General features: G+C 44.9%; 10 protein-coding genes across 25 annotated transcripts in view; 5 read left to right on the plus strand and 5 right to left on the minus strand.

Moving 5' to 3' along the window:
* Window positions 1-3,090, plus strand: part of si:ch211-236l14.4 (SITS-binding protein) — a 24,764-nt gene extending 21,674 nt beyond the window's left edge. The window contains exons 9-10 of the mRNA XM_037105797.1: window positions 29-208; window positions 387-3,090. Coding sequence (XP_036961692.1) covers window positions 29-208; window positions 387-560 — 354 coding nt within the window. The 3' untranslated portion in view covers window positions 561-3,090. The remainder of the gene's footprint in view (window positions 1-28; window positions 209-386) is intronic.
* A 3,086-nt stretch (window positions 3,091-6,176) lies between these two features.
* On the minus strand, window positions 6,177-27,094 carry cpt1ab (carnitine palmitoyltransferase 1Ab (liver)). 3 transcript variants are annotated; one of them, XM_037106467.1, is made up of 20 exons: window positions 26,956-27,094; window positions 23,251-23,433; window positions 19,941-20,105; window positions 19,367-19,509; window positions 18,337-18,508; window positions 17,712-17,813; window positions 17,260-17,397; window positions 17,070-17,147; window positions 15,791-15,898; window positions 13,847-13,931; window positions 11,575-11,770; window positions 10,916-11,104; window positions 10,677-10,782; window positions 10,433-10,549; window positions 9,633-9,797; window positions 9,120-9,251; window positions 8,866-9,018; window positions 8,601-8,714; window positions 8,321-8,413; window positions 8,140-8,223 (listed from the first exon to the last, which is right to left on the minus strand). In XM_037106467.1, the coding sequence occupies exons 3-20, from the start codon at window positions 20,079-20,081 to the stop codon at window positions 8,140-8,142; spliced, it is 2,316 nt and encodes a 771-aa protein (XP_036962362.1). In that variant the 5' UTR covers window positions 20,082-20,105; window positions 23,251-23,433; window positions 26,956-27,094. The 3 variants fall into 3 exon arrangements, with proteins under 3 accessions (XP_036962360.1, XP_036962362.1, XP_036962359.1); XM_037106464.1 differs by lacking the exon at window positions 13,847-13,931 and adding an exon at window positions 14,423-14,510 and having other exon boundaries at window positions 26,956-27,090; XM_037106465.1 differs by lacking the exons at window positions 13,847-13,931; window positions 23,251-23,433; window positions 26,956-27,094 and adding an exon at window positions 14,423-14,510 and having other exon boundaries at window positions 6,177-8,223; window positions 19,941-20,081.
* A 15-nt stretch (window positions 27,095-27,109) lies between these two features.
* si:dkeyp-19e1.3 (USP6 N-terminal-like protein) lies at window positions 27,110-50,621 on the plus strand. 3 transcript variants are annotated; one of them, XM_037106462.1, is made up of 15 exons: window positions 27,110-27,317; window positions 27,351-27,387; window positions 39,645-39,718; window positions 40,328-40,413; window positions 40,613-40,652; window positions 40,742-40,822; window positions 41,187-41,294; window positions 41,384-41,493; window positions 42,885-42,933; window positions 45,025-45,145; window positions 45,485-45,579; window positions 45,791-45,856; window positions 46,080-46,179; window positions 46,620-46,772; window positions 46,883-50,621. In XM_037106462.1, the coding sequence occupies exons 3-15, from the start codon at window positions 39,653-39,655 to the stop codon at window positions 48,268-48,270; spliced, it is 2,463 nt and encodes an 820-aa protein (XP_036962357.1). In that variant the 5' UTR covers window positions 27,110-27,317; window positions 27,351-27,387; window positions 39,645-39,652; the 3' UTR covers window positions 48,271-50,621. The 3 variants fall into 3 exon arrangements, with proteins under 3 accessions (XP_036962357.1, XP_036962356.1, XP_036962358.1); XM_037106461.1 differs by having other exon boundaries at window positions 27,110-27,387; XM_037106463.1 differs by lacking the exons at window positions 27,110-27,317; window positions 27,351-27,387 and adding an exon at window positions 27,553-27,870.
* A 40-nt stretch (window positions 50,622-50,661) lies between these two features.
* uevld (UEV and lactate/malate dehyrogenase domains) lies at window positions 50,662-56,071 on the minus strand. Its single transcript, XM_037106474.1, has 12 exons — window positions 55,704-56,071; window positions 54,779-54,863; window positions 54,623-54,688; window positions 54,373-54,536; window positions 54,150-54,291; window positions 53,664-53,758; window positions 53,433-53,538; window positions 52,967-53,137; window positions 52,714-52,878; window positions 52,356-52,443; window positions 52,027-52,150; window positions 50,662-51,606 (listed from the first exon to the last, which is right to left on the minus strand). Exons 1-12 carry the CDS (start codon window positions 55,743-55,745, stop codon window positions 51,442-51,444), a joined length of 1,413 nt encoding a protein of 470 aa, XP_036962369.1. The 5' UTR covers window positions 55,746-56,071; the 3' UTR covers window positions 50,662-51,441.
* Window positions 56,072-56,587: 516 nt separating this feature from the next.
* spty2d1 (SPT2 chromatin protein domain containing 1) lies at window positions 56,588-60,904 on the minus strand. 6 transcript variants are annotated; one of them, XM_037106471.1, is made up of 7 exons: window positions 60,801-60,904; window positions 60,201-60,298; window positions 59,848-59,962; window positions 58,153-59,748; window positions 57,191-57,350; window positions 57,018-57,095; window positions 56,588-56,915 (listed from the first exon to the last, which is right to left on the minus strand). In XM_037106471.1, exons 2-7 carry the CDS (start codon window positions 60,267-60,269, stop codon window positions 56,825-56,827), a joined length of 2,109 nt encoding a protein of 702 aa, XP_036962366.1. In that variant the 5' UTR covers window positions 60,270-60,298; window positions 60,801-60,904; the 3' UTR covers window positions 56,588-56,824. The 6 variants fall into 6 exon arrangements, with proteins under 6 accessions (XP_036962366.1, XP_036962363.1, XP_036962368.1 ...); XM_037106468.1 differs by having other exon boundaries at window positions 59,848-59,965; window positions 60,801-60,903; XM_037106473.1 differs by having other exon boundaries at window positions 60,201-60,294; window positions 60,763-60,887.
* Window positions 60,905-61,861: 957 nt separating this feature from the next.
* Window positions 61,862-75,036, plus strand: tmem86a (transmembrane protein 86A). Its single transcript, XM_037106475.1, has 3 exons — window positions 61,862-62,645; window positions 68,831-69,095; window positions 69,731-75,036. The coding sequence occupies exons 1-3, from the start codon at window positions 62,625-62,627 to the stop codon at window positions 70,156-70,158; spliced, it is 714 nt and encodes a 237-aa protein (XP_036962370.1). The 5' UTR covers window positions 61,862-62,624; the 3' UTR covers window positions 70,159-75,036.
* Window positions 75,037-76,882: 1,846 nt separating this feature from the next.
* Window positions 76,883-88,186, minus strand: LOC119024056 (immunoglobulin superfamily member 22-like). 2 transcript variants are annotated; one of them, XM_037106460.1, is made up of 25 exons: window positions 87,956-88,186; window positions 87,396-87,530; window positions 86,132-86,268; window positions 85,162-85,261; window positions 84,995-85,031; window positions 84,571-84,742; window positions 84,181-84,294; window positions 83,910-84,072; window positions 83,144-83,256; window positions 82,749-82,911; window positions 81,696-81,980; window positions 81,072-81,196; window positions 80,789-80,930; window positions 80,386-80,593; window positions 80,202-80,290; window positions 79,812-80,114; window positions 79,484-79,657; window positions 79,082-79,210; window positions 78,700-78,996; window positions 78,540-78,631; window positions 78,258-78,450; window positions 77,872-78,174; window positions 77,641-77,789; window positions 77,383-77,563; window positions 76,883-77,174 (listed from the first exon to the last, which is right to left on the minus strand). In XM_037106460.1, exons 1-25 carry the CDS (start codon window positions 88,116-88,118, stop codon window positions 77,107-77,109), a joined length of 4,035 nt encoding a protein of 1,344 aa, XP_036962355.1. In that variant the 5' UTR covers window positions 88,119-88,186; the 3' UTR covers window positions 76,883-77,106. The 2 variants fall into 2 exon arrangements, with proteins under 2 accessions (XP_036962355.1, XP_036962354.1); XM_037106459.1 differs by lacking the exons at window positions 86,132-86,268; window positions 87,396-87,530; window positions 87,956-88,186 and having other exon boundaries at window positions 76,884-77,174; window positions 79,484-79,723; window positions 85,133-85,330.
* Window positions 88,187-98,258: 10,072 nt separating this feature from the next.
* On the plus strand, window positions 98,259-238,446 carry b4galnt4a (beta-1,4-N-acetyl-galactosaminyl transferase 4a). The gene is made up of 20 exons (XM_037108267.1): window positions 98,259-100,362; window positions 142,541-142,653; window positions 173,766-173,864; window positions 183,147-183,242; window positions 184,304-184,394; window positions 185,634-185,734; window positions 195,079-195,146; window positions 211,415-211,493; window positions 224,032-224,098; window positions 226,929-227,093; window positions 227,392-227,501; window positions 229,257-229,357; window positions 229,644-229,717; window positions 229,813-231,367; window positions 231,852-232,231; window positions 233,704-233,857; window positions 233,944-234,016; window positions 234,802-234,955; window positions 235,264-235,390; window positions 235,997-238,446. The coding sequence occupies exons 1-20, from the start codon at window positions 100,221-100,223 to the stop codon at window positions 236,109-236,111; spliced, it is 3,864 nt and encodes a 1,287-aa protein (XP_036964162.1). The 5' UTR covers window positions 98,259-100,220; the 3' UTR covers window positions 236,112-238,446.
* Window positions 238,447-241,083: 2,637 nt separating this feature from the next.
* Window positions 241,084-284,897, plus strand: abtb2b (ankyrin repeat and BTB (POZ) domain containing 2b). The gene is made up of 17 exons (XM_037107133.1): window positions 241,084-242,681; window positions 268,621-268,770; window positions 272,104-272,314; window positions 278,087-278,239; window positions 278,690-278,855; window positions 278,999-279,088; window positions 279,205-279,306; window positions 279,573-279,669; window positions 280,540-280,675; window positions 281,142-281,419; window positions 281,510-281,688; window positions 281,807-281,912; window positions 282,480-282,582; window positions 282,692-282,779; window positions 282,872-282,940; window positions 283,201-283,314; window positions 283,613-284,897. The coding sequence occupies exons 1-17, from the start codon at window positions 241,790-241,792 to the stop codon at window positions 283,844-283,846; spliced, it is 3,168 nt and encodes a 1,055-aa protein (XP_036963028.1). The 5' UTR covers window positions 241,084-241,789; the 3' UTR covers window positions 283,847-284,897.
* LOC119024378 (serine/threonine-protein kinase BRSK2) lies at window positions 283,738-460,452 on the minus strand. 6 transcript variants are annotated; one of them, XM_037107137.1, is made up of 20 exons: window positions 459,887-460,451; window positions 359,078-359,172; window positions 338,801-338,886; window positions 335,520-335,660; window positions 323,366-323,482; window positions 317,661-317,694; window positions 317,491-317,559; window positions 315,900-316,046; window positions 310,377-310,408; window positions 307,450-307,614; window positions 306,138-306,235; window positions 304,895-305,045; window positions 304,620-304,685; window positions 299,195-299,255; window positions 297,030-297,237; window positions 296,696-296,744; window positions 295,494-295,617; window positions 294,167-294,347; window positions 291,896-291,985; window positions 283,738-283,860 (listed from the first exon to the last, which is right to left on the minus strand). In XM_037107137.1, the coding sequence occupies exons 1-20, from the start codon at window positions 459,978-459,980 to the stop codon at window positions 283,814-283,816; spliced, it is 2,055 nt and encodes a 684-aa protein (XP_036963032.1). In that variant the 5' UTR covers window positions 459,981-460,451; the 3' UTR covers window positions 283,738-283,813. The 6 variants fall into 6 exon arrangements, with proteins under 6 accessions (XP_036963032.1, XP_036963029.1, XP_036963033.1 ...); XM_037107134.1 differs by lacking the exon at window positions 283,738-283,860 and adding an exon at window positions 285,404-288,483 and having other exon boundaries at window positions 459,887-460,452; XM_037107138.1 differs by lacking the exon at window positions 283,738-283,860 and adding an exon at window positions 285,404-287,947 and having other exon boundaries at window positions 459,887-460,449.
* Between the last annotated feature and the right edge of the window lie 14,951 nt (window positions 460,453-475,403).

Consider the following 475,403-nt stretch of genomic DNA (forward strand, 5'->3'; position numbering starts at 1 on the left):
TCTAATATTTGTATTTTCTGGCCCGTAGGTTCTGAACCTGACTCGGACCTACATAGCAAAGCACCAGAGGGATGTGGTCCCATTGATAGAGAAGTATGCAGAGGAGTGGCAGATGACGGGAAACCCCATCTACCGGCCGATGTGGTGGCTCAGTCCCAGCGACCCCGTGACCTTCACCATCGATGACCAGTTCCTCATCGGAGATGAGGTGACTTAATGATGTTCTGTTTGTGAAGGGATCGAGTATCCCCCCCCCATCTGTCCGCATCCGATACACTTGGCATCCGATAAGCACATGAATCAACCCTCAAGGCTGTAACCCGATGTCTTGATAATTGAGAGTGACGTCTGAATTTTCTTTGACCGATCCTACGTGTGTTTTCCAGGTCCTGGTGGCGCCGGTGCTGGAGAAGGGGGCAGTGCAAAGGGATGTTTATTTACCTGACGGGGGCTTCCAGTGGCAGGACAGCCAGAACGCTCAGGTGTTCGATGGGGGCACGTTCCTGCAGGACTACCCCGTGCCCTTGGACGCCGTGGCTGTTTTCTTACGGAGAAGCTGAGTCACGCGACTGGTCACACCGAGTCACCTGACTGATCCTGTTACTGTTCTGAATCAAATTCTTTTTTTTTTTTTTTCTAAATACTCGTGCTGTTCTCAACTTGCACTTTTCCACTAAAGACCATTGACCCAGTCTCGAGGCCCGGCCTTGAGACGACATGTAGAAAGATTTTTTTTTTTTTTTTTATACTTGCACTTTACAGTTCAAAATGATTTGTGTTTTTTTTTCTTTTTCTTTTTCTCTCTTTGTGACATTTTTCTTTTTTTTTTATGTTAATTGGTTTTACCTCTCGGCTGATTTGTTTCCGGACTTTTTGATCTCCTCTTCTTCTTCTAATTTTTTTTTTTTTTCCGTACGCAAGTTCCGGAGAAATCTGTGTGTTTACATGCTGCATTTCGACAGTCTTTAAGTTATTTTTTTTCTTTTAGCTGCTGCTGGCTCTCTCAATAAGGAGGAACAAAGCAAACCCCTCATTTGCTTAAGAAAAAAAAAAAAAAAAAAAGAATCTGAAACTCTCAAGAAGACCAAATGACGATATCGAAGGACAAAGAAAAAATGTTTGAAAAGTTTTTTTTTCTTTTTTTTTTTTGCTTAGTGGGAGGTAGTCAGCTCACAGAAAGCTTCGTACCGAGACCGACGCACCGTGGTACCGTATGTCTTGCTCACTTGGCTTTTACTTGAACTTATCAGGCCAACGGGCCGACGTTTTATGAATGTACCTCAAGTTACGGTTTTTCACTACTTCACAGAGTCATCAGACACGACGGCCTATCACTCCTTAGCACTTATTCTTAGTGGTTTTACCTAATTTATAAACTTACCACTCTGTTGGACACGCCTGAATGTCCCCTAGTACTGTAGGCCTGATGAACATGAGGCCGAGCCACTGTAATGTAACGACACGTGGCTTCATACGATGTCACCTTCTTACTAACCTGCTGTAGTAACGGCTTTTAAAATGGGCTGCTCATTTTCTTTTTTTTTTTCTTTCTTTTTTTTTTTTGTCATGATGTTGTGTTGATGTGCTTTTTCATCTTAATGGGTGCCAAATTAAGTTTGATAGAAAAGCTTCGTGGATGAAACAGGTTGAAAGAAGATTTTTGGACAGATGGTGCGACGGGTTTGGAAAATACACGTACTCGCTTTTTTGTTTTTTTTTTGCAGAGTTAACTGAGAAGACTGACGCAGCTCTCGTTGTCTGTACGGTTTAATATCAACCCACGTGTGTGAGCAGCCAGTTTGCTAGCATGATCTAGTTTGTTTTGGCCAGCTAGCACAACTCATAGCTGGATTAGGCTAGCGTTGAGTCATGCTAGCTAGCCAAAACAAACAAGATTTGCGTACCAGCAACTTTAAATGACATCTTCATTGTTTAATCTGTATAAAACTAAAGTATGAAGATGATGATGATAATGTCCAAGGCTAAGCTAACGTCTCCTGGCTGTACGAATATGAGAGTTGTACTCAGCTACTTATCTAATTCTTAGCAAAAGAAAGTGTATATTTTTCAAAATGTCAAACTATTCTGTTAATAGGACAATGTGGGAGGGAAAGAGGGCTACAGAACCGAGAATTCACGAGTACGACATAAGCTAGCCTTCGAAAATGTCCGTTGCAACCATCTTGGATTTATTAGTAGTAGCTGAAAGCATGACCTGACATTTAAAGTCCTAGAGGAGCAGTGGCCACGTGACGTGAACCCTGACGAGTTATTAATGTTTTGACTTGGACTGTCCTTGTAGTCACTTCCACTTCCATTGCTTTGCTTTAGCTCAGTAGCATTAGGCTACGTATATATATAGGAGATTTTTTTTGTATTTTTATTTGGCTTGAACCCTGATATGCTTTAAGCAAATGATGTGTAAATGAGATGATTTTTTTTTTTTCTTTTTGTGATTATACTCATAAAACTAGCCCTGTAAACCACCTTTTGCGCCACGATGCATTGCTCCACGTGCAGTTTAGTTAGCCTTGATTTGTTCCCTCAACAGACGATCTTAAACCCGGCCGGCAGTGATGATACAGACTCTGACAACCTTAGTACTGAACGCTTTACTACTAAACCGATTGTGTAACTTTGAGCTCTCAAGTTTACTGTATCAATTCAAAACACTCAGGTCTACCGATGCTTATCAGATCACCAAATGTCTTAGTGCAACGCAGTAATGTTGTGAACACATCGACGTCTTAATCTCTCCCAGAGCTGAATGTACAATGGACAAACTGTGATTTTTCCCAAACCGAGCCCTTCGTGCTGAGGGGCTTTTTCTAGCTCCCGTTCTTCTAATGCTTTTTAAGGAATGCTGTGGTATGTATGTGTTATTCCGTCCCTCTACAGACTGAGCGAACCACGTGCCTTAATGTGCCACTCTTAAATCTGGACGACGCGATGTTGCCTGGATTATTGCAGTATCAGCAATGTGTACATATTACGATGACTGTGCCATTACAAGTGTTTTTTTTTTCTCTTCTGTAAATCAGAGAACTTAGAACAACAAAGTTACAATAAAGTTTACATTTTCTTACTTCACTTCTTTGAGTTATTAAGTGTTTTTTTCTGTTCTGTTAGACGACGGCTAACGTTAGCATTCAGCCTCATTGCGGCGATACGCTACCGTTCGATACGGTGGGATGGGGAATCATCTCTTCAGTTGCTGATCAATCAGGAAGTTGTTTAGTAAAGTTTCAATGACGTGATGACATTATCCCAACATTCAAATTTCCCACCCTTAGCGTGCAACGATGGTGGAAAATGGCCGCCGCGTGAAAAGTGTCCAAATGTTTAAAAGGAATATACGATTGTGTAATTAACTGTGGTGGTATTTTGTTTCGTGTGTGTCCGTGTCCGCCTGCACATGTTCCCATGCGAGTGTGTATCATTAACACTCCTCGCTCTTCCTTCTCCTCATGTCAAGAAAAGTCTACATCTACATATCCGCGAGCAATGCTGACGACCAACCTCTCCACTAATTCCATTTAAACCTAATAAAACTTATTTATAGCTCCGGTGAGCACGCGGTGGGAGAGGTTTCCCAGGGGAATCACATTCAGCTCAACCTCAGCTGAGCTTCTCCTCCTTACCTCCTCCTCCCCTTCCCCCCGGCTGAGCTCCACCGTGGGGCCCCCCGGACCCCGGCTCCTTTAGCGCAAGTTAGACAGGTGCAGCCCGCCGCAGACATGCACGGACCCTCCAGCGCCAAACGCAACGCCGAGCTCACCCTCTCCTCAATCGTGTATATTCATACTGCAGAATGAAAATCTGGGTGCAGTTCTCAGCCAGATTAAAGTTCACAAGACATTCTGAGTGAGGCTCGATGGTTTTTGTGAGGTGATGGAGTTACAGTGACGGAGGCTGGAGAGGACAGCGGAGGGGTTAGAGAGCTACACCACCAAACCTCCAGAATTCAGCATAAACAACACAAAATCTGCTCCTGAGATCGATCCTCCCTCTGTGAGGTCCACTCTGACGGGAAATCATGGCACAATAACTCGACTCCTTCCAGAAAAGCTGCGGTCAGAGACATCCACCCTTAAACTAACATTTAGCAGCAGGACACCGCGGTCCAATTATTCCCCCCCCACCACCACCACCACCCATTCACTAAATCAAAAATGTAACATTCAACCCAATTAGTTTTGGGGGGCATTACGGAGCCTTATGTAAGTCGCCCGGCAGCGCAGGAAAAACAAATTGTCCTGCCAAAACCCGAATAAAGAATGACACGAATGATCTGCATACGGTAGCTGCGATGACGACAGTGTTACTCTCCACTGTTAACAGCTACTGGTGATTACCACCGGGGCAAAATGGGAACATCCCCGCTCCGGCGTGAATGATTAGCTTATAAAACAGGATAGGCGACGTCGGCTCTCCCCTCCCCCACCTCCCTCCCTCCCTCTCGTCTTTGAGGGAGCTATGGAGCAAGTGGCACATGAATTAAACTGGTGACAAGCAGAGGCCGCAGATCTCTCCCAAAGTCTACTTTTAGAAAGTGCAAGTCAAGGTTTTAGGTTTCAGCGTCTAGCTCTTCAGTGAATGGGTTTTCCAGCTTGCCAATTAGGTGTACAATCTAAAGGCTTGTTGTCCAGAAGCCAGCCGGCTGAAGTCTTTTTGGTTAATGCCGTATGGATTTCTCATAGTTTGCTTGCCTGTCTCAGGGGTTTTTTGAGTATTTGAGTAAAGAAGACACTGCACTGTTCTCCGGTGGAGATAAAACTGTCTGAATGCACAAGAGCCAGGAAACCCTTCATGATTTCTGATTTTAAAAAAAAGACATTAAAACAAAGATAAACAAATGTCTGGCTTTGAAAGCGATTCTTTTTTTTTCCACTTATGAAGCCACATTGCAGGTTCCCAGAGAAGATGAGGAGAAATCAGACCTCAGGAATGCAGTCTTGAAATGTTAGCCTGCTATCGGAAGCCTGGGGAAGGGTGAAATCGGGGCGGGTGTACCATTGTGGAGGTGTGTGTGTGTGTGTGTGTGAGAAAGAAAAGGCTGTGCACAAGTGGAGGGCAGCAGCGAGAGGGAAGCTGTCACATGTAATCACTTCCTGCCCCTGCCCTCCTCGGGAATCTGTCGCCTCACGATGCCTTTAAGCGTCTTCCGTTTAATTCAAGTTAATAGGTGAATATACCCGGAGCGGTCCCAGCGGAGGGGACTTATTAATACCCTCAAAGATGGAACTGGCTCCCGGGGTGGCATCCACTTGAGCCCGACCACCTGGCCCAGATGGCAGGCAGCAAGCTTCCCCTTTGATTAAGTAAACACTGAGCTAAGGAAAGGAAAGATCTCATTTTCACACCAGACCAGTTTCAGGAGGTTTACAGATTGTCAGGGCTAAAAAAAAAAACCCCAAAAAAAACAGTGCATGTGAGAGCTGAGTACCTGACATAAACACACGGTGAACCGAACCACTGTGTGCATGGCGTGACCTTTGAAAACGTGAAGCAGAACATCGGTCATAACACAACCGAGCCAACCACCTGCTGAGTGTTTTAATTACAACAGCAACTAACATCAGTTAACAAAATGAATGTCATGGCTCCGGAGAGATGGCTACCACTGAAATATCTCAACCAAAGAACCTTAAACCAAACGCATTTGAAGACACGATTGTTTTGTTTCAAATACAGAAAGATTTTTGGGGGGGTGAGTGGTTTTGGGTCCAAATTCCAGTAAGTCAACAGATTTGGTTAATGACACGATGCTTGAATGTTGTGCTCAGTGCTCGTTTTGGGACGTTAAAATTAAATGGTGAACATTGCGAACATACAGTTGAGTTGATCAATAACAGATCTTTTTTGTTTGTTATTCTTATTGAGTTATTGTTTTGAAGTGCCCATCACAGCCGGATCTCTTCAACAGCTTTTCTTTGTCCAATCAACAAATTAAATCCAAATATATTCTGGAAAACAGCAAATCTTCACATGTAAGGAGCTAAAACCAGAAAAATAATGTCAATTTTGCTTCAACACAGGTTCAAATATTAGTTTTCTGTCAGTGGACTAATCTATTGATTGACTAATCTTTTCATATTAATCCAACATTTGATTGTCCTGGTGTTAATGTCATACACGGCATTTAAAGATTGGAAGTAAAAGATGACATACTCGTGTGTGATACAGCTGTCTGACATTCACTTTATTGTTAAAACTCATTTTGGTATATCAGCTGCTTGTCTTTTTTTGTACACATCTTTAAATTAAAGGCAAAGATATACAGCTTCATCCTCAAACACCATGCAGCAGTGTAAACATGAGGTCTACCGTGATAAAAAGTTCATACAACTACAACTTACTGGCAAAGTCCGTGACAACAGAGCTGTCATGTCCAAAACAAAAAGAATTAAAATAAAATAAAATAGAAGGAAGCTTTTTGTCAGTTTCACTTCTTGAATCAGCAAAGCTTAACTAGTGTGCATCAATCGCTGCATTCAGCTGGTAAAAATGCATGTTTTGTTTTATGAAGAGGTGAAAACATGGAAAAAATAAATAATATGAACTGACAACATATACATAATAACAGAAATGCCTTCTTATACATGAGGGCCCCTCTTTATCTGCCCTCCCTAAACATTAATCCAAGCGATAAAGATAGTTTCCTACTGTACCGGAGAGACATTAACAACCTGTTAAGCGATTCTGCATCTCATCGACAACTGCAACATGCTCAAACTAACAACTTGACAAGTTTGCTCATAAATGGTTTTACAATTCATCTTGATCTGACAAAAAAACTGCTGCCAAGGCAGTCAGGTATCGGTTAGCTCGAACTAAAAATGGACAGTAATGGAGTGCACAACAGAGTACAGTTACAGTTTACCCACTCTTTAAAATAAAAAGAAAATGAAGTCAGTGTCAGTCAAACAAAAGTGAGGTTCACCCCAGACACACACCGTGTCCTGCCCATCGCTTACTTCCACAGCAAACTTCATGTTATCCTACCCGCCATGCTCACCGGCGGTCACATGGCGTCGTACTGCAACTCAGTTTCTTCTTCTGTTGCACATGTACACGCCAACATAACACTCATCTTCCAACGCTGCAGCCAGCACTCTCTCTCCGATACCAACTTAGTAAAACCTGAGTATGAAAACGATAAAAACACGCACACAAACATGATCTGCCTTCGTCGCTGCTTCAAGAAATCATGGCAGATGAAATGAAACAAATACACCGGCTGTACAGTTGAGTTCGAAAGGCAATGAAGATCTATTGATTAGACGGTCTCCTGACAGAGAAGCACTTTTCAAAAGATGAATATTTGTAATTCTTGTAATAACATATTGACTGTTTTAATCATTCAGGCCTCCATGGTGGGAGTTAACCAGACACCAGTGAATCACACCCAGTGGTAGTTTAAATAATGAGTCATATGAGGCTCCAGTCCTTCAGCTGAAATGAACGGACATCAAGCAACAAGCAATTCATAAATGATATTTAACATCGAGTTTGCTGCTTCGGCCACTTAAACATAACTAAGGTTCTGCAGCGAAGAAGACCAGGAAAAAAACCTAAAAACAATGAGGATTTTCTACAGTGGAACACAAACTAGTGAAAATATTGCACCATCTCTCAACTTCAAAACATGACACAAATATTGGATGATGCTACTGAACGATCCTTCAGCTGAAAAGTCTCTGGCTGTGGTTCACTGGACTTGATCTCACAACTACAGCGGCTCTAATTTCTCCTCCCTTTATGCCCTTTTTACATTAGTGGGTCACTAAGGCACCGGTGCATACAGTCCTGTGAATAAAAACTTTGATCTGTGCACTACCTGTAGCCAATACCACCGGAATCTCACCTTGCCTATACATACAGTACACATAAGCACTTTGCACACATATTGACAGCAACTAGTGCTGGATTTCCATGACCTGGATGACTGAGAACCTTCATCCATATGTTGACAGCAATGTTTTTCCAAATACCTCTCAATCATCCTTATTTCTGGAACATCAATTAACTTAAAAAATAACCCCAAACCCAACATTTTGATTCTGTACAAGCTTCAGGAAGAATATATGTTTTGCAAAACACAACTTCTTGTGTTTATTCCACCCGTGGAGAGGACAATCACTTGGTTTTCTTGTCCAGCTGGAAGAGATCCAGTATGTCCAGCATGGCCTGTCTGATGTTGGTGCCGAAACGGTGGGAGTCCTGGAATAAAGCAAAAAAAGTGGTCAAAAGTCTCCTTACATAAGTTAGACTGAAGTAATCTAGATTGTCTGTCAAAACGTAAAACTAGCCAACTTACAGTTTCTGGGCTTGAGTGTTTGCTGGAGATGTGGAAGTTGATGAGGTTCTCACCAACAATGATGTAAGAGACACCATAACCATCATCAGCCACCTTGAGAAAGAAGAGGACAGACAAATATTTTATATTTTGAAACTACATTTTCAACATTTCTGAATTTGAATCCTGAGTTATTATTACACAATTAAAGATGTACAAGCACAGTTGCAAGAACGCTGCACAACTGCCTTCTCTTTGTCGTTAAAAATCACTGTTTAAGCTTTACAGTAGAAAAACTTACTGGACCAAATCCACCTCCAGAGGACACATACTCAGGGTGCTTCACCAGGTCAAACAGCTCAACCTGCTGCAGAGGAGTCTGACTTGTGGACAGCCTCCACGGCTCAGACAAGACCTAAACATAAAGATAACAGCCAGTATTATTAGATACTCTTTGAAAAGTTACTGGGGGGAGGAGAGACAGTTCTGCTGATGCACTTTTTGTTGTCCATTAGGGGGAATAAACTTTCAGAACAGAGATCCCAACAAACTGTAACACCTCATACCTCCTTGAGGAAGGCTGAGTCCTCTCCCAGGTATTTGGACACCACGTAGAGACAGAAGAGATGCCGATCGATGCCCTGTCCTGTCATTGCCAGGCGGTACATATTCTGATGCTTCTCTGCCGCCTGTTTGAGCAACTTGAGACGCTCTTCCGTCTGAGTGGACAGAGAGAGAGAAACAACCGAATCATGACAAAGAGTCATTAAGAGCAGCACTGTAATCAGAGGTGTGCTGCGTTGTTGTTGTTAGCCCTTACTGTCTCATCTCTGATCATGGAGCGAACAAAGGCACAAGTCTCCATGGTGCAGGAGCGCACGGTTTCTGTTCGGCCCTCACGGAACAAACGTGTCATGGAGGCTTCGTATGTCAGGCAGAACTTCCCTTTGTCCTGATGAGAGACAGGATGGCATAAAAAAAGAGTAACCGCAAGACGTTCTGTTGTAATTGTTAATTAGTCACAGCAGAATTTTGACATGTTGAGAATGAAGAAATCTAAACATTGTAATTTAAGATAAACTGCAACATGAACACAAAAATACAGCCTTTAACTAAAGCTGAACCATGTTTTGATGAGATCATTCATTATCATATTGCATGTGTGTTAGCTGGTAAGCTGTGACTGCCCTCTGCTGGAATTTAAGAGGAGTGTAACTTGTCCGTATCCATTCTTATAAGTAGGGCATGCACACATTACATGGCAAATAAATAAAAGCTTCAAAGATTTGCTAAGTCGACACATTCTGACTTAACAAGAGATGTTGGTACTTACCCTGTAGTGGGCCAGCTGTAGGGCGATCTGGATGAAGGCATCAGGACTAGTGCGGCACTTCTTAATCAGACCCTTGCCAAAGTCACTGAAGGGGAAAATGTGGGAGTCCACATCGTCAGCCAGCGCCTCAGCGACTTTCAGAGAGCTGTGGATGACTTCCTGGCACTAAAAGAACAGACACAGTCATTATAGACTGAACTGATGACAGCATATTCCATATTTAATATTTTGAGAGCATATTCTTATTAAGGAAAGCTCTAATTAATAAAATCCTTGTTAGTGGCAATTATTGTACTGTCACATTTAAATATCCAACACCCTTTTCTCTACATCTTTGATTGCAGGAAATAAAATAATAACGCTGGTGCACATAGTTCAAGCTACCAGCAGAGGGAGGCCAATTCCTGAATATCACCGCCAGTGTGTAAGACCTTGCAGTGGTCTAATGCTGCCAGTATGAGCTTTAAGAATTGCTGATCAGATGGCTAAACAGCTCCGCAAAACCCCTGACACCACACCACACCTGTCCTGCGTCAGAATTTGGGGGCATGCAGTCTATTTTTTACAGCAGTGACTGGCCAACTGCTCTGAGCTGAGGAGGTACACTGAGTTTAAACTTCTCTCTCTAACTCTATTTAGCATTACTTACCCAATCACTCCTGTCACTTTTTAGCTATAAAAATGAGTGCAACACTATAACTTTATCACCATATTTAAACAACTACTGCATCTCCCCTCTTTATGATGGTTGTACAACATGTTGTACAAACCTTTACTTTGAAGCACAACCTGGCCCTTACCTCAGCAGGGATGTCCCACTGCAGCCTCTGAGGTCCTGGCAGGTTGGGGTGGGGCTCCCCGTGGCAGTGACCGTCTTCACTATATCCCAGTTTAACCGGGTCCATGGACAGCACATGCTGTAACAAAACAATATTGTTGTCTTAGTTCAGACTGGTAAGATAGCTAAATGTATCCAAAAGATAAATTCATAATTAAAACCTGATTTCATGAACAAACTTCATGACACAGAAACTACAGACGTACCTCCCACAAATGGCCAACGATTGGAGCATCTGCCCAGGAATGCTCAGCGTTCAGTCCCATTGTACCATTCTTGAAAACTATGAGGTTAAATGATTTGTCGAACCACCTGATTGAAAACAAAGAATAACCACCTTCAGTCAATGTATGAATTAACTTGATGTGCCTGTTATCATATATATATATATATATATATATATATATATGACATATAGAATAGGACTAAATGGTATCTGTCCCACCTGTCGTAGCACTTTCCATGAAGCAGTGACTTTGCGTAACTGTCCAGGGACTTGACTGGGTTGCTTTCATCGTACCGCTGCTCAGTCTCATCAAGCGTCACACAGAAGGCTGCCTTCTCAATAGCATCCAGAGCTTGCTTGTTCTTACCACGGCTAAAGTACGTTTCACGTGCTTTGGCCCAGGGGGTCCTACAGAATGTCAAAGGCAGATGTGAGACAATGCCTGGAAGGAGTCACTTCTACCAAATACATAAAACTTTCTCCTCTGTGTGAGAAAAGCATCATATGTAGGACGGAGTTGCATGCATTTTTGTGGTCACTGTCACCCCTTTCTACTTTCAAAACACTCACAGACAATCATAGCGCCTGACCAAAACATCTTCCTTTCACAAGTGACATTGAGCCTGACCTACACATTATCTTGGATCATATTATGTGGCAGTTTGGGATTATCACAGACATCAGCATGTTGATGATAAGTAAGTAATAAGACATCACATTTTAGATATGCCACAGATGTGTTTGAGGTCATTCAGAAAGAATGCCTGATTTTTTTTTATAAATTATGGAATTAGGATATCTGTATTTTATTGGTATGTATTCAGTTTAAGAGTGGCCGCGTTGATACCAGCTGTAGGTTGCTCTGTAACGCCACCCACCTTTCCCCTGCAGTGAGCGCAGCTAGTTTCTCCTCTCCTGGCAAGGGCTCCGACTTGTCTGCCAAGATCCTCTCCATCTGCTGCTCTATCTCCCGTGGCAACAGCAGCCGCCCATCATAAAACATCCACACCTTGAAGAAGCGGCCCTTATGGAACACGGCTATGTGTTTACTCTCGTTCATGTGCTGGAGGGTGTCTGGGAGGGAAGGACCAATGGTAAAGAGACAGAGAAAAACAAGAAAAAAAAAGGAGAAAGAAATGGGGAAGCGTTTGGGGAGATTAGCTCTATGAGCTTCAGTTTGTAAATGTTAATGATTAAAAGCTTTATATAAAAAAGTGAAAAAGAAGGCAGCAGGTCGAATGAATGAAGTGTGGATTTGACAACGTTTCAATCCTGGGAACAATAGAAGTGATTAGTAACCAGTTCTTGGTCCCAGAAGTAAAATGGTGTGATATCCACAACATCCAGGGGAGGCTCTTTTATTTTTTTTTGTTAACATCCTTCTTCTTACTGAGTTATATTCATTTAAAGGGGCAAAAAACAACTGAATTCAAAGTGATGCTATTCGATGGGAGGGACTATCCAGTTCAACAACTAAAGCAGCTTGAAATGGGAGTGCAGGAAGTGAGATGAAAAGGGAAAGTAATTTTGGAACAGGGCAGTGGTTTGGAGTACAATGAACTGAGGTGATGTTTGTTTGAACATCACCGTGCAACATCCAAGAGAAACCAAATTATAAACATTATGCGCCTCTTTGATACAAAGTTATGACTTTGTGTTGGTGATGCTAAGTGTTCAAACAAGCATCGCCCTTGTTACAGGCGAGACAAAGGAGAGGATGCTAGGAACAACCCCGAGAACAACAACAACCTCACATCCAGGTAATACTTAGCCTCCTGTGTTTCCTCTTACACCTCCAGCCACTGATAGCCCATTGTTTAAGACAACTTTTTTTACTTTTAACTTTCTATTTAACATCATGGACCCTATTAACTAAACAAACTTCTATTAAAACTGACAAAAACTTTCAATGACACTTCACTGAATCATTACTATGATCTGTGTCGTTCTGTCTGTAAGCAACCCTAATATAACCTATTAAAACCTGACAGAGGAACTTGTATCGTAACATCTATAATGATCCATAAAATTATAAACTATATTTAATTTAAAGGTAGTTATTTAAAAAAAACATAAATCTCAGTGCTTCAGTAACAACTAAAAAATGGAATCAAATAAAATTTGTAAATTGTGGAGACAACGCGGTTTGGGAGCTAATTATTTGTTACTCATTATACAGAGATGATAATATATATTTATTGAGGTTATTGCCATGTAACACCATTGTTTAGGCCACATCAGACATTAACACTGCTGTCTGAAATGTCACACCTCCTTTTCTTGCATGATGCAAACAACTGTTGCATTGTGCCGCCATTGATTCTTTTTTCTTTTTTTTTTTTTTTTTTACTGAAAATAGGCAGCATGAATGATTTATTTGTTGCGCATTTTGGAATCTCTGGGTAAAAAGCGCGAATTAATCCAATTACATTATTCATAATTATATTTTGTCCTCAAAGCCAGACAATTTAAATAAGTCTATCAGGGCCCCAAATGTCTGATGACTCATGAAATTTCAATGAAATTGTCTTTGCTCTGAGGTTTCAAGCTTTGGGCTTTTCTACTGAATTGGTCCATGTCTCATTATATCATGCATTAGTTGTCCTTTCCACATTAATCAAGCATGTAACATATCATGTCAGTTCTTTCATGACTGAACAACAGCACTATATTCCTACATTTTAAAAGTAAAAGAGCGGAATGGCTGCCTGCCCTCTCAGAGGTCATTTGTTATTTTTAGATGCATGCCAGAGAGCACCACTTAGGCGATAAGGTGATAATAAGCTTTATAACCTTTAGAACTTTATGGAACACATTCTGAACTGAATGTGAAGTAATAAACATCAATAAACTTTATCAATAAAGTATATATTCATTTTTGTACATATATCTCTCTTTATGTATTCAGGCACGTCACTGTTTGATATTTTCACATCCAGTCTTAACACTATCGCAGTTTTGCCTTCTCAAACTCAAAACATTAGATTTGAGTCACATGCAAATTAGTCCTTGAATGTGCACAGAACAGCACACATGCATTATTAATCCATGGAGGTCAGATAAGTTTAAATTCAAACAAATGGACAAAATGCCCCAAGGAAAAGTACAGTAGGAGTAGTGTGGAGGAGGCGGCACTGCTAAGGACTCTACCTGTGTCTACACCTGGGACACGACTGGTGTTGAACATACGCTCGTATTGGGCTGAGCACATGGGAATAGTGTGTAGGAGCATGAGCTGAAACGCAAAAGGGGAGAGTCAAACACAGAGAGATGACAAACTAATTCACTAAAATCCCCAGAGAGCAGCGGCAGACAGACACCTACAGGGACAGGAGCATGGATGAAGTACAGAGGGAGTGATGTGGATTGGTATGGTAAGCAGTTCTAAGGAGCAGAAGGGACCTCAGGAGGCTGGCAGGGAGAGAGAAATGTGCAGGATCCAGAAACCAGTGGTCTGCTATCTCACTGCCACCAGCAAAGCCCTGATACTCTCAGTAGGATTGGTACTCAAATGTAGATACTTTAAGATTTAAATATGTTTATCTCCCAAATCAATGCCTAAATAATACAATTAACAAATGCCAATCAGAGGTAGGATGGATTCAGGGCTGTGCTGTTGAGAGTGAGACTAGAAGTCAGGGGTTTCCGATTGCTGTTGCCATGGCAATAGCTAGGGTCACAGGGTAGGGGGTCAGAGGACACGGTGGAGATGTGCCCTCCTCTTACCTGTCTCCAAACCAGGGGTGCGGCTGGTGTTAAACATCCGCTCCCACTGAGCCGAACACAGAGGAACCTTGTTTGCCAGCAAGTATATCTAACGCAGCGTCCAACACAGTGAAGGGACAAAACAGTAGAACAGAGACACCTGAATTTGAGTGTGTAACAGAGCGGGCACATGCATTGGTGTGTGTAAAAATGTATACAATCAGTCTTTGGCAGAGATAAATGTGTGTTTATGCAACATGTTGTGGAATGTGAAAAGAATTTGGACCTAAAAGTTGAGTCAGCGATTCAAATCCAATATACTTTTTTTCAAAGTCAGCGACTATCTTCTCACGGTCCACTAGCTGTCCTTTCTGTTTGTGTGCTGAGAAAAAGAAAAAAAAGTCTAGCGTTCGTACACAGCCCTGGTTCATGGGTTCTGGAAATGGGAAACAAACAAAGTGACTGTGCCGTGAAACACTTCTCCAGCCAATCAGCAACAGGGGAACCAGTTGCAGTTGGGCCTATGTCTCTTCCTTTGCTTCTGCCAGCTGCTCTTCCTCGTTCATGACAAATGGGGCTATACCACAATAGTATCAAATGTCAATAATATCTCAATACTTTGCCGTCTCTGTTTGAAAATGTTTCACTGTCTCCTTTCCCTGGGAATTACAAGTCTTTGCTTGTGTAACATTACTCATTAATGCCGGCAACCCTCGGGCAGCAGACACACTGGATTCTGCCATATTTCTCTTTTGGTCATCTAGCTCAAAATTTAAGGTTGTTTCCTTGACAGTGTCCATCCATGAATTTAAGGAGTAGAACCGCTGAAGGAGCACAGAAGGGAGTGGTGTATTTGTTTGGGTGGAATCGCTAACCCCACCTTTAAGCATCATGCAGGAAAAAGGACAAACAGGGGAGCAGGAATAGATGACACTTGCATGTGTCAGTAGAATCACCAGCATTCATTAAGTCTTAGTCACTAAGCCTTCAGAAAATGCTCGTGATCTTGCTTTGCCAGTAATCAAAGCTATACTTCCAATAATAAAAGCAAAAAAGCGCAGTGCATAGCTCATTCCAAGGTCAGTGTGAGACATAGTGAGCTGAACACATTATCTGGTTTCATCACTGTAAGGTTGTGGATAACACACACAAGAAAGGGTTGTGAAAGATAAGAAGCTTTCATTGTAAACTATAAACACAAACTCACTAAGATAACAGTTATGGATCAACAAATCATAAATGAGAAAGTTAAATATTTACGAAGGATTGATGTGATCAAATATGTGCTAATTTATTTTATATGACAGCTTGCACAATGACTGTGGAGTAACCAAAGTTCAAAATCCTTCCAGAAATGAAAACAAATAGACAGAGGAGCTTCATACTCACAGGTTTGATCTGTGCTCTGTCCAGTTTTCTCCTGTAGAGCATGATAGCATGGATGGCATTACCTGCCCGAGCAGCCTGGATGGAGGTGGGGAACACATACAGGAAGTCCTGGAAAGAAAGAAATAAATAAAAAAAAATAAAGTAAGACATCAATAATCAGTAACATTTAATCCAACATGTCAGAGAGACCTGGAAAACACAAGGTCACAAGATATGACTTGCAAATGGAAAACAGATGATCACACTGAACACAATGTCACCGTGTGATCCGCCCATAAATTCTTTGTTGCTGTTTTAATCCAGGACTGTATGTACACACAAAGTACATCACAGTACAATACAGTACATGTCCAAGGATGTCAAATGTTGTTCCACTGACCCCATACCAGATCTATCTCCAATGACAGCTGTGTTTTTAGTGATAAGACAGATACTGCCAAAGTGCTGGAAGTGCCTGTACTGCAGCAGGGACAGGTCAGACTACTGTCTCACTCATTTAGACAAAAGATTTAGGAACTGTGTGTTTGTGTCAGAATCGCTCTTATAGGCAGTGAGTAGAGGTGCTCACATATTAATATGCAGTTTAGCCAGTAAATATACTAAAAGATCTTCAGACGGGAGGACTTTACATGGCTTTACCAGTCTTGTTCTTAAACATCACTTTCAAGGACCCAACACAGCTCAATGTTAGTTACTGTTACAACACTGAGAATTTTTATGATGAACACTACAAGGCTTTACAGAAGCTCACAGACCATAATCAGAAAGAGATAGAGGTTTAATGGTGTGAACACTTCTCAGTCATGCTGCTGTGTTACAGTGCTGGCAGGAAACTGGAGGAGACTCACATGCAAACAACAGAACATGAATGATTTACTAATATTAAGTTAAAAAAAAAAATATCCAAAGAACTTCCTCATGAAGAAAGTTAAGAAGACAATTTAGGAAGTTGACTTGTATGAGGAAATTATAGTTGCACGGTTGCATTATAAAGTTTTTGTTATAGATACAATTATTTTTCAGCATGTGTCTTAGACGTTGTGTTTGGCTGCTCACTCATGATACTGTGTGTCATTTAACATATCATATATCAAACACACCGCAGTTTATGTGCCACACATGTTACTCTGGTGACACATTCTTTTAAGATTACATATTAACGGTTAATAATTAAAAAGGTAATCAGTCACAACCTAAATGGAAAAGATTATTGCTTATCTTTAAACAAAGGCTGAGCCGTTGTCTGCAAACAGATCAGGCAGTCAGGTAGACAACTTACCATGGCATAATAGTTGCTGTTGACCATGATGGGTCCCCGGCCTCTGAGGTAAATGTATTCCTCCCACCAGTCACTGACCTGTGTGATATGAAGAGAAGGAGAGGTGAAAGGAGCAGAGGGTGACGCTATTAGTCCAAAACTGTGGCAAAACAGCAGAAAAGGAAAAGAAGAGGAATTCATTCTAACTCACATAGTTGGAGGCCCACCAGGACTTGAGTTTGAGGTACCATTGCACTCTGGGTCCCAGGTTCTTCTCAAAGTCTTTAGCCAAGCCCTTCATTCGTTCATACTGCTCATCATCCATCAGTGGGCGCACTGACTCCAGGTACTGTGTCAACACAGAGAAATGCATAGACACAAAGAGTGACGCAAAGGGTCATCGGTTTTAAACAAGGGGGGGATTAGATAGGCTAGAGAAACCAGTTATCTATTCTTTCTCCCCTGAAAGATAATGACAGGCAGGCTGGAAGCCTGCTGTCGTGGCTTTGTATTGGGAAATACAGTCAAGGGACAGAAGATGACCTGAGGAAACTGAGCCAAACCAAAACCTGTACTCCATTTTGTTTCTACTGCTTATTCAACTGACTGAATTTGAAAGTCTTTTATGAGACTCACTGAAATGAGATGAAAGGTTTAAATTACCCTTCTGCAGGTGTCCTTGACACTGGGGACAGGCAGCCGGGGCAGAGAGTTCTGGAAACTGTAGAGCATCGGTTTCCGGCCAGAGAACACCTTCACTAATACCTGGAGATGCAAAAATTAGTTTAAGGTTACACTTCGCATTTCACCTGGAGACCTTAGCTTAGTGACAAAGTGAATACGGCTTACTGGTGTGTTAAACTTACAGGAGTAACATACATGTCACAGATAAATTGTTTTGTAAGTAAGAAAATAAAAATAAATTGCAACAAAAAATGAATGTCCTACAGCAGTGCACAGTTGGCTTCAGTTCATTTACATCAGATTCAATTAGCAAGTAAAACAAGTGCATCAGTACATAAAGCATATATCCAAACTTAAGTGCAGTTCAACACTGTACAGCATAAAAAAGTTATCCCTGTTTAAATTAGAATATTAAGTTTATGAAATGTTTGTTTTAACTTTCATCTCTCATACATCTGGCTCCCATAAGCTCTGACCATGTCCTCCATGTGCAATGGGGAAAAAAACGCTTTCTTGACTTATATGGAAAAGAATTGCACAAGAATGTTCCTGTATGACTCTGCTCTAAAGTGAATTAAACAGAAGAGCACATTCATTGTCTCACCATCCACACACGAGTAGACCAGGACACAGAGCCATGGCGTGCACGCATCCAGCCGTGCCACGACAACAGGCCCTTTAGGACATTCCTCATAATCATGATTATGGTGACCCACAGGCCCGTGCCCACCAGAACTCCTCCGACGATCTTCTGGCTGTCTGTAGACATGTATTGACTGCGGTCAGCGACAAAGAGAGAAGGAGAGACGGAGACAATTAATTTCATGTAGCAGCTGCCAGGCTCCCAAAGTCAACAGAGTCACATTTAATTATGACTGATAACAATGCATGCAATATAGCTTGACAGGATCGACACACACACATAAATACTATCCAGTGCATTTTATAAACTTAAGAAGAGACATGGCTTTTCTTCAAAATGTGGCAAACAGGTGCTCTATCCTTACACAAAATATGTACTGGAAAATGTGACATCTGTGGAGCTAATAACTTATAACTAACAACACAGTCATAACTATTGTCCTTGATTTAAGAAAATCCCCAGTACTGCTTTAAAACATTTACAGCGGGAAGCGTTTGTATTATATCACTAAACATGATGAACATTGTTATCAAAATATAAAGAGGAGGTGTGGTGGACAGTTGGAGGGAAAAGTAATGTCAGAATGAAGCAGAACTTAAATTCAACTTTGAATCTACACCTGGAGCTGCCACTTAAGGAGGCATATAGAAACATGTTTTCTTGTAAATACCTAAAAGTTGTACAAGCAAGCAGACATCAAGTCAGATGCATTCCACCTCCACAACCACGCATTCGCCAAGATAGGGCATCATCTTTTCTAGCCAAAGTCCTCCAGAAACACACCAATCAGCATTATGTTAGCTCAGTGCCTGCCTCTCTACCACAACGCCAGAGTGTAAACAAATGAATATGGTGGTCATAACACAACTTGCTCTTCTGTGTTCCATATCGTTTTAGAAGGACATTAATGGAGGGGTTTTGAATGTTTGAATGTGCGCTTATAGAAAACAAACAAACACGCTAACACTGTGCCATACTCCTGTGGCCTTACCTGATAGGTATGTGTTGGCCCAGTTTGGCAATCAATCCCAGAGAGGGATCCAACTGATGATATTTATTGTAGGACATGTAGGACACAACCACGACCATGAACCCACCAGGGCTTCCAGGGTACACACCAGTCATTACCCCATTCTGTGCAAAGGTAAACCAGATGCAGGGTTAGAAAGGTTATCTGAGTCACCAAGCGCAAATAATCGGAAAAGATTGAAAGATAGTTCATGAAATTGCAATACATTAATTTCATTACTACTGACATCTGTGAAAAATTATAAATCATAGACATCCAGAGAAAATTAGGAATGAGTGAAAATGCCAGCAGGTATCTGGGTCTGAGTGACTCTGTATGCACTTTTTGTAAACAGACAACTAGGCCAAAGGCTACGAATACAAAGAACAGACAGGAAGGTTACTATAACTGTTGACTGTGTGAGAGAGAGTGACCTTCCAGTGTGATATAGTACACAACACAGTTACAGTAACTTTGTCAGAGCTCAGCAAATGTCCCCTCATACTATGCAGAAGGCCTTTGGACTTTGCCCTCCTATGTGTCTAACACTTCTCACCTTGAAGCGAATGAACCTTTTCTTCCAGGAGTGGAGGCCAGAGAGGTAGATCTGGCGTAGGGCCTCGTGGCACAGCTGGAGGTCAATGCCATCAGGGGTGACAGTGAACTGAAAGGCCACCGCCTGGTGAGCTTCTGCCATGGTGGCTTCTACAGTATAGGGTCACTGTGGACAAGAAAAGGTGATTAAGTTAGTGAACGTTGCAAGAGAGTTCATATCAGACATTACATAACATGATTTCAAGAATGATCAGATCACAGCAACAATGTAAAATAACCACATCTTGAAGGCTGTAACAGATTGTTGTCAGGCATATATCAGAACAACCTTTCTTATTCCTTGAAAACACTGCAGGCTTACCTTATTTACAAGGTCAAATCTGTTTAAGCTCTTTGTAGGGAGACAGCCACTGAGTAAACACTGAGCTGGATGAATGACTACATTCTTACTGAGAAGCCCAGTATATGTTAAAATTGTGACTGAGCTACAACATGAAAACATATGCACTAGGTGAGCAGCTGCTTTGAACTGCTGTAGAGGACATCCCTCATCGTGCTGCCATTACTGTAATTCTGTGTGCCCTGCCCCTTTCTTAGCTATTATAGCGTAACTCCATGTTTTAGATGGTCTCTGTATCATCTTGACTTTCATGCTCCCTCAGATCTAAGGATAGTGGTTATTTTTAAGACTAGCCAAACACACAACTATAGCCCAGTCATTACACTCTGTCTCAGAAAGCTACTAGTGTCTGCCGTTTATGCCCTTTCTAGAAAAGCGTCATGTGAGCTGGCACCATCATCTACGGTCAGTTATAAAAACTAAACTTCAGATATCAGAGTACAGAGCATGCATCCCAAAATGACAACATTTTATTGCTGTCCTACATAAGAAATGCTTAGCAATAATGATTACCATATTAACTATTGGCATTTAATGATTAATAGTGTGTCAAACAAAAAACAGCCTGACAGGCATGTCTTTGTGTGTAGTTACTGGGGTGTTGTACTTCTGAATTGGTAGGACAGGTGTGGCATCCTTTACTACATAAAGTAAAGCTTGGTGGAATTTGATATTGTCCCCCACGTTGGGTAGTGGAAGAGTTCTTGTTACAAAATCGTGTCTTTAAGGGAGTTTGATCAAAGGGGAGTCGGGTCTAAAGCTCATATTTTGGCAAGTGGTGACTGATGCTTACCTTACAAGACTGCAGACTTCTTGTTTACCATATCCCCTGTAATTGGGCAAACAACAAGTCTACTAATCTTGAGATTTCGTCATGGTCTTAGAGGTTTCATTTTAAATTACATTAGTTAAGCCTTTGTTTCACTATCACCAGACCAGCAGTAGTTTGAACTGCAGACCACCACCTGGATAATGAAACTCTAACAGTGGCATTTTGAGGGAGCTGCTGCCGCCACACTAACATACACGTACGGTACCTGTCCGAAATAACTCGGAAAGTCTGAAATTGCATGTTGATTGCACAGATCATAAAGCTAATGCTATGTTAAAGAGGTCGTATTATGTTCATTTTCAGTTAGGGTTAGGGTTATACAGGTTACGCAAATAAAGGCTTGACTCCAAACCAGGCGAGTGTTTCTGTGGGAGAGACTGACTCCCTTTGGGTAGTTTCACACAAAAATACCACAACCAAACTATTAAGGAAGGGTAAAACCACAAAAAACATAATATGGCCTCTTTTTAGCTTGGCATTCCATGGTAATAGTTTGCTGTATACGTATTTCACTGGCTCTCTTTTCTCTAGGACTACAGGAAGATACTCTGCTTGGTCTTAAAAAGCAATGCCTTTCTCTTTGCAGGGTCCATTTTTTATTTCATTCAACAGGAACACTCTGGAAGCACGACACGTCGTTTCTACGTTTGCAGTCCTCGGAAGGAGCATCTACAGAGCAGCATTTCAGCAGCCAGTCCCCTCCCCCAGCTACTTTCCCACATCACATGATCCACCCTGTGCTGCAGAAACTAGGGGAAAGGTCGCAGCGCTATGCCGCTTAGATACCGGTCAAAACTGGCAACATAGTCCGTACCAACCTTCGTATGCCGGCATGCTTATTCACCTGTGGCCACTGAAAACACAACGTTTGTTTTGGATGTCGTATAATCGGCCTTATTCCGTTTTCTATATTTTAAAGCATATGCACACCACTGTCGTTACCTTCATCAATCATGCCAACCACCCCCATCTCTCGTGAACTTACCGTTGCGTTCTCTGTCTGTTATCAAAATGAACGCAAACGCCACATCATCCATCACATAAAGCCTTTTTCAGTCATCATTACTAAATACCACGACATCAGACGCAAAGTCAATCTACACAAATGTAGGCTTCATGGTTTTGTTTTTCTTTTCATTTTTTTTTTTGCTATTACATCAAGTCTCCTTCCCACGTGGTCTGTGGGAAACTGGGTCACTAGTGTGCAACCCACCCCCCAATGGTGTGGATCGCCTATATGTTATTTATTTATAAAAAAAAATAATCAACACTTTCATCCACGTCTAAATGAACAGGTGCATGTTTGTGATGCACCTACAGAGGAGGACACTATGACAAACCAGCTTTTACTGACCTTCACTGGCAGGTGACATTTACATGCACACATCTACCTTTGAAAATGTCTCTTTAGCTGCTGTCACAGATCGCAGGCCGCTGCCAGGTCCACACATACTATCTTTAATTATTACTGAATAATGTCACTGTGAACGTATTGTATCAGAGCTGCCAGGTTGGTCGTCCATGGATGACCTTTACCTGGACTTTTGCCTACATTCATGTTATCAACAACCAGTCAGGAGTGCCAACCAGGCTCGTTCACCACAAGATCACAACACAGCAAAGTGAAGAGGTTAAATGTTTTAAGCCGGTAGCCAGTGGAGGCGTTTTTAACATATGTTCTTTTTTCAAAAACACCAAACCAAGAGGATCTATGGTTATGAGTCAACAGACCACCCCTCGAGATTAAGTTTCGACTTTCACAAGTCATATTTCACCAGTAAAACATTTCTGACAGCTACAAGGCCACACAATCCTCACGATAATGTCAACCCAAAGGTATGAAAATCTACTGTACTCTACGTCATGTAAACACCGCACAGCTCTGCGCTGTACGCCGACAAGGAAATGCAACAAACTGACATTAACCGCGCACAGATCGCGACAGTTCTCATCTGCTTTCTGTGCAGGTTGTTGTTGTTTTCCCCTGCAGTAACATTTGCACAGCTACTTCCAAACCCACAGACAGAGAGTAAACAATAAAGTGAAACACGCTCTGAAAGATGAAGCTTTATTACTCACCAACCCTTGGGATCAGTCTGAGACAGCAGAGTTTTCCGATCTGACGAGGATGTGACACGGCTCGGCTGTCGGCGGGGACTGCTATACTCACTGCATGAATGGGAGCAAAGACGTGTAGACAAAGCCTGCCCCTTTTGGTGGCATACTGAACACGTCCTGGTAATAACAGCGCCCTCCAGAGGCCTGTTGAGCCATAGAAAGGGTTGTTTGAGGTCAGCAGGTGAAGTGGTGATATTGAAAATGGCTTCACAGACAGTCTGTACCCAGAACAACATGTACCCAGTTGCACAGGGGATGGAGACAACCTGTACAATATAATGAAGTCCAATAAGAGTAGACAATATGGATGAAATCCTCCTTTATCATGGTATATAATATTTTCTATACCATAAAAAAGACACAGCCCAGCCACATACTAGGTTATAGGGGTTTAATGATACACCGATCTGGATTGATAATCAATTCAATGATAGACAATCCAACAGCATCACTGCAAAGTGAAAACATTTCATATCAATTCAAACCACCACCATCGTTAAGATATGCCTTTATTTTGACATTCTCATGGCACATCCGTGTCATTGTTCCAGTCCATGTGCAACTCCTTTCATAAACAGTGCTTTGTTTTTAGGAAACAGAATAGATTGTTTTCAATTTAAATGTCTGGAACCATTTATAAAATAACATTTCCACTGAAGACTTCAGTAATAAAATTGTCAAATCATATTTTAGCTTCTTTTTGTGAGTTGTGAGTTTGTGAGACATAGTCTTGTTTATTCACAATATGACATATACCATAAAAGTACACAATTAATCAAGAAGTGCAATATCCAAACCACAAGACGCTTATTTTAATTAAGGTAAAATTTGTGACTAGACAGCATGATAATGAATAACTGTAGTGCTGCAGAGATGCCCCAGATTGCAAATCTTGTTCTCCAGATATAAGATAACATGACTAATAAGAAGATAGGCTTGCAGGAAATCAATTCATCCCCCTACAGTTCCTTCAATACAGGAAGTGGACTTCATTATGCTTACTAGTAAGAACTTACTAGTCAGCCACAAGTAAAACAGATATTGTCATGTGTGGCTTTTTAGACCTTTATTATCTCAAAGCAGCACAGGTGTTGCTAATGAACGGCATCCCAGTCAAAGATTCCAGCAAACAGTATGTTCAGTGCCAGGGCTCCTGAACTGACATGCCTATGCCGGCATCTTTGATCTCAATAATTACTTCCTCTTCCTCTGCCAGAGGCGCACATTAGTCTGCTGAGGGTGTGGTTAGAGAAGGTAAAACAGTCATTTCAAAACCAGTGGAAAAAGCCACACAAGAATAAATTAACTTCGGACACAGGGCGGCACTGTTCACTCTAGCACCTCAATGGACAATGACCTGTATTTATTATGGTGACACACAACAGCAGTGTGGGGGTGAGGAGTGTGATAATACATTTCTGCAGGATACATTTTCAACTGCTGATTGGCAGCAACCGTTGTTAACACTAACGTTTTTCATTTTAAGGATTTTAAAGTAATTTTGTGTTTGATGTGTGTCTGCCCCTGAAATGCCCCCTTTTTTGTTTTTCACGCCTGAACCTAAAAGTATGAGACTTCACTCATCAAATGATATTGCCTTGTTTTAAAGTCCACACATTCTTCCACCTTTTTAAAACCTGGTACCTGTATTACCCCCAATGCAATTTAGCAACTGGTTGACATCACTGGAGGCAGTTTATCAGATTGCAAGCAGCTTCCTCTTGAGCCACAAACAGATCTGTTGGCCGCTATTTTTTCACATATGCAGTAGCACACCTCAAGACTTGTTAAAACACATAATGTGTAAAAGTTTATTCCCCAGGTGTGGGAGCAACTGAGACAAAGAGAGACAGGTTCAATAACAACACATTAGACACAATAATAGATAAAGTGTTACATATGTATAGAAAATGTGTTTATCTATTAATTTATAACCAAACACGCCCTGCATAATATCATTTAATTTATCATCCATCTCTTATGTATTATAGCTCATATATTGATTTATTTCATATTCCATAAACATGTGCTACTCCCATAATTAAATATGTATGTTATAATAATTGAAGCAAGTATTATCCAGCATCCACTTACCCCTCACCATATATATATATATATATATATATATATATATATATATATATATATATATATATATATATATATATATATATTTTTATACCCACTTTCCTTTCTGCAAACATAAATAAATATAAGAACAACCAATACATTAACCATCATTATTAATAATAATCCCCTAGAGAATTTTGAAGCTTTATGCATCCATGCATCTTGTAAAAAATAGTTATTGTTGAAAAAAAAAAAAAAAGTTTTAATTAATTAGTTAATCCGGGGTATATTCGGGGATCCTGAAGTTAAATCTAATACATCATAAGATTAAATTGCCACATTTACTATAAACTGATGGTAAAATAGCAATACTATACAGTCTTGGTTTGTGGGAACTCCTTATCAATAGAACATAATTCAAATAGGCAGGTTGGGAACAAACACAAGAGAATGAACTGACTAATCCAATACAAGGTTCATTAGAACAAAATCATTAGAAACCAGTATTTGACCAATAAACTAAACAGTTGACAAAACTAAAAATGAAATATATTATTTTGATGAACTTCAGGAGGGTCATGCCATGTAGGAAACGGTGGGAGAAGTATCAAAGTATTTCAATCAAGTCAAAGCAGCAATACAACAATGTAAAAGTACTCCAGAACAGGTAAGTTCAAAATCCTACTTAAGTAAAAGTAAAGCATTATCAGCTAAAAGTATTCAAAACATATTCTTTAGAAACATGTCCAGTGACTGTTATATCATTAGATAACTTATCATTAGATTATTAATATTGAATCATATTGGATTTATGATTTGATATAATATTAGATTAATATTCTGTTGTAGCTTTAATAACTATAAACTATTAGGTAGTCTCATGCAGTGGTTAACACACAAGATAAACCTGAGGGGTGCTGATATTATTAAGGGGGCAGAAATGAGGGGGAAAAAAGTGCTGCTACATAAGTGTTTATTATCTGTCCAAAATTTAAGTCAGATCTTGGCTTTTTTGTGAAATATTTCAGTTTTACCTCTAAGAGTCTCAGATATCCATTTAAATTAAATCATATGAGGAGTTAGACGGGGAAATGTGGTAACAACTGGTTGTCAGTTACATTCAGGAAATCTTTACCTATTTGGATAAATATTCATACTGGAAACAAGCTATAAAATGTCATTTAAGACTTACTGAACCCTGAATAATTTGATACTTAGACACCCTGCACCTGTATGTCTTGTGTTTATCCAGCAGAGGGTGCAACATAACCATTTTTGTGAACGACTCTTCACTCTTCTATTTTTGCAACAATTTGAATCTTAAAACTGTTTTGGTGTTCACTAAATACCTATACAAATACATGAATGTAGTCGGCTACAACAAGCTAGCCTCAGCGTTATAATTAGCCGTTGCTGCTAACCGTTCAACGGTTGGTTAGTTAGTTAGTTAGTTAGTTATTTAGAGGGTTTTGGTATCAGCTAGCAAAACCGCAGTTTCAAAACATACATTAAAGGAGGGGAAAATGGACTCTTTCATTGTTTGAACTTAATTATCTTACTTGCAAAAGAAAGAAAATAACTGAATGTGATTCTTACCGTCTTTTAGGTCAGTTCCTGTCCTCCAAACAGCCGTTGTTCAAACTTTCGCTCAGTGTGCGCGTGAGATGCGCGCCTCCCGCCTCTGCTGCGCGCGCGTGCGCGGTACTGTCACTGGTGTGTGCCGCCTGGCAGACAGCTGCAGCAGCAGCCAGCTCGCGGCATGTAGAGCGGGGCTGTCGGCGGGGAGTGGGGTGAGTCCGTTTGACCAGCATCGATTTCAGCGAAACTAGTCGACAGTCGGGGACAAGCCTTCGGAGCGGTGACAGCGTGTGGGTAGAGGCTCCCCCCTGGACAGCGAGGGAGAGAATGAGAATAGTGGATTTAGTGTCTACTTGTAGGTACAGCGCAAACGAAGAAGGAGAACAAGAAGAAGAAGAAGAAGACGGAGAAGAAGAAGAAGAAGAAGACGGAGGAAAGTCATTTAAAAAGGTGAGCAGCGGCGACGGCTGAGCGTTTAGCGTCTGTACTACACTGTTTACACCTCCCTCACTTTACAGTTATTAGCTCTGGGGACACGACAATGCGGGTGGTCACAAAAGACGTGTCGCCTTCATCGCTTCATCAGCTCCCTTTGTGTTTATTTTTATTTTTTTACAACTTGCCTGATCCGCTACAAACCACTGAAGGAAGCTAAACGTCCACCGAGTGTACGTTAACGGCTTCTCGCGCGCGTGTTGATCTGCGGGGAAACGTTAACATCACTGTGCTCCTGGTGTAAAGAAATGCAGATTTACGGTGGCTTGTATTTTCTGGGAACACACGCGTCTTCTTGTAAGAGTATATTGCTAGCCAGACAAACCCTCCTGCGGTGAGGACAGTGAGTGAGCGCTTCTCTTGGGGGAATTTTTCATTTTGCATCACTCCTCACGGGCTTTCCAGCAGTTACAGAGCACCTCCGGCTAGGATGGTGAGGTGTGTATGTGTTTTTTTTTGTTTGTTTGTTTCTTACTCCAACGAGCAGTGTGTGCTTCCTGTTGGGTTAAGGGATTATTGTGCACGAAGACGATTCTCAATCTGTTTCAGTCTTGACAGCTTGTTCCGCATTTAAATGTATACACAGCAGGTATGAAACCAGTGTCAAAATCAGGAACTATACTTATGGTCGACCCAATGTGAAATTTATTTACTTCTAAATGCACACACAGCATGATTTTACCCTTCACATCCACACTACACAGACCACAGATGCTCCAGCACCCAGAAGTAGGCCAGTTACTGGTCTGTATGTCATGTCATGCCATGCGTGGTCCCCTTTGGAAGGTTAACTGGGCGTCTCACTGGTTCATACGTGGGGTGGGGGAGGTTGCAGACAGTCTGAGTGAAAGATCTCCAGCAGGATTTAGCCCTCATCCTCTGCCAGATGTCTGGTGGTCATTGTTTTACTCTCATTTGTCCCCTCCTCATTGTGTTTTTTTTGTTTGTTTTCAGTGTGATGTAGCAGATGTGCATGCTGCCTGTGGCGATTGCGCATTTCCTTACATCTTGAATATGCACTGTGATTAATTGACACACAATATGTGTGATGGCATGTGGAGGAAGCTGTGGGAGACATAATGTATTTGCTCATGCATGTTTGCAGTTCTGTGCTCATGGATGCACATGATCTAATCGTAATTCAAGCTTACCGCCCACAGAGGCCGTCTTACAAGCTTCTCATAGCAATGAGTTATTTTTGCCTACCTGTGCATTCACATGTCCACAACCCTACGTTGCATCACTGGACATGGAGCATTTTAGTTTTTTTTGTTGTTGCTATGTTCAGCCTTGCTGTGTGTGACACAGTGCTTGTGGTTTTGATAAGTAGTGCCACATCGGAAAGGTGACAGCACTGATATTTCTGTGTGACAAATAGCATGTGAGAACCCTTCACCCTCCCCTCTGCATGTCTCATAATGGTTCAAACTAGGAAACTTTTCACGTGGTAAAAATTTAAAAAAGTGATCAAAGCCCATTGAGTCCACCAATCGTCAGATTTACTGTGATACACATTAACAACTGGGGCATTTCGAAAATTGTGGTCTGATGTATAATATTTTTCCTCCCTTATAAGCTCATTGGATCAATAATAAGATACTACATAATGTACATATTCTTAATGGAAAACACTTAGCTTGAAATGGAAGCAAATAGAACTTGTATTTGTTGAAGGCTTTCAGGCACTTGAACGTGCTCATGAACAATGATCTGACTGCCCTCTTTGATGCCAGCAGGATGTGAGCCACGTGTGAGGCAGAGCATGTGAGCCCTTATTTTGTTTTTATGCCCGTGAATGGGCCTCAGTCTGCAGCATTATCTCTTTTTTTTTATTTTATTTTTTTATAGATCTTTCAGCGTTGATGATTCAAGACTTTTTCATTCTTTCCTATTGTATCACCACTCACTTTGAGGCATCAAAGGACACCGATTGCTCTACTTAGGAAAAACAATATTGCAATGCAGAAAAACACTATTTTAATGCCATTAATAGCATTATCGTCACTTAATCTCAAGGCCTCACTCTCACCAAAGTCATGGTTCTCTCATAGCTCTCTTCAATCTCCATTGTATTCTCTTGTGATAATATTATTTCAGTGAAGAGGCATCAATAGCCTTGTTGTAATGCTGAATGGCGTCTTTATGATAGATGTCAAAGGCATACAAACGCACCACTGTCGCAAAACGCACCAGATAGTGAAGCCTTTTGCCAAACACAAAGACGACAGAGAGGCTTTAGCCCTGCAATGTTACTCAAAAAAATGTCTTTTAAGAGTTTTAGTGTTGTCTTCTCAGATGTCATGTAAGTTAGCCCTCATGTCCATATCACTGCTCATAGGTCAGGGTCACAAGTCCCTGTAGCCTATGTCAGCACACACTATCGGTAATATGCAGAGGCACGGGACATGTTCTCAGTCTGTTGGAGGACTACGGTCAGACTCAAGGTCACACCTACATGCTATTTCAAGTTTCCAGTTCAACAAACCTGCATGTGGTGTTGATTGTGGGAGGAAAGTATCACAGACACAACAGGCAAACTCCGCACAGAGAGGCTTCAGCTGGCTGGTGGATCTGAACCCATGATGTTACTCATGATACTTCTGATCTAATACTTAGTTACTGACACTGCAACAATGGTGATTGTCACTATTGGTACCTTTTCTAGGATATTGATACACAATGATGCAGCAAAGCATATTTCTTAATAACTCTTGACTGTTGTGAAAAATATATTACATAACAGCCATAATTTGGTTTTAGGTTACTACTAGAATAGGTCTATATTCTTGAGAGCCAAACTAGCAGATAGGCATAAATTATGCGCGTGTGTGAGATGGTGACATAGTGTGATGTCTCAAAGTCACAGAATTAAAGCTGAGACTATTGATGTGGGAGAGAGGAGCTTTTGTTGATGCAGACGTTTTTAACAATCTTTTACATCAGTCGACCAATTTTGGTAATCAACGAATCAGAATTTTACAAGAAAATTAAGCAAGAAAAAATACCAAACTGACATGTTAGAGCTTTTTCAAATTGATCGATATCTGCTTTTCCTTTTTTTTTATGTAACAGCATTTGAATATCTTTGAGTTTAAACTGTGTCTGACAAAACAGGTAATTGTTGGGTTGGGAAATTGTGATGAGCCTTTCTCCCCCATCCTCTTCTTTTTTTTTATTTACATTTGATACCCATATATCAATTTAAATAACTGCTAACAATGAGAGTAGTTGATACTGAAAATATTCACAGGGTTCCGGCAGCCCTACATGCCACACCGAGTGATGATTAAACTGCACCATCATGTGTTGGTCCATTACATACAAGCTCCGCCAGAAAACAGTGTGAATATTGCATGAGCTGAGTTTGTCTATAAATTAGCCAAACCTTATCCCAACACTCTGTCGTTAGTGAAATTTAGGTCACACTTGTGTTGAGATTGTGGATTGTCACTTAGGCTAAAAATAGCTGCACCACTGAGGAGTTGAGTGATAGCTCTATGGGATAATAGCCCAAATAGTTGTTTGTCTTTTGGCATTTTTATAAAGGCTAAATTGGGCGATCTTGGAATTTCCCCGCTGTGATTGTCTCAAGCTTGTGTCTTTTTTAGATGCCATCTTAGATTTGTTTTTGCTCTGAATACTTAACCTCTCTCCGCTGTTGAACACACTGAAATTACAGTTTCCCTCCAGTGTAAAGCTGCTCCCCTTCTGTGTACCATAATCCTCTGTTTCTGTGCTTGTTGACATTTGAACATGAAAACTATGATAAGTTAAGTTAAGATAAGCATCACTGAAGCATAGCGTCATTTCTCCTCAGCTTTTGACTTCAGACCAGCAGACTTTGCTCCTGGTTGAGCCTTACCCATTGCATGGTCTCTGTGTTCAGCTTTTAAAATTATTTAATCAGTTTGCATGTAAAAAGCAGTGCTGCGCTGTTTTGTGGTGCAGTTAGACATTGGGGAAATAGATCAACTCTTACATACATCGCAATTCTTCTTGATGCAGCAAAGTCAGTTGTCAAATGTGTGAAATCTAATTTTAGACATTATGATCTCCAGTAAAGATTTCTTCCAAACAAAGCTGTATGTTACTAATGGTTCCAATTCCATTTTTTAAATTAAATTTAAGATCCTGGAATCAGAGACCAAATCGAATCAATAGATTGTTTCTGGTTTAATTGTAATGAATGATACAGTTGACAGTTGCAGTTGAAGTATTTGTGAGTTAATGATCACCAGGCCTGATCTTGGCGCAGTGAAGGAGGCTTGTATTGCAGAAAGATTTGTGGAGTTACTCCAGTACATTTCTGAAAATGGTTAGATAACTGATGGAATTTAAAAATAACATGACAGTTAGTGCGTGGTTGCAAAACCCTCCCTAAACGTTGTGTATTTCCCCTGTGCGTTTTTAAATCCTGCATTATTGATTGCTAAACTTCATACTCTGATATGACTTTACAAAGCTTTATGATGTAATAGCACTTTCCTCTTTAGCTTCACTGCTAGCATCAGGATGCCATCCTTACTGGGAAGAAGATCCATTTATGAGAATGTGGCTTTCTCAGCGGGATCCTGTGGTTTTGTGTTTATGAATACTGTTCCCTTGACATTCTTGTCCTCCTCATACCACCCCTCGAAAAAGTGCTGCCACTCTGGGAAACAAGGCCTCTCTGGCTGGCCAGCTACTGCAGCCTCTGAAACTTTCTGTGGTTATTGTTATATTTAGACACCCCCTCCCTCCCCTCCCCTCCCCTCCCCCCAGGTAACAGGGTGAGACAGCAGCAAGGACCAGAGATTGTTCCCAGGCTGGGTCAGATGCTGGGTGAGGTGATAGAGAGCCCCTTTCCTCAGACTGCAGCTTGTTATTTCCTTTGTTAAGATGTGGAAAAGGTTAGGTAATTTGAGATGGTCAGTGTTATTGGTAAATCTGTATTTTGTGTGCTCAGCTTTAAAAAAAAAAAGAAAGAAAGGTTAAGTTAGAGTGACAGTGGTGATACAGAGTGGAGCAGGACAGAAAAGCCCCTTGGGGACAACAAGCTATTCTGAGCCATGTGCTTTTCCCCAGTCCCTGTGCTCTGGATGTTTCGCCCCTGGGTCACACAGTCTCTGTGTCGCTGCTATTTTCTATGCATAAACACAAACACTGCAGCCGTACAAAAGAATTGGAGGGAGACGGAGGAAAGAGAGGCTCAGACAGAGAGAAAGACAAGGAATCTGTTGTTGAGGAGACTTTGTGGCTGGCCGTCAAGGCTGCCCAGCAGTATTCTCTCGTTGGCCTAATTTGGTATCATTCGCCTCGCTGTTCCCAAGTTGATTTCCTAGGTTATGTGGTCGTCTAAGTTAGTACACTGTTTGTCATGCTTTGCTGTGAGTCAATAGCCACTATGTTCAGGTCCTGAGAGGAACCACTGGGGAAAGGGTAAACAATTGGCCATTGTCCATGCACCATCACACCTGCAAAGCACATGTTTTGGAGCATAGGGCTTTTGCATTTTTACATTTGTGTCCTTGTTGTTTGTCTGGAAGGTGATGGTGTTGAAGTATTTTAAAGCTGCAACCAACAAACTTTTTCCTTATTGATTAATCTGCTGATTGTTTTCTCAATAAATTGTTGAGTCTATAAAATTGTCAGGACATTTTGATGCATGCTCACTTACTTAGTGGTTTCATCCCAACCAACAGTCTAAAACCTAAAGAGGCTTCATTTATAATCATAAATAACAAAGAAAAGCAACAAATCCTCACATTTAAGAAGCTGCAACCTGTAAATGTTTGACATCTTTGCATGAAAAATGACCATTAATCGATTATCAAAATTGTTGGCAACTAATTTCTTGCAAATTGATTAATGAAGCTCTTGTACATGGTTGGTCATCAGTACGGTGTGATTTTTATACCATTGTGTACTATGAATTCACACTGAATCACTGTCTGGCTTACACTAGCACCTTGAACCTACTGTTATCCAGTCTGAGCAGCTTTATTGTATCTCTGAAGTTCCATCTGGACTCCATACCTTCCTTCATAGAAAGAGACGACTGTTGAACATCTCATACCAGCCTGCTTTGATTTCCTCTTGGGTGATTCTGTGATATTCGCAGTCACTTCTGGGGCTTCTTTTTAAAACCGTGACGTTGTTTTCAACTGCAAAACCAGAATTGTGTTAAGAGGAAATTTAAAAAAGATCTGTCGAGAGTTGAACTGTAGTCTGTTGTAAGAATATGTGAACTGGGAACAGAGGCTACTTTGTCATCAGCACTGAAGCTTCCTCATCTTCTTTACAATGGAGTACCAAGAAATCTGTTATCAAATAAAAGATTTTGGATGAATTTCTCACAGCTACCTTGCCTCTCTTTAAACAGGCAACCTCTTAGAATGATCTAATTTCTTTCTCGCTGCTATTTTCTGCTTCTTTTAGACTCATGCATGCCTACATGCACATGCTGTGTGTCTGACACCCATTAAAAACTGGAGCTCTGAAGTCATCTGGGACTTCAGATGTCTTCATGTGGAAATTAGAGCCATGTGGTCGCTTGTTAGCCTCCTTCCTTTTCTGTCCTGGAATGATACACTCGTTCTCCACAATCACCACGAGTCTACAACAGTTAGCATAAAGTCAGCTTTTAGGGATAATAACATAGAGTACATTACAAGACATCCTTTGAAGTTCATTACTGTGAACTGTATTAGTATTGACTGCAGTGATTACTAAAAAGAATACCCTTTACTTGTCCACACAACATGGATCTCCTTGACAAAAATGTACAAGACCACAACAGTTGCAAAAAGTAGTAAATTAAATATGTGTTTTGGCAGCATACATGTCATGGGATTTTGGCACGCTGGAGACAGGCAGGAAAAGATTCAACCACAGCGACAGACGTCTGATAAGGTTTTCCCCTGGTTGGGTGATCCATTTATGAATCATCAGAGTAAGCTGGTATTTTGTTTCTTTTGTAAGTGGTGGATGTTAAATTCAAACCCAAAGGCAAGGTAATTTAAGCATGTGCAGGACAGATGATGGTTCATAATACACGTCGATAATAAATGACACAGACGGCTGATAGGAGAGGCACGGTATGGGAGTATGCTCTGTGAGGTTAACCAGGTTAAATGAGCACATGGCCTGGACTCGTCTGATCTCGGAGCCTGAGAGCATCTTTTGGCTGACCACACAGCACTGACTAATCATTCGGCACTAACGAGAATGAAGCATCTGTCGCGTTCTTCTCTGTCACGCCATCCGCAGCAATTTGGGGAGAGGGTTCGAGTACCAGCTATGAAAATCTTGATCAGAAAATTTGATAGAATCTGTCAATGCAACATCTGTGAGGATGAAGTAGCTCCTACACAGTAACTCCAGCTGTTTCTCTCTTAAATCTGTCAATATAAGATATCCAAACCCTGATGTAGTTTCACTGAAAGGTTTTAGTTCAGGATGCTTGCCCACTGATGCACAGATACTGTACATACACACCCCGTATCAGTCCAGTGTAGCTCACTGCACTCAGAGTTTCCAGGCCCCTACAGCTATATGACAAGTGCCAAACTCCTTCTAATCTCAAGCTTTCCTTCTGACATTGCTCTGACCGTATAATCTCCTGCCTTAAATCTGACTACTACTCTGATTAAGATTGATTGGAAGCCAAAAGAGGGATGATTATGGATCAGGGAAAAGTAGAAATAAACAAAATATGTATATTAAATGCCAGCACAGCAATCCCATTTAAATTTAATGTCATCAGTCTACATTTTTTCTATAGACTGCTACAGGATAATATGGCTTTAAGTGGGTTTTAGTTCTTACTTTTATATTTTCATTAGAAAAGGGCTAAGCTAGTATATAAAGCTCTAACAGAGAAAGCAATGAATCATGGCATCAAGGGCAGAATCATGATTACAGTGGAAGTATGACTTGTCATAACAAATTCTGCCTCATTTATTTCTGATTATTTACGACTAACTCCATGACGCCTCAGGATATGTCGGTCATACCTGAGCTGAACACAGCCGGAGAGACAAGGCAGTGAAAGATAAGGACGTTTTGAGTGGCTAGCACCGTGTCATGAGCATGATGTGATTCAGTATGCTTTGCAAGCTTTTTGTGGTTACAACATTGCACAGAGCTTTTATACGCTAGCTAGTTTTAGCTCTATGTCATAACAGGAAATGATGTCATCCAGGCCCCAGGCTCAAAGTCTTGTACCCTGCAAGCAATCAGGTTATCAAAATTCAGCTTTACAGGAAAGTGCTATCTCTCGGTAGATCTGCTCCACTGTTTGCACATCTCCACTTACCAGTTTCCCACGACCTCCACCTCATTCTGCCCACTGTAATATATATGAATACCTGTCACTGTGTTTCTACAGCTCACTCCCAGCTCCTCCAGGATTTACGTGTTGTCGACTCTCTAACCTTCTCTGCTGCTTACTTACTTTTCACCACCGGCTTCCATCTGTTTGACACCCTGATCTCCACCACAACTAACCAACCACCTTTTCTAATCACCACTTTGAAAAGAGCTGTTTCAAGTAAATGTCAAGTAAAATGTCTTTGAACCTACTGCAACATGTGATGTTTTGACATAGTCAGAAGGGCGTCTGTGGGTGACTCACAACCAAAACACAAGCAGTGTTAATGTGAGCTGACCACCTTGTGGCATTACTCATGTCTTTCCTGCTGACTACAAACACCAAGTATGGATAATTTGAGGCTTTGTCAGTAGAAGGGTTTTCCTTGGTTAGGAGAACTGTTGTCAGTTCTCATTGAACCTGTTGTTGAAGGAGTGGCGGTTTCCTTTTCTTCCTGACCCCCAACACAATACTATCAGCGGCCTGGAGACTCAACACAGGAAGTAAGCAGCAGGGACCTAAAGATGAAGCATAACAGACCTTTTACACCAGTGTACCCAGTAGACAGTGATTTAAAAAACAGCTCACATTCCCCCCCCCCCCCCCCCCCCCCCCCCCCCCCCACATGCAGCTTGAATGAAAAACATCTAATTCCAGGACAGTCAGACCAACCTTAAGGCTGCTCCTGAGTATGAACATGTTTTACTTAGACTATTTCTTACAGCTCTTGCTCGCCATGTGTGGCCAGATCTTGTCTCTGCTTTTATTATTCATATATGATACAGGAACTGCAGCCAGAAAAAGAGAATTAGAGGTTATTTCATGATTATCTTTGGTAGAAACAAAACACACCTTTTTGTGGGGTTTCACCTGGTATCCCCCTGCTTAAAAAAAAAAAAAAAAGTGGTGTCACGGTTTACGTTACGTTCCACTATTTTGCTTTTATAAGCATTGTATAAACATGAAATTATTGGTTAATCACACTGTAATGGTGTTATAAGCAGATGTGTATTAATGTACAATATTTGGTTTGTGAATACAAATTTAATATTTGAACTATATTTCACTTGATTGTAAAGTGATTATCTGTTTATACACCACCTTCCACTGTTTCTTCCTTAGAGTTACAGTTTACAGTTACCGCACCCTTTTAAATGTAGCCTGCTTATAAAGTGTAAGGCAGGATTTTTTCACTGATCATATGACGCACAGGAGGCAAGGTTAGTGGTACCACCCGGCAGACAGCTTACTCAGCTGTCCTGAAAAATAAGCTGATGCCTCGAAAAACCTGAAATAGTTTGACCTGAGATGGTTGAGAAAGGGGAAAAATGTGAAAGGGAAAAAAGAAGAGGATCAGCAGAGCCCATTTGTTCAGTGGTCTGGTTTCACTGACCACCTGTTAGACGAGAGACTCAACTGCTGTTTTGATGGAGAAGACTGGATGATGGTGACTTGGACGTTGGTTATATGTGGTTAAGGGTCTTGGTACCTGATGAAGTAGAAATACTCATCAGTACTAACATCCATAGTATTTAGTTTGAGTTGTAGGTGAGGAAGAATGAATTTGTCTCCTGTCTGATTTCTTCTTTTTGTCAGAAGCTCCTCTTTCAGCTTGTAGTTGTTCATCCTAAATGGATATTATGTAAGTTTAACTCGACATGAAGCTGAATGAAGTAGCCCTCAGCTTTCTCTGTCAGTGTGCCTATTGCTCTGACATCAGGGTGTAAGTCATGTCAGGGAAACATCGCATCAGTTCAGAAGACACTTGGCCTAGTCAGCACAACGCGCGAGGGTCTCGAGGGAAAAGTTAAAGGGCCTTTGTACGAGGTAGCAGGTGCTTTCACACCTGTTGCTGCAAGGCATGCCAGACATACATGCAGCCTGAGGCCTCAGCTGGCTTCACATGCTGTCAGGGGTCGGTGAAGATATTCCTCAGTTCACGGCACTCTGAAGATCCTGTTGATTGTGTTAAAATGCTGTAACTCACCTTACAAATCTGTGTTCAAACACTTTCATTTTAATTTTCTTTGCTTGGCCATCTGTCCCATTACAGCATCTATGGACACAACACAACACAACCAGGCTGTCAAAACCTGTTTCTTAAAGTAAATACCAAGTAGTAGTAGGTCTTTAACCCTGGTGCTTTAACGCCTACGATACTTTCAGAGGGTGTGGCCCTGGTTTGGTATCTGTTTCTATTTATCTCCTGTCGTTCACTGTGCCTGCTAGGCATAACTGGCATATTCTTCATATCCAAACATCACGCTGGGATGCCGACCTGGCAAACGAGTGGTGAGGCTGTTCTCTCTCGGGCGATTACTCAGCCCTGACAACTGCTTCACAGCTGAGCCCATTGCCAAAACACATCAGCTCAAGAAGGCAGGCCAGAGGGAGGCTTAGAGGGGCAGACCTGGGTCTGGAAGGGGTTCTACTGTGAGAGGGGAGGGAGGGGGTGAGGCTCCAGGAACATCAGAGTTCTGGCTCCGTTATCTTTCCTCATGGGCTCAGGCCCGTCCGTCACTTTCTTGCTTTGTCTGCACCAATGTGGCTGTGTGCTCCCCGGCAGATTGTTACATACATGTGTACACACACATGCACACACGCACATACACACAGATGCACACACAAACAAGAGAGTCCTGTGACTGTCACTCTGTGTCACACTTCATACATGCCAACCATGACCTACTGGCCTACTCCGACTGTCTGCGAGAGATGAACCCTTAGATAAGTTTCTTTCTTTCCCGAATTCCAAAAAAGTGTCAGTGCTGTCTTAAACATTAGTATGACAGAATGTTATTATACCTTTGCTCACACTTAAATTAAATCAGTTGAAAACTGTACAAAGAACAAAGTTTTACCTCATGAACTTGATTTATTTATTTGTTTGTTTATTTATTTTGTCTTGGCAAATGATTACATTCCGAGCGGACAGACTTTTTTTGCAATCTGGATGGACTTGTAGTCATCAGATCCAGAGCTACACCAGAAGATTATCACGGTGTTTTACATGATATTTATGCACTCCAAAGTCATGGAGGGAAAGCTTCCTTGGAATCATTTCACAGCACAGATTATTTGACATTGTGAGCGGTTAAGAGTTCCAGTCTAACAGTTCTGATCCTCTCACAGTCTGACCTGAGCTGCTCTTATCAGACAGCTAAATTGGATAGATTGATAAATATGAATTTTGGAAGGTGAGGAAAAGATAGATGGTGTTTTAACAGCCCGTAAAATGTGTTTATATATTAAACGTATAGATGATATATTTAGCATCCTTTTTAGGGAGATGGCTATATACACTATCCAGCAAAACACAGAACACATTTGAAATTTGTGACTTTTATTTCTTAAAATAACCGAGTAATTTCCACTGAAAGATTAATCATAGTTTCACGTTCAGCATGTGTGAACTCGTAATGGTGAACTCTTGAAGCCCTGGACAAAGGTACAGGAAGTTGCTGACGGCCTTGTGGTTTGCGTCTTCACACCATGGCTCCTTATAGTCTCCAGCATGCTTCATGCAAAGATTGTAGACCCACAGTATGGTACACAGCACGGTTGTTTCAAAGATTTATCAATTATCAAATGAATCCACAGCTTTTTTTGATAAATGATGTATCGGTTTGAGTATTTTGTTTCATTTATTTATTTCAAGGGGGAAACGTAAAAAAATCTCTCGACTCAAGCTTCTTCAATGTGAATATTTTCTGGGTTTTTTACTGCTGTTCCATATTCCACACCTTCACCCACAACAAGCTGCAAAACACCAGGCTATATTATGTTGTAAATGTAAATATTAACATGTGGTTTATGTCAGTTCTGGTGATAAGTATTAACTTTTTTGTCTACTTCCTTCCAGATTTGGACATGAAGAAGGACATAGACGCGTTGATAGCAGAGGAACGCGCTGAAATCATCTCTAAATATGACAAGGTAACTGTGTGCACAGAGATACCGTCACATACTGTACCTGACAATACTTCAGATCATGATGGGAGCTGTGAATACTGCATTTAAATGTTGTATCTTAAGAATCAATTGACTGTCATGATGCAGTTTGAGGAACCTGCACTGACAAGCTTTCATCCACTGCCAAATGTCAGGCTTGGGGTACTACAGGTCATTCAATCTCAACCTAAGATGTGAAATTATGAACCTTCGAAACATAATATTTCTGCCAAGAAAGGCTGTCGAGGTGTATGTAACACATCTGAACCGGGGAGATGATGGTCTGTCTTGTAGAGAGAGGCCCTGAGTGGTGCCTGCAATCAGTGTCAACTCTGAATAGGTTTGTGCTCAACAGCCAGCAAACATGGGATTACATGGAAGGATCAATTAATGACACAGACATTGAGTGCTGCACGTGCAGTTCCCAATCTAGGGTTCAAACACTTTCAAGTGAGCCATTAGGAACAGCAAAACCAGAGAACATCACGTGAAAGGGAGGAGAAAAGAATAGGACATTTCTGTACGTCATTTAAACGGCTTGTTTTGCATACTCTATTTTAATATAAGCCCTTGTGATATGTGTGTGTGTTTCAGGGCAGGCAGGAGGGTGTCAACATTGACCCGTGGGAGGATGCCAACTACAGCATCTATAAGGTCACCGACCGTTTCGGCTTCCTGCAGTAAGTTACCCGACTTAAAGCTCCGACAGCTTCCTTGTAGTGAGCTCTAGGTGACTATCTCATCCCCTCTCCTTCCTTTCCACTTTCCTCTTTTTTTCTTTATTGGACTGATTGATGATGTCTTGTATTAGTGCTAGACATATTAGACAATCCTCTCAGTGTGCGTATTTAAATAACATGTTGTGCGTTTCTGCTTCAGCGAGGAAGAGCTGCCAACACCCAGTGCGCTTGAAGAGAAGGTATAAACTTGTAGTGATTTCAGATTTTTGACCTTGCTTGTGATGTATTTCCCCAGAGGGACTTACACGTATGTTCTTCCTCTCCTCAGCAAAAGCAGCAGGAGATAGAGCGGGTGGAGAAATGGCTGAAGATGGTGAAGAACTGGGACAAGTACAAGAACAGTGAAAAGGTGTGCATCTCAGTGGGGAAGTGCTCTGACACAACAACATGCTGTCTCGATTTAGCCATCGCTTCCCTTTTTTCTCTGTGTGATGTATTATTTCCTCCTCTGTTAATAATCTGTTTTCCATTCCCCTTTAAACCACAATTTATTTCCTTATCCCTCCTTTCTCTCCCGTCTAGACAGTTGAAGCAAAATCTTAAGTGCATGCGATGAGTCCTTGTCTTTCAAGAGAGTCAACAAGGCCACATTCTATAAAGCAGCATTTATACATGACCCTCTGCTTCTCTCCCCTCTGGTTAAAGACTGTCTCTTTATCTTTAGAGGGTCCCTATTCATGTCTGATCATATGTCTCTGTCACACTTGTTTCAGTTGGTGAAGCGTGTCTACAAAGGCATCCCTCTGCAGCTGAGAGGCCAGGCCTGGGCCCTGCTTTTGGACATAGAGAAAGTCAAACAAGATAACAGGGGAAAATATGAGGTAGGAAACTCAACGGGTGACAATTCCTCAAAAATGTGGAGATTGTGAAAGGGAACATTCTGACATTTTTTGCTTGTTCTTTTCCCCAGAAAATGAAGCAGCAGGCTCGTAGCTTCTCCACCGAGATCAAACAGATAGACTTGGACGTTAACAGGACCTTCAGGAACCACATCATGTTCATGGACCGCTTTGGAGTCAAGTGAGTTCTCAGCAGAAAACTTGTATTTAATTGTATTTACAAATATTATTCATGCAGTGTGATGACTCCTCGTTCCTTCCTTTAAGTTGTCACATTAAAAACTTTGAGTCATGTGTACCTGCCCTGCATGTTAATCAAAGTAAACACACTGCTGGTGTATCATGAATACACTTCTGACCCTTTAGCCTGTAAAATAAATCACACAGTTGAAGTAGCTTCCATGACAAATTCCCTCAACCCCTTTTCTGTCACACGGATGACTCCAAAGCTCTTGTTTTTGTTTTCTTTGGCACCTCACACGCTCAGGTTTGCCCTCGCTAAATCCTTTACAGGGTGTGACCTCTCACTTAAACCTTTAGGCAGCCCCACACTCACTCACAAAACACACACACACACACACACACACACAACCAAAACGGTGGTTTCCTCCTCTCAGTGTTTTATTAGCCTTCCTGTCAGTGCACAAAGCCCCACAGGAAATGACATTCATACAGAAATGTGCACCGACATCAAGTGTACATCCGAGACAACACATCGGTATAATGCTCAGACATAATGAAACACACAACAAAGGTAAAACACGCGCTTCAGAACATGATAATGGAACAGTTTCGAGCTTAAAATCTGAAAGCAACTGGTTCATCCTTGTCTAAAACTCTCCGAGAGTGTGACTGAGTGCTCGCCTCTTGCACTTTGTATCACACTCCCCCCCCTCCACCTTCAATTCAAAGCCACTGAGTCCAAACAGAGCAAAACACCGTTCCATCCTGCTCGGCTGCCCACTCCTTCCCTGCAAGTCAACAGCTGTCCCACTCACACCGCAACACTGACAGCTATTTAGAGTTCCTTTCCTGTCTCTGTCACTGTCTATAAGACGTGTATTTACTATAGAGGCCTGGAGGGGAGACATCCTCTCTCTCGTCTGAGTTGTGTTTGTTAATGCCCCGGCTGCACTCGCATACACATTTACACACACACATAGCACACAATAGCTGCCTTCACTGTCTGAAACTATTGAGACCCCAGATGTAATCAGCCATGCAGCACACAAGCCTGTGGTCATAGAAGCTGCATAAAAGCTGCATGCTGTGGAAGAAATAATGTGATAAAAATGTTGGATCTTTAGATTTTACCTTACTGACTGTTCACTCACACTCCCAGGATGAGGTGATGCAGCCCTGGCTGTGTGTCAGCCTCCTCCAGAAATACCTGCTGTTGTTATGAGTCTGTGCTGATCGATGGACTTAATTTAATGATGAGGTGGTGGAGTAATCATAACTCATGTGGTCTTGGGGGGGTTTCCATTTAATAAACTCTGTCTCAGGTTGTTTGATTGTTGCTAAGGAACCACATCTTTGTTTTAACCGGCAGTTTCTCTGTTCCCTCTCTAGGCAGCAGGCACTGTTTCACGTACTAGCAGCGTACTCCGTCTACAACACGGTGAGTTTGTTTGTATGTGAGTATCGATGAGGGAGTTACATAATGTGGAGGAGTCTTGTGCAGAACAACAGTGGCGTAACAGCTCCAAGTCCATCGAGTCCGTTCGGTTGCATGCAGCAAAGAACAGGCCGAGCACTTTAAACCCATCCGGCTTCTGTGTTGTTTAGAGCCTTTGGGTGAGATCTTTTATTTATGAGTGTGGCTCTGACTGAATGCACAGCAGCACATTGTAACAGGCAGACCACCAGTGAACCCACATTATAGTCAGAGCTCACAAGTTCCTCTTTGGTGATATGTGCTGATTAACGGTCAAGGACACAGTCCACCTCAAGTTTCGTTTCTCATCGCAGCCATGCCAAGCAGTTTCATCCTTTCTATTTGAATCAACATTAATTTGAGTTTTTTTCTTGATTATAATGTGTTTGAAATGCATTTTTTGGATGCTGATGTTACATATGATAATGTCTTGGTGCATCTTCATTAAAGTGCCTTTAAGTTCCTCTGTAGCTTCTCCACAATTAGCCAACTGAGTAAGACTTAATGCAGCTCAATATGCAATGTCCACGTAACATTTCTGGTACATTTGTGGTCTTTGTTCTGTTGTAGAAGTATCCATGGTAGCCTCTTTTATTGCACCAGGGTATAATTTAGGTTTAGCACACCCTGATAGCTCACCTGGTGGAGCGTGCAGCCCGTGTATGGACGGCTGAGTCCTCAGCAGCGTTGGTCTTTCCTGGCATCCGTAAGCATTCCTATCAGAATCATCATTTAATTTAAATAATGGTTTGAGCTTGTTCTTTTTCTTGCAAAATTTCATGTGCGTTCTTCATCTCGCGACAGATCAGTGACTTTTCACAGACTGCCATTACGTGACCCAGAAAGACTACAGCTGTGGCTAATCACGCTTCGTCTGGATCTCAGCTCCTCTGTTGAATCCCCCCCGAGCAGGCCATATGTGTGATGAACACTTTTCACAAAAGGATTACCAAAATGCACGGCAGAAGAACAGAAAAACTGAAGCGCATGTATTTGAATTTGAGATCGAGCACTTAGAACCAGAAGGGTGCTTTTAGTTTAGTGGCTACAGGGAAGATCTCGGGTTTTAAAAGGGTGTAAATAAGGTCAGTTTTGGGTCTCTGGGCAGAAAATTGAGCCATTTTGTGCTTTTTTTTGTTGTTGCTTTTTCCCCAGAAATATTTTGTGAACTACGAAACTTCACCAGACTTTCTACCAGCATGAGGTGGAGTAGATTATGACCAAATTTAAATTTTTGGATGAACTGTTTTTTTAATTCTTCATCCCTACCGTCTGCTAGGGATAAAAATATCACCATCCAAAGACTTAGTCGTACAGTACATCCTGCCACACGCAAACACGGTCCAAGTCTGTTTTCCTGATTGGGCTCGGAGGTGTTGGAGCCGGAGGAAATGGGCATGTGCTGTTCCCTTTTTTCCTTTTTCCCCTCTCCTCACACACTGCTCAGTAGAAACTGGGTCAGTAGGAGAGAGTGAGGGAGAGAGAGCAAAGAGGGGGGAGTAGTGTGTTTGTCCTCTTGCCTATGTGATGGCAGAGAAGAATGTGGAGAATGTGTATTTTAACCTCCAGTGTGACCCTGATTATGTTTACTGTATTTCCTTGAAAGGATACTGTGGAGTGTCCATTTCTGGCCGTGCCATCAATCGGCCTTAATATGGACAAATACCAAGTGTTTGTCAGGTTTTGTGTATATCTGTGCTTGGCAGAAGGCGATGTGCTAAGTGTAAATCGTTGAATCACCGTGGAGTCAAATTGGAGTTAATTCAAGTCGAGGACATGACATTACTGAGAATCTATGTTGGGCTACAGTAAATATTTGAACAACCTTTGGTTTGAGTGTTTATAATATCGTGGCTGAGTGTTCAGACAGTCTGCAGCTCCTCGTGTGCAGTATAACCACACATATCCACAGTCTGCCTCCAGACCACATCAGACATTCAGGTGCTCTCTCCCCGCCCTCCTTGTGTGTGTGTGTTCTCTATTAAATTATGAATTATTCCTCTCATTTGGCCATTCTGTCTAATTGAACCTGTCTCTTACCATGTGTTCCCTCAGGAGGTGAGCTACTGCCAGGGGATGAGTCAGATCGCTGCCATTTTGCTCATGTACCTGAACGAGGAAGATGCCTTCTGGGCTCTGTCCCAGCTCCTCACCAACAGCAAGCATGCCATGCACGGTGAGAGACTGGGGACAGAAATGAAGACAGACCTGATTCCTTTCTAAGCATTTCAAATGCCACAGATTTATATGTAATATGCCAATGTGTGTGAGTTGTCAAACTGTAACTCACTCCAGCCATGATTACCTTCGAGAGCTTGTAAAACAAGATTTTTTAGTTCTGCTTCATGTAAAGTACAGCTTTCGAATCGGAGTGAATTCAGACACACTTTCACAACTCTTTAATATTAGTCTTCTCAGCGTCCTTTCATCAGATCCTTTTCATTTGTAAATATTATGTCTCTACCATTACCACAGACCCTTTATGGCCTGCTGATTTATTTTTTCACCGGTCTAGGGTTCTTCATCCCAGGATTTCCCAAGCTGCACCGTTTCCAGGCCCACCATGAGCTCATCCTCTCCAAAATGCTGCCAAAGCTGAAGAAACACCTGGTAAATTAAAGTACATCTTTGCGGCTGAAGTTTTCTGTCCATGAAAGATAAACGATGATAATTAATTGCTTAGAAAGGCTGCAGTTGATTTTATTCGGGTCATTTCTCATTAGTCAGAACTGTTTGGAGTGTGAGATTGATTATTAATAACAAATTATAACGAGGAGCAACTTCCCATAGAGACTATTTCTCATTCACTCTTGCCCCACAGGACAAGGAGCAGATGACAACGGGGATTTACACCACCAAATGGTTTCTGCAGTGCTTCATCGACAGGGTGAGTATTTAGATTTCCTGAAGAACAGGACCTGCAATGCTCCATCTCCAGATTTTCCCTGTTAACTTTATGTACTCCCACATATATGCCGTATTCAAATTCAGCCGTTAATCAGTAGATCACAGTGTATTCTGTTGTTTTATCGTTGAACATGGAACCACATGAAGTGCTTTTATTATTATTTAATCAGACTGACTCTGCTGCTCCATGTCTTACATAACAGACCCCGTTCACCCTCACCCTGCGTTTGTGGGACATCTACATACTGGAGGGAGAGAAGATACTAAACGCCATGGCTTATACAACCTTCAAGCTACACAAGAGTGAGTATGAGGCTGACGGCATTATCCCCAATGCTGATCTCAGTGTGTCAAACCATATTCATGCCCCCATCCAGTCAGGGCTGCTGTTGCTGTGTGGATTACACGGCACGCCGCTTCTCGCTCGGCTGCCTCCTAACTGGATGGCTTACATAATGCAAGTGGCCGGTTGCTGTGGAGAAGAATCGAAAGCTGACTTTTCATTGGACGCTTGCAGGAGCGTCGCATCAGCAGATTAGCTGAATTCTTGCTAAACAACGTTTTTGACGAGCTGGTTCTGTACTTGGCGTCTTAAAGTTAGACCTAGCATCAAAGTGCTGTCTTTCACAATACAAATGCTGTTCATGGCTCACCACAGCGAGGAGGTTACCTGATGCGTGAGCTCGTACACTTACGAGTTAACTTGCCTCTGTTTTGTGTCTGTATTGTGTTTGTCCAATCAGAGCGCCTGCAGAAGCTCCAGTTAGAGGACCTGAGGGAGTTCCTCCAGGAGCAGCTGGCTGTTTCTTTTTTCCTGCCTGATGATGTGGTGGTTGAGCAGTTACAGGCTGCTATGTCTGAGCTTCGCAGTAAAAAGCTGGACCAACCTCCTCCAGGTGCACATGTGTTCTTGTATTTTTCTAAGCTGCATTCAGCCATTTCTCTGATACATCCTAAAGTATCTTTTGTTGTCCTTCGTTGACGTATTCCCCATTTCCTTTTTTAGCCAAGTCAGAGGAGCTGCCAAAGAAACCTCTGGGTCAAGAGAGACCAGTTCTCCTTGTGCCTCTGCAGCCAGAGTCTCCTCTGGAGGTCAAAGTAAGCCTGCAGCCACCCACCCAACCCAGTACAGAGGAACAGCAAACAGATGGCATCACCCGACATCGGACCCCTTCTCCTGCAGAGCCCCGGGACTCCAGAACACCTCCTTTGCCTTCACCTGACCAAGTTGTCATCCACACACAAGGAACACCTTCTTTAAGGCCTTGTAGGGCACCTCCATTACCTCCAAAAGCAGACAAACTCTGTGTCGAGGTCGGGTTGGACAGGGATGCGAAGGAGTCAGTTCCAGTTAGTCAGACCGAAGATGGGATGAGGCAACAGGAGAGCCAGGCTGAACAGCCAGAAACCGAGGAAAATGCTGGTGACTGGCCTCCACCTTATGAGCCCCCTGTGGATGCTCTGACTCTGCAGACTGAGGAGGAGATCATGGACCTTCCCGAGCTGCCACCTCCACCTTTCTCTTTCTCTGAGGAGAACGACCAAAAGCCTTTAGAAAGCAGATCACCCTGCTTGGGGACTCGCCCAGAAACCAGGCGTCGCTCTCCTTCCCCCCACGCAGCCGCGCCACCAGTCCCTCCAGTGAAGCCATCTCCAAAATCATGCCTGAAACCCCCCACATCTCTGGACTTGACACATAAAACACCTCCCCCTCCTCGGGCCTTCGCCACGTCTTCCTCCGGCTCTCCGAAACTTCCTCCCCCAAAGCCAACCAAGTTCCCAGTGTCTCTCTACGTCCCGGGGCCCGCAGGAGACCGCAGGCCCTCCAACACCTCCCAGTATGACAACCTGTCTGAGGCTGAAGAAGAGGACCGCTACCTGGAGAGGCTCCTGGCCACCACGCCTGAAGAAATTCTCAGCATTCACGGTGAACCTCAACATACCACAGGCAGAGACTATGACCCTGCTCTCTACCCTCTGCCCCCTCCTCCTATGTTCATCCCTCCTTCACCTTCTCCTGTTCCTCCCTCGCTGTGCATTCTCCCCAGTTTGCCTCAAGAGCCAGACTATGAAGGAGAGGACAGCTGGGTGAAGGACTCCATCATCCCCCCGCCTCCACCTTGTTTTGCTGACAGACTCAGTCCCTACCATTGCAGTGCTGCCAGCTGTTCCGACACACATAGAGCCACCTCACCTGGTTACTCTAAGCCTTTCTCCAGGGGCCCCAGGGACCATTCTGCCTTCCCAGCACCGCTGTTGTACACCGGGTCCCCCCCAGGCCACACCAGGCCCTCAGGACAGGTGGCAGTAGGAGTGCCCTTGGTCCGGTCCAGCCCAGACTTTTGCAGGATGCCTCCAGGTGGACAGCAACTTCCCAAATCAGTGACCTTTTGAAGTTTCCAAGCAGCATTCAAGTGTTACTGATTAATGCCATGATGATTCGGAGACTCTGTTCATGCTTGACTTGTTTTCTTAGCCTTGGAAGAGGTGGAAGGCCAGTAGCTATTCAGTGTGTCAGGTTTTGTGTGTGTGTGTGCGTGTGTGTGTGTGTATGTGTGTGTTAGTGAGAAAGGACATTTTTTCATTGATATGTACAGATTCCTGATACTTGCACCTTTTTCGCAAGGGCAGTTAACTTTTCTAAGTGTTAAATTTGTATTTAAAACTGCTGTCTGATTTACTGTTGGGTGCACAAAAAACACGCCTGCTTTTGTTGGTGCTTCAGACCAGATCTGGTTTTCAATTCGACGGATATAAGGTGATCTAATACCAGCCGCATGTTTGCGTCATCTCCAGTTTGTTCCAACAAAGTGTCTTAACCTGATCGCAGTGCACTGAGGGCTGCGACTCTAACACAAGGGCTTCTGTGGCTGCAGAGTAAGGTCATCTTTTGCTAAAGCATCCAAAGCCTGTACATCCACGTACTGTGAGCAGGCTCACACATCGCACATACGGAGGAAGGAAACTGCCAAAATCTGAAAAAAATACATAATTTACTTAAATGTTAAATGAATTAATTAGAATGGTGCATTACATGCACCAAAAATATTATAAAAAATAAATGCAAGCATAAATTGATTTATTAAAAGGAGACATAAATGAATATTTCTGTTGTTATTTTGCTCCTGTATTTATTTCCCTTTGTGTTAATTACCCTATTAAGTTACTTCCCAATTTATTGATTAGCGTATCTTATTTTTATTTATGTATTTAATTATGACACAGTTTGAATGACATAAGCATGATGAAAGAATGTAACATTATAATAGATAAATACGTACATAAATCGGGGAATAAATAAAGGACATAAAAAGAAAATAAGGGAATTAAAACAAAGGTAAATAAATACAAAAGGAAATTCAAACTCTTACTACTATTACTTTTGGTGCATTTAATGAGATATTAATGTATCTGTTGAGGCATTTTGAATGTGGCAGTTTCCGTCCTTCCTATTAACAGTATGTCAAACTGTAAAGAGAAGCTGTTGCCATAACAACATTTGTTTACTGTAACTTTACTTGACAACAACAGACCACTGAACCAGGGTGCACTGACGCAGCTTGCACGCAAACTTTTCGAAAGAATTGCCAAAGTCATCACCACCAGCAAACACGGATGACACGGTGCAACACGTCACTGGTGTAAATACAGAAGTTAGTTTCATTCCCATGAAGCTCAGCAAGGTCATTTTCACCCCCTCATGCAGGCAGCAGTTCGTACTCTGTGGGTATTTTGCTGCTTTTTTTTTAATGTTTTTAAATTGATGCTGTTGATTTCGAAGGACTGGGTTCAGTGTTAAATCTGTTTGTCTGACACTTGATTTCACGGCAATAATGTACTGTTTCATGTGTATATACATGCATGCATCAAGGCTTAATATGGTGGAAGCATGAGACTTAACAGAGGGATTTATGAATGCAACATATTGTCAGCACTGACTGAGTTACAGTTAAAAAAGAAAAGAAAAACCATTGTGACAGTATTTATGAAGAAGTGCTCCATCTAGTGGTCAGACATGTTACAGACTGACAGGATGGAGGCTTCGTGGAGGGACTAGTTCAACTAGTAAAACAAAATCTATAAATTCTACCTGTAACTCCCATTTTATGAATGTGCACAGACTTGTTTCTACATTCAGGCACGTCTAATGATAAAGTAAGCTAATAGAGACATTGTGTTACACTGTTCTGTGCTGTTGGCAGACTGGGGAGGGAAGCAAATGACTTCAAATTCATTCATATGCACAGCCATGTTTCAGAGCCATTGACAGCGACTGTAGTGTCAGAGAAAAGTTCTTAAGGAATGGAAGTTGAGCCATAATATACTGTACAAGGACCTAATAGTCAAACATGTTTTATATTGTTGTTACATTCAGTCATATTTTATGTTATATACTACGTCTAAACAACAGTCTTGTTCAGTGCACTGACCTTCGTCATTACCGAGAGGTTTTGCAGATCTTTTAAGTATTCAGCCGTTTTTTCTAAAATGGAGTTCAAGGTTACTTCTAAAAACTGTTTTCATTTTAAGGAGTGATGTTAACAGATGTTCATACAGATTGTTCATGAACTTTGGTCTCGCTGCTGCGGTTCATTTCAGAGAACTCAGACCACTTGAACTGACCACTTCTTGTACATCACCGCTGTTTTTGTGGATCCTGTTGACATCAGTGATGCCGGGGCTCAGACCAAAGCTTGTGTACATTTATGCAAACTATTTTGAGTTTTATAAAGAGACGAACCTTAGTTGTCTGTTGTCTTCCCTTTCCCACAGAGACGATGCACACGCAGTTCAGATATTTATTGCACACCCACAGAGTCGTGTAGTCTCACTGTACATGTCTTAGGTTCCAGCTTTCACACAGAGTAAACAAAGGTTAGTGCAAAGTCAATTTAAATATGGGAACAGCAATTAAAGCCATTAATATATATACACGAGTTGTATTTAACCATTCATGTATTGACTCAACACCAACACCTTGTGCTATATATAATATACATGCCTCATACTTTATCTGCGCTCTGAGTTCTCAAAAAGAATTAAGGAGTGGGTAAGTATAAAAATACTTACAGAGCCATTCACGTAGTTTGGTGAGAAGTGTCGGCCAAATTAAACGTGAGCTGTTATAAAAAATATACATCGTTCTTCAAAGCGTTATTCTTTAGATGTTTTTGCAGAGTGTCATGGCTTTCAAAGGTATTTTAGTGCATCAATATAACATGTTACAAATTGTAAATTATGTATGAGACACAGAGAATAACCTCTCAGTCCTGATTCATCTGGATACAAAATTTCAATCTGTACATTGACATTTATAATCATCTGTACCCACTTTTAATACACATTATCCGACGACAACACACAGACAAATCTTATGATTAAATTCTGCTTATTTACGATAGCAGTTATGTCCATTGCATCAAAACTGTAAGCAGTTAACTTCATTCAAACTTCAGCGCAGTCCATCCGCTGAGGAGGTGTCGACTGGAGAACTGCCCAGCCAGTGAGCAGCTGCTGCTCCCAGACTGCTCGGTCCAGCCAAAACTGAGAGAGCAGTCACGTTCTTCATATCCTGAGCTGGCTCATGAGGTTAGAAAGGGAGCTGACGCTGTCCCTCAGTTTGGAGTCGTCCTCCTGCCCGAGTGACACTCCGGCCAAACGCGTGGAACCGTTTGCTCCCATGATGCACGGCAGGCTGAGGAACACCTCGGTGCCTATGCCGCCCCAGCCCTAAAACAGACGACGCGGATTAACTTGTGACGTTTCTATAACCCGATCTGAACGATTATGCCTTTTAAAAAGGAACCTGAAGACTTGCACAGCATCTATGAAAGAGTCACTACAAACAATAGCTTCACTTTCATTTCATTTACTTGTTGTTGCCTTAAAACAGAAGTTCCTAAACTTAATGTGCAACTGCGGATGAGGCAACCACAACTTCTCCTCAATGTCAAGCAGTGATGCTTCTTATTTCATACACTATAAAATGGAGGCCTACAATGCTTTTTCGTTTTCACTGTCTTTCCTGTAGTGTGTTATTTTGGTTCAGCACCAACAGTTAACACCAAGCATTAAAGAGACAGGAGCTAAAAACAGATAACAGATGAAAATGAGCATGATACGTCTCTTTTTAATAGAAGACACTTCTACCTGAGCCAGTGTGGAGACCGAGTGAGTCTTCTTCTTATCCGTCAGGACACTGTTTGTGATGTCAGCGATGGACAGACCCACAGACCACGACCGCTGGCCTCGATTCTTCACGATCTCAAACGCTCTGGAGGCACAGAAAAGATATGTTTTATATTTTAATGCAAAGGAACAGACACTACAGACGTGTGACCAAGGAAACGTGCTTCTGTTAGCACATTTTCTAATCACATCTAATTCTCCTGACTCCTAAAAGTTGTTTCAACACCACCTGTGTTCTTACCCATTTCATTCACTCGGGGTCGTCTTAATTCATTAATTCATGCCAGTACCTGTCTAACAGCGGTTTGGTGGTGGCAGACCCTGATGCGATCTCTGGCTTCACACTGGAGCTCAGCCCGGTGTTGCTCATCACAGCAACTGCAAGACACAAACAGTGACAAGCTCAATCATGTGCGTCATTCACAGACACGAGAATGGAAACGGCACACATGGTGAGCAGGTAGTGCAGCATTCCTGGTTACGTCGGTGTAATTCAGAACAAAACAAATAAAAGTGAGATGATCACATGACAGGACGACAAGCGAGGGAGGGGCTGAATGAGATAATACAGCTGTGTACTGGAAGAGCAGACACTAAATGCAACACGAGGCCTTCGTGTAAATACGTAATCGATTCTTTCTGGCTCACCTTTGTTGTCTGATAGCTCTCCGATGACCCAGGCAGGTTTGTGGGTGTTCAGGTTAATATCCAGAGTGTGACTGACTCGCTCCGAGTCCAGGTTACACCCCGCTCCGATCACGTGTGTCGGCGGCAGGCCGCTCTGCCTCCAGGCGATGTGGGTCATGATGTCCACTGGAATTGGACGAGACGGAGAACAGAGCTGAAGATGTGTGAGAGGTTAATGAGCAGACTGGGAGTTTGTTTTTCCTCCAGAACCAACCTGGCTGCGAAGCGATGACCAGCACCGCGTTGGGGCTGAGACGTGCCAGATTTGGGATGAATCCTCGGTACAAGTCCACATTCGTCTGAACCACGCTTACATACGACTGCTCGCTGCTCCATGCATTTGCGGTCACCACGACGACCTTTGAGCCCACAGAGGCTGAAAAATCTAAAAAAAAAAAAAAAAGACAATAACAAAAATATCCAAAGCTTAAAGTATTATTATTGATCTGTAATACACCCTGATGGATACAGGAGTTGTGTTATTCCTCTGATAGGGTCAAAATTCATGGTCAGCTACAGCACAGCAGCTGGTTGGGATTCAGTCTGGCTGTGATAGAGATGCGTCATCAAGGACAAGCTCGATGCCTGTCGGCTACCTTTGAAACAATCAATGATATCTGCGATGACTCAGCCAAGAGACACTTCTACATTCACATCTGACAGAGCAGCAGGAGACGTACCTCTGGATACCTCCACGTTGGGCAGACTGAATATCTCCAGATCTGTGCTTCCGCCTTTGGTGGAGCTCTCAGCGACGTCAATGAAAACAAGTTTATCCACTTTACACTGGATGGAAAGTGGAAGAGAAAAGAGAGGAAAAACAGCATTTGATTAAGAGAATTTGACATATTAATTCAAACTGGTCGAAGTTTGTATGAAACTCCTGACATACAATTCAAAAAGGTGATTACCTTCGATAAAATGCTCATCACTGATGCCATTCCTAAATCTCCTCCCCCGATAACTGTGACTTTGTTGAGCTGCTGGTCATGATGTCTGCTTCCACCTGAAACAGACATGAGGTAAAATAACTTATGATGATCTGATTATTGTTCATCAAGAACAACAGGCATGTCAAGTAAAACTAATAATAACTGTATTTATATAGTACATTTATTGCCTGAGCACAGAATGCTCTCCAGATTAAAACATTCCTAGAATAAAAATGAAAAAATCTGATATTTGCTGATAAATATATCAGGCGGCACTGAGCCCATAGATACACAAATGGGAGTGCAAGTGCAAAATTCAATATATATATAGTGTGAGTAAAATGTGAATTGGTGAAATAAACTCATATGAAGCAGGTGAAATTTAAATATAAGACATAAGATTCATACATAGGAGAAGATCTCATATAAAGCAGATCGAATGTCAGTAAGAACATGTTGACGCACCATCAGTGATCTTCAGATTAGAGACGAAAGCCAGAAGGTCGTGAGGGTCTTCAGAGCCTCCTGTGGTCCTCGTGGACAGCGGAGGCTCCTCCTCGAACTGAGCAATCATCTCATTCAGGAGGCCGACCACTGATGACTTGGGCTGTTAAAGTGCAAAAAGAAAACTTGATGAAAAACACCTCAGAACGTCTTCAAACTGGACCAGGAAAGTATAAACTCTTACATAATCCCAGTTGTGCAGCCCCGGCAGGTACAGCCGTCCCTGAGCGTCCACATGCTTGCCCTCTCTGATGACCATGTTGGCGGTCGGTCTCAGGAGGCATATGGGAGGAGTGATGGGGAATGAGTCCATCAGCCACAGCAGGATGGGGATGTTGTAGGAGCGTCCTTCAGACAGAGACACCGTCATCAGTTCATGATAACGACCTCAAACATGAGGACAGTATCTGCAGGCGTCAAGAGGTCAGACTTACCTCCATACTTAACAGGAAGGTTACCGACTAACTTCAGGAGGTCTTTCTGAGTGCTGTCCGTAAAGGCTGAATTGACACAATGATGCAGACAGTTATTGATGGATAAACAGAATCAGGTTTGATGTATGAAGAGTGTCTTCCAAGAAAGAAACTCACTGTATGTGCCTGTGGACGGCGTCATCCCGGGGAAGATGCGATGGATTTTCTGCAGCTCCTCGATGGCAACATCACGGAATTTATACTAAAATAAAATAAGGTTCAGGAGATGTTGATGATGAATATATATGTGTATGTGTGTGTGTATATATATATATATATATATATATATATATATATATATATATATATATATATATATATATATATATATATATGTATAAACTTTTATTTCATGTCAGTAGAGACGTTATGATATAATTATAGATCATTACACATGATCTTAAAATGACTTTGTAAGTGTATTAAAGTAAATCTGTCTTTTCTTGTTGAACATCTTTTTAAATGTCAATTATCTTCTGCTGTGTTAGCAGCTGTTTTCAGTCTTTATTTGACTTTAACATCAACATTAGGATCCATGAATCAATCAGTCAGTCAAGGCTCAGTATCACACTGCCACATTCTTGATTTTATTTCATGATCTCTTTGTTTCCCATCAAAGATTTCAAATATCTGTCCTGTACACTGATCAGATACTACGGACTCCTCAGCAGCACTGGACTTTAAATATAATTTAACAGTAATAACTGAGAATAAGATGACAGAAGTGCTGTGAATCAGCTTTCAATGGATATCCTTGAAACTCTTTTAATGTGTTCTGACAGTGATTTAATGAAGCCATGAGATGTTCTGTGGTTTTACATTACTATAATTTGATTTGATTGGAGAAAATTAAAATCAAAAAAGTAGTTTTGTATCATATATCCGTGTTATTAAGGTTTTTCCATGACATGTAAAGTAACAGAGCTGGTTGGACCAGTTAGTAATAGCTGAGAGCATCTTACGAGAGCTAGCTTGTTATGCTAGCCGGCACAGAGTTAATTCAACAAGTTTTCAAGGTTCGTCCTGACTGTAAATAACTGACCTTGGAGAGAATCCGCTGTGTTTTCTCTGAGCTCAGGTCCATCTATTGAATTATAGCAACAATAACAACAAAAAACACACGTAATCTTCTGGTTTCACCCTGTTGACGTCTGACTTCAACTTGAGCTGTGAACAAACTTCCGCAAACTTTCAGGAGTAGCTAAGCGAAAAGACAGACCACGCCCACTCGGTAGGTCGGCTACGGCAACACGCGAGGGGACAAAGAGGCAGCCACAGATACAAGGCTGCTAATGGCCGTGATGCACTCCCAGTCTCCTGGTTACAATCATCAAACTTCTACAGGTTTCTTTCCACAAACTAGTGTCTTTTTTTTTTTTTTTAAATAAATACATAAATAACCACGCAACTTTAAGGCAAGAAAATAACATTTCATTGCTTTGACTGGCAACCAAACATCATTCCATCTTCTAGCAATTTCTGTATTACTAAGATTTGTTATACTCTTGAGAAAACATGGACATGAAACCAGGACAATTAAATAAAACTCTTTATGCAGTCATTTCGCTCACATCCCTCTAAAGACAAACACACAACACATCAAGTGGCAATGTTATTTTTTTTTGCATATTCAATTGACTTTACAATCAAATTTTGTAAAAAATATGCGACAGTTTCTGCTCAAAAAAATAGCATATTATAACACTTGAGACTGTATTTTTATTGTTGGTCTTTAAAAAAAGAAAAAAAAAATCACACTCTTTCATATTTATAGTTCTCTTTGCAACTCAGTTCCTTTGAGAAATTGGGACTGCTGATAGTGTAAACCTTGCACTCTTTGGGGAGGGGGGGGGTAATAAATAATCTACCAGGGAAAATGTGAGAACATTTCATCACATCGTCGTGGCCTAATGCCTGAATGATCTGTGCATATTTCGTCTTTGCCTTTTTTTTTTTTTTTTATTATTTTCCTCTTGAGCCAATGACATGTGTCGATCCACTCAGTTCTTGTCCAATCACAACGGGAGAAGCAGAGAGAAAGCAACGAAGGCCGAGGTGGACACAGTCACTGCCCTTCTGTGTACGCAGACACACACTCCTGTCATGTCAGTGTTTCCTTTTTTTTAAAAAAAAAAAAAAATTCAGTTCATCGGCAAAGCAGCGTCAGTTCTTTTTTCTCCTCTTGATACTCCTTTTTAGCTCCTCTTCCTCTTTTCTCTGTTCCTCCAGATCTTCCTGGACAGCCATTTTCAGGCTGAAGTAACAAAGAACGGGGATAAAGAAAAAGAAAACATGATTTAAAAAAAGGGGGCAGATACAACAACTTCAGAACAGAGTTAAGGAGGTTTTATCTTACCTCCTGGCCTCCTCTTTCTGCAAATCTCTCCAACTACTCTCCATGAATTTAAGCGCATAGTCGCTCTCGTCCTTGTATCTGAGGATGTAGAAAGCATGTTTTATGTACAGAATTTGGACAAGCATACAGTGAAATGCCTTGTAACCAGATTTAATGGGGACAACAACACTAACTTGTTTCGATCATAACCGAAGATTTCCTTAATGTGCTGGGAAATTTCATCTTGCTCTTCACCCCCATCGTCAATAAAGTCATCCATTTCTGAGTCATACTCGTCTTCCTCGTCCTCATATTTTCTCTTGTATGCAGAGGTGATGGGTGGCAGCATTGTACCTGGATAATAAATACAAGAATACATTTGAAGTATGCAGGGTTTTGGTTTTTGTGACATGAAATACAGTAAGCACTCTGCAAGAAGACGACATTTGATCCTGCTTAGGACACTCGAGCTCGGAGATTTATTGAGTTTCAAAGTCAGTTTCATGGTAAAAAAAAAAAAAAAAAAGTTAATTACACTGAAATTATGTTTTGTTTATCTGTGTGAGGATGATCGCCGCTCTCTGACCCAGGAATAACAACAAAAGCTGCTGAGTGTTGCTGACACACTTCATTCAGTTTGGCAAACAAACCCTTTGCCCTGCAGCACTGACGGCGTTATTTGTCTGTTGCGAAAATGTCAACAGCAGTTTATCATATGGATGATATCATATTACAACATAAGCTTAAGTGTAGATAATGTTTTTTGTCGGTCATTGTCAGTGTTGCTTAAGGAGGTAGTGGTAGAACACGTTTTAAGATCCTTGACTTCAGTAGAAGTACTGATACCACACAGTGATCCTGTGTTCAAAACTTTACTTGTTTGTTGTTGTTTTGTTTTAAACTTGGGCTGATTTGAACAATCTGTTGTGCTGCTGTCTTGTGAGAACTACAAATCTCTCTAAAAATGTTCATAAGACAACATTTTCATCTTGGTAACAATGTATATTTCAGCTGTCACAAACTTTGGCACTTTGCAATACTGTACTGAAAAGCACAGTAAAGCTGGAGGTTATTACCACTGCAATGTGTACTCATGGTCAACAATTGACAAATCCTGTTCCTGTTACCATACTATCATCCTCTCTCTGGTTCTTACCTGGGGGTCTGTTCATTCCTGGTCTGGGAGGCATTCCTGGTCTGATTGGCATCCCGGGTCTCTGAGGCATCCCAGGTCTCTGAGGCATCCCAGGTCGAGGAGGGACTCCCGGTCTGGGTCCACCGAAATTCTTGGATGAGATTGTCTCTGAGACCACGGTGCACTTTGGTCTACCAGGCCCTGATCCAACAGTGCCAGACGATCGTCCCGGTACTGGTCCTCCAATGCCAGGCCGACCAGGTCCAATCCCTGGGGGACGGGACCCACTACCTCCAGGGTGACCCTGCATGCCCCTTCCAGCAGGTCTGTTCTGTGGGACACCACCAGCTCTTGCCTGGGGTGGACCTCCAGGTCTGGCCTGGGGTGGACCTCCAGGTCTGGCCTGGGGTTGGCCTCCAGGTCTGGCCTGGGGTTGGCCTCCAGGCCTGGCCTGGGGTTGGCCTCCAGGCCTGCCCTGAAGTTGGCTCGCGGTCTTAAGAGGGCCACCTGCCGAAGGTCTCGTCGCTGAATTACCACTCGATCTTACAGCAGAATTTATTCCAGGCCTCGCGGGTTCTCCCTTCATAGACTTTTGGCCTCCAACTGTAGGTCCCTGCTTAGACGGGCCACCCTGACTGGACCTGTTCTGTTGAGATTTTTGGCCTGTTACAGCTGCACCAGGAGGCCTGGTCCCTGGAATACCTGAAGCTCTTCCTTGAAATGATGATGAACTCTCTTTTTTACTGCTAAGGTCACTTGAGGTGCTGGCTTTGTGGCAGGATGATTGTTTGGCTGAAACCTGAGAAGATGTGGCTTTCGAAGGAACTTTAGTGTTTGTGGCACTGGATGAAGTAGAGTAGCCCGTCTTGGATCTGTCTCTATCATTGTGAGACATCTTCGGTCCATCTCGTTCTCTGTTAGCAACAGTTGGTTTTGAAGAAGAGTGGCTTTTATCGCTAGACGATGTTTGGTGCGACTTCTTTCCCAACCCGCTGGGCTTCGAGTTCTTCTGCTCTCTCTCTGTGGTGCCTTTTCTTATTGAACTAGAGCTAGACTGGAGCTTGCTGTCTCTTTCCCTTTCTGTCTTTGAGTCTCGGTCTCTGTCTGGTCTCTTAGCCCTGCGCTCCATCTCCAGCTCCCTCATCTCATCAGCTGTGCGGAGCCTTTCATCCTTTTTCACTGTCTTGGCTTTTAGCTCAACTGGCTCAAATTGCTTCTTCTCTGCCAATTTAAGCAAGTCTGCATAGTTAAAGCCAGCTGGAGGGGGCTTGGGCGGCCCACTGGATTTTTTAGAGGGGGGTTTGCTGCTACTGCTGCCACCAACACCTGTGGTTTTCCCTGGTCGTGGCGGCTCTGGCTCCTGATCCGGCTCAGAATCTGTCTGCTCATACTCATAATTATCCTCATCATCCTCCGGGTCAAGTGAGTTATTCCTAAATCTTTCCTCTGCCATTTCTTGTTTTGTCCTCCTCTTCTTAGGAAGTTCTACGACTGGGATGCCATTGTAGCCTCTGAAATTGTCCTTAGTTCTGGATGCCATGGCTCGCGCTTTCCGGTCAGACTTCAACTCCACCCTCTTGGCGAGTAGAACCTCCTTCTGTTTCTTTTGTTGAATTTCTGGAGTGACAAAAAACAAAAACAGATGCATATTAAAGTAATGAATGAAGAGCGCTTTCTGCACATTGTTTCTACAGCTATAAAGTGTTTAGTCATTACCTTTCTTCTTGTTCTCTTGGTGTTGCTTCTTCAGAAGAGCCTGAATAGCAGCAGGATTGACGCCCTTCGACCTCGGGTCCTTTTTAGGTGGTCCAGCTTGTAAACTGTATCTCTTCTGCTGTGAGAGGCACACATATTAATTAGCAGATAATCATAAGCCTGGGTAATGAATTGGTGATCTAAAAAACGCTACAGGTACACAGGGTTTGGTAAAAGTCTAGCATGCAGTGTCACAGGGGTGGACCTGAGCGTCAAGCTGCATTATCAGAGCCTCGTCAGACAGATGAGCTGGCATTTGTGACTTTGCTGCTCGGCTTGAGTACACAAAGTGCGAGTGACAGTCTTTAACTTACCGGTTTACTCACGCTGCCCACACCCTGGTTTTGCGAGGCGATGTCCAAAATATTATCAAAGTCCATCATCTTGGCAGCAGGTGATTTCAACTGGCTGTCTGGAGAGAATCAGACAAAACTCATCCAAGAGTGCTGCCGTTAGCTTTTAGCTTAGAAATAAGATAACGTTAGGCTAGCTCGAGGGTTAGCGGTACCAAGCGGCACGTTGACAACTTTGAGGACAACACCGTCATCAAACACAGTCCACGGGGGAGATAAACCTGAATATTAAACAGTTAACGCCACATCACCTCATCCGCTTTACGTGAACATTAGCTAAGATAGCTAAGTCAGCTAGCCTAATATCAACGTTAGCGTTAGCCAACCCAAGAGGACCGAAAGAAGAGCGTTCCCTTTTGTACCGTTACAACAACCCAAACTAAGACCAAGTCCATCAAAATATTCGAATCACTAAAGCCTAACTAAAGAAAAACACTAAAATTGTAGCCATAAGAACAAACGCCGGGTGTTTGTGGAGACGACAGCGAGAAAAGACCGACAAATTAAAGAGTCCGGAGATTACGTTAGTCTGTGGAAGCGAGAGGATGCACTTCTACGTACTTCCGTCTTTGTGAGGCGCGTCAGTCAGAGTCAGCGGGGCCGATTAATCTTGACAGAAGGTCGCCGGAACGATCCGCGATTAATTTTGACTGTAAACAATTTATGAACATTATTATTTTTTCAAACATATTTTTCAAATATATACTTGTGATTAAGCATTTCACAGACGGCAAACAAAAACAAGGGGCTCGTGATAGATTTGTAAGTAAATATAGAAATATTTAATACGAAAACAAAAAAAGGGGTAATAAGTCATATTAGTGTTCACTAGTGAAGATAAATGTAAGGCTGTTACATTTACTAACTTAAATTTAACTTTAATCCATTTATTTAATAAAATGACTTCCGCTTTTCTCCTCTCTCTTTCCTGACGCAATGTCCGCCCGTGAAGACTTCTTCTTCTTCTTTTGTGTACAATTAATAGTCCACATGATGTCGCTACCAATCTGGATATTGCACTTCTTTAGAATTAAATCATCTGGAATTGTGGTGTTAAGCATTTTTTCTTGGGAACATTAGAATTATATAGTGAAAGCATTTACTATATTAAAAGTGTCAGTACCAGAATGTGAAAGTAGATCTTTCATAGATACTACACTTGACTAAATGAGCTTGAGTAGAACCATTATCAGTTAAATGAAGCTCATCAAAAGAACAGACATGATGACATGAGATTTTACTAAAAGTAACACCTGTCATTATGCAAAATGTCTTTCAGGAAGTCATATTAATATTGGCTATTAACATATATATTAGCACCCACACAATAGAGCATTTTAATGTAGGTGACAAGTCTATTTCTATTTCCTACCCTTTTATAATATTTTTTATTTTGTACGATTGTCATTGTTTATTGTTAAACTGAATTGTCCTTTGGCTGCTGTGACACAGTAGGATTCTGAATTCTGATTCTGAAATTGAAACTAAAATATTATCCTATGAAATGTAGTATACAGTATAAAGTATTATAGAATTAACATGCTTCATTTAAGTGCAAGTTAAAATCCAGTATATTGTATTAAACGAAATCAAGACATGACATGTAAATACAACAAAAGAGTCAATTCAACTAGCACAATTGTTTATTAATCAAAACATAACATAAAAACAGCTGAGAGAGAGACTTGAAGAAAAGGGAAAGAACAGATAGCTTATTAATGCTTATTCCTGGGTTGGTAATGAATTCATTAATATTCCGTACTTTTGAAATTATAATTATGTGCCCATTAGATTTGCGGGGAAAAAATAACGACTTCTCTGAGATAGCAGAGGTGGAGAAGTTAAATATCTTAACAATTCGTTCCAAAGATTGACAAAAGGGAAATCAGTCAGACGACACACACACGCATAAAATCTCCCAATCAATGAATTTTAATAGAGGAACATTTTGATGTTTGTCAGGCTGTTTTGTCCGCTCTTTAACTCGTAATCGCAGCCATTAACAAAGGATCATCGGTGCACAGAGCCCGAAACAAACGACAGCATCGAGCTCCATCTCTCTAAAATGTAAATAAAGGCCATCTGCTCCGATATGTAAACAACAGATTGGCTCCTCCTATCCGGGTGTCGCTGACGTCTTGGCCCCTCCCACCAACATAACTGCCCCGCTGCTCCTATTGGTCCACAGACTGGCGCCCCGCCCACGCCACGGCTAGCTTCTCGACTCCTAACGGACGTCGGACCGCCCACCGGAGCGAGCACAAAAACAATCGGCATCCCTCATCCAGAACATCACAAACAGCAGGATTTCACCCGGGTTTTATCTCACAAACCGTTTGTTGTTGTTTTTTTTTAGCAGACGGACGGACACCAGCGAGGGGAGACATGGTTTCTCCGGTGACAGTGGTGAGTGTCCGCTTCAAAACCATCTGATTTATCGCTCACATTAAACAGGAATATAACATTAAGCTAGTTTAGCTTCAACACAACACTTCCGAACAACAAAATCATCCGTCTGCATTCACGTTTTCAGTCATTATGCTCGATACCGACCGCTCGGTCTCTCTAATCCGGCTGCTCATGTTTCATTCGCGTTATTATTTTAACATAGCGTGTCAAACTTTTGTCCTGGAAGGCCAGAGAGGTGCTCTTTAGCTTGAAATTCAATTAACAGACAGTAAGTGTGTCTAATTTGCTAAATGTGGAGATGCTTTTCGGACATCCTTGTTGTTCTTTTTGCTGTCAGCGTGTAATTACCTGGTTATCTCACAGTGATCATCTGTGTATATGTGTGTGTGTGTTGGAGGCTCAGAGCAGGAACTTTTTTTTTTTTATGCCCGGTACAGTTGTTTCCCTTCACATGTTTCGACACGACTCTTCTTCCTCCACTGTTCCTCCCTCGTTATTCCACGAACAGCGGGACGTTTCCACACATTTCCCCTGAAGGCAGCCACCCGCTGTACAAAAAAGATAAAAACCTGTCATGTGACGACCGTTTTTTGTCTTTTTTCTCTCTCTCCTCTCTCCTGCACCCTCCACTGACGCATGCGCAGTGCTCTCACTCTGCTTCATCTCCTATGCTGGTAGCTGAGCTTGCATAGACTCCACACATTAGCTGTTTAATTGACCCATTTGTCCAATTTTAACAGAAAAACAAAAGAAAACAAAAAATATGAAATGCTACATGAATAATTTAACCCTTCCTAGCATCCTCTTACTTTGACAGGGCTGCTATGAAATGTTACCCCATGTGCAGGGGTCATGTAGGATGATGAGATGGTGTAACTTGGCCTCTAGTAAACCCTGATGTGCAGCCTGTGTGGAGGAATGCCTGACATACAAACTGGTTGCCGTAGCGATGGCGATGCTGCGTAACTCCTTTTAAAGCTTTTTCCCCGAAGCACCGCAGTGAAAGGGAAGGTCTGTGCTGAGAGGGACATACATTTTATTTTATCTTCCAGGAAAACATCAACGAATCATTGTCGCCATTTTCCTTCTTATGTGGATTATTTGTGTTTGCAGTGTATCTCTGGTAACCAGTAATTACCTGCTTTTCATGGCCCGTTCTGATCAAATAAAGGGCTGCACAATAAATCGTAAATTAATCAAAATCACAGCATGCACCGAGTGCAATATCCAGTGTGTGTCAGACAGCAGTGTATTAATGAAATGTTGTACCGCTGCAGAGATGCTCTGCCTCACAAACCTTGTTCTCCCGATGTAATAAAACAATGTTTGCTCAGCAGAGACTAGGAGAAATATCACAGCCTCATGACTTTACTAGCTTTTCACTTGCAATGAAAACTGTGATGTCAAATTTAATCATCTGGAATAATCATGAGTTATATCTCAGTCGCAACATCTGTCAAAATAATCACAATATCGCTTTCTGACCGTATCGTGCATCGTATTTTCAGAAGGAGTTCATAAACTGTTGTTTTTGTGAACCTCAGGGTAACAAAGGTGTAGATGTAGAGAGCAAAGATGGATGAATTGATGTGAGATCTTTTCCCTCGTCTTTGCAAATGGCTGTCAAGTTGTCTGCCTGTGAAACAGGATAAAAACAGTGTAAAACAATTTCATCTCTCTGATCTACACTGCACCTTCATCGTCTTCTGCTTCTTGGCTCGATATTATCAGCTCTATTCATCATCGAGAATTTCACTGACACAGATAATTGGCCCTTAATGTACAATTCCCAATAAGAGACCGACAATTTATTGGTTCTCTGTATTATTGTATGATCTGTTGTGATGATTTACATTTAAAATGCTGCACTGTAATAATTTAAATAAATGATTGAGAAGTATCAAAGGGTTCAGAGTCAGCAGGTGCATCGGATTCCTGCTCACAGGTCAAATATTGTGGTTCATTACACTGTTATATTCTTCTATAACACCATTACTGCATCTATATTAAGGCTTTCTTTATATAAATACTCTTTTAAATCAGGTCATGATAAACACTGCCACACTCCGTGCCATCTGGTGAACAGACTGTTGCTCTGAAAGTAATTTATCAACTTAAATCTTACAAATAATGTAGATTCAGCCTCTCCAAGCAGAAAACCAAAACAAGTGTGTGCCGCTCTCAGCTAAATATTGCCCTTTGCACTTGCTGGCAGGTGCCGGCTGTAGAGCACAGATAGCGCAGGTGCTTCACTTTGCTTTTTGGCTTTATTTATATAAAAGCTGTGGTGTCTGACTCGTCCCAAACCTCAGTATTACTCACTTATGTTAGAATTTATAGTGTGTAAGCAAAAATGTCATGTGACGACGGCCCGGTTTAACTGAGTTCAACTTGCTCGTCCGCAGCTGACCTCGACGTATCCTCGGAGTCGCAGCAGCTGTAAGGAAGGAAACTGTTGTGTGATGCTACATAGAAATAAAATCATCACATGACTCACATGCCAGCTGTTCCTGCTAGGACCACGCTCGTGTTACAGTTTCCCCTCCACCGCTTTACGTACACGGGACTTTACAGGTCTTTCATACTGTATGTTTGCGAGTGTCATGTTTCTGACACTCGGCGAGCATATGACCCAGAAGGACTGAATAGATGTTCATCCCGGTGGGGTGTTATTCAATGCTTCAGTGCAGTGCTTTTGTTAGTTCATGGTTGGTGCAGACGCGTTAGTGCCCAACAGCTGCTTTTACCTTCCTGTTCTGCAGCATCACAACAAGTCGGGTCAAATAAGTTACTGATAGTTCTGTCTGCTTATAAAGGTGAGCGGATTAGTAAACTTTTAATATTTATCTTTTATTTTTAGGTCTTTTTATCCCTCAAATGATTCACTAAACTAAACTGACAGTTAAGTAAGAGGTCCATCGATACAGTTTAAAGTTGCATGCGATTTGTATACCAGGGAGTTGTTCCATCCCGTTCTTTTCACTCCGAAACAACCTATCGCTTGAAGGTAACCATGCAAATACTGTCAATCATTAACCATATTATTCTTTAACAGGCACGGAGGCCGGTGGCAGCTGTGTGTGAGACGGCAGGTTTGCAAAGCAGCTCTTATTTAGAATGCGATCATTCAGACAGCGAGATGTTAACACAATGATTCATTTCATTTTCCTCCCAAATGCGGCAGTATGTCCTGTTCCTTCACGCTGTCGGCAGCAGGCTGTCAGCAGACGGCCGCTCACAGTCTTGGCTAATGCTTCGTTTAGTGTCCCTGTAGACGAACTGACGCCTCAATCAATGAGAGGAGTAGCTCGCAGCTCAGATGATACCCTGCTGCAAAACCAAGATAGGCTCAGGATGTTGGCCAGGAGAAGACTCATCACATCCTCAGGTCGTCTTTGACATGATGTTTCAGCTTCATGAGATAGGGAGCCACTAATCAGAGAAAGAACAGTTTCATCAGATATCATAGCAATAATGTTTCACATGCTTCCTTTCTAATTTTATCAGTGTTGTTGATTGCAGGCCAGTTAACGATACAATGAGATTTCTTGGAACGTTTGAAAGGGCAGCTTCATGCTTTGTTGACTGCATGTTTCCCATGCACCCGGTGCTCTTTAGTCTCTGGCCTCTCTCTCTCTCTGACTTGCAGCCCTTTCTCTCATTGTGTACAGTAAGTTTACATGAGCAACAATGGAAAGGGAAACTGCAAAGTATGGCTCAAACGCAGCATGAATAGGACCAAAGGTTATGGGAATCTCTCACCTCCTCCCACCTTCCTCCCTCGAATCTGTATTCACAGAAATCCCTCACAAGACGCCGGTGATATCCATACATTTGTTTTATTTTCCCACCTGTGATAACAATCAAACTGCGATCATGGATCATTGAGCCTAAATATAATTTGGCCTTGGAAGTATCCTTTCACTGCACCTCACTGAATAATACATAGGCCCTATCTGTGTAATGATTGTCCTTGAATCCCGACAGTCCAGTACAAATGTTGTGTTTTTCTGGTGTCCTGTGCTTTAAGTTTCCACCAGCGGCCTGACAAACAGTTATGATACCAGCCGGTCTGGGAGTGCTGCCAGGGTCGACCTCTCCACTTGGTATCTTCTTCTTCTTTTGTGGGAAAAAAATAGACTCACCACACACGCATTTTCTCTGTCACAAGACCGACTTTATGTCTCTGTTTGTTTTGTGGACACACATAATGGAGATAAGAGGGAAGGCATTAGTTTACATCTCACCAGAGCTTGAGTTTTGCTTCCTCTGAGCAAAATTCCTGTCAAGTTACTTGAGAGGCTGATTTTATCTTAAATGTACATGCACACGTAAGACAAAAGGTGTCTGTGTCTGTAGATGTCACAGCGTGGTGTTGCTATACTGGCTTATTTTAATCTTGTCAGATCAGGTTCTTGACTGTTGTTGTTCCTCTGTTTTTATCACCTTAGTTGGCAGATCAGACTGTAGAAGAAAAGAGTGAAAGTTGTGTTAAATCAGACACACAGTCAGAAAGACGCCGTGCTTACAGCTGGCAAACAGTGAGGCCATAAAATGATTCATTTCCCTGTTTCACAGCCCTGTTTATATACAGAGCCTAGCGTAAAAGTAAATCAACATAAGTAGATGGAAAATGTACAAGAATAGCAACAGTAGGGATTTTTTTTTAAAACTACGGGAACAGATGCTGGACAAACATAGCAAGTCATCAAGTCAAAATCGCTCAGTAAAATCCAGTTTGGGAACAGAGTTAAATATAAAAGGACTCAATTTCTTCCTCTGAAGCTGCAGTGGAGGATGTGAGTGAACGTGAGGGCACATAAAACTACAGGCTGCCTGCGTTCTTGGCTCATCTTTAGTCATTTCAGAGCTTCAGATACTCTACAATCAGATCTTAATGATGCAGAGCGCCAGAGTTTCATCGTCCAGCTGAATACTGGACTGATATTCTTTTACTTTAGATGCAAGATTGGGAGCACATGACAGCTTCTTCGTGGCCTTTAGTAGAAGCTTTGTTAAAAGTGCATCTTCTCAGTGTGGTGTGCTTGAGAGGAACACATAAATGAACTTCTCAGCATCCTGCAGTCTCGTGAACGTGTATCCCGCCATTTAAATCTTAAAATCACAGATTACACCTCAGCTTGTGTAATTTGAGTTGGATCCCGTGTGAACGTGCGTGTTGAATCCCTGTTGTTTCCCTGCTGTGTTATCCACATCCAAGCGGACTGGAGGTCGCTCTGTTTTATCGCTCAATTGGAGCTGCGCTTCCATTTGCATTATTTTACCTCACCAGAGTGGTGTGGAGAGGCTTTGCTGCTGGAAAATAGTTGTTTGAGACATTAAGTAGCAGCCCAGTCACTTCAACTCTGTCCCCGTCTTGGTCCTCCCCATCCTGTCTCACCCATATCCTCCTCATCCCTCCTCCAGTGGTCTTAGTTCTGGTGAACCTTCACTCAGTTCCTCTCCTTCCCATTTCAATCTTTCCTTTCTTCGGGTCTTCCGCCTCAATCTCATAAACCATAGGTGGGGTGGTCAAACCAAGAGGTTGTGAAACCCTCTTTTTTTGTGTGACCCTTGTCGGGCCTCATCTGTTTGGGCAGGAAGAGATATGAGTGGTAACACAGCTGGAGAGAAGAATTCAAGACCCGAATACGTGGCCGCGATACCGAGATGAAGGTGAAGCAGAGGAAGTGAGGAGAGAGAAAAACAACATGGGGGGAAGAAAAGAAGCACAGAAGAAAAAGGTTACTGGGAGTCAAAGAGACGGTGTGGGAGCTTTGTGCATTTCCCCTTCGAGTTGCTGTTTCTGCAGAGTTTCGCTTCAGCCGCGAAACACGTGCTCGTCTGACACAGTGATGTAAACTGATGACCACACAAAGAGAGCCTGGAGACTGTTCCAGATCCAACCCAAACCACTTTCAAATAAAGAGAAGTGCTCAAAGTTTGCTGCCTGTGTTTAATTAAAGATGTGAGATAGCGTGTTCAGACACACACAGTGCCGACTGTTTTCCCTCCCTGTGCTGCAGTTCGTCCCTCTGCCCGGACATAAGAAGCCCTTTTTAATAAATCCAGTTTAAGACAGTGTAGCGCGGCATTGTTCAGCCCCGCTCAATAAAATCAGCTCACGTGAGCGCGACCAGCTGTGACTCAAGTAATGATTTCAATATTTCATCTGCTTTCAGGTCAAGAGTGAAGGCCCGAAGCTGGTGCCATTCTTCAAGGCAACCTGCGTGTACTTCGTCCTGTGGCTGCCCACCTCCAGCCCGTCCTGGTTCAGCGCCCTGATCAAATGTCTGCCCATCTTCTGCCTGTGGGTGTTTTTACTGGCGCACGGCTTCAGCTTCCTAGGCGCTCACTCCAGCGCCCGCAAGATCTTGGCCGGCCTCATCTTCTCCGCTCTGGGCGATGCCTTTCTCATCTGGCAGGAGCAGGGCTACTTCGTGCACGGTGAGGAGAAACCACGCACAGTTACAGTCGTCTCACCTGCAGGCTCAACTTCATGTGGATTTTATAGATTTCAAAGATAAATTCGTCTGATTTCAACTGTTGTTGATTGCCTGATTGTGTCTGGGAAGGTGGCACACACAAAAAATCAGGTAATCATTAACCTGGGTTGATTTACTTGGCAGAGAAATGAGAGCGGACAGATTTGCTGTAAACATCCATCCTGGTTAAACTTTGACTCGTGCAGCGTTCACTAATCTGACAAAATTGTTGGTTCGCGTAAAGGTTGTTTGATCATCTAACTGAAAACCTCTAATTGACTCGTTACACTTGTTCAGACTTGTTGCAGCGTGACAGGGCTCGCTGCTCCCTGGAAGGCCTTTGTTGAGTACATAACCAACAGATACAGACACAAATATTAGAGCTAAATACAAGTTGTTAAACGCTCTCATGTGTCTGAGCTGCAGATCGTTTCATGCTTCTTCAAGAGACAGATCCAAGTCCTATTCATCCATCCAGATTGTTCCGGTGTGTTCGTCCAAGTTTCGGAGATGATTAACTTTGTTTGAATCAGACAGTAACGAGGCTACTTTGTCAGTCTGTGTTTACATTTATATTCTTCATTTAATGTCTTACAGGCCTCCTGATGTTCGCCATCACCCACATCCTCTACTCGTCAGCCTTCGGGATGAAACCTATTAACGTGTCTGCTGGCCTGATAATTGCTGCTGTGTCCTCCGTGAGTTACCTGCTGCTGTACCCCTACCTGTCGGGCCCGTTCACCTACCTGGTTGCCGTCTACATCGGTCTGATCGGCTTCATGGGCTGGAGGGCCGTGGCCGGCCTGCAGCTGGCCAACGACCTGTGGACCTGGACCAAGCTGTCGGCCTGCCTGGGCGCTGTGCTCTTCATGGTCTCCGACCTCACCATCGCCGTCAACAAGTTCTGCTTCCCCGTCCCACACTCTCGCGCCATCATCATGGCCACCTACTACGCGGCCCAGATGCTAATAGCGCTGTCGGCCGTCGAGTGCCAGGACGTGGAGGTCGCCAGGAAGAGGTCATGAGGTACTCCGGCCCTGAGTGATCATGGACACATCTCACTGCCAGATCCCCCTAAACCCTCGACCCTCATCTCAGTGTGGCGCTCCCACACCGTTGTTACAATGACGGCTGGTCCACTACAGTCTCCACTAGTATGGTCGTCTCACACCGGTCTTCCTCCCACGAAGACACGGTAGTATTATCCTCGATCCTACCTGCCTCCTCCAATCCTAGAACGTCTGTCTCTCAACCCTAGTTACCGTGGAGACAGGTGTAGTAATATTAACCTGCTATATATAGAGAGTATTACTTTAACGTTTAACTGTTTTAATTTAAGGGGAGCACGTCACTGGGGACCTTCAAGGAGTGTGTGTGGGAGAGCGATTGTGTCTGCGCGCATTTACACGTGTGTGTTTGATTTTTACACTCTTACCTCCACACAGTCACCACACTGACTCCCGCCACACACAGCTACGTGGTCCAATGATAATTACAATTTCACATCTTATTTTTTTTGTTTTGTTTGCCTGAGACGTTGTTCAAAAGGGATTTTTTTTTCCTGTGCATGTTTGATGCTTTCCATCCTCCGTTCACTCCGTGTTCCCCTGAATCAAGGGTGCTATTCTTAAAGTCAGGAGCATATCCACACCTGCTCTATCACCGCCAGTCCTTTTCCATTTCATTTAACCGCACTACCTTTGTTCCCCTCCGCTGTTCAAAATCCTCAACAAATCCACACCCACTCTCAAACCAACGAGTGAATTAGGTCGTCCTTGATGTACACAGAAAGAACGACAGAGACATTAACCAAAAAAAAAAAAAAAAGAAATAATAAGGCAATGAGGTGGTGAGGAGGGAACGTTGCGTGACTGCAACAACCGCAGCGTATTGTAGTTTTAGAGACTGAGCACTTTAGGAGGAGGGGAGGCTGTTTGTGGGAGCGCGATCCTTCCTGCTGAGATTTTATTGACACAGTCCTGCTGCCGCAAAGAAAGCAAAGAAACATTCTGACACGCTGCACCGAGCACCTGCTTTCTCCGGTTTTTTTTCTTCTCCGAGTTAAGTCTTCCAGGCGTTTAACAGCGATGAAATGTAGGTTTGCAAAAAAGTCGACACGTTCTCACACACCCGACACCTACAACCTCCTGCTGGGTTAGTTATTAGGAAAAGTCCACGGGGTACTTATTGCTGGACTGGATCAGCTGACTCATGCTGTCACTGGCGTGGGACCATGTAATGAAGACCGAAAAGAAAGGGCTACGTGAACTGGCTGGAATCTTCTTTTGTTTGTTTGTTTATTAACTGTGTGTGTGTGTGTGTGTGTGTGTGTCGACGCCTCAGAAGGCATCCAGTCACTCATACACACACAAACACACACACATCACCCCGAGGCAATCTGACCGAAGAGAAGCGAAAAAAAAAAAAAATAGAAAAGAAGGGAAATGAGAGAACTGGCTTGTCATGTGAGGGAACAGTAATCCCATTATTCCCAATAATTCCTTCTCACAGCGCACTTCATCAGCTCTAATCCCACAAAATCCACCGCAGCTAATCCCCGACAGGTTGGCTGATATTTTGTCTTTCATCTATCACACGTTTCCCCCTCCCTCCATCTCACCTCTCGTTTGTTTCTCAGTGAAGTGTCTTACTGAATATCGAAGACATCTCTCTTACATGTGCATGTTTTGAGCGTGTGTGTGAGAATGTGTGTGTGTGTGTGTGTGTGTGTGTGTGTGTGTGTGTCGTCTTGTGTACCTGTGACCAGTCAGAACCAACTCAAGGCCAGAAATGCTGTGAATCATCATAGTGGAGTAGAAACACTACCGAGTATCTTTAATGTATTCTCACAAGGCTCTTAAACTGTCTTCATACCTTTCAGCTTTTTGTCGCCTCTGTTTTTTTATAGCAGCATCCCCTGAATGTGTTAAATGTCAGTTAAAGATGAGTTTAAAGTATTTGATCGGGTACAGGATCTTCAAACCGGGTCACGTCCGTTCTTTTAGGTTTAATTTGACCCAGACAGTGGTGGACATGCCCTCTCCTGACCACACCTCCACGATTAAAACCACTAAACTTAAATCTTAAAAATGTTAAAGTGTTGAATAGTCCAGCTCCTGAAATTTGCTGGGTTTTTTTTTTTTATTTGTGACATTTGGGGGGTTTTCAAATGTTGCTCTGACGAAAGAAGCACTTTGAAGAAATCAGCTGATGTTTGGAGAAACTACGATAAAGCACTCGGGATCGCTTGATGACCATTGTTTTCTCAGTTGTCTGACATTTTATAGACTTAACGTTAGTCGCAGCCTCGAGTATTGATCACTAAAGCAAAAGCAAACTGACATGTTCGGTGTGATGTAATCTATATATATTATAGAAATATATCATGCTGTATATCAAACAAACTAACAGGGAGGAGAAACTGACCCGTGTTTTGGGTTCCTTCTGCCAGGTCAGTGACCCCTGCAGCTGTTCTCAACACACCAACATACGCACAAGACAAACCCGCACACTCATCAAAACGTGTTTACGCGTTGGCGCCGTGATAGATCTGCGGGCAGAACGTGATGTTGACACTCGCTCGAGGTTTTCTGAAACATCACGCAGTCTTAAGTTTGACCAGGAAAGGCTCTCGGGCCCGGCACCTGCTCCCGACTGCCAGATAGTTCCTCAGTCTCCTTTCGGCTCGTCAGCAGCATATTTCTGCTTTTGCCGGTCCGAAGTGTTTCATCAGTCGTCTGTGTGTGACCACTGGTCTTCTGTTCCCTGTTTTTAATTTGACCTCTGCGCGCTGCTGCGTGACTTTAGAAAGACGGAGGCTCGTCAGCGTGCGTTCCTCTTCTTCTGCTGTCCTAAAAATGAGGGTTTAGTCGTTCAGAGTCTGAGTTGAGATGCTGGTTAACGCGATCGACTCTAGTGCGCAGTCTGAAGTAAAGTCACGAGGGAACGACGAGAGGGAGTCAAGCCGACTTACTCATCCTCGCTGTGTGGGCACTTTATGTAAGCGCTACTTTCTTTGTCTTGTGCCACATAAAGCCTGCTGACTTTTGTTCCTACAGTGCTGATGGCTTCCTGCCAGAAGACAGGCTTTACTTTGAAGTATTTCTGAGATTATTCCTGTTGGCCAACCCACGCTCTGGAAAATCTCCATGACTTTGGTATCAAGAAATAAGCTCAAATACCGTATTTAGTGAGTAAGTTGTCGGTTATTATGCCTATCTGGAGCATTTAGTTTTTAACCGCTCGCTCTGGTTCTCATCCATCGCTTCAGTTTGTATCTGACTCGGGCTCAGATAAGCGTGATATAAAACCGGAGTGGTTTCATTGAGTGGAACCTGTTAGAACGACAGCACCCTCGTGTCTCAAACAGCCTTTTGTTCTGGAGGAGACAGAGGTTTCCCCCCCTCGTTGGTGTTGGAGAGCATCTGGCCTTCCACTCCGGAAGGAGGTTATTGTTGAGCGATACTGTAGCTGGAATTAGGTGAAGAGGTGAAATATGACACACGGGGGGGAGACTCCCTTTACATCCGGCCCTCCTCTTACAGATGGCAGGCCAGCAGGCGCATCGCTTTACCTCGGCCTGTCAACAGCCCTGTTGTTCTGAGCTTTGTGCATGCAGACAAAAGGGACCTGAGCGCTGTGGGAGGATGGTGTGGTTTGGCCCGAGCCGTGAGTATTGAGCTGGAACCAGCAGCTGCTGCAGCACGGAGGACCTGTGGTTTCACTCTGATGAAGTTGGCACTTTTTTCTCTCCCTTTTTTTTTTTTTTTTTTTTTTTTTTCCCCCTTGTGCTCTTTAATTTGAACCTGAATGAAGGAGGGTAATGTGCTGTGCTGTTATCGCGCAGAGACACTCAAAACACACGGCTGTTAAAGGTGCAGTATGTAAGAATTGGTCGCTCTCGAAAAAGAAAAAGGGGGGCGGAGTTACTGCTAACTGCTGCCGACTGTAGCTGCCATTAGCAAGGTACTCGGTTAGCTGCGCAGCTAGCGGTGCGGGCTGCGAACACGGTGCACAGGTGGAGTGTTCAGCAGGAGCGCTGTGGCTAGCTGGTTAGCATGCCGACTTCAAAACTGTCATTTCTTCACCCTCTGATCACTATAATTCACTTCTCAACCACTTATTTTTGTTTTTACATATTGCACCTTAAAGTTTGTGTATCTTTTCCCGAGCATGACAAGTAGATGAATCCTCCACAGCGGTGGAAGAGTTCACACTACTGGACAATTGTGTAAAAAAAAATAAAAAATAAAAATAATAGTACAAATCTTCGTCACTTTGTAATATGAATGAATCTTCTGTGTGCTGCAGTTTTCTGTACCCAGGTTAAGGCCAGTCAGTCTCTCTATCAAACCAGAAACTACAGCGTTTAAAACAAAAGGATCGTCGTGTACTGTATTCTTTAAACTATTCTTCTTCCCTTTTCCTTCAACTCGTCGTGTTTTCTTTCTTTGAGGGAGAAAAACAGAAGTTCCTGTTCTGAAAGACTGAAGTGTGAGAGAATCGGCATTTTTTTCCTTTTTTTGTTTTTGCTCTTGAAGTGTTACAAACCTTTATGTATAAATCCTTTTACTTTTAAAAAAAAAAAACAAGTGTTATCCTTTTATTTTGAGAAAAGCAACCCTCAAATGTATTTCTTGCCTGTCAGTGTGGAAAAAGCTGGTTTTGTTTTCCACAAATATTTTATTTTTCATCTTTATTTCAGGCCCATCATTTGAATTTTATGAACAAATGTTTTTTTTTAAATTTCTTCTGTGATATACTTTACCTTGTTGTCCCTGATTTTAACTTAGTGAGTCATTTCATTCATGACTGTAGAGACGAAATAGTTTCTTTGCTGTAGTGAAACTGCTCTGAATGTGAATATCTATTGGAGAAATAAATGCAAGTACAATGCAACTTCAGCATCGCGTCCCCTCTGTGTTTTTCCTTCTGTGTTTGTTTTGTCGTTTCCCCTGCATCAGAAAGGTTTCACGTTCAGAATGTCAGCTGATCTTTATAACAGGCGAGTGTTTTGTGTTTCCACAGAAGCTGTTGGCCCTCAGCGGCTAAAGTGCCATTAAGGCAGAAAGGACCGGAGCACAACACAGAGCTCTGTTCTAGTAACTGCTGCACTCTATAGTCTGACAGAGGTGGAAAATGTGCTTTCAGCGACTTTGACCCGGCGGAAACACATCCACTGTGCAACCAATGCTTCCTCATTCCTTCACTCAACTCGTCCTGCCTGCTTTTTATCTCCTCTCCTCTCATTTTTATTTATTTCTTTCTTTCTTTATTTTTTTTTAAACCATGCACACACGGATCACAAGTTTATTCCCGTCTGAACCGTGCCAGTTCTTTTCCCTAATGCGTCTCATTCATTCGCAGCCAAGGTCTCGGCATCAAAGAGCTGCAGTCTTCCACGAGAATGAGGCGTAATCTGTAGTGGCTTTTATAAAAAAGAACAGGTTTGCTGACACGCTTCCGATGAAATACTGAAACCCCGATGAACCGACGCTGATTCTCCAAATTACAATTTTCTGTCGTACGATATTTTCCCATTCACGTTGTGTCGGAAACACCGTTAAATAGGTTTTTCAGCCCGTCGTGCGAATGAAGCTGATCTGAAATGCAGGAACGCTTCGTTCCCTTCAGGGTTTCTGTCAAATACCTCGATTGACTATTCAGGCTTTCACTGCTTCCACCTTATTATGCCTCATTCGAGCAGTAAGGAGGCGGAAGGTACCGGTGACGTCTGTTCAGAGCCCATTGGTGCTTTAATTGATTTGAACCTGGCAACCCGACACTGCTAGTACCCCGGTGGCTCTATAGAAATGGACTTAGTGTGAGCCAGCGCAGTGACGTCAGGATGGAGAGGGGTTGTGACCCCTCTTTCTCTTTTTGGCAGCTCCTTACTGGACCACACTGACTCTCTGGAGCAGCAGGAGGCTGTCAGGGAAGCTCCACACACTGAGGTCTGAAGATTAGGACACTTTTTTGTTTCGTGTTTACACAATGGATTTAAAATTAACATTCACAGTGAGGATAAATCGTCCTTTCAGGGTCGGAGGCGCACATATGACACAGATTTAAAGCCTGTTTTTAAAAATACATTTAGCCCCCAAATCTTAAATCGATGCAGCAGGACGGCGACCTAAAACAGGGATATTACTTTAATTTAGGGAAAAGGAGTAAAGCTGCTCCACAGGTCGATCCAGTGTGAATGATAATACCTGCAAAGCTGGTGGTCAGCACCTTACCCTCACTGTTATATTTCAAATCCAATAATCCAATAATGTGCGAGACAGAGACGATATAAAAAAAAAACCGTGTCGTAACCCTGAAATCTTCCTGTGGCTCCGGTGAAATCATCTCTATTTATGTGTATTTTTTTTTTCCAATCCTCCATGTAGAATTCCCCGGACGGAATTAGTAAATTTGAAAAGGATGGGCTCGGATAAAAACAGTACACATACATGTTAATGCAGATTAACAAACTGAGCAAGCAGGATTATTTCAACTAGTTGCATAATTGGCAGTGTGTGTGCCACTTTGCTCCAGCTAGCCTCAGACTCTCGAACTCTGGTTCAGTGGCTTTTGTGGATATTCTGCATTCACTGTGTGCTGTTCTATTACACACAGCTCTGTCCCTTCCCCTCGGTTGACATGGCATTCGGCCTGGTACAGCAAACACTGTGAAACAAGCATATTTGGGGAAGAGGAGAAAAAAGTGGAAACTCCCGAGAATAGATGTAAGTCAGATGTCTTTATAGAGACACACAGAGAGAAAGAGAGAGAGAGAGAGAAAGGAAAAAAAAAAATTTGTGCATTAGAGAGGAAGGTCAGTCTCTGGATGGGGGCAAGTCTGACCTCTAGTGGACATCTGATGCATTACCAGAGGGTCAGTGGAAGGATTTCTAATGTCTAAGGTGTGAAGCGTAAACCCATCGGCCAATCGAAGTGCAGCTGTCATGGCAACAGATCGAGCAGGCTCGTTAGAAAATGAGCTTCTCTTTGTCGGCCTGGCTGGTCAGGCTCTCCATCAGGCCCTTGTCATCCTTATCTGGAAGACACATCACATACCAGACGGATGAGGAGTCAGTGAGGAAAAGCAAAATACAAAATCTTTCTGACCAAAATGTTGAAAATCAATGCGGGACGGAATATATTGTGCTGATCCATCATCTGTATTTGCGGTTTACTGCTTCTTGTGTGACATCACTCCACTCTCCTCCATCCTTCTCTCTCTCTCTCTCTCTTTTAAAACCTACCAAATATCACCAGGTTGCAGGAGCACCTGGCCGTCCCCAGCGGGTTCTCCAGCACCAGTGTGTATTTTCCACCATCTTTGTCTCCACAGGTGGGGATCACGAGGGTGCACACTCCGTTGGCCGTGCTCTGCCAAAACCGAGTGGAGTCGGAGATCTTTGACTCCCCCTTATACCAGAAGGCCTACGCAGAGGAAGTAGATTACCTCAGGTGTCTTGTTTCAGGCGGACGCATCAGTAGCAGTGTCCTTCATATCATACCTGCGGTGTTGGCATGCCCTGATAGGCACAGCTCATGCTGCAGTCGTGGCCTCTGCGTACAGCGTGGTCCTTCAGGGGCAGCAGGAACGTCGGTTTCACCTGACGTGATGGTGCAGCGTACTCCTTCAGCTGAAGGCTGCTGACGCACTCTTACGTACAAACAGAAAACTGGTGTTGATTCAACACACTGATCAAGATCATCGTTCTGCAGTCAGACGTCTTCCCTCTCACCTTTCTCCTTGGCGATGATGACAGGTTCCTTCGAGTCCAAGGGATCGCTGTCTCCGATGGAGTTCTGCGCGATCACCCGGAAGAAGTACTTCCTCCCGGGAAGCAGTCCGGTGACGGTGTACTTGCGGCTGAAGACGCGCTCGGCCACGGTGAACCAGGAGGCGGTGCTGGTGTCACGCTTGAGGATGACGTAATGTGCTCCCTCATCGCCGTCAGCCGAGCCTGAGGTGTGATCCCACTGCAGGGTCACCGTGCCCGGAACCTCCTCTTCAAGCCGGAGGTTCTTCGGAGGTGGAGGGAAGTCTGAAGAAGGATAAAGGTGAGTACAGAGGGAGGATGATGAGGAGAAGAAATATTTCAGATACGATCCAGCCTTCGTCCGTTACCTGTAACCCTCACACGGACGTCACAGTGAGCCTCTCCGTAGTCGTTCTTCAGGTGCACGCGGTAGACGCCAGAGTCGGATCTCTGAGAGGTGGAAATGAGCAGCTGGGAGTGATTCTTGCTGTTGGTGATGACTTCTCGTCCTGCGGTGATGACGCCATCCTTGAACCAGGTGACCACCGGCGGAGGTGAGGCCTGTAAGAGTGGAAAGGGATGGAGAAGGAAGGATGGAGGTGATGGAATTCATTCGATTGGATGGATGGATAGAATCGTTTGGGTCTCACTGTGAAGCTGAGGTGAAGGCACAGCGTCGTTCCTGCTCGGACCACCATCTGCTTCTTCTTCAGCTTCCCCTGGAGATCAAACCTCGGTGCCGCTGTGTAGGAAAGAAAATAATGAATAGAGAAAGAGAGAGAGATGAAAGAAGCAGAGAGAAAGTCTTACCAGGTGGAGGCATGGCCAGAACCCCCTCCAGCAGCTCGATGGGCTCCCCCACCCCTCCTTCATTGACAGCCCGGACACGAAAGTGGTACTTCATCCGCTCTTGAAGTCCTCCCACACTGAACGCGGTGCCAGCGATCGGGATCTTGGAGGCCTTCGTCCACTCTTTGGCATCTTCAGGACGAACCTCTAAGATGTAACCCGAGGGCTCGTCTCCCAGCTCAGGGGGAGTCCACTTCAGAGAGACGGAGGAGTTTGTGGAGTCAGACACATGCAGGTTCCTCACCAGGCCTGGAGCTCCTACGCGACGTTTGATATGTCAGATAGTGTCGATTATACAGATACAGAGAGGAAAGGAAAACGAACAGGGTGGTGAAGGACTCACTTATTGGGTCTTTGGCCAGGACAGAGTTAGAAACGGCGCTGGGACTGCCGGCTCCGGCCCTGTTCACACCGGTGACTCTGAACTCATACTCCACGTCGCCCAGCAGCCCGTCCACCGTGAATTTTGTGTCTGAAAACAATAATACATGCAAATTAATTATTAAAACGGAGGATATGTGTCGTGTGAATACAGCAAAAAACAACAAAGATAATTAAATGCTATTTATCATGTTTTTTAATGAATTCATGTATATGTAAAAAAAATGTAGTTTATGACGTCAATTCTGGTTGATTACAATGTGGAACAGCAGAAAAACGAGTGTTTATTCAACTGTATCTGTGATTTATTGCATTTTATTGCAACAAAACAACAACAACAACAACATTGTTTCCTCAGTCGGACCTGTGAGCAGCTCCTTATTGACCTGCATCCACATGTTGCTCCCCTTCTTCCTCCTCTCCAGGGTGTAACCCAGAACTGTGGCTCCCCCGTCGTGGGCCGGAGGAGTCCAGCTCACCGTCATGCTGTCCTTGGTTATGTTGGACACCTGGGGCTGGGACGCGGTGCCTGGAGGTTCTGGGCGGGTGGGTTTAAACAGGAGAAGTGTTCTCAAACGCAAGATATGAAGAAAGGGGAATCTACCTGGTGAAGATGATCGTTCAGTAAAACAAAATGTCTTTCTTCTCTCCGAGTTTCAGTCACACAGATGTTTTCAGAGATGGTCCCTCACCTACAGGCTCTCCAGCGCGGACCTCCTCAGTCTCCAGAGGCTCGCTCATCCCCTCCACGTTCACGGCTCTGATCCGATACTGGTACGCCTGGCCCTCCTCCACTTTATCATCACTGAAGCTGGTGGTGCTGCTGTCTACGTCCCCAACCCTGGTCCAGGACTTCTTACCTGCCGCACGCCGTTCAATCACAAAGCTGCTCACTTGCTTGCCCCCGTTGTCGCGGGGGGCCTTCCATTTCATCCTGACGCAGTTTCCCGAGAGCTCGAGGAACTCCACTGTCCCCTGAGGAGGCTTAGGACGATCTGGGGAAGGTGGTCAAACATTTTTTTTAAAGCTTTTTGAATCAGCACTGAAGAAAACTTTGCTGTGAAATGTGTGTCATCACCCACCGATCACATCCAGGTGCAGGGTGGCGACGGCGGTGCCGCAGTCGCTCTTCAGTCGCAGCGTGATGACTCCACTGTCTTCTCGCACACATCTGGGCGAATATTTACACAAATATATACGTGTGATTTAATCTGCGTGACCTTGTGAGAAGATCATAGAGTGTGTGAGTGGATGGAGCTCAGTCACCTGCTGAGCACCAGCGAGGTGCTGTCGGCTGAGCGCTCCACCTTGGTCCTCTCGTCCTCGATGACCTCGGCTCCGTCCTTGTACCAGGTGACCTTGGGTGGAGGCTTTCCTTTGAAGGGGATCTTAACGGCAGCTGTCTGACCGGCCTTCACTGTCACAGGTCGGGCCGCCAGCAAGTCCAGCACAGAGGGATCCACTTCCGGAGGGTCTGGGGAGCAGAGTTAGTGTAGACTGGGATGCTTTTTTTTTTTAATTGTTTCTATTTCAATTTGTTTGCAGTAAAGTTCTTGTGTGCAGTATTTGAAAATATCTGACTTTGGCGACTCCTGGTGGTAGAATAATAATAATAAAAAAAACACAGGATTTTAAATATGAACTCACTCAACAGAAGCGGAACACACACCTGCCACAGTGAGCACCGCCTCGCTCTCGGCCCCCTTCGCCCTGAAGGTGAACCTGCCCTCGTGGGCGTCAGTCACAGCAGAGAACATGAGCTTGTGGACGGCTCCCTGTTTGACCACCTGAACCCCGCTCAGCTCTGAAATCTGTCCAATGTCAACACAAAGGACAAAACAAACATTTCATGGCAGTCGAGACTCAAAGACGAGACTTTGACCAAAAACTTCCCATCACTGATTGACATAAGCAGGATGCATTCGAGGCACGACAACCCTCCACTCCGTTACCTCCACTCCATCCTTCAGCCACACTCCGTCCACCTTCTCGTCATCGAGCACCACACAGAGCTCTGCAGGGGAGCCGGTGGGACACTGAGCGTCTGACATGCCGCTCTTCACTGAGGCAAAACGCTCTGGAGACACACAAACAAACACAGCTTGTACAGACCTTCACATAGTGTTTATATGAACGTCCTAATTATTGTTGAACATGTAGTAACGTGATAAGATGCCTGTGAACATCAGTATGACTGTTTAGCAGCTTAATAAACAAAGATAACTGTCAATTCATAAGAGCTTTAACAGTTTACAGATGCCCAAGAATAAAAAATAAAAACAGGTTTAATCTTTTATAATAAATGTATTAATGAGATGTATTGACCTCAATAGCAAATTCTCCATTTATATCTGTTACCTGCATAGTTAACTGCTAATAAATGCATAATAAAGTATGTATCAGTCTCAAGAAACATGCTCGTAATGCGATTATAAACTATTCAGTTCATCTTTGAAGTTCTTGTCCAACACAAATGTGTTTATTTATGCTGTTATTAACTCTTTAAATGTTAGTAATGATCTTTTAAGGTCTTATAAACAAGTTGGCTGACACTCCAGACAGACAGAAATCATTACCATCCACCGTCAGATTGGCCGAGGTGACATATTGGTGCGTGTCGTTGTCCTGGGTGCAGATGACGGAGTACTCTCCCCCGTCTGTCAGCTCACAGTCCTCCATGATGACCTCCGCCCTCCTCCCCTCGTGCGTGAAGATGTAGCGGCGGCTCCCCGTGATATCGCGCCCATCTTTCAGCCAGCGGAGGGCCACGTCCCTGGAGCTCACCTCGCACTCCAGCCGGGCCGTGCCTCGCTCCTGCACACGGGCGCTCTTCAAGTGGCTGGTGAACTTGATGGGAATCCCTGGATACAAGCAGAAGCAGGCGGAGAGTCACTTCAGAGTTTCATTTGGCCATTTTTTTTTTTTTTTCCCGGCATGCTTCTTCAGGTGAAAGTTTTTTGGGTATCAACACATGCAAACTCACTCTAAACACATCTTATACTGCAGGAAACATGATTAAAGAGTGATGATACACATTTATCCAACACACACAGCAGACCTTAGTGGCAGAATTATAGGGAGAGAACTAAACAGATAGAGTCGACTCATGAATAACTGTAATTAACACAACCTCAATTACTATGCCTCTGTTCCTGCAAACCCCAGAGGACAGCCACATGTCCTTGTGAAGATATTTACATGCCCCAGCTTGCACCTTTGGGCAAGTAAGCATCTTGTTAGACAGAGCTGTAATAAATGAGCTTGTTGTGAGGAGGGATTTGGTTGGATTACTTTCAACTTAGCACTAGGAAGAGAGGATTTATTACTGCTACCCATACGTCTACATTGGACGATGGAGGGGAGATGATGTTGTTTAGCATAGTGATGAAGGAACGAGAGCCTCTAATCTCAGGGGAGTGTAAAAAAAAAAAAAAAGAGGCAGTGCTGCTCATCTCCAACTGAGTCTGAGGGGGGAAGTTTGTTTCCTTAGAAGTGCTGGCTCCACTAAAACAGGGCGACACGGCCCTACTGGGGGAAAAAAAGTGAATATAACAAAGCCTAACAACAAACAAGCACACATAAAAAAAGTTTTTTTACGAGGGTGAAGAGCATAAAGTTCTCCTACGTACGTTCAATGAAAAGTGGCACGGTGGCAGCGAGGTCTCCGATGCTGATGCTGTAGTCGCCGGTGTCGCTGACTTTCACATCTTTAATCTTCAAGGTGTAGGTCAGACCGTCCTCAGACAGCGACACGTCGAACTTCTCATCTCTTTTCACTTCCTTTCCCTTCACCTGCCAGAACACAAACACATCTGAGAAAAAAAAAAAAAACTATTTCCATATTCCTGTATTTCTCCTGTGTTCAAGTTTTTCTGAGAATTTGTGCATTTTATTTCTTAATTTTGCAGAAAACTTAAAAACAAGTAAAAACGGTCTAAGAGCAGATTCTTCAAGCTTGTCCAAGATGGAAACATCATGACATGCCTGTGTAAAATCTTTTTTTTTTTTTGAGTGACATGCAAACCTTCCAGACGAGCGGCGCGTCCGTCTTCTTCGAGAGACGGATCTCAAACACGGCAGTCTGGCGCTCCGTCACTCTCTTGGGCTTGAAGTCAGACAGAAATCTCAGAGGTTCATCTGAAAAAGAGATGAGAACGAGAAAAAAATCCTTTTTGGTTTAATCAAACAAATCAGGTAAACACCTCGCTGGAGACGAGTCCACGCCAAGTAACTACAGATGCAGAATATTGAATCATTGCTGCTCTCATATGTTAAGATGTTCCTGCCAATTTTCATCTGATTCCTGTATATGCACATATTTTTTTTTCCATCTAATTGCAGAGAACATCAAGTCCTCTCCTTATTATTACTCCTCCTCTTATTGTGACACTGGCAATTTTTAATTAAAGCTCGTCTGTTGTTAATTTTCTGCAGATACCAATATTTCATTTTAAAACCTTTTTTTTTTTTGCAGTCGATTCTGATGATGTGCAGATGTTTTTATGGAGCATCCCTGGAAACAGCAGCATTTATAAGCTACCAACACATCTGGCAAGCAGCACTCTGACATGTGGGTGTTAAGAGGAATATCTAAAGACAGCCAACCACTCGGGACTGGTCAGCAAAGAAAAATGAAATGATTGATTTGGTTTATTTATGAGGAGATGGGACAAGGAACTGATGATGAACACGTGTTCCTATCAGTGTGTATGAGACCCACAAGGTGATGCAGTCAGTCGTTGTGCTGCGTCTGTGAGTTTCCAGCACTGAGAAGGACTTTGTGAACTTGCCTATGACGTGCAGCCTCGCTGACAGTCTCTTGTCTGCAACCTGCAGAGTGTAGGTGCCCGCGTCGCCGAGGCTCACGCTGGAAATACACAGCATGTGTTTGGTCCCCATCTGTTTCGCTTCGTATTTCCCATGAGAGTACTGGATCCGCAGCAGCTCCGTGCCCTGAATCGTGAAACATCACACCTGGATGATCAGTTTTGTGTTGTTTCTTGCAGACGGTTCGTGTACATGCACAGGCTCGTCAGGTTTCTTTTTTTTTTTTTTTTATACCTGGAACCACTGCATCCTGGTGTTCGGATCCTTCAGCTCCAGGATGGTGTCGAAGACGACGTTGGTGTCAGCCTTGGCGGTGACGTCCTCCAGGGGCTTCAGCACACGCACCATCTGGGGAAAACATCAAATGATCAAACACACATGCCGACACATGAAAAGTGACAACATGACACTGCAAACTATTTCCCCGTATTCACACGAGTTGCTGTGCGACATACGTGCCTTAGTTGCCGTGGCTGTGCTGTTTGACATTAAGCTTTTGTTCTTTTTTTACCTTTTTCCATTCTGCTCTATTTTAAGCTGTTTTTCAGATCACATCCCAAAACCTTTTCTCTTCCTCGTGTGATCCTGTGCTGCGTGAATGATCTCTGTGTGTGACAGGCCCACCTCCACCTCCACTTTCTTCTTCATCTCCTTCAGCTTCTTGAGGATGCCTCTGAAGTCGGTGAAGCCGTGCTCGGCGCAGATCCTCTCGTAGTCCTTCCTGTCAGCTCCGGCCAGGATCTTTAGCATCTCCTCCTCTGTAGGTGGCCTCCTCTCCTCTCTTTTCTCCACACTCCTGCGCAAGGACAAAACAATTGGAGCATGTGTGTTTGAATACATGACATGAGAGCAGGAAAGCATCTTTTTTTTTCCCCTGCAGCTTTGGTACACACACACACACACACTGTGGCTCTTTAGATCTCGTCTTGTAGATATTTCTGGATGCATGCTTTAAAAAAAGGACCTGAGGGTGGATCAGAGAACGCTCCATCACAATCCTGACAGGTTTTGGGAGTGTCAGGGTGAGTATTAGACAACAGGCTCCTACCGTTTCTTCAGCATCTTTTTGAAGTCCAGCGCTGGATCTAGAAAAAAAAAACAAAGCCAGACTCAGACTTTACCTGAGGCACTGCGTGGAAACACACGCAGACTAAATAAAATCATAGGGGTTGAGAAAAGTTCACACCGTGTATGAGATGATGCGGACGGACTCACTTTCTGTAACAGCGAGCGATACGGAGACGGTGGCCTCTCCGTGCGTGTTGGAGGCGATGCACCTGTAGACATCAGCATCCTCCAGGGTCAAGTTTCTGATCTGAAAGTCGTTAAACGCGTTAAACTTAAAGACTGTTTAAAACTGTCATTACATCATCAGGTAACTTGAAATCCCCCCTCCTGCAGTACGCATTTCGCAGCAGAAGGAGGCAGTGCCACGCTGGAAATGCCCGGTAAACATTTAGCGCCACAACTTAACAGTCATCCCTCACCAGAGAAACAGATGGCAAGGGGAGATGCATATGTCAGCACCCACAAGTTAATTGCTTTATAATAGCTATTTAAGCTTCACTTAAGCTCCCCGGCTGGTACAGAGAAAGCGCTAAATCCACTCCAGAGTGGTTATAGATAAAAGGATCAGAGAGAGTTTTTTTTTTTTTCTTTCTAGCTACTTTTCCTCATGATGCATGGTGTGCCGTCTGAGATGACAGCACCAAGATGGCAGAGCCTCCTTCCCTCCAGGCTTTTTAAACGAAAGGCTGGACAGAGCCGATGTCCTCTGCAGCAGTCTGTCATGCTCACATTCGTCTTTTTGAAATGATCTTGCTAATGAAAGTATCTCAGCAAATGCAATCGGATTTAAATACACCTGAAACATTGGCTTTGGAAACATTTATCAGTCATCAAGGAAGCGAAAAGAAGAAAACCGTGCGTGCTGATGACTGACAAACACTGAGCTGCTTTCTCGAACGCTTCCTTGATATTAGTCATCGTTCAGTTCTATCAAACAGCACAACGATGGCAGACAAAATGGTTCAATGGAACATTAAAGAGACTCAATATGGATCAGAACCAACACATTTCAGGACCATTGTTGTCTTTAATTGCAGCCGCTGGTTGTTTTTCAAAAGCAAAAGCTGTCAGTGACGCCCTTTAATCTCTGATCAGGTCTGTTGTTGTCGTGACAAACCTTGAGAATGTGCTGATTGTTTATGTTGTCAAAGAAGGATTTAGTCGTGTTGGACAGCTGGGTACCGCTGGCTCGCTCCCAGTGAACGCTGGGCCGGGGAGTCCCCGTCACCTTGGCCCTGAACGATGCACTTTCACCTGGGGACGACAGATGAGGTTAACAAGTGTTATCTGCTGTTATCTCATGAATATATCGCTTCCTGTTATGGACCGAACAACTGAGTGATTAATCAAGAAAATGGTCGAGAGGTTAATCAAGTGTCAAAGTCAAATGTCAGACAGAAGCTCCTCTCTCCCACACGAAACGCTGCTCCTCAAACGCCTCGCCAGTAGCCTCGCCTTTATTTCTGTGACTTTGTGACATCACACTACGTCGCCATGTCGTACATTTGTATAATTTATGGCCTTGGATCGATTTAGCGCAGCTGCTCTGTTGTTGGGTCGGGCGTGTCTGAGCTGGCCAATCAGAGCAGACTTCTAACTTAAAGAGACAGTAGCTAAACAGACAGAGGGTGAATACAGAGCTGCAGGACTGGACAGGATGAGAAAACTGATGTGTTTTGACAACTAAAGCATGCAAAACTCTTCTAGTAGTAACCCAAATAAGAATTATGAAGCTAAAAATGAGCATCATATGTCTCCTTTAAATCACATTGAAGCTGTGAGAATGAATGTGTAATGAACATAAGATCAATTCCCCCCTCTCTCTCTCTCGCCTTTGCCCGTTTTCCTTTTGAAACCAATAAGTTTAAGGTCAACCCATTAATGCTTTTACCACAGCGACAATCTATCTTCCACAAGCCTCTAAATCTATAATTCACAGGGAGAGCGCAGGTGAACGAGGCTCAAACACCAACCGTTTATGCGGAACAGGCACTAGTATTCAGCCGAAGCAGCAACTTTTTTTTTTCCCCCCCCTTTTCTTGTTCTTTTTCGGTGGAGGTCGTTAGCCTCGCACAAACTTCTATCACGGTATCTTTGAGCCCTGTGAGGTCCCTGTCAAGACTTTGATCAGAGCGGCTTTACAGTACCAGTAACGGTTCGCCCGGAGAGGAATGTGGTTCTCTAAAGTTTACACATAGCAGCAAAGTTTCACTTCCCTGGTGTCATCTGGGGTTTCCAGGCAAACTATGGGCTGAGGATCTAAAATTAGCGTTCAGTCTCAAAGGGCTCATGGTAGTTCGTAATGTAATGTGAACAGAGATGTTAAGGGGACGGCAAAAGGGCGTTTCCTGAAATTTCAAGGTGCTGCGAGATGACCTCACCCTCCTGGGCAGTGACGGGGCGCAGCTTCTCCTCAAAATCTGGGACGGACTCTCCCTCGGGGATCTGCGAGGATTTCTGGACCTGGCTGAAGAACTCCACCACAGCTGAGGTCCTGCACTGAACCCCAGAGTGCTCTGAGGGGAAACAGAGAAAAAAAATAAAAAGGACGTCCGCACCGTAATGTGCCAACTTTGCTAAAGAGGCCTCGCATGCAAATGTGATGTTATCTTTATGACTTTGAATGTTTATTTGCTGCACTGAAGCGCTGCATAATGTAGTTAATTAGCTTTACTGTTGGTCTGGATTTGGCCGGGAGCTTAAAAATGGCAACCCGACATCATTTAGTTCCCAGTGTGCCCCGAGGTTTAAGCAGACATAGACGCTAAAAGTTACTATTTTCTCCTTCTTATGTCATTAACAACTTTACTTGTGCTCATTATTATGATACGCTGTTGCAGGATTCTTCTGCTCGTGTCTCCTAATGCAAAAAAATATTCCATTAGAGAGAGAGAGAGCGCGGCAGATGGGGAGGAAGACGACCTTGCTGGGTAACTCCTACCTTCCACGGACCTTGACAGGCCCTGAGAGACTTTTCGCAGCTTGGTGGAGCTCGTGGAGGAGGAAAAGGTGGAGGAGGACATTTGCATCCCCGACATCTGCGTCGTCTGCTCTTCCAGCCGCTCCGCTCTGCCTCCAGCGGCCCGGACGAGCTCTGCTGCCATGATGACGAGGTTAAGGCGGCGCTGAACTACACCTGGTTGCGGCAGACACAAACAGAGATGTGAATCATAGAGTTTTACAGCTGGCAGACTCAATTGACTCCTAATCCGACTGGGTCTCGTTGTGTACGGCAGCTTTTAGTCCTGATATATTGCCTCCTGTAGATAAGAGGGACCTGAGGGACGGAAGAACAACCCTAACCGTCCCCCTCTCCATTCAAACACTGATACAGCTAATATCCTACAGTGTACTGAGACTGCAAGAGAGCAAGTTCATACTCTCGTGTTTGTCTGCGTGCATGTATTGAGCACGTCCTCGTGCTCCGTTTCGCCGGTAATTGGGTTTGTGTTTCCAGGAGCACACACGTAAAATGATTGAAACGCGCCTCCCTTCCTCTGCTCGTCCCCTGCTCCATCACGCTTCCTTTCAACAGTGACTACAATAGGCCTTTGCCTCTGCCGGGCTCCTACAAAGATCCAATTAAAAAAAAGGTAATCCACACACCTGCTGTGGGAGATAAAGCATCGTGTTTGCACCACTGATGAACCGCGCTCGCCCCTCTCTCACTTTGAATGTGGGTTCGTCTCTCTCGTGTACAGTCAACGTTTTCTTTCTTCCAGCACGTCAGCAGGCTTTGCAACAGGGCTCATCTGTGCAGCGGAACTAAGATTACGTGTTTCAACTAGAGCTGGTCAATTTATCGATTTGTTGGAACAGACTCGCAGCCTTCAGCTTTTGAGATTTGTAACCTTGTTATGTGTTTATAGCATCCCCTTAAATGTGCTGTCAGTCAGGGAGGTGCTTCTTAAATACTGTGAGGGCATCAAAACACAAAAATGCACACAGTCCGCGTTGACAAACTGCCTTTGAACGAGCTTTAATCAGGACTGATGTACGGTTTAATGTCACAACTATACATCGTGGGCGGTTCCTGCTCAGGCTTGTGAGAGCGGACCAATTACAGACAGAGGGTGAATAGAGGTGCTGCAGAAATGGGCAGCATGAGAAAAAAACGATGTGCTTTTAAAACAATAAAGCATGTAAACATTATCTAGCTGACACACAAAACAAAGGTGTAAACATGAAAATGAGCATTATTCGGGACATTCAGCAGTAAGCCTGCACATTCATGCCTCTTCTGCAATGATTCCTTGATTAATTGATTGGTTGGCTGATCTTTTTATCATAAATTAATTGTTTTAGCCATTTTTCAAGCACAGATGTCAAACATTTGCTTGTTCCAGCTTCTCATATGTAAGTATTTGCTTCTTGTCTTCATCATTTTTGCCAGTAAAGACGAGTATGTTTGGGTCAGTTTGGGATCTGGGAAAATTTGACGAGCATTCTCCACTTTTCTCTCGACATTTTAAAGACTAGACAACAGTTGCGTTTCTCGCTGAGCGTCTCTGTATTTGTACGCCGGCATTAAACTACAGAATTTTTGTTGTATCAACAACAGCCCCGTTTTTTTCTTTTTTTTTAAGGCTGTCGGGTCTTAAAGCCAACGGAACAATTAGCCTCCAGATTACTCTCCGAAAAGAAAAAAAAAATGTCGAAATTGCTTCCTGCAGCAAATTCACCACATGTTGAGGTTGGGGAAGTAATTAGTTCTGTAAGCTTTGATACCAAACCGAGAGGAAGTCGTTTTTTTTTTGTTTTTTTTAAGCTGCCCCAGCAAAACTGTTTGAAGGTTTAACTCTACAGTCTGAAGGAGTAGCAACTTCGCAAGTGACTGGAAGCTACAAAGTGCTGAACAGGTTGCTGTCTCAGTGCGAGTGGAACACGAGAACATCTCTTCCTCCCCTCCCTCGCTGCCTCTTTGTTCAGAGCTCTTGATCTCTCGCTCTCTCTCTGTCTCACAGCATCCAGCATGGAAAATTGCAAAAGGATTTTTTTTTTCTCCCCCCTCCCCCCGGCTCTATTATTTAAAAAAAAAAGAAAAGAAAAGAAAAAAACAGAGACACACAGCCAGGCGAACTTACTTGTTACTGCAAAGCCTTTACTTTCTCACAGATTTAGAGTGTGCGCCCCAGGTTTCCTGTTCAAATGCCTCCAGCCCAAATGTCTTCTCTTATGATGTTCTTAATCCCCGAGCTGCTAACCTCTCAGCCGTCCTCCACTGCTCGCTCGGGTCCCTGTTTTTGTGTGTGTGTGTGGATGAGCAGAGGCTGAAGCACTCAGCTTTAACACCTGCTGTGTCTTGTCTTTTGGACAAATAAGGCTCTGATCTGTGCCGGATTCACCAGGATGGACCAATGCATCATGGTAATATTTCCCACAGGTCGGTCGGTTTGAGCCTCCACTTTGGGGCCGTCTGCGGCCTGTATTTAGGACCGCTAATGTTCTCCGAAGAGCATGTGGTGACGGAGAGTTTCCAGCAGGTTCGGCCTCTGTTGCACATCTTCTGCGTCAGCGTCAGACGTCTGAGAGTCTCGTTTGAAATGCAACAGTTAGAGCATTATACAGGAATAACATGCAGTGGTACCACTCTCTGTTTGCCTGTGACCTCGCGTGTGCTTTGCCTCTTCAGTACCTTCAGGAGGTTCGAGGCTCACGCCATCTGTCGAGAGCGTGTCAAGCACTAAACCAGTTTGTGTTTGTGAGGATAAAGCAATCGACGAGACAACCCCTCGAACGCGTGATGAAGTGGCAAATAGTAGTCACGTGTGCACGCTATACAGGGAAGTCAAGGGCCTTTGAAGTATGGAGAGCCGCAGTGCTCAGTTTTAAATTAATTATGAATACGGTGAACAACAGATCGATGTCGTGTTACATGATATATATCTTGATATTTCGATGACAAAGACGTGGCATCGGAACTGGATGGAAGGACTGTTTAGTGTCCATTTGTCAAATGTTGGGACAGGAAAATGGCAAAGTAAGATGAAGTTAATCAGCAGTTGAAGGCATAGCGGCATAAATTTTACATTTAGCAGCGGCGCCTTGTAACTTATCGGCCAAAGTTAATGAGCTTCAGCTCGACATACCGGGATCTCCCGCTTCTCATTTGTTGCCGCAGATAAAAATGAGTTCCTCTGGATTTAAAAGTGTCTCAAAAAGAGAACGGAAGGAATCGTTTGTGGCCGAGAGAGGACGGCAAGTGGCTAAAAGACAGTCTGAAGGAATGCAAACATTAGTATTTTTACAAGATTCTCAATTTGTATGGAAGTAAATGATTCAGATGTGAGTTTGGCGAACGTATCTTGAATTTAACTGCATAAAACACAAGCCAGCGTCACCGCAGGGAGGCAGCTAGTCTGGGGGCTAACGTTAGCCACAGATTTGTGGCTGCAGCGGAGTTAACCCGTCATAGTTTTATAAGTTTAGAAAGTCACTGATTAACTTTACGCTGATCCTTCTGAGATGGGAAAAATGTTGAAAATCTGTTTAATTTTCTCTGTGCTTTTAATTGATTTACATTTGTAGTCAAGTTTGACATCACATTTAATTAACCAGAGTCATCTCATATTCAGGCCGACGCCTACCTGTTCCAGGAAAGTAAAATTTAATGAGGTTTCACAGATTTAGTTTTCTTCACCTCCTCCACACGCTGACTGGTTTATAAAACGCCTCTGATTTAATCTATTCAGAACCAAACTTGAGCGGCAAACTTTATCAAACACTGATTACATTTTTTCTTTCACGTTCAAACGTTCTGCTGGTCACAAGACTTTGAATGTTGATGTTGCAGAATCCACCTGACAGCGAGTGCTTGTGATACTGGTAAATATCGTATCGCTGTCCGAGGAATCGATATCGATATCGCATCGTGGTGAAACTTGTGTTTTAATCACAGGCACTTTCCTCGCTGTAGCTCATTCCTCTTCCACCAAATTCCCTTTTTGTTCCCATGAATGTCATCGGCAGCTCTTCCAGGAGAGGCAACGATGGCTCACTCTCATTCAACACCACACCCATAAAAACATCGTTCTGTAGAAGTCACGTGGGAATTTTACACCCTGTATTGTACCTGTTGACTAAATGTGCCGTCCTTGACTTTTCTTTTCTTTTTTTTTTTTTACGATCTCGCGTAATGTCAGAATAGAAATTTAAGGAAATATTCCCGCTGTAATGGGCTCGAAACAAGCTCATCGCCAGAGCCGGGGTAATACATGAATGTTTTATCACGAGCCGCGGACTACTTGTCATGGATCCGCTCTTTGAGGTGACAGAAGGGAGCACTTAAGTGTGATTGTTTGGTTTGAGAGCGCGGGAGGAAGCGATAGAGAGAGGGAGAGATATAGAGAAGGAAGGAGAGATAGACGTGAGGAGCCCCATTGGCATTACTTCCCTCTAATCCTCTTTGCGCTACACCTGGCTGGCATACTAATGATGGAGAAATGACCTAGATTTCTCTCTTAGCACATTCATACTCGCAGCACAAAACATAATGAATGAGTCGGTTGAATTTTACTTTGTGCGACTGCTGGTTTTTCTTCTTTTTTTTTTTTTCTCTCTTTTTCTGATGATGAATCTGAGAAAGAGGCCAAGCATGGATATTCGGTCTGGATGAAAAGACAGACTGGAGCGCTGCGATAGTCACTTTAGTCTCAGTTAGCTGGAGCTTCTGCAGCGGCTCGCTGATGAATACAGTCTGGATTTTTTTTCTTGAGAATGAGGCCAGAAGATTGTCAACACAAATCATATTTCTGATGTCTTTTGAACACTTTATGACTAAGAACATGGATACAGCTAATGGAGCACTGGCAGCAGAGATGTTTCTTTTTTTGTTTTTTACCGTTGCTGTGTTAGACACTTCAGGTGCACAGATGAGCCAGTAGGACGAGTGAATGGACGAGAGGTCGTTGCTCTAACTTTTTGTGCACCCAGACAGGAAAAAAAAAAACTCCTGAGCGTGACGTTCAATACGGCAGCAGCTGTAAGCTACGTGATGTTTAACAAGCCGTCTGAACTCCAACATCTCCGGAGACGTCTCGTTTTCAAAACTTGCCTCGGCGTATTTGGAGGAAACAGCTGCAGACGATGCACGTGTCCGTCTTTAGTGCGCCTGTTTCTGGATGCAGGGTGGAGACTGAATGTAAGAAACCATCAAAGTTGAGGTGTTAAACTCTGAATTCATGAATTTTCAAACACACTTGCAAGGTATTTGGGCTGTAAATGTGTGTTTTTGTGCATTTGTTGCTGCCAGACATAAAGTATGGGCCACTATACCAAGCTATTACAGAGGAAAAGGCCCATTCAACCAAAATATAGAAAACAAATGTTCCCATATCTTCCCTCTCCTGCAAATACCATCCTCTCTCTCCTCTATCCATCTCTCTTCTTTCATCTCCACTCCTCTTTTCTACTCATTCCTCCTCCTCCCCCTGCCCCATATCTCACGTTTCCCTCTTTACTCATCTGTAAACATGGAGGAATGCTATCTCCCCAGAAGGGGAAATTCAATAGGGCACGGCGAAGCTGGAAGAAATGCCACTCCGCACCTGTTTTGGGGAGGAGGCTGCACAGAGGGCGGGCGGAGCTGATCCGGCAGGGCGCAGGAGGCAAAACCCCCTTAATCCCTGCGACATTTTAGCTCAGACCCCTCGTCACAAGCCAGTGATCTGCTGGTGGAAAAAAAAAAAAAAAAGGAAGGTTGGAGGAGGGCGGGAGATAGACAAAGACAGACAAGCAAGCAGATGTTGGATTAATAAAGAGGACAGACATTTTTAAAAACCAAGACTTAGGTCAGATGAACTGCAGGTTTAAAGCCGTGGCAGCTTCTTTTAAAGAGAGCCAGTTTCTCTTCGCTCGCCTGGCTGTTCAAAATGCACACACACACACCGCCGCGGTGCGATGCTCTCTGCATACTGAGTTTCTGAGCTCTGCCTCCCCTTCGGCTGCGCTCAGCGGTATCATAACTTCACTGCCACACTTTGACACCTGTCACAGCCAGCTGGGCATTCGCTCCTCCCTGTGGGCTCGATCCCGGTGACACCCCAGGAGACAGCAGCTCCCTTTACCTGTATCTCTGCTGCCTCCTCCTCCCCCCCCAACACACCTCTGTCCATATCATCCCGCTGCACACCGCCTCTTCCCTGGACTCATCCAAGCATGTAGATCCCTGGAGGAGGAGGATGAGGAGGAGGAGGAGGGTGGAGGTGGGACCTGGGTGTCAGATGGTTCCTGCAGGCACAAAAAGAAAGGAAATGCAGAGAGAAGGAACCGAGGAAGACTTGTGTTCCCTGAATGTTGAAGTTTTTCCAGATATTACATCTTTTGCCATTTTACACCTCCTCCTTTGCGCTCCTCGCCAATAAACGGTGCCATATGCGGTGTGTGAAACTTTCTGTCTACCTTTTTTTTTTTTTTTAATGTGAGTTAAAAGTGTGCAGGTCCCTCGCTGTGCGTCTGGATGCCTGCCTGCCCTTGGATGAAAAAGAAAATAACGGAGGAGCAGACAGACAGAATATCAGGTGCAGCAGTCGAGGAGAAAATAGACTTGTTTTGGTTTTTTTTTTTTTTTTGTCTTCAGCCTGACAAACACAAGTCAGACGATCAAACGCTAAGAGGAACAGAATCCGGGCCTCAAAGGAAGCCCGTGATAATGTCCTGCAGCCAAGGGAGGCATGTAGGTATTTGATTACACACTTTGGATGACTTTGGATCCCAGCGTGAGTGATGAAATACCTTCAGTTTTCCCTGCAACAGCCCCAGCAAGGTGAACGGTGAATCGAAAGTTTCTTTTTTTTGTTTTGTTTTGTTTCAGCGTTAAATGATGTTTGGCCGAGGTCACTCTCTAAGTACTCGCTTTTCAATACAGCTCAGATGAATACCTAAGCATTTCATCTACCGCTCGGTGTTTGCTCTCAAGATTACACTATTAATCCACGGAGAGAGAGAGAGAGAGAGAGAGAGGATTACTGTTTGCGGTTCGACTGATTCGGAAGGCGGCAGCTGTGGTGGGGGGCTGGAACTAAATTGAGGTCATATTCTTTCAAGCCATTTGATCCTTTACCTCGATTCATAATGGCACCAATGGCTGATCATAGCTGCAGCTGGATGATTGGACATGTAGTAAACTGGGGATAAACTGCATGTTTGATGCATGTTAGCAGAATGATACAGAGGTTCATGTGACAGGCATCGGTTGTGTCTTTCCCTCTTTCAGTGCTTTTTTTTATTTTAAAACCCCTCACACCCACCGTGAGTCACCCGCTCAGGTGTTCACACCTGATCTGCCTGATGAGACGTCTTCCCCGTCAGGACTGTGTGTGGGTGTCTGCAGACTGACATCTCCTTCCTGACGTCGCTTTTTTTAAAAAACTCCGTGTCACCTGTCAGGGTGCGACAATTTAAACCGAGACTGTTCTCGGTGTCCCGCTTCCACATGCAAAATGAATACAGGAGGAGGAAATACTCACATCCTCTGTTTAAAGGTGTGCTGTGTTGTTTCAGGGAAGAAATTTTAATCAGAAGAGAACAATCTTCCATTTTTTCTGCCAAAACAAACTCAATAAATAAACTCCCTTTGTCTGAAAATCCTCCAGTAGGAATGAAAGTCCTGAGAGTAAAAGTACTGAAATTATCACAAAGAAAAACTGTTCATTTTGTTGAATGAGTCCTTTCATCGTGCTGTCATCCAGAGGAAGCGAACAACAAGCATGTTTTCAAGTCTGTAATTTTACTCCTAATTAGGTTTGCATTAATGTAATCATGTAATCTACTTAAGTTAATTTTAAAATCATGATCGAGATCTGAGTTTCCTTTCATCTGCATGTTTGTTGCCAGTAAGACTCTCAAATCACAAACAAAATCCCTGAAATACAGACGGAGAAAACAAAACTGTGCGGGAGGCAAAAAGTTTACAGAAGTACGGAAGAGTGTTAGGGCCAAAATATGAGAGGAGGACATCATTTCTGTCATTATGCACCTCAAGAAAAAAGATGATTTGTGGAGAATAAACTTGATCTTGATCTTTATGTATTTTCAAGTAGTAAACTAGCAGCACATAAAAAAACAGATTATTTTTATGCATACCTGCTGCTTTTTATATCTTAGTTCTGTTTAATTTTAGCACTCTACATATCGGAAACCTGCTTCTAATTAATATGTTGTAGGAAGTTCTCTTAGTATATCAAGTTTGATGTCATCACTATTCCCAGAGTAGCTCCGCCCACCATCAGCCTGATGTCTGATGAGCCAGAGTAAATTAATGAGGTCATATTACACTTTTTATTTTTCCTTTATTGTGTTATGTCGCATTTTTGTGCACGTAAAAAGTGCTGCACTGTCTGAACCGCCTGGTTTGTAGCCTTTACTTCTGTGACTTATGTGCATCACTGTGTAACAGGTGTTAAGTAAAGCGCAGGTGCAAATCTCACCAAAGATTAATCAGAGATGAGATGTCTCACTATGGAGCTAAAACGGGGCGTCCAAGACTCTGCTGCTGTGTCTCAATTCAGTGTCTGCATCCTCTGAAGGACCCGGCCTTTGAGGTCGCCATTTTCTCTCTTCTTGTTCGGGCACGCAAAGAATCTTGGGATATGTGAGGCCAGGTGCATCCTCCAAAAACAGAGAAAGGAGGGATTTGCATTTGTGGGCTGCACTTGGAGGAGCCTTCGGATTGGGACAGCCTTTTGCGCAGCATTGTGACGTAGTTGGCCTTCAAATGCTCCTCCGAAGGATGCAGACCCTGAATTGAGACACACAGCAAGTGTGGAAAAAGAGATTCTGCAGCGATGAGAAAAATAATGTGTTTTCTGAAAATGTAAACTTGTTCTGTTAGGACCCCCGAATAAAAGTATGAACCTGATAACAAGCACAATATGACCTCTTTAAAATAACCTCCAGGTTCTGTTCCAGCTCACCGGGACAGTCGGAGCCACTGTTAAAGACATCAGTTCCACCTCCTTTTCTTCCTCTGCTGCGACAAGTCGAAGTGTTTGATGTGAAAAGACGTCGTGTGCTGCTGACATGAACGTGCACTAAAAAATGTACGTTGAATGTATTTCATCTCGTGAAGTTTAAACACAGGCCAGCGTCGCTTTAAAGACGAGCTCCGGCGAAAAAAACCCCCCCACCAAAGTCCCTCTGCTGCCTGCGTTTAATGAAGTCATTGCTCTTTTATCTTCGGCCAGCGGGCGGCAGTCAAGCGCTCGTCTCTGCAGGGTGTCACCACACACACAGCAAACTGGAGGCCACATTATGTGTAATTACTTTGTAACGAGCCTTGTAAGGAAGTGCAGAAACAATTAAGGGGAATGTTCTTTCAGTCAAATTAAAGATCATTTATATGTGGAATAACTCTTCAGATGTAGTGCTGAAGATGTTTACACGGGCTTATTATTCATCTGAGAGCGAGGAGACGGGTCAGTTTTACAACAACAACAACAAAAAAAAAGGTCGTCCATTTTATTTAATATCAGACAAAAAAGGAATATCAAAAACGTAACAGCCGGCTGATTTCAGATCAGATGCACCGACGCAAAACAGTCATTATTGTCCACAGATACCTATCATATCATTTAAATAAACAATTACATATGATTAATAACAGCATATTTATAGTTAATTCAGTGTTATTTAACTGTTAACAAGCAATTAAATGCTTTATACTCTATTCATTAGTGACTGTTTATTTGATAGTTGCAGCTGAAGTTCATTATACTTTGTAAATGGTTCATTAACACTGTGTAGGTCATGTGGGAACATTATGTTTGGTATTACAGCCAATGCAAAGGGCTCGATGAACAGATATTTATTTACGTGATTATTACTTTAACTGGATTGAAATAAACTATAAATGAAACATGTTTTGGGATTATTTTTATAAAGTGTCACCCTGGTTAATAAGTTCAAAGTGTCCATATGTGAAAATCAAATCAACTTTATTAATACAGCTCAAAATCACGATCACAGTCTGCACATTGATCGTCGTCCTCTGTCCTTACATTTGTTATTTATCTTCTTCTTGAGTCCAGTTTTCATCTATTTGCTGGCGCTAATAGCATTTTATTTCATTTATATTGTATTATTATATTATATTATATATTTTATTTATTTCAAGCTGTTATCTGTGTGTGGGGGGGCTGTAGGGGGGCATGACCTCAGTGTTTCTACCGTCCTGGCTCCGGCCCTGCAGATATGGTATTTAAATCATTACCCCCCCCTTTTTTTTTTTTTTTTTCCCAGCACATCACTTCAATATCTTCATTCTTATCAAACCACCGCTGAGCCTTGAATTCAAGGGGAACAATATGAAACCTTAACAAGTTTCAGGGATGCGCGTTCAGCTATTGGATGATGGATTACACGGGTACCAAGCAACGGTGAGAGCGGAACCTCGAGGTCCCGCCTCCTCGGAACCCTCTGCGAGGTTTCCTATTGGACGCCGGGCTCGTCAGTCCGCCCGCCCGCCCAGGTTAGGTTGCTCTGCACCGTTAAGATGCTCAATTGATGGGCGTACGGAGCTGTGCAGTGGAAAAGGAAGGAGAACCTCCTCTGTTGTGGGTTTTTTTTGTTTGTTTGTTTTTTACGTTACACACAGAAGAGAGACTGAGAAACAACTACAAACTGGACCATGTTGTTTCCGTGTGGTGTCGGTTCTGCTGGCGGGTTCCTCCTCCTCCTCCCCGGAGCTCAGCTGGGTTTCCTCCCTGCGCGCGGCGGTGACAAGCGGGTCGGACGATGCTATTGCGGCGTTTTAAAGGGAAAAAAGCTCCTGGTGGAATAACAACACACGGCAGAGCTTCCGCCACACAGCGCCGTGTGCGAGTCCGACCCGGGGGAGAGCCGGTTCTGCTGCTCAGGTAGGACACTTTCCGCGGGGGGAGATTTTTTTCCGTGTGTGTGCAGAGAAACGCACCTGCCCGTGGAGACCATCGCGGACCATCCGGACGCACATGGACACCTAAAGACAAACTGTTTTCTACCCGAACCTCCTCCTCCTCCTCCTGCTCCTGCTTTACGCCGCCATGGAGCATTCCCAGGTTCCGATCCACATCGGTGTGATATTATTTACTCGTCGCGGGGCTTCAAGCCAACCCGAGTGAGGAGGATGACAGCTGATCGCCCCTCCTCTCCCGGCAGGACTTAAATAAAAAAGAGAGAGAGAGAGAGAGAAAAAAAACGCGCTCCATGTGAATCTGAGTCTCAGTTTTCAGCTGTGTTTAACAATAGATGGAGCGCGCGGGGCTGTGACATTTGGTCGCGCGCCACCTGAACCCTCGATCAGGTTACCTTCTCTACACACACACACACACACACACACACACACACACACACACACACACACACTTCACCAGCCTGGATCACATCTCACCGGAGGCCCCCTCTTTTTTTTTTTTTTTTTTCCTTAATTCCGTTTGCGCTCCTCAGACGAGCAGGAGGATCGCAGGTGCTCTGTGCGCTCACACATGGAAACTGGATCTCTTCCTCTTCTTCTTCCTCTTCTTCTTCTTCTTCTTTTCGCTCATTGGCACTTGTACGCCACAGCCCCTGATCCCGGTCCTGGTCCTGGTCCTGGTGCTGGTGCTGGTTCCCGCGGATGATCCTTGAAAGTAGCCGATAGAATAATCAGCGACGCGGTGTCAGCAGAGGCTTGAGCCGCAGGGGATTTGTGTAGATTATCGCCGGACTGCTATTTTGTTCCTCTGGTCACACTCTCGGCTGAACTTAGCGGCTTTTGATCCGCTGCCTTTTCCCCTGCTGCCCTCCTCCTCCTCCTCCTCCTCCTCCTCCTCCACCTCCTCCTCTGTCCAGCCGCTGCCGCCTGGAAACTCCAGCAGGAGAAGCTTGTTTACAAGCCCCGCTGTTCACAGGGGGAAGGGGGGGAGACAGCCGGGTTGCATTCATAAGCAATGACCGCCACGGAGGTGTTTGGACCCGGATCTGAGGATACGACCAGTTTGGCGCTGCCGTCACCCCGCGGTGGTTCCGGGGGGCCGAGACGCGCTGGAAGCCGTCTGTAGTTAACACTCCCCCTGTGTGCCGGCCGGGTCACATGCCGGCGCTGTGACCGGGAGGAGAGTTTGTCAGTACAACCAGAAAAAAAAAAAAAAAAAAACTATTAAAAAAAAAAAAAAGCGAAGCGAAGCGAGCACTTCTTCCCGGACCCGTTCTGACTTTCTACCGGGCGGCTACCGGAGGATGTTGAAGCCAGGATGCTGCGCTTCCCCGTGAAGAAGATCCGGAAGCAGTTCAAGCTCCTGCTGCTGCTGGTCCTCCTCACCTCCGCCGTGTGGTTCACCTACCTGCACATCAACCAGGGCAAGACCATCAAACTGCACTTCAACTACGGGAAAGGTAAGAGACAGTCTGCAACCTGTCTGCAGGGTTAGTTTTTTTTGTCTTTTACCCTGATGGATGCGCACTAACAGCCCCTAAAGACATTTAACATGACATTTAACATTTATCCCCTTTATGAATACTGTAGTGACACCCGAGGAGGTGATTCCATAAACTAGTGTAACATCACTGTAAAGTCAGTATGCTGAGTGCAGCTGCAGGCTCCTGCAGGCGTCTTACAGAAATATCGAGGTGACATCAGAGGAGATAATCATCCCATAAAGCACCGTAAGTCTTCTATAAACTCACAGATCTAAGGAGAGTAGATCACAGCAGTCAGATCGGAGATCAGAGCAACACCACAGCCTCATAAAGTCTCTCTGCGAACATCAGTTTCGTGGATTTATGACGATTGCAAAAAAACCCCAAAACAAACCGTCCCCTCCAAGCTGATTGTTCCTGCGGAGGTCGGTGTGATGGGCAGGATCAGAGATAACGAGTCACACCGAGAGGCAGCGTGTCTTCATAAATTAACAATAGTTTCCTTCAACAGCACGGCGGTGGTCAGGGTTGGGGGTCGGATGCCAGACCTCCGCCTTCAGCGTTAATAATCAAAGGGCCGTTCATGGAGGTGGCCTCAGAGGTCACAGGCCTGCCAGTCAGACGTGGAAGAAATATCAGGGGTTGTGGGGTTTTTTTTTGGGGGGAGGGTAAGACGTCCACCTGCTGCTGCTGCCGCCATGCTGCTGCTGCTGCTCAGTGACCAGAGCTTGATTTGCGGTGATGATGCCGAGCATTACGCAAGAACAGCAACTATTAATGGAGGGAATACTCATAAAGGTGTAATGTGCCGTCAGCAGCTACGAGACGTAACACGGGGACGGTGGTGTACTCTGTCTCCTGCAGCTGTCTGTGTGTAAAGTGATACCCGATGATTATCACGTCCTTGAAAAGTGCATGCACACACACACACACATACGCACACACACATATACACACACATACGTACGATTCACGGCCTCACAGGGATCATTTCATTGTCTCTGATCTCGGTCGTGGGGGGTTTTCCCAGCGACAGACTGGATTTAGCTCTCCTGACGACGAGTCTTCACTCATCCTGGCGACTGCGGCCGAGTTTGTGTCGAGCTCTCGGTTCTGGAACATATCGGTTCTTAGATGCATTTTGTGTTATACGATACGATACGATATCTGCAGAAAGTGTCGATGAGCGGCATCTTAATGAAGCACTGTAGCGCTGCAGACATGCCGATCTCGTTCCCCGGATGTGAGAGCATGTTTGTCTGATACGAATCCCAACAAACGCCACAACTTCTTGACTTTGATGTCTTTTATTTTGCAGTGAAAGCGAATATTGTGATGCATAAAAAGTCGTCCCAACTTATTGTGAATTGCATCCTGATCTGAATATATCCGTCAGCTTAAACGCAAGATTTGATTTTGTTGACCATGTTGTGCAGCTTTATATTTACGCTGGTAAAAAGAAAGGTGTTACTGTACATGTTGGTGTGTGTTCAGTGACTCTCTCTCTTCCAGAAAACCAAAAAAAAAAAAAAAAAAGATCCCACTTTTTGTGTTGTTCCAAATGAATTTAACATTAATTAAGCGTCAGTTATTGTACTGGATGCATGTGGCAGACCTCTCAAGAGAAGTGAACAACAGCAACAACAACAAACAAAACAATGTACAGTATCAGCTTTAATTAGGTCGAATGTACCGCTCTGCACATTTTGCACACCCCGTGCTCGCGCATGCAGACACTAAAGTTAATTAATGGTCACTCTCGCTCCTCCAATACCAGCGGATTTGCTCAATATCACTGCATTGTGCATTATTTATCCCTGCCTGAGAGCTCGACAATCCCCTTTTTTCATTCCCTGAAATCACAGAGCCCACGACGCGCGCTGCTATTTTCGATATCACTGCGTTCCTCTTCTTTTTTATTTCTTTAAGTCTGCCTTTTGTGCGACTCGTCTGATGAGGAAGCCGGCTGTTATGCGGTGGCGCCGGTCCGTGTGCCTAATTGACTGTCTTCCATTTAGCAGGCATCTGAGCAGGTCAACTCACTTAACCTCTTATGAATAACATGTCCCCTCTCGCACCGAGGGTTTTCTAAGTGAGATGTAGCCATTACTGAAAATTGGGGCTCCATGAAGTGTGTAAATATTCATATCAGGCTGGCAGTGTTCTCTCTCGCTCTCTCTCGCAGCGCCGGAATCTTTCATTGATTCTTAGCAGGCGAGGTGGGGCAGGTAGAAATAATATGATTTCATTTCTGGCCCCTCAGTCCTCCCTTTATTTGAATATGAAATGACAATTTGTCAAATTTCCCTTTCCTGCCCGTCCCTATTTTGGGAGGAAATGAGAAATGAGATCCATCTCAGCCAAATCCTCTCCTCCAGCGGGGCGCCACGCTCCTCGCCCTCCAGATGAAGTCTTGCCGGCCGGCCGCAGTTTGGCATGTGACCAGCAGACTCATGAGAAGAGTAAACGTCTCGGCATAAATTGCCCCACTGAGGCTGCGTCGGGTCTAATTGTGAATAATGATTTGAGAAGCGTGTCGGAGACGGTTTACAAGCTGATGTTTTTTTTTTAATATATATATATACACGGTCTGTCAAGTGTTTTCAAACTTCAGTTGACTCACCTCGGCTGTGCTCGCGTGTTGGTTGGCTGGGTCAACATAATGAGGGAGCAAAAGGCCTGAAAGAGAGGCCCCGGCGCTGTTACGGTACCCTGGTGCACTGCTGTCAACGTGAATACGTTTATACAACATTTGCAGAGTCTGTCTTGGACGCTTTGAGACTTTTCTTTGTGCATGGAGGCCGTCGTCTTTTTTTTTTGCCCTTTTGCAGTTGGCAGTCATATGTGTGTGTCTGTGTGTGTGTGTGTGTGTGTGTGCCTTCCTTGTGCGACAACATAAACATGTGGGAAATTCAAGTCATGGAAAGTGTGTTTGAACTCTGTAATCTGGCCGACAAGAATCCGGGCGCGGCGGTGAAAGGAAAGCATTCTTCCGCAGGTGTCGATTGGCCCCGACTGGAGCTTCAAATAGCGAAACGTCTGTGTTTCTTACCTGACTGGTGACATTTACGTCCCATGCTGAAAGGGTTCTGCTGGTGTCCAAGTGAGCCAGAACATCCCCTCAGCGAGTCACCGTAATAGAAACCATGTGATCAGCGTGTACATACTTAGTGGAATGTTTTTTTCTTTTTCTTTTTGGACTCATGTGGTCAGTAATATCAAACTGCGGCTGGCGGGTAAAGTGATCAATTAAACGTGAGTGTCATCAGGTCGCGTTCATACAGAATTGTCATCGTTCAGAGCACTAAGTCGGCCACAGCTGTGTTGAAAATGGATTTTCTGCCACTAAATTATTCAGCGCAGGAGAGAGCTGTGTGATGGACTGGTGATGGTACGCTGATGGGCAGCACACTCACCCTTTTATTTTTTTGTGTGTGATTCTCACGGAAAGTAAAGTAGAGAGAGAGAGGGAGACAGGCAAGACGATGGCACTCGTGAACAAGTCGCTCCAGAAGTGAGAGGGTGAAGTTACCTCCCGCCCGGTGAAACATCTCTGCTGGAGGAGGAGGAAAAAACTGCAGGTCGGGAGCTCTTCCTCGTGTCACCTCGGGGGGAAACGGAACAAAAGCAGCACGGGAACGATCTCGATTTGCTTTGTTTACGGTTGTTATCATTTACATATCCGCATGCTCGTTTGTGAAAAGGCCAGTCAAAGGGATTATAATTACAGCGCAGTGAGCAGTAGCAGCTAACTTTTGTGAGCGTGTGGGTGTTTTTCCTCCAGAATTCGTCCGTATTTTCTTAAGAGCTAGCTGTTGTAAATGTGATGATGAGGAGGGCCAAAGAGGTATAATTAAATAGTTTTCAGATTGCAACGCTGGCCAGACCGGCCTTATTTAATCAGAATTTCAATGAGAAAGTGTGTTGGCAGGCAGTGCCGCGGTGCATATTAGATGAGTGCCACATCTATGCGGCCACCCAGTTGTACAACAGCCCCCCTGTTTTCCAGCATCAACAGGTCCACTGAGGAGGAGGAGGAGGAGGAGGAGGAGGCTGGCTGCTGCATACAGGCCTCTATTGATTAACTATGATTACACATGTGGAGGCACGCACATATGCATTCACTCAGCCACCCCCATACAAATATGTTGTGGAACAGCACATGTTAAACACACACACTTCCATATCATCTCCCACTCTTGAGGAATAAGGAGGAAGTCGGAGAGGGGAAGTCTCAGGGGCATCGACAGATTGGCTGCCTGGTTGCCCATGGAGACGACATATGGGAGCGGAACATGCTGGTGGGATGACGACGACGATGCCCAGCGTATTTTCACAGAGACCATCGGTTCTGGGGAAGCTTCCATGCGTGAAAAATCCACTGAACTGACTAGAAATAACGACAGGTGCAGAGGAAGTGTTGAGATATTTCAACAAGGGAAAAGTAGTAACGCCACAGTTTGGAATAATATCGATAAATCAGCTGATATACACATTTTAAAAAAGCTAGATTTCACAGTGACAGCGCAATGTAGGCAAATAATGTCAGGCTATATAAACAATCTGTACTCATGCAGAATGACCCGGTTAAGAAGGATATTCAGATACATTAAGGTTGAAGTGTTACTAATGATGCAGCTGGTAAAAAGTCATTTTAATCACTTTATATTCTGATGGGTAGCTTCATCTATCATCATACATATTTATATTGCATATTTAAGGTTCAATATTTTAGAAATTTAGTTCGAAACATTCCAAAATCAACAGAATGTGAAGAAATTAAAGTTTTGACGTCCATGTATCGTGTTCCAGGGTATCTGTTGAAGAGAGCATGCTAACTAGCTAGCTCTTAACAACGCTGTACCTCTACAGGTGACAGTCCACAGTAAACAACACCAACACTCCTACTTGTTGTACTCTGAGCTACCTGACTGGCCCATAGCTGAGTAGTTAACAGCTAACGCTAGCAGCAGTTAGCAGCAGTTAGCGGTTACTCTGGTGATACAGCATGTTGCCCTTATTTGTGTAAATGGAACAGGAGACTTATCCTAACATACGGCACCATTCATAAAAACAAATTACCTCAATATTGTACATAAATACTGTACCTGAGTAAATGTACTTCTCTGGAGAAGAAACGGACGTTCACATCCAAACACTTGGATGCAGTTGCAGTGTGAAGTTGGATTCGGCTTGTTGTTGCATCTCAGCAGCAACACCCTCAGGCTGGCTCGCTGTCATGGTAACCATGCCCTCCGATGTCACTTCCCCTAATTTTAGCTCCGGTGGTTCTCACGGTCGGTCAGCTTTACCTCGGCCAGAACCACTCTGCCGGCAAAACGGTAACAGACGCCACCTCTGTGTGCGTGTGTGTGTGTGCTTAAAATCACACACAGCACCCTTTTCATGTCATTATTTATTCATGCAGCAATGAATATTGTCAATTACCTTCTCAGATTTTTTGAATAATGCACGGAGCACGGTGCACACTCGCACCTTTGGTGAAACAGAACAGTTGTTAATGGAGGAAGAGGGGAGGAAAAAACAAAAAGACATAAACAACCTGCGCGCTTAGTAAAAAAGCAATTTCCGTGGCAGTCGTGTTGTATATCTTAGGTATGTTTCCGACAGAGCTGCTTTTATAGGAACGCCGAGCCCAGCGTGGGTGCAGTCTGCAGGTCTGCATCAACAAAGTGGTTTGGGCATGTTAAATCGGGGACACGTGTGAACCCAGCTGGGCGGTGTGGCTTTCAAAAGATTGCCTCCATTTAGGAGAGTTTGGGCCTTCGTATCGCTGTGGAGGAGCTCCGTCAGTCAGATGGAGATAGAAGAAAAACAGTCCTTTCATCTGGAGAAACTCTGAGAGGAGTGAAGTCGGAAATTGTAGCAGTACTAATGTGGTGATTTATATTCTTTAGAGTCGCACTGTTTGGCTGCTTTAACAGAAATAGTTCTGATTCTGTACGAGCACGTGATTCGATTTCCAGGTGAAAGCTGTTTTTATTTCTCAGTGCCGTGATCGTAAAATTGATATTGGAATCTTAAATCTGTTTTTTCGCTTTCCTCGAGAAATTATTATCTATAAATTAGCCAACATAGAGAAATCGCACAACATATTAAAACAGTTATTTCAGCTGTATCTCCGAGGTTGTTGTATTCCAAAAGGGGGCCTGTCATAAAAACACGTGGCAGTCGGTCGGTTGTTAGCTTTTGTCTGGGGATTGTCGGAAGTTCAACCATGAATCTGCCCCTCAGCTTATCTGACCAACCCAGTAAATCTCTCTCTGGGTAATTCCCACAGTGAGGATGAACGATGTCCCCCCGTAACAACTCACACACGCCATCCTCCGCCTGGCGGAGGTGGAGACAACACGGGGATTAAGAGGGAGAATTAATACCTCACACTCTTCCTGTGAGCACATGCACTTGCTTACATTTCCCTGCACATGTTGTGGAGGTGTAGCTCTCTACCGGCCGCATGACTTGATTCAACTGCGATTCACCTGTCAGCAGTTTGAATGCACAAAGATACACGATGCATCTTGTGGCATCTCGATGTGTCACATCTTCGATTATCAACACCACGACTGTACATGGCTGCAATACAAAAAAGCTGCATCTTTTCTGTTATATCTGTACTGGATATACACAAACTCATCTGCAGTGCATTACAAGTGAGCTGGAATCTGTAAGTATTCTTTATGGTTGCAGATGTTCGTAACGTTCGTTTGTAATTGTTGTGAGGCAGATTTAACAAGAAGCGCGTGTCCGAACATCCAAAACGTGCACCCAGTTTCTTGTGTGTTGCTTGTTGATCTCTGCCTCTTTCAGAACGATCTCCAAACATTCAGAAGTAATGTTAGCCGAATGTCAAGCCGAGGCCAGAAAATCAACATTCAACATTAGTAGGCTTCAAATTTGTGTTGGCTGCGGACTCTCCATCATCTCCTCTCAAAGCTCTGATTCAGAGTGTTCCACATCGACACTGCGATGCTTCTGAGAATCCAGAAATTTGCACACATGTTGTCAAATGAGTGGATTCGCTCGCTCTCACGTCCGTGTGCATTTGTGAAAGCCTGTTCATGCTTCAGCTACACTCTTGTCCTCCCTTTGGTAATTTAGCATTCTCTGTTTTCTTGCCAATGCTCGAGCAAATGCAACAGAATTTATAACAGCCCCTAAAATATTTCCCACTCAGCAGGACGTGTTGAATTCACATACCCTCCGTGCAGCTCCACGTTGCTCTAAGTGTTGCATGTAAGATTAACAGATGTGGACGATGGATTGACGGATGATGAAAGGTGGGGCTTGGTTGGAAGGTGAGCGTACGCGCTGGGGGAAAAAAAACACCGGTCCAGAGTGTGTTAACCTCGGGGTTAATGAAATTTGTGTTGGCCTGCCTAACAAGCCACCATCAAGGTACCAGCTCTGCCCCATGCAGATGAGAGCTCTGGCACGCTGCCACGGCTTTGCCGCAGGAGATTTGTGTACGTGTGAGAGAGAGAGAGAGCGAGTCGGAGAGTCAGCGTGTGAAACAGAGAGATTTAGTGTAAAAGAGAAGGCAAATGTGTACGTGTGATGTGGTTTGTTTTTCCCAAAAGTGTGTCACTGCATGTGTCTGTGAGTGCGCTGCTCCCCGATCCCGCTGCCGTCTGCACTTTAGCCCCAGTGTTTAGCGGAGCAGAAGAGGAAGCAGCTGAATGATGGCACTGTCTGCCCGCTGGCACGCTCGACGCAAATGGGGGACAAGCGTTCGGGGAGGGTGGGAGGAGGGGGGACGGGGCAGAAGAAGGACACCCTTCTCACGCAACAGGTGGGACATGCAGCAGGATGCATCAGGGGAGGATGTGGCCGTGACTTCTAATATACCCTCCACAGTGTAAATGTGTTTGTACACGGAGCCGCAGTGGATTAAAACATCGGATGAGGTTCGCTGTGAAAAAGCCGTTCAGGTGTGGCGATCTTGTACGGCAGGGGCGTCTAATGATGCAGCAATCACGCTGTTAAACAATGCCATCAAGATTTAATTAAGACCCAAATTTCCTCAGTGGCGACTCATAAAAGCCCACACAATTTGGACAATTTTACTGGGACGCTGCTGGGCGACGGGCAGGGTGTGAATAAGGAGGCAGAGAGTGAGTTGGTGTTGAGTTTAGTTTTTTATTTATTTTTTATTTATTTTTTTTTACGAAAATGAGAAAAAAGCCAGCGAGAGAGAGAGAAGGAGGGAGCGCCAGAGAGGCAGATGTCAGGTGGGAGTATCGACTGCAGACGATCATGATCCTTGTCATGATGGGATTTGTCAGTTTCCCCCTGCGCTCTGTCTCGGTTCCGCTCTTTACCCCCCACCCACCGCCACCGCCACCAACACCACCAGCACCACCACCGCCCCACCTCTGCAGAAGGATTTTCTTTCATAGGGGTTTCTATGCAGCGCCGGGCTGTATCAGCTCTGGTGTTGCCTTACTGTAAGCGATCCAGACCTTGCAGGATTTCGATCAATCATCAAAGAGTTGTGTGTCTGTGCGCTCACCCCCGCCCTCGCCGCTCAGAAGGAGCTTTCTGTCGCTGTGGTTAATGGAAAAGGTCACCTCTCTCTTTCGTGGCTCGCAACAAAGACAGAAGGAGGATCAGAGGAAGGAGGGGGACAGATAAACCTCAGTAGACAGAAGAGGGTGCCGCTTTTTTTTTTTTTTTTCGGAGGCGGGCGTGTTGGTTGCACTATAATCGGCTTTTGTTGGATTCCTTTTGAACAGCTCCGTTGAAAAGTCATAAAAATGGATACACTCGATATAAAAGGATAAATTGACCGTAGCGTGTCTGTCCCTGTGTGCCGTACTTTTTTCAGCTCGTATTCCCTTTTCACCCTCCGCTGCTCGCTTATGAATATTTACACGTTTGTGGAACCAGATCTGAAGGTGGGGAAGGAATTTAATCTGCATTTATGAAAGGTTTCGCGGGGTGAAGTCGAGCAACCAAGGGAGAGAAATCTTGAAGGTTTTTTTTTTTTATTTTTCGGCCTTTTGAGGGCTTTCGCTAACTTGAGCGGCTGCCATTTAGATGAAACTAAATCCCGTGCGTTACATCTGGCTTCATATCTGAGAGGATAGAAGTGTGATGGTGGCGGTGATAAGGTTCCCCACCGCTCCACAGCAGTCTGATGTTCTCCCCCCGCTGACAGAAGCCCGATGCCAAACTCTAGCAGTATCTTTTTTTTTTTTGCATTTTGTTTAGTTGAGCTGAATGGCTCCCATCTCGACTTGTTTTCTCTTTTGTTGTTCCACCTCACCTATCATCCGAGATATCTTTTATATCCTTATCCATCTTATTTTTTCTTTTTTTTTTTCTTTTCTCTGCATGAAGCGTAGGAGTATCGGAGGAGGCGAGGGAGCAGAGAGCAGGAGAAAGATAGAGGACAAGGGCTGCACTTTGTCATCCTTTTGTTTTCGCGTCTCAAAGGCCCGCTCGCCGGCTTGATTACCATGTGAGCTGCTTTGTGAAGGAGCGCGGCGTCGCTCTCCGCGGCCTGTCAAACACTGTTCCCCCTTTTTTTCTGTTGTGGCCAGTCATGAGGAAAGATATTCAGCAGAAGAGGAAAAGGTTCCAGTGTACTCTGGAGCCGTGTTTGTGTTTGTACAACTGTGCATACTTTGCTTTGAGAGGAGCCCCCGCCAACGTGCACCGAATTTCAACATCTCTTCATTAATTTTACGCCTCTGTAATTCTCTGTAATTAAATACCCTCTTTTAGCATTCAATGTTCCATACTTAAGTTCTTGTTTATCCCTCTTGTCCTCGTCTCAATCACGCGAATACAGCTGATGGAAAAATCACGCCGGCTGTTTTGATCGGTAAAAGTGGTTGTTGAGTTTTATGTTGCCAGATAAGCTGTGTGTGTGTGTGTGTGTGTGTGTGTGTGTGTGTGTGTGTGTGTGTTATTTCTGTTTCTCTTACTTTCAACTTTTCATCTTTCTAAAGTCTAGTTTTTTCTTTATTTGTGGCAATTACTGCAGGGGTAAAACGTTGCAGGCAAAAGAAAAAGAAGGTAATAAAGCGAGCTGTCAGAGAAAAGTTCAGTCACAGGCTGATTTAAGAGGCTGACGGTGAGAGGACTGGAGTGATTGTTTTTACTCTTCCCCCGTTCATTTTCTTCAGACTTGCACAGATTTTTAAATGTGTATTTTCTGCGCGTCTGGTTTTGCTAAAATCGCTATGACATGTAAACGAATAAGTGAATTCAACAAGTAGCTGTGACCCTGATGAAATTCATCACGTCTGCTCGTATCTTTGGTTAAAGGTTACGTTATCTTCCTGCGCTGCGTATAGCTGCAGCTTCACGTTGATTGTGTTTAGCCTCTGATTTGTTGTTCCCTGTAATGGATTATGTGTCTCTGCAAGCTGACTTTTTTTTTGTAATGAGTAGGAACCGATGGTTTCTTAAAATGCAAGACATTTAAATTTGCTTTTAGAAATGCCAGAGGCATTTGAAGCAGCGGGATTAGAGGCTTTTTCTCACTAAAGAAATCCTCCCTGAACATTTTCATAGTGTCTCCAAATCCCAAAGTTTCCTCCCATGTTCCAAATTGAAAACTTCTGCAAAGTGTTGAAAAAAATATGCCATGAAACACGTTATTTTGGGTTCTACAACATGAGGATGGAGTGAATCATTTAACTGCCCCGCTCTTCGGTTTTCTCTGCATGGCGAGGACGTCCTGGAGACAACACACTTCTCTCACCTTCAGGCTCAGTCCCGACCAATTATACCTGGCTGAGTTCAGCCTGGCTTCCTATCTCTCCCATCGGATCGCCACTCTTAAATCTCTGCCTCTGTCGGCCTCTGTAGCAGGCAGAATTCCCCACCTAACATGACGATGGCTGCCGGCTGGGGCAGTGCCGTACATTCCTCCCTACTGGGCAGAAACATTTTGCATTGCTTTCTTTTTTTTCCCAGTATACCAGACTGCCTCTGCTAACATCATCTTTCAAATTCAATATGTTGACGGTCTCTCATTTATTCCCGGATGTATTTATTTGTTTTATGACCGACTGTCAAACTAGATAACAGGTATTAATACTCTGCAAACATTTGCTCATGTTTTATTTAGAGCTTAACCTGATCCAGGTCAAACAACAAAGGTAGCACTCATGTACATAAAGCCTGAGTATTGGATCGGGTTGACATGCAAGTTCAGCCACTGGGATCTTTGAATGGACGGGGAAACTGGTATTTGGCGAGGCTGCTGGTCTCTCAGAGTGTCTGGTTGACTTGCTGTATTGTTCGGTCTGCAGCTCTCGGTGTGCTGCAGCAACAGCAACGCTCACAGCGCACATAAAGAGCCGGAAACAGAAGCAACAGTCCTCTGTCAGTTTAAAGAAAAGGATCCTCCGGCCTCCAGTGAGCAGGGAGTAAGCAGAAGTTGGGCGAAGATGATGATGATGATGATGATGATGATGGAGGAGTAAAGAGGAACATTTGTGCGCTCCATCACACAACATCAACATCAGCGACAAAAAACAAAAATCGACGATGACACTAAAAGCTAATTACCTGACACGTAGCTGTACAGCAGAAGGACAAACAAAACAAAACAAAGCATGTTAGCTACCTGCAGCTGCTGTAGACGTCTTGAGTGCTCATCACTTCACGGCTTGGTTTTACGTGACGGCACAGAGAAGACGTTCTTAAAAGCTCGGCTGACAGAGGGGGACATTGTACGTCTGATGTCGCCACGCTTCCCTCCGCCTCCTCCTCCAGCCTCTTATCTTCCATTTCCCTCCTCCTGCTTGGTCGCCCCGCTTTGTTTTCTTCTTTGCTTTCCTTCTACGGCCTCCTCCTTCTTTCCCCCTCCACATAATGACACGTCTTTCCCACCCTCGTGCTTTTTCCTCACATCCATTTTAGGAATCGACAAATGAGATGTGGGACAAACGCGAGCTTTTCATCCGGCTGCATTTGACATGGAGATTCACCTGCCTCAGCAAAAGCAAGACAATTCAACTCCATTATCTCTCTGTCAAACATGCTGCCGCTGCCCGCCCCGCTGCTGGAAATGAGGTGTTTTTACATTGCTGGGGAGGATAGAATGACTGGCGACGAGCCAGTCCGCATAATACATCTTTTCTAGCACTTTTTTCTGGCCATGTGATCGTGTTTCAGAGCACAGAGAATGGAGAGAAAGCAGCCAAGGACTTGTTGAGCGCTGGAGGGTACGGCGAGATTCGGAATGTGCTGCATTTTAAGTGGGTTTTTAAGATCTGCTTGCATTTACACATAGATGTACACAAAGAGGAAGAAACCGAGACAGATAGTTCGTGTTCTTGTGTCACATTTAGACACATAAAGAGGCTATAATACATGTAGAAGGCCACGATTATTAAACATTTCCATAAACAGACATATGACCAGAAAACATGTTGAATCAGCAGACTGTGATGGTGTGTTTCTGTTCTTCAGTGTTAAAGTGTGTCAGTGTTTCCGTCTCCCAACATCTTCGTGCACATGCAAGTGACTCAGCTACTGTTTTTTTGGACCACGGCGCTCCGCGTCAGCTGTCACTCCTCCACGCCGACACGTTCAGCGATAACAGGTCTAAACGGCTGCTGTCTCAAAAAAAAGAAAAACCCCGCTCCGTTGTTTTCAATCAGATAGAATCAAGCCTAATCAGTGCGACGACAAAGCGTGCCCGTGTAACTCACTTATTTTTCATGAATTAAAGTGCCAAATTAATTAGCCATTACATCAACTGTTAACTCTGCTTGCCAAGTTAATGCTCTTTGTTACAGCAGCTTGTCAGGAACACACAATGCCCCTCATCAGAGTCTGTTCTCTGTCAAAGGTGCTGCCGACTACGTGCCGCCGGTTCACAGCATCAGCACCTCTCGCTCGCTCGTAGTCGGTGACAGCTGCGGTAAAAGCGTCTCTTTAAAACTGATTCCCCCCTCTGAGCTGAGATTCCTGCAACTCCATAGGCCCGTATACTGTATTCTGTGTGTGTGTGTGAGCGTGTGTGTGTGCCTGAGGGCGAATGATGGAGGGAGAGGAAAAAAAAAAAAAGATGGCTTTTTTGTTCACAACAGTGTTTCCCACTTAAAGAGCTGAAGTTAGTGATGGAGGAAGTGATAGTGCGGTTCATCTCCTCTGCGAACAGGATCAGCGCCGCGCGATAACGCGTCAGAGATCTCGTCTTCTCCTCCCGTATCTCACACTCTGTGGTTCCTGTTTTGAATCGTAGGAACGCTGATTATATTGCCTCCTCGTACTAATCTCCTTCCAGCCCACACATTCGTAGGGACGCAATGCACACACACTCACACTCACACACACACACACACACACACACACACACACACACACTCTCTCTCTCTCACTTTCTTGCAATAACACACACATGCACACATACAGGACGTGAATGCGTAGAGGAGTAATTTGCTTTTCTTTGAGTGCACTCAACCCATTTCTGGTGCTCTGGATCCAAAAAAAACAAAAAAAAAACACAATCATCCAATCAACAAAAAGTCCTCGCCGTTCAAGCGTCACCACTGCCTGAACAAATGGAGCCGTCACCAGCTGCAGTGCATTCACAGAAACGCTTTCAGTGTGAGGAGGGTAAAGGCTTCACCTCACCAGTGCCGTGTTTACCTGCATGAATACTACGGTGTCTCAGTCCTTTCTGCAAGGTGCATTTTACTGTGTGTGAGTCCCTGCACCTCTGAAAAATGACGGGTGTCACATGTGATGGTGAGTGAAGATGAAGGAGTTTGATGCATGTTAACTTTTATGACCCTGACGCTGTTCCCGTACAGGCAGTGTTGTATTGCATAATTTAAATCGCTGACAAAATTAGAGATGACGTGATTCTGATGTCCTGTCGGAGTCCTTTGAGGCGAGCCTCGCCACTCAGCAGCCATCTTGGCAATGCCCCCGGGGGGCCGTTGTTCCGGGCTAACAATGACCAGGCCACTATCTGAATGAGAGGATGAATAAATGAATGATGGGATGATGGCTGACTACATCTCCCAGCAAGGTTTAAAGGTCCCATATTATACTGTTTTCATCAGTTTCACACAGCTGTCAGAGGTCCAGCAGCTCTGTATTCGATATGCATTGCCCCAAACCTATCTGTGGTCCTGAACTTAAGCTGTCTGTAAGTTGCTCTACAGAGCTCTATTCAGAGCAGTCTGTTTCTGTGCCTGCACCTTTAAATGCTAATGAGCTCCGTCTGTCAACGCCCACTTGGAGAGCCCTTCCTGCTATGTCACTCTCAGGGAGAGGATTCCCCTTGTGTTAGCAGTAGCATGCGCTAATCTTTGGAGGATGTATATATGTATCACTATGGCTCGCGGAGATTTCTTCGTTCAACCAAACCAATTTGATCCAGAATGGGTCCCAGAAGGAGAGGCTGCTGAAGAAGTACAGACTCTGTGGCTGCAGCAGGACATTTCAGAATGGTTAGTGTGTCTGTATAATGTTAATTTGTTCGTATGTGTTGTTACATTTACCACCATGAAGCTAATGGCTAACAGCTAGCAAAAGCTGTGCTTGTCTCCAACTCAGTCTCCAAACTCTTGGACACTGTTCACATCGTCTCTGTCTCCAGTCTGCACACGTTTCCAGACTTTTTACTGTGACAACCAAGCTCCATCGTAATATTATTAACTTTAAACTCGCTTCAAACTCCATTGCATAGCGGACCGAAGTGGAGCTAACTAGTTAGCTGATTTCCAGCTGACTTCACTTTACTTAGGCAACTATAAATACTATTAAACTGCGGCGACACTTTTCGGTGGCTCGGGTGCAGTTTGCTGGGTCCAGTATGGTTGGGACTGATCCTTTTACGAGGGTCAGTGTCGAGGCAAAGCCAGCTTTGTACTGACCCTCGTTACTGAAGCAGTCTGATGTGAAGTGGTTAGCACACACATACAAGCTAACACGAACTGTAGCCGGCACGTTGTCTTAAAATATGAAACACAACCACTGTCTCTTCTGTTGTTCTGTAGCTGGGACAGACTATAGACACTGATGTTGATTTTTACAACCAACAACAGAGTAATTTGCATGTCACACTCACTGCAGGACACACCGAACTTCACCTCGGGGATGAACGTCCTTCTCTCAGATATCTCCTATCACCGCTCAGAGGAGGTCGGCCTATGATAATGACTCCTTTCGTTACGTAACGACGGGAGCAGGTTCTTAACAGCCTGTAGGAGCGCCGTGTTACCAGTGGGTGGGCTGCAGGAATCACTTGTTTTCCTCATTGAGGGAGTTGGCAGGCTCAGGGAGGACCAGCTTATATATGTAGAGACCAGAGAAAATGTGTTTTTCATAATAAACACTGTCACTGTCAGCTCATCCCAACAGAGCACTTTTATAAATGTGCCTCCCCTTCCTGCAGCTGCACCAACACATCGGTTGAAACTGTGCGCTCGTGTCAGTGCAACCACACGATTGGCTGATACTGTTTCCAGATTGAGCTCTGATTGGTTTCTGCTGATGGAGGAGGCGAGTTATGTGTCTAACAACCGCCATGACAGACTTTTCTACTCAAAATGCTTTAAGTGGTTTGTCCCGTCTCTCATCATGTCTCTGTTTGTCGCGCTGATGGGTTCATTTTTTATGAACAAACCTGATGAACGCGGGATGTTTTCAATCAGGACGGGAGCAAACAGGTGGCTGCTGCTCCCTGATGACTCGCTCTTCTTCTTTTTCTCCGTCCTAAATAATGGATGATAAGTGAAGAATGGCAGTGCGAGATACAAACTAAGATGTATTTGTTTGTTCGGAGATTCTGGCTTCCGACCATTTGCATAGTAAGAGATGAATGAACATTTGTCAGTGACATCTGTTGTTCTCTGCCATCTCACTGATGAAATCTTCCCGGTGTCTGCTCGAGCTTCCTGCTGCATTTACTGACACTTCCTGCACACAATACTTAAAGTATTCACTTGGGACTAGTGTCATTCTAAAAGTGGGAAATTAGATATAATTAAGGTTCTAGGTCCAGCGGTTAGTTTACTTAATCATAGATACAGTACGTGAAATGACAGACACACTGGGAGATCCAAAGTTTAAGGGACAAATAATAATCAGCACCATCAGAGACGTACAGGTTTCAGGTTTCAGGTTTCACCAGTTTTGCCTTTTTTCTTCTCAACCAAAAACTTCTCGTCCTTATATTTGCATTTCTTTTCCCATAAATGAGCAACAAAAACAATTTATTGCTGAAAGAAAGTCATTTTGTTCTGTGCTGCCACACGTGAGAATTTGTGCTCTCTTGGATTTCCGGGGACTTTTTTTTTTTTTTTTTGGCACCAGAACTTTCTCAGTATGAGTCTCTTTCCTCTCAGCGAGACTGAAAAAAATGCGTGTACACTGTGTGGCAGTACGCATGCTTTCCCTCTAATTATTTCTCGACAGTAACACAGTCAACAGTAGCTAAGGTCATCTGACAGTGCTGTGCAATAAAAAAATGGATGTTTATAGCGTTAATATTATCACAACGGGACATGAAGAGCTGTTTTTTTGTGTTTTTTTGGAGCAGAGCAACACGGTCATTGTGCCTCTTTTCCTCGTTTACTGCGGTGAGTTTCGCAGGTGGTGTCCTTCCATCATTTCAATGTGCTGAGACAGGCAGCGCTCTCTCTCTCTCTCTCTCTCTCTCTCTCTCTCTCTCTCTCTCTCCGTCACTCCTACCCCTCCCAGCACCATCACCTCCTCCTCCACCACCTCCTCCACCATCACCACCTCTAACTGTCCGTGCTGCAGCGAGGACACTGCCTGTGTGTGATGTGTCTGTAGAATGTAGCACCTGTGCCCTGCTGCAGGCGGCCGGCCCCCCTGGGTTGGATGTCATCCCTGCTAGTATCCAACGCACACACACACACACACACACACACACATACACACATACACACATACACACACAACGCCCTCGGTTTCATCCGTTCCCTTAATTCAAGCATTCTGTGCTCATTCATATGCTATGAGGGATTTCCTATTGTGCAGCCTAGATTCTATTCCTTCCGGGGTTCGTGGGAGTCCGCACCTGTGGGGGTACATGTGCACACATTTTTCTTTTTTTTTTTTTAAATTCTTCGCACGCACACACACACAGACACACATTTTGTGGGCTGAATTTTGCACGCATGCCTCTTATTTAAAGCTGCAGGGACCCCGACTCTGGAAGCGTTCGGATGTGCCCACCGAGTTCCAGCTGCGAGGAAAATAAGTGCACGAGCTGCACGGGAGACACAAAAAACACAGAGGGTAAAGGATATCATCGGATTCCTTTTTGCCACAAGAGATTTGTTTAAAAGGGATTAACGTGGACTGTGCATATTAAAAGAAAAAGAAAAAAAAAACCTACAGACCTGTTAAGCCATTTCACACAGTTTTATTGCTTTTCACAGAGAACGCAGGCTGTTAAAATCGCTGCTAATGTTGTCAGACGCAGGTAGAGGATGTGTGGCGACAGAGCAGAAAACCTGAAACCTGCCGAACGCGCCGGAAAAAGTGTGTCAGCTGCAGTGAGCTGAGAGTGAAACATACACATGAGATCTGTGCGCATCTGTATAGGTGCAGTGTGTGTGTGTGTGTGTGTGTGTGTGTGTGTGTGTGTGTGTGTGTGTGTGTTATATAAATGACAGTGAAAATACCTGAAGCCTGTACCAGCTTTCCACCGCTGCATTTTCCTGTCAGCAGGTTGACTCACACGGCTACATGTGAGTCAGCTGAGTTTGACACCACATCCCAACGGACACACACACACACACACACACACACACACACACACACACACACACACACTCGACTGTACTCACACCCCGCCCTCTGCAGAAGATGAATAAAATAGACATTAGTTTAAAGTCAAGCTAAAAATGGCTTCCATCGCTCCGCTCCGTCCACCATCCCACAAACACTATGTGTTTGTTTTTACTTGACTGAGCATCTAACTCAGTCTGGCCTCGCAAACCTCATCCTGTTAGCTCAGACGAGCCGGCGGCCCTCAGCTAGTTCAGCGTTTATTCAGGTCAAAGCGGAGCACAACCTCTCCCCAATGAGATTTACATGTCCCAACCATAAGCCTAAATGTTAAAACATGGGTCACATAAGTCACAGAGCATTCCCAAAGGAACTGCTGTAAAATCTATTTATAAGGTGCTGAAGAATAACGTGAAGATCTGTATGACTAAAGCGCTCAGATAAGCTATTTCTAAGCCCTTTTATGCAAGAATTGTTTTTTTTTTTTTTTTTTACATAACTTGAAGCATCTACAGTCAGAGTTCAGTTCACTTTTACACAACTGGACATCTGTATATGTGCAACTTGTTAAAGGATTTGGAGCCAGAAAACATGCTGCCAACGTCTCGCTGTAACATGCTAGCGGCTGTCGGATTGGACTGACTTGGCTAACGATCAAAAGATGGCAGCATGGTAACTTTAACTAACACAGCCAAACATCTAGCAAGTGCAATCAAGCTACTGTTACTTACTAGTCCAACAGGAAGGTCTGTCTCGCCAACGACTACAAACCAATCTGAGATGTAATCTCAGGCCTTTTGCTCAGTCGCTCTCACTTTTACTCTTCGCAGCTTCATCCGTCAACGTCCTCTTCGGTATCTTTGCCTCTGTGGTGATGTCTTCACTGAGCTAGCTTCCCGTAACTGGTGGTGTGTGGTGTAGCTGTGTGAGATCTCACCTGCTCGACCGTAGTGTGGGAGCAAGCAGGGAATGAACACGCGCTCTTTTCCCCTAAGTCAGTGTGCCATCGGAGTTATTTTGAATTGTTTTTGTTAAAATGTTTGCATTATGTTGCTTTAAACGCTGTAAATCATGGCTAAGCACCATGTCTATGTTTGTTGTCATAAAGCTCAGTTCTAGAGGTGTCGTTTTTATCGATACCTCAGACAGCGGTCACCCATGTTGAAGGAAATGGCGTTCAGCGTCCCCGCAGTAGAGAGAAGTCTTCTCTGTGCTGGACAGCAGCTGTGTAGTTTATCATTCAGGGAGCTGATGGAGGCCGAATACACCGTCAGCACCAGGTGAGTGAGACGGAGAGTTAAAGGAAATCGAGCAGGTCAGCATTAGTCAAAGTGTTACTGGGAGTGTCTTTCCCACTCAGAGTGTTTCATCGCCCATTAGAGGCTCGGACGAGGACCCACCTGTGAACGATTAACAATCAGAGCTCGAACTTTTCTAACCTGCCACTCTGCCTGAATCTTGAGCAGCTCTGGGAGGCTGGAGTGGTCTCTGCCCGTCCTCCTCCATCGTCGCCCCGCCGCTGACAACAAAGGCGTGGGAGTGACAGCGAGCGCTCAGCCTCGATGTAATATTTCACCTCCAGAGAATGTGAAGCGGTAATCTGGATTTAAACCGTTGAGTCGTTTGACAATCTGTCCCGGACCCCAGAAAGAAAAATCTCACCGTCCTTTATCCTTTTTCTACTTTCCCCCTCTTTCTGCCGAGACTTGTTATAAAACCTTTAATATCCTGTTGAAACCAAACTGCGGCAGCGTGTTATTTCCAGATGATAAAAGTGACAGCAGGAAGGAGAAAAGATGCACAATAGAAAGCTCTGGTTACGTCGCGTCATAGACTACAAAGACATCTGGCTGCAAAGTGACGTCGGCGACACCGTCTCCTCCTCTGTGATGGATTTGTTCCTGTGTGATTTTCCTGTCACGCTGTAGAGTTTGACCAGTTGTCTCTGAAAGTTAAATACGCGTTCAGACGACAGAATAGGCCTGCAGGTGCGAGGTGCGTCCCCCCGCGGCTGATACGTTGGCAGCTTGACAAGTGCATTCAGAGTCCAAAAACCTTGATTTTCTGACAAACCCAGCAGATTAAACGCCACCAAACAGCAGCTCAGTATTTTTTTTGCACTGCAGCAGGACAGTAAAACGTTGACATGCAGCGTATTGTGTGTTAGTCAACACTTCAAAATGGAAGGATTTGCCATCAGCCAAGTTTTCTGAACACGCTCCCTCCCTTCGTCTTTCTCTGAGGCCTTCTGGCGCTTCCTTTATAAAACTGTCTCGTCTCCGCTGTTCTCTCTCCCAGCGTTCCCTTTGGCGTTTCCTCTTTAAATGTCTCTGATTCCACTAATTGAGGGTTCGGCTGATTTGGGTGTCAGAGGGCTTAGGGGCCAGATAAACACACACAGCCCTCCTCCCTCCTCCCTCCCTCCCGCCTCCCCTCCGGTGCAGTATGGACGCACATGAACGCAACCATGCGGTAAATAACGTTTCTCTTTACAGCCATCTGGGAAGTAAAGACGTCAGGACTCGTTTGTAGCCCACTCAGAAATTCAATTAATTAGACTGCCGTGTGGATATGTGTTGTTGTGTCTCAGGTTAAAAGGGAGTGTTTTTAACAACTATGATTTTTTTTTTTCCTGCGCCTGTCTACACACTTTTATTTTTTTTCCTCCCCATCCTCGGGTAGCATCAAAGGCACAAAGAACATCAGTGACGACGACATGCAAGCGGCAAAATAACGAAGGGAATTGTCATCATGCTTCGCCGCTTCTTGTGCCGATTAACCAGCGTAGCAGGCTGCGCACATACAGAACAGCACACCTAGAGTCGTGGCGCGCTCATATTCCCGACGAATACTCACAAGCAAATTTTCGCCTATTCAGTGGGTTCCTCAGAGTCTGCTGGATTCTTTCATAGACAAAAAAAAGAAGAAACGGTGGCAGCACAGCGTGACACAGAACAACCCGGCACTCAAGACAAATATAAATATACCTGCTGCTCATTCAGCTAAATGTTCTTTTGTGAGCTTTGCTAGGCAACCGTTTCTACGGGCACATCCTTTTGTTTGCGCACAAGCTCCCTTTCTCTTTTTACGAGCCCATAAAGCGCCCACTTGTGTGTATTATACGAGTGCGTCAATTCACTAGCTGTCCTATTTCATTTTTCCCCAAATAATATATTCTTCCCTTCCGATATTCTCCGGAGGATCTGACAGACAATATGGGGCTCAATGAATTCCCGAACTCGTAATCCAATTTCATAATTCACAATTCTCCGTTCCTACCGGCTTGCCAAGCCGGGAGCAGCAGCGGCGGCAGCGGCGGTGGCGGCTCAGAGGGATATGTGCACTGACGTGTGGACTGTCAGTGAGTGTGAGCAGAAGGGTTAGAGGTTTAGTACCGCCGGCTGCTCTGAATGCAGAATAAACTGCAGGTTTTAAAAAAAAAACAGTTTTCTCTTCAGGTGATGTTCTGGCAATTGCAGGTCCCTTATCTGCTGCACTTCTTAGAGTTTTTTAAAGTGGCTTCAAGGTCTTCAACTTTCTGAATGGGGGAAAGAAAATAAGCTTTTTTTTTTTTCATAAAAGCGGTGTCACCGGCACAGACAGGGCTCTTAATTCTTAATGCACCTGCCACAACGCTTCACATGAGGGTTTGGTTTGCGCTCCGACTCCCGTTTAATTATTTCTAGAAGTCAGTCTGAGTCTTGCTGGAATTCTGTCCCATATTTGTTTGTCAGCGACTTTACCTCTTAATTCCCTTTTTTTTTATTTCCCTCCATGAGTGGATAAACTGTGTGCTGCTTTGCCCAACCGGTCCGGTCCTCACTGAAGACTTTATGCGTTCCACGGCTCGTTCTTTGGCCCTGAACTCAATGTCTTGGCATCCATTCATGGGTACACAAGCGTGATATTGAATCACACAAAGAGAGAGAGCTCTGATTTCCCCGCTGGGTTTGCCCTCTGTGGCCCCCTTCGCCGCCACCCCAGCCCACCCCCCCCTCTCTCACGTTGGGTGGCACAGAAAAAGCATCATGGCCAGAGGAGAAGGAAAACTCTGATGATGTAATGAAAGAGGACAACAGGCAGCATGATGGGATAACCACATCATTTTTATGGCTTTCTCCTCGCCCGAGCTTTTCTTTCCTCGTCGGAGACGTGACATTTTGAGCCCAAATGTGGTTTGATAAAAGTCACAACATGCATGAATTAAAAAGGTCACTGGAAGAGAAGCTGTAAAACCTGAAAAGAAAAGCTGATCTCCATAAAAAAAAAAAAAAGAAAAGAAAATGAATGTTCATCCAGCTGTGAGTTACTAGCTTCTTCTCTCTCTCTCTATCTCTCTTTCTCTGGAAAGTCCTGTTTGATAATCGTGCTGTGTTGTAGACAAACACTGACCAGTCGATATTTCTGCCATGAGGACTGTCCCAGTATGCATTTATTAGCACGCCGCCTCATTGACTCGGACACAGCGGGGGGTCCAGGGTGACAAATCGACCAGCTGATGTTTAATGTGGAGCCTGATGTAGGTTAATGATTCAGCGGGACCGGAGGCTATGACAGCAGAGAGTGATTCTCTATACTGCAGTCCACTTCGGTGTTGGAAGTGAGATTGCCATGTCTTTTATATATTGTAAATACTGCAAAAGGCAAGACTTCCATAGTGTCGTTATGTTACAGTCGCTCAGCAGCAGCAGCAGCAGCAGCACAGTCACGGTCGTTGAAAACCACCAGCAGAGCCGATGCAGAAACACGCTGGCCAAAATCAAAGCATGCCAACATTTATCAGTAGATGAAGAGTATAGAGTAAGAGCCTGAAAGTGTGCTTTAATCCTTGTCTCCTTTTTCTTTTTGGAGTTGATGGGATCCCGTGCTTTGCTCAGGGGCACTTCAGCGAGGCGGCGCTCCAGTCAGTGGTCAAACTGACTCTGGCTCTCCAGCAAATCCCCGCTCTTTTCTGTTTTCATAGTTATTATTTATGAACAGAAATGTGGAAATCCAGCTCTCTCGTCCGCTGGACCACTCTCGAGAATGAAATCATAATCTGCTCATGCGGGGTTGCCGCAGGACGAGGTGATTTCTGCGTCTGCTGCCTTGTCAAGTTGATTAGTAAACCCACGTCATGAGAGGAAGGAGCGAACTGTCCCTGTGTCACATTCAAATGCCAATTTTTTTTTTTCATGCCATTGGGGAATCAGTGGGTACTTGTTTCCGCTTGTGGCACTTTTTTTTTTCTCTTTCTCCGTTTCCTGCGGAGGTGGTGTGCAAATCGACAGATTTGAACTGACGGCGAACGGCAATTCAGACGGGAGCCGGGCGTTTAATGAAATCCTGCCCACTAGAGACGAACGCGGCCGAGTCGCCTGATGCAGATGAAACGCGCGATCTCTGAGTGTTAGATCTCCCAGATATATTTTCTTACCCGTGCCCACCAATTACCCCATAAATGCATGTGCTGGAAATATGCTGAGATGTGAAGAGTCACTGCGACGCTGCACTCTTTCCCATTTAGTGTCGCCTTATAGCTCGCTATAGGAGGGCAGCCTGTGCCAAGCCAATTACTTAACCCTGACCCGGGGTGGCTGGCGATCAGACGGGCTCTGGACTTAGTGACCGTCTGTAATCTTGAAAGCGGAGCGGTGAAGCAGCGGTTCAGCTCTAATGTGGAAACCGAAGACAATGTGGACTCGTAGCTGGAGCTGCAGGGAGGTGGCTACAAAAACAGGGACTGCTGCTGCGACCAAATACACACCAGCGCAGTGAAACGCTGATAAAATGATTACCTGGGCTCTGGGTTTTTATGTCTAGACTTGAGGCCACAGGGGCTTGATTTTGTCTCGCTTATTCTCCTTTTCTTTCAACCTTTATCACATATACCGCTACACAATCCTATTGTCACGAGGGGCTGATAGCAGCTCGTTGCTCTTTACCGAGAGCAGAGCGATGCCCCAGAGCCACCTATTCTTACTCGGCTTCTACAAAACCGAGCTCTCTGAGGCCGTGTCCAGCCTAATGTGGGTAAACTTGAAGAGGTGTTAGAAGTCTTCTGTCCACACCGCAGATTTCAGATTGCTTTCTATAAGGTCAGAAGTGCTGAACAATGAGAAGAAGTTTCCTCCAAAGGTCCAGCTGCGACCTCTGCATTGTCTTCAGAGAAAATCCTGGTTGTTTTGGATAAATCTGCTTCTCTTGTTCATTTGTGTTGGTCTGATTTCCACCGTTAACGAGAGACTACACTTCTTACTATCTCTTCAGTGGGTTTGGCAATGCATTTGGCTGTAAAACCAACTTTGGTGCCAAGATTGTTACAGACTTGTTTGCTGAACGTTTGAATTTCAGTCAGAGCTGTTTGATGAAGCAAAATCACTGATATTCTGACAGTCATGACCGAGATTGGGAAAGTTTTGAGCTGAATGATTGAACAGGAAAGCATCACGCTGTCCCCAAACAGCCAAATGATTTAATCAAAGCAGCGTTGAATTTTTTAGGGCTTTTTTTGCCATTAAGGACGTCAGAAACAAGAAGAACAATGACATATTAGTCAAGAATGCTGGGATACAGTTCAGACAATCAGGAGCGAGCTTCTTTCCCGTGCTGCTTCATCAGATTCACATTATTCTTGATTGCCTTCAGGTGTGCCTTTAAATAATCAGGTCCTGATTAGCAGAGAATCCAACAGGTTCACGTTCCCCAATACAAACAAAACAAAAACAACTCTCGACGATGAGATACAAAGGAAATTACAAAACCAAGAAAAAAAACATGCAAATTCCTCATAATAAGATAAAAGCAGAGAATATTTAAATGAGAAGAAAGAAGATATGACTCATACCTGTTGGTTTCTTCTTTAAGATGATCACACTCTCGGCTATTAATTTGCTAAATGCTAGTTAATACTTACTACTTGCTTACTTTATGTGTCTGCTCGTCCTCAGCTGCACAGTATGAACCAAATATATGCACAAGTATCACTGAGAACACATCATTTATTTACGTCTTAGTGTATAAACGTGCACAAAACAAACATGTCTGACACGGTTAGTGAACAAACTGCAGTTTGAGGTCGACCTCCACGTTACCGGCAGCCCTCTCCTGTTAACGGCGATGCCCAGTCGGAAGCAAACGCGCTGACTTTTGTGCACTTCCACGTCAGTTTATGTAGATTGCCTGTGCTTTTCATGGCTGAACAATGGGTTTGAGTGGCATCGTGAGAGTTGGAGCGGGATTAGACCTAACCTCCGAGGGGCTCTATCCAAAGCCCCTTTTGTGTGTGTTTGTGAATAGAAACATGGTTCCCTGAGATTGTCTGTCCGTCTGCCTGCCAGCCAGCCGTGTCCTACATGCTGTCCGCCTCTCTGCTTCACCTAAAATAAGCATTAATGTGTGTGTGTGTGTGTGTGAGGGTGTATTAGGGATCCTTTTCATCTGTCTGGATTCAGTTACAAGATGATTATTTTGAGGTCTGTTGAGTGTTTTGCTCTCTTGTTCTCTGTCTAATTCTACTTAAATGCAACATGAACGGTGAGCTGATGTCTCCCAGTAGTCCCTGAAGTTATAAACAGACCCGTGTATCTGCCTCTTTTCTTGTCTTCTGAAATGGACAAATGACTTGATTGAGGATTTTCCTCCTTCCTCCTCTTCTGCACTGCCTCTCTAATCATCCGTTTCAATTGGCCGGGAGCATCCGGACAGTTATTTTGTATTTTCAGCTGGCTGAGAAAACACAGAGGGAATCGGCAAATCTTGGCAATCATGACTTCAATGTAATTGGCAGGCTCAGCCAGTAATCACGCCGTAGATCCGCCTGATAATAATAGTGAATCTCCTCTTCCTGATTGTCTGAGGGGCATTTCTGTAAGATGTTATCGTTTTTTTTTTTTTTCAGCCCCCCCTCCACTCGTTTTTACAGTGAAGGAAATGTAGCAGGGTGGAAGTCGGCGGTGGTCAGTCGTGCATGAACAGCAAATTACCAGGAGATATCACTTTCCCTTTGCGTTTGATTTCAGATTTAGAAATTACCCCCTGCCCTCCGTTCATCTCTTGCCGTGCTGCGTGGGTAATGAGTGATTACGCAGGTGTAGTGTTTGTGCATGAGTCACTCCCGTTCGCACGTGTCTCTCCGTGACTGAGTGTTTGCGTCTCATCGGCAGCAGCGGCCCTCTCCATCTTCCGAGAGGTTGACCTGGTTTCTGGTGTCAAGTGCTGCTGCGGTCAGGGGTGGTGAGAAGGTGCTCCATTCATCCAGGAGTAGTGAGCAATTTGACAGTATCGGTCCGCCATTAGGGCCCGTGATGGATGCTTCGCGGTGGGGGGAACAGATGCGTGGAGGCTGCTGAGGACGGGAAATGGGATTTGTTCGTAGTCATACATTTGACGTTTACTGCACGGATCCATTCATCCAAACTGAGCGGTTTGTGTAACAAAATGTGTTTTCACATTTCATTTATTACAGCTATTCGCAGTGAACGCAACAGAAGATTTAAGCTCATATTCCAGGCGTCCAGACTGTACGAGCAAACCACAAGGAAAAGCGTTGAATGACTTGAAAGCAACATAACAGGACTTTTTTTTTTTTAAATTTACATTCATACATTTTTGTTCCAACATCAGAATGGGATGTTCAGCACACTCTTTTGCCTGTGTCCTGCCCATGTTTGCATGCTTGTTTAACTGCGTCCGAGAGTATCATGGATTGTGTGTTTACACGCCCACAGCGAGGACCCCGCGGTGGCTGCATGTGTGTTTGCGATCCTCCTCGGTTGTTTGCCCCCGGTTTGCACGGATGAATACAAATTGGGCCGGGTTCCTCGTGGCTAGAGATGCTGTAACGAGTACGATTCTTTAGCCCCCTCCGTCTCTCCCTGTTTTCTCCGATCTCTTAAAGCAGACACTGCCGCTCTTCCGGCTGGCTTTTGGTGTTACTCACGCCGTACGGGCCCGAGCGAGGCGAGCGCTGCCGGCCTGTGTCCTGAGCGGTGAGCGTCATGTGCATTTGTTGCCACTCTGAACGCCTCGCTGCTGCTTGTCTTGGCTTCCTTTGACCCTCAGTTCACCCTTAAGTAGTTTTGCAGTAGTCGGTGTTGCATCCCTTTTCATCTTTATCTCTTCTGTTTCTTTCTCACCGGCATTTTTTATTCTTCCGCCGAGAAATATCAAAAAGAAGCAGAGGGAAATTAGCTCTGCCGCGCTCTTGCTTCGCTCAGCATGTACCTTTTACCTCTGTTACTTCTGCTCTCCCTCTCCCCCCCTTTCCCTTTCTCCTCAGCTCCACCGACTCTTCATCCCCCTTCACTCATCCCCCAATCTCAAAAACCCACACCTCCAGCCTTGGCGGGCGAGGTGGACCGGGGTTTATCTCTGCTCTGGCAAACACTCATTCGCCAGCCGCTGTCCCCCTCTCCTCCGTCCAGTCCTCTTACCCATCATCTGCTGTCCTTCTCACCTCTCGGCACTCTCCTCCTTTCTCCCTCTTCTTTCCAATTTCCTCTGCTCAAATGAGATGTTGTGTACAGAGGAGAGTGTGTACATTCCTTATCGCCGGCTCCTGTCCGGGTATTAGGTGGGGGAAATGGGCCTGTAATGAAACAGAGAGTAGTGCTGTGCAAACACACACCCGCCAGGTTTGTAGGTATTTGTGGTGCATGTGTGTGGGTACATTGCTGCTGATTAAGGTCACCCTGTTTCTCATCTCATTACTTGGGTGACTGTGCTCTCCTGTCTCATCCTTCCTCAGCCTCTTCCCACCTCTTCCATCTCTTAGCATTTATTTCTGTTCACGCTTCCCACCGTCCGTCTCACCGTCGTCCTGCCCACTGCCGCAGTTTCTCCCATCGCTACTTTCTCTGTCGTGTGTTATTTCCCCCCAAGTTTCATTCTGCACAAATTATTCAGTACAGAGACGAACTCTCAAGTGTATACTGTGTGTAGAACATGTCTGTCCTCCCAGTCGCTGTCATTCTTCTCCACCTACACACCACCGTGGTCCGTGTCCTCTTTGCTCCGCCGTTCCTACATGCAAACTAGATTGCGTTTAGCGACAACAGAGAGCCGACACAAGCTCCGTCTGTGCGCAGCCTGTGGCTTCCCACACTGCTGCGTCGACTGGCGTGACAATTGAACGTCTTCTGTCTTGGCAGATCTCATTTCGGAGAGTGCACTTTCACCGAGCCCACACTGAGCAGAATGGGCTTTTGTCTTCAGCAGAGTTGCTCTTCCTCGTTACGTCTACAGCACACTGCTGCTGAATGGAGTTCTTACGTGTAACTTTCCTCTTTTGGCAGGTGCTGATGACTCTTCATGAGCCCGACTGATGAAGGCAGATTGCTTAATTGGATAGCGTTGAGCTCTAAAGACAGCATAATGCCAATTAGTGAATGATATGGAGTCTTACTGCTACGACGGTGTTACCCTGGGACTGGCAGGAGGCTGTGATTGGACATGTGGCAACACTGTCCTGAATCCAAATTTGTACTTTTATAATTTTGTTTTAAGCAGATATGGTTGATAATGATAATGTGATGGTATTCTGGAGAGGATATTTTAAGTTATCGTCATTTCTCAACCGTTTGCAAAGTGTTATAAACATCAGCTGCAACTTCAGCTTACAGCAAACAATCTTCTGTTCGTGATCAGATTCCTCCCGAGCTCAGATCAGGTATCAGATCTCAGGATTGCAGCATATTTCAAATATTTGTTCTTACAACCTGATATGATTGTGTGTTGATACAGGAGTGGGAGTTGCAAAACTAATAATAAAGAGAGAGAAAACTCTGAATCAGAGATAGAGAACACTACGTAGAGAAAGAGAGAATGTAGAGATTCCTTCAGGTTAATAGAAGCTCACGACTCAGGGGACGTCTTGTATTAGCTCTACAGTAGCAAGTGCGTATACAGACAACAGGACGGTTTTATGAGTGTTACCAAGGTTAACAGATTCTCGGGTCAACGTGGCTGCCTGTGGCGAAAGTTCACACGCTGTGGTAAATCCTCCGTAGGGGTAGATGAGAGCAGAAGTCTGCGAGGGTCCACAGACTCTGGTTTACCGTCAGCAGAGTGGAGGCTGGTTCACATCGCTGCCAAACACTGGCTGTTAGCTGTCCCTCCTTCACTGCCGTCTGTACAGTGTTTTGCAATTTCGGCGCTCCCATCAAATATGCGTCGCACGGCTCAGCGGGTCGTGAACCGCTGGGTAGTGACGAGAGTTCAGATACGGGTCATAATGCTCTGCATATCAGTCGCAGTTGAATAAACTGTGGCAGCTCCTCTCCTCACCTCCAGTGAAGTAAGATAATATACGGAGGCATTTCAGGTAAAGAGGTAATATAGTATTATGAGGTCACATGCGGGGGGGATGCAGGGAACCCGAGTCAGACTTCATAAGGTTATGTTGGCCTCGCTTGGCAGATCTGATATTATTGATAATGATTCTGATTGTGAAATCTTTTGTGTGGCGTTTAACGCACTATCTGTGAATTTGAAACGTGTTGGTAAGAATAAATACAAAAAACAACTTCCATATTCCATATTGTCCATCAAGGCCAATTAATATGATCAGATGTTGACTACATTTCCGAGGCAATGGACAGTGTTTTGGGGTGCAGTCAGCAGATATCCGGGTGAAGACCTCCTCTTTCTTCTGTTAACAAATGTTCACAGTCCAGTTAGCAACTTTAGACTTCAGAGTAGAGTTGGAGTTTAGGGCAGAATAACACATAAACGCTTTTTTGTACCAAAATCTTGTTTATGCAATTCCTATGCAGGCATCTGTTTATAAAGATATTAGTCTTAATAAACCTAAAGAACCTCTGAAGCGCTTCACAAAATCCCTTTGATCCCCTTTTCCCAGTGTGATAAATAAACCCGAAGATGAGTCAGGCTTTTTCACCCATGTATGCCAAAATTAGAGTTAAAGTTGTACGCCTTCGCCATTCTGAGCATTTATACTGACAGTATGCGTTGGTGGGTTGTGTTTCTATGTCACTGTGTTGAGTGACTTCATGTAATCAAACAACAGCGACTAAAACTCAGCGGTTTGTTTTTAACTGACTTTAACTGAAATAACTGGATGCAGAGACGAGAGGGGACATCAGAAGAGAGAGAGTGTTCGCATGTTACGTATAATTCTCGAACAAAGCCAACGTCAACGACGAATCCACAGCAGCCCAATCGAAAACAGTTTCTGATTTTACAAATGCTGGACAACATCTTGCCAATTTATTCTTCGGTGTGTCTGCTCGTTAGAGGGTGTTGCCGAGCAGGGAGACACGGAAGTCTGAGATATTCTGACGCCGTGTTTGGACACGTTTGTAATCTGTCTCTGCAAATCAGTGGAGAAAAGGCATTGACTGAGGCCATGCCTGCGCTCGAACGCTGAGCGGGCCGGACATCTGTTCAATTAAGCACATTAAAATGATTCTGTTGCACCCACCACTCGCCCTCGTTGTGCCCATCTCCCCTGACGATCTGTTATAAACAGAGGCGAAGCTGTCGGATGGCTTTACCGATTGCTCACACGCCAACATGCCGCAGCAGTTTTATTTATGTCCTTCCAGCTTTTTTTTTTGACTCGACTGTCTCATCCTGTTTGATGTACTTGATGTTTATGAATACACGGGTTTTTTTTTTGGTGGGTTTACTGTGTTTTTGTTTTTACATCAGGGAAACCGATGCGTATGCGAGATGTGTCATTAGGTCTGCAGCCGAAAAACAGTCGACAAAGCAAGAAAGCAACTTACTGTAAGCCACAAACAGAATCCCAAATAGTGATGGCAAACACATGCATCTGCATATTCATCACTTCCGAGGAGCGTCTTAATGGAGGTTGTGTAACCCCACGGGACAGTCGGTTGACTTTTAATGTAAATTAGCTTTAACTTGAATTCTTATTCACTGACATGACAAACAGCTTTGCAACTGAGAGTCAACAAGAATACCTGGGATCCAAAATACACCAGTCTGATTAATAAAAGTCTGATTAACTCAAACAGTCCACTGCTGCACAGACGTTTCCTGTCCACAGATGACAAATGTAAAAAGACGCAATCACCACATGTTGAGGCTAACATCACAAAACATGCACCCGAGCATTGAGTTTTTCTGTCAAAGCCGAGCAGGAACGTCCGCCTTCATTTCCAAACGTTCATCAGATACGCCGATCAATGGGCTCCGTTGTTGCCTTCATATTTGCCGTGTGACCAGCCCCTGCTTGTCACGGGAGGATACAAAAAGGAACATCCATGAATAATTTACGCCGAGCAGGAATATGTAAACGGGTAAACAGACACAAGGAAACAAAATGCAAGCAATCGCAGCCAGCTTGCATAGAATTAATTGCCCGGTCGAGCTCCGTGCTCGCCGTGCCGGAGCTCTCTTGTCCTTCGTGACTGACTCAGGGTCAGCCGGCTCTGGGGATGTTTGAATGGATGGTGGATGTGGGAGTAAATCTGCATCACAATTTCATGCGTTTGTTTGCTCAGGTTTTATGTAATCCTGTGTACTTGACTTGAATAGTAGCGCGTATTGTTGAACAACTGAATTTGCATCTCGCACCTCAGAAAGCCTGTAATTGCAAAGTATTGCTGTAATTGGACTGTTCATTAAAGAAAAGCTGACTCTGCAGTGTGAGTAAGTAGATTCTGGTGTAATGAGGTTTTCTGTGCATTATTATTTTATTCAAGCGCTGCGGCAGAAAGGACCCGTAATTGATTTAATCCAGCGAGTGTCCTAGGATGAAATGGTGTCAGCTGATGTCACAGGTGGCTCGTTGACGGTGTGTGGAGGCGACAGAACGTTGATAATACCGTGCTGCTATCAGCAGTAACCAGACGATGATGCGCTGTCAGGGTGGAGGGCAGAGGAGGAGGGGGAGGGTGGGACGTGACGGAGTGGCCCCATTTGAGGTTGTCACCGGGTCCCAGGAGTGACGACGCCGACCCAAGAAGAGACCCAGCTGGCTCCCTCGTATAAGTTCCCTGATCATAAATAGCCAGGGCCGCAGTGCCGGGTGGAGGCGGTTTGTCATCGAGGTCTGGCCCCAGCCGGGGCACTGGCTCCCCGACGAGAAGGGGATTTATCACTGTACAGAGATAAGACAAGGCTATTATTGTTGCTGTCCTCCGCCTTCTCCTCGTTGTATGTAACACATAACCTCTTCCTTTTCTTCCTTTTCCGTCTGAGTTTTCCACCGCTCTCTTGTCCCCCCTTCCTCTGTCCTCCTTTCCCTCCTCCTGTCTTCTTTTGTCTATTATTCCCATGTTGTAGCCCATCACCACCATCTTCGCTGCATTTCCCCCCCCTCCCTCTGCTTCACCACCCTTTTTTTTATCTCTCTTCTTTCTCGCAGCACGAAGGCGATGTTATCAGGGAAGTAATGACTCCTCGGGACAATGATAATCAGATACTCGGTAGAGGATAATGACCACGCCGCCGTTCTACAAGGAAGCAATATTTGGGTATTAATCGCTGGCGATGCATCACATGGCTGCAGAGGGTAACCGAGAGGGAGAGGGGGGGGAAAAGGGAGAGCCGGTGTGTAGCTAGAGCAACTGTAGAATGAGGTGGTGAGAGAGGAGAGGAAAGTGGAGAAGGTTGTTTGTGAGGGAGACAAAAAAGCGGGAGAGGGAGATGGTAAACAGAGTCAGGTTATTCAGGGGTCAGTCCTGTCTCAAGTGTTTTGAGGTTTCTGCAATACTCTTCTTCTGCTGTTTGAGGAGGCTGAACTCTCCATTTTTCTTCCCTTTTTCTGACACCTCTGTCTCCTCCTCTCGGTGCTCCCACATGAAAAAAACACTTTGCGCTGTCATTTGAAAAAGAAAAAAAAAAAATGAGTTTCACGTAACTTGGTGCCACGAGACTCGAAGCCTGGGACTCGACTCTCGAGTTTATTTGCTGCACTTTTCTTCCTTGGATGCGGGCCTGGTGCAGGCTCCTCGCTCATTGTCTCCCAGCGCAGCGGCTCAGCTGTCGGGATCGCAGAAGATGGATGAATTATCACACAGAGGTCTCCTCCAGCGCTCTCACCTCATTTAGATGCTCTGTTCGGCTCTGACTCCCGCTAACATTGTGACAGCGCGCTAGCCGAGCACCAAGGCCCTTTCCGACTCTGTTTCTTTGTTTACAAATGTATGCTAATGAGCGCGAGGGCGCAGAAAGCATGCAACCCCTGCATGCTCACTCTAATTCCCTCCCCAGCGACACATCAGCTGTGACAGTTGTGATTCTGCGGCGGCTCAGAGTCGCCTCCTTATCTCCTCTGCTGTGATTGGAGCAGCTGCCTCTGGGTGTCACTGGCAACTGTTGGGATTGCCTATTGGTGTGTGTGTGTGTGTGTGTGTGTGTGTATATACATAATGTATTTCTGTATACTTGCTCACAGGAGAGGTGTAATTAACACCCCGCTGAGAACGCTGGACACCTTTAGCCTTTATGTGGCTGCACCCGCCTGATGCACAAGCAATGCACATACACATCGAGGCTTATAGAACAAGTATATGTTACGAGTTAACAATATAATGTGTGTGTGTGTGTGTGTGTGTGTGTGTGTGTGTGTGTGGATAAAGACCATCCACTTTGGTCAGTCTTGCTCATCTCTCTGAGAGTGGCTGCTATAACTTCCTGTTCCACCGTCTCACTCTCCGGCTCCTTGTGCCTCTTTTTACTTTCGTACGACATATTGTTGTCGTTTAACGTGATGGAGACGTTTCCTCCCCTGCACTCTCGTCTCCATGGCAACCCCGAGCGAGGCCGAAGCAGACGTTAAAGGCCTGCAGACAGCCAGAGCGGTTCACAGGAGGCCTTGGGCGCTAAGCAGCAGGAGGAGATGGGCACAGGCAGACAGCCATTTAGAGGTGAGCGGGGCGAGAGTGGGCTGGCAGGTCGCGGAGAGATCACACTGTTTGGCTCCGCAGCCGATGGCTGAAGAACAACAAGATGGGAGACGGACAGAAATTACATCACCCCTCCTCGTTTTGTCCCGTTGCCCCTAAAAACATCTATCCCATGCTCAGTTAATAAAAGTACAGTTGTTTTGGATAATATCATGAGTTTTCAATAGTGATGTGAGTTTAAAAACCTCAAGACCAGGTCAGATATAAACCGTATTAAAGCCGAGATGGTCTGGAGATGAGCAGCAGACGCAGCCTGGCTGTCTCAGCCTTTGTGATTGCGGATGTAATCTACAGACGAGTTAACAGCACTTTTCACATTCCCACACTGCTGTAAGTAGTAATAAATATGCATCAACACTGAAAAAGAGACGCAGCAGACCTCACCCTGATCCTTGTTTTTGTCAACTCGGAACACTCCTGCTCTCAAATGAAATGTGTGTAATTGATTCTATTCTTTAGACGTACTTCAGAACAACACCCTGCGAGTATCAGCGTGCGTACGAGTGTGCTCGCGGCCTGACAATGCAGTGGGGGTCATTTGGTTTTTCTTTCAGGCTGTCTATTAATCTCTGAGTGTGCCGGGCCCCCGGGGCTCTGATTTTATGTTCGTCTCCATCCGAGGCACTTTGTTTTTTTGTTGTTTGAATTTTCCTAAGTGGCGGCTTAAGTGAGCTATTAGAGGAGTGCAAAACATTACAGGAGCTTAGAGTAAAGGGAGGAAGAGAGATGGAGAGAGAGAGAGAGAGAGAGAGAGTCGGACCTCTTTGCCCCTGACCCACATTACAGCACATTAAGCATCTCGGCAGCCTCCCTTCTCTCTGTGGCCTACACACCCACAGGCCTACAAGCACACTTTCCCCCTTCGCAGCCGGTTCGTTGGCTCTGCTTCCTGTCTTTTGCTCCCATCAAGATCCCTCGTTCTCTCTCTCTCCTTCTCCCCTCGCTCTCCTCTGTCACAGTCCCTTTGTCTCTATTTATCTCATCTCTAAAGCCTTGTTATGCCTCTCGTCTTAATGCACTCCTGCTCTCCTCAGAAGGCTTGCGTTGTTAGAGCTGAACTAAAGGCCAGGGAGTGCAGCACTCAGAGCCTGGGCCTATTCATCAGTTTCACAGCATCCCTCCACTCCGCTTCATTACTGACTGGCTAATGGCACAGATCAGTGCAGTTTATTTGCTATAATTAGGTAGCTCCATTGGCCAGTGCAGCCCCAGTGAAGCCTGCTGCACTTACACTGCCCCCCTGCCATGTCACTCTCTGCAAATACATATATTTATATATATATGTGTGTGTGCAGTCCTTGGCCGCTGGGCCAAGAAGTGTCATTAAGAAACTATACTGGCTCATCAGTTTTACATCCTCCATTGCCTTGCATCAGCCACGCTTTGTAACATCATGCTTGATTGCAGAGCAAAAAAGCCATGAGGCTTGTAAAACTTTATAAGCTCCGCGAGTAGTAGAGTGTATTGAAAATGCATTGCACGAAGAGAGAGGGAGAGAGAGAGGGAGAGAGAGAGAGGGAGAGAGAGAGAGAGAGAGAGAGGGAGAGAGAGAGAGAGAGAGAGAGAGAGAGAGAGAGAGAGGGAGAGAGAGAGAGAGAGAGGGATGGGGACAGCGAGGGAATGAATGACTCAGTCAATCAATGACTGGCTGACTGAGTAATGAGTGATCGAATGAGTGAACAGTGAGCCAGGAAGTAGTAGACTCTTGTGGTTTCAGCCCCTTCTTTACTTCTGACACTCGCTCTCGTCGTCGCATCCCGGCTCAACTTCTTCTTACAGTCCCCCCCGCCCCTCTGACTTCCAATTTAATCTCCTCCTCCTCTCCCACTCTTGCATTCTCCACCCGTCTCCCCCCTTTCCACTTAATCTCCCTGTCCTTCGCCCACTCCTGTGTTCTTAAAAGCCGCAGCCTCTTGTTTCGTCGTCCTATGCAATTTTAATCTCGTTCCCCCCAATAGAGGCAGAGGAGGTGAGAGGTGCATTTAACGTTCTCCCTCCAACGCTCAAGGGGACCACAGTTTACGTCACCGGGGGGAGGATGGAGTCGCAGTGTACTCGCGGAGTGGAGATCAATTATTCACACACATTACGTTGCTGCTGTGTTTCTGCAGCTCTTTTTGTCCGTTCACCCTTCCGAACCTTAATTCTTTTCTTTCGTCTCCATCTGTACGCAGTCAGTCAGCGGCCACTTGATTAGCTAGTCCTGCTCACCGAAGCAAAACAGCCCCCGACTCCTCCGAATAGCAAATCTGCGTGGCGCCGTTGTCGACAAGGTCAAGAGGTTCATTCGCACTCTATGCAACAGGCATGACGGATAAGCTAAGCAACTTTGATTGGTTGTTGCAGTGCCAGAGGTTGTTGTCCCAGCATCGCAGAAACAGCCGGCCTCCCGGGAATTCAGCGCTATAAAGAGAAGGAGAACGTGCCGCCGGCTGCACTTAAGCAGGCAGAAACACCTCGGCAGTGAGGAAGGTCAGAGGCAGACAGGAAGGCCACATGTACGCAGCAGCTCGCTACAATGAGGCGTGTTTGAATTCGGTCCATCAAACCTGGAGGCGGGCGAGAGAGGCGGGAGGAACAGGCCGGGTCACACGTTTAGGTGTGGGGGAGAAAAAAAAAGGGGGAGGTCTCGTAATCATTAATCCTGAGTGATTTACTCCACCTCGCCACACATCGGTCCTGCCTTGTGTCAACGGAGCAGGCTGTGGGTTTGTGTGTGGGAGTGTTTTCTCGCAACAAATTAGGCCCAGGTGATAGCAGATGTTGATGATGAGCACCATTTGGATTCATCTGAAGTCTGAAAAAAAGAATTGCTGCTGACCAGTGAAGCTTTGTCCTCATGGCAGGTCAAGGATAGTGTAGATTGACTGTAAGGTGAGTGTGAAGGCTGTGTTGGTAGTTCATGATGCTGTGAGCTCCTCAAAAACTCATGTATTTAGCAACGTTTTTCAACATTTTATGCCTTTGTGCACATCTTCTCCTCTTTTATATGATTTAATATAATTTAGTTTCAGGGTTGGTCACATATAAAACAAGCATCACTTTGGGCCATTTTATGTACAATTAAAATAGACGTACTCGTCCACTCTGTAGGATTTTGGAGCATCTACTCTTAGAAATTGAATATAATATATCTTGATTAGAGTGTAACCACCTGGCACAAAGAATCATTGTGCTTTTGCTACCTGAGAATGAGCCTTTTATTTGTAAAGAGCGAGCAGGTCCTCTTGTTGCACCGCCGTGTTTCTACAGTAGCCAAGAATGGACAAACCAAACGCTGGTGGTCGAGTGGGAGGCTGAGACAAAGAGTGTCCATTTGGATTTTGACCTGAATGTGCATCTGTAAGAAGCAAAGACTCGATGCGTTTTTTTCCCTTTCTTCTACTGTTTTTTATTTTTTTCATCCTCCATTAACGTCGAGCTTGAAGTGCGCTCGACTGCTCCTTTTCAAAAGAGACCGTGTAGGAGCGACTCTTGAGATAACACCGGCAAATTAATGGTTATCATCACCGTTGGCGTGATTCTGTTTCCACTTGGAGCCGATGTGTTTGACTGTGGGCTTATTTCCTCCTGTTTACCATCGAGCCTGCGACATGTCACATACATGTTCAAACTAAACTCCTACGTGACCACGTCAGGTTCATTCGTTCCCCGCTGTAACGTTCGATTCTCTCCTCTTTTCTCTTCTCGGTGCCCTTCGTTTGCCGTTCTCGTAGCTTCTGCTGCATCCTTTGATTCTGCGATTAGCATTCTGCTGTATCACCATGCTGTCTATCACTTAACACACAGCGTATCACCGCCTTGCAGTGAAACCCAGCGGTTGTTGTCAGTCTTGTTCAAAGATAAAACGAGACACGGAGATACAACAGCGCGCGTGCACACGTATGCACGTATCGCGTGCACGTGCTCGCAAACACACCGGGATGCACGCGTGCATATGAATTGGCACACGGACGGCGTTTGAGACGAGAGCTCTGACAGCTGCAGTTCGCTGAAAGCTACGGAGTTTAGAATATCATTAGTTTTAAAAAGGGCAGCCAGGCAAGGTGAACTTATTACTCAAAAGTAGAGGAAGCTGAAGAAAGTTTTCCGCCCCTGATTCTCGTCTCTATCTGCAGCTCACACCCACATCAACCTTGGATAAGAATCCTGTTTGTTGTGGTTTTTCATATACTGTGTCACAGACTTAATCTACAAAACTCAAACACAAAAAAAACAGTCACTCGCTCTGTCTGCTGGAGGTCACTGAGGTTTCTTCTCCCCCCACCATCTTATCTGCACGGCTGCAGTGTGAGGACTGGGGGATGTAAACAGATTAGGCAGAAACATAAGAGAAGGAAGCTCCGAGATGATTAGTATTCTGCCCGGTGTCCTGCTGGTGGCTGCAGCTCCTATAGTCGATTGGCTTCCATTAACCTGCCAGTCTGCTCTTCATTACTTCATTAGAGCTCGCGTAGAGGCTCGAGGAAGTGCCGTCACACTCCAGGGACTGACTCCTGACTCGCTGTCTCATGTCTTGTCCGTAAAAGTTGCATTTCCACCAAGCAGTCCGCTTCAGTTCAGCTCAGTTCGTCAGACATTCAAAAGGATGTTTTGTTTTTTTTTTGCGGTTTTGTTATCAAAACTTGCGGATGGTACCAGAAGAACCGCCTGTTCTGTTGCCCTTCTGTTGAGGTGCCTGATCAGATACTAAGAGGTGGGATTAATACGCAGCAGGACACTGTTGTTTATCTGAACATCCAGAGTCGTCTGATCGTCTGCGCTCTGATGCAGGATTTCCCAAACTCCTGTTTTGTTTTTTTTGTTTTTTGTTCAGCAGTGTTTTGTCTCACTGCCTGCAAGCCTTTTCTCAAACAAAGCTCTTTTCCTTCTTGTAATAAATAACCACATACTGAGAAGACAGCGCAGTGCAGCACAATGCTTCTGCCTCCTGCACTTTCAAGACTTTTTCAACTCGGCGTCCGTGAGTCCATGATAGCGGATGCTGTGGACCACAGTGTGGCAGATCCTCCTCCACCACAGAGCCATCTGATTTCTTCATTAAACGTCTACTTCCTGCCAGCAGGATACAATATTCATGACTCATTGTCACTGCAGCACCACAACTTTCTAACTGACGAGCTGCACGTAAGCAATTTGTTCGCTCACATATTCATATTTAGACACTTGCTCATAGACAAACTTATCTTTTAAGAGCGCTCAGGGATACGTTGGTGAGAAGTGTTTGAACATTCGTCCGCAAACGTTCGCACACACACACACACACACACACACACACACACACACACACACACACACACAAAGCTATAAGTGCTTTGCCGTTCTCATTATCTCCTCCTTTTGGGATTGTTGAAGAATTTATTAGAGGAACATATTGGTCGTAAATGCTCTTTTCACTGTTGTTTTGAATATTTATCGGTAAGAAGGGACTCTGCGAATGTGCCGCTAATGATTTAAATGTTGCATAAACAGCGGCACAAAGTTATTTCCACGTCACACCTGACTTGATAAGGAAAATGTTTGCACAGCCCTGCGCAGTTTGCAGAGATGCATTCTGTACTTTAAGTGCTTTGAGAAACTTCTCTGCAGAGAAGTTCAGTCAGAAATTATTCTCTTCAGACTTCAAAAGACAACACTTGAGGGACTCGAAGAAGGGATGTTTTGAAAGTGAATTCTTTGTTGAAGTTTGACTCCTGATGTTCGGTCTCCCGGTTGTCGTTTCCACAGGTGATTTTCTCTCCGTCAAACTCTAAGTGCTGTTAATCTTTGCTCTGTTTATCGAGCTCGGGTGGATTCGACTGTCAGTTTGACCGTCTCAGATGCTTGAATATTTTCCTTTGCCTACAAAGCACGAAGCACTCTTGTCATCCCATCGTATCAATAAAATCATTACGAGCACGATATGCAGTTTCGCCCTTGTTATTTGAAAGTACAAGGTATTTTTAACCTTGTTGGTTTTGCAGAAGGGGTTTTTTTTCTTCCAGCTAATGGTTTATTTTGGTTTGTAGTGTCGTGTCCTCGATTGCCGAGTGCGACTGATGTGCGGTCTCTGTGTTCCGCGTGATCATTCATATTTAAGGCGATCGCTTACGTAAATGAGGCGAGGCTAACGGGGGAGCCTCACCTCGCTCCCCCCGGTGCACCGCCTGCCTCATAATGGCTTCAGATAAACAGTTAAGCGGAGATGTGCAGCCGGTTGACTCATGCTGTGACTCACGCAGTGTTTATAACTGAGAGGAAGAGCAAAAATAAACTGTCACGAGAAGCAACACTTTAAAAACAATGAATCTGTAAGTTTATTTTAAACTAGAGGTGGTTTAAGGTGGTTTCTTGTCTTATAATCACAGTGTCACATCCCTCGTTTGATATTCTCTGAACATAGTGACGTTATGGTACATGTCCAATGAAATATAAGTATTGAGGCAGAAAACACATGGCTCTGCTGAAATCTGCGTTTAGAAGTTTCACACAAGAGGTTTTAGTGACATCGTTGGACGAAAACTTGGAAGTCGAAGTGTCCTATTTTTGGCTCGACAATGGCAGGAAAGTGAGGCTTGAAGTGAGGCGAAGGCTCTTTGGTGTTTGCTCTTTGATCTGAGGGAGCTTTGAAAGACCCCCGAGGATGTACTCAGACCGTCCACGTCGAGTCGGACAGTTCTCACAGCTCAGTTCCTGTCGCTCACGTGGCCTTGCTGGGCTTCTTTTGGCTCGTGTTATGTCACTTCTTTTTTTTTGGGGGGGGGGTTTATCGTTTACAGCGCTCACCAGGAGTCAGAGAACATACAACACAACCAGAGAGAAAAGATGGTGACGCAGTTTCGGAGGCACGGTCGCTGAACGTGGCCAATTTTCTCCTCGATTTCATCCATTCGGGCGAGAGGAGACGATTTTTCAGATCAAAACAGATCTTTTTTACACTTTCCTGAAATCAAGTAAAATTGCAAAAGGGGGACCGGAGGGAGACGGCTGGAGACGATACCCAAAACAGACGAGGAAGAACAAATCATGATGTTTGCTGGAGACGATCACGATGCAGAACAAGATGCAGAAAACTTTCACTTATGCAGTATATTTTATTTTCCATTTTGTGCGTTTCCAACTTTGATTGTTTTTCCTTATTTCCATCTCATACATAAATGAACTACACCTATCGGTCCTTCCTCCTTCCCCTTCTCCTCTCCCCCCACATCCCCCACATCCCTCCCAGTTCAGCCCACTCAGGCTCATTGTTGAGGGGACATATTGGAAAACCATTAGCTCTCATTATGCTTTATAGCCGACCCGTTCTCCCCATTCTGTCTTTTAATCACAATCCATCCCCCTCGTGTATGTATGTGTGTGTGTGTGTGTGGCCACCCCTCACTCAGCAGACATTAATGAACCACTTTCGCCGTAATGCATCTGGGACACCACAGTCCTCCCTCCCTCCCTCCCTCCCTCCCTCCTCCTCCTGCTTTTTATGGGGGAGTCAATGGCACGGGCGCCACCTTTTACGGCGGCTCCATCCGAGCTCCAGCGGCGTTGCACGTTCCCGAGTCACGTCAGCCGAATGGGATCGAATCCGTCGCACTACAAATAAAAAGAGATGAAAAGAGTATGGATTCCCTTTTTATATGAACTCCTCGTCGCCCTTATAGGAAACCTTATGAGTATCCATTTGCTACTTGTAACTCCAAATAACCAGACTCTCGTAAAGTGTTGAATATCCTGTTACTGCTCCGTATTGAATTGTGCTCCGGTTTGATGGTCTGTGACAGTGTGTGTGTGTGTGTGTGTGTGTGTGTGTGTGTGTGTGTGTACGTATGTGTGTTTTGCTGGCAGTGCAGAGAGGCGGCAATTTTGACCATATGCTCTGTGACGGACACACAAAAACACACACTGGCACGCGCACACACACACACACACGTACGAACTAGTAATGAGTGGATTTAAATTCCGGTTGTTCTCTCCCGGCCAAGGCCCACTGTCATCATCGCACAGCAAAACTCCCATAATCCATCTGTGGCATGACAGCATCCTATCAGCTCCCCCTTCGCAGCAACGAGAAGCCATTCTTTATGTCCCTCCAGTTCTCCATCTCTTCTCTTATTCTTCTTTTTCCTACATTTCCCCTCCGTTTTTTTTTTTTTTATTCTTCTCTCTTCTTGTCTCTCTTTGCTTTTTCCAATTACACCCCCCCCCCATATAATCTCCTTTTTTTTTTCTCTCCCGGAAACTTTTATCTGGGGTTTTGATTACAGCAGAGCGGCTCAGCGGGAGGAAGAATGAGTGATAGCTTGAAATGATTGTTGACCACGATGATGATGATGATGATGGTAATGAAGATATTCATAATTGCAATTATGCTATCAATGACGGTGATGATAATGATAGGGTCGGAACGACAATGATGCCATTAATGATGATGATTAAAGATGGAGGATGAGGATGGCGATAACAATAGCGGTGATAATAGCAATGATCGTTGTTCTTTCTTTCTTTTTTTTTCCCCCGTCCATGTTTTCACCTTGGCCCAGATGGAGAGAGACAGACGGAGGGGACGGACACCAGCCGTAAGAGGGATGCTCGCTCCTCAGCCGGCCACCACAAGAGCGAGGACACCAGCGACAGCAGGGAGGACGAGGCTGCAGTGAGTCTTTCTTTGTGTTTTTCTTTTTTTTTTTTTTAATGTCTGTCTGGACCAAATATTAATGAGCTGTCACAACCTAAAAGCACCCACATCCTTCTGACTAAGCAACACTGAGGTTTTCCTGCTTGTGTGTGTGTGTGTGTGTGTGTGTGTGTTTGGAGGAGCTCGTCATCTCATTAGCGCTCCATTCTGCGAGCGGGCCCCCAAAACAAAGCTCCGTCTTTCTCTGTAGCACACAAGATATAATAACTGATGCAGGTTAAGGTGTGTAGGAAACTGCTGAGGGAGACATTTAAGAATCTGTGATCAGATTTTACTGCTTAAAAAAACTTAAAGTGAAACTCTCGCCAAAATGCAACCGAGGCTTTTTTCGTGAATGTCCCTAAGTCAAACCTTTTTGTAAAAGCATAAGTACGACAAAAGAGGCACTTTCAAGATTTACTGTATTTTCGTTTTCGGGGTTTTTTTTTGAGGACAGTTAAGGTGGAACTACTGTCTTCCAGCAACAACTATCCATGCAATGTCTCACAAGACTTTCCCGGCTTTTGATTTTAGTATTGTTTCTTATATGAGGCTCCATTTTCAACTTCAAGGTCAATATTGTTTTTTGCTAACGACAAAACAACAAATTATTCGTGCATGTATATGGAACTAAGCTTTAGGAGCGTTTCACCGTAACTGTCCTCCAGGTTACGTCACATTCTGAGGTCGACTCTTCTCCACTGGCAGGACGCCGGCGAGCGGAACAAGCTACTGCTAACATGAGCTGTTCAAAAACTTTCTTTTTAGTAACTCGGTGTACACAAACAATGTTTTCAGTGCTGGTGTTCATGTGTAGAGACCCTGGTGATGCTACCAGCAAAGTTTCATGTTGTGTCGAGATTTCTTACTGTTAAAATAGAGAATTTGATGCTATCGTTAAAGTGCCCGTAGCACTCCCATTGAAAACGGAGATATGGTAAATCTTAAAATTGCCTCTTTTGTTGTAATTATGCTTTTACACGAAGGTTTGACTTGGTTACATTCACAAAAAAAAGCCTAGGTTGCATTTTGGCGAGAGTTTCACTTTAAGATCAACTCAGTTCAGAGCGCTCGTGACCCCAAACATCTCAGCTCCTGCGAGGCCACAACTCAAAGTCTTACCTCCTCCTCCTCCTCCTCGTCAAGCATTTGTTCTCGTGATAGTTTCCACGCTGAGAGATCTGAAATTAAACTTCCAACAGCAGTAAACACTGACAGTTTGGACCACTGCCAGAGATCATTAGCACTTGGTTCGTGTAGCAGTAAACCGCTGAGACAGTCTGACACTGTGACTCTTATTTCCCCTGACACTTTTTTTTTGGGGTTAACTGCAGCAATTTTGGACCTGCAGGTAATTTCCAATTACTGCAGGACCTGCGGCGCACATTAGCCCCTGACTGTGTGTTGAAACGACAAACTCCTGTTGGTTTTAACGAGCGGTCCAAATGAGGTCTATTATCAAACATTCATCCAAAAAACAAAAAAGCACAGATTTTAAAACATATACATCTCAAACAGCTAACATTGTGGTTCTGAATGTCTGCTGATGTAGATTACAGGTACGAGGAGGGTTTCAGTCATTAGAATATGGGTAGTTAATGTAAATGAGGTGTGCCTACCTCCAGGTTGCCTGCGCCCAGAGCTCCCTGCTCATTTGCTCATGATTTGTTCATCAGCACTCGGGGTTTGAGGCGCTGCTGCACTAACTACAGATGCTTCAGCAAAACCCGGCAGTGTCGAGTCTTTTCAGAGACTTTCTGAATGGCATGGTTTGAGTTTTTGGTTTAGTTATTCCCTGTTAGGTTTTGTAATTCTTGTGTTGCCTCTCACTTCCTCCCTTTGTCCTGTGTGTCATTTGTTAATGAGTCTCTGTCTTGTTAAGTTGGTGTTTTTCTCACTTATTCGTTGCCAGTTCATCTGTTCTGTTCCCCCCCCGTCAGTCCTCCGGTGTTCGTCGTGTTCCTGCCTGTGTTCTTCAGTGTTTCTTTGCTTTTCCACCTTTTTGTATTTTTCATACTTCTTAATCCCGGCCTGCTCCCCATTTTTGTTTCCTGTTATTATCCGTTTTTTGTCGTCTTCCTTTCTGTTTTTGCATTTTGTGTTTTCAGTGTCTTACAGAGCTCAGCTTTGCTTAAAGCTTCCCTCTTTGTTTCTTTACCCTGCCGGCCTCCTGAGCGTCTTGCGTTGGGTCCTCATTATTTTTGCTACACTTAACAGTGAAAGAAGTGGCAGCAATGTTTTGTAAAAACTGAAGCGAGCAAAGACTTTATTCCTGCTTAGCCTTTTTCGTCCCCTAAATCATTTTCAGAAACATATTCTTGTGCAGTTTTTGGCTGCAATATGAGATCCTTTGTTACTATCCACCATGTTGACTCCTGTTTCAACACGAGTGAGTCTGAAACAATCTGCAGTATGACAACCATCCACCGGAGTGTTTTCAGTCTTGGTGCAATGCATTCTGGTTGTTGTAGGCTTTCTACCATTTGAATAAGAACCATTTTTCTCTGTTTTTTTTTAGTCATAGTGCACCAATTTGTCTTTTCAGTGGTGAAACACTTCTTTAAGGGTTTATAACATATTACATAATTGATTACATAATCCATGTCTTATTATAAATTAGGATGTTATGGTATCAATCTGAAAGGTAAAACCATCAAATTTTACTCAGTGGCCTTGCCCCTAAAATGACAAAATTCCAGCCCTGGTTGACAGACTTCAAAATGAGATTGAAAACCACTAAAATAAATTCCTCGTGTCTCTCTGGGCTGTTTCAGACCTTCAGCTCTCTTTTCTCTACATGAGTCGTATCTGGCTGTTTTCTGTCGACTATGCTAAAGTAAAAAGACTCTTTTAGTTCTGTCAATATTCACCACTCATCTCTGGGCCTCGAGGCAGGTAATTCATTATTAGTCGCCCCCTCCTTCAACCTCAGTTGACCAGATTTCCACGCCAGCACTTGCCACTCACGTTGACAGGCCATCTACCTTGAAATGATATCTTGCCGGAGGCTCAGGTATCCGTAAAACTACCTGAGTTACGGAGGAATGTAATTAAATGCTCACTGCGTATGTGGCTGTGTCGACAGCTTGATGTCAGATTCATTACGGAGCCAGACACGTAGACAGACACCGATTAATGAGATGTATCAGATTTAGTTATTGGTATTTTTGATAATAAAAAGCTTTTACCTCTCTGCCTGTTAGAGAGGATCATTACACCGAGCTATGAAGGAAGTCCCAGAGAAGCTGACGTATGTGGCAGGAATTCAAATGAATTTGGAGACAGTGAGGCTTATTCTAAGAAATGAACTGCTTACAGTCTGCTCAGTTTTCTGAGATATGATACGTCATTAAGAAGTAATTTTAAACATGTAACTGCAGGTGATATGTCAGGCAGCGTAACGTCACTGTGTCTAATACAAACACGTAGAGCGTACAACATACAGTATCGCTTCGCCGCACACAAGCAGTTTAAGACCCAACAGTCGAAGTTAAGACCCAAATTGTTACGATAACGCTGTGTGGCTGTTGACTAGCCGAGGGTGCCATCCCAGAAGAAGAAGGAGGAGAAGAAGAAGAAGACGATATATCTTATTCCATAAATGCAGTCGTCTTCAAAATCGATTCAAGTCAAGGCTTTAGGAAATGTGCTTGAAGAGATAAGAGTCGTGGAGGGAAGCTGCGCGGCCCTCCTCTAAACTCTAAACCTGCCTGATAGCGTTAGGGCTCCTCTCCTGTAACAGTCAAATGAAAAAAAAAAAAAAGAGAGAGAGAGAGCGAGAGAGAGAGCGTCTCTCGGGGTGAGTCAGTCAGTCTCAAATATTCTGCTGCACCGTAAGCTTTCTGCTGAAGTCACTAAAACGTGTCAGAAAGTTTATGGCACGCTCTTTATGAATTTTAATAGCGTCTCTTTGTCATTTGTTCCCTAAACGACAGGTGATGGATTTGCTTTGCGTGGAATAATGATCACTTAGATGAAGCGTGTTCATACTTTAGATGGTAAACATGCTCTAAATCATCAGAGTTACACTAGAGGAGACGCGCTCGGCCTGCTGCAGGAGGTGCTTAGTCGGATTTACGATCAGTGGAGTAAAAGACTGAGCTCCATTTCTTGGTTATCTATAACACTGCTTTATTTGTGTGTGTGTGAGTGTGTGTGTGTGTGTGTGTGTGTGTGTGTCAGCACAGCTCACCCTGAAGACTTTTCTCTACTCAGCTCTCTAACAGCGTTCCTCTTCATCTATAATTTATGCCCATTTACCAGCTTCTTGTTCTTGCAGTGCTTGACCTCTAAGTGTGTGTGATGCGTTTCAAGACTTCGCCGCTCGTTCGGCGGGAAGAAAGAAAGAAAAAAAAAACCCGAAGCGACATAATTGACGGCCTCAGTCGATGTGACGCCGGTCTGCTCCCTCACTTTCGGAAAATGTCAGTGCCAAAGGTCAGAGCCGTAGTCCGTGTTTCCAGGCCAGATAGCCGGAGACAAGTTCAACGGCAGACGTGTGTGAGTGTGTCGAACAGAAAGTCAGACACACACACACACACACACACACACACACACACACACACACACACAGAAGGAGTCTTAGTGTGCTTAATGTGCTGTAATATGGGTCAGGGGGACAGAGGCCCTTCTCCCATGTTTGCCTCCTCTGTTAAGCCGCTCTAGAGTTTTGTGCTGCACTAATAGCTCACTAAAGCTGCCATTTCAGACATTTCAGACAATGAAGCTAAAATGGCACGGATGAAAACAAACAGGGAAAAAAAGCCCCCAAGGCTGTGTGCACTCAGAATTAATAGAAGGCCTGAAAGAAAATGGAATGACCTTATTGCAATTGAGCAGCACAAAACACTCAGTCGGGGGCTTCCAGCAGGGAGATACAAGGACAGTATCACACACACACACACACACACAGATAGGCAAAGATATTTTTGCTTAAATTGATGAGAACTTTTATGAGCCGTAGAAATCATATTAAGTCTCTAAATGACATCTCTGTTTTTCTCTGCCTCTTCTTTAAAAGTGGAAGCGATGGAAAGAGCAAAGTTGCATCCTTGGGAGGTAAAAAAAAAAAAAAAGATGCTTCGTACGGATAAAAAAAAAAAAAAACAGAGTAAGTGCATGTCGAGCACCTTACTTGTTTGTTGTCAGACAGATAGAGAAAGTGTTAATCTGAGCTCACGAGGGGGAAGCGGGAAAAAAAAAAAGGCAAAGGAGAGGACGGACAAAAAGGAAGGACACGGGTTGACAGATGGAAACAAGAGAAAATCAGAAATAAAGAGAGGTGAGAAGTTGAGGAGCTGGATCTTCTGTCGCGGAAGTAATTGCGTTCGTTCCTCCGCCCGCCTGTGAAAGGCTGCGACTGAAAAGCAAATGTTTGCCTCTGCACCTTTCTTTCTTCGCCTGCAAATCACTGAAATTGCAGCTGAAATAGTTGACAGAGTGTGTCAGGGTTGGCAATTACAGGAACCGACCGACTTAGGGTGTTTTTTTTTTTTTATTTGCTGAAAGACATAGAATATCTCTGTGGCCACCTGCTTTTTTAAACATGAAACCTGCAATAGATTTACACTGTCAGAGTGTAAGAGAGTGTGTGTAGCTGTGAGCTCCAGGTGCTTACCGCTTTGTCTGACAGTTTTAACTCTCAGGTTACATAAAGCAAAGTTTGTTTTTTGCCCTTGTGCCATTTGGTGCATGCATATTACCATATATGTGGGCATGTATAGCTGTGTGTGTATGGGTTTGTTAATATGGATGAGTTGTGGATGCCGTGCTCTGCCCCCTGCTTCTGCTCACAGTGGGCAGATTGCTTTCGTTGGGCGCCGCCCCTTCATCTCTCGCACCTGATAAGAGGGGGAAGACTGACGGAGGCGGAGGAGGGCGGGTTGGGGCTTCGCAGTGTACAAAAAGGCCGGAGGGACAAAAAAGAAATGGAAGATAGCAGCAGACTTTGATGGAAGAGGGGATAATTAATATTGATTGAAAGATAAACGAAGAAACAAACGTGTCAAAAGGGCATTTGCCCGTCAGTTACTGATGGTAGATGGATATTGTAGTCCGTCAGAGAGAATCACACTGAGAATCCTGAGGAGGAAAACGCTAAAGATTGAAAGACAGTTTGGCCTGAAAGTAATACATTTATGCAACAGCCATTCAGAGTCCGATCTGTGCTCTTTATAATAACCCCCTGACCTGTCACTTAGCCGATCAATACCAAACTTTGAACCGATTTGAAATGTGTTGGATAAAATGCACCAAGCAGTTCTTTTCCTCTGCCATCGTCGCCTGACTGTAACTATTCAGATGAGTTTTAGATGGTGATCAGTCTTTAAGGCATCCGCTGTCTGATTTTCAAACAAATAATAGAGATTTCAATATTCAATGACCTATTATTTCTCTTTCCATACTTCACATGAGGTCACTGACCGGCAGATCTTTGCCCTGGGAACCGACCGACTGAGCCTTGAAGCCAACCAGATGGCAGCTGAGCGAATTACTCCACAAGGCTTTTCCTCGGGTTGACCTATTGTAAATAATGCAGAAAGGCTGACGTGGAGCTTTTCGGCATGAAATAACTGTCTTAAATACAAATGTGCAAATGGAGAAATTCAAAGGCGTTTCAAAACTGATGAAGAAAATGCACATTGAGGATCGCAATTAAACGAATCATATTAGTATTTATTTTGCCAGATAATCCACCATTAATGTTTCATCTCACGCTGCTCTTACACGTTGCTGCGATGAGAACCTACAGTGTCGTGATTGATCACCTCCTTTTCTCCCTGAAGTTGAGTCCTCATTAGTAACGTTAGATCCACATTCTGCCACGTGTGTCATCGCTGTGCATTGTCAGGCTGCAAAGACATGAAAAAACGTCACAATACTTTTGTACTCGGACGACTGTGATCAATGCAAACACATTTGTGATGATACTGTGATATTAATGACATCGCCAGGTTTTTTGATGTATGGACTTGGTTTCTTGAGTTGAATTTCAGAAGTTTGGATTTAAGCACTAAGAGCCGAAGTGCCGCTTCAAAACACACAACACCCAAGTAGACTTTCTTCTAGTAAACATCAGGACCTTTCTAATCTAATCACCACAAATACAGACACACACCAATTAGACTCACGCTGTAAGTCTCTCTGGGTCTGTTAATGCATCAGTGACTCCAATCAGAGTTAATATAAGGTCACGGTTAAGAGAAGTTGGAAAAAAACAAACCCCAGCGAGGCTGGTTGTTGTTCGTTATTGCAATAGATGAAAAGTGTCCTTCAGGTCAATAATGCGACGGTACATCCATAGATAAGGAGGCCTGTATTATACAGCATCACGCACAAAAAGCAGGTCAGCAGCTCTCAGTGCACTTTCCCCCCGACACTGATAAGACAGTGGGCTGTAAAAGACCAGTTAGCCAAGGTAAAGGCCTGCGAACGAGGTCATGCTGATGAGAGGAGAGAGGGGAGGGGAGCGAGGGAGGACTCGTGTGAGGAGATAATTCACGGCAGGCCTGAGAGAACGGGCTGCACCATTGTCTTTCACCTGACGGAGATTTTAATCATAGTGGCAATTTTACAGCGGCTCATAAACCGCAGCAGCCAGGCCTCATTGTTAACCTCCAATTGCTTCCAGGGCTGTAAATATGGCCGCCTTACATCGCTCTGGCCTTGCCAATAGTTTATGGGAGATGGGACTGAGCTGGTGCCGGCACTGGGAGACCTGCCTGAGAGTGATGGGGAGCAGGGAGCACGGACTGACTAGTAAATAAACAGACGGCTGATCGGCGAGGCTCAGTACGCTCAGATGCCCCGCAGTAGACTTTGGCCATGATGATACGACGCTGTGTGTACCAGCCGGGTATCAGACGTCATGTAATCTGTAAATGGACCCAAACGCGGGGATTAGTGCTGCAGCGTAATTGCTCAATTTGACATTTAGATTTGACCGTGGAGATCAGTGACGCATGGCTCATTCTTCCAGGTACCCATTACATTTATTTGGCTTAGCAATTGCTGTCACGGATTGGGACGGATAGACGCTGAGCAGTCCAGGGTGGTGAACCCAGGTGGTGAATCAGTGGACGCAGCTCTGACATTTGGTTGACGAGGTTCTCCCTCCTGCCGGCTGATTGGATCTGCGGCCAGCCAAGTGGAAATGGACGTCCCATGAGGCATTTGGTGCATCGGCCTGAGCCGCCCCTCGCCAGGATGTCTGAGCTCACACTGCTTTTGTTTCCTGCCACATTTCACGAGTGTGTTGTCACCTGTGACACCGAAAGAGTTTAATTACATTTTCCGGCCTAATCAAGGACTCCGCTGGCCCTCGAAGTCTGTCGAGTGGAGTGAATAACTGCGACAGATTGACAGTCTGAATGGGAGATGGAGGGATAATAGAGCTATTATTGGGGGACTCCCGTCTGTTGCTAAGTTAGCGAGACAGCAAGCTGTAAAATATGAACTCGGAGCTCTTAAATAATGGCGGGTCAGTTCGTCCTGAGGTGCATATGACAACTTGAGCTGTTGTTGCAGAGGAAGATTAATAGACAGAAAGACAGTGAGGTGTGCGATACAGGAATGACAGACAACTGTAGCCCAGACAGAGTGAACAATAAAGCAGCAGTTCTTGCACACAAGGACACACAAGGTCTGATTTTATCAGACTGAGTAGCCTCGCTCAAGAAGTCTGCTGAAACTCAGACAATTCAAGCTCAAAGGAGGGTTGGAAATACTGAGTCTGGACACAGTGTGCAGTGTTATTATACGTGAGATGAATCCAATGCTACAGTGATGTTGTGAATTTCAACAGGAAACTAAACAGAGCCCTGATTCCTGAGGTAGGCCCATTTCAGTCTATTACAAAGGTGCAAAAGATTCTGAAGGTCTGTTTTTTTTTTTTTTTTTCTCTCCCTCTTAAACTCAATGAACTTGCCGTGATGTGAGTGAATAGACCTGCACAAATATGCCGGAGCAACCTTTGTCACGCAGGAAGCTGCACTCTTAAAGGTAATAATGAAATATTGTGCCTGCTGAGATCTCTCAGACCTGAACGACTGAAAAGGTCGAGTGCCAATGATTTCCAACATGCCAGACATGCTGTATATGACTGCGTATGGACTGACCAGCAACATGTGTACCGGACCTTCATCATTACATCATTATCGCTGTGAAATGGCGGCAGTTTGGTTTGGACACCAAAACTACTTGGTGAGGTTTAAGTAAAGGTCGTGGTTTCACTTGACGACGTCACCGCCTAACAACAAACGTGAATATAGGTGATACTGAGCTTCTTGTACAGACGACCAGATATCACAAGTCGCCTGCCACAGTTGGTAGTTTTAGCACCATCAAAGCGGTTTAGGAGAACCAGATCTTTTGTGAGCACAGTTTCTCCGCAGGTGATGGAAACGATGTCCACAGATGTGAAAACAAGACTTTCGTTGTAACAAGTAGTTTTATATTTTAACATTCTCTTATTTTGTCATTCCATTTCTGTAATCCTGGATCAAACAGAATCAAAGGACTGGAGGAGTTTTCAGGATTGATCTGGTGTTTACGTTTTAGCGCTCAATCCTTTTAAAGTCCTCCTTAGGAATGCAGCAGTGCATTTTTCCCCGCGCTAATTAATGTATTCCCTTGGATGTACATAATTTCACTTCAAACGGCTTGTTCAGACCACAAGCCTGCGATAACTCGCTGTAACCCCTGCAAAACAGTGAATTCTTCTCCTGCTGTTTTTCAAACCTCGGGGTGTTGACAGCTCAGTTATATGAGGCTATTTGAGGGTTCAGTCCAGAATTGTTTTCCCCTCCGGATGCTTCAGTGCCTTCACTCAGTCTCACTATCACCTCTCAGGCATTTGTCAGCCCGGTGTTGGCTCACAGAGGATGAAGATCCAGGCTGCGGGCCCTGCAATAAACTTCTAGGCAGGGCTCCAGCGCTGAGGTCTGCACGGTCCTCATACTGTACTGCATGCCAGCAGGACGGGTGGGGGGGATGTTTCTCAGGCAGGACCAGCAGCTCTGTGTGTGCACATCCACATACCGACTGAAACAATTCACCCCCTTTTTCTATTTCTGGAAATAAGAGCATTTAGCTTTATTTCCATCCTCTATATCCCAGATAGGGAAGGGGAAGAAAAGAATTACGCAGTGGGATCACCCTCAATCCGTTTAGGCGCTCTATTGAAGCTTCCTCCTCCTCTTCCTCTGCCCGCTCTGGTTCCTACCGACTGGCTGCGTTCCAGCAGGTCTAAGCTGTTAGCGAGTGGCTGTTTGCTGTTGCCGATCAGTTTCACGCTGGGGGCCGTGCTGGGTTAAGGTCGCAGGGTCAGTAGACATGACACTACAATATACGTCTGTTTCTCTTTCTCACCGCCCCACCTTCCTCTCTCTGCAGGGCTCTGTCTGTAACACTGATATGATGGATGCTTGCTGAGTGTGGTCTAAGTGGAGCGCTGATAAAAGTCAATGAGTTCGGGGCAGCACCCGCCGTCTGCTACGGAGAAATAATGCATTGAAGGTGTTTTAGGAGAAAGATTTATTGTGTTGGAATGATAAAGAGTGAAGTTGAACGGCTGTGAAACACTTTTAATTGGCGAATATAACTTTGGTCAAGGTTGGCGACACGGCTGGGTAATTTACAAAATTAATATTTATTGGTTTGTTTTTTAAATGTATGCATCGCAAGAGTTATAATATTGCAAGAGTTATAACGATGTTCAATGTTACTTCTATTCTAAAAGAAATATAGGCAGCAGCATTAGATATTTTGAGTCACAGCAGTGGTGGATGGGAACTTCCTGAAGGACAGGTGGGACTCCAGATGATCGTCCCGTTTTTGGACATCCTGTAGTCGATGGAAAACCACCAAGCAAACGTATTTAAACTCTTTAGCCTCTTTAGATTGAAAAGGTAGCACATTTGCAGCAAGGTAAAGGCTGCAATGTGCCCGTGTACCCACCGAGGCGTCAAATTAGTGGACCAAAACAGACCCCCAGTATACCGCCTTCAGTCTAAATCTGCGGACCTAGGTGCACAAAGGACAGCCAAATTGGCGGCTTGCTGCCCAAGTATAAAAACGGCTATGATTGGGTTCATTGAGGTTAGAATATCAGGTGATGCCGTGGAGCTGAGATGTTGAGAAAATGCGCAATAATACAATATTGGTTCAGTTTAGTGCAAAAACAATATCAACGTCTGCTGCAGAAGATTAACGGCAAATTTAGGGTCACAAAGTTGTTTCATTGCCTTCATTAAGCAACTGAACAGCCCTTTTCAGCTGATAAAAGCGCTCCACTGTTACAAGAGACGGCTCCAGAGACTACTTGCACACTTTGCATGCCTTAGAGGAACGCCTTATTTCAGGGGGTTTTCTGATAAAAGTATTCTAATGCCTGTTTTCATAAGGGAAGGCCTCAGGATGGGGTCCGTTTATGGAGATCCTCAAACAGGCAGCCAGGTGTTTTCCTTGGAGCTCGTTTCTTCGGCCCGTTTTCCCCTAAATAATTCAGAAACTGCACCAATATTTTCCAATAAAGAAAATGCATAATTTCTCTGCATTACCCTGTTCGTCGTAGAAAAGTCACACTCACAGTTTTAGCAGCTAACGTTACTTCACGTCCTTCCTCCGGGACAACGGGAGGTCCGCTTGCATGTTTCACTAGAGTCGGGTCTTTGACCTTGTGTTGATAACTTAGACTAACCTATCAGAGTTTCCTTAATATCTTCGTGCAAAGGAGATTCTGGCCAATAGTGTTAAATACTCCTCCTCCTCTTCGTTGGTTCCTGGGAAACACTGTATTCTGACTAACCTGCCAAATTCAGTCTGATCATGGCTCAGGAAACTAACTATTCCCTCTACTCATACTCATGGATTTTTTTAGGACACTGCACGTATTCCTTGATGTTTTAATTATTTGACAACAAATATCAGACGCTTGGAAATGTGCTTGGATTGTAAGCGCGCAGACAGACAACACTCGCTCATGATCCACGGTGTCATATGAGAAGCAGGATCTTTGAGAACACAAAGGGGGCTGATGGTCAAAAGGACTCTGATGGGAAACTGCATCCGCCGCCTCCAACACGAACTTGTTTAAGTGCTTAATGTTTTAAGTGCTTTCAGACGGCTGGATCATAGCAAATGGCCTGGCGGGGGATGTCATTAGTGGAGTAGTGTGTGTGTGTGTGTGTGTGTGTGTGTGTGTGTGTGTGTGTGTGTGTGTGTGTGTGTGTGCCAGATTAAAACAAGCAGGTGCTGCTCCTGTTGCTACGTGATAAAGGGAAACAAAAAAAAAAAACAAAGAAGATGTGCACACCTCCATTTTTCTTGTGCTCCGCAGAGCATCTCAGTTAACAATAGAAACAAGGCAGTGGATAAGAACCAGGGACTGAACAATGGAAGCGGAGCATTCTCAGGCTGTCGTCATCCTTCTTGCCAAATCTCCCACCGCTCAGGCGTTTACTTGACGACTGGCAGATAAGGAAAGACTTGGCACGGCAGCGCCACAGATAGATGGATGGATGGATGGACGGATGGAGGGGTAGATGGATGGGCGGATGGAGCGATGTGATTAATTGAATGGAAAGAAACAAAAAAAAAACAAAAACATGGTGGTGTGGGCACGCTGTGGGCCCGAGGGAGAGGAGAAGCGCGTTCATTTGCATTCCCATGAGAACATTTCCTGCTTTCATCAGTCCCCCCCCCCACCCGGGTTAGAGCGGGCGCCATATCTCTGAAGAGTTGGAGGAGGGGGGGGGGATTTCGTGTTTTGCTTCAGTTTGCAGCTCTTTCTCTGGGGAGTTCTCTATAGGTGCCAGCTTTCAAGTGTCTCATTTTTCATTTTCTTTCAGCCCGCACTCTTTTCATCTGCGAGTGGCCTCAAAACATTAACCGCTGTACGGAGGGATGCGTTAGATGTGACTGATGTTCCGTACAGAATCGGCGCTGCCGATAGAAAACCCGGTTGACAGTTTCGCAGGTTAACATTTGCGTAGGTGTAAAAAAACTCGCTGGTACAACAGTGTTTTGATTTATCTGGACCTTCACTCCCACTGCAGTAATCTATGCAGATTGTTTGCGTGCGGAAACAATTGAATACATTTGACTTGTGAGGTCAGTGTTTCCCTGTTTCTGTTGTCACTCTGCTTTTTTTTATTTGTGTCCTACTCTGTTGTGAGCGAGTTTGCAGCCTGTAATGTGAAGTCTCCCGTGGTGAACCAGCCTGTGGGCCTTCCTCCTCATTGATCTCTGCTGTCCCCACACTGCCCCAGTAGACGCCAGACTCTCGGAGCCTCTTGATTGATCTCTTCGGTATCTTTGCCCGCCTCGCCACCCGCGGTCGCCCACCAACTTCTTCGTCTCCTCAAAACTCTTTAATTTGCCTCGTCATCACTTCCCTGTCGCCTCTGTCTCCTCGTCCCTCTGCTCGTCTTTATTTCGCTTCTGGGCTCGTTTTTTGTTTTACACGGCGGCACTTTACGTTAACGGGCCTGTTCGGCATTTGCAGCCAACTCTTTACAACCCTCTAAAATGCAAATGTCAATAATAACAACTGTTATAAAAACAGCACACAAGTAGTGATTGATGAACTGCTATTTAATTATGTGTGATGACGCACATAATAAAATCCTTGCACTGTGTTTATGAAACCATTATCACGTTTTTTTATGCGTCATTTACATGCAGTGTTTAGAAATGTGTTTTAATTCTTGGCTTTAATCTGACAAAAGTATTATTAACTCAGCGGTCCCTTGCTGGGTTTTGTTCTGGAGCTTTCAGCCTCATCTGGAGGAACTCTGGTCTTTTTAATAAAGAACAAAGAAGTATTAATGAAGGAATAACTACTTTTAAAGATAAACCACTGAACTGAATCTGAGCTTCTGTAGCTTGATCGTGATGCCATTTGGTGAAAGTGAAAGAAAAGATGGCTTTAAAACTTTTGCAGGAGAATTAACAGACAAATCTGTCCTCTTCTCTCTGCGGATGGTAAACGGTGTACAGAGTAATCTCAAAAGCTGTCGGCGCTCTGGGAACAGATTTGAACTTACAACATCACTATTGCGATACACCTGCTGCTCAGTCTCACGTATCCAGTAGACTGAAAAATAAGAAGTTTGAAGAGAAAACAGTCCAAACTACAAATAAATGGCTCAGATTCAGTGTGATGTATTATACAGACCGCCTGCAGACGTGAGCATGAATAATGCAAAGAGCCCACCCGAGCTTTCTCCTCCTCCTCCTCCTCCTCCTCCTCTCATCAGCTCCATCAGCGTCTCTGATTCCACTCCTCTTCCTGCTCGCTCCCCTCGACCTCCTCGTCTCACAGGTGTGAGAGCCGGTCTCTGCTCTGCAGTTGCATTAAAATGCCATTTTCCGGTCGCTCCATTATAACACCGGTATAATGATATAATTATTATGCCATAATATTTTAGTCAATACAACCCCGCTGCACTTGACTGTTACTGATCGCTCTGCTGTGATTACCATAGAAACCACAGTTCAGCTTTGACCTTTAAAAGTCTTTGTGAGTAGGTGGTGAACGACACGGGCCTCATTTACCAGCTTCTCTAACCATGTCGCACACGTCGGATCATTTCGACACTTCATGTGCTGCCGTGACAACTTGCATGTCAGAGGATGTACTTTGAAGGGGGGGGTGGATGCTGGCAAAAAATATTAATGGATTTAAGATTAAACATTGACCGTGACAATGAAACGGCTGAGATAAAGGAAAGAAGGTGATTACTCTTCATGTATCTCATCCCGGGGTAATGTCCTAAACAAGCCAACCGAGCAGTCTATTAATCTGGGCTACAGTAGTGCTTTGTTATGTTGTTATTGTCAGGATATCAATTTCTTTAAGCGTCCTCCTGGATTTATTCTGTCATTAAACAACCCACCGCCTAGATTTTTTTTTTTTTTCTCACTTCAGCCAGTCGAAGTTTGCAGGTAGATATCGACGCGCGAGTCGATGCCGCCGGCCGGGAGGCACGGGTGGATCCGGCGCGGCCGTTTTCAGACTCTTATGAGACGGCAGCTGGCGGGAGAAAACCAATTTTTATTGGCTTTTTCAATTTGCGCCTGACCGGACAGAAGCAACACCGCGTTAATTGCAACCAGTGAATCAATGGCGTGGTTTGAGTGAGCATCTCTTTGTCCCCGTTGTGTGCTTGCTTGTAATTGAAAAAACCAGGAGGAAGATGACTTCTGCTGCCGCTCTACATAAAGTAAAGATTTGCTGAAATACATCAACAGGGAATGGCACTGACGGACAGTTTCCATTCAAGGTCAGATTAAAAGTGATCAGCAGTGTGAGCGTTAGTGGCGAGTTGGGCAGCAAGTACTGGCCGATGACTTCATTGCAGCGATAGGCAACAGCCTGTTGCCAGTGTTGTAATATAAATTAAATCTCTTCTTCCTTCCATCTCTTTATGACAGTTGATATGAGAGAGACAGATGATGAAGTGCAGATTCAGATAAAACTTCTCCAGCTGGTAAAATCAATACAGACGAGAATCTGGAAATGTTCGCCAGATGGTTGAAAATTGGCAACTGTTAAAAGTTCCCCCTGAAGTAATTACAGCCGTCCAAAACACAGCCGCAGCCTGCAGGGTTTGACACGTCTCCATCATCGTACATCTGTTTATGCGCCTTTATTTTCCTTCCTTCATCTGCGCTATGTAGACCCACCGAAAGTAGCTGCAGTCACATTGAAGAGAGCAATTTTGTTTCTTCCTTCAGATGGAATCGTGTCTGCTCGGGACACCTACTACATTTTTTTTTTTCTTAAAAATTATGTTTTTGCCCATTTTCATGGCCTCATTTTGATAGTACCGTCTGAAGATAGACGGGAAATAGGATGGGAGAGGGAGGAGGTGACTGTCGGACGCTGCGGCGAGGAAATAGCTTCGTACATGGGGGCCCAGCACCTCTTAATGTTTTCTGGCTTTAGTGGTAGAGTGAGTGTCTCTACGAGGGCTTTTTTTCACAAGGATATGAAGCAGCCAGCTAAGGAGGGTTCAGCTGCATGAAGACGTTGTCCATAGAAGCCCACATTTGTTGGCCTCTTGCACATCATATTGCCTCTATTCAGTAATTAGTGTTAACCAACCTACCCAAGCTCGCTTTGTTATGGAGCGGAGGTGGTTAACCTGTCAATCAAAACTGTTTTGTTACTATCAAACTGAATAAAGTAACTGGCTCATCTTAAATGAGCAGTCAGCTGCATTGCTGATGAAAAGCAGCGCTCCACAGAACATAATGTAAACTACACGTGTGCCAGTGTATTGATGAAGCACGCCGTATAGAGGTGTTGCAGTATTGATCGTCCTCTGTATGCAGCAGGTCTCTCACAGGGTCAAGAGGATTCATCGAAGGATTTCACGTCGCTGTAATTCATGCGACCACGAGTGCTCGATTCACAGAAGAGGCTTGTGTGTTATCTCTCTGCCGATGGATGTTTGACGAACAGATGATGAGACCGGCACGTGCGAGCCAAACGTCTACGATGATTAAAAAGCTACACAGATACAAAAAACACTAAATCAGCAACTTACTTACCTCCGTTTTCTTGATCTCTTCACCAGGTAGCTTCTTTCACCTGGCACATAAAGAAAAGACATAGTTTGTTGATCATTTCATCATTTTTTAAGCTCATTCATGTGGAGAAACTGGGATTTTATTTCAAATAGTGTATTGCACTTACTGGCATAAAAGAAGGACTGCAAATTATGTTATATAATATGTTCAATGATCCGTTATACTATTCCCAGTGTTATATGGCTATATGTTGGCTCCGAGAGAGAATCACACAGACTAGTGAACACGAACTTGGACGTAGATGATGGACGCGGACAGAAAAAATGGAGGTGATCAGACGGACGGAGTGAGATTGAAAGACTTGACCCTGAGCAGCCACCGAGTCACAGCCAATCATTGCTCTCGAAACGCCGTAATAACGCCATAAAAGTTCAAGATGCGGCCATTTTGTGTCTGTATATTGAAGACACGAGGCAGGTTATACTTGAAGGCCGACCTGTATGGTTATTATTATATTTAATAACAGAGTGTGTTTGTAAAAGAATTCATTGGTATCTTTGTGTCTAATACCGTGGGTGTGAGTGGTGTCATCCAGTGTCTTTGTGCAGCATTACAGGTGGAGGTATATGTTGGTACAGTACGTGTCATCTCTTCATCTCTGATCTGACAGGACACCTGCAGGTAGATGAAATTACGACCCACGCACCTGTTTCATATCGATGGAGGCTCCAGAACAATGTGGGCGTGCTGTAAATAGAGGTGGACGCGGTGTCCTGCTATGCGCTATAAATTGCCTTACCGCCTCCGTCCAGGTGTCTGGAGATCGGGGACGGACGGACAGGTGGATGGATGGATGAATGGATAGGAAAACACAAGCGAGGAGCGGCTTGAAGGGACCGAGATACGCAAACAGGGCCCGAAGACAAAGGAGCAGCTTGGGACTGTGGGTGTGCATGGGCGAGAGAGAGAGAAACAGTGACGGACGATGATGAAGATTCATTGTTCTTTTTCTCGCCGCCATCTATCTCCACTAACATGCGCCGACACCATTGAATACCCATGCCACCAAAGCTGGGTTTGCAGTGTGGGTGCTTAAAAAAAAAAAAAAGTGCAGCTGATGTCAGAGAGGTTAGAGGCAGAATGATGAAATGTAAACGCTGAGGCAGAGGAAGCAAAACCCAAGTGTCAGAAAAAGTGCACAGGTGATAAAGGCAGCCGTTTATGTCAGCAAACTTTGAAAAAAAAAAAAAATTGCTGTCATTTTCTGTTTTTCTTTAGGTGTGGAGATAGATGCACGGCTCACACACAGCGAGCTGCAGACAGCTGAAGCTGACATGAGATAAAAGACAGGAACCATCCGCTGTCTGGACCACCCAGACTGTCATTATTAGAAACACCCGTAGAAAGAGGCTGCTGAATGTCTCTTCCGTCAGTGGCTCACCAGAAAAGTATTCCAACATTTCATTCTTGGCACGCTAGAAAAGTCTGTGTTATTTTCAGGGCTCGACCCAGGTTTTCCTCCACACTTTGAAACCTGAGCAGACAAAAAAAAAAGGAAATGTCGTAGAATTTGCTGTGAAAAGAGCTTCCTCCCCCTCCCTCATCAGGTCAGCTGTATAATTTTATGAATAAAATTGCATAAAACGTGACCTCGGTTCAGCAGCTCGCAGCGTGACTCGGTGTTGTGAAAAAAAAGAAAAAAGGAAGCTGTCGGGTCAAACGGAGCCAGCCCAGTTTTGCTGTGAAGTGACTCCAAGGCTGCGGTGGGCTGACAGGGGCATTAAACACAAAGCAGCAGGAGCGAGTTTTAATTACGCTCTTGTCTGTCCTGTTGTCTTGGTGACAAAGGGAGTGAGGGATGTTTGCAGATGACGGCATGACATGAAATAGAGGCTAAGTGAGGAGGAAGGTGCTGGTGAGGGACGGACCCTGTTTTTTTGAGGGGGGAGATGGAGTCAGCACGGTGCAGACAGGTGGATGTGAGTCCTCCAAACAGGTATGCAGCTGATGAAGTGTGCTGTGGAGGAGGGAGCTGGAGAGACATTCATTTTGACACAGTTTATTACCCGGAGGCCCTTCTCCTCTTCCTCAAAGCTGCTCATGTCTTCCCTGTCTGTCTGAGTTGCATTGACTGCAGAGGAAGAAGAGGCTGCAGAAGCAAAAGCAGGTGTTTGGGGGTTTTTTTTGTAAAAAAAAGAAAAAAATGTGTCGCAAAGGTCGTCTGAGAACGCGCACGTATGTACATGCATGGATGCTGAGCAACAGAGGCGTTAAGCTTTTCTTTTTAGATGAAAGACGGAGCCTCAAAAAACGTCTCGGGCCCCAGGGAGACTGTAGATTTTTTTTTAAAAAAGGAAGCAAACAGAAAGGGTGGGAGAAGGATGAAAAGGTAAAATAATGAAAATAAAAAAGGAGAAAAAGTCATCTCCCACCCGGTGCCACGGGCTTCTCTGTTTGTTTAAGTGAGGCAGAAATGTGGCCACAGGTTCCTCTCATCTCCTCGACGTCTCCCACCGGCCAGCCTTCAAATTAAAAAGTACTAAAAGCAAAAGCTCGTTCAAATAAATGGACGCCTTTTTCTGCCCTTTGTTTATTTTACCGACAGCTCCTGTGTTTATGCTCGCTTTCAAAATGGAACTTTTTCTTGTGTGCTTAAGGAATCGAGCTCTCTGTTTTTACCGTTTCGCCCCCCAGAAATAATATTTTATGGTCTGCCTTCTGCTAGAATGTGAATCTAAGGATATAGGATTTATTCTGATTGATAGTCACTTACTCTGCTCCCATTAATCCTGGTTAGTTTTCGGGCTGTACCGGGTCTTTAAAGGAGACTTTTTAAAATGGAGCGCTTGACAAACAGAGCACTTAAAGAGCTTACATAATAAGTGGCCCTTCATACATCGAGTCAGGACGGAGGGGAGGGGAGGGGGGCTGCTTTTGTATTAAGCTTCCATTTAGCTCTCTTTGGACTTGGAGGGGGAAAAAAAAAAAGTGAAATCGCATTAAATTAAACAGTTTTTTTTTATTTTTTATTTCTGAGTAGAAAGGAAAGGAGGGAGAGAGCTGGAAAATTGCCCGGGGAAGAAGGTAGGAGGGAAGAAAAACACCAAAGCAGGACGGAGAGCTCGGGAGTGCTGGTCAGCAGAAACGTCAGTCGCGTAAATTGGGCAGGCAGCGGGCAACCTACATATCACGGAAACCGCATGTGAAATGTGCTGCAACACTCATTACACAGCCGATACGTCTTGTCTGCTGTGAGCTCTGGGTTGTAAACTGCATGTGTAGCGTCGTGCACCTCACTATGTGGGTGCATTTATGATTACGCAGCATTATTTATTTTTTTTACCACTTCATATTGCATATCTCGTTCTTGTTAATCAAGGTTTTGTGGAAGAAATGCTTCGCAGTCGAAACTGACGGGCGGTGAGAGAAGCTGCCGATGGTTTTTCTTGTTTTGTTTTTTTTTTGTGTGCGAAACAGATTTTTGCTCGTTTTGCAGTTGGTGTGACGGGTTAATTCGACACACACACACACAAAAAAACAACCTCACAGTGGAGATTCGGGTACGGTGGGTAATTTACTAAGCAGAGTGCGAACAAAGTGAAATAGAGATGGGGACTGTCACTCTGGGGATGTTTTCTTGTTGGCTTGTTGCTCACAGCGGGGCGATGAGCAGTAATTCTCGTCAGACGACGGGCTGAAGCGGCTGCACAGTGCCGGTCTCTCCTCCATCCCCCTGTGCCCCCACACTGATAGCAGCAGCAAGCACACTGCTGGCCCGGCTAACACAACAGCCAAGCCTGCAGACCTTCCTCACAGCAGACACGGTGACTTGTCAAACACAGGTGTAGCTAATTGCTCAATTTGAGATGCCACTGTGCCAGCTGAGGGCACCAGTGGCTCTGCATGCTGCGGCTCACTGGCCTGATTTAGTGCGATATCTAAATAATACATTGTTGGCTTTGTTATACGTTGTGAGGAGCAAATGCTTAATTTTTTCCTGCATTACAAGCTTAATGACTTAGTTTTATAATAAATATTGAATAAGCGTTCATTTGTACAGCTAATGTCTGTTGTTTTTAACAAGCTCGGTCCATATTATCATAATAATAAACTACCGAGCCGCTCTGTTCGGGCTCATTGTGCCAGAACGACTGATTGCTTTTTCTTACATATTCAGAGCAGGAAAAAGACCTGCAGACCTCCTGCGTGAGCGCGCTCCTATCGCTATATTTTATTCAGTAGGGGAAAGATAAGAAGATGTAAGTATTGATTGTAGGCGCAGTTAATCTCCACACAATCTCCATAATAGCAGTCGGGGTCCTCTCTCGGTGTTGTCTTTACTTACGATCACAGATAATGAAGACGCGACCACCTCCTCGGGGTCTTGCTGTTAGCTTATTGATCCCAGCAAGTTCCCCCGAAGCCACTTTTTATTATAATGAAGTGTGTAACTGGGGCATAACGACACAGACACGGCAGATATTAACTTGGAAGCGTGTCGGTTTTAATTCCAGAGCCGATTTCTCATCTGTGTCGCTGTTGTTGTGTTGATGAGGAGTAGGAGCTGGAAGGAAATGTGTGTGTGTGTGTGTGTGTGTGTGAGTATGAGTGTGTTATCAGATCTATATAGATGTATGTATGAAAGGAGTGCATCATGTGTGTATCCGCTGTGGGTCAATGCACATGTAAAGTCGTACTCTGTGGTTGAGGTTATGAGCGGTCACTTTGAGATTAAAGGCTCCAGAACAGTGTCTCCTGTTATTAAACTTCATGTGGGCCCTACTTTCATTCATAATTCACTTCAACTAGATTCGCCCTTGTGTGTGTCTGCGTGTGTGTGTGTGAGTGTGTGTGTGTGGCGTGGACTTTGAGTTACCTCATATTAGATCTCTGGTTTTAGGTCAAGGGAGTTTTTTTTGCTGTGGAGTTGGGAGGAGGGAGGACTTTAGTATCTTACATTTATGCTTTGATGTCTTAATACCAAATGTGCTGAGCTTTCCAGAGCTGCGTGCGATAAACACACACAGACATACAGTAGCTCTGCACAGAGGAAGCCGTAAAAACTGGAAAGTGCCTCAAAGTGGTCACATTTGTAGTTGCTGTGAACGTCGGGGGGAATGGCCTTTGCCGAGCATTAACATGTGTCCTGAGTGATCCGATCAGAGGTGGACGGCTCCTAGTATGGCTCCAAAGACTCGTCGAGGAGGTATTGAGATCTGTTCTGTCACAGCTCCAAACAGGGAGTAATTCAGTCACACAGAAGCAGGCAAACAACCTTTAATGAGCTGAAATCCTCAATCCAAAAATTCCAGAAAGCAAGTAACAAAAGACCAGGTGAAGGAAAGTACAAGATAAAAAGTAAACTAAACTAAACTGAGGACAAACCTGGAAACCACAAAGAACCAATCAGGAACACCAACAAATGCTGTGTCTCGATTCAGGGTCTGCATCCTCTGAAGGACCCGACCTTTGTGGTCTTCGAAGGCGAGTCCTTCAGAGAGACCTTGTTAAATGGGACGGTCTAGCATTTGGAGCATTTCCTGGTTGCGTCACCAGATGTTTTACCCTTACGTCACAACTTCTGCCGACCAGGCCCGTGAAAGTGACAGTATATGCCAATTTCTGTCTTTCTTTCTCCTTTTTCGGGAGCGCAAAGAATCCTGGGATATGTGAGGCCGCGAAGGATAGTAGCAGTGCATTCTCCAAAAACAGGGAAAAGAAGGAGCATCTGGAGGAGCCTTCGGATTGGGACAGCCTTCGCACAGCATTGTGACGTAATTGGCCTTCAAATGCTCCTCTGAAGGATGCAGACCCTGAATTGAGACACAGCAAATGATTGAGGGAACAACACAGGCCTACATACAAACCAAACTAATGAGGGGGTTGAAGTGCAGGTGGAGAGACACCGGGGGACAGGGCAGTGCTGACAAGACTGATGTGACACAGGTGTGTGTGTCGGAGCACAGGGACACAGGAGGGAAACAACACTGGGAACACAGGTGAGCAGGAGGTATATGGTGCCAATCTCTGCACAGGGACTTTGTTGCTTCTCTGCATCTGTTTTTTTTTTATTATTACTATTATTAAAACCACCAGTGACCTGAGAAGAACCTGTCGTTCAGGTAAATCGTCATACGGTCTCTCACTGTGGCAGCACTGATAGGATTGTATGTTTATAGAAAAACTTCATAGCAGTTTGAGGAAAAAAAACCAAACATGTATCCGTCCATCCATCCATTATCTCTGGTCACGGCTGAGGGACACAGTGTGGAGAAGGAGGGAAAAAAAAAATGCCACAAACTACTTAATGCAGCAAAACTGTGAACATATCTGTCTCGTTAGAGCATGGCCGGCCTTGTTTGTTAGGGTGTGTGTCCGTCTTTGTCTGACGCCGCCTCGGTTTCTCTGCAGCCGCGCTCGCTGCTGATTAGGTCAGATTGAGCACCGAGGAGGTCAGGCGTGATTGGCGGTTCAGTGTTTGCCTTTTTTTCTGTTTGCCAGCTGCCCCGTGTCACGCCCTATCAGCAGCCATCAGCCTGGAGAGAAGAGCCGGGCCTGATATAGATGACAGACCTTTGCTCCTTCTCCCTCATTTCTCCTTCATACCTTACTGTGATACAAAAGGCTTGGATGGAATGAACTTTTTTTTTTTTTTTTGCTCAGAAGTGCCCTTCCAACAAAAGGAGAGCCGGATTCCAGATCAGATTCTTGTCGTATTATTTCTCCCTTTTCCTCTGATCCGACCTGTATCTTGTTGAAGCTCTTACTTACATTGAATTTATAATGATTAAAAGCACCTTTAGCTGCCTCTCTTCCTCAGAGTGTTGCTCCGTAGGCTGTACCGAAGCACCTCTCAGACAGTCTTAATTACATGCAGAGATTACATGCCATCAAATATAGAGCTTAAGCTTCGCCCGCTCGCTCACCACCACTTAACCCAACTGCACAAATCCTATCCTCGAACGGTCAGCCAAATATTTACCGTTCTGAAACCAGTAATGATGCAATATTATCTGGAATGTCTTAAGATAACATATACGTAAAAACTCTGGCTTTTAAGAAGAGTGCCTGAGACCCTGAGTTTAGATTTAAAACGAGGGTACCTGAGACATGACACGGCCCAAAGTGACAACACAAAGCTCTTCAGACCGCTATCGATCCCAGGAGAGATTGCGCTGCACCTCCACCGCCATCGTCCTCACATGGCTGCTGTATCGATGTGGACTCGAGCATGACAGAAGTCTTACCAGACCCAAATCAATAAATTACACCGAGTGTTGAAATAAAGCCCAACGTGTGCTGCATGCACATGTCGGCAGGAGTTCATACGAACCCGCTGGGTGCACACATACTCATCATCATCATCATCATCATCATCGCATTAAAACCAGCGCTCTGTAAGTACCCGTGCAGGATAATAATTGCTCATCATCTCCCCTTTTCCTCCCTCAACTGTCTGCAGTTTTTCTCCTCGCCATTGGTCCATCTCTCCCTCCCTGCCCTCCTTCCTCTCCTTCGTGTCTTATTGTCTCCCTGCCGTACTCATCTCTGCACCATTAATCTTCCAACCAATGAATTGGAGCCACTGACTCTATCACTCCCATTGTCGACTGCAGCCGTCCCTTATTTATGTTCCATTTTTCTCCCTCTCTCTTCCTCGCTCAGCCTTTTTTTCTACTGTTCCATTGACCGGCATGTAATTTCTTACATGAATAATGCAAGGCAGCGTGACAAAAATAGTTGCACTCCGTCTTTCTCTTGGCTGGGATTTGTTCTGCAATAGTTTAACTGAACGCGCTCGGGCTGATTTCTATTCTAGCAGTGCCAGCCACTTTGTTAAAAGGAGTAGGGGATTTTGGATGTAAAGGTATTGGGGCTCCCAAAGCTGCATTCTCACTGAAATAGACTAGAACCGGCTGATAGTGAGATCAGGGTGCAGATTTATTCAACCCTCTCAGCGCTTGCGAGTGCTGATCCAGGATCAGGATCACTGAGATGGTTCCCGGGACAATCCCATTCATTAGCCGACACCCGGAGTAGGAACATCAACATATGGCGGTCTGCAGGCAAAAATTAAATGTCAGTTTGCTGATGTGCCAGTGTTAGGAATATCCAAGTGGCCCGCTTTCATCAGTCGGCTCTGCGTTCCAGAACAACAGAGGACGTTTTTTTCGAGTTAACCAAGTTTACGGTTGTGTTTACATCTTGGCAATTTCCGCCGTCTGAGCGCTGCGCTGATCTTTTGTTTGTTAAGAACAATAACTTCGCTGCTTAAAAGAAATGCACATTTGTTGAGTGGATCAGAGGTGACTCAGTCATTCTTTACATCTCCTTTTCTCTCACATCAGCCTCAGTATAATTTGAAGCTCAGCGTGATGCCAGAGGGATAGAAATTGACATCACAGCATGAGACAAATGACTATTTGGCTGGTCGCTCTTAAATCCTTTCTGATTTTCCAAGGGGCTTCTGGACGCAGTTGAAAGGGGACCTTCATCCAATTAGAGTACGTAACTCTAACCCAAGGGGGAAAAAAAATGGCAGTCTGTTCACAAACGATCTGCCGTTACAGTGAAACATTACCCTAAAATGTGTCGATTCAAGGCAGGAAATGGTCCACGAAGTAACAAAATCGTGATGCGTAATTCATCACTGCTGCCGACTTTGACAGTTTGATCAGACTGGAAGATATTTGATAAACCTGCAAGTAATCGCAGCGTCAAATTGTGTGACTTCTCAAATCTGGAGTCATAATCCTCTTCTGTCAGTCACCGTGTCAAACCCAACACACATTAGGAAAAAATAGTCATTTTCCTGATACAGACCAGATCTGATGGAAACCTGTCTTCTGAATTGGAAAGGGGGGGTGGACCAGGTGCCAGAGCACATGAGCGTGGCAGATTCATCCGGTTTCCAGGCTCCGATGTAGGAACACTGTTGCTGATTCACAGGCTGTCACACAGGAAGACTTTAGTTGCCATGGTGAGCACGTGAAGGACCAGGTGCGTATTGGTCACACCGAGGACCGTTCTAATAATCACCTTGAGTATTGAAGCGTTCATTGTCCCGGGAGAGTGCCCAAGGACCTGCATAAACATGCTTTTGAATCCCCTCCAGAGTCTCGTGAGGGTAATTCAGGACATGTGTGCCTCCCCTGTGTTGAGGAGGCATAATTGGTCCTCTGAGGTACAAACCAGGAAAACAGAAGTGGGACACCTTTTGCTCAGTCAATCTTGTTTTGTTGTTTGAGGAAAGTCACAGGTTCTGCTCTGCTTTATTTGTTTTCTTTGTCTTTTTGTTCATCTGGTAGGGAAGGCTTTTTTTGGAGAAAGGTAGTTGATGTGTAGGATGTCAAGTACTGAGATTATGGGTCGGTACTCGGCACGAATATTTGAAAATCTCTCGCTCGCTTAGGAATCACCTGTGAAACGCAGCACTGCTTCTTGAACATTATTCCTTGTCTTTTACAATGCCGTAATGCTCAGATGAGGTGGGGAATGTTTTGACGCCATTGTGGACTTTTTTTATATTGTGGAGTGGTTGAGAGTGGCAATAGAAAAGTCTCGCTCTGGCCATGAACGCTTGCCTTTGTCCCCACATTTAAACTTGATTTGCACTGGAGGAGCATTACTTATTTCAATAAAAGCAACACTTTTAAGAAGGACACGATGAAAAGGGACGTTGCAAAATACATTTTTATTATCTCACCCCAGCCCTCACCCCTCTGTGGGCTCTTTCTCTCTCCAAACCCACCACCCCTCATCACAATGGACAACATGCGGTACTCCTTTCAAGGACTTGCTGGTACTTTTTATTATTTATTTCTGCTCTTGAGTGTTGGTTTTGTTTCAAATCTAGCATATGCTGCATTATCACCTTTCCCCTGTTGTGTATTTTCTCCGTATTCGTACGCTTGGAGAGATTGTGTGAACTACCAGACCGGACTGAATTCTCCCAGCGGGGGTTGAATATTGTGTCTGCGTATAGGAAGAAAACCTCATATCTGTGGTATCCTGAGAATCTGTTCAGCAGTAGTTACATCACATGCGGAGCCACGGTGCTGGTGAGTGTGTAATACTTCACAGAGCTTTGTGGTTCTGCTCTGAAACCGAGCAGGCACTGGTCTGTTTGGTCTGCTCAGTTAAGAGACGTGGGAAAGGGAGTCTGGCAAGTCCGCGGCCGCTTCAGACATTCGCTGTGCCAGAGGGATTTCTGAAGACTAGACTGGCACAAAGCACTGTGAACTACCTATCAAAGGTTTTCTCCCAGTCGTGCTTCTTTTTCTTTTTTTTTTCTTCTCCTCTCTATTGCACCATTGTTCACCTTCTCCTCTCTTTTGTATCTGTCTCTGTTCATCTGTCTTGCGCCGCGTTGCTCTGGTTTGGCGTCTTCGCTCTCTTATTTCTCTCTCGGCCTCGTCGTCTCCCCATTTCATTCACGTCCTTTATCTCGCCGTTTTCCTCTGTAGAAATCCCTCAGCATCACGATCGATTTGGAAATGTCCGGTCCGCGGTGACACGCTGTCCAAGATTGTCTGATGCAAAAGATGTGTCTGAGTGTTGTATCAATATCGGACAATGCCGCCATCGCAGCTTTTCTGTTTGGTGATGAATCATTGCGATTAGTCACTGCTACAGTAAATGCCATCCAGGTACCTTTGCTTCCAGCTACGCCTGTTATTATGTACAATGAACAGAGCCACTGTAGATTCAGTGGGACTATAGACTGAAAAATGTGAAGTGTCTATATTATTATGACGGTGTCGGACTAATTAACATACTCCATATCTCTGCGGAGGTTAACATGAATGAAAAATGGGGAATAATGTAATTATTCCGCACTGATTGTCAATTTTCGCGCCGCGGGTCGCTGGAAAAGCAGCCGTGATTTGTGGACTTTCGGGACCCGCCTGAGCTCGTTCACTCGGGTTATCGTGGTGGGTGGGGAGGGGGTGCAGAGATTTGTGAAACGAGTCCCAGATCTCTGCTCTGCTCTATCTGCTATACCCCCTCTCATCCCCGCAGACTGGTGCTCGTTTGTGTTTAATAAGGGAGATTAATTAAGCTCGTTGGTATTCTAGGACACCGGCTCGCAGCTGTTTCCCCGGGCTAAGATCAGCAAGGTCGTCCGTTTGAACGCCGGGAAACCAGCATCCACTAGAGTCGTTTTTTATTCACCAGTGGGATTGATGGATATCAGCGACAGACGCTCACCGATTGGACAGCTAATCTATCAATCAACACTTACGAGATGAACAACCTCTGCCGCGCGTGTTCACACATAAAACAGCTTAGTTTAGCTGTAATTAGACGCTCCTCTCCCGCACTCTTGCTGCCATAGCTGACGAATGCGCACATTGTTATGGACCATTCGTCATCCCGTTTGAGTGAAAGTCAACAAGGTAAATAGCAATGTAAACACATGATAAATAGGCAGTCTCATCAGGGTGATTGATATTCCCTGTTTTGCCTTGATGCAATGTTTAATACATAAGGCCATCTGACAGGCCCCCCTTTAGCATCAACTTTAATTATCAGTGAAACATGATATCACAGTTCTGGGCCAAGTGCCAGGAAAAAAAAATAAATAGAGATCTGCTAATAAGTTGGGGTTTGTAACTCTGAAGTAATGAGACATGCAAGAAATTTTTGGAGTATTTGTAGCGAGCTATAAGTGATGACAACATCTCGCCGAGGTGTAATGTCGATACACACAATGGAGGAGACGCCGCTGCTGAAGGATGTAGTGTAGCTTCAGGTCAATGAGTTTAACTGTGCCTTTTAGTAATGTATCGATAAGCAGACTTTCGAGTCGGATCGAGCTGAGGCATCACTTTCGGAAAGTGGTGTCTGTGCGAATTAAAGTCCAAAAGCCTCGCAGTGATTTAGAGTTTTGGTCTTTTTTTCTTTTTTTTTTTTTTCAGGGGTTGACGGCACATAATCTCTCAAACGCTGTCTCTTTTAATCGCAATCAGTAACCGCAGATCACAAAGCGCTTTACCTGCGGGGATTATCTTTCATCATCACACAAACAGTCATCGCACCTGTTCTAATGAGCAGTGAAAGCTGATTAACTGACAACACAGACAGGCAGGAACAGAAAACAGCTCTCGGTTTTGCTCACAGACAGTTTGAGGTCTGATTTTGAATGATTTGAAATGAAAAGAGGGCAACCGAGCTGTTCCAGAGATGAAAATGGGGAAAAAACAGCATTTTAATGTAAAGAAGAGTGCAAAGTGTTAATGAGAAAACAGTAAAAAAAGGGCCGACCTCAGAACTTACGGTTCGATATTCATTATAAATCTTATAAAGATGTTTATCGACTGCAGTTTAGGGACATGTGTATAAGCATTTAGTGTTCTTGATAAAAGAAGAACTTGTTATTTTCCTTTCCTTCAGTGTTTTAAAGGTTCTTGTGCGTGTAAAAGATCTTGAAAGTAAAAGTCCCAACAACAGACGCTCCTCTCTCCTACGGACAACACTGCTCCACAAACGCCTCGTTAGTCGTCTCTCCTCTGATTCTGTGACTTTGTGACATCACACTGCATCACCATGTCACACTTTTGCATGATTCGTGCCTCATGGCTAGTTTGTAGGAATCAGTCGACACACAGCTGCTCTGTTGTCGTCATCAGTGCTGGGTCAGGCGTGTGTGAGCCGACCAATCAGAGCAGAGTGGCAGAGCTGAAAATGAGTAATGTCTCTCCCTTGAATAATGTGGAAATTCTTTGTAGTTTGTAAATAAATTAGGCATTAATTGCTGCATAACAGTTGATTGCAGAAACTAGAGTAAATAAATAGAGTTTCAGACTTTTTAATCAGAGCTTTATTTGTTATTATATTATGATTTTCCGCCGTTCTGCACATGCACCAGTGACACATCGATGGAAAAACCTGAATAAATGAGCTGAGACACACAGCAGGTTCACTTGTCCCCTCAGACAGAAAGGTCAGGTCACTGCTAATCAATACAAAGCTGTTCTGAATGATCACCTTTCTCCTGTGGTGAGACACTTCCATCTCTGTCACTGAACACTTTGATGGGTATAAAAATGATGTGTAGTATGCAACGACCAGAGGTTGAACACCTGTGGGAGTTTTTGGACCGACGTGTCACCCAGTGTTCTCCAGCACCAACATCAAAAACCCGAAAAAGAAGGGAAGATTTAGTGGAAGAATGGTGTTCCATCCCTCCGGCAGAGCTACAGAGATTTGTTGAATCAGTCCCAAGGCACGCTGACGCTGATCAGGCAGCGTTGGTTCACCTTGAATCTTACTGAAAAAACACTATGTTGTTTTTTTCCTTTAGCATCCCACCCGTCAAAACCATTAATCTTCCTGCAGGTTTTGAAATCAGGTGACCCGGCGTTTTCAAACCATTTCTGATTCGTCACCGCTTGATATTTTACTGACCACCGAGTCACGGCTCGTATTTTATTCTTCTGCTGTCTTTGTTTTGCTGTGAGACTCCAGCTGATGCAATATGGATGTTGTGTCCTTCAACCGAGCAGATCTGTGAGTTTTTGTTTTTTTTTGTTTATTTGTGTATGTCGTCCGTGCTTGCGAGTCTATGGGCGCGCACACACACACATCAGGCACTCTGCCGCTTCGCCTGGTGTCAGACTGGAGGGGAGCCTGTTGTCACATTTCTTCATCATTACCTTCCCTGCCCTCCTTCATCTCGCTCCCTTGGAAGTTAAAAAAGTAATCAAAGGCTTGGCATCTGACAGCTCTGTCTTCTTCCCCTGCTTCCGCTCTAAAAACTTCCTTTTCCTCCCCTGATTCTTTCAAAAACACTGGTGACTACTCGACGAAAGCCCCTCATTTCAGGGGGTGCTTAAAGCCTCTCCACTGTCTCGGTGGAAGCGTGCCTCTCTTTGACATTCCCGCTAAACGGAGGATGCTTTGTCACTCATCAGCTCTGTGACTCAGTTCCTCCTCTGGGATCCTGGCACCCCCCTTTTACAACCTCGCAGATAGGCCGAGAACAAGCTCCTCATTTTGCTCCGTCACACCGCAGCACTAACATTAACATGACTCCCGGAGAAAAGAGCCCCTGCGGTGCTCTGGCCGGAGCACCAGACTAAATCCCAGATCAGGGGGAGAGTTCAAGCTCCCTGGAGAGGAGATCTTGGCCGGCAGGGTGGATGGTTAGAGTATGTCGGAGATTAAGGCTTTAGAGAGTCAAACACTGGATTAGGGGTGAATGGTGAGGAAGAGATTCCACAGGGTCTTAAAAGTAGCATTCTGGGGAAATAACCTTGTGTTTGCACGGCCCTCTCTTTCATCACACGTGTGGTATTCCCAGCCGCGCGTGATGCAATGTACACACCAGCTAAATGCCTCCATGAATAAGAAATGACTGCGGTTTTTCCCCACTAATGATGCTTTTTTATCTCATACATCAATTATGGAGAGGAGTCATGTTACCTCAGTGATGGATGGATGAATGGATGACTTTAAAACACCACTCATCTGTCATTTCCTGTCGTCATTGTCTCTCTCTTGCTGTTACTGATTCCTTGTTTCTGCTCTGTTTTTTGTTTTTCCCTCCCAAGGATGACGAGCCGATCACAGGAAGGGCCGATGGCAGAGACCACACACACATACGGAAGTTCCTCAGCCAGCACCACAAGAAATTACCATGGAAACCAGAGGTGATATAAATCATGTTCTCTAAATTCTGGTTTTGTACATCATCCTCTTTTTATATCCCATGTCTTCCATCTCTCCGGCAGATAAAGATCATTATTTAAAGTCCTTCAGCTTCTTTTGCGATTTGTCTTCTTTCTTTTCATCTTGTAAACTCGGCAAGCGCACACACACACACACACACACTCACAGGCTCGGGTAAGAAACTTTTATCAGCAGTCGACCTTCGTGAAAATGGTTTTATTAATGCCGCTTCATCAGTCGTTCGGTAATTGAGAGTTTGCTTTTTGTACGACATAATTTAGCAGCAGATGTCTTTCTCCCATTTTTCTTTCAGTTGTCCTTTTAAGCTGAAGCTGATACTTAAGGTCAAACGGAAACGCAGTCATTCTCCGGCACAATTATGAGCGAAATGTACCTCATGATGACAGATTACTGGCGCGGGGATGATAATTTTTCATCCTGAACCATTAGCGGGGTTATATTTAAAGGCACCTGTGACTTGGAGATTACAAGTTGATTTGATTCATCCTAATTTTTCAGCTCACTTACTGATGTACTCTACTCAGCCGCTGTAACAAAGAGAGCAGCCGACAGGGCAATTAAGCGGCGGATTTGCGATAAGGAAAGCGGCTCTAGATCTGTAACCTGTTCAGCAGAGTTTAATTAAAGGTGTGCGTGTGCATGTGTGTGCATGTGTGTGTGTGTGTCTGCAAGCCTCATATGCAAAATATGATTTATTACACTTTCTCTACCTGGAGTAGTTTAACTATCTCTGCCGAACATCACAGTGTGTAGTTGTGGGTAATCTGCAGAGACTCAAACAGCATGTGGTCGATAAATAAAGTTTTTCAAGTAGATTAACTGACTGCAGCGATACAGCACTTTGTAATACCAACTATACTTTACTGCCATGTGCTCAGCTGGCCACTCAAAGCGTAATGCGTGTAATCTTCTGCATTACAGTGCTGCGAGAAACAGTATGTGTCCCATAATGTTACAGGCTGTTGCCGACTTGCCTGGGTGAGCCGGATTTCAGTACGCCTTGGAATATTGTCTCAAGGCCTTGAAAACTGATGTGAATAGATGGTCTTTTGATTTTTGCTCAAACTGGCAATAAACAACTTTTTGCTTCTACGTCTCATTCTGAGGTAAATCCCGATTTGCAGTGTGATGATTGTAGAAAAGCGACATCACACACGTCTAGATTGCTCCTATAAACCCCTCGCTCTCACTGTGCTATCCGGTCTGCAACCTGACTAGATTTTTTTCAAGAATAACGAAACTCGATTAACAGGACAGAGGTGGTGCCATTTGCAAGAAGAGGCATTGATTTCTCCGGTCGCTATCGCCGGGTAACTGTGGATCAGCTGGAATAACTGTTGAACTGACTCTGACCTGCAAAGGAGAAAGAACCTGCTGATGCAGGAGGCAAAGAGGCAACGAGGGAGAGTGATAAAACAAGTGATAGATAACAGTAGAAGAAGTGAATGGACGGGCATTCACTCAATGGAGAGCAGCCAGTGTTGAGTCAAAGTCTGTTCCCGCTCTGATTTGTGTTCCCCCTCGCCAGCGGGGACTTGGTTACGGTTCAAAACCGGCATTCTGTCTACTAGATCAGAACAAAACCTGCTGCGTATTAATATGACTGGGTGTTTGTCTCTGACTTTGCGTTGCTCTGTGGTCGGGGGGTTTCTAGGTCAAACTGGGATTCCTATAGTTGTGTTTTGCTTTTGGACAGCAGCCATGCAAAAGCTGTGTTAGCAACAGCGACGCCAACTGTAATACCAAAAGGAAAAGCTAGGACGAGGAACGTTGTACCGCACAGTTCACGGTGTCCAAGTGGGTCTCCTGCAGTTACATCAGTAGTTGTTAGGTAGGTAGTTCTGATGTTGGGTCCTTGAATTTTAGGGACTTGGGCCTGGAAAAGTCATCAAGAAGTCCACTTACATTTGATGTTTAGGTAAGAGAGGTAACACCGGGTTAAAATGTAGCACAAAAAATAAATTCCCACATTATAATATTTTCCTACTTTGCTTTTAGCACTTTTGTTTTTCTAATGTCATCTGGCCGAGAAACATCTGTTGCCTGAATATTTACGGGCCTGCATCCAAGTGTGGACGACGCTGCTGGCATAATTTAAAACTGTGCTACTTAGAAAATGAGATTTGAAGTAGATATTAGACAGCCGAGCTCGGACTGCAGCCAAACGAGATACGTATCTGAGGTTGGGCCATGTGGGGTCGTTCCGCAAACGCTTCATTATCAACGTCCTGTTTTGTTTTTTTTTTCTCTCTTTCCGTGCTCTCTGTTTAACCATTCTGAGACCTGTGAAAATCAAAGGGCACTTCTGCACTAAAAAGACTCCATTGACCAAACGAAATGTCTTATTTATGCTTTGGATTGGAAAGAAAGCGAGACAGACTCAAAAGGGAAATAAATTTTGCAGCAACCTCACCAGCTACATTTTACAGAACATTAGGCGTGACTAGCATCAAAGCTCGTTCGTAGAAGTCATCACGCTCATTTCCAGCCCACTCATAAAGCAACATGCCATCAAGTTTCTGTGAATTTTATGTAAATCCGGCGTAACTCCATCAAATATTTCATATATCCCTAAGAACTTTTATCCTCCAAAATCTCTTCCTCTCTTATCTCGCTCTCCTGCTACGTCGAGCCCGAGCCAAGTCTGTCAGAAATCATGGAGTGAGGCAGCTCTTCCTTTGCTTTCCTCACCAGCTATCTGTCCTAATTACCACTGCTAACTTGCTTCCCTGGTGCACAGCCAAGATGGCAGAGGTCTGAGGCGTGGACTCAGGCTGGTGGAGGTAGAGCGCTGCCATATGCCAGCTGTCACAAACTGGCAGAGGTCAGGCGGGCATCCAGACGCCATCATGCACGAGCCAAATGAAAGAATTGCCGACTTTATTTCCTCCTATTCCTCCCACCCCCCCACCTGCAGAGACAGAAATAGAAACACGGGGAAAAACACAGCTCTCGATAATTTTCAGACTAAATTGCCGTGATTTCAGTCGCTGTCGGGGAGCTGACCGAGGATTCCCAGCTGGTGAACTCATCCAGGGGTGACTGTGGATTAGCATCGACGTGCAGCTGTAGAGTGGACATCCTCCGTCTGTCAAGGACACCAGCATGTCAAGGACTGTAACTGTGGATACAGATCAGAGAGAGATCTGGCCCACTTTTTCACTCAGGCACACAGTAGCCAGGCATGGACAGATGAACAGTCATAAGCAGTCAGAGCCGACATGATCTGGAGAGAATCGTAGCATAATGGACAATTTATATTTAGTCAGGGGCTGAAAGAAAGTGATGGATAGAGGGATTAAAGATACTTAAATGGGAATTAAGGTATTTTTAAGCACAGGCTGGAGATTTATATGTTTGAAATGTGAATTAGTCATTTTGGAATCGGTCCAGCTGATCGCTTCAGTTGGCTTCAACGTAATCCTTTGGGGCAACTACAACTTTCAAAGTTACAGCCACGAGAAAGTGCTCGTTCTCGCCACTTACAGGCCGAAGTTGTTTTTCTAAGCGTCCGACAACATTACGGAAACGATTCCCGCGGAGACGGACCCTTCCGTTAAATCAGAGGATCCGTTTTGTCACCAGAAAGTCTCCCTGAAGAGGTCTCGCTCTGAAATCTGGCGAGAAGTGAGTTGTGGCAGGGAAGACGATGTGAGTCAGAGTTTGGAGAGGGGAGTTTGGAGTTCACCCAGAGGAGCTGCTGGCAAGATCCTTTTCCCAAAGTCACGGCTGACTATTTAACTAATTTTGAGAAAATCTGGACGAGGCAACAGCTGATGCGACTCAACTCTCACGAGACTTTGGAGCGAAACTTCTCACAGATCAAGATTTTCTGATCACATTAAAGATCTTAAACTTTAAGTAATTCTGCAGGAAGATTTCTGTAATGTCAACAAGAACTTTTTGGTGGACGCAACATTGACAGACACAGTCGGTGATCTACTGGATCGATTCCAAAATACAGAGCCTTGGTTTACAAATACTGGAATCCCCCTTTTTAAGTGATTGTTCAGTGTAAGTGTGAGTCCAATCATCATCCCAGATGTATTACAGATAATGTGCAGTGATGTAAATCTGATCTGAACACATGGAGGACAGATGGAGGATGGAACAGTCTGACCGACTCTGTGTTTGGTATCATGTGCTGTGAAGAAGAGAAAGCTGGAGAAAATCTGGGGATGTGGTACAGCCTGTTATTTACCATTCAGGAGGGAAGTGAGGAAGATAGTGTGGCACAACACAGACACGTGACTCAGGTGGGAGCGGCCGTCACATCTGGATCTTCAGACTGAAATGCATGCAACGACGGACGAGGCCGGAGGAGGAATCAGATCTTCGTCTCGTCTTCCGTCTCTACCGCCATCAGACCGTCAGTGAGAGAGTGAGAGACGGGGGAGTGAGTGATGAGAAGAGGTGTGATGTTTGTCTCTTCAGTCTGCCTTTCTTTTCTCCTTTTCTATCCCAAAAGAGTCAAAACAGGAGTCAAACAGGAGGGGCAAAAGTCAATTTCTGTTACAGGCGTCTCGTTACAGCGGGGGTGAATAATCGAAGGAGGAGGGGAAGAAAAAACAAAAAAAACAATCCTCCGTCCTCTGATCCACGTTCCTGTGTTCAGCCACATCCACCCCCCCTCATGTTATACCCCTGGCATGACTGAAGACACGTTATCGTAGGACAGATGGCAGATTATACAAACCTTCATTACAGCAGTTGATGAGGTTGGAATCTAGATCATATGAACCTTGTCTTCCATTTTTTGCTACTCTTCTCTGCGTGAAATGACATCTCTCATTATCCGTTCCCCGTATAATCCCTTCTTTCAAACCTCTGTACCTTTGAAAAACCGCCTCGCTGTCCCTACCTACTTATCCCACTTCCTTTTTTTTTTTTTTCCCTCTTTATCCTCATTTCCTAATGGCCGGAGGAAAGATGAGATACGCTGGGAGCAACGACTCTAAACGCCTTCAAGAAATTCACTCAGAGATTTCATTAAATGTCTCGGAGCGGTAGCATTCCTGCCTCAGCCGCAGAGGGAATAACTGGCACGTATGTGTCATTTGATCTTTCATTCAACACTTCCATTTGAACACAGCAGCTCAGTAAAAAAAAAATGCAGTACAGTAGGCGATATGATGCATCAAGGGCGAGCCTTAATGCCCGTCTCTCCTGCAGTCTACGCCTCAGGGGAGCGAGCCGAGAAGTATTGTATATACCCCAGTGAGCCTTTGCCAGGAACATCATGTCTCACTTTTCTTATCCAAAGGGGGATTTACAGTGTCAGTTGGTGCGACTGCTCGTCAGTGGGTGCGCCGAGCGGCCATTTGTCAGTGCCTGGCTTGCCAGCGGGGAGCGCAGAAGGCTGCACCAGATTTTTGGGGGAAGGGAGATAGTGTCCTGCCGGAGAGAGAGAGAGAGAGAGAGAGAGAGAGAGGAAGAGAAAGTCTCGATTTGCAGTGCGACCAGATGGGTGAGAGAGAGGAGATATGGGTGAGGAGAGCAGTGTGGACGGAGATGTGCTAAGACAAGCATGTGGAGGAAACTAGTGGAGAAGATAAGCCAGACAGTGAGAGTGCTGTTCAGAGCGGCGGCCTCTTCAGATGAGCAGTACATTCACCCTTTCGTTTCAGATGTTATCAATCAGTTGTGTTTGCTTACTCAGCTTCTTTCCTGTCATTCCCACTTTTTCCTGTATTTCTTTTTGACAGGTAGCATTAATTGCCTCCTTTCCGTTCCCTTTCCTCCTTTTTCGTTTTAACGGCAGGTAGAGCTACAGTAAAGTTGCTCTGCTGCTCTGACACGAGCACACGGTATGTAGGACAGCTGAGAGGAGCTCCTTCTGGTGTGTGATAAAAGTAAGAAAGGGGCGGATGAAGGCAAAGATGACGAGGAGGACAAAGGGGATTCTGACTTGAGAGAGACTGACAGACGATTGAAGAGGAAGTTGTCTCTTTATTTAATCACATATCGTACGACAGTGAAAGTGGTGCTCTGGGGACGTTTCCTCCTGTCAGGCAATGGTGCGAACCATGGATACTTACTATAAACCTTTAGAGTTTTATGTATTTTATTTAATGTATCATTTATTTACTGTCCATATTTAAGAGAGTTGTATTAGGCGTGTAATAAAGAGACCTTCATCTCTCTCGGCTGACTATTCAAGCCTGTGGGTTAGTTAGTCATTTGATCCTGCTGGACTTCTTTGGACTCGGGTCAGATTTTCTGCGTCAGTCCAGAGGATGTGACTTTAAGCACGTTCTCGAGTGTCTCAGTGACATTAACCAACGATCGGCTTCCAGCACAAGACAGAAGTTCAAACAAAATGAATCCCAACTATAACGTGTTGATCTACGTTTCTTCTACATCGTACAAACCATCTGCAGCTGCACTCTGTTCCCGTCTTCCTGATGGACTGCACGCTCCTGAAAGCAGTTTAGTATTTCATCCGCCGGTTTGTTGCTGCAGAATAGAGATGTTTGTATCGATCAGCTAAAATGACCATGGAAATGTTATCAGCAAAATCAGATGTCCCCTGTCTTCTTCCTGGCAGTCCCAGCACTTAGCCAGACAAATATGCACTGTCCTCGTCGGTGACTGCTGACTCAGATCACCACAGAAGTTTGCCAAAACTTAGAGAAACAAGTTCCCCCTTGTTAAACACACAGAACAGACACAGCTACTTTGATTTCTCATGTAGTCTTTTGCCAGGTGGGGATCTGTTACAGTGGGTGAAGTTACAGGAAGCGTTCTGAACCCTCCTGTCTGTGGTTAATACTACTTGTGCTGGCTTTGGATTAACAAGGAATTAGATAGACGGAAGAACCCAAGAAAGTCAGCAGAAGTCACTCTGTCCCTTCTTTAGCCGATTTACTGATGAGCTGCAAGCTGCAAGTTAACCCAACGAATCCACTAGCAAACCATCTCTGTACAAACTGTGAGCATCATTTTTATCCCAGGCTCTGGAACAAGGAATCAGGAGGGGAGACCAAAAAAAAAAAAAAAAAAAACACAAGATGGAGAGAGATAGCAAAGGGAGCTGACAACCGACAGCTGAGCTCAGGGAAACTGAAGACTGGAGTGTAGAGAAGTGACCGCGGGCCAGACAGGGAGTGAGGGATGAAGAGGCAGAAAGAGAGAGGTCAGAGGGAAGAGTAGACAGCATTAGGGATAGTGGCACTATCTAGACAAAAAGCTGCACTCCCGGTGAAAAAGCCGAATGACATAACAGCAGCGAGGCGGAGGGCGGTTTAGCGGTCAGGGAGGCAAAGGTGGCACGGGGTGAGTTTATGTCAGAGAAAAAGAGGACTTCCTTCTCGCCTTGTTCCACATCCTGTTAAGGCCAGTGCACAGACGGACCTCTCATGGTGCTGTCGCCCTCAGAATACAGCCAATTATGCACAAACACCCCTCAGCAAAAACAGCCGACTTCACAGCCTAGCGGCTCTCTCAGGGCTACACGGGGATATGTGTGTGAATAATTAGAGACTTTTAAAGCTTCCCTCTTATTGCTACTTGACAAGAGGAGGAGGGGAGGGAGAACCAAAAAATAGGGTTGCTTTTAAAACCCACAGGAAATCTATTAAAAGCCTTACACAAGGCATATTTAGACAGGGACCTGTCCCGTCTGCTAAATCCCTCTAACCTCGCCGTGCCACTCCTTCTTTTGAAACATCGCACGCTCTTGTTCAGCTTTTTCGACTCCGCGCTTTTCTCTTGATTTGATTCTGTCGACCTCGCAAATCCTTGTCTCTGTCGCTTTCAGTTTTTTTTTTTTTTTTTTTTTTGTCTAAAAGTGTGAGAGAGAGAGGGAAAAAAAAAATCAAATATATGCACATATCTGAGATCTAAAAATCAAGAGTCCCACTGCCTTGGACTGACATGTTTGCACAACAAAATACCTCATGGTTAATGCATGAGCTGTAATTGCCCAACGCTGCTGTCAGTGTGCGGGTCACGTAGTTGACCGTGCGATGTCGGGAGAGGGATGAAAAGGATCACTGGGGGTCAGGCCATCTGTTAGAATATGCCTGTGTGATGCTGAAGGCGCACGACACCCTGCATCCTCCATCCTGCTCCTTCTTTTTTGAACGTAGATGTGGATGCGGAGCAGCACTTTACCCCGTCTCACCCCTTTAATCACGCTGATGAAAGGACGAGATTTGCAGCCGCGTGGTTTTTTTTCTTTCCGTCGTGCGGTCACTCTCAATCTCCTGATTGATTGATTTGACCGCTCACACTTGTTGCCTGTGCATCCAGCAGCTGCTCCGCACGGTGCAGCAATGCTCCCTCAATCAAATGAAATTGGGCCAAAGTAGTGGAGCCAGTTTTTTTTTTTTTTTTTTGCTTTGATCCAACCGGGGAACCACCCCAAATCGTCTCGCAGTCATCTGGCGAGAGTCGGCTTTCTGCTCAAGTTTTCTGTGATGTCTAAATATCTGTGGCAGCATTACAGTGGCAGCCTGCTGGGACTCGTAGTCACGCATTAGAAGGATGGCATATGTGTGTGTGTCTGTGTGTTGTTCGATCATCCAGTATGAAAGTAAGAGATCCCAGATCATCAAATCGCTGAGACAACCTCCTACAGCTCGACGCTGAGCTGCTGTTCATGTGTGAATTTGTGTACAGCTGTGAATCCGTGCATCTGTAACCTCCACTGTGTCTTATATGACAGTATGTGAGATTAACACCTCACTGCCACAGCCGTGCAAGTTTGACATGCAAGTCATCAGAGAGTCATCTCTCCTCGTATACGAGCAGGCACAAAAACATGGGTTTGTGTGTGTGTGTGTGTGTGTGTGTGGGGGGGGAGGAAATGATACCCCAAGGCAGACTGGTTTCACCATCTGTCCTTGCTGTGTCCTGTGATTTCCCTGTGTAATTCAGACAAATGTCAGACCATGAGCTGGGGATGAGCTCTGACAAACCGCTCCAGACGTTCTCAGTTCACACCTCCCTCCCCGCCCCTCTCGATGCCCCTGATGGGCACTCTGTCACCTTTTTCTTTCTCCTCAGGACGGTGAGAACATCACGCTGCATTCTCATGTTTCACAGAGAATTCATTTCTCCCGCTTGCGACATACATTCCGGCAAATGAATACATCTACTGAAACCGGCGCAAGGGTCAAATCTTGCGGTCGGGGGTGGGAGCTCCTGTGGCTGAAGCACTGAAGCGCCACCAAAATAGGAAATGTGATGCTGTTGTTTCTTCATCTGCTGACCTGTTTCCTCTCTCTGTGTGTTGCCAGTATAAGGGCCAGGCCAACCTGCATGTGTTCGAGGACTGGTGTGGCTCCTCTGTCGCCCAACTCAGAAAGAACCTGCACTTCCCTCTCTACCCTCATGTAAGTATCACAGAGCAGAGTAAGTGGCCGTCTGTCTGTTACATGTGTTAAATATATATCCCAAGCACCAAGCATTAAAATTGACTGTTCGCAACAACATTTTGCTGAGCAACAGTCGGACATTTCTCATTTCTCGCTGGTGACTGTCGCTAGCTTTCTGGTCAAATGTTAATTGCTAATTGCCTAATTAAGCTAATGTTAGCTTCACGACTTTTGAAGCTGCTGGGGTTTAAAAGAAAACGTGATCTCTGTCTGACTCCAAAACAGGAACCTTGGAAAAGGGTCTCAGAAATGCACTTAACAAGCAACATGCATATCGTGCTAAAAGACTGAAGCTGTTGCCGTCTCAGCCCACGTAAAAGCATCCCAGCATCCACACCATGATTAATTTAGAGGACACCGGAATAAAAGTAACAGCATTGCTGTGTTATGGCATTGCAGAGCTAGTTAGTCCTGATGTTGCAAGTATGATAAGATAAAATGTGAGATCAGACTTGTATTCATGCTGTTTGGCTGCTTAGCGTACATCCTTGGAAAAGCCAGACAGTGTTTGTATGTTTCACCATGAAACGTTAACAGAGATGTGTTTTGCAAATGAATGGATATATGGAATAACAAGTCTGGCAATTAGATATGCTGAGGTTTACACATCAGGAGGCTCCTGATGTGTAAACCTCAGCATATCTAATTTAGGAGCCAGACAGAGCTGCTAACATTAGCATACATCCGAATGTAGCGGTAGCATCCAGGGCTAGAAAAGCTACACAGTGGATGTGATGTCATGATGTTTTCATTTTTCATAAGCTGTAACTCAAGCAAAAATGTTGTTTGCAATTGGATGTAGTGCTGCGTCACTGCTTTTGGTGAGGAGCTAGTTAGCCGTGCGTGCTAACATTTGCATTTCACATTGGAGCAGATGAAAAACCCCACAGATAAATCATCATCTTACACGTCTGCTCTTGCATTTTTGCTTTCATAAAAAAGAGGCGCAAAGAAGACACTCGGTGTTACTCTTACAATCTTCCTCCTACTCACACTCATTTCTGTTTTTCTCGCTGCAGACCAGAACCACGGTGAAGAAGCTGGCAGTGGCGCCGAAGTGGAAAAACTATGGCCTGAGAATATTTGGCTTCCTCCACCCTTACAGAGATGGTAACTCACTCATCTCATTAGCGAAACCCTCCTCCGTGGCCAAGGTCCTCAGAGCATGTGTCCTTCACGAGAATAGACAATTTCCACAGCCCTCTTAATCCGACCACTCGAGAGCTGCTAATATAGTGGATATTCACATTTTTATTGAGGCCGAATGCCACAGATCTCACGAGCAGCGTAACACCTGCCCTCCACCTGACGCCGCCGCCGCCGCACACAACGCTACATCGACTGAGTGTTACATCATCACTTCATCATCTTTCTTCATCATGTTGATCCTTTACCGTTCTGATTCAAGTGCATGTTTTATGTGAATTGCTGTATTCACGATCTATTTCTAGTTTAAAATGCGTCCCTGTGCAGAATTTGTAATAGAATATATGCTCTATGATTTACAGTTGTTTTTACTAATACTGTTCAATACTGTCTGCTTCACCCAAGACATCCTGAACTTTGACTGATTGATTGATACATTTTTATTTTGGACAACTAACTTAAGAAAAATACAAGTTAAGAGCAACAAAATGACAGAAAGAACACAGTTTACATGTTTGAAAAAAGGAGCAGGAAGCTTTATATACTTATTAAATCATACTCTTTCTCCTCATTAATTGAAAACCCGACCTGATAACCTGTATAAAGATATTAACTTCTCATTCATCTCATGATCTCAATGACTGTAGTAAACATAAAACACCTTTTTTTTCCCCCTCTTAGATCTGATCAGCTCAGTCTTTACAAGGATGAGACAGTCACACTGATCGACACTGTTTCTTTCTTCTCACAACATAAAGAGTCTCAGGCAACAGCTTGGCACATGAATCAGTAAAGGGTAAAGTAGCTTAAAGCAGCTCCTGCTCCTTTTCACCTTTAATACTTAAAGATACCATTAATTACAAACTCTCACTGGCTGCTCACTTATTCTTCAAGCTCCTCGTGGTGTGAGAGATTTCTCCGAGTAAGTGTTCATTTCTCACCCTGCTCGCTGAGTTGTTGCATATGAATTGGAGATTAAGTTGCAGTAACACTTTTTGGACATCATCCTCGGCTAAATGTGTCATCTCTCACCGCCGCCGGGAGCGGTCCGGGCGTCATTCTAGATTTGAGGTTCATTTTTACACCTAAGAATCTTTTTTATGAGGTCATGTCCTGTCTGATTATACTCTGATTATATTTAACTGGGAATCGTACCTGTCTACTTCCACTAACGCGCGCTTTGATCATGTTTTTCCCCTTCAGGCGATTTCCAGTTCTCGGTATCGTCTGATGATAACTCTGAGTTCTGGCTGAGTCCCGACGAGAGTCCTCTCAACGCCAGGCTGCTGGTCTATGTAGGAAAGGTAAGCACCCTATTATAACGTCTGAATCTCAGCGAGAGGACGCCAAACCCTCGGCAAATTCATTAAGTACGTGTTTTCCGAGACTCTGAATACATTCGCTAGTTTTACCTAATGTTGCTTGGAAACAAGCTTTTGCTGCAGGAAGATAGTGAATCACCTCGGGGCCAAAATAGTTTAAAACTTCTCAATGTCATGACTTAAATAGCAAAAAAAACAAACACTTTGTATAATATATACCTCTGGGAAAGAAGCACTTTCACTGTGAAATATGTGCAGGGAAGCCAAACCCTTATCATTAGACTTCATAGTGACTTATCTGATATGATATTCAGGCTAAGAGTGACTCGCAGCTCTGAATGCCAACGAATGCATTCTCCTGCTTTCGTCGATAACCATGCACTCAATAGCTGGAAATGGGAAATGTGTTCGCTAGAAATGTATTTATGAATGACATTGTGAGGCGCAGAGAGGCTGTTGGACTAATTCTGCCATGATCTGACATCCACCATGTGACAGTTTGTCAGAATCGTGGGTCTCCGGACCAGTCAGCGGTTTCAGTCGTGTGTTCTTGTCAGTCTCAGAGAACCAGGAGGGTTCAGTGTTCGTCTTTAGTAATGACCCGCTCACCTCGTGTCACCATCCCGACGCTCGGGCTATCGTTCACCTCCAGCACAGCTCAGAATACAACAGACTTAAATCCTCCTGTAGAGGGGAAAAAAAAAAAATCGTTTCCTTTCTCCATCTATCCCTGAACTACCCTACAGCCCTCTATTGAATAAAAGTCAAGCTGTGCCGCTCCTGCCTTCTCTAATAAAGTGTTCTCCGTGAAACCTTCTTAAATTTTAAAGAAGGAAAAAGGATGCGTGAGGTTGTGCAGTGTTAAAAACCGGCGCCGTGCAGTGTGAGCACTCTGGACAAATGTGTGTTAAGAGCAAAGGTTCAGCCGCGGAGCCATCTGTATTCCAACAGGATGTGAGATGCCATCAGGTTCCATGGGAGCTGAGATTAATTAGCCGGCAGTGAATATTGATGTGACATTTAGCAGCGGAGAAATATCATCTAGGTGATAGCAGGGGAGCAGAGCTGTGGCCAGGGATCATTCATTCTGCCGCCGGCTGATGGACAGGCCTCGCCGCCTCCCCCACGTCTTTAGAGACACGTCGCGGTTCACAGATGAAAATCTCTCGGCTCCGTCCCTCATTATCTGACCCATCTGTCTGCATGAAGTTCAGGACAGAAAAGTCTAACAAGAAAATAAAGGGAAATGCAGGAGAAAATAGGACAGTGAGAACAGAAGACCCTGACAGAGCACATATTGAAAAACTAGGGGAAACGTAGGACATTTGTAAACATTGGACCCTGAGAGTAGGACGCTTTGTCACGTTCTCATTATGTGCCATAAAAATCTGGGTGAAATAGGAACCCCAGAAACATAAAACCCTGTGAGTGCACTTATTAAAAACTACAGAACATAGGACCTGGGGGAAACTTACAGGAGCAGGTATCCAAAATTCAGATTTGATCCCCTCACATAAGGTTTGTGTAGAAAACCTCGGTCGGAGAAACTTTTGCGGAGGTAATGTGTAAACTTTTTAAAAAATCATCGGAGTGTGTGCCTGTGTGTCTGATGATTCGGGCAGTTTCTTATCTTCGCTCACACGAAGGGCCCCGGCTGTAATTTCCTGCTCGATTCATAACCTGACTCACTGCTCTAAAAATACACTGGGTATGCTAAAGGATTGCGACTTTATGTCAGTGGTCACAGCGGTGTCATCCCACGATTGGTGAACTGGCTATATATGGAATAGTGCTGCCGTGAGACATTCCTCTGCGGGAGGACGAGATGCAGGGAGCTGAAGCGTTACAACAACGTTTCTGCGGAGACCCCCTGTCAGCATTTTCCTGGCGAGCTTTTTTTTCGAATGATGTACCGGATGTGACTGATACATCCCGATTCCACCCTGAAGGACATCTTAATGAAAAGATTACATCATTGAGCAACGCCGCTTCTGTCTCTCCCACTCACGTACATACAGAGACACACACACACATACATACAGAACATGTAGAGATGGAGTTTAATCCGACGTTCAGGATTGACCTTGAGTCATGGTCGGTTACTCTGTTCCTTTCACGTTGCTGTGGTCAGTGTGTCGGTGGAAGGGGAGGGGCTTTCTAATAAGACCTCTCTCCTCCGCGGCCCTGCTGGGACATAATCTGTGAGCATACGAATGTACCTAATGTGAGTGACGATCATCCATTGTCCCGTCTTGGCATTAATCATATTTTTTTTGCCCACAGCTAATCTGTAATGAGATTTTCCCTCAATCAGAATGTCCAGACAGCTCCCGCCGAGCTTCCCACAGAACCAGACCGGGGCCTGTCTGATATTGAGAGAGAGCCTTAGGAGTCGCATAATGCGTGTGTGTGTGTGTGTGTGTGTGTGTGTGCAGTCATGCACCGATGTAGCTCTTGCCGTGACTGATGTACGTCACGCGGTGCTGTGATACTTATTTTTTGTGTTGCTCAGACACACACACACACACACACAAAAAAAGGACAAATAGACGGTGACACACAGGAAACTAGGCCAGAGGAGGTGGAATCAATATGAGACATGATAGCTGCTCATTCTCAGCCTGGTAAGACTAAGTGATATATTGCTTAGTGTTTGGAATGATCTAAAAAAAAAAAAAAATCACTGCTAACCAACAGACGGGGGAGTAAAAGGTAAAAAAAAAAAAAGAAAAATGCTTCACTTTTTAGCAGCCTGGTATGGTGCATGCTGGCTCACTGTCACACTGTCGTGTCTTACCGGGACAACCTTAGTTAATGGGCTTAGTAACACCTGTGCTTTACCCTCTATGACAAGTCAAAATGTTTGCTGTGAAAAGGCTTTTCAGGTGCTTGACTGCCAGGCAGCAGCCTCTGTGCAAAAATAGTAAAATAGCATTTTTGGATTGGGGGAAAAAAAAAAAAAAAAAAGCCCACGACAAGCGTATAATCACTTTCCGTCTTTGTTGAAGTTCCAAGCTGACATTTGCAACCTCCGTGCACCCAGTAATCCATTTGGAAAGACATTAAAAAAATAAAAAATACAACAAACAGGGAGGAAAATGGATGCCCCCGAGATTAAAATATTAAACCTGCTCGAGTTAGGCAATCCATCACAGCAGGCAGCATGTCTATGTTTGCTTTTATTCCTGCCGTTGCATTAGCGTGTGCACAATGTTTGATTCAAGCTACTCCAACAGCTGTCCAGCCACCCACTGATAATGTAACTTTGACAACAATTAAAGCAGACATGAGGATAATTGTGATAGATTATAAACCTCCAGCCAGTTTGAAGTATCTGCAGTGGAGGCGGAGCGTTGAAGGAGGGAAAACCATCGTCTAGAACCGAACGATTCATCCAAACAGACTCGTCTCATGAACTGCGAGTGCGGTCCCACCTGAGGGAGCAGAGCATTACTGTTTAATGAGACAAGTGTGCCCAGAGGTCACAGCTGTCGCCGACTGTGGCTCTAAGTGCAGCTGTTTCACATCAAGTTGATTGCAATTACTCCCGTGACAACAGACTCTGTTGTCTATACTGAGGTCAGAGGCAATCTGCCTGTTGTTTTTTACATCAGGAGCCTCAGAGTTGGTTAAAGAAGAACCTAAATGATCAATGCACTTGAATTTAGAGTGTGCTTTTTCCACTCTGATGAGTAGCAGAGATGACTCATAGCGCTTCAAAACACCTGTCGCACCTGCTCATCGGGAGCGATAAAGCGTTTACGACAGATCGAGTTCAAGGATATTTCCACATGCAGCCAGAGGATCCGGGGGTCGAACCACCAACCTCCTGATTAGTAGATGACGCGCTTTGTGGATGAGCCACAGCTGCAAAATAATATAAGAATACTTTAGTTTTTAACACCTGACTGAAAAAACTAAACAAATATCGACGTCCTTGGAATGAGACTCAACAGACTTTCTTGCGCCAAATATAATGATGATTTTATTCCAATTCAGTGTGTCAACAAGTAAACATCAAAAATGATCTGAACGCAAAGATGTTAATGCCTAAATGTCATGTAGCATTAATAATTAATGACTACACTTTAACTTTTCCTGTCACGACACAAAAGTCCCACAAATCCCTCGTTTATACCTTATTTATGTTTTTGGCGTTGTCATAATGTTGTGTATGTTGTATCTTGTCACACGTATTCGACTTTTCATCTTTCTCGCTAGCTCGCCGTGTGTCGGTAAGGTGCGAGTGCATTTTCTCTTTTTTTAAATTGAACTGTGGAATTACTCCACCAACAGAGGCCTCTCCCCTTTCACTTGATTGATTAAGCAGGTGAAAGGCTTTCCAGCTTACAATCAGGCTTTTTTCTCAATGCTATAGCAAGAAAAAAACATACTTGTACCTTTAAACCATTAATAACAGGCAGCCGTGTGCAGCGTCAGGGTCACGGCGCCGCTGCAGCTCGATGGAGTTTGGCTGTTTTTCCCCTGCATCAAAATTCTAGTCTGAAACTTTTCCGTGAATGTCAGGTTACTTGTCCTGGTTTCTTGTTTGCAGTCCTGACCCCTTCCTGACTTTATCCATCTTACTTCACGGCCTGTGTGTCCTTGTGTCCTCGTGCACAAGGCCGAGATGAAATAAGAGAAAGAAAACAGCACTCTGAAGTTACACGGCAGGTCGGCTGCTCCGCTATCACGTCTTTCTTCTCATTCAGAGACAAAAGCAGAGCTTATAGAAGAACCTGGCTGAGAGAGAGAGGAGTAAAAGTCTCCATAGCTCTATTACATTATTTCTCATATTCCGTGACCCTGTTTTTGAGTTTCGCTTTTCAGTGTTTCAGGGCCAGTGGCCACCTGAAATGAGTTTTCTCAAGGTACCTACATATGTGGGTGAGGTGCACACAGAGACAGCGTGTGTGAGTGTGAGTGTGTGAGTGTGTGAGGGAAGAAAAAAAGAAGGAGGTTATGTGAGAGCGAGGCTGGTGTGTGTGTCTGGGTTGTTCGTCTGCTTGAGGTCTAAGAAATGTGGTCTCCAAGTCCCCCGTCTTATTTCTCTGAGGAGACCAGCTAGAAGCAAAATAAGACAGTGTGTCAGTTAGAGGGTGTGTTTTAGGGTGTGATATGTTTGTGTGTGTGTGTGTGTGTGTGTGTGTGTGTGTGTGTGTGTGTTGCTCATCATGCCTCCCTGGCTGCTTGCCCTACAATTTACCTCCCGCCTACTTCGCTGCCCTCAATAAGCAGTGACTCACCATTTAGTGGGGAAACATGTCTTTGTGCATATGTGCGCGCATGTGTGTACGATGTTTGTGTGTGTGAGGTGTGTGTGTGTGTGTGTGTGTGTGTGTCTGTGCGTATATTTGTGTCTGTGCTCCACACACCCGCGTACCTTTGGAGAACAGCTGCCACTTTCATACTTTCATAGGGAAACTGAGGTGCAGCGCAGTTATTTGTCCTCGTGATCCTGCCTGCGTTCACACACAGCTGACTAACCATCTGACAACAAGAGAAGCAAAGAAAACCTTTAATTTTGAAAAGGGTTCGCTCCTTTGCATTCATGTTTTTTTCTTCCTTTGTGTGAAACTGCATGTTTTAAAAACTTCAGTGAACCCGATCATGGAAGGAGAGTGAAGCACTGAGAGCTTCAGACGAGGGGAAACAGATTGACACGGAAGAAAAAAAAGGTCATGAACGACTGAATGAGTATAGAACTTTATATAACATCCTGTGCATGCACACAGAAGTCATTATAGATGTAGCCTCTCGAATTTAACTGGCGAGAAGTCAAATTTTCTCTGATCGGTTTCATCTGAACACGATATTTATCTGTGGAGCGGGTTCGTGCTCTGTCTTGCGTTGTGTAGTTGAAATAATGGCGCGCACACAGCGACTATCCAGCTTGACCCACATTTATTGCTGATGAGAAACACGGAAAAATAATCTTCACAGCACAGCTCGATACAACAACCTGAAGTAAAACCACATGGAACAAATTCATCGTGCTGCTCGAACAGTTACACCTCGAGGATTAGCCACGACGACATTAAGCTAACAAATTTATTGACGACACCAAGCTAACGGAGTTAACATGCGTCGGAAACTTATCGCTACATGTACAGCTAATTAAACACACTTTGTCCGTAAAATCTGAGTGTGGCGTTCAGATACCGTAGTAAATCTCAGTGGCATGATGCAAAATAATAGAAACAGTAATGGAGACAACAAGACAGACAGCAGTGGCCAAGTGAGATCATTAACTATACTGACTCCGTCTGAACTGAGACGACATCACCTCTTTCTGCTTTCGCTGTGTTTCCACTTCTCCTCTAAATTTCAATTTGATTTGAAAACAAACTAAACTTTTGTGTGTTTTTTGGTTTGCTTGTACAAAGATTTCTTTTCACTTCTGATAAAATAAAACATATTTACTGTACTTAGAGTCAGCAGGAGATAACAGGACTTGCTGAGATGAATATTTTTGCAGTGCTGCCTCTGCTGTGTGATCGCTCTCTTTATTTTATCTGCGCTCTTTCTGAGAAAACTGTTTACTCACAGTGGGAATACAAACATGTAGGTTCAGTAACTGGAGACGTTCTCAACAGTATTGTCTTGCACGTTTTCCCCATTTATATTCAGAGTGCAGAGTTTTAAGTCGCACATTTCTTCTCTCCGCTTTAGAAGATTTTTTTCTTTTTTAAGTTCTGCTGAGATGCCTCTTCCTTTCAGCTGCGATTTGTCAAAGTCCTTTAACTTTCACTGAAGGCTCTTAATAAACCAACAGCGCTTTGCAGCGACACAGATTTTATTTTAATAATAATTCTTGTGCGGGAGACGGCTTAAATGAGGTCCCGGTGCAACGCTTTATGCAGTTGTTGCTGTCAGAAATCAGGGTGAGCTGAACAAAACACGATGAAAACTTAAAGCAGTCGAGGAGTTAAATGAGTCAACGCTTTTCATTTATTTATGAGGAAAAAAAAACAACAACAGTGTAGCGGCACACGCTCCATACTACACAAGAACAGTGAAAAACAAGCATTGTTTTCCAAACAATCACAACAGTAAGAGGCATAGACGATACAAAGAGGAGGCAGTGGGGGAGTTTATGTGGATAATTAACGAATGCTGCGTTTACAGGTTGCAGTGTTGGTATGTGTTAATGAGTTGACTGGTCCCTGAAAGCAACATTTCGCAGTAATCACGAGGCGTTTTTTTTTTTTTTTTTTTTTAGCACAGCAGCATCAAAAACCGAGTTGTTGTTGTTTCACTATTATACAACACTGATTCCAAAAAAATGTCCTGATGCTTTAAAGTAAAAACTGAACGCAATCAGTGACGATTGTTTACCAGGTGATTTTTGAGCATTCATTCAAATCTTTTAGAATTTCCCACAAAATCCAGTCTTTTGTTGCCCCTCTAGAATAAATAAATATGTACACAAATCAATGAATTTGATGAGGTACAACCTTCTTATATATTGGCTGTGTATTGTTTTTTTAAGTTTATGCCAAAACGTATTAGCAAATTATCATATTTTGCTTTATTTATGTTTCACACAACCTTTCCTGAAGCTACTGAGGGACGGATGAGGGGCAGGTAGGTTAGCAAATTCAAGTTAGTGTGCCGCTGTACCAAAAGGTCAACTGCACTTGTGTTGTTTGAGAGTTGACTGGATGCTGTGACAGTCAGTGAGTGGAAACTTCCAGTGTGTTTACAGGTGAGGGGGAATGAAAGAAGGCGCACAGAGCCGGATGCCGTTCGCCTCCATTTCGCCTCCAGTGATGTCACTCGGCTCAGCGTTGGTTTGGACTGAGGACGAACTAGAAATAGGAAATTCATCATCAAAATCATCCCTGTTTGAAGCTAGCAGACAGCGGCTGCAGTGCGGTTGCAGGTCACCCGGCTGTCCTATGTGGAATAAGTACAGTGTTGTAGATTTGCGATGTTAATTCCGTGGAGTGTTCCTTTAACACTGTCTGATTAAAGATTAGGTTTCATTTGGAAAAAGCCGACTGGGGACCAAATTAGCATCGCTGCATTTATGAGCGAACAGGCTCTCTGCTCAACTTCTATCAACTTCAAATAACTGTAATTGAAAATCAACACAAAGCGGTTTCCTGCAAATGAATGTCAATACACATTGAAATGTATATTGGCTGGAAGAAAAAAGTTTTCATCTTTAATGTGAACTCAAGTAAATCAGGTTTAGCTGACTGAGCTTAATCTTCCACCTTCCTTCTTGCTATTTTTTTTTAATTTAAATTTTCTCTCCCAGCCGTTTAAAAAAAAAACAAAAAAAAAACACTCCTACCACACTCTCCTCCTCCCCGTCTTCTGTGCCGGAGGAGGAGTACGCGAGGAAACTGTTGGTGTGGAAATGTACTACGGCGGCGGCGTGCTGTGGGGCTTCACGGCGAAGGCACAGTAGCACACATTGTGTCCTCCTCCACTCCAGCCAACTGCTTCACAGAGACTCTCAGAGGCTTTCATGACTGCCAGGGGCCTGGTTGGTTTTGGACGGACATTACTGCCTGGTTTTCTTTTTTTTCTTTTTTTTTTGAGGTTGTCTTCTCCCGTCACGTCTCTCTTCTCACGCCAGCAAATACATTCATAGATGCTGGTGTGATTATTTTGTAGGTGTGCACCGTTCTCTTTCTCTCTCCACATGCTGAAAGACTCTTATGATCCATTAGCATCACACCCCACAATGTTTTCTGACCAGTTTTCAAACCCTGAAGTGTGGGCCAGCACAAACAATTAAAAGCAGGCCCACTGTGATCTTAGCCGTATTCTTTCATTATGGATCAGCAGCAGCGGGGGCCCTAATTAGTGGCGTTGGCTTGCTGAGGAAATGAATGGGCACTGACTCGGCTGAAATGGGGGGGGGGGGCCCAGGGGTCCTGATGAGCCGGCTTCTTAGAGCTGGTATTGGCAGGGAATGGCTGTTTCTGATTTTCTTTCTATTTATAGGCATTAGCGCTCATCTGTTTGCTCAATTTGCCTGTCAGAACTCGCCTCCTGATTGACCGTCCCCGTCGCTTCGGGGGCATATCGTCGTGTTTTTCCAATTACTCTTCATTTGCTGTGCTATCGTAACCGAGGACGATCTCACGATCTCGCCTCCTTTTCCAAACAGCCAATCTGCTCTCTGAATGTCTTTGTAATCCAGCTTGTTTACAGACAGGGCCCGTCCAGTTAAGTCATATTCAGGGCCTAAAAATAAAATATCACAAAATCAATGTTTTTCAGATGAATCGTCTTCAGTCGTCTCTCGCTGCTCCCTCTCTCCCACCAGCTCTCTCTGATCTGTGCCTCTCCTGTCTTGTGTGTTGCAGCTGGGTACAGAGTGGACCGCTCCAGGCGAGTTCAGCAAGTTCAGGTCCCAGTCCTCCAAGTCTGTGCAGTAAGTACCGGTGACAACCACACACACGCTTTCTTAACAGCACCGTTATTTCCCTCTCAAGCCGCTGCAGAGAAAGCAGGAGGAGGCTCGGCTCACATCTAGAACTGAGCTCAACAAACACACACACCAACACCGGAGCTTCTCCGTGGGCACGTCTTGTGGCTGTCATCACTGAAGCGTCCCTGTGAGCCCACGAGGCTCCGCGTAGAGATAATTCTCACCTCTTTTATGAAATAATTACCCTAGAATATCGTTCGCTGGACGCCGGACAGCAGGTGATGTTGGCTCATCTGTACTTCAGCATATGTGTGTGTGATCTAACATCTACTCTGAGCGAGTGCTCTCACCGGGTGTCAGAGTGTAGAGGATCTTTGCACTTGAAAGGCGTCTCTCTCTCTCTCTCTCTCTCTTGCTCTCTCTCGATGGAAGAGGAGAATGTATTAACCTAATCAGCGCCTCTCAGATTCAACACGTCTCTCTCCCTAATTGCTGGGAGCCGCTCGCATAAAAGCACCCTTTAGTGTTCGCACTGATCTGCAGTTTGCCTCTAAAGTCATTGTTAAGTTGATATGATTATACAGCGAGAGAGAGGAGAGAGATCCTAAAGAACCGTGCTTTTATTCCTGTGGGCTTCCCTCGTTTGTTTGGCCTGATTGGGTGAAGCTGTGGAGTGCTTCCTTAAATTATTCACACACATACACACACACACACACACACACACACACACACAGCCACACACAATATTTCAGCAATTCTCATACAAAATGCTTGATGAATACAAAGAGGATGATGAAAAAAGTGTGTTTAGTTATTTACACTCATGCCTCTTAGGAGAACTGACAGCTGAGCATCATGGGTACGGCGGTAATATGAGACTGAAACACGGTCTAAGCACCTTCCAGGGTTCGGTTATATTAATATGCTAATATTAAAAAAAAGGTCATGTAGAGCATCTAGCACATGATGCATCAAATTACAATAAATACTGCAAAACGCATTTCACATAGAAGCGACAACAAGGCAACATTATTGCGGCACATGTGGAGCAGAAGCAGCTAGCAGTTAGCGCATTTATTATTCTGATTTAAAATTCATTTAAAGAGACGATCCAGAAGTTTGACCTCGGCCTGCAGGTCACTCGAGGACCAGGGGCCAAAATAGAACAAGCTTGTTTTGCCGACCTCTGATCTGGCTCTTTACACGCTGAGGCCATCTGCACGATCTGAGATCACGATCGCTTTGCAAAAATAAAAACTTCTGGCTAAAGTAAACAGGAAATCTGCCTCAGAGAAGATGCTCTTATACATTAAGATGCACCAGAGATGTAGCCCACACAGTTTGAGATGACCAGCCCACATTGCTCTGTATGTTACAGTAATTCTAAATTATTAAGTATCAGAATTGACGCTGTGCACCTGACTATCCACTTCAGAGAGATTCATTTGTAGAACTATAACATGTAACATGATGACAGACCAGATGATCAAATATAAACTGAACGTTCAGATGTCTGATGGAGATGTACATCATCCAGTTTCCTCCTGGGGTCACAGTTTCTCGTACTTTCTCCAAATATCTGACATATTTTTGACCCCCCCTCTCACTTTTCACAGCCTGTTTCTGACACAGTACTGCGAGAAGGCAGCTGTTGTGTTTTGCTCGTTGCGAGACAAGAGGAATGAAAAACTCACATCAGAGCAAAATTCAGACATCCTGGACAAAAAGGCATCTCGTTCCTTAGATAAAATTTTTATGCATTTTTTTTGTGCATTTTGTTTTATCCGACACGTCAAATGTTTCTGTCGATCACTGAGGTTGCACCCACTTCAAGTATGTCAAGATGTTGACATATATAAATATATACTGGATGCCGTGTGCAGAGTCTCTTAAGGAGCAGAGAGCAGGAAAGATAAACTAAAGGCAATGAATATTTTACTGTATTGCTTCATGCCAGAGATTTATACAAGTTCATGCCAGAGGGGCGAATTATCCTGCATTTTTTATGACCATTAAAAGTACAATTTAAATCATTTTATGTACAAATGCTGTGGAAGTTTAGTAATTATTATTATGAATTTTTTTTCCCCCAGACCAACACTCACTTATGAGGTCTCAAGGATGGCACGTATGCTGATGTATCACAGATATAGTTCTGATGTTCAGATGAATTCTTCATGAATCAGGCTGCAGTTTCAGTGACAGCAGCAGTATATTAATAGATGTGTGGCGCAAAAACAACAACAACAAAAAAAGCAGACCTCTGTGTTTGGTGACAGTGAGCGTAGGTGTGATGCTCACGCTCTGAAATATCAGCTGATGATCAGATAAAATTGCAGTGGCAGTAATGACTTCCTGATCCCGACTCAGCTTATGATTGAAGCTAAATCTGTGGAAGATTAGAGTGATTTAATTTCTCATCTATCGACTAAAATACTAGTTGATAACAGTTGTAGGACATTTTACTGTCACACACACGAAGATCACAGGCTCTGATCTTTCACGGATCATTTGTGTCCTGCAGGTTGGTTTTTAATACACTGATCCTCACAACTCCACAGTATCATGCAAAACAGAAGCAATTGCATCAAATGAGGTTGTTTTTCTAAAATGAAAATGTTATTGTCAGTCTGTATCAACCAGCGCACATCAAGATGAAAACTTTAAAAAAGCATTCCAACATAGAAAGACTAGAAAAGTAAACTCCTGTGACATTTACAATCCTGACGGCTCATCCTCGATCTTGTCATGCGCGAGACCATCGAGCATGTCACATCAGTGTCAGTATCAGAGAGACCAGACTCTGAAAAACAAAGGTGGAGCACAGTCAGCAGATGCACATCTCATGACGTACTACATTCAGTGTTTTTTATTACAGGACTAATTTGACGTTTGCCGTTAATTTGCTCTGACTCACTGCTTCACTCCGAGGTCTCGTCATAACTCCTAATGAATCATTCTGGGACGAGTTATTAAGATGCGTAAAGCCACAAGAAAATCTTTAATGCTCATTAAAACCACCATGCATCTGCTTTACATTCTGCCTCCCTTTGTAAAGGCACGCTATGACCCCCCCCCCCCCCCCCACACACACACACACGCACATGCACACACACACACACACACACCACAGACATTTTATATAATGAATGAAAATTCATTAATGCCATACGAGGCTGAACGCAGGCCAGGACCTGTTGGCGAGTGTTTGTGCTCGTCTGTGCGTAGGATTAACCGGGCCTGGTTAGCACAGCAGGCACACCAGACAACAAGAGAGCGCAGAGAGGGTGACAAGATAATGTCGGAGAAGAAAAGAGAGAAGGAGGAGGAGGAGGAGGAGGCGTCGGCTGAAAAGTTTGTCTCCTTTCTCTTCCTGTCTGACAAGCGTCTAGCGTTCTCTGACAATAACAAGACAACAACAGAGTGCCGAGGCATGGAGGTAGAATACGGCAGGTACATTAAAAAGCTTGTTCGACAAAGAAATTTGGGGCGTGACGTTGCGTGTTCTGTGACCTGTTACCAGGTGTTTCAGTGTGTGTGTGTGTGTGTGTGTGTGTGTGTGTGTGTGTGTGGGTGTGTGTGCGCACGGCTTTGTAGAAATGTAGAAATGTCAGCAGGCTGTCTTGAAATAAAATATTCCATTCGAGGAGAGCTTTGTTCTTCTCTGTGTGCTCTCCACCCAGCCGAGCTCCGATACAACAGTGATATCCATCACTTGACACACACACACACACACACACACACACACACACACACACACACACACACACACACACACACACACACACCAGTTGCTGCTCACTTACGTCCACTGAAGATCTTTTAATGTTTTAATACCCTGGTGTGTAAAGTGATTCATGATTCCGACCGTCAGATCATGAAATGTCACCTAACAGATAAAACGGTTCGAGAAAATAGAAAAAAAGGTAAGAGTTTGGCGGGTGGAAGGAGCTAATGACCCAAGTCAGATCTGTTTTTATTTAACTCCATCCAATGATTTAGGGGGAGTGTGTCTAAGATGGGCGTCACTTGAGATAATTAGCCCAAAATGCAGTTTGATGTTCCCGTGTGTGGGCGAGCATATTCGCATTCTTTGCGTTAGCATGTGCTCGTTAAATACTGCGCCGTTTCAAATCCAGCTCCAGCATCGGATGACTTTATTGAGAACATCCTCGCAGCAAAGGCTGTTTATCCGTCATCTTCCACATGTGCCGTCTGCCGCATCGTGAACCCCTCACACACCGTTACACTCGAGCTGTTTTTACGGCACAGCTGATGTGCTCCCGAGCGTGCTAAATTGTGCGTGTGGCAGGATTAATATCCCCATATTCATAAAAAGATATTCTTCAAATTTGATGGGTTGAAATTGAAATAAGCAAATAAGCAGTGCGGAACGGGACGGGGTATCATTTTCTGAAAGGAATAAAAACATCAGAGCATGTGGACGGCAATAATAATCAGTCATTACTTAGATTTTATCACCTGGCAAATAAAGAAATAATTACACAGACTGAATTAGTTTTCTAGAATATTATACTCAATTTTTATAGATGGAAACCAACTGTGAAAATTAGCCATCACACATGAGGCGAGCCCTTGGCAGCGCGATCCTCCTGTGCAATTTGTTATTGAAGAATAAGTTCAGGTTCATTCGGGCCAATTTACCGACTCCATTCTACCACAAAGCTGCAATTTAAAACAGCTCTCACTGTTTTTGTGCAACTGTTCCCCCCTGCTTATTATCATATCGGGGGCCCTTGAACAGAACGAAATGGGACAGAGCTGATGTAAAAATGAAGCGTAACAAAGGGATGGAGTTGAATGGCACGGAGCAGAAAACACAATCGAACCGAGGGCAACCCTTCACCAACGTAATTGAACAGGGGAGAGCAGAACGGAGCAGAGCAGACACTCCCACTTTGAGCAAGGTTGTTCTTTTTTGCGCTCTCGGACTGCCGTTATTTATACGTCTCGGTTCGTTGGAGCTGTACGGCCGACTGTAGTGGAGCTGAAGTGAACAGTGACTAATGGCTGCTGCAGGCTTGAATCATGTTGTCAGGGAACGAAACATATTGTTGTGGAGGGGTTCACGAAACACTTCACTCGCCTGTTGGAGGTTTCGGCGCGATGCAATCAAAGGCTACTGAAAGCGGCAAACACACACACACACACATAGCTACACACACACACACACACACACACATATATATATATATATAAAAATATATAATCGAGGTACCCTCCAGTTGGCAGTCCCTCTGTGGTTACTCTGCATCATGGATGACTGCAGCTAGAGCTTTCAGGTGTCCCGCCCTCATCTAAAGTACCATTTTTCCCATCAGCCCCTCGTTCTCTCTCTCCGTCTCTCACTCACTTTTTATGGTCTTCTCTTTTTCCATCTCACTCTGCCGGTTGACTATAATGGCAATTACATGTACGGAGTGAATTTGAAGCTGTAAAAGAGGAAGAAGTGCGTGAAGCAGAGACGCACGCGGCTCAAAAACTGATGGAAATGTGTTACGTTCTCGGGCGGGGCCTTCCTGTCGCTGTGCGCTGTGTGAAAGCCTGTCCTGGGTGCCAATTTAAATAGATGGGATGGACAGGAGAGTTGGATCAGTACACCTGTTTGGGAGATCGGGTGGCCTTCCACACCACCTGGCCATGACCACCTGGAGGTAATGACTCACAGTGTGTGTGTGTGTTTGTGTGTGTGAAATAGTTCTGGCTGAGCTCTGCATCTGAAGTTTGCTCAGTAAAGCCTGAAGATGGAGAGTCTTCGTCCCTGTTGTCTCAATCTGTCACACTTCTGTTAGCTTCCTTTTTCCTTCTTCGAATCTTTGTTGCATTGAAATGGATCCAAGTCGTACTAAGATCCATCAAAACAACTGTTTTATGCCCCTTGACTTATATTTATTTATTAGTCACAAACACACACAATTTGCCCATTTCCAGCTTCTTAAACACAACCATTGCATCTATTTTCTGTTTATATCACAAGAAATGCGATTCGAAAAAGCCCTGTTGGAAATTGTAATGGGCCATTGCAGTGTTTTCCACCAGTGCATACAATGTCCAGCTGGTTGAAAATAGTGGCCAGCTGGGGACCCTGTGGGGGTGGCGGGGTGTCTGTTGCTGCTGCTGCTGCTCAACACTGTGCACCAAAGTTGTCCATTACACAGAATTTTTCTGCAGCTGGGGGGGGGGTCTCTCAATCAAAGCACCAGTCGAAAGACAGCGTTTGATTACTGTGAAATATGAGGTCATGGGAATCATTGTTAAACAACCACCAGTGGTGTTTTTTTTTATTTTTAGGTTAGCATTCCTTCAGCGGAGGGGAGGTTGCAGCAAATGTCGGCTCGGCTTAATGACTAAAGTCCCTCAAGAAAAGTTGTAGTTAAAAATCTGACCAAAAAAAAAAAACTGCCATGACTTGAAACAGTAACAAAATAATTGGCTGCGCTTACAGAAATCTCTGCTATTATTCACAAGTTCTGTAGTTTATATCATTTTATTGGCTTCACCAGTAACTCCCACAGTGTGGGCGTTAGGCCATAAAGTTGGTGACCAGATGAAATGAAAATCAGGGATACAGTATCTCCAGTTTTGCGGTCAATGAATAAGAAAGTATGTTGTTCTTCATGGAATAAAAAAAGGGGGATAATTCTGCTTCTACTTATTTCGACAAGTACATTTTTCCAATTTTCCATCTTCTACCTTTTACTCTCTTCTCTACTATTAAGTATTTGCGACGAATACTTGCCTCAATTGCCTCAATTTTGTATTGTCATCTACAAACAAGAAAATGTTTGGGATGATAAATTAGGCGGCTCTGCAATCATATGTGCACCTTTCCTCCTCTTCTCGTTTCGCCTGCTCTTCTTTCTATTCACTCTACGTGGCTTGAAAATGTATTGTGCTGATCCGGAAACACTTGCTAGCTTCTGGCACAGGTTTGGTAAGTATCGTGAGCAGGCAGTAGAAAAGGAAAAACAGTGATGTGAAGCTGCTGTAGCGAGCGATCCTCTCTGTTGTCTTCCAACCTGAGACATCAATCATAGGTTCTGATGTCTGCGCTTTGTTGACGTTGAGATATTGTTTCTTGTAATGGACAGTTAAAAGGGGGGGACATTTCTGGGGGCAGCTCAAGCTCGGAGTCATCCTGCTGTGAAGGTGCTGAACATAAAAAGTTAAGTTGAATCAGTTGTTATTCTTCATTTATTTTGAAATACTTCATCTTCATCTCACGTTCATCAGAGTTGTCACTCAGATTTTTGGAGAGCCATGGCATTCTTAAGTTTGGGAATGGATGGCCCACATGATTGTTCAATGTAAGGAAATAATAGAAGACGTTAGTCATAGAAATAACAATTTTTAGTTGCTGCTCGACTTGACAGGGTACAACAAGTTGGACCAGAATCATGCCTTTCAATGCTCATACTGGAGGGAATCAAAGTCAAATGTACTACAAAAAAAAGCTGCATCTTTTTGAAACCTTAGCTTGGAAACTGTCCCCTCTTTTTTTGACTGTCTCACTCTTTGTCTCCGGCCGCTCTTGTACCTGTGAAGTGATCGTCTGGCAATGGCGGCTCAGTGCTGTCTGGATGTGCGACGGCAGAGTAGTCAGAAGAGAAACTAAGATAACCTCGTCAACGCTCCCTCTGCTCTCTTGACACAGCTACCAGAGCCTCGGGGCTGTATAGACAACACCGGGGGGAGATTGACATTCGCTAAAATTCCATAAACTAAACCGTGCTGAGTAGCATACTGAGCTAGTCTGACGCCGCGCTTGACGTCAACTCCGTCTGAAGCCTTTGAGGAGCTCAGACCACGGATGTGATTGACAGCGTGTTGGAAGATTAGAGGGAATATTGTTTGAAAGATTTTTGGAAACTAATGAGTGCCGGCTGAATCTGAGGCAAGACGCGGAAGTCAATCAAATGATATCTGTGCTTGTGTAGATGGGTTTCCATACATCTGGTCTGTCTGGATTTTTTTTCCCCCCCCGCCCTTCGGATGTAATGACTGAAATTAAAAATGGTTGCTGCTGACCTTTGGCAGTGGCGTGGTGAGGAGGAAAAGGCAGAAGAGGATTCCAAGGTTATCTGGGGCGCCACAGCTGGCATTTTGAAGGAGCAGCTTTCACATCACAAGACTGCTGGAAGTGACATTTACGCCCCAATCCTCCACAGACACGTGGGCGTTGATGTGTGTTCCTTCTTTTTTTTCTCGGTGAGCGTTCAGGCCTTTCGCTCTTCTCATAACTTCTCTGCTCTTCTTCCTTCTCATTCCCGTGCTTTGATCACACTCCCATTTTTTTTCTATAGGCATGACTTACCAAAAAAAACAAACAAAAAACCCCCCAAAAAACTCAAAGGCTGATAATAGTGGGAAGGAAAGAGTTAACTGTGCCTTTCCCAGGCAACAATGAGGGGGAACCTAGTGGAGAATGACCAGTTATTTCACTATGGGATCTCTCAGTATCTATAATTGAATCATTTAAGCACTGCTGGCTATTAGCTGGTGCGGAGACTCAAGCGTTGAGAGAGAGGAAAGTGTAGTGCTCGGGCTCATGGCATCATAGGAATACTGATTGAGCGCGGAGACGAGCTGAGTGTTGCACCTGCTCTGCAGCAAGCGCCTACACTGTCTACACGATATGTATGCATTGACTTACATGTGAATGAATATCTGTTCCTTTCTTTTGTGTGCATGCATTACCTGACTGTGTTTGACTGTGAATAGCAACCTTGATGCGAACCTCCTCCCCGTTCATGGTAATTGGCTGATACGCTGTAGAGGCTGAATTAAGAGGAAGCTGTTTGCGACGAGCTGCAATGACTTCTCTGTCCCACTTTCCTCCCGCAGGCCTTCACTTCACCATCTGTTCCTATGAGTGATGGCCGCCCACTGAGACACAAATCCATGTTTCAGTGTGTGTAGTGGCTTAAGTTTAATGTCTCATGGGGCGCTGATGCGCATCTCTTGAGCTGTGAAAAGGCCACGGTAGAGGACGTCTTATTGGCAGTAACGCGTGACTACGACCAAGCGGTAACGTCGGGCAGCCTTTGGCCAAACGTGATTAGAGACAGTAACGAAGACGGATGGTCAGCTCAGTCTGAGGAATCGCAGAAATCAAATTCAGAGCAGCTGGGGAACAGATATGTTAGCTGTTTGGAGAGTGACTCTTTGAATATTCAGGACATATGAATTGTTTGTCATCGGCGCGTCAGCATGTACGCAGAAAGCAATTGATCTTTGATTGAGCAATTAGATTTTTTTTTTTACCTTTTGCAGGACTTGTCAGTTGCTTTTGTTGTTCTCCAGCTGAGGCAGAGACAAAGAGCAGCAGCGACATATACTTTACATTAAGTATACATGTGCTTTTTTTCTGGACCTTAAATATATTTTAATATAAAAGAGTGTTATATTTTAGATAAACACACCCACACGTCCGCGCCAACACTCCAGATTTTAACTTCCAGAAAACTGACATTCACCCCGTCTTTTTGACTGGCCAGGTGTGCGTGGGTGAGACAGTAAGTATTTCTCTCTTAAGCTCTCTCCTTGTAATGCTCCACTGTTTCTGTCACTTTTAGTGTGCAACACTATAAATGCCTTCCAGGAGAGACTGTCCGGGAGCGTGGGCTGTTATCCCCGTATTTAAACGATTATCGTGCCTTTTAGCTCCACCTTCACGTATGCTGCTTTTAAACGGCTTTAACCATGCTTGTCTTTCAGCATGCTAATGAATTATGTCAACGCTGTGATAAATGGGACGTTGAGTGTCTGCGCTCAGGGATACACAACGATACTTCGGTTGTCATTGAAAGAAAAATGTTGCTCGACTTGTCCCGTAATTCTCGTGTAGAGTTGTGCAACTCCTACATTCCTCCCGGAGATGAATTCTCAGCTTGTACTTGATGTTATGTAACAATTATACTTCTCTGTGATGAAAGGAGCATATGTTTTCTCTGCCCTTCAGCGTAGCACAAATACAAAAAAAACCCGGGAGAACAAGGCATTGTGAGATACTGTAAATTCTTTCTTCCCATGTCCACACATTGTGGAGTATTAATACCAACTCAAAGTGAGACAGGGATGAAGTGGAGGCGAGGAGAAGAATAAAAGCATTGTAGATAGTAATGCTATAAAGCTATATTAGATAAATACATATGGGGGAATTTGGACGCGGCAGATAGAGGGAGAAGAGACGCCGTGAGAGGCGTCGGGGAGAAGCGACGGACAAGATACAGGAGGAGAGAGGGAAGAGGAGACGGGGGGATGAAGGGAGAGCGGAGGGGGTCGAGGCGAAGAGGAGAGGGGATGGAAGAAAGAGGATTTATTGAGGCTGCAGGGAAGAGCAGCATGATAGCTCTCTGATGGATTAGAGGAACGCATGAGAAATGGAGTGAAGTGCGGAGAGAGAGCGCGAGGGGAGAAGAGTGAAGTTTGCGTGTCTCCTTGGGGCAGCTCTAAACACTGGTATCATTAATGTAGTTGAGAGGGGAGCATTCGCCTTTTTTTTTTTTTTTTTTTTTAACCTTTATATGTAAGCGCCACCTGTAGGTGTTAGAGAGATAGAGAGTGACAGTCAGATAGTGTTAATGAGTAGTTGGAAAAAAGAGAGGAGATGCTGGAGGATGAGGAAGTTGCTGTGGCTGGCGGTGCAGTTGAGGTGAGATGAAGGATGAATGAGAGCAATAAAAGGGTAGTGTCTTCATTTCACCTCAGCTCTGCTGCCTGCAGACCAGGTTAGTTATACAGTGTGTGTGTGTGTGTGTGTGTGTGTGTGTGGTTGACATCAGTGAAGGATGCAAATCAAAGAAAGAAAACATTTAAAGAACACATTTGAAGTGATATTATGGTTAAAAAAACTTAAAAGAAGCTTTTCTATTCTTTTGTTTTCGTTTTTTTCAAAATGACCAGAAAAAACGAGGTCCCCTCTTAGATAGTGGAGAAGTATAGTGCCGTGTTAGGAATATTTACCTGTATGTGTGTATGTGTGTTTGTATTGCTATGCTTGTGTGGACCCACCCTTGATAGCCCACCTTCCCTGTGAGGACAGTTTTACTTGTGAAGACATTACAAAGAAAATGCTAAGATAAGGTGTGTGTGTGTGTGTGTGTGTGTGTGTCGGTCTGCAGGCTCTTGTATATTTCTTTGGACAAACAGTTTTTCTTTGAGGTGCCTCTGAAAGGAGTTTGTCTCTCAGCAGGAATAAAGAGAACGCTCTCTATATGTTCACACCGGATGAATATTTCATACTCAGAACCCGGCGGGGGATGATACTCTGAATATTTTGGTCCAACAGTCCCATCTTGTGTTATCCAGCCCAGTCGAGCTCCTTTGTCTGTCCTCTATCCATGCGGCCCAATGAAGGGAATCTGGAAACAAAGACTCCAATTAGTCAGGCAATTAGACTCTTGTTTTGTGTCCTCTGCTCATCCTCTGAGTCACACGCTAATAGCTATTCTTTCCTCTTCCCATCTCTCATTTGCCCTTCACTTGTTCTTTTATGTTTGTTTTTTTTTCTTCCTTCTCTTCTCGTCTGGCATGGCTGTTCTGTATGAAATCACGTCCCGCTGATATTCGCTGTAATGTATTTTTCCTTTCAAGACGCAGAAAACATTTATAATTCCCTCTCTGTTTCTGCTGTTCATTTGCTATTTATCGCTCCTCCTTCATCTTTCTTTCCGCCTGTCCCTCTGTCTCTTCATCTCTTTCAACCGGAGCCCGCCTCGCCATCCATCACGAGGACTGGTGTGACCGGAGAGCGAACACACACACACACACACACACACACACACACACACACACACACACACACACACACACAGACTCATCCAAGCTGCAAAAACACCTCCACCCCTCCCACTTCGTGCACCTTTGTTTGTCTCGCTCGTTTATTTCTGCAGACTCTCAGTTTAATATAATACTTTTTTTTTATTCAAACAAAGTAGAGAGCTTGGAAAAAAAAAAGCTGTTCATCTTTTCTCATTCGTTTCTCATCATCTCTTTATTTGGATCCGTCCTGATTTCATTTTCTGAGTGTCTGTCTTGGCACCAAAATTGAAAACAAAAAACAGAAAACGTGAAAGAAATTACTCAAAGCTTAAAAGAAGAAATAACTATCAGCAGATAACTGCAGGCTGCAGGCTGTGACTCCCGCAGGACTCAATACATGTCTCACCTACACAGCGGGACTGATCTTTGGGTGGTTGTGATATGTTATATTGGCGTCCTCCTCGACTGTGCTTGTGTTTCACCCTCATTCTCAAACACTGTGGCGGCAGACTGCAATCCTCTCAGCTCTGACATTAGATTATTCCACAGATGGAGCTGGATTACCGGCTAAAATAGACAATCTAATAAAGGATCAGGAAATGTACTAATATATCCTAAAACCCATCTACAGTCGTCCGCTCGGGGACGGGAAGTCAATGAACCACAAAGACTACTGCAGAATATCACTCTGACTTTATGATGTTCAAAGAAAGATGTGACGTGTCAGTATATGATTGAACTTGGACCGTGATACAGTCTTATAAATGCCTGTTTCTTGTCTGATAGTGATATTTTTGTTATCATTCGTACTTTATGTTCCAGGACGAAGTGTTGCTGTCGGTTCTCTGCTCGTCAGCGCTAATTCTGGTTGCTGAATTTCCCTGCGTATCCATCACATTAATTAAAATCTCATCCAGTTAAATCTAATGTAATGACTCTTTTAAATCTGTGTTGTCTAAGTCGAATTCCTAAAAGATATTGTGACTGCTTTCGCCATGTTTGAATCACAGAAAGGGGGCGAGCAGGCTGCCAAGAACCGAAAGAGGCACTTAAGTTTCGCTGAGTGCCGTTTCAGCAGCTGCACAGAGGAGGTGTTCCCTATTCATGAGAGAGTGACCTTAGCGCACTGTCACCACTCTCCGGCACCTGTGATGATTTATTGGTTACAGAACGCTGGGCAGCCGGATGGTGCGGCCGCGTTTGTGCACAGGGCAACACGTGATCGTTGCACCTTCAGCCTTTGTCCTTCACTTCCAACTCGGGTCAAACACAGCAGAAACACACACGAACAAACGCTGCAAAATACTGTTAGTGTACAGTAGTGTTGAGACAATTAATGATAAAAAATTATTCAGCCAATCTTTAGGATTCACACGGGTGCTTGAAATCCGTGCTTGAAGTTTAGCGCAGTGATTTCAAGGATTAAAAAGTTGCTTGTGCTTGTTCATACCAACCTTGGCCTCCGAGTCGATGTCGAGGGTTTACTTGAAAAAAGAAATGTAAAGATTTTTTTTAATTCATGAGAAAATCCCAAAGTTTTACTTCCAAACTTTTGTAGTTAGGATTTTTTTTAGAAGTTTGGCCCTCAGAGCTAAATTTCATCATCTTTGTTATTCTTTGTGTGTGCTCTGTGGTGAACACTGTTGCCTCAAAGTAAGAAGATCCTGTGTTTGAAACCCTGCTGGGGCACGAAAGATGAAGAGGAATCTTTCATTTTTTAGACATTCATACGTCAACTAGTTTTAACTTTGCTGCAACCAAATTAAGATTCTGTGAAGTATTAATACGTTTCATCATATATAGAAGTTATTTGGTCGTGCATAAAAAAAAATGTAAAAAAAAATCAGCGCTACAGGCTCTTGCAAAACCCCCACGTTAAGTTTTTTTTTATTATTTTTAAATTTCTTGAAAATTATTATTTTAATTCAGTCATGAGAAAGTGTTAATATTTATGACAGAAATATAAAGAAATGAAAGATGTTATATTACTTCGACAGAACTTTTTTTTGCATGAGCTAATGTGTCATACTTTTCATTGACTGTGATTTCACATTTAGCGGTTTTATTTCGTAAGTAGATATTTGTTTTGTCATTACGTTTTAAGCCTTTGTTTTTACTGGGCTCAGCAAAGTTACAGCTTGTCATCGCTTGGTCGGTTGCGTACTATTGATGTCATCTTGTTCCCTGTTTTCAGACAAAATATCACTAAAATATACTTTGATTACTGGAATCATCAACAAGCAGCATCAGAAAACCATTAAGCAAGTCTGGGCTAATCCCAGCTAAAACAGGTAGTAATTAAGTGAGTAAGTATTCAAAGGGCACAGTCATAATTCACTTTCAGGCAGTTTGATTTGTTAGTGAGGTCACGGAGCCCCACTCTGTTGGAAAACGCCTCGGAGAAGAAGTCTTGTACAAATGGAAAAGTTGATCTTTTAGGTTTGGCTGAGTTTGATATCGTAAATTAGTCAGACAATTTTGAAACTGTGAAACAAAATGTGACATGTAGGACACAACAAACCAAGTCAATACAACCTGTATCTTGCTGAAGTTGATGATTTGAATAAGAAATACCTGGAGGTAGAGAGAACAGATATGCTTCATATGAAAGCATGCAGTGAACAGCTTTTATAGATCCTCCTCTGCACTCCTGCCTCGTTTAGTTCTTTGTTTTGTCTCCTTCTGTTTGGCAGCTGCTTCCTCAGAAGAGACCAAGATCAATAGTTTGAAGGTAGTAAATCTGAATTTCCATTGGGAAGGATTTGTTAGTGATACCTTTTTCTCCATTTTCTTCCAATTTCGAATGACCGCTAATAAAAAAAGTGTGATGATTCAACTGATAGAATACGAGTTGTCTCTGGGGCTTCTTGACTGAGGCGGGTGGGGGCGCCCTTTAAATACCACAGATGACTGTAGAATAAAAATGCAGATTTTAATACCAAAATACCACCTTTTGTCCGAAAAAGCCTGTAGGCAGCCTGAATTTTAATAACCATTCAGGTTTCCTCTCAAAGGAGACGATTCTTTTGCATTTTCTCTTCAGGTTTTGAACTTCACAACAACAACATGTTGTCACCTTGGGCTCTGGAAAATTGTTTAATTTGCATCTCTCACTTGTCATTGTTTGGATGAATCGATTTTTAAACTCGCACACATGCACATACTCTCCAGAACAAGGATAACATCCTGCAAATAACAAATAATAAAAAAAAAAACCTTGGTTCTTTTTTCTTGCTTGTCTGTTGTTTTCATGTTATCTCCTGTTTTTTGTTTTTTTGTTTTTTTTGTGCGAGGCCATTTTCAATACAGAACACTGCCTTCATCAAAGAGGATGAGCTTGTGTTTGTTTCAGGAAACAAACAGGAGACAGGAGAGAGAAAGGCAGCCGTCACAGCGAGAGAAAAGAGAGCTCGGAAAATCTGAAAAAAAAAAAAAAAACAAAAGGCAGAGAAACTGAAGGGAAGAGCGAGCGAGCGAGCCGTTGCATATTTCTGTGAATCAGAGCACATGAATATGGAGGAGCTAAATAGTTCAGAGTAGCAAATGTTTCCCAAATTACCAGGCTGCAGCAAACAGAATCAGCATCATCTTGTTTACAGGCATCAGGCCTCCAAACATTCTTTACTGTTTCATCCTCATAAGTATAGCTTTCACTTCTCTTTGATTTAAGACACACGGCTTAAACAAACCATCAGCTCACTCGCTGTGGACATGTGCTATCCACACAACATGCAAATACGTGGTTTTATTCACTGCCTAACGGTGTGTGTGTGTGTGTGTGTGTGTGTGTGTGTGTATACTCTGCAAAGCCATCGTGTGTGTGTGTGTTTTGAGAGTTAATGACGTGTGGAGCAGTGCCTCTCATTCAGCAGCAGATGCTGGCCTATTATCTCAGATGTGTTTTTGATAAGAATAAAGTGTCGCAGCTTGGAGTGTGTGTTTCGTCAGCGCATGAGGGGGACGACACGCAGACCTTTTCTTCTTCTTCTCGCTCTAACCCAGGAGTCTCGGAGAAATACTGGAGCCTGTATAAGTGTAAAATGTTGATTTATGTGGCGCATTGATTTTCCTCCTCGCGGCCTCTGAAGGAGTGTTTTATTCAGGACCTCAGCCTGGTAATACGGCTCGTTGCTGTCTCCTCTGCCATCGTCTCCTGTAGCCCCAAGTTATAATCTACGCTGATTACCCTGTTTATCCTCATTCCACATTTATGACTATTATGTGCTTTTAAAGTCTGTTTACCTTACTTCGCTGCGGTCTGATGAAATCCTGTTGTACTTTTAGCTTTTTGGAGACCCAAAATTGCTCAAAGTTTTCATTCTGGTATGTTTTTCAACACAGCGACAGTATCAGTATGTTTGCAGTGCAAGTCGCTGAAAGAGATGCTAAAGGTTGAAGTAGCCGCAGTGGCTTATTATAGAAACAATCATTTTCTTTTTCACCAGTGTCAAATATCTAACAATAGCCCTCTCTATTTCCCCCCTCAGCCTAATCTCATCCAGACAGTACTACTTTGAGATCCTCCACAAGCAGGATGACAAGGGCTCGGATCACGTGGAGGTTGGGGTAAGTGGACCCCATCGACATCATGAGAGCTCACTTCCTCTATGCCTAATCTATTTTCCCTTCCCCGGTCATTTTCATTCTTCATCTTCATCTTGTTGACTCTCGCCGTATAAAAAATGATTTCACCTGTCTTGAGAAAGCTTTCAACTATAATTAGGACAGTTGTAATTTAATTTTGGTTGATTGAATTTGCGGTCAGTATGAATAGTTGACAGAGGTTTTCCTGGAGAGACTTAAATCTTTATTCTTTCAAACAACCAGCAGGGGGGCGACTCCACTGATTGCAAAAGAATGTACGTCCATTAACATCAGGCGAATGGATAAATGGAAACCAGCCATTCAGACAACTTTTGGGCACTTACGTTTGTTTGTCCCTCCTTAGAAACAAGGACTAAATTCAAGTCAATTTGTATAGAAGTCTATGAAAATACGACCCTACTTCTCAGTGAATTTATTACCTCAGTAAACAGTTTCCTAATGAGTTCATGGTCTCGATTGCTAGTTTCAAGTCTTCTTTAATACAGCAAGATGTTTATTTCGCAAACCATGGTTCCATTTGGATTAAAATAGACATAGACAAATAGTACGCTTCAGGGCGTGGCCACCTTATGATTGGCAGTTCGCTACCACAGGGTGTCCTCTGGATCTCAGTCAGTCAATCCAATATGACATCATCCTTAGCCTCGCCCTGCTGTTCACAAATGGTCACACTTGGCTTCAAAATACAAGATGGCAAGGGGCAAAAGGCCGCAACCCAACGGGTGACGCCTTGTTGGGTTAACAACATTGATTAACTGTGCGAGAGTGAAGGCTGAACATTATTTAGCAATTTCCTCCTATTTCCATTCCCCCGTCTGATCACATCTGTATGCAATAAATGCGTTTCTAGATGTCATGCTGGCTTTGGTGGTTCAAAGCAGCTCATTTCAAGTCTCTCAACTATTGTACATCCATCCTCACTCCATTCCTCTGCCATCACTCTCCTCCGCAAACTTAATCTCCCACAGCACCTCTAATTTATTTTTTTCTACCCTCTCTGTATCTTTGTTCTGTACTTCTTCGTCTCTAACTTTCTGTTTACCCTCTCCCCTCGCTTCGACTCTGCTCTGCACCACTCCTCTCTCTCTGTAGTGGTGTGCTGCACCTCAGGCAAAGCTCAGAGATGAGTGGGGCTTAATTTCGATATGAAGTTTCAAATGAGAGCCCACACGCCTCGTGTGAGCTTGTGCTGCGAGTGGGAGGGCAGATGATAAAAAAGAGATGACTGGTATGTGTGTATGGGATGAATCTCTTAAGAGGCCCCGGGTTATCGCCATCCTGGTGACCATCATCATCAGCAGAGCAGCAGCGGCAGTACAGCAGGAGTTGCTCTCGTCTTTCACAAAAACTTCAGTGTCTGTTTTTCACCCTCCAGGTTAATGATTTTTTTACGCTCCCTGCAAAGTCTTTCTGAATGCCTCCGGCTACGTTTCCTTACCTATCGTTCTTGTTAGTTTCTTCCTGCGTCTTAATAAACTTAACTCCCTGAGCTTCGGCCACAGTTTTCCTGTAGTCTGGGGCCTCTGTAGCCTGCAGTCTGTTTGGTGCTGTTTGGTTCAGACTGTCTGCTCCGAGCACAGGTTTTTTTTTCTAAGTGAAGAGCTGACAGAGTGATTTTAAGAGCACCATGCTGAACTGTGCTGGCTCTTTGGTGCCAGGAGGATCACACATGAGTCTGATGAGATGTAGGCGGCGGACTGTGTGTGTGTGTTAGAGAGAGAAGATGGCTTGGATCTACTTTACAGCCACGCCATACTGACGCTCGGGCTTCCAGTCTTATCATTGTAAATTGGCTCAATCTGCTGGTATCCTCGGTGCTGGTTTTACACAGGCTGTATGAAACGTCCTTTTAGAGGTCTCCCAAGTGCCGTGCTGTTGCTGTGGGATGTTGTGGGCTGTTGATGTGGGTTGCGTTATGAATATTCTGCCGATGATGTGGGAGCGTGACTAATAAATTACAGCCTGTGACATCCTACATCCCAGTGGCAGACAAAATACCTTCGCCTTTATTTGGAGAGCCCCCGGACAGGACAAACAGACTGGGGTTGGTGAGATATGACACAGTAAAAGCCGAGACGATGCACCGTTAATCTGGTGCCGGTGCGGAGGGCGCGGTCCTGGGGGCGAGACGGTGTAAACCATCGCAGGTGTTTGTACCTTATTTCAATGAGACGACTGCGTTGCGGAGGTCTCATAAAACTGAGCAGCTCGTTGTAATGGCGTGTCATTTTAATGTCGATTTTAACGTCATCGTCATCAACACTGAGGATAAAATATTGCTGAATAAATGTTTCTCTCTGCCGTTTAGAACACCTTGAATAAACATCAGTCGAGGAAAACACAACAACCTTTACAACACAGCACAGTCGCGTCATTACCGTATAAAGTTCATACGGCAAAAGTGTTAGCAAACAACCTGATTACACACCGAGCAGACAGACAGGAAGCAACATCCGCATCCTTCTGATGAATGGAACTCCAATATTTATTTTTCCTTTTAGCTTTATTTTAGGTTCCTACCATCTCCTGAGGGAAACATTTGGTTTCTGTGGCTGCTAAGGGTCCGTCAACATGGAAATGCTTTTGTGTGTAAACTCACATGTTTTGCATCGTTTTGGCCGATTGTCCACATGGATCCTGTAAACGCACTTTTTTGAAACCTTGTCTGAGGGTGGAAAAAATTGGAAAATGCTGCCCTTGCGTCCTCATTTGGACAGCGAATCCACAACTCGCCCCACCCCTCGACCTCTAGACTTCGACCTCTTAACCCTGCGACGTCTCATAACAACAACAACAACAACAATGGCGGACCACATGCTTGTGTTCGTAGCAGCAGTTTGACCTCATTATCGGTCCACACAAACGATTCAGGTGTCCTTGCACTAGCTTTCGTCTTCTTATTGTGTTCAGTTTCTTTTTCTACTGTCTGCTTGTATACAGCGCGCAAGCTTTATGCACATGCTCCATCTCTCCATTTTTGGTTTATTTCAAGCGCCACCTATAGGTCAGGAATATGAACTAAAGCGTGTTGAATCGTTAACAATGGATCCATTTGGACGCAAATATTCTTGAAACAATGCCAAGGAAGGCAAGGAAAAAAAAGACTGTTTTGGTACGTAAAAATTCACAGCTGGTGTGAGTTCATCCTTAGATTTCTCACTACAAATAGCGGGACAGTGTCCTCAGTCTCCTGGATGAAGTTCCCGTTTGCGTCCTTCCACTCATACCTGACTGCCACTCCTTGTAAGTCTTTGTCGTTCTCTTTGCTTCCTCGGATGAAGTCTTTTCTCCGATCGCCTCATATTCCAGGTTAGGAGTTTACAATGGATTTCTGTGATATGTCTAATTTAGATTCTAATGGCTAACACTGTGTGTCTGTGAGATAATGTGATTACTCTCCAGACAACGGGAGGTTGTGTTGACCATAACGCGGGAGAATTGGTCTTTCTAAATTGGAAGAAAATGGGGGAAACTATTAAAAAATACTAATGCTGAAATTCCGATTTACTACCTTCAAGCTATTGATTTTTTGGTCTCTTAATCGGATCGGAGGAAGCAGCTGCCAAAAAGGAGACAAAACAAAGAACTACACAAGGCAGGAGTGTAGAGGAGGATGTATAAAAGCTGTGCACTGCAGGCTTTAATACGAGATGTGTCTGTTCTCTCTGGCTCCTGGTATTTCTCATTCAAATCATCAACTTCCTCGCAGACTTTCCGAGTCATCCAGAGAAAACTCTTCATGTGATTATGTCTGCCAGGGAATCAAGGTCATGTTGAAATCCGTCTTTCTCTCCGTATTTCCCTCCCTCCCTCCTTCTCCATTCCACCAACTACTCATGAGGCCATTACAATAGGTTTGTACTTGTACAAACAATTTAATGAAACGTATAAAAGTCATGCAGCAAATCAAGGTTGTGTGTGGGAATGTGTGTGTGTGCACCATGCTGTCTTAGGAAAGGCCCCTGTGTGTGATTTAACAGCGGAATACATTTCACACCTTGACAAAAATAGCAGATTTACCGTGACTGGCCCACAACAGCATTAGCCCTGGGCTCACATAAATCTGCAGAAACCCGGGCACTCATTTGTTAAAGAGCAGATAGCTTGGATCCACCGCTCCTTCCTCTGTGTTCAGTGCCAAGCTGTGATTGCACGGTCAAAAGGTGCGCCGTTCTTCTGGGAATACATTTGTTTGCCGGCGCTTCGTTCTAAAGCAAATATCAGATAGCACAGTCTGAAAGTTACCTTTTGGCACGAAAAATAAGAAAGGGAACCTTTCGTTTTTTCTGTGTTGGCCCGCCTTTATCACTGTGGAAAGGAATTAAGAGGAGAGAATGGCTGCAGGGCAGGCAGAACATAAACAGGAAACAGGAAGAGACAGGTGAGGAATACGCCGTGCCTTCCCCGAGGGGATAGAAACAAACCGTAGGCCGGTGAATGAGGAGATTGTCGAGTCGTTAGGACGCGTAGGCAAGCGACTAAACCTGCACTCTGACTGAACCTTTCCATTACTACGCTCTACCTCAGTGGTTTTTTCTTCTTCAATTAACTCCAAATAAACTCTCTTTAGAGTGATGACTGCTTTCTTTAAATGGATTACACCGGGTGAAAGAAGGCTCAGTGAGCGGCCGTTTCATTAACTTTCCCTTAAATGTCATCTGGACGTCAGTCGGTGAAACACAGGACCTTTTCCCACATCGGCCTAATGGAAAACGTCTCCTGCTGGCCCACGTGACAGAGCGAAAAAAAAAAAAAAGAAGGCGAGAGTTGGCTATTAAACAGCGTGATTGAGAGGAGAAGGGAGTGAAGGGAAAGAGGAGAAGAAAGTCACGCCTTAATTAGCAATGGCAAGTTTATGGAGAGCCAGGGGTGTGGGATTTAAATGCATGGTTTTAATGACCCTGTTTTATCACTCCTGCCAGGCCAAGCTTCAAACTGCCCACCAATTAATACACACTCTGACTCACACCCCTTCCATCCACCGCAACCCTGCAGACTTCACCACACACACACACACACATGCAAACACACCGGCCTCTCGACATCTGCTTCCCGCCGTCCCTCCACAATGTAAATCAGCAGCGCTCCGTGCGACCTCGAGCCAGCTGTTAAAGTATATTGTGTGTGTCGTATTACTCGGAATAATTCAGATCTTTTTTTTTTTTCTTTTTACCACTTGAACACCTTATAGGGGCGGATGTAGTTCAGCAGCTCTCAGACATACAGAGTCGTTTTTTTTTCTTTCCACTTTGAACTTCTGCTCTTTTTTGTGTCATTTCTTTATCTTAACCATACACGTGTTTTCGTTTCTCCTTCTATATGTTACTTTTGTGATGTTTTAAGATACCAAATTACACTTTGGTGCAGTTTTCTTGCAATTTTCGTCCAGATCATCCGTCTGTCCACACTGCTAGCTGGAAAATTACCACTGCATTTTACATTTTGAGGGCATTTAGCAGATGCTTTCGTCCTAAGCGGCTCTTAAGAGGCATGCAAGGTGCCAACTGCTCATCAGGAGCAATTTAGGGTTCAGTATCTTGCTCAAGGACATTTCGACATGCAGCTAGGGGGAGTTTGGATTCTAACCAGCGACCTTAAAATTCAACATGTAGCTGAAGGATTTAGGGAATGTACCACATGTAGAGAAAATTCTATTCATATGTCAAACAAGATGATTGACAAGTTGAGATGAGCGGTTAATGGTTTAACTTGGGAACTATGCCATAATGTAACATGTTGGTATCCTATAACTGGTCCGTGTCACTGCCAATATTGTTTTGTTTTTATTTTAATGTCTGTATGATTGTTGTTTTTGTGCCGTCGCACAAACCAGAGAATATTTTTCCTGCCACGTTCCCTCTCAACCTCTAGAGGGCAGCATCAGTCGTATCATCACCCCGGCTCTCCTCCGCTACATGAGGATAATTAACAGTGCAAGACACGGACACGAATCCTCAATGGGAAATTGCTTCTCATCATAATCGCGGAGATCTCATCACATAACTGGATATTATTCTCATTCATGTTGCTCGCGTTGGTGAAACCACTGGCTGAACACACTTGGAGCCCTGCGGGGATTTCGAGCCGTTAGCCGAGCTGATGTTCGTATCCGTATCGTCTCTGTCTGCCTTTCATGCCGGCGCTTTTTTCTTGTCATCGTGCAGATTTGATCAGACACTTCCCAAAGAGCACCGGCCCACACATGACATACCAGTTTAACATTAAAATAAAAAAGGGGAAGTTACATAGTGTCCCTGCACCCACGGCCGTTGTGTCCTCGTCGTGTTAACTGTCACATGCGTACATTCATGGATCTCTTATCCTGTACCACCGGGTTTTGCTCTAGACCAGAGGAGCTGAGTGTTATCTCTGAAAAATGTTGGGAAGTCGGTTCAGCTTTAATAGCCTTTAGCTCGTGGCTACAGCCAGAGCCTTTCCATATCGTTGAGTCTCCAGATTGGTTTCCATTGGATCCATATTCCAATTCAATACGTTTACAAGCAGTTTGAGTTTACAGGGTGAAAACATGCAGGCACGCTGGCGTTAGCATATTCAGGTCATGCTGAAAGTATCCCGCGAATGCATTTCATCATCGAAATCCTTTTAATCTAGCATCTGCAGCATTAATGCTATCGTATTAAATCAATTTTCACATGTTCAGTCGGCTCTGCTCCGTCACGCTCACTCCAAAATCACCAAGTTTGTTCGTCTCTGTTTTATCCGTATTTGTATTCAGGTCAGGCTTGTTATCCTCCGCGTTCTCTCTTTTTTTCCAGTCGGCATTATGTCAACCGAAGCACCTGCGTGTCCTTGTCTTGAGTTTTTTTCATTCATGTGGCCGCAGAATGAAAGCGCGAGGGATTTTAGGAGGTGTGCGCAGACACCCTGTCACGAGTTTGACTTGATTTGGATCTAGTGAGAGTGTTAGTGTGACTAACCGGTTGCGCCTCGAAGCGCAGAGGGCATCGCTGTAGACGCACCGACTACAACGCGCCAGTAATTGCTATGGATATTGGGCTCATTTGTCTTTCTGAAATGTCTGGACGGGGAAGCTTTGGCTAATGTATAATTCAACACAGAAAAATCAAACACCCCGTCTCTGTATCCACCTCCTCATCTTCCCCTGAATATTGTTCCTCGGTCCCCAGGCAAGACATGATATGACATGAAAAACAAGCCACTGTTTTCATGTCACTATGACAGTGAATGGAGACCGGCATTTATCCTCTAGAATGTAACAGTTTATTTCTGTTTTGTTGTCAATTTAAATAAGAGCATAATCAGTCAGGAGCTTTATGTCCTTGTTTCCTCGCTGTTGTATTTGGTTTTTTTTTTTTCTTTTCTTTTTGGTCAGGTGCTTTTTTTTTGGGCTCATCTTCACCGTCTGCCTCCTTGTCAACTTTCATTGTATGAAGTCTCTACAACAGTATCAGCGAGGCATCAAAACACCACCAGTCTTTTGTGTCTCCGGCACTCGGTTTTGGGGAGGAGTCTCTTCAGAGCCTGTCAGAAGTCTCTCCTTGATGCTCCGCTGCCAGCCGGCTGTCAGTGGGCAGCACCGTGGCTCCACGCTGCACACTTTCCATTCCTACCAACGGGAAAAAAAAATTTGTTTCTCTTCCCACCAAAGCTGTCATAAGCTTCTCTTGCTTTCCATTTTCTTGTCACCGCCTGTCAGCTCCCATATTTTCTCCCTTTCTTCAGGAAACAAATGTATCTTTATTTAAAATCCGGCCCTAAACACTGTGTTGAATAAACGTCTACATCTGACAAAAGCATTTTGTAGTGAAACATTATTACTTTGTGTTGATTGTTCAGTAAAAAGCAACAAAACAACTGCTTTCATTTTCACAGCCAGGGATGGAAGGAGTGCTTAGAATAGTCTGCTGCTGCTTTAAAGAAATATTACTCAAGTTAAAGTTAAAGTACTTGTCTAAAATGTAGTTCCATAAAAGTAAAAGTAGGTCAGATGAAAGGAAGATGATGAAGAAAAAATGTCATATATGATATATTAAAACTTGAAAAGTTAGAGAACAACTTGAGGCCCTTACATCTCAACAAACAATTTGTCCGTTCTGATGTCAGTTTGCAGCGTGTGCATGCAGCTAATTAACAGTTGTAAAGACATACTCACATTCCTCAGCGTAGCTTTACTATAATACATAATAATAATATTACAATAATTAGATAAGTCTGTACATCACGACAGATGCAACAAGACAACTCAAGCTGCAGAAAAGTAAATAAGCTGTCTCTTCCAATATCGTTCTCAGCAGAGTGAAACATTACCGAGTCAGACAGCTTGAAGATGTAAACTCTGCAGCAGCTGCAGCCGCAAAAAACACAAATTAAAACAAAGCCAGGACACACTGGTTTCTATTTATTGCTCTGTCGCACCCTTAACCAGTCCACTCAGCCTCTCCGGACCCACTACAACCAACATTTTGAGCTGAATTAGGCTCTGCGGTCCCACCTGTAACTCTGTGGACCTGTCAGAAACAGCAGCAGCTCCTCGGTGGAGGCAGAAGTCACTGCTGGAGGATCCATGCATGTTAAGTGTTCAGCCAATTGGATTTGGGTCACTTAGCGCTCCTGCTACGTGGTTCATTAAATCATTGATTAATTAAGGCAGATGCATTGCTTTTTTTTTTTAAACTGTTCTGAGGTACAGTGAGGGGGAAACATTAGCCACGGTGGCTGCCGCTAACATCATGCTGCTGAGGCAAAGACACCAACAATTAAAGGTTATAAATGTGAGCTCTCATTAGCTTGTTAGCTGTCACTTTGCATTCCTTGCACTTCAACTACAAGACATAATTCTTGGCTTGTTAGCAACGTGTCATTATCAATGAGGTCACAGTTTCTATGGCCCAACAGTTGTCTGGCAACAGACGCACAACGACAAGTCAACAGGAGAATTTATTCTGCCTTCCATTCAACCCCAAAATTAGTGATCGCTCAGTGAATGTTGGGGGGAGGAAAGCTTGTTATTAATTCTCCTGGCAATAATGAAAACTCTGTCCATTTCCCTCACCCCAGTAACAAGTTCCAGTCTATTTGTATCTTGTGATTGTTTTGTACCTCAGCTGTGAAGTAGTGGTCTCGATATTAAGTGGACTGAATGTGAACTCTCTTAAACTGCTGCGCTCACAGATGCACATCACGAGCTTGTTGTTTCTAAAATAGTTTTGACACTGGAGCGGATGGAGTCTGTGCACCTATTTACCTCTTAGACTGAACCAGCTTTAATTACAAACACACTTTTGTTGGCCCCAATAATAACTGCAAGTAACTGATTACGTTGATCTCGCACAAGTTGTGAATGTCATTCCCCCTGCCGCCTCCACACGCTGCAGCGGGTGACCTGCATACGCTCGATAAAAGTGCATCGAAGCAGCAGCTTGTTTAAAGAAACAGCAGTTATACTGGCTTTGTTGGATTTTTCAACCAAAGGTGGCAACGAAACAAAGGTGGTAGAACTCTGGCAAACTCTGCAAGACTCTCAACGCCAAGCCCCAAAGCGTTTTTTGGGGGGATGTGGAAGAGTTTTCTCTCACTCTCTTGTGTGTCGTTGTCTTTTTTTCCCCATTTTTTTTCTCCATCAGCTCCCCGTAAATAAATCATGACTCTGAATAGTTAATAAAGGAGACAAAGATACCAAACAAAAAAGCCTTCCTGAGATTAAATTGAACACTCTGTTATCCCTATCTGTCTAACCTCGGCCCGCTACTTAAGATCCTTCATGTCGCAGCTCAACTTGGACAACTTGGATCATCAATCCATCAATAAATCAAACATATCATGTTGCATTTGGTTGCTCAACCTCATTCACTGCAGCTGAAGACGAAGTTTTCAAGCTTGTTCACAACGACATAGATTTTAACAGAAAGGTTTGTTAAAAATGTAAAAAGTAAGATGATGAATTTGTTGAGGACTATTTTCAGTTGTGGATTCATGAACATCAGCGTGACTTACCTTCGTTATGGTGTGAAGGAACATGTGCAACAGCGCGGCTCATGTGCTTTTGGACAACAATGGCGGCTGAATAGCCAAAGTCACCTGTCACGGCCTTCAAACCTGATTCATCCCACAGTGACCTTGATTGCTGTCAGACATTATCCATCTGGTCCTGCCCTGAAATAAATCACCATGACTGTAAAGAGGTTGCTGTTCTGGATACGAGCTCGCCCAACCTGCCCTGTATGAATAAAATTGAAATGGAAAAGAAAAAAAAAAAAGAAAACATTGTAATCCCGACCTCTTCCTGCCTTTATCCCTCAGGCACCTGTTGTCAGGCTTGTTAACATCTGTCTTGTTCCGCTCTCCACTCTGCCACCGACTTCTCTCTGTTTACCACTCTACCAATTTGGGCTCAAAGCCAGGTGTGTGTGTGTGTGTGTGTGTGTGTGTGTGTGTGTGTGTGTGTGTGTGTGTGTGTGTGTGTGTGAGGAACACACAGTGAAAGAGAGAGGAAAAAAGATAGAGAGCACTCAGTAAACCTTTCTCAACAAATGGACAACAGCTGGACAGTCTTTGTCCAGTTGAATGCTGCTGGATTGAAGGACATATCTTTTTTCCTCTCCTCTCCGTCCCTGCGGTATCCTCTCATCATTTATTAGGGGATCGTGTATTGGAAGGCCTTGATATTCCAATTAGAGCGTTCAGATGCTGCTGACAAACAATTATGTATTCCCTAGAAAACTCAGGACTGTGGCCACACTAAATGGAAGTGTTTACTTACTGTTAATCTTATTGGGAGCTCAAATCTGAATTGATTTTTTTTTTTTTTTTAATTTTAACGGAAACTTGGAAAAGGTCAGTTGGTTTCATTTACGTCTGCGCCTCTTATGTGTCACACTAACAAAACAGCTTCATATCAACATAGTGCCCGAGGCTTCGGAGACGCCAATTGAATTGAAGGCAATGAACAAACACAACAGCAGCAGCTAGCAGTGAGCTCTCTGGGAAGCAGTAAAGCCCCTAATCATTGAGGGATGAAAAAAACAACCTGTGCATGATGGGAGCAGAGGCAGACTACCTGTGTTCGCTACTGAAAATACCGTGTGTGTGTCGCTCCAGCTGGGCAGCAAAGCAACTCCCACTTTTTGGCCAGCTGAATGGAAACAATGCGAAAAGCTGGTATGTCACAGGGCGGTCCGCGCATGATGAAACGTGATGAAACAACCCTGCCGGCCCGCCTGTTGCCATTTTGCTCTGCGATTGGTACTTTTTTTATTATTTCCCTTCTCGGATATTGATTTTCTTTCCTCTCTGCTGAACTTGTGGGGCCAGCGAGCAGGCCTCCGCGTTCTCCCCGCTGCTTCCTGTCAACACTATTTCACAGCGGACGCACCCATAAACACGGAGCACACACCCGCATTCACACACACACACACACACACACACAACAAATACTGTGTCTACACTCAAGGTGCAAAACATGCAAACACCTATTTGAAAACACACCCGGACATTTTTAGGAATTAGTCAGAGAATCCACGCGGCCAGGAGAGGAGCTAAACTTCTGAAGTTACAGCTCACATGTGGCCTCCACTTTTATGTCCGTCCTTTAGTCGGGCTGTGACAGCCTGCTGACATGACCTTGAGTACAATCACCGCGTGGTAATGACACAGCGCTGAATCCTTGGGTGGCCCGCTGAGCCGCCCCCCACTGCCACTCAGCATGATGTCGCCCTGTGTCCTTGTTTGTTGTTCTTTTTGTACGTGCACTTGTTTGGGTGCGTGTGCGCCTGTGTTAATGCGTCGGCATGCGGGCGTGAAGGCGTAGCACACAGCACAGATACGATACGAAAACAGTTGTTGGGGGTTTTGCATATCGGGCAATCGGTGTCGCAATCAGCGGATGACGAAATGCAGATTGCAACAGAATCTGAAACAGTGAAATGCGAGCGTGTGTGTTGTGCATGCACTTGTGGAGGCATTTGCATGAGCCCGAGGAGGCTGTTTATATTTGTATTCTCCACCCCGAGGGCTGGAAAATGACCTGTCTCCTGTGATTATATCTGCGGTAACCAGAAGTGACGTGGTAATTGTGAAATCTATTTAAAAGAATTGTAGCTTCTCTCTCTCCCGCTCTCTTTATACCTCTCTCCATCCCTGTGTCTGTTTTCAGGTCATTAGTGGATCTTCCTGTTTACACCTCCCTGTTACAGATCCCACGGCTCTTTTTCTCGCTCTCGCAGTCTATTTTCTAAAAAAAAAAAAGAATTGTTCTGCTGATTTCCCCCTTTCCTTCCTCACATGTCTCGTTGTCTGTCCATGCGCCACACATTCTCCCCCCCGTTTCCTCATCTCTTCCTCTGGTTAAGTGTGTTTATACAAAAACCCCCAGCATCCGATCGATCCTGTGGTGCCTCTCGGATCAATAACACAGAGAGTGTCACAGTTGAATCCACGAACAGTGATGGACGATTTCTGCTCACCTCGGTACTTCCGACATGTTGGCATTTAAAGTCTTCTCCTTCTTTTTCGCTCACAGTGGCGTCCATTCCTCCCTGGTCTGAAGTACGAAGTGATAGACTCGGCCTACATCTCCCTGTACACAGGTAAGTGCTGTTCCCGCCTGATGACACGTTGCACAGAACGCTTTTTCTGTCATCTTGTCCTGAAAACATAATAAATGTCATGATGACATTCAAGATGAACGTTAAACTTTCTTCCCCTTTCCTGTTTCTAGTCGTTCTGCTTAAGTTGGCAGTCGCCAAATCGAGGGAGGAAATGATGCTATAAAAAACAAATTCATTAGTCTGGCCTCGTATCGATCAGCGGTTTAATGTCACAGAATCAGCCTTATTTGAACCGCGGCGTGCTTCTCGCTTGTCCCTCAGACAAACTCGCGATCGACACTTCCCCCTCGTGTTGTTGTTTTTTTCATCGCAGCTGCAGATTGTGGCTTTGACAGCGCGGCATGTCTATATCTGTGTGAGGAAAAGAGAAGATACAAGATCTAATAGTTGCTCTATTTCCTTCTCCATAGGAGCCATTTGTAGCAGAGATAAGAGCACGAGCTCCTGAGTAGACGTCTAACCTCTATAAGCTCCCAGAATAGCAGCGTGTCACGGTATTGTTAACAAGGGAAAATGCCGGCTGCACGGAAAATGACGTGGTGTCATTTTTGGGCAGAGCCGCTGCAGGTTTTTTCTGAGCATCGTATGCCTTCTTGATTATGAACGTCAATGAAGAAGGAGGCCCTCTGTGCCGTATATGAGGTCACATTCTTGGACTGAAGCGTTACCATCTCCTCATCTGTCTCTTTCTCCACCCATCCATCCCTACTCCGCCCTGCGTGTCACGCTCTCAGCAACTCGACTCTCTCAGATCTGTAGCCAGAGGCGCAGAGATGGGTGGCAGAGCAGGAAACCAGGGTCAGAGGGTTCAAATACTGGAACATGTATGCACATGTAAAGATGAGAGAAATATGTTTTTCCAGCTCACATTCAGTCTCTGGAAAACCAGGAAAGACTTTCGACAAACTGGGAGAGTGAATTGTTATCTGACTGTTGATCTTCAAGGTCAAAAAATCCTGTTGGCTAAAAAAAAAGACTAAAATATACGTGTATTCTCATGTTTTTTTTTTATAACAAACATGATGATAATTTATGATGTGATAATTCCCTGTAGTGAATTGTAAAACATTTTCATTCGCAGGGCGTTCACTACACCTCCAAAGTGTTTTGGTTTTTTTTTTCTTGTGGTTTCAAGCTGAATACAGCTCCTCATTGGTGTGATCACAATCACTGAGAATCCACATCAAAGGGCAACCCAGATGGTGGCTGTTAATGGATTTTACACCATCACACACACACGCTCTGACATTTACTACAGAGAGCAGGAAATTCAATCAACAGCATGGACGAGGGTATCTGTTAAATACTGAAATAATGCCATATTTTATTGTAATCAAGCTGCATCGGTGCAGCATGCTGGAAATTAACAACAAGAAAAGACAAGGAGAGTTAAATTGTTTTGTTTGTTCGCTTGTTTTGAGGGTTTATAGTAACAGAAAATTAGTTAGTAGGAATGTCACGATTCCTTAAATGCACGATTCAGTTTGACTTATAATTTTAAGGTAAAAAAAACTATTTGGCTAACTATTTTAATTTCTTTTCAGCACTGACAGCTCTGCCATTGGTAGATGCTAGCTGTGTCTCAGTTCAGGGTCTGCATCCTCTGAAGGACCCGGTCTTTGTGGTCTTCGGAGGCGAGTCCTTCAGAGACCTTGTTAACTGCGTCAGCCGTTGTTAAATGGGACGGTCTAGCCTTTGGAGCATTTCCTAGTTGCGTCACCAGATGTTTTACACTTACGTCACGATTTCTGCCGCCCAGGCCTGTGAAAGTGACGATCTACGCCGCGCGATGTCGCCATTTTCTCTTTCTTCTTTTTCGTGCACGCAAAGAATCTTGGGATATGTGAGGCCACGAAGGATAGTAGTGCTGCGTCCTCCAAAAACAGGGAAAAGAAGGAGCATCTGGAGGAGCCTTCAGATTGGAACAGCCTTTCACACTGCCCAGTGACGTAATTGGCCTTCAAATGCTCCTCTGAAGGATGCAGACACAGCATTAGAATTTCTGCCCTGACAAATGTTGTTTACAATTTTTATGATGTGCACTTGAACGCACCATGACGTATCCGAGGCGACATAGATTTCAGACAGAACACCATCAAGCACTTGCTGGACTCTGTTTCAATCCTGCACTTGAATTTGATTGTCTAAACTGATTTGAATTGGCTCATTTTGATTGATTTTCAATTCAGTATCAAAATCGTGACGCCCCCCCATCAGTTTTTGTGATCAACAGATGTCTTGTTGTTTGAAAGAGAGGGAGTCTCTCTCTCTCTGTGTAGTCTCTGCACACAAACACACACACACACACACATCAGATCTGAGCGCTCCACCCCTCCTGGGTATAAAAATGATGCTGACCACCCTGTTAATTATAAAGCATTTCTCCCATCAGGCCTTGGCTCCTGACATGCCATTAATCACACATGCTCTCTCCTCCCTCCCTGCTATCGATTGGTATAATTATGACTTGGCTCTGCTCTGTTTTTGTTTTCGTCCTACTTTTTTTTTGCTCTCATCCTTTTACCTTCAGCTTCTGCCTCTCGCTCTCCTCCTCATCCTCCTCTTCCTTTGTTTCCTTTCCCTTCTGCCTCTCTTTTTTTCTCCCCTCATTCTTCACCTTTTCACGGACGGTAAAAAAAAGATTTACGAGGGCCGCGACAAAAAAATAATGTGCATTAATGTTCTGCTTCCAACAGCTAACTTTAGATGTGTCTGTTACCAAGATAATAAAAACAGGGAGTCTAATAATGATCCATCTCCTCCGCCTCACTCTCTTACCATGCCTGAATTTTTTTTTTTTTCTTTCCAGACGAGTCCAATCTAAAGATGAACAGTGTGGATCACGTACCCCAGACCTTGGCCAGTCACATCCGTCTCCCAGAGGTGTCTCCGCCTCAGGGTCTGGAGGGAGGCGGCAGCATGCAGCACGGAGCGGATATGCTGAAGCCGGACCCCAGGGACACCTTCTACAGCAGTAAATCTGCCAGTCATCATTTTCAGGCTGTCCCCCTTTTCCTGTCCTCATCTCTGCTATCCTGCTATCATTTTCCCTCAACTGACTGATTGACTGTCTGACTCAGGTTGTCACTTTAAGCTACATTCAGACGTGTCGTTTCTACCTGGCTGTCTGGGCTCCATATTTTCCTGGGTTTCCCTTTTGGCCCGATCATCTCCCAGCCTTTCAGACTCCCGTGTTTATTTAAAGCTGAACTCTCGTATTTGTTCATACTCGACCTCAAATATTTATTCTCTCCGTCTCCTCCTTTCCTCAGCTCCTATGATCGACCCCTCCCGACTGGAAAACGTTCTTCCGGCGTGCCTCTACTCTCCAACATACGTAGTCAAAGACTTTCCCATCGCCAGATACCAGGGCCTGCAGTTTGTAAGTCACCTTTAACATCACCTTCCCGCTGGATCACAAAAAAAAAACCTTCCACTCGGGGTGTGTGATGATGTTTTTGCATGAGTGTGACAGTGATTAGTAACACTTTCTGTGAAGGTCGTATCTATAATACATTATAGGCACAATGATCAGACAATAAACTGCACTTAACAGGTTTATAATGCTCTGTCTGATTCAATTAAACTGTGCGGTTGTGTGTTTTGAAGAATAAAGGAATTGTCGGGGCTTTGATACTCACTGTTCATTTATTTTTGTCTCACAGTTACAGATCATAGTCCTCATTATTACTGTGTTATTGTATCATACAGTTGCTAATAGTCTCATACAACTGTTACTTTACTTAAAGCTCACAAAAGTCATGTGAGATTTTATGAGCGATGTTATTGCAGTTCAGAAACATTAGATTTATGATTAAATAAGGAGCAAGTTCAGTTTATTAGAGGGGCTCTTTAGATAAAGATACAACTGACTTTAAAATCACAAGACAACTCTTTAAACGTTTAGTTGTTGTAGAGAACTAACAGAACCGTGGCATGATAAATAATGCATTTTAATAGTTTAAAAGAGAGTGCATCGGAGGTTTCTCGTGATTTTTATGCAGAATTTATAATCTGCTATTATATATTGGAGCAGTTCTCTGTGTGGCTAGAAAGTTGAAAGCTGGCGATTGATTTGCATTGTTGAGATGTGAAATTGTCAGACTTGTTTATTTCTGTAAGATATCTAGTTAAACACGTTGGTCCGACCTGTCCAAGGTATCTGCTGTGCTCAGTTCTTGTACCGTGTTGCTCTGTTGGTGTCTTTGATATCAACACAACAGCATCTCGGACTAATTGTTAGTTTGGGGTAAACTCAAGCTGTCATTCTCTTTTGTTTGTGACCCATCTGGTGAATTAGATCTCCAACCTGACATCTGAAATAGCATTATTAAAGACATTTACAGTTAGTGTGTGAAGCAGGGGGCTTAATGTAAGACATTTTGTCCACAACTCATAAAACTTTAGAGGCCTTGTTTTAAGTTGTCATTCATGAATATCAAGATTTATACAGAGTGGTATAAAGCCTTATAAATTATTGTACACATGACATGAACAGAAAGTGTCAGCTTGATGTTCAAGTCAACCAGACAGAAAACATCATGATACAGAAGCTAATTGAGTGCTGATCTGAACATTAGCTCCTCATGCATCCCTTTAAAACACACAAAGGAAGTAGGAAGCAGTGAGTGTTGAGCGCTGCTCCCCCCTTCAGGACGCCACGTGTTACTGCAGCTGCAAACACAAGCGATGAGCTGGAAGTGAGAATCATCACAGTTTCACTGCCTCGAGTTTGCTGTTGTTTTACACACACACGACGGACTCTGCCTCGGTATGCTGGTGCATAACAATAATAGCGCTAGAAAATAGAAAGAAAGATGAAAGCGAGCACTGAAAGTCGAGAAGCATAAATAGAGAATTGAAAACAATATTATGATAACAATATGTACAATGTGATTGTTGAACCACAGCAGACAACTGAATTTACAGACAAAACAAATAAATGCACCAACACACTGCGGCAGACATCAGCTGTGGTATCTTTATGTCATTAAAACAAAAAGTCCATGTCTGATTTGACAGGAATAACCACAAGGACATCCAGCATCGTGCTGTTGAAGTGAAATGAAATCTGCTAAATGAAGTTAAATCTCTTCATCTGTTGGATTTTTGATTGACGTTTAACGTTTTTTCTCAGGTGTATCTCTCCTTCGTTTACCCCAACGACTTTACACGCCTCACCCACATGGAGCGGGAGAACAAGTGTTTCTACAGAGAGTCCCCCATCTACTTGGAGAAGTAAGGGCAATATTGCTTTTATCGCTTTGGGGAGTTTGGGGAACATTTGTCTCTGTCTCGTGGGTTATGAACGAGTACACTGATTATGCAGACTAACTTTTGGAGTCTGAATTTAATGGCAGTGATTCATGCGACCTCTCACCGAGAGATTAAGTTTATTATTCTGCCAGGCACATTGAAACCTCAGCCTTCTGTTAATGCATGCGGTCGTGTGTGTGTGTGTGTGTGTGTGTGTGTGTGTGTGTGTGTGTGTGTGTGTGTGTTTGTGTGCGTCTGCGTCTGCCAGGTTTGGTTTCTACAAATATATGAAGATGGATGAGGAGGAAGATGACAGACCGTTCTTCTTCCCCAACCCAGATGGTAACTATTAACGAACAAACACACACACACATGCACGCATATTTACACACATGTGAGCTCGTTCCTCGAACCTCGTGTCTCCTTTGTGTCTCCAGATTTCCTCGAGGAAGAGGAGGTGGTGGATACGGAGGACGAGGCGGAGATCGTCGGCACGCAGCCGCCCAAGAAGCCATCTCATCCCAGCCAGACCAGCCACACCTCCAACCCCTCCCACCAGCACTCGAAGCCCAGGCCCACACCAGCTGGCAGGGAAGGGGAAGAAGAGGAGGAAGACCCTGACGAGGAGGAGGAGGAGGAGGGAGCAGTTGACAGTATCATACGGCGCAGAGAAAGGAGACACTTTCCTCCAAGAGATGGACAGATGGCCAGGGATGTGGACAGAGACTGGGGGAGAGATCATACGAGACGGAACATGAGGCAGGACGCCGGGGAGAGACTTGAAGAGCCACAGCCCCGGGGGCTTCAGGCCGACATGGACAGCGTGGTCCGGGGCCGCTCCTTGTCTTGGATCCACACCGGCCCTCCAGAGTCAGTCCCTGGCAGGAAAGGAGTGGGAACAGGTGGTGGCGGTGGTGGTGCAGAAGGAGGGGGAGGAGAGAAGGGAGCCGAGACTCCGCCTAAACTGAGCAAGTCTTCACTCCTCTTCCCACAGAAGTCCTCTCTCTCTGCCCTCGCCAGCCGAGCCAAGCAGATACTCAGCAACTCCGCCCATAGCAACAACCCCATCAACAAGCCTGCTGGCAACAAGAAGGAAAAGAGGGAGGAGAACAAGATCTACATCACCAGGCCTCGACCTGCCAAAGAGAGGGAGAGGGACAGGGAGAGGGAGAGGGAGCAGCGACGGGAGAGGAGGGAGGAGAGGGCGTCTCGCCACCCTAGAGAGGTTTTCCCAGGGGTTTTTCTGTACCAAACAGGAAAGACCACGAGGCTGGTCAACCTGGGCGCTAAAGGACATGCTGGGGGTGGCATAAGAGGAGGTAAAAGTCTTGTTAGTGCGCCTCAACTCTGGCCCAACCCGCCTACAAAAGAAGGAAAGACGTATCCTCACAACGGAAGCGTCAACATACAAAATGAAAGTGTGCATAAGTCTGCCAACAGGGCCGTGAAACCACCAGAGAAAAACAAGAGGAAAGGAGAGCACCAGGATTTAAAGACTACTCCTGCTGACCTGCTCAGCAAAGGAGACACGTTAAGCCCACGCTCCCATCATCAAGACCCCCCTCTGCCTCTGGTTACCCTGCCAAGGTCCAACACCACAGAACACACGCTCCAAGGTCAAACACGGGTCACCTCTTACCTCAGGACTTCAGAGATCACAGAGTCCCAACAGCAGCCAGACCCAGACCCCAACCCACCAGACCTCAACCACGATACTAACCGCTCAAATCCCGACCCTGATCCTGAGCCAGAACCAGAGGAGGGAGAGTTGTCGGACTACAGTTACGAAGAGGTGGAGGCCAGGCCGGGCTGGGCGGAGGAGAGCATCAACTGGCAGAGGACCTTCTCAGTCAATCCGATGGACTTCGAGCTGCTGCGCTCCGACTGGAACGACCTGCGCTGCAACGTGTCCGGCAACCTCCAGCTGGCGGAGAGCGAGGTGGTGGACGTGCTGGCCCAGTACATGGAGAAGCTCAACGAACGCAACGGAGGGTAAGGATAAAGAAAGAGGAAGGAAGGGAGTGAGGCTGATCCGAGGCTAAAAGAGAGCTTATGTTTTCTTGCAACCTCGGAAGTTCAAATGTGGCCTCTCACGCAAACCGTTATGTAAAACAAGAAGTCATTTCAGTGGGAACATATTGGTCATGCCCTGGTGCTTTGACTCCATGTTAGCAGTCCTCTAAATGCTGATTACCATTTTCTGCAGCGGCGCTTACAAACCATGATGTTATTTGTGTGAAGCAGCGTGACCATTAACTTTCCTCTGTTTTCATTTTCCCCTCACATCACAGCATGCTGACTTCACCGCACCAAAAATAATGAGTAGCCGCATTTTTGAAGTAGTCTGCCAGCAAACTAACGGATAATGAATCCAGAAAAAATGTTGTTATATGTTAACATCATCTCCCTTTCGTTCACACTGCCGTAGACAAACCTGAATTTTCTTAACCCTTTCTTTTCCCTGCCTGTGCCCCAGGATCTACACCCTTCTGCGAATCATCAACGTTGAGAAGCGCCGCGACTCAGCGAGAGGGAACCGTTACCTGGTGGAGCTGGAGCTGATGGAGAGAGGCCGCAGCGTGGTGCGTCTGTCGGAATACATTTACCTGCTGCTCCACCGCAGCAGGCAAGGAGAGGAGAGCCTGGAGAACACTGACTCTGCCCCGGCCTCGGCGCCGGCTTCGGCCCCCTCCGCCGCCACGTCCAGCCTCGCTACGCCACCACACCCTCCCCCCACCAGGTCACCCGCCCGGCCTGGAGCGACCCCCTGGAGCACGGCGTATGCTAAGCCTCTGCTCTGCCAGCCGGTCATGCTGCAGTGGAGGAAGGATGTCATGGTGCACTTTGTGGTGCCAGGTCAGTCAGAAAGGGGAAAATTCCTAACATTCAAAACTGAATAAACTGTATAGAACCGAATATTAAAGCAACATTATGCAGCATTGTTATGTTGTAATGATGTAATGTAATGAGTTTTGTTTGTAGTCAGCACTTTCATCACCTCCAATGAATTGTTACAGACCTGGGATCTGTATTTATGACAGCGATGACCAAAAAATGCCAATTTCTACATAATGTTGATTAAAACTCACTTAATTCAACTTTAATTTTTTACTCATCCAGAGAAAACTCAGCACATAGACCGGACTCTGATTCAGATACTTTGCATACAAATCTTTTAACCTTGACAAATTCGAGCTGCTGGGCACATTGTTGTCATGTTGGCTAACTTCCAGTCACTTTGTTGGAGGCAGCTCTCTTTGCCTCGTTCTTTTCTTGTGGCATGTTTGGTAGTTTAAGCTGTCACCAGGAGTGCTGTGTTGGTAGCTGTGCCTGTTACGCTGTTGCCTGTAAATCGTGATCGTCCCGCTCTTGGCCCATTTGTGAGCAGACAGGACCGCCTCTTTATGGAATTCTCTGTCCGGATCGGATAAAGTGGGCAGGGGTTCCTTCAAATGTCTTTTCTCTTTTTACCGCATGAGGAGAGATGTGGGTTACAGACCGAAACCTCTATGATACACAGTGATCTCTGTTGGAATACATAGAGCTATTAAACACTTATTTTCATATGAAAATAACGCTGACAGCAGCTTTACTCCTGATCGGTCAGCAGTGACACCCTTTTAATTGTCCTCTGGCGAAGTGGATCAATGAGCCAATACAGCTGCCAGACTGCACTTATCTGGATCGAATCAACAGAACAACATTTAGCATCAGGCTAAGAGTTGTTGGGTAAGATTTAGTTGGAGACAACACTCACGTTTACTGATGCTGATCTACTGAATGACTGTACTCTCACTCAAGCTAGCGCTCCATCAGTAGTAGCTGTGCTCAGCATCATGAAGGTATTTACCATACTGACAGTGAATATTTATGTATCTTAAGTGCTTGAAATCTCAAGAGTGGAAGCTCCGGTGATTAATACGGTTACCTCCAGTTTGACAGCAGCTTCGCACGTTAGCAAACTAAGTGAAAGCATCAGAGACTGCCACTCGATGATGCAATGCTACTCCTTGTGACATGAAAAGGAAAAATTCAGAAGAAGAATCTCTTTGAATTTTTTTGTTTTTTGTTCTCCTAACTTTTTGTCTGACTTTGCCCTTTGTTGCTAACTTTGTTTTTTATAACATTTTTTATTCCATATTTTTATTTCTACTGTTTCTTTGATATTGTATGTATGTACAATGTATGTTCAGTGTTTGTTATTGCTACTGGATGCTTGAATTTCCTCCGGGATCAATAAAGTATCTATCTATCTATCTATCTATCTATCTATCTATCTATCTATCTATCTATCTATCTATCTATCTATCTATCTAACCGTCCATCAGTGAAGAACCAGGCTCGCTGGGTACAGCAGTTCATCTCTGACATGGAGAATCTTCACCGGCAGACGAAGGACGACAACTTCAGCATCATCATTGTCGACTTTGAGAGTGAAGACATGGACGTGGAGCAGGCGCTTAGAGAGAGCAGCGTGCCCAGGTGTGTGTGTGAGACACAGTCATTAATGCATAATGACTTAATTCAAAGGCTTCCAAGTGATGTGTGTGTATGTTTTTGCCCAACAGATATGAGTACCTCAGGAGAGAGGGGAACTTTGAGCGCTCAGCAGGACTGCAGATCGGAGTGGACACTATTGAGGTCAGAGCAACAAACACACAGAGACACGACGACAATATGTGAGCTGGCAGGGAAAAAGCCAGCTCATTGAAGGTCAGCCGCTCACACTGGCCGGGCGACCTTTACTGGCTGACGGACGGACAGAAAGAACACTCATGCATAATGAATACATCACCGCTCGGCCGGTCTGTCACGGGGCAGCGGATCTCGCCCTCGCCACCACGCCTCCTCCTGCTTCCTCCCGTCCTCTCCCGCAGAGCTCAGCTGTGGGCGACGGGGAATCGCTTAGACAGTTCGCCGCATTTCTTCTGTCGTGTGTATGCCGTAGCTGTCACATCCGTTCCCTCTCACAGGTTATTTGTGTGTGTGTGTGTGTGTGTGTGAGTGCCCTTATGCCACTTTCTGGCTGTCTTCTTTATCACACACACACACACACAAACACCACCCACAGGGGGGCGTGGAGAGGCTGGAAATTTGGACAGACGTTGATCCGTCAGTTGAGTGTCAGTGCTGTCATGGAGGGATGACAGGGCTGTCACTCATGTCTGAGTGACCTGCAGGCTCTGGGAGTGAAGCTGAGCCCAGTCTTCTCCCCTTTCTTTAATCCTTTAAAGCCCGTATTAGGCGAGTGTGAACATCGGCTGGCGTTCGCACAAATCTGCTCCAGCTCATGCACAGACTCCTCAAACGGAACATTCACACACTCTTTCCTCTTGACACGGGAGAGATTAAAAGATTTTTTTTTTTTTTAATTTTTTTTAAAACATGCAATGAAAGTGTACATGCGTGTGTGTTTCCTCCTGCAGGATAGTCACAGCATCGTGTTCCTGTGTGATCTGCACATCCACTTCCCTCTCAACATCCTGGAGAGCATCAGGAAGCACAGCGTGGAGGGACGCCTCGCTTTTGCCCCCATCGTCATGAGACTCGGCTGCGGCAGTTCGCCTCACGAGCCCGATGGTAACACACACACACACGCACACACACACACATGCAGACGCACAGCTGTGCTCATACGGGCATAATCACACTCATATTAACAGAGTTCACAAGTTCGCAGCTTCACTCGTCACTCAAACTCGGGCAGTTACAGACAACTTGAATCGCTGATGCAGCTTTTCAGTTTACACGCATAGTAAACACGCTTGCGTCAGAAGCACATGCTCGTGCTGTGTAAGCCTCACACTTTACTTTCATACCCACCGTTGATGCAACATAGTGCAACAGCTCCTTCAAACTCTCCCTTTTTTTTTTGTTCTTTTCCGCAGGTTACTGGGAGGTAAACGGCTTCGGTCTGTTCGGAATCTATAAGTCTGATTTTGATAAGATCGGAGGCATGAACACGGAGGAATTCAAAGACCGGTGGGGTGGAGAGGACTGGGAGCTGCTGGACAGGTAACCCGGCAACAAGCCAACCCTGCAGTGCATGCTGGTTGAAAGATATGAAGTCATTTCTCTATGCGCGCTTTGTGAATTAAACAAATAGCACTACATCCTTTTCTCAGACCGATATCCAGTTCTTTTCTCATCTTTAATTATGAGGTAAATTTGTGGCAGTGAGGTAACGGCTCAGTTTACAAAAAAGACCGAATTTTAATTTACCTTTTGAACTTTTCAGTCATGCAGATGTGCAGGTTTTACCACCTCTCAGATTTCTACCTTCACCCCCAAAAAATAATAAGGGTGGATAAAATTAACTTTCTGGGCACTCATAGTATATTAAATGACTATTTAAAATACTATTTGATATATTTTTAATGCCTCTCAATGCTCTCATCTCGCTCAACTCAGAGATGGATCATTAAAAACCTGATTCATTAAATTCATTTGAAAATGTGTGCATTTCTACCCCCTGAGATGTAAGTTGGCCTAACTTCTAATAAAAAGAGGAAAGTTTTTTATCACACTGGCAGGCAGCCACAGATAGATGCTGATGTTGGAGTACCTGTCCTCATTAAAACCCGTTCTAACCCAGTGGTTTCTCCCTCTCTCTCCTCCCAGGGTGCTGCAGAATGGTTTGGAGGTGGAACGACTACGTTTGAGGAACTTCTTTCACTACTACCACTCCAAACGAGGCATGTGGAACGCTCAGAACAAGAAAACTCCAAAGGGATAGCACCGCCCCCTGCTGGTCGGAGGACTCTGAACCTGCCTGCAGATCCACTGTGTGTGAGAGAGGCCTGCAGGAGCTCGCTCACTGCCTGAACTCTGCCTTTTTTTTTTTTTCTTTCTTAAACTGGCTCCGTTCAGGGAAGCCTCTGTTTCGCCACCGGGCCCCTTTTCTTTGCTTGTTTGTATGAGGAAACTGAACTTTTGCAAGCAAGGCATTTTCGTGGCGGGATAGACCTGAGTCAGCACTTTGCCTCAGTGACTGAACTACTGTACAGAGAGAAGAGAGTTATTTTTCTTCTCCTTCTCTCTGTTTCCTTTTTTTTTTTTTTTTTGGTGCAATGTTTTCAGACAGACTGGAAAGCAGCTGATTTTGTGTGTGCGAGTGTGTATGTGTGTGTGTGTGTCTGAGAGCGTGGGTGTGTGTATATATATAAATGTACGTGGGTGTGTTGCCCGCTCGTGTGCGCTCATGGTGACAGGAAGCACCTTTTTTTCTAACAAGGAGACGTGAAGACAACCTAAGATCTTTTTTTTTTTTGCTAACACTCTCCCCCCCGTGTGGGAGCCTCTAATCGAATGTGCGTCGACGTGTTGTTCGGATGGATCCAGAGGGGGCGGTCGTCAGCTCCAAGTAGAAAGAGAGATTTACAAAATATACTTCAACTACTACCTGTTGGATATCATTCACCAGTACGGCCCGAGGTGGTTGACGTTCTCCTGATGTTTCGAAACGAAAACAAAAAAAGGTTTTTCAATCAGAAATCAACCATCTTTCAAACAGATACATCGTCTTTATATCTCTTTCTGTCCCTCTCTCTCCCTCCTTTTTCTCTTTTACCTTCATCTCATCCATCCCCTGCTGACTTGTTTCCATCGGAACATTACATATATATATAAAAAACACTACTGCTGTTTTGTAATATCAGTTTTACATACTCTGCCCATGTTAATGCTATTTATCGGTCATGACTTGATTAATTTAATTTCCTTTACTGGGGTTGAACTGAAGCATTTGTGCTGTTAGTTATTTAAAAGTGGCTTTTTTCACTCGTCCTGACTGAGTGCAGATGCTCTTATCATATTCGGGGTGCTATTTTCTGTTCTAAAACACTGAATCTGTCAACGGTTTACACCTTTTTTAACTCAACTGATGGTATCCTCCCGCTCCCTCCGGATCTCTAACCTCATTGTCAACTGGAACATAAAACTCTGAACAGGAGGGAAGCAGCAGAGGACAGCAACAGCTTTTTTCTGCCTTTTTTTTTTTTTTCATCTCATGTTGTTACACAGTTTGTTAGGTTTTTTGTGCAGCTTTGTTTCAACATATTGGATCTGAGGGATTCAAACTCCATCTCTCGTGTCGAAATACCACCGAGACAGGGAAGTGCTTAGCTAATGAAAACATCAACGCTCTTCTTTTGTTTTGTTTTTTTGTTGTTTTTTTTTAAAGCTTGTATAAAGCTCCAACAGAAGGGAGAGAGCAGTTCATGTGTTGGACACAATGTGGCAAAGCGTGGGCTGTTTCACAAATGTGTGCCTTTTATCAGGGTTTGGCTGCAGGCAGTTTTTAAACTAAACGACTGACAGAAGAGGGCAGGGACAGGCAGAAACTCACCGTTATTTATCAGCAGGCTGTAACGTCACTGTAAAATTCAGATACACTGTAAAGAAGGAAACAACGGTTCTCCTGAGATGGATTACAGACGTGTCAGTGTGTTTGTTGTGTTACTTTAGAAGCAGGAAGGAGCGGTCTTCAGGAGCCAGCTGCCCCATCGGTGAGACAAACAGAGGTGGTGGGACTGATGACTGCTGAGTGGGATCATGCAGGTGTGATGGAGACTCACCTGGCAGCTGCAGGCCAGCAGGAGACCCGACCTCCACTCGTTAGCTTGTCTGGAGGTCGGGGGGCTCCTAATGCCTCTGTTTATGCAACATGGTACTCACACTGATGGGGAGTGGCAGGAGGGCTCGAGGTGGGACATCTATGTGTAAGGCGGAGAGTTAATGATCTGTTATTGACTATATGATTGTCAAAATGCCCTCCGAGACCCTTTTTTCTTTGCCTCTACAGGAAATTTAAAAAGGAAAAAAAAAAAAAAAAAGGTCTATACTGTAACGTCATTAAACGCTGACATGGGACTATTTAAAGAAAAACAAAAAAGGAAACACATTAAATATAAGACTATATATATAAGAAACATAAAATTGAAAAATAGGAATATACATTCCAAGGTAATTTCTGTGAAATTGTTTTGTAGAGAAAAGGTTTTAAGAATGTATTGTACTTTTATTTTGATTTGTCGGTTTTTTGCAAATAAAATTTTATGATTACGTCCAGATAACTTTTCAGGCATGTGTGTGTTTTTCTTTATTGTTGTCTCCTATCAGTTGAAAAAAGTAAACATAGAACGAACACTTTATTCCCTTTTTAGCCACACGGTGGTGCTCCACCCACACGTAGCACACATACCTGTGGAGGTGCAGTGGTTGGAAAGCTTCATTGACATCATAATGAAACCAGCACCACAGACGAATTTGGATCAGGGGGGGTTCCTCAAACAGTTTGATTCAGTGTATGAGAATAAACACAATATGAGTCGTGAGGTTGCTTCAGAATGAAATCCCCCTCCTACGCTCACATGAACGCTCGTGTCAGTGATCGCTTCCTTTATGCAAACGATTTACCGCTCTTGACCTCAGATGAGAATGTGACCACGTCAGGTGACAAGATGAAGCCCTTTGTGTCCTGGAAATGAGTCACATCGAGCTTCAGTGGGCTTACAAAGAATCCACACACGTCACTTGACAGCCTCAATGACAACTCAAAAAAAACAAAAAAAAACACCTGCAAATAGAAGGAGAGCTGTGTGTGTGTGGGGCGCATCTGTAAACGTGGTATCTCTGAGAGCCTCCCTCTGTTTCCACTCTGTGAGGCTGACATCACTCTCCAGATACCCACTCTAAGATAAATTAATCTAACATCGCGCTCATTGTGTTCCACGGGCCAACGCAGCGAGAAAAGCAAACATTATGAAACTTCACATTTCAAACTGCAGCAGAGCTGACAGGTTCTCGTGACTGAATGAAATCACTCGCAGGGGGTTTTTTTTGTTTGTTTCGAGCTGTTGAACCTCTGCGTGTGTGTGTGACTACATGCGCTCTGGGTGGTGGACTAACTCGATGTCCATGCACACACACACACACACACACACACACACACACACACACACACACAAAGAACATGAGGTAAACTGTCCCCCCCCCCCACCACCACAGCCACATGAGGTCTGGATGAGGCAAGAGCTAACCTCCTGTGATCTCCTCTACGCCCTGTGTGTCCTCTGATTTCATTTAGACCGGGGAGGTGAACTGGACTGAAAGGTCGACTCCCTACGCAGTGATTCATACAAACATGATGTAGGAGTGAGTTTTTGGTTCCACATTGTCTGCATATATGGTTATCTGATGCTAAATGATCTGTCAGCTCTCAAGCTTTCCAAACTTAGCGCTATTTTTCTCGGACTGACAGCAGCCAAGAAAGTTAGCGACTCTCTGGAAACCACCCCGTCGTCTTACTATCAGATCTTGGATCTGTCCCTTCCTGGATGTCATATACACGGAGCTCTCAACAGCTCCAATTAAGTGGGGGCGAATGAAAACACTTTAAAAAGCTTGAATCCCTGAAGAAACATGTTGTAGGGTCAATATATTGACTCTGACGCACTCAACTTGGTGTCCTTCACTGTCTGGTCCCCTCTGCATTGCTTCTGTGTCTGTATATTGGTTTACTTTATGACATTTTTGTCTTTTCTATCTTATTTATTTATCTTCTCCTCCCCCCCACACTATCATCACAGTTACTGTTGAACCATCCCATGACTCATTCCCTTCGTCTCGGGCCTTCTGTAGATACGTTTACCCTGAAAACACCAATCCCATCTTGTAATATCCTAGTTTGAGTACACCTTTGCTGTGTTTTGTACCTGTTGTATGCCCTCTAACCTCCACGTCTGTGTATGTACAAGAATACATTAATTACACCCTCTTTCACAATGTGTTGCCGTCTCACGTGCTGGGCCGTAAACCCATTATGGCATGGTGTTGGACTCTTTCCCAGTGGAAACACACCCTACCTGTGTGTGTGTGTGTGTGTGTGTGTGAGTGACGAGTGATGAGAAGCAGGTAGTCACAGGCCTCTCCGACGTGTTTGTTTCACTTCACCTGAAGCGTCTTACAACATCCAACCAGACGTAACAAACAAAGGGGGGCCGCACGGCGACCCAAAACTGGAGTTACGTAAGAAGATTTTGCTCAGAGTTTGTTTTGAAAGCAGGAGCTGCCACTTGTCTGACATCAGTTCTGCTTAACTGGTACTGGATGAGCAAGAAGTGGTGGACTGGGTGTAAAATACAATGCAGCACAAGCCGGTACACTTTGCAAAAAAATTGTAAATGCTCATTTAAGCTGTTACAACACTTCTGTCTTCATTGCGATCCCACATGAGCTTTTAAAAAGCACTTTCAGTGAAAACCCTTTAAGCTTCGCTGAATCAAAGCAAACACTGCTCCACCTCTCACACCATCAGCAGCGGCTTTCACAGATTCAGTTTCTGCTCCAGGCTGCAGGTGAGGGATTAGCTCATGATGTGCAGGCTGCCAGCCAAGTTCCCCCCCCAGAGAAAAGTCAACATGAGGAGACGGCAGCAGTCTGCTCGGCGGGTCGGTTGGTTCCAGGTAAGTCACCCAGAGGAATTCCCTCCACACTCATATATGAAAACTAATGGGATTTATTCTCATGGATTAGTTGAGTGAGAGGTGACAGTCGTTAATTGGATTATACATTATCTTATTTAATCGCATTTAGTGGATTGATAAGAAAACAATGGAAGATTGTGAACACGTGGAACATCTGGAGTGATATCAAACTTTAGGATGTAGGACACACGTGTTGGGGGGGGGGGGAGTCTAACGCTTCATTTGAGGCGAAACAAACTTTACTTTGTGTTTTCTTTCTCCCAAAACTCATGAAAGATTCGGAGCGGGTTCCGATTGGCTGCCGCAATACAAAAAAAAAAAAGTCGGCCCCTCTCCTGATTGGTCGCTCGAGCCGCTTCCGCGTTGTCACTCAGCGGCGGTCCCTCCCTCCCTCCTCACAGCTGTGCCTGAGTCTCTCCGGCAGCCTGCCTCTGACCGAGCACCGGGACGGGACGGAGGGATGAAGTAGACTCCGAGTTTATTTATTTTTTTTACCTCAACGAAAACGAAGCAAGTTTTGTGACCGTGGAGCTGCTGCGCGGGTCCAGTTCTGATACACGAACTCGTGTCAGGCTGTTTCTCAGAGGGACTGTTCGACGTGTTTGAGGAGATTCGGGATTTACTGGAGGGAAGTTTAAATCCCTGCGCTGCCCGGACGGGAAAGGTGAGACTGAGGGGGGAGCTGCTTCAACTTTTTCCAGGCTGTCCCGCCTGAAAACATCAACATCAGGTCGTGTGAGCGGATCTGTGCGGTGTGTTCACTGCGGTGTGTTCACTCTGGACTCTTCACGCAGTATGTGTGACGCGCGCCCCGCGGTGTAAACCAGTTCATCCAGCTCGACGGAGTTTCGACTGCTGATTGACTTCCAGGTAAAACCGCCGACCAGGTTTTCCCACAAGTCCTCCTACAGTAAGCCGTTTCACAGCAATGGCTGGTCTGATAAATGTCCACATGAAGACTCTGGAGGACCTGACGCTGGACTCTGGGTACGGGGCGGGGGACTCCTGCAAGTCCCTCAGCCTGTCCTCCTCCAAGTCCAACTCCCAGGCCTTCATGACGGCCCCTCACCGGGGCAACTGGTGGTACTACTCCGGGTCCATGAACAGCAGGAACAACAGCTGGGACACGGTCAACACCGTCCTGCCCGAGGACCCGGAGGACATCTTCTCCAAGTGCCCCCGCTTACCTGAGCTGGAGGAGTTCCCCTGGACCGAAGAGGAGGTGGCCAGGATACTGCGCAAAGTGGCCGAGAGCGGGAGCACGAAACTGGGACCCGCACCTGTGTTCTCCCCGGAGGCCGTGCGGCGGCTGTCCGCGCTCCTCCGCAGGGCGCTGATCCGCATCTCCCGAGAGGCGCAGCGGCTCAGCGTCATGCACTGCCGCTGCACGCGCTTCGAGGTGCAGAGCGCCATGAGGCTCGTGCTCAGCTGGGCTCTGGCCGACCACTGCGTCTCCGCCACGGTCAAGGCCATCTCCATGTACAGCATGAGCGCCGGGGAGCTGCTGAGGAAGGGCAAGTCGGCCCGCTGCGGCCTCTCCTTCTCCGTGGGACGCTTCTTCCGCTGGATGGTGGATACGCGCATCTCCGTGCGCATCCACGAGTACGCAGCCATATGCCTGACCGCGTGCATGGAGGCTCTGGTGGAGGAGATAGGAGCCCGGGTGCTGATGGCCGAGAGGGGTCATTCGGGGCCCGACGCGGGGTCAGCAGGCGCGACAGTGAGCGCAGAGGCCCTGGAGGGGGTGGTGAACAATGACGCGGAGCTGTGGGGAGTCCTGCAGCACTACGAGCACCTGATCTGCGGGAAGAACGCCAATGGTAAAAACCTTTCTACAGTCCTTTCAGTGCTTTATAATGATCAAACTGTCAGCTTGTTCCTGTGGGTGAATTGATGCAGTGTGATTGGCTGTGTGCTGCTGCTGGATGTCAAAACATTCAGCCCCAAACTTTCCTGTGTTCTGTCACATACTCTCCTCCCAAAGTGCCGCATGGTCACCACTTTCCACTCCCTCACAGGGTGGAAAAGGTGACCTGTGGCCCGCTGGATACAATAGCAGCTCTTTGTGCGTGAGCATTTGATGGCTGCGCCGCTAATTCGACCTGACAGGATAGGAAACTAACAGTTCAGAGGCATCTGATACGAACAAAGACAGCATTTTCTCTCTGACAGGGTCATACGAGGAGAAGCAAGTGCAGGATTCTGCGTTAAGCGGCCAAATTAGATTCTAAAGCCACTTCGCTCTCATCAGCCGGCGGTGGATTGAGCCCTCACACGTCACTCCTCAATCTGCTGTTGTGATTCGGGGTGCGGAGAGCCTCTGGAGCTCAGGCAGGAGGCTTGTCTGTTGACACAACTCTGTGTTTACGCTGACTTCACCTCTCATCCTCCCGCTATGTTGGCTGCACTCCCCTCAAATCCTCCCCTTCTTCCATTTCCTCATCCTGCTCTCCTCCTCCTCTCCTCCTGTTGGACAAATCCCCTTTTTCACCCACCACCATCCCCTCATATATTACATCACTCGGCCTCCTCTCTCGTCCAGCTCCAGCTGTGTGTCCCGCTCCCTGTCCATTTGTTTTCTCTCCACCCTCACATCCCTCCTCAATCAACTCTCCTTCTCTTCCCTCTCCGTCAAACCCTAGCAGACTCGCAGGGCTCTTTCCGTGGCTGGTTCTGGCAGCCCAGCGTTGAGTTGATTCACGAGCTTGTGTTGGGACAATGTAACCAGCCTTTGTTTGTGGCCCACTACCAGCTCCCTGGAGCAGAGCCTTTTTACTGCAGGACAATGGCCTTTTGTTGTGTGATTGCGCAGCTTAGCCCGGCGCAGAGGGAGAGAAAACAAATGCTGGGGAAGCCGGGCATACGCATCCAAGTACATAGACAACACAGAGAGAGAAAATAGCTGGAGATGGCCTTTATTACAGGGCTGCAGGCTGGCTGATTACCCAAGTCAAGATTTAAGAGCACCTCCTCATGCATGTGAAGGAGACGTTAACGCCAACCTCATAAAGGTCTGAGATCAGTCAGCACAGAACACACACACACCTGCATGCACACACTGATTCCCTGACACCTTACATTTCATATTCTGTGCTGCTACAGGGGTTAAAGACAATAGAGTGCATTGCGTGGGAACTGCCATATGCTTGTGTTGGAGCTATTTCATTGCAAAATAAGTTAAAGAGCAGCTTTTGTCCCAGTATTTAACCAGATGTCTTTTTGGTTGGGTTTCGACTGGCCTATTTTGGTGAGTTCAGTCACTGGTTTTTGAGAAAGACCAGTGTGTGTGTGTGTGTGTGCATGTGTGTAATAACAACAGACCATTATTCTGACCACCCTAGCTTTTTATAGGCCCAGGACCGGGGCTGTGTAAAGCCACACACCCCTCGACCACCTTACCACCTGACACCCCACACCCTAGACCTCACTTCCAACCCCCCCCCCCCCCCCCCCCCCCCACTCTGCTGCAGAGATTCCCTCCATCAGCGTCACTGAAATTGCAAAGATCCACTTTTTCTCAAGCGAGACAGTCTCAGAAAAGGGAGTGAAGGCTACTGATCATACGGAAGGGCAAAGTCTGATTAATACTCCTCCCTCCCTCTTGATTTCTCTCCGTCTCTCTGCCTCTGTGCCTTTCTCAGAGGCTGGCCCACATCTGGAACTCTTTAAGTCAGAAATGACTTCTACGGCTCCAATAACAATTCTGAAAACTCCCTCCCTCCCCCCCTCCTTCCTCTCCTCCTGCCCTCTCCTGCTCACTCTCGCTCTTGGCCCTCTCTCTTTTTTTTTTTTTCCTTCTTTGCCTTCACGTCCACTTCATCTTTATCTGTTTATTTCTTCTGGTCTACAGGGAGTGCATTAGAGGAACCCGGTTGTGGTGTGCCAGGATCTTATTCATTACTCATGCACAAGCAAGATCGAGCGTGCACAGACGCACAAACGCAAAACCCTTGAAACTTATTTAGTCTGCTGCTTTGCATGTGTTCAAATGGTTCCACAGCACTGGTTTGAGCTGACTGCACAGTGACGCTATTCAGAAGAATCCATTTGTCATTCATTTCTCCACACAAGGAAATAGCAGGAGCCATCTCTTCCTGGTATAATTTGCGTGGATAGTACTGTGAGGCATTTTAAAGTGCAGAGTAGTAGCTTTACTAATGGACAGTGGAAGTGGTTATGAAATCATTGATCTTTATAACGGGCACACAGATGTCTCTTAAACTCTGGTCCGGCTGCTGGAATGGTTTTTCATGTGCAGTTGCATTTGAGGTTTTTTTGGGGGGGAATGTCCCCAGGCTTTTTTTGTGTCTTGTTTGTTTCCAGAGTCAGCTGTTGAAGCGTGGTCGATAGTTATGTATATGCAAACGAGTGACTTGACCTTGAGGGAAGCTGATCACTCTCAGCAGCTCCCATTCAAGCTTTTCAGTGTGCAGATTGTGGATGTAAATGGCCTCTCTCTCTGTGGCTTGTATGAATCTCAAGCAGGGACTATCTGAAAGAGAACATTCATGCATGAGAGCATGATTTACCTGGATAAATAAACTTTGATTCGGTCCAGCACCAACAAAAAGTTCAGTTTCCCCGCCCCGGCTCTGTAAAGGTAGTAAAAAAAAAGGCTTGTGAGTAATGGGGTTTTGGGTGCACTCAGAGAGCAGGGCATATGATTTGCTGCTCAGTATTTCCCTAAATATGTATTTAGCCCAGAAAGAGGCGTGGGAACGGCGGGCAGAGAGAGATGCAGGGAGAGCAGCCCAGCACTGTGGTCACACAGATGGGGAAACCAGCACTCTGAAAATACACTCCCTGCTCCACAAATCTGGAGCAGGATCAAATGCAGTCTTTGGAAAACGTATCAGGATATTAATATTATGGTTGAAATTGATTTAAGCTCATCCTCATGTGATGGATGCCTGCTCGGCATGCCGCACATTTCGCCAAGGCTTTAACAACGAGCATGTATTTGGCCTGAATAACTGCACCGATGAAGTTGTGAACACTGTCAGCAGGTCACTGTGTGTGTGTGTGTGTGTGTGTGTGTGTGTGTGTGTGTGTGTGTGTGTGTGGAGTTAAGACCATAAGTCATATAGCTTTAGTGGATAATAAGGGTGATTCCTACATAAAACACTACAGTTTCTATTTGTGTGTGTGTGTGTGTGTGTGTGAGCGTGTGTTATGTTCGGGTGCATGTACCACCTCTGGCTACACACGCACACACACACACACACACACACACACACACACACACACACACACACACTCTGATGGTCCATGTCACTGTTTGCACTGGCTCCTTGTCTGGTCCCAGCTGTAATAACACTGACCCATTAGAGTGCTGGTGTGCACATGTGTTTCAATGTGCTCATCTGCGGGTGCTCAAATGTACTTGTGTGGGTATAAAGACTATTCTTGGAAAGCCGTGACTAATGCTTTCACAGATATTCACACTGCAAATGAGTTGTCGGACGATCTCAGGAGCAGGAGCCTCCTGTCGGTATCATATCATTTGACGCAGATCTTTTAGTTTGTGACATTAATAGCTGTCAGCGTCACACAACCTTTCCCAACAGTCGACTTCCCCCCTGTGTGTCACTTGTCTCTCTTTTTTCCAACTTTGCAGTCATTTAGTTGTTTTGTTGTTCGAGCCACGCTCCTCCTGTTACATTACAGTAGCGTGAGTCATGCCTCTCACCACTGTTTACAGTAAAACACTGATAAAGAGGAAGCGAAGAATGATGGGTAATAAGACACTCAAGGGGGAAAAAAAGGGCAGTGGACACAAATTGAGAGTTATGGTGACAGCAAACTTAAAAGCATCTGCGCTTGAGCATCTCGATTTATCGCTTCTTGGCCTGCGGAGGTCGAGTTCTTTATTCTATCCAGAGAGAACAGGAGGGTTCAGATTTGGAATTGAGCTACTCTGGGCTCGTTTAAATTGGAAAATGTGCAGCCAGTGTGTCACATGCGTCACCGCAGAGTTCTGGCTGTGGTTTTTTTTCTTCTCGAGGGAGTCTGTCCTGCACGTCGGAGTTGGGGTTTGCAGCCGGAGCAGCTAATGAGGGAAGCAGGAAGACTGGCTGCTAGGTGGCTGGAATCTTGGACCAGGCGGTTCAAGTGCATCATCTGGACACTAGCATGCTGGGGGTTTTTTTGTTGAAAAGGAAACCACTTCACCGCCACATGCACCTGTGTTAGAGTCTGGCTTGGTCATCATTATAAAAATGAAATCTGTTGAGGGTCAGAAGTTAAAAATCAGTCGAGAAAATTGACTAAAACATGTGAAAATGCACTGTTGGCCTGGACAGGTTGGTTAGGCTTGTTGGTGTTCATGGAGCCTTGGATGAATTACTTTGCTGTAACCTTGAAGGGCAGAGCTGCTGACTGAGCAGCTGACATTGTTCTTAAATGACTGACAGAGTGTCCGTAAGCTTCTCTGGATCACTTTGACCTTGGTTGCCACAAGTTACCAGAGTCTTATTTTGTCCGCCTTGCTCATCTAATCTGTAGCTATAGCAACACAAGCCTAAAAGGAGTAGATTCAACATCAGGTTTAATGTGTGAGACTGATGCTGAGGTGCGATATCAAGGCTTTTCTTCACTTTATCATTAAGCTCAAGCTGCTCCTTTCTCCCAACGACTGCCATCCTGCTGGAGAATTATGTCTGACCCTCACATGAAACTGGAGAGGAAATGGCTCCAAAATGGACGTTGCAAACTTTAAGTCGTGTTTGCTTAAAAGAAAATGGTTGAGTTAACACACCTGTGACTTGCATCAAGAAAAACAAACACTTTTAGAGATTTTCCTTCATGATGCTGAATGCAGACTGTAAATTACGAGCGTGTGCATAATAAGCTACTGTGGCATTAAAAAGGGTAATTGTCTCTTATCACACACACCCCAGATATAAACCAAGTACAGGCTTACAGTCGCTGTTAGAAATCATTCATTGCAGTGACACCACACTCTCACTCGGTTATTTGACACAGAGATGGTTTGATTAAGTGTCAAAGCATATGGTTTGTAAAGAAAAAAAAAAAGAAAGCTACAGTACTCCATTCAGTCTTTTTCTGGTTGTTTCTGTGGCGGCGCAGATCCGTTCCGCCTTGCTTTTAGACATTTGTACAGGATCTCACAAAGACGTAAAACTCTTTGAGTCCGTCAAAACCACAAACCCCCGACTAAAACCATCAAGCTTTCTTTCTTGCTCCCCCCCCTCCGAAAAAATCAATGCCAACCATCACAGTTCTAATTGCTAATAGGCATTAGCTGGCAGGCATCCGTCTCTCTGCATGTGTGCTCCAGCAAAACTGAAGCCACTTACTGTCGTCAATACAGAACCGTTGTGTGGGTGATTTGGTTGTAATACCTAATTACACACAAACAGATCAGATGGGCAAACAGGGCAGTGTGGAGTGAGTGTGGAGGGGAGGGGGGAGATCGGGCAGTGCGTAGTTTAAGTGGAAACAGATTTGTCAGACCAGGGATTGGATATAATAACCCCTCGCTGTGCTCTCTGGTGAAATCTGTTGGAGTCATACTGACTTGGCTGAATGGAGCCAGAGAGCGAGATGAAGCTGCAATCCCACATATCCTCTCTGATTGGGATCTATATAGTCGGGTCGGTCGGAGCCAAATCTCCCGTCGCTGAGGAAGACTTGCTCCTGTGTACGCATGCATGTGTGCCAGAGGAAGGGCTGCGATCAAAGGGGAGCAAAAACAAAAAAAAAAGGCCAAAAGGTTTTTTTTTTCTTTCAAGTATAAACTGTTGTTTTTTGTAGACGGACTGAAAGAGGGAGCTTTCTGTGACGCCGTCACTGACCTCTTTGTCCGGCGGAGTCAGGGCAGCAGTGTGTGGAGCCTGAACCGGTTCTGATATATTGCACTGGAAAAGCAAACACTGGCCTGTAGAACCGAGGCTGTACACATGTCCCCCCCCCCCCCGACCTTTTCTTGGCCACCTCTCTCGTTTTCACACCTCTGAGCATGTAGATATTCTCTGACATTTGCAATACACCGGTGTACACTCAAATAGACCTGCGCGTTTACACTTTTACACATCAATCTGTCATAATCCAGATGAAAAAAAACAAGTTTGAACCGTCATTGTCAGTATATGTTACTGTCTTACCATCACTGTTACACATATTGAAAGTCGAAATCCCCTCTGCATATATAAACAGACACACACACACATTCAGACCAGAGGCAGGCAGAGAGGATGCTTTTCTTTTTATTGCGTGACTACGAAGGTTAGTGTACAGAGGGTGGAGTAAGCAAACAGTGTGTCAGTGGACAGAGAGACTCTGTAAGCAGTCCTGTTCCTGCTTCTTAACTGTTCCAGTTTGGCTTTTAAAGCCAAAGGTCTGTAAATACGAAAATATATCAGTAACTGCAGGACGTCTTTTACCTGCAGCTCACACCGTAAAATCAGCACCGACCTCGCAGACCGTCCTGCACAGGTTGAGCAATAGTTTACAGCTCGCATGATTGTTTGGAAGTTTCTCCAACAGCCCCGAAACAGCCAGCCAACTTTCCAGAAAGAGAATTTGGAGAGAGTGAGAGAAAGAAAGAGAGAGAGAGAGAAAGAGAACAAGAAGGAGAATGGAAAAGTAACATCAGCTTTTATGACAAACTTGTTGGTGAGTGTGCCAGGCTCAGGAGGCAAAGTGCCCGTCCTGACAGGTTAAGTGTGTGTGTGTGTGTGTGTGTGTGTGTGTGTGTGTGTGTGTGTGTGTGGTATTTTGCCCTACAGCCATAAGTAGGCCACCGCAGCTTCTGACTTTTCTTCTGCTTGTTTTCGCCTTTGATGTCTTATTGCTGTCTCTCCCATCTCAGTCTCTCTCCTCTGACAGTGATGCTATCAAGGGTGTGTGTGTGTGTGTGTGTGTGTGTGTTGGCCTGGATTTGTCAGCCGAGTTGATTGAGGCGTGAGTGAGTGAGTGACTTTTAGTGCCGACGTCCAACCACAGAGTGATGAGTGGAGACAGGGGGTGTCCACTCGTGTCTGACTGAACCCGAGGAGATGCAGCTATCTTTCTGGGAGTGAAAACACAATGAAGAGAAAGAGAGACTTGTGCTTTTTCTTCCTTTTTTTTTTTTTTCAAAAAAATCCTCCAGTGACAGGAGTTGATATGATGTGTTTCAGTGTGCGTCCACTACTGCGATGATCCTCGTTATCTTCCTCTTCCTTCGTCGCCCTCTCTCTCTCTCTCTCTCTCTCTCTCTCCTGCCGTCAGACGCTGGAATGTGTTTTGTTTGTGCGTCGTCGAGCCGGCAGCCTCGTCAGCAACGACAACACATACATAAACATCAAGGCTCAGGCGGCTTGTTTGAATCCCTTCTCGCCCTCATCGTGGGATACGTCGCCGCCCCCCCCTCCCCTGAGTCGTGCTGACAGCCAAACCGCAGCGGGTTGAAATCATTTGAAGTCGCTCTGATTCAAGAGTGTTTCTTTTGTTACGCTCTATCAAACCTGGTCATCGACCCAACCTCCAGAACACCACACCAGGCTCTGACTTCCTCCTTTGACTCTGCTTTTTTTTGCCATTGTTATTCTATCACCCTACATTGATTCCAGTCTCCGGCTCCAGCCCTCAACTGTGGAACTTTTCCATTCATTTAACATATTTTCTTGCATCTTACACTGTCCTTCCTTGTCTACTCCCCACTTGTTCCGTGCAGCAGAACTCAGCCTACATTTCCATTTTTATTTTCCAAAACATTTGCTTTTCCATCACCTGTTGGGTCAGGGTCACCCAGTTAGACACGTGGTGATTAAAAGAACCACAGCGGCGCACACAGCACATTTAGACCAAAACCCATGTACAGTAAGGCTTCCTGGAATTCCCTCGTGGTTAGTGGAGGGAAGGGGCACACTTAGCGCTGGGCCATATGGAGAACACATGCGGGCACAGGAAAGCAGACTCTGTCAAGACAGGACACCCTTGACGGCAGCCTTTAGTCTCCTTCTGTCGATAAGATCTGCACAGCACGTCCACCACATGTGGACTTCTTCCTGGATCCAAAATAAACATTTCAGATCCCAGGGGTAACCAAAAGAATATGTGTGTTACTCAGGGAAAAGTTGGTAACAAAAACTTTTGAGAAATGGAGGTGTGACTCCCCAGCACAGACTGTGATTTACCACTTGAACATATAAAGGTTTAGATAATGTTTAGGGAGGGAACAGTCATCATCAGGTGGGCCTGTATTTCAGCTGCAGGCTTAAGAGGCTCCTTATATACACATAATCACCATGTCTGAGTGTTCCCTTTAAATACTCTCAGGGGTGTTTGGGTTTGGAGTCTATGTTGTGTTTGTGTGGCGAGGAAAAACTTCTCCATCACGGCTGTCGGCATAAAACCTGCTGCGATAAGAAAACTCTGACCTGCGATCTGTTTGTGTCTGTGCAGGATGTGTCTCTCTGGGTGCGTCCCCACTAATTTGGGTCACAACTAACTGTGTGCATGTGTGGGCTAACGGCCACGTGTTGAACTCTGTGTTTTCTATGAGCTCTGTCTATTCAGCTACATCTGATGTGTGTCTCTGTGTTGGCCTACCCGTCTCTGTCTATCAGTGATGTGTCGGCCATCTGTGTGTCCCCGCAGGGTCACAGACAGTTTCTGGACATAATACACTCCAGTAATGGTGGCCAAGTTTCCTCTCCTACACTGATAATCTGCCTATTGAGCATTAGATGGGTGGAGGGAGGGGAAAGAAAAAGGGGAAGATGGTGGTACGTGGTGGAATTTCTCACTGATGAAAGGATGCCTTGTTTGAGAGAGTTCGGAGAAATGGAACTTCCTTTGGTTTCGACTTGATGCTTCTCTTCAAAAGACGCGTCGTTCCCTTATCTTAAACTTATTAGGCAGTGTGCCTTGTGTCTGTCGGTGCGCTCTGTGAGATGATGTGTTATAGTATTGTGTCTCTGTATGGGCTGCAGAGGAAGTCTTTCAGACGGCAGTTAAACAGACCGTGGCTTGAAACCAGGCGCAGAGCACCCCTCCACGCTTTCCCCCTCCTTCCCTCCACCTCAAAGAGCAAAAACAGCCTTTTAGAAAACGTTCCCGATGCCAACATGTTCATCAGCTCATCAAATCTGATGCTGTTTAACTAACTATGTGAGCCCGCTGGGATTATTAAACATGTTAGGATTAGACATTTGTTCCACCCGCGTGGCCTGTAGACACAAGTGTGACTAATTTGGGCTCTATTGAACAAGCATTCACATTATTGTACACATGTTTCACATTAGGTAACAGTCCATACAGTGCACATACTGTATATACGTTTGTCTGCGTGTCAGTGCTCTGGCCTTATGGTGCTTCTGTTAAAAAAAATGGGGTTGTAAAGACTCTCTCAAAGGCACCCCGGCTGTAGTTAAATGTATAATGTAAGAGCCAGCCGAGCGTTTGCTCTGACAGAGGTCAAGCAGGAGGAAGTGGTGGAGGTCAACACACCTTTCTGCCATTAAGAGGACCGACCAACAATTCAATGCTTTGTCTTTTCGTTAACAGTCTGCTGCTGCAGGGAACTCCTCAGCGAGTGAAGGAAGGAGGCTTTCAGCAGTCCAGTCAGGTGCTAAGAAGGGGTGTGTGTGTGTGTGTGTGTGCGTGTGTGTGTGTGCGTGTGTGATGAGGTTGGAGGGGGCAGATGTGTCAGGAGTTGAAGGCGGGTGAGGGGGAGGGAGACGGCCTGAGGGTCAGCAGGTCGTAAATACTGCAGAAACCAACCAGCTGGCAGGCTGAACCCCGGCCAGGCTGCGGAGCGTTAGCAGCTTTTACTCATCAAAGTGGTCTCACGAAAATATTTTGACAAAGTTGTGTACGTTTGTTACGCTGTTAAGCCAAGGGGATTTGTTTGGACACGAGGTCCGCAGACAGGATCCGAAGCGCAGACAACAATGGAAGTTAGTTAGCAGAGAGACGAGCCCACATGTGGAAGAACGGGGAGAGAGATGTGCTGATGCGTCTCTGTGACTCTGATAACATTGTGCCTCTATCTTGGCCATGATAACACACACACAGAACAGCACTTGTATGCACACACTAAGAAAATCACGAACCTCTTGAGATGGAGACACAGACTGATAAGTAGCAAACAGACAGACGGAGAGGGAAAGGAATTTACATTATCAGCATGTGGTGGATGCAGGTGTGACAACCGGTGCTTCTTAACCTCATTAGGACGTCTGTGTGATATCTGCTGTGTGTGGGAGAGAGACAAGAAAGGAAAACACATCGGGATGGATGGCTATCATCTCCAGCCCCACGCTGGGACAGGCAAACTTTAACTGAGGGCCCTCTACTCGTCCTGACCCCGTGGAAACCTCCCAAGAGCTCCATCTCTCTCTCCTCGTCCTCCTCCATACTTCCTCTCGCTCTTCGTTCCACTTCTCCTCTCTTAAGTTGCTCCCTGTTTTCCTCGCACGAGTCTTGAAATACCATCATCGTCTCCTGCAGAGGGGGAGCACGAGGAAAGCAATAACATAGAAGTTTTTTGGTGTGTGTGTGTGTGTGTGTGCTTGAGTGAAAAACAGATGTTTGTTTTTCTCAGCGGATGCATTTGCATATGAATCTGTAATTGCAGATGAGAAGAGACGAAGCAGAGACTCTGGTTACAGCAGTTTCACTTGAAACATCAAGGACTCTCGCTGTGCTGTCAAGTTAACGACTTGGCGAAGTGTTATTAATGTGTTTCTAAAACTGCTGAACATGAAGGGATTAAGGCACCGAAAGGTGGTCTAATGTATCTACCTGGCTCGGTGCTGAGAGGTACAGACAGGACGGAGAGCAGAGTGGAAGAAGAGAGGCAGACATGACACTGACAAGCACACGCAGATGAACCTGCCTGCTGGTTCTTGGCTGTAGTTGCGTTGAAGGCCGTAATTACGCTCTGACCGACTCATGTTGGTAGCTAGAGAGTGGCGAGGTCAGCGTTTAGCTGGCTAACACAATGAGGTCAAGTGCTATTCATGCCCTGGCTTGTGTATTTCAGCATGCGACTGTCCATCTAACACTCTCTGGATCTCAGTTTGGACTATCTTTGTCTCGTATGAGTGTGTGTGTGTGTGTCTGCAGGCTGGTTTTTTGTGTGTCGCCGCAGACTGAAATTGAATCACTGAAGTCTACTATCTTCCAAACCTTCTCTTTCCTTCTTTCATTTCTCTGTGCCTCCTGCCAGTTTCTCCTCCAGCCGAGGGTCAGCCAGGCTCCAGGTAACCTGCAGCACGGAGACGACGGCTGGAGGAAGCATCATAATATCCGCGCTCAGGCACCAGAAGGCTGGAGCTCAGTTTTAAATATGCAGGGTAATCTGTGGGTATCAAATTGTTGGGAGGATGGCTGCGGGGCTCTCTCAGGCTTTTATCGGGGGACTTAAGAGGTCTTCCATTTACCTCTTAAAATACCATCACTGTCCACTTGCAGAATCGTTTCTTTAAACAAGCTCTCCCCAGACCCTCCCCATCTTCATCATGCCGTGTGTTATTTTCTTCCCGTGTTTCTCTCAAGAGGCAAAAAGGTAAAACATGGCTAATTATCACCCAAGCCCTTCTGAGACTTCACAGGCTGAAACTAGAGAATGGGAGTCGTCTCAGGGTAGAGAAACAATGTGTGTATGTCTGTGTGTGTGTGTGTGTGTGTGTGTGTGTGTGTGTGTGTGTGTGTGTGTGTGTTCCCAGCTTTAAGGCTTTGGGTAGTCTAAACCCCAACCCTAAACATTTGGCAAGGAGTTGAATGAAATATCCCACGAGCCTCTCCTTCTGTCTGTCTCGCCTTTTTTGCGGTTGTGGGGTTTCCCGAGCGGGCAGAGCAGGGGCTGCTGTTTATGCTGGAGTGGGACAGGAAGCAAAGAAACTAAAAGTTAAGCAAGAATAAAACAAAAAAAAAAAAACAATGAAGAAAAAGATTTTGTAGAGTCAAAACATCAGTGGAGGTGCGAATGCGGGAGAAGGGAGCTGAGCCGTCGTCATCGCACCCAGACGACCCTACAGTGGGAAAAGGAGAATGAAAACAGATTCGTCACTCAGCGCTCTGTTTGCACAGGAGCTGTGAGAGCATGTGCAAGAATAGGACCCTCTACCCCAAACTGTTGCACACAAACATTCCTCTAAAACACTCACACACCCACTCCTTTTTTTAAAGGGTCTCTGCTGGGCAGTCTGGTCTCTCTGGGAAGGGTAGAGGGGTTTGTGTGTTTTAGTGTGTGTGGTCAGGATGTGGCTCGCACCTCTCACTCGTCATGATTTACTAACAATACCCATGGTGGTTAGAGACCGACACTCAGCAGTATTACTAAGTCTGAGTGGGTCGGACGAACAATAATGTGGAAACTTTTTCCCCTCACAGTCTCCCGTTCCCCCGATTTTTTCGTTCACATTGTAACACAGTCTCACTCGCGAAGTGTGTGTCGCTCCTGATTTATCGATTGTTTCCTGCCACGCTAAGTTTTATTAATTTCTCCAAAGGGCGTAGTTGGTAACATACAATGTGGCCAGTCCAAAATTTATGCGTGTGTGTGTGCCAGGGTGTGAGTTTGTGTGCTGTTTGTTCAGGAACGACTTGAAGTCTGTCTGCTATTATTTAGCCATTGCGGCTTGGGAAGCGTTGTGGGAAACGTCAAGTCGAAGTGAACTGACCGGGTCTTCTGTGATACTCAGGAAGAAATGCATTAGGGCACACACACACACACACGCACACACATGCATGCACACACACACACGTGCACGCTCATGAGAATTTCCCAGCTTCTTTAGCAGTTAATAGGCAAATGGCCTTTGGCTTTGACATCGCTTGTGCTTCTTAAAGTGCTCCGTTTGTTAAAGTGCTCTGGTTTAATAGTTGGAAGAAACATGGAGGAGTTTGAGAAACGCGGCAGTCTCTCCTGAGGTGACATCTCCCCTCGCCTGCGATCCTTGTCTTTCTTTTTCCATCTGCTGCTTTTAGAGGAGAGGGCTGCGGTGGGTGGTCCACAGAGACCCCTTCCAACAGTAGCTTCTCAAGACCTGCATAACTGGCAGACACTCACACGCACACACACAGGCACAAACACACGCATGCATTAAAACACATCATGCAGATTAAAACCCGTCTGAAGCTGCAGAGATGACCTTATAAAGTATTTCAACGACACACACACACATTGAGTTGAGCTCTCCTGCAGCACCTGCAGAGGCAACAGCTGGGAACGCAAACGGCAACAAACACCAGCCCTCGTACCCGCGAACACACACATACGCTCACCTCCCACAACTTTTATTTGTGTTGCTGCCACGCTCGGGCCGAGGAATGTGTGAGCAGGTGCCCCCTGCGGAGGAGAGGCAGCAAACAGCCGTCACACAGGGTCTGTGAGCTGTTTGCTCTGGAGTCGCAACACTGTCGGCTTTGTTGTGTTTGAACGACAAGTTTACAGTAGAGATGACTCGGGGTGATGGGTGATAATGTAGCGATGAGTTTGTGAGTGTACAGTGGAACTTTAATGGGTTTACAGATGACGTGGCCAGCCTACGTAAGTTAGAGCACACAGAGGAAGAGGATACACACTCGATCAGTGTTTGCTCCGGGACCGGAATAAATGGCGCTTCATTACTCATCTTAATATCCCGACCAGGCCAAAAATAAACCAGAGTGCCAAGAAAGCGCGCTCATAATCTGACACATATTCACAGGTTGGCATTTCTAGTTTTGATCTTTTGTTTCAAATGTTAATTCCTCCTTTCATAATGATTTCCTTCGCTCATTTACTTGTTCCATTCATTCCTTTTTATGGGTAGTTATCTCCCTGTCTAGCACAAAAGTGTGCAATCAAGGTCAGAAGCAATCACAGAGGCACAGTCATCTTTTCCAAAAGGAAGAGGGGAGAGTGATTATTCGATCTGTCTGGGCACAGAGAGACGACACAGATGGTTCCTGAAGCCTCAGTCGAACATCCGTAACCGGGAGTGTGTGTTTGTGTTGCGGATGGGTTTGTGTTTTGTGTGGCGGTGGTTAAAAAAGAGCCAAAGTCTACTTGTGACTTCTCATTATTTAGTTATGGAAAAGAGAGAAAATGAGAATACAGAAAAGTTAGAAAAGGAAACAATACTATCTGAAAAATATTATCTTGCAGCTCTGTTTTGTTTTGTTTTTTTAAAGTGAGTTTCTTCACTCTTCTGTGACGGTGAACTGAACATCTTTGGGTTATAGACGAAGCAAGACATTGGAGGAAGTCATCGTGGGCTTCGGCACACACTGGTCAACATTTCTCACCATTTTCTCACAATTTATAGACCGAACAACCGATCGATTTCATAGATGAAATGGATCAGACATTTGACACAGCCGACCCCCAGGTGAGTGTGACACATGATGACAGCGAGGCTTCGTTGAGGGAGGGTGAGATCAGTGTGTGTGAAGATTCTGGGGGTCAGAATGGCGACATAACCGCATAAGAAGAAGGTTGTTTTTGAGGCACTGGACACTCCCCCTCTGTTCAGCGTGTGTGTGTGAGGGTCAGGGGTGAGCTGTAAACCCCCTTTGGGTGTCAGATGGGTCACACAGCGGGTTGAATGAGGTGACTGGTCTGGTTAGAGGTAGTTTACGGCCTCCTGTATGAGAGGTGGACACTCTGACACGCCCAGGTCACAAAAACACTCACATGCAGAATATTTGGAATATTTAGAGCCGCGTGATTTGTGATTTTAACGACACCTCCATGCCCGGTGCATTCCATTATTTAATTCTGTGCTAATATATGTGTGTGTGTGTGTGTGTGGTCAGACTGCACGTTCATCAGCGTGTCATCATGCGTGTCTGATGTTGGGTGGTCCGTTGATTTATCTCCAGTATGTCGCTCTTACGCATTCTCTGAGAGTGGCATTGATTTCCCGACTAATTGCACGAGGCGTTCTGCCCACTTTAACCGCCTGGCGTTACGACATGCGTCCCCTCCCACCATCGAACTCTCGCCCCCCCCCCTCCTGTCTACCACAGCGAGGACAGTTGTTAACAATGGTGCGCAGAACAACAGCAGAGTCGGGCAGATGTGGACGGACCAGCCCTCCTCGTTACCGCAGACTAAAGGACCATTGGCCTCTTTGACAAAGCTCTGCCCACTGCTGTAAACATGCTGCCGAGTTGCGACGCCCATGTAAATTGCGTACTCATCCTCTCAGTTTGTCTTAGCCATGACAGGTTATAATGGGATGGGATGACTTGTGTCTGTGTGTGTGTGTGTGTGTGTGTGTGTGTGTGTGTGTGTGGGCGGCTGTTCTTTCTTAATGCAGGCTTAACTGAAGTAGGATAGTTGCACGGACGTTAATGCAACAGTGCTCTACAAATATGTCTACAGAAATAAATGTAGCCTCCTTTGTTTATTGAGCTGACTGTGCAGGTTTTAATCACTTACACTGAGATGTCTGTAGCCAGTAATGGAAGGTAAATCCATTCATTTACTCGAGCAAGTTCAGTTTGGAGGTACTTTTCTGGATTGCACTGGTCTGTGACAAGGCTAGAGAGTAAAACCAAAGCAATTTATGTCTTGGTTAATGAATAAATTAATGGCTACGTTTATTTTTAATATTATTTTTGTATTTATTTTTGATTTGGGCAGTTTCGGTCCTCTGTCTTCAGTACATGCTGATGGATTACACCTAAAACCAGGGTGGGGTTGCCCCTTTTTTTCAGGTTTGGGCAACACCCCCTTATTACGCCCCTGCATGACTCCTACATGTGCATTTACTGAAGTACATCATTGCAGGTATGATGCAAGTATAGGCCACACTTTACACAAACATACTGTACTGTGCAACAGACTTGTACGTCTGTGTGAGTGAACGACAATCGGTGGCTCCACAGAAAGTGATTTGCTTTTTCCTTCCCTGAGCATCTTTTCCACTCTGCTGTGAAAACTCACTCAAAAGATATTTAGTGTGAGAGAGCGGGAGAACCAAGGAAAAGAGAGATTGAAAGAGTGAGTGAACCTCCAGTTCTAATCGTAATCCATCCATCCATCCCTCCACCAACCATCCCCCCACAACCCCAGTGTTTTTTCCTCCCCCCCTGGTTTTGGACTCACTCCGTTCTGCGTCATGATTTCGCTCTCTGCCCAGCCCAACACGGAATGTTAATCAGCAGAAAGCTGCTTTAGATTTACAACAGGGATTTTGGATCCATTCCTTTGAAACGTCAAACTCCTAAGTCTCTCTATCAAAAAAAAAAACCCGCTTTTTTGGGGGGACTGTGGGAACCACGCTGCTGCAGGAAAGAGTTTAAATATCGCAACATGTTGAGGGATTGGTGTCAGTAATTTGTTTCATGGAGCTTTTCAAAAGTGAGGTACCTGCGACTGCCTGTGGGAAATGAACAGCATGGCGCCCTCGAAGTGTGTTAATTTATGTCAGGTCTAATGTGTGAATGTTTAATTTACTGTGCCAGAGAAGAATTAGGAGGGAGAAAAGGGGCTAGAAATAGAGATCAATCTATTATGTAACCGATGAGTCACAAAATGCTGCTTTTTGTGGATGTTGTTGAGGCAGAGGTTAAGGCGATAATGAAACGGTGCCACATGCGTGTTCGTGCGACACAGATGCAGAAAACGTCTAATAATGAGGCTATTTCAGTCCCGAACTAAAAATCTGTGATACTGTGAAAGTTAGTTGATGACAAAACCAGTGAGGAACCAGTTTATAGGCGCTGCATCTCAAACAATGACCCCTCAGAAGTGTGCGATGGAGACCGTGTACTTTCTGATTTTCTGAGATTTCTGCTGTGTTTGCAGCGTTCCTGGGTGTAAGCAGTTCTTTTGGAAAAAGATGAGTTGATTTGTTGAGTTTCCGTCGCAGCTCATCAAATACAGACCGTTTGGGTTGGTGGCGAGCCAGGCCAAGGCGTCGAGAGCATCTGTAACTGGTTTACAAACAACAGCTGACGTATAATGCAAGAGTATGACTTTAATGCACTTTAAAGCTGCACACCTCCAACCCCTTCACATGAGTTCACCTCTTACTGTTTGTCATTAATTCACTTCCCCCATTTGAGTGTTTTAAAAGCCTTGAAAATTGTCACTGTTTATAAGTTCAAGGCTGAAACTGCTCACTTTCGTAAAGGAAAGATTTAACATCTGGCTACCACCAAATAACCAGAGTTCATGTTTATTTGGTGGTAAGTGGCTTTAAACATCCATCATGGCGCGCACACTCGGAAAAAGTCACAAGTGTTTTTTGGGCATCTGGCTCCTTTAGAAGAGAGTGAAGCGGATCCGCAACAGCCAACTGGCCGGTTGAACCTTCTTTTTTTTTTTTTTACTGGAGTTTCCTCCCCCTGAAAAGAATATGAACCTCCACCTCACTCTTCATTACTGTGTGCCTTCTTTTTCCTCAATGAGCGTGTTGTCTGCCATCCAAACTGACTGGGCCCCTCTGTTCTTCGCTCTCTAGTGGGTCCAGCTGAGAGAAAATGAGCTGATCACACAGACAGAATGGGGAGCAATTAGTGCAAACACACACTCGGATACACACTTTGTGCCTCTCTGCCCGGCCCGCTGCCCATGCAGTTATTTGTCAGAGGAGTGAATAGAGGGCAGCTTGTTTTTTTTTTGTTTTTTTTTAAAACTGTTTAAATTAAACCTCCAGCCCTTGATCTGTTCCAGCCAGTGCGGACTTGGTCTTTACTCCGGTTTGCTGAGGGTGGTTCTCTTGACCGAGGTGCTTGTTATACCCCGCCGCCGTTACATTTTGCCCTCCTGAGTGTTTTATTTTGTCAAACACTTCACCTCCTGGCTGTACTTTGGGCTGGTGACATCATCTCAAAAAGCAAAAGTGGGTTTGGATTATGAGCGGGTGGGTTTGAGGTTAGATGTTTAACCGGCTGTTTTTTTTATTACACTGTGTGTCATATCCGCTGTCCCGTGTCGTCGAGAAAAACAAAACCAGCGTCCGTGTGTACAGTACGGTATATTTCCAGCTCCAGTACTGTACAGTACATCACAACCTATAAAATCTCTAATGGCGGGAGCTATACGGTCCCCTTTGCTCTACGCTGATGTGGAGTGGCGTCACATATGGAAACGGGGAATGTCGAATGAGACGAGATAGCCACAGGCACCGCACTTGGCCTGGAATGTAAAATATAAAACATGATTAGAGAGCGAGGAAAGGAGGGGAGAGGATAAGGAGGAGGAGGGGGGAGAAAGCTGAAGTCATGTTTAGGATTAGGGTTAGTCGTGTAGAGGAGCTTATGGGCGATGCTTTTCAGGGCTGTGGGAAACCAAAGCCGTCTTGAGTCCTACCACTCCTAATTCGTCTCTGTGTGTATGTGCGTGTGCTTGTGGGGGGGGCGGCGGTGGATGATTTGTTATTGCAGACCACATTTACAGCTCGAGAGAAGCATCGACAAACTCAAAACACTTAAAGTCCAACTGAAGATGAATCAGATTTTTGTATTCTCCATATTCTTTTCTGTTAAAGTCTCCTTCCTAGACTCAGAACCCTTAACACTCCTCTTGTCCTTCAGCTCAGCTTGTTAAATGAACTTGGAAGGTTCACGTGAGAAAAATGCGCTGCTCATATTTTGAATTGACATTATTTTTGACTACACAAAGGAGAACTAAATGTGATTCACCTCAGATTAACTCAAGACCATTGTAAGATACTAAACTGTTCGCTGATCTTGCTGGTTTTCAGCAGCTCATGACTTTAGTGACAATGTTTCTCCATCCTCGAGGTTTGCAGTGTAATATTTGCAGTGTTTCTGAACACAGACAGCACACTCCATTCAAAGTGACCACGCAGAGATTTAGATCTGATATTTTGTGGCTTTGCATGCTGGGATTTCTGGGGGGGGGGGGACATCTGACAGTGGACAGATCCACAGGTCTTACTCTCAGGTTGTGGGAGTGGGAACTAAACACTTCACACTTTAAAATCTTTATTTTAAACTCTCAGGTCTTAGTTTTAAAACCTTCCTCGTGGTTTAGCTTCCTTGAAAACATCTTTTACAAGCCAAAAGGTTTAATGCTGGATAACAGCAGCAGTCTGAACACAGCAGGCACACACATGAGATTCCTTCACATGCACCAAATATAGGAACTTTCCTCTGTTTCTATCTTAGCCTGTGTCCTGTGGTGATTAACGATGTGTGTGGGTGTTCTGACTCGGTGGCTCTCAGGGAAGCCCCCTTTTACACAGCTGATAAGGTCACTTCCTCTTTTAGCCCCAGCTGAGCGCCACCTCTGACCCGTGATCCCCTCGCAAGCCGAGGGTCACCAGAGGTGTCAGGGGACATCGACCAGACCCCACTTCACTTGTCTGTCACCAGGCTGTGGTTTATCAGGCTCTGACAGGAGTGATCAGTGACTTGGATGCCTTTTTGAAAATCAGAAGCATCTCGAGTCGCTCGCACGAATCTTCCAGTGAAAAGTCAGGAGCACTGTAAGCAGCGTCGGCTTCTGAATGCTCCTCTGTCTGCCCTTCAGTCCACATAGGTAGTTTGTATTTTAAAAGACACGCTTCTATGCTAACTTGTCAAATGAACGATTATTTTTAGCCCGAACACTAATAGACCACTTTGAGTTTCTAAATGGCCCTCTGTCCCTCTTGTATTCTGTTTAGATAAGGAACACGATGAGGGTCCGCCAGAGCAAGCAAACACACGGGTATTTTTAACCCAGCGCGCTCAAACTCTGCAGTCAGCCGAACAAAGCTGAGCCCTCTGCTACGACTGAAACACACAATAAAGATCATTCATCGATCTCGCTGTAATTCTCTCAGAAATGGTGCCTCTAATGAAAGACCTGTGTGGGACACACAATCTCTGAAAGCAGGGAGAGGAATGTGGAGTGCGTGGGTGAAGTTGGATGTGTGAAAAACAGGTGTTTTTGAAGCCTTTAAGTGTGGAAAACAAGAGGCCGGGCCTGTGAGCGAAGGATCACATCTGGTCCTTCCTGGATTCCACGGACATGAAGTGAAGCATGTGTGTGTCCTTTTTGTTGTGTGAAGGACACGGGAGATCAGGCTACTGTGGGGGCGACACACACACCCAGTAACATCTCTGTCAAACACTGTACATTTGTGTGAGCGTCCCACCCTCCAGCCTCCACACAGGGACGAGCGTGTAGCCTCCTGGCCCAGCGTCAGAGCTCCTTTCTGGACACGAGGAAGTGGCTTTGAAGCCCCCTTTTTTTTTCCTGGACTCTCTGATCCATTCAGCTGGTAATGAATGACGGGGCTGTTAAAGGAAGCGAAGCAGGTGTTGACTTGTGTGTGTGTGAGTGTGTGCGTGCCGTCTTGAGTTTTTCTATCGGCTTACTGAGAGCGTTCGCAGCAGGAGCAAAGCTGATCTTGTCCTTTTGTCTTTCACACTCTCTCTCTGCGGTAGACAAAACACATCGACACACGCAGACACAAGAATGTGTCGTAATCAGAGCTGAAGCTGTGAGAGAATATGGCAACACACAAAGAAAATGTCAGGGTCTCTGGATTCCTTGAATAGAAAACTATTTATTGCAACGAGCTTGTTTTTACGTAACCTCGCATAACTGTAATTTTCCCACTGTCAAGAATAAAGTGACTATTGTGCAATTTTTAGAGACATTTATTAAGAAAAATGAGCAGTAACATGTAAATTACTGAAGTGCTGATGATACTCAGAAGAGCGAGAAGTGTTCTCCAAACATATTCCAAATTTTGAAACTCAATCCAAACTCTATTCACAGCGTGCAGTTTTTGCCGCTGTCGGAGAAGTTAGAGCTGTTTTATCTGGAGGCGAAACCCAAATATAAGTGAAGTCCTCCAAAGCCTGAATATTTTCTATCCTAATACTGCAACACAAAGTTGGAGTCAAGGAGAACAAATTGTGGCGTTGGGAGATAACATGAGATATCACAAGAGCAACAGAGATTGGGGAGTGGAGCCGTGTGGGAAAAGCTGCTGTGTCGGGTTCTATCAGCTCTGTTCAGGCTGTTGTTCCTGGCTCGCTCTACGTGCAGGTCGCAGTTTCAAACATTGCTTATGACTTCCTGACAATACGTTGAAATTCGAACGTTGAAATGCGCTTTGACAGGAATATAATTAACTCTGATATGACTCATAAAAGCACCTAATTGAGAGTGACGGCCCCGGCTGGGCAGAGTTTCAAAAAGAACATCAGCGTAGCAAAAAGTGTTTCTTGGATTTTTTCGGACCTTGTTGCAGAAACACGTCCAACATCATCGTGAGTGATGGCTTGGCCGGCCGGCCGAGGAGGAGCTGTAATGGGTTTTTTCGAGATAGTTTGGATGGGCTGGGGGGGGCGTCTGTGGTGAAGTCTCAGCTGTGATTTGTAGCTGGGATTCCCACATGACATTCGCAGGGTCGACCTCAGAAATGGAACCATAGAGGCCGCAAAAGAATGAATGCCTTGTGCCACTTGTCCTCCCCTGCCTCACCCTGTTCACAGTCCTCAGATATTCCTGTGTCTCCTCCCTCCCTCCCTCAGTCTTTACTCCCATCCCTCCTCTGTGTGACTCATTCATCTTCCACCAAAGCTCTCTCCTCTCCTCAGACTTTACTCCCATCCCCTCCTCCTCTTTTGTCTTATCCTCAGCCTCTCCCAGTTGCCAGAGACAAATGATGCGTGCAGTTGCTGGAGCTGCTGGTGCACGAGATATTAGTGGTGGTGGTGGTGGTGGTGGGGGACAGGCCCTGGTTGGCTTGTTGAGACCTACATCAGGCCCAAATGACGCAGGCTCGGGTTCAGCGGTGAGGCAAGCGACGGGGTGGGACTGTGGGAACTGCAGAGAGTGTGGTGGTGTGTGAATATTTGCCACAGCTTTGAAAAAAAAATCCAGCAGAATCAATAGAAAGCACAGTATAGTAACATTTCCTAAGATTTCACTTCTGTTCAACGCTTGTCTATTTTTAAGTGCGCTAAAGATAGTGCTGAAGATTATTCTGTGAAAGCAACAACAAGACACTTCAGAAGAAATCAAATCAGTGCCTGTTTTGTTTTTTCTGTGAGCTGGAAATCCACCTTCTAATGTTCTCCAAAAATAGTTTCTTACTTTAATACAAGGAGCCGAAGAGGAGAAAGCTGCATGTCTGGTTCATTGAGCTGGTTTAATTAGTCTTCCAGGTATTATTAGGGGTTTTATTTTAAACTGTTTTAATATGTTTTATGCAGATGGGAGGAGATTTAGACTCGGATAACGTCAGTGTGACGCTCTTGGTTGAATCACACTACAGGGAGTCGGGATAACTAAGCTAATCTGAACACACACACACACACACACACCTGCTGACACATTCACTTTTTTTAATTTTTATTTTCACGCATCCACACCCACATTAATGAGACAGAATCTATGAGAGGCTCACACACAAACACACACACAGCCTTTCAGGAAGAAAGTTAAGACAATAACGTGCGAGAACCGAAAACCGAGGCGCGTTTTAAAACAATGGGGAACAAAGAGAAAACGATCTTACGTCTCCAGATACTTTGCTCGTGTTTATGTGTCCTCAGGGTCATTTTGCCACAAAAGTAAAAACCCTCATCATCGTAATTACCAAAATACCTGAGTAAGTGATGCATCAAAGAAAGTGCAGACGTACTTTATATGCACAGACATGAGTGTGTGTGTGTGTGTGTGTGTGTGTGTGTGTGTGTGTGTGTGTGTGTGTGTGTGTGTGTGTGTGTGTGTGTGTGTGTGTGTGTGTGAGCGAACGGGGATGTGTTGAAGCTTGTGTACAGTTTTTTTGGGTAGACTGCCGTGCGGGTTCTTTGTAGCAGCGGCGCTCTGCTAGAGGCAGCCGTTTCCATTGTGTGGGAACGGAGAGTCAGCACATATTATACAAGTCAGATGGTGCACAGAAAGTACCAGAGAGAGAGAAAGAGAGAGAGGCAGGGAGGGAGAAAGAGAGAGAGGCAGGGAGGGAGAAAGAGAGAGAGGAAGGGAGGGATGGGGTTACACTTTTTAGACTAGGCTTCCTTTGGCAGCACGACTCTGTTGGAGTGAACAGATCTTTAATTCTATCAATGTGTTCCTCATTTGAGGAGCATTACTCTGGACTGAAGTGACTTTCTCCTCCCATGTTTGGTTTTATTTTTAGGAAGTCAACATATCAGCCGCCCCTGTACCTCCTGCACCTCCTGCTCTCTGCACTGAGATTCCCCTCTCTCTCTCCTTCTCTGGAGCAGCTGATGTACAGCCTGTCCGGACTGCATGATGTCTCTATCGAGCACATCTGATTTAATACCCGTCTCGGATTACCTCTTTGTTTTTTATATTGTGAAATACTACGTGTGCTTTGCGTTCACACACACAGTTGACACCATGTTGCAAATTTGATAGCCCTTCTGTTGTGTGCTGTTACAAAGCAGCATGTTTGTGCAGCTATGTGATATATGGAGCCGTTACTCCGGGACATAACCCCTGTGGTATAAAATGAACAAATCCTGCTCACTGCAGTAAAATACCCAGCACACATTTTGCGATAAGGTATATATTCGCTTTGCTTGTTTGCTAACGGTGCTGATAGCACAGCTGCGGCTTATATCGGATCTAAATCTTCACATTAAATATGAGCTGTGTGCTGAAACGTTTCCATCTGAGGCAGTGGACAAAGATCGAAAGGCAAACTTATGTGCAGTGCATTAAAAAGTTCAGAAGCAGCTTGAAATAACACTTTTTAAAGGCTGTGGATGGTGGACATATACGTTTAAAGGTAGTCAAAGTTCAGACACATCTGTGTGTTTTCCCTTTTATTACTTTATTGAATAGATTGTAAGAATAATAACTGGGACAGGTTTTAGTTTTTTAAAATCAAATTATATTCCCCAAAAGTTTACTGCATCAATGCTCAGATGTCATTGTGGAAAGTAAAGTTTAATTTTAAACTATAAAAAGTCTTGTTTTTGATTGCGACAACAGCCTGCGTACGTACGCTGTGTGTTTAAGAATATCAGCCGATGTATCAATGTCACATCTTTTGTACTCAGTGACCCGATATTGGTATCAACTCTGTCCCCAAAAATTCAGCATCGGTCAGGTTTGAATGTTTACTGTAAACACATCAAACCATGTCTGCACAGTTAAAATGCGGAAAGATGTTTGACGGCAGGACTGGTAAATATTATGAAGAGGATTATTGGTTAGCCGCTAGTTTTCAAATATGTTGTACTTCCCTCGACTTTCCCTGCAAGTTCAGTCTCTTCTTGTGTCACACAGTGCTGACAAGATGAAACTTCAGACTTTTTTTTTTTAAAACTCGTGTTTTTTTTCCTTTCAGCATCCCTCTCAGACTGCAGTGAGAGGACAGCGCTAGCCGGAAGCACATGTGAATGTCATTTTAGGGGTGGTAGCCCATCGTTTCCCTTTTGGGAGAGTTTTGAGATGAGGAGGCTTTTTATCCTCAGGCTTTGTAAATAAATCACAAACCAGCACCGATCGTCTTTCCTCCCTCCATTTCTCTTTTCTGTCCCCAGCCATCCCCCACTCATTTCCTCTGGCCTGGCACAGAGCACACCTCTGACTCTGGAGCCAAAATAAAGGTTAACCTATGGGCAGCGAACCGGGTTCACCCAAATCCACTAGCTGCGCAGTAGCTGACAGCGCAGTGTGGTTCTCATACCACCACAGATTGCTTCAGACGAGGCTCGAGGAAGGCGTGACTGCCAGCAGCTACAGAGATACGAAGAGGCAGAGAACAGAAGTCTGTATTCTCGCCTTCACTTGTTACGACTTCTCCCCATGTTGGCTGGAAAACAACAAGCACAAGCAGCTCGCAGCTGCTAAAGAACAAGATGCTACTCTGAGTTATGCAAGAACGATGTTATCTGCTCACCGGCAATTAGCCTGACAGCCGGCTGTCATGAGCAATAAAATAGCAACCAGGGTGATACATATCATGATTTATCTGTTATCTGATCCTACGAAGGGAGACAAATGAGACTTCTGTGGCAGATTGCATATTTTTTTATTACATTGAATTAAAAATAACAGTGTTTTTTCTTAACGTTGCACATCCAGCTTGTCGGTGATGGCTGGGTTGGGCTGACCGGGTCTCCAGAGGGTCCATTTAAAGAGGAAATACCACACGTGTCCGAGATGAACACAAGCCGTGACAGTAGATGGAGTAGATGGAGTCCACTGTGAAGGAAAATTCAATCTGTGGTTTCATCCCAATGATATTAGCCTTTACATGCAGTTACCTGAAGTTTAAACTGTATGTGTCGGTGAGGGATGCAGGTTTTTACAGATCCTCACTGATTCTTTATTGTCTGACTGAGTTATAAAGGTCAGAGCAGAGGTTGGTAGAGTCCTGTGATCCCGGTGGTCTTTGACCCTTTCAGCACTCTGTTGATTGATGACATCCTAATTATCAACCCCCCCCGCCACTGAGTAACTATATGTATTGTGTAATATCTATGACGTAAAGAGGGATGACATGGCTGCAGAAACACTGAATCCGTAACTCGATCTTGCTCGGTCTTGGTGTTACGGTTTGGCCTCAGCCGCTCCGTCTTGATGCTGTGTGCCCGTGTGTGTTTGTTTGTATTAGCCCGATGTCGCTGTGCGCTCTGTTTGTTTTCCTGACTGTGTTGAGATCACGGCTCACGTTCCCTTGTGTGTTTGTTTGCCCTCAGCGGTGTCGGTTACACGTTACCACGATTATAAACACTGTGTAAATACCACCGGCAGTTGTTGTGGGACTTCTGCAGAAGCACTGCGGAGTTAAAAAAAGTTATTATGCACTCATGAATCTATTATTCTAATCGAAAAATTCTCTCTCTTGTTTCTCTCCATAGGTGTTTTGTCTCTCCCGGCCCATTTCAGCCCGTACACAGAGAACCAGCAGACGTCTGTGGACAGCAGGGAGGATGCCTATGCCCAGCTGGAGCTGAGGACGCTGGAACAGTCACTGCTGGCTACCTGTGTGGGCAGCATCTCCGAACTCAGTGAGTAGTCCAGAATACTGTGCGCGTGTTGTCCTGGATCTTCTTCATAACGAGTGTGTTTAAAATCAGTTAAATTCCTCAGAGCTCTTTTAAACAACAGTGAAGCCAGTTTTTACAGACGAGTAAGCATTCCCTGAAATTATAAACTAATCATCATATTTGAATTGTTTAAATACTTGAACTCTCGTTCTGAACACTTTCTAAAACACACCCTGTTATTCCCACATTGTTCCGCGGCTCTGAAAACATTTTTCCTGCCAGCGGGGGCTGTTATTTCACACAGCAAAGTGCCAAACAGCGATAACATAATTACATTTTTTTTTTTTAAATCACTTTCTGTCTCATGATGAGTCCCGTCTTGTGCCTTGTTATGCAAGTCATCTAATGAGAACCCCGTCTAAAAATAAGCAGTGGAATAGATTATCTTCACATGGGGCTCCTGAGAGTAAAGTGATAATGTCTCTGATTGTATATCGTCTGGCTCTAGACTGTTTTGCTCTCTGGAGTCTTTTATTTCTTATTGAAGTGAGTCAACGTGGAGACTTTATTCTGTTTGCTGTGCAGATGTATGGATGCAGCCTGGAAAGATCAACTCCCCCCCTGGATAACAACAAAGTTACAAAGAAAGACGGATGTTTCTGTGAGAACATGGGTCAGAAATTTGGGCTGTAGATGTTCAGAATGTTAGAGAAGTTTTAATCACATCCGAAGCTTCAGTCCTGAGTTTATAGACCTCCCTGTGACTTTTATTCTTTCCGAACCATCAGAGTTTGAATGGTTTGACGGTTCTCCATGTTTCACACACATGGTGGTAAGAAGAGAGGCACACACACACACACACACACACACAGTTGTACTGTACTCTACTGTACATGTGGTTTGTTTAAACTGGAGGCTGTGATGAAGCTGACATGATGGCGAGAGCTGGAATCAGGTCGTTAAAAAGTGAGAAAAACACAGGAGTAGATGGGGGAGCAGAGGGATGGAGGCAAGGGATTCAGTTTAAGGATGGAGTTCATATGGTGGCTAAAGCAAGGGGTTGAGATGTGTTGACGGCGGTGGGGGGGGCGGAGGTAATGATGGAAAGGTGGAGAATTGAAGGGTGAGCTTGTCAGGGCGAGCAGAGAGGAGGAGGAGGGACGGAGATTAGTGTTGGTGAGAGCAGGGGATACGTTTCCTTCTGCAAATGAGCTAACACTCTGCCATTTGTTCCACCAGCACAAGGCCACGTTCATACACCGCCGCCGCCGTTAGTGAGGCATTAAGAAAGTGTACACACACTCTCTCCAACACAGACACACTCTTTTCTCCCGCTCGCTCGCTCACTGGACTCTTTGTGCCACATCTCTCTGGTGGAGTTGAGCTGGGCTGTTCTGGGCAGGGCTGGCATCCCTCAGACTCATTTACCAGCACTGACACACACACACACACACACACACACACTTACCGATACGAATACGCACAACAAAAACACAGAGGAGCTTGGCACTCTGATCTGAACCCAAGAGACCATGCAGACACAGGAGCATCTGTACTAAGCAGCCCGGTCCTGCTGGATCTCTGGACTGGACTTGGCCAGACACACGAACACACAGCATACATAAACATGATGGATCATGGATGGCAGCGTACGGGACATTTCAGCAAAATATCCAAAATTGCTGGAAAATACAGTGTGAGCAACAGACTGCGGCTTTGAAAGTCGTCTTCAGACACGTTTGAATGTTGCACTTTCAGCTGCGCGGCGGTCCTCAGCAGCCATGGGAAACTATTCGTATGTGACCGTCCAAGTTAACGAAGGGGAAATATTAAGGATCAGGATCAGACTAACCCAAATAAAATGAGCTTTTTCGCTAAAGCCTGTAAAGCCAATTAATAATCTGGGGTCAAACAGAGTCCGGCTAAAAACCTGTTTGTATTGAATTGGCTGACAGAAGAGTCAACATCATCCACTTCTCTAATCCGCTGCAATATTTAATTATCTTACAGCTTTGACCTAAGGGCCACATTTTGTTAGTATGTATTTTTTTAAAAAAAGCATTAATGTCACTGTTTATTACCATCCAGGCTTTTCACGAGGACTCCAATATAAGATGTAATCTAAAACTGGAGCGTTTCATATCCCTCTGACCCCTGGAACTTTGCCTCGGGGCACAATATGGGCTGGAAAAGCCGGGGAGAGGCTCTCCGTCTTGGGCAGGAATTCCTGGGAGACCTCCTGGAGGGGATTGCTGGTGGTGGTTAACACAAAGGAGGCCCTTCAGCTTGAAGTGGGGTCTGTTTTGGGAGGGCCACTTCACAATCCCACCCCCCTCGAAGTTCCCCCGAACCTCCTTGATATAGACGCACACACATACACACTGACTCTGCTCGACCGCCCCCCCTCGCAGCCTAATCTGGTTAGAAATTAACCCAGGAGTAATTATGGCAAATGAGCGTTACACGATCCCAAGTTCAGCCTGGATTCCCTCTCCGCCCCTCCCCCACATCCTTTCCCTGTGACAACTGATATTTTGTCTTCCCGCTTCACTCGGGCTCTGAAACTCATGGTCACGCTCCAGGATGTTATCTACGAGCCGGAGTCCTTGCAGAGCTACGCCCTCTATCTCATGCACCGTTCTATCAATCCATGTCTGTTTACATTAATAATAAAGTTTCAGATTATACTGTGTGTACAGTAATCTTAATTATGGCCTCTTATCCAGCTGTGCATAGCTCTCTGCTTAGCTCACAGAGTGGGTGAATGAATCGTCCGATAAGCTGCATAGTTTTTCTCTCTTTATCTCCACACAGCAGCAACATATTCAGACTTTTCTTTGCTTTCACGTAAAGATCCTCAACCTCGCTTTGATCATGTGACTGACGGACGCCCTTCGTCCTCGGCTGAGTGCTGCGATTGAAACTCGCCAATACGGAAAAACAGCTGAACGGTTCATTAGAGCCTGTGATCAGCTGTCTGTTAGCCCGTTAACTCTGTGGTGATTAAAGATGGATGGCTATTTAGACTAGCCGTCTGGCTTTGCTCACTGATAATGACGCCGCTAATGGCGAGTACTACTCGAGACGTGCCGAGGGGGGAGTAATGAGTAAAGGAAGGTACAGTGTGAGTGGTTTTAGAAAAAGGGGAAATCCAGTTGGATCAGGAGCCCAGAGGGTTTAAACGGAGCACTGAGATCTATTGTTATAGTTTTAGTTTTCATTTCACCCACTCTGCAGTAATTTCTGACACTTTATTCAAGTGTTCAGCGGATGAAATGAACAAGCTTCACACGCTTACAAGAACATTTATCTGCTGTACCATCTAAATCTTTTTCACATTTCCTTTTCTTCCAGGTGACTTGGTGTCCCGTGCAATGCACCACATGCAGCGCCTGAGCTCAGTACGCCCGGGACTGAGCCCAGCCCGCCACGCCCGTCCCCAGCAGCCCGTGTCCTGGTCGCCGGACGCCCTCCACACCCTTTACTACTTCCTGCGCTGCCCACAAATGGAGTCCATGGAGAATCCCAACTTAGATCCCCCACGCATGGCACTTAGCAAAGAGAGGTGGGAGTCATGCATGACCGGACGAGAGCGTTTTCGATGCTCTCCAAAGTGTATCGGAGCGAAGCGAAACAACAGATCTAATCTCGGTTTTCATTTTAAGTTTTCGGATCCACCCTGAGCAGATTTTGTTTCGTACCATTCTCACTTCTCCTTTCACACGTTAAATGCTTTGTTTTGCTTCTTGATTACATCTATAATTAGAGGGGATTTGATTTGGTTAATGAGGTTGACAGAAATGGGATTAATGCCAGCAGCTCCACACACACACGTACTCAAGTACGCAAACAGAGACACCCTCAGAAATTAACAAATAGCTTCTAATCGAGGGAGCAGCTTTTTTCACAGAGCACAGCCGTCAGTAATCCCATCGCCCTGTGGTCATTGAAGTGTGAAGTTTCTGTCAGTGAATTACAGGTGAGCGCGAGAGTCCAGGTGTGAATGTTAGTCTGATAGGAGGGTGTAGCAGCCCCTCACAGTGTAAATTAGGTTGGAGAATGGTGGTTTAAGGGGTTTGAAGAGGTGCTAATGGTCTGTAATTCTGTCAGGCTCTCCTCTGATCTTCCTCAGGTTGCCTTTGTAAAACAATTACTTGACTTTTTTCAGTCCCAAGACAAATTGTTTGATGTATTTAACAGCACATATTATATTTTATGATAATGCTTTGGTTTAAGCAGTGTTTTGGCTGGTAATTTTTTAAAATTTTTCTTGGCTTTAAATAAGAATTGGGAAATTGCGGTTCCTGTTGTTGGGTTTCCAGAGAAAGCAAAGAGAAACCCTGAACTGAAACTGAGTCATGTCTGATTTCATCCAAACTGATTAAACTGTTTCCCGCTAAGAATTCTTGATATCAAGCAGTTGAATAAATGTGAGAGATTACGTGCCGTCAGTTATGGTAAAAATGTTTTTTATGTTTGAGTGTTTTCTTTGAGGCCAACACACAGGCCTGCAAGCACTTTTCTTTCTCACACAGCAGAGTGTGTGTGTGTGTGTGTGTGTGCGTGTGTGTGTGTGTGTGTGTTCCAAAGCAGCAATATGTTAAAGCTGTCACTGAAAAGTGCTCGTGTGTGTAAAGGTTAATTACACTTTTTTTAAGGGCTGTATGGAGGCCTACCTAAAGCTAGCACTGACGCATACAAATGGGATGCAGCTCTCGCCAAAGTGTGTGCGTCTCAGTGTGCCGTGTGTCGGTGGGTCGAATGTTTGTGTTTTGTTTTCCTCGCCGAGTACTTTAACCTCTTAGAAACCCATGTGTTTGCGATTGTTAGGTTATGATGAGGGCGTGATGTCGGGTGGAGGGGGGAGAGAAGATTAAAGTCAGGTGAAAGTTTTTTGTGATGAAATCAGCCTGCGTCCCGAACACACGTATATCTACACAGATGCAAACGGACCCCAGATGTGTCTTATACACACTTAACAGCGAACAGACACAGTGTGAGTGAGCAAAGGTGGGCTCCTCATTAGCATCAAAGAGAGCAGATATACACCCGCCTCTCCTCCGTCCTCCAAGCCCTCAGATGTTTTTAATGCCGGGTGTATATCAGCCTGGGTTTCTCGTGTGCAGGATGAAATGATTTAGCGTCCTGTAATACTGCATACTTCGAAACCATCTGTGACGTTTCTTTGCTAGACATCTACCGGTTTGCGTACATGCCTCTCCGTGTAGCGCCTGTAAGCGTTAGCATGCACGACAGACTCAGGTAGTGGTGGAAGAGTTAGAGCTGCACGAAAAAAAACCTGGTAGTGATTACAATGTGAGCGCCTGGTAACGATACAGACCTCTCTCCTTCCATGGGGCCTCTCAATCTCTCTGGCACAACCTCGATTGAGAGCTTTATAAAAAAAATCTTTGGTGGAAACCCAAAACCACCAGATCTGTGTGGGCCACATCATCAGACATTATGGGGAGCCTGGTGAGAGCCTTACTGCAGAATCCTCCAGCCTACGAGAGACGCCGTTTTTTGTGTTATGACCCACTAAAACCTGCTGCTCGGTCATAGTTGTTACTGATTGTCTTGTGTTGGAGTATTAGACGGACACCACCATGTTTTTTCTGTCTCTCCCTGCTATTTTCACTACTTTTATTAGTGCCGAAAGTTATTAACCAATCTATTTAATGGTGCAATCACTACCTAAACACACACTTTCAAAGACTCTGCAAAACAGACCACCCCGAGCCCGGCTGCTTACTTGAGCGGATGGAAAGGAGCACTAATGGATAGATGTGTTTCTGTGATAAGAAGTAGGCAGTGGGGCTCACTTCTAACCACAGATGCCTCAGATATGGTTTCATCCCCCCTCGTGGAGCCTTTATGGGAGTAATCTGACTCCAGATCAGTGGTTAACCTTGACTCGATGCAGCACATTAAGGGGGTCTTGCTTTAAGAATCCTTACAACATGAACTAAACCACAGTGGCTTCAGGATACAGGTCATACTGGACGTACATGTGTGTGTGTGTGAAGTCGCCTCCCGGGGAGAAAAGCCTTTTTAATGCTGGACAGGTTAGAGTTCGAGCACACCTGATCATCATTTGAGCCGACTGTCTTTTTATGGCCAGCCAGGTGGTGGTGAGAGAGGCGCCATGAATCAGAGCCGAACGTTTTATATGTGCATGTGTGGGAGAGTTTGTGTATGTATGTATGTATGCATGTGTGTGTGTGTCTACATCCCGCTGTGTAGCCTTAGCACGTCGGGTCACTGGGCTAGCCAGAAGCGCTATCTAGTTTCAGTATTAACAGGCGGGTTTGGCTTTGATGTTGCAGGGACTCGTTGGCGAGGCTGGAGTTTGTGTTTCAGGCTGAGGGGGCATAACCCAGACACAGGGGTCAGATGGGGGAGAGACGGGGGTCTGAGGGAAGGAAGGGCGATGAATTGTGGTATAGGGGGCCTGGAGATGTGTGGATGATAGTATAGACATGCAGTTTGGAGTCGTGGGCCACTGGTAAAGGTGCGTACACACATCTGGCCTCCGGTGATTTGTGTTGATGGATATTTTTGTGCACATCCTCCACAGACACTCACATACTTGTTCCACATTAAAGGTTAACTCCAGCTGAAAGTATTTCTTCCACCTTTACTATTTTTTTTATGATTTTCCTCATTTTACTCACTAAATCACAGGCTTATAGATGAAGTAAAGGAGAGAAAAAAAAAACAAATCTCTCTGATAGATAAGCGCTCTGTGGTGAAAACCTTGATACGGCTGTTTTGGATCCGCTTCGGTTCTGGATTAGTGCCAGTGTCGTGAGCACGCCTGGAGGCAAAGCGTGCAGTAAAGTAGCAGGGTGGAGGCCTCGCGGGATTCTGGGAGACAGACGCAGACACATGCTTGAATGCACACATGAGCAAACACTCCCACGCAGCCCAAATTGTGTTAAGTGAAGCCCATTAAAAAAAAAAACAAAAAAAAAACATTTACCTTCACTGGCCCTCCTCGCCTCAGAGACACAACTTTCCTGTCACTCTGCGCCTCCCATCTCCACCCAGCGCCCCCCCCCCCTTCTTCAGCACAACATACCCCACCTGCCTCCCAGCCGTTACCCAAACGTTCACACCCTCCTTATATGCCACCGATCAGACCCATTTAACATTCCCCTCCTACTCCTCCAACATCCCGTGGGCCTCTTGTCTGCTTGTTAACTGTCACGCCTGGGTGACAGCAGCGTCCCTCCTCCTGACTGATCACTGACTGATAATGCACCGAAGCAACATCTGACAGAATAGCTTGAGGATAAGAGGACTTCAGGGTATCTTGCAGGGTATATTAAGTCTGAAGCAGTCAGAGATTTACATAATCTTTTTTTTTTTATGCAAGCCTTGAAGGGACACATAACCTCAAAATCAAAAATACATATTTTTCGTGATATCTGCCACAGAGTTGTCTGCCTTCTCTCCAATATAATGGGACTAAATGGCTCTCTGTGTTTGTAATGTTTAATGCGCCAAAAAAAAATTTTTTTTTGAAAAACTCAGCGCGCGTATCTCTTTCGTGGTTTCACAAGATAATCCACAGACTCTGGCTTGTTGTGAGCAGTTTCATGTAGGAGCTAACGTTACAGCTCAGCCTCGGAGGACGCCATTAACCTTTATAATGTTTACATCTCAAGCTGTCAAGAGCGCAATTTTCTCGTCCTCGAGTAATTATAAAAACAATGTCTGCACAACTAGGAATAAAGTATGAGAAAGTGGTTTTATTGCTCAACTGTTCTACTTTACAAACCACAGTTGGATTCAACAACTGTTTCCCTTGAATGCTGCTTTCAGTAGCCACGTTCAAACACATTCCCTCTCCAAAAAGCTTCAGATAAAATGGAGATTCTCCACTTTACAATATGCATTATTAACCAGCCCTGATGAATGAATGAGAGAGAGAGAGTGCTGCTGTACAGAAGCCGTTCTATAGGAAACCACAGGTACCTGCGTAAACACACTGAGCAGAACGAATGGCACCGCTGGAGTCCCGATGCTCATTAACTACAATCTCTACAGCACGCACACACCGCACAGCTATATGCTTGTATAATTTTCATGCATCTGGCCCCATCTGTATTCATTAAATGCGATGAAGTGTTCGCATCTCCTCAAAACAAAGGTGAAGCCACCGCTAAGAATAACATCACAGCAGGAGGAAAGCAGCTCCAGATAACACGGCGGCACTGTTCAAACAATCATTAACGCACAATGACTGAAGGCTCCATAGGATCAAAAGCAAACAACAGTCACACTCTCGACAATGTGTCATTGTTCTCAGGCACATCGGAGGCACATATGGCAAGAGAAAGACACAAGATTAGAAAAGGATTAATGCCGGATAACGAGCCAGGCGTGGCGTTGCAAGATAGCCGCATCACCAGAGCTTTCTGAGAGAGTCTGCGGAGAATAGAAAGAGAGCAATCAACTAATCCAGATGACTTTCAGAACGCCACGCTCGCAAAAATCTCTGCAGACGTAAAGTTCTGCTCTCTTTAATTCCTCTACTGATGTTTACTCCGCTGCCTCTGTCATTACCTCCCGTTCCATCAGGGTCAGACTTGTCTACCATTTCTATTTTAAACCTTTTTCTCGCCTTTTTAAGTTTCACTCAGTTCTCTTTTCATCATGTTGTTTTTTTGGGGGGTAAGATCACAGAAACCTTCATAACAATGCCACGGTGCTGCACCTTTTATTCAGCTCCCCCCCTCAAGGTAGTTTATTCTGCTCCAGCTGGTTTAAAAATAGGGCTGATTATTCAGAAGCCACTGCGGTATTTTGTTTATCAAACCACAGCAGGGATGAAGTCACAGTTCTGCTCTCATCTCTGATCACATCTTACAGACCAGGACAGATGAGGCTTAACTGCACAACCAACGTACAAAAACCGATTAGTCACGTATGTGTACATCTGTTATTTGAGCGTGTGAGCTTTGCATGTATGACGGAAGCAGAAACACAGCTGTATATGGTGTGTGAAGGCTGGCATGTGTGATCAGGCGAGGTGAGCTGCTCTGTGTGTGTTTAAAATGTGACTCACGGTGGTCAGGCTGTGAGGGGGAAGTACAGCCAGACACACATAAGTCATCTGGCTGACGACAGTTTATGAGTTCCTCCTCAACATGACTCAATCATGAGTGAAGAAATTTCCCACTCAGCTGATTGTCTGAGGAATCAGTGGTTTACCAGAGAATCAGATGTGTGCTACACCAACAGTTACAGTAAAATGAAAATACAAACCTCCATATATAGATGAACAGAAGTGTAATTAATCATCTTTTTCTTTTTTTTCTTTTTTTTACAGGCCATTCCTGTTGCTGCCACCTCTGATGGAGTGGATGCGAGTGGCCATAGTTCATGCCGAGCATCGCAAGAGTCTGTTGGTGGACAGCGATGATGTCAGACAGACCGCCAGGCTGCTCCTCCCCGGACTGGACTGTGAACCGAGACAGCTGAAGTAAATGAGAGCGCACAGACACAAAAGAGCAGCAGCATTGTCTCTAAACATCTGTAACAAGAGGAACAGACGACGCCTTCAGGCAGCATCTGATTGTAGTTTGATGATTCCAGTGTCATGTCAGCTATATGTGTTAATGAGGTCATTCCGATTAGAAGAGAAGAAACAAAACATAGTTGCTAAGACGTTGTTGTGCTTCCAGATGTTTCTCTGTTCCCCTGTGCACTATAGGCCTGCAATTTAATCTGTTCTCACTAACAAATAATTACACACTGTATACGGTAGATTAATGACCGTGCTTTGACTGTAATGTGGCTCATTAACCTCATCATGAGGTGTACAATTAAAGAATGCAAATGCACGGTGTGCACGAGCCACATGGTGTTTGAAACAAACCTGTTGTTGCTCTCAGAGTCTAAAGTGTTTTGTTTTTTTTTATGTCTCCATCAGGCCTGAATGTTGCTTCAGCTCCTTCAAGCGTCTCGACTCCAGAGCCGCCACGGACAAGTTCCAGCTAGATTTGGGTTTCCGGATGCTCAACTGTGGACGCACGGATCTCATTGGCCAGGCCATCGACCTGCTGGGGCCTGATGGGGTCAACAGCATGGACGACCAGGTACTGAACACCTGTTTCTGTGTGTATGATGTGCGATGAGAGGAATATTGCAGGTACTTACAATCATAAATCCTTTGCGAGAGTCACTTCATGTAGTTGTTTCTCCTCCTTCATGCGTCGATCACACTCTGTTTGTCAAACAGGGGATGACGCCTCTGATGTACGCCTGCGCAGCTGGAGACGAGGCCTTAGTGCAGATGTTGATCGATGCCGGGGCCAACCTGGACGTGGCGGTAAATATATTTAAACACTATACACAGAGGTTGCAGTGAACGTCTTATTGTGGTGTTTTCTGGAGGGTACGACCTCGATATCTTGTGTAACGCTGTGCTTTGTCCTGTGCTGCCAGGTGCCGCCATGCTCCCCAAAACACCCGTCTGTGCATCCTGATAGTCGCCACTGGGCAGCCCTCACCTTCGCTGTTCTGCACGGACACATCTCCGTAGTGCAGGTAGGAAAAAACACGTGTAGTACACAGTGTATGAAATATGTAAGGATTTTCGTGTTGTACGATGGCACACTGAGACTCCTCAGGTCAGTTTACTTGAGGATAAATGTCCTGCTGTATAGGCACAATAGTTTGAGGTTGTCCTGAGCTAACTGTAGATGTGATGTCATACTTTGTGAGTGACAAATGTGAGGTCAGAGGTCGGTCCATAAATAAGTTACAGCATGTCAGACATTGCCGAGTATAACAGATGTGGTGTGTCTCTCCAGCTCCTGTTGGACGCAGGGGCCAACGTGGAGGGCGCCGCGGTCCGCAACGGACAGGAGAGCACGGCCGACACTCCGCTGCAGCTGGCCTCAGCAGCAGGTGGGCAAACACACACACACACACACACACACATATGCACACACATATGCACACACAGTACAACATAAAGCACAGCTGATGCTCGGGTGCTGTCCGACTTACAGTAGGTCTGTGTTTGGATCTGATTTATGGAAGCTAAATTACCACTTGCTTCTAAATTACACAGGCAGAAAGTCTGTAGAAGGGTCAAGCGAAGGAAGAGATGAATGAATTAAAGCCGCTGTAACAAATCATCTAATAACAGCTCTCACAATTCAAGTCAGTCAACCAGTACAACCTTTTTTACAAAAGCACAGGATTGTGTTGTGAATGACACACCGGCCGGAGGAATGAGGAAATGAGAGGGTAAAAGGAAGGCGCAGTGAAAGCAGCGCAGCTCTGCCTGTGGTTGTTTAGAAGCCTCTGGGCAGCATTCCTCTGTGGGATCATCTGAAAGCCACACATAGCTGTAGTAAAAGAGACGCATGCTCTACATAGCAGCAATGACAGCGTGTAAATAGAGCCTAATATGAATGTGCTTGCTTGTTTTGAAAAAGTGTGATAAAACTTCATTTATCCCTTTGGAGAAGCTTAATTGCGTCGTAAATAAAGTGTATTAAAGCAAAGAAAGAAGAAGACATTTAAGACAGTATAAGTGCAGTAATGAATTATAAAATAAGCAATAAAAACACTACAAACAATCAAAATGAAGCCATAAAAAAATGTTAACGGTTGTGGGGTGATGTGTTAACAATACACAGATACTAAGTGGACTGCACCAGTGGGGAAAAAACACAGAGAGCTTAGATTGCTGAAGTACGGCTGAACTGGTAAAATAATAATGTTTAGTATCTCTGTCTGCGTGTAATTGACTCTTTATGTTCTTCCCAGGCAACTACGAGATGGTGAGTTTACTCCTGGCTCGAGGTGCAGACCCCTTATCCAAGACCCACGATGGAAACGCCCTGACGTCGTCCCTGTACGAAGACATGAACTGCTTCAGTCACGCTGCAGCACACGGACACAGGTATGTTTCCATCAGTCTGACCTCAAATCAAACCAAAAAAACAGCGCGCTGGCAACAGCTGCTGACAAACTCCCTAGAGAAGAAAGTATCGGAAACAACTACATCAGCACTCGATCATACTCGACCTGCGTTTGAGGAGAGATTCGCCTCTTTTTATTATGTGCTGAAATGTAAAAAAAACCTTGAAAGTATATAAAAAGGGATTTCAGAGGCTCCTTCTATTCAGCATCCATCTGTCTCCGAACCCCTCCACCTGTTCGCTGCAGTACGTGTCAACACAGTGTAGACTCAACACTTCACATTCCACAGTGATGGTGACAGATTATGTAATCAGAGAGGAGGGCACGGGGTCACACAAATGGATGTGCGTGGACATTAACGTTGCCGTGCTTTCTTTCATTCTTTTTCCTCCCTACTTCCTCGCGCTCCTTCCCTCTCCCCTTCTTCCTCCTATTTATCTTGTCAGGAACGTGCTGAGAAAGCTACTGACTCAGCCCCAGCAAGTCAAAGAGGACGTCCTGTCCCTGGAGGAGATCTTAGCCGAGGGGGTGGAGGGCGAGGAGGCCGGGATCTGCCCTTTCCTCCCTCTGTCCCCCCTCCCCACCCCTTCTTCTGGCCCTGGGGCCCTGCCAGAGGGAGGCATAGCAAGACTCTGCAAGGCCAGGATGAAAGCTCTGCAGGAGGCGAGCTACTACAGCGCCGAGCACGGCTACCTGGATGTCACCATGGAGCTGCGAGCTATGGGTACCTATCAGACGTCAGGAGGAGGATTTTCTTACCTTCCAAATTGAACTTACTTTGAAAACTAAACAGCATTTTCCTCCCCTGACCTAGGTGTACCCTGGAAGCTGCACGTGTGGCTGGAATCTCTGCGTTGTGCCCAGCAGCAGTCGAGGGCCGGTGTCACCCTGTCGCTCCTCAGAGAGTTCACCACCATCAGAGAGGAGGACTACTGCGAGGAGCTGGTCACCGTCGGCCTGCCCCTGATGTTCAGCATCTTACGGACAACCAAGGTAGTAGCATCAAACGCAAAGACTCGGCGTGTCCGTCCATCTCCCTCTTCATGTAATCAGGTTGAGCTGAGATGTGTGATATAACGCTCCTCCTCCCTGTTTTCTCACTTTCCTCCAGAATGATGCCATCGTACAGCAGTTGGCAGCTATTTTTAGTCACTGTTTTGGCCCAGCACCTCTTCCAGCCGTCCCCGAGATGAAGGCAACTCTTTCAGCTCAGCTGGGTAAGGAAACAGATTCTGACGTGCACATGAACGCACACTTAGTACATCAGTGTTGAGGACAAGTAGGGATGGCTTTATTGACTCATAGGTGGATTATTTTCTTAATTAATCGATCGTAAAATCTCAGAGGCATCACCATCCATCACAATATCCTAAAGCATGAGTCGATGTTATTAAATTACTAAGACGAGGTGTCAGTTTTCTCTCACATAAGATAAATACAAGCAGCAATTCATCACAGCTGCAAACTTGAACTGCGGAATATTTGCCTTTTTGTTATTAAAAATAGAATTAAATGATTTAGCTGTTACCAAATGTCACACAGCCGAGGCGGTCCTCCTCTCGGGCTGTACGACGAAGTGAAAATAGGTATTTTTATATTTGGTGAAAGCATTTTCTAGCTCGAGACACTTTTGAGAAGCTTTCTGAAGTCAGGTGTGAGGATCTGACACACACACGACACACCTGCACACAAGCTTGCATCAGTGTTCAGACTTCAGGCTTCCTTGTCTCTAAAAAGCTGTCCTGTGAATGGAGTTGTGAACTGCTGATGTGTTTTTCCCGCAGACCCTCATTTCCTGAACAACAAGGAGATGTCAGATGTGACATTTGTGGTGGAGGGGAAACCGTTTTACGGCCACAGAGTCCTTCTGATCACAGCTTCTGACAAGTGAGTGCAGACAGGTTGACGCTGGACAAGAAGACACATTCATAACCACATAGAGACGTCAGTCATTTATTCAACCCTTTGACTAATTTGTTGTTTGGTTTTTTTTTAGATTCAGGTCTCTGCTGGCCTCCCACGGACCAGACGGGAGCCCCAACAAGCAGATTGAGATCAGTGACGTCAAGTACAACATTTTCCAGGTAACAAATTGACTCCACCCTGATTTCTTTTTTTTTAAATTTCAATTACTGTTCTGTCTTGTTCCTAAATGAAGCCTTTGACCTCTCTGCAGATAATGATGTCATACCTGTACTGTGGAGGAACAGAGTCGCTGAAAACGAACGTCTCTGACCTGCTGGAGGTGAGAGTCACAACAGATACCGACAAGTTGATCACGAGATTAAATTCTTGTCAGTTACTACTCTCTCTTCCAGATTGTAGAATATATAATGTCCAGATATGTGGTTTCGTCTACCAGCTTTAATGTGTCTCGATGTTTGAACAACTAAGCCTGTCAGTGAGATATAACTAATAGAAGATGAGAGCAGAGAACGGAAACATCCTTGACTGCTGTATCCAAAGCTTTTGCGTCAATGTTTGTGGGGTTTTTTTCTCCTGCAGTTGTTGTCAGCTGCCAGTCTGTTCCAGCTGGGGGCGCTACAAAGACACTGTGAACTCATCTGCTCTCACCACATCAACCTGGACAATGCAGTCAGCATCTATAAGACAGCCAAGGTAACACACACACACACTGAGAAGCTAAGATCGTACTGTGCTGATCTGTGAAGTCAGCAAATAAAGTCTTTCTAGGTTTATAATGTAGCAGAGCTCTTTGTGTCAGTAAGGTCACTCAGTGAGAGAAGAAAAGATTTATGTTGAAATGAAGAACGATCTTGTAGGAATACAAACTATGTTTATTCAGTTTTCAGTGACGTACATTTTACAATGAAAAGCCATTTCCTTGGGTCTTTACGTTTTTACTTTCAAGGTGGCAAAAACATAAAACCAACGATCTGTCCCCTCTTCCTCTCAGGCCCATGGTTCGGTGGAGCTCAGCTCTTTCTGTGAAGGTTACTTCCTGCAGCAGATGCCCGCTTTGCTGGAGCGAGAGGGCTTCAGGAGCCTGTTGCTGGGACCCCCCGGGGCCCGACAAGGAAACTCCTCCACTTCTACGCTGGTCCACAGCCGGGGGGAATCACCTGTGGAGGAGCTGGAGGCCACGCTGGCTCAACGGCTACGCTCGCTCCACGTCACCTCCCGAGTCTGAGGACAACAGGAGCGCTGCAGAGGAGAGAGAGGATGGAAATAAGTGGAAGAATGTGGAAGTCGGAGAGGAAGTTTTCATCTTATCACTGACACAGGATCCGATCTTGAGGAGCCGTCTAAATAGCTTGAGATGTTTTCTAATTAGCATCTGATCCTATCTCTGGTAACAAGCGACTTCCACAGTACTTTAACACTGGGGCGGAGATCAGAGAGTTCATATTTAGTGCCGAGCACTCCATCTTGACATTTTTATTGCAGTGTACAGCATGTTTATGAAGAAGAAAACTGGACTACGTGATGCTTTTTTTTTTTTTTTCCTACAAGGCTCGGGAAGCTTTAACGGAGAAGCAACAGATGGATGCAACAGGTGGGAGGTCTGAATAATGAAACACTGCTGCCCTCTAATGGACAAAACTGGCAGAATAAATGATTGCCTGGGAGGATTGGGATCAATGGCGCCCTCCTGGTTCTGACTGAAGCTATGTAAAGAAACAAGACTGAATCATCTGTTAGAGTCAAGTTAGTTGGACATGGTGGACTTTTGGATTTTCAAACTAATAATGCAGAGTGGGAGGAAGGAAGGAAGGATGGAAGGATGTGAGGAAGGAGACTCGGTGCCTCCAGCATTGACGTAAGCTTCGGATTAACAAATGTACTTTTTATGTATGTTTTTTATTTTCTATTTTTAAAAAAAAGAAAAGTATGACCGCAGAAACAAAATGCTTACTTCAGAGTGGGATGGACATTTTCTATTTAATGAGGAGAAAAAAAAAAAGATGTGAGAGTATTTATCGGGGTGTTCCCTTTTTATTGTGTTTGTTTGTTTTGTTTTTTTAATCCAAGCAAAATTATTAATATTATTGTTGAAAAAGTTGCTTTTGTGTAGCTGTTGTTGTTTTTTTCCCCCCAGGTACACTCTTTAACAGTTAATTAAGCTTATGTATACTGTATGCTTCTTACGCAGGTAACAGCAGCAGAATCCAAACATGGGATTTTGGAATACATAAAGTCTGTTTTAAATGCTGAATATTGTAATAAACCTGGTAAATGAGCCTCGTTGTTTTTCTTTTTTACTCTTTTACTTACCTAAAGTCCAGGAAGACTCACCGGCTAATGCACCAAGCTGAAACATGAAAGTCATTACATGTGCAATAAAAAAATGACAAACGGTAAAAATGAATGCTAAGAAGGTGAAGTTAAATTATGAGAATTTTAGTTGAAAACAGCCAAAAATTAACTGAAATAATCAACCGAATGGGAGGAAAACCTATTTATTGTGCTAGCATGCTAACCAGCTAGCCCCTGCCAGTTTTAGCTTCTATCTGCACGGCTAACTAGCTAACAGCAGCTACAGATAGCATCAATTTGTGGCCAGTTCCTACATTTTGCACCTTTAAATGAAAATATATACACAAAAAATAATTAAACTCTATCTCGTATCACTTCTGTTGTTAATTAAACTCAGACCGTATGGCAGTTTTTTAAAAACATGCTTGATATTTACTGCAGGTCCAAACTTACCCTTTGCATGTGGAGGCACAAAGAAGGGAAACACAGACACCATAACTTAATGAGTTTATTTGTTTCAGCACTGAAGATGCTCACAGTTATTTTATATGGGGATTACATCAGTCAGTTTTGTTTCCTGCTCTGTCAGAAGACCGCTCGGGGCCTCAGAATCACTGGATGTCCTTGGTGCTGCTAGCTTCCCATTGTAGAAAACAGAAAAGGAGGGGAGAGGGCGGGGTGAACAACAGGGTATTGCTTTGTGTTTGTGTACCGAGATCCCCTCACTGCGTCTCTCCAACCAAACAGGTGGAGAGAGCCAAGACCTCCGAGCCTTCCAGAGAGAGGTACAGAGTAAAGGAAGCATTGTTCAAAAAGCTTTCGTGTGCACAAGACTCGAGGAGGAGGGAAGGAGGGAAGGAAGGAAAAAAAGATAAGCAGGAGCGAGGGAAGAAGAAGAAGAAGAAGAAGAAGAAGAAGAAGAAGAAGAAGAAGAATAAAAAATATATAGAAGGCCAGAAAATAAAAGCAGACAGGGTTGAAAGAGAGGGGCGGGGGAGGGGGAGGAATAGAAACAATTAAAAAGGTTGTTCTGTAGAGAAGGAAATCGATGAAGGCTGAGAGAAGGAGTGAGTTTGGCATGGAACATGAACACTAAAGCCATGCAAAGAAAAGCTCATGTTTGACATGCACACAGCAATACAAGCTAAAAGCATAGAGCAGGAATCCCCAGCATGGTCGAGAAGACAATCAACCCCCAACGGTTCGTCTGTCTATTTACAAAGAGAAGAAGTGGACCGGGATCTGTGGTTTGTCCGTCTCCTCAGGCCTGGCCTACAAGCACAATAATATGAAACTGACAAATATCAATAGAAGAGCATATTCCTTCTCCAAAAAGAGGCTAAGTCTACATTCTTAAATTACTGGTAAATCTTTTTTTTTTTCCCCAAGAGCTCCCACAAGTTCTCTCTCCCTCGTCGAGGAAAAGAGAACTCGCAACTTGTTGATGTTTCACATAATTCTGTTAAATTCAGACCGTAAACAAAAAGAGAGAGAGAAAAAAAAAAGTTCTTTTTTTTTTCTTCAAACGTTGCCCCATTTTTACGAACACACAAGAGGGTAATAAATAACATTCAACGGACCTAACAGCTTTGTTCATATAAATAGCCGAGTTATAATAAATTAGGAACTCAAAACAGTGAGATGAACGAACATGAATAAATAAGGACAGATATACAAAAATATCCACAATTGCATTTTTCACGTCATGATATATTTTTTTTTTGTTTGTTGTTGTTGTCGTTGTTGTTCCTCTACTCCTACTGCTGGTATGTGAGACTAAGAGAGAGGTATAAATGGAGGGGAAAAAAAAAACAAAACAAAAAAAAAACAAAGACAAGTTGCTGCTGCAGATAACACAAACAGGAACATTTGGATCATTATCAGGTCAATCAAACAAAGTCGGAATTGATCGAGTAACAAAAATACATTAACGGACAGATTTAAAATGACAGCATGTGGGCGGGCGCAGGTGTACCCACCTGACCCTTATTATGGTATCTAAACATCGTGTCACAACTAGAGACATTTCTTTTTTTTCTTCTTTTTTTTTTTTTACATAAGAAATGATATCAGTCTGTACAACAGAATAGATCATTCATTTTAAATACCCACATACCCTCCCGCGTCCCTCCCCCCAACCCTGTACTATCAATATCATCTCCCCCACTGCCCCTGTTCTGCTCTCTCCCCCGACTCCTCTCTGAAATCACAATTCCAGTCCGTTTTGCAGCAATAGAGTTAATTTTCTAATAAAGTCAGTTAGTATTTTTAAACCCAGTTTCTTCACAAAGAAAGTACATTAAAAAGCAAAGAAATTACAATCCAGCAAGCATCCGCGTCGGCTGTTTGGGCTTTTCCACAAAACTCCTCCTCCTTCTCTCCTCCTCTGAAATCAGTCACGTCTTCTTCTTCTTCTTTTTTTTCTAAATTTATTGTTGTTGTTTGTTCGTGTTAATACATCCCAGAGTTTTTTTCCTGTGCATACTGGACCTGTGCGTGTATGCATGTGTGTGTTCTGTATGTGTGTGTGTGTGTGTGTGTGTGTGTGTGTGTGTGTTCAAATTGTTTTTCCAATTAATGAGCGCTCCTCGAAATGAGCTCCAAACAGAGGAAAGGTGGGTCGGGTCGGTAAAGTGAAGTGAAGTGGGGAGAGTGTGTCTTCTTGTTTTCATCGAGACGTGTGTGGGTTAGTTGTGCGTGCATGTGTGTGTGTGTGTGTTTGTTTCTCAGATAGGGGAATACTAAAGGTATTTTCATCTATTTCTACTGGCGGCTGCCAAAGGTGGAGAAGGGGGCTCGGAGGGAGATGAAAGTAGAAGTCTGCATGAAGGGGTCTGTTTCCATGGTAACCCCCCACCCCTCTTCTCAGCGCACCTCTTAAAAAGCAGTCCTCCGTCAACAAATGTCCGTCTCTCCCTCGGCACACTCGTGTGGGGGGGCGGGGGGTGGTGGAGGGGGTTTGGTCGGAGGGGTGGAGGGCGAGCGGAGCAGGGGGGAGCAGGAGGAGGGGCTTAATAGGTTTTCTGGATAATTCCTGGTATCAGAAACAAGTCAGGTCATCACACAGGTTAGCAGCAAGGGAGTAAAAACAACAGAGCCACAGGTGATTGGATGGTTGGGGCAGAAGGTGGTGATGATGGTGGTGGATGACAAAGGGAGAGTGGAAGGACAGGAGTGTGTGTTTGTGTGTGTGGGTGTGTGTGTTTTTGTAAAATATCACTTCTCTTAATATATTTCTATCTGTATAAAGTCATTTTATACAAAAAACAAAACAAAAACGTCCATAAATGATTATGTACATCTAGCTATGTACAGAGAGGGTCTTCTCTCTGTGTCACTGGTTTATAGTGATACTGGGATGGGCTTTAAAATGGGATCGACTACACGGCGTCTCAGTCTAAGACTCCTCCTGCGTCCCCACAGACGCCAGCGACAACTTGGCTCTGTCTCGGCCCGCGGCGGGGCATTTGGTGTCATTGTTTTCTGCCTCGTGCCTCCGGACGTGCATGGGCGAGGGGCAGTGCTTGGTGGGCGTGCCAGACGGGTAGGGCACCTGTCCGTTCTTCTCGTCTGAAAAAAGTTGTTTTATTACGTCAAAGAAGTTACTCAATGGGCTGCCTAGGTACACAGACGGGAAGAAAAGAGGACAACAACAACAACAACAAAAAAAAGGGGGGGAAAAGAGAGAAGAAAGAGAACAAACAAACTAATGAACAATGGGGTTCACAGGATAGAGACGCGACTACAGGTAAGACAGCAAGCAGAGGCGAGGACGAGGGAGGACTGACAGACACAGCGAGGATGAGGGACTGTGTGGTGTGTCCCATAAACCATGCATATGTCACAGCGCAACCAAAGGAAACAACACAAGTAGCCATTCAGTCTGAGGCTAGAAATTAAAGCAAACTGGGCATCTTGAACCACTGCAAAGCGCAGATGACGAAGGCCGTCTGTCCGTCCGTCTGTCTGGTGGGTATCGTACCAAGTGAGGCGATCTAACGCAGCGATGTTTAGACTCGAGTCCGCTTGGAACAGACGAGCTTTGATCAACACATTCCTACACTTCGGTTCAGAGCTGCAGCTAAATATCAAACCTGGCCAAAGACTTCAAACAGGCTGGGAGGCTGCATCATCACTGAGCCAACTATCTGAAGTCGGAAAAAAAAAAAAAGTCCAACTCGTGTGTTTACGCAACAACAGAGTCACGACTGATGAGCCGCTCTTATAAATACTGAAGTCTGCAGCCTCGGCGGTCCCACAGCAGGCAGGTGGAGCGGTGAGAACACAAAACAAGAGCCACGGAGCAAATAAAGAGCCTGCGTTCTTTCAGTGCAGCTTTCAGTGCAGGGAACTATCAGCCACAGACAGGACTGCTTCTGTGAACGCTTGGCAGAAGAGCCATTTGCAGAATAAGACTCCTGCGGGCTGACAAATGAGCAGTGACAACATCAGTAAAAACAGGCAGGGGCGCTGACAAAACAGACACATGCACACTGTGGGCCGGAACGCGTCTGCTCTTTAGACGACGCTGTCTGAAAGTGTTACTGCTGTTACGAACGGTTTGTGCTATAAAAGCTCCAAATCCAAAAAACTCAGCCGGGCAATATGCACACGCTGCCGGTGTGGAGACCGCCTGGAGTAGAGAGGAGGGCAAAACTCATCTAATCACAAAAGAGTGAAGGTGTTTGTTCGTGTGTGGACTGTGCTACAGTTGATTTCACCCGCTCCATTATCCCGCTAGAAAATAAGCGCAGCACAGCTTCTCTACACCTTCGTCATGTGTGAAGAATTCCAAAGTCAGTCGCTCCACTCCGCCCAAATCTGAACTATTTAACAAAATGGCATCTGCAATCGCTTGTTGAATAAAACAGAGATGGTGAATGTCTCTCCTCGTCAGTCCTGAAGTACGCTCGCCACACACCTTCTATTGTTCCACCCCACCATTGTCCTCTCCTTCAGCCTGGCTCCCAGGTATGCTGCTGTTAATAGTGATTAGGGGACACAATGACCAGGACTTGATGAAACCTTTTGTTTGACACACATTGGTATGCAAAGCCGTTTCTCTTCTTAATTACAGCCACTGGCTTTTCTTTTCAAAGGCCCTGTGGCCAGGTGTGTTAGGAGGTCAAAGGAAAGAGGGAGGTGGAGGAAATTGAATTTAACAACGCACACATTGACCCGTTTCTTATCAAAAGTGGGAGATGCCCTGATAGTTTAAAGACAGGAAATTAATTTAGACCGACCTCGGTCAAAAACACCTGGTAATGATACTGAATGTATCCGCTCTGACAGAATACTGAGCATCATTACTTCTGTTTTGTACAATCTTTTCCTGCTTTGAAGGTCCCATATTATTCTCATTTTCAGGCTGAGACAGGAAGTCTGAAAGGGGCAAAAGAATATGTAGGAATTTCTCATCGAAAACATTAAAACAATGTAATTAAACTGATCAACAGAATGTTAATAAATAGCAGTTTTGACATTACGTTCCTATTCATGTTGCAGGAATATCTGCTAGTTAGCATGCTAACCAGCTAGCCCTGACACATCCTGGTCCAAAGCTCCTTCACTGACATTGTAAACAATAACAGTCCTCTGGTCCCTGAGGTCCTACTTCTTCCCACAGGTGACCAATTCTTACATATTGCACCTTTAAGTATTTCTCAGGTTAAACAAACTATTCTGCTCCTGCTGAAACAACACACAGCAGTCTTTTAAACCTAATGCAATGCAATTTATTCAAATTTCACCCTCCTGACACCTCAGCCTGTCCATCCACAAGTACCTGGTTGACTTACTGAAGCGCTGCAATAATTTCTTGGTGCCACGGAGCAAAGACACTGTTCAAACTCAACATAACGTACGGCAGAGAAACAGTGAGATGCACCAAGCGACATGATGACTGAGTCCCAGTAGCCTTTGTCGGTCGGACAGAGTTGGAAATGAGCTAAAAGTACAAAGAAGGACACAAACATACAGACACCAAGGTGGATGGAAATGAAACTGACATCCGGAGAAAACAGCACACTTCCTCCTGATGACAGACGGTGTATTTCAAGGCTGGTGCTGTTTCCCCCTCTGACCAGCAGGTGGAGCTGTTGTCAAGAGGATGGCGACTGAGACGCACATACACAGAAGAGTGATTCACAAGGAAGGACATGCCGAGGGGAGGAGTCGGGTCCCTGTTTCCCTCTTTATTTTCATTTCCATCATCCAGAATGTATGTTTGAGCAAAGAGGAGGGGAGCCATGTCGGGTTAAGCTCGGGCATATGCATGTCCAGGAAACTCGGCATCGACCCTACGCCTGACGAGAGGACAGAACAACGTCACAAAGTTCACAGGTGAGCGGCTCGGTGGTGATGAAGGCTTGCCCGTCAGAGGCAGCAGAGACTGGTGGACTGGAGAAAACAGGGGGAGGGGGTCCTATTGTACAAGCACCCAGCGAGAGAGAGAGAGAGAGAGAGGGGGAGAGAGAGAGCGCCTGTCAGGTGTGGTGTGGCTGTGCAGTGCAGTGCATTGTGGGAGCGCGTTGAGGTGCAGTGGTGTTGCCATGGTGACAAGCTCCCGACAATCAGTCTTGGAAGTAACAGAATGCAAATCAGCTTACCCCTACCTCTATTCTAATCTTCACTGCCAGGGCGACTAGGCAACATTTGACCCGCAGTCGGTGCCTGGGAGCGACTCCCATCCTTTTTTTTTTCGAGGCAGTGAGGCGCGGGCATGCATGGAAGCCGTTTTTTTTCCAGAAGCGGAGAGAGTGGCTCGGGGATTTCAAGCACGGATGGGGGGGAACGAGGAGGGGAAGGGTTTAGCTCAGCTTCAGCAGTGAGGGCGGTTTGTCAGGGGGTGGGGGGGTGGTGGTGGTGGTGGTATGGGCGGATGAGGCGGTGGGAAGTAAGGGTGGAGAGGGTTTTTTTTTTTTTTTGGAAAATAAAAAAAGATTTTGAAATATTTATTTGGAGAAGAGGAGTTGTTACTCACCAGACAGCTGCTGGACTCCCGGCTGGTCATGTGTGCTTAACAACTGGCTCTGAATCGTCTCCACTACTCGCTTAAAGCGCCGGCTTGGTCCTGAACACAGACACAAGAAGAAACCCACAGAGGAAGAGTCGGCGTGAGTGCGACGACAATAAATGGAGATGGAATAATCGAGACAGGAGGAAGGTAAAGGTGAGGAGAGGAGAAGCATGTCTGAGATGACAAACAGAGGCCAGAGAAGGAGTGTTACTGTGAGCTCCTGTTGTCTACCTGCCGTACACAGTTTACGATCAGCGACATGGAAGAACCAGCAGGCTCCAAACAGCCACGATCACAGCCCATTCAGATCAAACGTGCCCCCCTCACTTGAGTGTGTGTGACTGTCGGTATGTGTGTGAGGACAAACAGAGTGAATGAGAGCATGCATGTGTTTCTGCAAGACTGAGCATTCACGCATGACTGCATAGTATGTAATCTCGCATAGGCAGACCTCATCTTCTCCCCGCACAGGGAGGTTTGGGAAGGAAAATCTTATCAAGCATTCAGGATTGCAAAAAAAAAAAAAAACAAACTTTGAAAATCCGTAGGAAGCCGTGCTTTTTGGCAGGTCGTCTGAATACACCCACCTCTGGAAACAGCATTTCTGGTTTATTTGTTGGCCTCGATAACAAAAAAAAATGTAGTTTAATTTCATTAGTTTGGAGTGTGACGGCATCCCACTCGACATTCCACACTTTTCTAAGTGCCTCGTGAGCTTGGATTTCCCAAAACCTGTGTGAGCCTGATTAGATGCAAGAGCAGCTAGCTATTCAAGATTGCATAATACTGCGTGTAACTTTGTCCTGTGTGATTCGTCTCACACCACAACAGTCCTGGGTTTGAACTCTGTATGGACGGAACCAAATCCTTCAAAGGCGCCGTGCTCGACTGAAGTATAAAAATAAAACATGTTGCCATGGTGCATCAGGAGTGTGTGCGTGGGTGGGGATACTCCAACAGCCTCAACACGTGTAAGCCACCGTAACCTTTTAGACTCTACTGTGTGTTGTGGCGCTCCTTCCATGTGTCTGTCAGGTGAGAACAGTCCAACAAACTTTTTCTGGTGCTCCACCTTTCTTCCAAGTTCTAAAATGTTTTTTTTTTATTATTTTTTATGAGAGAGTTAAATATGCTTTCTTTCAAGATAATTTTTGAGTGTGACAAAAAAAAAAAAGAATTCACAAGACTTTCTCATGATATTTCATGTGTCGCGCCAAGTGAAAAAAACTCTTTTCACAAGAGTATTTTTGAAACTTTCATGTTTTCCTTCTCTGTGTGTGAAGCCAGTTTATCCATTAAAAGAACACTTCATAGTAAATGGGGCACCAGAAAAAAAATAGTGACAAACATTCATTCCTATTTGTGAAAGGGGAAAAAAAAATATTTCATTCATCAAATATCTTTTTTCCATGTGTGAAAACCTGTATATCCAGTAAATAAACATTCCTGAGAAATTTTACCCTCAAATTTTCCCAAGAAATTTTAGTCGAGCGAGTGCATTTTTTTTTTTTTCTGTGTGCGAAAACTAGTACATCAAGTTAACACTTGGAGCACCAGAAAAAAATATTTTTGGTGTGTGAAAGCAAAAAAAATAATAAAATAAAATAAGATAAAAAATTCTTGTTTCAAAATTTTTCTCAAAGTTTCATGCAACGTGTTTTTTTTTCTCAAATTTTGCTTGATGTGTTGAGTGAGTGGAACTTTTATTTCATGAGCAAAAAAAAAAATCTCAAATTTTGATGAGAATTTTTTTCTCAAAGTTTCATGAGACGTTTTTTTTATGTGTCAAGTGAGTGGACATTTTGTTTTCATGAAGTAACAGAGAAAACTGACAAAAAAGTTTTGATGTGTGAAAACATGTTTTGATGATTTTTTTTAACTGATTGGAAAAAAAAAATCCCAAATTTTTCATGAGAATTTTTTTTTCTCAAATTGTCATGAGAATGGACTTTTCTTTTAATGAGATTTTTTTTTCTGTGTGTGAAACCATGTTTACGGAGTAAATGAACGCTGAAAAATGGAACACCCGAAAAACAATTTTTTTCATGTAATTTTTGGGATTTTTTCTTGTGGCATTGAGGAATCAAAAACAATGATAACATTTTTTTCTCAAATTTTCATGGGGAATTTTTTTCATTGTTCCAGTTTTTCCATTTTTTTTTTCCATCATCCCTCTTGCCCACTGCATGCAGGATATGCAGGTAAAGAAGGCGGAGATGGTTTGTAACTCCTGACCTGAGAGCAGGGTGAAGGTGACAGAGTAGATGCCGTTCTCCTTGGTGGCGGCCGTGCTCTCCGTGTAGGTGATATCCACCTGGAATTTAACCGGTTTCTGGAAGACTGTGGGGCCCGCTGTGGACTTGTATTCTGCTCGGAAACTGGTCTGAGAGATCACACTGTGGCTCAGGCTGGGGATCTTGGAGAACATTTTGAAAAAAAAGAAAAAGAAGAAGAAGTGGGGTCAGTGAAGGAAAAATGGACAAAGAGGCAGAAAACTAGGTAGTAAAATGAGGCGAGTAATGTGACTTTACATGGGAGCATTGATGTTTAAATTTCTTCCACACCTTTGCAAATGACAAGGTGAATAACGCCTCATTAAAATCCCCTCCACATACTAGCGAGCCCCGGTAGAAAACTCTGAGCAGATTAATGCCTCGGGGAGCAACCATGCATGCCAGAGAGACTTAAGCTAATGTAATCTTGAGTCATCCAACAACATTGCACTCTCCCGCCTAAAATGAATTTGTATGCCCGATGAACAGGTGAGCTCGGAAATAGTCACGTCGCGCGCCATAGTGCTGGAGAGGGTTTGACATTCCATTAATGTGAGTGTGCTGAGAGGTATAATTCCACTGATTCAGGTGCCAATCTCCTGTCTGGAATACCAGCAAGCACAACCCAGAGGAGAAAACAGCTACCTACAGGGAAAGGCGGCGGGGGGAACAGATTTGACATTGACCTGCACTGGCAGAGTTTGCATTTACTCAGACTTTGTTAAATCTAACTGGGGTGGGAATAGGCGATGTTCAATTATGTACACAGAATATCAACTACCACGGCTGAATGTTTGATAGAGATTCTGCCGCGTGTGCGCTGAGAAACCCCCGTGTTTTCCACAATCCTGCATGTAATTGTACAACCGCATTACTATCGTAAACACACCACACACACACACAGATACCATCTACAGTATTTCTCAATTTCCTCGCGCTACACGTCTAAACACAAACACACACACAAGCTCAATGCGCCGCAATGAGGGCAAAGCATCTATATGCTAATGATCAATGCTCTGTGTTGATTTTCCATTGACCTAAAGTGAGTCCGTGAGTCAGAGAGAAAATAGAAACGCTGAACACAAACAGTTTACTGAATTGCTACATAAATCAGAAGCATGTTAGCCAACACTGGCAGAGAGGCTGCCTCGTAGCGTAGCCAATCACAGCCGCTGTTAGTAAAGGCAACATCCTGCAACGGACACCCGATACATAAGTAATACCGCCGCATGAACACATGGAGAGAGAAGCACCGGGAGAAGCTGGAAGAAGGGTTTATGAAGTACCGAGAGAAAGGCTTGAACGATGTCTGCCTTGATGGAGCTGAGAGGCTTGTCTCTGATGACGATGAAGATCTGCTCCTCTTTTTCCAGGTTGATGAAGTTACCAAACCAGGATTTTTTGGCAAGTCTGCGGAGAAGAAAAAGGAAAAAGAAATGTGTTTTTTTTCCAGTTTTAAGTTTATGTTGTTTAATCCTGTACATGGAGAGTGTTTGTCTTCCTTCCAGCAGTTTTGAACCATCCGTCTGTTTATGTATCTATCCATCTCTTCCTGCAGCTCAGGGGAAATGGAGAGGAGCGAGTGGAGGATACCTCGCGGACTAAAACTGCCAAGGAGGAATGTTTTCTGACTTTCACCCTATGTGCAACTTTGCATTTGTAAATGAGTGTGTGTGTGTGTGAGAGAGAGAGAGAGAGAGAGGGAGAGAGATAATTGAGCCTCTCTGTGAACAGAACTGCAGGTCCAGAAGGGGCAGAGGTAGATGAATTCACTACTGGCCCTGGGCCCAGGTGTACCTGCACCCACTAATAAGCCATATGGACTCCTTTTTTTCCTGGCGTATTAATATTTCATTAGATTCTTGAAAATGTTGACGGATTTGCAAACTTCCACGGCAAGAGAAAACCCTCCTTAATTCCCTCCTTAAATATTTTAAGAAATATAATGTTTAGAAATGAATTACAGACTTTACAGAACCGTTCTAACGTCTGCAGAGACATTAATGGACACGTTGTTTAGATGTGTGAAGCCGGTGCGACTGTGTTTGCCTGTGATGGAGACCAGCCCAGCTAAGAGAAGACCTTTTCCAGCCAGCTCTCCAGCTCCTTCCAGCCAGGATCTTCTTCCCAGCCAGATGGAGATGGCCGAGCCAGACAGTCGGCCAACCAAACAGGCATATCTAGGCCAACCTTGAGTTATCAGGCCCCTGGGAGCTCAGTAACATCACACGGGCTACCTGCCCTCCCCCCGTATATAACCAACCCCGCTACCTCCTGCTACGGTGCTGCCGCTTCTCCATCCCAGACCAGACCCGAGGTCATTACAGGAAACTCAGCAGGTGAAAATCAAACATTCATGGATGTAATACCTTTCCAAAACATCATGCTATCAAGAGTGAGCCCGTTTGAGCCAATAGCTGAGGGGCTGACAGGTTATGCATAGTTATGATCGTAAGTGGTGACTTCAAAAAGTGCAGCATGTACTCACTCTGGGGAAGACTCTGGCGTGAGGCTGGACATCTCCTCTTGTGTGGGAACTGTGAGAGCAGGGTCAAAGGTCAGACAGAGGTGTAGAGCTCAGAGAAAGGTAACTAGTAGATGGTACCAGTGGGTACAGTAAGATTCATTTTCCTTGTTGATTCATTTGTCCATTATTTTCTCAAGATTTGTTTTTATCCCAAAACTCTAGATGACGTCTTCAAATTCTTGTTTTTGGCCACAATGCAAAGATAATCTGTTTACTATATAAAAAAAGAAAACCAGCAAATATTCACATTTAAGAGGCTGTAACCAGAGAATCAATGAACAGTTGACAACGGTACCTTGAAGTTTCCTGCGGTGGAAGCGTGGCGAGCCCAGGAAGCTGTTCTTGATGGAGTTGAGGCGCGTCCTCCAAGGCATGCCTCCGATGGACGGGCTGGGTGGCGGCGTTGGGGTCGGGGTCCCGGCCGGGCTGTCCTTGGGAGTGTGCACAGGGGTGCCCTTTGGGGTGGGGAGGGGGCTGCCTCGAGGGGAGGGGTGAGGGGTAACCTGTATGAGGGGGATAGATTTGGGTGGGTGGTCAGTGAAAGAAGAAGGCACCGGCGCCACGGGGTGAAAGTGGTGCAGCCGGATAGGCGACAGGGGCACCGCGGGGCTGAAGGGCACAGAGAGCTGAGGGTTGGCAGCGAAATGTGTGCGCCGCACCAGGGGGCTGTTTGGGATGGAAGCACCGGGGATGGGGGTTGGGGAAAAGGGGGAGGACGGGGAGGACGGAGAAGTCGGGGTTGGTGGTACAGAGGCCGAGGGTGGCTGTGATGGAAGAGGAGTGGAGGACTCCGATTTGACCGCAGATGCTGCATCTGGGGAGAATTCTGGGAGTGGGTTGGATCGGGTGGCGTGGAGGGGCTTGAGGGCGACTTTGGGCTTGGCGGGGAGAGTCTGAGTCTTGTTGAGCGCCTCCGGCATGGGTTCACTGTTGGGAGTGAGCGAGTTGGGGGTGGAGATCCGGGGACGACTGGGGATGGGCTCGGGGGACGGGCACGGGCTCGCGTTAGGGGACTGTGGCAGGTCTGGAGACTGAGGCGGCACGCAGAACTTTCGGACCGGCTGGGGAGGACAAAGGGAGGATGGGCAGCACAACACAGCCAAGAGCAGGTGGAGGAGGAGAGGAAAACAAAGAAAAACACATGGGGGCACAAACACGCAGAAAAATAGCGCGGCAGATCAAACAGCCACACAGCCAGAAGCAGAGGAAAAGCCAAAGAATATAGAGGCAGGTGAGGTGTGTACATACACGGGAGAGATGGAGGCATTGCAAGAAAACAGAAAAACAGAAAAGAAACATGCAGTTAGACCATTCAGTGACTCATGTCAAAAGAAAACAAGGTGAAATGGGAACAACAGAAACAGCAAGCAATGCACACAGTTTTAAAAAAAAGGCCAAACCAAACGTATAACAAAGATGGAGTTTGTTTGAGTAAGACATGCAGGGCTCTGCCAGCAGAGACGAGCGAGCAGGTGTGAGAGGCATGCGGCCAGCTGTGAGGACAATTTGGCTGTCTCAACAACAGGAGGAACACCATTACAGCATCTCTGCTGTAAAATCTCCAGTTTCCACATAGGTGTATCGATCTGTTGCATTCGTAATGGTGCAAATGCGGCCACAATGGCGCACTGATAGACCGTTTCCCCTGGACGCCTCCCCCTCCTTCTTTTCCAGACACAAATCTGAGAAAATAACCCCTCGCCGAGCCCTCTTGCTGAGAGCACAATCCGGACTCGGGGTAGGTCTGAGAAATCAATTTCCCTTTCAGATCAGCCCTGAAAGAAACCTGTGTGTGGCGGCGAGGAGCTCGTCTTAGGATCCCCGGCTAATCTCGAGCCCTCTCAGGTTAGTCAGCTGGAAAAGTTTACTACAAGCTCCCCCGGCTCTGAGCAAGAAAAAGTGGGATTTTCTCAAGCATTCCCTGAGCTGGATTTTCAGGGCTCAGGCCACAGAAAACAGAGAGAGGGATAATAAGCAGAAAGGATGGAAGAGAGAGAAGAGGCTTTAGGGGAGGAGAAAGTTTGCTGTGCTGTCACATCCGCCCTGTGTTCGTTCATCAGTGTGTTTTACTCGGAGTTCGCAGAAAGATCCAACTATGTGGGCACAGCGATGACTCATGCAGAGGCGGATATGAAGGGCTTGTCGTGGAGGATCCCTGCTCCCTCCAAAGAGGTAGATCTGAACTTAAGGAGCAGAACGACGGACTGTATTGCAGACTAATAATAAAACAGCAGAGAGATACTGTGATATTGCCGTCTTAGTGGGGTTGTGCTCTGCTAAAGGTCAGAACGATGTAGCCGTAGTGACTGTCTTTACTTACTCCAGCAAACATAAACAGCAATAAGAAGACGGCAATAAGACGGGATCAGCAGCAGCAGGTGAACAACTAGATAACTGAGGACGGAGGTCAAGAGGTGTGTGTTGCATGTGTGTGAAAGTGCGCAGAGGGTCATGACTTACCCGTGGGCTGCTGAGGGGGCTGGTGGAGAGGCCAGAGGAGGCTCCGCTAATAGACCGCGACCTGTGGCAAGAACACACACACGGGGGCAGAGGCAGTGGAGGGATCAGCGTGTGGGCCTGTTACATGTTTCAGTAAACACAGGTGGAGGTGAGAAGCTCGAGAAAAAAAAAAAAAAAAAGGTTAGATGCTGCACACAGTTAGAAAAGCACTACAGCGTTACGTTACCGTCATACTAAGCACAGTGGCTGCTATCAAGACCTTTGCAGACACGGCTACTCACACAAAGAGGGTGAAAGCGTCACAACACACACATGTAAACAGACACGACGCCCAGCGATTAGTCTCGACCCAGTTTCAAATAAGACATGATTTCACTGCAGCTCCCTCCCGCAAAATCCATAGGCGACTTTTCCTCACATTAGCATTCAAATTAGCTTTCCGCCCCATCTATAGTTTGCTAATAAACCAGACATGTTGACTTTTAGGCCTTTTTCACCGGATCAGTGGGAAAACATCTCGAGGGGGGAAATGAAGCGGGACATTTGGTTGAGCGTCATTTGTCATGTTTTTTTTTTTTTTCCCCCCTGCAGATGCCGTCAATAACCCCAATGAGTGGAGCCCGACTCAGAAATGAACAATCACAGGACAATCTGTCTCCATCAAGCGCGCACGCACACGTGCACACACACTCACACACAACAAACAGAGGCTGTCAACACTCGGAAACACCAGCTGCTCACTGTCACAGCACTGCTCCATTTTGTCATTCAATCTATTAATACCCCCCCCTCTTTCTTCTTCTCCTTCTTCTTCCTCACTACATCGATGCATTTGGGGGTAATGTGGCCTACAGATCTGTCATCTGAACACTACAACTGCTGTTTTTCAGCTCACTCGGTTTGAGAGGAAAGCCTCGTGGACGAAGGTGACAGGAGAATGAGGGAGTTCAGGAGGGATGTAGGAATGAGGGAGGGATGGAGGAATGAAGGATGGGAGGCAGGGACGGAGTAATTGAGACTGATGTTCAATCCTGATGCCGGAGCGGTCCCACGGGACCACAGAAGCAGCCATACATGGACACAAAAGTGTGTACACGGTTCCAGCTAGTAGCCGTACAAACAATATCGCCACCATAACAAGCTGTGATTAAGATCTGTGTGTATCAATCTTCTGAAGGCAGAAGCACTTGTGTGGGTGCAGCCACACGCCCACCGCTTTTAAATTCACAGCCACCTAAAGAAAGACCTGATACTACAACAGGAATCGTTCTCTTGAGCCACACCAGCACGGTGGAAAATCATCGCTAACAGCTACCGTGAGAGAGAGGAAAATATAGGAACTCCCACACTCGAGCTATTTTTGCAATTCTCTCACTGCCCCTTCTGCGAGTGCATTTACCGCACACGCTCATGCACACATGAGTGGGCGATGCCGAGACCACGTTGGCCAGGAGTTCTGGTTTCAGGGAGCAGCTGACCAGACAGTTGCTATCATTTACATTTAAGTCGCGTGGCCCACTGAGACGTGTCCGCAGACGCTCGCCACAGCGCCTGAGCGCGCATAGCCAATTGCACTTTATCTAAACACGGCCAAAACACGGCGTCCTCGGGCCATTACGAGCATATTGTTCGAGGCACTCTGCATCTGTTAGTGTTGGACCAGCAGGTCCATAAAGCTACTGTTACAGATGGTTATGCTGTACAGTAATGGGCTGTCAGAGGCTCACCCTCGCTTCAGAGAGACGATGAGTTATTGTTGACGAGCGTTTTATTTATAGTGAACAGCGAACGCGACTAAGCATCCATTCATCATCTATAAAATATATTAACAAAGAAGTCGTGCTACTGAAGCAGAAGGAGACGAGATGCCAGCAAAGCCAGTGTGCTTACTTTAAAGGGTCAGTTCACCCCGATTACACAGGACGTGTTCTCTAGTAGAATTTAGGAAGTTCTGAGAGATCTAAGTGTGCCTCCACCACAAAACAAGTGAAGTGAGTAGAATATCAGCTACGATTCTCACAGTTTTTTTATAATTATACCTAGAAACTCTAAAGCTATAATAACTCTTAAACTATCTGCACTGGTACAAATCACTTGGGGTAAATGAGAAAATACACTTTTCTGGGTGAAGTCACCCATACATGTGTGCAATGATGTATGTGAGCGCTATACATGCATCACTGTGGCTACACATTCTTGTCTCTCTATAATCCATTAGCCCTGAAGTTAACACTTCCCATAAGCCTGTTCTGGAAGAGGGCCCGTGTCCTCAGTGTGTGACCACCGGCTGCGTCAGAGACCCATCCAAGGCACCTGTGGGGGGTCTAATGTTAGACTGTGGGGGGATGGAACAAGTACAAGAGGTTCTGCGCTGAGGGCATGGACTGAAATAAAACGAAAAGTGAAGCAGAGTGAAATGGATGGCGCCAGGAGTCAAACGGCGAACGAATAAAAAAACGCCACAGTCAGAAACACAATGCTGCGGCTCTGCGAGCGTGATTTAAGTGCCAAAAGTTCAGTTTCTCTCTCTCGCTCTCCTCCTCGTCGACATTGACTTTGTCCTGCCAATGAAGTTCTGTTTCTACGTGGAGTAGATATTCACATTAATCAACACGCTGTTTAAATTCATTTCCTTTCCTGAACCCTGACAACTCCCAGAGGACTCCTTAGTGCATTAATATTCACTGCTCGGCTCCTCAAATCTCTAAATGTACTAAGACCCCTACAGTTTCTGCTGTGGAGATCAGTGTTAAAGGTGCTTTATTTGTGCTCATTTCAGCCTCTTAAATAAATTAGAGTCAATAATTAGCAGTGAGAGCTTGACTTATCGAGATTGCTCCGACTAACCCAACACACTTAAACCGCGTGAAGCAACTAGAGCGGATCTGCAAGGAGAAAAGAACCTCAATTGATATTCTCTTCTTCACACTGCAGCACTTTTTCCATATTTCATTTACATATCATTAACCTCCCTTCATTTCTCCTGGCATGTTGTTAAGATTTAAAATTAAATCAGTGGGATTTTTTTTCTGCTTTGAGTTCGGCTTTAAACGTCTTTCTTAAGATATACGGCTGGGGATGTAAAGAATGAAACCGGCTTTGGTTCCCCGTGTGGATTTCTCTGCCAGCACAGCTACTGCAAGCGTTTATCCCCAATCTATTCGATCATACTACACAATTATACAGTCAAATCAACAATCACACGTATGAAAGTGCAGCCCGGGCAGTTGATCGGACCGAAACCTCCATGCGCGAGATAACAGAGGCTAAAGATTGTAGCCATTTTTTTTTCCCCGTAGTGTAATTGTAGATAAAAAAAAACATTCCTCCCCCTCTCTCTTCCTCCGTTTACGCCAGTGGAAATGTATCCTGTCAAAACACATGTTTCAAAGTCAGTCCTCGCTCTGACACCCTCTGATCTGAAGTTCTACGGATCTTCTGCGCTGTCGACAAAAGTTTGCTGTCGGGGAAAGATAAGGTTAGGTTCAGAGAAAGTCAGTCAAATCTTTGGACGTTATTCTGCCGCGTTATGTGCATCATCTACACACACACACACACACACACACACACACGAGCACGCACATGATCAAACAAAGCGCACACAAGGACGTGATAAAAGGCAGAAGAGTTCAAAAACACAACAGAAAAAAAAAAAGAGAAAAAAATCTAGATTCACACAGACTTTGTTACTAATATCTTTTCCCCCCACTGACAGGAGAGTTATGAATTGCAGTGGGGGGAAAAAAAAAAAAGAGAGACATATAGAGCAGATAGAGAGATCCGATTTGATTTGGAGGCGGAGGGGACGTGCTATTGGACGGCCGCCCCTCGCACCACCCCCACCCTTCCCTCCACCTCCAACCCAGCTGATAGGAAGCCAGACGGAGAAAAAAAAAAAAAAAAAGACTAGCAGCAGTTTCCACATTAGCATAGCAATTCCATACAAACAGAGGGAGGGGAGGAGGGGGGGGCGTTTGGGACTGAAGGTCAGCTGCACACAAGGGACCACAGTAGAAAAAGAGAGAGAGAGAGAAGATATGAGAAGGGAAGGGAGGAGCCCCTGAAAGAGATTTGGGTGGAGGAGGAGGAGGAAGAACAAACACACTGAATTAAAGTAGCACAGAAGAAAGATGCAGCAGAGCTTTTTTTTTATTATTATCTTAAAGACTGTAGCTGCTGATATATCTCGGATCCAGACACATGCTGCCATCTTATTGAGATTCATACGAGTAAACCTTAAAGGTCCTGTTTCAAATAAAGGCTCATCTCAGCGCCCTTTTATTCTGATTTACGAAACTGCCGTTGACGATGTTTAGATTGTAGTGTTGACCCCATTTCAGGATTCCACACTTGACTGTAACAGATGAGTCGGAGCGAAGGGCAGGAGGAGACGACTTCTAAACGAACGCAGCCTTTAAATAAAGAAGAGATAAGACTCGGTTTGCCTGAGGGGGCGAAGGAGCCGAGCAGAGGCGATGAAACACAAGAAGATCAGTCTTAAAAGTGAAATTTGAAGGCACCGGAGGACAGAAAGAATTAGGTGTGAGTGTGTAGAGGTGGAAGCTCTTGATTTAAAACTTCTGACGCTGCCTCCCAAAGTGGGAAATATCATGTTTTGATATGTAGTTGATTGCTAAGCGCTATGTTGAGGACGTTTGGATGAATATTCAGGTCTATTACTGCATCTACCTTTAATATTATAACATATGCACTCACTGCTTGTGCATTTACATCCCATACGTCTGATAGCTTCTCCCAACTCTCTGACAATCTGCCTATCATTAGGAAGATCAGGTTATCACCCAACCCCCCCGCCTCAGATTCAATCTTCCCCGCTGTCACAAATGTCACCGCCTCTGAGCCGAAATACGTGTGTGTGATGATATATTGCTTGTTGAAATAAGATGAGGAAATAGATTTTAAATCGGTCCGCCATGCCTCGTGGGTGCGTAGGGTTCTGGCTCGGCTCGAACGCCTTTCAAAAATAGAGAAATAATGTTCTGCATGTGGTGAAAGTGGGGCACAGTGGGAGAGAACTGATTATCAATGCGTTCATATTACACAAGAAGAGATAATTGAGCTAACGCCAGAATGGGGGGGGGAGGGGGGGCTTGTAGATATTAAGGCTTCTGAATTGGGAGAAAATTAAGAGTTAATTAAGAGTCAAACTTCAGGAAGCGCCATCCTAAAAACTGTTGACTCTGTCGGACCCGGCTTCTTTCATTTACCGGATGAGTTATGAGCACTTTAAAATAGACCTGATAAGCTGCTACATGCTGCATATTTGATCACCGTTTAAACAAAAACAAATGAAGAAAGCACCGCTGCATCTTTCTCCCGCCATGGACGTCCCCATCGCACGGGGGGGGAGGAGGGGAGGGCGAGAGACACGGAGCAAGAGGAGGTGAAAAGGTCAAGTGAGTACCTTTCTTCTTTGCTGCATTTTGTACTGGCGTCAGGAATATCCAAGCTTTTACTGTACACTGATTTACTACAGTGAGACAGGAGACAAAGCGAGGCAGAGCGTCAGTCTCTGTTTTCACCCAGAGCCAGACTCGCTGTCAAAACCTGCTGAAAACTCTGCTGCTGCTGGGCTGCGAGCTCCTCCACACAACCACCAACACAACGCTACGTCCATCTCTACTGAAATATTGATTTTCTTTGTTTAAAAAAACTTTTTCATTTCACCTCCACGCGTACCTCTGTCCGTGCTGCGTCATGTCGATGGCCCTCCTGGCCGGTACAGGCGAGCCTCCGTCTGTGACGCTGAGGACCTCCATGGACTTCCTCTCTGGTCTCCTCTTGCCGTGACGGTTCAACATGGGGGAGTCCACCCGCTTCCTCGGAGGATCTGTTGCCAAAAGACGGGGGCCAGATGGATTCAGCACATGTCTCATGACTCTGCGTGTTAATGCGTGTGTTGCCTACACATCGAGAGGTTTCGGCTGTGCGCGAATATCTGCATGTGTGAGTGTTTGAAGGATGTTCAGCGCCGATCGCATTGACATTTTAACTAATAGTGAATAAGTAATGGTTTCCTCGCAGACCTTGAACTAATGGCCACTGTATTGACTGTATCACATTCACTGAAGAGGGAGTCTATTCATCAAAATGTCGGTATCACGCCGCAACACACACACACACACACACATTCACATTTGCACATAAATACCCCATCCTGCTCTTGTGAGAATATAATGCTGGCAGAAGTCTAAGTAGAGCATCTCTGTTTCGCTCAGATTTCTGTGGGTGGAAAATCTGTGCTGGGTTGTTTCTGTGCGAATGGGAGAATACCTTTTTTTTTTTTTTTTTTTGATGTGTTAATATCTGATCCGAAGCAGCTGACAGTTTTACAAAAAAAAACCCCGAAAAAAACAAGAAAATCTCTGGCCTATTGACACCTTCTATTTCTGTCTCTATATTTCATTGAGAAGCTTCGTCTCTATTCAACAACCAATCGGATTTTTCAGCTGGAGAGCAAATCTACGTCTACTGGAGCCGATCCAATTTCTTCTGAGAGGAGGAAACACTGCAGAGCATTCGTGAGCTACCTTCTCACAGCGCTTATTCCTGCCTAAATTGGCTTGTTTTGCCTGAAGAAAGAGCTGCATAGACACTTTTCATCCTTGGAGGCTACAGTTCAGCCATCAGCAGCTCTGTCTCCTTCTGTTGGTCCACAAACATCTCTCCATGTATTGGTCCACAAACATGTGTCCATCCTAAAGCAACATCAATTTTCTATCCATGAGGCTGAACTTTGACTTATAATTTAAATGTTCATGAGGTTGAGAACGTGTGAAAGACGTGGTCGGCCGGTCTATTATGAATTTGTCTGCTTCTGTTTTCTCCTGCCGTGCTTTTATCTTTCCATGTTTGTTAATCTGTGTTTAATGATATCTCAGTCTTCATCTGTCATTTGTTTGTTTTTAGTCCCGATCCTCACCAATCTCGTTGCGAGGCGGAAGGTTCTGGTCCTCCTGACTGGGGTACCTTTCCTTGCGGTCCAGCAACAGGAAGTAGATCATCTTTTCTTGGTTGTCACTGCGGAGAGATAATAAGAAAACCACTGAGACCTCTGGAGTGATAAAAAACAAATACAGTACATGTGTATTTATTAGCGGAGCATTCGGAGACAAAGGCAGGCAGCTCAAAACCAAAGACATTACACTGCAAAAACCCCCAGTATGATTAATGTCCTTTAATCTTTTTGGTTTCATTGTGAAATAGCGACTAAATAGCTTCCATCATTAAAACAAAAGTTTAGTTTTACAGGTCATTAAGCCGTCATATAATATTCTGCATATATTTCCGCTCCACATCCGGAGTCGGCTGGTTCAGTTTATGAAAGTATCAAAACATTACGAGTTCATCCCTTTTTCTCTGAGAATCTGGCAGCCTAATATCTTTAGCCTCTGGGCCAACACTCTCTATGCACGAGGCCTGAGGATTGGCCCTCCATAATAAAGACAGATTGGAAAGCAGTAGGAGGCAAAGAGACAAGGACCTGCAACTTCAGCTAAAATGAACCGGGGAGAGAGGGAGATAGAGACCACAGATTTTTTTTTTTTTCCCTCCAGTCCAGCACTATTACAGGATGCTCCCAGGAGGAAGGAAGCGAACGGAAGAGATGTGGAGAGAGAGAGTGGGGGAAGTGATAGAGAAATGCTCGTTTAGTATTAAATTATGAAGGCTGGTAAAATGTAAAGCAGAGGGAAAGGAGACAGAAAAACTAAGCTAAATTTAAAAAAAAAACATCTGTGTGCCCACGTTAATAAGAAGGAAGTCTTTAAGGGCGTCTGCAGCATCAACACGAACACACGTGCGCCTCAGACATTAGCAGCGGAACATAAACAATGTGACCTGGGAGCTTGTTCCTGGTTCAAGCCAGGATCGGTTTGGGGGGGAACGAATCCAGCGGCAAGTGGTGTAAGCGCTGTGTGATAACAGTTAAGTGATCTATAGCCTCTGACATCTGAAGCGACAGCCTCGCAGGGTTTCATAAGAGCGGGGAGGGAAAAAAAACCAAGGCTGCAGACACCACACAGCCCCGTCCTCCTCCGACGCTTTCTGTTTTGTTTTGTTTCTTTTCATTTCTCAGCATGCTGTTTTTCCATCGATCCTCTATTTTTTCTGTCCTCGCTCACGCCGTAACACTCACTGAACCACACCTCCGCTCTTTCTTCTTCTTCTTCTTCTTCTTCAATCCCACCTCTTTCTCTATCCACTCCCTCCCTCCCGCCCTCCCGTTAACTCACTCATCTGAGAGCAGGTCCTTCAGTAGTTTGTTTTTGTCTCTGAAGCAGCCCAGGGAGTGCATGCTGTCCAGTACATCTGGGTCGATATCGTCGGCAGAGGGCAAGCTGCGGATGGTCACCTTCCTGGGCACAGGCTGCTCCGGCTCTGGCTCGTTCTTCCCTCCTCTGGGAAAGGAAAGAAATTTCACGACAAATAAGGACACTGTCAGACAGTTTGCGCCCTACTATAATCAAACAACGTTAAAATCTTCATACACTGTAGCTTATAGAGGCCTCGCTCTAACAGACTACGTGAGGTATTCTAGTGTTTGTTTACCTCATTACTTTCAAAACTTTCAAGTCACGCATTTTCCCCAGGTTTACTCATTTTGCATGTTAGCTTCAGAGGGTGAACGGAGGTCAGCAAGCCCGCCAAGATGCAGACAGACAACTGAGTCACGCTGTAAAGTTTTGCTCTCGTCTCTGGCTTGTTTCCCAAACTTAGTTTCTTCATTATTCCCTTCCCCTTCTTTCCAGACACTCGTTAGTTACGTCATTTTGTTCCCTCTCTCCTTCTCTCTCTCCCTCTTCTGTCTGGCTTCATCTTGAGAGTGCATAAGCAGGACTTTCTAAATGAAAGTTGTATCGACCTCAACGCCATTTTCAGGAGGATTTCTGGAAGATTCGAGATGTTTGTTTAAAAGAAGAGATTCTGCTTCAGTTGCTACAAATGTGAGAGTAAACACACAGTCTGATAAGCGATCCTCCTTTACTTTTCCCCTCTATTCTATTTTCTCCTTCGTCTGGTGAAGCCGATGGAGCGCAAACCCCACAGGCAGCTATTAAAATCACCTCCACTTTCCTTATACGCCGTGAACTTGTGAACTGAGTCCGCTGCGATTGTTCACGCCACAATTTGACGGTGGATGCAAGGAAAAAAATGAAAAAGGAAATGGGGCCCTGAGCTAGGTGAAGCTAATCTACTGGAACCTGCAAGTATGTTTATTTTCCACCCATCCTGGTGGAGACGGTTTGGTCGGGCGCTGTCCTTTAAAGGAGACGAATTACGCTCGTTTTCAGGTTCATGATTTTACATTAACATCAAAAAACACACCAGTTTTCTCATACTCGCACATTTCCCCCCTCTGTATGAAACACTCTGTTTTAGCTCCTGTCTCTGTAAAGCCTAGTCTCCTCCCATTGGTCAGCTCACACACGTCTGAGAAAAAGACAGAGCATCTACGCTTAATAAGTTCTCACATTCCAAACTAGCCGCGAGGCATCAATTATGCAAATGTTTGATGTGCCGGCATAATGTGACGTCACAAAGTCGCAGAATCAAAGGCGGGACTTCTGATGAGGCGTTTCAGGTGCAGTGTTTTCTGTGGGAGAGAGGAGCTTCTGTTGATGTGGACTTTGACCTTTTTAACTCTCAACATCTTTTTACATGCACAAGAACGAGTCTGACACTCTGAACGGAAAGGAAATAAAGAAAAAAAAAAACACAATAGGTCTCGTTGAAGTTCCACAGCTCAGCTCTGACAGTGATGAAACATTAGAAAATTATTAGGAAGGTCACCAACTAATCAAAGTAGTTAACAAACAGTAATAATGGACGGCTTAATCTGAATTAAATTAACAGCTGCTTAAGTTTCCATTTACACCCACCACCGACGAACAGCTTCTTGGAAAAAGCCACAGTCACATTTGTCTAAACACCATCCCTCCATCCCGTTCATTCATTCATTCATTCATTCATTCATTCATTCTGCCAGACAGTTGGCCAGCCGGCCTGCAGTTCCGACACGGACAGCCAGGCAACTTCCTCACTGACAGACCTCACATTGCATTAGTCTTCTCTCTTGTCTCCTCTTGTTTCTTTTATCAGTCTCGCTGTCTGTCTGCATGATCTTTCAGCACACGACAGAAACCATAACTCATCCCCCTTCTCACGACTCACAACTTCCTGCCATGAATCATCGTCGCTCTTGCAGTGCGAGAACATTAAAACCCTTTAAAAACATCTTAGAATGACTTTCTGAAGTGGGTCCATCACCACTTTTAAACGGTGATAATGGAGATATCATCAGTTAGTGTCTATCATATATATATATATATATATACTGTATATATCTATATAAATATATATATATATATATATATATATATATATATATATATATACTGTATATATCTATATAAATATATCTATCTCTCTCTCTCTATATATATATATATGCTTTTGTTCCCCATTAAAAAAAACCCATTCACATAAATTAACTCTGACATAATTTACGATAAGCAGGACCACAAATTTTCCCAAAAGGATTAATGTCAAATTAAGAAGGTGGCCACACTCTGCTATGAGAGTTAAACCACGGGCGCACTGAGGTCAGCTGGGTTCATCCTTCACCACATCCCTGCTTGTTCGCTCTCCCCTGCCGCCCGTTCAGTTGACCATATGCTGCACATCCTCTTTCATGCACTACCAATTTACCCCCACAGCCCCGAGAGTGGAGTCATGCCCTGCTCAAATGTAGTCTCGTGTACGGGGCTGAAACTCAAAGCCATTTATCATGCAGTCGCTCCCCCCCCTCAGGCCTGCAACCCCTCTGCAGAATAGGCTATGAGAGGGGGAAGGAGAGGAGAGGGGGAGGAAGAGGAGAGGACAGGAAGAGGAGAGGACAGGAAAGGAAAGGAAAGGGAAGGAAAGGAAAGGAAAGGAAAGGAAAGGAAAGGAAAGGAAAGGAAAGGAAAGGAAAGGAAAGGAGACAAGAAGAACTGAAAGGAAAGGAAAGGAAAGGAAAGAAGACGAGAAGAACCGAGAGGCGAGGAGAGGAAAGGACTGGCTCAGGGGTAGAGCCAGCATCTTGTTATCAGAAGGTTGCTGGACAAAATTAAACATTAAACAAAGAAAAATAAGGTTGAAGAGACTTAGGAGTACTTACATGTACCATGTGTGCTTCTGGATCTGTTCTAACTGTAAAAGACACGAGAGAAGAAACGGCAGGTCAGTACACAAGCATTGGATGTGAATTTAATCTGAATCATTTCATCGCCCTTTTGGTGTGAAAGTAAAATGATCGCTGAAGCAAAGAGTTGACTGCAAAGAGTGTTCAGTCTTCTGCTTGTGTTTGGAAACGTTTGGCGCAGGATGAGCTGAGTCACCGGAGACACAATAGGGACAACAATACGACCAGATTGAGCAGTTGGAGTAAATAATGAGGCCTTCAAATATTAATACTGCCAATGGGAAAAAAAAAAAAAATGTATTGAGAAAAACAGAGAGGCCGACAGAGGTGCAGCAGGAGTATGAGAGGGTGGCGATAATATTATCTCCCTCACACACACTGCTGACCCTGCCAAGCCCTCTGGTCTAAAGGGAATCTCCCGTCCTCGTTCTCTTCCCCATCGCTCTTTACTCACACACACACACACACACACATCTCCTCTCTCAATACTACTCTCGGCATCACACTTTTAATGTGGCCACTTTGTCAGCGACACTGTCGGCGTGGGTCCTTTGCCAGGCAGAACGAGGCAGGAACTGTGAGCTAAAAGGACAACAAAGGAAGATGTCTGTTTGAATGACTTCACAGTGTTTCAACGGCCCACGGAGGGAAAAAAAAAAAAAAAAAAAAAGGATCAATGTCACTGTTGGGACTTTTTAATTTGCTCCTGCTGTTGTTTGGGGGACCACAGGAGATGCACACAGCAGCTCTAATTATTATCACTTATTCAGAGGTATAGTTCTTGGGTGAGTGCCTACATCGCTGCCTCAGTGTTCCCACGAGTCCCAGAGGACTCACCTCGGTGCCTTCACGTGAAACTAGTTCAATCACAGAGGTTGCCAGACGGCAGTCACCGACTATAGGCGAGTCTCGTCTGCTTCCACAGAGGTCGTGGTATTGACAGAGACGCCCTGCCTGTCAGATAGAGGCCAGTGGGTGACCTACTCTCCTCCCACTTTTTTTTTATTGAAGGCCTGCAGGCTAGGGACTGATATCACACGCGGGCTTGAAAGTGATGTGGTTTGAAATGCGGTATCACATCAATCAGTCTTTAAATGTGACAGTACCAATTCCAGCTGCTTTCACTCAGGCGGAGGAGGGAAAGCTGCTGTAATGCTGGTCGGCTGAGGTGTGTGTGTGTACCAGCACGTGCTCACGTACGCTAGAATTTTTAACCTGGTGCTGCATAAAGTCATTTCTGTGTAACTTGTATTCATTCAAGCATTTGTGTCCTTGTGGGTGCTTGCATGTCTCAATCATATAAATGTTTATAAGAGCAGGGTCGGTGGAGCAAAAGACTACTTTTCTGCGTTACACAGAAGGGCTGACGGGTTTTGGCCGTTAAATAATATCACAACATTTCAGGCAATATACAATATATATCTTCATAAAAGCTAGAACCTTGGCGACAAAACCAAATATCACAATGTTTTCACAAAATACCTCGATGTTAATATTGCGACAGTATTGTAGGGGGGACTTTTTATACTACTACATTTAACACAATGAGATTTTTAATTAATAATCATCTGCACTGTAGATATAATGACTAAGTGGGTGAAGGCAGTTATTAGAAAATAAAGGTGGCGTACTCATTTTTTAGCAAAATGGCCAAAATATATCCCCATTGTTTTTCTACTCTTCCCTCACCTTCTTTCCCTCGTAACAGAGAAAGTGCAGGAGCTAGAGTCTAGTCTGTCTGAGTCACTGATCCCTCACCTGACTGAGGTGTGTTGGAATCTGTGGCCGTGACTCTGAAACATCAGCCGCCACACGCCGCTGCGTATCAATAAAACCACGACGCTCTCCGTGGTGCTGAAGTGGCCGACGGCTCTGTAGGTGTGCCTTCGTTCTCTCAACCCCTCTAAAACATTTCCTGCTATTAAAAACTCTCCTTTATACTATATCGTAGCCTATAGGATCAATAGGGTGGTGTCAGCTTCACGATCAAAGTGACGAGTGAGAGAGGATCACACAGACACGCTCCTGCCTCCGTAATATTCCTTTAATGCGTCTGTGATCGTTCAGCAGCATCTGTGCTGCTGAAAATACACCCCCAGAGAGTTCCTGTTATTGGGTCAGCGCCACTCTTAAGAATTAATACATCTCTGCCTGCTAGTAGCTACTTGTATCTTATCATGTGTAGAGAGCAGTGATGCCGGATAAAGCTAAGTGGCCTCTCTCTCCCGCTCCCGCTGCGGCATCTGACACCGGTGAAGTTTACGTGATTAACTGCAGTTTAATTTCTCAATGAAGTCGGTTTCATTTCTCGCGCACTTCCTTTATTTTCCTTCCAGCAACCTTGATACTTTGCGCTGCCCCCCGTGAATGCATAATGTGTCTGTGATGATCTGCTCTTTAATATAATAAGATAGCCAATCCTCTTCATTAGCCCCGGGATCATACGGAGGCAGGACGTTATGTGTTTCATTTGAATAGTGAAGATGAGATGACTGTGTTCAGGTGGCTCACCCCTCCGTCACCTCCAGGGACCTGGACTACATGGACAGGAAATGAAGAGAAAGGCTTTTTTTTTTATCGGGTTAAGCCCCTTAAGCTCAGGTACGTGCCCTCCCACTCTGACTCGCTCCGTGTGTGTGTACTTGTGTTCATGTACAAGCAAAACATAATTAACAGAAGGTGTAAGTAGACATACCGGAGCACAGCCAGGGGTTGTGGTCTGATAACGGCAATTGATTTGATTCGACAAACTACTGTCGACATTGTTAGGAAAAATAATCCCTCGCAAAAGAAGAGCACGTTCCCGTTATGATGTCATTCCCTCCCACGGTGCGCCGCTCATCCCCGACCGAGCGGTCGCAACTAAACTCCAAGAACGCTCAATCTAAAAGGGCTGTTTGACATTCTGTGAGGTTACAACGCATCCCAAGAGCTCTGTTTGGAGCTGGAGGGACGGGCGGGTGGAGAGGTAGCATATTCTCTCCCAGCAGCTTGACCTGTGTGTTACGGTGTGTGGAGGACAGCGCTGCAGGCTGCTGGACATATCTAGGGGATCTCAGGGTGACCCGTCCTCCTCGGGCAGAGGAGAAACACAAAACTATAATACATACAGCATACCAAAGAGGTGACGTTCAGGAATCAACACCGCTGCTTATCTGAGAAGGGGGCCGTACCTTCAGGTTGTCAACCCTCCTGCAAATGAGCCTCTTTTTCTCTGTAGCTTTCTGATCTTTTCCACCGGTTGTGTTTTTTGTTTTTTGTTTTTCTGCGAGTTTAAGTTATTCTGACACAAGGCATGAGGAAAAATGGAGCATCCGCATCTGCTTCAGGGCGGTGTCATCACATTTGCTTACAGGCAAGCGCATGTAAACAATTTTGTTTACCACACGAGAACCTGAAGAAGGTTTGTGCTTACAGTATGAGTTTTTTTTTTTAATTTGTGTGTTCACAGACACAGTAACTTCTGAGCACGTCTGCATCTCTGTGTGTCGTCCAAATGCGAACTGCAAGACGAGAACAAAGGGCAGCACCATCTCTCTGTGAAGTGTGTTCTTTCTCTGAGATCTCTGGCCACCTCCATTATTTACATTTCCCTTTTGTCCATCGCGCCCCCTCTCTCTCTCTCTCCCTCTCTCATCCTGACTCCCTGCCCTTCGCGTCTCTCTGTTCTCGCGCCCTCCTCCAGCCACCTCGCCAAGGTGATCAGATGCCGAGCAGAAAGGGACTGGCATTGCGATGAGTGCACTAAACAGTGCAGAGGGAGAGCTCACAAACAGCGGTCCTCTCCTGAATTCACATCCTGTACTTGAGGAGGAACTCAAACGGAATCGGGGATGAGGCGAGACAAACGCATTCGGAACACAAGGGAGACGAGAATAAACAAAGGATGAGACGATGGCTGGCTCGGCAGCATCGAGCCGATATTAAGCCACTTCAGTTTGAATGCGTATGTCTGCCATGGCGCTCTCTCCTCGGAGCATTAAAAGTTTTCTGTGCATCTGCAAAATAATGATTTCCCTCTCTTAACAAAGACATGAGGTGTATGTGTTCCCCCCCCTCTCATGAATGGTATCTCAAACAACATCTATAAATGTGTTTTGCTGCTTCTACAGCGTCATTAGTAAACACTACAAGTTGCGGACTGCGAATATAAAATATTAAGCGCAAATCTAACTCATGTCTTATTGATTGGGATCGAATGAATTGTGCATAACGAGGTGCAAAGGGTACTTTGTACCTTCGTGTAGCACAGAGACACGGCATGCATAATGCTGAAGAATGGCAACGTGCTGCAGAGGTTCACAAGGCTTGTGTAATATTAATATTTGTGTGCTACCACGGATGTGAGGGGCAGTAAATACACACCCTCAGAGATACATGTGTGATCACACACACGGCCACACGCTAGTCAAGCTCATAAGAAAAACATGGAGATGAATAAATAACACTTCATAATAACATTACTAAAACATGGCTAATTCATAGTTAATTAAACCTGAGCTAATAGTTATTGAAGTGTGAAACAATGAAACACATATGTTAAGCACGTGTTCAGTGTAAAGCCGTAACTGATGTTTGTAAACTTTAAAAAAAAGCATTTTATAGTTTGTTGACAGTCAAATAAATATAAGAACTAATAGAAATAACAACTAATGTTTAGTTAACTATACTTGGATTGAACATGTATTAATGATGGTTATTATAAAGTGGCTGCAGGTTTATGGTGCCATGATTAGCCAGGTGAAGATCTTCAACTTCAAACTTGGATAAATATTATTATTATTATTATTATTATTATTATTATTATTATTATTATTATTATTATTATATGACACTTTCTGTCCCAAAGAAGAAAGCTGAAATAATCTAAAACAGACTTTTTCCCTTGAGGGGCCAAAACTGAGCGTTAATGAAAGAGGGAGAAAATAATCTTGGCACTTCATTTTGTTTTTATGGCTTAAGAAATGATTTTTTTTTATGATGAGATAATCCTTCTACGTTCCTTACATGCTTTATTTTCTTGCCTCGCAGTGCTTCTGTCATACCGTCCTGAACGTCCTGAAGTGTCAATCTGCCCACTGTGCTCATTAATAGTTAATGATGACATGTATTAAAAGGGCATAAACGGCAATTCATATTTAGTTGTTAAACTTTTCTAGTTGGCAAGAGTTGGCCCATGGGTCCCACTTTAGGCAGCCCTGGTCAAAAATATCATCAAGTAAGTAACAATATACCAATTAGGACGATAATCGTGATATTAAAAAAAGAAATACTGATATTGTGATTATAATAGTCCTCGTGTTAATGCACCTGTTATAATCATTTCCATTTCTTTCCATTTGATAATATCGTTTTTGTGAATTCTTCTGGCCACAATAATCAAAAAATTCCCTCAATTAGAACAAAGGGACTGAGCTCAAGACCAAAATCAAAAGTTCCCAAACGTATATGAGCAAAATCTTAAAGATGTGAATCATCCAGTCTCCTAATGGAACTGACCGTTAGTCTTTTGGTGGCGTCCACTTCGATCATGCCACGGAGGAGGTTCTGACAGTCTGGAGGGATGAAGTGTGGCATGTGAAACACTCCCAGCTTCACCTTCTCCAGCAGATTCCTCAGGTTGTCGTCGTCGAACGGCAGGGCACCCTGCAGAGGCGATGGAAGGAGGCAGAGGATGATTAGAAGAGTTGTCGACAGGAATAAAGTGAAGTTTGAACACAGAAAATAAGCCTTCGCTCAATTGGGGGCAGAAAAGAAATGGAAAAAAAAAGGAATTTGAATGACTAACAAGGCTCGCCAGAAGAAACAAAACCACATTTTGAGTCTTAATCCTGCACCACTTAAAGAACAGGCTCGCTTTCTCAACTTGTTCAACTCTCCAATTAGAGACGCTCTGCCCTGAGCCACGAGGCAAAATAAATAATAAACAGCAGCGAGCTGAAAACAGGGCTTTTCTAATAATTACCCAGCTTTCTCATTTACCTCGTTCATTTAACATTCTCTCATCAGAGTCATTCATCAGGGCGAGCCGACACCTCACAGATGTGGCTGTTTGATGAATGACAACCTCGAGCAGCAGACAAGATGGAGGGGTTGGGGAAAAAGGCTGCGAAATTAAGAGAAGTAAAGGGGGGAAAGCGGAGGGGAGGTGGGGTGAAGGCTTGTGTAACAGATGATCTGAGTGCAGCCTAACTGCTGGGGAGTATGCACGTCTCCCACAATCAGACAAATGGTTATCTCGCAGCCAGACAGCAGGACGAAAAACGGGAGGAAAGACAGTATTCATCTGCAGTCGAGCGGTGATGGGGAGAAAACTTTTGTTTTTGAAGAGAGAGAGAGAGAAACGTGGTCACGGAGGAGACGACGGTTTAAAAAAAAAAAAAAAAAAAATCAGGTTTTTACGCAACACAAGAGCACACGGGAGACTGTCCTTAACACAAGTACACACGGATATGAGACAGAAAAGACACGGCGAGAGGGTGAAAGAGGCAAAAAAACAAAGACAAATAAACAGAGCCTGTGGCAAAAAAGCCGCCCTGTCAGCGTTGGTATTTATTTTTGGGCTCTCTTCTCTCAGTTTGGTGGGATGAATTATTCATAATGCAGGAGTGTGTAGGAACTACAGTACAGCTGTTGATGAAACAAAGCTCCGGGGCTGCAACGGCTGGGGAACCACAGACATAATGTAGCTGGAGAGTAGACCTGATTATGGATACAGGATTGTGTGTGGATACAGGATAATGAAAAAAAGAAGCTTCGATTCTCTGATCTTTCTATTACGCAAGAATATCAGCTCGAGGAGGATTCGGCATCGCTTTTCTGAGCAAGACCCTCTCGATATTAGGATTTTCTATTTAGCTGCCTGATTTTTTTTTTTTTTTTATGTTTGGACTCCTTCAGGATCATCTCATTCCACTGAGGTCAACTCAGAAGGCGCTCTCGTGTTTTACTTTTGATCCTTCACAGCCGGCACAAAGGGGAAAAGGTAACCACTTATGGTTACACTGCATAACAGCAGACTTCAACAGGGGAAAATAAACTGTCTGTCAGTCCAGTCGCCATTATTCGGAAAGAACAAGCTGACACTCACCACCAAGAGGGCAAAAAGAATGACCCCACAGCTCCAGACGTCTGCTTTCCTCCCGTCATACTTCTCTCCCTGAGGACCGGAGAGTGTTTGTTAGTGGGCGGAGTGTTAGCGTTGCTTAAAATAAGAAGCAGGACTCTGACCTGGCTATGAATCATTGGAAAATGACTTACCCTGATGACTTCTGGACAGGCGTAGTGTGGAGATCTGTCAGGGAAGAAGAAAAAAAAAAGCACAAAGAGTGAATGAATTGAGACATAAACATAAGGGAAGAGAAAAAAAAAGAAGAAAAATCAAGGTTTTTTTAAGGACTTTCAGAGTCAGTGTTATACAATCGTGACACTTCAAACACTCAAAAAGACATAAACAACCAGAGGAAAATGTGAAAAACGCTATTTAGGCAGACAATAAATGTCTCCAGCGAGCGTAGATCAAGATGTGCTTTCGGGAGTTTAGACATCCTGAGGGTGTTTGGATGTCCTCCTGCTTGCTCACTCAAGGGCATCCTCTCTCAGCAGACAGTGAACAGACCCACTAATCTTTACAGCACCTGGATGGGCTGACAGTAAACCCAATGACGAGATTGACACACCAATATCGTATGAAGATTTATGGAGCTAGCTTGCGGTGGCTGCTCTGTAAGCCAGCGGCTATGAATGAGGAGAAGCGACTTGTTATTCTGTCCATGCACAGCTGCACGTTCGCAGCACTCTGACATCGCCAGATTGGTGAATTCAGTACCTCAGAATTAAAAAAAAGAAAAGAAAAGAAAGGGGTTATGAAAAGTGCTTAACATCAATCTTAAATCAGAAAACTTTTTAACTAAAAGACGTCTCTTTGTTTCTCTGATTTTGGGCAGCTCATGTCTACATGTCACTGCACACAGAATGCATATCAGGCACCTGTCTCCCCAAAACCTCTCTGCCTCCTTCTTATCTAACACCAGGGCATTTGGCTCTAATGAGAGACTATCTGAAGTCTGTAAACATGGCGCCCATTAGCTCGCTTGTTGTCTTATGTACTCATGAATATCGGCCCTGACGGGGCGGCTTCCTCCGGCTGTCAAAAAACTGGCCGATAACAAACGCTGCCACCGCGTCAACAGGGGGGGAAGTTCAAAAGCGAGCCTATGCAAATAGGGCCTTCCTGATTGCATGTGTCAGAGTGCATTATGCAGATGAAGCGAGGAATGAAAAAAACAGAAGGAAAAAAAAAAACAAGCAGGAGATTTGCACTAGTTATGCCTCTCGAGTGCCACGACACGCGAGCCACAGCTGGAACATAAACTCATTATTTGCAGGGCTTTAGGTGGCAAATACAGGACGAGGCTAAAGGCTGGAACACAAGCACCTCAGTTCTTTCTTCCTGAGCTGAATACTAATTTGACAGTAAAAAAAAACAAAACAGGAAACCAGTCGGCCATTTCATCTACAGTATATGCTTCAAAGATCTGATCCGTCTGCTACCTTGGCACAATTATCATACGGCTTATTCTTCCTATACGTCCCACATATGTGAGACATAAAACCCTGAAAATCTCCATAATTGTTTAATCTCTTCACTGCAGCGGTGAGTCATGTGGCGAGGATCTGTAGATATTCATGACCCTTTCGCTCCTGGTGTGTTTCACCTGGATTTAATGACCTCATGTTATTAAAAGGTGTAAAATAAAGTTTATTTAAATGCGTGCCAGGTAACCACATTAAAATTCTGACAACATACTGTACATCATGAAATTTATATCCTGATATAAAAAATAACAAAAAAAAAAAAATAGAAAATCCCTCACTGCTCACACCAGAAATTCACATTATATCCTCAGACACTCAAGATAAATAGAAAACGCTGTAAGAGCCACTTCCCTCCGACCGGAATGAAAAATACAGTCTTTTGTGGAACAGTTGCGCTGTGCTGACATGACATTAGTCTTTTCCTGCTATTTGCTACTCTATCACTCTTACAGACAGGGCTAAAAAAAATGTGCTTCATTCTGAGGACAACAAACAGAAGCATAAAGACAGAAAACATATTTGATTAAAGCAAAAACAAGCAACTTTAATTCTGTGTTGATTGTGGCGCCCCCTGTGAGTAACCATGACAATAAGTATCATCTAGCCAGCACATGCATGTGTTTTGAAAGCGCTTGCAAGAAAAACCCAACATATTTTTAATGCTATGTTTTTATAAACACAACACCATATCAAAATTTGAATTTTGTACGATTCAGGCATCTGTTAGCAACAGTTAGCAGTTACTGTAGCAACAAGTAAAGTAAAGGTATCTGTCCATCTGGAAACTCCATCCTGGAAGTTCAGAGCTTGGAGGACTTCAGAGGAAAAACCAGAGAACAGTATCTCCATGACATATGATCCATTTTCACTAATTGTTCACAGTTGGTATAGTGTGACACTTGTGCGACAGGCATTAAGAATAACTAAAACAAATATCTAGAAGTAGTCGGTCTTCCTGCTGATTGCCTTGTTTGCTTATGTAGGTCACACAGAGGCATCAGTATTAAAGTCCTGCTGTTCTCTAACCAGTTAAAAACGCCTTTCAGCATCTATGGACCAAAGATTAAACTCAACCAGACGGCTACAGTATGGAAAGAAAAATGAAAAACCTTATCAGTTTCAGACTGTTTACACAGAGATGTCTGGACCGCAAGTTCAAAAGAGTATTTCTAAGTTCACCACGAGATTACCAACGTCCCTTACAGCCAACGGTACATTGCGCACAGTTTGCGATGAGAGCGTCACGAGCTTTGGAGATATGAGTTCCTACGGAGCCGCGAATGAATCAGCAGTGGTGGGCTGGAGAGTATCAGAGAAAAGTGAGAGACGCAGCTCATCTTTATGAAAATTCATCTTTTTTTTTTTTTTTTTCCCAAACCAAATTTGTGAGGCTCCTCGCTGCACACAGATAATTTCCCCTCATCAATCAAAGCAATAGAACTAAACAAACAGCGAGCGCTAATGAACTTGCAGCTGGGCTGATGCAGACAGAGAGAGAGAGTGTGTATGCGTGATCCATATTTGTACATGCTCGTCAATGCTTCGACTCATCTATACGTCTGTATGTCGGCATGTATTTATGTACGTTGCTCCGACCGAGGCTCCCCCCTACGCTACCTGGGGTGAGCCTCGTCCTCGCTGAGCTCCATTACCCGCGGCAAATGGAATACATTTGTGTCAGACTGCTGCATCGGCAGAGAGAGAGAGGGAGAGGGAGAGAGGGAGAGAGAGGGAAGGGGGGCCAGATAAATGCGTTTAATTAAAAACTGTCATATCTACACTTAGAGATGGGACAGTCAGAAGAGCATGAATAATCAATAACCACACGTACAACGTAGTGCACACTCGCACACGCATTAGGCCACGCCGCGGACACACACAAACAGATCAGGAGGTGGTGATGGAGCTGAGACTGGAGCGAGGACTACGTCACTCGGCCGTGTGAGGGAGTGTGGGAGTTTGTGTGCCTGCGTCTCTGTAAGACAGCTCCGTGTGCCCACCTGCAACAAGTACCTTCAGCTCTGCGTAAGTGTACACGGGGGGGACCGAGCAGATGCACTGCACCTGGATGGGGACGGCAGAACTGCACGGGGCAAGAGCAGAAACATGTTCAAGTATGGATACGGTTGGTCTGAAGAATGCCGCGAGAGCTGTCCCATTCTGTGGCCTCTCCAGGAAAAAGGAAACACTTCAGCGCGGTCATCACGGCTGCAGCATGAGTCAATCGAGCGCATTTTACTTGCAGATAGCGCTGCACGCTGCACTCAGTCGGCCTGAACTCAACCGATGACTCATGAGAGCTTAGGCACTGTGCTACTGCTGGAGGAATTATGCAACGGTATCAGCTGCGTGCTTGTTTGTGCACACGCTTAAATGGGCGTGCATGTGCATTATAAGAGAGGGAGGGAAGGGAGAGACAGGCAGGGAGACAACCAGACAAGCAAAGGACAAAGGGTCCAGGAGGTCAGGGATGAGCTAAGCCTTGCTAGCGCTGTGTGCGCACGCGTGGTTGCAGAATTGCGTGTATGAGGGTGCGTGTTGTTTCAGTTCGGTCTGATTTGGAGGTATAATCTGGACAGAATCAAATCTGAGCCGGGGACAGATGTCACCGGGCCGTCTCTGTTTCGATCAGCCCCTTCACGCAGTGTCATGTGTAACCACAGAGCAGAGATTCTCCCCTCGACCTCAGGGTGACATCCAGAGGGCGCCGGCCTTTTTAAAATATTTCGGGAGTGATTTAGTCTCCTGTCATGTGTCCTCTTCACTGGGGGATAAATTAATCCACACGAATTTTGAGACAGGCATCATTACAAGACCCGCCTCTGTTATAATATAATCCAGAGCAACTGTGTTTCCCACGTATGCCGAATATTATCTCTGTAGGAAGGAAATAAATCTTAAAACCTGCTTTTGTCAACTTGTGAACTACACCTAAAAATAACTGCAGTAAATCTACAGTAGAGAGACATATAGGTTGGTTAACTAAAGCTCTGCAGAAAAAGTAGTTCAAAATACTAAATGGTTAAATTGACAATGTACATGATGCTATGAAATTTGTAGCAATTTACATGTATAGGTCATGTCAGCGTATTGTAATGCATCGTGAACGATGAGACCTTCCTCGTCTCGCTCAGCTGTCTGTACGAGCCTGTGGACGATTTGTTTTGTTGTGCTGCTGGATTTCTTTGCGAGGGAGAGTCGGGTCGAATTTTTTTTCCGAAGTGGTCCGAAGGATGTGACTTTAAGCGCGTTCTCAAGTGTCTCGGATATTTCTCCACTCTGCCAACAGACACCAGCAGTTGACCATCTTCCAGCACAAAACACAAGTGACTCAGAGCTCCTTTAACAAAATATAATACCCCAAAAAAGTCCCTCAACGGAGGAGTGTCAGCTTTGGTTCTGTATAGTTCAGTTTGTCCAGGAGAGTTACACCACCAAGCAGTTACTTCTGGCTCATTGACACCTAATATATTCACATTTTCTTTTCCTTTTGCAGCCCAACACTGTTTGTAGGTAACTAAGCAAAAAATGTTTTTAAAAAAGTACTTGCTTGCTAAACTGCTTGCACCACTCTGAAAACCTGAATGTATCTGAGCTACCAGTAAGCTGCCACAAACTGTATTTAACCTGCGAGTGTAATTACATTTGGTTCAACACTCCCCAACTCTGTGTACCCATTACAGTTGGTAGAGCTCATATGATGACTCATTTCCAGAGTTAACTTCGGGTGAGAGGGAAATGAAAGGCAAACAACTTTGAATACAGCAGTCAAATTTTCCTGTTAACCTCTGCTGTCACTGAGTTTATGAACCCAGTACTTAAAAGTAAACCATCATCAACTGTGCCGCTTCTTTTTATTGACAAATGTGACCCTGCACTGTTCACCGCACTCCAGGGTTAAATAAAAACACTCCCAGGATATGGACGACCATCCTCGGGAGACTTTGAAAGTGACTTTCCCCGCAGACAAATTCATTACGGTCGTTGTGGGATTGATGGGCCCGGCGTGGTCGTGACTGCCCGGTCATAAAACCCGGCGTCAGATATGAGGAGACGGGGAGCGGTAATGTGTGGCCGTGGCCCTGGCCCCCGCTCACAGCCAGATAGCAGACTCTGTGAGAGACACCAACCGTTCCTCTTCATGAGATCAACACTCAGCGATAAGGGAGGCTTTGAGAGCACGGCACCTTGCAGAGGACTTGATAGCTCCACTCATCATTCTCCACTGCTCCTCCACTCTCCTCTCTGTGGCATCCCGGCAGCTCCACCTGCCCTCCGCCTGTGACCTGCTTTCACTTTATTCTTAGACGTTTCCCCCAGACATCGAATCAGAAAGCCGCATCGTGATGTTCTTCTGTACAACTCACCCACAGCTGGTTTCCAGCAGACTGTCTCCAACCTGAAGGGAGGCCATGCCGAAGTCTGCTATCCTGATGTTGTTCTTCTCATCTAGCAACAGGTTCTCAGGCTTCAGATCCCTGTGGCTGAAAAACAGTCAGAGGAAAACATAAAGCAGTTAATGAAACATGACAGAGCTCATCGTAAGTCATACACGCTGCACAGAAATACAAGGTGCATTGCAAAGTCCATCAAACACCTGTGGATCAAGCTTCGATGCACATCCGAGCAACGGAGAACAACACAACTCCCTCCTCCTCCTCCTCCTCTCTGCAGCGCCCTCTCTTTGATCGGCCGGTGCTGAGACGATAGCGGCTCCCACCTCAGCGCTGAGCTGGTACGAGGTGTGACAGCCCCCCGCTGTGTCCTTTTTCTCCTTCTCGTTTCCCTCCCTCCCTCGCCCCCTTCCCTCTCATCTCCCAGACAGCCACCAGCGAAACCCGGCTGAGCAAAGGGCATCGAGGGGAGCCAAGTGCTGAGGAGGTGTTCATTAGCTGCCATTCATTACTGCTAAACACAGCGAGGGGGATAATATCCAGCGGACATCGTCTCTCTCTCTCCCTAAAAGGGGCCGCTGAGATGAAGATCTTTCTCGTATCAAATCCTCTCTTGCTGTGTCGGAGGTTAAGAATCTCAATTTTGATGAGTGACTGTTCAAAAGCAGAGCAGCGTTAGCGTTGTATTATGCATTTAACATCTCTTTAGCATCTCGGGGTCGAGGCTTGTATTACATCATACTGAGATGCGCCGGTGATGTCTGCCAAGGCATCCCGCACATGTGGGAATACCCCGATATCCATCTCCATCCATCTTTCTTTCCCACATCCTTACATATGTGTACACTTACCTCCCTCTATGCTTTTTATAGTCAAGGGGAGAGCCATGGAGCCACGGGGCTGTCACTGTGTCATGAGCGAGTACTTTCATCTCCTCTTTAAACGAATGATAGAGAGGGGGAGAGGAACAATAGCTGGGTGCGTCAGCCTTTGAAGAGTGCCTCATCACAACGGACGTTTAACCTCAGATGACATCAGCTGCTGTACAACTCGTTTCCTGTCCTGAGGGATTAGCTGTCAGCTGGTTTGTTATCACGCTGGCAGTCTCTGTGATCCCTGCTATAATTGAAATAAAATGCAGATAGCATCTAAAACAGCTCTCCCCGGGCTAAAACCTTTGTCAATTCACACAACCGTCACTCGGCAGCGATGTCAGTAGCCCGCGAGTTAGTCTTTTAACTAATACTGTCAAAGCACACGGGGACGGGAACAAACATTTACCGAACTTGCTCGGGGGCCACCAGTGTGTGCCTGTGGTTGCATCTCCCAGGAATGTGTGTGTGTGTGTGTGTGGGCCCCCCCCCCGTTTATTCCACCAGGCCAATACTGTACAGGAAAGTTCCTCATCAGCATGCCTGATTAAATAACGCTTCACAAATAATGTTTCCCCCGGCTACAAAATGTTTTAGACAGCTGAAAGTTACAAATCACTTGTGACTGGAGTTTAAACATGACAGGAGGTCAGATTGTAACTTTTCAGAAGACGGGGCCTGGAGGACGTTAAATAATTTGGTGCGACATCGGCGGCGGCGATGACATCACTCGCGCTTGTGTTTAATACGCCGTTCAAACATTGCTCGCTGCTGACATCACGGGGGGGGATGTAACCTAACAGACCCCAATCTTGGATCTGCAGCCACAACAGCGTCATAAATATCTAAGTACTCTTTAACTGTCAGCCTCGGATGCAAGAAAGCGCTCTAAATCATTACCTTAATGATCCGTAAACACGGCATAAACACTGTGCGATCACAGGGCTATCACATGTAAAACACAAAGAGCCAGGCTTTAAAAAGAGCGATCCACAAAAGAAAAGAAGGCAGCAGCATATTTATCCAGCGACAGCATCAAGGGGACAAATTGCATCCGGATGCTTTATTGGCTGTCAGGACCCTGGTGTCCATAATAGGACATTAAACTGCCTCTCTGACACATTAGGGCCGCACTTTGCTACTGTAATCTCTCTCGCACAGAAGGCCTAGCAGCGGGGATATCTCCGCGTTGCACTCTATATGTCATACGGGAGGAGATGCTGGTAAACGGATTCAACAGCTGCAATGAGCTGGAATGTAACTGTAGTTTTTCTTTGCAGAAATGTGGAAGCTGTGCAGGGCGTGCAAGTCTTTTCACGTCTAAGTAAAACAGTATGATAACGTGCTGTTTTGGGTCACTTTGTTTATTCAGTCATGACAACTGAGAGATAAAGAAAATCAGGCGATGAGGATCTTGATCTGTACTACAGGCCTCACAGTTCAGCTCTTGCGATGCCGTTAAGTGTAATTTACGGGGCACATGTGTGTTTCTTCATGCTGTCTGAGCGAGTTTACACCCCAGTGGGACTGTTAGACATGATTCTTGCAATCTAACACCGAGCTCTTAATTGCCCTGCGATCATTTGCACGCACCACGCTGATATGTTGTGTTTTACACAAGGTCGTAATGGCTCCGTCCTCTTGGGGCTCAACCCCACCCCCCCGTAATATCCCCGACATGTTTACGGTGACGAGCAGGTTTTGTAACTAAATCCTGCAGCCCGAGGAAAACACACTTCCCGCATCGTGACACATTTGACATAGGCCGTGTTTAATATCGCCTCTCGTTAAGTGCAAGATATGTGACACTAATTAGCAAAACCAGAACACTTGAAAGTAACGCTAATGGCTCACATGCATCTTTTTTGGCACATTAACGCGCCTGTTTTTTTTTTGGGTTTTTTTGCATTTTCATTCAAGCCATCCTGGTACCATTATTGTTCGCAGGAGTGAGGGTTTTTTAAGCCACTGCTGTGAGTTGTAATGCACCCATGTAGCCTGTGGCGCACCTTTGTATCATCCTCCTCTTTCTATCTTTTCCTTTTTTCTCTCAAACTTTTTTTCAGGCTTCTGTTGACCCAATTAGAGAGAGAGAGAGAGAGAGACCGAGCACATTGACTAAAAAAAAAAAAAAAAAAAAAATGCTTTGGGCGAATATTCTATCGCATTAGCAAAAAGAGGACATTCTGACTGCTGACTTAGATGTGCTCGGCACAATCGTTCATTAGCCAATGGGGTTAATTGTGTATTAAGAGCAATGAGGGATGAGAAAGATAAAGTCGTCTTTTTTTTTTTTTTTTTTTTTGCTGTTTAATGAATTTGGTCTGTTTTTGCATTTTTTTTTTTTTTTGCTTAAAGCGAGCGACTGGTGGTGAACGTGTTTGGAATTTTGCAGCTTTTTATCATCCTGTAGTTTGTGGATCTTTCTTTGTCGGAGCAGCCAAGTTAAAGGTTTTGTTCACAGCATAGATAAAAAATGCAAGGTTAGCTGAACACAAGCTGGTTCTTGGTACACAAGTGTGATCGCAGCTGTACGTGAAATCAAAGCTTTATATTCAGAAAGAATGCTCAGAATTACAGGAAAAGAGAGGATGCTGTCGTCGAGCGCCTCGTCCTGTCCTGTACGCTGTCCTAACCTCATCAGCATTACAAGACCATGAAGAGATCGCTCATATACTGCATCCGATGTCATTGACTTTTTAATGTATCTGCTTAATGCTCAAAGGCAATACACTAACAATACTAAAGGCAGCACACACACACACACACAATGCTTCAGGACAGAGTTCACAGTTTTCTTCTGGCGATGTCCACCAACATCAGGGCATTGTGGAAATTGGAAGTCATGTCATTTACGCACATTTAAAATATATTTATTCATCAATTATGTCAACTTCATCTATTTACTTTTTATTTAACAAGACGATGAAGATGTAATATTTATCTAGCTGATGCTAATTAGCAGCCCTGTGTCCAGTAGAACATCCATCACTTCATGGTGTCGTCTCACACAGTTCCTCCTTAGAAAACTGCATTTAGTGGAATCACAACGACACAAATGCGCGTCCATCGCCCATCCTCTGAATGTTTCCTGACCATGTGATGTCAACTAACGTCCACCATGTTGGACAGTCTTGTTTCTTCAGTAGTCTGACAGGATCAACCAAACTCTGTTCATGTTTTCTGTGTTTTTAGTGGCCACTGTAGAGGAGCGTGAGAACAGCAGGGCGTGGTTTGCAATCTGCAACCTCACTGCTGAATGCTACTCAATCCTACACACTGGTCCTTTATTTGTGCATTGTACGTTGCCAAAGCTTCACACGTTATATCAACTTTAGTCTCATTTGAGCTCACATGCCTCCCTGGGACAGCTACAGTACAACACTCATTGCCTCTTTACACACCTCCTACACATTCCAGTCGTCTCCTCTCATATAATTTGCATTTAAAGTGGATTAGAATTGAGAGGAAGGAGCACGCAGCCTCTCCAGTGACTGGTTAGAGGAGTATTTCCTTACGCCATCTGGGGCATCTCTATCTTATTCCTCTAGGGTTTTGAACGACACTGGGAAAGGAACGCATTGTTGCATGTAATGCAGTGACTACAAAATGGGATTACAATGATGGCTAGATCTGTAATAAACAAACTATTTGCTTTTGTTGTGCCAAATCTGCGTGTGCAACCCGGCGTTTGCTCTTAATCCCGAGGAGTTTTGACTGGGGGAGATAGGCTGAGCAGCAGAGCTTCAAGGCAGAATAAACAGACATGCTGTCAGAAAAGCGCTGGAGTGAAGGAGTGGCATTCAGCTTCAGGCGTCTGAAACAGCCAAGGTGGTGCGTTATTCCTCTAAAAGTAGTCCGCTGTGCCGGCTGAAAATTAGAAAGGTAAACACTCTTTGTTGTTACTTATATCTAAATCTTTTTCGTATATACTTTCCCCATTGTTATTATAACAACCTGCCATTTTTCTTCTCCTTACAGTCATTTTACCCAATCTTTAACTCCCCTCGGTGAACCAGCCTTCCCATCTTCCCCGTCCGACACCCACCGGCCCATTCCCCCCTGAAATCAAGCACCATAAACCAACCTGCTATTTCTGTCCGCTCTCCTCCCGCTCCATTTTCCATGCCCATTTTACCCTTCCCATTTCCATTTTCTAAATTCCACCTCCTCTCAACATCAACTTCCCTCCCTCTCAGCACAGCTACACCTCAATGCTCTAACCGGCTCTGCAGGAGATGAAAATATCGGGAAAAATGTTAAAAGACAACGACGGAGAGAGAGAGAGAGAGAAAAGATTTCCATTCTGTGTTGTTAGCGACCATCATCTGTAATGATGATAGGCTATAAGTACAGGCTTTCTGCAGGGGGAGGCAGCAGAGACTGTCATCTGGTGAAACTCTCCTACGAACGTCAACAGCCAAAGTCCAAAACAGCGACAAGGGCACGGCTGTCGGCGGATGGACGGATGTGACGAGACAAAGAAGTAAGACAGAAACAGTGGTGAGGGGTTCTTTTAAAACAGAGTACACATTCTAACCTGAACTCCAGAAAAGGTGCGATAGCTAGATAGCTAGATAGATAAATAAAGTGTGTTTCCTTCTTCAACCCAGCTGGTTTTGCTAATTGCTCAGTCTGCTTCCAGTCCACAAACACCTGATGATGTACTTAAACATTTCTGTATCACTGGTGCAATGTGACAAAACACTTTGATATGTCAGTTATTGCATCTGCTATTTCAGTCAGAAAAACAGGCGTTGAATCACGATATTTAACGACACTCTGATCTATAACTACATGTGCCAAATCTGAGCGGTAAAAGAGAGACAAATGTTGCTCAAATAAAAAGACCTGTGGCTGCTTTTATTCCCCTCTGTGGAGCAATAAGCGAGTGATGACACAGACAGATGCATGCGGCTCTCAAAACCCCCTGGAAGAAAGGAATAAAGCAGCTAATGACGGAGGGAGCGTGGGAGAGAGAGAGAGAGACAGAGAGAGAGAGAGAGAGAGAGAGACAGAGAGAGAGAGAGACAGAGAGAGACAGAGAGAGAGAGAGAGAGAGAGAGAGAGAGAGACAGAGAGAGACAGAGAGAGAGAGAGAGAGAGAGAGAGAGAGACAGAGAGAGAGAGACAGAGAGAGAGAGAGAGACAGAGAGAGAGAGACAGAGAGAGAGACAGAGAGAGAGAGAGAGAGAGAGAGACAGAGAGAGAGAGACAGAGAGAGAGACAGAGAGAGAGAGAGACAGAGAGAGAGAGAGAGAGACAGAGAGAGACAGAGAGAGAGAGAGAGAGAGAGAGAGAGAGAGAGAGAGACAGAGAGAGAGAGACAGAGAGAGAGAGAGACAGAGAGAGAGAGAGAGAGAGAGAGAGAGAGAGAGACAGAGAGAGAGAGACAGAGAGAGAGAGAGAGACAGAGAGAGAGAGAGAGAGAGAGAGAGAGAGACAGAGAGAGAGAGAGACAGAGAGAGAGAGACAGAGAGAGAGAGACAGAGAGAGAGAGAGAGAGAGAGAGAGACAGAGAGAGAGAGAGAGACAGAGAGAGACAGAGAGAGAGAGAGAGAGAGAGAGGTGGATATGGACGATGTGCATGGTTACGACACTGCGTGGGTTTAATGTCACTTCTGGACCAGGTGTTTGTTCTGCACATGTAGGTTGTGGTAATAATGTGCCTAACCATGTCAGGGACAGGAGGGTGTGTGTGTGTGTGTGTGTGTGTGTGTGTGTGTGTGTGTGTGTGTGTGTGTGTGTGTGTGTGTGTGTGTGTGTGTGTGTGTGTGTGTGTGTGTGTGTGTGTGCGTGTGTGTGTCTGCTCTCTTCCAAGGTGCTCCAGCAGCCTCAGCATTACTTGCTGGGATGCTTGGAGTCACTTTATGTTTTATCTCTAACCCGCACACGGTCACTTCTCGTGGTTAAACAGGCACACGTGAGGTTGTTAACTGGGTTACAAGGGGAAACAGAACAGGGGTGAGAAGGTGGACAGAGTGCACAGTGGAACAATTTACCAAAATATTATTCAAATAAGAAGTTTCTAAGTGCTTTATCGTATCAGCAACTGGACCCTAGACACTAGACAAGAAACATCGCACATTAGATTTATCACAGGGAATAAGAGTGTGGAGTGCTTTCTGGTGCGATCGAGCAAAAAGCGTAGCTAGTGACAAATGGTTTTTAAATTATACTTTGTGTTTCTTTCTTAAACTTAACCTCTCAGCATCTGTTAAAGTGCTCTAAATGGCGGGTAAAAGCACACAAGCAGCCTGTTGAGTGTTCAAGGAAAATACACTTTACTCCTCTCAATCAATCCGTGTCTCTGTTGGGTGTTTGCAGTTATGGCAGACTGCCACGTCGACTCCGCCGGAGAGTGTACATACTGCGTAGTAGTATGTGTATTTCTGTCGAATGTGAAAACTGACAAGATGAATCTGAAGCTGCTGTTGGGATTCCCTCTCAGGTAACTGCGAAAATGAATTATCTGCAGTAATATACTACAAGTCTGTTATCTCTGGCAACAAACTGGATCCACGGGAGCCGGAGGAGGCCCGACCCTGACCTTTGACATCCAAACAGAAGGACTGAAAGAAAAGTTTTCCCGAGGATCAATAAGAAGTCATGCCATTCATTATATGTGGATTGTGGTCTCACCCCCTGTTCCAACCAGTCTGTCAGGCAGAGTGTCTGAGTCATACGTTTGCAGATCTCACACTGGCAGACTCAACAAATAATATCCAAACTCAAGAACAGTCTGAGCAAGGAGGAGAGAGAGAGAGAAAGAGGGGAATAGTTTGACATCCGCATTAACAATACAATGAAGATTTCCTCTCACCTCCTCCATTATAAATATCTCCGACTGATGATTCCCCCCCTCCCCCACCCTTACTTATCACACCTCATCTCACCTTGTCAGCTTTCCTAGCGTGCTTCACTTTGTCCCTGTTTTACTCTGTCGAAAAATCAGAGCGTGATCTGAATCAGGCAGGGGAAACACTGAGTCACAAACGGCCCTCGACGTTCTTCCATTCACATCCAGACTTATCCATCTGGCTCAAGAGAGATATTTGGGGATAGGACGTGGGAGGAGGGCGGAAGCATGAGGCGATGTGAAGAAGCGAGAACGGGAGGTGTGCAGAGAGAAAGGAGGGCTCAGGCGCGAGTGTTTACCCCCCTCTGCACGGTGAATCACGGAGAAGAAGGGGAGCACTTCTAATGGCCTGCGCAGGTCTCGCCGGCGCAGACGAGCAGAAATGGAAGAAATGATTGCAGAAACGCTTTTTTTTTTTTATTGAGGAGATGCTGGGATCTCATTAGCAGGAATGGAGGGGAGGTGAGAGAGGCTGCGTCTGTCTGTCTGTTTGCCCCTAATTGAGGTTGGGAAGAGGGCGAGCGGGTGCTGCAGCGCTCCCAAATAATCCTCCTCATGATACATTTACACGGCATCATTTTCTAAGAGCGTTAGCGAAGGGATTTGAAGGGGCTAAGACGGAGAGACAGCCTGAAAGTAAAACAGGAAGACGGGTAAATCTGCCGGTGAATCTCACTACAAAAGAGCTGTGATAATCTATGTATGTGCGTGCACTTAACGTCAGTCCCAGATGCCTTCTCCTAATTGGCCTAATCTGTTCTCCTCACAGTCAGTTATTTACACCGACTGATAAAAGACTCCTAACTTTCGCTCCCTTAGGTGAGACGGTTTCATTCTATTTCCAGCGGTGCGCGAGTTATCTGTCTGGTTTTTTTTTTAACACACCCTGCAGAATTCAAGACTGAATCCATCGACCACGTGTATAATGGCTTCAATCAATAAAATCATCTCGTGGTCACGAGATAATCAGTAAAATGGAAAGTAATTCTGACACGGGGACAAATTAGCGTATTGTGTACATCGGCTTCATTATTGAATAGAGGCGTCCATAATGTAATTGCCTTTTTCTATGAACTATACTGTGCAATAACACAAAGCGTATCAAATCACAGAGATTAAACCGTACCTAATCATTCCGTAACAAATCACTTTAATTCTTTCCCTTTAATTGCCCGTGCATTATGCAAATCTATCTCCCAGGCATTTAGCACTCAACGCAAGACTCGAGCGAATAGCACAGCAGAACTATTTTTTCACCCACTTCATCATCAGCAGGAAACTTTCAAGTATACTGAATTTGTGCACGATAGAGTGGAAATGCCTCTCTGGCTCTCTCTCTCTCTCTCTGTGTCTCTGGTGCTTTAAGACACAACAGCCTTGGTGCAAAAGTTATGATGCAATCAGATAAATTATGATCATGAACCGAGAGGCTGGCGAGCTCTCATAATGTCAGAGTCATGGCCGAGCGAGGGTTTTATGGTGAGCTCTTAATGTTTGAGCCTCGGCCTGTGAATATCAGAATGACGTGAGCAGCAAAGGAACAAGATAATAACGTGCTGCATCATGGACACTGTTACTGCTGTTCATACCTAACTTTAGAGTATTTGCTGTATACATAACTTTCATTATTCACATAAAACTTTCTATACATATATTTATGACCAAACTGCACTTTTTGGACTTCTTGTAAGATGACAAAGTTTTATCACATTTAGCGGTGAAACGTCCAAAAATGATTTAGGTCACCTTTCACTAAACGTGGGTATCTCTTCTCCATCACCTCCGTGAGGTTACATTTGTGAGGTAAAGTAGGCTGTCAACATTACAGCACAGAAACACCTGACAAGGCAAGCTCAGCTCTGTAGATTGCTGCTGCAGTCAGGCTGCTAAATGGCACTGAAGATAAATCCACCCAATGTGACTCAGGGTGTTTATTCTCCGGTCTGTCTTTGTACCAGACTGTTTCCTTTTCCTTCTACTTTTCCAACCAAACATGTTGTAGATCTGCCTTTCTGAGAAATAACCCCTTGTTAAATGTTATACACTCTAGATATATCATGGTTTGGCACAGGAAGGAAGAGAGTGCAGTCAACATAATGACAATACAAAGTATGATATGAATGTAACTAGTGCAACTATAAAAGACACAAGAAGAAAAATCACCAGATTAACCACTAATAAGACAAAAACACAGTAATGTTTCCTGAAATGTGAAGCAGCTTTTTTTTTTTTTTAATTCTCTCTCCATTACTTTTAAACATTTTGCTATCCGCTGTTTCATCTCAGTTACTGTTCGCCTCATTTCTTGCGCCTTCTTATTATCACGTCCTCTCTGTATTCCAGTTTTACTTGTTCCCGCGGCTCCTGAACATCCTTGTACATTGTATTATATTTCCCTGTGACTGATTAGTTGAATGCAGTTCTATTTTTTCTCCCACTCTGCTCTTCTTTTTTTATTATAGCCCTGTTTCTGCACAGTCGCTGGAGATTCACTTGCGACCAACGTAAAAATAAATACACTTGAACTCATTCTGCTCTATGGTCCTTGTGCTTCGCTCTGCGAGTGCATGTGAACGCACCGCAGAGCAAAGGCAAACTCTCTCTGGAGAGGAGGAAAATAATATTTTAAAAAAACCCTCACTCTCCGCTTTAGGATCACAAATTCGATACATACAAGACGACACAAGTTACACAACACGCTCATACGAATGAGCAACGCACACACTCGTAAATTAACGAACGCTGCAAATCAGTCCCCGCTGACATGTTTGACTTGTGAAGTATACATGATTGCCTCGAGTCTCTGAGCTGGTAAACAGTTAAATTACCCCCCGAAGCCAAACACGGTGTGTCACATTAATAAATACCTGGAAGCTAATTTCTATAAATACACTGACTCATCACCGAGCGTAGAAAAGGAACATGAACTGCATGCGAACAGAAAACGTCACTTCTGCTCAGCTCCAAAAATAATACCTGAGCACTTTATGTGGAGGAGAAGAAGACAATCTATTATTTCAATCTGCCCCAAAGCATCTTTATAATAAACCGTTTTTATAGTAGCCTCAAATGTTTCCTGTCAGCTCATTATGGGTAATATAGCTCATACTGTTGTATAGAGCCACTTATATTCTTAGAGAGCAGAATGTGTCTGTGAATTCAACTCTCATCAGTCATGTGTCAGCCACCCTCAGCTGTATAAAGCCAAGAGAGACTTTAGAAAAGAAAAAATAAAAAATAAACGAGCAATATCAAGTTTCCTCAGTTCTGTAATCTCCACACTGAATCACTGGTTTGAAAACTAAACGGCACTCGAAAGATTTGAATAAACTGATTGAATTTTAGATTGCAGATTCACTTCAGGAAGAATGTGTTTCGTTTTTTTTTTCTTTTTTTGGAATCCATTATTTGGCAACTCATTATTTGTTCAATGTTGTATGACAACTTAATAGTTTTTGTTACACTTCCTGGGTTCGACTTTTTACTCGTGGTTTGATCTGATTTTTTTTTTTTGTCTGATGGTTTTATGCAGATTGTGAATGTGATTTTTATGGCTTTAACCCAGCGGTTGTCAAACTTTTTCTGCTTTGAGCTCCTTCTGGGTTTTAAATCCCACCTGTGGCCCTTTGCTGCACGTCATTGTTACGAGGAATAAGCACAGAGCCAACGCGTTATTCAAATATGTTTATATGCATATAGATGGATCTTTTCACATACTTTTGTTTTGTATAAAATTCAATAAAATGCATGCACTTTATCTTGTATTGTAGTATCGTCTTCCTGCTCTCATTAAAGGTCAATCTGGGGGACGGGGATTGCAAATTAGCTTTGGCTATAAATGCTGCACTGTGTGGCAGTTAATTCTACATTCTTGTCCCTATATATGAAATAAATGATTGTCCCTTAATTGATGTCAAAGTCATATTCATTTTCCGTATGTCATTAAGCAAGGAATAGATTCTATGAATAGCGTCAGTGAAGGATGTATGAGATTGCTTCCTTCTTAGTCTGATTCACTGGATGTAGACTGTTGGTATTAAGCTGTTATTGGGCGCCTATTTCAGGTGGCCTTCCCACCTTCCTTCTGCTACTGTTTTCAAAAATCCCAGTCATCCCTTTCTCCACATGGAACCACATCCGAGCTCGTAACCTACACGCTCAAAATGGAGAGTTACCCTAACACTAACCTGACTGCTAACGGTACAAAGCTAAACAAGGTTGCCGTTAACTTTTCCTTTTGCAGGGATCTGACATGTCTGGGATCTGGGATTCTCCAGCGCTGACCCAGTGCTGTGAAGACGCAGGTCAGGTCTGTCCCCAGCATCCAACCATTCTCATCACATACATGACTAACACCTATAAACACATCTTCTTGCATATGTATCATTCCACTTACCATATGGAATGACTGTGGCAAAAATCCAGAGCAGACATGATCTGTCTGAAGAATTTCCTGGCCTCTTTAGGCGTTAACCTGCCTTTCTTCACCAAGTAGTCGAACAGCTCGCCACCAGACACGTGTTCTAGCACAAGGTACCTGAGGGAGGGAGGGAGGGAAAGAGGAGGAGATATCAGTGAAACAAGGACAAGAACAACAAGAAAAGCAAGATGTCACATTTAGGGACGGGAACAGGAACATGTGTGTCATCAGAAAAGACCCTGAGGAAACACAGGAAGCTCCTGAACTCAGAGCTCCGCCAGAACTGGAGCAACGTGAGTCGGATAGTTCCCTTACTGGCACTACATGCAGACAAACAACCAGCATCACCGATCTGATCGCCCCCCCAAAGTCATATCATGTCGACTGTTTATTTTTCATTTTGTCGTCTGTAAGCTGCCCCCACAGTCAGAGTGTGAAACATGCCAACAGTGTGTTATAATACATGTGAAGGTTTCTGATATATGATGCGCTCCGACCCGCGACGGGAGGCGTCGAAGGGATGATATAGTCGCATCACACTGGAGGATGATGGAAAAGCCGTGTAAAAGCTCAGACGGATGTGATTTCGGAGCTTGTGGATTCTGCTAAGGTACAGAAGCTTCTGTGACTGTCTGTCTGCCGGAGAGCCCTCCAAGGTTGCTTGTAATAAATATACAGTACTGTTGTATTTTCTTCTTTTACCCTTACACAAACATGCACACACACACACATACACACACAGCCTTCCCTGCCATCACTTGTCTTACGGCCACGGTCCAGGTGGCCTTCGAGACGGGGAGAAGATGAATCTGTGCTGACCCAGACCTAAAGCTGAATCTGTGGGCTGAACGCCAGCGGCGCCCTGCCCCTGCTCCGGACCGGCCCGCTCATATATCCTGCGCTGAATCTCCCTCCATCTTCACTAGGACAAATTGAAACTCAGACAGGCGGTGAAACACTCTGTTTCTTCTCTCTCTCCCTCTTTCTGCCGTGGATGTGAGCATCTAACATGCAGCTCTTCACTTTTATTGATAACACTGTGGGGCTGAAAACTGAAAACTGTACTCGGCCACAAAGTGCAAGCTCGCTTAAACAATCCTTAACTCCTGGTGCCAAAACACTGGCAGAAGTAGAATAGCTTTGGAACGTGTAACAAACCAGATCAAACACAAGTCGATGAAATCACTGACACAGATACATTTATAAAAACACAAATGTATATAGTTAACTAAATAATCTGATCGAGATTAAAATGCTATTCTACTAAATCCTGCAGGTCCCATTCCTGTTTTTTTTCTAGTTTACTTTATTTCGTAGCACTGTTCCACTGATTAAAGCTGTTGTAAAATCTTTTCTGAGGATCTGTAAGGTAACTTTCTACAAAACAAAAGCTTAATTAAGACAGACTGTAAATGGAAAGCCTTAATTAACAACTTAACAAATAACTAATCCTGCAATTTTACACATCAAAGTGAGCTTACAGGTCTCAGAGAAGCTACAACATACGTGCAAACAGTAAAATAAAGATGTCTGAAGCTGCAGATGAAGCTGAATGTAATCTGATAAATTCCCTCCAGGGATGTCACTCAGTGGCTAAGTTGAATTGTGGGTAATGTAGGCACCTGCTTTAGAAAACAATAACAATTGTGTGGAATAAGAAAGGAGATGTGTTTGGTTTTAACTGTCCATAATGAGTGTAACGCTATTATAACAGTCAACTGGTTTTTACAGTCTGGCAACTACATTACCCAGAATGCAACTTAGCTACTCAGCAGCATCACTGGAGGCAATTAATCAGACTACATGCAGCTTCCCCTGGAGCCACAAAAGGCTTTATACTAAAGTTTTTCCACATATGCAGTAGTTCTCCCTCAGACCTGTAAACATACTTTATTACAACTCCACCAATGTGTAAAATTGGCGGAGTTACCCTTTAATGGGTCCTTGGAGCGCTACTCTAATGATATACTCTGCTCTTGCATTGCCTGTAAGATTATATCATTACTGTAATAATAAACATCCATTTACTTGCAGAAATGCACGGATGCATTAAATACGGACTCTGGCTTCATTGTTTCCAAGTCGCAGCTCATCAGCTCAGAAAAGTTTCGTCCTCTGAGTGTTAGTATAAATCATTTTGTTGCCTTTTCAACAGTTTTTCAGAGACCATTCTTCATTCTCAGAGGCATAATTTATACCATGATGTGATCATTCATTCATTTCCTCGCAATATAATCTATCCATAAATAAAATATTGTTGGTGGTCTATGTATCAAAATGCTCCCTCACCTCTTCTACACTCACACACACATCACAACACTTTAAAGCACCTGAGGAGGAATCAGTGCCAGCAGCACCGTAAATCTGTAAAAGCAGTGGGACGGACCGGCTCAAAACGAGCAGTATCAATTATTGTCTTTCAAAGGGAGATATCCGAGCAGGGATCTAAACAATATTAATCCAGATATTACATCACTGATGCAAGGAGCTGAGTGTACTCCAGTCGCTGGTGATGCAAATGTAAAGCAATTTGTCTTCTGCGACGCTACTAGTGACCAGCTGTCAGAAGTGATGAAGCAACGGCCGCAAAATGTGATTTTAATAATCCAATTACAGGATGAATCTCAATATTCTGCTATTCCTATCATCTTAACGGATGACATGTACAGTACTGCATGTCCGATCCCATTTGGCCTGTGAGCTCAAGATGAGAACTAATTGAATTCAGTTGACAAACAGTCCTCTGCGGCTCAAGAAGCCCTCTATAAACTACTGATGGGCTTGTCACTCAAGGCCGTAAAACTTAGTTAATAGATTTATGTGTGCGTGTGATGCATGCGTATGTGCGGCCGCTGGTGCGGACGAACGCGGCCGCCACTCTCCAACGCCTGATGTTTGTTAATGCAGCACTGTTGCCTCTGATCAGCATGTCATGGTGTTTACATTACGGAGACTTCCTCTCCCTATTAGCAGTCCCCTAGCGTGCGCCACCAAATTAAATGCTCCATGCCAATACTAATGGAGCATCCGCCCCTCCAAGGCTATCATTGTTGGCCCTGCGATTATAATACACCAATCCAGACTGCTCCGCGGGCCAACAGAAATGATCTGTGGGATTTCAAAGACCGTTCCGGCGTCCAAAAGAGCACTCGATCGTAATGATGTCTGCGAGCGCCCAAAGTTTTGACACCAACTTACAGTCATTAACACGTGCGGCGTGATTTAGAGGACTTGAATCAAAATATGGCGATACTTACAAGTACTTTTTATTTTCGTAGACGTCATGCAGCTTTAAAACGTGCGGGTGTTCTATGAGCTTCAGGATAGCTATTTCTCGCTCCACCTGTGAGGGAGAGGGATAGATGGGGAGAGGAGGAAGAGAGTAAAAGGAGGAAAGAAAAAAAAAAAAAGAAGAGATTTGATTAGCGCAACATCAACACAGTTAAGTTCCTGAAAGCATTCGTGCAGCAGTTGTCCTAATCTGCTCCCTTAAACTGCAGCGATCCCTCCGCCTGCAGCACAGAACTGAAGCACCGGGCAGACGAACCAATTGACCCCCAAAACAGCCTGTGATGAGTTCTTGATGAGGTTACCTGTGAAGGTCACCGTTAGCGAGACAAACCTGAGAGGCAGCAATCTGGAGTAACACTTGACACAACCAACATGAGGGCTTAAGAGGAATAAGCAACCCAATGAAAGGAGCTGACTGGCACTTTCCACTGGTAGAAAAGGAGAGAGATAAGCCCCGGACCACACTCTGGTTGGCATCCAGGCCAGCAAGCAACTGCTATCTTAGGTGGAAAATATGGTTTGCTTCAAAAAACTGAAGGCAAACAGGTTGCATGTGTCTTATCTTGCAAAAACTGCGTCCTTCTCCTCGCTCACAAAAAAAAAAAACTGAAGCCCGGCTGCATACTTTGCAATCGTATTTTGTAATCCGGTGGTTTGCTTGAGGTGAACATAAATCAGCATGGTTGGATGGGAAACATGAAAGTAAAGTAGCCCGTCAGAGTCAGACATCCTACATGGGAACATTTCTGCCCACTGAGAGTACAGCCTGTGGGTGAATCAGGGTCAAAGTGTCCACTCAGGTACATCCACATCTCACCGAGGCTTTTTTTTTTCTCCTCTCCCTGCAGTCAGTCTGAGACAGCGGCTCTATGTTTAAAGACAACACTGCATCCAAGACAAGCAGACAGCTGAGTCCACAGAAGTTTTTAAGTTTTTTTTTTTTTTTTTTTTGCTTACAGAGCTGCTGAGAGACATGCTGCAGCGCACTGCGAGACCGGCGGGAGCTGAATTCCACCAGAATCGAGCAGATCAGTTTGGATTTGTGTCAGCATCTCCGGAGGTTGTAGTCAGCATGTACAGCTGCCACTGAACATCAGCATGGAGTCCACTTCTCCAGAAGCCACCGCTAATCTTCAGGCCCCCCTCTGTGCTCCTCTCCTGCACCGCTTGCGGTTATCTGCTCTCCCCTCTCCTCCACCTTTCCTCCTCCTTCCTCCTCCTCCCCTCCTCCACCCTCTGTGTCTGGCTTTGACTGACAACGACGGGGATGAAAGGACAGCGTGAGTTAACGGCTCCTCTGACTCATCTCAATCTCATCAAAGTCAATTTCACTTTGTCACTCGCCTGTGACAGCCTTCACGCTGCTTTAATGTCACACTCGTCTTAGTTTTATGAACACCAGAGTGGAATAAAGTCAAAACTTTGATCTGCTGGCTAACTATGTTTTTCGTTAAACTCCCACAAAGCTGCCCGCCTGACTGGGCAGAAGATCAGTTCCCTCCCCTTTAATTATGCTCTCACGTTGTTTTTCATTGTTCTTCTATTAGTGATAACTGTTAGCTCAGGCAGGTATCGTACCCCATCTTGACGCCCTTTTGCTGATTATTTTTCGCGCCCAAACAGCAGCTTCCCCATCTCTGCTCTCCATCTATTGCAACATGTCGCAGAGTGGATGATAAAAAAAAAAAAAAAAAAAAAACCTGCTGAATTAGCTTAAATCTAGTCAAAAATACAATGCAGTGCAACTGGTGTTGGATGCCGCAGCCAAGAAAAAGTCATGGGAGAATATAAAGCTAATAAAGCGAGGCACGCAGCTTGTGTAAAAAGGGTAAAGTGGTAAATACGTAATTAGCATTAGCATGGCGTATCAGTGGGAGTAACGGCTAGGCTAATCAGGGCTAATCCAGAGACTAATGAGCGCCATCAGCTGCGCCGCACCGTGCCAGCAGCCTCTCTCTCTCTCTCACCTGAGGCTAAGGTGTGCTGTTAAGAATGAGCCCATGGAGGCTAGCAAGCAGCTAGCTGGCAGCGGGGCTCCCTGCAGAGAGACTAATGCTACCCAGGACTCAGGGAGAGATGAGCTGTCGAAAATGCTACAGAGCCAGCAGCTGGCTTCCTAAGCTTCCTTTAAGCGCCTCCTTTTAGTTAATTGAAATAAGAGAAATGAGGCTTAATGTGGAGACTTAACTGTACAACTGCCTGCTTACTGCAAGATTAGCTGTTGATTAACACACTGGTGTAACTCTGCGGTGCAACCCTTGCTCTTTCCAGCACAATGCAGTGCAACAGTTTCATTTAAATCAGTCAAAAAAGGAAAATAATCCCGAGGACGTTTGCTTCCACCTTGCACAGGACTCGCATGCTGTGCTGGTGAATGGATTACTGCAAACAGTATCAATGCAACAGCTACATCCACACACTCACAGTGACCAGCTGTCGGGCTCAGCCTGCGACACACACATATGTAACACACTCCGTAACTTCATGCTAGGGAAAGGAAATGCCAGGTGGCCCTCCTCTCTCTTGGCCTGGCTCCTGTACATGACTCCACACACTCTCTCATTAAGTTTCACATCTGTGAGTGTGGACAGTTCCCTCCATATCACCATGGCACTTCATTAAGCCTTTATTAGCAGGCGCTTGGACACCGTTCACCCACACACACACACACACACACACACACACACAAAGTGCATGGACAGATGGACAGGTGGTCAGATGAACACACACCTGCTCTTTTCATCTTTCTTGTTTTTCCTCCGTTCAAAACACAGACAATTTGCTCACTTTTGCCGGAAACCAAACAAGGTTACAAGGTGGAAAAAAAAAAAACTGTTCATCAGGAAGCGGAGATAGAATGGGGGCGCAAGTCTGACACTAATCCAAATTGGCTATTTGACTGGGAGATAATTTGCCTCGTAAAGTTCGGTGGTTATCGTGGTGGAGTGGACATAATTAGCAGGAGATGTCAGAAGAGGAGCCGCTTTGTGAATGAGCTGATTGGCAAGCGCTCTGACCCTCTGGGTTTCCCCATCAATGTCATATCCTGCCACTCCAAATGGATCAAATAAGTTGTTAAGGTGTTATCTCCGACTCAGATGGGTGCACGCAAAATAGATTTTTTTTTTTTTTTTTTTTTTTAAAGTAGGCACTGCAATGAATGATAAAACATCCAGGCAAACTACATTTTTCAATCCTGAAATTAAAAGCTCGAGCATCATTTTCTTCACCCTGGAATCCAATTTTGATGATGTTGTGTCTGAAAGTGTGTCTAATGTGATTTATTACTTGTAATTACGCTGTAATCTTCAGGTGCAGGTGCTACTTTGTAATAGAAAAAGTGAAACCCACGCAGGAGAGTGGGACTGGGAAGACTGGGAAGACTGGGAAGACGCATGAGCCAAAGCTGTCACTGCTGCTCATCTAGTCATGAGTCAGTTCAGCATAGCTCCATCAGCTCACTATTGATTCTTTAAATTACAACCCGTGGACCTGAATGACTGAATGGACGAGCAAACAAATGACTGGTGACATCAATAGTCCCATCGCTAAGAGTGGCTAAGAGTCCGGTAATGGAGGACGGAGGATCAGAGACAACCAGGCAACAACAAAGAGATTAGATTCATGTCACACATGTCACCGAGCGACCGAACACAGAAACCAGCCCCCCCAAAAAAAATAAAAAATCTCAGAGGGGAAAATATTAGATCACAGGCCCTGTCATCTCTCGCTCTCCACTTATTGCATCTCGCCCTCGTCCTCCCGCCTTTCTCTCTCTTTTTCTCTCTCTCTCATGCACACAGAAGGGAAAACACAGACATTTCTGTCACCTCCCCCAGGCGAGCGAGTGAATGGTCCCTTGATACCGAGATCTGAGGATCAAAGTCAACAGGGCGGCCATGTGTGTCAGATATAAAAAATAAAAAAAAACGGGGGTGGCTATGCTAACACGGGAGCTACGGTGCGTGCGATTGGCTTCTGTACGGATAGAAAAACCGGGAGAGGAAGACGAGTGGAGGCGAAAGGGGCGAAGCACAGGGCCATGTAATTCTCTGCAACGGAGAGAAGAGAAACATGGAGACAGAGAGCGAGGAGAGTAGCAGTGCCAGCTCGATCCCCCCCCCCTCGAGTCCTGCAGCCTCTTTTGTTGCTAATTAACACAACACGGGGAAGGAATAACCTTTTTAGCAGCGCCACGCACCAAACAGCCCACGGAGAGTGAAACGATAACAGATAAGGGTGATGAGGCGGAAATGTGAGGAGCCAGAAGCGTGTGACAGTCGGGAGAAATGAGAGGCTTCGTCTGACCGACAGTCGACTGCGATGGGAGTTATTTGTACCACATTTCAATACAGTGAATCATATCATTTCAGCGTGTAAAATTTTTGAAATATGGTTTCATGAGTCACTGTATTTATTGGTTAATAAATTATATTTCCAGGCTGAAGGGTTTCCAATCTGACGACAGAGATATTCTGCGGACAAAAAAAACGTCTTTGCACACTTTAACAGTCCTCAGAAAATCCTTACTTCTCTTAGAGGAACATGGGTTGAGTTCTTTTTTCTTGGAGTTTTGAGCACAACCATAAATCATCTATCATTACGCTTTCTGGGTGTTGTATGTGTATTATTTACTCTTGTTTTTTCGACTCTTTCTACACAGATATGGCGGGAAAAGTGGTGTAAAATGAAGTTAAATTGCATGTTTTTTAGAGATAAAATGTAAAAAAGTTTCCTTTGAAGAGGACCTCCAGCCAGAAATTTACACTTAAGGCTTCCACCAACCAGGAAATGCTGCATTTTCTACAACCTTTCATACTGTTTTCTTCCTTTAAAACAGTTTTTTTTTGTCAGAATTGCAAACATATTAAATTCTTGCACCCCATCAGTTTTATTTTGAAAAAAAACCCCAAATCCTTGCAAATCATGATGTTACTGTTTTCCAAATGTTATTTTTATGTAGATGCATTTCAGGGAGGGAAATCTTGCTGATAATTTTTCATAAAAATTTACTGACAGAAACCTCAACGTCAGATGAGGAGAGGCCGACATTCATTAAGATATAGTTTACAGTCATCTTCTGGGTTTCTTTTCTTCAAAACAACATCTCATTACTTTGATTTTAGCTGTCAGACAACAAAAATAAATCTCTAACTCGATATAGAACTGCAAGGAGAAGGAGAAGGGTGTAAATAAACAGATGAGATGACATATGGGTGACGGAGAGGTAAGGTATGGACGGGGGGGAGTGGTCCAACTGTCGGCGAGCAGAAGGGGGAGGAGACGGCACAGCGTGGCCACTGGCTCACACACACAAAACCAGTCAGCTTGTCAAGCCATTCATACTTGTGACATGTGGACACATCAACGCATGATGAACACACACACACACACACACACACACACACACACACACACAGTACAGGCACACACACCGCTGATCTCTGCAAGCTACGAGCCACCTCCATCCATCCATCCATATGTCGGTCAGTGAGCCAGTAGGGCAGAAACTGTGTTTTCTGCCAGGAACAGAGGGTAGCCAAGCTGGTGTGTATGCATGCATGCACGCGTGTGTGTGTGTGTGTCTCTGTGTAGGTGCTGACACGTGTCTGTAAATGGTGGGGTGTTTAGTGGCTGCATAACTCTGTATGTCGCCTTTGTAACAGGAATGGAAGGACATCAGCTTCAAGGGCAAACACACACACACACACACACACACACACACACACACACCCACACACACTCGCACACACAGTCACGTCTATTCTTTCTCTCTCTCTCTACTTGTATACACCCTAGTTTCTATTGAAGGAGACCTTTTATGCTTCTTTGTTGTTTCTTCTCCTTCAGCGTTTTAAAGATGTTCTCATGCATTCAAATGCCTCGTCTGTGGTTTCTTGACATCCCACTGTGTCACCATGTCACACAAACGCATCATTTATGCCCATATTCACAGGGGAAGACGGGACAGAGGCGACTGAAGACGCAGCGAGCGGCGCTGGCTCAGGGGTGCGTGAGCTGACCAATCAGAGCAGGTTGCGTATTTGGGGGGAGGAGGCTTGAAATGACCGGAGCTAAAACAGAGTCTGTCCCAGACAGACGGGGGGACACAGTGCTGCGGCAAAGAACAGTATGAGATAACTTATGTATGTAAACATATTCCACCAGTGACCCAAAATAAAATGATGAGCATAATATGTCTGCAAATAAATGCAGAATCTGCAGGCAAGAGATAATATTTTGGTGGTGACCAGAGATCTGAATCGCCATCAGACGTTTTAGACCTTGATCAGAGGGAACAGAGTCTGTTCCAAGGTTTCTGCATGTGCTCTCCCTTCACTTTGTGTGCAGAGTATGGCCACTACCTTCATCTTGATATTAACATGTGTTCCTGGGAGAACCTGCTTATCCAAAACTCAGTTCAAGAAATTGATGGTGGCGGGCCCGGGGTGATGGATTTAACAGTATTTGGGGAGAGAGAGCGCGCGTTTGCGGTGGTTCGCGTTATCTCCCCACGACTGAGCGACTCCCTCAGAAGAGCAAAACAAAATAAAATCATATTTGTTTGACTCCATTCCAGTCAAAGGCGTCGAACTGAGAAAAAAAAAAGTAATCTCCCTCTTATTTTCATCTTTCTCTGTTTATCGCCTTTTCTCGCCACCCTGCCGACCTCGCAAACGCACACGAGCACAAACAGACGTCACGGCGCGGCAGGTTTTTCTGATAATCAGTGTATCAGTCAGCCTTTTGTGAGGAGGAGGTGAATTCCCCACACGAGGGACTTTGATCAATGCCAGAGACATGTAAATCGATCTGGACATAGTCTCTGCCAGCTCACCAGTCTTTATCCTTTATCCATCTCCCACCCTTTCAGATCTTACTCGTTACCCCTTAACCATCCAAGAGCGATTCTGACCCTCCTCCTTCTCCCCCATCTGCCTCTTTCATTCTATGCCTCTAATCATGTCGGCGATGTGTGCCTGTGCTGCTGACGGATCCATCAAGCTGCCACTTAAACCAGTGGCAGGCCACATCATTTCACACTAACAGACACGTCCCTGGGTAACCTTGGCCGTAATAGAGTCTAATGGCGGAGGTCCTCCACATCGTGAGGTCAAAGGGTGTAATCATGAGCCTCTTCCGACCTCCAGCATGGGCTGATGGGCGGGATGGAGTGGGACTGGCTGGGGCAAACGTGTTATTTGGGTGTAATATATGTGAACGGTCGGGCATGTCCGTGCGTACGATGAGCGTTTTATCACTGACAGGCAGGCCGGAGAATCCCTTCGGCTGCCGTGTTTTTTCTGTCAGACGTCTGAAGTGTCTTTTTGTCAAGTCGTCCACTCCGTCACTCACTCCCGACGCCAGGGATATTTCATACGAGGGGGTTGGTGAGGTGACCTTGGACTGTAGAGATGTGAAATGTGGATTAAAAACCTCAATGAAGTGTTTTTTTTCACTGACTGGAGAGAAAGTGCAGAGCAGAATGCGATGATTAGATCTGAAGGTCATCGGTCATCGGTTGTAAAAGAGGAAGTCTTACAACCTGCGGTCGCCTACATTTGCATGTGAGGTTTACATTTTTTGTGCAGCGCAGGAAGATAAAACATGATCCTCTGCAGATGATGGAGAAATCTGTCTTAAATGCCATCTGCTGCCTAATCTTGCAGGAAGTGTCTTTTTTTCCTCGCTGCCAACCTTAAATTAAAAATACCTGTGATGGAAATTTGGGTGATTAAAATGTTTATTTGAGAGCGGCTGAAGGGTGCGGTTAATTTTTTAATGCCGTTATCTCGACATCACACTTAATTATTCAGTTATCCTGAGATAACAAAGCTCGTGCTCTCATGATAAAAGGGAATATATCTTATCTTGAGAAGACGAGCTTTGTTATCTCAAAAATTAAGAAGTAATCAACCTGTTACCACGAGAAGACAAAAGGTTGTTTCCTCATATTATCAGCAGCACCATGCACGGATGATGTCTTGACAACATTAGCAATTGATTTAAGCTGAAAATGTTGCATCAAAGTGTCTTTATTACCATTTAAACACACTCCACTGCGGCGGGTTTCTTTCCCCTATGTTGACAACAACAATCTTTTGGTTGCAGCCTGCTGGCCTCTAACACATCTGCTTTAAATTGTAAGCCTAGTCTTCATTCTGCACTACACTAAATGGACGTTTTATCCATTTTCAGCTGCTTACACACTTATTAAATCCATCGTAGTTGAAGATTTGCGGTAAAACGAACGCTCAAGCCAGCCGCTACCTAAACGTGACTCCCTATGAAACATCCATGGAAACCCGGCCCCTCATAATAACACTATTCATACACCACTCCCTTACATTTTATCAGCCATAATGTGAATACACTCGTATCAAATTGCAAGGTAAAACATTACATGGTTCATAAAAAGCTCATATTGTTGCACACACACACCCATAACACACAGCAGTCTGTGTACAGTACGTCACGGTTCACTCTCATCAAACGTATGAAGTCGTTCTCTCGTGATAAATTATCTTGTAATTGGCCATTTCTCAAGATGCTGAGGTGAATTAACCCATTAACCTGAGAAAGCCAGACTTATTCTTTTATCTTGAGATAACGCAGTAATTAACTTGTGATCTCCAGATAATGAAAACTGCACCTCTGGCTGCTCTCGTTAGTCGCTCTGTATCAGGCTCGACCAAAAACGCAGAAGAAATTTAAGAAAATGTGAAACTGATCGTCATTTAAATCATTAATTTACGGAGACAATGACCTTATCTTGGCATCTGAAGTGGACACAAAAGTAAAGTTCTGTTACAAGATTATATGCAGCACATTAAGAAAGCACTAGACCAAAAGATGTTCAGCTGATTAAAGGACAAGTTCACCCGAAACTAAAAAATTCAGTCAATATCTACTCAGCTCTTTTTTAGTCCACTGAAGCAGATGTGTAAAAATAAAACCAAAAGAAAAAACATACATTGGCTCCATAATCTTAGTCTGCAGAAGCCCTGAGATCGCAAACTGAATTTAAAAGATGTTATTTAGACCCTGGACACACGGTTGAGCTCGTCCACCCACTTCAGCAACAGAAAGTCTTAGAAGTCTTAAAAAGGGTGTGAATAACGTCTCTTCTAATCAGTTTGGGATCTCGCGGTTTCAAGCTGTATGGAGACATCTTGTGTTTTTCATCAGTTGTGTCCTGATCTACTTCAGCTGTTTAGGAGAAGAACGCTGCAACACTGTTTGGATGTGAAGCTCCACAAAAATGCTCAGTGGACGACGTAACTTCATCCAACTTCCCATCAGCATGAGGGCGAATAAACAATGACAAAGATTTTGGGTGAACTTATCCTTCGATCTGACAAGAACAGTGACCTGACTGTAAAACGACACCTGTGCTGCTTCTGGTCGATGGAGTTAGAAGAAGTTAAACAAAAGAAAGTGAGGGACGAGTAATGAAGACTACTCTGCAATAATTCAGGCGGAGAGCAGTGATTAACAAACAGTGATTCACTTTCTTACTCATTATCTCCCCATATGAATACATGGCCTATTCATTGACACATGAGCCTGGTCAATAGCTGGGAGTCAATACTGGACTGACAGCAGGTCAGCGGGTGAGACCGGTCAACTGAAACAACCAGAATTAGCTTGCAACTTTGCAAATAAGTTCACAAAAGCTCCAATCACGTAATCAGGGGGTTCTTTTAGCTTCCGCACCTGTTAATTACCTCTTACGCTAACACAAAAACACACTCCTGGGCTCTCATGGTACTGTATACAAATGCTAATTGAATGGCAAACCAAATGAGCGGAGATGTATAATGCATGTATGTATTTACATGTGTTTATGCTTCGTAGGCATGTACAGAGTGAGTGAGAGAGAGAGAGCATGTTCTTGAGAGCGTGTTAGCACAACAGAGTCATTAGCAAACAATCCCCACAGGGACGTAGACGAAGGAGCTGATGGAGTTTAAAAGCGTCTTTCTTCAGATGTTCCAGCACACGGCGACCGCGGAAAAGCCCAAATATACATCAGGATCCGTCCCGACCTCATTAACACGCCGCCACGTCCCCACCAAGTTCCCTGTTTATTTTGCACCGGCTGAAAGTGGTAAATTCATGCCAGATTCACAGATTAATGTAGCCTGTGCATAATGCTCGAGCATTATCAAGAGATAAAGGAACAGAGTTTCATAGACGTAACTCTAGTTCTATGAGCACCCCTGCTATAACCACTTACTGTGCAATGCAGAACTATCTTTATATCAAACAGAATATGAGGATTTGTATTGGTATTCATCCTTCTAGAGGTAGTAAAGCGGCACTCGTAAGCACTAGTATGTTCTCAATTCAAGGTAACATCTGTGATAACATCCTACATCACAGCAGCAGAATAACAAACCATATCCTGCCTCTGATATGAACTTTAAGAGACGTTCTCTGGTGTTACATCGCTCCTGAAAACACGCTGATTGTCCAGTAACCTGGCTGTGGCGATGTCATTTGGTAAAATGTTGGTGTTGATAGTTTTAGCGAGCTGCGTGATTTAAAAAAAACTTCACACGTGGCTCGTCTGTCCTTTTACAAAAGAGAATCAGGAGTGAACAATCCAAAAAGAGTGTGTTTTTTGGTCACTTTACTGCTGATGAAGAAAGTGAACAGAGCAGAAACAAACTGAGAGAGTGAGAAAAAAAAAAAACCACAATGTAGGAAAACTTTTTCAACAAATCCCAGCTGCCACAGGTACACGGACGCACGCGCTGCAGGTATTTTCCAGGCATCATTATCAGGTGTGTAAGTCCAGGTTGGGATGGAGAACACTTTCGGTGCACACAGCCTGTGTGCGCCTGCATTGTTTGGCAGCGTTCTTTGTGCCACGCTCGTCCACAAGCTGTGATTCACCCCGACAACCCCGCCTGTCTGTTGTGAGACTATTACGGACCGGATCCTGCAGCGAGTCGACAGACACACAGAACCTTTAAGGGGAGCTGTGGGTTTTGTGTGGAGAGATGTGTGTGTTTGTTGACTCTGACAGCGGTCACGGAGCTGCCATTCACGTTGTCATAAGAGATGCACACACACACACACACACACACACACACACACACACACACACACACACACACACACACACACACACACACACATAGTATGTATGTAGCAGCAGTTGCAGTGACACAATGGTATATGAATAGAAATATCACAGCACTGATGTTGCCAGCGAGATGACAGTTGTCACAAACTGTGACACACTTTATTGTCCATCATTTACAGTGTTGCAAAGCTCTGCCACACACACACACACACACACACACACACACACACTGTATGAGACTGTTTACTCTTTTTTTCACCATATACAACAGAATAAGATCACTACTTGAGACGGTGGCCACTGGAAGTTTCTGTCTTTAAATGGAAGCAGCGAGATATAAAAACAGACGACAATGACAGATTTGAAAGTATAAAAAAATGAGGTTTTTATGTCTCTCCAGGGGACGTGATGTACCTATTCAATTATCAGTCCCTACTCAAACAAGACGGATGAAAGACGATCACAATACCCAGCGGCTGAGAGGAAATGCGCATGAGCACACTTCAGTGGGTCCACGGGTGATGTAAAGAGGTGGGAAATCCCAGTGCAAAACAGAGAAACAAACAAAGGGATAAAAATGAAAACCGAACTTTGAAGGGGAACTTTGTTGATCTCCCGTGGAAAGCATCGCTACACTTAAGGCTAGAAGAATTGGATAAAACGTGCCCCCGCGCAAACAAAGGGAGAGAGAGGAAGAGAAAAAAAAAAGTCCAAGAAACAAAAAGCGACACCAGAGCAACAACAAATGAAGAAGCAAACAGAGCTTTCTCATCTCGCTGACAACACAGCGGCTTGTGCCTTTGAAGAGGAGAAACAAATGCCATCGGTTTAGACGTCTGTCTGTCTCCTGTCGCGCTCGATGGGGGATCCCCGCCGCATCTTCTGTTCTGCTACCCTCCATTTCATTATTGCGCCTCGCGCTCCATCTCTGTTTTATCTCGATAAGACATATGAGAGGTGAAATCAGTCAAACAACACCGTGTGTGTTTGATGAGCTTTGTCGCCGACGTGAGAAAGCAGCGCTAACAGTTTTACACAGTCTCTACAGGATGTGTTAGATCCCAAACTACCAGGCAGAAGTGTGTAAAAAAACTCAGTGTCTGGTGTTTTCAGTCGATGGTGTTTAGCAGAGAAACATAATGTGACACAGGTAGAGCCTCCCAGCTGACGATCCCCCAATCCCCAAACATCTTGTGCCCCCGTAGGTAAAATCTATCGCCCATTTCCTTTTTCGCCGGAGCTTCATCGACACTCAATAAAGACCGGACATTTGGGAGTGGTGATTGGAAACCAAATTAGGATGCAGAAAGCTGAGTGACCTTCATATCGACTGATGACAGACAAAAGGCTTTGTAAGGCCTGATGGGTTCAGGGAAATCTATATTATTATTTAGTTTCTTACAGAAAGCTATGAAGGAAGAAGGGATAGAGAGGGGAAGAAAAAACATTGTGACAAAGGAAAAAGTGAGATTCATCAATACTACATGTAAGAGGAAAAAACGATCAACTTTCTCATGATTACGCTCTTTAATGTAGCTTTTAATAAAGATCCAAGAAGTCTGTTGCATTCGATCGAGTCCAAACAAAGCAACACAACTATATTTCATGAATTCTTCTGGTAAAAAAACAGAAGCCAACATTTTAATCTAAGCATACATCAACAGGCAGAAACGAGTGAAAGAAGCAGAGAGAGAAATCAGACAGTCGAGCTCAAACTGTGCCAAAGCCGTGGCTTCTGGCTCGGCGCCACGCAGAGCTGATGGATCAACGTGCAGGGGGCACAACATATGAAACCCATTTATTTTGGAAAGGGGTGCCCGCCGTGGCGTCTGCAGCGGCGCGGACGCACACAAACACATATGCACACAACATAAAGTTAAAGCGGTACGTGTGCTCGTCGGAGGCATTTTTCTATATCCAACCCACTCGCGGCACAACAGAGACGGGCGAGAGCGGCCAATCTATAATCATTAGGAGGGAAGAGTAGAGGTGGCGGAGAAAGAAAGCTACAGCGCTGTCAGGGAGGTGTCGGGATAACAAGATTAGACCTCGTGTGATTCATCTGCGGCCGTGGCGTTCTGCTCCTCACCCGCCCACCACAGTCTCAGTCGGTTGGCGTACTCTGCCTTTATTCCTTGATTTTTTGTCCGACATTTTTTTTTTTTTTTTCATTTTCAATGTTATGCGTATAGAACTTGGACACGCGTTGTGTCATAAAGTCAATGCACAAGACACTTTCGCTCATGTTTTGTTATTTTTTTGTTGTGCTTTTAAAGATTTAGACTGCATGTCAGTCATTACAAACTGCTCCACTGAGTTTAAAATGAGCTTTAAATGCTCAGAAGTTCATGTTCTTGAAATATTTCTTGCATTTGCTTGATGATTTTTAACATTTTGACATCTGATGATAAATCCTTTGAGGCGGTGCCCTCCTACAAGCACTTGGGTTCAGACGGCAGCTTTTTTTTATCTAACGAACGATTTAACAATCTAGTTAGGAGGCTCAAAGGGGAGTTTGTCCTTTATTGTAGAAATAAATCTTGCTTTACTTTTAATGCCAAGAGAAAACTCGAGGGAGCTTCTTTCTCACCTGACATCTCTTTTTTATTACGGAGCCCTGATTCAGTGTCGGGACGTCACCATTCCCCAAGTCTACAATTCAATTCAAGTTTGGACTGAAAAGTAAAGATCCGGAAAGGTTTTACGCCGTATTTAAATGACTTCATTGGTGACTTATTCGGCATTGACTAGTCAGTTGATCGTCCTCCTGAACATGAGATACGGACCTGCAGCCAAGTGTTGTGTTCTTACTCTTCAGACGTGCACTGGACTCAAGCAAGCAGACACGAGTGCAGAAGACTGGCCATATTGATTTAGAAAGGAAATCGTGACAACCCTTAATTCAGCGCATAATGAATCTCTACACTTCATTACAGATGCAAAGTCCATTACTCAACATTGCATCTTTTTATGGTTTGGTGATTCGACTGCTCAGAGACAACAGCAGAGGGAGAGCTTCCCTTCGCTGTCTCGACTCTGGAGGTTACAAGTTAAACTCCTCCTTGCTTTTTAATGTACCTCAGGTTTTGACAGAGCTGAGGAAAACTGCATTGTCATGTATGCATTCGAGAAACATGAATTTAAGGGCAACATAAAGAATGTGGTGGAGGAAACACGTGGTTGTGGTTCTTTAAATCGTCATTTACCCGTGGATTCATTACATGTAACATACGTTGCATTGAATATGTTTGTATGACTGCTACCTGCAGCGTCTCTCTTGTAAAACACATCATCTCAGTGGACTTCCTGGTCAAGTAAAGGTAAAACAGAATGAGTTCAGGCCATCTCAGGTAACAGGGCCGTCTCCTCCGGCTCCGGCTGATGTACTGCCTTGTTGGCTCTAACACGCAGTGTCCTTAACATGGCCCCTTCAATTGTTTGCTTTAGGGGGGCAATTATATTGCATGCTTTTCCATCTCCAAACTCTCTTTTTCTCTCTCTCTCTCTCTTTCTTCAAGGACGGAGTCGGCAAACCACAAGTAGCCTCACTACGTTTAAAAAACCCATCATAAAACAGCAAAGTAGAGATATCTGCTTCACAAGAAGTCCAAAGTGTTCTAACTTCATGTTCGCCATCCTTTTCTAACCATCCACACACACACACACACACACACACACACACACACACACTCCTCCCTCCCCTCCCACAGTATCTCCCTTCATCCCGCACTTCTTCCCTCCTCTCCCTCTCTTCCTTTCTCTCTCCGGGCTCGGGGACAGTCGAGTGACTTTGAAGTCGCGCCGCTTCAGGAGGAGAGAGAGTCACTCCGGCTAATTAGTCGTCCTTATCCCAACAGCAGCAGCCGCCACCAGCCCACCGGCTCAGAGGGAGAAACAGAGCCGGCGTCAACAGCAACTACTGACTGCTGCATGCTAAAGATACCCAGCTCCCTCCGCTAGATGTTTCTGCTAGCGGCTAGCAGCAAAATTACTCACCCCGGGACTAAACTGTGGATTAGAGAAGTTGCTCCGCTCAGCATAATGATAGGTAATATGGTATGAAATATGGTACAGTGAAACCTCTGCTCTCGGGGAAAGCTTGTCAGACCGTAGTTGACTGCGGTGGCAAGATTCTGCTCGGCGCCAATTTTTTCCACCGTGTCATCATCATCAACATGACCATCAGTCGTACAGTGAGCACTGGGACGAGCTGCAGTTACAGACTTGTGCACAAGGGATTCACACCACAGTATGTTCAGGCTGAGAGGACGCAAATAAGGCAAACAGCCCGAGGTCGTGCTTTTAAACAAGCCCTACATGTTAACTTGTAATGAACTCATCACTTATTTCAATAACTAAATAGTTTCCTAATTTAAAAAAAGAGATCTTTGAGACTTAGTTTTGGTAAATTGGGGCAAAGATGGAGATGTGCAATTAATTATGTAGGAAAACACATTTAAATTTCTTGTTGTTAAGTACTGAAAAACATCATTTATTTGGTAAAAAAAAAGTTGCAGGTTCAACACATTTTCTAATACAGTCTGTTGCTGCAGCACCTCTACCATGTTTCCCTTGTGTCTGTTGTGAAGTCGCAGCCTTACAGAAGTCCTGACGGCTCGCTAAAAGAAACCGTTAAAAAAATTCTAAATTCGTGGGTGTGCAAGTTTACAACTACATCGTATATAAAATCCCTGCATTACAATAATCAGGAATAGGGATACATGTTGTTCTGCTCATCCTGCACTTGGACCTTTTTGTAGGAAGTGTGCAGAAACACAATGTTTCTTACGCATCATTAATCGTCATCACTGCTCTTTGTGATGGTACGTATATGTGCCATATGTCTGAATGTCACATTAATAGTTCAAGAGCAAAACACTCACTGCTGACAGGAAGTGTGAGCGGAGACGTGGTGTACCTACTAAAAGCGTGTGTGTGTTATCTCGTCTCAGCAGGGATTCTCACAGCACGTCCATCTCTCTCTCTCTCTCTCCTGAGCCTCGCTCTCTTTCGCCCTCGCCGCCTCTCCCTCTCTCAACCCCGCGGCCCGCCGGCCCAGAGGCATGGCGGCGAGAGAGAGAGAGAGAGAGAGAGAGGACTGGCTGAGTTTCAGAAACATTAGCTACTCCCTCGAGATCCACACACACTCACACATACAGTGTTGGTTCTGGGCTTCTCTTTGAATTGGATCGCCACACTGAGTTCTGTTCTGGCCTCAGTGCCGATGACTGCTGACATACTGTCACACGTGCACACACTGTTTACGCTCTTTCTGTCTGTTCCTCGTGGTTTGACATGGCAGCCAGACACTTGGCAGTGACAGAGACTCTTATTACTATTCAACTAACTCCATTGTTAGCTTTTCTGCTCAAAAAAGTGAGCCTCCAAAAAAAAAACCCTACTGTGGTGCACTTGATCTTTGAAGTAGTCAAGGCTCATTCCCTGACAACAAACTGACAAGAAGTTCGTAGACGAATTCATTATCCAGGACAATTCAATGTCTTTCTGGTGTCGTAGCCTGTGGGGCTGTGGACTGAAAAGTTCAACATGAGTTATACATAGCTCAACACACCAGTGAGTGGAGGAAGGACCTCTCTGCCAGACACTCCGAGACAATTAATTCAACCCGTCATCTCATCGCCGCAGACCCCTGACTCCCAAGGCCAGACGGGGGGGCAGACGTAGAGGGATGATGTGCGTCATGGTGGACGTGTCCGTGCACATACATATGAATATGTGTCTGTATGACACAGTCACACATTCCTATGAACTCTTATGTGTGTGCGTACAGCCCGCATGAGTGTATCACCTTGTGTGTGTGTCGTCAGCAGTGTCGCCCACACACACACACACACACACACCTGTCCAGGAGAGTCAGATTCCTCCTCCTAATGGCACCATGGGGACCCTGAGACATTAGCATATTAAAAGGTGACATTTCACAGTCTGAGCCTTGCAGTGGAGTGCACAGCCCGATCACTCTGACAGTCTGACAGCCACACAGGCAGGCAGGCCGGAGAACACATCACACTGTGGAGCGCAACACAAGGGGAAAACGAGGAAAGTGGCAGGACTGAGTCAGAAAAACACCTGTCCAGCACCCGGAGAGCCAAACCCAGAGGGAGCTGCGCAAACGACCTCACCAATAGTGCGGTCAAGTGGGTCATGACTCTTAGTTTACTGTAAATAGGTGCAAAGTACATTGGCACTGAATTATAACTGAGGTGTCAAGCAGCTTTATATCAGGTGCCAACGAACGCATCGGCACATTAGCACACAGACATGCCAGAACAAAAACAATGCCGCGTGATTTCAGTACATCAATGAGAACACTAGGAAATGCTGAATGTTAGCTGCGTTACCGGGTAATGACCAATAACACAGACACACACATTTGTGATTTACTTTAAGGTAAAATCTACAACATTCGCTGGCATCACCCGCATCTCAGACCAAAGCAAATGTGCACTGTTTTACTCAATGAAGTTGGAAAAAAGACAGAAAAGCAGCATCTGAGGACAAACTGCTTTTCAGCAATAACATGACAAAGCTTGTAACTGGATATTCTGAACCTTAAAGGTGCAATATGTCTAAAATGATAGTAATAAAACCCCTAAAATGATCATCAGAATGTAGAGAAGTAACAGTTTTGATGTAATGTCAAAAATATCGATTACCGAGTGCAGTGAGAAATGCTCAGTTCTGCTCTTTTCCCTGTCAGCTCTCGATAATAACTGTTATAAACTGGAAGGCAAGACACTTATGAACTCTGATCGCATTTCCATGGAGTAATAATCATACATTTTCATCCTTGAGCAGCGGAACTCTACTGCACTCGGTAATCAACTCGTCAGGGCTTCCCCACAACAGGAAGCTGCTGCAGGAGAGTGGTGAGTTGTGTTCACTTTACAATAGCAATACGGCTAAGCTAGCAGATGTTTGATGCCTCAAACTATGTGCTGGGACCCTATTTGTACTGTTGCTGAAGTTTGGTGCTGTTCTGAGCATCATTTGTGGCTTTTTGATGGCAGTTTCTTGGTTAAAGGCATAAACTGCAGTGTATTGTTATACACACCAACACTGCCCTGATAGTCCAGCTAGCTGCACAGCTAACTAAGCGAAAAAGCTAACAGGAGCTGCAGTCATGGATGTTTGATAAGAACACAGTTAGTAGCACTTAGCAGTTATTCTGGTGATCTCCTGCCTCGCACATTACACCCTGAAAAAAACACTAAACTCAGCCCAGCTGCCGCACTCACGTGGGAAACATATTTCCATGACAAACTAGAATATCCCAGCAGTTCCCTTTTGGTCCTCACTCATAGACACCAGCGATCTAAATACATATTTGTTTCATAAAATCTGGCAGGCAGAAATGTCTAAAAACATCCAAGCTCACAATGTTACAATATTTTTTTGCGTAGTCCTTTTGACAAACCAGTCAAACATGCAACCAACCAACTGACCAACAAACACACAAACCAACAAATGGACATGGATGGAGACATAGCCTCCTTAGCGGAGGAAAACAATGCTCATTGGTTCTGATTTTTTGGCATCCACCACCAAAAGCACAAGACACAAAGCTGTCTCTTTCAGTGAAACTTCGTCATCCTTGGCATCCACATAATTCAATCCCTACTGGCACCACACACACACATACACACACACACACACACACACACACTCACCAGGGGCCAGCAGTTGAGAGAAGTGTGACAATGGCTGAGTTCAGTAATTGGCTCTGAACTGCAGCTTCAGCAAAAAAGCCTCAGTCCTGTCGGAAACCTGTCAGTGTTTGGCATCTGTTACCATCACTTACCTCTGCAGGACAGCCCGATGTGAAACACCTGGGTCGGGACATTATCCTGCCACCTTCCCCTCTGCTGTCAACCTGTTACAGCGGTTTCCGGCGCCTACTTCTGCTAGAACTAATAATACTTCTGTCAGTGCTGAGGCAACAGAAATGACCCGCTTTCCCCCCCTCATGAAAATATAACACTGCACGTTGAGCCCAGTAAGAGACGGAAAGAGAGCGACTTCTTCCAGAGCAACAGAGCAACGGATGAGAAGAAAAAGTCGGGGAGACACTGACGCAGCGAGAGGCTGATTAATACCGACTGTTTATCAAACAGCAATATCCGAGCACAGAGAGCTTTTCATCTAAAGTCTAATGAAGCCGCTGCAGAAGTGATGCAAAACGGAGGGTTTTTCCATTTGCAGATAACCTGTACTGTGAGGTAGCGCTTCCTGTTTTCCGGCTCATAAGCAAACAATTACTGCGGGTGCTCCTCTCTGCGTGTGTCCTGTGAAAGACAATTTTCAGGTTGTAGCATCTTGATGTCCTCTATCTTCCTGTTTCTCTTCGGTCCCTTTACAACTATTCCGTCAACACGGGGGCCAATTTTTGCAGCGTGTCAATTTTGAGCGGGCAGTGAATAGAGCTGCCCAGCAGGATCCCTGGGACATAATAATGGGAAAAAAAAAAAAAAACCTTCAAGAAAAAAGAGGTTGTGTGGGTAACAGCAAAATTATATATAGACGTGTTTCACCCAGAAGATTGTGAAGTGTTTTGGGGAGAGTACAGAGTAATTACAGTTGGAGAAAATCTGCTTTATTGTCGTGTTACCCCGAGGTTTCTCGGAGGCTCAGGCTCCTGGCAGGGGAGCCAAACAGCTGACTCCTTCACTTCGACGTTTGAAAAGGATGAAAATCAGCTGCTTCAAAGCTGCGCTGTCACCGACTCAGCCAGCGATTCCACTCTTCACGAGGCTCATTATGATATAAATCACTCGCATTCAAACATTTTTTGCAAGATCAGCCGTTGATTTATGTAGAAATTTAAAATCCACTCGAGCGTTCCACTCCTTGTAATTTAGATTTTTTTTTTTTTAAATGCTAACTGGCAGTCAGCCCAGAGTTTGTGTCACTGAGGCGGCACTTTGAGTGACATCACGCTTCAGGGAGGCGATGCTTCAGTCCACCTTGCTGCTGCATAGTAAGCTTTTTGAGTAAGGAGTCAAGAAAGACCTTCAACCAGACTTGAACGGAGCCAATGTGGTTGAAGTCCCTGCCTTCCTCACATGCATACACATGGAAAGATAAAGAAGTAGAAGTAAGAAAAAAGGACTGAAAGCTGTAGACGTACCTTCATTAGTACTGACTCGCTGAGCTTTTCGCGGTTGACAATCTTTATGGCGACTTTCTGGCATGTTACACAGTGAACTCCGAGCTTCACCAACCCTGCAGAGACAAAACAGGAAACAAACACTTCATTAGGTCGAACACTTCTTAGGCGGCTGCAGTTAGGATTTAATGCTAACTCCACTAGTTTTACAGACGTATCAGGTCTTTTGTGGTTCCAGAAGAAGCTGCATGTAATCTGGCGAATTTCCTCTGATGATGTCAGAGATGGCCATGTAGCATTGTGGGTAATGTAGGCACCAGGTATTAAAAGGCTGTGCACTGGTTTAACACAACAGCTTTAATACAACCAGAGATATCGCCTTTTTTTTATTCCATGCACTCTTCTTCCTTTTCAAAACCTGGCTCCTACATTACCCACAATGCAACTTGGAGTGACATCACTGGAGGCAACTGTTCAGATCAGAATTATAAAAGCTCTCCACAAAACTTGTAAACTCACTTTAATGTGTAATACTGGTGAGCCTTTTAACCTTTACTAGCAAGGCAATGACAGTATTTAAATGTGCACCGGTATCCTGGTTTTGAGACTTATCCTGTTTTTGATTATATCTGGGATACAATGTTTAGACAGAACATGAAAAACACAGTCCATCACCCTGTATGCATGATCATAACGGTGTCCAGGTTTGTGATAATCACTTCTCACCATCTCAGCCACTATATGCAATTCAAAAACCTGGATAAGTTGCTTAGATGCCACATCCCTGGTTTGTACAAACAAGAATATTAGTGTCGAAACATATAACTTGAAGCTCCAAAGACCATGACTGTAGCCAGGGTGTTGGCGTGTGTGTACACTCACTCAGCCTGTGTTTCGATGACACAGAGAAAGCGTATTTTTATGACCAATCTGCACTGACGGGCCTGAAGTGAAACAGCTCGTGACCTCATGTACAGGATGCTGGTAATGACTTCTGAAGTGTAAACAGTTCCTTAAATAAACTGCCCTCCCGGGTTTATTTGAGTCATAAAGGCCTGTAAGTGAGTGGACCATTTGTGTTATTGATTCCTATAATGTACTACACCGCTGCACTGCGGTCGTGTTGCGTTCGCTCCTAACAGACAGTAAAAGCTAAACAGAAGCATTACGAAGCCAAAGGTCAGCTGTCGAATGGGACTCGTTATTGACTGGCGGCTTAAAAATGACGAGAGAGAAGCAACAACAAACTGCGGCAGAGGAAATAAGCATGTCGCATTTTAACGACCCAGCAAGAAAACGTGACCCGCTACTACCCGCTAGATCTGAGTACGTGACACCACTCAGTTCTGCCGGGATTCACACACGAGCCCTCTGCAGCAGCATCAGTGTTGAAATCAAAACCGACACGTTATAAATCCTGTGATTCACTACGGAACCGCAAAAGCATCTCCCCAGGTGTCTGAAGTTAAATGATCAGCCACAAACAATGTAGAAGACGAGCAGGGACACCCCTCCAGTTACAGTGGAACAAAGTGGTGCTTATTCGAGCTGTGACGACACCGCCAATCCGTTTTTTCTGCCGGGGACCGCATCAGAGAGACGTTTGCATCAGGCAGATTACTTACAAACTGAAACAGCTCTTGCGCAAAAACAAACGTCGGCTCTCTCTTTTATTGATTTCCCCCGATGACCTCGTGGGCGCTGCGGGGACACGGAGACGAAAGAAGATGATTTTTATTTATTTTTTATTTTTTAAACTTTGTAAAGAGCAGCATTTGAGCTCTCTAATGGGCGGGCGCAGGGAATTTGCAGAAACATCGACGTGGAGAAAAAAACTGCACGGGCTGTGATTTCTTGCCTCTCTCTTGCTGGCAGAGACGGAGACAGTGGGATTAAATGAATAAGTGTTACTATAATGTGCCTCAGACGGAGACGGTGCAGTCGATATAAGAAGAAACACGTCGATAGAGAGATAGAAATGTCCTGCATCAATCTGGCCAGCTGACACAAACCAGACTTAACGTGGGCTTTTGGCTCGCTCCCCCCACGGTCTCTCATACGCTTCAATTTCTATAATAACCGGCAGAAGAGAGTCAATGGGCTCTGAGGAGGCGGTAAAACTTCGGCTTACAGTAACAAGTCCTCCGATGCCACAGAAGGATGTCAAGGAGGCGAGAGAGAGAGAGAGGGATGGAGGAAGGGGAGGAGAGCGGTAAATAGAACAGGAGTGCGTGAACGACGGAGGGAAACGGACTGAGAATCAGGGACGGGATATTATTCAAAAGACAGGCCACAGATAATTAAGCAATAATGGAGAGCAGTGTGTGGGAGCGAGGCTCCGGCTTGGGAGCTGAGGGGCCGCGGGGGCCGAGAGTGGAGACACAGAGGAGAGGAGGCGTGAGAGAGAGAGAGAGAGAGACAGACAGAATGATGGAGAGAAAAGTCAGAGAGAAACATTGGAGGAAGCAAATGCTAAAAAAGGGGGGGGGGGATAAAAGATGAAGAAAGATTTAGAAAAAGGGAGATGAGGCAGTTGAGCAGGAGAGGGAACAACAGACAAAGCCATTAGCCCTGTGATGGTAATCATATGTTAATGGCTGCTATAGAGGAACTCATAAGTCACGATAAACACATTAAAGAGAAAATATCTGCCTGCAAACACGTGGAGAGTTAACCGGATTATTTGCCTCGCTATCCATCTTCCCCCGCCGCCTGTGTGTTGGTGAGCAGAGGACACATTAGCAGGAGGGAAATGTGCACGAGAAGACGGCACATTATGACTTTTACAGCCACTTTGTGTACGGCTTGAAATGAACTCTCAAAAGGAAGTTACACAGTACATAATATAAAGTGGCATAAGGCACAAGGCTCTGTTACCCAGCATACATACACATAGTGACTTAATTGAACTATTGCTCGTGGCAAAACATTCAACTTGCAAGCGGAAATCACCAAATGTGTCAGCAGCAGCAGATTCGAGTGCCTCACTGACCCACATTAATGCAAATTTGTCTAATGTTTTGGTGAAAATTGCCATCACTTTGAAAAATGTTACCAGATGATGGAACTAAATGAAAAGTCAGGAGATCACTGAAGCTATTTAACTAATCCAGCAGCCACAACAAGAAGGTCAGTCAGGAATCAGTAGGACACTTTCAAAAAGTTGTTGAGATGTTTCAGTCTCTGACAGGCAGTGCTGTGATGCTAGCATGGATAGAGATGGTTGTATTTTATTGGGAAAAAGTATAAGAGATATTTTCAATGGAGACCTAAAACAAGCCCGAGCGAGGCATCATGTGTGGGCATCGTGTGCATTCTGTTTGCTTGTACGTTATTTCAAAGTGTGCATCAGAGACGGAGAAGAAACCCAGATACTGCTTTCAACCGAGAATAGAGAAAATAAAACCCCAAACTAATAAATAAAACAAATCAGACAATGAATGAATGAATGAAAAAAAAAAAATCTCTGGGCTTTTGGCTTTGGTTTGGCTCAAGAAAACAGAATTGTCTTTGTAGCAGAGGATGCTGGAGACACGGTGGAGACGGCTGCAGCTGCCCAGCTCTCTGCATTACTGCACAAAGACTTCACACAGGCAACTTTCAGCCTTAACACCATCAAAGCCCTTTTATTATTTTCAAACCACCACCAGCAGCTATAAATTCTCCAGCTGACATCCTAACAGTTTACACTCAATGATTCGTCCCTGCGTCTTTCTCGCCCCAAACATACTCCTTCCATCGGGAGTCACACGCCGTTAAGGACATTAGATTTCTCTCACAGTAATTGTATTGTGATTTATAGGTGTAATTTGTTGGGCCAGGATTTGAGGGGAGATTAAAAAACATTGGGGGCAGCGTGTCACTGGAGGAACTTTTGCTCTTTGCTAGCTGCTGTTAGCTACTCAGCTCATGACTCAGAGACAGTGGCTCTAGAGTTTGCCTGGACCAGGACTTCGGGTCACAGCGGGGAGTCAACATGAGCGATGGGGTCCAGCTCAACTGGAGTCGGCTGCCTGATGTGAAAGGCATGCTGACTTCAGTAGCTCTGAAAACAAAGTACAGAGACATCTGTAACGTCACATCGACACTGCTGTATCTTCACACTCTCTTCATAATATCTGTTCAACGTTTGAAACTAAAATTCTGACCCTGCTGTATCTTACAAATGGCTCCTTTAACTTATCTCAATTATACTGCAATATCAAATTAACCTCAACCTATCCACGACCCCAAATCACTTCTTCTTCCCTCTTATCTAAACTCCTGTAATAAAGGTGATTGCCTGATACTCATCCACCTTCTGCCTGTCTGTGACGATACCCAGGAGGGAAACCTCTCTGCTCCGAGTGAACACGCCGAGGCTGAACCTGGAGCGGCGGGGCGTGAAGGGAGGAGTTGTTCGGGAGATATCGCGGAAGACACCGGGGTTTCGTCTGGATCTGGCTGGGCTGTGCAGGTAGGCTGTCTTTGAACAGAGCTTCAAACGTGAGGCTTTGACTGAGACCACAAAGGATCAGAGCCCCGCAGGGGAGGCGGATACAGAGAAGATTACCATTACAGTTGCCAGTGTCTGTGCATGATTCTGGGTGTGAGAATATGGATACATTTCATTTGAATTTTTGATCTCTTGTAGCTGCAGAGGGATGAAAATCTGAGACTCTGAGACTTTAAAAGCAGCCGTTTCAAACCGGTGTGTGTTTATGGATCTGTACCTGTGTGTACAGCTGGTATCGCTGTGTAGGAGTGTTTGTATTCCCCCTCTGGGGAGAAGGACAGCACTGTGTTGTGATTCATGTAATTTATTAACTGGACCAGGGGGACACATGCAGACTAGCACTCCCACACACCTTTCATTAACACACATGTAGACAAAAGCAGGCCGTGCAGCTGACCTGAGTTTGTAACGCCACTGAATCAGCAAGTGCATCGATCCCTCCTCTCTTTCGCCAAATCAATAGCATCAAAAGCTCTCGCCTTCACAACAATGTCAGAATAATGACACCAGCCAGGGACTTATGGGCTGGAGAGGCCACCATCGACTGACCCCAGGCCTCCATCCCGGCTCTGGACTCTTCACTTTCCGAGCTGCTCTGTGATTAATGATCTAATGTGGAGGGACCGCCAGAGGAAGACACGGAATGAGAACTTTGGTCCGTGGCTCAGTGAGCAGCAGAGCTGAGTAGTGTTTTGCTGCACTGTGCCAGAAGCTGCTGCATTGCTTGGAAGTCATGGTTCAATCGTTTCCCCCGCTGGCTCTGACAAATCAGGGAAGAATAATAAAGTTTCAGAATAGAGATCAGAGCTTGATTGCGCCCGTCGAGCCGACCATTGTGGACAAGCGGGGCAGAGAAAGGGACAGAAATAAGCAGTCAGCGAAAGAAAAAGAAGACGGAGGAAAGATGGAAAAAATGACAGGAACCATGACTGCGTGATAACTCCTCCTTAATGAAAACAATTAAGAAACAACACTGGCTGAGTTTCCTTTTTTAAACAAAGCGTATTCCGCTGCTCGTCTCCTGCTCGGCATCACTGAGCCATGTGCCAGCGTTGATTTGGTAATGAGCTGTTTTGTGTCACTTCACTGTCTCTTCATGAGCGGTTTCGCTGAATTTGCAGACATCTGTCCTGAAAACATCTCTGAGGGTTGTCAGGTTATATTAATTATGGGGAGCATTTGAACTTTTTGAACAAAGCAGCTTCCTGCCAAACATTCAAATGACAAACACTTTTAGAATTTGGGATTAAAGGTCCAGTGTGCATGATCTAGGAGAATCTATTTAGCTTAAAAAAATCATAATTATGTTTTTATTAGTGCATACCGACCTGAACAAGAGAAATGTGTTTCCATTACCTTCTAATAAGTCTTTTGTATTGTCAAAGGGAGCCCATCATCTTCCAGCGAGTCCGCCATGTGTCTACTGAAGCCCAAAATGACCTCCAAATGTTCTCTTTCTGTTGTCTTTTCAGTTGCTGATCAATTGGGACGCTGTAATTCATCAGATTAACTGATTTGTTACCTGGAAAACAGCAGCACTGCATTATCCCAGCATTCAAGTTTCCCACCCTGAGTGTGAAGTTGGAGGAAAATGGCCTGGGAATAATGTCTATGGATCTCTAGTGGGCCTCTCACATTTGTCACATTTTTAGCAGCTACTGTAACAAAGATAAAAAGAGGGGTATTCAGTTGGTTGCAGCATGCAACATCACCCACAGACGCTACTAAATCCTAAATGCTATTGTTCTGTATCAATTTGCGACCAACATATGGTCTTTAGTCTTTATCCCATCCAAGCCGCTCTGAAGCCGCTCTCGCACGCTTCTAAAACAAACCACGATCAGGTTGAAAGAAGTTAGTAACCTTCTGGGGTACCAAACGATTTTGCAGTGGGGCAGTTAATCAGAAAAGCTCAGTATTAAGTGAAAGCTGTGTGCAGCACTTTCTTTAAATCCTTTGACTTGTTATGGGAGTTCCCAGTGGGCCCTTTGTTGGCATGTTAGCTTTCCCTTAACGCTGCCAGGAAACCCTCGTCTCCCACTGTGTTAACTTGTGAGAGCTCTTCATCTTTCCTGCATCCAAAGCATGCCGATCAGTGGTCAATTTATCAATGGATGGTGCCTGGGACAGCAGGGGAGGAGCAGGCAGGCGACGGGCCAAGGACGCTGGATGTGCGCTTGATTTCACCTGCCATTGATCCGAGATACAGAGATGGAACGACGGCGAGCTGCAGAGAGGGGGACAGGAACACTCTGCTTGAGCCCAGGAGAGTCTCTTTATGATCCGACCAAACACATCACAACACCTAACACGAACACAAGTTCTCTGCTTTATCCTCCTCACAGCACTGGCATCCATGCAGTTAAGGATCATTACTGGATAGCTTAATTTCCATCTGGAAGAGATACTAGGAGAGAGAGAGAGAGAGGGATGAAAAAGAGATGTCTCCACTCGCACACCTCTCTCACTTTCAAACTTGATCTTTCAGAAGCCCTAAGCCAATGCTGGCAGATGGTAGTAGCTTATGCTGGCTTAGCTTTCTCTCCCTGAGGCGCTGGCTCTGAGAAGCTCGTTGCCCTTAGGCACAGATCTGTGAGCTGCTTCCCACTTCTGCTCTCTAACCCCGAATGCTGTACGTGGGGGCTACAGCTCTGCTCTGGGATCAGTATTTGAAAGGAAACACAATGTGATAGCGGGGCTTATTGCTCCTGCTTCTTGTGGCTATGTGGAAAGCCCCTGCAGCAGGGCGTGGGAATCCCCTCCCACCAGGGCAAAGGGCAGGAGTTTGTATGTGCTGCACACATAAGTACTTACATTTCTACACTAAATACAGTCAAACATATATGTGGGTGTAGAGATACATGTTCTCCCTGCAGCTAGACAGAATTTTCTTAGTTACAGTTTCTGTACGCTGATGACAAAATACTAATCACATCTATGACCTTCATATGTAGTGAATCCCTCCCACACAATCTCTGCTTTCTGACAACCTTTTCTCCTGTTCCATTGTATAAAACTTTGGATGTTGATATGTGGATCCTTGGCAGAATATCTCTTTTGTCAACTATTTCTATTTCCAAACGCTTTTCTGCTTTCTCTCCCTTCCCGTTTCGTCATCTATTTACCCCCCCCTGTACTCCCCCCCCCCCCACTATGTTTGGGCGCAAGTTCTGCCCTCATTCCTTCTCTACCCATCAGCGCTTTCTGACTCATTCGCATCTATTCATCCTCTCATCTATCCAGAAGAAAGACAGAGAGGGAATACACCAGCAGAAAGCTGTTGAGTCATACAGTGCAGGAGGGAGACGGCGTGTCGGAGATCAAACAATGCTCGCTCGCTACTCGGTGAATGCGCTCTGTCTGTCTCTCTCCCACCGCTTCTCTCCTCCTTCTTCATTCACTAAAGCTCTGCATCTCCTCCGTTCCTCCACCTCCTCTTCTCGCTCTTTTTTTTTTTTTTCTCTCTGTTACATTTTCAGTCAGCCGTGACGTTAGTCTACCCAGGCTGAATTCCCCGTGCAGCCCTCTAAACCCTTCCAGCCAAAGCAACGGCAACAACATCAGTAACAACAGAGGCCCAGACCAACAGAACAGCTTCAAAAGCAGGAAGAGCAGTTTAGCCCTGGAGTGCTGGAGCGAGGAGGGAGGCACACTGACGCATGCATACAGAAAACTGTTTATTTGGCCTGAAATAAGACATTTGCTCAAAAGCTCCCTCATAAGTTAACTCTCTACTCAAATAATAATGGTACTGTGCTGACACAGAAACTGGAGTTATTTCTTCTTTCAAGGGCACCCTGGAGATAGTCGGGGATAAGGTACCTTAGTCAAAAGCATTTGAATTTCTTACTTCATTCATTTCCGTCCTTATTCAAATAGGGTGGGGACCAATTATATCAATGATCACTTATATAAGAAATCATTACCAGCGGAAGCAGAAATGTTATTTATATCAAAAAAGGACCCAAATGTAAAATACCAGGGCAGGCAGGCAGAAAAACTAAAAGTGAGCTTGACTGAAGAAAGCTGAAATCCAAAGAACAAAATTTGCAAAACAGGGGCAAATCCAGGAACTAACGAAGTACAAAAAAAATACAAAATACTAACTGGCAGGAACACAACAGCACTGGGTACCAGACAGAACAGAACAGAACGAGCACAGGAGACGCAGAAGAAAAACACAGAAGATGACTAACTAACGAAACACGGCTGAACACAGGGTGGGAAAAAAAGACAAAAACAGGAAGTGGACGGTAATCTGATCAATCAGCTGTGGACTTCTTCCTGTTCCAATCTACTGTTTTTACACCAGCCTTTAAAAATGTGCCTTTACGCTGTTATGTGATGGAAAGTTCACTCCATTATTATTTCTTAATAACTCAGCTTGACAGTTTTAGCTCTGGTCCAGCTAGAAACTAATTCTCCTCCATCAGCATGTTCAGTCTTTGCACAGAACAGTTCAACACTCTGCTCACAGCGGCACCGATGTGTGACCGGTCGCTCAGGTAAAGATACGAGCGTTTCAACCTGTTAGTTTTAAAATATTCAGTTTTGTAGAATCGAGTCTGTCACCATTAACTTTTGATTATCTCTGTAACTGTTTAACATTTTTATGAAGCTATACTGTAAACCAACACAGTGAAGTATGCTCCACAGCATCTGCTCCCTGTGTGAGTTTGTAAGTGTACGTACTGTGTTTCAGCTTGCATGTTTGTTTTCCTTGCTATTTGGGTTATAGGGGGAGGGGACACACGTATGTGAGGAGTTTGAGAAGCCAATTCAAAACACATGACTACATTTACATAACACAGCCCCACCAACACAAACAGAGAAATGTGGCGTAGGGCGATAAAGTCCCTGAGTGGCTCCATTTCTCACGTTCTGAAACAAGAACAAGAATGGGAACGACTGAGAGCGTCGCCCAAAGGCAGCGACGACTGAGCGATGCCCTTAGTCATCTTACGAGCTCCGTGATTGGCAGATCTGAGAGAATCCCCGCCCATTTCAGCGCCCGCCTCATCAGTATGTAAATGTATGCACAAACACCTCCAAAGCTCATCACCTGCACGGTGGAAGATGCGCTCTCTGCTGCCGGTAAGGCAAACAAGTCTCATTGCCAGAGGTAAGTAACATGTGACTACACAGCAGAGAATATCTAAGAAAAGTTTAGGCTGTCATATGTCTGATTGAGTGAGAAGTTCCTGGATGACTTGCTCGAACATATGGCACATACGATATATCGAATATTCTCATGTTTGCCATTCATCCACACTGCACTTTATCTATACAGACGCCATCTTCCATTTGCGTATGCTGCAGATTTTGTGGATTAAACATGCAAATAAAAAAAATACATTAAAAAAGTCAGGACGAAGTTTTTGGGCAGTGATTCAGTCTATTGTGAGGAGACAGTCTCCCCATTAAGCTGATCAGAGGCAGCGATATCTCTGCTCTTCTGAGTCTCTACTGCCGAGATGTCACGGCCGATTCAAAATATTCCACTCGAAATTCTGGCCCCGATGCGACTGGAGTTCAGGCCGCCGAGCCGAGCGAGAGTGACACTGTCAGAGGAATGTTCTGCCCCAATCCCAAACGGGAACATCAGAGCAAACATGAATGAAGCCACGGCGGGCAGATATGGGAGAGATGAGAGGTTTTTTTTGTTGTTTTTTTTTAAAGACAGTTGCGACAATGAGAGATTGAAGAAACACTGTGATGAAGGATAGATAAATAGAGAGACGCCGGGAGAGAGACGTAGTCAAAACACGGAGAGAAAGTGGGGCCGAGGAGGGCGGGGCGCGGAGACTCAGATCTATTTTTAATGCCTCTGACTGGGGATCAGCAAAAGGAATGTATAATTACAGCCTCATGAATAATGCAAGCAGGCTTCTTTTAATTAGACACACCAGGCCCCGATGCAGCAACTGCAGCAGACGGGACAAACACGTGCACTCGTATGTACACACACACACACTATATAGACAGGATGTCCACACAAAATGATGTTACCGGCGTGCACATGTGTGTCATTTTTTGAAAAAACATATGTGTGCGTATGCTAAACATGTGCTGGCACGCTTCTCCGCGGAGACGGGAGTCAAATAAAGAGGGCGAAATGATGAGCTAAGGATTGGTGGCTCGGTGATGACTCTCTGATAGGCTTCACAGCGAGAGGAGCCCCTAGACACCACTCAAAGAGCTGCGCACTGTCTGCCTGTCATGTGTTAGATAACCCCCAATATAAGAGTATGAATTATTAAACATCTGACTGGATAATATTACAAAACCTCCGCCGTAACCGCAGAAAGACACGCTGGCAGCGGCGGTGCGCTCTTGCTGTATTACTCAGACAGGCGCGCGTGTGCTCGAACGCGTGCGCGCAAGAAAGAAACGCGGATTCTGGCGTACAAGTCGTGCAGAGAGGCCAATCGAGTGGGCTGGAAAAGAGATTGGAAGAGGAAATCTGGTTCTGAGAAGCAATTAATCAAACCTTGCCTCATCTATAATTCAGCGTTCAGAGTTAATTCATTAATTAACAATGTTTGGGTTGTCTATGCAACATCTTCATTATCAAACATGGATCAAGCCGGAGCAGACTTCTACGAGATGGTTACTCATCAACCCGTCTTAATAGCTATCTCCTGGGTGGAGACTGAAATGGATGGACGGTCGAGGCTCAACCGAAAAAACTTCTCCGCACATCAAGAGACGGCAGGAAGCTGGATCCAAGTTGGACCGACGCATCAAGACGGCGGCAGGATGTTACTTCGCTGTTATCTGGCAACGCGACTTCTCCCGTCTTAATTTGTAAGCTAATTTGTGGCTGGCAAAGACAGGCTTGAGTATGGGAGAGGATATTGGATGTAATTCGATGTCTCACTCCATCTTCGTTTGTTGATTGGAGTTTAATTGGCAATGAGGGTGCTGCGTTCCCACTTTAGGGCCGGCAGGGGAGATGACAGCTTGTGCGCATGGACTGAAAATGAGGCTCGCTGTGATGTTTTAGCAGGGAACGGCGAGGAGCGCCCACTCCAAGGTTCAAAACTTCACACAGCTGAAGGAAAACACACACACACACACACACAAAACTGGACAAACAACAAACCGAGGCATCTGTATTTTCTTTTCGGACTTATGTTTAAAAAAAAAAAAAAAAAAAATTGGCTTTACACAGCTTTTTGACATTCAGCCCCATCATAAATAAGAGGATAAAAAAGGAAATAACAGCAGGAAGTCGAGCACAAACGCCTCTATTATGGTCGATATGCACAAGGTTGTTCCTTTACGTACCAACGGTGTGTGTGGACTGAGGGCATCTATAGGGGAAGAGTCTGTGTGTGTTCGAGGTAGGGATCCAACCCCCCAGCGCGTGACATTGAGCCACACATACACACTCAGACACTTCTGAAAAAACACTGGAAAATTGGTTTCCTCCACCAGCTTTTTCTTCCTCCTACCTACGTCTGCGCACAGCCTTTTATACTCGACTAGCGTAGAACAAACGCGGCGCGGGAGAAAGGTCAAAGTGTCAAAGCTTCACCATTAGTGTACGGTTCAATCGGAAACAATGGAGACGAGATGTGTGCATCTGTGTGTGCGAGAGAACGAGGGGGGTGTAGTACAGCACAGGAGGCTTCCACCGTCTCATATTACTATACCATATATACAAAAGAAGAGCGATGTCTAATATCCCAGGCAGACAATGTAGCACAGGCTGCTCCTGACCAGCTGTTGATCCTTATTGTGTTTATTCTCCGGAGTTAATTCAGTCGTTTCTCATTTTACAATTAGCGCGACTGAAAACACCAAACAGATCGAGGCGCTTTGACTTCGTCAGGACTTCAGAGGTTGAGATCGCACAATAGATCCAATCACTGGAGACAAGACACTTGAAACTTCACTGTGTCATCGTGCCACGAGTACAACTAATTTACAGGATACACAATCTGACCAAAGCTCTCTCGGGTACCTTTTCTTTTTCACAAATGTTTATTATCACCCATGTTCAGAGACACCACCGGTCTAAGAGCTGAGCCGAGCTGAACATGACTCATCTGATTTTGGAACATTCTCCTGTTTTCTGCTATTTTTACATCCATGCATAATCCATGTTAAACGCACATATTGCAGAGCACGATAACACGTAGTCATACATGCTCATTTGCATATTATCTTAAAGAGACATGACTCTTATTATTTTTTTTCTTTTGCTCAGAGCTGATTTTCCCACCTAGATACTCTTTTCATACTTTCATGCTCAAGCAATGTGCAAGCAATAGTAGTTTTTTTTTCCTTTTCACTGATATTTCACCTGCAATTCTGCCTCTTCTAGTCAAACATGGATTCACTCACTATGCTTCCACCAGCAAACCTTTGGAAAAGCCCTTTTTAACATTTAATAAGTAGTGCTGACTTGACGGGATTTGGTTTTCACTCGTGCAAATGTCATCTCAACATGTGAAAAATGTTAATTTAAGATTTCTGTAAAACAAGGTTGACATGTAAAATTATATTTTCACATTTAGAAAATCACAGTTCGACAAGTCAAAACAGATCTTCATTTGTTCAATTCAATTATAGATATCAGTAATTTTTTTTCCTCTAGTAAGAGTGACGATTACAGATATCTACAATTAAACGTCCACATGTTAAAAAAAGGATTGTGACTATGGCAAGCCTTTGTAACGTCGGCCTGACGAGCAGCAATTTAGTTCTCACCGGTGGAAATGACATTTTGAGGTGTCAAATGTTGAAGGAGACTTATTATACTTTTTTCTCCTTTCCCTCAGTGTTTTACATCAGTTCATGTGCATGTAAAGATTTTGAAAGAGAAAAAGGTCAAAGCCTGCACCAACAGAAGCTCCCCTCTCCCACAGAAAACGCTGCTCCTGAAACGCCTCGTCAGTAGTCCCGGCTTAAAGTCTGTGACTTTGTGACATCACATAATGATGCCACCATGTCACACATTTGCATAAAATATGCCCAGCTGCTTTTTTGGCACATAATGAATGATTAAGCACAGCTGCTCTGATGTTGCTCCGCTATGCTGATTCAGGCGTGTGTGAGCTGACCAATCAGAGGAGGAGTCTTAAAGAGACAGGAGCTAAAACACAGGGGGAATACATAGCTGCAGCGCTGGCCGGTATGAGAAAACTTATTCTAGCAGTAACCTCAAAATAAACTTATGAAGTTGAAAATTAGCATAACGTGTCACCTTTAATTTAAGACATTTATAAAATATATTTTCACATGTAGAAACTGCATTTCAACAAGTAAAACTGATTTGGTTTTCAAAGTAAATAAACTACTGCTGCTGATGACATGCTGATGCATGTTAATGGCATAACAAGCTAATATGCTGGGGAGGGGCTACAGAAGAAGACGGGATGTAGGCGGAGGAAGACTCCTGTGCAGCAGAATGCAACACATGCCGATTTGCGGGCGGTGTCATGTTGGGAGGATGTGTTGTTAATTACCCCTACAGCCATTGGTGGAGCTGTTGACATCTCTCTCCAGGAGTGGGATAATTTGAGCGACTCTTCTGGCTAAATCAATGCTTCAGCGGCAGCTAGCTCATTACCTAAACCACCGCTGCATCTCAATGAGGCAACATGGGAATTTCTATTAGCCGCCGAAAGCCTGATCTCTCTCCCTCCCTCTCCCTCTCCCTCTCTCGGTCTCTTCCTTCCCCCCCTCTAGCTCGAGTCCTTCTATCATTTTCACTTTGTCCCCTATTCCCTCTCCTCAGTCAATCAGTCACTCTTCCTTCCCACTCAGTCCCCCCTTATTTTTGTTGTTGCCCGATACGTTGCTCTCTCTTCTGCAAACCCCCCCACCCCCATCCCACCCAGGGGACATAAGGAGGGATGGCTCCGCTGTTGCATCATGCACTCCTACCATAATAACGACAGCTTGTGTGTGTGTGTGTGTGTGTGTGCGTGTGTGTGTGTGAGAGAGTTTGTTTGTTTGTGTGTCTATGCTCATATAAAGTGTAGGAAAATAATCCAACTCCAAAAGACGAGGGAGAAAAAGAAGAAAGTCTTTCTAAGGCAAAAAAAAGGCTGGCCACCAACCACGTCTGAACACTCGAGTTTGTGTGTAATTATCAGTGATCTGTGTGTTTATATGTGTGTGTGTGTGTGTTTCTGTGTGTGTCTGTGTGCACATGTGTGCTCCAGTGAGTAACATCCCACTGCTGAATGGAAATGAAAGCGGTTCTGGAGAAAAGCCAAGGCCCAGATTGCCTGCTTTCTCAGAGACAGGACTCACGTCACAGGGGTTGGAACATTGCCTTGTACAAAAAAGTGCAGATGCACACACACTGGACACACACACACACACACAAAGTGGAAGACCAAGGGCACTTCACCGAGAGTCCATTTCACCTGGCCTTTTCTTACGGAACAAAGACGGATCTGAAAGTAAGCTGTCTAACAAAGAAGCCGAGGGAAAACTCTGCCTGAATAGCAAAGAGCAAAAAGAGATGAAGTGAAAAAAAAAGTCAAAGAAGTATGATGACTGAAGAACGAACAGCAAAGTTTAATAATTCAATAAGAGTAAATTTGAAAGACAGAGAGAGAGAGAGAGAAAGAGGAAGAGAGGAAGAGCGAGGAAGTCAGAACTCCAGGTCTTCGTATTACACCACCAGGGAAACTGAGAGCAGCGAGGCATCTGTTCAACACGACTTCAGGGGGCTTTTACTCTGATGTCAGCCTGTCACCACATACAGGACCGCAGGAGTAGATACATGCTGAGAGCCTGAGCACACACGCCATGAGGCACACACACACACACACACACACACACACACACACCCTATAGGATACACCATCTCTCCACCCTCCCTTCTCTCCATCTCACCCTCCTACATGAACATCCACAGCTAAAGCCAACCTTTAAAAGTTGACAGCATCAGTTATTTGAGGCTCACTTCTTTACAAGCTTAATGTCTCTGTAACGAGCCTCTGATTTAAGCACTGATTTTATTAATTGATTTAACGAAACTATCAGTTCTTCCATCAGACAGACATTTAATCCCTTTTTCTATCTAATAAGCTGATTCCACCAGTTTTGAGTGTAACTATTGTAATCAAGGATGCTATCGCCATTGGATCAATACCCATGAGCCACTTTAGTTTGCACTTCAGGTCAAGGACAACTTTCTTTGTTCCAGCTTAGAAGAATCAATTTATTGTTTTTAAATGCTCAGAATGGTTCAGAGTAATGTGCTGAAAACTGAAGCTGTTGTCTATTCTGTCATCAGCGAAAAATAATCAACAATATGTTCAACTTTAGCTTCTCCCTGTTTCAAGGCACAATAAACAGACAACAACTCTTTGGGTTTGGACCGTTGTTCAGCCGAAGCATAACGAAATGAAGACGTTACCTTTTCTAACATTTCACAGAAATAATCATCAAAATGAATCAATAACAGGAATGATTCTTTCATCCGAGGTTAATCCAGCAGCCAGACATGATCACACGTGGGACTTCACCCCATGTTAAGCACTCTCTCATGTTACATAAAGGCTCATATTATATAAACCTGTGTGGGGAACGTCACCCCTGACATTAACTCGTTCACTTCATCAGTGAGGAGAACCCAAGTGATGTAGTCACAAACCCGAGGAGGTGAAAGAAGTCGCCATGATCACGTTCTCCCCACAACATCCACATGTTTATATGGAAGCTCTCTGATCTACTCTTACCTTAACTTTCTATGTATCGGTCCTGTGTCTGCTCCTCCAGCCGGAGTGACACACGTCTACTTAAGAGAAAGAAAAACTAAACTTGAAATACACTTGAACGACTGATGGACTGTGCTTCCTGTACACTCGACACAGGTTCCCTGGGTGTGCAGAGGACAAAGATATTCACCAGAAAGAGATCAAGAATATCATAATTATTTTTACAATGAGCACTGATTCATTCATATCATTATTGTAGTGATTTTGACCCTCTATGAGTCACCTATAGTTGCCATTTTGTTGCTCATCTCCAGGCGATCGATTAAATAAGCTTGAAACATTTTTTTGCTAATGTAAAATGCACCTCTTGACTGATTAAGCAAGCTAGCTAGCACAGTAGCATTAGCATATTGCACAGTACTTATTCAAAATATTTCTTATGGTCAAGTTCATTTATTAATTTGCCCTTTAGCATCATGACCAGTGCCTAATATATAAAATCTAACTTATATTTAGTTAGTCATCCCTATGAGGCAAATTCGCAACTTGGATTTGTCAGTAGAATAAAACAAACAGATTCAATATAATCTAAGAAACTGTACTGTCTCCATCAGTTGTTTGGCATTTTCAAGATGTCATCGGCCACGACGTGACGCCTGATTGCGACCCTCTGGCTGAATACAGCAGCTGTGAACTTTTAGAGACCTCTGCTGTTTCCTTGTTTATCTGGAAGGCCATCAGCGAGGGGAAATACTGCAGTCATTAAAATGATAATGATACAGTCAGAGCGGCTGAAGACGTATTGATCAGCCACAGCAACTCCCCCCATCTGTTGCACACACACACACACACACACACACACACACACACACACACACACACTGATGAGCAGCAATGTGTGTGTGTGCATGCCTGTTGTATATATAATGCGTGTGTGTATTGTCAATAATACAAGAGCGCTTTGCAGCCGGGCACGAGGACACAAGTATCGCTCAAACACGCGGTCGATTTGTATCATTAAGTGATCCAATCACACACACGCACAGTATCACCGCCCAGTGTCAGTGCAGACACTGCTGGAGCATCAGTCATGTTTGCAGGGCTGATGATAGCTTTTATATATCATGGTAATGCTCATGAAGCTGTCAGAGGAGCCCTTGCAGACACGGGAGGTATCCCTGACATGCTCATTACATGTTGTACATCACTGAACAGGGATGTGTGCGCTGCTGTAGCTGCAGTGAATGAGTCCGTCAGGGTGGCATGATGCATGTTGCACATCTGTGATGGATGAGTGCGTGAGGCAGTTTGGACATCCTACATCACCTGACAACCAAAGACAGAAGTGCAGATTTGACCGAACACCTTTCAAAACACCTTTGCGTTTACCCTTCCCGACCTTTTGTAAGTTTCCCGCTGGCGATCGGGAAACACCGGCGCTCAAACAATAAACCAATTTCTGCATTCCTGTGCTCGTCCTTCACGGGCCCGTCTCATTCTGAAGAGACGCACTCTTCGTGAATGTCTGAGCAGCGACTGCCAATCAAGATGTCAGGTGCGCTTGATGGACAACCCTCTCAGCCACTGATGACAGATGGGGAGGTTGGAGAGGGGCGGGTCGGGTTCATGTCAAGGGCTCTGCAAGTAACGGGTTGCTATGGCGTTGCTATGGAGACAAGATAGCGGGAGAAGTGGTTTATGATGGACACTGATGGGTGGTCCACACCGGAGGTTAAAGTAAAGGGAGGGAGGCGTATTTGTGGGTGTGTGTGTATGTGTATGTGTGTATGTGCATGCGTGTGTGTGTGTGTGTGTGTGTGTGTGTGTGCTAAATAACGCTCCTGTGAATTTGCATATATGCAAAGATGACACATCAGTTTTATCCTCCATGTGCGGCCTCTGCACTGCTGCAATAATGAGAAATACACACAGAGCTTAACATTCAACTGCTGTGCAGAGTTCAGGTCAAACACACACACACACGCACACACACGCACACACACACACACACACCCAAGGCCTACTCTGCCCGGAGCCGATGACGCAAATCGCCTGATAACTCTCGCTCGGTGCAGCGCTCAAGTGCAGATAGGGAGGGACGGGAAGTAAAGAGGGATGGAGAACAGAGAGTGGAGAGAGGAACGAGAGAGAGAGAGACACAGAGAGAGAGAGAGAGAGACAGAGAGAGAGAGAGAGAGAGAGAGAGAGACAGAGAGAGACAGAGAGAGAGAGAGAGAGACGGAGAGAGAGAGAGAGAGAGAGAGAGAGAGAGACAGAGAGAGACAGAGAGAGAGAGAGAGAGACGGAGAGAGAGAGAGAGAGAGAGGAGGGGGGATTACAGTCCGAGGAGTTGTAGCTGCGTCTCTAAGTGGGATGCAAACTGTCCTGCAAGCATATACTTAGACGCACGTGGTGGCGCGGGCGGTCAGGAGGAGGGTGAGATTACCACTAATCTGCAGTGAGCATCATCTGTGACCCTATAACGTGATGGCTCTCCTCGTCTGAGAGGGACAGTCGGGAGAAGGTGCAGGAGAGGAGGACGGCATGTGTGGAGGAGGAGGTGGGGTGCTGGGTCCCAGTACCAGCTCCAGCCAGTTGGGGGCTCCCTTTCACCTGCACCGTTGCCTCAATCCCCCCATCCAGCCTATATTCTTGCCCTTGTTTTCATTCACACTCTCCTCCCGACTCTCCACACATCTCTGCCAGAAGAATCCTTTACATTTTCCCCTTAACTTTGTTTATACTTGATGCCTCTCTCTCTCTCTTGCTCTCTCTCTCCATCTCTGTTTGTGATTCTGTTTTTTTCCTCTGCCCTTCTTTCTATTGCTTTCAATCTCACCCCCATTCTGTCTTTCGTTTTTTATGATGGCCTCTCTCTCTCTCTTTTTTTTTTTTTGCAGTCACTGCAATCCTGTCCAGCCACTGTGATTTTACTGCAGAGACGCAGAGAAAAGAGGAACAGCCAACACAACAAGACAGGAAGAGGGAAAAGGGATAATGAGAAAGAGAGAATATGGGATATCCTGGATATAAAGATAAACCGGAAAAACAATAAATAAACAACACACATGGGCTTCAGAGAGCGAGTGATCCGTGGAGTCACGGGGATGCTGACACTCTTGAGAAGACAGCGCTATTGTTGCTAGGAGAGGAGCGAGGCGGGAGGATGAGGGGGGGAGACGGGGAGAAGAAGAGGACGAGGATGAAAAATAAGGGGGTGAGAAGACGAAGGAGAGACAGTTGGGCGGAGAGGGAAGAGGGGCGATGGAGGTGAAGGGGAATGTGGCACATGGATGGCGTGCGCCTGTCGATTAGAGGACATAGTGGAAACGCCACCACCTCCACCACCTCCACCCCCCAGCGTCTGTAATGTCAGTGATTTCACATACCATCACCTCACTGCAGAGCCCCGCTCCACTCCATCACACACACACACACACACACACACACACACACACACAATGACGGCTATTGCCTCAGCCAATGAAGAGGAACGATTGGAGAGGAGAATGACACAGAAGAAGCGAGCAGGGAAACAAAAAATGTGATTGGAGCAGCAGAGTGAGATGCGGGAAAAGAGAGCGAGACACATACAGTCGCACACTTTGCTGTATTGACATTTACCCGCACGTCACTGCTCCGTCTATCAATACACCATCTAAGTACTGTGGCGACACTAGAGGTCTTGTTGAAAGCTCATTGACAAACTGATGAACGGCACCTTCGTCATTACAGAAGCCAAGATAAGCCGGTCTTCAACAGTCAGTTCAAGACATTTTATGGGACTCAATTTCCCTCGCGGGGTCTTTGAAACACTCACTCCATCTTCCGCTCTAATCAGGTGACACTTTAGTTTTAGAGTTCATTACTAATGCAAAGCTATTTCATTTTCAGTCCTGTGAGCTGGAGTAGGCTGTCTAACAGCAGGTAAACATCTGCTTTCAGTTCAGTTTATCAGTTTGAGGACGTCACAGAGAAGTCTTGGTTTTGCTCGTGCGTGTGAAAACTGGCACGAGTGTGGAAACAGGCTTCCCCCCCGAGACGTCGCGGGTTCAGATCCAGAGCTCTCGAGGGAGCTGAAGAAACCCAAGAGCCATCCCCTACGTGAGCACCGGCTGATCTACCGTAGCCGCCAGTATGGCTGCCACCACATCGTATCATGTCCACCAGACTGAAGAAGCCGCATAAGAAACCGCATATTCACACCGACCTCGGCAGCCACTGTCACCACCAACCTTTCTTTTCCTCCACAAAGAAGAGTGACATTTCCTGTTTACTCTTATTTTCAAAGCCGGCCATGTATCTAAAAAGGAACTACTTAGGAATAAAATGATCTGAGCTCAGCGTGTAGTGTCAGCCTTGACATCTCTGCAAATTGTTTTCCTTTAAATAAATGAGTCTGATAACTGCGTCCTTTCCATCGCGATTATTTCAAGTCAGACTCGGCTTTTGTAAGCTGCATGTTGGTTCTCTGACATCTCTTCTCCCTGCTGAGGCTTTTCTTTCTGCCTCTGTCCTTGAATAGAAAAACAAACTTAAGTCACCTTCAAAGTTACATGTGCTTATATGCATATTTTTGAACAGTGGGACGTCTAGATACGCAGTTTTTGTTCTCAACCCACCATAAACCAAAGAACAAGCCTGTTTTGCTCCACTAAATTGCCTATAAAAATGGAAACATATGGGTTTAACAACAAGAAAGATTCCCAAGAGCAGTTGCCGAAGGGGTCACTGCTGTATTAATGTATATAGAAGAAATGCTGATGACTGCTATTATACTACACTGAATAATTCAAGGTTGTAACAAAATATGTTAGAAGACGAAACTTCAAAAATACCAAAACTGTGGCTGCATGGAAGCACAAGATTCAAACATGAGGACTAAACAAAATGTCGTCTGGTTGAATATAACCGTAAATGTGTTTGATTGATTTGTAGAAGTTTATACAAATGTTACGCAGCTTTTGTTTTCAGTTAACTTAATGCAATGTAGCTAATGACTACAGCTCAGCCACCACCAAACAGTGAGAACCTGCAGTTATGTGAGTGGAAGTGCAGGTTAGTACAAACCATTGTGAGGCAGATGAGGGGGGGACCCAGTCTACTTCTAAAAACTTAAAAAACACATTGTTTTGCACCAAAATTAGCTTTCAGTGCATATTGTTACATCATTTAAAATCATATGCTTACAATGATAGGCTACTGAAAAGGAAAACTCGCTGTTTTTTCAAAGGAAGTGGAGATCTGGACCCCCAGTCCACTGTGATTTCCACATTTGGGCTTTAAACTACATTTTTAAACTCATGTTCGCTCTGACAAACTGTTCCTCCTTGTATCAGCAGCTCTGTCTCTGTCGTTTTTGTTTATAGGCCCGTAAAAAAAAATTGCATAGTGCACCTTTAACTCCATCACCACAACATTTGGTTACAGCATCTGTTCAGAAGCAACTTTTCAATAATTGCTGATTCATCAGCAGCAGCTGCCTGTTTCTTACCTGATAGACGTGTAGAAGGAGGAAGAGGTGGTGTCGTTCCATCCAGACAGGAGGAGCAGGAAAGAGAGAGAAAAGAGAGAGAAACAAGGTTAGTGATCTTAAAGTATAAGATAAGCAGAACAGAACATTTCGTTATCCTCACATTTCATGACCAAGCAGATCCCGACAAAAATCACAGATGACAACGAAGTGATTAAGAAGGCCGACGTGTCAGCGTTAAAAAGTGAATAAACCGGGGTTAGGGTGGATTTACACTGTATTACATCCCCGCCAATCACTGGACTTTGCACTCAGCAGTTAAAGCCCTTATCCCTCCTCAATGTGTTATTCTCTCTCTCTCTCTCTGACTCCAGCTCTGACAGTCCCCCATCCCCTGCAAAACACCCCTCCTCTAAAAACACACACACACACACACACACACACACACACACACACACACACACACACACACACTCCAACTGACTTCCAAAATAAAACCCGGCTGTTTACCAAGCCAGAGAATCCCGAACGGAATCACATTTTGCCTTTCAAAGGCTGTTTGAAGTTCCCGCACAGATGTTGCTGTCTTCCTTTTTTTTTTTTTTCATTTCATGTAAGAGATTTTCCCCTTGCTCTTTCCCCCTCCACCTCGCTCAGCACAGTGTGACACTCTTTCACTCCCCCCCCCACCCATCCCTCCATCTCTGTCCCCATGATCACAGGGAGAAAGTTTTTAAGCGGCAGAGAAGCATCTTTTTGAAAAGTTGTTGGGTGGGATAGTCTCAGCAGAGAGGAGAGGAAAAAGGAATCAGATGTTGAACCTGAACGGCAGATGTGAGTGTGCATCCAGACGACCAGAATATATCAACATCTGCCATACAATCAAACCAGATCCTGACACAGACAAGAATGACTTTGCACAAAACATTAACACGCCTCTAGTCTGATTCTTTCCTTCACCTCACTGTGTATTTTACTCTGAAAGGAATCATCCTCATCCTTCTATAGGTGGAGAATCACATACTTAAAAATACCTTCATGGATCCTTGTAGGAGCATCTTTTTAAAGAATAATTCCACATTTTTACCACTTTTTGTGTTATTTGTGTAGCTTTAATTGTCAGTTAAAGCGAAACTTTCACCAAAACGCAACCTAGGCTTATTTTGTAAATGTATATGAGTCGAACCTTCGTGTAAAAGCATAATTATGATGAAAGAGCCACTTATTTTCGTTTTCAGGTCAAACTAATTTTCAATGGGAGTGCTACGGGCACTTTTACGCTAGCATCAAATTCTCCATTTTTAAAACACTAAGAAGTCTCAACACAACATGAAACTTTGCTGGTAGCATCACCAGGGTCTCTACACATGAACACCAGCATTGAGAACATTGTTTGTGTACACAGAGTTTACTAAAAAGAAAGTTTTGAACAACTCACGTTAGCAGTAGCTTGTTCTGTTAGCCGCCGTCATGAGATCTGGCTGCCATGATGACAGCTAGCGGAACAAGCTACTAGCTAGATCATTTTTAGTCATCAAACTGATCAATGAGATCTGAGAATGTGGTAACATTATTATATGAAAGACAAGTTCCCCCCCACCCACCATCACATCGAAACAAACATCCGACATAATTTCAGCGCTCAATCTCTGTGAAAAAGTTTTGAAAAACTTCTCTAAAAAATATTACAGATAAGACAGAAAGAAGTAAGTCAGCAGCAGAGTATGATGACAAGCGCTAGCAGCACTTTCAATATTAGGGGGTCATGGAGTTATTCACTGTTACAAAAACACGATAATGGTGTCACACAAAGAGCGCAGAGGTCTGACCCAAATGCAGGAGACGGCAAAGCAGGCGGATCAACAGCAGAACTTTTATTCTGAAAAAAAAACACCTCGGGAACAGGTAAACAGAACAGATGACTCGTCAGAGAGCGACATGACAACCGACAACAAATAACAAACTAAACTTATGAGGTGCAGGCGGAGAGGCACAGGCGAGGGCAAACAGGAGACAACAGGACGGGAGCTGAAAAACACTCAGAGCTAACGAGGCTGATGCAGGTGTGGAGGTGAGAGCGCGGGAACACACCAGGGAAACAGAGAGCGCAAAGAAAAAAAACCCAAAAAAGACAACAAAATGAGACGGAAATGACCGGACCATTGCATTAAATGCAATCACAACTTAAACAAATAAAGGATGCATCAATACGCTGACATTGTGGAGAAGATCGCTCTTGAAAGGAGTTTCAAAAAGAGTTTATAATGAGTTTGGCAACCAGACAATAAGAGGAGGACAACCGAGGAGCCAGGAGAGCAAGACATCGATCTACACAACTCTTGGCCTCTGACTGAGGAACAACTTCAGCCTTAAAAGTCATGGGAAGACACTCTAGATTTGATGGAAGCAGATATAGAATTGAATATAACAGTAGGAACACTCCAACTAATTTTAATGCTGCTAAACTTGTGTAATAAGCTGGCAGAATCCTTAGGGGTGGAGGCTGTGTCCACCTAAACAACAATCTTATATACTAGACGTTTCCCTTTCCTATAAAACTTGGTTTCAATTGAGGAGGTTTAGCTTTGAAAGCGACTGTGTCAGGAGGTTTACAACCTAAACAACTGTCGGCCTCTCGAGCCGTCACGCTGCGGACCGCGAGACGCCGTCAGTCCACTCATAGGTTAACAGCGCGGTGTCACGCCGTTAAATTCAATTGGTTTTTTTATGACCGCTCCTATCTGTCCCCAAGGGCAGGCCGGAGAGGGGCTGCCAGAGATATCTGAGGAAACAGAAGGCAGACGAGTTGGACTTGTAGTGGAGGAAAGTGAAGGAGGGGAATGTGGAAGGAAGATGATTACCGAAAGGATGAAGCAGAGGAGAAAAAGAGAGGCAGAAAATAAAAAAAGCCTTCCCAGCAGAGAGAAAAGAGAATCATTCACCCCCCTGCCGACTGGAACGATGCGTGTTATGATTCTGACAGAGTAAAATGAGGCCAGCTTTGATTATGCCTCTCTCCTCCATTAAAATGGAGCTCTGCATCACACACATATAATATTCTGTGGAGCAATGCAGGAAACGTGGGCCGGCTGTACGGCGCGGAGAAGAACAAAGGCTGTGGTGGAAAGCTTCCTACAGGAGCTAATTGCAATATTAGTGGTCCTAGCCAGGGGAAGACGAGGAGAAACAACACCGCTACTAATTAAAAGAAGAGAGGCGATCTGTGAGTGAACAGCAGGAGGGAGGAAGAAGAAGAAAGAGACCGAACAGGAGCGAAAGAAAAACAAAAGAGGGGTGAAAGAAGTGGTACTAAAAAGACCCACGGAGGGTGGAGCGGTGGCTGAAATGTTAACGGTGTCATGGACTGCATGCGTGTGTGTGTGTGTGTGTGTGTGTGTGTGTGTGTGTGTGTGTGTGTTCGTGTCAGAGTATAATCTAAACGAGTCTTGTATCTTTAGAGATTAATCCGACCCCGGCTTCAGACGTCACACTCTAATCCATCTGTGTAAAGCAAAGCAGCAGCGCCCGGCAGCACAAACACCAGCGTTTGGATCTGATGATACAGTACATACAGTCAGACCAGGTGCGGGGAATATTATGGGATGTAATCCATAAACAGCGGTGATGTTGAACAGCGTGGGGTTGTTGCTTCTCTCATCTCATCCGGAGCGACATCCTCGTGTGTTTTCCAAGATTTTTCCACCAAAAAGAGTTGCTCGTCCTACCTTTTTTTTTTTTTTTTCTCCGTGTAAAATTTGTGTGCCAGTTGTCGGCCAATCTGGACACATGCTAAACCCAGAATACAGGCCTAACTGGGAACCAATCTGAAGACAGCAATAATCCAAGTGATCAGAAAGTCCTTGCAACGAGTCATCCGATGTGATGTTAGCTGAAGGGAAGGTACTGGTATTCTCTTTTGAACCCGGCCAATATCTGTTGACATCTCAACAAACTGGCACCATGAAAAGTACGCCGGATTAGCCGTTAGCAGTTCCTGTTTTCAGCGTATCTGCAGATATACAGAGAACTGTCACTGAACAACTTTGGTGCTGAAGAAAACTTAAAAATCTGATGATTCACGGGCAAGTTCTGCAGCATCGTTTCCTCTCTGATTCATGAGCCGTTTTCTGGACGTTAATCTGCGACAGACATCAGAGAGGATGATAACCAATCCAACAATATCCTTCAGTGTAAATCAAGTGAATGATATCGGGATGTGTTTCGTGTCAGCGTGTTGAGACCTGGCTGAGCTGGGACTCCGAGAAACGGTCTGATCTTTGACTTGAATTCACCTCACGCAGCAGGTTAATCAAAATCACTCATGGGAGGCTTTTTTGGCTTTGTCCATTACCGACCATATCCTTTAATTTCCTCGTGGTTAATGGAAAATTAGGAGAGCAGTGAATATATAGTCCCCCTCCTCCCGTTGTAATCTTAATTAAATCCAACTGGGGTTTTTTTAATTTATTCATTTGATGTTTATTTGTGTGTAGGGACGAGTGCGTAGCATAGACCTGTGAACTGTGATGTTGGGTCAACAGAACCATCCCTCTTCCCTCGTCTGACTGAATGTGTTAGTGACCGGGTGTCTTTACTGGTGATGGGAAATGTGTGTTTGTATTCAGGAGGGAGAAAGAAACAGACAGCATGCATGTAAGAATCATGCAAGAGGGAGCGTGCTGACGGACGGACCGAGAGATGTGACAGTTTCTACTCAGTATGAATGTAATTCTGTGTAATTAACCTGTTTCAGCTATCTCATACGAACGGTTCCCACAAGGTTTGACTGCTTTTTCCAGCAGAAATGGGTCACACACGCGTGTTTGTTGTATGAAGAGGGGAATTAGCAAGACGTCGCGGCACCGCTAAACTCCAGAGAGAACTCTACATGAACTCCACTGGAGGCACGAACGCCATCCTTTTCCAAAAGAAATTCCCACTTTTGCCGTTTTGATGATGGTGAGACAAATTCAAAATCTATAGAGAGCGTTTTCTGTAAGCAAGATGTTTTTTAAAGCATCTGATTTCATCTTTGTTCTCCACTTCTGTCACACTGCAGCGCCGCTCTGATGACACATGGCTGGCAGCTGCGGTAATATTTTCTAATTGTTCCGGGGGCCCTTATACGACCGCTGAGAGCGCTCAACTTCTGTTTTCGATTATTTCTGACAGCAGGACTTGAAGCTCTGCTGTCAGAACGCTTTTCTTTTCCTTGCAAAAAAAAAAAAAAACAACATTTTTTGTGAATGAACCTTTCACTACAAACAGAGCGGAATCGCTTGCCTTACATCGCAATTTGCAGGCTTTGATTATGCAAACGATTAATTATACCGCACAGGAATCTACTTATGAACAGGTGGCATTTATCAGAGTGCAGCAAACAATTTACGCCTGGTTTGTGAAAAACACAATCCTGCAGAAACATGGAGGGAGGTCAGAGAGCTGTGTGTGTGCGTGTGTGTGTGTGTGTGTGTGTGAGAGGCAGTCAAAGTGTCATGTCAGCTTTGAATAGAAAGAACAGAAAATGGCTCTAACTCTCCGTTTCCTCTCTCCACTCCTTCTTGTTTTGTCTCTCTCTGCGGTGAAGCCACCCATGAGACTGTAATGAAGCTTTTCACTCACAGGAACTGAAACTGTTGCGTGCTCGGACTCTGAAAGCGTTGCCACCTCTCTCGTCCCCCTTTCCTATATCCGTTTTCCTCTTCCTCATCCCCCCCCCCCCTCTTCTTGTCCTTGCTTCCTCTCTCCTCCAATCACCTTCAATCACCTCGTGGCCTCCCTCGCTCCGACCATCTGACCGCCCCGCTGCCCTGCGAGCCACGTCGCGTGCTGAGCTGTATGCTATCATGAGGAGAGGTCAGCGGCTGGCACTTGTCCAGTCCATACAATCAGACATGGTGTTCACGCTGACCTGACCAGACCTTCTCACGTGTACCAGCTGGTGTAGGATTATGGGTGTGTTACTGTATACTGTGTATACAGCGATACACCTGTAATGTGTTCACACAGGAACGCTGCAGAGAAGGAAAACACCATCTGATCTATTGAAACAGAATGGAAATATCAAACTGCATTTCAAAGATTGCGTAGGATGGCCATTGTGTGTGTGTGTGTGTGTGTGTGTGTGTGTGTGTGTGTGTGTGTGTGTGTGTGTGTTCGGCATGTGTTTGTGCGTGTCCAGCTCTACTGGTATGCCACCTGAGACGAGGCACCTGATCTGAATCACAAACACCTGATTGGTTGAGCGTGGGGCTCAGGTGCATCCCACTGAACTGTGGAGAACACCGCAGGGACCTGGGATTCCCTGCTCTGCCAAACACCCATACACACACACACACACACACACACACACACACACACACACACACACACACAGATACACAAGTGACTTTAGGTGGGGAAGCAGGAGAAATCAATTCCCAGCAACAACACCTGCAGAAACAGCAACACACTCCCACTCAGCTCGCGTTCCTCTCTCCATCTGTACCACTGGGTAGTATGTATGCACACACACATGCAAACACACACACACAGACACAAACTCTGAGGATCCAACCATTCCTTTGTCTCCTTTGAGAAAAACAGCTTCACTACAATCGATCTGCTGTAGACAGAAAATAATCAGACGATGATTTGATCATTGATTACTTGTTTAAAATGCCAACATCTGCTGATTCCGCCTTTGCACTCGTCCCCTCCAGGAAGAGTTATTTGATTGAAAATGGGAAAATGGGACTGTAAGTTGGACAGAACAGGCACATTAATGACATCACGTTTAGGAACTCAATTAATCAATCAATCAAGAGCTCATTCAGACAATCAGCACTGACAACAATCACTACAGCAGCTGCAGCTCTCAGCAGCTCCTCGGCTGCTAAGACGTCATCTGGACACTGAAACTCACAGACCTCCTTCAACTCCACTTCATCACTTTGGCCTCATTTATTCTTATATTATCGACTTTTACGTTCATACAAAGGAGTCATCGTTATATAGAGACAATGCACGAACCACACACAAATCACATTTCTGTTGCCTCATGAAGTACTTCTGCTGTGTGGGACAATATTTTTTCAAGCTTCACCCTATTCTTTGTCTGATTTGACCTCATTTCCTCGATCTCCACCACACTGACCTTGTCCGGCTTTATGTCTTCTCTCTCTCAAACTCCCTTCACGTCTACCTCAAGTTCCCCTAAACTCTCTTCCTGCGTCCATCTCTCATATAAGTTTTCCTTTACAGAAGGGAGAAAAGTGTGCAGGATCATGTTTCACAGATAACACGATCGCCGCAATTTTTTCAAACACACTAGATTCCTCAAACGCAGGCGCCGTATAATGCTCCCCGCTGAGATTCTGGGTTACAGCTTGATGGCCTCGACACTGAATTGATTTGTACAGGCGACATTATCCTCACTGTTTGTTCTGTGTACACTTCACGCTCGATGCTTTCTTCTCCGAGATGAGTTTCTCTTGTTTTTTTCTTTCCGCGAGCCGAGCGTCTCTCAAACGCGATTAGAAGGGAGCTGACACCCAGATAACCCCGCCGAGGCAAATCTTTGGAAATAAATCGTTGCTTTTTGTGACGAGCAGAGAATGCCAGTCTCCACTGAACTTCAACTATACCTAATGCAATGGGGATTTTCTGCGAGTCGGTATGAAGTGGCTTGATCAGACATGCTCACATCACACAGCGGGAGGAGATTCTTTTGACTTCGGCGCAGAATATCTCAACCTAGGCAGAAAAAGCAGGGCGTTTCGCGATATGAAACAAATCAATGCACGCACAGAAGTGGCTGCTGTTTGCTTATTTTGCTCCGTTTTCAGTGAAAGTAATGTTTGCACTGCATACAAACACTTTACTCTGGAGATGTATCGCACAGAGGGTAAAAAGATGGATGATTTTGTTGACGGCACGCTGAAAAGAGGCACCACAGACGACAAAAGTTTCTCTTTGACTCTTTGTCATATGAGTTTTTAGCCGGCTACTTCACCCACTACCAGGAGCGTCTATACCGTAATCTGGATTTACATCACAATGGCACAATGCCTGAGCTTGAGTCACGCAGCCTCGCAGCTCTCCAGCTGAAATTAGGCTGCTATTTTTTTCCCCAGTGGTACAGTAGCTGTGTGTGAATATGACTTTGTGTGTGTGTGTGTGTGTGTGTGCATGTGTGTGTGTGTATGTGTGTGACGGGGTCCATTAGGAGTCTAAGTGCTGGGCTAATTGGCAGTAATGAGTTCTTGTGCTGGGGGGAGTTTGGGTGGTGATGGGGGCTATAGGGCTCATGTTTGGCAGCTTCTCCACAGACCACTCCACTGAAGGGGCTTCATTAACACCACTTTCACTGTCCCATGGAAAGAAAGGTGTGTGTGTGTGTGTGTGTGTGTGTGTGTGTGTGTGTGTGTGTATTTGAGGGTGTGTACAGCTGCCACAGACTACCTGTCCACCATGATCGCACTTTTCTCTCCACGGCAACTTTCCCGCTCCTTTGCGAGAGACGACGACACAAACCTTACGAGGGGGGTTTGGAAGTGACAGCACAGGCAGCCCGGCAGCACACACACACACACACACACACACACACACACACACATTTACACACTCGAACACGGGAAGGCACCGTGCCAACTCCATTTCCAGTCAATCCCCTCTAATTGACGGAGGCATTCATTTGTTTTTCGGGGAGAAGTATCCGGCGTTTTAGGCAAATGAGCAGGTAAGCGAGAAATGGAATTTTCAAGTCTTTTCAGCGAATAATAAAAATGGAAAGTGATATCTTCTCAGTTATGGTACAAAACGCTGAGGCAAGGGCGGGAGAGAGGAAGAGAGGAAGAGAGGGAGAGAAAGGTGACAACAGTGTATATTTAACATTATTTCCAAATGAATGTTTGTGTTTAATGCCGTCCGTCTCTCGTGGGCTCGCCGTGCGACGGGCTTGTGTGTTGCGAGGGGCCACAGAAGCAGCGACTCGCACTAATGTAAATTACACCTGCCGACTCTGTGCAGCCGCGTCCTTCAATCCACATGCATACTGGATAACTCATGCTTTGTCAAGCTGGAAAATTTCCCATTAATTCCACACAAACACGCACAATCCATGAAGGCTTTTTCCTCCAGTAAGCATTATATTCATTACGTTCAGTTTGGCGGCGCCGTCCGCCCCCTCCCCTCTCTAATCGATTGAATTGTGAATACGAAGAACAGTGCTTTCTAATTTGACTCGAGTAAGTGGGTGACAAATAGTCCAGCCGGAAATCAATGAGGGGAATTATGTATACACGGAGGGGGGGAGGGGAGGGAGGAGAGTCCGATGCAAATGACTGTATACACTGACGGGGCACGAAAGCACACACACTCTAAGCCGTGCAAACACAATGCAAACCAAATCAGTATCTCGACAAATCCTCGATTTAATCATGTGTACTCTGCGTGAGTACAATCTAATAACGCCGAGAACACAATCATGTCCCTATATACATTATTGATGCGATGTATAATCTTGTACTGTGTCACCTCGCTCCACAACCCGCTGTAAAAAAAAAAACAACTGCAGCAAAAGTGAAACACAGACAAGACTGTAATTACATTCCTTTCATTGATTGAATCACGGCAGGAAACCAAATGCTGTGTCACTTTAATCTCACCAGAGTTATTCTAACGGCTGTGAGTAAAGGTGAGAAGACAGATTTGATCCTGTCGAGAGGATCCAGACGATCCCGGAGTCGCTCTGTGTCGTTTATCTCCTCCTGGTTCCCTCTCTAATTCCTCCAATCACTCACGTCACACTCTGCGGATATTTTGCCATTAGGCCTGCATAATTAGTCACAGGTAACTCTACACTATATTTCCAGAAGTTAACAGTCTTGTAAATCTAGAGATATTGAGGATGACGATGATGTTGTATATCTGGAGGTTTCACTCATTTTATGTGTGACCAATCACAACCTTCAGGCCATCAGCCACCTGATGTTGAATTCAAACAAACAGGGGACAACATGTCATCGCTAAATGCTGCTAACTGCAGCTGCCATTAGCTGGTGAGGTCAATTAATTGTGCAGCCAGCTGACATATCAGCTGACTCTGGCTGAACTGGGAGCTCTGGGCACTGCGGGAATACTGATATTGTTTCTTATCTGACTGTCAGCTCCTGAGGTACAATGAAGCTGGGGGCTAGCTGGTTAGCATGCTAACTTCAGTGGATCTCCCAGCAACACAACACATGGACGACCCTGAGACAGTGCTGGAACTCTTATCTATTCCCATTCTGTTGATTCTTCTAGTTCATGTTGAAACAATGATTCTGACATATTCCCTTTAATATCATGATAATACTGGACTCAAATATATACGAAAAGCAAAAATATGTTGTTTTGTTTGGGTGAAAATCCTGAAAAAGCAGTTGAGCTGATCAGAATGATGTTCTATCATAATAATGAAGTCTTCTCAGTGTAGAATAGAAGTAAAAATCAGACATGATATGGAAAATAGAGACGTTTTGGACTTCACACTAAAATAATGATGCCAGAAACAAAAAGGGCCGACAAGTAATGCACGTAAGTACTACACCTGCATCATTCCCATCTCTACTCTGCATATCCGACTCCACACAGAGAAATTCAACCTAAATTAAGCCGTCTCATTGACTCCCTCCATCGAGGCAGTGGTGAGCCAGGGTGTCCATTTGGCACTGGGCACCCTCCGGTGCGATGGGGCCAGTGCTGAGGGTTATATGGCTGCTTTCCAGGGGAGAAAGTGGTCACAGGAAAGCGCGGAATCAGAGGGAGATAGTCCAACACCGTCCGACACAGAGCAGAGAAAACCTGCTGGAATTCATTAGAGCGAGTTACTCGTGGGAGAGTCAATCACACGCGGCTGCACACAAACCCACACAGACCTAGAAATGCATGAAAACACAAGGTGTTCATGGCAGAGGAGTGGAAAAAATTAATGGATACTGGTGCACAAATACATACAAACTGGCAGAGATAGATATTGCAATTTGAGTGTGTGTGTCTTAGTGTGTGTGTGTTTGTGTCCATCCCACTCCTCATAAACCAGTGTGATCCCCACAGGGGGGACTAATCAGCTCATCGTTCTTAGATTGCCACCAACAACCTCAGCACACACGGAGGCAGTCCTGCCCCCAGCTAATAGACATATAGACCTCTCTTTGCTGGTATTAACCCTCAGCTTGGGGAATTGCACTTAAAGTAAACACACACACACACACACACACACATTACCCACACACACCTCTTTGAAGACAGAGCAGGGCTCATGCTGTCGACAGAGTGCTCTGGAGGAGGGAGATGGAGGGAGAAGATGGAAGGAGCTGCAGCTGAGCTGAAAAAAGGTTTTTTTCTCTCGGCCCCCGCGGTGAAATTCAACTATAATCCACCTGTACAATGGCCAGAGGGAAAGGAAAAAAACTCGTCCTTTTCTCTAATGAAAAATTCTACAAACGGTTTCTTGAAAGAGTCGAACGCTGCAGCAGAAAGTGAAAATCAATATCAAAGGGGACATTTACATTGAAACAGCAATCATCTTTGTGATTCCCCCTTTTTGTTTTCTTTTGGTTAAATCAATACCTGTGTGCACGTACAGAAAACATAAATTGGCCCCTTGAGTTTTGCGGGGCTGAATGTTTAGCTGAGCTTTCACGTCTAAACTGTCTTTGATTTCACTGCAGTGTTGACAGAAATAAACCATGACCAGATACGAGGAGATGCGTCTGCCTTCATTCATCTTTTTATTTCACCGCCTGTGACCCAAATGGAAACACACCCACGATGCTGCCCGACGCTCATCCAGCGCCAAAGTTTTTAAAAGCTTTGAGGAGCTCGGCGGACTCAGAGAGCTTCTGTGAAATGATCATATCGGTTTGTTTTAGCATGTATGATTGTGGGCTGCAGCTGCTTTCATGTGTACACTGTCTCTGTACAGTATACAGTACGTCTCTGCCTCGGTCTCTTGGTGATGTTTCATTCTTTGTTTTTCTAACTTATATAGCCTAACATCAGGACTCAGCTGTCCATCACAAAGGTCACGAGCCTGATCATCACGCAGAGTTCACTTTCATACTACAAGTGTTTTCAACATTTTCAGCCTCGGTAAAGTCAGCCCGATCACCAGAATACATTTAAGCTGAGCATGTTTCTGCAAAACCACAGATAAGTTCATGCAACTTTACAACACTGTGCCTATAACACGCGGTTAGGGGAAGGAAAGCACCATGGTCTGGCTTAAAATACCTGTTTCGGTCGCCAGGATCAGAGATGAGGATGGTCCGACTTCCCTTGAAAAACAGTCAGTTTTGGTCACCACAGAAACCTCAAACTGCGGTCTGATGTTCAGCAACCTTGCTGGCTGTATAACACCATCTCCATCTCCTCAGTCTCCATGTAAAAGTCACCTACTAGACACTTAATGTTGACCTGATTCGCTACGTTTGCTACAGATCCTCCACCTTGGACATATCAGCGTCTACAGAAATGTTATTGCCAACATCATATCCTGACGACTGGGCTGGTAAAGTGGAGCGAGCTTACATTTTTGAGTACTTTAAGCTGTCTGGGAAATAAAACAGTAAACAGTTCAGTGTACCCGTGTGAACAGTAAGTGGACTTGAACTGACCTACTTTTTGTGTCTCGCATACAATTTTCCAGTAACCTGTCTCTTGTGAAAAACAGAATCACTGCAACACCTTTTGTTTTAAAGATATAAATACATTTTCGATTCACTCCAAGGATAAAAAAAAAAAAAAAAAATCCATTACAGAAACTCAAACATTTTCTTAATTTTTTTTCCCCCTTTCCAAAGCTCCACTGTTCATCTTTAACCACATCGCCGTCACCACTGCCACCAAAAAAAACTATTGATTTTTCAATTGACTGTGCTGTCAAACAATACAGTAACACTGATTCTACAGAGCTGCTGACATGAAGCCGAGAGCAGAGCCGTAACAGGCCTGGTGGTTTCTTTTACACAGCTGTGATGTTGAGAAATCATCACACCTGCAGTATATATTGTACAAACAGACAGCGAGGGTGTGTGTCTCTGTGTGTCTGTGTGTGTTGAACATATGCACGAAGCTCCATGTATCCTCCAACTTGCCCGACTAGTTTTTAACATCCTTAATTACATGCTTTTTTCATCATGAGGGACTTTGAGCATCAAGCAGACGGCGGTGACGGGAAAACTCATTACTCGCCGTGTGATCATATGCTGCAATACTGACACCCTGGTGACAAATTACAGATTCATTTCTTTTCATAGTGTTTTTGCTGTGGGTTAAATCTAAAGTGATGACTGAAACAGTAAAGAAACGGTGACACTAATGATCTGCGGTGTGTGTCGGTAAACCCCCCTGCAGCAAGTCTGCACCTCCATCACTGTGGAGTTCTGCTGAATCTCTCAAAAAAGAAAAACCCTCACACTTCAACGACCGTCTTTATTTAATTCCCATCTTTTTCTCACTCCCTCTGCTTCTTTTTTGTCCTCTCAACAAACACCATGCAGCGAGCCGTGCTTGTTGTTCCAGAGTCTAAAGCAGCCGAGCGTCTGAGCTTTAACCTCCCAGGACGGCAGAGGAGGAGTTCCAAGGCAGCAACACAAAGAACCGGTCAGACCAGGACAGGCTGGCTGGTTTTCACAGCTTGCAGGGGAGCCACATTTCCAATGTGGTGACAGTAATGAGCGCCATTCAACTCCCATTGCCCGGGGATGTGAGCAGAGCGGCTGGAGGGGTCAGAATATTACAGGAAGAGAGAGTGGAGAGTGGGGTCATAATGAGAATGAGCGAGCATGGAAACAGCGCTGTTGGGTTCGTAGCCCAATTTGGTTTTTGAAAATGATGGTTTATTTCCCTGCTCAGCTGTCGAACACACTTTAAAATGCCTTTCGGGAGCCCTGACCGGAGTTTAGGCTTCCGCTGAGCCCTCCTGCCGGGGCTTAAAACATTTTCCGGCCAGCCGTTGCCGGCTGCCCATGGAGGCCGGGGCTTGACTAGTCTGAGTCAAAACGGAAAGGAGACGGAGCAGAGAAGCAGGACTATCACGCTACATACACACCAGAGAAATCTGATGATTCACTAAACTCAAGCTAGGTCGAGCAACAGACCTAGAGATCCAACTCGCAGCTCCTAAAATGCATCCACACCGTCAGAGTAAAAAGCCAGGTCAGCCAGGGAGAGGACCAGCTCTCCGTGCACCAAGTGGTGGAAAGATCGGGGTCAACGGGTTTACCCAGCAGGGGGTTAGAGAGGAGAGGAGAGGAGAGGAGAGGAGAGGAGAGGAGAGGAGAGGAGAGGAGAGGAGAGGAGAGGAGAGGAGAGGGAAACAATTTACACGACATGCCAGAGCAGCTTTAAAACGAAAAAAAAAACATCCTTCAAAGAGAATGGTAAAATGTGAAGACTGGAGGATATTTAGGGGCCAATTTAACTTGGTGCACATACTCTGCATGTATGCGATGGGCCTAAGTGGTGTAAGAGAAGAAGGAAGCAAAAGAGCTCAACTAATGGGGCACCGAGAGACTCGAAAAGAGAGGGAGAAGGAAGGGAAGGAGAGAGAACACGAAGAGGGGGGGGAAGGAAATTTCCCTCCATCAGTTATTAAATGATGGAAGGGAATCTCGCACAATAAGTAATGCAGATAAAATGTGCTCGTCCCCAGATCACAGCGGGCTTAATTAATTACTCCGATCTTGTTTTTCCTGGTCTTTTGTTGCGTAATATCGCCGCTATAATATTATCCAAATGTAGTCGAGTTCAGGGCCTGCGGTGCAAAAACACAAAACATAAACAGCAGCAGAGCGTCACGAACAAATGTGACAAAATGAAGCAGACTAATTCAGAAAGCGTCTCCCGCACTGCTGTGACAACAAACACAACGCCCCGGACATCATCGCCCGACTCTGTCACACCCTGTTTGCTTCTGTTGCCTCTCCTGCTCTCCCACTTGTCTCCAAAGCAAAACAAAATGAAAAAAAGGACACACAATCGCATACAAATAGACCACTGAGATATATCATTTGCTGCTGTTCACATTCCCGAACTGCTGCAGCAGCTCACCCATGACTGCAGAGACAAATATAAAAAGGAGAGCGAGAGAGAGGTGGTGGAAGCAGGACTGGGAGCTGATAAAAATCACACCTACAAATGAGATCTCACAAGAGAAGAAGGTTTTTCAGCAACCTTTAAAGCCTGAACTCCTTCTGCTAAAAATATAACAACTATTTCTGCACAGGGAGATAAATAACTAACCCGTCTAACTCTTCTCCTGCTCCAACCCCATGCGGTGCAACATGTGCCAGTCAAGCGGGGGAAAACGGGGTCAAGCATCTCCTTCCACAATACCTCGGGAACATTTTTAGGAAGCAGAGAAAACACAACATTCAGATGATAAGGAGCACATGAAAGTAATGCTAATCATTTCTAAATTTTAAATCTCAAAGCTGCAACGAATCTGCAGCTATTTTAAACTCAACTCGGGGGGGAAAAAAACAAAGATATATTCTTTGCATGAGGGAGTCAGACGACTGAATCACGTTGTTAACCCTCAGGGCGGGTGAGCGGAGGAAATTCACCTTAAAGTTTGGGCGGTTAAACTGGCAATAGACGCATTTTTTTTTGCTTTCAGTTATCATTACGAAGTAGGCGGCTGCGGCTCGGGGGTAGAGCCAGCATCTTGTTATGAGAAGGTCGCTAGTTCAATTCCCCCTGGTCTGCATGTCAAAGTGTCCTTGGGCAAAATACTGAACCCCAAACTGCTACTGATGTGCTGGTCAACAACTTGCATGTCAGCCACCGCCATCAGTGTATGAATGTATGTATGAATAACCATCAGTTACTTTGGACAAAAGCGTCTGCTGAATGCACTGAATGTAAATGTAAGTACATGTTGATTGTACAATGTTAATTATCCCCATCAGCACTTGGATTGGTTCTCTAAACTTTGTTCGTGGGACTGGCAGCTGAGCGCCAATTTCATGTGCTTTCACATCTCTATTACAGACTTAATGCATGAATAAGTTTATAAGCTAATGTTTGGTCCTGTGTTGTTGTTGGTTATTGCTACTGTGAGGAAAATGGAAAGTTATCCAACTGTCGATGCAACAAGTTTCCACTTTAAGTCGAGGCGGTTGAGTCTTCGGAGACGATTCTGTCCACTGATGAACTCTAGTAAAGTTTTCAGGAGTCGCGATGCATCTTCACGGACGTGCAAAAGCCAACAGCTGCACACACGTAATCACGTGCGCGGCGTGCAGCCAGCTTACAGCGCAAACGAACGAAAAACATCCACAAACTCTCGTTTTTACTTTCTGTATGTGCGGCGCAGAGCAACAGAGGGCAGGTGACAAAGTCCCTCGTCAGAACCTCTGCAGCGTTCGAGGGGCCGCTTAATGCAGTCACTGGCAGCCGCTGTGGAGGAGCACTCCATCTCTCCGCCCCTCCGTTCCTCCATCCCTCCATTCCATCATTACCTCTGCCACCAGATAGTAATGATGCAGGGGAAAAACTATGGAGTGGTCCCCACGTCTCACACCCTCTACCAGAGAGAGATGTTGAGGGAGGACGTCGAGGACAGAAAATCACCATACAGAGAGGAAAGGAAGCGGCTGTTAGCGCCGAGTGCTGGGAGTGAGGGAGCGGGACGGACGGGTGAGGAGAGGGAGATGGAGAGGGTGAGAGAGGAATAAATGGAAAGGAGAGAGGGGGGTGGATGACAGTCGTTATGGGACTGATGTGTAATAAACTGCGTGAAGGAGCCTTCAGGGAAGCATTATTTTCGAACTCAACACACACCACCTCCAAGAAGAGCAGCCACACACACACATTAACACCACACACACGCACGACTGTGAACTCTGCGTGACTCATAACCTTATTCATATTTATGAGGATTCAAACACCAGCAGACGGCTCTGATAAACACAAGTTTTTGGTGGAGTCTTCCATCGTGTCAGTCTGGTTTGATTAATGATATCTGAGCCGCAGACGGTTTCGGGGGGCGCGCCTGCAGGTGGAACGCAGAAATGCAATCTGGGTTCACGAAGGTTATGCAGCACAAAGTGAGCCGATGTGGAGCCTCAACGTCTAACTTTATTTAAAACATTTAGCAGCTGGGAACTCACTGGGTGCAGGAGAGTTTTCTACAAGAAGCCATCTTATTCAGCTTGACCTTGACTGTAGCACCGATAGAACATTAGATATAAAATACTGAGTGACCAGACGTTTGGAGGGCGAATGTTTAAATATTCAAGCATTCAGCGACTTTTGAAAATCGGTGAAGATGAGGTCAGTCGAGGGAGGGATATTAACTTTCTTCGGAAAGTGTTCAAAGTCTCAGAAACTTATTTTATAGTTAATTTGGATTTCTTGCACGCGGTCAACAGGCTTCAGCAACAGCTCAAACTTTTTGGAATATGTGCTTATTCACGTTTTCATTGAGCGTTAGATGAGAAACGTGAAGATAATAAGCGTGTTTTCATTTGTTTGTTTAATCGTCAACACTCATACAACCTCCTCCACCTCTGTTCCTTTACTATCAACTTGCATTTCTGGCTGTATCTCTGTGGGTAAATGTTGTTGTGCACTTTCATTTTGAAATCGTCGTGTTTGGAAAATAGTTTTCCGCCATCATGTCCTCAAAAAGTCAGTATTGGCCACCTACTTTTCTCATTTCACTCTTTACTTGAGTATGTGGTCTGAACAAGAAGTGTGAAGACGTAAAGCATCAGGAAAGAGAAGAGAAATACACCAAACCGACGTCAAAGAACTTGCAGCGATAAAGTCCAACTGTTGCGTCGGGAATCCATTAGTCTTCCCTCTGAAAAAAAGCAAGCGCAGAGGTGAAAGAGTGTGTCCATAACAGCTCTGTGGGGAGGCAGCGTAACACCGAGGCTGACGGCGAGCTAGACTACTCCCAGCATGCTCTACCAGGGGTCAGCGGTGCACATGATGTGGATGAATTTAGAGGTAATTGCTCGACAGCCCTAAATCTCCATTTTATCACAGGTGGAGTTGTGATTCCATCTCTTCAATCAAGGTGAACCAGCTGTTTGTTTCTATCTCACCATCGCTCTCTTCATCTCGTCTGAATCCAAACGTCCTCTCAGCCTCGCTGTCATGCACCCACCTCTCCTCCCTCTACTTATTTTTCTCTCTCGTTCTCTTCACTTTCCCCCCACGGACCATCCATTAAATATCTGCGGGGCATTTGAGCGGTAGGATAAAAAAACAAAAAAAAAAGAAAATCAATGGCTCAGGCGTTCCCTTTAAACACCAGTGATTTTCAGATCCACTTAAGTGCAGGAGAAGATTTCATTGATGATTTAGGCACAGTGTGAATCAACTCATGAATAAAAGCGAGGGGAAGCGAAGGCGCTGATGGTGGAATGAGGCTCCTGCGGCAGCTGTGGGACGCACAAACACTTCACGGGGAGATAAATAAGGATGGAGGGAGAGGCGACAAGAAGACAGCAAAGACAGATACTGTACTGGAGGAAAATCACAAAGGAGGAGGTTGGATTTTTGGAAGGCAGAAAGCTCCTCGCTCCTGTCACTACCCCTTCTCTTCTCCCACTTTCCTCACTCTTCTCCTCCTCCCAGCCTATTTTTCGGAGATTACCGCACAATGCATCTGCCAGTGGAGACAGCAGCAACACGTTGCTATGACCCAAATACAGCAGTGTGGTGTGATGATTGGCTAAGAGAAGGACCAAGGGGGGGTGATGTAGTGCAGCACATCCACAGCAGCACGTCAGCAGAAGCACCTTTAAAATTCAAACATTTATATAAGCTAGAAATGGACCCATTCCTCTTTTTTTATCCAATTATCTCTCCCTCTCTCCCTCCTCATCTCTGCTGCCACTCATCTTTTTACTTGATTTCTCCTTCTTCCCATCTTCTCCCGCACCTTCTCCCATTTTTTTTTCCCTCCTCCTACGTCGAGTTCGTGCAGAAAGGCGGTGGGGGGGGGGGGACGACTGAACGTAAGAATGGCGAAAAAGAGAGACGGAGATATGAAGCATGAAAGAGAGAGGACGGAGGGAGAGAGGAGCAAAGCAAAGTCATCCATTCTTAATCAAAGCTGTGGGGTACACTTCTGTGGTACTGCATGACAATCCAGCAAAAGCCAAACACACTTGCACCCTCATTTACCACTCCAAATTCACCCGCAACTTGGGATCCTTGCCGTCTCTCATCGTACGCACCATCCCCGCTTCCATCGTCACCTCATTAGACAGCGAGCCGACTCTCTCATCTCCACTTTGCTGTAGTGGTATTTAAGCTTCGGATGAGCCGAGGCCTCTCGAGGATTGATGTCCACAAATGTCAAACTTTTCAAAGAAGGAGCAGCTTCCTCAGCCACTGTTTCTCTACAGTGACTATACATAGTGTGGACGCCATGACATTTGTGTGTATATATATATATACATATACACATCATTCCTTTACATGCTTTTCTCTTGTCTATCTGGATTTTGGCCTCCCTTAAAGGTTAACTCCACCAGTTTTACACATTAAAGTGTGTTAGGAGTACTGCTGCATATGTGAAATAAGCTGCATGTAATCTGATAAACTCCATTAATGTCACTCAGTAGCCAAGTTGCATTGTGGGTAATGTAATGTAATGTAGGTGCCCGATTTTGAAATGCAGCCCAGAATAGCCAGTCTGAAAACAAACAATCAGAACCGATACAGCAGAACCAGAGATATCACGTTTTCTGTGTTCTGTGCATTATTTCCTTTTTCTACACCTGGTGCCTACATTACCCACAATGCAACTTAGCCACTCCATGCAGCAGTATTCTCCCAAGACATGTACATACACTTTGATGGGTGAAATTGGTGAAGTCACCCTTTAAAAGTGAGAAAGCACCACTTCCTTAAATCAATTAGGAAGGTGTATTCCTACAAAATGTTTCGCCTCATTGTCTCATGATTTTAAAAGATATTTACACCATGAATAACAAATCAGTGCAGAGACGGGCAGCTGAATAATGAATACACATCTGTACTGCATATATGGAAAAATATATTGATTTAAGAAAACACTGAATGTAACCAGAGGCAGCAGGCTTGTTCTTGTTCCAGCGATTTAGTACAACGTTTTACACAAAGTTGGGATGCTTGAAAGAGACACATTAATAAAGAATGGTTGGAATCAGCAGCAGCGACGACCCCAGTGATCTTTAAACAGCTCCTGTTAGAGCTGCACACAAAATGTTCCACGTGATGAGCAAACTGAACCTCAGGTGCAAGATTGGTGGAATAGCCCTTTAAAAGTCCATTGATGTGTAAGGAGTCGTGCATTTTACATCTCGCGCAGCAACAACTTGTCTTGTTTGGATTAAATTGTAGCACTACAAAAGACTGGGCAAAAGAGAAAGACATCAACAGAGGGCAATAATAACTCTCAGTTTATCATTTAACGATCGTGACCTTAAGGAATTGTACGATGTAAAAAAAAAAAAAAAAAAAAACCAATTCAAACTATCATCCCTTTGTGCTCGCTCAAGTCTATCCTTTTGTGCTCTCAGGCATCACTCTCCTTGGATTCCCCACCAGGTCATCCCCCTTTGTCTGTCAAATCTCTGCTGAGTGCATATTATCATGTAGATGTAAGCAGCCTCCGCGACAGTCAGCCTGCTGGTGTCTTCTGGGACACAGTGACAGGCCCACGCTTCTCCCCGATGTCGCCACGCAGGGGGTGGAAAACAACACCAGTGGAGAGGCAGACAAGTGGCACTCTGTGCCCTCCCTCATCGGATGTGAATACAGATATGTGAAAATATCGTGTCGGCTTTTTATCCAATGCTGCGTGACTGAGATCTTGGTATGGTACTTACACTTACTAACAATTACTCACAGATTTTAGGTGCTGGCATGTGCAGATCAGCAGATAAACACAATCAAACAGGTGAAAACGACTGCGTTTGCCAGAAAAACACACATACACAAGCGCCGCAGGTATAAGCTGCAGCCTGAGGTGACGCCACAGGTTAAATCCCTCCCGCGTAATCTGAGGTCCACAGTCAAAGTTGCCACAATGAGGCTGTAGGGACCACACACACACACACACACACACACACACACACACACACACACACACACATATGCACATACACTATTAATAGAGCTCTGTTTCTGTGGGTCCCTCCCTCCCTCCATCCTTCATTTTCCTCCCACCTGCAGATCATTTCTTCCCACGTGCTCTTAAAGCTTCCCTACCTCTGAGCAATCAAATGACAAACACGCTCTAACTACTGCAATGTGATCACAAGGACACCTTGTTTTCTCCCCCCCCCCCCACACACACACACACACACACACACACACACATCTCGCACTCTCCACACTTTCTCTTTCCCAGGGGAAGCAAATGAGGCCAAATTTTCCCTTTTCTCTTATGTGACTTAATCAGAGCGATGACGCTGGTAGCTGCTTATAGAGCGGGGAGGAGATTCTTAACAAAGAGCAGCCTCTTGCACAATGCGTCCTCCTTCATATTCCCATTCACTCGGCTGCCTGACAATGTGTTTTGGTGCTGTCATGTCTGAGCGAGCCAGGGAATGTGCATACAAATGTGAATCAGAATGAGTTTGAATCTACAAGCAGAGCGCATCTGCAGATTATCGACTGTCTGGTTTACTCGCACCTTCTCGTAGCCCCACGTTATAGATCACAACACAACAAATCTCAAACAGCGACTGTGTGAAGGCTGGCACAATACCAATATCACAACTTTGTCGTGTCTTTCCAGTCCATGACACAATGTTGCACTGATTCGTCCCTCTGAGGACACAGATATTGTTTTATACATATTCAGGGGTGAGAGACAGGTGCATGGTGACCTCAGTAAGGTCACAACCATTGATCAATCTTCTGTTAAACAACAACATCAAAGAATTGTTTGACCCTCCTGTTGTCCTACAAGGGTTGACCTTAACTGTCTTTAAAAAACCTTAAATGTCATTTTTTTTTCAACTGGAAATTTTATGACTTTTCTTACAGTGACAACTGTAACCCCCGTCAATGTAATAATGTCCACCAACGTAATAAAAATCTGATGTATTTAATGTAATACACCCACAAATGTAATACATTTTCCACAAACATAATAGCCGCTGCCCACTACAAACATAACACACGATTTCCCACAAATGTGTTCACGCAACTTTCACGTTTGCAGGGATTTATTACGTTTACGGGGAAGTGAAAATTGTTATTATAATAACTTACCACAAATGTAATAATACAATGTATAATGGTTGTTGTCGTTGTTGTTCGTTTGTTTGTTTGTCTATCCATCTGCTAATATTACTGCAAAATCCAGCTGCTGACTCTCCGCTCAGCTATCGCACAACTGACCGCCCCCCCTTAATTGTTTTGTGGCATATATTTAAACAGATTTATTTCTTTGCATCAGCAAAATGCTTCTTAATGACGATTACATTTGTGGGTTTATTACATTAAATGTTGCAGATTTTTATTACATTTGTGGTTTATTACGTTTGTGGACAATATTACATTGGGGGGGACGATACAGACAACATATTGGGGAATATCCCCTTTATTCATATTTCCATGGAAGCTGTACAACACTTGGGTACAAAGACTGTCTTCGGGCAGTCGCAGAGTCAGTTACACATACACACACACACACACACACACAGCGGATTGATCTCCGACTGAACTGACACTCTCTGGTGCAGGTGCACCGTCACCTTTCCACGACCCCACACACAAGAAGTTTCAGAGATCAAAGTTCAAACAGTTTCAGACACAAACATCAAAGCGTTGTTTACTAACACTTCCACAGTCGGAGTGTAAACGAGCTGCAGGTGACAGAACCCTCACTCCTCTCTGTGCTGAAGCCAAGAGATCACGTTTCACTGCTGAACCTGCCGTCTACGTTACGTACAACGTGACTATTAGCCCTCTACGTGATAGGATGATCTTCTCGTTTCAGATTCATTCAAATCAAATCAGATTTGTCTTTTTCACATATACAATCATAAACAGCACAACGTACAGTAATGTGAGATTCTAGCTCCACAAAAAGTCTTACGCAAAGATTCATCTTACAAAAACAAAAAGCAGCCTCCTGTACACTGATCACTGATCCACATATTGATCGGTCCAACCACTGGACGTTCACCTGACCGTGCATTCATCCCTCATCGCTGCAAACATTTAGCATGGGTGGTCACACACCATCTCAGCAGCACGAAAGAGCAGCCACTTGGCTCAAACTTACATCAGTAGCTGGAAGGAGAGCCTCAGGCGCACAACACTCAGCTATTTCTCATTCACCAGCACCGCCCTGCTCCAGTGTGTGCATGTGCACCGCCCTGTATTTGTGGCCACCTAAAGTGCTCCTGCGCAACTGTGCATGTCCATGCTTGTCTTTGTGTGTGTGTGTGTGTGTGTGTGTGCACGTGCAGATGTGCATGCAGGCGCGCGAGTGTGCTTCTGTTGCACAGCTCTGCCTGCAGCGCCATGTGAAGCAACAGCGACGGCCAAGATTTGCGATCAACCTGAGAGCAGAATCAGTATGGAAACAGAGGCTCGGGTCACAAAGGGATCTCGAGATACAGGAGTGGAGCATGTGGGTGTGTGTGCAGCCAGTGTCGGGCTTAACCTGGTGCCTGACATATGAAAAGAAAAAATCAGCTGCTGCGCTGAGAAAGAACAGAGAAGTGGTCAAGTGTGAGGAGGAAAAAACAGACAAACAAAAAGACGACTGGCAGGAAAGAAGTGAAGACAAGGTAGAACAAAGTGGAGGAATAAACCAGAGGAAGTGGACAAAACAGCAGAAAGAGGTTGCAAAAAAAAGAAAACAGACACAAATTGGATGTGAAAGGCTCTCTAAAACACGGCCAATTCTTTCCTCTTTGGTCTGTTTTTTGGAGAAAATAAAGCTCAGTTTTTTTTTCCTTGAGCACGGCGAGACCAAATCAATAGCGCTCCCAGTGCACAGCTATTATTTTTCAAAGTCTCCTGCAAGGAGAGAAAAAGAAGGAGGAAGGAGGAGGATGGAGGGGGGGGTTGTGTCTTCCCCTGTGCTGCAGAAGACGCCGGGGAAGACACGCGCTGGGCTGGTACGATGAGTTTAGCAGGTAAGAGGAGGCTCTGATTGAGGTCGTCTTCACAGGTAAGATCAAACAAGCGTATCTGTAAATCAAGCCAATCTCTGACCTTAAAAGCCAATACAAAGACAAGGCATTCAGATAAAGCCGAATATCATCACAGCTGATTCCAGCAGTATTCACGGTATGTTTGTATTGATGTCTCGGCCGTGCTGTATTTTTAGGGTGGGTGTTTGAAGTCTTTCTCTCTTATGAAGCGTAACCTATAGAGCTGCTTTGAACCCACCGTGTGTTTGATGTGACTTGCACCTGAAGCCTCGGGGCTCCTTTGTTCGGAGTCAGAGGCTTTTAACCGTATTAAAAACACACTGATGCACACGCAAAGACGGAGAGTGACACTTGTAGACATATATACATTAAAAAACAAAACAAAAAGGGTTTTCCAAACAATCCCTTTCTTTCCCTTCTCTCTCTCTCTCTCCCTCCTCTCTGTCTGAGCGAGCACCGCAGTCAGATAACAACCCGACAGATGGATCACATCTTCTACGCCTTAGCAACCAAAACCTACGAATCAGCTGGGTCACAGCCCGCGCCTTAGCAACTGTCCCCTCCATATCAGAGGCAGATGAGGGAAGCCTCGTGAAGCTCCGGCAGTCTACACAAGCATGACGGCCGGAGCTGTCCGAGAGAGAATGATGATTTTCTCTCTCTCTCTCTTTAACACACACACACCTTCTCCCTCCCTCTCCGTGACGCCTCTCTCCCTCCTCGTCTACATCAAATACACATTTACGGCAACATTTAGAATAAAGCGGAGGCACATTCAAATGAAGAGTGGCAGCGGCTCAGATGTTGACTGAGTGCTCAGCAAATTCTTTTGACGACTCTGAACTCCGTTTTAGAAAGATCTGCTCAGAGCGGCGAGTGTATTTGGGAAGGGTTTTTTCTTCTTTTCCTCTTTACATCTGCTGCCCCTCTCTCAGCAACATGTTGACTCTCTAGCAGGTTATATAAGGAAACAGAGCGGCAAACTCCGTGAAATGTATTCAAGGAGTTTCCGGCTTCCACTTAACCGCTTGTTTATCTTACGCTGTGAGTAAGTCAGCGCTGAGATGAGAAAGGGGGAGCGGTTATGTAACACCAGCCAAAGATGAGCTCCGCCAATGAACATTCTGATAGGAGACTTCTGCTTAGTAACATAATCATACCGAACACAGGGAGGAAGACCGGAGAGCGAGGCAGAGAGGGAATGCTAACAGGTAGATGGAGAGAAAGGATGACATACTGCAAAAAAAACAAACTGGACAAGATGGGACAATGTGCCGAGAGAGAGGAGCTACAGTTCAGCCTGCAGTACAGTAGGTTTTTTGGGGGGTTTTTTGTGAGCCTGCGGACGAATCCTTTGTTTGATGCCGGCATGTGATCTTCAGATCGGGAGGCAGGATGGCATCAACACCCACCTCTGCACCCACCTGCAGCTACATGCCGTCGGTCTCCTGGGCAACAGGCTGGGAAGAGCAGCGCTGAGGTGTCCGGGGGGGGGGGACTGAAACCCAGCAACGCCGGTTCCTTCAGCGGCTATGCAAATAAAAGTATTTGTGCATGGAGAGCGCTCTCAAAAAAAATTCAATATTTCATAAGAATACTCGAGTGTAAATACACGCCCGTGGAAAACACTCCAGAGTGCTTGAGTTAGAATTGCATATAAACCATGAAAGAAGAGGAGAAATCACGTGGAATTAAAAATAATATGTGCACTTTTTAACCTTGGGATACATTATGAAACTTCTCAGGGACGTGAAGCTGCAGTTTATCAGACTCCGGACGGAAACTGATTAAACAACTCCTGGACGGCAATCCAAGGGGAAATGTGGGTAAAAAGTAATTGCTGGGCATTCTGGGAAATGCAGTTATTTGCTTTCTCGCCCAGGGTGATGAGAAGATTGAGTCCACTCTCATATTTGTCTGGAAAAATATGAAGCCACAGCGAGCAGCCAGATAGCTTAGCAAAAAATACAGACTGGAAACAGCTACTGTAGCCCGGCTTTGTCTAAAGTTAGCACCACCTACCAGCACCTCTAATTAACACATTATATCTTGTGCATTTTTATTCATATACACACAGAAGCGCACCCACAAATTGTCTCATTTAAGTGCAATTAAGTGTGAACTTCATTGTATGAATCTGTGTTATGAAAGGGGCGAGAGGTGTATTCTGCTACAGAGAAGAACGGCATTAAAAAATATATATATATTATTCTGCTCACCATCGCTAACCCATAACCCTTAACAGCCAAATGTCCAAATAAAGGACAGCAGGCTATTAAGGCGACTTGATTTATCTGCCAAAGACAGAAACAAAATAAAGAGGCCACACTTGAATAAACTTTTATAGCCTGCTGGTTCAGTGTGTGTTGGAGACGAGCGAGTATACTGGAAGGAAAATGCCATTAACAAGTATACTGAAACATTAAAAGGAATAATTCCTCAGCCCTATGTTCACTTAGTGTATCATTTCAAGCTGTGCGTAATATTCCTGTAAGAACCTTACAAGGACTTAGGCAGTATTTGTCAGGGTTTAGCGGCTTCACAGCGACATTATCGTATTTAAACTTCTTCTGTCTCGTTTCTAATGTTTTAAATCCACATTAGTTCTCAGTTACACAGTTCTGTGTTTATGCTCTCTGTGTCCAAGTGTATAGTTTCTTTATGTGTCATTATCAGTACTGCACAATCTGTTGCATCAATCCTCAGCAGTAAGTGCATTTCATCATTATGTACAGCTTTACATACGCTCACTAATGCACTGTTGGGCGTCTCCTAGTTATTATCGGCCGGTCAGTGTGTGCATCCTGTTCAGATACCAGGGAAGGGACGCCTTCGCCACTTGTCACACCCACATCCTCCACCCGCCCATTATCACAGTAACATACATTCTTCTCTTATCATCTGAGTGAACGATGCCACAGAGTCTTATTCCTGCACTTCTGTGAGCCAAAGTAAGAAGTTCCCCAGCAGAGCCGGGAGATCCACAGAGAGATGCTGTTGAACGATGATAGAATAGTTGAGGATGGATGGAGGGATGGATTTCACTGGACAGGTGTTGTGCCAACAGTATGGCTGAATTCACACCATGGAGAGTTAATATATACACATTTATATATAATAAATCTACAGTATCTACAGTAATATATATAGAAATCTATGTTGGTCAGTTCTGACATCTTCAGCTGAGCTCTGAGAGAAAGATGTGACACTTGACTTCAAAAACTCAGCATGGGGCTTATATTCCAGTCGACGAAGCGCCTTTTGATGATCATGGCTTTTAAATGTTGGTGTTTTCACGCTGCATTCACATTTACATTGCTCTGAAATAGCTTTCCCGTTAGAGAGATTCCATTTGGGAGCCGCGCAGTGCAGAAAAGAGAACATTTGAAAACCGAATATTGCTCCGCCGAATGTTCCCGCTCTCCATTATATACTGCAGTGACTGACATTTCCCTCTCGCTCTGGCTGAGTCCCTCGCCCACTGCTGCTCCATTTGCGAACAAGTGGTAAAAATCCCCTGTGTTGCCCTTTCTTCACCCCTCCATTTCCATGCCCTCGTCTCTCTGTCCTTTCCTCTTTCTCCTTATCACCTCGCCTCTCATCTATGACAGGACACAGGAGAACAGCTTCCAGGTCCTGATCTGTATCTCTGATGCTCTCCTGCTCGCTCTTGCTACCTCTCTCTTCCTCCCTCCCCTCATGACTCCCCCCTCCCTCTCTTCCTCCCCCCCCCCATCTGTGCTCTGGTCTGTGCTCTGCGGCTCTTCGTCCATATCAGAACAGAAACACACCCTGATTCCTATCTCTGCTCTCTCTGTAGAATACGCAACGTGTCCGGCGAACAACATTCACTCTGCCTCCTCTTTCTTCCCCTCCACGTCTAAGTGTGAATATATATTCCCTGTGATTTCAGCCTCCTGGCCCTATGGGGGAGACAATGTAAACCCTGCATTATCAGTAAAGAGGCACTCCGCGAGGCAGAGGCAGATAACACCTAATGGTAGTGACACGCACATTCAGCAACACACATTCACTTTCAGCTCGAACGTATCTCCTCCAGCAGGCACATCCATATTCATCCCGACATTACAGAACGATGTGATACGAACCGATGTGTGAAAGGTACTCAGAGGCACATGTGGATGGCTCCCCTTTAAAAAAAAACAAAAAAAAACTGTCAATTGAAAGTCATCTCACTTTTAAAGCCTCTTATGTCGCAGAGTGCATGGGAATTTTAATGGATATGGAAATTTGTTTAAAAAAAAAAAAAAAAAAAAAAGGAATGCTGTTTGTGCTTGAGGCTGTGTGTATAAGTGCTCCATTTCCCCACCTTCCCTGTTCTGTACTCTCATGTGGGTCCCCTGTGTGACTCACATGCAAACTGAAGTACACACACACACACACACACACACACACACACACACACACACACAGGTGCTCTTGTCTAGGTGCTGCGGTCCTGCGCTCCGCATCGCTGGCTAGTTGCCAGGGTGACACCCCATCGCAGGGTTAGGAAACAAACAGCCCATAATATAATTGGAAACTGTACAACATGACAACACTGCGTGACCTGTCCTGTTACCCTGGAGACCCCCATCCATCCCATCGCAGTCAGCTGCACACGCCTCCTCCTCTCTGAGAGGACGGAGGCGTGTGATTGGTGGCTGAAGCGCCGCTGCCTGCGGCTGCTGCTGCTGCTCGCAGCGATAAAACAAAGTTATAGATACGAAAATTAATGAATGAAAATTAAATCTATTTCTGGTTTCAACCTGATGCTTTCATTGCAAAAAAAAAAAAGAAAGGAATAATATTTCTCAACGCAACTTCTGCTGATTAAAAAAAATCTTAATTGCTCTAAAAGCTGAATTGCACAAGCTGGAATTTCCTGCAAGCCAAATATATTTCTAAGAAACTCTGACTTGCTGTAAAAGTGTGAATTAGAAAAAAAAAAAAAAGGTTGAGACTGAAATGTCTCCCGGTGGCCGCGTCCTAGATTAACACCGAAGCATGACTGCAAGAGTGTTGAGTGACTAAGAGAGCTTATGTGTGTGACAGTGTGTGTGATTCTGTGTGTGTGCGTGTGTGTTTAGGCCAATGTACGAGTGGTAAGCGGTGAAACTCCGAGGCGCTGCAGCCGCAGCTAGCTCACACTTGCAAAGGGGTTTAATCTCCAGGCCTAATAAGGATCAATGTAAATGCAGAGTGATACTGTTCTTTCCAATGACAGGACCTGCCACTGAGCTGAGAGGATCACCCAACACTCCTCCCACTCAAACCAACATTCACACTCTCCAAGCTGCACAGTCCAACAGCTTTGTGTGTGTGTGTGTGTGTGTGTGTGTGTGTGTACAAAGTCAGCCGATACAGACGAAGTATAGGTCGCTTATGCAACAGCAAACACATTAAGATTCTCAACAGCCCTCAAATCAGATTGTCTGCGTCAGTGTCGTGTTTTTATACACCTACACATGAAGCGGGAGGGAAGCCGGCGCTGAATGCTAATGCGGGCCAGAAAAAAAACAATACTAATAATATCAGATTAGATCTCGGCTGTGAAAAAAAAGAAAGGTAGGCAAGATATTAAGACCACACACCATAAAACGGCGGGCGGATCGTATCAGACAGCAAATATGACAGATTATCGTTACAGCTCAACAGTCCGCCGAGTCGCATGTTAAGAGTTTATCCAGACAAAAATGCACACGCTTGTTTGTGTGTGACATGGAGGTGTTTGTGTGTGTTCGTGTGTGTTTGTGTGTGTGTGTGTGTGTGTGTGCTCAGCGGCAGCAGAGTATGAAACAGGGCTCCTGCAGTCTTGCATGACAGGCAGCCACACACAGGTGTGCTGTGATTCATGTTCAGCGAGTGCCGGGTATTTTTGAGCGTCAGGCAAAAGAGTTTATAACACGGTGCTTAATCCTGAATACTGATGCACCTGAGAAGTTTGTACCATCTTATGAAACTTGTTCTTTTGTCATCATATGAAATGTCTTCCATGTGGAAAATGATCTAAATGCAGGAGAAGCAGGGTGTTTTGTGCACATTTAATACAATTCATATAAGTCATATGAGTACTTTTCAGGGCTCATTGTGCATAGTTACAAAATTTGTAATGCTGAGAACTTAAAGATCATTTAACAGTTCAGGGACCACTGACGAGGCATTTCAGGAGCAGTTTCTTGCACAAGAACGTATAAAACAAACAAGAAAATGAATAATAAGTTGTGTCTTTCAATGTGTTTCTTGTATTTTGGGATTCTTGTAATCACATGGCTCTTGTATGATGAGTCTCTACGCTTGTTTTTATGTCTGACGAGGGGCCTGAAACGTCACATGCGGCGGTTCTAAATGTTCAGGGAACCATAATCTAATGTGCAGACTCTGTTGTTTTTATTTTTGACTTCTGCTTTTCTATAATTGTTTCTGGATGGGTGGTATCATCAGTAACAGCCCTGAAATTAAAACATTACAAAGAACACCCAGCTTCAGGTAAAGACAAACAATAAAATCACACACACACACACACACACACACACACACACACACACACACAAAGCTAGCAGCCAGAAAAGTATGTGGGACCAGTTTTCCATCATCTCTCAAAGGAAGCCACATAAAGCGACTTGTGAGCAAAAAACAATTTGGAACACAAAAGGAGCTCATAAAAGTCTTTACAGAGTTTTGCCAGCTGGATTAATTTATTTTTTGGCTGCCGCGGAGGGCAGAGGATCGAGCCGAGAACACAACACTGACATATTATATTAACGTTGGTGTTTTGAAAGACGTTGACGCTGATAAATGCTTCAATATGTTCCCCAGCTAAACACTAACTTTGTCTCATCGCTGTTTGGCGCTCGGCACGCAGCAAACAATGGCCTGCTGCAGAGTCGTATGAGAATGAGTTTATCGCTAAAAGTCACACTTTAAAACAAACTTCAAAATATGATCTATCCATCGACGAAAGAATGCGTTTTTTCATTTTCATTTTCTACTGTAGTCAGCTGTGAATTTTCTAACTTCCCCAGCTTGTTTTCCCACACGTTAGCGCCACACTGGAGTGAGGTAAGTTCAGAATCAAACACTTAAACAGGTGCTAACTTTACACCAGGCTCTCAGTAAATGTGCTCTCAAGCCAGACTCTGTCCCAATCCATTAAACCAAGCGCCACTTCAGCTTAACTGCCCTCGGAAGGACCTGGCCTCAATAATGTATACAGCCATACAAGTCTCTATTACTCATGATTAATAATACATGGACTTCCTGCCCCGCTATCCCCATCTCTCTATTCTTTCATTCTCCCCATCTCTGCCTGTTAACGGTGATGGGCTTCGCCATCTGGAGGAGGTGGAGGAGGTGGAGGAGGAGATGGGTTTGTTGGGGGGGAGGGTGGTGAAGTTCAGCAAAAGTGTGGAGTTATACACGCAACTTTGTTTAAAACAGGAAAAAAAAAAACAACAAAACCATCTGAAAGTTGCTCGGAGACGAGATGCTGCAGTGACCTTTTCGTGATATCAATAGCAGACGATGTTCATTTCCTTACAAATGAGCACATGGGAGAAATTAAACTTGGACATGTAGCTATTCAGGGACTGTGGGCGTATTAACTGCGTGTGGATGAATGTGTATCTAAACTGCACTAACTGTTGAGAAGGTCAGCCTTCACATTGTATCAACTCTACTCTCGCTGCTGCCCATTGCTGCGAGAGACTCGCTGTGCTATAATGAAATTATCCAGTCCTACGTTCCTCTCTACCACTTCACCATTACTGAATCTCCTTCGGTACATCTGTCCCTCCCTCTGTAACTGTGTTGGTCTGCGTCCCGGCGCCATATGGCGTATGGGCAGCAGCACTACGAGCCTGTCAAGATAACAAGTAGTAGTCCCTTATGGCAAGTAGTACAGAGCCTTCAGTGTGAACTGTGACAAACATGGAAGTCCCCCGAGATAAAAACAAGACACACTCGACAACAACAAGCAAAGACGGGCCAAAAAAGATCCAAAAGACCAAGGTGGTGCCTTCAAATGACTTGTTTTGCAATCTTGCCTTTATTTGGATGGTTTCTAATGTAGTTCTGTTTCTGGTCATACTGCATATATAATCATCAACATGTTCTCACTCCAAACTACTCAAATGCAGCAACACTAAGCTTCAAACTACGACTCTCTTCTTACTCCTCTAGTGTCAGTATTGCACGTGCAGTCAAGCTGGCAATAATGAATATCACTTCAAAATAAGTCAAACGCAAATAACACTGACGTTTGGTTAAAGATGCAATGTGTCAGAGTAAGCCGATCGTCAAAATCAGACTCAAAGCAAATAAGGAGCAGCACACCAGCAGAGTACCCGCTAACTGCCTCTGACTGTAGCTGCAGTTAGCTTGTTAGCTCAGTTAGCCTGGCAGCTAGCGGTCTGCGCAGGGAGCTCAGGGTCCAAATGTGTGATGACGTTCACAGCGCGAGTACAGGAGCTTTAGACCGGGACACGCTGGGGCTAGCTAGTTAGCTTTCCAAACAAAACAAAACATCATGATGTCAAAACTGTGATTTCCTCACATTCTGTTGCTGATTTTAGTTGATTTTATGAATGTTTCTAACTGAATTATTATGGATTGTCCCTTTAAAGTCCAGACTTGACCTTGTCTCACGTCTGACCCCTCCTGGTGTGACTTTATTTGCTTGTTTTATTGTACAGCTCAAGATATTATGCTGCAGGGCACCTACAGCGCCGTAGTTTGAAGCACTGGGCCACTGACCAAGCTGCCTGTTAATGCAGCCCTCTGTTCTCAATGCGTAAAAGAAAATAGGTTTGATCTTAATTTCTCAGCAGCAAGTTGTGGTGAAACTGATCTGAGATCTGTGTGGATCATCAGTATTACAAACAGTGGACATGCCAACACGTCTTAATCATGAATGAGGTGTAGGACGAGAGGTTAGAGGGGTTCAGGTTAAGGCTGTGACACTTTTCGTTAGCGAATGAATGATTGGAGATGGATCTATCAGCATCCCCTGTGATTGTGTAGGACAAAAAAAAAAAACTAACAAAAAACAACAGCAGCAGCTGAGGAACGGAGACCCGGTGGAGAAACAGATAAAGCGCTGCCTGAAGTGTCGGGTGGAGGAGGTGGAGAGTACAGTAAAGGCCTCAGCGCTGATGTTCTGTCAGAGATGGAGTGTGATTAACAGCAGCTGAAAAAAGGCTGTCCGCTCAGGGCCCTGACATCACTCACTCTACTTCTAACACACACACACACACACACACACACACACACACACACACACACCGATGCAGTCACTCAAGCAGCACTCTGGGAAATGAAGCAGCTGATTCTCAGAACATGGTGACCTTCTACCCACCATGCACTGCTCCCCGGCAGTGACAACCGGACCTGGTAGTCGCTTTTGACGACGGCGACTTGTTGTTACTCTTTCAAAGCGAATGTAAATGCGCTCGCTTTAATAATTGATCGGATTATTTTCTATGCTCAACAGAATGCGGCATATCCACTTTAATGTAGATCAAACAGAGCTTCGAGTGTGTGCAAGCAACTTATCTCCGGCGAAAGGAGACGAGGAAGTCTTCTCCCGAGCGAAAACAGTATTCTGTGTGTGTGTGTGTGTGTGTTGATGTGAGGAAGCAGCAACAGAGAAAAAAAGATGTAAGGTCGAGGCTAACTGGACAGTCAGAAATGCCAGTGTCTACCCTCTGCAGCGTAACCCTGACAGCTGTAAAGAAGATACAAGCGGACATCTAATAATGCAAATACCAAAGGTTCACTGGCCTTTACAGCCTCAGGGCACGCTGTCTGTTAGCGCTCGCCTTTACACGGGGGGGCACGCACGGCGGAGGAAACGGGGAGACATGCTGAGGATCCTGCATATGCTGCACACACACACACACACACACACACACACACAGATGTCCTATTGATATCTTCCTCTCTGTGTCATACTTTTCTAGTCCTGCAGCTACCGACAACAAACCATATCTCACCGTGACTTCACCGCTCCCATTTCTCCCCTGTTTCTCCCCACCTGCACTAATGGATAAGAGGAGACAAATTACAGCCCTGAGGTGAGTGTGTGTGCGTGACAGAGAGTCGGTGGCACGCACATTACAAGTGTTCATGTGTCTGCGCTCGCGTGACCACGAGGAAGAGACGCCTCGGAAGTGTAAGTGTCAGAGGGAGCGTCAGTGTGTGTGTGTGTGTGTGTGTGTGTGAGCGGCTTTACCGGTTCGAACATGTGTGACAACATGTGTGACATAGTCCTTCAAGGCTCTGCTGTGTGTGTGTGTGTGTACAGATGTGTGTGTGTGAAGTCGCACACAGCTGTGCTGGGTGTGAGAGGAGGCGTTGGAAGAAGCTGTTACTCCCCTCTATCATGCTGCGGCGCCCCCCTGCTAGTTCTCATTGTCACCCCGTCGTCTTTTATCTCACCTGCTTTGTCTTATTATTTTCTAGCTTCATTCACTGCAGTCATTTATTATTCAAACACTGGACTGAATATGTTTTTTTGTGTGTGTGTGTAAATCTGACATTTAATCAGTATTTTAAATTAAAAACAGGTTAAAAGTTTAATCAAATAAATGAATTTTGAGAGTAATCAGCAGCTCATTTGTGTTTTCGCCCCTCGCTTTCGTTGTATTTTGACCTGCGCTCGTCGCAGGTGACCTTGATTCCTGTGAACTACAATGGCCAGCGTGATCTTAGCAACTTAAAAAACACAAAACCGGTCCAAACAGGTGTTCCTTTAATGACAGGATCATACCAATACTTAGGCACAGCGGAGCTTGGAGCTAAATGCTAACATCACCATGATAACAAGCCCACAACGATGTTAGCATGTTGATTTATTAGCAGGTATAATGTTCATCGTGTTCACCAGCTTCGCACGCTTCCCTCAGCACGCTAATATTTGGTGTAAAGCACTGAACACAACATACAGCCGAGGCTAGTCTTTGTAAGAGCTGTAAGTATTTTCTTTGTTTTAGTGCAATTTGATGTTTTAAGAGAGACTTTTAAAGGAATCTGATGAAGACGACGATGTTTCTTGCGTCTGTATCTACGTGCTCCCAACCAACCGATCAACCCACAGCCTGACTTAAAGACACTTTTTCGAGATCTGATCCTACAGCTTGGGGCTGGAAAAAGGACGAAAACAATGACAAAGAGAAAGCGGCTGTGTGTGTATGTGTGTGTGTATATATATAAATATATATAAATGTGTGGGTTTGTGTATGCGCTGCATGTTTGTGAGGGGGGAGTCCTGTGGAGAACTCCAGACACAACAGGCTTTTCCCCGCAGGACTCTGTCTTTGCGTGACAGCCTGATTAACATCACACCCACACCTTCACACACACACACACACACACACACACACATGCACAAACCCACAAGTCATCACACATCCAGAGTCACATCTTGGGGGGAACATTATTGAAGGAGAGTACACACACACACACACACACACACACACACACACACAGTTGGCACGTATGCTCACGACCCGCACAGCGAATCACTCAAGCTTATCTCCCACCTGTTTAGCATTTTCAGATACGTGCCTGTGTGCATGCAAACGTCGTATCAGTATCAAGCAACACAAAGAAGACATTTACTCACTAACGCATGCCTTCAAAGGGACACGCAGCAGTAACGCACAAACTATCAACACTGTTGGCGCCTCGATAATTAGCTGCATCTCCGTCTGACCGTGCGGGGCCCATAATGGAGTAAATGTAAATATCATTCCCTTGCTTCAATCCTATCAGTGCAACCATCAAAGCTCTGCTGGCATTTAGGCAAATCTCTCTCTCTAAGCCCCAGAGAAGGGGGTCAAACCGCTCCCCCCAACATCTCCAGCCTCAGACCGTCCCCCCTCCACAGAGCTCACAGACTCGCAACAGAGATACAGTTTGACATTTCCCCACGAATTATGAAGAAGGAGGAAGCGGGGGAAAAAAATAGAAAAAAAAAAAAAGCGAGGATTAGGCAGCAACTGGCGGCGAGAGTTAGAGATGTGAGGAGAGGGAAGGAATGGATCAATACGCGAGGTCTAATAAAGGGAGGATTTATTGGCACCTTGCAATAATGTGAAGCGACTTCAATACGGCTCAGCAATTGTCTCGGAGGCAGAGGGAGCGCACGCTGGCTTCAGCACCACGGAGAGCTCCTGGTGTTTGGGCTTTACAAACAGCACCGGGACAGCTCCACTGAGTCTCCACGCGTGACCTTTCACCCGCTTTCAAGATAGCGCTTTTCCTTTCTCGTCCCTCCTGCTGCCGTCGACCTCTAGCCTCGAGTCTTTGCCAGCTAATTTCATCTCTGTTACAGTTTCTGACCTCCCGCATCCTGCTTTAAATAAATAGAAATAATACAGGCGAGGGAAAACAGATTCAGGCCAGAAAAAGACACAAAAACACACATTTCAAGTCACATTTCTCCTTTAACATCCCTCCAATCTAACATGTGGAGAGCTGCAATGATTAATTAATTAATCGACTACTTTTTTGATAACCGGTTAATCAGGATTCTCTGATTTCAGCTTTTTTAAACGTGAAAACTTTCTGGTTTCATTGCTCCTTAAATGACAATAAAGTCTTCAGGTTGTGGACAAAACAAGACTGAGACTGAAACACCAACAGATTTATAGCGAATGTAAACAATCAGCAGTCGCAGCCCTCCAACATCTGTACCTGAAAACTACTACAGGATGAAAAAACACACTATATATATAAAAAAAACAAACTATAGAATCCCATAAGAACAGAAGCGAGCAGACACACACAGATGAAAAACAAAACAAAGCAAAACACACTCTGTGAATAAGCCGCTGTCAGCAAAAGTTCTCAAGCTGCTGTCAGCACAGAAGGAATCACCAGGATTCATCTGAGAGCCTCTATAGACACACAACACAACACAACACAACACACACACAACTCACAACTCACACACACACACACACACACACACACACACACAAAGGCAAACGTTTAAAAATCGTTCAACACCTTCCTGATGATTGTGTGAAAACTGCCTGTCTACACTTTGTATTGGTGACATAATGAAAAATCCTGACCTCACACACACACACACACACACACACACACACACACACACACACACACACACACACACACACACACACACAGTTTATACAGAGGGATCCCAGCGCTGACAGAAGACTTTTACCCCTCTCTCCTTCATCACCTCTGCCTGCGCGGCTCTCCTCTCCTCCAGGCCTGACAGGATCTGCAGGATACCCCCTCTTTCCACAATCCACAATCACTTACCTCCTCCTCCCCCCCGTCACCTCCTCCTCCCCTCCCTCCCCTCCCTGCCCTTCCTCTCGCCTCCTCTTCACTCCCCTGCTCTCACAGCTTCCCCCCCCTCCTTTGCTCCCTCCATCTCTCTCTGTCAGCTCATTAAGCTTGACTTATCTCACAGTGCAAAGCGGAAATTAAATCCTGGGCCCTGAACCCTCCTCCTCCTCCTTTTACCCCCTCGTATTCTTTGTACCCATGTAACCAAGTCGACGGAGGTAAATTCAGCTTTATTTTCATGTGTAGCATTGTCGCTGTGTTTGTTCTTAAACGGGAATCATGATGCCTGGCTGCTTTTTCCGGGGGGGGAGGAGGGGGTGTTCTGCTGCAGAGTAGCTGCAGTTAAATGGCAGAACACGGGTATTGTTGCATTTATTACTCTGGGAAAAAGAAGTCACGGTCAATTAGCTGTCGGATTATTAATAGTTTGGAAGCAGCAGTCTCTCCATTTGCCTCCTTTTCTGGCTGCACCTCCTCCCGTCTTCTGTTTTTTTTACACTTTCTCTTTAGTCCAACGCTCCGCTCCTGCTTTAAAAACTCAGAGGGCAGTAAAACAAAGTTAATGTAAGCTATAGAAATGTAATCAGAGTACTCTGGAGCAGCAACACCGTGCTGCACAGGGAATCACAGCCCCCCCCCCCCCCCCCCCCAAGAGAGACACACACAAATTCAAGAAACCACACACACACACACACACACACACACACTCCTGCACACCATCAGAAATCCACTAGTCTCAGTCCGGCTCCATTCTGTGTCCTCCAGCTCATTCATATCTGACAAGCTTAAGGTGTAGTTAAGCATTTAGCCTCGCTCTGTCCTGGCACTCTGCTCGACGGTGACGCATACTGCAGAATGCCGGTGATTCGTCAGCAGCCAATAGGATTAGCAACGCGGCGTGTTGCATTGTGGGTACTCTCACGCCTGGGAGGTATGGCTGGCTCTGTGAAAAAAGGCAGACGCTGGTTGTTTAGATGTTTATTCAGCAACAAAAAGGGTTAAAAAAAAAAAAAAAAAGGAAAACGAAACAGAGGACGACAGGATTGGACAGCACGACCTGATTCTGCTAATCCATTCATGGCTGTAGATCGACGCCCGCCATGAAAGAAAAAAAAACATTTTGCAACAGGACGGATGCGTGACGTCAGCGCCCAAACCACAGAGTATAATCTACTGTGTGACTCCCGGCTGAATCCAAATTTACATCTAAAGACGAGACACCAACGAGAGCGACACAGATACAAACACTGTAACTCACAGCTGCAGAGTTCAGTTGTTTGTTTCACTGATGTTTATGTTCCACATATTCACAGATTCAGGTAACTGTAGCTTATAATAAGCATGTTTAGTCGGCGTGGAGGGAAGCACAAAGTCATTATCAGTCTTCACTCCTCTGGGTCTCCCATCAATAACCACAGTCACTCTGTCAGAAGTCATTTTTAACAACACACTAAGTAGAAATTGGCATTTTGTGTGACTTTTCCCAATATGAAGCCTGAATCTTGGTTCAAACTGGAAATAAATCAATAACAATTGTCAATACTTACAATATTTTTGTGCAAAATTCTACGTTTTTGACTCAATAAAAGAGGACAAAGTGTAGTCGTCACACTTGCTTAAAACGAAATTCAAAAAAGACAATATATTTCATGTTTTACCTCATTCACTGCACTGACTTTTGTCGTTAAATGCTCCAAAAGATCAAAAATAAAAACACCTGTTGGGAACATTTCACCGTTCAACAGGTTCAACAGGTGACAGCATCATGATTAAATATGAAAGTGGACTCCTCGACAGGCTCAGTCGGATTGTGTTGAGTGTTCAGGTTTGTCGCTCGGCCTCCACGTCCAACACAACGTTTTAAACAAATTCTGTTAGGATCGATCACCAGAGCAACACATGTACGGTGTGGTGTCTGTCGGTTTATCAGTTTAGTGCATTATATTCATTCACGCTGGTCCCCTGACACTCTGCTGCTGGATTTAACTGGCAGGCAGAAACGCCGTCAGAAGAAGAAACACTCGGCTCGTCCCGAGATCAAACGAGCCCGCGCTGCTCTGGGAAAGCGGAGAAGCGGCGAGGAGACGCACCTGGCCTGCAGTGAGCACGGAGCACCTACTGTGGACCGCACGCAGCACCCAGCAGACGCCCGCGCACACAAAGCCATACGACAACACGCTACAAGCAGATACAATATTGACTCTCCATCTGACAGAATACATGCGCTCAGATGGGTGTGTGCATACCGAGCAGAGGAGACACACAAGACACACAAGACACACATCATCGTGCAGCCGTCTTCCACCAGACACACAGACGAACCAACAAACAGAGACAAACAAATAAACAAACAGCAGATTCACATAATGGCTGCCACACAAACGGCAGGCCATCCTCTTCCTCTCTTTCTCTGGGGAAAGCAGAAATAGACAGAGTGAGGGATTTAGAGAGAGAGAGAGAGAGAGAGAGAAAGAGTGAGTGGGTGAGTGCCAACACTCAACAGCAAGCAAGCAACAACAACAAAAAAAAAAAAAATCCCAAAACATCAGAACATGTCTGAGTGGATTATAACTATACCACGTCACAGGGGAGTGGAGCGGCAGGAAGGAAGGAAGGAAGGAGGGAAGGAGGGAGGGAGCGTGAGGGGAGAGAAGGAGGCGGAGGAGGAACGGTGAGAGCAGGCGCTGTCACACCTTTCAAACGTTTATCACTTTGAATAAATACCTGCACATGGGAACGTACAGTACACAAAACACACACCGATAAAGACTCAAACTATTCACTCTGCCACTCTGTGTGTGACAGCCCCTCCCCACACACACACACACACACACACACACACACACACACACCACAGCAATACTAATCTCCCTCTCTGAGTTATATCCCATCCCCTCTCCACCACCAGCCTCCCCCGCTCTCTATCCCATCCAATGGCCCCCATTTCAAAACTCTGCCTCTGCAGAGGGCGCCTTCAAAGCCCAGTAATCTGTCTGGGGAAGCAGCAATGAGTGAGAGAGAGAGAGAGAGAGAGAGAGGGAGAGAGAGGGAGAGAGGGGGAGGGGGGGGGGAGTACAGCTCTGGATTAGATCCCCTCTCTTTTTCTCTCCCCACCCTCCCCCAAAAGTAAAAACCTCCTTTTCATTCTCTGCCTCCACATTTTACTACAGGATGTGATGTGACTCATCCTGCCGCGAGCTAACATCCCATCACTGCTGATACACAAATTTACATTTACAGTCATCGACGACAAATGATGACAAGAATCCCACATCTGACGAAAAGATCAGATGTCTCCATAACAAGATTTTCTTTATCTCTTTAACTGAAGCTGCAGTATAGACGAATTGGCCGCAAAGCAAAGTCAGTCCACACAAACAGAGGGCGGCGTAATACCAGAGTGAACGCTTCTAGCTGTAGCCGCCGTTAGCTCGCTACCTCAGTTAGCTGTGCAGCCGCTGTGGCTTTAACTTCCAAAGGAGTCAGAGAGGAAAGAGTAGTTTCTACCTGATTTTTAACAATGACACCTCCCACGATCGCACGCTACGTAAATCTTTTCTTCTGGTTTTGATTCAGAGACCTCTGCGCAAGATTTACACACCGAGCCTCTTCCACATCTCTCAGTTGCCTCTACAAGCCTGCGGACATTTTTTTCTTATAAGTTGTTCAATGCTGCTGGACTGTGGACTTCTTTGTGAGGGACTTGGGTTTGGATTTTTCCACGACAGTCCAAAGAATGTGACTGTACGTAATCTCCTGACCGTGGCGGTTTAGAAAAAAACATGGCTTCCAGCTCAACACAGAAGTTGCACAGAGCCCCGTTAAATATAAATTTGGAAGCATTTTCCAGTATGTAAACTGAAAATATTTGTATTCGCAACGTGAATACACGTCACTCGCTAGGACGTCTCTTGTGCTTGACGCTAAACATTAACATGAAACCTGCTGTTACACCCCGACAGAGCCCCCCGATGAATGAAGGACTCCTAAGCTCATGAAACGAGATCATAGAGTGATTATGAAATGTCTTAGTCCCAGAAACAGGCGTCTTAAATAGCCCCTCACAGGCAATCACAGCGGCGGTATTATGGAGTAGAGGTGTAGCTTAAAAGATTACACTTGGAAGCCCTTTAAATTAGTTTCCCTTATTGTGAACACGGGACCAAAGGTGGTGCACAAAGACAGAATTAGAGCTCAAAAAAAAAGCTCAAGCCCGGGGGGGGGGGTTGCTAAAGTACCTCAAATAGACCGGTGACTGCCGACTCTGAACAAAAAAAAATAGGGAGCATGAATGAGATTAAAGCGTGATGTGTGGTCAGGAGAGATATAACGCTCTCTTTCTCAAGAAGTCAACAGGCAGAAAAGAGGATAGGATGGAGAGGGGAGACGGGTGGGGGGTGGGGCGACGTCGGAGGTTGAGTCTCCCGAGGAATTACACTCATATTTAAGACGATTCTCCAACACAGACAGTCGTTTACATCCAGTGCGAAGCGTGGATACTGTCAGGATCTGGAAAATACAACGCTGAGTGCTCAAGTTATGCAGAATTGACCAAAATCAACCATTTGTTTGCAGAGTATGTTGAGTAATACAAGACTAAAGGCAGCGGGATCCGGCCCGCGGGGTTGTTTTGCGAGAGGGACGGACACAGAATTCAACAAACGCTCCGTCTCTCCTCATAGTCACAGCCCTGATCCGACCTCTCCTCCAGATCGACTCCCTCACTTCAAATACTCTGTTTTCTCATTCTTCATTTCACTCTGAGCCTCTCACGAGAACACTCACCCCTCTATTTATTCACACAACCCAATACTTTCAAACCTTTATACAAAATATATGCCGTATTGTATGTTAGGAGAGAAAGTATTCTACTAAAAAAAGCCTCCCAGAGAGACTGACAGTTCATATCTCAGTAATTGCTCTTACTACCAATTTAGACTCGCTACAAAGACGATACAACTGTGGCACTTAAACTCGACACTGGCTGCCCAGGAGGACAGCTAATAAGCTCCTCTATTACTCGTCCACAACATTATCTGTCACTCCTATTTTTCATGAATCAAGGTCAAAGAATAATTCAGGCTCTAGAAAAGCACAATTGCTCTTCAGCTCCAACAATCGGCTTTGTGTGAAAATGAATACAAAACTTCAAAAACCAGTTCAGATGAGCGCGCCTTCTCCTCTTTCTTCACATTTTGATTGGATGTGACATGTGATTGTACAACTCATAGGATAATAAACACTTCTGGAATCGGCTGTAATGATCCTAAACCAGACACATATATAAGATGTTTGTTTTTTCTGCTGAACGTTATCATGTTCTGCAGCTCTCTGTCTGCCGCAGCAGTGCAGCGGACACGTTAATAGAGTCTCTGATAACCGGATCTACACACAACATGTAATCCAGTTGTGACTTCTGTAGTCATTCCCCTGATTCTGTCCTAATCTTCCAACCTTCTTACTCCTTCTCTACCTCCTCCCTCCCACTCCTCTGCCTTTGTTCCTGCACCTTTTTTTTTTTATTTGTGTCCTTCCCGTCCTCGATCTTTCTCTTCCTTCCCCTCTCTTCCTCTGTATAACCCACCGAGGATTAAGGCGTTGTAATGTGCTGCGCTGGAGGCATCGTTTTGAACACATACTTGGATAAATCCCACCTCAGCGGTAGAACCATGACGGGAGCTGAGTAGCTTAAATTCTCCGGGGGACACGGGGCGGCGTACAATAAACATTTCGGATGGCGTACGCCTAGTCAGGAGCACGAACGGCACAGAAAACACAGCACGTAAGTGGACAGTGGATGCATTTGAAAAAGCGGTGGAGCGTGGAAAAGAAACAAATGGCCTGGAGGGAGAGATAAGTAGAAAAGTTGTTAAGGAAATGTCTGCGATCATTAGCGCAGGCATGGCAGTAAAAACTCTTTGTCTTCTCCCCCAGTGAGGCTCATCACTTTACACCTATAACAACAGCTGCTGATATGGAAGTCTGCGAGGACGACACACACATGAAAACAAAAAAAAAGAGATGCACGCCAATAGACAAACAGGAGACACAGGAACGCCTGATAGGAAGAGATGTGTTCGGAGGAAAATAATGTCTACCCGCTAACAATATGTGCTGATCTTAGGGGAGGGGTGCATCTGGGTGTAGCTGTCAAGCGAAAAAGCCCCTCGCTGTGTGCTTTGCATACGCAAGCAGGTGGTCCTCCGCGGCACGTCAATAGATCCTGTCTAATTGAATTGAATGGGATAAGAAATGCTGCCGCTCTCCATCCATCTCCCATCTATCTCTCTCCGCTACCCCCCCCCCAAGAAACACACACACACACACAGAACTGCAAGCATGCACATCTACGCTCTTCTGTGCACATTTACTGTACACTCAAGCACATCCAGACACACACACCCACACACAATCACAAACACACACACACACACACACACACTGCCCTCCAGACCTGTCATTCTGAGGTAATTACCTGGCCTCACTAACTGACAGGGTTACGGCAGCTATAGACCCCAGGCACTGGGAGTCGTTAACCCTATATTTGCCACAAACAGACACACACACACACACACACACACACATAAAGTCCAGGAAGGCACAATAAATATGAATGTGTCGGTCAGGCTCACTGCCCCTGCACATTTTTAATTTATTTCCTCTCCTCCCCAGGGTGAGTCCTAATACGGCTGCACACAGCTAATAAAGAAGAGCGGGTGGAGGAGGTAAAAACACGAGCACATCCTCCGCCACCGCTGACCTCGACGCTCTGCCTCACACACCTATTTCGCACCACGAACGACTTCAATGAAATTTGAGATACTGCGCTCGGTCTTTGGTGTCGGCGCGCTCTACGAGGAATGCGACAACAATCAATACACATAAAGAACTTTAAACACAAAAGCCTGGCTGTAGCCGTGTATGTACGCCTACAATAGGCCTATATGGGGCGAGAGGGCGGGGGAGTCAAACGTATGTAAACCAGTCAGCACTTCCCATTATACACTGGATAAATGGGGACAAACAGAGAGGAGGATGGGAGGACCGTGACCTTGAGAATGACTGGGCCAGCAGTAGTGTGTGTGTGTGTGTGTAGCGCAATGTGACAATTACACTCCATAGTATGACACTGGCCTACTTTCTGCCTGTGGATAAGAGAGGAAATTATCTAAAAAGATATTCACGTCCAGGAAAAATATTAGAATTTTAACACTAGCAGGTTGTTTATCTCATCACTTAAATCAAATTATAAATATTTGATCAGAATTGAGGCACTTACGGTGGCTGTATTTCCTCTTTCAAGTGTGTATCGTACCACAAAATGCCCTTAAGCAAACATTTTAGGTCACAGCATCACAGTGTTCTTCAGTACCTGCCCTGCATGTTCTACATTCTTTTGAATCAGGTGTGTTGGGGCAGGTAAACATCTAAAACATGCAGCACAGGGAGGAGCCCCAGGACCCCGCAGTGTTTCACACACACACACACATTTTTACTTGTGCGGTCGTCACAGGTATATTAACAGCCGCAGTACAAGTAGGTCACGTGGGAGATTTATTCCCGGACGAGCCTGAGATGACGACTCCGGTCTGTTATTTTCCTGTTAAATTTGTCTCTTACATTTTTTGTTTGTACCATCCCAACTTCTAAAACGGCACTTATTATAATTTTAATGTAATCTTTTCCACGACACGCACACAGAACAGAATAAACGACTGAAAGCAAACAGCCTTATCAAAGAATTAGGATGCGTGCAAACTCTGATTAGACACACTTGAAACAAGCAATTTGTCAGCCTATTTGAATAAGTCCCAATCAGTGCACACCTGGGCTCTTTAACTTTGACACATTTTGACAGCAAATCTGGTGGTGGGCTCTTCCGCCCCCCCGCCCAAAAAAAACCTTGTGATCCATCATTCAAAGTTCTATTATCTTACACAGGAAAGGCAGATTAAGGGTACTTAATTTGCCATATTTCATCCTAAAACATCTCCGTCATCATGAGCTTCCCAAAGCTGGCGTTACACGAACAAGGCCACAGAAAACATTTAGCTATTAGGGGGAATGTGGAGGCACGAGGAAAAGAAAGTGCCGAGGCTCTGCGCTCCTCTCGCTTCCCCCCTTTTCCCCATCGCGGTGTAAATTAGCGGGTTAATGGCTGACACGTCTACGAGCTGAGAGAGAGACAGACAGAGAGAGAGAGGGAGGAAAGTGGAGAGGAGGGGGCTGTAATGGGCTAAAATGAATGAACGCTGATCAAGGTTTGTGAACAGGGAATGTTCGGCTGCAGATGAAATGGGAAACGTATCTGCGCTAATTAACGCTCCACAATAATACTGCATACAAACACATACACACACACAATCACAGAGTCCCCGTGCAGCAGTCGGCTGCGTATTAACCATGTCAAACGCACATGAACTCTGTGTTGCACCCTCAGCTAAGAGTATTTTGCTGATGCACTCTCCATGTTCCAGCTGTGTGATGTGAAACCTGTCAGCGCTGCTCAGAATCAAACGGTTAAAACTGGGTTTGCACTTCGCCACGCACGCCACACAGACAGTATTTGCTGAAAAGAACCGCTAAATCACAATAAAACTGCCCGAGAGCCGAATGCATCAGAGCAGCGATTCTGCTGCACGGTAATTATTTAAAATACAAATAAAAAAAATGTTTAAAAAACCTTCTCCGTGTCTGCCTTTTTGTAAACACACACATTCAAGCGTGAACCCAGCTCCTTCCCTTCCAGGCCACCGTAACCCCCTTCAGCACACACAGGCGCACACTAAATATTAAGCAGGGAGAAGCAGAGTAATGGGAGAACACTTATCAGATCTAGTGCTCAAATTAAGCTGTGAAGCGATTTAGGCGAGAGGCGCAAAAACATCTAACCTCTAATTTAAAGGAATTAGCGAGTCAAGCCAGTCGTCTACCCCGTGCTACGAACGAGCACGTAGCAGAATTATAGTTAACAAATCCTTTCTGTCCCCTAAGGCGGATCCTGTTTTCCCCCCCAATTCTGGATTACAGACATTAAGAAATGACATTCTTTATTCAATTTGAAGATCTTGAATACATTTGGTCCAATTTGCTTTCGTTCGCAGCGGGAGGGGAGAGAAGCATGTGAACCTCACCAAAAAAAAATAAATAAATAAAAATCAACTCTTCCAGAATAATAAGCTGCGATTTCCTACATTAAGGTGGAAATAGGATTTGGCTCGCACCCTGGGACAACGGTAATTGTATCATTCATGTCTGCTGCTCAAAATTGCATGAGGTCCATCTGCACACAGAAAGAATAAGACACCTCGCTCCGTGCCACCTGTGCTCCGCGTTCACACCCCCGCCTACCACCACGCCGGTCCAATCTATATGCACGACAGAGAGGCCGCGGACAGAATAAACAAACCCGACGCTGTTATTTTCATTACCAAGAAGATTCTGCTCTGTTGGACAGACGGAGGTCAGCCCTGAGCTCGTCTCGTCTCTCTCCCCTCGTGCTCCTCGTGTACTTTCAGGCCTCCGTTTTTTGACCTCGACGTCGACGCTTCCCCCCTCGTCTTTTCTTTTGAGGACGCAGCCCTGGAAGCCTCGACGCCCTGCCACAACCTGACAGGCTGAACATCATCAATGCCCATGGCTCTATTCAGAGGGCTTTCTCTACGCTTATCACTGGTGTCAGCTCCTGCCTGCTTGCAGATGACATCAGTCTGACCCTGTCAGCAACAGCCACTCTCTAAAGGGGTTGAGAGCGCTGGAACAGGCCCTTCAAGGGTGTTGCGGGACTCCTCATCCAAGGAATCAATGGATTCTGACAGCTTCTCACTTGGCTGCTGAATAAACCACACCATGTTGAGTTAGCAAACAGGTTAACGCAAAGCAGACATGGCGAATTGTTTTTTTTTTTCCTCTGCACAGGTGTACATCTGCACAATGCATTTACTAAGAGACACAAAGCTTACATCAAATATTCCCACTTTCAAGTCCACGAAAATACTTCAGAGACGGAGGAGTTGAGTCTGACAGTTTGGATGAACCTCTCCAGCAGCTCAACAAGTACTTTACTGAGCTCTCCCTGGTATTTTCCCGCCCGTTCCTCCCCTCATTTCAATAACTTCAAAGTGCACAGCCTTTTCTTCTGCCGCCTCCCCGGCTCCGCTCTAGCCTCCGGTTCCAGGTAAGACGGGCAGAAATTAAAAACGGAGAGAAGGTCTTTTTGCCTCTTAAGTAATGATCAAAGAAAGTGCTTCATCCTCGTAAGGATTGGGCCGTGCCGTTTTCTGGAACCTCTGTTCAAACCGGAGTCATTTCCCACTTTGAAGGCCTGTTTAGTCGAAACACTGAGCACAACTCCTGCTCTCCTCCGACATAATTGTGCCTGTAATGTATATGCCTCCGGGGATATAACACGTCCCCGGTGGATTTTTCTATTTCTGTCACTTCTCTTGGAGGGCCATTCGAAACCCACTTTGCTGCGAAACAAACATGAAAAGATGGCAAATTCATTCGGGAGGCAGCTTGAAAAGAGAGAACGGCAGCTTCTGGATTGGGCTTCCGGTGACCGTCCAAGTATTTGTGGCGAGTCGTCCTTCTCCATCCTTCATCCTGGACTGTCAGAGACTACGCTGCTCGCACCCGATGCATCATGATCCGGAAACAAGGTATGTGTGAGCTTGACAGCCGTGGCGGCGGCGGCAGCAGCTGCGGGTGATCATCACACCTTCAATTCCTGAGTGCCACTGACATGTTTATGACCACACACGTACAGTAAAACACACACACACACACATACACACACACAGACACATGCTGTATATACTACACGTATAAAACAGCACATATGCTGTACGTAAACCTGTGCACCCACACACACACACACACACACACACACACACACACACACACACACACACACACACACGCTTTTTTTTTCATCCGAGTTTTATACCACTCCACACTTCTGATGCTCGCAGGCCCAGCTGGGAGAGGCAGATAAGACTGGTTCGGGGTACAGAGGGTCAGGAAGCTACTAAGGGACACGCCGCAGCTTTTTCACAAATATTCCTATTGATTTTTCGGCATAGCCAAAGCAGAAATAGCTGTGTCTTACTCTTAAAATGTTTCACTTTCTACTCTGCAACTGAGTTAGAGAATAAAAGGGTTGGAAAGAGAGAGACGGTGAAACCCATCAAGCCCCGGAGACTTAAGAGTAAAGCTACCTTCCTCTTCCTACTTTGGTTCTCTCGCAGAGTAAAAGTTCAACCACAGCTCTAAGAGGGCTTTCCCCTTCCTGCTCGCGCTCACACGACTGTCTGCTCAACCAAGCCAAAGCCAGCCCAAACCAAGAATAGTGCCTCTGGAGAGCTGGCGAGAACAGACACCGTTATTAGCCTTCACGTTTCCTTAACCGAAGGACGCACAGGCCGTGAACCCTTTCCCGTTCCTTTCATCACGTTGGTTTATCCCTCCATGGGGGCGTGAATAAAAAGGGGATGTTCTCCTCCATGTGAACAGCTAATGAGGTGAGGTTGTTCAAGGTATGCAGGGCTGAGATAATAACAGCAAAAAGTAAAGAGAGAGAATGTCGCGAGGAAGAGAGAGCGAGACAGGAAAGGAGAGGCAGTGGAGGGAGACCGGAATGGAGACTGACATCAAACAGATTGGACAAATAACCCACAAATGGATGCAGTGGAAGCTTTTTCAATATCGTTGCTGGAGCAGAAAACACAACTTCTACTGACACCCAGGAAATGATTCGCTTGCAAAATGGAATCATAGGAACATCTTGAGCTCGCAAGAAAAGGGACGCAGACGAAACATCCGACCCGAGCGCGCACAAAACGCAGTGAAGTCCGATGTTTAGACACCCGAGTCAGACGTACGGCGGCTGCTCCAGCAGCGCCAGCCAAGGTGTGTAGCTGCTCGTGTTGCAAATGTGTTTGAAAGCTCAATCAAGAGGGAGCCGGCCTCGGCTGACTATAGGAATCAAGGCTAAAACGTCAGTCAATTCACAGAACTTTGCTTAAGTTCTCAGGTCAGACCCGACTGCACGAATCTATGCACTGACTGTAAAAGAGGATGGAGCTGAGAAATGATTTCACGGCGTTTCATAAGGATTGACCTGCGGCAACAATGCAAAGGGCCCCCGGAGCAAGCGTGTGTGTGTGTGTGTGTGTCTGTGTGTGTGTGTTATATAGCAATACAGAAAGAATGAGAACAGTTTTATTTTGCAGCCTCAGGCTTCTTCTGCACCTCTCCTAGGCACGGAAAGACACAGGGAAAAAAAACATGAAGACAGCGAGGAGAAAGAGGGAGTTAAAACCAAATGCGATGATGAAACAGGAACAAATCTGTTCACGTGTGTGTGCATATGAGTGTGTGTGTGTGTGTGTGTGTGTGTGTGTGTGTGTGTGTGTGTGTGTGAGGGCACGGAGTGAAGAATATGCAAAATCTGTAGGCGCTAATTACTCCGAGGGGTCGGACCAGAACTGTTTCAGGGCTTTACACTTTGGTTTTGAGGCTGTGGCAAAATACAAAATGTGTATGGCTCTTCATCCCTCCATCTCTGCTCCACGTGTGAGAAGAAGAGAAGAGCCGCGAGGATAAAAACTTCTGCTGTGTGCGCCACGACTGATTTATGACGCTTCGTAAAAAAAAAAAAAAAAGTCAGCCCACTTTAGTGGTCCTCTTTCACCACCGTCCTCCACCTCACGCCCGCTCCATCTTCTGCTAAGCTGGGGGAAGAAATGGGAGGAAAGTGGGGAGAATAGGTTGGAGAGGCTGACGGTAATGTGTGTGTGTGTGTGTGTGTGTGTGTGTGTGTGTGTGTGTGTGAGAGAGAAGTGTTGGAGGTGTGGAGGGGGGGAGCGTATGATGTTCCAGCTGCAGCAATAAGCCTGTTCAAGGACACTGTGTCTTTTACACACACACACACACACACACACTCACTCACACACGAGAACATCCACCGTCTCAGATCTACCTCCCAGGGAAATTAATCACTGTTGCAAATAATATAAGTTAAATACATTTGTAAATACCCCGGGGACTCGATGAGAATATTAGCGATGGTGGAATTTATAATTGATCAAACAGCAGAGCCCCGGAGTCTCTGATCTATATTGACCTTTATCAAGGTTTATCACACCAGACATTTATAATCCAGAATCAAGAAAGTCTGCCAGGAATCTGGGATACAGATTTCAGCGGAGGCTGATCACAGAACACAGGCAGAGCAAAGTGAATCAAACAATGAGTTATTCCACCGTGATAACAGCCAGATAGATTTGCACTGGGCAACACACGAGGGGTCGCAGGGTCACCGGGTGATAAATCACATGAAAACCGCCTATGAATATTTTCAGGCTGATTCCAATTGGCTGTGAAATGAAATGATGGCTTCATTTATTGTCAGTGACGCCGAGTGTTTAAGGATCTGAGATTACATTCAACAATGTCAGGAGCACCATCGCTCTTTTGTGTGTCTGTCATGTGTTGAGCCTGCGTGACGTGACAACACAAGGGGCGCCTTTGTGAGTGTGTGTGTGTGTGTGTGTGTGTGTGTGTGTGTGTGTGTGTGTGTGTGAGAGAGAGAGAGAGGGAGAGAGAGAGAGAGCATTGGCATGGGGTGCACACACAGCATAAACAATGGGTTTGGGTAACCTGGATTAATGCATCATTTGGACACGAGGGCACAGCCGGAGAGCAGGCCAGATTAACCAGGACAATAGAGGAAGGGAGGGGTGACAGGAAAAAAGAGGGAGCGAAACAAAGAGAGGGAGCTAGAGGGATAGAGAGGGAAAAAAAAGAGGTAGAAGTGGAAGAAATGGAGGGGACGGAGGCAAGGACGAAAGGAAATCTTTTTTAAAAAAGGTGCGGCACAGATAAAGAAAAGGAGCGTCCGAGAAGGAGGAGGCTCTCCTTTGAGAAGCAGAAGCATATGGAAAAGTCACACTGAGAGACACAGACGGGTGAGCGAGGCGACAAAGAGACAGGAGGAGGAGAAAAGAGAGGGAGCAAAAGGCCAAATGAGGGAAAGAGATGAGACGGAGAAGGAACATGTAGCAGAGAAATTGGCAGATTGTCAGAAAGACTGAGAGTGAAGACGGCTGAGAGGAAGGAAAAAAAAAAAACACTTTGACCTTGAACCGTAGGACTGACTGTGTGACTCCACACACACACACACACACACACACACAGAGAAACGCACACAAGGACGCAGTCAAACACACTATTTCTAAATGCCTGCTAATATGTTTGGATAGATAAGTGTTTTGTTAATGTTATTGTGGTTGTCGTGTGGCCAGCTGGTTGACTGTGTGCTTTGTCTGCTCCAATAAAAGCCAAGTGAGCGTGAGTGTGTGTGTGTGTGTGTGTGTGTGTGAGTGTGTGCGCGTGCGTGTGCGTGTGTGTGTGTGTAACAGAGGTGTTTTCTTAAGCCTGCGCTCAATCAAAACAGGAAAACACATTTCGCCAGAATAAACACACATCCACAGCAGACACGAAGTTCACCTTCCACTTCATTTAAAACTGCGAGAGAACACAAAGCAGGTTGTGCGCAGGGAAGAACACACACACACACACACACACACACACACACACACAAAACCAGTGAATTCACTCGCTGGCCCCTTTTTTTCCCCCACATCACCGTCACAAAACTGCACACTTGCAAATGCAGCATTTCTCAGGGTCAATAGATCCATTATCATTTAAATCTTGCAGCCGTAGCCTAATTCAAAAAGTCACATTAACACACACACACAAATACAATTACACACACACTCACAAAACAAATAAACATTTGTATGCCGGACTCTCATCAAGTTTGGCAAACACACACACACAAACACACAGAACAGTTTCTTTTGTCGCGCGGCACGACTGATGTTCCCAAGGCTTCAGCTCCCTCATGGCCAACTCACACAGTCAGTCCCCCCCCCCCCCCCGCCGCATCACAGCCGCCCCTCTGAAGTGACAAGTCCACCCCCCACCCACCCCCGACACCCCTCTTCTGCTTTAATGGGACTTCAAGAGCGTAGAGGCACAAAAGACTCGCACATACATGCGCACATTTCCTCGAAATCTCAAAGCCCCCACACCAGCAGCCCGGCCAGCGCCGGAGATCAAACTGACCTCCCATCACATGCTCGCTCCACCACCCTGCTCGCGTCGCCAGTCATTAACCACCTGCCTGGCCGTCACCCATGGCAACACCACACGCCGCCCGCCGTTCAACCGCTCTCTCAACACTTCACCATCCTCTCATCGGAACATCCCCGTCCCTCCTGTCAGCTCACTGGCATCCCCCCATCGTGGACACACATATATATATATATATATATATATATATATATATATATATATATATATATATATATATATATATATATATATATATATGTGTGTATGTGTATATATATATGTGTATGTATCTGTGACAGGCAGGCTCTCGAAAACGGGGACAAAAACTCCCAGAGGAACCCAGAGTGGGTTTCCCAGCGGCAAAATGAGGAATTTAATGTACTAGAAATAATGCTAATCTGAGTTAAATCAGCTTTACCTTCACACAGATGGTGAAGCGATACCTTTCAGGGAAACGTGAATCCCGACTGCACCTGAAGCTGGACTGATCTTCGGTTTTTGTTTAGGGTTTTGGAAGTGAATGAACTGCTGCTCCTCGAGAAAAACAACTGATTATGAGTGAATTGAGTGAAAAATTGAGTCATCCTGGCTTTTTAAAAGAAACACAATAATTAAAAACACATTCTCAAGCTTTTAAAAACAAACACCTGTAGCTGTTATGTGTTTCTATCTGTGAGGTTTGTGGCGTGGAAGCGTTTGTGAAGTCCTAATGACGAGCATCTCTCAGCTCTCATGCTGTGCGGCGCTCCTCCTTCAGCTCCTCAGACCTCCTCAGACCTCCTCAGTGACCTCCTCTCAGCAGCAGCAGCAGACGATAAGTGGTCAACTGGGCGTCTGCGAGCGTAGATGCTGTTTCTGATTCACGCATGTGCTGAGTGAAGGTGACAACATATATATACACTGTATAAAGTGTCTTGCTGCCTTTATTTGGCTTCAGAAATGAAATGAACTGCAACAGAAGGTTTTCAGCCGTGGATAAGAATCTCCTGTCTTAATCAATAGATCAATTCCTGCTTGAACAACGATTTCTGATGCCAATTCAAAAGCATGCACAGGTTAAAAAAAAAAATCTACATTCGAAGCATTATAGCTTTAGTTTGCTGTAACAAAAAGGGCTCCGACTCATCTACGCTCCGCCCGCTACAGCTGACCTCTGGATTTTAATCGAACCCAACTATCCCTCTTGCTCTTTGACTGATTCCAAAAGCTAGCCTTCCAACCTTTATGGCCTTTCTGAACTGCCAACTCTCTCTCTTCACACACACACACACACACACACGCAGACACACATCTCGCTGACTGACACTTCCACTCAGCCTGTGCTAGCGGGAAATCCTAGAGCGGTGTTTAAACGCTTGGTCAAGCCCTGTCTGAGTGTGGTGCTACGGGCTTGACAGGAATCAACTTCGCTGGGGCTCTGCAGCTCTGCGGCACACACATAAAACCACACACACACACACACACACACACACACACACACACACACACACACGGTTCATCGCCCAGCCCCCGTCCACCAGCGCTGGCAGCCGCGATCTAGGCCGAGAAAACAAATCCGCGACGAGAGGAATCGCCGCTACCAAACTGCAGTCTAATGGTGAGAAAACCTCATCAGTTTGACTCGCTGACTGTGTGAAGGACGTGGCTGCAGCCTCCAGCCTGCATTCTTTCTTTCGACTACACTGGTAGCAAAAAAGTAGCTGATGTGTGTGTAAGCTTATGAGAAAATGACCCTACTTCTCAACTTGAATTACAACCTCATTTAACAGTTTCCTGATGAGTTTAATGGTCTCAGTATCTGGTTCAAGTCCTCTTTAACACAGAATAATGTTCAATTTGCACATTTTGGTTCCATTTCAAGTAAAATCCAGGGTACAGTAGGGTGTGCTTGAGGACGTGGCTGACTTTGCGATTGATTGATTGCTACGGTGAAAACCTAATCAGGGTTTTCAGCGTCAGTCGGTTGTCCCCAGCGCAGCTGTCTCGAGCAAATATCGTCACCTCGGGCTCTAAAAAGAAAAAGGCGACGGCCAAAATGCCAAACTCAAGGCTTCAACAGTGGGGTGACGTTAGATTGGCCACTTTTTTTTTATACATTTACGGTTCGGTGTTAATCAGCAGCTGCTAGTTGAGATGTTGGATCATTTGCGAGGGCATTTTATACAACATAAGCCTCAAGTGCAGATCCAGAAAACACTGCTGTGATTTTTACAGGTTGGAGCCGTGACCTGAAATGATCTACTGTCCTAACTTCTATCCAGCCTGTCTCTCTGCCTCCCGATGCACCTCACTGATCCCGACTGCCTGCAGCTATACTGTGTATACCTGTCTGTCTGTTTACGTGTGTGTGCGTGTGCATTCATCTAAGCATTACAGCCGCACGTGTGTATTGCGAGTGCATGCGTATGTCAATCCCCAGGTGTGCTTGTACAACCGCCGGAGTGTGTGTGCGTGCATGAGCATGTCAGTTTGAGGAGCACCCGGGGACCACTCAGGAAGAAGCGCCCGGGGGCACGCACGCTCAAGAGCCAGCCCTAAAGAGGCGCGGAGCTCGGCTTGCACGACTGTCGGGTCCCCATGCTGAGCAGCATCCGCCCTCAAGAAGCCCTGGTTAACTCGCACACAGGTCAGGTACAGCACAAAGAGCATGTTGATCAAAGCATTTAACTCCAGCTGAACCTCGCTCACGCAGAGTGATGTTTTAAACATAAATCTGTCTTCCTGAGGGAGGGGAGGGGGGAGGCGGGAGCGCTGGAGGAGCATCTCGATGTGACTTCCCCTTTGTGTGGTTTAACCTTTATTCCTCTCATTCATTCTACCAGAAAATAAGGAAAAATAAATCCTGGATGGATGAAATAATGCTAAATTTGAGGAAGACGCTCTTGTAAGTACTGGCACTAACAAATGTTTGGGATGTAAGTAGAAAATCGTTTGTTTTTTTTACATATTACAAGCGAAACAGAGAATGAAAGAGGCTTGAGTCCTCTAACATTAAAGGAATAGTTTGAAATTTTTGGGGGGGAAAAGCTAACCTGCTGGTTTTACATGACGACTGGTATCACTCTCATGTCTGGAGGCTGAGACATGAGAAGATGCTACACGCCACGAACAAAGATCAATCCAATTTACAAACACTTTCCTCCAGCACTTTCCTTTGTTAAAAGAAAAGCTATTGTGCTTTTTAGATGTGTTTTCTTTCATTCAGTGTTCAAGGTCTTTAAAGTTAATGTTTGCCTAAATTCAGTGTAGAAGTGAAGCTAACTGGAAACTGAAAACAACGACACAGTCAACTGGAGACACGGTGAGCGGTGCTGGCTCAGGTGTGTGAGAGCTAACCAATCAGAGCGGACTAGCTATTTGGGAGGGCGGGCATTAAAGACTGACTCAAAATAAAAGCATGAATAAGCTAAATAAGCTCATATATCACACTGCTTTCCCCTGCGTGCCACACACATTGTTAACATAGCATTCGCGGGTGTTTGCTCTACCTACTCCTGACCTTTAACTCTGCTATCTGACATGTACACTGTGATGAGTCTGGTCACATGGGAGCGAGCATGGCTGGCCTTTACCTCACCCCAGTCTCTGTGTATGTATCACGTAGCTCACTGGCTCTCTTACACCGGTAGACCCCCCCCCATCCCCCTGTAACACACCAGGGAAGACACACACAGGTCTGTGACATATTAATGAGTTATCACCACTGACAGAAAGCGAGGGGGAGATACAGAGCAAAGAGGAAGACGAGGGTAGAGAGAGAGAGAGAGAGAGAGGGTGAAGCAGCGTTGCCTCTTTATAAAGGCAAATGTGCCCCCGTCCCTATTGTCTGCCAGGCTGACATGAAGCCACGGGGGGGCAGAATGAGAAGAGGAGCAGGGGGCTCTGTCATCTCAGGGATTCACCAGAAGCAGTGAAGGTGGAGGAAAAAACAGAAATACAGAAGCAGAGGTAGAGCGAGGCGAGGTGAGAGTGTGTGTGTGTGTGTGTGTGTGTGTCTACATGCTCTGGCAGTAAGTGATTCAGAGAGTGATGACGGTAATGACAGTCCTCACAAAGAAAAAAAACTGAACTGGACTATTATTACCACGACGTCTGCGGGGGAGTTTGTGTGCGTTCGTACGTGCGTGTGTGTGTCACCAAACTTTCAGGCTGCCCTCCCTCATCTCACCTCACCTCACCTCACCTCACCTCACCTCACCTCACCTCACCGCCCCGAGGATGTCTGAACCTCGCTCCCTCTCCAACCACACTGAGTAATGGGAGCTCTGGTCGTCCCAGCGCTGGTCCTAGGCCTGAATGTGTGTGTGTGTGTGTGTGTGTGTGTGTGTATAAATAAGAGATGAACTCCACAGCAGTCGAGAGTCAGACGGCGGTCGCTGAACACTTTGTTTCCCGGGAGAATCATCTGACTGTGACGAGCTGCAGATTGTGAGCTAACCTTAGAGTAACCCTCTGCTGCATTAACGGGCGACCAGCGTGCCATCAGTCAGCCCTTTTGTTCTATAAAACACCAGAGATGACCACTTTTTCAATCTGGCCCCGTCTGATTTATCACTTCAGAGCTGTTATCTTTATCACCCAAAGCATTTTTTCTTTTAAGTCCATATTCTTGAAACACTTACGGCTGTTAAGGAAAAACTGCTGGGCGATAAACCGTGTAAAATAAATATGTAAAACTTCCACACCGAGCTTGTTCTTATAAGCGCTCCACATAAACACCACACTCCCCAATGAGCCACCAAAAGGCCTGCGAGTAGTGAATAAAAAAGAAAATCAATAGAAAGCTTCTAACTTCTGGGTCACATTCAAAGACTACTTCCTGGTCTCTTCTGACAGTAATTCTGTCTAAGCCTTCTTTATCCCCCCATATCTTGTATTTTTTTTATTTTTTTTCCCCCCCTTGGGATCCTTCACTGTGACACAGCGTGGTTGAATTTCCATTCGCACCTCTTTGCGCTACACTACAGACTAAAATGCTGCACTTCAGTCTACAAAGAAAAGGAGCCTCCCAATGTGAAATCGTAGCTCGAACGCAAGGAACGTAAAACAACTTCTGAAGCACGACATTAGTATTTCAGACGTAACGGTGCACGTGTCTGTGACGGATGAAGAAACGATGAGCAAGTGATGATTTTTTTGTTTTTTGGTGAAAATGAAAGATTCAGGCAATGACTCCCATCATGACGCACGTCCTGAGTGCATAGCTGCTTCTGTTCCTATGTGTTGTGTGCGCGTTCGTATGAATATTCAACCGAGTGTGGTGTCATCCCGACCCAGAGGGACTGGTTAGATCACCCCGCTGTCTTATCTGCCTGTTTCTGTAAGGTGTAATGGAAACCGGTGAATCATTATGGGTAATTAGTTTCCTGTGTTGTCTACATGCTCATCCTTAAGGGGGCAGGGACCGGGGACTGAGGAGGGGAAGGTGCCACCTAGCTGGATGCAAATAATGAGGCACACATGGGACGGCGAGGTGACGGCAAGACAAAGAACCTCAGAGAGACTGACGGAGACCTTTCTAAATGAATCACCGCTTCAAATAAAGACGGGCCGGATCGGAGAAAAGACGTGAAGGTGATACACGGCAAATGACCAGCGAGGCCGAGGCTGACAAACTGTTTCCTCTGAAGAGAAAACGTCTCTAAAGGCAGCTGTCTGCGCTGACAAGCGGTGATTTATTAAAGAAGACATGCTATGACATCTGATGACTGTCAAAGCGTTGCTTTTTTTTGTTGTTGTTTTTTTGCTCTCAAAAGGCTTTTATGCTCCCAAAATTCAACAGCGAAAAGAAAATGCAGATGATAAAAACACATTCTGCACATGCATCCAACACAAAACTGCTAAATCTAGCTACGTTATGTATTATATAAAAACTAAACCCGTTCCACTCTCAGGATGGACGATATGCGAGTACAATCTTACAGCCAGAAAATACGCTTATTCTATTTTTCTAGCGTTCTATTCACGTCCTGGCTGAGAAGCAGAGTCTCTGCTCGCTGCCTGCCAAATGTTCCCAGCCAAGAAAACAGTCGAGCACACAAACACCTGTAAAGCAACAAATTGTCTCTTTTATTCATTTATTTATTTATTTTTTACACTTTTGATTTGTGGATTAAAACACACAAGATTAAAATAGTGAGCTTTAGAGGTGGTGCAGGCAGGTAGATGGACGTGTGTGTTATCTGTGGACTGAGTCAGACGAGCTGTATTTTTAAAAAGACAGATACGTGAGTGCTGTTAATCTCCTGAGCTGAGCAGGAGGACGGTGCTGGTTTTATGATATTCAACTTAATAATTTAAAGCAAGTATACAGAACTTTCTTTTGCTGATTTTGGCGACACCTGTGGCTGAAAGCGTTACAGGCGGTGGTGCTTACGATAAAGATCTTTCTCTGGCTAGCTTAAGATTTTGTTTTGGAAGCAAGTGAACTTATTCTAAAACTACTTGTTTTTGAAAAAACACAGTTGTTTTTGGAGCGGATCATCTCTTTGATTAATAACCGTAATATGGTTTACGATGGGGAAACAAAATAAAAATGTAATTATAGCCATAGCATACCACCAAACTACAAAGCAGCTTCTTTCCTCATGCAGACATCCCTGAATTCATACCTCCACCATGAAAAATTGGTTTTAATGTTGTGACTAATCAAACCTGGATACATCTTAATGAGGTGACAGGCAGCAAGAAAAAGAGCCAATCTTCTGTCAGACGCATTTGCTTACATCATAAAGAGGGATAAGAATTAAACTGCTCCTTGTAATGCATTTAATTATCGGACAAAACCTGGTGTATTCCTTTTAAAACATACGTTGCGCGCCTCTGCTCCTCCGTCTCAGAGCGGCACAGAGACCGGCCCTCGGTTAATGGGTTTCTTGCCCTACAACCGCCCCATATTGTACAATACACACTCTCTCAATGTCAGCTTGTCAGTGAGCACTCTGAGGGCCTGACTCCATCCGACTCCCCAGCACACACAGGTCCTGCCACCACATGACACACACTCACACACACACACACACATATTCACAAGCCTCTGGCCCCCTCACTCCCTTCTCGCTCTTTCGGCGGCCTCTGACATAGATTGCCACGGTGACATCAGTCAGCCCCGTTGGCATGGTGACCCTCCCATCACCTAGTCAGGTCACCTTGGCTCGCCCCAGCACCCTACTGGGAGTGTTTTGTGTGAGCTGTGTGTATATACGTATGTGTGTGTGTGTGTGTGTGTGTGTGTGTGTGTGTGTGTGTGTGAGAATGCTTATCTGGCGCTTCTCCAAACATCCTGGCACCGCGCCACCGCCCTCCCACTACTTGACGGCCCGGCTGTCTCTTTTCTCCAGTTTTTCCTCTTCATTCCTCTCCTCCTTTTTTTAAATCATCCCATCATTCAGTTTGAAACAAAAACTCCTAAAATCCTACACTGGAGAAAGAACATATACAATTCTGCATGCAAAACATATAAGTTTATATGTGTGTGCGTGCTGTGTTCGAGGTTACGTAACAATACAAAGGGCAGCCATCTGCTTCACCCCGGCCCTTGTGTTAGCAGCGAGGCCCTAATCCACTATATTGTGTTTATGTGCATGCACGTGGGGTGCGCGTGTGGGTGTGCGCACACGTGTGTGTGCCTAATCTGCCTGCGCTTCAATAGCACTCGAGTGGGCAAGTTGGTAATCTGGCAGGGCCGGGCTCCGAACGAGATTTAATCCTTGTAGATAAACTCCCTCTCTTTTTCCCTCGTGGGTTATCTGTCCATCTACTCTTTTCTCTTCCTCCCACTTACTTACTTCCTGAGGTAAAAAAAAAAAAAAAAAGTCATACTTTCCCTCAGATCTCGACCCTCTTTTCTTTGTAAATAATGGTCTAAAACTCTCAATCTTCACTCAGACTGGATCTCACCAGAAGCATTTCTGTGTCCCAGGAGTTTAAACCCCGAGGCAGAGGTGGACTCAGAGTGTTTGAGGGACAAGGGCAATAATAATAAAAAGGGCACCACATGTATAGGTGCAGAAAGGTGTATTTTTAGGGAAACAGGGGCACTTTATGTGGGGCAGTGATCATGTTAAAATATGGACCACTGGGGCATCAAGACATCTCTCTCGCTGTGTTTCTATGAACATGGGGGCATGAATCCAAACACAAGGTCACCCAATGTGATTTTCTCTACTCCTGTCGCTGTAAATTGAATATATGTTTTAATTTGAAGTACTGCTCAAACAACTCTTATAAAAAGGAGCCACCTCTGGCTTTTTATTTTTATTTTTTTGCTCTTTTCCAACGATTTAACGCTAAATCAAAACAATAACCGACTCATTAACTGATCATGACAGTAATCGGCAGTCGCAGCCCTCAGAGGCTGATTTTTTATTTTTTTCTCTCTCTGCATTTCTGTGAGATCTCCACCATTCCCTCATGGGCCTTTGATGACATAATATTCCCTTCAATTAGAGGCAGTCCCCTTGTGTAATGCGGCCTGGGGTTTTCAAAGGGCCCGGTGAACATTTTACAGTGGATGAGTGAGCGAGCGGGGCGCAGCATCAAAGCCGGGGCGCACCAGGCCCACCGATCTCTCCTCTAGAGATCTTTATACCGTTGTCTCTCTGATCGCAGCCGGTGAGGAGGGAAAAATGGTGAACTCTGTTGCCATTTTTGGAATGAAATGACAGATGCATGACAGGAACATTTTTGAAATATTTAGAAAGAGCCTGAAGACGGGACAGTGACAGACCGTACACAAGCGTCTAGGCTCTTACCTGTGGAGCCATCTGCCCATATGGATATTCAGTATTTTAGTTACCATGGAGACCATACACATGGGATTATAATGGTTTCCAGCCCGTGGGGTCAGCTTGATACTGAAGCAAACAGGTGCAGTAATACACACAAAGGGTGTATAAATAACTGGCACTCCCACTCTCCCTGCCTGCCAGCACGCACGCCGGCAAAAATCAAATCAAGAACAGCGTCTTCTTCTTCTCGCACTCAAGTACGAATCTATATTAATGTGCATGTGTGTATGTGGTGTGTGTGTATGTGGTGTGTGTGTGTGTGTGTGTGTGTGTGTGTGTGTTCGTCTAGTTGGGTGTGGCTGTAGGAGGGAGACGGCACACAAGCAGAGGGGGGCCCGACTTCGGCATCGCGGTCTTGATTGGAGGCGCTCGCTGAGATGCTGACATGTCGTCTGAACTCACCAGGTGTGCCGGCACATGTGTGCGCTCGCTCTGTGTGTGTGTGTGTGTGTGTGTATGTGTGCATGTGTGTTTTCAGCATCAGCGAAGTCGGGTTTTGTGACAGATAATTTCTCCAGAGCACAAATGTATTTTCCCGTATTGATTAACCCATGAGCCAAGCTACAGGCAGCTTTTGTGCGTTATAGTGAGAGACTACTCAGACACACACACGCTCACACACACACACACACACACACACACACAGAGACACAGAGACACACACAGAGACACACACAGAGACAGCATCATATACATGCACAGCCCACCAGTGAAGACATCTGTTTGGGCGACACCATGTGTGACATTTCTGACAGGTAGATGGGTTTGACATGATAAGCACGGCTACATGCACTAAACAACACACACACACACACACACACACACACACACACACACACACACACACATCCTCCCACTCTGTATATTACAACCTATAGAATAAAAAGGCACCGGGTCACTAGCAAAAGCCTCAGAGAGAAAAGAAAGCGGGGGAGTGAGCAGGCAGGTGGCGTTTTTGCTTACTGAACACACATTATGTGCATCCAGGCCTTTACGTTTCAGTATTAGACGACGCTGCAGAATACAGGAATTTAAAAAAAAGGATTGTGGGGAGATAACAATACGGATGAGAGGGAAGAGATGCATTTACAGCTTTACTGATTGTGCGCGAGAGGCGGGATTAAGAGTCAAAGACAGGAGAGAGGGGAGCGAAATAATCTTTCAAGCGTTTTTCAAAACCACGAGAAATAAAGTCTCGGAGTCGGGGGAAGAGGGGACAGCAAGGACACAGGAATAATAAAGATGTTTTGAAAGAGAAAAGGGGATGGAGGGGCAAAGAGATGAAGATACTGTAGGTAAAGGAAGCGAAGGGGAGGAAAGGGGGTCACTCCTGTACTCCATTTCATTAACTTCACAGCGATAAGTGAGGATATCGTCGAGAGCAGAGCCAGAGAGGGAGACGTGTTCGCCGGTGATCCCATTAGGCTGAGAAAGGGTAATACAGAGAGAGATGGAAGAAGAGAGAGAAATATCTGGGCTGAAAAGGCACGAGGAAAGTGGTGAGGGGAAGGGACAGGCATAGAAAAAAAAAGAAAAGGAAGAGAGGATGAAAATGAGGGAGGAGGCTGAGGAAGATGCTGATGGAAAAAGAAAAAAGCGGGTGCAGCAGGAGGAAAAAAAAAAAAAAAGCACCTCTGAAAAAGAATGAGGTTGGTGAAAGCCATTAAAAAAGACCTCGGCTCTTAGTTGCACGCGCCGGGGTGAAGATGGGGGGGATTTAACTCGTGCATCACTACGGTCCTGCTGGAATTTGGGGAACCCCTATTAAAGCGAGGCGCCCAGTGGTTTTAATGTGATGGGGATCATTTGCAAGTTTTGATTGGAAATATGCGAGCAGTCAGGCAATTTAAAAGCTATTACATGTCCAAATAAAATAATATCTCGTAGGCTAATGTGGCTCGGCTTAATCAACTTGTTTTTACTAACTGGCTGAACTAACATGAACGCAGGCCATTATTTGTGTTATTATAATTGGACTGATCACTCATCCAAGTGATTAACATTTGAAAGAACTCTGGAAGTTAAATATTGCTTTTGTCAAACAAAGCAAACACCAGATTTTTTTCCTCTGCTGTCACGGACGAGTCGGCTATCATCGCGCGCTGCTAGAGACTATTTGTGAGGTTTCGTAAAAATCTAGTAACAGCCCTGCAAAAATAGGAGAGAATTTGTATATTATGAGAGAAATATATAAAAAGGAAACGCAGATGTGTCAAATGATGAAAGCTGAACAGCCAATGGAGGCTTTAAGGCACATTTAAATTTGCCCCGCGACGCGCTGCACAGCTAAATGAGGCGATCCATCACCTAATGCTTTTGCTAATAGCTGCATATTTGACTTTTTAAATAACTAGCTCTGCAAGTTTCACAGTGAATAAGAAGTATCCTTCGGGATGGAGCGCCGCCCGTACGGCAGAATGCGTTCTTTCAAACAGACTTCAGTAAATCCCTCCAAAAATCCAACACATGCAAAGAAAGCGCCTCTTTCAGCTGAGGAAGTTAATAAAAACTGTGTGAAAGTCAACAAAGGGAAAGAAATGAAGTCACTCATCCCTGCAGCCGCCGTGTTACGGTATTCTCTCTACATACGAGCAGAATCCAGCAGAGAGAAAGAGGACAGAAGAGAGGCGGGCCCGACTGAAGGCCCAGTTAATACGGCATCCAGTGAAAGATGACCACTGCTGTCACCTCTAATCCGACCGCCACACCTCCGGTCCTCAGAGATTAATCACACGCAGACACAGACTAACACATGTGAATGATATGCACTCATGTTGGCAAACACTCTCTGCACCAGCGAGCGTTCTGCGTGTGTTCAGCTCATCGGAGGGTAGATTAGGAAGACGGCTGGCATTACAGCGAAAGCAGCTTCATCCGGTTGATCAGATCCTTAGCGCTGAATAATCTGGCCCTAATTAAGCAAACATCTGCATGCCTGTACACATCTGTGCATGGGTGGCAGCCGCATGGACTGTGAGTTGGGAATGAATTTTCGACGGGCTGTAAAAACAGCAATATCCTCAGCTAACACAAGCCCCTCTGTCACTGAATGTACATTTAAAACACATTCAAACAACATTAAAAACAAAAAAAAACAAAAAACAAGCTGCCTAGAAGCTGTTTTTTAAAATGAGTACCATTCGTTTGTTGTAGCCATTAAACTGTGAAAGCGCCGCAAGGGGAGAGCAGTAATCACTTCACGTCGCACTGCTTATATACGACCAGATAGATGGAGGAGCCTCGTCCTGCTCTCCACCAGCCACTCTGAGCCTCTCCGAGAGAAATCACAGACCGCCCATGTGTGTCAGGCGTATGTAAAGCCAGGGGTCACATCAAGCAGAGCGCCTCCGTGTGAACCAGAGGAGGCCTGATGCGGGTCCTGGGACTCGCTTAATGAATCACTCCGTAGTCCGGACACACATCCCGGGGCCCCAGGAGAGGGCCTCGCTGAGCTCTCTGTCATCTTTATGCCCTCAAACACGGGACTTCTCATACGTGACACGGAAGCCGCGACAGTATAATTCACAGGGAACAAGAGCACTTCATTAAAGAGCCCCTCGAAGGGGACAAGGGCAAGAAGGGTGGGTCTGTTTCCTAAAGTCAAACAAGACGAGGGGCGGATATTAACAGCCTCTCCTGGACGAGCGGGAGACTTTAAGACGCGAGGAATCCGGCTGGTTTGCTCAGAGTTCGGCTCTCTTTTCACTGAGTTGGTTTGATGTGCAGTCAATAACACATCGAGGCAACAGGTATTTGCGTTTGTGGCCTATTTATAGAGCGTTTGGAGCCGAGGAAAATGTGCGTTTTAATTAAAAGGTCTGCTTGATTTAGTGCTGCGTTCAGGGAGAGAAAGAAAGTGGGCGAGCAGGAGTGAAATAAAAAGAGAGGAGGCCCAGAGTAAGGCTAACACGCACACAGAGCCAAAAAAAAAAAAAAAAAGGCACATCTCCTTCCGAGCTTAATGAGCCTGATCCAGCCCGGACTCATCGTCAGCTGGGACGGCAAATTTCTGGAATAACAAATCATTATGTCGACTCAAATCCCGTCTGTCTGCAGGTGCGTGTTAACGTTTCCCTGCGTCTGTCTGTCTCCTGTCTCGCTGTATTTGTCGGCGCTAAGAGAGAGATCAAAAACTGCTGATACACACTCAAGGATAGAGAACACAAAGCCAGGGGACGCACACACACACACACTGAACTCCTCCAGGTAAAGGTTTGAATATTTCATAGGGTCTCATTAAGGAGTGAATATAAGAGGTTGAAGTATAATGACACTGGCGAAGACAGGAGTAATAAATTCAGGTCTCATGCAAGCCTAATCAGCCCGAGTCGTACAGACCCGATCCACAAGCTTGAGGGCATTAGAAACATGTGGCAACAACACCAAACGTTCCCCATTTCCAGCTCAGAGAGACAATACATCTCTTCGGTCGTCTACACTTTTTACAAAAGGTCTTTATTTTCCCTTGTAAAAGAAAAAAATAAATAAATCAAGCAGCACTCTAAATTTCCCATTAGGGGGAACGAGCAGCGGGCTAAACTTATCTTAAGGATTTATTTATCAATTACCTTCAGAGCTACGAATATATATGAGAAATTGATGCAAACATGAAAACAGGGCTACTCCATAACGGTGCAATCATTTCGATGCATCAGTGGAGCGGACCAAGCCCGCAGGAGAGCACAAACTCAAAGAAGTGGAGTTACAACTAGTAACGATTTTAGTATACGCAACAAGTGGAAATCTACCTCTTTGCAGCTTGATGTGTGGGAGAGAGGGCGGAGGAATCAACATGGCAACCTTACGACAGAGAAGAGTTAAGTTGTTGATGTCTGTCAGATATAGGACACTAATACATCACGTATAATAGACTTCTCGCTCAATTACAAAATGTGCAACTCTGACCAGAGTCAGAAAACCCGTAAATACGTCGTTCTCTTCTCTGTCAAATCTGCAGTCTGTTTTTTCAATCTCCTTCCTTGACCGTGACATTTCGTCATTACTGCTTCACGCCGCGGAACACGCTGAAAAGGACCGCGCTGTAAAATCTTGGCGCCGCACAACGCCACGAGACTTTAAACATAATGACTGATGATAAAAAAAAAATTACACACACTTTTTACTCCCATCACTGTCCAATTACTGCCGTCATCTCCCCCTCCCGTGGTTTGGCTACGTGAAGTATGATGATGACAGTCTGCTCAAATCAGTTCCTGTACAAGCAATTACCAGCTCTGGCCCATAAAGCCAACACAGGATACGCTTCTTCCATTAGACATACTGCGATAGGCTGTGTTCACATTAAATTAGCCCATTTACACACATACTCACAAATGGTTATGTGCATGATTTGCTATTTTTAATGCTCCAAATGGTTGTTGTTGTTTTTTTCTATCCATAACACTGGGAAAGATGTGAGGGGGAGGAACAGAACGGGGAGGGGTGGGGGGGCGATATCATAACATATCTCATAACAACGCGAGCACTATAAAAGGCCGATCATGGCTGTGATATTAAAAACATGAAGCTCTGCAGTCATGGCTACTTTAATATATTAAATGAACATCTAATATAGTGTGTGTGATTGCAATTTATTTTTTTTTTTGCCGTCCATGCTTGTTGTGTGAATCTGAACGAGTGTGGCTGTGCGCGGTGCCCTTGCGTGTCCGCTGACTGGCAGGTATGGACTGCGAGGGGGAGTGTATGTAAAGATTTAATTGAATTCCTTCTGCAACTGTGCCGGGGCCCGCAACACTCTCAGGCTTATCCGGCCCTGAATTGCTGCCAGTGAGATATAATCATCCTGCATGAAATGAGCCCCTACCTGAGCAGAATAGCAGTGGCGAGGCCCGCAGGCTGCAGGGGGAATACCTCCATTAGGCACGAGGCGAGGAAACGAGGGAGCGGGAAAGGAAGAGGGGTCGAATAAGAAGGGGGTGACATGATGAGCGTGAAAAGGAGGGATAATGGTAGCAGAAATAGAAAAGAGGGAGAAGGTTGTGGTGTGTTTATTAGGGTAGTAGTTCTGTTAATAAGTGTTCTGGAGATCAGATGTATAGAAAGAGATGGAATATCAGGTTATTTCATGACATATGGAGCCAATATGGCAGTTTCTTCTCAATCTGCTGTGTATTTAGAGCAATATTTGCACTATTTGCTACTGAAAAGTTCTTTAGTATGTTAAATATTTAAAAGCAGTGAGAGGCCACCGTGCTGTGTCCTCCCTGCAGCAGCCCAGGCTTTCGAATCGGGTCGAGTGATGTTTTCCAGAGGCACCATGACCATATTTTTTTTCTTGAGAGAAGCTCTCGGCCAAAGCAGAAGCAGCTCTGTTTTTTCTCTTTTATCATTACAGCTCTACTCTACAATAAAACCCAGAAGAAGATGCTGCTGCTGAACCGCATGTCCGACAAAGCGGAGAGGTGGAGAGCGCATCACACAAAGAGACAAATAGCCGTCATAATGATCATAACATGAGTCATGCGGTGCCACACGCAGGCCTGCATATGTCGTCGGTTTCTCTAAAAAAAAAAAAAATAGCTTGTGTGCGCAGCGGTACCAACACGGACAAATGGACCCGGACACCGCTGGCTCGCACTGGCGCTCTCATTATACAAACCATAAAACATCCAAGCGGCGCTGAGGACAGCAGCTGACCGGCCATTACGACAACTTATTCGAGCAGCCACACTCATGCCCCCAGCATGTGAAATAGCACATGAAAATGTGTCTCAGTGTTGCCATGGCTACTGACTCTTCACATCAAAGCGCCGAGACCTCCAGTCTATAAAAACTCATACATGAAGAAGTCAATACATCAGCCGCGTCTGTACAGCTTTCTATACGCTGACCTGCGGTGTGAAATACTTTACAGGTGTCTGCACTCCCAGGAGAAACAAGCTACCTAGATGTCCTAAAGGCATGTGGATGTGTGTGTGTGTGTGTGTGTGTGTGTGTGTGTTTCCTGAGGCTACATGCTGTGAGCATTTCTTCCCGCTGTGGCTGCATTTTTCTCCGGTCGATGACGTCAGAGCTCCGCTGCAGTTGGAGGGAGAGCTGGGATTCCTGAAGAAACTCAAAATCATTCACTCGTCTGCTGCACGGGAAAATTCCTCTGTGTGTGTGTGTGTGAGTGTGAGTGTGTGTGTGTTCATGCCTGCATTTGAATGATAATAGACACACTGACCCTGAGAGGTGCTTTACTGCTGTGACTCTTCTCCTCACTCAGAAACTGTCTCCTTTTCTGTGAGGCCTCCCCCACCTTCCTCCCCGTCTCTCTCATGTTCATCCGTGTCCCATGAGTTACAGCTCTCAGACGCTGTTATGTATCGGCAGAGAGCCCGTAGAAAGGAAAAAAAAAAAAAACAGGGAGCACGCGGTGCACACTAAAACACTAGCACTCAGGCAAGTATACACACATACACAAACACACACTCACACACACACACTGCAGCGCAAAACACAGCAGCAACGTCAGCAGCCACCTCAGAAATAAGCAGCTTTTAGTGACAGCTAAAAAAAAAAAAAAAAAGTCAACCATCTGGGATAAAGAGATGAAACCTTCGCCTACTCCATCACTCTTTCCCTTAATCACTCCATCAACTGTTCCATTAGTCAGGGGAGAGTGCAGCAGAAAGAGAGCGAAACATAAGAAAAGACAGAAAAAAGAAAGAGGTAAAATAAAAAATGATGCTTCTGACTCCTGGAAAAGATATGTTTTGCAGCAGCAGAGTGCACTCAGCGGGTTGTAAAAGGCCAAAAAGCCATTTGACTGATGGATTATTCCTTCTGTGTGAAGGCCTTCATTACAGCGTCTGACCTCACGGCAGTATGGAACTGGATTTACTGACTCGGATTTTTAGCCCATTGAAGGAAAAGGGCAAACGTATTATCATCATTCATTACAAAAATAAATGTGAGTTTCCGGACTGTAGGGCCCGTTTTATCAACCGAGTAACGGCGGAAGAACTGATGTATAATTACTGCCCGGGTCACATTAGAGCGCATAAGACTTTGGAGTACAGCGGCTGATCTTTCGATGTTTGTAGAGTCACACCGAGTTCAACGCAGCCTCCGTTTAAAAAGACGCCACAACACAGGGAGAGAGGCCTGATGCTTGTTTGTGCGCCGTCAGCCAGTGGATATAGGGCAAAATCCAAATGGGAGAGAGCGTGCTGGCAGTATTAAAAGATTTATGCTGAAATACTTTCGCAAAACCAGTACAGCACTACAAGGCCAGAGATTTGGTGGAAAGTAGCACAAGCCGAAGCTACAATTCAGGCCAGATGGGGGGGGGGAGAAAAACACAAAGAGTCATGCTAGGCTCACTACTTCAAGTATGACATCTCCCTGTGATCTGATTTCATCCTAATACATAGTCATGACGGAGGATTTGACCTGGCAGCCGGCTCAAAGCTCCAAACCCATTCTCTGATGAAGCGGCAGAACAGGAAACACAAACAGAAAAGAAACAGTTTGTCTTGGCGGGCCCACTGATGCAGGAACACCTGTGATCCAGGTGAGGGTTTTTTTTTTTTTCTGTAAACTGGCAACAACACTCCACCAGCATCATCAGAATAGAAAACCGAAGCCGCCCTCGGTGGATAAGAGACTCCTTGATGCTCCCAGCTGAGATAAAATAAGTCGAGCTGGCGAAACGTAGCGCTAATTCTCTTTTAGTCTGGCCAAGAGTCGGAAGCCGGTGCCACAGAGACGAGCAAGCGAGCGCAGGTTGCTGGTTTGTGACCAGTCATGCTCATCTAACCCTAATCTCATCGAGGGCTGTCTGCTTCACTTCACATGCCAAGCCACATCTCAGGTGTTTCAGGCATGGACGACATCGGCTTCATAGCCTAACGTGCTGACAACGGAGCGAGTGGCAGTAGAAAACTCTGAATGCATCACAGTCAGCCTGCGTCTGCCATCTGGGATGCATCGCACACAGTAAACCAGCGCACATTTTTCATTCAGTCCTGTACTTTTTTCTTTGGAAAACAGTCAGAGGGGAGTTTCCAGCAGGTCCGTGGAAGAAAAAGACTCATGTTTCATCTAATTTAAGTTGTTACGTTCGCTGTATTCACACTGGAAATGCAGTAATCCTTCAGTTAAGTAAAACTTCATATTTTCTAAAAGGCAACACATCCCAAGTGAAATCAAGTGCACTTAATTTGCATTTATTTAAAAATACAGCTTCAGTGCCATTTTTAAAGCAGCTTTTTTTTATCCTGCTAAGTGCTTAAATAATCAATCAATGCATTAACAAAAACATCACTTAGATGTTGAATCCAGATCATCAAAAAAATGCAAATCCTTTACCAATAAAAAGTGTGATAATATTGCAGAAAATATCAGCACATGACACCAAAATGTAAAATATTTAATACTTAATACTTTTTTGGAGCCTTAAGAATCATTTGAACATTGTGAAATAAACCTCTTTTCTCACCACGTTGTAAAATATACTGCTTACTGTTTTGTCCTGTGAGGCAGGCCGGTGACAAATGCTGCCGTGTGAAGTGTACAAGTGTGCTGCAGCACTTAGAGAACTGTACCAAAGTCAAGGTCACTGGCCCACCCATCTATTTGATAATGGATAAGGTACAGCAGGGCAGACAGCTACGGGGGGATGAGCACAGAGCTTCCCCCCCTGATCTGAGGACAGCCTGCCAAGGCTAGCTGAGCTGACGGCAACTAAAGCCGAGGCTCCCCACATGTGCTAATCTCCCAGATTTAAATGGGAACACAGCACACAGCGCAGAGCACAGAGCAGGGCAAGCCTGTCTGATCCATGACCGTATGTCTGAGCACACGCACCGGCACACAGCCTGCGCGAGCCTGCACACACACACACACACACACATGCAGCACGCATGTGAAAACACAGTCGCTCATGTACGTTCACATTGTGATTTTCACCGTTGAACGTCGAGACAAGGCAGATAAAGTCTCACTTGCAGGCATTAGAAAACATTGGATGATGTTTACTTCATCATGCAGCCACTTCAAGAGCAAATCATGGAGAAAAATAAGTAGTGCTGTTTTTTTTGTTTTTTTTTTTCGAGTACGGGCTGAATTATGACAGAGTTCAGCTTCACATCAGATCAACTGGTGCCTGCAGTGACTCAGGGCACCGGTGAGCTGCAGGTGGCCGCAAATGTGATGACACTTTCTCAAAACTCGATGCTGACGTCATTGACAGAGCTGAAAAAGGGCGACACCTAAGAAAACACCTGTCGAACACGTAATTATATCTACAGTGGAAGAGTGCACCGTGTTTGAGAGCCTGAAAGCTAAATCCCCCGCAGCAGCAGCAGCTAATGTTGAGCAACGAAACTTTGCGTGATGCGTTGACGACTTCATCGACATAATAATTAATGATAAGTCATTAATACGTCGGGTTAGTTGTTGTTGGAGATGACTGAGCTTGTTTCATAGCCTTGGTTGACGTTAGCTTAGCATTATTACTATTGTTAGCCACACATCGGAAATTCCTTTTAAGTTTTTTATAGTATTTGAGATATTATAGTGTGTTTGACCCTTGTTATGAAACCAACAGCAGGTACATTGAATACTATTCATGTGTACATATTGCAGAATGTAATGCACCAGTGATGACAACAATGACAGCGGGCAAAGTTGTTGTTGCACCGTATTCGCTGACCAGTCAGAGATCTGTGACGTGCAGTGCTGGAGGAAGCACTCGGATCTTTTACTGAAGTAAAAGTATCAATACCAAAATGTAAAAATGCTTAATTACAAGTCAAAACAGTCAAATGTGACAGAGAGAAAGACAGAGAGAGAGAGAGAGAGAGAGAGAGTGGAAGAGAGAGAGAGCACTCCCCTTTTCATTCTTCGTGGGGGCAGACTGGAAACCAGCAAGAAGCAGGGAAACCATGACAACCAGACAACCAACCTTGGCAACCAACCCGGCGTTCTCACAGTCAGAGCCAGACAAGGCGGCTCAGCAAGGGTTAATCTGAGCTGGGTGAGGGAGAGGAGAGGGAGAAACAGGCTGATTAAGCCCACCGCTGCGTGCACAGACGTTTAATATACTGTTCATCTTAAAATGTCCTGACAGGAGCGGCTGCTGACTGAGTGACCGACTGACTGGCAGCGGAGGAAAAAAAAACGACTCATGCTGGCAGAGGAGGGGGGGGAGGACGCCCCGGAGCAAAACAACATGTATATTTTATTGAAGCAACAGTGTGAAGTCGTTTATATATAACAAAGGTAACAACTTGGAGCAAAGTGAATGGTGTGTGTGTGACTGTTCGCTTTCTCTCTGCTGCTCAATGAAATTCGAAATAGCGTGAGGCGATAACACATTACACGGGGACCTTAGCGATAGCGAGGAAGAGACAGACGGCGTGGAAAAGGTTGCGTTAGCATGAGTGAGGGGAAAATGGAACCCAGAGCCATGTCGTCCTAACCTGATTCTCCACGCCACGTGTGACACGGCAGAGAAACACTGACGGCGGCAGTCGGAATGAAACCACAAATAGGAAGCGATGGGGCTTGTCCAAAAACATACACCCACAGACACACACGAGTCGCTCGTCGTTCCCACTGAGGCTGCTCCGGCAGTCCTTCGCTTATTCAGTGACCTCCCATCTAAAGATTGAGCCCTCTTCCTCCTCTGGGGGTCAGCGATAGAGAGATGAAAATCAGGGAGGAGGGGAGAGTAATGAAGAGAGTGATCAATACTTCGCCTTAATTAATAACCTCCACTGCAGTCCGAACGTTCAAGACCGCTTCATGCTCTCTCAGTTCAAGGTTTTTTTTTTTCCATCTTCTCCTCCTCCTCCTCCTCCTCTCCTTGCCTTCATGCTTCCCTCTCCCCACCCCACTTCTCCACCTCTTTCCTCATCATTAATCTCTGAAAATCGTTGGCTACATACATTCCCCCCAATCGATGCAATTCCACCGAGGTCTTGTCTGATTTACCACATGGCTGGAGCGCTGTATGAATCTTGACTGGCCAGGGGAGGAAGGGGGACACAGAGGGAGAGAGAGAGAGAGAGATGGAGTGAGGGAGTGAGTCGGATGAGAGGAGAGGACTAAATGACAGAGACCATCATCTTTACGTAACCTCAGTCAAAGTCACAGGCGGCTCAAAGAGTCCTGGTTCTGTTTACTTGAGGCATTGTTGGTGTACGTCACGGATTGTCCTCAGCAATATATCACAGTACTTCCTCTTTATGTTGGAATCAGGGTCAGGGTTGTATTTGTCGATTTATTGGTGCCAAATAACCTTATTTAATGAAATCATTCAGCGTCTCTAAGCTGATTCCCCTGCCAATCTGACTATTAAATACCTCCTCATGTCGCTGCTTATCAAATAAAGTGATTGGACGTTAACTCACTTGCGAGGGGGGAAATGGAAGACGGTGTGAAGTTACGGCATATTGACAGGATTCCGGTGAGGCAGATTGTTGTGCTGGTATCCATTTCTTACTCAACGGATCAACTATCCTTCTCTGGAATTGCCTTCTCTTCCTTTCTGGGTTCTTGGAAACATGGAAGTTTGTTCACTCAGAGCGCAGAGCGGCCTTTGGTTGTTTGATACGATGCACTCGTCCACGAGATCACCCCGATCGCTCCGCGTGGTTTGTTTTGTGATTTCCTGATGGTATCTTATCTCTGAGTTACTCCAGTTCACAAACCTCACAAATAGACCACATATGTATCAGCTGAGGCACGAGCATTCCCCACCATTTAGGATACGTTTCAGGGCTGAGGGAGCAGGGCCGAGGCTTTAGCCAGACAGTCAAACAGCTGAGGCCATGCAGGCTTGGCTTCCTGCTCCACAGCTCTGATCCAGCTCGCTAACACAGGGTGCCATCCAGCTGGGAGCTACACAGCTCAGCCGCTGGGTCGTGGGCTCCTCTGACTCGAATCTCTGATCGGGGCCCGCTGAAACATGGGTGTATCGTCCACAACCTTTCATTTATTTCCCTCACTCGCCAATTTTAGGTCAAGGCTGTTGGCTTTTTCTGGGTAATCTTGTGAACGCGGGGGGAGGAAGACACCTGTGTTTGAGCTCAACACGGGTATCAAGATTATTTCAATGGCACGGAGGCTACAGGTCACCGAGAGTTTGAGCACCTGCATCGCTCGCAAAGCAACACACACACAAATATGTGCACAGATCGCTTCAGTTTCTGTGGATTTGCCAAGTGGTTTTTCATCGACAGCATCGACTGAGCATTCCCTCCTCACTTGTCATCATCAGGAATATCATGTGCTGCGAAACAGTATGGATCCCCTCCACCAGGACAGGAAATCTTTGGGAGTGCCCATTGATCTGAGTCAACCACCCCCAGCGCACCAGCTATCAATCAACGTCGAATTAACGGTTTTGCGTTACCGAGCAATGCACTAGACTCCCAGAGCGGTCCGTTTAAATTGTGCATGTGTGTGAACGTGTAAATAAATGAAAGACAAAACGAGAGCTTTTTTTTTTTTCTTTCATTCTCCCGTGAACAGACACAACCAAACACTTTTGCAACCGCGAAACTCACAGTGAGCGTTACAAACCGGGCCAGCCCTTCGCTGACATGCGGACAACAAAAACAGCTGGGTGCTGGCTTAAATGTCTCGCAAGCCCGCTGAACCCAGAGCAAGAGCAGACAGAAACAGGGCGAACTAAACAGAGAAGGAGAGAGCGAGACTACAACATCACAGGCAGCTTTATGTCAGATGAACAGTCAATATGAAAAGCCCCTGAAGCACAGATGATTTCACTCCCTAAATGTCAATCAAAGAATCAAGGAGCCTACACATCAACCTCCAACTCTTAGCCTGTCAATATCCAAGACTCGTAGTAACAAAAAAAAAAAAAAACAAGAAAAGAAAAACAGGGACTTACGCTGGATTAACAGGCAGTGTTTTCCAGACAATAGGCCTCTATTCCACTAATCAACAGCCTTCAGGAACAAAGTAAAGGCAAAGCAAGGCAGTGTTTTCCGATGCATTAGGGGAACAGAGCGCCGATTCAGACCGTCTTAAGTCGTTGCGTGGCAAAAACACAAATCTTCAGCTTTGTCAAACAAAGCTTTAAGATTCTGCAATACAACAAGGCTGTTACTCTAAAAACCCCTGCTGCGATGGAGACATTTGCACGGAGTTCTAAATGTTACCTCGGCTGCCAAGACGGCGTCGCATCGTGACATCGATTAAAGGCTTGCGAGGCTAACGTAGAGCATTACACAACCTAACAGACAACACGCTGGGCTAAAGAAACAGCGTTCGATGGGGGGGGGGAAGAGAGTTTACTGGCAATTTCTCAGTGCAGCAGTAACAAAGAATCTGCTCAGACTCAGCTGTTCACACGTGGAAACCTTATAAAGTGCAGGACCGCTACGAACCATCTCGCAGGCACGATGACCCCTGGCCAAGTTCCGCCAGTCAAGCACAGTAACTCTGTCTTTGGCTTGGAAATGGCCTCCATGCTTCCGTGGCTTCGGCCCCAATCAGTAGGCAGCCATGCAGACACTCAATATCTATAGATCCCATCAGGCCCCAATGCACACCTGACAAAGAGGGACTCGTACAGAGATCTGCCAGGGAGAGAGAGAGCGCAATGAAACTGAAGGGACACGAGCGCAGAGGGAGAGAGATGGAGCACATCATGGACCGAATCAAACGTCTGGTCCACATACTTTCTTACAAAATAAATGTCAAAAGATGCTTCCTGCCGACATGCTAAGTTGCTGTGTGGCAGCTCGTGATACTTTTGAGGTTTGGATGAACGACTCGAAGCTCCAATTTGTAAGATTCCCAACTCAAATACGCCACAGGTTGATTGGTCCAACCTACAAAAAACCCAAAGCGAATGACACTCAACAATCCCCCATCTAACAAAATAGGACCTGTAATCAAATAACTATTAATCAAAATGTTCAGATGTGTCACAACATACGGTTATAAATGAAGCTTCGTGGGGCTTAAATGTCCCGGCGTTCAAATCAAAGTCTCGAGATGTGATGAAAGATGCTTGTTTGGTAAACACCTCAGCAAAAATCCCATCATCATCATCATCATCACCACCATCATCCTTATAATGTTTTGAGTGAAAATGAAATGCAACGAGAACTATTCACACAAGACTCTCGAGTGGTATCGCAAATCACAACATTCATCTGTTTTTTATGTGTATGTTGAGCTCTGCTTCAGGCCACGTGAGTGCGTGAGCGAGAGCCGAGGAGACTTTGGCTGTGAAAGGGGATTAGATCAGGAAGCCAAACCAGAACCACTGTGGTGGCCATGTGTGTGTGTGTGTGTGTGTGTGTGTGTGTGTGTGTGTGTTTGTCAGGACAGGACCTAATCACTTAATGAACACGGAGCAGCACCACTCCTCTGAGCAGGACAGCCAGATCAACCAGAGGGCTTCCGCTTTCTCCCCTCTAATAATACCAGCCAACCACGGCCTGGGAAAGCTCACGGGGGATTTAGCCCACTGGACGGTCCCGGCTGCCATTCACGGTCGAGCCCGGCCCATTGGGCACTCACGGTTGCCAAGCCAACCCCCTTTCCGTGGGGCCTGGGAAAGAGATCTGACAGATTAACGAATGGTTAATGGGCGAATGGGATATTATGCACTGTCATTAATCTAAAATAGGTTTGGCATGAACTGCCTAAACAGACGCCAGTAACCAAATGATTTCTCTAACACCGAACACACACACACACACACACACACACACACACACACACACACATAATGCCAGTCCCTGTTAGTGCTGCACATCTGAAACATGAAAATGTAATTGGAAACACCAGGCCCAAAGCATTCAAAATGAATACATATCATTTAATTAGAAAATCCTCTCTAAGTGAAAAATAAAATCATTGAATTTCTCCAAATTTAAAAAAAAAAAAAAAGTCAAAGTCAAAGAGTCGCTGGACACAAGACACGATCCACGCCGGGCCGTAGCTGGCTGCGCCTCCATGAGGTCCGACATCCGCATCCAAATCTGGCTCGACGCTCACGTAAATACATCCCGAAGCCCTGGACGATCTCAGAGACACCGTATGATTACACGTAGGCCAACAGCGGCCGGCTCTGTACAGCTGTAAACAGTCATTAGACACTCCTGAGAGAACATCTAACATTCAGTCTGGCTGCGAGTGAGAGATCCTCCTGTAATCACAGACGCTTCAACATGAGCAGCAGGGGAAAAGGGAGACCAGCCAAGGTGCGTTGTGTTATTAATCCTTTATCAAAGTACCAACTGGAGCGTCGCCGGAAACATTCACTCCCACTGTTGGATCAAACTACAGTCATCACGCTGCAGATCCTGACAGAGGCCCTCAGAGTGTGGACGAGGGCTCACACGCACCTGACGAACACGCTGAGGGCAAAGACGCAAACTCCACATCGATGAACGACTTGGGGGACTCGCCAGGTAGGTGAGTGAGTGGGAGAGTACTTCAAGAAAAAAAAAAAAAAAAGCATACTGTCTGAGAGAACTCACATTTAAACACACACAAACACACACACACACACACACACGGCGGACGATCAGCATGACCAGCTGGACCGGGGTTGGGGAAGTAACGCCTATTGTAGCCGTTTTAGACAACAGATGGGAGGAAAATCTCTCAGCGGAGACGAGAGGCGAGGAGGGGAAAAGTCTCTTTAAGGGGTGGTGAGCCTCCGGTGCGTGCTGCATCACTCCTGCCATCTCTGCCTACACTGGGGCTGTGCCTGCCTGCCTGCCTGCCTGCCTGCCTGCCTGCCTGCCTGCCTGCCTGCCTGCCTCCTCTTCCACATCCAGCTCCACCGGCTTGCATGTGGTTGACCACCGCCAGCGAGGATCCTGCTGCTGCTGCTGCTGCTGCTGCTGCTGCTGCACAGTCAACAGGGCTCAGCTGCTGCAGGCATCACCTCAAACACAGCCTGACATATGAAGGGGAACGATGACCACTAATTGTACCAGTGTGCATGCAACTTTACCAAACTGCAGTGTCATTGCTGTCTGTGCTGAGGATGAAGCATGTGCTCATTATTCCAGGAAAGCCCAGCAACATCCCCCACCAACACCAACACCAACACCAACACCAGCCTCTGCTGCTGGGAGTGTATGAATACAGCACAGTGAGGCTCATGGATGTGATCTGTCAAGGTGGGACCCCTCGACTCCACAGCGGAGGGAAAAAAACCAACAACAAAAAAAAAAAAACCCACGTATTGCAGTCAGAGCCTATAGGAGGAACGCCTCCCTCTCTGCCTGTGCCTGCCTGCGGACTAAGAATAGATCAATCTATCAGGCAAATCGGGATTAACGGCGCTGCGCTCCAATCACAGGACGCAACACACACAAACAGGGCAGCCAGGACGCAAAAAAAAAAAAAAAAGTTCATTTTCACTGTCATTCTTCTGGCGTTTGGACGAGTCTCCACGCTGCTGCTCTCTACACACCCAGTCCAACGCCAACGCACAAGCAGCGCAAAACCCCAATGTAAAGCACCATCATCACCTAAATCCCCCTCCTCCTCCTCCTCCTCCTCCTCTTCGTCCCACACTGTGTGAACAACGATCATGTCAGCGCGCAGAGGAAAATAACAAGCCCTCCAGAAATGTGCCCACAAGGCGTTTGGCAGGTGTTTGCAACTAAAGCGGTGAGTTATGTATCACCTGCAGACGCAACACAGCCGGCCGGATCTCCAACTCGCTCTGCGGAGCGCCTCCACCCCCGAAAATAAACAGTGCAATTAATAAAAAAAAAATACATTTAAAAGAGAAAAAAGAAAAGCTGTCCCAACTAACCTGTCTGTCCCTTCCCGAGCGTCTTCTCCAAGCGGTAAGGTCCCACGTAATTGGCATGTTGGGCACCGCTGTTGTCTTTACCGGACGATGACATGTCGAATCTGTGTGGAAATTAAGACACTTTACAATAAAAGCGCAGACAATTTAACACTCCTCCTCTGCTGGAGGTCCAAGCCGCCGCTGCCGTCTCTCCTCTGTTACTCCACAGCCTCTTCTTCTTCTCCTCCTCCTCGTCCTCTCTCTCTCTCTCTCTCTCTCTCCGGTCTCTCTCCCTCACTCGCTGCTTGAGGAGGTGAGGTTTCTCTCTTTCTCTCCTCTTTTTTCTCTCCTATCGCTGCAGACGAGCCGCAAGTGCCTCGAATATCATGGTCGGCGGAGGCGCTGCGCTGCCGCTGTGCGTCTGTGGGAGGTGCTGCGGAGCCGTCACGGGGGGGTGATTGACAGGCGGGCGCAGCCAACCAGAGAGCCGGATTTGCTCCTCCTCTCTCTCTTTCTCTCTGCGATCCCGCCCCCTGTTTTTTCTTGTTGCTGGAGCATCTTTGGGTTTTTCCAGAATAAAAGTTGTGCAGATAAACTCAAGTTGATTTAAACATGACTGTTTGCGCAGAGACGCAGACTGGAGTGTATAATTCATGAGTGAATCTACAAGGAAACAAACAAACAAACAAACAAACAAACAGAAAACAATTAAAACTTTTTTTGAAATTGCAAATGTTTATTTAAATTCTATACCATGTAATGTCAGTCAGATTAAATAAATACATATGGACGTCAACTCTATTTATTTGTATTATATATATATGTATTATATTTTTTATGTCTTTGTGCACTTTATGTCTCTGTTTGTTTATTGTTTATTCTCTTTGATGTATGCACTGTATTCACCGAGACAAATTCCTGTTGTTGGTGTAAAATCCTTCTTGGCAATAAATCTTTGAAATTTTTGATTCTGATTCCGATTATTTCATGTATATTCAGCTGTTTATTTCATACTAACCCATATGTATTAATTTAAAGCAAAACTCTCACCAAAATGCAACCCAGGCTTTTTTTTTTATAAATGTATATGAGTCAAACCTTCGTGTTTTATACATTCACATGAAAAAGCCGAGGTTGCATTTTGGCAAGAGTTTTGCTTTAATATTCATTAAGTTCCTGACAGCAGCTCTAACAAGTTAAAAGCTTAAAGTTGGAGATATCTCCCATTAGAATAAGTTTAATTGAACTGTGGCTCGTGTTTTTTTCACTTCAATAACTTTGTCTAAAATTCTTTAAAGTGCATCTGCTCCTTCTCCCCCTTTAGAAAATCCAGCATCTGTGAATTTGTGAAATATCTGTCATATTTAAAGGTTTAATTGCTGGACACAAGATTCCTCCAACTTCACCAAACAGTCTTTTAATCCTGTGTTACTCATGGATGAGTCTGTTTTGATGTCTCTGCCGTGCATCAAGTCAAATTTCCCATGTTGGCGAAAAGAGCCAGGAGCGAATATTTGTTTATGTTTCCTGTCACAGTCAAATCCCATAAAGTCCAGCGCAACCAGTTCTCCTTTCCTTTCCTTTCCTTTATTTGTGAATATACATAAAGTATCACGGATTGCGCTACAAAATAGAACAATGAAGTCTGTAAAGTTAGATTGTGGCCCGAGGTCTCTTCACTTTAGAGGTGCAAATTCCCTAACAAATGTTAAATTAATTAAAGTACATAAGTCCAGTCCAGTATGTAATGAGGGTTTGGGGAGTTGATGCTGAACCACCATTACTCCAAACACAATCTCCCACCAGAGACGACTAAAAAAAATATCTACACTGTATTTTTACTGGTGTGCTTTTTTAAATTATTATCATTGCAGCAAAGAATTGTACAACAGCGTAGGAGAGTTTCTCATCTCTGTCTCCTCATCTTTCTTTTTCTGTGTGCTCTCCTTCTCCTGTGTGTGTGTGTGTGTGTGTGTGTGTGTGTGTGTGTGTGTGTGTGTGTGTGTGTGTGTGTGTGCTGGCCCCTTTGATTCATTTCACACCCCACTGGTCTGAGACCTGTGACTGTGGCTCTGGCCTCTGTCTGTTCCCTCACACCCTGAGAGAGTACAGGTGTCAGGGGACACATGCAGGAGGAGCACACACAGATATTCATGCACACACACACACACACACACACACAGTGTCACCTCTAAATATTCTTGAGCAGGACACACAGGCGAGGGGAGGCTGCTGAAATATTAAGCAGAAGGAGTTACACCAACACTACAGTGGAGGCTAATTGAAAGCCGAAGATTTCCGGTCTTAATATTCCTCATATAGAGACTCTACTGACTTATCGTCATTGCATTTCAGTGATTTATTGGATCGGAAATGATGTTGCTGTAGTGCATTATCTAATTTCCATTCATCTTCCTCTCCGCACTCGAGACAAAACACAGTATTGCTTAAACATTACACAAACGTGCAGCGTTGTAAATTCAAACAGCCAGCTTTAAAGCCGAGGGAGGAAATAAAACTCAATTTAAGGTATAGATCCTGTTAGTCCGGGAGAAGTGTATTTACATCCAGAAACGTCTTACGCAATATACAAGCGAGGCGGGGAGAGGGAGTGCTCTGCCCGCCTCCTCACTTCTCATTCATGAAGCTAAGTTTCCAAACTACACTTGCCCCAGTTTGGTGTCTTTGAGGTTTGTGTTGAGCATGTGTGCTGTTTCCCCTGATGCCCTTCATCACGCAGGGAGGTGTGTTGGTGTGTGTGTGTGTGTGTGTCGGGAGGGGGTGTGACCCAGAGTGTCACCCACGTGACCGCACAGTGCCAGGTGGACCGGGCATGTGATGTCAGCGCCAGGTGCCAGGTGGGCACCGTCTCAATAATGCATCATGCCCGGCGCTGGCACTGGCAGGCGCACCACTTTGAAGTGTTCCAGAAACATCTGTAGCTGGAGTTTTTAATCACCTTGCCTGTACCTCCCTGCTTCCCATCAATCCATCTCCTCCGCTCCTTCACAGCCTACATCCCTCTCTCCCCCTCTTCCCCGCAAAGCAATTAATGAGAAGTCTTCTTAGTTTGCGTTTGAGCTTGTGTGTGTGTGTGTGTGTGTGTGTGTGTGTGCCAGCCTGTGTTTATGTGCGTATTTACACGCGTTAACCCGCAGAGCCACCATGCTGCAAAAATTCAATCAACAGGATAAACAGAATTCAAAACAGCTCCTTGTCTTCCGGATGTTTGGGGAATATTCAGCGAGGCAAAAAAAAAAATTATCAAAGAGTCCTGATAGATAACATGAATTTACCATCGGCCGAATTGCAATCGCCTGCAACTGCTGCAGGCTCCAACACACCACGGGATGTGCATACTAATAACCCCCTTCCCCAAAACAACTGATCAGACTCAACAATGCTGTAACGAAAGGCGTGAATCATGCAATATTGTTTACAGTGCGAGACCTCGTGGATAGAAATTATCATCAAGTTTATCCTGTGACAAAGATGTGTTTGCTACAGAGAGAAGTGCTGAACGATGAGGTGCGCCAGTGAGGAGAGAGAGCGAAGGAGGGAGGGGGGGAGGCTTTCCAAAAAGTGGAACATATTTGATGTGTGGCAAGAGTCCAATAACCTCCGGACGTGAGCGGGAGCCCAGACTGCATAATAGCTCCTCCATACTAGCATATAATGAAATGCTTCGTAGCAGAGTTTGACCAATTCAACGGGGGGGCTGTAAACACATTACCGTTCACCAAATGTGCAAGCACACACACACACAAATTCATAAAATGGCTGTATTACAACGCTTCCGCCCAGGAACAACTGCTGCACACACAAACACGTACAGTTCATGTGAACTCGCAGCACTTCAGGGTTGTACAAACTGTTTACTGCCAGCTAGCTGCGCGCTGGAAGCTGCTGGCCGCTGCCGGATTGGCCGGCGCGGCGCGCTTGATTAATTAACGTGTCATCCGCATACAGAGGAGACTATTAGTGTTCATCTGCAAACATTTAGAAAGCTGGAGAGGGGAGAGATGAATGGAAGGGCAACGAAGGTTGATTTCGGGGATGAGCGGACAAATATACAAGTGCGTGTTGGCTTTTTGAGCACAGAGGGATGAAAGGGAAGAGGCGTAACATTAGCAGAGAGGGGAAAAAAAGTGAAAGAATCTGTTCAGAGTTTGCTCAGGTGATGATACAGATAGCTTCCCTCCCTCTGCAGACACAAAGCAGTGGGAGAGGTCAAGAAGGGCGCGCCCGAGGGAGACAATAAGACGGGTTACTCTTTCTATAGTCACGCATAGATCTTTTGTCGGAGCCACATGACAGACAGCGAGGATCTCGTTTCCATCCGTCACATGCAGGTTTGTGTGCATATATAAGTGTGGGTGTCTAGAGGTAGTACAAGGTGCTCCGTAGAGAGAAAGAGGTAACCAAATCTACGTAGTCTCAACAAAGATGTGGCTTTAAAGCTCCATGTGCAGAGCAGCAATGTGTCTCCAAGTCACGTGTGCGACAGACACAATCCCATAACAGCCGAGACGATGGAGGACACTTGCGCACGTCTTCCTGTCTGCATGAGGACTTTGAAGTGCGGGACACTTGAGCCCCAGCCACTTCTGTATGCTAATGACACACACACACACACACACACATCTGCACACACTCACACACACACACAATATGTTCCACCATGATGCATGTTCATGATCATGTGATCAATCAGTGGTCGGCTGGTGTTTGTTTCAAATGTCACTACAGTGTGCCGGCTGTACACTAACATGCCGACGAGTGAGGCTGTGAAGGGAAAACTCACCAGGGAATAAGCTTCTCCCACACACACACACACACACACACACACACACACACACACACACACACACACACACAGGGACACAGCTGCAGCTCCACTGCCCCCTGCTGGTCACTCGACTGCACTTCTTTCATCGCCCCCACTGTTTTTTTCCTCACTTTTACCCCTCTCCTCTCTCCCAAAACCTACGGTATGGAAACACTTACTGTTCCTCCACAATTATAACAATACACACTTTCCATCCGAGAACCCTGCACAGCAACAACTCTGTTTTGGATTTTTTTTTTTTTCCTCACATCGCACACTGTCTCGCTCGTCTCACCTCTCCTCACTGACATCATGGAATCACAACCACAGTCATCTGACCCAGTTTACTCCTGCTTCTTCTCTGTGGTGCTGCAGCGCTCGCAACAGCAAAATGTGCTCTGGGAGGAAAAGTGGATTCCTCTCTGTCCTGTTGTGAGTCTCAAGACAGAGAACTGGACCCCCTAATAAAGATCTAATTTTAAGGAGGTGGAGAGCTTCAATTAAAGTATCATCAAGTAACATCAAAAGCAGCTGTGGTTGCATCCACCTCTGCACGCATGTACAGTAGATACCTGAGGAGACACACACAGACACAAGGCGAGCGTTTCCTCTTTAATCATAGATTTTTTTTTTTTTTTGGCATTGCAAAGAACATAATTGCAGTATAAGAAGCAAACTGTTAGTAATCATGTCGAGGGTTTGGCTGCGGCGTTGGATAATTAGGTTTGGCTGCGCGCGCCTCGCTAATCACAGGGACATTTAATGGCAGCGTGGGGTGAAGGGACTAAAACAACTACATTTAGTTTGAATTAATTCACTGATCACTCATTCAGCGTGCACAGTCCCTGTTGTCTCTCTGGCTCATTACCGAGTTTGAGTTTAGACGCGTACGGAGTGCGAGGACATCCTCCATGCTCTGCTGTGATCGCTCCAGGATTCATTAGAACACATCAGCAGCATCCTTTGATGTGCATTTGTTACTTGTTGTTACTGTCCCTATATAAACTGCAGGAAACATTCATTTACTTCCCTGTTTACGTAACTTATGGAACTTATTCACACGGCGGCCATTTCCCTCTGATGTCACTGACACGCTCAGGGTGGGAAGCTCAAATTTTGGGGTGACGTAATGCGGCTGCTTCCAAATTATTTAGCAAAATGAAAAGATGATGGATGGAGAAAATCTAGAAGGATGTATCTGATGACCCATTAGCTTCAATAGCTAGCTAGCATTACCATTCAGCATCCAATGCATTTCGCTTCCAGGCTTCGATCAAGGTATCCAAGTTGTGCGTTGATATTTTACAATAAATTTACACCTTTTTCTTCATATTTTCTTCACATACTATCAAATGGGGATGTTAGCTAGGAGTTGGTTTAAGCTAGCTGCGGTCTTAAAGATGCTAATGGGTTGCCAAGTATGTTGTTTTACCTCGAAATACGTCTCAATGGCACTCCAGATATTCACTGTCTTCCAGTCTTCAATAAAAGTGTCTTTCAGAATAAATTTACACACTTTTTTACACATTTTCTTCACATACTATCAAATGGCGATGATAGCTAGGAATTGGTTGATGCTAGCTGTGCCTTAAAGAAGCTAAGTGGTCGCTAAATATGTTGTTTTACCTTGAAATACAGCTTGATGGTGCTAAAGATTTTCTCTGTCTGTTGACTTTGTGACAGTGAAATGATAACTATTTTCTTATTTTTTGCAACCTGTTACACAGCAGTGCCACATTTCCACCCTCAGCGTGACGTCAGAGAGAAATGTGAATACTGTCAGTTGCATATATTTGTTGATTCCTGACCTGACAAACAAAAACAGCCATTTTTTAAAAAGCACTGACTATTTCCCGAGACCTGTTTAGCCGCTATTAACAGCAGCATGTATGTGTGGCTGGTGAGATGTGACCTTTCCCTGTTGTACCCTTGAAAATGACTCACACACACACACACACACTAAGGCAAGCTTTCCTCTCTACCCAATTCAAAATCTGCTTCTGGCAATGTCATCCACTTTAGCTATTAGAACCTCCCTGTGCGTGCTGCCAGCTACATGATCTAATGGAAAGGAAAACATACGGTACAACATGTATCGTGCACATCGTTGTGCACGAAGCTTGATGTCTTTTCCTGCACTTTCCTGCAATCACTCATCTTCTTTGTATTAACTCCACAAATCTCTGTCCCATTTACTTGGCAGTTACATGCAAAAGAAACAGAGCGGCGTATAGAAGTCAGCATGAGATGTAAACTCAGAAATGGATCTCCTCGCTTCACTTTAACGTGGGTGGTGGAGGAGTTACATCAGACGATATGAAAGGCCTCATTTGCAGATATCCAAGGTAATGTTCCTCGGGGACATTAAAGCTGTCTTGTAGTTGCTGAAAGGATAATAACGGCGAGATACTTTCTCAGAGGGAGAGAGGAGATGAAGGCTGATTATGAGAGCCTCCGATGCCGCTCAGGGCTGTTCAGTATCTTGCCCAAGGACAGTTCCATGTGCAGCCGGAGGGATCTGGGGATCGAGCCGCCAAACTTACCACTAGCGGACGACCCTCTCTACCTCCTGAGCCACAGCCAGTGTACATACAGCCAGCGCACATGACGTGAATCTCAGGGCACAATCTGAAGCGTTTCACTGAACCAGCTCTCATCAGATGTGACCAGCGATGTAATGATGTCCTCTGATATGGGTCAGTGGCTGTCGTGGTGCTGCTGGATCGTAGTGCAGCTTTTGATGCTGCTGATCACATCCCGACACCGAAGCACCGGCTGGGTGTTTCTCGCAGAGTCCTGGAGCGGTTCTTTTGCTGTCTCACAAGATAACACCTTTTCCAAACACTGTGAACCAGGTGCTACTTCAGGACTGGTTCTAACTGTGAACCGGTTTGCTTTTTCAGATTTAAGTTATATATCTCTGATCTCCCCAGCTTCACCAGGAACAACTATGGCTTTGCATCTCTTGCTTCCAAACATGACCAGTCCAACACATTTGTGCTGCTCATTGTGTTTGCTATGGATGCTGATTATGCTCAAGAAGAAAGTACCACCTACCACATTTTGATTCTTTTGTGCACTGAAGCTTATGATATTAGCCTTTATAAGCCTTTAGCTGGCTATCTAGCTTTAGCTACGCTGGTATTAATCCACAGTGAAGATCTTTTCTTTATCCATCCACGGACTATAAGCTGCACTCGCTCCGGTTGTTAAAAATGGCAGTCATGAGGTTATAGTTGGTCCTTGGATGCGATAAACCCGATAAAATTTAACATAAACAGACGTAAAGTTGAAGATAAAGACACGTTCGGTTTTAACTTATCTGTAAGGTACTTAGCTAACAGTTATCTTGGCGACTGGGCTGGCCAAGGTCTCATCACCTTTATGTTGCAGCAGCAGCAGTAAAAGTTATGGGAGGAGAGAAGATTTACATGCCCTCCTCTACACCGCGAATGTTTCTATGCTCAATCTTCACCGGCTTTAATAGCCTGCAGGTCAGGCTGCAGAGTTCAAGCGGGCCGCAGCTCTACAGAGAGCACTAAAACGCCATTAATCATCAGATAAACAGAGGCACCCTTTTATCAAATGACTGATGGCTTCTGGATGTCTGCTATTGTGCTGGCGAACGGAGCAAAATGAGGATTTGTAGACGCCCTGACGGTCAGAGAGCGGAACATCATTTAAACACCTTTGTGTGCCAGAGAACATAGTAGAAACCTTTCCTGTATTTATGTCTTCACAACATGCAAGGAATCCCATTTAGAGTCCACAAAGGAGCAGCTTAAATTACAAGACGGTGCAAATCTAAACTAAATGACTTCGCCTGGCATCAGTTAAAGTAACTGCTTAATAGTTGTCGCAGGAGCAGCAGCATGATGGCATAAAGTGGCCTTTGCATAATGGTTTGGAATTCAGACTACTCTTTCTTTGAAAGCTCCTCAAGCACCTGACAAAAACAGTGTCCTTGCTCCTTCAGGTGACGTGGTAAACAAGCTCCACTCCTGATAATAACCATTCGTACGGAGACATTTATGGAGCAGTTAAAAATTGAAAACCGCCCAAGCAACACAAACAGCAACACAGCATCATCTCGCCTCAAAGTCACACTGTAGGAACTTGCGGTGGCTTTTTTGTCTTTGTCTCCGCGGGGAGGGGATGGATGGAGGGAGGGCTGAGGGTGGAGAACGGAGGCGGTGGGGATGAACACGGAGAGAGATGGATGGAGAACTGGAAGGAGGCGACAGACGTGGGCGATGCAGGGGCGGCTGAGGCTGTCGGGGACGAGCGACGGTGGCAGATGCATTACCAGCGACATCTCCATCCCCGCTGACGCCGGACTCTCGCTCCGTCACGCACACACACGCTCGCCTGCACGAACACACGCGTCTGAGTTGATTGAAGCCAGCGGTTTGGGCCCCACGCCGGGCACAGGGGGTAATGACTGTCACCCTTTCCCCCCCCCCCCATCAGCTCCCTGCCTTAATCAGCGCACACACATATATCCACACGTGTACACGCCGATACATATACACATGTGCTATTTTCTCCCCCTGCTCTCTGAAATGTCAGGCTGACGGGGGGGTGGAGAGGAGGGTTGTGTGGGGTTCCTCCGGAGAGCAATAAAAGCTGATTGGAGTTAAAACAGTTGGTCAGGCCTCCCCGCCCCAGCATCTGTTGGATTACAGTCAGCCAACCTGTCATCTGTGAAATGAAGGCTAGTATGGGAGGAGAGGGGAAAGGCCACAGGAGGGGACGGACAGACAGACAGGAGGAGACAGAGACGGATGCACGAGACAGGGAGTGGCAGCGCAGATGGGTTTAGTAGAGGTTATCGTGTGAATTAAGAGGACATGCTGCGGGGAAAACTGGTCGTTTGTGAGCATTTAGGCTGCAGAGAACAACCAGCAGAGGAAGAGGAGAGATCAGAGAGGGGCTGGGAGCAAGAGGAAGGACGGACACACCTGACCTTTAGATGAATCATTTCATCTCTGCGTCCTCATGTATCACTGCCTCTGTGCACCCCGGGCCGAGGAGCAATCCCTTTGACCCCCCACCCGTTCCCCTCGCCTTTACCTCACCGTCTCATCCCTCGCTTTCTCCGTCACCCACCGCTGATCCCACCCACCTCCCGCCTCCACCTGCTATGTCGTCCCCCCACCCCGAGGGAATCATTTTCACTCTAACAACTTCAATTAACCTTACCCCTTCATGCACACAAACACGCACACACACTGCAGGCAGAGCATGCCTGCACAGCCACATCATCCCCCCCTCCCGTATCAATCACAGGTGTTAAGGTCACTGGACTGGGAGACAGAAGCTTCGCCGGCGACATGCAAAAGAATGTGAGGCGACCTGCAGCAGTGTACAACACAGTGTATACACCGTCCTTAAATAAACACCAGCCACCGCTCTCATAAATCCTCTGAAATAATTAGAGCTGGGACAGCAAAAGGAAATTTATTTAATTTCATGCTCGAAAGAAATGGTAAATGTCCGCCTCATTTTCCAGCTCCAGGATTAACTTTTGGAGGTCATGAGGCTGAGTCACCTCAAGGTTGCCGGAGAGGAGACGTACATGTTCAGTGACACGCAGTGGCAATAAAAAAAAAAGAGAAAAGAAAAAAAAAAAAGGAAGATCTGACAGTGTCTGGGAGTGTTTTCAGTGCCAATTTTCCCAGAATTACACTGTGCGCCTTTTTGACTCCGAAATTGCAAGAATTAATCGAGCTCTGCCGCGCTGTTCTCACGCCAACATGAAATAAGCAGAGCATAATTAGAGGTCCACTTTGATACGACAGTTGGATCATTGTTTCTGAAGCCGGTTGGGGGGGAGTGGGAACTAATCTGATGCACAGTCTGGCAGGTCCTCTGGTATAAAGCAAATCTGGAACCGAAAGATTGGTGGGCTTCCCAGTTGCACAGCAGTAAACAGCTTCCAGGGTCTTTGGTATACCATTAAAGAGTTGCCCCTGCTCGTGTGTTTCTGTGCCTGTGCAAGCCTACACGCACTGCATGTGCACGGATGTGTCCTTGCATGCGTGTGAATGCATGTTTGTGTGTGCAAAAACTGGAGGGAGGGGGGGAGGTTAAATCCACACAGCTGTTCTTGAAATCAGACTTGGCTGGTGTGTGGATGCCTGCAGGCAGGAAACTCATATCTACCCTTCCACTCGTTTTCATCATCATTTAGCCGCTCTATAACAATGCCAGGCTGCTGTTTGGGCAGCAAAGTCCAAAAACTAACGAGAGCCCCACATTGTTAAGTGCTTTAATATGCTGTAATGAAGGGAGAAGGGGGCGTCTTCACCCGTACTAGTACACTCGGGAGAGTGATGACACGGCATATCGGCTCTAAACCTCCATTTGTTCAGCTGGTTTGCGGCACTCGTGCTCACACTTTAAATCATAACTCCGAGACTCCAGCAGATGAGAACAGAGCCTGCCTGATCATGGCTTCAATTAACACCTGATAAGAACCAGGGGACCAGGGACTGATTTCACATCTGATCATAATAATATGCCCTACGATGGGATTAGGACTGCAGGCACAACACAAAGTACACTCAATTAAAATATACTTGTATAACACACGTATATGTATGCACAGACACACGACCTTTAATTCTGTACTAAAACACTCCCAATCACTCTACAACTGCTACATCCTTCCCCGCACCCAGCAGAGCTCTCCCTGGGCTTATCAGTGCATAATTGCTGTTGATTGGTGTATTATTGCTCTGGTTAATCTGCCCGTGGGTGGCTAATAAAGGAGCTCCATCAGGGATGTTATCAATCGTAGACAGAAGGTGTGCATGGAGCGAAACTGGAAGCCAGGAATAAAGGAAGGAGAGGGAGGGCTGGAGGGGAGGGGAGAGAGAGTAGGAAGGAAAGGAACCTGAGAAGTGACTGCAGGATGAAAGGGAAAGAGGTATAAGAGCGTTTGATTCATGTTGAAAGACAGAGAAGGACATATTAGCAAGGGGGGGCAAAAAAAAGCAGAAACCCGACAGGGCTGTGGGTTTAACGCGTGCGTGGCTCAGGATGTGTCCATTCGAAGGTAAGGTAAGGTAACATCAGTGGGCTGGATGTTGTTCTGACAGAGTTGTGAGAGTGATCTCCCTCCCCGGAGAATCCGTTTTATGATTGATGTGGCCTTGTTCCTCAGCCTCAGTTCTATTTCTAAACAGAGGCTGGAGGAGGAGGAGGCTGTGGGGAGGTGATTAGATTTCTCTCTATTACGCGGCAGGCTGAGACAGGTGGGATATCACCCACAGCAGACACACCTCGGTCCCAATGCCCTGCGCAATAACAACGTGTTGGCAACTGACCCTGGTGGTGTGAGAGGGCCGGCTAACATGACAAACTAGTGGTTCTTTATTCCACTGGGGGGGGGAGAGCGGTGATTGAATTGGCACACGCTCCAGAGACCGCTGAGAGAGGCGCTGCTGGAGGACGATGGAGACGGAGGCGATTGTTTCCGCGGCGAGGAGACAGGAAGAAGTTTTTCAGGAAAAAAAAAAAAAAAAAAGTTTGGAGCACATCGCCGCAGGCAAACCGAGGACATTAAACAACTGGAGATGAAGTATGATTTCACACACATCTAATGAAACTTCATCGGTCTCCAGCAGCGCTTTACACTGCCACAGTCACACACACACACACACACACACACGCTGCAGCACCTAAACACATTTTAGGGAAGTCTTCATTATTTTTCAAGTCAGGGCCCATCAGGTGATAGATGTTGTTCAAACCGGTGAGCTGGGACTGCCATTTAAGGGAGAGGTGGCCTGGGGACCTGAGCGGATAATTCTGCTGCCTTTGATTCAATACAAACATAAAAGATAGATTTTCTCAGTAAAACTTTAAAGTAAGTCGATTCTCTTCAGCTCCGATTCACTTAGAAGAAACCTGAAAGACTCCTGGGGAGCCAGAGAGCAACCGCTGTGGACCAGCAGGGGTCAGGAGGTGAAGGCCCGAGACTTACTTGTACATATATATGTAAATATATACCGAAGACATTAAAGTTTAAAACATGATTAATATTCTATGGCATAAAAAAAACCCTCTTCCATTTAAATGGATCCTATAATCATGAATCACTATCATCATCAGTCATGCTGGGTTTAGCTGAATGGGAAGATTCAGTGTGACGGATTCGTCTTTGAGATGTAAGTGTGAGGCGTCGGGTGAGATATTCAGTCTACAGCAGGATGGAAACCTTCATCAGGTAACGCTTCATCTGATCGAAGAGGAAACTGGAGCTCAGGTAAAATAATTAGAATACAGGACCATGTGGAAATGTTATCAAGAGCCTTCAGGTTCTTCGACTGCCTGTATGACGGCGCCCACTGCTGGTGAAACACGTGAAGTGAGCCAGCAGTTGCTAATTATCAGAAATATAGACAGAAATTCATAAAAACAAATCCAACAAGTGGCTTTTTAGCAAAACTATACAGAAAAGAGCAACACAGAAAGGTTGGAAGAGCGGAGGATATAAAAGATGTAATGTGTTTAATCTCTGCATTAAAAATGTGTGAAAACAAGTTCACCTTTGTTGTTTTTGTTGTCTTTTAAATGTTCTCAAATCTTTCCAACAGTTACCGAAACCCAGAGAAAATCTGTATTTTTAGATTACAGTGGATTTCCTTTGGGTGCCTGTGGTTGTAACTTCAGGAAGTGAGTCATCGAGTGCAGCAGAAAGTCGGCAAATGTGACTAAAAGTAGCCTGAATACAAATGGAAAAGACTCACTTGTCCACGAACATAGACCTTCATCAGCAGCGGTGGCTGATTACCAATAAGGACGCCAACTCCCATGATCCCACGCGGTTCCCAGCTGCAGAAAATACACACTAGGACAATAATTTATCTTGAAAATGGGAAGTAAATATAACTATTAGTTCCACGTTTTGTTTGCTTTTATACCCACTTGTTGATTTTGTGAAGTTCAATCAACCTAAAACTGAAATTAAATTTTTGGCAGAAACTTATTCAAACTCTTTATTTTCAGTTGTTTGGATGCCGGATTGTTTGTTTGTGGCAACATCCACTAGAATTCATTATATTGTAAATTATTCTTATTATCATATTTTCTCTGAAGTCTTCTACAGCGACCTTGTTTCGATTCCCACACCTGCACATTCTGGAGTTGATATCTGGCATCTTGGCTCCGTGCTCGTCACTCCGACAGGATACATCAAACTCAGCACAGCAGGGATCAGACAGCGGCAGTAAGTGTCAGCGCAGCAGCTTTTCAGGTGACGTGGAGCAGGTGTGAAAGAGAAAACGAGTTGTTGGAGCGCTGATCCCTTAAGCACACTGCCTGCCGCACCCCAAGGGCCGGATGGATATATACTGTGAGTGTGTGAGAGCAGAAATGGATTCTCAAAATCTAGTTTATTATAATCATAGCTGATCTATCTTTACCATAAAGATGTGTAGTTCAGGAAGGCAAGAGGGCTCTTTTGATTTCATGTGGTCTGTTCATCATCACCACATTTTACATCAAGTCTTCACTGTATTTTACATGATTAAAACCCTGAAGATTATCAGTATAATAATCCAATAGGAGGCAGTTCAGACCAACACCACTGAACCTGGACAACCTCACCTGACAGCTCCTCAGACAACATCAGATTTATTGCTAACACGAAAACAGGTCGTATGAAAGCAGACGACATCACACGACGTGAAACGATCACATCGTAATAAAACAGCGACGGCAGCCGGAGGCCTGAAGGCTAATGACATCACGGAGAACAACAAGCCGGAGTGTTAGATCAGTACATAATGTGATGCAGACACTGTTTTTGTATTCATCTGCTGGTACATTTAGTTTTTTTAGATTAGCAACAGGAAACTTGGTCCTGTCACTGAATGGATTGGCACACCGCTGACTGATAATAGCACAGAAAATGTTTAATGTATTGGAATGATACACATAATCTAGAAGACGTGGGTATAAACTCTGTCAGTTGCAATCTGGCGTGTGTGAACAAAAGAAAAGAGATAAAATGTTGTTGTTTTTTTTTATAATAGTAACACCTGTTTAAAACCAAATATTTCCACAGAAGTGTAAGTGGGAGTTATCTGTTGTGACTTGTTCTCAATTAAATGCAAAATAAATGATTTTGTTTCAGACTCACATCTGAAGGTGAGGCTGTTTTGTTCTCCACACCTCCGGCTCCCTTCTGACTGCGCGCATCTATTTGCACGATGAAGCTGCTAATCTGCTTGAATCTCCTGCTCAAACAATTCACGATCAAAAGCATCAGTAGTCAAAACACACAGCCAGCGTTTCCCTTTTGATTTCCGATTATTACAGCGGACTGGAATCTAATGCGATTTCACACTTCCCACCTGGAGTTTATCTTTGTCCAGCAGCCAGCGATGGTCGGGGCCTCAAGAACGCTTTGAGGAATTTTCTTCAGATTTTGCACACGTGTCGACTCGAGGATGAACTGACGTGATTTAGGTGGTCAAAGGTCAAAGGTCACCGCAACCTCACGTTTGGTGAACGCGACATCTGAATAATGCCTGAGGGGAGTTTCTTCATTTCTTCTTGGACTCATGGTTGAACTGATTACATTTTGGAGGTGGACGTCACTGTGACGCTGCGTGTTGTGAAAGCAGTATCTCAGGAGCATTTTCAGGGAGTTTCTTCAAATTTGGCACAAATCTCAGTGATGAATTGATCATTGACGGT

This window comes from Acanthopagrus latus, chromosome 8 (genome assembly GCF_904848185.1).
Source record: "Acanthopagrus latus isolate v.2019 chromosome 8, fAcaLat1.1, whole genome shotgun sequence".
In the NCBI taxonomy this organism is placed as follows: Eukaryota; Metazoa; Chordata; class Actinopteri; order Spariformes; family Sparidae; genus Acanthopagrus; species Acanthopagrus latus.

Excerpts from the sequence above, each read along its gene's own strand:
- cpt1ab (XM_037106465.1), bottom strand. The coding sequence starts at position 20,081 with ATGGCAGAAGCTCACCAGGCGGTGGCCTTTCAGTTCACTGTCACCCCT. Across the intron at positions 19,510-19,940 it reads AAAGGTTCATTCGCTTCAAG|AATGGGGTAATGACTGGTGT; the intron begins GTGAGAAGTGTT and ends ACCTTTGCACAG. Across the intron at positions 9,019-9,119 it reads CCATGATCAGAGATGAGACA|ACGGAAGAGCGTCTCAAGTT; the intron begins GTAAGGGCTAAC and ends CTGTCCACTCAG.
- si:dkeyp-19e1.3 (XM_037106461.1), top strand. The coding sequence starts at position 39,653 with ATGAAGAAGGACATAGACGCGTTGATAGCAGAGGAACGCGCTGAAATC. Across the intron at positions 41,494-42,884 it reads ATGGACCGCTTTGGAGTCAA|GCAGCAGGCACTGTTTCACG; the intron begins GTGAGTTCTCAG and ends TTCCCTCTCTAG. Across the intron at positions 45,580-45,790 it reads CAAAGCTGAAGAAACACCTG|GACAAGGAGCAGATGACAAC; the intron begins GTAAATTAAAGT and ends CTTGCCCCACAG.
- uevld (XM_037106474.1), bottom strand. The coding sequence starts at position 55,745 with ATGGACCTGAGCTCAGAGAAAACACAGCGGATTCTCTCCAAG. Across the intron at positions 54,292-54,372 it reads GGCTGCACAACTGGGATTAT|CCCAAGTCATCAGTGGTCGG; the intron begins GTAAGAGTTTAT and ends GCACTTTAACAG. Across the intron at positions 53,138-53,432 it reads CAACGTGGAGGTATCCAGAG|ATTTTTCAGCCTCTGTGGGC; the intron begins GTACGTCTCCTG and ends TTTTTTTTTTAG.
- spty2d1 (XM_037106468.1), bottom strand. The coding sequence starts at position 60,269 with ATGATGGACTTTGATAATATTTTGGACATCGCCTCGCAAAACCAGGGT. Across the intron at positions 59,966-60,200 it reads TGGGCAGCGTGAGTAAACCG|CAGAAGAGATACAGTTTACA; the intron begins GTAAGTTAAAGA and ends TGCCTCTCACAG. Across the intron at positions 59,749-59,847 it reads CCAAGAGAACAAGAAGAAAG|AAATTCAACAAAAGAAACAG; the intron begins GTAATGACTAAA and ends TTGTCACTCCAG.
- tmem86a (XM_037106475.1), top strand. The coding sequence starts at position 62,625 with ATGGTTTCTCCGGTGACAGTG. Across the intron at positions 62,646-68,830 it reads TGGTTTCTCCGGTGACAGTG|GTCAAGAGTGAAGGCCCGAA; the intron begins GTGAGTGTCCGC and ends ATCTGCTTTCAG. Across the intron at positions 69,096-69,730 it reads GCAGGGCTACTTCGTGCACG|GCCTCCTGATGTTCGCCATC; the intron begins GTGAGGAGAAAC and ends AATGTCTTACAG.
- LOC119024056 (XM_037106460.1), bottom strand. The coding sequence starts at position 88,118 with ATGGCAGCAGAGCTCGTCCGGGCCGCTGGAGGCAGAGCGGAGCGGCTG. Across the intron at positions 87,531-87,955 it reads CCTGTCAAGGTCCGTGGAAG|AGCACTCTGGGGTTCAGTGC; the intron begins GTAGGAGTTACC and ends GTTTCCCCTCAG. Across the intron at positions 78,632-78,699 it reads TCTGGCCATGCCTCCACCTG|CGGCACCGAGGTTTGATCTC; the intron begins GTAAGACTTTCT and ends TTTCCTACACAG.
- b4galnt4a (XM_037108267.1), top strand. The coding sequence starts at position 100,221 with ATGCTGCGCTTCCCCGTGAAGAAGATCCGGAAGCAGTTCAAGCTCCTG. Across the intron at positions 142,654-173,765 it reads GCAGGGAGGACGAGGCTGCA|GATGACGAGCCGATCACAGG; the intron begins GTGAGTCTTTCT and ends TTCCCTCCCAAG. Across the intron at positions 234,956-235,263 it reads TTCGCCTCACGAGCCCGATG|GTTACTGGGAGGTAAACGGC; the intron begins GTAACACACACA and ends TCTTTTCCGCAG.
- abtb2b (XM_037107133.1), top strand. The coding sequence starts at position 241,790 with ATGGCTGGTCTGATAAATGTCCACATGAAGACTCTGGAGGACCTGACG. Across the intron at positions 268,771-272,103 it reads GGGCAGCATCTCCGAACTCA|GTGACTTGGTGTCCCGTGCA; the intron begins GTGAGTAGTCCA and ends CTTTTCTTCCAG. Across the intron at positions 280,676-281,141 it reads GCTGCAGCACACGGACACAG|GAACGTGCTGAGAAAGCTAC; the intron begins GTATGTTTCCAT and ends TTATCTTGTCAG.
- LOC119024378 (XM_037107134.1), bottom strand. The coding sequence starts at position 459,980 with ATGTCATCGTCCGGTAAAGACAACAGCGGTGCCCAACATGCCAATTAC. Across the intron at positions 296,745-297,029 it reads CCACCGCAGGAAACTTCAAG|TTCCCACACAAGAGGAGATG; the intron begins GTACCGTTGTCA and ends CTGCTCTCACAG. Across the intron at positions 288,484-291,895 it reads GGGAGTCCAGCAGCTGTCTG|ACGAGAAGAACGGACAGGTG; the intron begins GTGAGTAACAAC and ends AACTTTTTTCAG.